Below are 545,606 nucleotides of genomic sequence, written 5' to 3'. Positions count from 1 at the left end.
TTAAAATAAGCTAATTCGTATACACATATATTTACAGACTTCTAGTTAGAGATAATCATTAGATTTCCTCCTGGTATACAATACTTTTTTTTTTACAAATAACTTATTAAACAATTTAATGCCACTCATCATATATCACTATCAGTCACTGCACACACTATACACACATTGTTTCATAACACTTCACTCACTAAACGCACACACACACACACACACACACACACACACACACACATGTGATCTCTGGGCCATTTTCTGTACCGCGAATTCCCATTTGGTATCCTGAAAACTGAGTCAGCATCCCTCCATAATGAGTGGTTGTGGAGCTCAGAGGTGTTAGTGTTAGTACTGTGCCATGCATAGCTTGGGGGTAAGTATTTCTAGAAAGGAAAAAAAGAAGGAAATAAAACATAAAGAGAAGGTGTTATGTGGAATGTTGGATATTTTATAATCATTATTATTATTAAAATCCATTGTTATAATAATGTGTGGTCTACTGCTCTATGGAGTGACAGCTAATTTGGAGACTAAGCAACACTAAAAAATTAAAACAGTTAATCAGTATGCCTCACTTCCAATAGCTATCCTGAGAAAATATTGAGCAACAACTACTATTACCTGTAGTAGCACACAGCAGTTTTATTCACTTTAAGTATTTCAGACATATCGTGTTATTAACACCAATTTACCCTGGCCATCATCTCACATCAAGTCAGATTGAGAATTAGTTGAGGGTGGATTTAGAAATATATAATTATCTTCTGACACTCATAGCTCCTAGTATAATAGCGACAAAAAACCTGTATGAGGAGATCAATTTCTCCACATGAGTGCCTGACGGTAACGTTCAGATTCCTGACATAGGAGCTATGAAAATCTTGAACTGCTGCTACAATTTCGAAACAAGCATTAAGAAAAATTATACCCAACACACATCAGATATTTACACTGTGCTGAAAAATGATTTCATAAAGGCAAGTAAAGTACAGTACCTAGATGCTGACAACTTACAATTTTAGACATAATTTGAGACACAGTATACTCTTAGAAGCTATATGAGTGGCCATTGAGCTATGGTTCAGTTTGTCTCTACAGTCCCTGGCCACATTATTAGACGCACTGCAGATTTTTAATGTTATTTGTAATAATTAGGTATTTAGTACTATATTTCATAGGATTAATCGGAAAATTTATGACAGTTATTCAGGGTATTTATTATACTGTTGAATTTTGTATCTAATGCTGCTATGTAACATTGGATTGTTGACTTGTTGTAGGTATCAATGTGCAGAATACAAAGTACAGGAAAGGACCTGTTCAGTGGCCTTCTTATATATAATTGGTGTAATACTTTGTTCGCTTTGATTATCAATTTCGTAATACCGACTAAAAATTTATTTTTTAAAGCCAGATATTACTAATTTTGACCTTCAAAAATGGATAAAAGAGGGAACATTTCACCACATAAAAAAGCTGAGGTCAAAGCCCTTGTTAATACGAAAATGTATTCCAATCGGGAAATTTCACGAAGGTTGGAAATATCAGAACCTAGTGTGAAGTGCATAAAGAAGAAAATTGGTTCTGGTGAAGAACTGAGTCCCAGAAGGAAGAATAAATGTGAAAGAAAACCAATTTTCAGCCCAAGGTCAGAAAGACTTCTCAAAAATTTTGCTACAAAACAGATCTGCAACATGAAACAGATAAAATCTCAACTGGAAGAGGCTAATGTAAATGCATCTGAGCGCACTGTTCGCAGAAAGTTGAAGGATATTGATTTCATGGCCTGTCGACTCGCTAGAAAACGCAAGTTAGCAAGCACATGAAAGCAAAGTGTCTGAAGTGGGCTAAACAGTGGCATCATAAGGATGTGGACTTCTGGAGATAGATAATTTAACTTTATTATTTGCAATATGATATAACCTATGTACAATTGTTCATAGTATATTAATTATGTTTCTTCATTTTTCTGGTATGCTTCAGCGATGAAAGCACTTTTGAAATTCTAACTAACAAATCTCAGTATGTGCGCCATCGAACAGGAGAAAAATTTCATCCCACCTGCATTATTCAGACCTTAAAACACGCAACTAAGGTGATGATTTGATCTGTCATCTGTGGCAAGGATACAGGATGTCTTTATGAGGATAAAGGCATAATGATTCAAGAGCAGTACAAGGAAGTTCTGCTAAAACGATTAATACCACTGCTCAGAGAAGGATTCCCGAATGGAGCTCCCATGACACAGTTAAGTCCCTTCTGAAGGAACAAAATATTCCTCTGTTAGACTGCCCAGGTAATAGTTTCAACATGAACCTCAAAGAAAATATGTGGGAACTAATGAAGAGGGAGGTGGCGAAAGATGTCATCACAACAAAAACACTGATTTAGAGAAGATCATCCATGTGTGATATCATCATCTACAAATGCAGGACACAGTAGAGTCCTACATTGACAACATGTCATGCCATATTAAGGCTCTCTTAGCTGCAAAATGTGGCTCAACAAGATATTAAAACTAATGTTTTCACTTTCACAACATTTAATTTTTGTAGTAATTAACAAAATAAAATACTATCAACAAATACTACGTTTTATTTATTTGTTGTATCACCTTAGTCATGAAGTAGACTGCACATAATCATTTTATCACGATTTATGTATTAAAAAACAAATTCCCTTAGACATAAATCAAAATGGGCTTAAAAACTGTAGTGTGTCTAATAAATTGGCCATGGACTGTAAGTCAAGACTTTCAATTCCCTGCCTGAAGTCGACCAGCAACTATTGCACCAGAATATAAAATTCCATTATGAACCCTAGACAGGGATTCATAGAACATCTGCAAAGTTTTACTTGTCAATGTGGATGCAGTAGTGAATTCTACAGTTCACCACTAAATCACTCTTTTTATGAACCATATATTATATGAGGAAGTAAAAGAAGTGTAATAATAACAAAAATATTATGTAGAGCAATGCATAGAAGCATGTGCATGTGAGCTTGAACTAAATAATGAGACTTTTACTATTGTAGCTATGTGTAGGTCCCAATTGGGAAATTTTCAGGTATTCCTGAAAAACTTCGATTCTTTGTTGTTCTCTCTGTCAGACAGAAGTAAGCAAATTATTTTTTGTGGGGATTTCAATGTAGATTTTCTGAAAGGGTCCAATCAGTTTTATGTCAGTTATTGATTTTCCCATCTGGCTAATACAGGAACGTAGCACACTGATAGATAATGTTTTTATACGCCAAGATAAATTTAATCAAATAAAAACTTTTCCTGTTAAGAATCACCTGTGTGATGATGATGCACAGCCATGTACAGTATATGACATAACTCCATACAATAATGCAAAACAGTCCTCCAGAATAGTGCATTCAATTAACAATTTAACAATCGTAAATTTTAGGGAAAAGCAACATAGGTTAGCCATGCAGTCTGAGGTGTATTGTCGCAGTCCGTGCAGCTCCCCCCTCAGGCATGGGTGTGTATATTTTCCATAGCATAAGTTAGTTTAAGTTAGATTAAGTTGTGTGTAAGCTTAGGGACCGATAATCTAAGCAGTTTGGTCACATAAGATCTTACCACAAATTTACAAATTTTATGGAAAACCTGCAGAAGTTAGACTGGCATGAGGTGTACAGGAAATCTGATATTAATTTAAAATTCAGCCTATTTGATGGTATCTTTGTGAATGTATTTGAAAACAGCTTTCTTAGGAAAACAGTGAAATATAATTGTAAGAAACCATCTAAGAAGTCGTGACTTACTACAGGGATAAAAATATCTTACAAGCAGGAAAGGGGGATGTATCTTATAGCTAGAAGGAGCAATGATCTGGAAACATTGAAATATTATAAAACCTATTTCTCTATATTAAGAAAAGATATTACAAAGCCGAGAAGTATGTGCATTATGTCTGAGATTAGCAGCTGTGATAACAGAATTAAAACAATTTGGAATGTTGTTAAAAGGGAATCAGGGCAAAAGAGAGCACAGGAAGATTATATTTCTATTAAACTCAATGGAAAGTTTAAGAACAAAAAGTCAGAAGAAGAAAACATTTTTAATAGTCATTTTTTAAGTGTTTCAGAGAAAATAGGATCCAGCTGTTCATTAGAAAATGCGAGGCATAATATGGAAGAGGCAATACCTACACAATTTGATAAAACTGAAATTCTACCCACCTCTCCTACGAAAATTAGAGAAATAATAAATTCACTCAAAAGTAAAAACGTGCATGGAATTGATGGCATTTACAACTGAGTACGAAAAGCTTGTTCCCAACAGATTAGTAGGAATCTCAGCCACATATGTAGTAGCTCACTGAAACAAGGCATTTTTCTAGATAGACTGAAATATGCTATCATTAAAGCATTGCGTAAAAAAGGGGATAGGTCGATGCTAACAACTACCACTCAATCTCACTTCTGACAGCCTTATTCAAAATTCCTGAGAAAATAATGTATTCAAGAGTAGCACCAAGCATCTGCATAAATGAAACACTAACAAAATGTCAGTTTGGTTTTCAGAAAGGCTTTTCAAAAGAAAATGCTATACATGCTTTCACTGATCGAATATCAATGGCCTGACTAACTGAACATCATCCATTGGGATATTTTGCGATCTCTCGAAGGCTTTTGACTATGTCAATCGTGAAATTCTTCTAGGCAACCTTAAGTATTGTGGTATGAATAACCACAGATTCGGTGTGGGGTGGTGGTGGGGTGGGTGGACTGCTGTGGCCTGTTGTGAGGTTGTGAATCACTGAGGGATACGGTGGGAAGAAGCCTCTCCATCGTTCCAAGGTCCCCAGTTTAATACACAATACACTATTGTGGTATGAGTAGGACAATGCACAAATTTTTCAATTCATATTTAACCGGAAGACTTCAGAAGGTTGAAATTAACAATACAGATAGCCTGTAAAAATCAGCAGATTTGTCTAACTGGGGAGATATCAAGTGCAGTGTCCCACTGGGTTCAGTATGGGTCCCTTTCTGTTCTTAATAGGTATTATTGACTTGCCACTATCTATTCATGAAGATGTAAAGCTAGTACTTTTTGCTGCTGATACTGGTATAGTAATCACACCCAACAAACAAGAATAAGCTGAGTAAACTGTAAGTAATGTTTTTCAGAAAATTATTAAGTGGTACTCTGCAGATGGACTCTCACTAAATTTTGAGGAAACACAATATATACAATTCTGTACAGTAAATGGCAAAACACCATTGATAAACATAGACTCTGAACAGAAGTCTGTTGTTAAGGCAGAATATTCAAAATTTCTTGGTGTGTACCTTGATGAGAAATTGAATTGGAAGAAACACATTGATGATCTGCTGAAACAGTTTGGTTCAGTTAATTAATGTATTAGCGTTATTGCAAAGTTTGGTGATAAACATATCAGTAAATTAGCCTACTATGCCTATTTTCATTCATTGCTTTAATATGGCTCCATATTTTAGGGTAATCCATCATTAAGAGAAAAAGTATTCACTGCACAAAAGCCTGTAATCGGAATAATAGCTGAAACCCACACAAGATCACCTTGCAGACATTTATTTAAGGTATTCAGGAAATTCACAGTACCTTTCCAATACATATATTCACCCATGAAAATTGTTATTAAAAATCTGTCCCAATTCAATAATAACGGAGTACCTAGTTAGAACACTGGAAGAAAGGATGCTCTCCATTATTTTGAGTAAAATCTCGCTTTGTTACTAAAGGGGTGAATTATGCTGCCACAAACATCTTTGGTCATTTGCCAAGTAATATTAAAAGTCTGATAGATAGTGTGTAGGTACATGGTGAAAGACACCCAGGATATAGTAAAGTTAAAATTTATTAAAAAACAAAAAATGAAACCCCGATCGACCATAAGTGTTGGAAAAGACGTTAATTACACAGGCCAACGATGGAAAACCATTTTTGTTGAAAATACCTTATTCTTATGGTTTTTAGGGTGAGAAATACAAATATTGTACCTAAAAAGAATGTATCACCCACCATTTCTTCATATTTTACAGTTAAATTTATTAAATTAAGCTTTTTAAAAGAATTTAACAGCTTTTATATAGTTAAAATAATTTAAACACGATGTGTGATAATTGTAGATGATGCTGAAAACCATTTGCTGGCAAAAAAGGTCGATTCTATTTTTGTGTTAACAGATGGTGTTTTGTTTACTGTCAACCTAACCTCACTTTCTCGTTTCCTGTACATGTGCTCAGTAAAATGTCTAATCGTGGTTGTAAAAGCTCTGCTGACTGTTTTCGTTATATTTGTGGTGAATTTGTAATTAAAAAACACCAAAGAAACATTACAGACTTTGGGGAAAAGGTTCATCTATCATACTTTGAATCTAAACTTGGTGATCAAGATAAATCTTGGGCACCACATAAGTTACGTTATGTGTGTGTTTAAGACCTGAGAAAATGGTCCGAAAAGGGGAAAAAAGCCTTTAGATTTGCTGTTCCTATGATATGGAAGGAGCCAAGAAATCATTCCAATGATTGTTCATTTTGCAGTGTTAATATTACTTGTCATAATTCGAAAAACAAGAAGGTAATAAGTTACCCTAACCTTCCATTCGCCATCCAACCAGTAGAGCATGGTGTAGATTTGCCGGTTCCTGAACCTCTAGATCATTTAAATTCTATCCCAACAAAAATATTTTTTATGTACAATCTGATGTAGATGAACCAAATGACGATGAATTCCATTTTAATACAGAAAGTCTAGAGCCCAAATTGTTTATTCAGACCGAGCTTAAGGATTTGGTTAGGAATCTGGGCTTAATGAAAGAAAAAGCTGAATTTCTTGGCTCTAGATTATAAGAAAACATCTTATTGGCAGTTGGAACCAGCATATACACGTACAGAAAGAAAGAGCAGCTATTTTCCAAGTTTTTTCAACAAGAAGGTGATGTAGTGTACTGCTCACACCTTCCCAGTCTGATGAAGGAGTTTGGTATTGAATACAAAAAGGAAGACTGGAGGCTGTTTGTTGATTCATTCAAAAGTAGTTTAAAGACTGTTTTATTACACAATGGTAACATGTAGGCATCTATATCTGTTGGACATTCTGTACATATGAAAGAAAGCTATGAAAACCTAGAACAAGTACAAAATAAAATAGGTTATTCTGCTCATGGCTGAATGATATGTGGCGGTCTAAAATTAACATGCATGCTCCTTGGTCAGCAAGGTGGCTTTACCAAATTTCCATGTTTCTTGTGTGAATGGGACAGTAGGGCTAGGGATCAACTCTGGTGCAGAAAGAACTGGTCTGTCAGGGAGTCTTTAAAACCTGGTGAGAAGAGCATTCTACGCAAAAACCTTGTAGATCCCAAAAACGTACTCCTATCACCTTAGGCCTAATGAAGCAGTTTGTAAAGGCTTTGCCTAAAGATGGACCACGTTTTATGTATCTCTGCCAAAAGTTCCCACACATTTCAGAAGGTAAACTAAAAGAAGGCGTCTTTGTCAGACCTAACATTAGAAAATTGATGTTTCATGTTAACTTTGAATCGATACTGACATTAAATGAGAAAGAAACATGGGTATCATTCAAGCAAGTCGTTACGAAGTTCTTAGGAGATGAAAAAGACCCAGAATATGTTTCTATTATAGCTAAAATATTAAAGAAGTTTAAAACTTTAGGATTTTTAATGAGCCTGAAAGTTCCCTTTTTGAGCAGTCACCTTGATTACTTCCCAGACAATATGGGAGATGTTAGTGAGGAGCAAGGAGAGCGTGTTCACCAGGAGATTAAAGTGATGGAATAACGCTACCAAGGCCGCTGGAGCACCAACATGATGGGGGGACTACTGTTGGTCACTTCACCAAGAACTTCAGCAAGCGACTCATTGTAGAAAAAACTACACAAGAAGCTTCAATGAAAAAAGAGAAAGAAAATACAAACCAATTCCAGTTGACAAGTGAAACCTCTATGAACACACACTATTGTTTTAAGTAGCTTACAGTATATACAAACCATGCTTATGTTGTAAGAAAGCGTTTTATTAATTTCCCTGTTGACCGTATAGTGTAGGATTTTTATACTATATAATAAAAAGCATATTGCTCGAAAACCATGGGTGATACAAAAAACTAAGGCTAGATTTGGATTTAGCTCATAAAAATCTATAAAGATCAGCTATCAAAGTAAAAAGAGTTTGAGCTGTGTTATGGCTCAGCTCATTTGATTTACCTGCGAGATTATTCACTTGTTTTCGCCACAGCGATAGGGGACGTGATCGCAGTGCGCAGTTGGCGCTGGTGCGCGAAGCAACAGTTTTGGAGGACAGCTCGGTCGGGAGATGGCGAGAGGACGAGTCGCCGAGTCTCGGCGAGTCTGGTCAGTCGGTTAGTCGCTCAGTCTGGGAGTCGGTGCAGTGAGGCGACAGAGTCAGTCAGAAGGCAGACCCTCGCATGTTAGTCGGTTGGCTCTAAGTCTCAGTCGCTGTTGGGTTGTGCACTGAGTCGGGTTCGTCGTTACTCTGCGGTTGGACGAGTTGGCAGTCAGCAGCAGGCAGGTCCGCATGGTGCAAGTACGCGCCAGGGCCGTGGTCGACGCAGACGGAAGGCCGTTGATCGATCGGTCGACTGGTCGTCGGATGGTGACAGGACCGAAGCGGCTGGGAGTCAACTGGTGCCTGCCGTTAAGGACTTCCATAAGATGGCTGTTTGTGAGCATGAGGGCAGGATGGAATGCTCGCTTGCTTAGCGTGGTTCACCATGACCAGCTGTTGTATGTTGGGCCTAGCACTCGAGTGTAACAGGGAACTGCATTGATGTGGTTCTCGTCACCTGGCTAAGGCCGAAATTTTCATATACTTTTATTATATTTGATGATCATTACTTATTATGGGGTTGGTACTTGTAACCAACATTTTGTGATTTGGAATAATTCAGAATATCATCACGTGCCAGGTGTTTACTGTGAATAATTCTTAATTTGTTTCATAGTGTATGGTTTGGTCAGCAATCAGAGGGGCGAAACAATATGGCTATCATATCGTATTACACAGTGCCAACGTTGTCAACAGTGTGAAGACACGCACTATTCATGGATCCATGATAACATTACCACTCAAAGAATGGTACTTACAAGCAGTGGAATATCTACAAGGTAATATACTAGCTTATATCTCATAAATGCGTAGGTACGACCAACACGTTTCTAATGTTTTGTGACTCATAAATGTCCAGACAATATATTAATAAACAATTAGTTAGTCGTTCATGGTGAGGGTTCCTGTAGTCATGTCCTAGTTCATGAACCACGGGCAACATATGAGTGGACAAGTAAGTGGTCCCGACAGTCGAGATACCAGTTACTTTGGAATAAGGCTGGGCATCTCGGACATATTCTGAGTCGTGGTCACCTTTGTGCTCATACGGCAAAGACTACCAAATCCACTGGTTAGTCCCTCAGCCATTAGGGGTAAAACCCAATGGGACTCGGGGCAAGTAAGGCTAACAACCTGCTTCCCTGGTACTTTAAATATGATGCTGGCAACAATCAGAGCAAAATGCCTCGGACCTTTGGAGGTGATGGAGTCCCACCTCTAACTGACAAACCAGGGACTCCTAAGATACGACTTGGCAAATAAATGGTAATGAGATGGGGAGCTATTAATATCAATGGGGGCTACTCTGGGAAGAAGGTAGAGCTGGCAGAGGCTGCAAGTAAGATGGGGCTGGACGTTTTAGCTGTTAGTAACATTCGGGTAAGGGGTGAGAAAGAAGAGGAAGTGGGAGAATACAAGGTCTACCTGTCAGGAGTCAAAGCAGGAATAGCACAATGGGGTGTAGGGCTTTACATCAGGAAAGAAATGGAACCCAACGTAGTTGCAATAAGGTATGTAAACGAACGACTGATGTGGATAGATTTGACAGTGTCTAGCAAGAAAATTAGGATTGTGTCAGTATATTCACATTGTGAAGGGACAGATCAAGATAAGATGGGTAGTTTTTATGAGGCACTCAGTGATGTAGTTGTTAGAGTAAAGGACAAGGACAGTGTTCTGCTCATGGGTGATTTTAACGCCAGGATTGGAAATCGAACAGAAGGGTATGAAAAGGTTATGGGTAAATTTGGAGAGGATATGGAGGCCAACAGGAACAGGAAACAACTCTTGGATTTCTGTGCCAGTATGGGCTTAGTAATCACAAACTCCTTTTTTAAACATAAGAACATTCACCAGTAAACTTGGGAAGGCAGGGGAACCAGATCTGTCATTGACTATATAATAACAGATCAGGAATTCAGGAAGGCTGTGAGGGACACACGTGTATTCAGGGGATTCTTTGATGACACTGATCATTATTTAATCTGCAGCGAAATTGGGATTGTGAGGCCGAAAGTGCAGGAGTTCAGGTCCATATGTAGGAGGATAAGAGTGGAGAAACTTCAGGATAAGGAAATCAGGCACAAGTACATAACAGCGATGTCAGAAAGGTACCAGTTAGTTGAATGTAGTCAATTACAGTCATTGGAAAAGGAATGGACAAGGTACAGGGACACAGTACTAGAAGTGGCTAAAGAATGTCTTGGAACAGTAGTGTGTAAAAGTAGGATGAAGCAAACAGCTTGGTGGAATGATACAGTCAAGGCAGCCTGTAAAAGGAAAAAGAAGGCATATGAAAAATGGCTACATACCAGAACCCAGGTAGACAGAGAAAGTTATGTTGAAGAAAGAAACAAAGCCAAACAGATAATTGAAGCATCCAAGAAGAAATCGTGGGAAGACTTTGGAAACAGGTTGGAGACTATGGGTCAAGCTGCTGGAGTGTAAATAGCAGTATTCGAAAGGGAGGTAAGAAGGAAATGACAAGTATTTTGGACACGTCAGGAAAAGTGCTGGTGAATCCTGTTGATGCCTTGGGCAGATGGAGGGAATATTTTGAAGAGTTGCTCAATGTAGGTGAAAATGCGATCAGTAATGTTTCAGATTTCGAGGTAGAATGGGATAGGAATGATGATGGAAATAGGATCACATTTGAGGAACTGGAGAAAAAGGTCAATAGATTGCAGTGCAATAAAGCGGCTGGGGTAGATGAAATTAAGTCGGAACTCATCAAATACAGTGGAATGTCAGGTCTTAAATGGCTACACAGGATAATTGAAATGGCCTGGGAATTGGGACAGGTTCCATCAGACTGGACAAAAGCAGTAATCACACCAATCTTTAGACATGGAAACAGAAAAGATTGTAACAACTACAGAGGTATCTCTTCAATCAGCGTTGTGGGTAAAATCTTCTCAGGTATTATTGAAAGGAAAGTGCGAGTATTAGTTGAGGACAAATTGGATGAAAATCAGTGTGGGTTTAGGCCTCTTAGAGGTTGTCAGGACCAGATCTTTAGCTTACAGCAAATAATGGAGAAGGGTTATGAGTGGAACAGGGAATTGTATCTATGCTTTATAGATCTAGAAAAGGCATATGACCGGGTTCCTAGGAGGAAGTTATTGTCTCTTCTACAAGATTATGGAATAGGAGGCAAACTTTTGCAAGCAATTAAAGGTCTTTACATGGATAGTCAGGCAGCAGTTAGAGTTGATGGTAAATTGAGTTCATGGTTCAGAGTAGTTTCAGGGGTAAGACAAGGCTGCAACCTGTCTCCACTGTTGTTCATATTATTTATGGATCATATGTTGAAAACAATAGACTGGCTGGGTGAGATTAAGATATGTGAACACAAAATAAGCAGTCTTGCATATGCGGATGACTTAGTTGTGATGGCAGATTCGATTGAAAGTTTGCATAGTAATATTTAAGAGGTTGATCAGAAATGTAAGGACTATGGTATGAAGATTAGCATCTCCAAAACGAAAGTAATGTCAGTGGGAAAGAAATATAAACGGATAGAGTGCCAAATAGGAGGAACAAAGTTAGAACAGGTGGACGGTTTCAAGTACTTAGGATGCATATTCTCACAGGATGGCAACATAGTGAAAGAACTGGAAGCGAGGTGTAGCAAAGCTAATGCAGTGAGCGCTCAGCTACAATCTACTCTCTTCTGCAAGAAGGAAGTCAGTACCAAGACTAAGTTATCTGTGCACCGTTCAATCTTTCGGCCAACTTTGTTGTATGGGAGCGAAAGCTAGGTGGATTCAGGTTACCTTATCAACAAGGTTAAGGTTACGGATATGAAAGTAGCTAGGATGATTGCAGGTACCAGTAGATGGGAACAATGGCAGGAGGGTGTCCACAATGAGGAAATCAAAGAAAAACTGGGAATGAACTCTATAGATGTAGCAGTCAGGGCGAACAGGCTTAGATGGTGGGGTCATGTTACACGCATGGGAGAAGCAAGGTTACACAAGAGACTCATGGATTCAGCAGTAGAGGGTAGGAGGAGTCGGGGCAGACCGAGGAGAAGGTACCTGGATTCAGTTAAGAATGATTTTGAAGTAATAGGTATAACATCAGAAGAGGCACCAATGTTAGCACTGAAAAGGGGATCATGGAGGAACTGTAAAAGGGGGGTTATGCTCCAGACTGAACGCTGAAAGGCATAATCAGTCTTAAATGATGACGATGATGATGATGAATTAGTTAGTAATCAATAATACAGACATCAGGAAAATGCATTAGTCATATATAACTTGTGGCTGTAAGATTAGGTAAAAAAACAGCCGTTAAGTAAATGATAATTTAACCATACATTCTGTATAATGTAAGAAGCGATCAAAAAGTTTCCATTCGAAGACCAATGAGGCAAAATCGCCTGAACATTGCTTTTATCATCCCGTCGATGCCCAAGGTTTAAAGTACTCTTTGGTAAAACACTGTGTCCTGCAGCGTGAAAAAGTCTGTAATTGCTTTTTAGGGAACCTATTGTGAGACAATCGCGTGGGGAAAGACTGCAGCTATATGGCGCTTGCCCAAGTGTCTACCACTTGAGTTGGCATGACATCTGCGTTATGACAGTTTCAATATGAGTACGTGTGTTATCATGAAGCAGCTGCACCCCTTGTAGTTTTCTACTAATACTGCTTGGGATATAGATTTTAAGCTGTGTTGTACATGCACTTAAAAGGACTGTTGTGAGTGAGAAGCACACTCGAGTGTGTAATCTTTTCAGTTCCATTCTTACAAAGTGACCATTATTTATATTGCGTGATTTGTTGGATTTTGTAGTGAGTGGAACTTTAATTTGTGTGATTCTGTTTTGTAGAATGTTTTTCGTGGCAGCATTTGAGAATCAGTTGTTACAAGAAGTTGCTAGTCTGAATTACCACCTCGTTAATCAATCATTTATTGACAGATGTGTTTGTCTGTCTGTAGCAAGTAAGAAGCAGCAACTGTAGATTGTCAGTACAAAAACAGCTATGTAGAAATTTGAGTGGGAAAAAAGGGCAGTCATCTTTTATTATAAAGTTTTATAGTATGTTGGAAGATAATTCTTTTGAGCTGTGTTTATTCTGTATCAATCAAATTTAGGTATCACACAGCTGGTAGAAATGACTGTTGAGCTCATAATAGACTGTATGTGTGAAATAATTAGTGTAGTTTTGTGAGTGATGTGTTGAATTATTTGTAAGTTGTTTTGAAGATCTGCATTTTTGGTGTTTTCACCTTATGTTGAAACAAAAAGGTATTCTTGAGGTCTTGATGACTGCGCATGGTATATAATATACCTTTTACTAACAGTACCTTTATGTAATGTTTCAGAATTGGGCTGCCTGTTCTTCTGGAGAATATTTAAAAAAAGATTTTTTATTGCTAAAATTTCCTTTAAACTGTTAATACAATTAACTTGGATGTATAACCAATTATTGTTAAATAATAAATTTGTGTCAACAAGGCTTGGATCAAATAAATGTGCCTACACCTTCCCCATCCTGGTTCTGCTACCGTCTGTACATTACAGAGTTTTTTAAAAAAAGGTTTTCGTTGGCCTGTGTTATGAATGCGCGGTAAGGTGCAGAGAAATGAAAAAACAATTTTTCATTTTTCCTTGTCACGATTTTGCTTCTGACTCCCTCATATGTAGAAGTTTCTGTTAAGATGTGCAGTTCTGAGTATGACGGGCTACGAATATTTTGTATCATATATGTTGCGAAATAAGAGAAGATTTGATATCAGTATTAAGTATTTTTTATTGAAGCGAAGTGAAACCAAGTAAGGGAGATTCTCTTATTTTTGATAAGCACAGGTGTTCTTGAAGTCTGCTGCTCGCATCTACAATTTAGATGTAAGAGAGGAAGTCCAATTAGCCAAAAATCCTGCTAGTACAACATTTCTAATAATGCAACTGTAATATACTTTAAATTAATTTTTGTGTATGTATTTTTTTTATTTCAACACAACTGCCGACCTGTGTGCCAGGATTTCAGGGCACCGGTGGTGAGTAAGACTTGTTAACTATTGTTGTAGTAGGAAATTTCTATGACACTGTTGTTGTTGTGGTCTTCAGTGCAGAGACTGGTTTGATGCAGCTCTCCATGCTACTCTATCCTGTGCAAGCTTCTTCATCTCCCAGTACCTAATGCAACATACATCTTTCTGAATACGTTTAGTGTATTCATATCTTGGTCTCCCTCTACGATTTATACCCTCCTCACTTCCCTCTAATACTAGATGGGCGATACCTTGATGTCTCAGAATATGCCCTACCAACCGATCCCTTCTTCTAGTCAAGTTGTGCCACAAACTCCTCTTCTCCCCAATTCTGTTCAATACCTCCTCATTATTTATGCGATCTACCCATCTAATCTTCAGCATTCTTCTGTAACCCCACATTTCGAAAACTTCTATTCTCTTCTTGTTTAAACTATTTATCGTCCACGTTTCACTTCCATACAAGGCTACACTCCATACAAATACTTTCAGAAACGACTTCCCGACCCTTAAATCTATACTCGATATTAACAAATTTCTCTTTTTCTGATATGCTTTCCTTGCCATTGCCAGTCTACATTTTATATCCTCTACTACGACTATCATCAGTTATTTAACTCCCCAAATAGCAAAACTCATCTACTACTTTAAGCATCTCATTTCCTAATCTAATTCCTGCAGCATCACCAGATTTAATTTGACTACATTCCATTATCCTCGTTTTGCTTTTGTTGATGTTCATCTTATATACTCCTTTCAAGACACAGTCCATTCCGTCCAACTGCTCTTCCAGGTCCTTTGCTGTCTCTGACAGAATTACAATGTCATCGGTGAACCTCAAAGTTTTTATTTCTTCTCCATGAATTTTAATTCCTACTCCGAAGTTTTCTTTTGTTTCCTTTACTGCTTGCTCAATATACAGATTGAATAACATCGGGGATAGGCTAAACCCTGTCTCACTGTCTTCTCAACCACTGCTTCCCTTTCACGCCCCTCAACTCTTATAACTGCTATCTGGTTTCTGAACAAATTGTAAATAGCGTTTCGTTCCCTGTATTTTACCCCTGCCACATTCAGAATTTGAAAGAGAGTATTCCAGTCAACGTTGTCATGTGCTTTCTCTAAGTCTACAAATGCTAGAAACGTAGGTTTGCCTTTCTTTAATCTATTTTCTAAGATAAGTCGTAGGGTCAGTAATGCCTCACTTGTTCCGATATTTCTATGTAATCCAAACTGATCTTCCCCGAGGTCGGCTTCTATCAGTTTTTCGATTCATCTGTGAAGAATTCGTGTTAGTATATTGCAGCCGTGGCTTATTAAACTGATAGTTTGGTAATTTTTATATCTGTCAACACCTGCTTTGTTTGGGATTGGAATTATTACATTCTTCTTGAAGTCTGAAGGTGTTTCGCCTGTCTCATACATCTTGCTCACTAGATGTTAGAGTTTTGTGAGGCCTGGCTCTCCCAAGGCTGTCAGTATTTCTAATGGAATGTTGTCTATTCTTGGGGCCTTGTTTCGACTTATGTCTTTCAGTGCTCTGTCGAACTCTTCAAACAGTACCATATCTCCTATTTCGTCTTCATCTACATTCTCTTCCATTTCTATAATATTGTCCTCAAGAACATCGCCCTTGTATAGAGCCTGTATATACTCCTTCCACCTTTCTGCTTTCCCTTCTTTGGTTAGAACTGGATTTCCATCTGAGCTCTTGATGGCCGGCTGGGGCGGCCGAACGGTTCTAGGCGCTACAGTCTGGAACCGCGCGACCGCTACGGTCGCAGGTTCGAATCCTGCCTCGGTCATGGATGTGTGTGGTGTCCTTAGGTTTATGTAGTTCTAAGTTCTTGGGGACTGATGACGTCAGAACTTAAGTCCCATAGTGCTCAGAGCCATTTGAACCATTTGAGCTCTTGATATTCATGCAAGTGCTTCTCTTTTCACCAAAGGTTTCTTTAACTTTCCTGTAGGCAGTATCTATCTTACTCCTACTAATATGCGCCTCTACATCCTTACATTTGTCCACTAGCCATCCCTGCTTAGCCATTTTGCACTTCCTGTCAATCTCATTTTTGAGACGTTTGTATTTCTTTTTACCTGTTTGATTTACTGCATTTTTATATTTTCTCCTTTCATCAATTAAATTCAATATCTATTCTGTTACCCAAGGATTTCTATTAGCCCTCGTCTTTTTACCTACTTGATCCTCTGCTACCTTCACTATTTCTTCTCTCAAAGCTATACACTCTTCTTCTACTGTATTTCTTTCCCCCATTCTTGTCAATCGTTCCTTAATACTTTCCCTGAAGCTCTTTACAACTTCTGGTTCTTTCAGTTTATCCAGGCCCCATCTCCTTAAATTCCCACCTCTTTGCAGTTTCTTCAGTTTTAATCTACAGTTCATAACCAATAGATTGTGGTCAGACTCCACAACTGCCCCTGGAAATGTCTTACAATTTAAAACCTGGTTCCTGAATCTCTGTCTTACCATTATATAATCTGAGACCTTCCAGTATCTCCAGCCTTCTTCCATGTATACAACCTTCTTTGATGATTCTTGAACCAAGTGTTAGCTATGATTAAATTATGCTCTGTGCAAAATTCTACCAGGTGGCTTCCTCTTTCATTCCTTAATCCCATTCCATATTCACCTACTACGTTTCCTTCTCTTTCTACTATCGAGTTCCAGTCACCCATGGCAATTAAATTTTCGTCTCCCTTCACTATCTGAATAATTTCTTTTATCTCATCATATATTTCATCAATCTCTTCGGCATCATGACATTGTTATTAGTCATAAAAATTAATTGTCAGTATTTGCTGTTTGCATGAATCACAACAGGGGGCAAGTAAAGCAAACAGGTAAAAATTGAGGAAATTTTTTAGGAAAGGAATAATAATTGGTCACAAGTTACATTTAATTTCCCATAGTAAGCTGTTTTATTCAGTGCAGCAAAGGTAGGACAGCTATGCAAGATGCTTGTATGGTTCCACTTGGTAGCATCTCTTTTGTTGTAGATAGAAACCTTTTCATCACTATTCCCTTCCTTGAATTTTACTGTGAAAAATTTACTGGAATTTTTCAGTGTGATACACATTGTCAGTAAAACATAAAGAATTGCAGTAAAATAATTTGCGCATTATAATAGACGTAAAACAGGCTCAGACATCATGTAAACTTCAATTATCAAGTGTAATAAATAGCATACGAAATTTTCATATTTTTATTTTTATTTTTGCATATCCATACAACACAGCAGAAAAATATATGTCCACTGTTGATAGACAGCGAAAACGACATCATCCAAGATGGTGCAGAATAGCATGTTCAAACAAATGGAGTTCAGGAACCATGTATGCCAACTGCAGAATGATTAGGTGGGTCAGAGATGAGTGTTGCAGATGTGACAAATAATAGCGACACTTCACAGCAAAATAACCTTGACAACACAATGTTTACAATTGATGAGACAGTGTTATGCACCTTCCAAAGTGACATACCGCTCACGAATGAAACACCAGAGAGCGATTACAATGTGAATCTTGACAACATGTTACAAACATCACTTGTTCACAACACAAACATTAACTTGGAAAGTACAGCTGACAGTAGCCACAGTTGTACAATGAAGCACTGCTATGGCAGTTATTATCTGACATAAACACGGAATTTGGTGATATGAAATACAATGTGAACACCAATTTCAGTGATATAAAACAAGATATGAATACCAAGGCTGATAATTTGACACACAATCTAAACACTGTCACACAAGATCTAAGTACAATGAAACAAGAACAAAAAAAAGTATGCAAAGATTTGCAAGACACAGTCTCACAGAAGTTTGATGACTTAAACAGAAATTTTTGCACTGACATCGACGAAAAATTGAATGATATGAAAAAAAAAACAAATAAAGCATGAAGTTCTTATTGAAGTTAACAGTAATATTATGGAGCTAAAACAGAAGGTAGATTCTTTCATGACCATAACGATCTAGTAGAGCAACAGAATAAGAAAATCACAAACGCAAACACAAACGCTGAAGGCACACAAAACCAGTTGGTTTCGATAATAAAAAAGGTAACCTTTGTCGTTAACAAACTAAATGAAGACTATGAAGATGTACCTCTAGCTGTAGAAGAGCTTACTTTAAGGGTAGCAACGTTAGAAGTTGACTCAGCATGTGCTGAGAAGGAGAGAGAGAAGATCAATGAATATCTGAGTGATATAATTAGTCAAGCTGAAGGACATATGTTAGATAAGGGTAATATCATTTCAGAGAAGTTAGTAACAAATTGTATGTAAAACACAGATGTAGTAGAAAAGGCTATTCGGAAAAATGAAATAGTGAACAAACTAAACAATAACCCACAATCCACAGACAATAGGATCCGCAAACTTTAAGAAGAAAATATTACAGGATCTCGAAATATGCATGTAAATAATACACAAGCTACAGTGAACAAACCGCAACCTGTCGGTATTTATCCACAAATTGTCACGAGTCCCACAGCAGGTACCAGTGACAGTTGTAGAGGGCAAAATGTAAATGTACCCACAACTCCAATACCTGAGCAATCACCAACTGGAATTACAGGTAACTGCCATAACCACATAAATACGACCGAAAATGCCACGTGTCTATCAACTATTTTTGCAGAGACATCGACAGTTTCCTACATTCGCTATAGAAGGTAAAAGAGGGTGAGTCCAGTAGTCTTCATCAGTGCTTTTCGTCATGTATTTCAACGCAACTGGACGGAAGCATAGAAAATTAGATTTGTCGTGGGATATACGCAAGGTGACGTTCTTTTATGGGCAACAGAAGTGGCATAACGTTGCAGCACCTATATCCAATTTGAACGAACTTTCCTCGACGAACACTGGTCTGAGGCAGTGCAAGAAAGACTGAAATGAGAAGTTTTCAACCCTGCACCATTCAATGGCAAATACGGTAGTCTAAGTGGATACTTTGAAAAATACCTGAACGAGACACGCTATTGGACAAACCCAATCTCGCAGGCAGATGTGTTAAAAATTTTGAAAAGTCGTTTACCATCGCACATTAGAGAAAAATTAGTCACAACACCAGAACACAACAATGAATACTTTTTTGTCAGTGCTTTATTCTATCGACGTAATCTATGAGGAAAGACCTGTGCCCAATAGAGCAACAGAAAATCAGGCACAACAATAACAGAGTTACGTAAATCAGTCAGTAAAAAGTGATCTAAACACACAGCAAGGATTGTACACACAACAGCAAAGTTACATACCCAGAGGTAATCAGTATGGTAACAGGAACAGAAAAAACAAACGATTTAAAAGAAATTTTCAAAACAACAGGAGTAATTTCAAAGCATGAGAGAATCACAATCCACCATCACAAGGCCCTATGCCAAACATAAACACAAACAGTCAGCAGCACCAGTGGCCAACGAGTGGCAACAATGCTGTGCCTTATGCTGTACCACAGCCGACATTTGGGCAGCAAAATAACGGTACAGCAGCTAACGACGGAAATTGGCGAAGTACCCACACAGTGCAACTAACTGAAATTACTCCAGGTAATGAATTAAGTCACACTACTCTGTCGGAAAGCACCAAACGGTCGTAGTTAATCCCCAGGCCATTGACCTCTCTGGAAGTGGGGGCAAAGCAAAATTACAAATATGTTTCATAAGGTTTGACGAACAAAGTGACATCAAGGATGATTTGTATCAGCATGAGTTAGATACAATAAATAATATTCAGGAATAACAAATACAAGCAATTATTAAGGTGAAAATATTTGATATTGACACACAGTTAATTTTAGATACATGTGCAGCTACCAACCTAATGTCAAATGCATTTTTCTGTGAATTGAAGAAGAGAGGCAAATTCCCAACAATTCCTGTACATCAGGCACTTATTCCATTACAAACTGAACATTTTACAGTGAAGCGCAATTTTCTTATAATTGACAAACCTATAGTTAATTGTCTTATTGGCATGGACATTTTTAGAATATACAAAACACAGATTGACATAGGTAATGGTAAATGCCACTTTTATGTAATGGATCAGATTTTTTTCTATTGATTTGGTCAAAACATCTAACGAAAGTAACAAAAACAAACCAGAGTCAAATGTAATAGTACAATATTCCTTTCCAGCTGTATATTTCACAAGAAGCAAACACTGAGGTTAGTTACGAAATGGTAGAACAGAAACTAAGTGAATCACAGATACTAAATGATATGCATTGACAAGAGCTTTCTAACTTGTTATTTAAGTATGCAAATGTTTTCAGTAAGGAGCCAGTAGTAATCAAGGACTATGAACATAAATTTGAAGTCTATTCACATGAAACATTTTGTGTAATGTTGTATCCTATTACATGGGAAAAACGAGAGAAAGTAAGGGAAGAGATCAATCATATGATTAAATGGGGAATTATACAACCTTCATTTTCACGTTACTGTACTCCTATATTACCAGTAAGTAAACTGGACGGTTCTGTAAGATTAGTTCTCGATGCCAGAGGTATCAATAAGATTATAGTACCAGTACACGTGAGACCCGACAACTTGGACAAACAGCTTCTAAAGTTTTACAATACAAAATATTTCAGTATACTCGATCTCAAGATGTCCTACTAGCAAATAAAGCTCCACGAAGAAAGTCGAAAATATACAACATTTGTTTGTGGTGGCAGAAGTTATGAATTCAGTGCTCTACCTTTTGGACTGAACATTAGAGCAGGTGTGTTTATATCTGCATTGGACAACGTTTTAGGACCAGAATTGCTTAGCAAAGTCACTGCTTATGTAGACGACATGCTAATAGCCACACCCACGTGGTTAGAACATATGAAGCTCATTGAACAGGTGCTTCAACAATTTGCAAATTATGGAGTAACAGCCAATTAAAAAAGTCTAGATGTAGTAGAGAGCAAGTCAAATTTTTAGGACATGTTGTGTCTGAACAAAGTATATTACCTGCTCTGAAAAAACTTGATGTCATACGTGATTGTACAGCTCCAAAGAGTAAAAAATAACTAAAAGCCTTTTTAGGACTAGCATCTTTTTTTCGTAAATTCGTACCACAGCAACTGATGAACAGCGCTGCATTACTCAATTTGTTGCGAAAAAATAGGCCTTGGTTAAGGGATGATAAGTGTCAGAAGGACTTTAATAAGATTAAGGAGGCATTAGTCAATGCAAAAATTCTTAGCCACCCTGATGGAGAAGGTAAAGAAGTTCCCAAGATCATCATTTTTGCTAGTCACACATAATCAGAAGCAGAAAGATCTTACCCAGTGTCAGAATTGGAAACTTTAGCTGTAATATGGGCATTTAAAAAGGTATGAATTTTTTGTGGGGCAAGAATATCAAAGTTTACTGTGACCATCAGTCCTTGTCATTCCTTTTAACATGTAAACTATTGCACTGTAGATTAGCTAGTTGGTTTCTATATTTACAAGAATTTAATTTCGAGATCATTTATATTAAAGGACGTCAGAATATTATTGCAGATGTCTTGTCCAGGTTACCACAAGGTTTAGAGGAATTTGGTGAATTGACAGAGCAGGATGAAGAATTCAGAACATTATTAATGCAAGGTACAGCACAACAGTCTGATTCAGTTGCGGATTGAGGGCTCAAGCACCCCTCCCAAAAGCATCTGGGTCCACTTATGACAAATCTCAAATTAAACTTGATATTATCCTACTGTCTTAATACTATACTACCTACAGTACAATTTTCATCACTTGGTACGTAATCCCTTTAAAGTTGGTGTAGTATGTTTTCAAATTTTACATTTATCTAAGAATGTGCTTATGTGACTACTTTTTAAATCGCATGCCGCCCAGTCGAAACGCAGCTACATACACACACCACTGTCACTGCCATCCGCCCGCCCGATACGAGTGTGCGGTTTGCGAGTACGCGCGCACCGCTACTATACACATAGAGCATTGTTATATGGTTTGTCGAATCTACACATCTACATCTACGTGATTACTCTGCTATTCACAATAAAGTGCCTGGCAGAGGGTTCAATGAACCACCTTCAAGCTGTCTCTCTACCGTTCCTCTCTCGAACGGCACGCGGGAAAAACGAACACTTAAATTTTTCTGTGCGAACCCTGATCGTGATGATCATTTCTCCCTATGTAGGTGGCTGCCAACAGAATGTTTTCGCAATCGGAGGAGAAAACTGGTGATTGAAATTTCATGAGAAGATCCCGTCGCAACGAAAAATGCCTTTGATTTAATGATTGTCACTCCAATTCACGTATCTTGTCTGTGACACTATCTCCCCTATTTCGCGATAATACAAAACGAGATGCCCTTGTTTGTACTTTTTCGACGTCATCCGTCAGTCCCACCTGATGCGGATCCCACACCGCACAGCACTACTCCAGAATAGGGCGGACAAGCGTCGTGTAAGCAGTCTCTTTAGTAGACCTGTTGCACCTTCTAAGTGTTCTGCCAATGAATTGCAGTCTTTAGTTTGCTCTACCCACAATATTATCTATTTGATCGTTCCAATTTTGGTTATTTGTAATTGTAATCCCTAAGTATTTAGTTGAATTCACAGCCTTCAGATTTGTGTGACTTATCGCGTAATCGAAATTTAGCTGATTTCTTTTAGTACTCATGTGAATAACTTGATACTTTTCCTTATTCAGGGTTAATTGCCACTTTTCGCACCATACAGATATCTTATCTAAATCATTTTGCAAGTCGTTCTGATCATCTGATGACTTTACAAGACGGTAAATGGCAGCATCATCTGCAAACAATCTGAGACGACTGCTCAAATTGTCTCCTATGTCGTTAATATAGATCAGGAACAATAGAGGGCCTATAACACTGCCTTGGGGAACGCCGGATATTACTTCTGTTTTACTCGATGACTTTCCGTCTATTACTACGTACTGTGACCTTTCTGACAGGAAATCACGAATCCAATCGCACAACTGAGGCGATACTCCGTAGGCACGCAGTTTGGTTAGAAGACGCATGTGAGGAACGGTGTCGAAAGCCTTCTGGAAATCTAAAAATATGGAATCAATTTGACATCCCCTGTCGATAGCACTTATTACTTCATGAGTATAAAGAGATAGTTGTGTTTCACAACAATGATATTTTCTGAATCCGTGCTGACTATGTTCAATAAATCGTTTTCTTCGACGTACTTCATAATGTTCGAAAACAGTTATGTTCGAAAACCCTACCGCAAATCGACGTTAGTGATATAGGCCTATAATTCAGCGGATCACTCCTACTTCCCTTTTTGGGTATTGGTATGACTTGAGCAATTTTCCAGTCTTTAGGTACAAATCTTTCTGTGAGAGAGTGGTTGTATATAATTGCTAATTATGGAGGTATTTTATCAGCATACTCTGAGAGGAACCTGACTGGTATACAATCTGGACCGGAGGTCTTGGCTTTATTAAGTGATTTTAGCTGCTTCGTTATTCGGAGGATATCTACTGTGGTGTCACCGCCAGACACCACACTTGCTAGGTGGTAGCCTTTAAATCGGCCGCGGTCCATTAGTATACGTCGGACCCGCGTGTCGCCACTATCAGTGATTGCAGACCGAGCGCCGCCACACGGAAGGTCTAGAGAGACTTCCTAGCACTCGCCCCAGTTGTACAGCCGACTTTTCTAGCGATGGTTCACTGACAAATTACGCTCTCATTTGCCGAGACGATAGTTAGCATAGCCTTCAGCTACGTCATTTGCTACGACCTAGCAAGGCGCCATTACCAGTTACTATTGATGCTGTAAAACATGTACCGTCAAGAGCGATGTTCACCATTTATGGATTAAAGTTAAGTATTCCACAGCTACGTCCTTTTCTTGCTAGTCTCATTTCCTTGACCTGATCCAGACCTCACGCCAGCCTGCGTGAGCTAAAACGCGTGCCTTTCGGCTTCCTCTCATAGTGGGTTGGGTGTCTTGCCAATCCACAACATCTACTTCTATGTTTCTCATCTTGGCCGTTGTTCTTCATTGGAATTCAGGAATATTAGTTCGTCTTCTTTGGTGAAGGAGTTTCGGAAAACCGTGTTTAATAACTCTACTTTAGTGGCACTGTCATCAGTGACTTCACCGTTGTTATCGCGCAGTGAAGGTATTGATTGCGTCTTGCCACTGGTGCGCTTTAAGTATGACCAGAATCTCTTTGGGTTTTTTGCCAGATTTGGAGACAGAATTTCGTTGTGGAAATTATTAAAAGCATCTTGCATTGAAGTACGCGCCATATTACGAACTTCTGTGAAACTTTGCCAATCTTGGGGATTTTGCGTTCTTTTAAATTTGGTATGCCTTTTTTTTTGCTTCTGCAACAACGATCTGACCCGTTTTGTACCATGGGGGATCAGTACGATCACTTATTAATTTATGTGGTTTATATCTCTCAATTGCTGTCGATACTACCTCTTTGAAAGCATTCCTCAACTTTTCTACACTTACATGTTCAGATTGGAAGGAGTGAAGACTGTCTCTCAAAAAGGCGTTAAGAGCATTTTCATCAGCTTTTTTAAATAGATATACTTTGTGTTCCTTTTTGATGGTTGTAGGTGTTACGATATTCAGCCAGGCAGCAACTGCCTTGTGGTCGCTAATCCCTGTATTCGTCACAATACTCATTATTTGTCCAGGATTATTTGTTGCTAAAAGGTCAAGTATGCTTTCGCAACCATTTACGCTTCGAGGTGGCTCATGAAATAATCGTTCAAAATAATTTTCTGAGAAAGCATTTAGTACAATTTCGGATGACATTTTATGCCAGCCGCCGGCTTTAAATGTATAGTTTTTCCAGCATATCAAGGGTAGATTGAAGTCACCACCGACTATAATTGTATGAGCGGGGGTACTTATTTGAAATGAAACTCAAGTTTTCTTTGAACTGTTCAGCAACTATATCTTCTGAGTCGGGGGTCGATAAAATGATCCAATTAATAGTTTAGTCTGATTGTCAGGTATAACCTCTACTCATACTATTTCACACGAACTATCTACTTCAATTTCGCTAAAAGGCAACTACCCCTGACAGCAATAAATACTCCACCACCAACTGTATTTAATCTATCCTTTCTGAACACTGTTATATCGTTTGAAAAACGGCTTTAGCTAGTTCTCTGTACCTACAACTATTTGAGCTTCAGTGCTTTCTATTAGGGCTTGGAGCTCTGGTTCTTTCCCAACAAAGCTACATCAATTTACAACTACAATACAAATCGTTTCTACAACGACCTTACTGTGTTTTACCTGCCCATGTTTAGAAGGACATAACTTTTGTGGTTCCCTGACACCCTCTAACCTAAAAAACCGCCCAGTCCCTTCCACACAGCCCCCGCTGCCCATGTAGCCGCCTCCTGTGTGTAGTGGACTTCTGACCTATTAAGCGGAACCCGGAAACCCACCACCCGATGGCGCAAGTCAAGGAATCTGCAGCCTACACGGTCACAGAACCGCCTGAGCCTCTGATTCAGACCCTCCACTAGGCTCTGCACCAAAGGACCACAGTCGGTTCTATCGACGACGCTGCAGATGGTGAGATCCGCCTTAATCTCGGAAGCAAGACTGGCAGTCTTTACCATTTTCGCTAGAAGCCCGAAACCAGACAGAATCTGCTCCGATCCAAAGCGACATACGTCATTGGTACCGACATGAATCACCACCTGCAGTTGGCTGCACCCTGTACTCTTCATAGCATCCAGAAGCACCTTTTCCACATCCAGAATGACTTCCCCCAGAATGCACACGTAGTGCACACTGGCTTCCTTCCCCTCCTTGGTAGCCATGTTCCTAAGGGGCCTCATTACGTGCCTAACATTGGAGCTCCAAACTACCACCAAACCCACCCTCTGTGAATGCCCAGACCTTGAGGCCTGAGTAGCTTCCTCTGGAACAGGGTGGACGACTGCATCCAGCTCAGAAATATCGTCAGCCACAGATAACGCCCGAAACCTTTCGTCAAACGAACCGGGGAGGCCCTACGATCAGCCCCTCGGAAAGTTTTACACTGCCTGCCAGACATTGTAATGATCTCCCACTCGACTACAGGTGAGGGGTCAACCTCAGTGCAGGCAGAACCCCGGGCGGCCACAGCAGTGGACCGATCGGAGTACACGTGGGATGTGCTCGACGTCCCTCGCATCCCCGCATTCGATCCCCCCCAGGTGACGCCCCTTGGCAGCAGCCTCAAGCTGTGTGGCGGAAGCCAAAGCGGCCTGGAGCTGTGAGTGAAGGGTCGCCAAATCAGCTCGCATCTGTACACAACAATCACAGTTCCTATCCATTACTGCAGTCGCTCCTTTTTGAAGCTCGTAGATATATGTAACAAGCGAATGGTGTACTCGCCTTATTAGTAGCAGGAACTAGCAGTGCTGCTCTCGCTGACGGTCTATCCGACACTGAGCTGTTCTAACCAAACAAACAAAAGCCTGTACGATACGAGGGTCGATACAAGCGTCGATAACAACAGTGGTACTGTACACTACACTGTCACTAAAACAAAATAGAATGCGCTGTTCAAGTGGTTCTTAATTGTAATCAAGGTGTGCTTTTGTTTGTATTTATCAGAGTTTCAAGAAAATGACATCGAAATGTAGACAAGGAGATCTTCGTTCGTTTTTTTACTAAAAAAGGAAGAAAGAAGAGGTAGAATCGAGAGAAAATGAACCAGTATTACCTGTAAACAATGTCGGTGACTTATCACTGTCGACTCAACGTTCAGCAGGTACGTCTTTCTGATTATTTTGTATGTACTTAATGAAATTCATACAAACGCTATTAGTCGAGTTTGTGTTTTTTATTAGGCAGAGTTCGTTGATCTTTCGGTCAGTGTGGTGTGGTTGGCTGTGGACTGGACTCTGGATCAGTATTGCAAAGTTGACCACTAACTTTGATGGTTCTGAGTACCTGTTCAGTGTGCATATTTTGCATCTACTGGCTGGTGTGAATTATGGTGGACTTTGAAAAGATTAGGTTGGTTTATGATAAAATTATTTTTTTAAAATCATTTGGTCCATTCCACATACAGCAAACAGCACTATTTAATTTGCTGAAGTCTAGTAACTCTTAATTTTTATCACCTAAATATTTATAATACACATTGTTTTGTCTTCATTTCCTTGTTGTTTTGTGGCTGTATTGTTATGCACCCGTTTTGTTATGCACTCTAATATTAATAAATCTGCAATTTCATGCACAGTGCATATCTCTAGTGCCAATGGCAATGTGGTGTTTCTTAAATCAGATGCTGTTGTTATAGTGCTAAACATATGTAAAGTAAAGGGACAGTATACCCAGAAATTTCGTGCAGAATCGTTATGTGATAGTAAATTTGTAAACTGGCTAGAAAGAATTCAAGTCGATGACACAAGAGTATGCTGTAAGTTTTGCCATATTTTGTTATAATGTTCCGTGCGATAATAAGCGACAGTGGCATAAAAAAGAAACACAGGGCAGCGGCAGCATCATTTTCAACAAAAAAATACCTTTTAAAACCGTGAAAGAGTATCCATAAGTGAATCAAGTTGGGGATTCCCTTGCATTATTTGTTTCGACCATTGTCCAGTCATGACTTGTCATCCCTTAACTGATTTGTGCAAGAGTAAATTCACAGACAGTAATATTCCCAGAAAACTTAAAATACGTACAACAAAATGTAGTGCAGCTATAAAACATGTAATAAGGCGGTATCTTGTGGAAAATTAATCGGGATATATCTGGAAGTTGGGTCAAGACTGCCTACAGCCTGTCGAAGTCATTGAAGAATTTGGAAAGCGTTATCCGAGGAGACTCGCTATGCGTTAAATCATCATCATCATCATCATCATTTAAGACTGATTATGCCTTTCAGCATTCAGTCAGGAGCATAGTCCCCTTTATAAAATTCCTCCATTACCCCTATTCAGTGCTAACATTGGTGCCTCTTCTGATGTTAAGCCTATTACTTCAAAATCATTCTTAACCGAATCCAGGTGCTTTCTCCTTGGTCTACCCTGACTTCTCATACCCTCTACTGCTGAACCCATGAGTCTCTTGGGTAACCTTGCTTCTTCCATGCGTGTAACATGACCCCAGCATTTAAGCCTGTTTGCCCTGACTGCTACATCTATAGAGTTCATTCCCAGTTTTTCTTCGATTTCCTCATTGTGGACACCCTCCTGCCATTGTTCCCATCTACTAGTACCTGCAATCATCCTAGCTACTTTTATATCTGTAACCTTAACCTTATTGATAAGGTATTCTGAATCCACCCAGCTTTCGCTCCCATACAACAAAGTTGGTCGAAAGATTGAACGGTGCACAGATAACTTAGTCTTGGTACTGACTTCCTTCTTGCAGAAGAGAGTAGATCGTAGCTGAGCGCTCACTGCATTAGCTTCGCTACACCTCGCTTCCAGTTCTTTCACTATGTTGCCAGCCAGTGAGAATATGCATCCTAAGTACTTGAAACCGTCCACCTGTTCTAACTTTGTTCCTCCTATTTGGCACTCAATCCGGTTATATTTCTTTCCCACTGACATTACTTTCGTTTTGGAGATGCTAATCTTCATACCATAGTCCTTACATTTCTGATCTACCTCTGAAATATTTTTTTGCAAAGTTTCAATCAAATCTGCCATCACAACTAAGTCATCCGCATATGCGAGACTGCTTATTTTGTGTTCACATATCTTAATCTCACCCAGCCAGTCTATTGTTTTCAACATATGATCCATAAATAATATGAACAACAGTGGAGACAGATTGCAGCCTTGTCTTACCCCTTAAACTACTCTGACTGCTGCCTGACTATCTATGTAAAGATCTTTAATTGCTTGCAAAAGTTTGCCTCCTAAAATCTCGTAGAACAGACAATAACTTCCTCCTAGGAACTCGGTCATATGCCTTTTCTAGATCTATAAAGTATAGATACAATTCCCTGTTCCACTCATAACACTTCTCCATTATTTGTCGTTAGCTAAAGATCTGGTCCTGACAACCTCTAAGAGGCCTAAACCCACACTGATTATCATCCAATTTGTCCTCAACTAATACTCGCACTTTCCTTTCAACAATACCTGAGAAGATTTTACCCACAATGCTGATTAAAGAGATACCTCTGTAGTTGTTACAATCTTTTCTGTTTCCATGTTTAAATATTGGTGTGATTCTGCTTTCGTCCAGTCTGATGGAACCTGTCCCGACTCCCACGCCATTTCAATTATCCTGTGTAGCCATTTAAGACCTGACATTCCACTGTATTTGATGAGTTCCAACTTAATTTCATCCACCTCAGCCGCTTTATTGTACTGCAATCTATTGACCAGTTTCTCCACTTCCTCAAATGTGATACTATTTCCATCATCATTCCTATCCCATTGTATTTCGAAATCTGAAACATTACTGATCGTATTTTCACCTACATTGAGCAACTCTTCAAAATATTTCCTCCATCTGCCCAAGGCATCAACAGGATTCACCAGCAGTTTTCCTGACCTGTCCAAAATACTTGTCATTTCCTTCTTACCTCCCTTCTGGAGACTGCTAATTACACTCCAGAATGGTTTTCCACCAGCTTGACCCAAAGTCTCCAACCTGTTTCTAAAGTCTTCCAAAGATTTCTTCTTGGATGCTGCAATTATCTGTTAGGCTTTGTTTCGTTTTTCAACATAACTTTCTCTGTCTACCTGACTTCTAGTATGTAGCCATTTTTGATACGCCTTCTTTTTCCTTTTACAGGCTGCCTTGATTGTGTCATTCCACCAAGTTGCTTCATCCTACCTTTACACACTACTGTTCCAATACATTCTTTAGCCATTTCTAGTACTGTGTCCCCGTACCTTGTCCATTCCTTTTCCATTGACTGTAATACACTACATTCAACTAACTGGTACCTTTCTGAGATCACTGTTATGTACTTGTGCCTGATTTCCTTATCCTGAAGTTTCTCCATTCTTATCCTCCTACATATGGACCTGACCTCCTGCACTTTTGGCCTCACAATACCAACTTCACTGCAGATTAAATAATGATCAGTGTCATCAAAGAATCCCCTGAATACACGTGTGTCCCTCACAGCCTTCCTGAATTCCTGATCTGTTATTATATAGTCAATGACAGATCTGGTTCCCCTGCCTTCCCAAGTATACAGGTGAATGTTCTTATGTTTAAAAAAGGAGTTTGTGATTACTAAGCCCATACTGGCACAGAAATCCAAGAGTTTGTTTCCCATTCCTCTTGGCCTCCATATCCTCTCCAAATTTACCCATAACCTTTTCATACCCTTCTGTTCGATTTCCAATCCTGGCATTAAAATCACCCATGAGCAGAACACTGTCCTTGTCCTTTACTCTAACAACTACATCACTGAGTGCGTCATAAAAACTATCCATCTTATCTTGATCTGTTCCTTAACAATGCATTAAATGGACAAAATAAAATTATGCGTGGTTTTTAGAATATTGATGCATACCTTCAGAAAGCCTATGCTCAACTGGGTCAAGCCCCTCCAAAACAAAATCCTGGATCCGCCACTGGTCTGATTACCGTAACTTTTGGAAGCAAATGAAAATTATACAACAGCAAGGTCGCAGTTGGAATAAAGTCATGCGAAACCTTAAGGAAAATGAAGGTGGAAAGGTAAGTGGATGGTATCAGGAGTACAAGGGGGTTTCGTTTCATAGGAAACACGAAAAATCTGATCAATGGTGTGTGTGTGTGCGCGCGCGCGCTCGCGATCGTGTGTGTGTATGTGTGTGTGTGTGTGTGTGTGTGTGTGTGTGTGTGTGTGTATTCCTGAAGATTATATCAACTAATTTATAAGACACGCACATGAAGTATGGGGACATTATGGAGTAGGCAAATGTACTGAAAATATTTCAACACTTTGTTAATTTCCAAATTTGAGAAGGCGAGTCCTACAGGTATTAAGAAATTGTGCAGAATGTCAAAAATCAAAACAGTCTAATGTGTCAAAATATACTGACCTACATCCAGTACTCACAAATCCCTGGACATAGCTGGTCCATATGCAAGAAGTAAGGGAGGAGTAAGATACATTGTAGCACTATACGATATTTTCTCGAAACATATCAAAATGTATGGCATTAAAAATGCAACAACCACAAATATCAGCAAAAGAATTGATGGAGACTACTTGAGAAAAGTAGGTAAACCAAAGGTACTACTAACTGATAATGGTTCATATTTTGTTGGGAAAAAGTGGAAACAATTGATGGCCTCAGAGGGCATAAAGCATATATTAGTAAGCTTTTTTTCACCCAGAAACAAGTCCAGTAGAACGAGTCTTTAAAGAATTTAACTGGTTTATTAGCACATACATCGCTCACCAACACACCCAATGGGTAAAATACATAACTCCTTTCATACAAGTTGTCAATAACCTTCCATATTCTTCAACATGTTTCACAACTAACGAATTGATGTTCCTGACAAAACGAACGAATGAGTGGGAGTCGCCCATACCAAAGTTATCCACGACAGAAATGACACTACAAGACAAATACAAACAAGCCATGGTTGCACTAGAAAACAGGGACAAGTATAGAAAGAAAATTTGTAATAAGAAACTGAAACGTATTACACTATTTTTGAAGGGCAACGAGTCCTCTTACAGACGCACCCAAAATCGACAAAAGTTGGCAAACTGAATAAGAAGTGGCAACTACTCTATTTAGGGCCATATATAATTTCCGAAATACCATACCCTGGGACGTACAGATTAGCCCATGAGAAAACAGGGAGAGACAAGGGCCTCCACCCTCACAAAGATATAAAAGCTTTTGTAGAATGATGAGGCTAGGCAGCATTTTTTCTTTCTGTCACAAGATAATTGTACATAGTGTACATAATTCTAAGTGTAATTTTTCTTCTGGAGAGTATTGTAAGATGAAGTAACGTCTATAGGCATAAGTAATTCTTTTGTTTTGTACACATAAGCATAAAATCAATAGCAATGAGAAGTAATACAAAGCTTCATGCGAAGCGAAAGTATGAACAAAATTAGTGTATGGCTCAGATGTCCACGCTCAACAATACACACTGACGTCAGTAGTAGGAGAGGAGGCATTGACATGTGTGTATGTGCGACAGTATGGCAGAAGGCGCAACCAAATAAGAACGCAATATGTGCAAATACTTAATTCAAATACAAAATAAACGAAAATACTAAGCAATTGCATCTACTATCTAAGAACTAAGGTATGCAGAGATTTAAATACTAAGCTATATACAACATATTTACAAGCATTATGAAAAAAAATATACGAGACGTGTGAGCTAAGAAGAAACTACAAAGTAATGTAAGAAATGTCAAATAATTTTCTTTGCAGAGTAAATAATCATAAAGGGTAATCTGTTGCCCTTACGAATGTCTATGAATTTATGGAAATATCTGCGGATGAATGTAATGGCCAAACATATCAGTGGTCACCGAGCTACATAATGAAATTAATTTTAAGTTAGTTTTAAGTCTTTTCTTTCAGCGATCAGCGCATCGTCACAGAGCGGATGAAGAGAATTATGTCGAGAGCAGCAGCTACCAAATGAAGAAATGGGTCACATCTCGAGTAAACAATTTAGTTATAAGGATATTTATACAAAGGTCATAAGGCAAATGAGAAATGAAGTAAGCATCATCACAGTATATCTCAGTGACATTTATCAGTACCTATTCGCTGCAGAGTAGACATAAACATTTAAGCATGTGATTTTACAAAAACCAATTAATTTTTATCATGTCACATGAAAGCTTGAATAATGACATTTCCAGGTATTCAAGAGAGATAAGTCTATGATGGTCATAACCTCTTCATATTTCACACTAGGCTACATGTGAACTGAAGTAAACAACACTAATGCTTGAAGAAAAAACATAATACTACGTGAATCATTAGTCAGTACACATTATTTCCATGAAATAAAAGTTCCTTGGTAACCAGCCCATGACTGCACGAGTAACATTTCATCATAAATCCTTGAACCAATAGATGAGTATTACCTTCATTCCCTCCCAAACAATGGAGGCGGCGCTAAGTGTAGTTAGGCCAGCAATGCATAACGTTTTAGTTCTGTTTACAATGGATAATATGTATGTAATTGATTTGTGTATGTGATGTGAACGGAGATAATTTAAAACTAACAAACAGGCTGTGGTAACAGAACCCAACATACCTAAGGAAGAAATGAACTCCCCTAAGTCAGAAAAGCCTATTTATAAAATGAAGTATAAATGTATCATGTGCTTGTATCATAATAATGTCTTATATAATTAATTTGTTTATGTGATGTGAATGAGGAGAAGTTGAAACTAACAAACAAACTGTGGTAACAGAACCCATTTAATGAAAATTTTTTGACGGTTTAAAACTTAAGAAATTTATGTTCATAGTATAAGCAATGGATGGAATGTCAGCCATAGGTATAAGCTATCATGTTATGTATGTTGTTGTAACTCAATACTTGTATGAATTTGCATTGAAACCAAACTCCAAGTGAAGAAATGAACTTTAAAGACAAAAAATTTATACAATGTTTTGGATGGCTATATGTGTCATTCAACAAGCGGATGGTCAAGTTGGTGACATTAACATGCGTGCGCAACCAAATAATTTCTGAGTATCGTGGCTCACAACACTTGATACATTAATAAGTGAACTATAGTTGTTCGAGCCAGTACTTACCTCATCGATGGATGCCGTTGGCCAGGGTCCTCTGCGCTGAAAATGCGAGTACAAAGGGTAATAATGACGCCCAGTCCGTAAAAATCGAGATCTTTGGCTACAGCGTCGGATTTTGAACAATAAGCACACACCCACAGCACCCAGAATGAAAACAAACGCCACAGCAATTCTTTAATATGTGGTATTCACTCAATGTGAAATCAACACTAAGAAAACGAGTGCATGCACGTGTGACGGTAGCAGTTAACATGATGACGTTAGCAACTAGTTCTTAGCTGGCAAATATGTTAGTCCGCCATAAAAACGTTGGCAAAGATGTTAATTATGAATGCTCGGTAAGGTGCAGACAAATAAAAAAAAACATCGTTCATTTTTCCTTGTACGTTGTTTTGTTTCTGACTCTCTCATATGTGAAAGTTTCTGTTAAGATGTGCGGTTCGGAGTATGATGGACTACAACTGTTTTATGTCATATATGTTGCGAAATAAGAGAAGATTTGATATCAGCATTAAATATTTTTTCTTGAAGTAAAGTGGAACCAAGGAAGGAGGATTTTCTTATTTTTGAAAAGTACAGGTGCCCTTGAAGTCTGCTGCCTGCATCTACAATTGAAATGTAAGAGAGGAAGTCTGATTAGCCAAAAAACGTTTTTAATAATGCAATTGTAATATACTTTAAATTAATTTTTTCTGTTCATACATGTATACGTATTTTTTTACTACAGCACGATAGCCAGCCAACATTTAAAAACAAATTAGAAAATTTTCTGAATGACAACTCCTGCCACTAAACAGATGAATATTTAGATATGAAGTTGTAACTATAAAAAGAAGTAAAGAAAATATGTTAAACTGAAACGTTCCACATCATTACAAAATGTTGTATTCATGATCTATGGAACAAATATTAATGTAATGTAGTGTAATGTAACCATGTCTCTGAAGGCACCATTCCAGAGCTTTAATTATATTCTGATTACACTCTCCTTTAGAACAAATAGGGTCTACTTTTCTTTGCTATGCTGTCACAACCCACATTAGATTATGGTATAGGACAGTACTGAATGAAAGTATGCCAGTAATCCCCAAACACCATATCAAATAACTCCTCAACAAATGTTTTTGATTATATAGCATTTCCCAGTTTGCTGAAGGGTCAACTGCTTATAAGTCTTCTTATCGCTACCGCTGTATTTCTTGCTTTTAATTTTCCACAAACATGTATGACTCCTATACATTTCGATGAACTCGACAATGAACTATCTATAACAATGACGTGTATCTGCCATTTTAAGATCCACCATTTACACACAGACGAGAAACATTCGACTGAACAACCAGGTGACTCAGACACGTATTTGTGCCAGATTGGTTGCGATCTCCTGTCCACACGATCTAGCTTGGCTGTTCAGATGTGATTTGAACCCAAAGTTCGCTCAAATTTGCTGCTCCAACATCAAGGTTTCCCCACATCTCATATCTGCACAAATCTTCTTTTCACATGCAACGATCTGCCTGCACAGATGTGACATGTGTAGATAGATCATTGCCTGTGGAAGAAAGTACGTGTCACACCCTTCTACAAGGAGGACAGCAGAAATGATCCACAAAACTACCATTCAATATCCTTGACGTCCATTGATTACATATCTTTGAATGTATTCTGAACCCAAACATAATGCAGTGTCTCGAACAGAATGACCCCTTCCATGCCACCCAGCATGGATTTCGAAAACATCGATCATATGAAACTCAATTTTCAGTTTTCTCTCATGAGATCCTAAAGACTGTGAATCAAGGCAGCCAGAGAGATGCGGTAAGCTATTTCTTGATTTCCAAAAATCATTTGACTCAGTACTACAACTACACTTATTATTCAAAGTACAATCGTGTGAGATATGAAGCGAAATTTGCGACTGGACTGAGGGTTTCTTAGATGGAGAGTCGTACTAGATGTAGAAGTAATGTAGGTGCCCTGGTGGTCCCGGTCGCCTATGGTGGACTGGAGGCCAAGCGGTGACCTCTCCAGTTGTCAGGATGCTAGGAAAATGACTGGGGACACGTCAGAAACGCCAAAGAAACATTATTAATCCATGACACCTTTATTCCTGCCGAGTACAATGTGGCCCGCGTAACACAGGCTGGCTGAGCTTGGTGATATCAACGACCTTCCTCGAGTCCTCGCTGACTCGTAGCGATGACACCAGCGCCGGGCCGCACCAGTCTTGCAAGCGCAGCGCCGCGTGCTGTGACGTAGCGTGGAATGCCCTAACTTCGGCCGTGCGTGGCTGGCGACGCCCGGCTGGCCGGTCGGCACGGCTGTGGACAGCAGGCCGCTGTGCGTAGGAGGCTCCGGGTTGAAGTCCGGCGCTGTCAGCACGAGAAGTGTTCTTGTAGTGCGGAGTGTACTCTATCCCACCCCGTCTTCTTCCCTGCTCCTCCTGGTGGCTCGTCCGCGGTAGACAGGCGGACGCGTTGCAGTCCCCCAGTGTCGTCGGCTCACCTGGTTGTGACGGCAGATGCACAGGGCCTAGGCCCCACACGATCTCGATGACAGCTCACTGATGTGGTCAGCATTGGCGGCGAACGAGTCTGCCACGATGTCTGCTAATCCTGGGTTGATGATTGACAGCGGCAGCAGAGAGGACCAGAGCTGGTACTGTCCTCTCACGTCTGCTGCTGGATGGGCCGCCTTTACTGCAACATCTCCTTAATAAAGATTAACATGTCGATCACCGAGCTGATTGCTACGCAGCGTCCCAGTACACATCTAACTGCAAGTCTAACTGCGAGTGCCTTGTTGCTATCAAAGCTGGCGTATTTAAAGGGAGCACGAGCGACGTCCTGACGTCATGCTCGTTTGTAATGAACACATCGTTCCACTTGTACTGCTGATTTATCTGTCGTACTCGCCCCTTAGGTGTTCTTGTGACAGAGTTACGTGTTGTTACAGCAGACTTACATGAAGTTGTGAAATGCAGTACAGCTGACACTATACCTCTGTCTTGCACTCTATGAAAGTCTCCGTCTAACACAAACCCGGGTGCTAAGCAATTCTCTCTCGCCTGTTATGTGTAACCAGGCCACTGCCCCTACAAGACGACACATTCCGATGCATGTGCAATCCTCTTACCTCTTGGCTAACTTACTGCGTCTGGCTCTGGGCATAGGCAACGAAACTTTGACAATATTCCACGTTTCCAACTCTTTACTATTCTGCGACACTACACAAGAAAATCCGTCCTGAATTTTACAATTCTGTACTTACTGGTTGTGCTTGCCATTCTTCCTTATACTCTACCGGTATCTTACAACTACTCCTTCAACATTGTCGAACTTTTCTTATCCGCTAATAATGTATTTACACTTAATACTGATTCCAAACTTATCATTGGTTATCTATTTATATTATGTTCCACTATTCCCGATCCATCCCATAGGTATTTGATGTATGGTTGTTATTTCAGAACGAGACATCTTTTTCCGTATACAGAAGTAAGTTGCACAAATAAACACTAGAACTAAGATTATGCTAGTCGTTGACACACCAAATATAATTGTGTTTTGCTTACATTTCCCGATATTGCTACATGTGCTGCAGTAGTTGATTAACTGAGATCTGCTCTTTTTCTGAGATAATCAGGCTATCTAAAGATTGTAGCAATGAGGGATCCAAGGACTCGTTAATAAACATTAGGTTTTGGTGAGGCAATATATGTGGTGGTTCCTCTGGATAATACAAGATAGGCTGTGTCACGTTTTCATTGTTGTACCCGTGAAAGTAGCTGGTAGGTGAAAATGCTTCCCCACTATTTCACACCCAGTGCCATTAATCAATAACCCACTGCCCTGCAATTCAAGCTTTGATATATCTGTCAATCTACCATTTCTGTAACAAGTGGCAACTACGGTCTCTAGTTCGAACACAGAGTAAATCCAAAGTTCCCCAACTTTCTGAAATTTTGGTCTCGGAAGTAACACCTTCTTTTCGCATTCTGTGGTTCCCATATTCCCCAAGAACAACTGCATCTCACACGAATGATTGTGGCTTGCCACCTCCTTTGCTGGACAAATGAAAACACTTCCCCTGAAACAGTCTGTCAAATCTTCCGTAGACATTACCACATGAGCACTCCTCCGTCTTGACACTAATAACACTTCCCGAGTTTGCACTTGCACCCCCTTCCCAAGTGCACCCCATCTAATTGGATACGGGTGTACTGTATAACACTGGTACCGCGAATTGATACCCATCACTGGTATTTGCACTCCTACGTGTATACTCGCCTGATCCGTAATTACTCTCACTTTAGACATGCGATAGAATAACGGTAAATTCCGCTTCACCGGAGGCACGACATGACACACTCCTTCCGAGAATTCATTCTGCGCTTTCAGCAACGCCTTCAGCATCTGATCTGGACCTAACAAAGTGGCACTCAATTGCCCGTGCACTGCGTGATGCATAGCTTCATATAGCGCTTCCAATTCGATACGCGCATCATCCACTCTGTCTGCTAATACCCTCTATAAAGCTGCTACTTGTATTTTCCCGTCTATTCGGCTCAATCTCGCCTATATAGCCTTCTAACTTTCTGCGTGGTGTCTGTTTGTTCTAACTCGTGTCTCCCTACCACTTTCGCGCAACGACGCACTGAGCGTGTTTTTTAGGGAATTGACTAGTTTGAACCTGGGACCTGTTGCTGGTAAGGAGACGCCAGACCACACATGACATGTAGAGTTCAGAAGAGTTCAGTGAGACTAGCGATGATATAATCAAATACTTAATTATTTCAGCGTCAGCTCCACTGCACTCCCTGTAAAAGAATCTTAATACTAACTAAATTAGGTGGAAGGGGTTCAAGGCTTTCCTATTTTTAGTTAGCTGATAAAATAACGTCGAAAAAGCAGTTAAGTATACCATTGGAAATTTTATTATTGTTTCTCCGTAGTGTGTCTTGTGGATTCCAATGCTTTTTGCTTTCGTTTTCACGTTCGCTCCGTCTTTTTCTTGCGTCATCTTCCGAAAATATGAACTCTAGTTCCCTTAGAATACTTTTAAATGCTTCGACGTCATTGCCTCCGCGACCTACTAATGATTGCTGGAATTTCAATGGTAACTTCATCGCGCATAATTTAATCAACTCTCCGTCACTGTATGGTACATCTAAGCATTGATTTTTCTTTGCCATTAATTCGAAAAATTTCACGGGACTCTTCTCTCTTGAATTTTCAAAATATGGGTTCTGTAATAATTCGTACTTCACTCTGTTCTGTGCTTCGCTTGACCAATATCGTGAGAGAAACTTCTCTCTGAAATCTTCGTACGATCGACATGACGCTGCAACTTTCTGCATGGTTTCTGCGACTGTTCCTGACATGTGTGTACTTATAAAGTCTAATTTGTGTGCTAGCGTCCAGTGTTCTGGTAATCCTACTCGGAATTGATCAATAAAAATTCGTGGATGTAATGAGTTTCCTTCTCGAAAGTGTTGAAATTTTCTGACTGAGGAAATGATCGTTGTCGTACTTCGTCATAGTTCCATATGAAATTCGCGATTCTCCGCCACTTTTGTTTCTGATCATTTCTCCCGTCGTTCTTTCCGGCTGTGGTAGATCCATTGGATATTGTCCACTGTAACTTTCGCGTACCCTTGCGTAGTATCGTTGGAGTGGTACGCAATAATTTTCTTCCATCGGTTGTGAACGTGTAGCTGAATGCATTGCACTGTAGTCTTCGCGACCTGGCTTTCCACTGTCACGTATTGGTTCGGTATCTTGTCTGGCTAACCTTGCCGCTTCATTGCACGATCCAAACTGTCTTGAAACATACATTTGTGGTTCTGCATGTGTTAGTGGTGCCGTTTGTTCATCAAGAATTTCAGAACGTGTTTGTTGCGCTGCAGGATGTATGATTTCGCGTATGTTATTTTCCGCCTGTGATTGGAATCGAAAATGCATGATATCTTCGTTAATTGCTTGTTTTTCCGGTGCTGTTACAGATACGGATGTGGTTGCAGACTCAGTGCTTGTTCGATCTTTTTAACTACGCTCTTCAATGGTTTGCAACAACTCTGTTCGCAATTTCTGAAATTGTTGCTTCGTTTGCGCTTCTATTTTGACTATGCGGTTATCATATCTTTTTAGCGCTGCTTTTGTGATACGATTGTGTAACACACTGTTATCAACAATTTCACGCGCTGTGCCTGCTGCTTGTCTAGTTATTACGTTTATCTGTTTCTCTAGTTTTTTGACTTCTCCCTGGGTGTTGTTACGTAATGTTTTGATCTCGTCCTGAGTGTCATTACGCAATGTTTGTACGTCCACTTCTACCTTGTCAATGTCTGTTCTCAATTTATTGTAACCTGTTACTAAGTTTCCTATCACTTCTCGAGATTTTTTTGCCTCGTCTTCAATATGACTTCGGTGTAACTGAATTTTTTTGTTTTGTTCTTTAATCTCACGCATTTGTCTCGTGGTTTCTGCAATTTGGTTCGTCGTTTCTGCATTCTGAATTTTAATTTGGTTCGAAATTTCTTTATTTTGTCTTGTCATGGTTTCCGTCATTAATTGTAATAATTCTGCCAGATTGGTGGGTCCTATTGCGTTTTCTTCCGACGTCCTACGCTCTGTGTTTTCGCCCAAGTGTTGGTTTGCAACCGATAGCATTGAACTGTGCGGTGACGCCCGGCTGGCCGGTCGGCTCGGCTGCGGACAGCAGGCCGCTGCGTGTAGGAGGCTCCGGGTTGGAGTCCCGGCGCTGTCAGCACGAGAAGTGTTCTCGTAGTGCGGAGTGTACTCTATCCCACCCTGTCTTCTTCCCTGCTCCTCCTGGTGGCTCGTCCGCAGTAGATAGGCGGACCCGTTGCAGTCCCCCAGTGTCGTCGGCTCACCTGGTTGTGAGGGCAGATGCACAGGGCCTAGGCCCCACACGATCTCGACGACGGCTCACTGATGTGGTCAGCATTGGCGGCGAACGAGTCTGCCACGATGTCTGCTAATCCTGGGTTGATGATTGACAGCGGCAGCAGAGAGGACCAGAGCTGGTACTGTCCTCTCACGTCTGCTGCTGGATGGGCCGCCTTTACTGCAACATCTCCTTAATAAAGATTAACATGTCGATCACCGAGCTGATTGCTACGCAGCGTCCCAGTACACATCTAACAGCAAGTCTAACTGCGAGTGCCTTGTTGCTATCAAAGCTGGCGTATTTAAAGGAAGCACGAGCGACGTCCTGACGTCACGCTCGTTTGTAATGAACACATTCGTTCCACTTGTACCGCTGATTTATCTGTCGTACTCGCCCCTTAGATGTTCTTGTGACAGAGTTACGTGTTGTTACAGCAGACTTATATGAAGTTGTGAAATGCAGTACAGCTGACACTATACCTCTGTCTTGCACTCTATGAAAGTCTCCGTCTAACACAAACCCGGGTGCTAAGCAATTCTCTCTCGCCTGTTATGTGTAACCAGGCCACTGCCCCTACAAGACGACACATTCCGATGCATGTGCAATCCTCTTACCTCTTGGCTAACTTACTGCTTCTGGCTCTGGGCATAGGCAACGAAACTTTGACAATATTCCACGTTTCCAACTCTTTACTATTCTGCGACACTACAGTAACCACGGGGAAGTGTGTTGGGACTTTTGATGCTCATGTTGTATATTAATGATCTTGCACACAATATTAACAGTGACCTTTGACTTCCCACGGGTTATGCAGTTACCTATAACGAAATACTGCCTGTTAAAGGCTAAATAAATAATCAGTCTTATCTGGATAATGATTTCAAAGTAGTGCAAAGACTGGCAGTTCACTTTAAATATTCAACAATGTAAAACTGTGCACCTCACAAACTGTGGTATCTTACAACTGCATGGTCAATGAGTCAGAATTTCAGTTTGTCAACTCATACAAATATTTGAGTGTAGCAATTTGTGGGGATAAGAAATATAATGTTCACTTAGGCTCAGTCACTGATAAAGCAGGAGGCATACTTCAGTTCATTGGTGAAATACTACGGAAATTCAGTCATTCTATAAAGGAGATTGCCTATAAAACACTCATGTGGGCCATCCTAGAGCATTGCTGAAGTGATCAGATCTGTCCCAGATGGGAGTAACATGGGATATTGAGCATGTACAGAGAGGAGCCGCATGAATGGTCACGTTTTGTTTGACCCATAGCAAGGAACCATGGAGATGCTGTAGAAACTAAACTGACAGACACTGTTCATGAGAAATTCTACTTACAAAGTTTCAAGAACTACCTTTAAATGATAAACCTAGGCATCATTCCATAGTCGTCTTGAGGGCAATGCTGGATTAATTACAGTGTACAGTCATTTACAGTCACTTACATTTACATCTAAATCTACATGTACGTGATTACTCTGCTATTCACAATAAAGTGCCTGGCAGATGGTTCAATGATCCACCTTCAAGCTGTTTCTCTACCGTTCCACTCTCGGACGGCGCGAGGAAAAATGAGCAGTTAAATTTTTCTGTGTGAGCCCTTATTTCTCTTATTTTATCGTGCTGGTCATTTTTCCCTATGCGAATGGAATGGGCAGAAGCCCTAATAAGTAATACAAAATGACGTACCCTCTGCCATTAACCTCACAGTGTTTTCAGCATAAGAATGTACACAGTCCAGTCATGTTAACGTGAGCAGTGCCCATGTTCGACTTCAACGTGCAGTAACCAATCACAGACGGGAGCTGGCAGCAGTAGCAGTGGAGGGTATATAAAGTGTGTTGTAGGACTTGGATAACAGTGCAGTTTTTGTAGCAATCCGGAATTGGATCGATTTATATGATGTCCAAAAGAGCATAATCATAGGATCTCAGGCCAAAGGTGGAAGCATTTCTGAAATGGCTAAGTTTGTAAACCGTCCATATGCTGCTATGGTTAAAGTATAATGTGCATGCCAAAAAGGCACTTTCCAAAACTGGCAGTGAGGGAATTTTCGTGCACTATGAACCATAGATTACAGGGATGAACAATGTCCGCCGGGATATGTAAGGGTGAACAGTCGTGCACTATTGAGCAACTGACAGCGCAGGTGAACCAAGGAGCTACCAACGGTGTCTCCTCAATGACCATTCAGCGAACGTTGCTGTCTATGAGCCTGTACAGTAGGCGCATTGTTTGTATACCCACGCTCAGTGCTATTCACCAGCAACGAAGGTTCAAATGGTTCAAATGGCTCTGAGCACTATGGGACGTAACTTCTGAGGTCATCAGTCCCCTAGAACTTAGAACTACTTAAACCTAACTAACCTAAGGACATCACACACATCTATGCGCGAGGCAGGATTCGAACCTGCGACCGTAGCGGTCGCGCGGTTCCAGACTGTAGCGCCTAGAACCGCTCGGCCACTCCGGTCTGCAGCAAAGATGGTTGGAATTTTAATGACAATATCGCAAATGGACGTCCACTGAAGGGTGAAAGGCGACCTTTTCAGATGAATCATGTTTTATCAGACAGATGGTTGTCAGCGAGTACAGCCGTGAAACAATCGTTGGAGGAGGGAGTTTTCTGCCCTGGGGAATGATTTTATGTCATTCCCTGGGTAATCTCGTCGTTCTGGAAGGCACAAGGAATCAATAATTAAGGGATCAATAATAACTATGCTCTATCTTTGAGGACCGTGTTCATGTACACATGCAGTTTGTTTTTCCTCAGCACGATGGGATGTACCACCAGGACAGTGCAATGTGTCACAAAGCTCGCAATGTTTATGTCCGATTAGAAGAGCACCAGGACGAGTTTAATGTAATACCCTGGCCAAAAAACTCTCCGAATTTAAAGCAAATCGAGAATCTAAGGGACCACCTCAATCACTCTGAGTGCTCCCTGAGTCCTCAACCAAGAAATAGAGCAGCTGGCCAGAGCAGTGGATTTGGTGTGGCTTCACATCAATGTCGGTACCTTCCAGAAACCCACTGACTCTCTTGCTGCATGACTCGCAGTGGTCCACAATGAAAAGCTTTTTGACGTGTGGTGACATTAATACGACTGGACACTGTATATGTAGTTATAGCTCATTTGTTAATGTGAGAGTCATGACATGGTTTGTAATGTTTTTAAACAATAACTTAATTTGAAGGAATTTCATAGTCATTTTCCCCACTGGACAGAGTAGGATACAGTGGCATGACTGAGGTGGACAAGCAATGCACTTTTGTTGAGCTACACTCCTGGAAATGGAAAAAAGAACACATTGACACCGGTGTGTCAGACCCACCATACTTGCTCCGGACACTGCGAGAGGGCTGTACAAGCAATGATCACACGCACGGCACAGCGGACACACCAGGAACCGCGGTGTTGGCCGTCGAATGGCGCTAGCTGCGCAGCATTTGTGCACCGCCGCCGTCAGTGTCAGCCAGTTTGCCGTGGCATACGGAGCTCCATCGCAGTCTTTAACACTGGTAGTATGCTGCGACAGCGTGGACGTGAACCGTATGTGCAGTTGACGGACTTTGAGCGAGGGTGTATAGTGGGCATGCGGGAGGCCGGGTGGACGTACTGCCGAATTGCTCAACACGTGGGGCGTGAGATCTCCACAGTACATCGATGTTGTCGCCAGTGGTCGGCGGAAGGTGCACGTGCCCGTCGACCTGGGACCGGACCGCAGCGACGCACAGATGCACGCCAAGACCGTAGGATCCTACGCAGTGCCGTAGGGGACCGCACCGCCACTTCCCAGCAAATTAGGGACACTGTTGCTCCTGGGATATCGGCGAGGACCATTCGCAACCGTCTCCATGAAGCTGGGCTACGGTCCCGCACACCGTTAGGCCGTCTTCCGCTCACGCCCCAACATCGTGCAGCCCGCCTCCAGTGGTGTCGCGACAGGCGTGAATGGAGGGACGAATGGAGACGTGTCGTCTTCAGCGATGAGAGTCGCTTCTGCCTTGGTGCCAATGATGGTCGTATGCGTGTTTGGCGCCGTGGAGGTGAGCGCCACAATCAGGACTCCATACGACCGAGGCACACAGGGCCAACACCCGGCATCATGGTGTGGGGAGCGATCTCCTACACTGGCCGTACACCACTGGTGATCGTCGAGGGGACACTGAATAGTGCACGGTACATCCAAACCGTCATCGAACCCATCGTTCTACCATTCCTAGACCGGCAAGGGAACTTGCTGTTCCAACAGGACAATGCACGTCCGCATGTATCCCGTGCCACCCAACGTGCTCTAGAAGGTGTAAGTCAACTACCCTGGCCAGCAAGATCTCCGGATCTGTCCCCCATTGAGCATGTTTGGGACTGGATGAAGCGTCGTCTCACGCGGTCTGCACGTCCAGCACGAACGCTGGTCCAACTGAGGCGCCAGGTGGAAATGGCATGGCAAGCCGTTCCACAGGACTACATCCAGCATCTCTACGATCGTCTCCATGGGAGAATAGCAGCCTGCATTGCTGCGAAAGGTGGATATACACTGTACTAGTGCCGACATTGTGCATGCTCTGTTGCCTGTGTCTATGTGCATGTGGTTCTGTCAGTGTGATCATGTGATGTATCTGACCCCAGGAATGTGTCAATAAAGTTTCCCCTTCCTGGGACAATGAATTCACGGTGTTCTTATTTCAATTTCCAGGAGTGTATTTTAATAGACTCATTCCTGTTGTCAGTATTTCCAGAAGCGATTACCTATAGGAAAATTTAAAATGTAGGAACTGTAGGACAAAATGTGAAGATAATTCACCTTCCAAATTTTTTAAACGCTTTGTGTTAGGATAAGGTTTTGTGTGACATTGTTTGAAGTTCTTTACTTCATGCTGTTTCATTATCACATTTTCTAAACCGGAAAAAGTGACAGATACCAACTACAGATACACGAGATCCAAAGAGAGCTACCTCTTCGACGAGAACACTTACATTTAAATTACGTCAGTAGTATTCCATGGTCCTATGGAGAGTGGTCCATGAGATGTGAAAAGAAGCCAGCACTGAATTTAATGTAAGTGTAAAACACTAAAATGACATTCTACTAATGTATTAAAGCTCTAATTCTCATGATTTGTTGACTTATAATTTTAAATTTAAAAATGTTTCTGTCGATACTCTTCAGTGGAGTGGTAGGAATTAGCTAACATAATGCTGTTTACTTCAGTCTGACCTCCACTACGTTACCTACAGGACATATAATGTGCTCTGATAGGTTGTTGAATACTTGTGCACCTCTGTATCTGACTTCTTTCTGTACTAATGTTAATCATTTGAGGGCTACGCTGAGGTTGTTTTTTTGTCATAGTGTTATATTCACGCATTTCTCTATATCATAAGAAAAGACATTTACAATTACAAAAGATACTAATGAATATACATCGATGAAAAAATCACAACACCAAGAAGTTTTGCGATGTAAAAAAAAATTGGTAGGCGTGTTTCTACATCTGAAAGATGAAGCCTGTTCAAATTTCGCCTCAGTGGCATAAGAGTGGCGCTAGCAGGGCCACTATGAGGATGCAAATTGGTTTTGCTTTAAATACACTCTGTAACGGTCGTGAGCTTTAGTTACCTATGAGATTGGACATGGTGAGTTGATGTTAGCCAAGAATCCCTCTAAGGTGACAAAGAAGCCATTATCATCACCTCATGAGTTTGAACGAGTTCATGTACTAGGGCTACAAGAACTGGATGTTCATTCTGCGATACTGCAGAAAGACTTGGCAGGAATTTAGCCACTGTACATGATTGCTGGTAGCGCTAGTCACGAGAAAGTATGGTCGCAATAATACTGGGCTCCAGATTACCACGTGACCTTACCGAGAGGGAAGACCATCATGTTCGGTGTATAGCTCTGGCGCATCGTTCTGCATCTATAGCACCAAGTTGAGCAGCAGTTGGCACCACAGTGACACAACCAATTGTTACAAATTTGTTACTTGAAGGAAAGCTCCTAGTCAGACGCTCTGTAGCGTGTATGCCACTGACACAAAAACACCGCCGTTTGCGAGTTCTGTGGTGTCAAGCAAGAGCTTATTGCAGCACAGAGTGGAGGTCTGTTCTATTTTCTCATGAAAGCTGGTTTTGCCTCGGTGTCAGTGGTGGCTGTGTGTTGATCAGAAGGAGGCCAGTTGAGGGCCTGCAATCAACCTGCCTGTGAGCTAGACACACTGGAGCTACACCTGGATGTATGGTCTGGGGAGTGGTTTCATATGAGTACTCTCGTCATTATCCCTTACACCCTGCCTTGAAATTTGTACGTCAACTGGTGATAGGACTTATTGTGCTGCCATTCATTAGCAGCATATCGCTAGTGTATCCCAACACGCTCTTCCGACATGTTGCCTTGGCGTGCTTGATCACCGGGTCTGTCTCCAGTCAAGCATATACGGGACATCAATGGTCAACAACTCCAGCGTCATCCACAAAGAGCGTTAAGCGTCCCAGTATCGGTTGGCCAAGTGCAAGAGGCATGGATCTCCATCCCACAAACTGACATCTGGCACCTGTACAACACAATGCATGCATGTTTGCATGAATTCACCAGTGATGCTGCAATTTTTATCGCTTACATATGTTATCTGGACAAACGTATTCTCAGAATTTCATTACTCTACAGTAATTATTTTGTGGTGTTGCAGTTTTTCTTTTGACACTGTATGGATTGAGAAATAGTTGCCAAAATATCTAGTTTTTTAGAGACATCGCTGCAGGATGTTCCTGAATTAATTCTAGATATTACTCTTATAACGCTCTGCTATATTCTGAAAATACTATTTATGTTGCCTGAATTAAGACAGAAAATGATTATGTAACTTATTAGTAACACTTGGTTTAAAAATCATGAAAGAAGTTTATATATGCTGAAGATGCCTGGAGACAATGGAAGGCTTCGGATAGATTACGTAATGGTAAGACAGAGATTTAGGAACCAGGTTTTAAATTGTTAGACATTTCCAGGGGCAGATGTGGACTGTGACCACAATCTATTGCTTATGAACTGTTGATTAAATCTGAAGAAACTGCAAAAAGGTGGGAATTTAAGGAGAAGGGACCTAGATAAACTTAAAGAACCAGAGATTGTAGAGAGTTTCAGAGAGAGCATTAGGGAACGGTTGACAGGAACAGGGTAAAGAAATACAGTAGAAGAAGAATGGGTAGCTTTGAGAGATGGAATAGAGAAGGCAGCAGAGGCTCAAATAGGTAAAAAGACTAGGGCTGTTAGAAATCCTTGGGTAACAAAAGAGATACTGAATTTAATTGATGAAAGAAAAGAATATAAAAATGCAGTAAATGAAGCAGACAAAAAAGGAATACAAACGTCTCAAAATCGACATCGACAGGAAGTGCAAAATGTCTAAGCAGGGTTGGCTAGAGGACAAATGTAAGGATGTAGAGGCATTTATCACTAGGGGTAAGATAGATACTGCCTACAGGTAAATTAAAGAGACCTTTGGAGAAAAGAGAGCAACTTGTATGAATATCATCAGCTCAGATGGAAAAGCAGTTCTAAGCAAAGAAGGGAAAGCAGAAAGGTGGAAGGAGTGTATAAAGGGTCTATACAAGAGCGATGTACTTGAGGGCAATATTATGGAAATGGAAGAGGTTGTAGGTGAAGATGAAATGAATGTCATGTATGTATGATCTCAAGGAACGGGTAATACTGTTTAAGTGGTGACTGTGAAGCCAGCGAATAGTCTCAGACGTTGAAAAGCTTTTATTGGCAGCCCATTCTGTATAGCAGAATTGGCCAGTGCCTGCTGCCAGGAACCACTGAGGCAGCAGAACGGGACGACTGCAATGATAGGTGCTGCGGCAGCCTTGCTAAATTTGACAGTGTCAGCAGAACTGTGCCACACAGAGGTAACGAGCAGTGCTTGGTTTGGCTGGCAGGATGACATCAAGCTGGACACCGCGTGGCCTTGGATGAAACCAGAATATCTGGAGTCGATGGAGTGCTAGGCGATGGTGTGAACTGTATGGTCTCACCACAGTGGACCCGGTTTGATGCCTGAGGGCATCAGTTGGCTAGTAGCCAACTGTAAAGACATCTGGCTGGCGCTGAAGCTGGATCAGCGCTACGAAACAAGTCAAAGTCAGGGTCAGGGCTGAAGTGCAGCGTGGCGCCAGCAGTAGTGCCAGAAGCCTGTCTGACTTCAGGGCAGGCTGGGTTAGACATTATGTGACAAGAGACAAACCCTTTGTGAAAATGAGTTTTTGCTGGAATGGGGGCCCAGATGTACTTGTCCAGCTGGCGGTGTTGTGACAAACAGCCCTGGTTATCGTCACGTACACCCGAAAAGTGCTGTCTCAGGCGTTGAATGTGGAGCAAACTGCTCTCATAAGGCAGCTTGTGCAGTGTAGGACACTGAGGTAGTAGTAAAACAGTGCCTGGTGCTGGGTTTTCGTTAACTGGCGGCCCACTCGTGGTCTGCTCAAGACGGTGCTGCAACAATTCCTCGTCGTTTAGGGATGAATATGGTCCTGCAAGTACTAGTCGGCTGCTGAACCTCTGAACCTACTATAATTACACGATTCTGTTGCATTTGCAGTCCTTAGTCTGTACTTTCCTAGACCTATTATGTAAAATTTGTATTCTATTTCTCTTTAACATGGGCACTATTCATGGCGTAGTATTTTTTGATGCGCTGCACTTACTTTGCACCTGGTGTTTCACCCACTGGTCTGGCAGGCAACAGATTGGAAAATCAGGAGAGCTGTTAGTTCTCTATCAATCGTGGATATAGGTGAAGCAAATGGCGACCAAAATTAAAAAAGTTTCTGAGGACAGATACCCTTGATGATAACCCTTCGCTGATACCTGCTGTGGTTGTACTGAATATGATGGAACAGTTGTTCTGCACTAAAGAGCCCATTCTGTGCTGCTATAAGTTTGGTGAGAGAATTTATAATCGTTATGTAAAGGTTTTCATTCAGGAAGGTTAGATTCTTTTGCTGGTAAGACTCTGAAAGGACTGCTGTTGGGAAGGTACAGCATAGTATATGGTATATGTTAGGTTCAACTCTGTAGTCACTGTTGCCACTGTGGGTAGCCTTTATCGGTCCCAAGACTTCGCAACGGGTTCATTTCAGTAGTAACCCATTGGTTCGTAGCTCTAAACGTTCTGTTCCCCTGAGTAACAGCTCCGTTTTGCATGTGCCCCTACAGTTTGGACTGCCACACTCTCCCCAATGCTACACTATACATGAAGTGTTAGTTACATTCTCTCCCAACGTCCCATCTTAATCTGTTCATACAACAAAATAAACAGTCATCACCTCCTGTGATTTTGAATTTTATTGCAAAAAAAAAAACAGATTCTCAAATTACTACACTAGCAAAACACCAGATTCAATTCATATAAAAACCTACATGATATCTCCCAATTAACTGTCAACATACCGCAAGAATGAAATTTTCTCACACATTATAACATACAGATTACAGCTGTTACCTGTCATCTGTCAGTACAGCCTGACTGTCAATCAATTACCAACTAAACAGTGCTATATCCATCCCAAGCACTCCGAGGCTCTGGTGCATTCTCAGGCAAAATGCATACACATGTAAATATAATCAAAACCCTTCATCATTTGTACATATATTGTCACTACTATGGTACATGACCTGAGATATGAAAAAACACAGCCAATAAAACACTAAAATTTTTCTACATTATCCCTCCCCCTTTACATCAGCGTAACTCTAGATTTTAATGTTTACATCAAAGTAAACACAGGCTGTGTGTGAATGGCTTGATCAACCTGTTTTACCGGTTTACCTTTCTTACACCAACCATCATTTTGGGGACCAATGTCAGTAATGGTGGAAAACTTTCTGGTGAGCCCTGGATGTCTAGTCCGTTGTAATTTCACATTTTCCAGTAAGTTTACCTCCACTATTTGGTTAGGCTCTTGATAACGAGTGCAAAAATTGTTGATCTTCCCCTTCGTGCTATATAGACCTGTCAACATTACCTACTGTCCCACGTGGTATCTTGGCAACTCAGCATTGTGTTGTCCCATTCACTCTTGTCGTCCCAAGGCCTTTGTATTTGTTTTCTGCACCTGTCCATACTGTTGTTCAAACTTTTGCTCTTATTCACTGCTTCCCCCCCCCTTCTGGGCTTCAATATTTCGAATGGTGATGGCATCTTACCATTTTCCACACTGTATGGCGGTAGACTTGCAGTCACACGGTTTTTTTAGTTGTACACTGCAAAAAATAGGGCAATCGCGAATTCAGCTGCTATGGTGACGACACAGTACTCAACAGCCTTCCTATTGTCCTGTGCACACATTCTGTTTTGCGATTTGCTTACTGATGTAATGCACTTGTTAGTAACTAACGAATTAACAGTAAACAACACAGTTATTTTATTAGTTCTAACATGAAATTAGAACCTTGGTCTGCACTTACGTCTCTGGGAATCTGAATTTTGCCAATCAAGTATTGACCATTGCTTGTGCTGCTGTATTGGCTTGTTGATTTGGGATAGAAATGATCTATTATTGTTAACATATAAAGATTTCCCACTGGTTTTAGCCCAATAGGACATAAGACCCGATAATCTCATACAGTTTTCTGGAGCCAGTATTCTCTCTAATGGAATATGTTGGTGTCTCAAGTCAGCACATAGTGTACATGGTACATGGTTTTTCATATATTGTGTCACATCCTCTCTTTGTGTTTGCAACCAAAATTGGTCTTTCATACATTGTTTCATAGTTTTATAACTCCCCTGGCCCGCTAACATGCGATACTATATCTGTTTCAGTAGTTCCTCATACAATATAGCAGGTAGCACAACACAGGAAATGAGTTTTGTTTGTCTACACAACAGCCCATCATGCACAACGAACTGTGGTTGCGTTGCAAGTAGCTTGCGGTCGTCATCCTGAGCATGTGCTTTCTGGCAGTCTACTGTGGTATAGCTCTCTTTATAACACACAAACTTTCCAGGTGGGGTCTTCTCCATTTCTGTGTTTCTTTCTAAGTCGATGAACCACCTCAAAATCAAATCCATGAGTTTATGCATCCACTGCATTAATCAGCTTGATGAGTGCTTTAAACCTAATGGCCACTTTCAAGCTGCATGGGCTATTATGACTCTGAATTCACTTCCATATAATTAATACTGAAAGTACATTATATCATATTTGAGACTCAGTGTATCCTTCTCTAATGAAGAGTATTTTTTTCCACTTCATTCAGCTGTTGTAATACATGGGCAATCGGATGCTCTGCCCTGTCCACATATTGGCTCAATACACAAACAAATCATCTTGCATTAGAGCATTAGAGCATATATTCCTTTTCATAATTTAGAAAAATCAATACCAGTCCAGTTGCTAACAATTGTTTCAGTCAACTGAATGCTTCTTCACACTCTGCTGATCATTGAAGTTTCTCATTTCTTTAATAGGTGAGATAGTGAAAGTGTACCTCTTGAAAATTTTGGTACAAACTATCGATAATTATTCGCTAGCCCTAGAAAAGATTGCAATTCCTTTTCTGTCTGTGACGCCGAAAACTCCTGTACACCCTTCACTATCCTCAGATCTGTTTAGATTCCCTTGTGAGTGATTACATGCTCTAAGTACTGCACGTACTCTAACACAAAGTGAGATTTCTACTACATACACAAGCGCTTAAACGCTTATTCTACAGTTAAGACATACACCTCCACTTTTTTGTAAAGACAGTTGTGGCGTCCAAATATACTCTGCACTGCCTAAATTTTAATCTTCGCAAAACTCCATCTAACAAACACTGAAATGTAGCTGGTGTGTCTTTTAATCCAAACAGCACTACTTCTAGTTGATATAACCACTCCTCACATCGATGGTAGAAAAATATCTGCACTTTCACAGATTATCTAAGGTTTCTGTTATTTCTGTGATTGGATAATCATCTCTAAACATGTACTTAATATGGTATTTATAATCACAACAAAAGTGATAAGACTTTGTTCCATCTGTGCTCTTCTTCAGTACAAGCAGTACCAGTGCCTCCTCAAGAACTATTGCTTTCCTTAACAAAATTGTCTCATAATTGCTGATTAATATCCACTGCCATCACTAGTTTTAGGTGATGAGGTGCATAGAATGGTTTACAATATATAAGTGGCTTATTAGCAATTGGAATGTTATGCTGCATTATCAGGGTCGCTGATGGCTACCTGTGAGGATTAAACAAATGGTAAGTATCTAATAACAACTGTACCATTGCTTACTTTTCTGGTCCTTTCAAATGCTTTATCTTCTTCTGTAATGCAGCTAAACTAGAAACTTTCTTATACTTAGGGCCCACATTTGCTCTATCCAAAACATCTGCAAACTGGTGACTGTCAACTCTCTAGACAACTCCATGCCACTGTTCCAAAATTATTTATTCTGACAAGCACTACCTACTCACCATCTAATTCCTGTATGTGTAGCCGTACTGAGTGTGTGAAAACAGTTATGCTTTCAGAGATCAATAACTCAACGGAAAACATCTTCACAGACTATGTACAATTTAGCCTGTGAATAAGAAGAAAATAGGTACTGAAAGTTACGAATGTGACAAACAACTTTCAAAGGTGGCCATCAGAACAAATACTCCTACAGATGGTCATTTCATATGGGATGAGGAAAAATGCCTCAGCAGAGGAAAGAAGTAATTCTACATGCATTATACAAGAAAAGATGTACTTAAAATTGTGACAAATATTGAGGAATTATGCTGCTAAACTTTGGATATTAAATATTCTCCAACATTCAGTATGACCGTCTCGTCCAAATTGATCAGAATGAATGGGCTTTTACGAATGTGCATTTCTCTTGGGAAAATCAACAACAGATTATATTTCAATAAAAATATTCAGGGTATGTGACCGCATTGCCAATATGTAAAATTATCCAAATTTTGGGCATACATTATTGAGGATGAGAAGGGTGGATACTGTATGTGATTTATTGGTGTTTGCTTTATTTCCAGTCACTAGTGCAAACAGACGTTCGTTTTTTGGTGTTTGACTTATTTCTTATCATTGCAACAGTGGCTGAAACATTGGAGAATTTTACATATTGACAATGCTGTTACATACCATGAATACTTTTATTGACAGTGAAAATGGATGCAGAAGCCTTCGCTTACAATAGATCAGACCTTCAACCTATGGAAAATTTTAAAATATTTAAATGAATTCAGGACTGGCTTTCATGACCATTTCATCAACTACAAATCAGCATTAATAACATAGACAAGAGCAACTGTATCATGCCCTGAATGAACTAGGAGCTCCTGGAAAAATGGTTAAGTCTTGTGAGAATGACACCTGATGAGCTGTAGAGAAGAATAAGAACAGGAGGAATGATATGTGATCAACATACAAGATATACGAGATGATAAAAGACAAAGAGGTGCGTTGTTATATCTCCTTTTTAATGTTGCTTTGGAGAAAATCATGATTTATTCAAACCTTCTGAATGGAACAATGATCTTTTATAAATAAGTGCAGTTACTCACTTATTCTGACGACACATAGTTGTAAGAACTTGGAAGGCAATGTAGGATATGTTCATCACTCTTGAGCAGCGAGTAGGAATTTGGGACGGAGTATTAACCAACAGAAGAAAATCTTGCTACTGGGAAACCAGGAGAACATGCCACAGTTATACTTTTGAGAGAATCGGGCAGTTTAATTGCGTGGGATCAACAGCCACCTCATATGATATTACATACTATATAAAATTTTGATGCAAAGCACTAGTTACTTGCTCCTAAATGTCTGGTAATTATTGAATTTATATCAGTGGTATTGCTCAATACTTCTGGATGACTTTGAAGAAGTTCATCGTGGACAAGCGGTGGAGAAAATGAGATGGGCGCAAGGTAAAATTGTCAAATGTATTCTGAGACGATTCTATAGAGACGTTTCAGCACATTTATCAATTGATAAAATTTCTCTGTCTGCACATGCAACACATGCTACACCAGTCACATGAATGTGATCACCTGTCAGAAATCTGAATAACCACTTTTGCACCATGGACCGCTGCGAGATCTGTCAGAAGAGGGTCAGTGGCGTTGTGGAGGCCGACAGGGGTATGAAGTCGTATTGACTCCTCTGCCATGGCCAGCTCGGTTGAGGATTCATGGCGCCAACAGCCTGGTCCAGGTGATCCCTCAGATTGTCGATTGGGCTTAAATCAGGGAAGTCTGCTCATCCTAGTGGCGTCTGAACCACTCACATGCAATGCAAGATGTATGATACATTGCATTGTCCTGATGGTAGATGTCACTGTGCTGAGGAAAAACAAATTGCATGTTGGGGTGGACGTAGTCCCCAAGGATAGATGCATACTTATATTGATCCACGTTGCCTTCCAGAATGACGAAAACAGTCCCAAGACTATAAGACCCCTCGCCAGTCTCAACCTTTCCGATGATTGTAGCAGTGTGTTTGCTTTCAGACAGATCGTGACATACAGGCCAACGGCCATGTGTCCAGTAGAGTATGAAACGTGATTCATCTGAAAAGGCCACACGTCACGTCCATTTGTGGTACTGGCATGCAAATTCCGGCCTTCGTTGCCGACGAACAGCAGTCAGCAGAGGTGCATGAACTAGGCACCCGTTGGAGAGGCCCATATGTAGCAACATTCGCTAAACAGTTGTTGAGAAGATGGTATTAGCAGCCCCTTGGTTCTTCTGAATGGCCAGTTGCTCAACAGGTACACGTCTCTGCAGCCATCCTTCGCCCATGTCATCTATCGCATGTGGTAATAACAGTTGCCTCGACGCCAGTTTTGACATACTCGCTATGCTTTAACCAAAGTGGCATCCAAACAGTTTACGAACTTAGCTGTTTCGGAAATGCTTCCACCCATGGCCCAAAAGCCAATGATCATGCCCTTTCGGACATCAGATAAACCGCTCTGTTTCCGCATTGCAAAGACTGCAGTGTTGTCCATGTCCCCTGCAAGTGCCGTCACCTGTAGTCGGTGAGCGTTTACCGCATGTTGTTGTCAAACATAGGCTGTGGTCACATTAACGTGACTGGACCGTGTATAATGAATACATTGCGGAATTAGCTTCTTCCCTAGCTCTTATTTACTGACAGTCTCTTGTGCAGCGAATAATCACACTTGATAGGAAAAGAGTGCTGGTGATTCATATTTAAAAAAAGTGGTAAATGATCGAGCGCACAGGACTGCAGACTAACTTTCGTCTGTCACAGTATCATAGTTCATATTTTAAGTTCAAACAATATGACGTTCCTGGAGGGAAAAAAAACCTCTTTCAGAGAATTAGCACGGATTCAGAACGAATCAATAGTGTTAAGCATAGCTTTCTCTGTTCGTTGACGACGTCTCGCAAACGGCAGAAGCAGATGAATAGGTACATTCGTTCTTCTTAGACCTTGGAAAGCCTTTCGAGACTGCATATCGTGGACATTACCCAATATATGGTAATATGAAGTGTCTTCGAAGGTACATGATTGGCTCAAGGAATATTTGAATAATAGAACCCAGTACTTTATGCTGGATGGTGAGAGTTTCACAGAAGCAATAACAACCTCCTGTGTGCTCCAAATAAGATTAACAGAGCAGAAGAGTTCTCAGTACACATTAACGATTTAACAGGTACTATCAGCATCCCTAAATTGTACTCTGAATATGTTGATTGCTGAGATTATACCTGATCGAAGAACAATAATACACAATAAACATTTGCAATGACAACAAATCTGGTAATGTACCCTACACAAATCCAAAATGGAATGATAGTCATGGATGTGGAATGAGTCAAAAAATTTTAAATATATTTTCATTTATGAAGAATAAACACTGAATAGAAGAATCATTTTACAAGACATATTTACAATGATCGCATTACTACATTCAATCTGTACAGAAGTCAGATCTTACAGATATTACCATTATCGTATATTATTAGTAAAACATAAAAACATCAGCTGTTTCTACTGAGAAATTCATCAATGGAGTGGAAGGAACTGGTCGCCAATAAATCTTTTAGGCTCCTCTTAAACTGAATTTTACTGATAATGAAACTAGTTACTGATATCTACATCTACATCTAAATCCATACTCCGCAAGCCACCTGACGGTGTGTGGTGGAGGGTACCTTGAGTACCTCTATCGGTTCCCCCTTCTATTCCAGTCTCGTATTGTTCGTGGAAAGGAAGATTTCGGGACACATCTGTGTGGGCTCTAATCTCTCTGATTTTATCCTCATGACCTCTTCGCGAGATATACGTAGGAGGGAGCAATATACTGCTTGACTCCTCGGTGAAGGTATGCTCTCGAAACTTCAACAAAAGCCCGTACCGTGCTACTGAGCGTCTCTCTTGCAGTCTTCCACTGGAGTTTATCTGTCACCTCCGTGACGCTTTCGTGATTACTAAATGATCCTGTAACGAAGCGCGCTGCTCTCCGTTGGATCTTCTGTATCTCTTCTATCAACCCTATCTGGAACGGATCCCACACTGCTGAGCAGTATTCAAGCAGTGGGCGAACAAGTGTACTGTAACCTATTTCCTTTGTTTTCGGACTGAATTTCCTTAGGATTCTTCAATGAATCTCAGTCTGGCATCTGCTTTATCGACGATTAATTTTACATGGTCATTCCATTTTAAATCGCTCCTAATGCCTACTCCCAGATAATTTATGGAATTAACTGCTTCCAGTTGCTGATCTGCTATATTGCACCTAAATGATAAAGGATCTTTTTTTTCTATGTATTCGCAGCACATTACACTTCTCTACATTGAGATTCAATTGCCATTCCCTGCACCATGTGTCAATTCGTTGCAGATCGTCCTGCATTTCAGTACAATTTTCCATTGTTACAACCTCTCGATATGCTACAAGCATCATCCTCAAAAAGCCTCAGTGAACTTCCGATGTTATCCACAAGGTCATTTATATACGAGGTGCATTCAAGTTCTAAGGCCTCCGATTTTTTTCTCCGGACTGGAAAGAGATAGAAACATGCGCAGTGTTTTAAAATGAGGCGGCGTTCATTGTCAATATGTCCCAGAGATGGCAGCAGCATACGGCAGATGGAATTTTACCACCAGCGGCGAGAATGAGAACTGTTTTAAGTACTTAAAATGGCGACGTTTTGCTTACTTGAACAGCGTGCAATCGTTCGTTTTCTGAATTTGCGTGATGTGAAACCAATTGAAATTCATCGACAGTTGAAGGAGACATGTGGTGATGGAGTTATGGATGTGTCGAAAGTGCGTTCGTGGGTGCGACAGTTTAATGAAGGCAGAACATCGTGTGACAACAAACCGAAACAACCTCGGGCTCGCACAAGCCGGTCTGACGACATGATCGCGAAAGTGGGGAGAGATTTGTTTTGGGGGATCGCCGAATGACTGTTGAACATATCGCCTCCAGAGTTTGCTTTTCTGTGGGTTCTGTGCACACAACCCTGCATGACGAATTCAAAATGCGAAAAGTGTCATCCAGGTGGGTGCCACAAATGCTGACGGACGACCACATGGCTGCCCGTGTGGCATGTTGCCACGCAATGTTGACGCGCAACGACAGCATGAATGGGACTTTCTTTTCGTCGGTTGTGACAATGGATGAAACGTGGATGCCATTTTTCAATCCAGAAACAAAGCGCCAGTCAGCTCAATGGAAGCACACAGATTCACCACCACCAAAAACATTTCGGGTACCGGCCAGTGCTGAAAAAATGATGGTGTCCATGTTCTGGGACAGCGAGGGCGTAATCCTTACCCATTGCGTTCCAAAGGGCACTACGGTAACAGGTGCATCCTACGAAAATGTTTTGAAGAACGAATTCCTTCCTGCACTGCAACAAAAACGTCTGGGAAGGGCTGCGTGTGTGCCGTTTCACCAAGACAACGCACCCGCACATCGAGCTAACGTTACGCAACAGTTTCTTCGTGGTAACAACTTTGAAGTGATTCCTCATGCTCCTTACTCACCTGACCTGGCTCCTAGTGACTTTTGGCTTTTTCCAACAATGAAAGACACTCCCCGTGGCCGCACATTCACCAGCCGTGCTGCTATTGCCTCAGTGATTTTCCAGTGGTCAAAACAGACTCCTAAAGAAGCCTTCGCCGCTGCCATGGAATCATGGCGTCAGCGTTGTGAAAAATGTGTACGTCTGCAGGGCGATTACGTCGAGAAGTAACGCCAGTTTCATCGATTTCGGGTGAGTAGCTAATTAGAAAAAAATCGGAGGCCTTAGAACTTGAATGCACCTCGTATATTGTGAATAGCAATGGTCCTACGACACTCCCCTGCGGCACACCTGAAATCACTCTTACTTCGGAAGACTTCTCTCCATTGAGAATGACATGCTGCGTTCTGTTATCTAGGAACTCTTCAATCCAATCACACAATTGGTCTGATAATCCATATGCTCTTACTTTGTTCATTAAACTACTGTGGGGAACTGTATCAAACGCCTTACGGAAGTCAAGAAACACGGAATCTACATGGGAACCCGTGTCTAAGGCCCTCTGAGTCTCGTGGACGAAAGCGCGAGCTGGGTTTCACACGAGCGTCTTTTTCGAAACCCATGCTGATTCCTACAGAGTAGATTTCTAGTTTCCAGAAAAGTCATTATAATCGAACATAATACGTGTTCCAAAATTCTACAACTGATCGACGTTAGAGATATATGTGTCTTCCTGAATAATGGTAGCCTTTTTTGAACAGAAGTAAGTTATTTTTAATGTTTGTGAAGATTATTCTTATTTATAATATTGATTCCATGAACTGAACTGCTGGTTTGAAAACTAAAAACATTTTTATGATAAATTTCTTTAAGACAAATATATTAGCCAACAGTAGTTCCCTAAACAGGCCTTGACAAAATATTTTTGAATCACACCATAGATAATTCTTATTACACGCTTTCGTACTCGGAAACCCTTAGGTTGGCTTTATGAGTTTCCCCAAAAAATTATCCCATATATATTATCGAATGAAAGTAAGCATAATCTGCCAGATTTTTCATTTTTATATCCGCTATGTCAGACAACAATCGCATTGCAAACAGAGATTTGTTTAAGCACTTCAGCAGTTCTGTGATGTGTTCCTCCCAGGTGAATTTATTATCAAGCTCTAACCCAACGAATTTAACACTGCCCACTTCTTCTAACTGTTTGTCTTCATATTTTATGCTGTTACTGGCGAGAAACCTGTTACAAGTTCTGAATTACATGTACTTTTTTTTCGAAATTTAGTGGCACTTAACTGTCTGTGAACCATAGATTAATGCCCATGAAAATTTCATTAATTAGTTTTTCTAATACTACACTTTATTTGCTATTTATTGATCTGTTTCTATAATCTGAAAACAAAACAGACTTGGCATCAGGTAATGTTACTGGTGAAAGGTAATTGAAATACACAAGAAAAATCAAAAGCGCCACATGGAACTGGTTGCCAGCTGGATGATGCCTGATAGCTTATTTCATGTCTTTTTCATAATGACACGATTTGTTTCCTGTCAGAGATGCAGGAATGGAACCGTTTTGCAGAATTTCCTGCTACACTGTAATATTCCAATTTACTTAAAAGGATATTGATATTTTGACAACCATATGCTTTTCAGATATCACAGAGCTGATCGTAAGGATATTCTGAAAGACTTTATTAAAACTGCTTCTTGGTGTAACGAATAGCAGCTTTTTTAAAATGATAGAGCGAGATAGCGCAGTGTTAGCACACTGGACTTGCATTCGGGAGGACGATGGATCAGATCTGCGTCCAAGCGTCATAATTTGGTTTTTCTGTGATTTTCCTAAATTGTTCCTTTGAAACAGCACAGCCTATTTCCCTCCCCATCCTTGAAAAAACATGAGCTTGTGTCCATCTCAAATGACCTTGATGTCAATGGGACATTGAACCCTAACCTTACTTCCTTCTTTTTAAATGTGGACTAATTAAAGGTAACGTCCGACATTATCCTACTTCAATATCAGTGGTGAACATTTGAGCACATGAAATAGTTTTATTACTTAGAGGCACACTAAGACGCAATATTGAGTGCGACAGTCACCTAAAATCACTTGTAGGGAAAGCGAATGGAAGACTTAAATTTGTTGATTGTGGAAAAGTACAGTCCATCTGTAAAAGACAAAGCATACAAGACGCGAGTACGATCAATTTTACACAAATGTTCCAGTTTTTGCAGTCCTTATCAGGTAGCCATGACAACAAACATTGCACACTCATAGGATCATATCAGGTCGCTGTAACCCATACGACATATACTATATACACTGATGGAAAAATAACAGGTTACCAAAAAATTATTAATGTAGAGTAACGAAATTTCGTGAATAAATTTATCTTGGTAATTTATTTAAGTGATCAGCATTGCAAGATCAGAAGTTAATGTAAGCTCGAGATAAACCATTGCAAATGTGAAATTATGGTGCATTAATAACCGGTGTAGCCGGCAGAATGTTGAATGCAAGCATGCAGACATGGATGAATTGTGTTATTTATGTGCCAGGTGTCAGTTTGTGGGATGGAGTTCCATGCCTCTTGCACTTGACCAGATAATACAAAGACGGTTAATGCTGTTTGTGGATGATGCTGGAGTTGTCCGATGATGTTTTATATGTGCTCGACTGGTGATCGAGCACGCCAAGGCAACATGTCTGAAAGCGTGTTGGGTTACAACAGTGGTATGTGGGCGAGCATTACCTTTTGGAAAACACCACCTGGAATGCTGTTCATGAATGGCAGCACAAAGGTCGAATAACCAGACTGACGTACAATTTTGCAGTTAGGGCGCGTGTTGTCGTACGAAATCGCTCCCGAGACCGTAACTCCAGGCGTCGGTCCAGTGTGTCTAGCACAAAGACAGTCTGGGTTCAGGTTCTCAACTGGCCTCCTTCTAATCAACACACTACCGTCACTGACACCGAGGCAGAACCAGCTTTCATCAGAAAATAGAACAGACCACCACCCTGCCCTGCAGTGAGCTCTCGCTTGACACCAGTGAAGTTACAAATGGCTGTGGTTTGGGATTAATGGAATGTACGCTACAGGGCGTCTGGTTCAGAGCTGCCCTTGAAGTAAGTGATTTGTAACAGTTGGTTGCGTCACTGTGATGCCAACTGCTGCTGAGATTGGTGCTGCAGATGCAATATGATGAGCCAAAGCCACACACTGAACAAGATGGTCTTCCCTCACTGGAGAGCGAAGTAGCCTTCTGGAGGCTGGTCTTCTTGCGACCTTACATTCTCGTGACCGGCGCTGCCGGCAAACATGTACAATGGCTGCAATCGCCGAAGGAACATCCAGCTTCTCGTGGCCCTATTACACGACCTCGTCTCTGATGCCTTAAATGCATTCTTGACTAACATCAAGTTAGCACGTCCAGTCTCAGATGTAACTAACGTTCTCTACCTCTACAGCGTGTATTTAAAGCAAACAATACTTGCGTCCTCGTAGTGGCGATACTAGCACAACTCTTATGCCACTAGTGCGAAGTATGAACAGACGTCATCTTTCAGGTGTGCAAACATGCCTGTCAACTTTCGTTTATGTCGCATAACTCCTTCTTCCTGCTGCGATATTTGCCATCAGTGTATATAAATTGAGGATGTAACTAGTATAAGTGCAGATATTTTTATGTGTGGTATGTTGACACGCACAAATGTCATTGTGTTGGCCGTTTTTCCTCTGTGTCAAACAGTATTCTCACAAACATGTCATAAACTTTACTACCTGATGTTTTCCGTGTGGTCGTATTGCACCACTAAGTGGACGACGTCTGTTACCATAGACCAACCGTTTTGCGTTCACTTGTCCACACTTCAACACGTGACCACCGGGGATCAGGCGAAAATAAGAATTAACGGCTTGCCCTTGCCACATGTACGAGGGTAAGTCAATTATTATCCGCTGTTTAGTTATATTTTTGTTTATTTTTGTAGTACTGTCGTTTTACGTTGATGACGCATGATTTGTTTGCTTGTTGTTACATCTTTGCAATTTTCAAGGTTCTAGGTTAGTTTCGTTATCGCTGCCGTATTGTAAATCATCGCTGCTCCGCTGTCTATTTGCACCAAAGAAAAGCAACGTTCAGTGATCCGTTTTTTGTGGTCGGAAGGTGTATCAGGGGCCGAAATTCATCGAAGACTTTCGGTACAGTACGGGAACAGTGTTTTGCCACAACGGAGTGTCTACGAATGGATTGAAAAATTCCGAAATGGTCGCACAAGTGTTACGCACGACGAAGGAGCTGGACGACCGTTTACCGCCACAAATGAAGAAACCATTGATGGTTCACGCGAAATGATTCTCTTAGACAGACGATTAACTATTGACGAAGTGGCACGTCGTCTGCAAATTAGTCACGGTTCTGCCTACGAAATCACCCACAACAGACTTGGGTTTCACAAAGTTTGTGCAAGATGGGTCCCAAAACAACTCACAGTTGCATAAACAAAAGCACTTGGGCATCTGCAAAAAACATTTGGATCGCTATGGTAACGAAGGGGACAACTTCCTAGACAGGATCATCACTGGTGACGAAACATGGATCCATCATTACGAGCCGGAGAGTAAACGGCAGAGTATGGAATGGTAACATCCAAATTCGCCGTGCAAGAAACTGTTCAAGATCCAACCGTCCGCAGGAAAACTGATGCTTACGGTTTTTTGGGACGCACAAGGTCCAGTACTGGAACATTATGGGGAAGGGGGCACAACAATAAACAATGTACGCTACAGTGAGATGCTTACTACTAGGCTAAAGCCTGTAATCCCAAGCAAACACCGAGGATTGCTGTCAAAAGGTGTCGTGTTGTTGCACGACCATGTCCGTCCCCATACCCCTGCTCGCACTGCTGTAACGCTCCAGAAACTCAAATTTGAAGTACTGGATCAATAGTCCCGATCTTGCCCCTTCTGACTATCACTTGTGTGGTCCACTCAAACAGGCATTAAGGAGCCGTCGATTTGCCTCGGACGAAGCAGTGAAAGATGCGGTGCATTTCTGACTTGCAGCTCAACAGAGAACCTTCTTTTATGAGGGCATCAGGAAGCTTGTACAACGACGGACCAAGTGCGTTGAAATGCGAGGAGACTATGTCGAAAAAAGATGGTCTTGTAAGTTTCCTATTTGATTACAATAAAATTTTATAACTACTTTGAGGGTAATAATTGACTTACCCTCGTACTTGGCCACCAATCTAAACACATACGACTTGTAACAGCTGTAATTATTAGTCTGCAGATGACGCGTGTGTTGATGTAACGTTGCTTAGTACACCGTCCTCAGGCACCAATAGAAATACGTGCACTTATACCCATTACACGCTGTATGTATATGTAGTCTCCGTTCTTTCGATCCAGCGGCCATATAACTAATCGTTCAAAGATTTTAATGACGTTAGCCTTATTTGGGCATTGAAATAGAACAGGTGAAAATCTGTGCCGGACCAGAACTCGGAATCAGGATTTTCCACTTTACGCGAGTAGGGGAAGTGTGCTCAGATGGCTGGGGTGGTAAAGGCACCGCTCGCGTAAAGCGGGAAATCTGGGTTCGAGGCACAAATTTTCATCTGTTACTGTCGATACATTTCAATACCAAATGCAGGTGACGTCATTAAAATTGATCTGGGAACTTAAACCAGAATCCTTGGAAAAAGAACGATACAGTTCCCACGAAAGCCTATTGGGTAAAGGTAAACTTGTATTCGAATAAGATCTCGCGACAGTTATGCTGCCAGTCTCGTGTATCTGACAGAGGAATCATGAGAACAAGATAAGTGGGATTAAAGCGCGTAAAGTGGAATACAGATAATCATTTCTCCTTGCTCAATATGAGAGTAGAATAGAACAGAAAATCGATAATATTGATACAAAGTATTTTCCTCCACGCACAGAACAGTGGCTTTCAGGGTATGTAGGGCGGTATCGATGGCATCTTCGTTGACCTCGCCCGGCCTGCCCCGAGCCGCTCACAGCTACGCGGCAGGCGGCACTTCTAAAACTCTCTCCAGCGCACCGTAGGGAGAACTCTCTCTTCCAGTGTTCACTGTCCTGTGGGGAGGTGAGGAGGGAAGCGTTGACGCATATACAGCACCAAGGGACGCAAAATTCACCTCATTGCCTGCGACTCTGACCGTTCGTCACGTCTTTTTAAGCTGCCGCACTGAGCCCAAAAATGGTTCAAATGGCTCTGACCACTATGGGACTTAACATCTGAGGTCATCAGTCCCCTAGAACTTAGAACTACTTAAACCTAACTAACCTAAGGACATCACACACATCCATGCCAGAGGCAGGATTCGAACCTGCGATCGTAGCAGCAGCGCGGTTCCGTACTGAGGCGTCTAGAACCGCTCGGAAACAACGGCCGGCCACTGAGCCCAGGCTCAGTGAACAGCATGTCTATGAAAGACTGTAGTGAGGAAATTACACCGACGTACACGACGCTACTATGCATTACTATTTAACTGACTACATCAGTGTACAAGACTCTCTGTTTTCATCAAGAGCAATACTTTCACATAACTAAGCAGCAAAGAAAGACCTAAGTTATGCATGCCTCAGTTATTAAGAGTATATATTGTAAACAAGCTTATTAATGTGTCTGATTGTCTTTATTGGCCACCTCAAACACTGTCATATCATACAACCTCACTGGACAAAAAATTAGTCACCGCAAGAGACATCACGCTACTGTCAAGTAACACCGAGTCTAGCATTGATAACGGCTTCAATTAATCGACAAAACAGTCCCCGAGCCTCTTCGTGTATGCCATATCAAACCGAAACCTCTCGTTGATCCTATAGAGCTTCAAAATTTCAGAGATGTTGATTGCTACGTTTGATCCACTGTTCGAAATAGCCCCACACATTATTTTAAGAGATGAAGAGTGGGTGATGTAGCGGGCTAGTCGCGATGTGATAGAGTGACTAATCGTTTGTCCAAACCAGGAATGTGTGTGTACAGTTCTGTGAACACTACCATCGCCATCTTGGAAAGTGCGAATATCGACAGCATGCTTTTCATGTAGATGTAGAAACAAGAACAAGATTTGGCCACCGAGAATGCTGAAATATGCATCCCAATTCATATTTGCTGTTATGACCAGACGAAATTACAGTAATATAATTGCGTAGGCTTCCGCGGACAGAATCAGTCGACATAAAAGTTTTCTGGGTTTGGTACCGCGTCATAATGTAAAAAAAAATACTGATGTAGTTTTTTTTTACATTATGACGCGATACCAAACCCAGAAAACTTTTATGTCGAAATTACAGTAGTCCAGCCATAACGGTCGGTTGGTTCAAATGGTTCAAATGGCTCTGAGCACTATGGGACTTAACAGCTATGGTCATCAGCCCCCTAGAACTTAGAACTACTTAAACCTAACTAACCTAAGGACATCACACAACACCCAGTCATCACGAGGCAGAGAAAATCCCTGACCCCGCCGGGAATCGAACCCGGGAACCCGGGCGCGAACTGTCGGTTCTTCTGGGAGATGGACTAGGTGAACTACAACGTTTCAAAATCAAACACCTTTTAGCCGGCTAATTTTCAAACTGCCGACTCGCCAGATGTTGTTTGAGGGTATTGCTGCATCAAGCAGATAGCAGTGTTTGAATGCTGGCATCTATTTTGATCTTAACCGAGATTGGAATCCTCCTACTCGTCGGTCAGGTGGCCTGAAGATGGCGCAATATATCGCCGAAACTTGTAGCTCAATAAAATAACAATTTGGAAATTAGATGGCTGAAAAGTGTTTGATATGGCCTTCTGTGCTGAATAGCCGAGTCCAGCAACAATCTCTGAAAAGATGGACATACAGGGACTATCAAATATTAGTTTACTTCAGTACATGAATGAATAAAAAGTCTACTTCACTTGATGCAATCATTTGCCACAATATTAAAGAGTCACTTGATGCAATAATTAACGAGTTATTCTCTTGAAGTACAGTTTTCAACACTTACAAAAGTACATTTCAATCTGAGACTTGAGTAACTCTTTAGTAATACTCAGTGATGTTGACTGCATCACCTGAGGTCACGAACTGGGGGCAGAGCGCTCCCATGCTCGGCTCTATATTGATCTCCATGCGAGGGTGCTGCTGTGCTGAGAGAGAGAGTGTGTGTCTTCTTTAGCCTCTCCCATTCGTCGTTGCGGAATGAAGCGAGACACAGGTAATGTGTCTGTTGCCAATGTGCGTTTCCGATTGTGACGTGGCATCGCGATCTTTGGACAATACCACATTCGTGGTAGCCTAAAAGGGGCATGTTACGAAAAATACCTCCAAAACATTGCAGAATAAACTTCTGTCTAAACTAGACCCTCCATGCACTGCGGGTTAAACGCCCCATTGATCAGTCAGTGCTTCACAGCATTTGAAAAGATTCAAAATCGGAATGGGTCGGACCACAACACGCGCCTCCATTCAGCTACTGCCCAGTTTCTAAATTGTCTGATTCACTGAAGATGTACATCGTTATATGCCACTGCGTCTTGTGTGAGGTACCAGGCTCTGAATGTCCACTGCAAGCAGTTCCCTTCATAATGTTCCCTTGGAAACTGGTTAAGATGTAGCTGCAGTCACTGAAACAGCAATTTTGGCGTGGTTTGAATCCGATTGTCACTGGCAGGACTTAACACACGTGTCTGAAAGGAAGGAAGGAAGGAAGGAAGGAAGGAAGGAAGGAGGATTAGCGTTTAACATCCCTTCGACATCGAAGTCATTGGAGACGGAGTCCAATCTCAGATTATTTCAAGGACAGGGAAGGAAATCGACCGTACCCTTTTAGAGGAACCATCCAGCCTTTGTCTGAATGGCCAGACTTGGATTTCAACTGTAATCCTCCCGAATCCGAAACCAATGTGTGGACGAACACATCTCCAGTTCCTGTTATTAGTATCCTTTTACGAACAATCTTCTTTAAAAAAAAGATGGCAAACTCATTCACAGAGTTGTCATTGTCATGTCCAAACACGACAGCCCATTTCGGAGACGCTCTCACCTCTCCTTGTCAACACTTCCTACTTTGCTATTTTCATATAACCGATTGTCACATACACAACACTTCGCTGCCATGAGTTACGTTGGGAGAGGAGATTCACATTCGGTACAGGAGGTTCGACGACCATCTGGTAGTAGTTCTACACCACCCACAGCGTTCCAAACCGACCAGTGGCTCTTTCATGGGGATGAAGAGTGTTATGTTCGGTGAGATTATGTAGATGTATCAAAAGAAATTTATTTGTTTATCTTCATACATTGGCAGATTTCAGAAAGCAGAGGTAAGTTGCAAGGAACTTTTTCTGCTGTAAAGTTGTCATAAATCCGAAGATCGTTTTGAATACCACAGTTTTTTAAGAGGTGTGGTCGAGTTCGGGTTGGAGGCAGATGTTGGCGCAGGACATTTGACCATTTTTTCCGCTCTTCTGTCAGGATGCATTAGTCACGTGACACATCCTGCGTTCGACTCGTATACAACCACGCGTTCGATATTTGACTTAGAGCACTGTCTACTTGTGAACGTTAACACCAAACCTCACCGTCATTAGAGGACTTCCATCTCATGTGTGATGATACGTGACCATTCTGTTTCGTCACATTCCTCTAAACGAACGAAGATTTATGCGATGTACTCCTTTCCCTTGTCGCATCTTGGGTATAAAATCGAGACTTCAGTTCCATAACTAAGATGATTCTAAGTTAGCGATAAGTGTTTGTGAGACACTACAATCCCAATGTATACATCTGCTTGACAGATGTCCTGTCTGCAGAGTCAGTGGTGGCATGACGTGTAATTTCACATGTCGGACGCCGCTGCTATGCGTTAATCTGTTTCCTTGTAAGAGGTATTCTCCGTTACTAACGATCATTTTGTATAGGACTGATGCGAGCATAGTATAATTTCTAAATCGTGATCGGATGTGAACAGTGGATGCTATAATCTCTGGAAAGCTACATTGCGCATGTATCACACAGAATCGATATTTTAAGGAAGTAGTTTCTTCATTTTACAGTTTGTTACCGTAGTTTATCGTAGAGAAACCTGCAGGATGGATGTATTTCATGCGCTGGAAATATGTTTCTTACATTGGAATGTTAACAGCTCTGCATTCCACAGGACTGATAGGTCGGAAACTAAAGCTATCTAACATTCTAGCCTGCTTTAAATGCAGAACTGTGTAGCCTTAGGAGTGTGTGTGTTTATGTTCCCTCTTACCAATACCCTCCTGGTACTTATCCTAGACAGTAGAACAATACTTTAGAATTGATGGTGTAGTTGATTTACATAAAATGCTTCGAGCTCTATCCGTCTGGAGCTCCATCATGCGTAAAAACCACCCATTTCTTGTTCTTCTTAACCTTCTGCTATTACATTACAGCACTTTTAAATCTACTATGATACACTGATAAGGAGTGCTATCCTCCTCGATATGGGCATGTATAGAGAAATCTTGTGCACTTGGATGGGCGAGGACTCGGCAAGCTCCATTCATTCACGAGTCGCTGAATGTAGCGGTCTACTTCTGGTGAGCTGCAGATTAAATCGGTAACAGTGCTGCGGAGTGGATTGGTCAAAGACAATGCTAGGCGGTCTTTCAGTCTCTAATTTTATCCTGACACTGCGAGAATGCTCTGTGACACCCATCCGCATAGAGATAGATCGTAAATTATGCACTATGCTCGAGGTGCTGGAAATATGTAGAGTGCTGTCTGGTATACTTAGATGCTGTATATGTTTGTGTATCAACAATGAATGGACATGCTGCACAATCATCTATCTAATACATTCGCAATGATACTCGTAAGGTACAGGAGGGAAGGTTTAGTGATTACACGGAAATTGGGTGACATGCGTCGCGTCATTGGTTGGTGTTGAAATTACTGTAAAATTTCTAAAATTATCGCACTATCAACTGTGATGCATATTATTACAATACATCGATGGTGTCTTTTCCACCCCATCTGTCCACTGGTACACTGTTGGTTACCATATAATGATTGATTGACATCGCTTGTTTGAGATGGAGAAAGAGATTTGGTGGAGGGACAACACCTTCTTGGGATGGCTAGCACTGAAATAGTGATTGTGTACATGATTGCAATATGAGGAATCAGTCGAAACGGAATGCATAGCCATCAGCTATTCTGTCACTGTGACAGATGAGTTTAAATGTAGAGGTTGTCAATCACCTTAGGACAGCAGTTTGGAAACTCTCCACAACAAAGCCAAACTCTTCCGATTTCCTTATGTTGTAACTGTCTTTTATTTAAAATCATCTACTGTGTGTGATGTGCTGTGGTAGCAGCAGTAGCAACTTGATTTACACTCTGAAACGTCTAGTTTTCTCTGAGAAGCAATGGATCAGAACGTGTTAATGTCAATTTAGAACCTGACACAGACCTCAAGGTTGCAGCGGAAAAACAAAATGTATGGCAGTGTACAAAGCGTGTTGCAGCAGAAAAAGCAATGTTTCAAACAACGACACAGGGTCACAGGGGGCGTCTCTTGCGACTTATTGTATAGTTTGTGGGATACAGTCATCCTCCTACAGTACCGGCGATGCAACTTTACACTGGTACGTGCAATGGATCAATACCTGTATATTTAATAGGATCGTCACATGTGCTCGATGCCGGCATGCAGATGTTATTTGTTTTAGATATGTGGGAGGAGAGAGATGCAGTAAAAATCTTGTGGAGTTCTCTATTAGATGAAGTTAGTATAGCTTTTATAGTTCGTAAATTTTCTCTGTTGAATGGTACAGAATAACGATGATAACATGTTGGAGTGATAGACGTGAATGGGACCTGGGGGACACGGATCTGCTTTGGACTGCAGTATCTGTATGAAGTTTGGGGACGCTCCACAATGCAGTAGCAAAATCCTCGTCCTTCTCCCAGGCCCCGTACTGTCTTTTAAACTACTTCTTGTTGCAGGAACAGACTTCGTTTGGCACTGATATTACACACTGTACACTGTTGGCAGAGCTACGACAACTTGTTAGTCCTGTCGCACTGACTTGGGTCGCTCTGTTTCTACACGGGTTGCAGAAGGTGGCGTATATAGCTCTCTGCAAATTCTGCTCAGTTCAGACTTAAATTGGAACGATCACATGCACAGAGCTACAGAAATGGCAGCAGTTGCAAGAGGCATAGGGACTATCTAAAATTGTACTATAGCAGATGGGTTCGAAAAAGGTGACTCGTTTCCAGAGACGAGAGTGCCAGAAATATTATTCACTGGTGGCTGTAATCATTAAAGAACTTCTCCATAGGATCTGACGCAGGCACGTGGGTTGAATTGAAAGACTTGATTCCAAATCATAGACATCATTTCTACCGAAAGCGTAGCACTAGAGATCTGGAAAGCTAGGGTACATTTCTTATGACCTCAATCAGCACACCATCTACTGTTGGTGATCTTTCTACATCAACCATCACCTATATCCCAGTCGATATATCACCGAACGTCTGACGTGTCATCGAGACTGAATGCATTACGAATACTGGAGAGCCGGCTGGGGTGGCCGACCGGTTCTAGGCGCTACAGTCTGCAACCGCGCGACTGCTACGGTCGCAGGTTCGAATCCTGCCTCGGGCATGAATGTGTGTGATGTCGTTAGATTAGTTAGCTTTCAGTAGTTCTAAGTTCTAGGGGACTGATGACCTCAGAAGTTAAGTTCCATAGTGCTGAGAGCCATTTTTGAATACTGGAGAAATATCTAGCGGTGGCGTGAGGGAGTTGCAAATTCCGGTTTTGTACCACGTTCCTTAGCCGAATAACTCTCTAAATTCGGTAATTTTATTATGAGGTTGCACCATTGGCGATGTGTAACCGCACTGTTGGTCTGATAATATATACTTTGGCGATCACGGTCTATATTCAGTGTCGCGGTATATGTATAGAGGTGACGCCATACCTCGATTTATAAAGCCAGTATAACTTTTCACATGGATACTAGTACGCACCTGTAGAACAAAGACCACTTGTGACAGTAATATAAAGTAGTTGTTGTGATCGTGTTTTTTAACATCTGGCGGTTTGTAAGACGACTGTGCCTCTTTTTCTAAGACACAGTGGTACCACTCGCAAGAAAAACTTATGAGACCTGTCCACCCATCGTTGATTTTTAGTCAGTATTATTTCGAATCGCCTGCAATCAGTTATTGGCGAAGTATTATACTTAGCAGCAGGGGATGCGTGATAGGTTTGCCTCGAGTATCACACTTATACAGGGTGTTCAGATGTTCAAACGTGTGTGAAATCTTATGAGACTTAACTGCTAAGATCATCAGTCCCTAAGCTTACACACTACTTAGCCTAAATTATCCTAAGGACAAACACACACACCCATGCCCGAGGGAGGACTCGAACCTCCGCCGGGACCAGCCGCACAGTCCATTATACAGGGTGTGTTTGTGTTCTGACATGTGCAAAGAAAATGACTATGTCCAGTCGTACGGAAGGTATCGATTTGACGTGGAATACTGTGGTAGCAAAGGTAAGAGTATGTCAAGTCATAAGAATGGTGCAGATATTTCTATTTCCAGAGTCACAGCCGTCAGTAGGGTGTATTTCCAATACTTCACTAATTGTCGAAAGTCGTTCAACTGAGACCGCAATCGTAACATTTAATTGTGGGTATAGCGATCAAATATATATGTGGCCGATTTCGTAGGACGATTCTGTCTATGCATGCTTGGCGCGGCAATGGCAGTGGCCTGGGGCGGGAATGATTCACGCTTCCCGCTAACGGCAGGAGCCGTCCGAATGGAGAGACCTGTTGGGATGCAGGAATGTAGTTGACTTAACCATGTCGCCCTCTAGACGGCCGAATAGTGGAGTAATACTTAGTATGTGCTGGATAGCTTTCGTTAAAGCTTGGAAATTTGAGAAGATTCAATATGGACATGCGTTTGCGCTGGACCATTATTCCCTCCCATGTGAATTGTCCGATTGACTGCTTCTTCACATTTCCCGTCTTTATTTGGTTGAGAGAAGATCGATTGTGGTGTGTGTTGAGTGTATCTAGCAGGTGAAAGACGGGTGGAGGACACGTTTGCTTGTTCTCTAGGCATGAGAAACACCTTAGTTGAAAATTGTCCGATTGACTGCTTCTTCACATTTCCCGTCTTTATTTGGTTGAGAGAAGATCGATTGTGGTGTGTGTTGAGTGCATCTAGCAGGTGAAAGACGGGTGGAGGACACGTTTGCTGGTTCTCTAGGCATGAGAAACACCTTAGCTGACTTCGCAAATTATAAGGATGATTTGGAATCTGTTATATCACCGCCATCGGTATTCGCGAGTAAAAATATCAGTTTCCTCCATTTTTTTCGAGTTTTCATGTAAAGGTCTTCGCAGACGGGATAAGTTTCTAGTTACTCAATGGCTCACAATGATTTCTTAGTCAGGGGAAAATTGTGTGATCTGGGTGGTGGAAGCTATGCATGTAACACGACTTGGCGATCTGAATATATAAAAGACGCCACTGTGGGTTGGCTGGATTTACAAGTATCGAAAATACCAAAAGGTTTCGTGGAAGTGGTGAAATTTCTAAATCGAAAAGACTCTAGGGCTTTTTTAAATTGTAATTACATCCTTTATTCATCGATAAATACGTAACGGCAGGAGGCTTTTTTGCAGTGCGAAAGCGACACCCAGCTGGTGCAAGTGTGGACGTATGATAATCTTTTTATTTATCTACAATTGATAATCAGAAATGTTGTACTGCTGCTTGAATGTAAAGGTACCGTGGCTTATGTTCCAACATACATTTGTAGGAAGTAATCAAACTACTATTCACGCAAAAACAAAAAGAATTACGTATGTCTAGTCACAATGGACGTATAGATTGGACATGGTGAATTGTGATTTCAACGCACTGAGGAGTATATCTGAACATAAGTGGTGATAGATTCACTTCATAAACAACTGCACAATATAAAAATGCAAGTGTTCAACTGGTCCTGTTATAATGTACAAACAGGACGGGCAATACGGCTGTAACAATATGTCCCCTCATCGGCACCCCTAAGCGTACCCTCGCATTTTCCATGCTGTTCTATCGATATTGATGTTGATTACAGCACACCAACCCATGTCGGTGATGTCTTTCCAAGCATTACATCCGCGGGTGCAGTATTAATTATCACATAGTGCTGGACACCTGTCCTTCATAACACTTGTTTGCGAGAATCTTGGCAGGATGCAGCACCTTCCAGAAGTGCTGATTCGAAGACCTTGTCACCATAATTTTTTTTGCGCGCTGTACAGATATAAAAGGTAACAGCACTGTTTGTGTAAAATGTGTATATATTGTAGTTTAATGTTACTGTGGCTTATGTGGTGGCATAACCAGAGAAAATGAGTGTGTGTCCTATCATGAGGGACGTATAGACTCAGCGCATCAATAACCGCGAGGGTATGAGAGAGATTTTTACGTGGAAAATTATGTGCGCTATAGGTACTGAGATTCGTTCCAGAACCACAGCCGTCAAGAGGAGACATTAACTGTACATTGATCAGTGTCAGACTATAGCAGTAATCGTAATATTTAATTGTAGTTACACTGGTAAATATGTTCCTGGTTCCAAATATTCTTGTGAGTCTTGTATGTATTTAATGATCTGTAGATAACTTTTGCGGGATTTATCTACGGAAAGTTCTGAGTGTAAGGTGATGTATCCTTTATTCATGTGTTCAAAGACAAGTTGAAGCAGACCATCCATCTCTGGTATGATGCTGTCCCTTCAAAAATGGCTCTGAGCACTATGGGACTCAACTGCTGAGGTCATTAGTCCCCTAGAACTTAGAACTAGTTAAACCTAACTAACCTAAGGACATCACAAACATCCATGCCCGTGGCAGGATTCGAACCTGCGACCGTAGCGGTCTTGCGGTTCCAGACAGCAGCGCCTTTAACCGCACGGCCACTTCGGCCGGCGATGCTGTCCCTCATCCGACATTGTAGTATTAGGACATCTCCAGACCATGAGCTGTAGAATACCAAAAATTCCAGCCATGCTACGCACACATCTCATGGCGATGCGTCAGCCTCGATGGGCAGGTAATAACATGCAAGTGGCTGATGCATCTTTCGTGTCCCATTAGGGTCGCTAGGAACAATGCATCCTGCGCTATTCTCGGAAGCATCGGAACAGATTTCTGTAGCGCTGGACAGGTAGCTCTGCATCATCGTGCCAGCAAGGGTGCCTAGGTGAACAGATATTTCGACAAAAATTTCTCAGGCGTCAAGTATGAAATGGATAACACCGCCTCATACTTGCGGGCCCTAAAAGGGCACCCTCGCGTGGCTCGCCAGCTGACGGCCACATCGTCACTTCACGAACCACTGGAGCAGCCCAACCGATTCCTGGGGGTGCGTGCGGAGTTGGTGGCGTCGGCATCGGGCGTCAGGTGACGGGATGTGTTTTTTATCAGCAGTCTTTTGTTTAAACTATGTTCTATTGATTTCACTGACCATTAGGATGCTGCGAATAAAAAAAAACTACCCCATACATATGAAGAATATCGATTTAATTAATTTGGATAATTTTTTTTATATCAATGTGGTATTAGCAGTATAATAGTTAGGGGGGAGGGGGTGCTTGAGTGGGTGACGTGGAGGAGAACAACAGGTTAAGTGCAGAACACTAGGTTAATTTCGATATTTTTATGCAAAACGCAGTACAGTAGTTTAAGGCGGTGAATGACAAAGAAGAATACACCAAAAAATGGCGTTAAAAAGCATGTGAAATTGGAAACGTGTACCAGAAAATGGTGGGAGGTCATAACTAATTACTTAATTTGGTATCAATAGTTCGATGAAATGGGAGTGACATGGAAAAACACTTAACGGAACGATGGTTAAGTGCCGACAAAGGGCCGAACATTAGGTTAAGTCACCCAGAGTACAGCGCTAAACATTAGGTTATGCAACATGTTTGCCCCAAGTAATTATGTCTTACAAGACCTGCATGTTTCCAAACAGCAGAGGATGATGGCCAAGAGAAATCCAACCCCCACAAACTGAATCTTTTATAAATAAACAATATACCCTAGAATTTCATGTTATGAGATCCTTCCTCTCCAACAAAGAGCCACTAGTTTCAATATCTTCCATACACCGCCTTGAATCCCCTAAATCGTTTAAATAAACAATATTCCACACATTGTCTAAATTGTATAAACAATATTCCATACACAGCAGTCGATTTACAGACAAATTCTTTAACTAAATAAACAAACTACATTCTGTACACTGCTATTAATAATTAAATGATACTCTATACAGTCTCTAAAGTGTTTAAACAATAGTCTGCACTCTGCAACCGAATTCCCTCCAAATGACCGATAAACTGAGTCTTTTTCCCGCCAATTTCTGGGAGGGAGGTTGGGAGGAGAAGGGGTTTACCAGGGGGGGGAGAGGTTAATTAATTTATCAATGTAATTAAGTAGTCAATCGAATTGATAAGTGTGATAGGGGCTATTCCAATAACTCAGACCTGAAAGTGTAGCTGTATCAACGAGGGGAGAGGTTTCCTGAGGGGGGAGGGGAGTAGGAAGGGGTGGGAGAACAATAGGTTAAGTGCTTGTCAATCAAAAGGAAGGTTCTTTTTAGCAGAACAATAGGTTAAGGACCTGGCAATCAAAGGAGAACAATAGGTTTGCCCCTGAGTGCATACCTGCCCCTGATGTAGGCAACCCACACTAACAAAATGCGCTGACATCTGCTTTGTCCCACTACTCATGGATTCCCAACTATGGTGCAATTCACATCAACAAACGTTGCCGGAGGTCAACTAACTGATAAGTGACACATAAAAATCCAGATATTGAGCAGGGATCGAAGCTGAGGCCTTTGGATTGGTGTGCTAACACTTTACCAATTAGCCACTGAACAGTGAACCAAAAACGAAGCATCAGATGGCTTTATCTTAACTGCATTTCTTCCTGTTCGACTAGTTGATGCGGTGAATTTGGTACACTGTAGCGATAGCAGAATGACTATTATTACTATTATTCCGGTAAGAAGTTCCATGTGGAGAGAGCTTGCGCCGTCTATCCTATATCACATTAATTAACACTCACTTTTCCATCCAACTGCAGGTGGCCCCAGGCATTTCTTTATCTTCTATACGCTAATACTTTAAAACTCTTACCTCCTGCGTAGTTACACTATTATGGTGATGACACTGCCTTACTTGTTGTCCTCCACATTCTCAATCCATCCTAACGATCGCTCCAACTCCACATTACCAATTTTGGCCCTTGATATAACCAACAGTGCCACCCTATCAATATTGCAAAAGCTTAGGCGATAATGGAGCAAAAACTACCTAAGCATTATGCCTCTGAGACTTTTACCAAATACCTACATCTGTCAAATCTTCTAAAGTGAAAAGTTCACTCGATTCCCACCAACTAATCAAACAAAAACACCCCATCTATTAGGATTATTAACCAGTTCAGCATAGAGACAACATTCTGATACCATTACCCATACATACGAGACCTTCACACTCCCTGTCCTCAGATATGGAAATGGACGTTCTCTCCTTCCAAGAAATACCACCCTCTTAATCCTGAAACCACCTGTATACCACTTTGGTTTTTGAGGAGAGTACCTTCTCCCACTCCTAAGCTTGTACCAAGTTACAAGTTTCTCTCAGCTATTCAGACATGTAGAGAACATTCCCCTGGTGTACATCATCCATAAACTTGAGTCCTAAGACCCTATTATATCCTCCATCTTTGAGAGCTCTCCCCAGCTGCTGCACATATGTTACACTTTGCTTTCCTCTTCAGGCACTCACATCTCCATCTCCACTTCCTCTGGAGAAATTTTCACTTACTGCCTCCATAGATTATGAACTAATCCCTGAGATCTACACATCCTAGCAACTTTAGCCTGCTCCCAAGCATACCACCTCAAATTTTGCATCTATATGACTCATTTCCTATTTAACTCCTACCAGTTCCTATGTCATAACAAGTTCCTTACCATATACATGTCTCCTACTTTATCATTCAGTATTCTATCCAATACCTCCCACATACAAATTTCCTATCTGCAGTTACCAGAAGCTCCCTTGTCGCTAATGGTAACGCACACTACCAACAAAACACCGTTTACATCATCAATGATTTATGAACATAAACTTTTTTTATATTCCTTAAATCAAAGACAGAAGATAGACTACTTGACCGATACCAGGAAATGTCAGTAACAAAAAATCTTAGGCACCTCATAGGGTGTTCACAGGACTACCCTCGCATAATGGCACTCTCTTTTCTATCCCTCGTAACTTGCTCAGAACGGTGTAAGGTATTGACCTAGGTTACGCACTTCAAGTCTTTCACATTCACCAATTTCATGTCGCACTGCTTCGCAGTTTCTCACCAAATCATTTTCTAGTGTTTCTGCAACCGGGTACTGGAGCGTAGGTTGCCTACGACACCCTTTCCCCTACACTTAGGTGTAAGGAAGTTCCGAAGCCTGGCGGTTTCCGTGTTGTCCTTTGTTACGTCGATTTACCGTGCTACTCGGGAATTCTGTTGAGAGCAATATTTCATTGACTGCTATGGCTATGCGCGTGGGTCATATCTCGAGAACGCAAGTCTAAATCAGTTACATGCTCTGGATGCAACAGCTGATTTTGTCAGAATGTTTGGACAAACGGTGCCATTCTCCCGCTTCCCTGAACTTATGTCCTTTTTCCAGCACAAGATTTTAGTAGATCATGTCTCTCATGTTTACTTATTACCTAACTTAAGTTTCGGGCTGCACCGGATTATTATAGACCATTGCTGTAAGGGTTTCGTGCAGCAATACCGCGATAAGAATGTACTTGAGTTTCGTAGCAATTGGTTTATGTTTTTTTCTAGTTGCTGCTGCCTTTTGTGAGTTTTTCCTAATTTTTGCGTGCTGATTTAGTACAAATGTAAGAGGCTAATTGTATTTCTAGAGCACTTTGTTTACATTACATAATCTTCATTGGTGAATCAGCGGTTCATGGTGACCCGCTACCTTCCAGTCGTCCCTGCCACTCTGAAGCACTGGGACCATCGACCGAACGTAGGCCAACATTTCCCCATTAGTATTAATGAATGACCTGGAGGAGTGTCTCACGTTGTCTTCGGTCATGCATTATTGATTCCACGGTGATTGAACGAGCACGAAGAACTACGTCCAACACGATAATAGAACTCGATCCCCCTCTGTTACGCGATGCTAGAATAGTCAGTCAACGGACGATACGGCGGACAATGACCACTTTTTTTATAACAGAAACATAGCTTCCGGTGTTACAAAACCATGTTCAATCGCTATAAAAAATTTAGAATTTAAATGTCATGTCGTGTTTTTCTCCTACAATGGTCTTCACTGGCAAGGGCAATAGTTAATAAATGTCATGGAAATTATTTTAATTGTAATTCTGGATGGAATCCCTTTGATGTAACATCACTGATCCTAGGGCAGGAAAGTCGTCAGCGTTGTCTGCCGGTGAATTGTGCGATCTTTGTTGTGTGTTTATTCGTATTTTAAATCATTATGTCTTGTGTTTTTGTGGTGGTCTCGATATTTGCTAGAAGAGCTTAGAAATCGCCAAAAGGCCACACTCATGTTAGTACCCGGCGCTAATTCGATTTGTCATTTCGATACAAGTATGGCTCATCTCATATGACAAGACAGCCTGCTACACTTTAAGCTCTGTGAACTGGTCAAGAGCTGTTTTGTGTTTCGAGGATTAATTTTGGTTGATGTTTGGAGTTACTTGGGTAAATCTTCTTCCGGACAGAAGGTAGTTGCTGAAATGTACAATTTCTACCAAAACAACATAAACAATCTCGGCAGTATCTACTAGACACACGTACCTTGTAGTTGGCCCGGTGAGATGGCGTGATCCTATATGGTAGGTAATTTTCACACGAGTTGGCATCGACAGCAAGTCTTTCGATAGTCGTTTGCGTTCAATGGGAACTTCCATACGCCACTCTTAAGTGGCCAGAAGGGTATCACTATGTCGCCGTCTCGAACTATACCACTTTCCTGCCACCGATGGCTGGGGATGTCCCGATATTACTGGCATGAGTATGTATCGCTACTTTTATTTCAGTGTTTATGGTACCTTTATCAATATGAAGTTTTCGATTCTGTCATAAGGTCTGAGAGAAATCAGTTTTGGCATTGGAACTATTGAATTGTATGGGGAAAAATAATTGTTAGCAGAAGACTTATTTATAGCTAAGTCACTTACGTTTTAAAATATGGTAATACTTCTATCTTAACCTATGGAAAGAAGGTTTATTGGAATTAGAGTATGTGCAGTCAGGAAAGGCAAGTACAATAGTGAAAGGTACTTGGTACACAAGGTTTATAATGAATACGACATATCCCGAGAACATGTAGCATTAATATTAAGAATGCGTCTACTACAGTGTAAAAGCGATCGGAAAATTCAAAATATGTGAATAACATATAGATAAATGGAAGTATTAATAACTGAATATAAATGCTGTTACTCAAATATATATATTCCACTTTATAGGCGCAACAGCCACTGGTTTCCCGCCCATAGTGGAAAATACATGACTCCCCAGCTCATGGGCGAAGGTCGGACCGTGAGTTTCATGGTATGTACTTACGAACTGGGGACATGGGACACAGTCGGCACTGCACGTAAGTGGATTCGTACATGTTGCTCGGTGCACCTGATGACTATTTGTGTGTTTAGTAAATTAACCAGAGGGCACACTCCAGAGTAAAAATTTCGAAAATAATGTGTGCATGCTTGGATAATGGACAGATTGCGGAATGAGTTGGATAAATGATGATAGGGTAAGTAGTTTGTTGTGAAAGTAACATGTAACCCCATTACATTTAAACTCGAATTTTGTAAGTGATTATTTTTTTTCCAAAAGTCGACTGAGAAATTTTGAGGCCTGAAAAATTGCGCAAAATGAAAAGTTGAAGCTCTCCTTTTTCATATAAAATTTGAAGCAGTTACCAAAAATCTGGCTTCAAAAATAGATCTTACTCATTTGAATTTAAATGAGAATGTTTCGTGTAAGTGGTCACGGGGTTAAGGTGCTTTCTTGCTAATGTATGCAATGTTAATGGGATGTATATAAATGGCTCTGTGCATCTGACATGATTAATTCGTTGCCTTCCAAAATAGTGATTAAAGAATTCGTTCTTTAAGAAATTAAACAAGAATCACAGTTAACTCGGTTTATTACACTAACATCCATGATAAATGTTTTGACAAAGGTTGACAGTGATAAGCTAAAGCCTTGGCAGGTCTGGAAAATGGATCTGTAACCCGATTCAGCGATTGTCTGGATAAACAATTATATTCGCATAAGCCGTTCTGTGATTGCCAGAGGGTAAGTGTTTAAAGACAGAAAGCGCTACACAAGGGTATATGTTTCCATCTGTGGCCGAAGCTGGAAGCATGTTGAACCTTAATTTGCAAACAAGTGTTCAGAATGAAGCTCGAAATTACTGAATCTCAGTAAAAATGACTCAACTATCTCTATGTTTGTCCCACTGTTACAGCTACATCGTACCATATTAATGTGCAGGTGGAGGCTGAAGTGGTTGCAGAATCAGTCATTGCTTTTGTATCAACGACTTGTATCAGCGACTTAGTTGAAGTCTGCCAGAAAAGCGCCTGAATTGCCTGCTCATCGAGTTTGATCGAAGTGCCACCTAGCTAGGGTGTCGCTCGTTTGAAGAGGTCGTAGTGTGATGGCTCCTGGCTGCAGAGTAATCTTGCGCCATCTCCTTCGTATAAGGAAGATTCGGGTTCTGTGTTTTTCTGCCACCACATAACATTGACTGGCTGAACAATAAGTATTCTGACTACCGACCGGTAAGAAATTGTGTCCCCTGCTTCGTTTCAGGCGGTTAACCAGTAACAATTTTCGTGACACTCGGTGCCGAAAAACTGTGTCCGACTCTCTTTCTTTCTCTGTCTACAGAGAATAGACCCCGTCAGCACAGCTGTGTCTCTCTCCCTCACTTCTAAATTATTTATGTTATCCAAATGTACCGGTTTTCAAATTGCGTTAAACATTTCGTCTTAGCTTGACATACATTCACACTTAATAACACTGCAAACCAATGTAGTAATATGTTCTTTACTCATTCATTCAATGTTTGCTTAGGCATACTCATACTTTTTATGCTTTAAATATCGATTAATCATTCATTCTCACTTCAAACGATTATCAAAATTCAACTCATGCTCAGTTTTGCAAAATTTATACATGCTACGACAGGGCAAACATGACAAAATTCTTGAAGATACATAGTCACACAACAATATACGTAGTATCAGGCATATATAAAATTTAGGATTTTACTGCAACGTACTTCTCACAAAACGAGGTAAGACTCAAAATAAATACATATTACTAGATGTACGAAAAAATCAAGATACATTTAGCAACATACTTGGCACAAAACAAAGTAAACTCAAAGCATATACAAAAAAAATAATTTTTCATACAGAAATAACACTTGTGTCATTGTGCATGAAAAGGTGTACACTACTGTAAATAACGCTTCGATTGGTGTGATCAAACATCGGATGAATTATAATACAAAACTAGTGGAGTCCGATATTACAACATACGCGTCTCCTCCATCTAAGATCATATTGGCAAGTTAAAAACAACAAAAGTTTCCAAACATCTCAATAGATTTCATATTAAGACCAGCAAGTCAATCTCTGTTTCACAAAAGAAAATAAGACGCTCAAAAGTACATCCCATACTTTCCGAAAAAGAAGCACACAAAATTGTGGTCTGTGTGAGGCACGAAACAAGTTCGTCACATGAGATTGAGGTAGTGACGGGATTGGTATGAGAGGTACAGGTTTAGTTCCTGTACTGAAGCTTTGTGGAAGCATATCTAGTTTGTTGTGGCGTATTTATCTTAGTTTGACAAGAAGGCGAACTATTTGTGATGCAGGATCGTTCTCAGCATAAAGTTTCTCCCTTTTATCTTTGTTGCGAACACGCACACGCACACGCACACACACACACACACACACACACACACACACAGAATCAAATGTTCATGTGTTCGCGACCATAATCTATCTCACTAAAGTTCCACTCTCTGATATGATCTGATCATAGCTGTTCACATTAGTTTTTATATGCAGGTTTAGAAACAATGTCTCTTTCTTCTCGAATAATGTCACAAGAAAATCAAAATCGAGTAGTTATTGTCCATTCACTCGCTCAACAGTGTGAATTGTGTCAATTATGAATAGTGTTATGTGTGATGACACATTATAGTTAGTCATGGGCCACACGTAGTGGTTCGTTGACAGACTGCTGTCCCCAGCCGACGTCATCATTTTCATATGCAAACGGGTACACCTTCCTCGTAATAATGGTACCTCAGGTTCGGCTAGCTGTCTGCACACTCGCGACGAGGCGGTGGTAGGTGCCATGTATTCCTTTGGGGCGTCCACTTACGTGGACGGGTCATACATCAGCAAGCAAGTAAACACGGAGCATGTTGTCCTCGGAGAAGCTTATTTCGGTTGGCAGGCAGTGACCGCCGTCATTTGTCTCAGTTGTTCAACCTGCTGGACTAGTTTGTTGTGCCATGTGTGTGTGTCTGACGAGGGCTGGGCCATAGCGCATCCTCTACTTGTTCCACTCTCTCCTTCTGTCTTCCCTCCGCAGCTCTATCTTGCTTCTTTCCCACTTGTGACCGGTGTGACCTCAAACAGTTTACAATACTTACATTAGAAACACAATCCTCATAAAATATAAACAAATATAGTTTTTACAATTTCTTCCTCATTCAAAAATGACATTCCTTAACAAAACTTTTACAATTCCTTCTTCCTTTAACAATAATTCTAATTAATCTCCTCAGCTATTTAATATATTTTCCTTATAACCATCACTATTAATACATAGTGAATTCTTATTTCTTCAAAGATTTATCTTTACTTATGTAATTTACATGATTCTTTGCACTCTTGTTAATTCTCTGCAATATGCATATTGATGGTTAATTTTTTTTTCAATATAGGTACTTCTCTTACAGAAAGTTTCCAATGACAGTTTTCCTAGTTTAATCTCAAAATTCTTTTGGTTGACAGCTCAGGTAAGAATTACGTTAATGGCTAATCTTTTCATCTGGTTATTTATTGTTTACATGCGCTATTAGTAATCCCGGAGAGGTCTACTGATGCCCGCTATACATCTCATACTTACCTGCCCACTTGCCATATTATACCAGTCACCCAAGTCTACTGTGTCCAGTCCATGTACATAGTTTACCATATCTCAATGTTGCTCCGATAACTGTGATAAATTAAGTCCTCTATACACCCATCACCTTTTATCTTATCAATTCATTTTATTGTTTATACTGTGAGTCCTCTAGATTGAGGCGAGCGCTAACCTGGAACGTAATCATAGGCTAATACATTTTTCTCATCACTTCTTAACCGAAAATCGTCAACTATCATCTCTACAGCGACTTTTTATAACCAAGTCAACAACGACTACTCTGTCACTTGTACTCCTCATTTTGAAACATGAACATTTTAACCGTCTGCCCCTTAGTCATAACTGAAGCCGTATTTACAATAATCAACGGTTCTCTACGAACAAGCTTCTCTTTTATCAAAAAAATGGTTCAAATTGCTCTGAGCACTATGCGACTTAACTTCTAAGGTCATCAGTCACCTAGAACTTAGAACTAATTAAACCTAACCAACCTAAGGACATCACACACATCCATGCCCGAGGCAGGATTCGAACCTGCGACCGTAGCGGTCGCGCGGTTCCAGACTGTAGCGCCTTTAACCGCTTGGCCACCACGGCCGGCTCTCTTTTATCTCGCTCGCTCTTATTTTACCAACGCTCACACATCTCTTGCCTCTATTGCTGTCTCTATTCGTAGTACACTCAGTCTTCCAACATTTGAGGCCCGTCATTCATCCTCTCAATCGAAAATTCCCACGTTCCTCGTATCGTCCTTTCGATGTGACAGTAGCGTAATTGAAACTTATAGGTCATAGTAATTGTTCGACTTCTTTAACGTCCGATGTACTACTCCCAGCCAATTTGAGTCCTCGCAGGATATGTCGTAGCATCTTCACCACACATATGTTGATCATTTCAGACGGTTCGTAGGGGACATCCAGATACTGGTTGCTCTGGATCATCTCCTAAAAATACTGTGGCCAGCCCTGACGTCTCGACATAACGTACTTCTCCCTTATGCATGTTTCCGGTTTTACTACATTCGTAGTACGCCTAATAGATCTATTAGGAACACTACAAATCTAGGTTGTGGATAGTTGGTAATGTGGGTCACACGGGGAGCGTGCAAGGGATAAGTCCCTGCAGTCGCACTATTCTCTGTGTCCTCGGTGGCTCAGGTGGATATAGTGTCTGCCATGTAAGCAGGAGATCCCGGGTTCGAATCACGGTCGGGGCACACATTTTCAACATGTCCCTGATGGTGTATATCAACGCCTGTTTGCAGCTAGGGTGTCGATTTAACTATCATTTCATAGTGCTTGTTTAAATTCGTCAAAGGTTTTACACTCTTTAACACTACTGTACACTCTTTGACATAAAACTTGACCGGCGGCCGGCCGCTTCGGAGGCTAAGTCCGCGCCGATCGCGACATGGGACAAATAAACTGGCCAACTAGCTAATTCTCTAAGTCCGGTTATCTGCACAATCTGGCAACACTGTAGACTGCAGCACTTCCTGGAGGAAAACTTGTCTCATGATAGAGAAACCATAGCCCGATTACGCCTGTGGTCTAGCAGTCGGCTCTCAGCCGTGGCAGCGTGCGGACGGCCCCACGCGCCGGCCAGTGCTCCGCTGCAGGCGTTGTTTACTTCCGCGTCGCAGCTTTAAGGCTTGTGTCCGTCCACCGTGAACAACATGTCGAGCGCTTACCACCGTGCGACCCTTAAAGTTTCGTTCTCAGCTGAACATGCTCGACCTCGTGCACATGAAGTTGAAACGTTCATACGTGAAGGAGTTCGTTTAGATCCTAACCACGTTATCGGAATCCATTTTTCGATCATGAGTAGTGTCGTTTATATTAAAATGACAAACACCGAGGTGTGTGAAGGTGTTATTCGCTGCCATGCCAATGGACTTAAGTTCAAATACTCTGATGGTCACGTCGGAGCTGTAACACTTGAACTCGCAGAGTACGGTCAACGCACGATTAGGGTGTTTGAACTACCTTTTGAAGTGCCGAAGGACGAAGTTGTCTCTGCGTTACAACCATACAGTAACGTCATCGGTTACGTAGAGGAAAAATGGCAAACCTTCGCGACCTACCACGTCCTTATTGGTGTGCGTCAGGTCAAAATTTAACTGAAAAAACATATACCATCATACCTGACAATTGGCTTGGTGCGGGCCATTGTCATGTACGACGGCCAACCCCGAACATGTGCGGGTTGTGGACAAGAAGGCCACGTCAGATCCGCCTGCATGCGACGCCGCCTGATCCAGACGCCGGTCGGAGAGGAAGCGTCCACAGCGGTGATCACTCAGATCCCTTTCACATATGCCAAGGTTGCCAAGGAAGGTAGCACCTCTCCACAGGGTCTTCCTGCTTCGTTGACGTCGTCTTATCAGGTAGATGCAACGGCTACTGAGAATCCTTCTGAGGTGCCACAGACGCCAGATCCTGACCTGCCGAATCTTCGCAGCAATGTGACTGAAAATGCTACTGAGATGGACGTTGATCCGGGAATGGTATCTACTTCTACTTTCCTTCAGACTGGTCCGGAGTCAGACGAAAGCCACCCGCAATCAGACTCTGAACGACATGTTCGAAAACAAGGGTCGACACGAAAGAGCAAGAAACGTAGCCGTACACCCCCAGATGAATCCATTCTACGGATGGATACCAGAGATGCAGACCCGAAGATGGACGGCAAACCGCTCTTTGATGACCAAAAGTCTGATGCGAACGACCCGCCACAGGCGACCACTGGCAACGACCACCCCTCCTTACTGGCGCCGTCGCCCCCACAGATCGACGTTGAAGAGAGCCTATCCGATGAGACGAAAACTACGTCTCCTCTCCACGTGGATGATGTGCACAGCCGATGCCCTACCGCAGTATCAGTCTCCTGGGCAGACGATGTGGAGATCGAAGGGACTGGGGTGGACGGTACTGATGATGAGGCGCCCCCATCGGTTGCGCCTGCGCCCGCAAACTCTCCACAATAGCAGCCTCTTCAGCGGACCGGCAAGATCGACGACCTTTCGCTCCTGAAGAAGAAGCCCCACCTGTGCCTGTGGGACTCCAACACCAGCTTTATCGTGTCGCAACGATTAACCTCGCGACCATTCGTGCGCCCCACAAACTAGCGCTGCTCCGAGATATGATTTATGATGCGGACATAGATATTGCGCTTTTTCAGGAAGTGCATGTCGCCGATTTTTCACCACCACATGGTTTCATGGCGCATCCTTCTCCCGCTTCGGACACCGGTAGTGTTGTTTCCATCATCTTACGCGAATGTCTTCCTGCCGAAGATGTCCTATACCTCCCCAACGGCAGAGGTATGGCCCTTACTCTCTTTGGTGTACGCATCGTCAATATTTATGCGCCGTCGGGATCCAGCTACTTCCGTGAACGCAATGCCTTCTTCGCGAATGAAGTTACACCCCTTTTTATGGGACCACACGATGACTGGGTCATGGGTGGAGACTTCAACTGCACCCAGCGACCTCAGAATCAATTGCCGCGTCACTCACCATGCGCAGCACTGGAAACAGTCGTCACGCGGCTACAATTTGTTGACACATGGAGATATGTTCAAGGTGATCTTTTGGGTTTTACGTACTACAGTGCGCACTCCTCTAGCCGACTGGATCGCATCTACATCTCGCGATCCTTAATTCAACACACTCGACAGGCTGAAATCTGGCCTGTTGCTTTCTCAGATCATGAGGCTTACTTCTGTGATGTTGTTCTCACAAGACAGGCAGTATGGCACGGACGTGGTTTATGGAAACTGAACATGGCACTTCTTAATTCGCCTGACTGTCGACTTCTAATAGAAGACACTTGGATCACATGTAATAGACGCCGACCCACGTATCTGTCTACCATATCCTGGTGGATCCAGTGTGCAAAACCTGCTCTTCGAAAAACTTTAATCCGGTATGGCAAAGATGTTGTCGCCTGTAGGAAGAGCACTATGGACTTTTACTACAGGATCCTACGAGAATGCTCCACGACGCCAGCCTCACCTGAACGCCATACAAGGATGAACCATGCTAAGGCCCAAATCACCAATCTCATGCGAAGGCATTTGGAAGCAGCGATAGTACGATCTCGTACTGCTGATCGCATGCCTCATGAACAACCGTCGATGTACCATATCATCCAAGAACGCCAAAATCGACGCCGAAAATTGATTCACGTCCTAACAGATCAAGAAGGGCGTCGCTACGTAATCCTATCTGCAATAGGGAATGTGCTTCATGCCCACTACCAGCAGCTATACGCCGCAATTCCACATTCCCCATAGTTGATCGAGGAAGTCACACAGCTCAACTTCGGTGGTATCCCAGGAGATGCGGCGATTGACTTGATGTCAGAGGTGACTGATGAGGAAGTCCGCGATGCGATCCGGGCAGGAACCATCAATCGCTCTCCAGGACCCGACGGTCTTCCCCTCGGATTTTATCGCACCTTCCGTGATTTGTTAGAGTCCACCTTCACCTCCATCTGTCGGGAACTGATGTCTCCAGAAGTACCTGTGCCGGACGCTTTCATGGAAGGAATTATTATTCCTATACATAAACCGCATGGTGGCAACAATATCAGTGATTATCGGCCCCTCACCCTCCTTAACAGTGATATGAAAATCTTCACTCGCCTTTTGGCGGCACGACTTAAAAACGTTGCCCGATATGTTGTGTCGCCAGACCAAGCATCTCTGGGAGGGGATAATAATATCCGCACGGCTTTATGCAGCTACAGGGATATGATCGCCGTTACCCAGGCACAACGCCTCTCTGGGGCACTTGCGTCTTTGGACTTTAGTCAAGCTTTTGATATGGTTGACCATTCGTTCCTTACGGCCGTTCTCCACCATATGGGTTTCCCAATCGTCGTTATCACGGTAGTGATGCGCCTTCTGCGGGGTGCCTTGTCCAGGATTATGTACAATGGCAGACTCACTCCACCAATAAAAATAGGTCGATCCGTACGTCAAGGTTGCCCTCTATCAGCAATTTTGTACGCCTTTTCCTTGGAATCCTTGCTATGTGGACTAAACAACGTTTGGTAGAGTTGTCCACAGATCGCTACCGATTCTGTTGCACGGCCTATGCTGACGATGTAGTCATCTGTTTACGTAATGCCGACGAGGTTCGAGCTGTTTTGACGTGGGTAGCGACTTATGGTGAGGCGCCGGGTAGCTCTTTAAACGTACGTAAGTCACAAGTTACGTTCATTGGCACGGGACTTCCCGTGGAGTGCGTTACACCTCTCACCACCGTTGATACCATTCGCTGTTTGGGAATAGATTTTTCATCTGATCTCCGGCGTTCAGCCACCATCAACTGCCGATGCCTCCTTTTAATGATCAGAGCAGGTCTTATGGACCATCGCCTTCGATCCCTAGATATTCTCCAACGAGCTCGATATGTCAATATATATATCGCATCCCGAGTTCCCCATGTAGCAAAAGTTCTGCCTTTCCCGCTTACTGTGGCACGTCGCATGTTGGCAGCGATGGCACAGCTCTGGGCTGTTGTTCAAAGTTAACTATGCAACCCTTACTCTTCCCCGTGAACAAGGTGGGATAGGTCTGTTTCACGTGCCGGATAGAGCTCGCGCCCTATTTGTCAGCTCCCAGATGATGGTATGGACACGTTGCCCAACGAGCCTCACTGGTCTCCTCCTGTCGGCATATTCGCCGGTCTCACTGTCAGCCCCAGTGATGATCTCGGATGTTCCGGCCCAGTTCCATTATATACGGTACTTCTTTCTTGAACTCAGTTATCTACGCCTCACCTTACCAAGACAGCTTTTACTCAAGACAAAGGCAGTATACAATGTCCTCCAATTAGGTCGTCCACCTAACCCGATAGAACAAAAGTTCCCCCAGGTTGACTGGCGTCATGTATGGCGCGCGGTGTTCGCATGTTACCTTGACACGAATGTTCAATCTGTCTGGCACCTAACTGTCAATGGTAAGCAAATCAACCAATTTCGCCTTCATCGTATCCACCTCGCCCAATCACCTCTATGTTGCACGTGTGGAGTGCGAGACAATGATGAACATCGGTTTGTTTGCGGACCGGCGGCGGAGGTTTGGCACTTGGTTCGACGTATTGTGGCTTTTCTAACGCGGACATTCCGGATCGGTTTACTCCCCTTTCATTATTATTTCCGGAACGTGACTATTTTCCTCGGACAAAGACTAATGCTGTGAACTGGATTCGCGGACATGCCATTCACTACCTATTTGGACAAACTGTAGACTCTGTACTCGATTTTTGGACATACCTCAATGACCGTCATTATGTCGTTGTCCGTCACCCAAAATACAGACAATTTTTCTCGAACTTCCTTGGGAGTGCTTTCCACGAGCCGCCTCGCAGCTGGAATGTGTTAAGCCAAGAGAGAAGAAGGTTTCCTGTTTGAACCAATGAACATTTCTGAACAATTCAACGGAAAACATCAATTTCGAGAAGACGTGACTCAACATATTACCAGTGCGGCGCAGAAGGCCTCTGATCACATACACAACAAAAATACATAAAACAAAATAAAAAAAATAAAAATAAAATTAAAAAAAAGCGGTAGCGTGCGTTATTTCTGTTCATAATGTCAGAGGATCGAGAGCAGCTGGCATAAAATATTTTTATAGCCTCTTCTGTCTGAATGCTGAAGACGTGAACGTAATGGTAGGGCAGATTCAATCTATTTCGCTTTCTGACACACCGATATCACAATTTTATCCAGTAACCATTTTGCGGCAGATTTCCTGCAGACTGTCCTCCTCTGGACGCCGTATGCGGCAAAGCCCCGGGATCCATTTGCTGGCTACCGGCAGCGGCCGTGGCGACAGCAGTGGGGCTGCACTCCCCCGTTCTTTATCGAAAGCACCTGCTACCGCTCATCGCTTTTGATGATTTAAAACGCTTTATTATTAAATGTTGCTCTACAGAAAATTTCTACGATTTCCATTCACGCTCAAAAGCAACGGAGACAGACGTCGTGATTAGTAGGCGGGTATTATATTACATTAATCGGCAAGAGTTGAGTGTGGCCCGAAATTAATTTTATAGACTGGGACGAAGTTAAACCACCTCACTAAAACCGACGAATTTTTAAATGCTTCATACCTCGTTTCTTTTCCTTTCAAACTCAATTATTTGTGCAACTTTTGGTCAGCGTTCGGATGTTTTGGTCAAGCCCGAGTGAGCGACTGTGGTGTAAAGTGCATTACAGTTCTTGTTTCATTGCTTATGGTAAGTCTATGCGATAAACTGTGTGAATGCCTTGCAATGCATGCTCTGTAGCAGTGCAGTAACACTACACATTTGGAGTTCCATGTATGGATTCATGAAGTATTTAATGTTGATCGGAAGTGATAGTTAAGGTCATCAGATTTAAACCAGAAAAATTTATCGTTTTGGAGGTTTCAGAGAACGGAAAGGAATTGCTAAGGCCGGTGTCAGAAAACGTCTACAGTTAAATGCTACTGCAAAAATTTAGAAGAGAGGAACTATATTAATCAACATGTGCACTTCATAAACAACCTCCTGACAGTTCAAATTCGTATCGTTGACAGTCGGTTTGAATCTTTTCAGGAACTATTTCACAGTGAAGCACCTTGGCATTTGCGAAGCAGGCATCCGTGATATTAACATAATTTACTAAGTCGAAATCGTACGAAGATTGATGTTTAAAGGCATTCTTCAGATTTCGTATAAGGAATTTTTACTAGCAGTTAGCAACTCCATTAATTAAAATTGAAAATAAAAGGTTGTAGTCAGCGGCTTCCACCGAGAGTGGAACTACTATGTCTTATAGTACGAGCACCGCAACGCACAAGGGAACCTCTGAGCTAACGAAACTCTAGTGACAACAGGCGGACTATAGTCGGTGCAATGTTGCCTGAGCCTCAAAACGCAACCTTAAACACACAAACAGGTGTTACTTATGTGAAGAACGCCGTTCTTGGAGTCCAGAAATTAAATATACTTTCTAAGTGTCTCATCTTACAGTGGATTATATCGTATGAGTCTTCGATGTGGAAAACGAATGTCAAGTGAATTTAGAGAGGTAATGCCGACCTACATCCGGAAGTAAATGCACTATCACAGTGTTGACAAATACTTGCTACGACGCTGCCAATTCTCGGCTCTCTTACGAGTCAGCTCTCAGCGAAATGCTTGTCGTGATTGTCCGATGCGATTCTTCAGAGTGGAGACGCGCGCGCACGTTTGGTTTTTATGCGGCGTTCTTCCCTGATGGTTTCTGACGTCGCCTTGTGGGCTATGTATACATTTGAGACATTCAATTATCATTAATCCAGAATGATACAAGTTTCAGCTTCCGGCGTGGAAGAAGGCTGTTGACGCCGGCATTATATCATTTCAACGTAGGGAAAGCAAAACGGATGATTCAATGTTTCTCATACAACATAAAGCACGTGAGATAATTTACCGTAACGTTCATAATCATCTGAAAATACAAACGAAGTAAAAATACATCGGAAGCTTATTTGAATTGAAAATAATGTAATATATCAAACGCTTTGCACGTCGATGTCGAATTTGTTCACGTGCAACCTTTTGCAGCATACATATAGAATGTCATGATTACCACGAGAACGAAGAAATATGTTGGTAAGGTTGGTTGGTTGGTTTGGGGAAGGAGACCAGACAGCGTGGTCATCGGTCTCATCGGATTAGGGAAGGATTGGGAAGGAATTCGGCCGTGCCCTTTCAGAGGAACCATCCCGGCATTTGCTATGTTGGTAAGGATGGAAGCAAGAAGAGACGCAGTCAGCAAATATTCGATTCCTCATGGCATTCATTTCATTTGAGATGTAAGAAGAGGTAAAGCGGGATATTACTTTCGTTAACACGAAAGATAAGCCGCACATATTGATAACGAAGAAGTCTGCGTCTTCATACGTTTCCTCCTTGAAATCTATATGCTCTGTTATATACTAAGTAGCCTGATCATTGTTTCAGTAATGTTACCCTCTTGTTTGACCCAGTAACGATAAACAGATTCCAAATGCATGTCTCTGCATGAAAGTAGTTGTTCGAACCCTTCCTGCGTTGTTTTTGTGTTTTATTGCTTGGAATTCCTGAAGCAGACCCTTCTTTCCTACCTACTCTTTATGTGCATCGATACTAAATAGGGATGTGAAAACTCTTGAAAGTGAGAGAATGACAACAATAATCGGAACAAAAACAAGGAAATAATGAATGAAGTTTATTGCAATGCTGAAGAAGAATGGCTGTGAATATAAAAATCTATAAAAATAGGTTGATCTTTGAGTTGGCACAATGCAAATATATTCTTAGCATTTTGTTACTGAATTTAGTTCTGTATGTTTGAAGAGAAAAAGGAAAAGTCGGTACTTCTCGCTAGTATAATACAATGTGAACCAGCAACTACCCTTTGCTTAGAACACGACTCAAGCAGGTCTCCAAGTAGTTACCAAGGCACTGCTGCATTCTGTTCGCTGACATTGCTCTAATGACGGTTAATGCAGATACCGATTATGAAAGACAAAACGTATTGCAGGTTAGGTCCTAGGATTGCAATATTAAATTTGCGATGTAGATGGCACATGAACGTGATACGACTATCCAGATTACTCGTCAATATAAAAAGACAATATTTTGGGAATTGAGCATGGTCCTTCGGTTCCAGTCCTGAAAGAGAGTGAATGACCACAGGCGTGCCAAACCCTTTCAAAACGTCTGCCAAGTACCAAAAACAGTAGCAATATGAGTAAGACATTGGACAGATCAGAAAGGCCTCACAGCTATCCAAAGCCTGTTTCTGTCAGCCCTAGTGAAGCTGCGCTGCCAGACGCCAACCCGATAGCTCATTCCACCGCTGGAATCTACCTTTTTTTTCTTTATTGATTTTCAATTCCCCCCGAAGGGGGCGGGCTGGCAGCAGCTTAGTACGCTTCTCTACAGCCTACAGACTTTTTTTTAAAAAAAAGGAAGATGAAAGAAATAAGGAAAAACAGGCGATAAAATGGTGACTTAAAGTGTAAAATGGCGTAAAAATGCGGAAAGTTAAAACAGAAAGCAAAAGGGGTTGGCAATGTTGATAAAATACACAGGAATCAGACAAGTAACATAGTAGACACACAATTAAAAAAGAGGGCGACAGTCTGGTGTCTGTTCGCAAGAGATAAAAAATCACACCCAGCGACAGTATGATGGCTGCTGAAATCTACCATCAGCTTCAGTGAAATTTGTTATACATGACTAGGATATAGCTGCCATAGTTAATACATCAATAATAACCTCGTTTATTGCTTCAGTGACTGTTACCGTCTTGTTTGACACCGAGATGATGTAAACAACACAAATTCGGGTTCCTGACTGATAATTCTAGTCTCTTCAGGGACTTAGTCTTGTTTTGTTGTTGTTGTAAATTGGCATTCGTGAAGAATACTACTGTCGCAAATCCTGAGAGGTTTTCGAAACACATGTGATACGGAGGGTTAAGAATAGTCTCTCAGTTTTGACCTTTAGAATAGTAGTTGCCGCGCGGTGTGGCCGCGCGGTCTAGTGCGACGTGTTACAGATTTCACGGCCGCTTCTGTCGGAGGTTCGAGTCCTCCCCCGGGCATGGATGTGTGTGTTGTCCTTCGAATAAGTTAGTTTAAGTTAGTATAAGTAGTTTCTACGTCTAGGGACTGATGGCCCTAGCAGTTTGGTCCCTTAGGCATTAGAACTTAAAAAAGAGCACTAGCGGAAGGAATTGATAAGATCAAGCTTCTGCAAAAAAACTGGAACTAATGAAACAAACAGCTGTAGTTATATAAATTGAGCACTTTACTGCAGCAGTGTCTTGTTCGCACAGTAGTAAATACTGCCCTTACCATAATCGTAGTTGACGTATACAGCTCCAAACGTGAAACATGAAGAGTACGACCACCTTTTTCATGAAGCGACCATTTTGAACTGAAATACGTTTCCTAACCCAAAACCACTCCTTCTGTGATAATTATTGACAATATTTGATCGAGATGACAAGAAAATATTAAAAGGATGTAGCAGATACAATGTAGTCCCACAACTGCAAATCATTCTCATACCAACACAGTTGCCAAGAAAGGCGTACGACGCTGTGAACCCTTAACTACGTTAGTGGCAAGAAGATTCTGTTTCCTTAACAGGAATTCTTCACGAACGGATGCGGATACAATGCAGTCCGAATGACAGATATGGCGGTATGCCTACATGTCTAAAAAGAGCAGAAAACCTAATTGTTAACCCTTTGAGTAATATTCCCACGTCTGTGATTCGTATCATGGTTAAAGCCCATGTATTACCACTGTTCGTGCTTACCTACATCATCAAATAACAGCAGAAACGGAGAGAAATACTTTCGGAGTATACGCCTTGATATTTGAATTCATTTTTGGATGTAGCAGGTTTTCTTTTTCAATAAAGCTATTGTTACTATTTCCAGACAACATTTCATATCCTTCTTACTTCTGCCGCAGCAGTTATTTTGCTGCCCACATTGGAAACCACGCCTAAGACTATCATCGTCTCATTTCCTGACCTAATACCCTCTGCATAGCCTTACTTAATTTTACTGCTGCTCATTACCCTTTTATTAAAGGCTATACGCCAAGGAAAGAGAAATAACATCTATATGTAATGGTTACCGTAATGAAATCAGAAAATTGTGCTTATAAAAGCGCTCAGAACCTCTGAACGAGCCTTTCAATTTGCAGCACACACCAGACCGAGTGGAAGAAAATAATATTAAGAGGAGCAAGTTGACCATAGCGAGCGTGGGGAGAATTTGATGTAGTGCCTTGAAGTTGGACTAGTTTCCGTCGAATTTAGTTCCTGATAGACCAAAATATGATATTGATACAAAAGCATCAATGTACTCATATGGGAACTACTTCCAACGTGTAATTGAAAGAATACCTGGTTACGTTAGGTAGCGTTTCGCTTGCGGCCATCATTAATTTTAATTTCAACCCATTCCTTGATGACGCACTGAAATGTTTTCGAACTTTTCTCATTGTTTCCGACATCAGAGATTTCTTAAAGCGTTATACCGAGTGTTGGTCAAACCGTAAGTTAGACACCCATAAAGCTCTGACTTGCTTTAGAGCATCAAATCATTTGAGCAGCGATTCGAAAATACAGAAGACCACTTCTGAAGAAGGGCCTGCTGTCAGCAGGTCCTGGAATACAACACTGTGGGCAGTAACAATACCCATGTTTTACGTCACAAGATGTAGAAGTGATTTATATACTTTTCGAAAAGCTCATTTCATAAATTCTTTCGAGTCTGGTAGTGTATGGGAAGGGTGTTTTCGTTATGATAAAAAGTCGGGTAATGCAGATTTCACTAGTTCCGTTGGATTTGAGACTAGGAATCAGTTTTTGGGTAGTCGAGTGATGTGCTCATGGTCAAGACCGAGTGCTGTTTCTACATCACAGTGGCTGCCGCAGCGTTCCTGTTTCATCAACACAAACACCACGTGTCTGGACACACTGCTCATCACGTCACATGCTGCTAGTGGCAGTGTCAAGAGGGCGCAGTGTTTTTTCAACATGTTACTCAAGTAATAAGTCAAATGGATTACATGAATGGGACAGAAACCTTAATTTACCTTTCATTGCTTATTTGTGGTCTGACCTAAGTGAACAACAGCATCGTTTAATATCTTCCCTAATGATTATCGTTTCTTTCTTAACAGTGATTCTTGACAAAGCATTTTAATGAAGTTTATATTTTTGTGTGTCAGATAACTGAAAAATACACTCCTGGAAATTGAAATAAGAACACCGTGAATTCATTGTCCCAGGAAGGGGAAACTTTTTTGACACATTCCTGGGATCAGATACATCACATGATCACACTGACAGAACCACAGGCACATAGACACAGGCAACAGAGCATGCACAATGTCGGCACTAGTACAGTGTATATCCACCTTTCGCAGCAATGCAGGCTGCTATTCTCCCATGGAGACGATCGTAGAGATGCTGGATGTAGTCCTGTGGAACGGCTTGCCATGCCATTTCCACCTAGCGCCTCAGTTGGACCAGCGTTCGTGCTGGACGTGCAGACCGCGTGAGACGACGCTTCATCCAGTCCCAAACATGCTCAATGGGGGACAGATCCGGAGATCTTGCTCGCCAGGGTAGTTGACTTACACCTTCTAGAGCACGTTGGGTGGCACGGGATACATGCGGACGTGCATTGTCCTGTTGGAACAGCAAGTTCCCTTGCCGGTCTAGGAATGGTAGAACGATGGGTTCGATGACGGTTTGGATGTACCGTGCACTATTCAGTGTCCCCTCGACGATCACCAGTGGTGTACGGCCAGTGTAGGAGATCGCTCCCCACACCATGACGCCGGGTGTTGGCCCTGTGTGCCTCGGTCGTATGCAGTCCTGATTGTGGCGCTCACCTGCACGGCGCCAAACACGCATACGACCATCATTGGCACCAAGGCAGAAGCGACTCTCATCGCTGAAGACGACACGTCTCCATTCGTCCCTCCATTCACGCCTGTCGCGACACCACTGGAGGCGGGCTGCACGATGTTGGGGCGTGAGCGGGAGACGGCCTAACGGTGTGCGGGACCGTAGCCCAGCTTCATGGAGACGGTTGCGAATGGTCCTCGCCGATACCCCAGGAGTAACAGTGTCCCTAATTTGCTGGGAAGTGGCAGTGCGGTCCCCTACGGCACTGCGTAGGATCCTACGGTCTTGGCGTGCATCCGTGCGTCGCTGCGGTCCGGTCCCAGGTCGACGGGCACGTGCACCTTCCGCCGACCACTGGCGACAACATCGATGTACTGTGGAGACCTCACGCCCCACGTGTTGAGCAATTCGGCGGTACGTCCACCCGGCCTCCCGCATGCCCACTATACGCCCTCGCTCAAAGTCCGTCAACTGCACATACGGTTCACGTCCACGCTGTCGCGGCATGCTACCAGTGTTAAAGACTGCGATGGAGCTCCGTATGCCACGGCAAACTGGCTGACACTGACGGCGGCGGTGCACAAATGCTGCGCAGCTAGCGCCATTCGACGGCCAACACCGCGGTTCCTGGTGTGTCCGCTGTGCCGTGCGTGTGATCATTGCTTGTACAGCCCTCTCGCAGTGTCCGGAGCAAGTATGGTGGGTCTGACACACCGGTGTCAATGTGTTCTTTTTTCCATTTCCAGGAGTGTATATTATTTTATTTTGTCAATCTTTGTTTCTCCACTGAGCTGTAAATGGTTCTCTTTATAAAACGCGTGGTAACGTCACAAGTCGGCGGCTTCACTCTGGAACCGCGCGACCGCTACTGTCACAGGTTCGAATCCTGCCTCGGGCATGGATGTGTGTGATGTCCTTAGGTTAGTTAGGTTTAAGTAGTTCTAAGTTCTAGGGGACGTATGACCTCAGCAGTTGAGTCCCATAGTGCTCAGAGCCATTTTTTCCCTTCTACCTTGTTTTGGTCATTTTCCACTACATTCAGTATCCTGTTACCTGTAGGCGGACCATACTTCATTTTTTCAGATCCCATCTTTGACTTACAAAGAAGAATACTCTACATAATCCATTTTGTAGTGTGTTTCTATATTGTCCGCAGCTCGTGGTAATGCGGTAGCGTTCTCGCTTCCCGCGCCCGGGTTCCCGGGTTCGATTCCCGGCGGGGCCAGGGATTTTCTCTGCCTCGTGATGACCGGGTGTTGTGTGATGTCCTTAGGTTAGTTAGGTTTAAGTAGTTCTAAGTTCTAGGGGACTGATGACCATAGCTGTTGAGTCCCATAGTGCTCAGAGCCATTTTGTTTCTATATTTCTGTGACTTGTGTGTTTACTTGAAAGAACATTATTCGTAAACATAAATGGTTTGCTAGCGCTGTTCTTCGTTTTACTTTTGTTAAGCATCTATTTCTCTTTCATTCTGGTCCTGACGTGGCTGAAGTGCTATACTCGTAATGGTATCAGTTTTTATTGCTGTGTTCATATGTTTATTACTTTTTATCATTGCCATTACCATTTGTTGTTGTTCTTACATTCCAGTGTTATTATTTTCTCGTTTTTCGGATAATACCTGCAAAATGTTGTTCATTTTGTTTCTAAATATGGAACTATTACGAAATTGTTAACAAATGTGATGCAGCGTATCTTTTCACAATTGAATTTAACTGTTAATGTTAACTGTTCCGTTGTTTGTATTGCTTCTGTAATACATATACAAACGGTGTTACGGAAAGTGGTATTCCATACTTTGCGAGTCGGTAGTATGGACTAAATCAAGACAAAATGCATCGTAAGAGCTACACGCACTTCTTCAGTACAAGAGAAGTGTTTTAAGTAGAACAACAGATGTGTTTCACAGTGGTGAAGGTGAAGAAATGCTCATTGCTCTTAAGATATTCATTTCAAACTCATTGCTCTTGTTTACTGGATATGTTTGTCTTGTTTCCGTCCATCCTATCAGCTCTCGAAATATGGACTACTTGTTTTTAATACCGTATATTCGAAGCAGATATGTAGACAAAGGACGTCTTCGCTTACTCATTTCCAGACGTTATTTTCCTATTTTATTCCATTTGTATTGGTTATTGGGCTGTAATGTATTCAAAAATTGGAACTAATCAACTCAGTCCAGGCCAGTTTTTATAATAGTAAAATTACACCTTCCATTTCGAACCATTCCTAAATAAATGAAGGAATTATTTCTTTATCGGTTCATTTCTTCTCTTTTAACTAGCAGAACATACTAACCTGTAATTGATTTGGTTGTTCTTACTTTGTTCCCGAATAGGCCTGCCCCAAATAAACCGATCTATATTACCTTTTATTAAAATTGTACGATATTCGTACGTTTCTTGGAGGCATGCTGTAGTTTTCACTATTGACTGCCTTGGCTGATTTTTCTTTTAAAGTTAAGCATAAGATAAAATATACTTTACAGTACTTTGCTAACATTACAATCATGATCTATAACATATCCCTCAAGGTATACACTCTTTTTCTCCACGTCACTTCTCGTAACTTAGAATATAATTGTGCAGTAATGTCCACATGTAAAATTAAAATGTGTTCAGCGTTTTCGTAAGTGTATTTCCTCACCTCCTGGCATGGGTGAATGATAACACAACTACGAAAGAGGAGAGGCGAGGACTGTATCACCTAATCCCATGTCGTTCGCGCTCGTTTCTGCCAGCCAGTTTGACATGGGAAGTGCATGGTGACGGGGCTAGGAATCAGAGTGTGAACGTACTGGTGACGTAGTTTGAGGTTCCTGGTGTCTCAATCTAAAGCCGTTCACCCTAGTGTGCTTTCTGTCAGGAAATGTCGTCCTCGAAAAGTGGACAGGATGGTTTTCTCATCCTTTGAAATTGTCAGATAGCCGCATCAGCACGTTTCCACGATAGTACACAGTTGTTCACGGGTTCGAGATTTGTTTCTCGTATATCTTTTCCTTTATTCCTCCTTTACATTCAATTTTGATATCAGCTGGCAACTGCCCGAATTGCCTTGATTAAAAATTATATGACAAAGAAACAAATTGTTTTCATGTTTAATATCCCGTAGGTGCATGCAAATATATGAATTGGGTTACGATTAACAGATTTTATGATCTTAGTCAAAACAGCAACGTTGCATAAACGATTGTTCTTGCCAATGAGCATTACATAAAGATACGTACACGTAGTGGTATCTAGTTCTTACTAATATGAAGGGAAGACTAATTTTATTAACATTCCTGAAATGAGCTATTTATCTCAACTGCAGGCGTTTACTCCGAGCGCGGGGCCTCGTTGACACGAGGTGTGAATAGGCGACGTCACCGGCCACGGTCGCCTTCGGTAAATGCAACACACTGAGTGAACGAGCCCGTGTAAATACCGTAGAGAATATCTCACTATAAAACAGATTTGTTTCTTCTATATATCTTTGTCAGTGGAAAGATAGAAAAAAGAATTCCATAGTGAAGGCTAGCAATCGTTTTGAATAAGCGAAGCAGATTAGTTTTACAACCATGCAACAGAGTCTAACAGTTCAACAGACTGCCGCACTGTATTGAACAACTTACACCGCATCTCATCATTACCAAAGCATAGGAGGCAGTATATTCCGAAAGAAGGCCCACCTGCGTGTTATAACTGGCGCCTTAAACTATCTTACCATTCACTCTGTATTCTGATCTCCGTCCCAGCACCCTCCCATTGTCAAAGTAGGTTTTTGTCAACAGCTGTCAGCAAAGTATTTTGGAATGTGGAATCCTCCGAATAATTTATAAACCTGTAGCTTAGACTACACAGCCTTTGCAGTTGTCGAATTTTTTCACAGTATGAAAATTAAGTACTCATAGTATTAGAAGTATTGAAATTTCTAAGTTAATGGATGATCATTTCTTTACATGACCATAGCCCGATTCATAATAGCAGAGCCCTCCAGAACTGGTTCCAAGGTCAGAAGACAATAAAATTTCTTCCTTTCGTGCCAAAACCACCAGACCTCAACCGCATTGAAAATATGTGGGGGGAGGTTACGAGGTCGTTACCACCTGGGTCAAGGAATTCAGAAACTCTGTGGGAAAATATAGAGAATACATGGTGGGAGATAAACACAGTCTCTCGAGGAATTTAGCCATATCACTTCCCAGACGCCTTCGAGCACTTATAGAAAACGCGGAGGCTGGGTAGGGTACTGATACTGAAAAAAAAATAAAGGTCAAACCAGTTGCGAGGTCTTAAAGTGTCCGGCAACCTACTAAAGCTAAATGGTCCTTGTGTATTCTCATTAAGTGTGTCACTGCGTGATTCTTACACGTAGCAACTACTAATTAAATTCTTTACTCAAAGAAATAAATAAACAAATGTATGCGATACGGATAAAAGTTTGATTTTGTAGTATTAACCCCAAATTTGGTACACTGTTAATTACCCGACTGTGTTTAAAGAAAACGCGTAAGTAACCGGAATCGCAATTGGACCTGCATAATAATTCCTTCTCCGTTCTGTAAGCTATTTCTTTTCATTCTGTCTTACTTTCATCTCTCAAAACATAATAACGGTATTACCAGTAACATACAGGATTAAATTGCCTAACAGCTGATCTTGTAACAGCACATATAAAGATATTTCTAGATCCTATGGTCTCTTACGAAAGTAACCTTTTTCTCACCCACGAGAAGGAATGAAGGATAGCCCACACTGTGATTCATAACGTCACAGCAACACACTATCACTCTTAATTACCATTGGCCAAAGCAATTATCGTATCTCCACGCGGACTAGTATTAGAAATATTCTGTAACTTCTTCAATCACTGTCTGATCCCAGAAACACCTCTCACTTATTGACGTGCCTCGATGTTAACTAAGTCTCGCGTGGTTGGAAAGTTCGCGCGGTCGCGATTCTGAAATTTACGTTCCCCTCATATTCATGCGCGGCACGTTATTGCATCTGAAAAAAACTCCACAAGTTACTTAGACTGATTTCCTAATTATATCTCGGCACCATTAAATAATATACCATCCAAAACCTCCCCTCAAAAAGATACATAAATACACACACAGAACTTTTCAGAATACTTACAGTTCGTGTATAGCGTGCATAACATGACTACACGAATTACTACTATTCTGTTTCCCCTTTATTTAAGTCAGGAAAGCGATCTCACTGATTCCCACGTATCTTTCAAGTCCCGTGGTCAAAAAATCAGCTTCACACGTAAATTGCTACTGACTCATTTCACAAAAGGTGACTTCTTAGTCTTTCATATTAAATTAGTAACCTTCCCTTTATCCATGAATTTCAGAAACTCGTCAAATTACAAACTGAAACACATGCAAGCTACAAATGGCTTCTTTGAAAACCAATTCTTTCAGATCAAAATTAAGAGCATTACTTTCTACCATGAATTTCTGTTAGCAGCTCGATTAGTTAAAGCCACGAGATAATAGGTATTTTCCTGCACTTCCAGATCAGATTTTTAAACAAACTGACCAAAATCGCGGTAGCGTTCTCGCTTCCCACGCCCGGGTTCCCGGGTTCGATTCCCGGCGGGGTCAGGGATTTTCTCTGCCTCGTGATGGCTGGGTGTTGTGTGATGTCCTTAGGTTAGTTAGGTTTAAGTAGTTCTAAGTTCTAGGGGACTGATGACCATAGATGTTAAGTCCCATAGTGCTCAGAGCCATTTGAACCATTTGACCAAAATCATGAATTTAAATTGACAGTTACTAAAAAGAATTATGGTAAATCAACACATTCCTACTTATAAACTAATGGTTCCTAGCACTCAGACATCCACACTTCATCATTTTCTTCATCAGTCCCATGTGGTGAGTGCCAAGTCTTAAGGCTATAATAGTTCATCACATGCATCCTGTTTGTGTCGTACCTGCTTTACAATTGAATTTTAACACTTTACTGTTCATCGAATTACTCAAACGAAATATCAAATTCCGTTAACTTTCAAGTTACTCTTCACGGTCGCGACATAGTATTCTCACATTCGCTTATCTTTTACCTGTCTATAAACAATTTGGTTCCCTCCAAACGTAAGGTGGAACATTAAAGCCTTAAATAACTCATTTCCCTTCCCTTTTGCGGAGAGCATTTTGCTCCGCCACTTCCTCAGTCCATCCGGCTGCTTCAGTCGTCCCCAGGCAAGTCACGCTACCGCTCTCTCCCTGCCTACGGCGAGGGTGGTGTGCATCCTGGCCAATCAAGGCTCCAGAATTTCTAGCATTTGAAATTCCTGGCTGTCTTCTCCCCAGCACACAATGATGAATTCTGCCAGCGCTTTTCTACTCAATGAGCTTAACGTAAGAATACAGACAAACCTAGGCCCCCGTCTCTCCAATGCCAGAGACGGACCTTTACCTCAGAAAACTCTCATGTCGCTACATATCGATACGTCATTGCCTTCCCATGAGTCTAATAATTTCGTTTCAATATTCACTCCCATTCTATCCACATTGCATACTATTTACCTTGTCCTCAACCCAATCGTCCACTATTTAGGATAGGATAAGTGGAAAAAGTGGGTTTTCATACATTATACCAAAATAATAAACTCATCCAGTTGCTCTGATCGATTTCCTTAACACAGCAGGTTGGTTCAATAAAAACTAACAACTCAGATCGAGCGTCTGATAACAGGTACCTGATACCCGATGTAGCAAGGTATTCTAGCAATTACGTGTGCCTTTAAAGTCAGTACCGCCATTAGACAATTTTTTTCTATTTGCAGTGTTACATTTACACGATCATGATTTCGGCTTAAATGCCATTATCAAGTGTTTTAATGTTATACAGTGCCTAAGATGGCTCACTGTCGTATTTAAAATACACTATTAGACACATTATCTAAGGGTCAATATTTCTTGTAAAATCCTAATGCTATGTTTTATCACTGGGTACACCATCTTGACCATCCTTGAGTCATGCAGAAGCTACCTCTTGTCTCATCCTTCACGCTATGAGTCATCAGTTATCTACTGCAGCCGCTATTATGGCAATGAGAGTGTTTATGCAGGAATTCCTTGGCAGCGTAGTTGTAAAGTAGTGACTTTATAAAATGGTAGGTGCCTCCGAAAGAAGTTCCAGATTTGCTGCAAAAGATGTATCAGTTCATTTCGGTACGTTTTAAATCACGTGCTACCTGTCACATGTAAATGTGTCCTAGCAAGCTCGCAGGGGTTGCCATGACCGTAGACTTCACTAATCTTAAGTCACATCAAAATTAATGACAAAATTACTGAACAGATTCGAAGCATCTATAAGAGTCACGAATTTGTACTTTTTTTAATCAACTCAGTTTGAAATAAGAGGGAAAAAACTACAGGGACAGTGACCAAGTTTGTTAGTATTCATTATTTGTGGTACATCTCGAGGTGAAAACGTACGAAAATGCACAACTGCACTTTTGCGAACTTCTGTTTTATTTTCGCATCAATACTGTTGTGAACCCACCATCTGGTATCAATGCATTACATTATCACCCATTATATATAATCATTTTGATAGTACACTTGATATTATAGATGAGTAGAACACAAGACAGGACATAGATAATAACCGTTTGACGTCAACAGTGTGTAACATTTTACTTTTTTTGAATAGGACAATGTTCCTCTCCAATAATTTTTAGATTAGTTACAATAAGCTTACGCTGCAAGAGAATTCGCTTGTATTTTTCAATATGTGGTCTGTTGTCGGTTTGAAGGCCTTCCATTACATCGCAAGGTAGTGCAACTCCACCGAGGGCTGTCTGGAGTAGGGTGGAGATAGCAATGTGAAAGGTGCGAGCTGTCGAAGATTATCTTCATATTGTTAGTGCGATTGGGACTTCGTATATTCTTGACGACGTTTAGCAACTGTGCGGTCAGTCACCCAATTTCAGAATTCATGTTGAGTAATCCTGCTAAATTCCCATAATATTGTCTTTTTATATTGATGAGTAATATGGATAGTCGTCACGTTAATGTGCCGTCTACAACGCAAATTTAATATTACTATCCTAGGAACTAACCTGCAATACGTTTTGTATTTCTTAATCGGAACTATCTGCGTTAACCGTCATCCGAGCAATGTCAGGGAACAGAATGCAGCAGTGCCTTGGTAACTACTTGGGGACCTGCTTGAGTCGTGTTCTAAGGAAAGGGTAGTTGCTGGTTCACATTATATTATACTAGCGAGAAGTACCGACTTTTCCTTTTCTCTGCAAACATCCAGAACTAAATTCAGTAACTAAATGCTAAGAATATATTTGCATTTTGCCAACTCAAAGATCAATAGATATAGATATAGATATAGATATAGATATAGATATAGATATAGATTTTATATTTAAAGGCATTATCGTTCGGCATTGGAATAAACATCATTCATTATTTGCTTGTTCTTGTTACGATTGTTATTGTCATTCTCTCACTCGCAAGAGTTTTCACATTCCTATTTGGTATCGATGCACATGAAGAGTGGCTATGAAAGAAGGGAATACTGAATGTTACGTCATGCAGAATACACTCATTTACTTCGGCTTCTCGTAATCAACGCTACAGGAGAAGTGAGATACATAAAGTTGACAGTGTGAGGACAGGAATGCTGGCACAACTCTGCAACTACACAGTGTTACCAGATAAAATGGTGCTGCGGACTCGAAAGTGTAGTATAGACTTTGCCACAGTTGCAGAGAGCTGCTAATTTCGGACCATGACCGTGGATTACACTTCGGTCAGCTGCTGGTAAATGGAAGGCTTTGTTTGATAGTTTGATAGTCTTGTACTGATGCTGTCTGAATAAATTATGCCATTGGATAAAAAGCGGTTAAGTTTTAAGACCTAACCCATGAGGGGGGAAGGCACAGTAGTCTGCTTCAGGAATTCCAAGCAATAAAACGCAAAAAACAACGCAGGAAGGGTTCGAACAACTACTTTCATGCAGAGATATGCACTTGGAATCTGTTCGTCGTTACGGGGTCAAAAAAGAGGGTTACATTACTGAAACAATGATCAGGCTACTTAGTATATAACAGAGCATACAGATTTCAAGGAGGAAACGTATGAAGACGCAGACTTCCTCGTTATCAATATGTGCGGCTTATCTTTCGTGTTAACGAAAGTAATATCCCGCTTTACCTCTTCTTACAACTCAAATAAAAAGAATGCCATGAGGAATCGAATATTTGTTGACTTCGTCTCTTCTTGCTTCCATCCTTACCAACATATTTCTTCGTTCTCGTGGTAATCATGACAACTATATGTATGCTGCAAAAGATTGCACGTGAACAAATTCGACATCGACGTGCAAAGCGTTTGATATATTACATTATTTTCAATTCAAATAAGCTTCGGATGTATTTTTACTTCGTTTGTATTTTCAGATGATTATGAACGTTACGGTAAATTATCTCACGTGCTTTATGTTGAATGAGAAACATTGAATCATCCGTTTTGCTTTCCCTACGTTGAAACGATATAATGCCGGCGTCAACAGCCTTCTTCCACGCCGGAAGCTGAAACTTGTATCATTCTGGATTAATGATAATTGAATGTCTCAAATGTATACATAGCCCACAGGGCGACGTCAGAAACCATCAGGGAAGAACGCCGCATAAAAACCAAACGTGCGCGCGCGTCTCCACTCTGAAGAACCGCATCGGACAATCACGACAAGCATTTCGCTGAGAGCTGACTCGTAAGAGAGCCGAGAATTGGCAGCGTCGTAGCAAGTATTTGTCAACACTGTGATAGTGCATTTACTTCCGGATGTAGGTCGGCATTACCTCGCTAAATTCACTTGACATTCGTTTTCCACATCGAAGACTCATACGATATAATCCACTGTAAGATGAGACACTTAGAAAGTATATTTAATTTCTGGACTCCAAGAACGGCGTTCTTCACATAAGTAACACCTGTTTGTGTGTTTAAGGTTGCGTTTTGAGGATCAGGCAACATCGCACCGACTATAGTGCGCCTGTTGTCACTAGTGTTTCGTTAGCTCAGAGGATCCCTTGTGCGTTGCGGTGCTCGTACTATAAGACATAGTAGTTCAAAACTCGGTGGAAGCCGCTGTCTATAACCTTTTATTTTCCATTTTAATTAATGGAGTTGCTAACTGCTAGTAAAAATTCCTTATACGAAATCTGAAGAATGCCTTTAAACATCAATCTTCGTACGATTTCGACTTAGTAAATTATGTTAATATCGCGGATGCCTGCTTCGCAAATGCCAAGGTGCTTCACTGTGGAATATTTCCTGAAAAGATTCAAACCGACTGTCAACGATACGAATTTGAACTTTCTTTGTCATATAGGTCTAACATGTCAGGAGGTTGTTTATGAAGTGCACATGTTGATTAATATAGTTCCTCTCTTCTAAATTTTTGCAGTAGCATTTAACTGTAGACGTTTTCTGACACCGGCCTTAGCAATTCCTTTCCGTTCTCTGAAACCTCCAAAACGGTAAATTTTTCTGGTTTAAATCTGATGACCTCCGATCAACATTAAATACTTCATGAATCCATACATGGAACTCCAAATGTGCAGTGTTCCTGCACGAGGTATGAAGCATTTATAAATTCGTCGGTTTTAGTGAGGTGGTTTAACTTCGTCCCAGTCTATAAAATTAATTTCGGGCCACACTCAACTCTTGCCGATTAATGTAATATAATACCCGCCTACTAATCACGACGTCTGTCTCCGTTGCTTTTGAGCGTGAATGGAAATCGTAGAAATTTTCTGTAGAGCAACATTTAATAATAAAGCGTTTTAAATCATCAAAAGCGATGAGCGGTAGCAGGTGCTTTCGATAAAGAACGGGGGAGTGCAGCCCCACTGCTGTCGCCACGGCCGCTGCCGGTAGCCAGCAAATGGATCCCGGGGCTTTGCCGCATACGGCGTCCAGAGGAGGACAGTCTGCAGGAAATCTGCCGCAAAATGGTTACTGGATAAAATTGTGATATCGGTGTGTCAGAAAGCGAAATAGATTGAATCTGCCCTACCATTACGTTCACGTCTTCAGCATTCAGACAGAAGAGGCTATAAAAGTACTTTATGCCGGCTGCTCTCGATCCTCTCACATTATGGACAGAAACAACGCACGCTACCGCTAGACCACAGGCGTATTCGGGCTATGGTTTTTCTATCATGAGACAAGTTTTCCTCCAGGAAGTGCCGCAGTCTACAGTGTTGCCAGATTGTGCAGATAACCGGACTTAGAGAATTAGCGAGTTGGCCAGTTTATTTGTCAGACTTAGCTTCTGAAGCGGCCGGCCGCCGGTCAAGTTTTATGTCAAAGAGTGTACATGCTACAAGCTGCATTTTCACGCAAATAAATGTACATGAAGTGGATCATTTACTTTTTGGATGGCTATACACGCAATGTATCTTCGTACTGTCTGAGCCAAACCTTTAGATGAGGCAAGTGTATTGGTTTAGGAAAGGATGTGTATTACGTGATTGATACTATGCGTTTTCTTGCTCCCTTCTCTTCAGCGTGATTGAAATCATTTCTATATTTCTTCTGTTGTGGCTGATCTGACGCCTTCCGACTTTTCCTACGAATTCCTTCCAGAACTCCTTGGATTTCAGATACTTCGCCTCACTGCTGGCATTTGTTATCGGAACGGCATTGTTTGCTCTTGCAGATTCTTGTAACAAGAACTTTTTCACGTTTTCTATAAATATGTCGACTGCTTTGTCACTTTCTTTAAGATTCCTTCCTGTTCTTCCATTACTGTCTTTAAGATGTATTCCTGTGTTTTATCTTCAATGCCTCAACATCTGCCTTCAGTAACTCCATGTCCATTCTCATATGCTGCAGCAAGCCATCTAAACTTTCTTTGGAGTGTTGAGCCTGTTCATCAACCTCCTGAAAATACGATCTAAATTTTTCCTCGATTAACTATTCTTGATCGTCAGACTCCTTCGTTACAGCCTCCATCTGTTCTTCAATCTTTCTAAATTGTGATCCAGTGTTTCCTCACTTTCCTTGACTATTTCTTCACTTCTTTGAGCACTTCTTCACAATTTTCAAGGTGTTTCATCTGTTCTTTAAATCACTTGTCTCTCTTTTTTTTCTCTCTCTCGCGGAATAAATGTTCGCTTTCCTCGAATCGTATCCTTTTTCTCTTCGCTTTTCTTTAATATTACTTCATAATTACTAAACGATTCTTCCTGCCTCTTGCACTGCACGATCCTTTTTTCCTCACTTCCCACGAATTTCTTTCTTACCTCTTAAAATTAGCATTAAAACATTTTGTAAATCGCACCCTGTCTCTTGCTGCGTTTGCACGTCCGGTACTTTCGGAAACCTCTCCTGTTCATGCAGCCATTGCACCATCTTCCACGTCTGCCTCTTTACTGTTATCCTCTAGAAGGGCCGACAAATTAACTGTCACTGGAGTGTGTGACGGTTTCTTCGAGGACTATACTCTCAGACGTCCCTATCATTTGTTTAAGCTCCGGCATTGCCTTCTTCCAACGCATCCTGCTCCCACAATTTTTTTTTTTTTCATTCAGCACCTCGTTCTGTCTCGTTTTTATCTTCGTGTCCTTTCGCAACGTACCGACCTGTAGCTCACTGGAGTCTACTACTTGTTCAATTTATTGTCCAAATTCCATTTCTACTCTGCTGTTGATTACTTCTGGTCCTAGTACTTCAACTATTGTTTCCAATTTACTCGTCACTTCGCGCTGTTCGAAAATTTCTTCGTCATCTTGCTCCTCATTTCGGATCTCTTCTGCACTCCCTGTAAACATTATAATTTCTTCCTTCTGTTCACTTGTTCCATCTGGTTGAACGACCTCTTTTTCTTTTGTCTTGCCAAGCATCGTCAACTCCTACGTATTTAGCGACCTTATTTTCACCATCTAAATACGGTTCGATCCGCCCCTTCCTAATATTTTTGCAGTTCTCCCAGTCACATCATCGCACCAACCAAATTGAAAAAAGCTGTTGTTCCATCCCCCTCTAGTAACTTCATCCGGCACTAAGAAATTCGCTGTGACGGCAGGAAACGTATTGTGTCGAACGTCCTGCTTGGGACCCATGTTTACGTAGCACCAGGAACCTCTCTGTGGACCGGAACACCTTATAAAACTTGAGGCTCACTTCAGACTGCGCTAGACTAATATTCCTTCTTGGTACCTATAAATGGATAACGTCTTTCTGATATGTTCGAAATTCCATGTTTTGAAGTTGACGGTGGCAGGTGTATGTTCTTAAAGAAGTTGGGAATTCCAGAAACAGGTTTATTATAATAACAACAGGGCTCCGAAAATCGAAACATTCAGCTGGGTGGAACATTGTAAGATTATTTACTGTGGCAAAATGAAGCCTCAGACGACGATAGCTGTGCAGAAATTTAAGCGCCGTCTGATAACATTTCAGCGTTCAAGGTAGTAGGATGCTATCGAATTCCCTCAACCACACAAACAAATTTTTATTTTACAAAAAGTGAACAAATATTTCGGGCTTTTTCGGCAAATTTGATGATTTTCTAGTTTTATGGTTCGCAACAAACCCAAAAACTTGTAAATCATTGAACAAATCTTTGTTATAAAGACAAAACGAAAGTTTTTATGTTTAGAGGCTTTCCCAATCGATTTCACTGTGGTTCGTCAATAGTCAACAGAGAATTTAGTTCAATGATTGGTCCCACTGCACATATGTATCTACTGCACCTGATGATATCTATGCATGTGTTCACATGGGAGTTACCATCTAGTCCCCTTGACTGATTCGGTAGTGCCATATGGATCAGCATACTGTTCCTCGACCGTGGGAAAGAACACCATTGCTATTATGAAGTAGTGAAATAACTCTCAATAAATCACATTCTGGGCACAATGAAAAACATGGAATAAAATGGCATCGCCTGAAATATTACACTGTCCGGCCACGCTGGTTTAAGCTTCTGGTGATACCGCTAAATTACACTACTGGCCATTAAAATTGCTACACCAAGAAGAAATGCAGATGAAAAACGGGTATTCATTGGACATATATATTATACTAGAACTGACATGTGATTACATTTTCACACAGTTTGGGTGCATAGATCCTGAGAAATCAGTACCCAGAACAACCACCTCTGGCCGTAATAACGGCCTAGATACACCTGGGCATTGAGTCAAACAGAGCTTCGATGCCGTGTACAGGTACAGCTGCCCATGCAGCTTCAACACGATACCACAGTTCATCAAGAGTAGTGATGAGCCAGTTGCTCGGACACCATTGACCAGACGTTTTCAATTGGTTAGAGATCTGGAGAATGTGCTGGCCAGGGCAGCAGTCGAACATTTTCTGCATCCAGGAAAGGCCCGTACAGGACCTGCAACATGCGGTCGTGCATTATCCTGCTGAAATGTAAGGTTTCGCAGGGATGGAATGAAGGGTAGAGCCACGGGTCGTAACACATCTGAAATGTAACGTCCACTGTTCAAAGCGCCGTCAGTGCGATCAAGAGGTGACCGAGACGTGTAACCAATGGCACCCCATACCATCACGCCGGGTGATACTCCAGTGTGGCGATGTCGAATATACCCTTCCAATGTGCGTTCACCGCGATGTCGGCAAACACGGATGCGACCATCATGATGCCGGTAACAGAACCTGTATTCATCCGAAAAAATGACATTTTGCCATTCGTGCACCCAGGTTCGTCGTTGAGTACACCATCGCAGGCGCTCCTGTCTGTGATGCAGAGTCAAGGGTAACGGCAGCAATAGTCTCCGATCTGATAGTCTGTGCTGCTGCAAACGTCGTCGAACTGTTCGTGCAGATGGTTGTTGTCTTGCAAACGTCCCCATCTGTTGACTCAGGGATCGAGACGTGGCTCCACGATCCGTTACAGCCATGCGGATAAGATGCCTGTCATCTCGACTGCTAGTGATACGAGGCCGTTGGGATCCAGCACGGCGTTTTGTATTACCCTCCTGAACCCACCGATTCCATATTCTGCTAACAGTCATTGGATCTCGACCAACGCTAGCAGCAACGTCGCGATACGCTAAACCGCAATCGCGATAGGGTACAATCCGACCTTTATCAAGGTCGGAAACGTGATGGTACGCATTTCTCCTCCTTACACGAGGCATCACAACAACGTTTCACCAGGCAAGGCCGATCAACTGCTGTTTGTGTATGAGAAATCGGTTGGAAACTTTCCTTAGGTCAGCACGTTGCAGGTGTCGCCACCGGCGCCAACCTTGTGTGAATGCTCTGAAAAGCTATTCATTTGCATATGACAGCATCTTCTTCCTGTCGGTTAAATTTCGGGCCGGTAGCACGTCATCTTCGTGGTGTAGCAATTTTAATGGCCAGTAGTGTATTTCAGTCAATTTCTAAGGAATGAGTAAGGCAACGACCACGTCCATCTCCGTAATTCCTTAGTTTCCTAGCGACCCCATGCCTAGAGAAGTGATGCAATGGTAAAAACAATGGACTTTTATTCTGAATGATGTTCAAATCAATGCCCTGCCATCTAAATTTGGGTTTTATTTTGTTTCCCTATATCATGCGTGACGAATGACAGGGTGATTCCGCTAACAAGATTAGAGCGGTTTCTGTCCTTATGATTGTCCAATTTGTGCTTTTTCTCTGTCTCTAATTACACTGATGTCACTGGGGCGTTAAATTATTATTTTCATTACCTAGAAACGCTTAGCAGACGCCGAGACTTTAAACTGTAGGTTGCCTTTTATTCTTCCATACAGGTCAAAGAATAAGGTCAATCAGAAACTGCATACACTTGAAATGAGCTTCATTAAAAGTTACATGAACTTTCGAAGAATGTTTAAAAACGAAACGAAAAGCGTTACAAAATTATGGGATCGACTGATGGGATTTTAAGGTATCCGTCCGACAATGGGACAAGTTTTGTTAAGGTGCTTTTACACGGGCCATGTTTTACGGCAAAATGTGCTCGAAATAGTGACGATATAGCAGACTGTTACAGGTAGTTGCCGAAATGTGGTGGAGGAGATTCCGTTGTTCTCCACGAAGGATGGAGAATATTTCGTATAGTCAGATCACATCTATCTCCCTCCTTGTTTGAGAAAACTTCCTCCTCACTCTCGGTCTTGCTTTCCTCTGTCTCACACTGACACGGAACCAGCACCTAGCCACGCAATCTGAGCGGTGAAACATTATTTCGTCTCAGTTCGAAATTTGGCGCACTTACATAAATTACTCGATTTGTTTGTTGTGTACAAGAATGAAGTAGTGGGCAAATGAGAGACTCATGAATTTCATAAATGACTTTCATATGTCTGTAGCCAGGGCTGTGGCACATAGAAAGTAATATGCTGGGTGTTGCAGGAGACGCGGTCGATATTTAGGGATCTGACACAAACGATCATTCGAAGCAACTACTAAATATGGGCTCTAAAAAGCATACCTTTAAAGCTATGAGCACTAATTCAACTCCGATACTGAGTAATAAATCTCTTCTACTGCAGGCTCTTTGTTTTCCATGTTTTGGGATATGGTAGTATGGGCCAAAACAAGAAAAAATGTCCAGTAAAGATGGTCTCTAAAGTGCACACCTTAACAGGTAGGAGCACTTGTTCATCTTAGGTACTGTGAAACATATCTCTTCTATAGAATAATGAACTATACATCTGAGTCTTACTTCAATTTACCTTGAGTTACTTAACTCCTACCAATTAAGCGTTGCAAAGCGGCACAAAGCGGCATATCAATGAGAATTGCGCCCTGAAGAGGTACAGTACATCAAACTTCTATATCAATCAGCAACAGCAAAAAAGCGACAGCTGACCAGCTGGCAACAATCTGGTATACAGTCTTATATACTTGTGTTGGTCTTAGCGCTTTTCGTACCAATTGATTTTATGATATTTTCAAAATCGTTCCTTTTTTAATTGGAAACACCTTTTTCTTGCTGCTATATAATACTTATCTGTGTTCTAACCGCGTTTCGCTTTTTATACAAAGGGCATTAAAGGTCGATTTATTCATAAAATGACATAATTATTCATATTACAGGTTTGAGTTGCGGTCTCACAAATTATAATTTCTACGGTCACTGGACAAGGAAACATAGGGTTCGATATTTAGAAGATACAGGTTGCTGGTCTAAAAAGACATATATTGCAATACGAGATCGCTGATGAAATGGTAGTGAAGCGCCATAATGCTACATCAATTATCTTGGCTGATTGCTGCGAAATACAAATTCCATATGACAGCAGCAAATACCAGTAGAGTGCGGTATATTGTCGTTTTAAATAAAACCCCGATATTCTTTGGTGACTTCCTTTATCAACTAAATAATTGGACAGCGTTTGCTAGATTTCGCTCATACTTTCCTCTCCAGACTCTAATAGACAGAGCAGAAGAATATTAATTATCGAAGTTTTTATCTATTCTTTTAGGAACAAAAATTATCTCAGGATCTATCTCTTACGTCTGTCACACGTATATAAATTAATTCTTTGCCGCCATTGGGCATATTTATTCCATACAATTTTTTTTAATGATCCATTATACTGCCCCCTAAATAGTGAGTGTCTAACTACAGTCGAACTATTTACTTCTAAGGTTTGTTTTCAATATTTTTCGAAAACATACATATATCAGTTCTGTTTTACATTTTTAAGCAAAAATCAAATTTAAATTCTCGTCCCGCACTTCTCGCCGCATTTCTGTAGTCACAGTGCGAGCAGAATACGCCACAGCCGACGTCACGCAACGATTATATTTCAGCAGTCTGTGATATGCGCAGTAGGTCGCTGTGTGTCAGTACTTCCACAGTACAGTGTGCAGCGCTTTAATACTTTGTCACACGTGGTTAAATATTTGGCTTGTCACATCAAGCTCATCAGTAGAAGAGGAAATCATACATTTTAACTTATAAGTAACAAGGTAAATATATAACAGATAGTGCAATAAATACAATTCGTATTTTACACACAAAGTAAACGTTGATTATATTTACAATATACAAGGTAAGTCACTACCTATTGTCACCAAGAATCGCTGCGAAAGTATGATAGGAGCTGAAAAGATTGTGGGACAAATGTTGCGTAGGACAACGGGGACCGTAATATGACGTTGGTTTTCTGGTTGCTACGTGGGGTCGCTTCAGAGATATGAAGATCAACTTTGTTTTTTTAAATGGGATGCTGTAGTTTGGTACTTATTTTCTGATAGCGGCTATCGAGACGAATCCAATGATGTGTAACAGTAAGGTCTTTGAAGGTCACAATGGTGGCATGAACGTCCATTTACAGAAGGTGTTCGAAGTGATGACCATTGATATCAATGCAGTGCTGCAATCTTCTTATCATGGATTGAGTGATATTTCTTATCATTTCGGCACTTATCGAAGCACATGCTCCGACAATTCTCTCTCGTATATCGTGCAAATAGTAATTATTCGCCGAATACGGCGTATCCATCTAACGTGCCATTGGCATGTAAACACCATTCGACGGTTTCGCAATACGACACTAACAGGAACGGTAAGACTAGTATCGTCGAATCAAGCAAATGTGAATGATGTATTCCTTCGAAGAACAAGTCGATATGCTTCTCATTTACAGAGAATGCCAAAGAAATTCAGTGAGAGCTAGAGACTTAAACGCTGAAAGATATCCTCAGTGTACTCACCCTACACATCGTACATTTAAATATGTGTATGATGAATTGAGAACAGCTGGATCTTTAACACATCGGAAACGTATCCGGCTAAGGAAACTTACTAACGAGGAAACGGAAATTGGTACTCTTGCCACTATGGTTCGAGATCCTTGTGTTAGTTCGCGTCAAATCACAAGGGAATCTGGCATGACCCAGAGTAGTGTTGTTCGTGTTCTGCATCGCCATAAATATCATCCTTACCATATCAGTCTCCACCAAGAATTAACTGGTTCGGATTGTATGCATCGCATTGAATTCTGGCGATGCACTCAACATCAGATTCAGAGTAATGACACATTTATTAATTTGATTTTATTTACTGATGAGTCTACATTCACGAACCATGGAAATGTTAATTTGCCTAACATGCATTATTGGGCAACTGAAAAACCATGTTGGCTGTCGCAAGTTGCAAACCAAAAACCGTGGTGTAGGATTCTGGAGGACAGAATTACAGGCCCCTATTTCATCGAAGGAAATCTTACTGGTAGGAAGTACACCACATTCCTGCAAGAAACATTAGGTCTGTTATATGAAGAAATACCTTTAATAACAAGGAACAGAATGTGGTATAAACACGATGGGTTGTCCAGCACATTTTTCTCTGATGGCCAGAAATGAGTTGCAGAGAGAATTCCCATATCGTTGAATTGGACGCAAAGGATATGTGTCGTGGCCGGCTCGTTCGCCAAACTTCACGCTTCTGGATATTTTCTTGTGGTGATTCATAAAATATATTGTTTATAAAGACGTTCCATCTACAACTGAAGATATGTGAGAGAGAATTGTCAGAGCATGTGCTTCGATAAGTGCCGATGTGATAAGGAATACCACTCAATCCATGATAAGACGATTGCAGCAATGCATTGATACCAATGGTCATCACTTCGAACACCTTCTGTAAATGGACGTTCATGCCACCTTTGTGACCTTCAAAGACCTTACTGTTACACATCATTGGATGCATCTCGATAGCCGCTATCAGAATTTAAGTACCAAACTATAGCATCCCATTTGAAAAAACAAAGTTGACCATATCTCTGAAGCGACCCCACGTAGCAACAAAAAACCAACGTCATATTATGGCCCCCGTTGTCCCAAGCAACTTTTGTCCCACAAACTTTTCATTTCATACCATACTTCCGGAGTTATTCTTGGTGGCAATAGTTAGAGACTCATCCTGTATGTACTGGAGACATCAATTTAATGATTTTTGATGTGCTTGCAGAGTGGCCATCAAATGCAGTGTTTGCTAAGTGCCCAGACACACTTAAATTCGTTCTAAGGCCAGTGTTTCTAAAGGTAATTGTTTGTTTGACGTCATTGTTAAGAGAGTCTTTTCTCATAATCCCTATCGATTCCAAGGTTTGCATACAATGTTTTTTTTACGATGCTCTTTTTTTTCATAATAACCCACGCGTACAATGATATCCATCTGATGGTCTTCGTGGTGACGATTCATTTGGGAACAAGTACCATAATACACGCGTTCTTTGTGGAACTGCGCGGAGGAGTGATAGAATTTCTGCGTCGACCACTACCACTGCTTTTGGATGCTGTGCTTGGCAGGAGGGTTGTCGTCAGTTTCCGAGAACATTTCGCCCACCAAATTCTACACTGCGTCTCAGACCTGTAGTATTCACTCGTTGATATTTGGTTTTGCTACCTGCCGTAGCCTCGCACATGTTTCACTGTACACTACGCTGAACTACAAAGTTTGAAATTATCACAGTTTATGATATCTTAGAATATTCCTGTCATCATTAATATTATTTCGTTCGTTATTTTAGAAGTTTTTCTCTCTAACTACTTCTATCATTCTAAACATTCTACTATACATTTGTTTATATAGCAATTCTATGTTTCTTTTATGTCTATGTGTTTTTTTTAATTACTACTGAAACCTGAAAGAAAAGATAAGGCCCAATACAATTAAATACTACAGTTAAAGTAAAAATTAAAATTGCTCGAATCGATATACAGGATACAGCACTTGATGTGTTTGTGGACCCTAATCTGGTTTCCAATGTTGTGTAATGATTTCGTTCATCTACACCATTTGTGTGCTGCCTTTGACATTTTCTGTTATGTTCTGAAAGTATGTGGTTTCATTCTGTGTTTTGAAACGTAGTTCGTTTCTAGGAATGATTTCCGTTTGTGTCAGGTTCATACGTGCTCAAACTTCTGTCATTACTGTTACACAGAAAAATCCTGAGTGATTGACATAACCTTCATTATGTAACACAATAAATCAAATAAATCATTTATCATATAGACATCATTTAAATCATAACACAAATCGATTTTGTATATTTGCAAACTGTAGGCACGCCGTTATGCTTTACATTCGTGGTTTTTGATTCACTAAACTGCATCTCTTTTAATGACTTTAGTTTTTGTATGAAACTTACGTAAATCTCTATGATGGTATAATCCAACTATTTTGTAAGAAATATGACCCAGCAAGTCGAATGCGAACAGTGACGTATGGATCTCCATAAAGAAGCGCCCATTTAGCGTTGCGTCTCTTCAGTGCACAAGATTGTGGGGGAGTTCGCAAAAGTACTTGCATGCCTATTAATCCCTGAGTTTGATTTATAGTTTTTTCAAATTCGTGTTGTTTGAGCCTGGCTTTATTTGCTAGGGTAATTAATACATCGCATATCTTGTTGTCGCAAGATTCCGGTTGTCCAAGAATCTAGGGAAGGGAATCACACCACTCGATACTTACTTTTCTTTACATCTAACATAATTTCTGTAGGCGTATAATTAGGGTCATATATGGGCAAATTATTGTAAACGTCCTTGAAAAACGACAAATAGTTCACCCACTTGGAATGATTCCCTGATATGTGCGTTCACATAAAACAACTTAGTTCCTTGTATACCGTTTCACACGGATTAGATTGAGGGCTAAATCTTGACATAAGGATAATTTTAATGCCATCATCTTTCGAAAACTTCCTCCACTTATAAACTGTGTAATATGATGCGTTGTCTGAAAGGATGGCGACGGGTTTGCCAACTCTAGGTATATAACCTCTACTTACCTGTCTAATGATTGTGTTGGCTGTTGCTCATTTTATGGCATATAGTTACACATATATTTGGAAAAAGGCGTTACAGAGTGAATTCATACTTAACATCGCCTCTACTTCTAGGATATGGTCCACTTTTGTCCGTCGCTACAATTTCTATAGGTTTATTGGGAATAACTGGATGCAAATCTGCTTTACAACTTAGATTTTTAGGCTTTGTCTTTTGATAAATAATACATATTTTGATAAGTTTGTGAATTTTCCTACTCATGTTTGTGAAATAACGGTAACTGTTTATTTTATGCATACATTTCTTTGTGCTGTAGTGTCCCCAAGTAAAATGTGTGTGCCAGATTAGTTTTGCTTCTGATTCTTGTGGAATATAGACACACCATTGCTTACTGTCTGAACGTCGACTGTAGAATAAGACGTCCTGGTATAGTTTCTGATGCTTCCCAATAAGATGGTCAGGGTTGTTTGCTATTGTCGATCTTACTGTGTTCCACATTCTGCCATCCTTCTACAGTGTTAACATATTCCTACACAAATCTAGATAATGTTGACGGTAGTGCTTGTCGTGTATCAGCATGATGCGATAATCGTTCATATGCTCCAGATTATCTACGTCATGAGATAGTCCCTGATGTAGACTTGGCAACGCGTCTGCAATTATGTTGTCTTTTCCTATAATGTATACTATTTCGAACGAGTAGTTCTGCAAGGTCCTTGTCCATTGCGATAATCGTGGATGTACGAGTTCGCATGTCATTAAAAAGGTTAACGCCTGGTGGTCAGTGCATACCTTCACATGCCTTCTGAAAATATAGTAGTTAAATTTCTTAAAGCTCATGTAATTTCCTAGGTTTCCAACTCTGTAGTTGAATAAGTACGTTCGTTCTCACTTTGAGTTCGACTAGCAAAACCAATAATTTTTATCTTTTTGTTGTCCCCAGTTCCTATGACCTGAAAAAGACATGGTCCAAGTATTGTCCATGAGGCATCGCTTGCAGCGCAGAAATCTTCATTAAGAACAGGATGACTCAAAATATTTGAGTTTACCAATGCTTCCTTTATTCTCTTAAAATCTCGTGTATGTTGTTCTGTCCAAACCCATGCATGATTCTTCTTTAAAAGTGACAGCAAGTTTTTGCTGTTGAGTAATTGATTTGGCACGAAGCGCTAAAAATGCCGATAAATCCAGGAAAGATTTTAATTGTTTACTTGTACGCGGGTAAGGAAAATTCAGTTTACTTGGAGCTAGTCTAATGCCTTCACAACTGATTATGTGTCCAAGTACTTAATCCCATTTCGCGCAAACTTTGATTTCTGTAGATTTGCTGTAACACCATCTTGTGCGAATTTACATAATGTCTTTTCTAAAACATATGTATATGTGATTTTCCCATGTCTGTGTGGCTACAAGGATGTCATCAACGTACAACGTTACCTTTTCCAGTAATTCTGTACCTAGAACTGTATCTATAGCAGTAATGAAAAACCTGAACTTACATTGAGTCCGAATGGTTGTGTGCAAAATTGGTAACTGCGACCACCAGAAATAAACGCAGTATACTTCCTTGATACGTTGCTTGACGGTACTTGCCAAAGCAAATTTTTAAATCCACAGTTGATAAGAACTTTACCCCTAAAAATTTATGCAGTTGTTCTTCGAGATTTTCTGGTTTTGTGCGAACTGGCATGATGATTTTGTTGATTTCACCGGCATCCAGAACTAAGCGCATATTTCGTTTGGTTTGATTATAGTTAATAATGGACTGCAATAAGAAGATATTGACGATTCTATGAAATTCCACTTCAGCATTTGCTTGATTTATTCATGCACTGCAGGCTGCTTGGACAGAGGAATCCTATATGTTTTATAATAAAAGATTTCGTGAGGTTTAACTTCCATGTTATATATATATATATATGTACTGATCACACCTGGTTTCTTTGTAAATAGGTAGATGTAATATAGCAATAGTGTGAGTAGTGTTTCATGTTGTTGCTTGTTAATAACTATAGATTCTTTTACTTTATCATTAATTAGGGATTTAGGTCTTCCAGCTCCTGATAAAATACAGGTTCATTTCTAGTAGTGTAATCTTTAACTGTATCTTGTATCTCGAACAGTGTTTATTGTGGTTCAGTGTCTGCTTATCCAGACTAATGTCGATCTCAGTGCCGTTGTGCTTCACAAAACATTTAACTTGAGAGAAGTCAATTATAATGTCCTCTCTTAATAAATCTATGCCAATCAGGCAATTTGTGACCAGGTTTTCTACAAGGAACGGCCATTCTATTGTACCATTTCCTACTTCTATTGTCCCTAATATTTGATTGCTTACACAATTTGATTTGTATCCAACTGCAGTCAAGATTCGACATTTTTAACCGGAAATTCAGTCTCGATAATAATTCAACCATTTGTTTATAAAAATTGTGAGATACGGCCCTAATCGCCGCTCCCATATCCATCGTAATACTTGTCGGTATACCACCTATAATACCTTTCGTCATTGCTAGAACGATCTCTTTTATTGGTGATCGGCATTGAGTATAATCCTCAAATAGCTCGTCTGTTAAACTTGAACTGTGGTTCTAAGTAAAAGTGTGTGTGGCTCGTTTACATCCATAGTTATATGTGTGTTTGTCTACTGTTTTTCATTCGGTCCGTCAAACATATCTGTTATTGTATCATCGTCCCCCACACATCCCTCATTCACCATCTTGGGGTGAGTTGTGATCTTATTTAGTTTGTCGAATGTGTGGCTGTGGGAGCGACTTCACTCGCCACCTCCACAATATTTACAGTCGGATATCACATTTTTCAGTCATCGTTTTGTTGTCGTGGTTTGTGTGGTGTCTTTTTTTGATTTGTCATATTATTGTTGCTTGGTTGACCACAATTCATTAAATTACTGTTTTGCTGCATCAGATTCCTTGGTGGTTGCCAATGACTCTTTTGGTTATTAAAGTAGGAAAATCACCATGTCCGTAACTGTTTCCGTAATATGGTGAGTTTTGCGTGTTATGTTGCCGTAATATTGTGATTATTTCTATGTCGATAGTTGTTATTATTATCAGCATTTCGTTTTTTGTTTGGATTGCGTCCATTTGGACGCTTTCCATTCAATATGATTGCATGTTTTGCTGTGTCATGCAGTTGACATTATTCTGCGTGTGTGGATTAGGTTGGCTGGAATAGAATAGAATAGAAACTTTACAATACAATTAGATGATATGGACATAGATGACTTGTCAGTTTAAAGCTACTTCTAATTGTAACCATACAGAATAATTGCAGGTATTATGTAATTTTAGGTACCAAAAATGATTTAAAATAATCATATTGAATATAAAGTAAAATTAAGAATAAGTATTTACTTAAAGTACTTTCTTAGCATGACAGAATAAAATGTAACATGAGGCACAGTTATTTGTGACATTCAGTCATAAATTCTTCTAGACTATAATAATATTTACTTGCTAGGTATTTTTTAAATGATGTCCGAATTCTTCTGGTTCATAATTTTTAAGTTTTTCACAGACTTTATTTCCAAGCCTCATACCCATATAGTAAGGTGTCTTCTCCAGCAGGTTTAGTCTATGAGTTGGTAACTTATACTGATATTTGTTTCTTGTTTCATAATCTTGTTTAAACAAGTTATCCTCAAAAAGTTGTGGGTTTGGTTTAGAAAACTTAATTGTCTCACAGATATAGAGGCCAGGAACAGTCATAAGATAAACGTCCTTGAACTGAAGTCTGCACGATTGTCTTTTTTCTGCACCTGCCGTGGCTCTAACGATTTTTTTCTATAGCCTAAAGACTTTCTGTAACTTTGTTTTCTCTGATCCCCAAAAAATTATACCATATCTAATCACAGATACAAAATATGCATGTCCATTATAATTATCTGTAGTCGGTTATGCATGATATACAACTTTTTTGACTAGTGTTTCTATTACACTGCTTACAACAGTCATTGAAGATATTAGACTACTTAGACGGTGGCACATGGCATATACATAGTCTGTCCATGATAAATTCTTGTTCAGCATACACCTAGAAATTTGGTACAGTTTGTGGTGGCAAGGTGATTGTCCTCATTTGGTATTTCTATTGTATCCTGTACAGCTTGTTTTGTGGTAAAGTAAATGATTTATGTCTGTGTTAGATTTAATTTCAGACCATTATATCTCACCCAGGCCTCTATTTCAGCAAGAGACTGCCGAAGATGACGAATTAAATTTTCATTTTTCTTGCAACAGACTATTGCTGTAGAGTCATCCACATAAAGAATAGTGTCTGAATTTGTGTTAGTCGGCACGTCATTTATATAATACAAGAACAATATTGGCCCAAGGATAGATTCTTGTTGCACACCTTGTTCCGTCTTTTTCCAACTTGAGAAGAATCTCTTACCAGTTTCTTCTATTACTATTCTTTGTTCCTGTTTAATAGGTAAGATGACATCCATCTCAGCGAATGTTCACTAAAACCATATGCTTGTAGCTTGCGAAGCAGTAGTTTGTGATCTACTGTGTCAAAGGCTTTACTTTGGTCATAAAAGATGCCTGATACATTCATATTTTTATCTAGACTACTACTAATTTTTATAATAAGTTCATTAATGGCTTGCACAGTGCAGTGTCCTTTTTGGAACCCGTGCTGATTGTTCTGGATAATATTATGCACATTATTGTAGTTAATTATATGGTTACATGCAGCTCTTTCAAATATTTTGGAAAATATTGATAAGAATGAGATTGGTCAATAATTACTCACTTCATCGTGTCTGCCTTTTCTGTAAATGGGTCATATTTCAGCATCCTTCAGTCTATTGGGTAAACATCCTTCATTCAAAGATTGATTCATTTTAAGGGACAGAGGATTTGCAATACTATGGGTGACTGCCTTTATTAGTTTTGTAGCACTTTCATTGCAGCCTATAGAATTTTAATTCTTTGAGGACTTTATGATATCAGCTACTTCAGAATAGGAAATATGGGTGAATTTAAATTTAGTGGGGTTACATAAACTGGAAGCAGGGTAAACGTTTGACAGTGAAAGTTCATCAGTTTTACGTGGATTTATGAAGTGGCTGTTGAGCGCTTCACAGATTTGTGTAGGGCCCTGAACAGTCTCACCTTCAACCACCAGTTCAAGTTTCCATTGTCTGCCTTTTTTGATACCTATTTCATTCTTTACAATGGCCCATATTGCTTTAGACTTATTTTTAGCGTTTGAAATGTAATTATTAGTCGCCAATTTTTTGGACTGACAATTTTTTATCAAATATTTTCTTATATTGCCTTACATAATTTAAGAATTCTGGATCTCGATTGACTTTCGCCTCCATATGAAGTTCTCTTTTCCTCATGTTTGAAATCTGAATACCCCTTGTTATCCATGAACCCTTCTTAGATGTGTCAGTTTTTGTAGTCATAAAAGGAAAGCATTCATTGAACACCATCAAGAAGGCCTCCAAAAAGTTATTGAAAGTTTCATTTACTGAGGACTTAGCAGTAAATGGCCATGAGATGAGGCTGATTTTATTGATGGACATTTCTATATTTTCTTCTATAAAATTTCTGATTTTCTTTTTTGTGTGCTGTGAGCTGACACATGGTAATGGCACTAATAGAGCACTGTGATCTGAGATCCCTGAGATTACTATATATTTTTCTGTTACTCTGTAGTGTAAGCTACTAGCTATGTTGTCTATGCAGGATGCTGACAAAGCAGTTACCTTTGTCATTTATACAAAATTTAAACCATGTGTGGACATCAGATCCTTTATCTTAAAGGCAAATTTGTCAGTTTTGCTCACATCTAGGTTTAAATCAGCACAAACAACATAACTTTTCAGTTTTGAGTTGGTAAAGTAAATTTTCAAGTTTGTCCAGAAAACTGCAGGAGATTGAGTAACCAGGGATACGATATATGCTGGATATCAGCATGTTATAGTCCTTAAGGTCTATGCAGCAACTCTCAAATGTGCAGTTTTCATTTAAATTATTGAAATTTTGCTTAATTTGGTATTTTACTGATGAATGAACCAGAATAAATGAACCACCATATCCATTGTCTCTACAGAAGCTAGGTACTACTTCATAATCCATAAGTTTGTTCAATAAATTTATATTTTCATCTCTAAGCCGATATTCACTTAAGCAAATAACCTTTACAGACCATTTTGTTCTCCCTAGAAATATTTCTAACTCACGAAGCTTACTGACCAGATTACTTGATAAATCCCCAATATTCAAATGCATTATAAGATTATTATTTGCTACTCTAGATGTGATGTCATCAAAATTATCTACTCTAAACTGGCCAGGCACAACTTTTATAGATTACTTATCTTAATGTTTTTTTCCTCCCAGTTTCTACTAAAACATCCTTAAGACGGTATGGTGGTGAAGTTTCTCTCTTGTTATGAGTGGCTCCTATTGATTCTTCTGCTGTTGTTTCTTCTGTTGATGTTGTTGGTTCTTCTGTTGTTGCTTCTTCCCTTGTTGCTTGTTCATGTGATGATGATAGTCTTGATTCTGGCAATGCCGTTGCTGCCACCACTTGCGATAGCGACTCTGTTGTTGTCTCTGATCATGGTGGTTCTGTTGTTGATTGAGATGATGTTGCCGCATCTGTAGTTCTCGCCACATGCGATGAGAATTGTCTTGCTTCAGTTGATGCTGGTTTTTCAGCCACTGGCGAGGGCTGCGCTGTATCAGCTGATGATGGTGGTTTTGTTTCTGATATTGATAGTGGTTTCTTTGTTGCTGTAGTTTTTGATGGTTTCACTGCTGTAGTTGGTGGTGGTTGCTGTACTATTATTTGTGGCTGGCATGGTAATCTTGGTTCTGCTGTTGCCATCAACGCCTCCATAATTTTAGAGCTGAGATGTCTCTTTCCATTTCCGTTTAATTGCATACCATGTCTTGTAAAACTCTCTCTATAGGTAGTTAACAGGTAGAAATTGAGCGTCTTCATACATTTTGCGTATGTTCTCGAACTGTTCGTTGGCTTTCATGATTTCTTTATTTACACACGAATCGTTTATGAGGTCGTGTCTATGTGGAATTCAAATGATTATCGTTGTTTTACTCTGATTGTATCCAGTATTTCCTTTAAGTTTTCGACGGCACTCGATAATTCATTTTTGTAAGTATTATTGGCTCTTCCCACTAGCACTGTATATGTTGTGACTTGGCAAGACAACCAAGCCACTCTGAGGAAGCCGAAAGGCACGCGTTTAAGCTCACGCAGGCTGGCGTGAGGTCTGGAACAGTTATAGGAGTTGAGTCTAGTAAAAAAGGTACGTAGCTTCTGGAATACTTAACTTTAATCCATAATTGGTGAACATCGGTCTGACGGTACATGCATCACAAGATAAATAGCAAATGATAATGGCGCCTTGCTAGGTCGTAGCAAATGACGTAGCTGAAGGCTATGCTAACTATCGTCTCGGCAAATGAGAGCGTAATTTGTCAGTGAAACATCGCTAGCAAAGTCGGCTGTACAACTGGGGCGAGTGCTAGTAAGTGTCTCTAGACCTGCCGTGTGGCGGCGCTCGATCTGCAATCACTGACAGTGGCGACACGCGGGTCCGTCGTATACTAGCGGACCGCGGCCGATTTAAAGGCTACCACCTAGCAAGTGTGGTGTCTGGCGGTGACACCACATTCCTCCCCCGCAAATCGGCGAACGGTTGTGGCATAAGGCTTCCGCCCGCCGTGGGGAGGACCCCATGTTGGCATATGCGACGAGGTGGGGAGCCTAACAACAGGCGAGGCTGTGCCACCCGCACCCTGCCATTCGGACCGAGGGGAGCTAGGAAACGTCTGAAAACCTAGTCCAGGGTGCACGCCAACATGCGGTGTATGCGCCCGTATATTGACAGGAGGGGCCGAAGGGTCGACCTCCATCGGGTCGGGGCACCCCACGGGCGAAGACGCCATGTGGTCCGGAGCGGGCAAGAAGTCCATGGCGGAGGACAACGGGTCACGGGAAGCGATCGGCGGCGCGTGACCCAGGGAGGCGCCCGACGGTTGCAGAGACGCGTCCACTGCGGGCGTCGCCGGCGGGAGAACAGGCGGCGGCGGCGGCGGCGGCGGCGCGTTGCCATGGGGCAAAATGGAAGGCATCCATCGGCGGTAACACCTGGGGCTGAGGCGAGCCAGTAGATGGGTCCCCAGGGCGCTGACCGGACGGCACCGTCGCTGAAAGCAGACGGGGAGCGGCAGAACCCAGGCGACGACAGAGGCGCAGCTGATTAAGATGCCGACGCACCTCACCAGAGGCCCTCAAAACCGGATACATAGCGCGGCCGAGGCAGCGAAGAATGCGCCCGTTGAGCCAACGCCGTGAACCGCGATAGTTGCGATAGTATACAACTTCGCCAGGAGCAAAAGGAGGTGGCTGCCGCTGCACAGGAACCTGATGCGGCGGATGTAGCAAAGACATCAAGGTTCGATGAGGGCGACCGTGGAGCAACTCAGCCGGCGAGCGACCATCTCGGGGCTGAGAGCGATACGAGGACAAAAAGAGCAATAACGCGTCCTCCCGAGAATGCGACTCTTTCAACTTCAACATCTGTGACTTGAAAGTCCGGACCAAACGTTCAGCGGCACCGTTTGACTGTGGCGAAAACGGCGCGGTGGTCAGATGTTGAATACCATTGGCTTTGCAGAATGACTGAAATTCTGCGGACACGAATTGTAGGCCATTGTCGGAAACAATAGTCTGTGGAAGACCTTCAATGCAAAAGATAGCGGATAACGCTTGGATGGTGGCAGAAGACGTCGTGGAAGACATCCGGACAACAAAAGGAAAATTACTGAGTGAATCGACCAGAACTAACCATCGAACATTCCAGATTGGACCAGCAAAATCGATGTGTAAGCGTTGCCAAGGGGAAGTGGCTTTTGGCCATGCAAAGAATTTCCGCGGTGGTGCTGATTGTTGTTCGGCACACACCATGCAAGAAGAGCACATTTGTGTAATCGCAGCATCAATTCCGAACCAAGTACAGTGCTGACGAGCAAGTTGTTTCGTTCTCACTGTACCCCAATGTCCTTGGTGGAGAAGCCGTAAGACAGAGGACTGTAACGAACGTGGGACCACGACCCTGGACTGATCATTATCAGAACGCAACAGTAAAACACCACGTCGTACAAAAAGTCTCTCCTTGTGTGCAAAAAATCGGCGAACCAACGGATCTCCGATCCTTGACTTTGACAAGGGGCACTGCGTAGCAACAAAACGCAGAACGGTAGCAAGGCCAGGGTCGGCAGCTGTGGCTGTAGCTACACGACGAAAATCAATCGGAAACGATTCGACCACGTCATCAGTTTCCGCATCAAGGAACATGCAAGCAAGTTCGGAAGAATCGAATGCTCTATCCTCAGCAACGGGCAAACGGGACAACGCATCGGCATTTCCGTGCGTAGCAGTGGACCGATACAAGATATCGTAGCGGTACTGCGAGAGGAAAATAGACCAGCGAATGAATTTCTGCGCTGTACGTGGAGGTACAGGCTTGGTCGGATGAAAAAGCGATGTCAAAGGTTTGTGGTCTGTGATGATGGTAAAGTGACGACCATACAAGAAATCATGAAACTTTATAACACCATACACGAGAGCCAATGCTTCTTTCTCGATCTGTGAATAATTTCGTTGCGCAGACGAGAGCAATTTGGACGCAAAGGCCATAGGGCGATCGTGCGATCCATCTTTGTGCGCAAGCACAGCACCGATCCCGAAATCCTATGCATCCACCATCAACAAATGGGGCTTCCGGGGATCGAATGGTGTAAGGCAAGTGTTGGAAAGCAACGCCGATTTCAACTGGCGAAAGGCGCGTTCGCATTCCGTCGTCCAGACGAACGGAACACCTTTACGGCGTAAGCGATGAAGCGGAGCTGAAATGGAAGAGGCATGGCACACATAGCGATGATAGTAATTTATTTTTCCCAGCACACTCTGTAGCTGCTTCAAATTCTGCGGCGAAGGCAAGTCTTGTATGGCACGGAGGTGCTCTGGACTGGGATGTATGCCTTGGGCATTGAGTACGTGTCCCAATAGGGTAAGTCACGAGCAAAAAACACACATTTGTCCTTCCGCAAACGAAGACCATTTTGTCGCAAGACCAAAAATAATGTTCTGAGATTGGCTAAATGTTCTTTTTCCGTCTTTCCGGAGATCACAATATCGTCCAGATAGTTGGCTGCAGTAGGGACCGACGCACAAACAGTTTGTAGATATTGCTGAAACAATGCAGGGGCGGATGCACACCCGAATGGCAGTCGTTTGAATCGATACAAACCAAGATGCGTGTTAACCACCAAAACGCGCTGGGATTCTTCGTCCACCGGTATTTGCAAGTACGCATCTGCTAGGTCCAACTTCGAAAAATATTTACCCGGACACAGTTTGTCAAAAAAATCTTCTGGGAGGAGTAAAGGAAAAGTTGCAGTCACTAGTTGTGGATTCACTGTTGCCTTGAAGTCCACACAAAGTCTAAATTTTCCGGAAGGTTTTTGCAAAATTACTAAGGGTGATGCCCAGAGAGAAGCCTGCACACGTTCAATTACACCTTTTGATTCCAAATCGTGTAATGTTTTTGCGACTTCATCACGCAATGCGTGGGGAACATTGCGCGCTCTGAAAAATGTCGGTTGCGCGTTGACTTTCAGTTCCAAATGTGCTTTGTAGTCCTAGCGCAACCGAGGCCCGGTGCAAAAATGTCTGCAATTTCTTCACATAGACGAGAAACACTGGCTGAAGGCACAATCTGGTTCACTGATAGGACTTGATTGACTATAGACAAGTTAAACAACTGAAATAAATCTAAACCAAACAAGTTCACTGCAGAAGAAGAACGAAGTACGTAAAATGACACAAGTTTTGTTTGTCCCTTGTATGTTGCAAGAAGGCTGCACTGTCCTAACACAGGGATAGCTTGTCCGGAATAACTAGTTATCTTAACATTTGCGGCACGCAACGGAGGTGTGCCCAGCCATTTGTACGTGTCGTGATTGAGAAGGAAACTGCAGCTCCGGTATCGAGCTGGAACGGTATCACTTTGCCGTTAAAGTCCAAACCAACAAAAAGTTTATTGTCCTGCTGACGACAAGAGCGACTGTCTCATGCAACGTGAACTGACTCTGGTACAGAATCACTTGCGGCATGACGGGATTTCCGGCGATGTCGACGCACACGATTTGTGGGATGAACACAGTCACTTAGAGAGAGTAGCACTGGGCGGAGTGGCATGAACTGCATGAATTTCCATGGGCAAAGTGTCGCGAGCCTGAGTATCCTTGGTTCGATTCCGATTCCGGCGCAAACCAAAGGGCCTGGAATGGTTGTGAGTGTCCGATCGGACCTTTTTCTGGCAAACACTTTGAACATGGCCTTTTTTATTACAGAAAAAACAAATAGCCTGGCGTGACGGGCAATTCTCATGCGAATGTCTAGTAGCACACTGCGGGCATGATTTCACTGCATTTGCTTGCCGACGCGGGACACGTTGCTGAGAGCCAGGCGGCTTTGGCGCGGCCGGGCGCGAGGACTGTTTACTGTTCCGTGCAGCTCGCCCGGCGGGCCGGTTAACGTGACACACAGGTGGCGATCTTTCAAATGATTCCTGAGCAAAGTCAAGTGTGTCCTGCCGATCCAATATGTCCATCACTTGTTGAAGGGAGGGATTGACTAGTTTCAAAATCTGTTCCCGTATACGAACATCAGAAACGTTCTGTGCAATTGCATCACGCACCATAGTATCTGAATAAGGGGGTCCACATTGACACTCAAAAGCACAATCCCTAGTAAGGCCTTGCAAGGTTGCAACCCACTCCCGATTAGTCTGACCGGCCGTACGTTTTGTACGAAAGAACGTATACCGTTTGGCGACTTCATTGACTGATTCTTTGAAATATGCATCTAATGCAGATAAAATTTCGTCGTAGGACAGAGTTGCTACGTCGCATCGGGGAAACAATTTCACTATCACACGGTACGTCTGGACGCCTACGGATGCTAACAAAAAAGGCTGCCGCTCATTACCTTGAATTCTGTAGGCGGCGAGATGGAATCCAAATTGGCGTGGCCACTCTGTCCAGCTTTCCAGTGCCGCATCAAATGGACGAAAAGGTGGTGCAACTGCGTGTTGTGGCTGCGTGAGCGGTGGAGAGGCGGCTGCCACATCGTTTTGCAGTGCACGTTGACCCTGGACGAGCTGTCCAAGGGCATCCAGTAAGGCCTGCGTCTGCTGATTCTGCAAGCGATAAAATTCGGACAGTACATCTGGAGATTATGGCGAAGCCATGACACAAGTAAATCAGGAAAATCAATACGAACGCAAAATTCTCGTCGCCAAACTGTTGTGACTTGGCAAGACAACCAAGCCACTCTGAGGAAGCCGAAAGGCACGCGTTTAAGCTCACGCAGGCTGGCGTGAGGTCTGGAACAGTTATAGGAGTTGAGTCTAGTAAAAAAGGTACGTAGCTTCTGGAATACTTAACTTTAATCCATACTTGGTGAACATCGGTCTGACGGTACATGCATCACAAGATAAATAGCAAATGATAATGGCGCCTTGCTAGGTCGTAGCAAATGACGTAGCTGAAGGCTATGCTAACTATCGTCTCGGCAAATGAGAGCGTAATTTGTCAGTGAACCATCGCTAGCAAAGTCGGCTGTACAACTGGGGCGAGTGCTAGTAAGTGTCTCTAGACCTGCCGTGTGGCGGCGCTCGATCTGCAATCACTGACAGTGGCGACACGCGGGTCCGTCGTATACTAGCGGACCGCGGCCGATTTAAAGGCTACCACCTAGCAAGTGTGGTGTCTGGCGGTGTCACCACAGTATATTCACTTGCATTTGATGAAGTTCTGGCTTTTATGTTTTTTGTAATTTCGTGTATGGGTCCCCTGGTTTCACGTAACTAGATGCGTTTGTACTATGTCAATAACGTAAAATTTTTGCGAGTGCACAACGCCCATGGCTATCCGAGTGTATGTTTAATTCGGAAAATTTTGTTACTACCTTTCCTATAGTAATTATAGGCGCACTTTTAGTTGTGTTTTGATCTGCATATAATTCGTCTGAAACAGTTTTTTAATGGCACTTCGAATATATTTTCACTTTGTTTTCCACGAGTGAACTGTTTAGGCCTAACAGACTTGGCATAGCTTTTATTTGGCATAACATGCGTCACATTTGCACTTCTGTATAACTGTAAATATTTCCATGTCTTACCGTAATTTTACAATGTCATTACACGAGATGTTAATAATTCTTTTCTTTTTTGTCTATTTCACGAAGTATTTCGTCTTTGTTTTTCTGCAAAGGACCGCATTTTGAGAGTTGGTCATTGTCACTTTTACTTACACAAGGATTTGCTTGTTCTTTTCTTCTAGTGTTTTTTATTACGATATGACACGGCACACACATATTTTCGTACACTGCACTATATTTCTCGCACAGAGAACATATACGCACTCGTTTTTTACCATTATATACGGAGCTCACAATTCGTACATCTTCTACGGCCGCCATCTTACCACTAACTTGCGCTGTTTGCATTTCTGACTGACATGTGCCGTAACTGTTATTCCGTACTCTCCGTATGTCTTCATTAATGATATGAAGTGAATCTAAGACCGAAAGAAATTGTTCTACATCATGACCTGGTACCTGTATTAACTTTTCTCTGATGTGAAATGGTAATCATGTATTTAATAAACGGATTAAGTCTCGCGAAGAAACAGGATCATCCCAGTAGTATGTAATATTCAAATATTTCTCAAAGTAACGACGAAGATTACCTAGCCATGAATTGAGCGGTTCTGGTTCGAAAACCATTTTTCGAAACCTCTCTTGAACCGAAGCTGACCAGAATTTGTTCACACCTTGTGTGAATCCGACGACATATCCATCTGTCCGGGTACGGGGAAAAGCGTTTCTAAAAGCTTCGAGAAAAACAGTTGGATGCACTGTTCTCTTTTCATAGATGAAGACTTAGAATTCTGTGTATCTTAATAAATTTACATCAAGCAACATTTCTGATAATGCATTTCCTGCCCGATGTTCTTGATGTTGAACGGGCACACAAGAAAATCAACGATTAGCTGTGTAATCACTCGATTGTTTGTATACGTGTCAGTCGGTTTGCGGCGAAAAATTTACAGTATGTGTAGGCCCTACCATTATTCAAAATTTCTTTAACTGTAACACATTTTTCAAAATGCTTATCCTTTTCCTCCAGCCAAATGTGAAAATCCTTTTTAACTTTACTAATATGATTGTCAACCTCTAATTGCAAAGTGTCTTTCAAAGTACTGTATTTAGCTATGTGACACGTGTTTACAGAAGCATGCGCCTGAGCAACGCTTACTACTCGTGTCCTTAATGTATCATGATTCGAAGACAACTTCGCAAAATCAAATAATTTTTACTGACCCTCATATTTCTTATTCTGGTTAATCAGTTATAGCAGTTGATTGACTCTATTGCTCACTGTTTTAATCTGTGTGTGTCAACCTGTAACATGATCAGTGAATGGAGTATTTATTTCGTCAACTTTGGTGTGTGGTGCAGTGTTACTGTTTACAGTGTGACTAATTCTGCTTTTATCTCATCATGCCCTGTTTTTAAGGTAGTGAGGTCAGTTTGTATGTTATTCAATTTAGTTTGGGTTGTGTCCATTTTGCCCAGTTTGCCTAATGCAATGGGTCAGTGACGTTTGACGATGATGCAGTCTGTACCATAACCGTCGCGTTAACAATAATACGCCGGCCCCCATTAAAGGCTCTGACGTAGCCTCATTTATCCTACTAAACGTATTTCCTATCAGATTTTCATTGCTGTCTACGTTTTGTGTAGTTACTGTGATATTCTGTAACACACATTGGTCATATCCGGTATCTACAGCACTGTACGTGTCAGAATCTGCATTTTCAATATAATGCTCCATTTTTGCTAGTTGTCTACGTGTTTTAACCATTCCTGTACCAAAAATCCTATTAATAAAATTTTATTTTGATAGCAAATGTCTTGAGTTTTACACACCCCCTGCTACGAAAATTCATAAATTGAAATTTTTTGTGCCAATATTATTTTCTTAATGGCGGCTCGCTATTTCATGAATAATGTAACCAAACGACGCCATCTTGTTAGAACAATATTCTAATATTCAACGTTTTGTTGTTACACTCTGTTGTAATATGAATGTATGTTATATGAATTCTGAAATGAAAAATGCTGCATAAACTTCAAATTAAACAAAATTTCACATAATAAAATCTACGACACATATACACCCTTGCTAATGTGTTGCCGCTAAGCATTGCTGCACATTACCTTTCCTGGTTCTTCTCTTGTCAATTCTGCTTTTAATTTTCTCGTCAGATAAATTTCAATTTTGGATGAGAGTGGTTCTCCGAACATCAACAGTTTTGTAGCATGAAACAACAAATAAAACAAATATTAGTACGCAGTTGCAATAGTCCTTTCACGCACGACCTGAAAGAACACATATTAAAATATGAGACTGCTGATGAGATGTTAGTTGCGCCATAATGCTACATCATTTATTTTGATTGATTTCTGCGAAATATTAATATATAAATAAAAATTCCTTATGACAGAAGCAACTACCGGTAGAGTAGGTATATTGTCATTTTAAATTAAAAGACCGGTACTTTTTGTTGACTTTCTTTATCAACTAAATAACTGTACAGCGTCTGCTAGATTACGCTAATACGTTCCTCTCTAAACTCTAGCATACAGAACAGAGGAATGATAATTATTAAAGTTTTTGTCTTTTATTTTAAAAATAAAAATTATCTGAGTTACTGTTCTCACGCCTGTCACGTGTATATAAATTAACTCTTTGCCGCTACTCGCCACATGTTTTTCCATATCGATTTTTTTAAAAATGATCTATTATATCATCCTTAGTAAATATTTTTTTGGAAAATGCAGTTTTGATTTACTTACAGATCCGAAGTAGTTCACATAATAACTTTTATATGAATAAAATATGCTTTACAGCTACTCTTCGATCTTGCGAAAGTCTGCGTTTCCTCTCTTCTTCTCACAGGTTAGACGGCGCACTTCCAATACTGTAAGGAATAGTCAGCACATGTACTGACCAGATGAGAGGCAACGCAAATTTTCGCAAGACCGACGAGTAACTGTAACTGACATTGTATTAATGTAAGAAATTGTGATGCGAATTGTTTCTAATCTGTAAGTAAGTCAAAGCTGTAATTTCCAGGAAAAAACACTGAAAATGTCTTTAACGTAATAGGTGAAACGAGTCTGGGACACAGGTAAACATTACACTGTAGCAGTGAAAGGGCATTTTCAAGTTAAAAACGATTGTTTATATAGGTAAGATAGGGTAAAGTTCTGCGTTCTGGCCCTAGGCGTACCAATCGGGCCCGTTCAGCTGCTGTGTCATCCTCTGCCAATGCTACCATCAAATGCTGTATGTAGTGGTAAGTGTTCACCATATCGCTCTTTCAGTTGTTGTGGGGCTTGTTGACCTTGGAACCTCCATTAATCCGTGGAGTAGCTCCTCAACTGGCCTCACGTCTTAGTCTTCCCACCAATGAAAATTACCTTGCAGTATCGAGAATCGAACCCCGATCTCCCATATGACAGACAGCCACGCTGACCACTCAGTTAAAGGGTCGAAAGAAACTGAAGCACTCGCCTGAAGTAACTGATGGGCAATACGGTTGTATCTTATATTACACTGTCTGCGGACATTTTGAGATGCTGCATGGCCATAGTTTGTCACGCCTGTCATTTATACTACCCGCAACACATCTGCTGAGGCAGAGCTGCCTTATCCCCGTCGTTTGACTACACCACAAAATCTTTCCCGCTTAGTACTTGCCGGTATGCACCAAATTGACAGCCAATTGACAGCCATCCTCTACTTATACAAAGAAATGATATTCTTAAATTCTACAGCTATGGTTACTTCCATACTCTGCTAACTACTGCGAATTGCGTGGCAGAGGATACTGCCCATTAGAGCTTCTTCGCATTCGACCTGCATATGGAGTGTGGGAAGAATCAGTGCTTAAATACTTCTGTGTCATTCGCAATTTGTCAAATCTTGTCTTGTCTTCCGAGTCCATACAGAAGTGAGAGGTAGGAGGCTGTAGTATACAGTATTTCTAGGAATTGTTCGCCTTTACTTTCTAAGTAGGCTTTCGTGGGATTTTTGGACTTGTCTTCAAGTGCCTGCCACTTCAAGTTTTTCAGCATATCTGTGTCACTCTGCCGTCGGACAAATAAATCTGTCACCATTCATGCTGCCCTTCATGCTGTCTCTTGCTAGTTCTGCTTGGTGTGGGTCCCACGCACTTGAGCAATCAATGAACCGAAGCGTACCACATACTTTACGTATGTCCGAGCCTGTACGGTAATTCCAATTGTCACACTCTGCAGTTTGAATGGGTTGCCCGATTCAAGTAATGAGATACTATTATTGTAGACATAGCATACTACATATTTGCTCTGTGTATAGTGTACAATTTTACATTTCAGATTACGTAAAGGAAGTTGTCAATCTTTACACCAATCTGAAATATTACAAGACCTTAATGAATAATTGCGCAGATTTTTCAAGATAGTAGGCTATTTCACTACAGATAACTGTATCGTGTGCAAAAAGTCTGGAGGCTGGCCGGAGTGGCCGAGCGGTTCTAGGAGCTTCAGTCTGTAATCGCGCGACCGCTACGGTCGTAGGTTCGAATCCTGCCTCGGGCATGGATGTGTGTGATGTCTTTAGGTTAGTTAGGTTTAAGTAGTTCTAAGTTCTAGGGGACTGATGACCTCAGATGTTAAGTCCCATAGTGCTCAGAGCCATTTGAACCACACAGTCTGGAATTAGTATCAGTATTGGCTTAGGTCATTAAAATACAACGCGAACGGCAAGAGTTCCAAAACATTTCCCTTGGGTGGACTGAATTTACGAGTACTTCCATAGCTGTCATGATTTTTCATCCAACAGTCGAACGCTACCCTTACTTCTTGTGAATCACAGGATCAATTCCAAGTGCCTCACACCTCTGTGCTACGTGAAAAAATTCCACGAAAGAGTACGCGTGTGAAAAACACACAAAATGTTTATCATCTATTACCTGCAGAAAAGGCTGTGATTATCTAACGCACGATACTTACCTGAATGTTTTGCAGAGACAGCTAAAATTTTTTTATGAGTGGAAGGTTTCTCTAGGCGTAATGTTATCTGGTTTAGGCTCGCACCGTTCGTCGGTAGCAAAATGCTTGTAGGCATTAATCATGACATTTTAGACAACAGAATCCTTTCTACACTGGGATAAGAGTCTGGAATGGCAAATTTCTGTATCGGTATGATAATGTACTCGATTTCAAAGCAATAAACACTGCATCGTGATTCGTAGAAAATCAGGTCATTTTCCTGGACTGGCTTGCTCCAAGTACATATCTGTAACTCATCGAACATATTTGGGAGAAAACAGGGCGTCGACTGTGTGCCAGATTAATACACCCATAATCCCGACAACTGTTAGACACGGCTCAGGAATAATGTAAGGAAACTCCATTACATTTCAGAACTTAAATGGAAGGCTCTACTGAAGATAAAACGACTTACTAACTCGAAGAGGTTGCTACTTACGTGGCTGGCGTCAATGAACAAAAAGCAGTTGGTACCCAGAGACCCATTTCAATATAGATAGTTTTCGACAGTTTCATTTTGTGCCGGATTGTAACTTAAACCAAACTATTGACCTTCGCGAGCAATGATCTTACTGTTCGAGCTACCTAGGAACGGATCAAGCACACCTGAAGCTTTTATGTTTCAGTTATTTCCATCCACTTCCGAATATGGGTAGTTTGTACACATTATGAGAGAAGAGCAGCAATCAACTAATAAGTTCATAACTTTTCGACAGTAATTTTCTTTTCATGCTTCAGTTGTTCCAACCATGGCATTCTCCTTGCGAAAAGTGCGTTTTATTTTCGTCAGCTTCTCTTTGCCAAACGTGGATTGCTATCGGGCCTTATCCAGTGTTTCGTAAGACGATTACCTCCTTTTCATTCCGTAACCTGCCTTGTACTAACGGACAGGAGCTGTCGAGTATTGCAGAGGATGGCTGTCAAAGATCCTATCAGCAGTTAGCTAATATAGTGACTGTGCACGGCGATTGAAAAGGAATGGGGTACAATGACTGAGCAGATTCTGGTAAGCCACAAATTCTATAGTCAGTGCTAAATGACGCTTGAGGTGATGCGAAGATCGACGCCACTGGGCAGTGAATGACTGGAAACGAGTGATTTGGAGCGATGAATGACGCCATACTCTGTGAAAATACGATGGAAGGGCTTGGGCTTGGTTAATACCTGGAGACCGTTGCCTGCAGTCATGGGTAGCGCCAACAGTGAGTTACCGGAGTGTTTATCGATGTTAGGATGTGGTCCCCTTATTGCGCTTAAGAAACATTCAATACGGAAGCATATGAAAAACTTATATCATTGTGTTTTGCGTACCGTAGAGGAGAGAACGATTGTTTGTATCAGCAGGCCAGTCACCCTATCATCGATCTGTAGCATTGACCTCCCTGCGAGAAACAGACCTGAAATTCTCGAATCAGTTAGCCTAGAGCAGGTTATCAGTGATCACAAGGCTGTGGTAGCACTTATGATTACAGATATTACAAGGAATTTTAAGAAAGGTAGGAAAGTATTTTTGCTTAGCAAGAGTGACAGAATACAAATTGCAGAGTATCTGAGTAGTAAAGTTCTAATATTCAGTGCTGGGGAGCGAAGATCTGGAGCGTAATTGGAGAAAATTCAAAAGCGTCGTTCAATATGCCCTAGAAAAGTAAGTTCCCAGCAAGGTCTTATGGAACGGGAAAGACGTATCGTGGTTTAACAGCCATGTTAGTAAACTTCTACGTAAAGAAAGAGAGCTTCATCACAGATTCAAGAAAAGTTAACACCTAGCTCACAAACTAAAGCGGGATGGAGCGAAAACGACGGCGGGGAGAGCAATGGGAGAAGCATTCAGTGACTTTGGAAGTAAAATTTTGTCAAGCGATCTGACTAAAAACTCACGAGACACACAGCGCTATAGAGATCGACGCTCAAGTTGATGCTGCGTTCCTCGACTTCAGAAAGCCATTTGACGTCGTCCCACATTGCCCTTTAGTGAAAAACATACGAGCCTTCTGAGCATCGCACCACATTTGCGACTGGACTCGAGACTTACTTGCTGAGAACTCAACACGTCTCTAACCGGAACAAAATCGACAATATAAAGATAATTTTAGGAGTACCACAAGGAAGTGTGGTTCGACCATTACTGTTTACAATATATGTAAATGATCTAGTAGAAAGCGTCGGAAGTTCTTTAAGACCGTTGTCAGATGATGCGGTTGCCTATAGGAAAACAGAACGCCAGAAAGCAGTATCGATTTGCAGAATGACCTGCAGAGGATTGATGAATTGTGCAGGCTCTGTCAGCTGACTCTGAATGTAAATAAATGTAACATACTGCACATACACAGGAAAACAAATCCACTGCTGCACGACTACACTATTGATGAGGAGTTTGGTGAAACAGGCTCTACCGTGAGATATCTGGGAGTAATTATTCAGACCTACCTTAAGTAGGGTGGCCACAAACAGAAAACAGTAGGAAAAGAAGATGCCAGACCGAGATTTATAGGAAGCATCATAAGGATCAAATGGTTCCAATGGCTCTGAGCACTATGGGACTTAACATCTGAGATCATCAGTCCCCTATACTTAGAACTACTTAAACCTAACTAACCTAAGGTAATCTCACACATCCATGCCCGAGGCAGGATTTGAACCTGCGAACGTAGCAGCAGGGCGGTTCCAGACTGAAGCGCCTAGAATCGCTCGGCCACAGCGACCGGCAAGAATCATAAGGAAATCTACCTCACCCACGAAGGAACTGGCATACAAGGCGCTTGTTCTACCGATTCTTGAGTATTTTTCATTTATCTGGGGCCATACAAGGTACGACTGACAAAGTAGATAGAGTAGATCTAACGAAGAGCGGAGCAGTTCGTCACGGGATGGTTTAGTCGCAGAGATGTTCAACGAAATCCAGTGGCAGACGCTACAAGAGAGGCGAATTATTGAAATTTGGTAAGAATACTTTCCGGGAAGAGTCGTATAACATATTTCTTCCTCTGATATACGTCTAACGAATGACCACAACGAGAAAATTTGAGAAATTAGAGCTAATACAGAGGCTTGCCGACAATCGCTTTTCACTTGCGCCATTCGCGAATGGAACAGGAAAAGCGGAATCAATTCGTGGTATCAGACGTACCCTCTGCCACATAGCGTCAGGTGGCTTTCGGAGTATTGATGTAGATGAGACAATGATTGGTGGACAATAAAATTCCAGAAATGGACTGATTTGCCCAGAGTCCCAATCTGAAATCAAAGGAACACCTTTGGGATGAGATAGAATGTCAGCTTTGCTCCAGACCTCAACATCCAACATCATTACCGTCTCTGATTTCGTCTATTGAGGAATGATGGCTTCCCCACAGATATTTAGCCACCTCACTGAAAGCGTTCGCAGCAGAGCTCAGTCTGTCATAAAGCGAAGGTGGACACATCCCACATTAAAGCCCATTAACAGGTATGGCTCTGAGCACTATGGGACTTAACAGCTATGGTCATCAGTCCCCTAGAACTTAGAACTACTTAAACCTAACTAACCTAAGGACATCACACAGCACCCAGTCATCACGAGGCAGAGAAAATCCCTGACCCCGCCGGGAATCGATCCCGGGAACCCGGGCGCAGGAAACGAGAACGCTACCGCACGACCACGAGCTGCGGACATTAACAGGTATCTAGATACTTTCGATCAGATAGAGTATACCTTGAAGAACTGTAAGAAATACCTTAAATGGAAACAGTGCCTTTACTGAGGTGTACAGTCATCTTTCCCGCACTCTTTACATCGGTGAAACTGTAAAGAGAGTGCCTCATATCGGTCTTTCTTACAATCCGCTATTCACTACACACTGATTTGCAGATTGTGCACGGAGTTTCGGAGAGGCCACTGAATCCGGTAAGAGCCTTTGTAGAAAAAAGGGAAGCCTCAGATCAGGTGGCGAAGGTTTTATCGTTTCTGCCACTACAAAAGATTACGAACAGGTAATAAAAACAAACAGGCCTTCAGTTCAAATATGTAACTACTCTTCGTGTATAACAGACAGCGATCGTTATCGGAATGCCAACATGTTACAGAATGATGACAGATCACGCAAGCGAAGCAACAGTGAAGGTTTGACGTACATGCTAGCGTAAAAAAAGTTGAAAAGCTCCGACAAAAGCAATGCGGACAACGCCGACACAAAGAAAAGTTTCCGAGATCCGTCTAATGGGATGCAAAACAATTTCTTTAAATTGGTCCTGTGTGATATTTTATTTACGTAACAAAAGCAAAATTCTGCGATTATATTGCATCCACCCAATACTTTAAATACCATGTGAGTGTTACAGAACAATAAATGCGACGCATTATTTTTTAGTAACACTCGTATTTGGTCTCCAGCAAGCTACGACGGTAGGTGTGTTCATTGCCTGCTTGATGGTGACGAAGTGCCAGTAGGCTTTCAAGACAATGACAATGACATCTGTCTGGAAAGAACTCTTAGAAGAATTAAATATGCCGCACATGTCGAGAAATAAATAAAAGAAAAGCTGTAAAAGGTCGTTATGGAACCCAGAAGCAGGGGCTTATCTAAAGGCGGGATTATGGGAGACATGAACCCTCCCCCTTCCACCACACACACACACACACACACACACACACACAAACACACACACAAAGAAACATTTTAGTAAAAATGTTTGTATTTTTACATTTATCAGTTTCCAAATTACACAGTGAAATTTTCTTAAAATGCAGTAGCATGAAAAGTAAGATTCCCGTAATTGGCAAGGAATTGTAGAACATTACAAAGCTACGTTTAACACAGAATACTTCCCAGTTTCTTGTCCACATGGATGGGCTTGCCTTCTGATCGCCTGTAGAGAAAGTGTCAGCCGGGTAAATCCAGCCATTTAGAAGCTGACTGTACCTGCTGCCAACTACAAACCTGACACAGTTCGTAAGTCCTGAAGTAGGAAGATGACTTACCGAAACAGAAAGGGAAAGGACCCACCACTCTCTCCCTCCCTCCTACTGAGGAAGATAAAAACAGAACTTCTGGCTACCTGAAAGTAGGCGGAAATTAATGAAAGAAAGAAATATTTCCTTCGTTTACAGTTCTACATATCTGTGTTCACAATGATAGTACTAAGTGAAATTATGGTTGCGGGAATTCATATTTAAGTTTCATATCGTGTAAATTTTAGTGGTGTCAAAGTTACGAGAGTTTTTTCTTAAATCAGTTGCAGGACATACGCAAGTTACCTCTCAATTTTCGGACGAGTGATTTTCATGTGCTCTATTCCCCTAGGCCGCAATTTCTTGGAAGTTATGTTAAAGCGATGTAAAACAAATTACTGTTATTATATCAAAAGATATTTTATTATTATTGAGATGGGCATAAGTGTCACATCAAACATGGGTCTGATGGCAATTAAAAAAGGGGGGAGAGATTTAATAAACAGAGACCGTCATTGCTTACTCCCTCCCTCCCCAACCTAATCCCGACAAAAAGAGCGAACACTTGATTTGCACTTGCACATAGGAAAAGAGCAACATTCCACTGCTATTTTAATCAAATCAGTTAACAAGAGAATAGCTGGCTGTCTCTTACGAAGTGACAAGCCGAAACAGAAATAAAAATTTAACAAAAACCTCTATTCACAGTGTCTGATGAAAGGTATCTAAACATAACAATACCCTATTAGTGTACGTTAATAGCCGGCCGGGTTTGTCGAGCGGTTCTAGGCACTGAAGTCAGGGACCGCGCGACCTCTACGGTCTCAGGTTCGAATCCTGCCTCGGGCATGGATGTGTGTGATGTCCTTAGGTTAGTTAGGTTTAAGTAGTTCTAAGTTCTAGGGGGCTGATGACCTCAGAAGTTAAGTCCCATAGTGCTCAGAGCCATTTTGGACGTTAATAAGAGCTCTCTCTGTCCACTCTTCCTCTTTGTGATAATGTAAACTCTTCTGGGGACACTTTCAGTTAGGTGTCTCAGTGTCTGTGGTGGAATGGCAGACCACTTTTCCTAAAGGGCTGAAACCAGAGGAGGTAGTCATTCTGGACGCTGGGGTCGGGAGCGAAGTTAACGCTCCATCTTATTGCAAAGATGTTACATTAGGTTTAGGTCAGGATTCTGGGCAGTGCAGTCCCTTTCAGGAAAGTTATTGTCCACTGACTGCTGCCTCACGGATGCTGCTTTATGACACGGAGCACTGTCATGCTCCGAACTGTTCCTCTACGTTATGCAGCACATAATACTGTGAAGTGTGTTCATATCCTTCCGCATTTAGCGTTTTCGTAAGCGCAATGAGAGGACCGCACCCTTACCGCCAAAAATGTCCCTATACCGCGACATCACATCCTCCACTCTACATTGTTGGCACTACATACGATTACAGGCAACGTCCTCTAGATATTCGCCAAACCGACGCGATTCTGTCGTATCCGTTGTCCTGTGCCGTCGCTCTGTACTGTTCGTCAGTACACGGGGCCTGCCTGGTGTTCTTTTAGCGGTGTTTGCTGCTTTGTGTTTTCACTTCACAGTCACGGCACCAACAGTCGACTCGGGCTCCTTTTGAAGGATTGAAATTATGATTCTGTTACCAGGTGACGTCGAATAGCTGGTCCACGTCCGAAGTCACTGAGCTCTCTCTGACCGACCCATGCCGCTGTTACGGCTTCTTTGCTGACAACACTGTACTGCCCGCCTCCTTTGAACTAGCGCGTCCGGCTCTCCTGATTTCTCGATGCTCGAGGATGAACAGAAAGTCATAAAAACAAAAACACAACATACATGTTTGCATAACAACTAAAAACTAATGTTTGTCTTGCAGGTCCTAAGTGAAATGGTTCCGAAGAATGCTGATTAAGTAAAATACACTACTGACCATTAAAATTGCTACACCAAGAAGAAAGGCAGATGATAAACGGGTATTCATTAGACAAGTATATTATACTAGAACTGACATGTGATTACATTTTCACGCGTATTGTGACGAGCCAGTTGCTCGGCCACCGTTGACCAGACGTTTTCAATTGGTGAGAGATCTGGAGAATGTGCTGGCCAGGGCAGCAGTCGAACATTTTCTGTATCCAGAAAGGCCCGTACAGGATCTGCAACATGCGGTCGTGCATTATCCTGCTGAAATGTAGGTTTCGCAGGGATCGAATGAAGGGTAGAGCCACGGGTCGTAACACATCTGAAATGTAACGTCCACTATTCAAAGTGCCGTCAATGCGAACAAGAGGTGACCGAGACGTGTAACCAATGGCACCCCATACCATCATGCCGGGTGATACGCCAGTATGGCGATGACGAATACACACTTCCAATGTGCGTTCACTGCGATGTCACCAAACACGGATGCGACCATCATGACGCTGTAAACAGAACCTAGATTCATCCGAAAAAATGACGTTTTCGTGCACCCAGATTCGTCGTTGAGTACCCCATCGCAGACGCTCCTGTCTGTGATGCAGCGTCAAGGGTAACCGCAGCCACGGTCTCCGAGCTGATAGTCCATGCTGCTGCAAACGTCGTCGAACTGTTCGTACAGATGGTTGTTGTCTTGCAAACGTTCCCATCTGTTGACTCAGGGATCGAGACATGGCTGCACGATCCGTTACAGCCATGCGGATAAGATGCATGTCATCTCGACTGCTAGTGATACGAGGCCGTTGGGATCCAACACAACGTTCCGTATTACCCTCCTGAACCTACCGATTCCACATTCTGCTAAAAGTCATTGGATCTCGACCAACGCGAGCACCAATGTCGCGATACGATAAACCGCAATCGCAATAGGCTACAATCCGACTTTTATCAAAGTCGGAAACGTGATGGTACTCATTTCTCCTCCTTACACGAGGCATCACAACAACGTTTCACCAGGCAACGCCGGTCAACTGCTGTTTGTGTATAAAAAATCTGTTGGAAACTGTCCTCATGTCAGCACTTTGTAAGTGTCGCCACCGGCGCCAACCTAGTGTGAATGCTCTGAAAAGCTAATCATTTGCATATCACAGCATCTTCTTCCTGTCGGTTAAATTTCGCGTCTTTAGCACGTCATCTGCGTGGTGTAGCAATTTTAATGGCCAGTAGTGTATTCTAAATATATTTTTTTTATAAATTAATACAAAACTTACCACAAACAAGTAAATATGTACGTAGCACGGATTTATCCTTTACCGGACGAGATTTTAGATCATCATTGAAACACTTACGAGAAATATTCATTAATAACAGTAACTTGTTTAATCGATAATAATAAATCCTGTCTTTAGGCACGAGTCTGTATAACCTTTCCTCTGCATCGTCTCAACTTTCTTGCTAAAGTTTCCTTCTCATTGGGTAATCATCGCGTAGCGGTCAGACAGCCGTCTGTGCTTTCTCGAAGTAATGCCCGTTAAAAATCTCTTACAACTGGACGACATGAGGCAGTGGATATGGCACAGAATTTGTAATTGGGAGCTGTAGCTTTACGTGCCACTCTGAACAGCCTTCGATTGTCAACTTCCCCTTCACCTCCCCCCCCCCCCTCGCTCCCCGCCGCCTCCCACGCAAAAATCACTCTCTAGGTGATTACTGGCCTGGCATGCTCCGGTCTATAAGAGGTCCATTTCCCCTCCCTCTGCTCCACCTTTCCTTACTGTTGAATCCGAGTCTGTACCCCTATCATAAAATTTTAACTAGCACCTCAAAAAAAACATAATTACTTTTTACGTGTTTGTAGTTAAATGAGTGTAAATAATTCATCTTGATTGGCCTAACACAGCTGCAAGATTTCTACCGCTGCCGATAATGAACTACTGCACGACACTCCCATTCTATCAGTAGTCCAGTATCACAGCGGCAGCCAGCGTTCACCACCGTTCATTCCGAAGTCCGTCACCCTAGGAGGACTCGTCAGTAGCGATGTTTAAATATTAGACGTGAGCAGTTCTAAGATCATGACAAAAAAGAAATTGTACAGCATAGCACATAGGCTAATTCGGAGAGTTTATATCATTTACGACAGCGCTCTCGAAGGTTCAAAATGGTTCAAATGGCTTTAAGGACTATGGGACTTAACCTCTGAGGTCATCAGTCCCCTAGACTTAGAACTAATTAAACCTAACTAACCTAAGGACATCACACACATCCATGCCCGAGGCAGGATTCGAACCTGCGACCGTAGCGATCGCTCGGCTCCAGGCTGTAGCGCCTAGACCCGCACGGCCACTCCGGCCTTTGCGGAGTGTGGATGTAGATGTAGAACACTTTCTACTTATGAATGGATGAATGTTAGAATAAATGAACGGCTGACCTTTAGTGGTTTGCACATTATCTGTTTAGTACATAGCGCATTCAGAATATTCTCGTTGCAGTGGTGATGTCTTACTCTATACGGATCTCTGAGCAACGAACGCGGAAACCAATTCCGGCCTCGCACATGAAATCTGGAAGACTCAATACGCGGGACGTGCAGTGGCCTCGCGCGTCGAGGTGGCCTAGTGACTTCTCGGAGGGCGTGAATATTGCACACGTCCTCGCGTGCGAGCTCCGCTGCTGGCGCAACCTTTGGGTTCGCGTTTCAGCAGCACAGTCTCAGTCTCGCGATGGTCTCCCACCTGGCCAGCAGCCCACAACCGCCTCTGCGTCTGCAGATGGCGCCGCTGCTTCTTCTCGCTGCACTGACGGCACTCTGCCCAGGCCTCGCCGACGGCCGCTCCTCCGAACTCGGTAAAATGAAGATATTCTTACTGCGTTTCTCATAAAAAAAAATGGCTCTGGGGACTATAGGACTTAACATCTGATCTCATCAGTCCCCTAGAACTTAGAACTACTTAAACCTAACTAACCTAAGGACATCACACACATCCATGACGGAGGCAGGATTCGAACCTGCGTCCGTATCAGTCGCTCGGTTCCGGACTGAAGCGCCTAGAATCGCTCGTTCACCGCGGCCGGCCGTTTCTCATACAGCTTTGGCTCGGATCTTTATGACAGATTAATGCTATGTTTCGGATTGGACTTAGACTATGATGTACAGGGTGTTACAAAAAGGTACGGCCAAACTTTCAGGAAACATTCCTCACACACAAAGAAAGAAAATATGTTATGTGGACATGTGTCCGGAAACGCTTACTTTTCATGTTAGAGCTCATTTTATTACTTCCCTTCACATCACATTAATCATGGAATGGAAACACACAGCAACAGAACGTACCAGCGTGACTTAACACTTTGTTACAGGAAATATTCAAAATGTCCTCCGTTAGCGACGATACATGCATCCACCCTCCGTCGCATCGAATCCCTGATGCGCTGATGCTGCCCTGGAGAATGGCGTATTGTATCACAGCCGTCCACAATACGAGCTCGAAGAGTCTCTACATTTAGTACCGGGGTTGCGCAGACAAGAGCTTTCAAATGCCCCCATAAATGAAAGTCAAGAGGGTTGAGGTCAGGAGAGCGTGGAGACCATGGAATTGGTCCGCCTCTCCCAATTCATCGGTCACCGAATCTGTTGTTGAGAAGCGTACGAACACTTCGACTGAAATGTGCAGGAGCTCCATCGTGCATGAACCACATGTTGTGTCGTACTTGTAAAGGCACATGTTCTAGCAGCACAGGTAGAGTATCCCGTATGAAATCATGATAACCTGTCACATGCGCTACTTGTAAAATCTGCTATACAGTTTGTTAGAGGGCAGACAGCATGATCCCAGATAAACCACTTTATTTATAATCAGAAATCTCTGACTCAACGTTCATGCATCAACCATCATTGACATGAGCAACGAGAATCGTAATGTCTTACGTATATTTCTATTTTTAAGGTATATATCACAGGATGTCCGTAATTAAAATTACAGTTTCGAAACGCTGAGAAAGAGAACCACTGCTCAGAATGACGTCAAATTTGAGTAGCATATTATTGACGTAAGGGAGAACGTCAAGGAGGAAAAGTTGACTAATAATGGATGCTGCAAGCGTCTAAATGTGCATACCAACATACTCGCGGCACGCGGCTGTTCTCAGTTTGCGTCCCAGTGGCCCATCATGACTGTCTCCATGAAGGAGCGCGCGCTGCTAGTTGCGCTGCTTTATAAGAACGCTGACTGTGCCCCAGTAGCCCTGCAGAAGTTCCGAACACTCAAGGGTATCAAGAAAATACATTTGTTCGATGCCTGTTATGGGTCTGGAGATACTGAGTACAAGGTTCCAAAACACAGGTTCTTCTGGAGTGCAATGTAGCAATACGCACAATTGTAGAATATGAGCAACGGAAACTCCTCACGCACATCAGTCGGTACCACTACATTCTGCAAAGGTGTGGTGAGGATTACAGCATCGTTTGTCGTAGGGCCGTATTTTTTTGAGGAGATGAATCCTGTGGGTCCTGTTACCTGTACCGTGACTGGTAAATGCTATGAAAGTCTTTCGCGAACCAACGTCATTCCAACCTGTCAACGGCTTGAATGCGTGCGTAGGATCATTTACATGCAAGATGGTACTCCTCTGGTCATTGCACAGTCAGTGAAGCGGCTGCTACAATAAAATTCCGGAAATGCTAGAATTATCAGCCATCATTTTCCTACAGCCTGACCGTCTAAATGTCCTAATTTTAATCGATGTGACTTCTGGCTGCGCCGGCCGCGGTGGCTGAGCGGTTCTAGGCGCTTCAGACCGGAAACACTCGGCTGCTACGGTCGCAGATTCGAATCCTGCCTCGGGTATGGATGTGTGTGATGTCCTTAGGTTAGTCAGGTTTAATTAGTTAGTTCTACGTGTAGGGGACTGATGACCTCAGCTGTTAAGTCCCATAGTGCTTAGAGCCATTTGAACTATTTTGAACTTCTGGCAGCGTGGTTATCTGAAAAATGTGTTCTGTGCTGTAATTAAGAACGTAGGTGAATTGAAGGCTCGCATTGCGCAACGCATTCTGAAGGTAGGCCCTTGAAACTCAAATCTGTTGTGGAACATGTTGCTGCTTGGTTCCAACTTGTGGCAGAAAACAGTGGACAACACACTGAACATGTCGTGCGCCAGTCGCACAATTAGAAACCACTGCCATTTTTCATGTATGCGGAATTTGACACCAGGACAACTAAAAACCGTTGATTTTTTATGCTGTTTTAGGCAGCCCTATTAAAAACTGATGTCATTTTGCTTTTTATGCAGTTTTTGACAACAGAAAATTTAAAAACCGTTTTTTTTTCATCCGATGTGGTACGGCCTTGCCTTGGTGGATGGGCTTACCTAACTAACAGTGCTACAGCTATTGACTGTAGAAATTGTGCAGTCATGTGCACAGAACGGCACGGATGACAAAGTGTAAATCAATTCACAGCCTTCATATTCCGATTCATTTGTCGTTTGTAGACGACCTCATTCATGTTAAAGAGGGTTACAATGCCATCTGCTCGTAAAATTTTCGTTGTATTTTTGTTCCATGGAGTTACACCATGTATCAATAATATGCTGTTCAAGGACGAGGACGAAGAGATTAGTTTTTAACGTCCCGTTGACAATGAAGTCATTAAAGACGCAGCACAAACTCGGATTAGGGAAGGAGGGGGAAAGAAATCGGCCGTGTCCTTTGTCAAAGGAACCAACCCGGCATTTACCTGCAGCGATTGAAGGAAATCACGGAAAACCTAAATCAGGATGGCCGCACCCGGGTTTGAACCATCGTCCTCCCGAATGCGAGTCCAGTGTGCTAAGCACTGCGCCATCTTGCTGGGTATAATGCTGTTCAGATTTGGCGTCATTCCGAGCAGTGATTCTCTTTCTGGTGTTCTGAAACAGGTACTTCAACTATGGATACACTGTAGATACATATTCGTACTCTTTTACTTTCAAGGAAATACAGGGTGATTCAAAAAGAATACCACAACTTTAAAAATGTGTATTTAATGAAAGAAACATAGTACAACCTTCTGTTATACATCATTACAAAGAGTACTTAAAAAAGTTTTTTTTCACTCAAAAACAAGTTCAGAGATGTTCAATATGGCCTCCTCCAGACACTCGAGCAATATAAACCCGATACTCCAACTCGTTCCACACTCTCTGTAGCATATCAGGCGTAACAGTTTGGATAGCTGCTGTTATTTCTCGTTTCAAATCATCAATGGTGGCTGGGAGAGGTGGCCGAAACACCATATCCTTAACATACCCCCATAAGAAAAAATCGCAGGGGGTAAGAACAGGGCTTCTTGGAGGCCAGTGATGAAGTGCTCTGTCACGGGCTGCCTTGCGGCCGATCCATCGCCTCGGGTAGTTGACGTTCAGGTAGTTACGGACATATAAGTGCCAATGTGGTGGCGCTCCATCCTGCTGAAATATGAATTGTTGTGCTTCTTGTTCGAGCTGAGGGAACAGCCAATTCTCTAACATCCCCAGATACTGTAGTCCAGTTACAGTAGCACCTTCGTAGAAAAAGGGACCAGAAACTTTATTGGCTGAAATGGCACAGAAAACGTTCACCTTAGGCGAGTCACGTTCATACTGAGTTGTTTCCCGCGGATTCTCGTCGATTCACTTCTGCCGTACTCAATAACACAAAAAGCTTTCTGTTGAGCGGTCGCCATCTTAGTATCAACTGACGCTGACGCCTAGTCAACAGCGCCTCAAGCGAACAAATGTACAACTAAATGAAACTTTATAGCTCCCTTAATTCACCGACAGATAGTGCTTAGCTTTGCCTTTTGTCGTTGCAGAGTTTTAAATTCCTAAAGTTGTGGTATTCTTTTTGAATCACCCTGTATATTGTGCTTTTTCTTTTTATTAAAAATAAATATGAAGCTCGTGCTTATTCATTCCGTCCTCACCTGATGCAACCATCTACCGAATTTCTTGTCATTCTCACGTCCCCAGTAGGACCTTTGAGTGCTTCAGCAATTTCTTTTCCTTTGGCATTTATGCTGTGGACCTCTTCGATCCCAGAAACATGTATAATACCTATATTTTCTATCAGCAACATTAGATTCTCTCGGACTACTCCCCCGTCCATATAACGCATGTCAACAACCACAATAGTGCGAAGGCTGAACAACATAGAGTGAAATTGATTTTTTTCTGTAGCTTCCTTGATAGTTTGCTACGTGTACCATGAATATTTGAAAACAGCGGGTTTTCAAGTATGGGGTGCATGTAAGTTCTAAGGCCTCCGATTTTTTTTCTCCGGACTGGAAAGAGATAGAAACATGCGCATTGTTTTAAAATGAGGCCGCGTTCATTGTCAGTACATCCCAGAGATGGCAGCACTGTACAGCAGATGGAATTTTACTGCCAGCGGCAAGAATGAGAACTGTTTTAAATACTTAAAATAGCGACGTTTTCCTTACTTGAACAGCGTGCAATCATTCGTTTTCTGAATTTGCGTGGTGTGAAACCAATTGAAATTCATCGACAGTTGAAGGAGACATGTGGTGATGGAGTTATGGATGTGTCAAAAGTGCGTTTCTTGGGTGTGACAGTTTAATGAAGGCAGAACATCATGTGACAACAAACGGAAACAACCTCGGGCTTGCACAAGCCGGTCTGATGACATGATTGAGAAAGTGGAGATAATTGTTTTGGGGGATCGCCGAATGACTGTTGAACAGATCGCCTCCAGAGTTGGCATTTCTGTGGGTTCTGTGCACGCAATCCTGCATGACGACCTGAAAATGCGAAAAGTGTCATCCAGGTGGGTGCCACAAATGCTGACGGACGATCACATGGCTGCCCGTGTGGCATGTTGCCAAGCAATGTTGACGTGCAACGACAGCATGAATGGGACTTTCTTTTCGTCAGTTTGTGACAATGGATGAGAGGTGGATGCAATTTTTCAATCCAGAAACAAAGCGCCAGTCAGCTCAATGGAAGCACACAGATTCACCGCCACCAAAAAAATTTCGGGTAACCGCCAGTGCTGAAAAAATGATGGTGTCCATGTTCTGGGACAGCGAGGGCGTAATCCTTACCCATTGTGTTCCAAAGGACACTACGGTAACAGGTGCATCCTACGAAAATGTTTTGAAGAACAAATTCCTTCCTGCACTGCAACAAAAACGTCCGGGAAGGGCTGCGCATGTGCTGTTTCACCAAGACAACGCACCCGCATATCGAGCTAACTTTACGTAGCAGTTTCTTCGTGATAACAACTTTGAAGTGATTCCTCATGCTCCCTACTCACCTGACCTGGCTCCTAGTGACTTTTGGCTTTTTCCAACAATGAAAGACACTCTCCGTGGCCGCACATTCACCAGCCGTGCTGCTATTGCCTCAGCGATTTTCCAGTGGTCAAAACAGACTCCTAAAGAAGCCTTCGCCGCTGCCATGGAATCATGGCGTCAGCGTTGTGAAAAATGTGTACGTCTGCAGGGCGATTACGTGGAGAAGTAATGCCAGTTTCATCGATTTCGGGTGAGTAGTTAATTAGAAAAAAAAAATCGGAGGCCTTAGAACTTGAATGGACCTCGTATAATGTTCATAGGCAGCAGCACTCTCGTACCGGTAGGTTGGCAGAAATGCTCTATTTTTAAGACACTATTTGAATTTGCTTGACAAACAATGGAGGTGAACTGAGAGCAGCAGCACATTGCAATCTGTTTAAACACGCAGCCACGGAAAATTAATGAAAAGCTGCAGCAAGCGTCGGTGAAGTTGTAGTACCTTCTCCAACAATGTTTAGGTGGTTCAAGGACTTCAACGGGGGCCGACTTGTTTGAGTTAAGCAAGATGGGCCTGGTGTTTCGGCTTCTGCTTTGGTTGTCCGTGAGGGTTGAGAATTTCATCGGTAGTGTCTACGATTATGCATAGTATCTCTATATGACCTATGTTTGAGCCTGCTGTTGGATGCCACATCTGTTGACTCCAGAACAAAAGACTGTGCGAATGAAGACAAGACGTGAGATACTGCATCTCTTTGCTGGTGGTGGGGATGTGTTTCTGGAATTGATGAGCACCGTTGATGAGTCATGGCTGCATCCTTATGATCCTGACAGAAAACGAACCAGCACAGTGTGGAAATCTACAGGTTTTCCAACACAAAAAAGCGAAAGTTGTTTCATCTGTATGGAAAGTGACGGCTGTCACATATTTTGACTGTCATGGAATGATTTACCAGCGCGCAGCTCCCACTTACGTAGTGTAAGTAGCATAGTACACATCAGTATTAACTAAACTGAAGAAGAACATTGCAAGGAAATGACCAGAACTTTCTTGGACTGGGTCGTGACTTCATCATGACAATGCACGACCTCACATCAGAAATCAAGTCATGCGGCTCAGACATCCGCCTTATAGTCCAGATCTTGTACCCTGTGCTTTTTTTTTATTCACATCTCTAAAGGCAAAAATGTGGGGCATTTGATTTGAGAACTCTGAAGCGGTGCTCGAGAAAAGTGAGACGATTCGCATGGATCTGAAAACGAATGGCGTGCATCACGTGTTCAAAGACTAACAGAGACGCTATAAAAAGTGCATTGAAGTAGGAGGGGAGTGCTTTGAAAAAGATAATGTAAACACTGAAATGGAGTAATGAACATCTGTGAAAAAATTCAGAATATACAGCTGATGCGAAAATGGCCACTACAAGAAACGTGTTAAATTCAGAATGTTCGTTGATCAGATCTCGTAGATAAGAAAACAGGCGAAATCTTTCCGTACTGCTAGTGCATAGAAGTGGAAATGAGGCGAATGTCCTTTGAAGTTACCCTGAAAAGCCGACAACAAGCGAATCTCCAGCACACAACTGTGAATGAGAACCGCGTATGACCAAATGCCGTTTGCGCTTCGCTCCTGGTGTTTACACCAGAGAATTCTCGTTCATTGATGCACGGTCGTTTGTGTTCACTCCGATGTAAAGGGGGTATAACAAAGAACTATTAACAATAAAACACCGTCTGAATAGGCCTTTAAGGCCCAAAGTAACGATCGGCTGCTGTGTCGTCCTCAGGACCCAAGCGTCACCGGATGTGGATATGGAAGGGCATGGCGTCAGCACACTGATCCACTTTAATATTTGGTTCCTTACCCCATTTTTCTGTAACAAATTCTGCTTCTTCAATTTTACCTTGGTCATCTCCCCACACTTTGAAACTAGGTACTTGTTCATTTCCTTTTATTGTCATATTGTGTTTGCTGTATAAACAACACAGACATGCCGCCCCCCCCCCCCCCCCCCACCCAGGCGTTAGCTGGGATAGACACCGGAGAAAACGGACAATGCCCGAAGGCCAGTAGCTTGAATACGTGGAAGTTGTGGGGAGTGTAGGCAAGCACCATTCCTCTAATAAGTTTTTTTTTTACATTTAAAATTTTACAACTTTATTAACTTGCTTTTAAAATAGTAAGTGTGCTTTTAAAATAATAAGTGAACATTCGTTATCATGAACAGCAAGATCCTCAATGTAGTTTCTTAATGGAAGTTTCTGAAGCATTCTTTTTACAGATCAAAGAACAGCTCTAAAAATTGATTTACATTGCTTAAAACTTAAAATCGCACCTTACGCAAAGGAAAAAAATCCAAATTGCATAATTCAAAGTGAAATAAAAGATTCTAATGCCACATGGCAATACCAAAATTTACCTAGATATCACACGATCTCTAAAGACAAAAAAATATTGATCACAAAATTTTTATTAAAACAACAACCTAAATGAAATAAAATCTGATTGCAATCAATGTAAACTCAAACCTCATAGCCTCTACGATGTGCACCATATCACAAAATGGTTTCCTTCCTTTTAAACATTTTACACCATTAACCCCTTTACATGTGATGAATACTACACTCAACGAATTATGACAAATAATTAAGGATAGATGTTATAATTAACCAGATATGTACCTCTTTTCATTTCAAAATCAATAAAAAACACAAATCAAATTTAAAGCTCAGTGGTTACATCCGTTAAAAGAAATACACAACATATATCTTTTGATTTCGTCATGGTCATGCGTTGTGGTGCACCATGCTCTCCTTCAGGATAACATACAACATGAGAAAGATTTTACACGATGTACAAAACGTTAATAGGGCGCAACCGACTTACACAAATTGCATACTGGGATTATACATTGATGTGGATGCGGCTTGCAAATAAAATTTGAACTTTTCCCGTGCGAAAAGTACTGCCAAGGCCTCTAATTCGTACACAGAATATTTTGCCTCTGCAGAGAACAATCTCCTGGAGGCTTAAGTTACCAGTTTCCACTCTCCCTCTTATTCTTGTAGTAGCACTGCCACTACCCCACAAGTAGAGGCATCAGTCTGCACAATAAATGGCAGATCGAAATTGGGGATGGCTAACACAGGAGGGTTACTCAAGGCCCACTTAACAGCCTCGAATGATGCACGATGACTGTCATCCCAAATAAATTTTGCCCCCTTCTTACTCAGCTCGTTCAAAGGAGAAGCCAACCGAGCAAACTTCGGCATGAACTTACGAAAATAGTTAGCCATCCCCATGAATCGTGCCACTCCCTTCTTATTAACTGGTGGAGGAAACCATTGCAAATCTTTAGTTCGCTCTTGGTCAATGTGAACACCATCACCAGAGGCCAGGTGCCCCAAGAAGGAAGCCTGAGTACAAGCCAAGGTGATCTTGGATGGCTTAACAGTAAGTGTGCCCCCCTCAAGCGACACAATACCATCTCCAAAAGTTCCAGGTGTTCGTGGAAAGTATGACTATAAACCACAACGTCATCCAGTAGTTACAGGAGCACTTAAATTTGAGATCTCCAAGCACGTTGTCCAACAACTGGGACATAACTGCTGCTCCAGTCGACAATCCAGATTGCACCCAATTTAATTCAAAAAGATTCCAATAGATGCAAAAGGCGATTATGTGCTTGGAATCTTCAGCAAGTGGGATTTGTAATACGCCTGATTGAGGTCTAAAATGGTAAAGTACCTTGCCCCAGAAAACCACATAAAACAATTGTGGATGTCTGACAGGGGAACCGACTCCAAAATTATCTTTTTTGTTGACCAGGTGGTAATCAACTACAGACTGAAATTCTTCCTTATTAGGCTTAGAGACCAAGAACATGGGAGATGCATATGGAGAAGTCGAAGGTCTTATAACCCCTTCCCTTAGCATGCCCTCTATTAACCCATGCAAACTCTTCATCTTCAGGGCTGACAACCGATACGGAGGTTGACGATCTGGTATGTCATCCTTCAGCCTAATCCTATCCTCTATTTGGCTTGTCATTCCTAACTTGTTGGTCAGTTCTTCTGGAAAACACTCTAAAACCTGCAAGAGAGACTCCCTCTGCTGATTATGAAGATGACTCATATCATAGTTCTCTGTGCTACCACTAATTGAACACACCAGAACTGACACCCGGCATGAATAAAGAGCTATGCGCTCCTCAGGCCGAAATTTAAAAAATAGAACACATTCTTGGCCATCCAACACTAACCCGGCCTCAGCCATAAAATCACAGCCCAAAATTAAATCCACAGTCAATATCTTGACCACCAAGAACCGAATCGGCCAAGTAAAATTTCACATGCCCACACTAGCCACATACTCCCCTACTAACACTAACTTTTGTCCGTTGACTGAGCTACAAACCCAGGACGACTTACACAGGGTACCCAAGAGACATAATGTACGAAATTCCAAAAGACCACTGATAGTCCGCTGCTGATATGGCACTACTCGAATCCAGGAGCACAGACGGGTTCTTGATTCAGCAGGGTGCATACGAAAGGTAACTGGGTGCCCGCAACTCCGACTATTTGGCGAAAACGCTTGGAAATCCTAACCCGTGTGTTTGTATCCTCCTTTCCGACACCGTCAACTGTTATTTTCCTTCTTCTGATTATATGCGCAGTCGCGCACAAGGTGACCTTCCTGGCGACAAAGAAAATATACTTTTGATTTGGAAATTATCGGTCGCACCACCTCTCCCTGGAGTAAACAACAATTCATTTGTTGATCCCTAATTTGAGAGCTCACCCGCTCACAGTCAGCATACGACAGCTTCTCAATCTCTGATGCTAATACACTAAGTTCGCCCAACGTGGTAGGTTTCTTGGCAAACGCCATCCGCGCCCTATCTTCGGGTCTAACTCCCCTCAAAATGGTTTCGACCACCTGTGTTTCCGACACCTGTATCTCCAAAGCTAGGGTGAATTTAGTCAAGGGTTCATTATATCCCTGTACCTTCTAATAACGCTTATGTTGTAAGTTATTCAATAAACGAGGGGACACCTTACATGCTATTACCTGCTTACGTAGCTCCCTCAACCCCTTTCCTTCCTGCAAAATTTGAGCAATAACTTGGCTTGAGGGTCCCAACGCTCAGTGGGTATAGTAGTTTGACAACCTGATCATGGGGCAAGTTCAGGGCGTCAGTGTGGAGTTCAAACTTGACAGAAAGCCACAACAACTGTTCAATTTCCGGAATCGATTCCACTCATAATCTATTTATTCTCTTCAGCAAGATTCCCATGGAATGAGGCAATTAGGCAAAACTCGAACTCACGCATACTGACAATCTACTTTCCCCTTGTATTACCGGTTCCTGTACTCCCTGCACAACTGAAACTTGTTCCCCACTTTCATTTTTAGCCTGCTCAACATCTGATTGATTCAATATCGCCCTTAAAGCGAAAAACTGATTTCTCAATTTCTGTGCCTCCTGTGCTTGTTCTTTGGTAAGCTGAATCTCACTCAAATCTTTAACGTACCGTTACGCTTGAAGACATGCAAGCTGTTTAGCAGTCGATGCAACATTCTCAAATAACTCAACCTGATGATTCAATGAGGACAACGATGTAAAGGAAAAACTCAAAGAATCACCTAACTCGCCGATGACTTGTGGAGAAATTACCACCGGGTTTTCCAAGGATGCCTTTACCTGCGTCAGGTAATTCAGGCACGCCTCCCTTGCCCGTCTGTTCATACACATGCACTTCATATTCTAACAGTTCACACTTCAGCAGCGCTAGACCTGGGCAACGCCGCACTTCCATATCAGCTTATAACCTAAAAACAATTTAATATTAGAGTAAATCCTAGTAGAACACATACATAAAATTATGATATTAGCCAAATCCTAATAGAACGAGCACTCAACAGTTTATGGTTATTAGATCAATCCCAATAAAACTAGTACTTACCAAAATTAATAGAATTTAGAGAAAGGGTGCCTTATAATGCCCACTACCAAGTTACGAAAGATCGCAACCATGCTTTGCAACCATTTGACATGGCCCTGTAGGAGTTAGCTGGGACAGATACTGAGGAAAACAGACAATGCCCAAAGGCCAATACCTTGAATATGTGGAAGTTGTGGGGAGTGTAGGTAAGCACCATTCCTCTAATAAGTTTTTTTTTACATTTAAAATTTTACAACTTTATTAACTTGATTTTAAAATAGTAACTGAACATTCGTTATCATGAACAGCAAGATCCTCAATATAGTTTCTTAATGAAAGCTCCTGAAGCATTATTTTAAAAGATCAAATAACAGCTCTAAAATTGATTTACAATGCTTAAAACTTGAAATCCCTTCTTATGCAAAGGAAAAAATACAAATTGCATAATGAAAAGTTAAATAAAAGATTCTAATGCCACATAGCAATACCAAAATTTACCTAGATATCACACGTGATCTGTAAAGACAAAAATATATTGATCACAAAATTTTAATCAAAACAACAACTTAAAAGCAATAAAATCTATTTACTATCAACGTACACTCAAAACTCATGGCCTCTACGATGTGCACCATATCACAAAATGGTTTCCTTCCTTTTAAACACTTTACACCATAAACCGCTCTACGTGTGATGCATACTACACTCAACGAATTATGACAAATAATTAAGCGTAGATGTTATAATTAACCAGATATGTACCTCTTTTCCTTTAAAAAAAAAAAAAAAACAAATCAAATTTTAAGCTCAGTGGTTACATCCGTTAAAAGAAATATACAATACATATCTTTTGATTTCGTCATGGTCATGCGTTGTTATGCACCGTACTCTCCTTCAGTATAACATATGACATGGGATAGACTTTCCACAATGTACAAAACGTTAATAGGGCGCAACCAACTTACACAAATTGCATACTGGGATTATACATGGATTGGATGCGGCTCACAAATGTTAAAACGGGCGAGGGAGCAGATGTGGTACTACTGAACACTTCGACTATACCACACCACACCAAACAGCAGTAGGGTGGCGTAGACAAGAGACAAATCAACAGCCGTTACAAGGCAACCTCAACAAGGCAGTAAGAAAATATTTGGGACTTTAAACTCTAGGGAGGGCGACACCAAACGACAGAATGACGTCCCAAGCTAAGTTATGAAAATACTATCAGCAATTTCGCCACGACAAGTATAACTGTAAAATACCATAAGAAGTGAACTGCAACCAACACGATTCTTAAGCGTCTGACTGAAAAGCACCATAGTCAATCTTCCCCTTACTACCAAAACTAGCAGTACCTCCAAAGTTCATTTGTGGACATTACCAGAGAGTCAAATCAAAAATGGCTCTGAGAACTACGGGACTAAACTTCTGAGGTCATCAGTCCCCTAGAACTTAGAACTACTTAAACCTAACTAACCTAAGGACATCACACACATCCATGCCCGAGGCAGGATTCGAACCTGCGACCGTAGCGGTTGTGCGGTTCCAGCGCCTAGAACCGCTTGGCCACTCCGGCCGGCACCAGAGTGTCAATTACTCATAATTGTAGATAACAGTTTAACACGCTGGGGGCCGACTTAGGTTTCTTAATAAGACAAGCACTGATTCGGTCCCTCACTTGGATCCACCTTCGATCCAAAACAGTCATTTACTTAACAGCAGCTAAATAGATGACAATGCTGATGTCAACGATCTCCCCCCAAGCAGCGCTCTAATTGGAGACTGCAGTACCGAAGCAAAGCTTACACCACTCACAAGTCTGATACACGCGCCACCAATGTGAATCATGACAACACCGGCCGTCCACACTAGGATCTTCGAGCTCACAGCATTCTGTCCCCAACCGACTGCTTCAGCAGGGCGTACCGACCAACCGGCCTTGCTCTCTGACACTGGCTGGCTTCTCTTTACATAAGGAACTCGTACAGAAAACAGCAAAGTAAACACGGTCACACTTCGTGTTCTACACTACATAACCAAATGAAAGTCCGCTCCCAGTAGCTGAGTGATCAGCGTGACAGAATGTCAATTGTAACGTCCCCTTAGAAAAATTTATAAGTGACTGTGCTGGTAAACCTCTAACATTATTTGAGTTTCAAACAGCTGAGAAAAGCTGAACGTACTCAGACATTTCTCTCTTTACTTATTTCGATCATTACTAAACTGACACACAATATTTTTAGCGCAACGCAACCTGACTTTCAACAATCCTTACAAAAGAATGGCCTGATTAACAATAACCTATACCTTCCATGAACCACTTACCTCACAAAAAACTTAGTTACTCGAACTACTGCAATACAGCGAGCGCCAATACTGCCAGCTAAATAAAAGATTCTAACTACTGGAGGCACTAACTACTGATGGCCATAGTTAGCAAATGAAAGACTTTGATAGAGAACAAACAATGTATGTGACTGTAGGCTTTCCCGGCGTAAACTATTGATGAAGGTTTCTCGGGTCTCCAGCCGGATGGTAGCGTTGATATCTCGCGACATTTCGGAAAGTGTCATACTACCCATCTTCTGGCGGGGTGGTATGACACTTCCCGAAACCTCGCGAGATATCAACGCTACCACCCGGCTGGAGACCCGAGAGACCTTCATCAACAAACAATGTTTTTACCTTAATAGCTTTCAAAAGGCATGTATATATCTATCAATTCATGACATCCATCTTTACAAATTTCGTTTTTCTGGTGGACACACGTCCAGATCGTCCGCTTATAGTGACCTCTCAAAACTCTGGCATCTCTCTCTCTACATCCACCACTGCTGGCGGCTCACCTCCAACTGCCCAACATTACGTGCTGTTCACATACAACTGCCCAACACTAAACAAGCGAATATTCCAACAATGAGTCCAACTAGCCACAGACTGCACACAGCACAGTCAGTGATTTTCATACAGGGCGCTATGTGGCGTTACCAACATAAAAAGCTAAACAGTCTACTTACATATCCCCCATGCTCCCCACAAAAAATTTACAAATTGTTTTGGGCAATGGCCACTACATATTTGTCAAAATTTTTTTATATTAACGCTAATAAATATATCAAATGCACACAATTATTGATACACTGTTGGTCAAAAGCAAAATTTTTCTCACAGTCCATAAAGACAGTCCTGATCATTCATCACAGTAGTAATTGCAGTTTTTTTTTCAAAGTCTGAGCAGTAAAAGAAAATGCACACGGAAGTTGTGGATTTCCATGCAGTCTTGAAGAAGTTGTGTTGTCCTTTCAACGGAAAGACAGTGCTGACTCTTTACATGCAGACAGGTAATGGGCCACAGCAGAGCAAACCCACAGCAGAGTCAGTCAAAGTTTTGAAGTATAGGTAGGTAGATAATCACAGAGCAGACCCACAGTATTTCTGGTAGAGATTATGTTATTGGTGGGCCACCAAAGGTGCAGACCCACTGTAGTCCTTATAGAGATAGTGGTATTGGTGGGCCATCAAAGGTGCAGACCCACTGTAGTCCTTGTAGAGATGGCCAGCAGCTACGTGTTGCGACTGTGCGGCTGCACGGTCACCATCGAAGAGTCTTGCGGCTAATATAACAAGTCCACGAACCACCACTTGTGCACTCACAAACTTTTTGGAATGTCCTTAGAACCAGCAGTGCTGTTAACCAGTCCCTTGCTGAATTATCAACACATGTACGAGCACTAACAGTCTCCTTTTTTAACTTCTCACATATTGTGCATATAGTATGACCAACAGAAACGTGTGCAGTGAAATGAAACTTAATTTGAAGAAATGGTGTCTTTACAATTACAAATTTACGACATGAGAATACAATTACAAAGGTACAAAATAAATCATTAAAGAACATAATAATACAGACAACATTTGTAGTAATACAGGCTTTACAAAAGAATAGAAATAAACATATACATCAGTGTCACAGGAATTATGACATAAGTAAATAAAGTAATAAGAATAGTTTTTGATACATTAACTTTACACATGAGCATTAAAACAGAACAGAATAAATAATGTCGAAACATCTTTACAAAGTAAATGTTGTTGTTGTTGTCTTCAGTCCTGAGATTGGTATGATGCAGCTCTCCATGCTACTCTATCCTGTGCAAGCTTTTTCATCTCCCAGTACTTACTGTAACCTACATCCTTTTGAATATGCTTAGTGTATTCATCTCTTGGTCTCCCTATACGATTTTTACCCTCCACACTGCCCTACAATGCTAAATTTGTGATCCCATGATGCCTCAGAACATGTCCTACCAACCGGTCCCTTCTTCTGGTCAAGTTGTGCCACAAACTCCTCTTCTCCCCAATTCTATTCAATACCTCCTCATTGGTTATGTGATCTAATCTTCAGCATTCTTCTGTAGCACCACATTTCGAAAGCTTCTATTCTCTTCTTGTCCAAACTATTTATTGTCCATGTTTCACTTCCATACATGGCTACACTCCATACAAATACTTTCAGAAACGACTTCCTGACACTTAAATCTATACTCGATGTTAACAAAATTCTCTTTCTCAGAAACGCTTTCCATGCCATTGCCAGTCTACATTTTATATCCTCTCTACTTCGACCGTCATCAGTTAGTAAACTCCTTTACTACTTTAAGTGTCTCATTTCCTAATCTAATTCCCTCAGCATCACCCGACTTAATCGACTACATTCCATTATCCTCGTTTTGCTTTTGTTGATGTTCATCTTATACCCTCTTTTCAAGACACTGTCCATTCCGTTCAACTGCTCTTCCAAGTCCTTTGCTGTCTCTGACAAAATTACAATGTCATCGGCGAACCTCAACGTTTTTATTTCTCCTCCATGGACTTTGATACCTACTCCGAATTCTTGTCTCCTTTACTGCTTGCTCAATATACAGATTGAATAACATTGGGGACAGGTTACAACCCTGTCTCACTCCCTTCCCAACTGCTGATTCCCTTTCATGACCCTCGACTCTTATAACTGCCATCTGGTTTCTATACAAATTGTAAGTAGCCTTTCACTCCCTGTATTTTACCCCTGCCACCTTTAGAATTTGAAATAGAGTATTCCAGTCAACATTGTCAAAAGCTTTCTCTAAGTCCACAAATGCTAGAAATGTAGGTTTGCCTTTCCTTAATCTATTTTCTAAGATAAGTCGTAGTATTGCCTCACGTGTTCCAACGTTTCTGCGGAATCCAAACTGATCTTCGCCGAGATCAGCTTCTACCAGTTTTTCCATTCATCTGTAAAGAATTCGCGTTAGTATTTTGCAGCTGTGACTTATTAAACTGATAGTTCGGTAATTTTCACATGTGTCAACACCTAGTTTTTTGAGATTGGAATTATTATATTCTTCTTGAAGTCTGAGGGTATTTCGCCTGTCTCATACATCTTGCTCACCAGATGGTAGAGTTTTGTCAAGACTGGCTCTCCCAAGGCCGTCAGTAGTTCCAATGGAATGTTGTCTGCTCCCAGGGCCTTGTTTCGACTCAGGTCTTTCAGTGCTCTGTCGATCTCTTCCCCCAATATTGTATCTCCCATTTCATCTTCATCTACATCTTCTTCCATTTCCATAATATTGTCCACAAGTACATCGCCCTTGTGTAGACCCTCTATATACTCCTTCCACCTTTCTGCTTTCCCTTCTTCGCTTAGAACTGGGTTTCCCTCTGAGCTCTTGATGTTCATACAAGTGGCTCTCTTTTCTCCAAAGGTCTCTTTAATTCTCCTGTAGGCAGTATATCTTACCGCTAGTGAGATAAGCCTCTACATCCTTACATTTTTCCTCTAGCCATCCCTGCTTAGCCATTTTGCACTTCCTGTCGATCTCATTTTTGAGACGTTTGTATTCCCTTTTGCCTGCTTCATTTACTGCATTTTTATATTTTCTCCTTTCATCTAGTAAACTCAGTATTTCTTCTGTTACCCAAGGATTTTTACTAGTCCTCGTCTTTTTACCTACTTGATCCTCTGCTGCCTTCACTACTTCATCCCTCAGAGTTACCCATTCTTCTTCTACTGTATTCCTTTCCCCCATTCCTGTCAATTGTTCCCTTATGCTCTCCCTGAAACTCTATACAACCTCTGGTTCAGTCAGTTTATCCTGGTCCCATCTCCTTAAATTCCCACCTTTTTGCAGTTTCTTCAGTTTTAATCTACAGTTCATAACCAATAGATTGTTGTCAGAGTCCACATCTGCCCCTGGAAATGTGTTACAATTTAAAGCCTGGTTTCTAAATCTCTGTCTTACCATTATATAATCTATCTGATACCTTCTAGTATCTCCAGGATTCTTCCATGTATACAACCTTCTTTTATGATTCTTGAACCAAGTGTTAGCTATGAATAAGTTGTGCTCTGTGCAAAATTCTACCAGGCGGCTTCCTCTTTCATTTCTCTCCCCCAATCCATATTCACCGACTATGTTTCCTTCTTTCCCTTTTCCTACTCTCGACTTCCAGTCACCCACGACTATTAAATTTTCGTAAAAAGCATATTTCGTAAATAGCATATTATTAATGCAAATTATGTTTGAGGTTAATAGTATTCCTCATCATAGTGAATGTAGCTTAGTATTAGAAAAATTCTACAACATAAGTCTTATCAGCTAAACACAAAGACAGGAAGAACACAAATACACAAGGGTATACAAACACATAGCGGAATAACACGAAAGGAAAGGACAGGGTTTGTTTTCAGTGTAACATTTGGTAGTGCAGTCCAACACAAAACCTCATTCCATAGATCTTTCCTCTTATTTCAACATTTCCTCCCGCAAAAAGAATCATATCTAAACCACTTGTCCCTAAACCCTACTGTTTTGTTCATATCCTCTTTTAAAATAATAATTCTTCATTGTACACTACTTTTTTGGCCCAACATTTTTCTTATAGCCTCTCAATGCATGTCTTCCAATTAATCACAACTCATTCTCTTATATAGCCTACCCCCTCTTAAGCTAACTTAAATCTACTGAGCTCAGATGCATGAACTAAGGAACGAGGCAATGCAGCAGCACAAAACAATTAACACAAACAGTAATGAAAAAAAATGCAAATTGGCTAAGCAAGCAGCAGTATATCTAAATTAGCAACGCAAAGGCAACATTATCACTAATATGAGCCAATGTGCAACAACAAGAAAAATAAATTGGTAGTAAAACTGGCTTAATACAACGTAAAATTCAGTAGGGCAATACCTGACAAACAGCAGCAGCAAATGCAATAACTTATACCTAAACATGACAAAGCTCAAGCAGAAAAAATGTTACAATAAAGATAGGAAATGTCTAATACCTATCTCACATCTTAACACTAGATTGATGCACTCTACCAAACAAGTTACCAAGTCATTGAAAAAATTATTTATGCAATTCCTGTAAAGGGAAATGTCTATTTGTGCTCTTTATTTTAAGAAAGTAGCTCATAAAATTTTTATTAAATTTTATTTTAAGCAATGCTGCAGTGCAGCTAGAAACTAGATATTAAACAAAATAAGCAAATATATACATAAAGCAAGGCATGAAACGTCATTCACTAGCCATATGGCATTTCATAAGGCAGTAAAAAAATTTTCTCAACTAGAAAGACAGTAGTGATAATCAGGTGTAAAGACATACAATATTTGTCATCATTTTATAGGCATTTCAGTGAATACCAGAAAGTATGAGCTCCAAAGTGTAATAATATGTTTTCAAGTATGAGCGTGTCGCATTTGCGATGCTTTCTACAAAGAAATGACAATAGCGAGGTTAATGGGCTTTTTTTTCCACACAATGTTTCTTTTCCATGTGACTGTCGCGCAGCTGGGCGCCCACAGCGCATTATGTCAAGGTCACTTACCTTCCTTACCGAAATATTTACGATAGCAGTTTCTGCTACAGTGACAGTCTCATATAAAAATTTCACATGTAGAAAATTCATGTTACAAATGTGTAGAAGCAAAAACCCATAAATAGCCGTGTTGTGATACATTCACACATGTACACACACATCATAACTCGAAGTTCGATTCTTGGTTTCCAACTACTCATTATTCCTTACCTTATTACACATATACATATTCGTCGACATTTCTTCAATATTTCATCATAATAAATATGTAGTATAATCAAATTCCTCATATAGCATCATCTCATTGATCATAAACGTACCTCAACAGCATAATACACATTGTCATCATAATAACATCATCATAGCACATCAGTCAAATCTCAAAATCGTCGTAGCTTCCTCCAGTGATCTCAAAACCGTTAAAAATTCTCTTTGCTTGCTTCAATAGAGTCATCTACCTCAAACGTATTTCAAAAATCATGATCTCTTACCAAATACCTCATTCAATTCTCTCATAGTATCACAATGGTTCCAAAAAAAGATTAACAAAGTACAGACAAAATAGAATTTCGTAAGCGTGAAGTTATCCAGCTGTGTAACTGCGTAAACATCTGTCACTGATGTAGTAAAAAAAATGTTTGTCTCTCTCAGTTAAATGATCAGATAGCTGTGTAATTCTGTGTTAGAGAAATATGGTACCGATGTGTTAAGTTGTATAAGCAAATACCATATTAGCTAGGACTGTTAGCACTTGCCACACGCTTAGTACTTAGAGCAGGCGTGTACCCCCTGAGGATAAATGTAATTATACCCTCACATGTTACAGATTACAGCAATTGAATGAAATGTATTGCCGAAAACCTTCTTTGTATCTTTGTAATTCAAAAATCTTTCAAAACAAATGTTTTAAGTACAAAAATTAATCACTAAAATGCGTGTCCTGTAGCCCTAAACTGTGTATCTTGCTGTAAGATAATTTCTGTCATTACTTGACAGTAAAAATGTGCCAAGTGTCGTAGTTATCGTCCTCCATAAGCAAAGTTCTGCAGAAGTCAGTGTACTTACCTCGTCATAAACAAATTTGAAGTGCTTTGCGTAGTTATTACGCTTATTGCTGTGATCAAGAAAGTACTGTACTGTAACGTGTTGTTGTGCTAGGGAAAAGGCTGTCTCACTGTAGCTATACCACTACGTTAGTACTAAAAAATGTTTTAATTTCCAGAATAATACAGAAAAACCGAGCAGATATAAAACAGATGCAGCGCAAAAGCAAGAACATAAATTGTGTCACTCATTAGTAATGTAGTGATATAATCGTGTAGCTGTAAAATAAAGCAAATACTAAGTCATCTGTAATCTCACATAAAGTACTTCAAATCTAGAATGTATTTCCAAGTGACCCAAAATGTTGCATTAAAATCTCATTAGCAGTATATGTTCCATATGTGAGCCTTATAGTCGTTACATAATCGTGCAACGAACAAGCAAGAATATACACACAATAGCACTGTCATCTGTTCACTATAACAATGCATTCGTAATTACTGTCTAAATATGTTCCCTAGGTTCTTGCCTGGATAGATGACTTCAAAACATTGTTGCATGTTAACAGTTTCTAAGTGTGACAAAGCATACTAGTAACGTGAAGTGGAAATCTTATAGCAAAGGCTAAGTTAAAAAGCAGATTATTTCTCAATTAACGGTTTTACATGTGAAATGTGGTGTAAACCTTTACTCTTCCTAGTACACAGAGTTTCAACTTCAATGCAATTATGTTGCATACAACGGTAAAGAATGCTCAAATTTTTCTCAAGATTAGCGTCTACGCTATTTTTCTCTGAGCCAGACGGCGCACGTGGCTGCCTGTGGTGCGAGTCATTGTCTACTGTCTCTTTGTTGGCACGCGTCGTTATTGGGATTAGGAGACCTAACTTCTACAAATTCACCTTCCCGAGAGGACCCTGCCCTATTTGAATCTCGCCAGTTCTGATGTCTGTCGTCATGTCGGTAGTTTCTCTCTTGCCGAGTAAATAGTGGAGAATTTCTCCCGGAATCGTAACTGCGAGATGTACCATTGCGTCTGAAGTTATTCTGTCTCCCTTGATAATAATCACATTAACATAGCACTGAAAATAATATCTAATTAATTGCAAGCACAGCTGCGAAATATTTGGTGCAAATCTAGATGCATGCCACAACTGTCTTACAGTACAACAATGAAAAACTACAAAGGAGATTCTATCTACAATTACGCGCTAGCAATAAACAATAACTACACTAATTACACAAAATACAAGACAAAATCAGAAGATTCCAGTGAGGTATCATTGGCTAAGGGTCGACATATGTAACGTCCCCTTCGAAAAATTTATAAATGACTGTGCTGATAAACCTGTTAAGAGCATTAGATTTTCAAACAGCTGAGAAAAACTGAACGTACTTAGACATTTCTCTCCTTACTTATTCTGATCATCACTAAACTGACACACAATATTTTTAGCGCAACGCAATCTGACTTTCAACAATCCCTACAAAAGAGTGGTCCTGATTAACAACAACCTATACCTTTCATGAATCACTTACCTCACAAAAATCTTCGTTACTCTAACTACTGCAATACAGCGAGCGCCAATACTGCCAGCTAAATAAAAGATTCTAACTACTGATAGGCATTAACTACTGATAGGCATTAACTATTGATAGGCATTAACTACTGATAGACATTAACTACTGATAGGCATTAACTACGGATAGGCATTAACTACTGATAGGCATAGTTAGCAAATGAAAGATTTTGATAGAGAACAAACAATGTATTTCCCTTAATAGCGTTCAAAAGTCATATATATATATCAGTTCATAACATCCATCTTTACAAATTTCCTATTTCTGGTGGACACACGACCAGATCGTCCGCTTATAGTGAGTGACCTCTCAAAACTCTGGCATCTCTCCACGTCCACCACTGCTGGCGGCTCACCAACTGCCCAACACTATGTGCTGTTCACATCCAACTGCCCAACACTACACAAGCGAATATTCCAAGTATGACTCTAACCACCCACAGACTGCACCCAGCACAGTCAGTGATTTTCATACAGAGCGCTATGTGGCGTTACCCACATAAAAACCTAAACAGCCTACTTACACAATCCTCAGGGTCAGGGTTTGATTCCCGCTGGGTCGGAGATTTCTCCGCTCAGGGAGTGGGTGTTATGTTGTCCTAATCATCATCATTTCATCCCGCGCGTCGCAAGTCGCCGAAGTGGCGTCAAATCGAAAGACTTGCACCCGGCGAACTGTCTACCCGACGGGAGGTCCTAGTCCACGACATTTACATTTTACCAAATGAAAAATATTCTACGTCATCAGAAACATATCTATGAAGTACAAGGTAGTGAAGTATTAGTCATAGCGTCACAGGGGGGATGTTACATTGCTATTAAATCTCGCAAACTTTACGACTCGAAATTTTATTGAATGGAAGACAAAATTTATACTTTATGTACTGGTTAGTAACAATTATTTTGTCTCTAATGATCGGCTACAAGCAAAGTAAGTACAAAATGTCTTGTTTTACACCTTATAATGACAATTTTAATACTCAGAACGTCATTGCAAAGGAAGTCATAATTTGTGTTATGCACTAGGTGCAAATTATTATTACAATTAAGTGCCAAGAGTATTTTACACTCAAAATGAGTAGAATATTCTTCTTTAGATACTGTTATTGCAATCTAAGCAAGACCTAGCTCAGTGTTCTACACATATTGCTCTTGAGCAATGATTACAAAATGTCATCATTATTCATGGACAAACTGAGCATACTTTTCTCTCTTGCGGTGGCTGTAGGTCCTGCTGATGCTCAGGTGAAGTTCCTCAGGCAACTCACTCAGTACGTTAGTGTCAGAACCAAACTCTGCACCAGCCATGTTGTGGAAATTTCAGTAGTAAAAGACGAGTTTAGACTGGAGATGGCCAATTTGAAAGAAACTAACACTCTTATAACTTTGACTGCTTTATATTTCACATAAGATGCCACAATAAGATAAATTCTAAGCAGTAAAACAAATGTGCTGTGGTGGTGGTGGTGGTGGCAGATTCGTATGGAACTAAACTGCTGAGGTCATGGGTCCCTAGGTTTACACACTACTTATTCCAACTTAAACTAACCTACGCTAAGGACAACACATACACCCATGCGCGAGGGAGGACTCGAATCTCCAACGGTAGGAAGCAGCGCGAACCGTGGTAGGGGGCCTGAGACCGCGCAGCTAGAAAACAGTCACACCATTGTTAAACATTCGTAATATTCACAAGAACACCAGTTTCAGCAGACCGCTGGAGTCAGGCAATAAATAATTCAGCTATTGTTAATAACAGTGGTCACCATGAAGGTACTGAAGAGCACAGATCGTTAATGTGTTCCTTTTTCCCACACACCAATCGAGAGTGGAATCGTAGAGAAGTAGTATGAAAATGGTTCGATGAACCCTCTGCCAGGCACTTAAGTGTGAATTGCAGAGTAACCATGTAGATAGGTAGAACGGCGGGGATCGCAAAGAGATACCAAGTGGAATCGTAAATTTTACAAGGGTTTGGTAATCTAGAGTTAATGTACTATAAAGAGCTATAAAAAACGAGTTCCAACACAGAAATATACATTTCCGAACCCACTAAATGCATTCACAGTTATAAATGTGGACAATCATTAGCTGTTTAATGGAACCATGACGGTGAAAAAATGGGCCGGACTGGGACTCGAAAACGTATTTCTCGCTTATCGCTAGCAGCCGCCTTCCCTTTAGGCTATCCGAGCACGGCTTACAGTCAGATCCAAACTTCCATATGTCGTCAATCATGTGTACAATTCGTGTATTTCATAATGTCTGCAGTCGCAGCAGTGCCTGTTCCTGCTTCTGAACAACACAGACACTGAAATATCTTATTTCCAGACACACGTCCATTAAACATGTTTTCTGCTCCTATTTGTGAGAAATGTGTCCTGAAAGTTTGGTCGTATCTTTTTTGTTACATCCTGCATACTTGTCTCAGTGGTGCACTAAAGAAACTGATATTCAGAAGAGCATCCTTCCAATTTAATGGTTCTGTTTGAAAATTGTTTTCACTATTCCTGTTTCTTATTTTAATTAACAGTGTTGACAGATAACGAATGTGAATTGCAGCTGTGGTGGTTGAGAAGAAGATGTTGCCAGGAGGCGTGGCGGCAGCTAGGAATGTCATCGGGAATCTGCACGTTCGCTCCTTCAGCTTAAACGTTCATTACTACAAATGGCCGCTGACGCATCAGCTACACAGAGGTACGTGACGTTTTCTCTGATATATCACTAGCGAACGCGGCAATGTTTCGCAATTTCTAAAGACGTACGCGAAACGTATTACATCCCAAACTCCTCGCCTCCTCCCTTCTCTCTCCCCATTTCCTCTTTCCCCTCTTATGTCAATTTCCTCCATTTAGTGCTACTGCAAACGAAACGTTGTTTTGGAAATCAATGAATGGGTAAATGGGTTGGGATCATTGCATTGGCATACAGGGTATGATAGATACCTCTCCAGCTGCTGGATCCGTGAGGATAGCAACTTCAACGACAGTATTTCGCAGTTTTAATCTGCGAATGGATAGGATTAAAAATTTCGGACGATTCAGATTGCATTGCACTATTCTAATCATAAGCCAGTAACTAATAAATACAGCTTTCTTGTTTTCCGTAAAACCAATGTTAAGGAAGAAATGTTCAAATGTGTGTGAATCCCTAAGGGACCTAACAGCTGAGGTCATCGGTCCCTATACTAACACAATGCTTAAACTAACTTATGCTAAGAACAACCATAGAGTAAATATCTCTGGAGTGAGCATTCACACGCGCAGAACAGATTTTGTGTTGTCAACATACATTGCCGGCCTGGTCACGTCTTCTCGGGACGTCGTGTGTTTTTCCGTATAGCGTCCTGTATGTGTAGAATGTCACTACATCCCTAGTACAGACGGATTCTTTTCGTACGTGTCGTGGATTATTTATATATGTTACGCAGACATTTTAACAGTATTCATTTGATATCGGGAATAAACCAGCTACGTAACTTTTAAGAACAAGTGATATTGCATTCTGCTTCTTTGCGATAGGTGTCACAGTTCAGATGCACTCGATTTTTTGTAGTTCTCGGTATGATATGGCACTTTATAGTATTACAGAGCCTGACGTACATTTTTGCAGTGCTAGTCTTGCAAAACGCCAGTACTTTTGCAAGTGTCCGAAAAACTCCAAATTTGCCACACATTAGCGATTATATCCCTGCTAATTCGTCCTTTTTTCTGCTATTTTTGCGTATTTATTTTCTCGTTTTTGCGACCTAAAGCACAATTTTTCTTACTGGTGATACTTTGAAGTATTTATTTAACGCATTTTACGTACTTGCCCCCAGTTTATTAAATAAATAGTAGACTGAGTAAGAAGGGGGGGAAAAAGGCGATTGGAGAATAAATGTACTGTAAAGCAAATACAATTGGTCATGTAACAGTCAACCCATATAACACCATTAAGGGAAGTGAAAAGTGACACAAATGAAAGAGTTTGGGGACATGTTTACTAATATTTTACGGTTCTTAATCAAATGATGAAGAAAATAAATTGAAGGTAAAATACACCAAAGAAGATGAATGTGTACATTGATTAGCTACCTTCAGCCACACACGACCAAATTTTTCTCTGTCCAAACACTCCTCTTCAAAGTGTTTCGAACATACTTTGGAATATTTTGTGGGGACAAAATTACTTCTCCTATTTTCTGGAGCCACATCATTACTCGTTGTTCATCCTTCCAGAAACTAAAATATAAATCACAAGTAGTCATTCTCCATGTCCTAGACACACTTAACATGGTCTCCTATTGTAACTTTATAGTAAACAAAAAAGTCTGGACACATATTATACGAAGACAATTACAGACTCCCACTCTATTGAATTCATCTGTCTCCCGTCTTTCAAATCTATATACATAATCGACAAGTACTGATAAATGCATGGGGGATAGTATTTGCTGAAACAACTAACCACTCCCTTTCCTGTTCCACTAGCAAATTTACGAGAGGAAGCGATTGTTTGTAAGCTTTTGTACGAGCCGTAATATCTATTATATAGTCATAAAATTGTAGACAAATAGGTCTACAGAATCAAGCCTTAATTATAATGCGTCTCTAAATTTTTAAACATATTCAGTGTCTCTTACTAATATGTTAACTATAATTAGAGCTACATGGTATGTACCCATGAAAAGTTACTATCCCTCCGTTCAAATATTTTTCTTTGCATCCACAGCAACAACAGTAATTCATCATCGCTATTACACTATCAACAAACGGTGAAAACACAACAAAAACTCTTGATATTATAAACTTTAAACTCTGCGGAAAGCACACACACATATCGAACTCCCGAAAACACGTGACAATCCCGGTTTAATGCTGACAACATGCGCAGAACGTAATGCTCACTCCAGAGATATTTACTATATGAGAACAACACACACACACACACACACACTCCACGCCTGAGGGAGGACTCGAACTTCCGGCTGGAGGGCACGCACAGTCCGTGACATGGCGCCTCTAACAAACTGCGCGCGGCGTTGAGGAAGAAAACACGACAGTACGTTGTTATATATACAATTTTTGTTAGAAAATATTTACCGGGGGGAAACAATTTATCTAACGGTTTCCTATCGTGGTTGAAACTAACTGCGAGAAAGAAATCGAAATCACAATTTTCACAGTACAGGACAAAATTTTCTTTCTCACAATCGATCTTAACAGAAAATCTGTACACTATCGTTTAAAAAATATATATGGCCTGTTTGTATGTATGTTCATTATATAGAATGTCGTGTAAAACTTTCAAGTAAATCGATCAAGCCGGCCGCTGTGGCCGAGCGGTCCTAGGCGCTTCAGTCTGGAAACGCGCGATCGCTACGGTCGCAGGTTCGAATCCTGTTTCGGGCATGGATGTGAGTGATGTCCTTAGGTTAGTTAGGTTTAAGTAGTTCTAAGTTCTAGGGGACTGATGACCTCAGCAGTTAAGTCCCATAGTGCTCAGAGCCATTTGAACCATAAATCGATCAAGAACTCTTTGAGATTTATGGTAACATTGTTTCCACTTTGTATATTACATTTACAGTATATTTATGGGTTATGTGTATTAAAAATATGTAAACCATGTCCGTCTGAATGTTCTTTAGAGTATCATGTAAAAATTAAGTAGTTCGATCAAGAACATTTCGATTTTTTTTTTTTTTGTAACAGCTTTCGCCCTTAATATGCCACATAGATATTTATATATTATACAGGATGTATCATAATTAATGGCGTAAACGAATACAGTCGAAAGTACACGGTACTAGAAGCAAAAATGTCTCAGTAATCATAGGGTCGAAAATGCATACCTTAAGAGCTACGAGCAATTTTTCATCTTCGATACTGTGAAACAAATCTCTTCTACTGCAAGCTCCTTGCTTCCCACATTTTGGGAGGTAGTAGTATGGGACCAAAATGAGAAAAATGTCCGGTAAAAATTTGCTCTAAAATGCGTACCTTCAAAGTTATGAGCAATTGTTCATTAGGAGAGTTGTGTTTCCAAGTAGCAAAGATGAGCACATGCTCATAGCTCTTAAGGTATGCATTTTAGAGCACATGTTTACTGAACATTTATCTCATTTTGGTCCACATTACCTTTTCCCGAAATATGGAAAGCAAAGACCTTGTAGTAGAAGAGATTTGCTTCACAGTACCGAAGATGGAAAATTGCTCGTAGCTCTGAAGGTATGCATTTTCGCCCCTATGTTTACTGATACTTTTTTCCTTCTGGTATCATGTACTTTCAGCTGTATGCGTTTACGCCATTAATTATGTTACACCCTGTATACATTAAAATATATGTAGCCCATGTCGGTACGAATGTTTATTAGAGTACTGTGTAAAGTAAATCGGTCGAGAACTTCTTGACATGTTTGATGACAACGTTAAGCAACGGCTTGCCTTTTACAGTAGTAAAGATTAGTGTAATTATAATCATTATTAAGGATGTTGCCGAAAAACAAATTATATGAAAAACCGACGCTCTGTGATACGGGCCTTTCCTCCTCATGGTCTGCGTCACTTCGCTTACCTTGGAGATATACACAGGGTAAACCTGAATCAGCCGATGTCATGGAAGTAGTTTAGGATTATTTTCTGAGTATTTCGATAATGCATCAAATCTCCGATGGCTCGTTACACAGTATTAAAGCAGTTATGATTTATTCGGCTTGTAACCCATTTATACAGCGTGAAGAAAAATTCGCGCACTCGGATTTCTCAGCGCAATTCCTCGCATACTAACGATGCAAAAATGTCTGACAAAATTTCGTCCGCGTACATTTCGGGCAGTAATTGGACGTTAAAGATTGGCAACCTGGTAACACTGTAATCACGTGTGCAGAACTACCTCTGTCAGGATATCGCTGCAGTGGATAGTGTTTTGGTTTAGAATGGAGGAGGTCGAGGATTCGACTCTGTGCCGACGCTTATTTGATTTTACAATGAAATGAATATCCTTAGCTGCGTACAGGCATTGATATAAGTCAATGGGGACTGTCGAAAATGTGTGCCCCGACAGGGACTCGAAGCCGGGATCTCCTGCTTACATGGCAGACGCTCTATCCATAGGATAGTGCTACTGCAGGGACTTATCTCTGGCACGCCTCCCGTGAGACCCACATTCGCAATTTATTGTCTCGCACTATATTCATAGTGCCCCTGCCCATTATACTCATTACTCGGAAATGTCCGAAAGAACAGATATCATCTTCATACATATTTTTTTCTTTTTTTTATTTGCTAAAAGTAGTCTGCGTGATACGACACCTGGCGTCTTACTCGTAATACAACGATTACATTGGGTACTCTGCAAAATATTTGCAGTTATGTACTACGAACATAGAAATGGAAATACAGTCGTTTTCACTGGACAGCTTTTAAAGAAAACTTTTACGCGTCGTGTACGCAAATCGTTTCGCACCACTACATATTGATAGATTCCAAACATATCTTGTATATTTCTTCCCCAGCCGTTCCATCGATTAACAAAAACTATTATTCTTGCCACGTTCAGGTCCATTACAATCCGTTAAGGCCTTACGTCACCAGAAGGGCCAGCAATGCGCTTTGCGAATAATTTCGGTGGACCCAATCGGGGAGGGTACACAGAAAACAGGTTTGGAATCTGGTAGATGTAGTGGCGCGGAAGAATTCGCGCCCATGACGTGCAAAAGGCTTCATTCAAAACTGACCGATAAAAACGATTGTACTTTCATTTACGCGTTCACAGTACGTAACTGCAAATATTTTGCAGAATACCCACTGTAATCGCTGTATGACGATTAAGACGCTTGTATCGTACCACGCAGACTACTTTTGGCAAACAAAAATACATAACTCTCAACCCAGAATTGAACTCACGACCTCTTGCATGCTAACTCAAAGCACTCTCCACTGTACGTACTGCACCGCACTGCTATGTTTACTGATAGAGGTAATTACCGTACATGTGATTACGGTGTTGCCATATTGCCATTCTTTGACGTACATTTAGTGCCCGAAATATGCACAGGACCGTATTCTGTGAGAGACATTTGTGTATTGCGCTGCGAAGTCCGAGGGTGCGAATTTTTCTTCACCCTGTATTTGTTACTATAACAATAACTTTACTACAGTGGATAAAATCTGTTATATGCAATCATTATAACTCGGTGAGATTCAAATATTCGTAGCTTTTTTATATAAAAATACAGAAGTACTGGGTTGCGTGTGCCGTCACCGCGGGAACAGCTCAGCTCTGCGTAGTGACTTTGTGGCGCTCTGCCATTGTGTTCAGGGGACCCATACACGAGGTACATAACGGCCAGCTCGTCAGTAAAGCTATTTATATTGCTATGTAGCACTGTCAATACCACTGTTAACGTACAGCTAAGAGTTCCGGAAAACCAAATACGAGACAGAAACGAGCAGTACACAATGTAAGCTTGAGGGCAAAGAGTAAAGTGGGCGTACCGTTGTCAGTAGCGAGTGCTGTGACCGGATGGAAGACGTTTCTTTTCAACAAAGACAAACAGTGCATACCGTCGACATTTACACTGATGTGCAGATATCTTCACTGCAATACAAATACGAAGGTAAACTGCACTAAGAAAACAAACAAAATGCAACTGATTATAAGGAAATGAACACAACTATAAAAAGAGCATTATGAATCTGAAGAAAAGTTAGGTACTTATAAAGCAAATGATAAACGCGTTCTTAATGCGCCAAAAGAACCTGTAACGCAGCATGGTAGGTCATTAACCCTAGAACACTAAGGGGAAGAAATGTTACATTGCTACTACACCACAGTAAATCGTACTGCTACAAATCTGTTCAAAGGAACTCATAACTTATACGTTATGCTTTAGTTAATTACAATTACTATATTTACAGTGATATGTTACATACCAAATCAAGTACAAAATACCCTGTTTTATACCTTACTGCAATCGTAAATTTTACAAGCATTTAGTAATCTGGGGCTGAAAGGGAGACAAACTGTCAGGAGAAAGCCAGTGCTATTCTGATTCCATACAGTATCCTTAAAATGGTTCTTTTTGGTGACACTCCTTTTATTATTTATTACGTATTTTTATCTCTTCTTTTCTTCGTTTGTCCCATATACAGTATAGTGTTTGGTAATCATTTAACGTAACTTGTGTCTAGTTCGATGTTCCTCAGTGGAAAAGAGTCTGGGAACAAAAAATACTATTGCATTAATAACAAGTAAAAGACACAAAACTGAATTACCTTATAGCACATATATTATCCTTTGAGCATAGTAGTATTCCGAGTGTGTACAGGTAATAAATAATATGCGTTCATTTCATTCGACATAAACGGTAAAGTAACATTAATGGGACCACTTGTCAAAAGCCTGAAAACCTACCTTCTGCAGCGCAGTCGTTCAGGAAGAGACTCAATGCGGTTCTGTAAGGTACAGAGGGGATGATTTACGACGACTCCATTGGAGTTGAGCGAGCTGCGCTACGTTTCTCGGTAGAAGAGCTATGGGGAATAGCCCGATCGAGAGGGTCCCACAGATTCTCGATTGGATTTAAATCCGGCGAGTTTGGTGGCCACTGGAGTACGGTGAACTCATTCTGGTGCTCTTCGAACCACGGACTGTGCGACACGTTGCATTGTTCTGTCATCGTGCAGAGGAAAAAGTAAACATCATGCAGGGGTGGACATGGTCACCAAGGATAGATGCATACTTGTGTTGATCCATTGTGCCTTCTAAGATGACGAGATGATCCAGGGAGTGCCACGAAAACATTCCCCAGACCATAACTCTCCCTCCTCCGGCCTGGACTCTTCCGACGATTGTTGCAGGGCCGTATACGACAATGGCCATCTGTCCTATGGAGCATAAAACGTGACTCATCTGTAAAGGTCGCCTGTAGCCACTCGGTGGACGTCCAGAATAAAGACGTATAACGGTAATAACGTATGTTTTATTTAAAATCATTCAGAGTTTTCACATATAACTTTTCAGCACGTCATTGGGTAGTGTACCTGTTGTACAAATTGAGACTCTACATCTGCAAAACATTGTTATTATATGCATATTTCTCTTCTTCCATTTGCATATGACCTATCGAATTCTGTTCGAGGAAATTCCAGAGGTGCAAAAGTACTCGTAATATTTAGATTGCAGGAAAAGGCGTTTAAATCTATTGCGGTACTAGCACCACAAGAATATTGTAGAAATTGCTTTGACGAATTTAATATTATGACATTATCAAGGTTATAAATTTTAGTTCCCTGGTCTATACTATGGACAATATAAATCAATTTAATATTAGGAACTTAGTACGTTTGCATGACAGAACAAATGCTTATGCAATGGACATACCACACACCAGAATAGAGAAGATCTACCACAGTTACAAACATCTTGCCATCGTGTTCTGTAACACACTCCTACAAAGTCTCCATACTGTATGTATGACTAAATTTAAAAAATAAGATTGAGAAATGACTTAAAAGTAGAGATAGTACATAGAGAAAAAATTTCAAGACAATTTAATGGAAGATGTATTTTTTATGACAATACGCTATTTTAAGCGATAAAATGCAGTATTGCATAAAATGCAATGTTAACACGTCGCTAGCTTAAGTAATGTGGACGTAACATGTAAAGTGTAGTGTGCTAACATAATGAATTTCAGTAAATACATTAATTAACTACTGTAAATACGTTAAGGAGAGGTCTAAAGTCTAATATATAAACAACTTCTTTATGTAATTATAGTTGCAAGTAAACTTTGACGATACCGATTTCATGGAAAATACTCAAAGGTGCGTAAATATATTCCATGGCACTCTGTAACGAAGCACCATAGACCACCTGTTTCTAAAACAAAAGTACTCGGAAAATATCCTTGAACAACCTCCAAAATGTTGTTGGTTAGTTTTGTGTTCACTGTGTGTACCTGTCGCCTTAGGCCTTTGACCCTAGCAAGCTATTCTACTCAACACAACAGTGGCACAAATTGTCTACACTCCAGACAAGCGCTTATCAGCTTTCCAACTAGACACAGGACTTCTGTGTTGTTACAGTCTTCAATTCGAAGACTGGTTTTATGCGGTTTTGTGGGATATTCTACCCTGAGCAGATTTTTTTCATTTCTGTATAACTTCTGCAGCCTACGTCCATTTGAACCTATGAATCTTTTTATTGCACTCAAACTTCGGTCTCTCTCTACGGTCTAAAGCACCGCGCAACAAACATAGACTACACCCATCTCTATATTGTCAAACTAAATATTGCTCAATGCCTCAGGATTTGTAAAGTACAGGATAGTCGGAAACAATCTGAAAAACTTGTAGGGATTTTGCAGGCTGGGTTGTGTTGTGACTACACTTCAGAGAAACACCTTCAGTAAATACTTACTAAAGCTTAGATATACTCTCTACGAAAAAAAAAAAAAGACGCACCACGAAGGAACTATCCGAATGGGAGCCAAATCGTAGATATGATGTACATATACATACAAACAAATGATTGCAATTTCAATAAAAACTTGATGATTTATTCAAGAGGAAGAGTTTCACAAATTGAGCAAGTCAGTAATGCGTTGGTCCACCTCTGGCCCTTATGGTAGCAGTTATTCGGCTTGGCATTGATTGATAGAGTTGTTGGATGCCCTCCTGAGGGATATCGTGCCAGATTCTGTCCAATTGGCGGGTTAGATCGTCAGAATCCCGAGATGGTTGAAGGACTCTGCCCCTAACGCTCCAAACGCTCTTAATCCAGAAGAGAACCGTCGACCTTGCTGGCTAAGTTAGTATTTGGCAAGCACAAAGATAAGCAGTAACACCTCTCGCCGTGAGCTGTTCGAAATTTTCTTTTGAAAGTTTTATTTAAAATCCAAGTTTCAGAGGCATACGTTAGTTTGAGAAGCACACACTGCTAGAAAGTATTATTTCTAAGATTGGTGGTATATTACATTTTAAAAACGGATGCAGTTCCTCTGAAAACCCTCCAACCAAGCTTACTTTAGCGAAAAATTTCGGATTTTGAGTCTCCTTGCATATTGATTAACTGTCTCAGATAAACATATTCGTTTATAATTTTAGACAGTTGTGCTCAGTATTATTTGTCTTGTAACTATCCACTTTTTGTGCATGGTATTTGCTTCGGAAAGCTTTATCCTATGGCCAACTTTCTCGCAACCGCCTTATTAGTCCTATATAGAAGTTTGCAGTTCTTTCATATTGTTGACTAGGACTACTAAATCCTCTGAAAACTCAAGTTAGTGAGTTTTTGCCCCTTTATTGCAATTCCCCTTCTTCCAAATAATTTTAGACGTAGCTGTCTAAGTACTACTATAAATAATTTCGGAAATATAGGGTACCCTCCTTCACTCCTCTCCCAATGGAAAATTCCCTTATGTGTTTCCCTGCGCTGACAGAAGCCTTCGAGTTATAATACATGTTACATTATATTTTTATATACCTTGTTTCTAGACCTTATTCGGTCAGTGCCTGTATAACTGCAGTTTGATTGAGACAATCAAAAGTCTTTTGAAAATATGTAAGGGCAAAGTGGCTTTTCATATTCATTTATTCGACTAATTACTTCATGCACGATGTATATAACCACTGTGGAATCCAGCTTGTTCTATGGGTTGTGCGTTTTCCACAAAAGCATTGATGCGATTTGTTAAGACTTAGTAAAAACGTTGTAGATTACTGGTAAATTGATAGATCGGTAGTTATTAATGTGCTGAACACTTCCTTTTTGTGTCGAAGGATAATCTTTGTTTTGTCATAGGAGGCTAGGATGCTGCTTTTTTTAATACAAACAGTAAAGATTTTACGCAGGTTTTTTTCTGTTTCTTCTCCGGGGAGCTTAAGAGTTTCAGTCGTCAGACCATCATTACGCCCTGCTTTGCGAGTCTGCATGTCTTTACAGGATTTCTTGTTTCTTAGGGCAAGATTTCAGAGACTTCGTCATTTTCATTTGCACAAGGTATTCTCGGTGGTTCATGAGTTCTTTCATATGGGAGTATAAAGGAAAGTAAAATGAAAACGAGTCAGATGGCAAAAAGTAAGTAAATTGTTTATTATTTGAAAAATAATCTTCGTAACTGTTAATATATTTATCCCACTGTGATACAAGACGCTCAACGCATTATTGTAAACATGTTCTTTTCCTGGATGCTGTGAGGAGATTCGTCACAAGAGGCACTCTCTCCTCCACAAAGTAGGAAAGTCTTATTGTGTTCGTATCGTGCCCCTATAGAAATTATCACAGGTAGTTAGTCTGTTAATGAAACTCCTATTCTTCAAATCTCTGGTGCTTTTTACGAGGAGTGCTGACGTATTATTCACCAACAGCAATACCCTCTTTTCGAATTTTTGTAGTAGTTCTTACAGATGCGCCAGGACAATTGGCCGCACGCAGACAATTTTGTTTCGCCAAACACTTAAAATTTCGTACCATAGCTTCATGATCACATTATTTTATATTATTCCAAATTATTTCCCTACTCTCACTATGAATCATCCGTCCGTTCTTGCACTCTGATAATATTGCAGAAGCAGGGAAAGTAATCTCTTTGAATATCTGTTCACCAACCATTGAGTCGAACCCCTTTCTTCGGTGCACGCCTTAATGAAACACAACTGGAGTGATTACACGTTGAACAGCGAAACACGCCACAGCAAGGTAGACAATAAAGTTATAACATGGCCATTAGATGTGCTATATTACGACGATGCTGACTCTCTCCATCGAAAGAAGTTAATGACATATTTATTTCCTTTACTGATAGTACGATGAAGTGGACAATGACAGGTTTGATTAAGAAAAAGATTGAAAGCGTATCACAAACTGTTAACAACTATGCCGCTCTTCAGCCTACAGACTTTGTTTGAAAAAGGTGAAGATAATATATAATAAAAACAGGCGATAAAATCGGAGTCGTAAATGGGAACATGGCGATAAAAAATCGTGGAACTTAAACATAGAACAAAGGGATGATGATGCTAATAAAATACATATGAAGCAGACAGGTAAAATAATAGACAGACAATTAAAAAACACGGCGACAGTCTGATTACTGTTCGCAAAAGACATAAAATTCACACCCAGCGACATTATGGTTTCTATTCGCAACACTTGGAAAGACGAAACAACACTGAACATTCACTGGAACACTGCACTAAAAGGTTGGCAAATATGACATACCACAGCCGAGAGCAGGTGTGGGGAAACTGGACAGATGATGGGAAAATAAAAAAGGGGGGAAGGAGAGGAAAAGCGAAGGAGGGGAGGGGGAAAGGAGTCAATGGGGGATGAGGACCCATAAGAGGGGGGGGGGAGCTGAGCAGATGCAACAGGGAGTGGGGAAGGCAGAGGAGGGGAATACAAAAGGACTCAGGGGGGGGGGAGACGGGAGGCAGGGAGAGGTTGGGTGGGGAGAAAACACAGGATGGAAGGGGGGAAGAGGGAGCCCAGGCAAAGGACAGAGGAAAGGAGGGGGGGTGAGAATCAGAGTTGATAGTAGGGATAAATGGAGGGAGAGAGGGCATCATCGGGGAGGGTGAGTTGATGGAAGCCACCTTGGGAAAGGAGATGAAGGGTGTAGAGATGGTGGGTAGGGGGGACACAACAGTGAAGGCATGGCAGGGAGCAGGGACGGGAGAAGAGAGGAGCAACCAGGAGGTGAGGGGGATCAAGGTGGCAGGAGGTGTAGAGTATGTGGATATGTTCGAGGAAGAGGAGCAGATGGGGGAATGGAATGAGGTCATAGAGGATCCATGTGGGTGACGGGAGGCATATACGGAAGGCAAGGCGGAGTGCATGACGCTCAAGGATCTGGAGGTACTTACAGAATTTGGGGGGGGGGGGCAGATATCCAGGCAGGACTGGCATAACAGAGGATGGGACGGATTAAGGATTTGTAGGTGTGGCGGATGGTAGAGGGGTGCAACCCCCATGTCCGGCCAGAGAGGAGTTCGAGGAGTCGGAGGCGGTTGTGGGCTTTGGATTGGATGGAGCAGAGATGAGGGATCCAGGTGAGGTGGCGGTCAATGGTGAGGCTAAGGTAGGTGAGGGTGGGGGAGAGGTGGACAGGACGGGCGCAGACGATAAGGGAGAAATGCAGGAGCCGGAAGGAGCGAGTGGTACGACCTGTGATGATTGCCTGGGTCTTGGAAGGATTTATTTTCAGGAGCCACTGGTTACACCACGCGGCAAAAAGGTCAAGGTGATTCTGGAGAAGGCGTTGGGACCATTGGAGGGTAGGAACGAGGGCAAGGAATGCGGTGTCATCGGCATATTGCAAGAGGTGTAATGGGGGGGGGGGTGGTTGGGGCATATCTGCTGTGTACAGAAGGTAGAGGAGAGGGGAGAGGACAGAGCCCTGGGGCACACCTGCAGAGGTGTAGAAGGTGTGGAAATTGGCATTATGGATGGCAACATAGGAGGGGCGGCGGGAAAGGAAGGAGGCCATCAGACGGATGTAGTGGACAGGAAGGGCGTAGGTTTGGAGTTTAAACAGGAGACCAGGATGCTGGGCAGGATGAGCTTTTTTTTTCTTTATTGTGATTTTTATCACCTTACACAAGGCGCAGCAGCAGAGTACGCCGCTCTTCAGCCTTGAGTTTTACAATAAGTAATATATAGAGGGGGCACAGAGAATACAATCAAAACGGTGGGCAAAACAATGTAGACACTAAAAAACAAGAAACATGGAGCCGTTCACGCTGGACGAGAAAACATCACTGACACTAGTTGACACGGCGCACATAACATGGATGATGGCGACGGTACACGTGAACAGTGGCGGCGTGACGGCGAACAAACACTAAACACAAACGAAGGCACACACACGAGACACTGATGGCGATGACTTCCGGCGCGCGAATGTTCACTGTGCGTGTGCGAGTCCGAGTCCGGGGACCTGCCAAGAGAGGAGGAGGAGGAAGGGGAGTGGGAGAGCAGAGATGCCATGGGCAGGGGAGATAGGGGAAGGAAGGAAGGGGGAGGGGGCAGGCTGAGCGACAGGCAGGTGCTTAAATAATCTATCGGGGACGCCGCTATTGGCCGCTGCAATCACGTGTTCCACTGTGGCGCCCTCACTCTTAATTAGAGATGGGCAAAACTGTTCTTTTCAGAGATCGGATCAGAACTGTTCACTCCCTGAAATGAATTAGCTCTTTTTCATGACTCACCACTCATTTACAATAGAAAATAAATGGAAGGCACATTGCCATTTAAACTTGGTTTATTCCAGTACTATACCTGTATTTTGATCTTATTTGATCCTATTTTGAAGTAACACAGATAATGAGTAAGAATTTTGTATTGTTTATTGAAATTTCCACGATATGACAAAGTTTTTGATTATTGATTTATTTTGTACTATCGTGGTTTTTTGGGTGATCAGAAAATGTTGTAACTTGAGATTTACATTAACAATATATGTGGCTACAATGTATTAAAATTTCATTAACCTCATACAAATACATCCCAAGCCATATATTTTTAAAGTGAACGTTTCCTCCCGAAGACGCCTAAAATCGCAAAATCCGTACCAGAATAAGAAAAAAAACATAAATTTGACTGTAAAACGAAAGTGCTGCATATGGCCTTACGCAGAATAAAACAAGGAAAATATTGGTGTATCACATTTTGCGATACGTTTATCGGTTCGCTCGTAATTAAAGCGTAAATTCGAGTGTCCATAATAAAAATCCTATAGTAAGAGGAATCGTCAGGAACCTAATCTGATCAGTTTAAACAAATAAAAATAAAATAAATACAATTGATGTATACATAACATAATAATGTAATATAAATAGCGGTATTATTACGAAGAACAATATCCAGTAGGGACGAACTCCGATGCAGAGGCGCTGAGTCGAGCAGGTCGAGCCGCGAGCTGTATTACTGCGTGAGCTGAGACCGCAGAGACCAGAGTGACACCTGAGTCGCTTTGCTCGATGCTCTGGCTAGAGTCGAGACGGTGGGGTGAGCTTTGAGCGGGCGAGTTCCGAGGGTGGGGGGAGCGGTGAACTCACCCGCTCCAAGACAAATCATCCGTTCCCTTGCGAGCAGGTTGTTGCAAGTAGTTCCTATGTTATCCGCTAGGTGGCTCTCTGTCCTGTTGCTCGCATCAACTGCCCAGAGGGCAGGACGTGCGACTGAAACGATCGCCGACAGAGTGCGATGCTAAGTTAGGCTGCGCCAGACACTCACTGCACGCGGCAGACGACGCACAGAGACGGCACGGCATATGTGAAACACAAAATCCAATGGGGCACTGCACAATGCAGGCAGCCAAGGTAGAAGCAGGGCAGAGGCGGGCGCCGGCTGTGTTGTGTGGCGTGCACTGTGCTGTGACCAGCAGAGGCGGTGCTGATATGCTCCGTCTCTCTCTCTCTCTCTCTCTCTCTCTCTCTCTCTCACTCTCTGTCGTGGGAAACGTTTGGAGCTACCGTTCTTTTTTTCTGAATCACTGATTGTTCACTCCTTTGAAAGATTCAACTCTATGAATTAGTTCAAGAGCGCATCTCCCATCTCTACTCTTAATGCGGGCCAGGAGGTGCGTGGCGCCACAGCTCACGGCGCGATGGTGCAGAGACCTCTAGGGGTCTTCGACGTCCATGACGTCTGACGGGGATTCAAATTCCGCGGCGCGCGGTACCAGACATTTGAAACACTTTCAAATACACTTGGTGTTAGCACTACTCCACATCCCACCATACGACATTAATCGTTTTGCACTGAAATCTTAATGCGAACAGAATACGACACGAGTAATTACGCATGCACTGAAAGAAAATTAGCAATTATGTCCGAGCAAAGCCACGACGCATACCATCTTAACTGTACTACCTCGACAGCCACACTAAGCGCTCGTGTCAACCAATAACAATCACTACTACTGGAAGCATTGACAGCAGGCAGTGATCACTGAAAAATGCTGGACTCGAATAAACCAGTCATAGTTGCATTAATGTAATATACCACTACCTCGACAGCCACACTAAGCACTCGTGCCAACCAATAACAATCACTACTACTGGAAGCATTGACAGCAGGCAGTGATCACTGAAAAATGCTGGACTCGGATAAACCAGTCATAGTTGCATTAATGTAATATACACTCTGCGATGAAGGAGATCGATAAGTTTACGACAAATAATGAGAGGTGTATCGACTTTGAAGTGCATAGCACCTTCACAGTCTACCTGTAGGGCAGCAGCTGTCGTTCGCCCAGTCCCGCTGACCACTGTGAGTCGCAGGGCGGAAATGAGCGAGTGAGGGGAAGGACTGTTTCCCCGTACCATGCCTCTCTCCCAGCAGGCTTTCTTCTGAGCTGCCTACAGTATCTTGACAGAGCGATATGCTATAATTATAGGATGGGTATAGGGAGACGATCGACGAGCGGGCAACAAATTTCGTCTTGCTGCCGACCACGGGGATGCATCCTGCACACCTTGCTTTTTATGAACATCTACTTTGCTTAATCCAGTTATAGTTGGGTTTGAACTGACTTTGCAGACAGACAAATACTCAACGAGAGCATCAATTTCTACTTGGGACAAATTAAGTCTAATGTAAATGTGTAAGCTCAGAACTCAGGGAAAGCGGCACAGCAAATTAAACAAGAAAGGGGCCAAAGCTGCTACTGCTCCGCCGCACTGTCGAATTTAAAGGCTGGCGACAAATGTTGAAGTGCACTGTTTTCTTTTAGAGAAACACTGTTGAGAAAATTTAGGGAATCGGCATCTGAAGCTGACTGTCGAACGATTCTATCACGTTATAATATAATAAAAAATTTAAAACAAGATTAATTTTTCGGCACTCGGACAAGCACAATAAGCTGGGCTATGCCTGTAAATGGATTCATATTAGTTCAGCATTGACGAAATAGTCCTTTTCTAGCTGTAGATTTGTGCTTACCAATTAATAATACTACGTCCGATCGCCGTGTCCACCTACAAAATCTTGACTGTCTCCATGTTACGTTAATCGGATCATCGTGAATACTCTGAAGTACACAGGTGGGCTTCAGATCTTCTTTTTACAGTAATACTTGGAATAGTGACTCATACAATCTTTCAGCTAGTAAAATAATACTATATTCTTTCCTTTGATGTACATAAAAAATACAGAATCTTGACTTATTCTCATATAACCAAAATGGCTACCTCAGATTATGCCCTAAAATAACGTGCGTCTACCTTTGTTCATTAGAAGAGAGCGAGTCCTTCCTCTTACCGAGGATATGTTTAACATTTGAAAATCAAAAATACATGACGGTAGGCGCAGGCTCTACGCTGGGCTACCGCTTCACCTTTTCTCTTTGACTTTAAAGAAAACGAAAACGTATAAGCAAGAAATGCAAAAGGTGCATCACAACGTCCACCATATATTGCGCGTAAGGACCACGAGGATAAGATACAAGAAATTAGGGCTCATACAGAAGCATATAGATAGTCGTTTTTCCATCACTCTACTTGTGAGTGGAACAGGAAAGGAAATGACAGAGTACCCTTCGCCACGCACCGTACGGTGGCTTGAAGAGTATCTATGTAGATGTAACCCGAAGTGATCCGATCTCTGCCGATCCAGCAGTGAGGTGCCGAGAGGACAGTTTATTGTTGGTCAGTTTGATTAGATTGTCAGGTCCTCAAGAACAGCAAACTGCAACAACCCGGTAACGGTTGCAGATCGAAGCAATAACTGTTGAGAACCGTGGATTTACAGGTTCACGATTCACAGACAATAGGACGATAATTTTAAGTCTATGGTGATTCTTGTACCAGATTCCATAAACAACTGTGCATCAGGAAGAAAATCTGATGTCACAGAAGCGAATGTTCGTAGGTGGCATCAGATGAAGAATAAACGCTGGACTTTCAGGGGACCAGAGCAGGGAAGGTCTCAGGAAGTAGAGCAGTAGTTGGTTCAGTACATGCCAGTGAAACGTCTTGGAGGCTTCCAGATTACTCGAGAAAGTATCCGAATGAAGGCGTTGGGGGTAAAGAAGATTTTTCCAATTGCATGCGTCGCAGAATTCAAAGCAGGTACTGGCTAACGCCTTTTGATAATGACGAGGGCGGAGCTTACGTTACGTCCGAGAACGATGGTAGCCCAGCCATTTCCCGCGGCGTTCGACGAAAAGCTACTTGCGTATCTGTACCATGTAATCAACCCGAGGAAACGGCACAAGTTTTTGCTTAGCCACATGGTCAAACCCAGTAAGAGGTATGTTTATTTTGAAATGCTGTCAAATTATATTGTCGACATGAAGGGCATTAAAAGCATTCTTATAAGATATTCTCGTAATGAATTCTGTAAGGCCAGATGTGTTGACAGATGAAAGGGAGCTGGCCTCAATTGTGGTTCTTCGCAGCAAAACCATACCAAAAGGCAAACTATCTGCAGGAGGCCTATAGATGTCAAGGAAAGAGATGGATGACAAATGACCTGATACTAGATTGACTGAAGGTTGTTTTGAATAGATAACCAGGCTCTTTGCTTAAAACGAGGAAAAGTGTTAGAACTAAATTCCTTCAGGAGACATCTCACCCGAAGTAAAGGATCTGGTATCAAAGAACAACACAGACCTGCCAATAATTCCTAGTGGGATGACTTCACAAATTCAAGTCAGTTTGAAGACTCACCTACGACAGACTTACAGTAAGAGCAATATTGCAGTGCCTGTGTTATTAAGAAGTGTGATGCAGTGTTCCTTCGGACATGCATGCATGCACCGACTTATAATTAAAAATGTCCTTGCCCCGTACATCTACATCTACATTTATACTCCGCAAGCCACCCAACGGTGTGTGGCGGAGGGCACTTTACGTGCCACTGTCATTATCTCCCTTTCCTGTTCCAGTCGCGTATGGTTCGCGGGAAGAACGACTGTCTGAAAGCCTCTGTGCGCGCTCTAATCTCTCTAATTTTACATTCGTGATCTCCTCGGGAGGTATAAGTAGGGGGAAGCAATATATTCGATACCTCATCCAGAAACGCACCCTCTCGAAACCTGGCGAGCAAGCTACACCGCGATGCAGAGCGCCTCTCTTGCAGAGTCTGCCACTTGAGTTTGTTAAACATCTCCGTAACGCTATCACGGTTACCAAATAACCCTGTGACGAAACGCGCCGCTCTTCTTTGGATCTTCTCTATCTCCTCCGTCAACCCGATCTGGTACCCACACTGATGAGCAATACTCAAGTATAGGTCGAACGAGTGTTTTGTAAGCCACCTCCTTTGTTGATGGACTACATTTTCTAAGGACTCTCCCAATGAATCTCAACCTGGTACCCGCCTTACCAACAATTAATTTTATATGATCATTCCACTTCAAATCGTTCCGCACGCATACTCCCAGATATTTTACAGAAGTAACTGCTACCAGTGTTTGTTCCGCTATCATATAATCATACAATAAAGGATCCTTCTTTCTATGTATTCACAATACATTACATTTGTCTATGTTAAGGGTCAGTTGCCACTCCCTGCACCAAGTGCCTATCCAACGCAGATCTTCCTGCATTTCGCTACAATTTTCTAATGCTGCAATTTCTCTGTATACTACAGCATCATCCGCGAAAAGCCGCATGGAACTTCCGACACTATCTACTAGGTCATTTATATATATTGTGAAAAGCAATGGTCCCATAACACTCCCCTGTGGCACGCCAGAGGTTACTTTAACGTCTGTAGATGTCTCTCCATTGAGAACAACATGCTGTGTTCTGTTTGCTAAAAACTCTTCAATCCAACCACACAGCTGGTCTGATATTCCGTAGGCTCTTATTTTGTTTATCAGGCGACAGTGCGGAACTGTATCGAACGCCTTCCGGAAGTCAAGGAAAATGGCATCTACCTGGGAGCCTGTATCTAATATTTTCTGGGTCTCATGAACAAATAAAGCGAGTTGGGTTTCACACGATCGCTGTTTCCGGAATCCATGTTGATTCCTACATAGTAGATTCTGAGTTTCCAAAAACGACATGATACTCGAGCAAAAGACATGTTCTAAAATTCTACAACAGATCGACGTCAGAGAGATAGGTCTATAGTTTTGCGCATCTGCTCGACGACCCTTCTTGAAGACTGGGACTACCTGTGCTCTTTTCCAATCATCTGGAACCTTCTGTTCCTCTAGAGACTTGCGGTACACGGCTGTTAGAAGGGGGGCAAGTTCTTTCGCGTACTCTGTGTAGAATCGAATTGGTATCCCGTCAGGTCCAGTGGACTTTCCTCTGTTGAGTGATTCCAGTTGCTTTTCTATTCCTTGGACACTTATTTCAATGTCAGCCATTTTTTCGTTGGTGCGAGGATTTAGAGAAGGAACTGCAGTGCGGTCTTCCTCTGTGAAACAGCTTTGGAAAAAGGTGTTTAGTATTTCAGTTTTACGCTTGTCATCCTCTGTTTCAATGCCATCATCATCCCGGAGTGTCTGGACATGATGTTTCGAGCCACTTACTGATTTAACGTAAGACCAGAACTTCCTAGGATTTTCTGTCAAGTCGGTACCTAGTATTTTACTTTCGAATTCACTGAACGCTTCACGCATAGCCCTCCTTACGCTAACTTTGACATCGTTTAGCTTCTGTTTGTCTGAGAGGTTTTGGCTGCGTTTAAACTTGGAGTGAAGCTCTCTTTGCTTTCGCAGTAGTTTCCTAACTTTGTTGTTGTACCACGGTGGGTTTTTCCCGTCCCTCACAGTTTTGCTCGGCACGTACCTGTCTAAAACGCATTTTACGATTGCCTTGAACTTTTTCCATAAACACTCAACATTGTCAGTGTCGGAACAGAAATTTTCGTTTTGATCTGTTAGGTAGTCTGAAATCTGCCTTCTATTACTCTTGCTAAACAGGTAAACCTTCCTCCCTTTTTTTATATTCCTATTAACTTCTATATTCAGGGATGCTGCAACGGCCTTATGATCACTGATTCCCTGTTCTGCACATACAGAGTCGAAAAGTTCGGGTCTGTTTGTTATCAGTAGGTCCAAGATGTTATCTCCACGAGTCGGTTCTCTGTTTAATTGCTCGAGGTAATTTTCGGATAGTGCACTCAGTATAATGTCACTCGATGCTCTGTCCCTACCACCCGTCCTAAACATCTGGGTGTCCCAGTCTATATCTGGTAAATTGAAATCTCCACCTAAGACCATAACATGCTGAGAAAATTTATGTGAAATGTATTCCAAATTTTCTCTCAGTTGTTCTGCCACTAATGCTGCTGAGTCGGGGGGTCGGTAAAAGGAGCCAATTATTAACCTAGCTCGGTTGTTGAGTGTAACCTCCACCCATAATAATTCACAGGAACTATCCACTTCTACTTCACTACAGGATAAACTACTACTAACAGCGACGAACACTCCACCACCGGTTGCATGCAATCTATCCGTACGGGAATTACTAGTGCAGGCTGTGACTCATGATCGACGACATGTGGAAGTTTGGGTCTCTCCGTTAGTCGTGTACGATCCAGGTTTAGGTGACGGTCAGGCACAAATTTTCACTGTCGTCGTTCCATTATACAGCTGATGGTTGTCTGTATTCACAAGTGCTAACTCATTTCATGTATTACAGTGAGTGGCTATTTGAAGAAGACCATTCCCTCACTCCGTTTAAAAACGCTCAGTATTCAAACTGAGTTAATGGAGCAGAATGTCAAGTGAATCTTTTCTGTCGGTAAAAAATGCAACATTGTAAGCGAGAAGGTCGTTTTATTAACAAGTGAGGTGCAAGTAGGATCTTAATCCTGCTGCAGGCAGGTGGTTCTCGATGGTCCTAGATGACACAGAAGGCCCAACATGTGTCCAGATGTCGTCGCTGGATAATATTTTATCAGGCCCTGCTGCTCACACAATGTGTCGATCATGATGTGCGTGTGTTCTACGCGGACGTTCAGAACCTTATCTCTAGGTGTGGAAATGTTCCACAGGCACTGATGAAAGCAACGACACACCACCGATACACTGTCCCAAACATGTGCACCAATCCGTCGATACGTCCATCCAGCTTCCTACAGGCCCACAAAGAGGAGCCATTCAAATGACTGGAAATGTTCAGCAGGAGGAGGTACTCATCTGTGGGGTGTGGTTGTGCTCTAGGATGAATGTTGCCAACACTGTTCACCTATAAACTCAGGTCTGTTACTGCCTGAAGAGTGAAAACTGGGAGCCGTCTGATCGCCGATGAGTGTGACAAATGAACCACTAACACTATCTACAACCCTTAATTAAGTATGTGTATTGTACTCTGATGCCACTGAACACAGGCCTTGCGGGTGTTGCACTTTTTTCTGGCAGTGTACCTATGCAATAAAAGAATGGAAAAAGTGCTAAATATCCTATACAATTGGTGGATCATAAGATGACATAATATGGGACAAGTACCAGGAAGGAAGGAATGGTAGCACTCTTACAAATGAAGATGATGGTAGCAGTGACGATCATTAAAAATATCTTAGTGAGTATGAAAAGACTGTGCAGATAAAAATCCGATAAACCATTTCTATTTTGTTTATTTTATTTCTCTTTGTACTACCAAAATGCGGACTGACAATAAATGGCCTAAGTTTAGTAGAGGCCTAATATTAGCTTTTTGGGTAGATCTTAAGATATTTGATATGTGAACCGTGATTTATTTTCAAAGAATATTCTTAAGAATTTATTTTATTTACTAGCTATTAATCAAGAACATTAACACATTTAATCACACTATGTAAGCATGGAAGTAGTTGCCAGGGAGTAACTGATGAAATCATAACCAAATTCCTTTTAACAAATGGGAATTTTATTCACTTTAATAGTGGCTAAAAGCATTTTTTAAAGAAACAGATTTAAAATTATAATCAGAAAGCACCGACTAAATATCAAAGTTGCAATTTATTCAGAGGAAGAAAGAAACAAGTTTTGACTGTATGAGATTTCGGGCAGAGAACCTTGCCGCTCCCTTTTGACACGGCTGTAGATACGACCACTCACAACACCCTCTGAAAGACTACACTGGTGCAAATCTGCAACACACCAGATTACTTTAAACTAAGAGTTTTAACAATTTACACAAACACACAAGCTATGCACACCCTGTAGGAGGGATGGAAATGGTACAAAATACTAACAACTAAAATATTAACCTTGCCACCGAAGGTGCCACTTGATTTTAACTTCTAAGAAAAGTCTTACGGTGAAAGGGTGGCAACTTTATATACAAAAATGACCATTTAAATGCAATCTTATACAAAATTGTACAAGGTTGGCCAAACAATAGTTAAGATGCTCTACAGTAGACGGATACCGCCTCTCGAGATCATAGGCAATAATACCAAAGATCAAAACATATTTCAGGTATTAGGCCGTTACACTCCAAGCAATAAATTCGTTAACACACCAAATCCGACAAACATGACAGAGGCAGCTACTAAGATACGTTAGATTGATAGAGAGATTACCGAACAACACGAACCGCAGGTTTCTCTAAACCCCCCGCCCCCCCCCCCCCCGACTCCACGAGGGAAAAATGGACCACCCAATTTATAAACTACCACCTTCCCGCGGGTGGGCAAACGGAGAAGAATGGTGGGACGACACCAAAGCAAACTCGAGCAGACTGGCGGCCTAATGCTCAGACTCAATTGCAGGAACTAAGCCCCGACCGGACGACCACCCGCTGAGTTCTCTTACTGGCGGAGTGGAAAAGCTCTCATTTTGCCGTCTTTAAAGGTTGGTCTGAACGACAGACATACTAGCACTCCGAACGACAGACAGACACCAACTGCCTAATAAATGCGGACGAGAGACAGACTAGCAAGCTGGGGACGAGAGACTGACCCAGACTGACTTTGGCGAGCTCATAGCGCCCCTTGAAAGCACGTGAACAGGCAGCCTTTCCCCTTTTCCACCAGAGGGAGACACCGAAGCTGTGATTACCACAGCCGCGGCACCTCCAGAAACGGAGGGCGACTGCTTCACACTGCGCGCTGCAGCGCGCTCTTCAAAACAGCAATTTTTACCACGGCTCAATATCAAAAACCAGTTTGGAACTTAGATTAGTTTGAATACTCTTAATAATCAAAATTTCTCCAAGGACGTCTCAGAAAAAAGGGGTCATCTTAGATTCAGTGTTGTCTTATAGTCTATATACCACACATAGTCTTCCACTGATATTCGCTGTTAGTTTTTGTAGCCACGTAGGATGTAACTCAAAAACACGCCCAGAGTATTTATCTACTGTGAAATGTATAACCCTAGGTTCGGTGTGGGGCGGCGGTGAGGTGAGTGGACCGCTGTAGCCTGTTGTGCGGTTGTGTACCACTGAGGGCTACGGCGGGGATGAAGCCTCTCCGTCGTTCTAGATCCCAGTTCCATACAATACAATACTGTGAAATGTAGCACTCACTGCTGACAACTTGTTGCAGATGTGATCGCAGTGTTGAGCATTGCCACATGTGCTGCTACGTGGGGACTGCACGACATTCTCAGGACTGATACTCTACACATGGCAATCACAGGTGAGTGTAATTACAAGTATTGGTCAGTCATCAAGTTACTTATTGTTCCAAATCTTACTTATATATTAGCTAGTTAGATAATAAAACTGCAGCTATCTGTATGCGAAAGATAAACCATTCATGAAGCCACCTGGAAAGCAGTCCTCCTATGTTTTTCATATGTTACATGAAACTGACATGGTAGCCGATTCAGATAGATGTCACTTGGTGCATTCATCTTCTTTTGCGCTTGCCAATCTTAATAACGTCTTGTATGTATGGAAACTTACATTTGAAACGCTAATAAAAATAAACAAGATGCACAAAACATTCTTTGCATAGTTATACGGGGAGAATGGACCTTCCTGTGACATTCTTTACGCTTTCTTGCCGTTCCAGTGCCGATAGTATTTTGTACTATCAAAGTATAAATGTACATCATCTTTAAATACCACAACTACACAAGAGGCACACTGTCTTCCTTATGTCTTGTGTCCACATTGTTAATTACAGGTGCATTCCAAGGTTTCGAAACAGTACTCATCTTACAATTTGATCAGAAATCTCAAAGACAGAATTTCCTTGTCAGACACCTTGGGAAAAAAATGATGCCATTGTCTTCTGAACACTAGCGCTATAGCGCTTCGTGGTTTTCATTTGTATGCTACTTCAGTAGTTCTCCCATTCGAATCTGACAGCAGAATCATTTTTTGATCAGGAATGGATACTCTTTAACCAAGGTAAACAACTAGTTCCACCAACCAGAGGACATCTACGTCTACATTTACATCTACACTCTAAACCAAGAATTGCATGGTAGAGGGTACATCCCACTGATCAGTTATTAGGATTCATTCCCGTTCTATTCAGGTATGGAACGCGGGAAGAATGATTTTTTGAATGCCTCTGTGTGTGCTGTAATTATTTTAATCTTATCCTCACAATCCCTATGTGAGCCATACGTAGGGGGTTGTAGTACATTCCGTGAGTCGTCATTTAAAGCCAGTTCTGAGTACTGTATTTGCAAAGGTTCTTGGGATGGTTTACGTCTATCTTCAAGATTCTACCAGTTCAGTTTCTTCAGCATCTCTATGACACTCTCGCAAGAGTCAAACAAACCTGTGACCATTCTGTGTGCGATCAATATCTCCTGACAGTCGTAATTGGTACAGGTCCCACACACTTGAGCAATATTCTAGGACGAGTCGCACGAGTGATTTGTAAGCAATCTCCTTTGTAGATTGATTGCACTCCCCCAGTATCCTACCAATAAGCCGAAGTGTACCACCTGCTTTATCCACGACTAAGCCTATGTGATCATTCTATTCCTTTCCATGTGGCCATTGATATTATAGTCACAGGACACTACGTTTGTTTGTGTTGTGAAGAGCGCAATTTTACATTTCTGAACATTTAAAGCAAGTTGCCAATCTTTGCACTGCTCTTTGAAATCTTAAAAAATCTGACTGAATATTTATGCAACTGTTTTCAGAAAGTACTTCATCATAGATAACTACATTATCTGCAAGGTCGTTAATATACAACATGAACAGCAAAGGTCCCAACGCACTTCCCTGGGGCACACCCGAAGTTACTTCTAGATCTGGCGATGACTCTTCATTCACGATAACGTGCTGCGTGCTCCCTACCAAAAAGTCCTCAATTCAGTCACAAAATTCACTTGATACCCCATATGATCTTACTTTTGACAATAAGCGTAGGTGTGATGGGAGTCAAGTGCTTGACGGAAACCAGGAAATACTGCATCTGTCTGTCTACCTTGCTCCAAAGCTTTCAAGTATGTCGTGTGGGAAAAGTACGAGTTGGGTTCCATATGATCAATATTTGCGGAATCCATGCTGGTTGACATAGAGGATGTAATTCTGTTCGAGATACCTCACTATGTCTGAGCTCGGGATATATTCTAAGGTTCTACAAGAAATCGATGACAAGGATATTGGATCCCTTCTACTACCGTTCTTATAGATGGGTGTTATCTGTGCTTCCTTCCAACTACTGCACACATTCTGTGAATTGTCCCTTAGCATCAAACAAATTGCATTTATTGAATTTGATGTTGGAGGAAATGGGATTTAGCAAGGGTAGAAGTATTGTGTACGGCTTCAGACACAGTGGTAAGGAGAGATAGCTAAAGAGTGGCGTGGCAATTGTTGTCATAGGAAAGCTGGACAGGAACAGAAATAATTAGCGAACAAGTCAACACAGCACAAAGAAGATTAACTTAGCTTGTATTTCTCCAAGCGTAAGAAGATTCATTACAAATAATGCAGCAAGAATTAGAGTCCAGCTCATAGAATAGCTATTAGGATGAGGCTCGCTGTACTAAGTATGAACGATGGCGTCATAGCAATGAGGCTCCGAGTGCAAGTGAGCCGTCTGGCTGCCGCCGGCCGTCCTATATTGCAGCGGAAGAGGACGCTCGCGGTACGCAGCTGCTGAAGGCGTGGCTTAGTGCGCATACGCCATTGGGTCCGCCAGATCCCGCATGACCGCTGTCGGTGTCTAAGAGAATCTTTTAATTCTGTTACCAACTTTGCGACGCCCATGGGGTGCTATCGATACGTGACATCAGAAGACTAACGCCATCATTCACAAAAAAGTGGATACACAGACTGTGTCTTGGCTACTGATGACGTGGAAATTACCTGACAGGCAGGCCAGTCCATCATGTTCCCCATGTAATGTTTCGCACAGTTCACTATCACTAGACAGTTCAATAATGCAGGTGGTTTAATCCCAGGTATGAGCATAGTTGTCTCGTGGAGTGAGGGCGTTCGATATTGACGCTGGAATAGTGAAGCTGTTGTTTGGTTTATAAGAAGTGAGAGCCTCATCAGCAGATTTTCAAGTTAACAACTGCTGTGGATATGCTTATCTTATGGTCGTTGATTGACCAGGGTTTCAGGCCAACGAATCCATTTTATGTTTGAGGCGATCTAAGCTTTATAAATAACTAACAAAATCTTTGAATAATGTTTGTTTATTACTGTTCAATTTAAGAACAAAGGCGTCTTGTACGTGGCTTAGTCAGCGTTGCCAACATACAAGGGTAGTCAAATGAAAATGGAACAGAAGGGGAAAATTTAAGTAATCTGTTTATTACTTCAAAAGTAATCACTATAACTGTTAGTACATTTATCCCACTGTGAGACAAGACAGTCAGTGCCTTCACAGAAAAATGTTTGTGGTTGCCTATGGAAACTCAATTGTACCCACACGTGCACCTCTTCGTCCAAAACAAAGCAACAGCCACGAATGTCTTTCTTAAGAGCTCCAAAATTAAGGACATTGCATGGGGGGAGATCGATATCGATACTGTCTGAAGGATATGTGAGTGCTTCTCAGCGAAACTTCTGCAACATACACGAAACAACCTTGGTCGTCGAATTGCTTTGGACGAAGAAGTGCTCGCCTGGGAACAATCACGGTTCTGTAGGCAATTGAAAACATTTTTCCATGAAGTTGTAGACCTTCTTGTACCACAGTGGGATAAATGTATTAAAAGTTATGGTGAATACTTTTGAAATAATAAACAGATTACTCACTTTTTCCCACCCATCTCGTTTTCATTAGACTGGCCCTTACTTTATATTGCCCAATAAAAAAAAATGAAGCACCTACAAGGGAAGAAGGAAACAAAATGGAACTTCACGATTTGAGAGGGTATGTGATGTTTTTTCATTGACTACAATATACAGTGAAAACTGCAAAGAACTTGACGCAACTCGTATGAACCCATCTGTCTGTATGACGTTACACCCCCTCTGGCTGGATGCATGCACTGATTTGGTTGGCAAGGGTGTCATAATGCCATTACATTCTTTCCTTAGGCAAGCTGGCCCACAATTGTTTTTACTGGTCTTTGATATCCTGGATACTATCATTGGGACAGAGTTGACTTCCGCACTAGTCCTACTCAAGTTATATTTGGGACAGATCTTGGAATCTTGCTGCCCATTCCATGTGTGGACGAGCATTGTTCCATTGAAAAATGGCTTCACATAGTGTCGCTTGAGAGGTAACACATGAAGACGTTTTATATTCGTGACGTACCATTGTGCCATCGAAGTCAACCCCTCCCCCCCCCCCCCCTCACAGACACACAATAGAGCCAAGAGTAACACTGCTGTGCCTTTCCAAAACATTGGAACAATGGGACCTTGGGACCTCTCTCCATGTCACCGCAATACTCGCCAACTATGGTCATTTGAGTAATACAGAATCGCTATACAGTGCTGAACGCACTGCAACGTCGTTCATCAGCAGTCCATGCTTCTGAGTTATACACCACTGCAAACGCAAACATTTGTGTTGTTGTGTCAACGGCAGCCTACACCTTGGACATGGGACGGCAGTTCCCTAGTCTGGCTGCTCCTAGTCCTCTGACTATTGGTGTGGTTTGACAGAATGTTGTAGAGACTCCATTACTTCACCACTTGTTTTCCAATGGCAGAAACAGATGTAAGGAGGAACTTGGTACACAATACAGCGATCCTTTTTCATGGTAATCAAACATCGTCGACCAGACCGATCCTGGATGACGAGTGTACCTGCCATTATGTCCCAATGCAGTCCAGCATCAGGCCACTGTCACATCTCAATGTTCCATAAATCTGCTTATTGTACAATTCGACCAGCTGGCCAAATGAAGACTCACAAGAAGGCCTCTATCAAACTCTGACAGGTACTGAAAATGCTATCTCTGACCAGTACGTGGCGCTCCCATGCCCTTCACAATGATCACTCAACATATCTAATCACGTCCATACCCGCCGATGGTGTACACATATATGAAGGTACACTGACATTCGACCGTACCTTCTGGGTACTTCTCATGCAGTGTACTTAATAAAATCGAAAAATCGGAATCACTGGGCTGCCTAACTCAATACTCTCCCACACAGCACATACAACTGCCCACCTTCAGCTGAGGCTGCTTCTTTTATTCTTGTGGCTTGTGGCATCATTCCTATTGTGCCAGGCAAGCTCTACATCTGAATTACGTGTCTTATGAATGAAATTAAATTTCATATACTGTTAAGTAAGCTAATAACCAATTATGCGGATAATTCAGTACACCCAAAAGACACTAGGTACCCTAGAAATATCTGCTCTTCCCACATGAGAATCGTGTTTATAATACAGGATGTAAATAAATTCAATGTACAGGTGTTGAGGAGTTGTAGTGAGGATGAAGACGGGTAACTAACATGAGAACTCGAGAAACTAAACACAAAATACCACTACACACATTCAAATCGCCCCCATTTTCGGCCCCACTGACTGGGGTATTATGTATGTCATTCACTGATCACCTAATGTCCCATGCCCATGACAGGTGTGTTTACATACTATGCACTTAAGTTTGTGATCTGCCCAGAGATGTTCTGTATCTGCTGTCATGCTTGTTTTCTTTGTTCATACTGTACTACTGTACAGTTCTAATCATTCAATACAGTGCAGAATGCAAGTTGTACATACATTTCTTTTTTGTGTGCTGCTATTGCCCATGGTGGCTACAGGTTTTTGGAGTACACCGAAGTGTTATTGTACAGTGAAGCTCGGTGGAATAACAGAGCTAATCGTCAGTTATATGCAGAACGTTTCCTACACTGCCACACAACTTCAAACTTCCTCATCGGTATGGTGTACCAGCGGGTCTTGGGGACAGGTATATTTAGCACCAGTTGGGCCGACAGTTGTGCTCCATGTCGGCGCCGCACACCGGAGTTTGAAGAGGTTATACTCCATGCAATGGAAGAGGACGCAGCAATGCGTATCAGAAACATAGCAGGCGGACTGAATGTGGATAACAAAACTGTCTTGTGTGTTCTGCATGAGCAGCAGCTACACCCATACACCTACACATGGTACAGGTAATGAGGCCACAGGATTTTGCATCACAAACCCTCTTCTGCAGGTGGTTCTTGCATCATTTTATGGGTAAGCTGGATTTCCCACAGTGGGTCCTTTTTATGGCTAAAACCAAGTTCACGAGGGAATGTGTTCTCAGTTCCCAAAACAATCATGTATGGCCTGATGAAAACCTGAATGCTGCACGCCCCCATGAGTTTCAGAAACAATACGGTCTAAATATTTTGGCAGGATTCCTGGAGGACTTGTGACTGAGCCATACCTCCTTCCACCACATATCACACGTGCCATGTACTTTTGATTCCTTGACAATGTACCTCGACAGCCCTTGAACGATATGCCACTGTATGTAGAAACACGACTAGCCATAGCCAGCTTGAAATTTCACTTATTAAGCACTTAAAATAATTCCGTTATGTGATACACAGATTCTCTGTTGGTGAAGTACATCTACATCTACATCCATACTCCGCAAGCCACCTGACGGTGTGTGGCGGAGGGTACCTTGAGTACCTCTATCGGTTCTCCCTTCTATTCCAGTCTCGTATTGTTCGTGGAAAGAAGGTTTGTCGGTATGCCTCTGTGTGGGCTCTAATCTCTCTGATTTTATCCTCATGGTCTCTTCGCGAGATATACGTAGGAGGGAGCAATATACTGCTTGACTCTTCGGTGAATGTATGTTCTCGAAACTTTGACAAAAGCCCGTACCGAGCTACTGAGCGTCTCTCCTGCAGAGTCTTCCACTGGAGTTTATCTATCATCTCCGTAGCGCTTTCGCGATTACTAAATGATCCTGTAACGAAGCGCGCTGCTCTCCGTTGGATCTTCTCTATGTCTTGCATCAACCCTGTCTGGTACGGATCCCACACTGCTGAGCAGTATTCAAGCAGTGGGCGAACAAGCGTACTGTACCCTACTTCCTTTGTTTTCGGTTTGCATTTCCTTAGGATTCTTCCAATGAATTTCAGTCTGGCATCTGCTTTACCGACGATCAACATTATATGATCATTCCATTTTAAATCACTCCTAATGCGTACTCCCAGATAATTTATGGTATTAACTGCTTCCAGTTGCTGACCTGCTATTTTGTTGCTAAATGATAAAGGATCTATCTTTCAAATGGCTCAAATGGCTCTGAGCACTATGGGACTCAACATCTTAGGTCATAAGTCCCCTAGAACTTAGAACTACTTAAACCTAACTAACCTAAGGACATCACACACACCCATGCCCGCGGCAGGATTCGAACCTGCGACCGTAGCAGTCCCGCGGTTCCGGACTGCAGCGCCAGAACCGCTAGACCACCGCGGCCGGCCGATCTACCTTTCTGTGTATTCTCAGCACATTACACTTGTCTACATTGAGATTCAATTGCCATTCCCTGCACCATGCGTCAATTCGCTGCAGATCCTCCTGCATTTCAGTACAATTTTCCATTGTTACAACCTCTCGATACACCACAGCATCATCTGCAAAAAGCCTCAGTGATCTTCCGATGTCATCCACCAGGTCATTTACGTATATTGTGAATAGCAACGGTCCTATGACACTCCCCTGCGGCACACCTGAAATCACTCTTACTTCGGAAGACTTCTCTCCATTGAGAATGACATGCTGCGTCCTGTTATCTAGGAACTCCTCAATCCAATCACACAATTGGTCTGATAGTCCATATGCTCTCACTTTGTTCAATAAACGACTGTGGGGAACTGTATCGAACGCCTTGCGGAAGTCAAGAAACACGGCATCAAGCGTAATGTCGATTTGATTCATATATGCGACAGCAATGATGATTTTGGAGGTCACTCGTTCCTACTTTGTAACGTTGCTTTTTGTAATGAGTCTGTATGCAGTTACTTATCTTAGCAGCCAGATTATGGCCAGGGCCGTTCCGTTAGGAAAAGATGAGAAGCAGTTGGGACTGGGGGCCACAAATGGGGCGGGACCTGAGCTATTGTGTTGCAAAGGCTGGCTTCGTGTGTTGCCATTTGGTCAGGTGGGTAGTCGACAAGCGCCGTGTGAGAGGATAAACGTTTCGGCGATCTAGAGGTGCCTAGTTTCTGTGGTCCTCCTGCAGTCAAAAGCACATCCGCGAGGCTGTGACATTAATCAATAGCGCCTCTCACGTTTGTAGGCGGCCATACGCCGGATGCTTGGGATCGACTGGACGTCAGGCTGTGAACACAGGGCACCTCCAGCATGCCCAACATCATAAGATTAGTTCGTAATGGAACACTGTTAAGGAACACCTTTGTAGCCCACCAACACCTTACTGGCGTCGCTGTTTAGGAATGGTATACTTGGAGTTCTGGACATGGAAACCAAGCCATGTTCTGATTGGACGGTGTTTGCTAACTTTAGAAACAGAGTTCCGCCATTCAGAGGAACTCGCAATTTTCTAAAGCCGCGGTCTCCATCACTTTCTTTGCCTAGCGAGAATAATATCATTATCTAGAGCTACGATCAAAAATCCTGCGCAATGGAGAGATACGTTAGAGACGTTGGTCGAGCTTGAAGCAACCCTCCTGATTGGCCCAAGTATAATTTTGGTCACAGAGCGAGCGAAGATGTGCCACAGTGCAAGTTTTAGCATTGTTCCAGATTGGGGCGTCAGAACTGGACATTCGAGATTAGATTTTGGAGATTCGGTTTTCAGCAGATGCGCGACAGCCTTCTCGGAATCGACACAATCATCATTACCAATTTGACACTGCATTTTCTTTTCAGTTAGGTTCGTTGTGAGTTTTTTTTAACATAATTGCTTTCATTCGTCCCTGGGTATCCTTTCAAAACCAATGTTATAAGAGACTAATATCCATGAATTCAGATTCCATCCTGCATTCGTCTCCAGTTGGTAATTTTATGTCTGGTGTTGCTTTACACTCAATCTCACTTTGCCAATAGATCATGATTTTAATGTATTACATTTTAATTTGTGTTCCATTTCCATGTGTGTACGTCATTATCATACATTTGAATTGTAGTTGAGCGACCAAAGCCTTTTATCTAATAGATCATGAAATTCTTCTAAGAAAGTTAGAGTGCTATGGTGTAAGAGGGCTGCCAAATGAGTAGCTGAAATCCTACTTAGAAAATCGCTCTCGGATAACAGAGATTAAACACGTGGAAAAAAATTAACTCCAACCTTATCACTCAAAACCTTCCACATTAACCCATGGTGTACCACAAGGCTCTTCTTAGTTCTCGTAAATGACTTCCCTCAACATGTTCAACACTTTGAACCAGTCCTATTTGGAGGCCATGCCACTGTATTGTTTGAAGGTGAAAATGAAAAAGCTCTTAGTCTGTATGCTTAAGTCACAATTGAAAAGAGTGGTTTGTGAGGAATAAACTACTAATGAACCCTCAAAAGCAGTCACCATATGCTTCCACACACACCAATATAAAAATCCATTGAAACCAAATATTAACAGTATTACTGAAACAAAATTTCTTGACATTTACTTAAAAGACAATCTTAAATGGAATTCCCACATCACATCCTTAAATTCTGAACTATCTAAAATGATCTATGCAATGAGAATTATATGGAACAACACAAGTGCTGAAAAAGTTAGAGCAGTGTATTATTCTTGCATACATTACTTGTTGAGATATGGCATCATATTCTGGGGAAATTCCCCTCACAGCATAACAAATTTCAGGAAAGAAAAGAAGATTGTGAGGATAATGAAAAATGCAAACAGCCCAAAATCATGTAAACAATTCTTTAAAGAACTTAGGATCCTACTCCTACCATGTATCTATATACTCAAGGTTGTCACATACGCTGAAAAAGAAAGTGTATTTGTTCAAAATAAAACTTTACATGAATACAAGGTCAAGTAGAGACATACACAGAAGTCATTGTCATAGCACCCTGTGCAAGAAAGGTGTACATCATTCAGGATCGCAACTGTTTAATAGGCTGCCAAGTCACTTAAAAGTTATAAACAAAATACGGATCTTTAAAAAACCTGTAACTTTATATCTTCAGGAAAAATGTTTTTACCTAGTATCACAATATTTTGAAAACTGAATTTGTAGATTTACAGCACATCTGATGCCAAGAAGCTGTCTCACGGAATATATGTACATACAAGTACTGTAAGACGAGATTGAAAAAGTGCCAAATTGCATTAACTATATTGTATTACATTGTATTATTTGTTAAACATATCCTACTTAACAAAAGAAAATTATGTAAAATGCCCATGTTAAGAATTTCTGTTATAAAATCTATAACTCTATATCTTCTGAAAAACTGATTGCACTCAGTCTTGCAGTACCTTGAAAACTGAATTTTGCAAATATACTGCACATCTGATGCCAAGAAGCTCTCTCCTGGGCAATATGTATATACAGGTACTGTAAAAATGAAAGTGCAACAGTCCCAAATTGAATTTAGTGTTTTGTATTGTAGTGCACTGTATGAGTTGTTAAACATACCCTACATAACAAAAGAAAATTATTTAAAATTCCCACAAAAAGAATTTTCTCTGCTGTAAAGTATTCTTGTACAAACATCATAAAAATGACTGTAGTGAATAATATTCAATGTAACAATGTTTAAATTAATGGAAGTTTGTCCAACATCTAGGGTATATTATGTACATCTCAAAGATTTCAGAATGTAAATAAAAATTTTTAAAAAATCTGCATATCGAGAGGGGACGCACAATACAGATCATTGATCTAGTGAGTGCATGTATTATTTTCAGAAATACAGCAACCAGTCGCTTTTTGATGTATTTTTATTTAAGCTAATACACGTGTTGGGCTTTCACCCATCTTCAATTAGTGTAATACATGTTTGAATATTCAGTAAGTTTTGCCTTTCTACTCTGCCTGTTTTATAACGATTTACGCGTTTTCTGCTGTTATCTTGCACACAAACAGCTCAGTATCCACCATGTCGCTGACAACTCAACACAGCAACGTGACGGATCTGGGCTGGTTTAGTGCAGATAAATGTGGAAAAGTTTTTGTGCCACATATACAATCATGTTTAAAGGTAAAAATAGCCTTGCATTATAGTATTTAGTGGACAGAAGTACAGTTTTTAACCTGCACACCTTTCTGTAAGTTAAAAAATGTATACTCTAGGTGCAGCATCCACAGAGATCCACTTTTGAAATGGCCATTTTAGCTATAAACACTTCAGATAGTCTGAGAACAGTTTTTGCGCCAAGAACTAAATTTGTCAGGAAGGTCGCAACACTTATTGTATCTGAAACGATTTATAGGTATCCACACAAATGTTTTTGAGGTAGATTACTTTGATTTTTAGAATTAGTAATAACCATATTTTATTAATACATGCTATGCTCATGTTTTATATTATTAAAATAAACTGAAATGTCACCTTTTTAAGTCAGTAATCACCAGTTACATTCTTCTTATGATTAACATCAGGGTATCAATGAGTCATCCACGAAATATATTTTTATTAATGTATCAATAATGTTAAGTTCAAATTGAAAATTAAAAAATCGATACAGAAAAGAGAAAATCCTATCGGAGAGCAACAAAAGTAACTATAAAAAATGATAAACTAGTTCTCTTCAAAGTGCAGAAACAACAAATAAGCGGTATTGCCAAGTTTACAGTACTTCACACCTACCGACGCAAATGGATTTGAATATTTCATCCATTACGGACGGCATTTTGACGACTGTGACTGTTAATAAACTCAAATTAAACAATTTCCTGGTCAGTCACTTGTTTATTTTGCCACTACGCTTTTCGATGTTTCACACCACCATCATTAGGTAGAGAACTGTTTATTTACGTAGTTGGTTTTGGTGAAGAGGTCAGATGTCTTTTCACAATAACAGACCAAGAACAGTGTAGGTTATGTTGCGTCTTTTGCTAATGACAAAAATTGTTTATATATAAAATGCACTTTTGAGGTTAAAAACATGAATTTATGACGGCGAATTGTACTTACAGGAGCGACAGAATCGTAAAAAGTCTGCCTATTGCTACCTGTGGTATGCCACATACCTTCCAGTGACTACCCAGACATCACACCATTTCGAGGTGAATATTATATAGCAAGACAGGCGTCTAGTCGACTCTCATGGTGAATAAATATAATGCATTTCCACTTGAAGTAGGAGCAGCATGGATGTTAGGTGTAAAAACCAACACACTAAGCCATCTGCATAGCACTTCACAGCAGAAACACAACGTGGTATTAAGGGACAATTACAAATTCCTTAAAGCAACAGGCTTGAAAACATGCAATGGTACTGCTTAATACAACCATCCCAGTTCGATATGATGAGCGAATTATATGTCAGTATTATTTCTCCTACAAACCTTTTGTATCGGCAACGTTTAATAGTATGATAAGATTCCAACATCAGGATGATTTAACAACTCCAAGTAACAGCTTTCTACACTGGGAAGGAAATTTTTTTGAAAACGTTTGGAGACCCTACAGTTACATTGTAACTTACGTGTAATTTTTTGTATTCCAAGGATGGTTCGTAGATAGATTGATAAGCGACTACGAACACTTTAGCACATGATTACCGCTCAAGACGCCGACAGGATACTTCGAAGGCGCAAAACGCGATACCACGAATTCAGATCAGTAACTAATGCTGGTACAGAGTGCATCGTAGACTAACTCACATGTTCATGGACAGCAGAATGATCCCAAAGAGAATAAATTTGTGTTGGAGCAATTAGTATGGAAAATGCCTAAATTTTTTGTAAACAGCGAAGAGTATTTAAAAAAAATTTAGGATTTTAATGCTTGTATTCAACGGCTATTAAGTTTCCATTATTGGGAGCAGTCTGAATATCCCATATTGCCGGCTACATCGAGACAAACATGTGTTATTAAAGCATCCATTCAATTAGAAACACAGTGATTCATTACAATAGCACTGTAAACCAACAGGAAGGGGATTCAATTGAATTCGAGAGCTGTAAACCAACTAAAGCTGAAGTTATCTCATTCAGAGTTGTATCCATATAAGAATTTACAGCCGATTGAGGTAATAATGTTTACAGCATATTGTTAGATGTGTATTTTTTTTTGTCGTTCTTACTTACAGAAGATGAATTCGGATGCTTGCCTAGCCCAGAAAAATTCAAGACATTAGTGCCAGTTACTATGATAGATTGCTCAAAGCAGAAAAAAAGTTGTGAAATCAGGGCCAATAAATGTCTGTATAGAATTTGAATATTCAGAAAATTTTCCCAAATACACTGAAGTGAACACATTAATATTACACGATCGTGTGATAAATAATTCGCCACTCACCAGAATTGGACAACGAGCTGTATAAGTGAACAGTCAGCTGCGCCACATCTAAAGCATTTCTTGACGACTTCTCGAGCTGCAAACATTATAGACACTCGGGGCTTCTACAATGAATATGGAAAATTTGTATTTAAGGATATTGCTTTCATTGTATTCAGATATGTTGGACGTGTTATCACGACGTTCTCCACAAATTTTGCATCAGCAAAACCACTCAGAGACATGAAAAGTGCCATGGCATGAAAAACTGCATTACGATTAATGTGTGTTTACCATGGAATAAATGGTACGATCCTGGGATGGCTTACAAAGATATGTTGACATTGCTTCGAATATTTGATAATATAGACACAATCTTGTATGAGAAAGGCGGCAAGAAGACTTCATGCGTAAGGTTTGAACAAAGTAAGATAACGAACTTATTTGTTTATGAACGGTGTGTAGTCCATAGGGCTACATCGGTACACATGCAGTAGCATGCTTACCAATATGTTCCAGAATGCCGTGCATGAAAATGGAATTTTTCCAGGGCTCATAACTCGAATTCTATTGGTGACAGAAAGGTAGTCAAGTGTTTTGGATTGCTCTTCGGCTAGAGACGATTTTTATATCCAAAAGAAGGATCGTCGTAGTGTATCTATCGTATAGTATGAGTATTTCACACTTTCTCCAACTTAGGCAAATGGAGGAAATCGGTCCACATTTAATGTGGTCTATGGTGGGTCTTAGAGAGTTTATGGAGGCACCATTAATTGGCGTTTCCTCAGAAAATCTAAAAAAAAAAAAAAAAGCGTTTTTTACCACTTCTTCGTAGGGCCTCGGGTAGCATGAAGGTTATGCACAGCAAACGGCTTAAATTTTTACGTATGTTTCCAAGATCTTGATCTCGAAAAACCTAAAAACACTCTCGATATATTTACTTGTTTCTTAGATATAGAAGTTCTAATTTAGCCTACTATCCGTTATTATCTAGAAATACTCAAAAACATGGTTTTTGGATACCAAAACAGAGCCACGAATTCCAAGACAGGTGTGAAAAATAAATGGATGAAATTCTTACGATATATTCTTAAGATATAGATCTTGAACAGCACTGAAATTTTTCTTGCTATCTTTATCCGTTTCCTAGGCACAAGGGTTCAAATCACCGTACTTCTACAAGTAAAATGCGCACGTAAAATTCGGTCGGGGTCCCGGGTTCGATTCCCGGCTGGGTCAGGGATTTTCACCTGCCTCGAGATGACTGGGTGTTTGTGTTGTCCTCATCATTTCATCATCATCCAGGAAAGTGGCGCAATTGGACTGAGCAAAGGTTGGGTAATTGTACGGGCGCTGATAACCACGCTGTTGAGCGCCCCACAAACCAAACATCATCATCATCATCTCTAAAATTCGGTATGAGGCGAAACCTAAATAATGAATAACCGCAGAAAATTACTTAAATTCTGGCGGTATATTCTCTAGACAATTATCTAGAACTTCCTTCTTCCAGTCTTCAAAAACGTTTATCCATTCCAGGAACACTCCAAAACCTTGGAGTTTTAAGTACCAAAATCAAGCCGCATATTCCAGTATGGCTACAAACAGCAAATGGTTGTAATTTTTATAGAATAATCCTAAGATCCAGATCTCTAAAAATCTTGAAATTTTTTTTAATATTATCTGTTTCTGAGATACAGAGGTTCAAAATTACCCTACTTGTACAAGTAAAATACGCACGTAAAATCCCGAGTAAAGCGAAAACATAGTTTATTAAGTGACGCAAATAAGCTGTAAAGTGTCTCCGTTATCATCGTAAGGATTCTGGGAAAACCATGTTATAGTACCAAAGCACAAACAAAAAAAATTGCACATAAAATCCAGTCTGAGGTTTAAAATTAGTTTTGCGTTATTTCAGCTTTACATAAGTAAGCCATCAAAATTTTACTAACCAATAAATTTGTGTTCATGTGAAGGACGTGGAAAGCACTATCGGAGCGCAAGCACTGCGAATATGTTCCTGTATATTTAAAAGTCTTTGACTGAAGTGTGGGGTATCAGCTAGCTGCCTCATTCTATCTTTCTCACATCTTCAAAAATTTTCCGAAAAATTTTGGCATGTGAGCAGATTTGCGCTTTTTTGTGATGAATAAGGAGGACACAGAGGCAGTGGGAAAGAGACGAAAAGTAATATATGCAGGAATACATTAGACAGTGGTTGTGGTATAGAAAGAGTGAAACAGACAATGGAAATATGAGCGAAAGAGAGGGACACAGTATCAGTGAATCATAGTTGTCAGTGGCATAACAGTTGTAGGAAAAGAGTGAAGAAGACAGTGTCATTGGCAGCGGAATAAAGAGAAAATGCAACTGGATGTGGTTGAAAGCCAGTGTTAACGAGTGATGGAGTCTATGACAACGACACTGAGGAAGAGAGAGATAGTGATACCGAGATGAGAAAGAAGTAGTGGCTCTGAGCACTATGGGACTTAACTTCTAAGGTCATCAGTCCCCTAGAACTTAGAACTACTTAAACCTAACTAACCTAAGGGCATCACACACATCCATGCCCGATGCAGGATTCGAACCTGCGACCGTAGCGGTCGCGCGGTTCCAGACTGTAGCGCCTAGAACCGCTCGGCCACCCAGGCTGGCCGACAGACGTAGTGGGAAGGAAAGAATGAGATGGTAGTAGTAAGAGAGAGCAAGAGGTAGAGTGACAGTGAGAGGAGACTGCAGCAGTAAAACAGAACGAAGAAGACAGTTGCTGTGATACAGTAAACAGTGGCAGTCAGAGAGATACGAAGAGATACTGAGATAATGAGTTAGGCTGAATGAGTGAGTGCGAATGGGCAAATGGTAGGGATGGGTATGAGAGATTTACAGCGATGGACTAGTGGGTATGAAGGAGTTACAATTAGGGGAGCTGGTGAGAATTAGAGGTGTGTTGATGTTAAAAGCAGTTGAGTATGTTCGCATGCCAAAATTATTGGGGAAATCTTTAAAGGTGTTGAGGCAGATAGAATGATGCAGCTGGTATCTCACTTTTCAGTAAGGGTTTTTTAAATAAACACAAACATGTTCGCATTTTTTGTACTCTGATAGGAGCATTTTTCCGCTAGCATCAGTTTTTCATAATATTTCATCCACATATGTTGACCATAACATTAATCTAAGGCAGGAGATAGAAATTTACTCAGGTATTCGATACATCTACGAAACTTTCTATTATCATGTGTTTCCTGCTCCCACAGACCATTTATACACAGAACGAACTTCTCTTATCTGCAAACTGCACTTCTTCTTAGCTACACATATAGTTTTGTTGAACTCTTCCTGTGTTGTTGCTGCTGTGGTCTTCAGTCTGAAGACTGGTTTGATGCATGTCTCCATGCTACTCTATCGTGTGTAAACCTCTTCATCTCCGAAAAACTACTGCAGCCTATATCCCTCTGAATCTGCTTACTGAATTCATATATTGGTCTCCCTATGCGATTTTTATCCCCCACACTTCCCTCCAGTACTTAATTTCTGATCCCTTAATGTCTCAGAATGTGTCCTATCAACCGATCCCTTCCTTTGGTCAAGGTGTAGCCCAAATTTTTTTTCTCCCCAGTTGTGTTCAGTACTTCCTCATTAGTTACATGATCCATCCATCTAATCTTCAGCATTCTTCTGTAGCACCACTTTTCGAAAGCTTTTGTTCTCTTTTTATCTAAACTGTTTATCGTACATGTTTCGCTGGCATACATGACTACACTCTATGTAATTACCTTTAGAAAATACTTCCTAACACTTAAATCTATTTTCAACGTTAACAAATTTCTCTTCTTTAGAAACGCTTTTCGTGCCCTTGTCAGTCTTCATTTTATATCCTCTACACTTCAGCCATCATCAGTTATTTTGTTGGCCAAATAGCAAAGCTTATTTACTACTTTAAGTGTCTCGTTTCCTAAGCTGATTCCCTAAGCATCACCTGATCTATTTCGAATACATTCCATTATCTTTGTTTTGCTTTTTGTTGATGTTCATCTTACATCCTTCTTTCAAGACACTGTCTATACCGTTCAACTTCTCTACCAGATCCTTTGCTGTCTGAGACAAAATTATAATGTTATCAGCAAACCTTCTCCTTGAACTTTAATTCCTACTCCCAGTTTTTCTTTGGTTTCCTTTATTGCTCACTCAATGTACATACTGAATAACGTTGAAGATAGGCTACAACCCTGCCTCACTGCCCTTTATTTTATGGTAATATGATTTCCTATACTGCCAGTACGATGTACTGGAATGCATATTCTTCCTGGTGTAGAAAGAAGAAAACGATTTTATACTGGTATTCAGTAGTGGAGTGTAGCAGCCCATCTAAGAAGTGCTTGCACATATGAAACTGCTTCAGGCACCTAGGGCAGGGGTCAGCAACCTTTTGAGTCGGAAGAGTCAGAAATTACAATTTATAAAATTTCAAATTTTTCTTGCCAACAATAAATAGTACTTGCATAAATAAAATTTTTTGACGAAAAAAACTAATCATTCATATACTATAAGTAGTGTTTTTTCACAACAAATTAGATTATATATATATATATATATATATATATATATATATATATATATATAATTACATAATCACTTATAGTTGAAGTAAAACATTAAAACAATTAAATATTAACTTACAACACTAACTTGTACTTCAATAACAAACAATTGAGCAAACAAATTCAATGGGAGCGATGGCTTTGTTGCATAATTATTCAAGTAGAAAATTTGTACTTTACTCAACAATGTAACATACACTTAAAAATGAAAAAAAAACAGTAACATACATTCGAGCGAACAAATTCAATGGGAGCGTTGGCTTTGCATGGTTTTATAAAGTTCGGATGAATTTGGTTCATAACTTGTTGTTTCAAATTTCAAACATGACTCTAAATTTTCATTCATTAGTTGGCTCCTTACTTTACTTTTAATTATATTCATGCAAGAGAACGCTTGCTCGCACGAATATGTCGATCCGAAGATAGTCAGCAATCCAAATACCAACTTCTTCACCTAACTGTAGCAATCCGGAAGACTATTCCAAGCATCGAGTATAAGTGCCTCAATTCGCGCCATTTCCTTTAAAGCTGTCCACTTTTGTTGCGTTACGTACATATATTTCTGGACTTCCAATTCTTCCAATTTGCTTTTCAACTCTGTGAATTTTCCATTCCGCAAAGCTTTACTTTTTAAATCGATTAATTGCATTTCTAGAGATCCACTATCAACTCCAAATGGCTCAATGTGGATTTCGTAACTATTTGCGTTGAGAGGATTTATTATGAATGCTAGCGTGGGTTTGTTGCCTTTGAATTGCTGAAATCTGTCAGCAAATTCATCTTTCATTTTTTTAACAACTCTACTGAAGTAACTCGAGTCAACAGTTGCACTGGTTTTATCGCGATATTGCTTTGGAAATTGAAAATGAAGTAATTTACCGCTCTGAATATATTCTGCAAAAATAATTAATTTTTCTTCGAAACAAACCAATTCTTCTACCAAAACCCAAGCTGAGTTTCCCTTTCCTTGCATTTTTAGATTCAGCTCATTTAATTTCGTCGTCATATCCACCATTAAGTAAATGTTTTTCAGCCGTCCGCTGTTCTCTAATTCAGGGTGATTAATGCCTTTTTCATTGAGGAATGTATTTGCTTCATTCAAGCACAAAGCAAAACGTTTTAACTCCTTACCCTTAGAAAGCCATCGCACTTTATTGTGAAGGAGGAGGTCGGAATACTGAGTCTCCATTTCGTTTAAGAATTCTTTAAAGTGACGATGGTAGAGTGCTTTTGACAAGATGCTGTTAACAATCCTGATTACCAAATTCATGATCTCAACTATTTCGGCCGGAAATGTTTGCGCACAAAGCGCTTCTTGGTGTATTATGCAGTGAAACGTAAGAATTTCGTGGTTTATTTTGCTCTGAAGAATCGTTGTTGTCCCTTTATTTTTTCCTGTCATACTTCTGGCTCCATCAGTTGCTATTGAAACGATTTTATTTGAATCGATCTTATTATCGTCGGGGCATTTCTGCACGGCACTCGCTATCCTAGAAGTTCTTCTTTCGGACCTTGGGAAGACATATACCTCACAAAAAGGGCAACTTGTGCCGTGTCTTTTATATCGCAAGACTCATCGACGGCAAGCGATAAGGCAGAAGCCAGTTGAACGTCTTCCACCAGCAAATGTGTTACATTTGAAGACATTTTACTTATTCTATCTTGTACTGTATTAGCGGATAGTGGCAGATCTTTGATTTTTTTCAAGATTTCTGGTTTGTTTTTGAAATCACGAAATAGTACTTCAGATGCACGTATGAAGCAATCTTTGACATACTCGCCATCTGTGAATAGTTTACCTTTTTTTGCAATTTCTAGTGATACCACGATACTTGGCAGATTAACATTTGTAGATTACGTCCAGTTACTTAGCATGGAACTTGATTGCTGTACTTGTTTCTGGAGCTCGTCGACAGCTTTTTTTCGTTCTTCGCCGCTGGATATTTAGTAGCAAACTATGTATGTTTTGTAGTGAAGTGTCTCTCTAAATTTTATTTCTTTTGTGTGAGAGTTTTTCGTGGCAAATATGACAAGTCGTAAGGCTATCTAAGTTGCATATGAAAGCGAACGACTCCTTACAATCCCGATTGAATTCATCTCCAATACTTGGATTATTAAAACGAATAATTCAGACACGAAACACTGTTTGTCTCACTCTGTGGTCGCCTCCCGTGTGCGGTGATCGCTGACTGGCATGAACGGACTTGTCAAAACTCAGAACTTGCTTATCGCGGTGCGACAGTGACCAGTGTCGAGGGGGGCGGTGCGGTGAAAAGTGAGAACAATGGGCCGATTGTGAGGGGTAGAAATGGTGCCTAATCCTCGTTAATCGATTCAGAATGATTAAAAAATTTTTTTCTGATAAAGTAAATAATATCTGCGTATGGAACTAAAGAGCCGCAGCTTCACATCCAAAGGGCCGCATGTGGCTCGCGAGCCGCAGGTTGCCGACCTCGGACCTAGGGTAAACATGCTTGTGTGACCATGTGAATTTAATTGGGAGGAAGAGAGGTGAGATATGCTCTTGGTGTCGAAGTAGTGATTTTATCGCCCTGAAAGAATTACAAAATATCTGCATGTTTTTGGCACTGACTAACTAAACCGGAAAAGTGAAAAATTCTGCAAATATTGTGCTCATCTGGTTTGCTTTCCTTCAGGCTGTAAATATGAACTGATACGTCAAGATTCTTCATCTCAGATTTTGATTTCATGGGGAAATCAATACGAGCAAAGTTATAGTGCCCACAAATATTAAACATCTCTTATTGACTTATACGCTGTGAATTTGTCGTGTATTTTTTTTCGAAACCAGAACGACCGTACAAATCGGAGGTTGTCTCTATTTTGGACGTAAATAATGCTCCTTTTTAACTGCTACGCTCGTTGGAAGAGGGATATAGGACGATGGTATACAATATATGTTATTGTTGTCATCTATAAAGTGAGAAAAAATTCATTGTATCGTACCTATAAACAACCACAGGCGCTAACATACATATACAAATGGTTTTTCGTTACTTACTTGAAATGCAAGCATAAGTACGAGGACATATGCAACTTACATCTCCCTCCCCTGATATAGCCTCACTGCATGAATGTTTCATGCTAAAAGGTTAAATGAATATTGATGAAGATTCTGATCGTGAAGTCTCGTCTTACCTAGTTGATGAGGGTCAAGAGGAGAGTGAAGAGTGTGTGTGAATTTGCCGGTGGCTCTACCAGCTGGAAGTTTGCGAGGTGTTGGGGAAATGAGGTAAGGGCAGGCAGAAAAATGGAGTTTGCTGTGTCCAGACGTCTGCATAATGTAGTATACAGACATCTGGAGAGTAAGGTGTCATGGCCAAGAGGTAGCTGTGGCCACCAGCCATCCGAGACACGTGGGTACAAGGCTTTGGGAGGAGAGAAAAGAGATGCAGCTGTCTGGTCACTGGCATGCGTCAGAGACAGTGCCAGGGTTGGTGGCAGACACCCTGTGGATACAGCATGACCACATAAAAAGTCTAATTGTAACAACTCTTGAAAGTTGGAGCATGTCTAAAACACAGTTCTGCTACACGCACGTCTGGGTCACTCAAAGCATTCCTAAATGTTGAAATAAATAGACTATCCAATATGCAAGTATCTAAAAACACATCAAATAAGCAGTGGAACTCTAAATAAATTTCTGATGAGATAAAGGTAGCCATCTTGGGCCGTCATTTTGGCTGGACAGACTCATGCCACAATTCACAGAGGCAGCCACTTTCAGCAGCCATCTTGGCCCATGATGCTGCAGTGGACGCCATCTTGACCTTGAGGTAACCAATAGGGTAACTGCCCTTAAAAAGCTTGGAGAGAAAAGTGGGAGGGAGTAACAAATTATTCTAATGAAGTCAGTGATAAGGATCCTTTTAGAACAGGGTAAGAAATTATCCTAATTACACTTGTGCTCAAAATTAAAGCAACAAATGGAAATTTTGCAAGTTTGCTTTTATTTTGCAATGAAACAGTATAAACAGGTGATAGTAAAGTAGGAACAATGTAAAGAATACACAACAGAAATAACAGCTATATGCATAACAGTAGGTAAAACTGTTCTTAATTTTTTCCAACTTGACGGACTTGCACACATTTATTCCAACAACTGGTTAATGTGCTCAGTAGGGGGTGTGAACACCTATGACAGCAATACAGGCATGACAACGACAGGGCGTGCTGTGAATGATGTCATAAATCTCATGTTGAGGCAATAGCGTCCATTCTTGCTGCAGAGCTGCTCACAAGTCTTGGAGAGTGGTAGGTGGATGCAGACATGATGCAACCTGCCTCCCTAGTACATCCCATATCCGTTCTATAGGATTCAGATCGGGAGAGAGAGCAGGCCACTCCATGGATGCAACATTTTCCGTTTCCAAGACATCAAACACTAATTCTCTATGAGATCGAGCATTATCGTCCACACCTCCTCGCAACAACCGCATATGAGGTCCCATGACCTCGTCACTGCCGGCCGAAGTGGCCGAGCGGTTCTAGGCGCTACAGTCTGGAACCGCGCTACCGCTACGGTCGCAGATTCGAATCTTGCCCCGGGTATGGATATGTGTGATGTCCTTCGGTTAGTTAGGTTTAAGTAGTTCTAAGTTCTAGGGGACTGATGACCTCAGAAGTTAAGTACCATAGTGCTCAGAGCCTGTTGAACCATCACGTCACGATATCTGACAGCAGTTAAACCTTGTCGTTTCAGGTGTACAATTTCATGAAGATGTGTTCGAGTGGTCCACATAATCCCTGCCCACACCATTAGGGATCGTCCTCGATATCGATCTCTTTACACAATGCTTGGGTCCCAAAATCGTGTTCCACGCTCCTTCCCGATGCGAAATCTTGGATAATTACTCTTCAGACCAAATCGGAACTCATCTGTGAAAATATCATTGACCCACTCTTCGACGTGGTATGTTGATTCCACCACTTTGGACGTTCCCTTCTGTGAAGACGCATGAAAGGTACACATACAGCAGGCGTCTGACACTAAAGGCCACTTTGCCGAAGCCTTCTGGTACCGTTTATCTCAATACGACACGCCCAGTGGATGCTACGGGGTCAAATTCCAGTTGCTGTGCAGTACTAAGGCGGTACTGTCGTGCCCTTACAGCCAAATAACACTCCTCTCTATCTGATATCACACATGGTCGGCCATGCCCTGATCTTCAGGACACTGTTTCAGTCTCTATACATTGTCGCCACACCCGAGAAACAGCAGAACGATTCTCATTAAGCCATTGGGCCACGTCAGTTTGCGAGTGTTCTGCTTCCTTTCTGTTTATGGTCCTCCACCGTATAGAGTCTGGTAGGCGTCTTCTTTGTGTCTTACCGTCCCACCTGTTACTGTATAAACGGCGATTGTGGATGTAGAACTACACGGCACACACTACCACATTCGTTGGCGTGGTTGTAAGTTGACGAGAATACCATCTTCCGGGCAGAATACGATTGTACGGACATCTGTTGACAGTTTGTATGATTATACCGTCAATTAGATGCAGTTGGGGATATAGCGGTTTCTGGCTTTAATTCTGGACACAAGTGTATTTCAGCTATCTGATGGGGAGTGGGACCATAAATCATTAACTACCTTCCTGGAGAAAATTAATCGTTAGCGTTTTTCAACAGAAAATAATAACACTATGCAGGGTTATGTGTGTATAATTGTACAGTTTCCCAAAGAGCTGAAAATAATAGGTCGCTGACGTTAAATTGTGTGTGCTTAAGACGTAATTCTGCTTCAATAACCATGTTTCATGTATTACAAATTGACACAAGTATTTTCTTTTCATGTTGTGTTCCATTGAGATTTTGTTATGGAATATTTAGAACCTACATCTACATCTGCATTTATACTCCGCAAGCCACCCAACAGTGTGTGGCGGAGGGCACTTTACGTACCAGTGTCATTACCTCCCTTTCATGTTCCAGTCGCGTATGGTTCGCGGGAAGAACGACTGTAGGAAAGCCTCCGTGCGCGCTAGAATCTCTCTGATTTTACATTCGTGATCTCCTCGGGAGGTGTAAGTAGGGGGAAGCAATATATTCGATACCCTCTCGAAACCTGGACAGCAAGCTACACCGCGATGCAGAGCGCCTCTCTTGCAGAGTCTGCCACTTGAGTTTGCCAAACATCTCCGTAAAGCTATCACGCTTACCAAATAACCCTGTGACGAAACGCGCCGCTCATCTTTCTATCTTCTCTATCTCCTCCGTCAACCCGACCTGGTACGGATCCCACACTGATGAGCAATACTCAAGTATAGGTCGAACGAGTGTTTCGTAAGCCACCTCCTTTGTTGATGGACTACATTTTCTAATGACTCTCCCAATGAATCTCAACCTGGTAACCGCCTAACCAACAATTAATTTTATATGATCATTCCACTTCAAATCGTTCCGCACGCATACGCCCAGATATTTTACAGAAGTAACTGCTACCAGTTTTTGTTCCGCTATCTTATAATCATACAATAAAGGATCCTTCTTCCTATGTATTCGCAATACATTACATTTGTCTATGTTAAGGGTCAGTTGCCACTCCCAGCACCAAGTGCCTATCTGCAGCAGATCTTCCTGCATTTCGCTGCAATTTTCTAATGCTGCAACTTCTCTGTATACTACAGCATCATCCGCGAAAAGCCGCATGGAACTTCCGACACTATCTACTAGGTGATTTATATATATTGTGAAAAGCAATGGTCCCATAACTCTCCCCTGTGGCACGCCAGAGGTTACTTTAACGTCTGTAGACGTCTCTCCATTGAGAACAACATGCTGTGTTCTGTTTGTTAAAAACTCTTCAATCCAGCCACACAGCTGGTCTGATATTCTGTAGGCTCTTACTTTGTTTATCAGGCGACAGTACGGGACTGTATCGAACGCCTTCCGGAAGTCAAGGAAAATGGCATCTACCTGGGAGCCTGTATCTAATATTTTCTGGGTCTCATGAACAAATAAAGCGAGTTGTTGGGTCTCACACGATCGCTGTTTCTGGAATCCATGTTGATTCCTACAGAGTAGATTCTGTGTTTCCAGAAACGACATGATACGCGAGGATAAAACATGTTCTATGATTCTACAACAGATCGACGTCAGAGATATAGGTCTATAGTTTAGCGCATCTGCTCGACGACCCTTCTTGAAGACTGGGACTGCCTGTGCTCTTTTCCAATCATTTGGAACCTTCCGTTCCTCTAGAGACTTGCGGTACACGGCTGTTAGAAGGGGGGCAAGTTCTTCCGCGTACTCTGTGTAGAATCGAATTGGTATCCCATCAGGTCCAGTGGACTTTCCTCTGTTGAGTGATTCCAGTTGCTTTTCTATTCCTTTGACACTTATTTCGACGTCAGCCATTTTTTCGTTTGTGCGAGGATTTAGTGAAGGAAAAAGGTGTTTAGTATTTCAGCTTTACGCGTGTCATCCTCTGGTTCAATGACATCATCATCCCAGAGTGTCTGGACATGCTGTTTCGAGCCACTTACTGATTTAACGTAAGACCAACTTCCTAGGATTTTCTGTCAAATCGGTACATAGAATTTTATTTTCGAATTCACTGAACGCTTCACGCATAGCCCTCCTTACGCTAACTTTGACATCGTTTAGCTTCTGTTTGTCTGAGAGGTTTTGGCTGCGTTTAAACTTGCAGTGAAGCTCCCTTTGCTTTCGCAGTAGTTTCCTAACTTTGTTGTTGAATCACGGTGGGTTTTTCCCGTCCCTCATAGTTTTACTCGGCACGTACCTGTCTAAAACGCATATTACGATTGCCTTGAACTTTTTCCATAAACACTCAACATTGTCAGTGTCGGAACAGAAATTTTCGTTTAGGTCTGTTAGGTAGTCTGAAATCTGCCTTCTATTACTCTTGCTAAACAGATAAACCTTCCTTCCTTTTTTTATACTCCTCTTTACTTCCATATTCAGGGATGCTGCAACGGCCTTATGATCACTGATTCCCTGTTCTGCGCTTACAGAGTCGAAAAGTTCGGGTCTGTTTGTTATCAGTAGGTCCAAGATGTTATCTCCACGAGTCGGTTCTCTGTTTAATTGCTCGAGGTAATTTTCAGATAGTGCACTCAGTATAATGTCACTCGATGCTCTGTCCCTACCACCCGTCCTAAACATCTGAGTGTCCCAGTCTATATCTGGTAAATTGAAATCTCCACCTAAGACTATAACATGCTGAGAAAATTTATATGAAATGTATTCCAGATTTTCTCTCAGTTGTTCTGCCACTAATGCTGCTGAGTCGGGAGGTCGGTAAAAGGAGCCAATTATTAACCTAGCTCGGTTGTTGAGTGTAACCTCCAACCATAATAAGTCACAGGAACTATCCACTTCTACTTCACTACAGGATAAACTACTACTAACAGCGAAAAACACGCCATCACCGGTTGCATGCAATCTATCCTTTCTAAACACTGTCTGTGCCTTTGTAAAAAATTCGGCAGAATTTATCTCTGGCTTCAGCCAGCTTTCCGTACCTATAACGATTTCAGCTTCGGTGCTTTCTATCAGCGCTTGAAGTTCTGGTACTTTACCAGTGCAGCTTCGACAGTTTACAATTACAATGCCGATTGCTGCTTGGTCCTCGCATGTCCTGACTTTTCCCGCACCCTTTGAGGCTGTTGCCCTTTCTATACTTGCCCGAGGCCATCTAACCTAAAAAACCTCCCAGTCCACGCCACACAACCCCTGCTACCCGTGTAGCCTCCTGGTGTGTGTAGTGGACTCCAGCCGAGGAATCTGCTGCCCACACGGTCGCAGAACCGTCTCAGCCTCTGATTCAGACCCTCCACTCGGCTCTGTACCAGAGGTCCGCAGTCAGTCCTGTCGACGATGCTGCAGATGGTGAGCTCTGCTTTCATTCCGCTAACCCGAAATATGTGTCACCGTACAAATTTACAGGAAAGATTATTATTTGATTTGCATTGTTAACAAGTATCACCTAAAAGCCCTCCCAAAAAAAGATCTAGCTATAAGTTTAAATGAGACTTTCTACAAATAACAATTTTACACATTCCTGCACATGTTACCTATTACATATGCAACTGCATTGGTTCAGTCCTATACTTTTAACAGTCACTTCTACTGGTCAGTCTGTGGATTCTGTGGGAGAGTTTGTCATATTCTTCTCTCCTGGGTTACACTTTGAGCAAATAACCCGAAAAATGTGGCTTCCAAATTCATTTCGTTTAAATTTTATTGGAAATCATCATTAAAAGTGGATGGTATTAAAATAATTCAATAAATGCATTAAGCATGACAAGTTTTGTAAGCAAAAAAAAAAATGTTATAGGTGGGGCCAAAGTATAACAAGCAACTTTTTAAATTTGCTTCTTGTATTGAGGTGCATTAATCAGTGGCCTCTTCTGCCAGCAATTTTTGTTGATAGCCAACAGTGTATCTGATTGTGTTCTATTTTAGACTTTAAATTTTCCATATCAACAGAACATTTCTGGCATATGATTTAAAATAACTTTTATGAACATTTTCTAGATTTATATCATAACACACTGAATATGTATTATTTAGTTATATGAGTACATAATTATACACTCCTGGAAATTGAAATAAGAACACCATGAATTCATTGTCCCAGGAAGGGGAAACTTTATTGACACATTCCTGGGGTCAGATACATCACATGATCACACTGACAGAACCACAGGCACATAGGCACAGGCAACAGAGCATGCACAATGTCGGCACTAGTACAGTGTATATCCACCTTTCGCAGCAATGCAGGCTGCTATTCTCCCATGGAGACGATCGTAGAGATGCTGGATGTAGTCCTGTGGAACGGCTTGCCATGCCATTTCCACCTGGCGCCTCAGTTGGACCAGCGTTCGTGCTGGACGTGCAGACCGCGTGAGACGACGCTTCATCCAGTCCCAAACATGCTCAATGGGGGACAGATCCGGAGATCTTGCTGGCCAGGGTAGTTGACTTACACCTTCTAGAGCACGTTGGGTGGCACGGGATACATGCGGACGTGCATTGTCCTGTTGGAACAGCAAGTTCCCTTGCCGGTCTAGGAATGGTAGAACGATGGGTTCGATGACGGTTTGGATGTACCGTGCACTATTCAGTGTCCCCTCGACGATCACCAGTGGTGTACGGCCAGTGTAGGAGATCGCTCCCCACACCATGATGCCGGGTGTTGGCCCTGTGTGCCTCGGTCGTATGCAGTCCTGATTGTGGCGCTCACCTGCACGGCGCCAAACACGCATACGACCATCATTGGCACCAAGGCAGAAGCGACTCTCATCGCTGAAGACGACACGTCTCCATTCGTCCCTCCATTCACGCCTGTCGCGACACCACTGGAGGCGGGCTGCACGATGTTGGGGCGTGAGCGGAAGACGGCCTTACGGTGTGCAGGACCGTAGCCCAGCTTCATGGAGACGGTTGTGAATGGTCCTCGCCGATACCCCAGGAGCAACAGTGTCCCTAATTTGCTGGGAAGTGGCGGTGCGGTCCCCTACGGCACTGCGTAGGATCCTACGGTCTTGGCGTGCATCCGTGCGTCGCTGCGGTCCGGTCCCAGGTCGACGGGCACGTGCACCTTCCGCCGACCACTGGCGACAACATCGATGTACTGTGGAGACCTCACGCCCCACGTGTTGAGCAATTCTGCGGTACGTCCACCCGGCCTCCCGCATGCCCACTATACGCCCTCGCTCAAAGTCCGTCAACTGCACATACGATTCACGTCCACGCTGTCGCGGCATGCTACCAGTGTTAAAGACTGCGATGGAGCTCCGTATGCCACGGCAAACTGGCTGACACTGACGGCGGCGGTGCACAAATGCTGCGCAGCTAGCGCCATTCGACGGCCAACACCGCGGTTCCTGGTGTGTCCGCTGTGCCGTGCGTGTGATCATTGCTTGTACAGCCCTCTCGCAGTGTCCGGAGCAAGTATGGTGGGTCTGATACACCGGTGTCAATGTGTTCTTTTTTCCATTTCCAGGAGTGTAGGTCATTAAATGAAAAAAGGGTTTCCATATTCAATTTATAAATACCAGAAGATGCACTTGGCATTTACACATACCTTTAAGGTGTCAAAGCAGTTTACCTTGCATTGTCCTCACTGTTATTAGTATAAAGTTGTTAGGTGCGTGTCTGTGTCAGGTTATTGGTGTGTACCACTACACAATTACTAAATGTCCATGTAACTGTGATCATCTAACTGTACACAGAAAGGCTCTCTAGTAGAGAATTATCTCGAATAATTATATTGTAAGTGGTGTATCCATTTTTACGTCCTATCCAAGTACTGATAGAGTGCAACCACACAGTCAAAGTCCACTTTATTGAAATTTATACTTTAGATTTCTCCACCAAATAAGTTTCAGAATGTCATCATTAATTCGTGTCATGATTCTTAAAGCAATAAAGCATATATCAACAAAGTAAGTAACTTTCAGGAGGTTAATGTAAACTGTACAGATTGAGTCACTTCCAAGTTTTGATAGCCAAGAAAATCATTAATCTGAATATACCCTCTTATCAACACACTTTCATATATACAAACACTGACAATTCACTCACTTATGGTAGATCAGTCAGCGCACATCTTCTTTATGAAGCTTCAATGATTGCTGTAATGTTCTGTTATTTCTTTTTTATGATAATTATTATATGACATATATGAAACTGCAAGTATCTTCATGGTGCAATGACGAAATGCTTTATAAGCATTTGGCTGCAGCAGTGTCAAGTGAACAAAAAACTTAACAAACTTTAGAACTGAAAATTTAACTTCAGACCATGTAATTATTTGCAAGCTCTTCTGTCTATTCGAAGCATACAAAGTTTCTGCCATGAAATCACAATATCTAATACAATCAAGTGAAATGGATAAGATAATTATTTTGATGAAACTTTTTTGATTGAATGTAATCTCAGTCTTGACTTAATGATCCATAAGCAGCATATGCTAGACTTCAAGTTGACTCTGTCTTAGCAGTTCTTTTCTAATGGCGTCCAACAAAGCAATTCAAATCTCCCAAAATTCCATGCTCATGTTTCTATTACAAGATTTCGCACTATTCTGATTGAAATTTAATAATCCAATACACATATTACATTTAATTCAAAAGTATAGTTTTCCTGTCAGAGAATTCATAGTGTTTATGAGCATCCTTTCATTATACTGTCTGTGAATGTTCAAGGTGTGTTGCATTTTCATCATTCTGTCATTCTCGCTCACTGGCTATATCAGATCCGAAATGTCACTTGTAGGTCTGATTCCCTGCATTTCAACATAAGAACATACAGTTTGTAAATATTCATGAAGTTTATAAGATAGCCGTACATGATACAGAATAACATTTGAAAAATATTGAGTGCTAATTAGTCAGACATTTGATGTGGAATATGTCTTCTACGTTTTATGCCAAATTAAGTTCTTAAGGCACCAAATTAATTATACAAAAAATGGAAATCTTATAATCTTGCCCCTTTCATATACATTTCTGCAGGTGCCCATAGTAAAAAACAAATGATTGCATTGCACTGTGCTAAATTATTGACCCTGAAGTGGGAAAGGATAAATTTGGAATAGGAGAGTTGAATGGTGCTGTGAAGATGTGGTGGTAATGGGTTTGGTGGGAGGTATGTTGGGAGGTGTAGTGGTTGTCAGAAGACATGAGTTTTGGGATAGGGGTTATTACAATGGAGGCCAGGACATGGCCTTGGAAATGCAACAAATGGATAGATTGAGAAAGGAAGACCAGAGAGTGGGCGAAGGTATAATTGTGATTCCCAGCTAACCACTGTTGTTATCAGTACCCTTACACACTGCAGGTATCTATCTCATCAGGAATGAAAAAACTATTACTGGTTACTTCTTTGCTTTCCAGATAGCCCTTGTGCAAGATTACCTCCACGCCAAGCCATCACTGTGCCAATAACAGCAGTAAAAGATGAGCTGGCGCAGCTTGTTCTGGACTTGCGAAGTGGAGGTGCCCTGTCCTGGAATTCTGCAGTGGTGTTGTTCCACCAACAGCGTCAGCCAGGTAACAGACTTAAACTACAGGAGGGTATGTTTTGCAAGAGTGGACAATCCACAATTTTCCCATGTTTGCTAAAACTTTTATTGGAAAGGAAAAAATACAACTCCATTAAAGATGGACTGAAATTTTCCTTTAAAGGAAGATTAAATACTCAATTTGCTTTATAACAAGATCCTAGAGGATATGCAACATGCCAGAAAAATAAATATACATAATATGTATTAACGACACAACTGATACTAGTATGCTAATGATCCTACAGAATGTAACTGAAATTGCCCTAAACTGCACGATATAATCTCATTAAACTACTGTTGACAGACGTCGAAAAAAATAAAGTTTCACCAGTTACAATAATGGGCTAAAGAGATGCAGAAGTTTCATACCAGTTCATGTGCTATGCGATATTGTTAAAAATATATGTATACACGGAGAGTCACTAACTATTGCCACCTAGAATAACTCCAAAAGTATGACAGTAGCTGAAAAGTTTGAGGTACAAATGTTGCATGTGACAGTGGGGGACATAATATGGCGTTGGTTTTTTGTTGCTAGGTGGGGCCGCTTCAGAGATATGAAGGTCAACATTATTTTTTAAATGTCCTATATCCTTGTAAAAAGAGATATATGGATGAATAAAGCTACTACTACTACTACTAAATGGGATGCTATAGTTTGGTACTTACTTTCTGATAGTGGCTATTAAGACGAATCCAGTGATGTGTAACAGTAAGGTCTTTGAAGGTCAACGAAGTCACAAAGGTGGCATGAACCTAGCAACAAAAAACCAACGTCATATTATGTCCCCTGCTGTCCCATGCAACATTTGTCCCACAAACGTTACTGCTCCTATCATACTTTTGGAGTTATTCCTGGTGGCAATAGTTAGTGACTCACCCTGTATAGCACTATGAGAGTTGGTTCTGCTAGGAAGTTTGTCAATAGTGCTGAAGGAGTAAGCCACCAACAAATTATTTCCTGTTCTCTAAAAGTGTACTTTATTGGTAGCTAAAATTTTAACCAAAAAAGTGTGGGTTTTGAATAGTGGGCACATTTGCCAACCAAAGTAAGTGATTTTAATTCTTTATGTAAACTTTTCTTATTTTCTGTACTGTTATTAGTTCAGTGAACTGATCTGTTTGTTTGAAAGACAAATATATTATTTATGAGTAATTTCATTAAGGAATAAATATACTGAAAAGCATTTGTTGATACACTGAGTTCTCTGGATAAGCTTCAGAGGGAAGTTTTAAATTTATGCTATACGTCATTGTGTTTTACACTTCTGAAATAACAGAAGTTCAGGCTTAGGTAATGAATTACCTCAGATTTTGATATCAGATTTCATTATTGAATGAAAGTAAGCAAAGTATTTCGGATATTTTTATTTTTTCATTTCCTGTATCAGACGATAAAGCAATAATATTGTGTTTAGTCATTTCAGCATTGCCATAGTACATTCCTCCCAAGTGAGTTTATTACTGGTATCATCTTGAAATCTCAAGAATTGACACTGTCAGTCTTTTTATTTGCATGTCGCAATGTTTTATGTGTATGACACGTGGAAACCAGTTGCAGATTGTGGTTTTAGAATGTATGTTCAATTAACAGCTATTTCTGTAAGTACAGGTCCTTGGTCTGAAAAGAAGTGTGTATTGAATTATGCTCTTTCTCGAATGCTTCATGAGATAAATTCATTTGATATGTGGGCCTGCTTAGCATTCTTCCACTGGTGGTGTGCAGATGCAGTCAACAAGACACAATCATGTATATTTTTTGGAAAATATGTTACCTGAATAACAGAGGGCACTCTGTAAACAACTGAACTTCCACTATACTTTAAGCATGATGGAGCTCTTCACATCATATCTCATATATGAGGCAATGTCTTAATTCGATTTTCCCCAATTGGTGGGATTTTGTTTACTAAGACAGAATTTCAGAGAAGAAATATGAGATGTGAGAAGGAGTGCTAGGTTTCAGTGTGGAAATATCTGCCTTCAGTAAGGAAAGTGGAGAGCTGCTAGATTAACCAATACAACATGTGCTTCTGAGAGTAAACAATCATATTAAATTTGATGCTAGGCTTCTTTAAATTTACTGTGGGGTGCTTAAAACTGACAGTAAACTGTTGTAAATTTACAGTGAGCTGCTGATAATGTATTATGAACTATTGTTAATGTTTAAACCGTTAAATATTAATAATCAGTACAAAACTTTTAACAAATCGTAATGATGATGAGAATTTACCAGTGTTTATCTTGGGAACCATGCATAAGATATAGTAAATATGAAGTCCTTTTCCTCAAATGATTGTGTCACTCATCTCCCAGAGAAAGTTACCTGTTGTGGAGAACTACATTTACACAACACAACAATACTGTTTGAGTCCAAAATTTCGCTGTTACAATTCATAATAATTTGCCTGTATTAATGATGGTTGAGCTCTGTCACTGTGGATTGAGTTATTTGAAGAAATAAGGCAATTAGACATTTTTAATAATTTATTGTATGTGAAGAAACGTTTCGGGCTTTCTGAAATCTTCAATTGGCCCAGTTCATTCATACCTTGCTACAGTGGTTCATGAGCATTGAGTCGAATAATGTAGTGAATATTTCAGTGAGGCAGTTGCTTGCTTCAGGTGCTTACTGACATGTTGCTGTTATGACTCACTAATATATGGGCTCCCTTGCTAGAAAAACACAGACACCATAGGGTGGTACTGTAACGTCATCGTAGATGAATCCTAGAGGACGTCCACATCCAAAGCCCCCTGACAGAGAAACAGGTCATGGTCTTCTTATGTGCGTTGCAGGAAAGTGTTGTCACCGAGCTTGTATCCTGACATTGATTCCCTATCAGTGTTAACTCGTTGGATTCATTCGTCTGTGCCTCTTGATGTTTTAGTACTCCCAGTGCTGGTTTCCATGCTATGCTAAGTTGAAATCCTGCATCTCAGTCAATCAGATCAATAGTCACATCCACTTCAAATAGCTCTTTAATGCTGGAGATCTAGTATGTGTAGCCAGATGACAAGATCTTTGTGTTTCTTGAAGTTTTTCGAGCGTATTGTTTTATTACATCATTGTTTGGACATGTGTCTGGGATATTTTTTACTCATTTTTCTGATATGTCGACAGACAACCTTTCAGACATTCACAAGGTGAATTGCTTGCTAGTTTTTAAATCACTTTACCCACTGCAGGGTACACGCGCATGCAGCAAAGATGACACAGTTGGTAACAAGAGCGTCAGTCACAGATTAAACTCGATGCACCTGAGAATACAGAAATGCAATCGCAGAATTAGGAAATCCACAATGCTTACAGGATACGTTATTGATAAGTATGCCTAGCACGAATATTTCATTTGAGAGCGTAGATGTGAAATGATTTCTATGATTAGTTGAGCCGCAAACTCTTGTCTCGATTGAGTTAGGGTGTCTTCTACTTGTATTTCCACAGCTTCATTAACCACTGAAACCCAGTAGACTGAGACTGTGGCAGTATATAACTTTCCTGTAAGTTGTAGGGCAAACTATGTTCTGCCCCCCCCCCCCCCCCTCTGTGTTGTTGTCAAATTTATTCCAGATGGCGGATCCAAGATGGCATCCATAGATGTGGAAATGTCACAGTGACGTTATGGGGGGAAATTCAAATTTTGGTGGGGAAATAGGTCAATTGGGCTACCTCCACTAACCTAACCCCCTCCCCTCCCCCCACCACTCCCCTCCCCTCCCCATCTGGAATTTGTTGGTAAAAGGACTCAGTCTGTGCTGGGCTGTTGGATAGAATGGACATGAGACTTTATTTGGTGTGCATTGTTTATGTAAACAATTTGAGCTGTTATAGGCAGCCGCTCCATCCAGTGTGTTTATCATGAGGTCCAGAGTCCAACTGACCTCATTCACAGTCCTGCCACCAGAGGGCGCTGTCATTCATTCCCTCTCCCCTCCCATGGCATAGTCAAGATGGTGGTCTGGGGAAAAATGGCGGGAAAAGGACTGAGTCTCTATCTAGGTGCTGGACTAGGAGGACAGACGTAATTGTGTACTGTATTCAATGGATGAGTGTCTGTGCTGGAGAAGGAGGAGTATATTAGCATCTGAGGACTGTGTCGATGGCATTGCTATTTGGGAAGATGAATATGGGCAAAGTTATGCTTCACAACTCATACTGATAAATGTGTGTGCTGTAAATGTAGATCATCCAATGAAAGTCCAGTAGCATTGATATTGGGTAAAGTCGAATGTGGACCAAGTTATGCTGGAAATCTTGTATTGATACTTTCGTGTGCTGTAAATGTAGATCATTCCCTAAAAGTCTACTCAGTCAGTCTTCCGAAGTGCAGGAGGCAAGATGTTCACTCACTCCGCCATGTGGCCTCTTCCAACGGGCCCTTGAGATTTGGTCAGGTAACATGCTTCGTTGCCTGCCCAAAGTGTCTGTGCTGGCTTACTGCATGGTCATGCAGTAGCTGCTAAACACATCCTGTAGTGTCGGAAATACCTGTGCCCCGTTCCCCCCTTCCCATCCCCAGAGCAAGAATACCCTCTGTTGATGAACATAAACTGCTTCAGGAGTTACTACATCTGGTGCTGCAAAATATTGTCCTATACATAACTTGAAAGTATCACAGGAACTCGCCTCCCATGCAAGCTGGGCCGGGTTCGATTCCCTGCTGGGTTGGAGATTTTCTCTGCTTGGGGATTGGGTGTTGTATTGTCCTCATCATCATTTCATCCTCATCACTGGTGTGCAAGTCGACCAATGTGGCATCGACTGAAATAAGACCTGCACTTGGCGGCCGAACTTTCTCGAATGGGGCCTCCCAGCCAACGATGCCATACACTCATTTCCATTTTTTAATCACAGGAACTAAATGTACCATTGCACAAAGAGAGAAAGAGAGAGATAGTTAGAGAGAGAGAGAGAGAGAGAGAGAGAGAGAGAGAGAGAGAGAGCTTTGCAGATGACGTGGAAATATTTAAACAATTACACGTTTTATTCTGAGGAGTACCGCCACCGCCACACTTGAACGTAGACTCAATTGCGACACATTTGTGAAACCGTCCCTGAAGCACTTCGCGCAGTTTTGTGGAAGAATACTTGCCTCTGAGCACAAGCTGCTGCAGGAGTTATTAAATCCAACTGAATACTTCTCTAAATACGCTTTCGAAAAGATCGATGCTTAGTAGATTACCTCAATTTTGCGATGTATACCGCCACTCTTGAAACGGTCTCGAAAAAAAAAAAAGATTGTGGCACACTTGTGAAACCTCTCAGTCTTCTTCCACTACTCCGGAATAATTTCGTGCATAAAAAAATTAGGTAAAGTGTTTAACACCTAAAGATATTTGCAGATGTTCCTGTAAACAATTTGGTTCAAATACACTCACATACAAAATACTACACTGTCCTCCCAGGTGCATGTGGAATTGAAATATATTATGGCAAAATACACTCGGAACAATACATTGCTAAAATAAAGGAGTGCAAATACACCGCATCAAAACTCTGACGACGATCGTGCAAAATAATGTTAAGTACATTACCGGTATCACAATAGTTTGCTACATGAGGAGTGGTTGTAACTGGGGGACTCGCAAAGCAGCAGCGCGTCCGCTTGCAGCCGCAGCTCCCCACAGAGAGTTGTGCAGACTGGACGCCGGCGTTTTCTCGGATGGATCCACAAGTGCACAAGTGCACGAAAAGCATGACCAGTACCAACTTGTCCCGCTTGCTCTGACCAGCATTCATCTGCAGGTGGGGTAGAATGTTGCACTCCTATTGGCTCCTTGGGTAAAATGGCGGGTAGAGGGGTCAGAGGTTATATAAACCCTCGCTGTGGTGCACATGCTCTCATTATGCACCTTCCACGTGCAAGCCGGCGGTGGGAAGTCTACAGCACGCCCCATCAGAGTGGGAGTACCACAGGGGTCCGTCCTCGGCCCCCTACTGTACTACCTCTACACTGCAGACGTCCCGAAAACGCCGAGGGTTCACCTGGCACTCTACGCGGACGACAACGCTCTGTTTGCGAGGAGCATGACCGTGCAACTGCTGCGTCGTTGCCTGCAGCTCGCCTGCGACGAGCTCAGAGCTTGGGCCACAAAATGGCGTCTCAAATTCAACGCAGGCAAGAGCCAGACTGTGATTTTCAAGCGGAAGAAGGTGCCAGCGGACGTCAGGCCGGTGCAGATCATGGGTGGCCCCATACCGTGGTCACGTACTGGTCGGTACCTAGGCGTTACCCTCGACAGGCACCTGACGTGGAAGGCGCATATTCGGGAGGTGCGGGCAAAGGCACTGGCCAGGATGTGCTGTACCAGCTACTGAACCCAGAGACGACATTACCTCTGGACTTCAGTAGAACACTCTACCTAACACCCATCAGGCCAGTGTTGGAGTACGCTGCCATACTCTGGCGAAACGCGGCCGACACCTCAGTGAAGATGCTCCAGACCGTGCAGAACAAAGCCTCAGGCTCGCACTGCACCTGCCACGCGATTTCCCCACAAGGGAATTCCACTGACTTGCCGGAATATCGCCACTGCACCAACTTGCCGGAATATCACCGCTTAAACAGCGCTTTCGGCAACTAGCGGCAAGCTTTTACGCGGCAACGAATGAAGCCGACAACCAACTTGTCAGAGGCCTTGGGAATCAAGTCCACTGGCGACCAACCACACGCTGGCCTGACCTGCTGTGCGAGTAGTGACTACGCACCAGCAGCAAAAGAAGAAGAAGACCTCACTAGTGACACCAAGACGACAATTCAAAAAAGAGATGGAAGAAAACACATAGGAAGCTGTAGGAACAGCAGTGTAGGCTGCTTAACCTAGGTATCAACCAGGCAAGAAGCCTAACAGAAGTCACGACAGGCACGTGCTCTCATTCTGTCTTCATCAGTTTACCAGTGCGTTTGATTGTATGCTTATCAGCATTCCTAGTCTCCGTTTGTTCGTTTGAGTGGTATTCATTTGCATTACAAGATGAAACGTTCAGCCAGCGACACCATCAGCAGCGGTAGCAGCAAACGCCTTCGCCAGGACAGTCTGTGTAATGTCGATTACCACCAAACGTAGAGATTTGACCCAGAAGTTGTTGGCAACCACCTTACAGATATTTATAAAGAGTCCTTAGCTGAAGAGCTTTATAGTACCAGCATGGGGGCTGCAATACATAACTACAGAATGGATCATAAGTTTTATCCTGTGCAAGACTCTTTACGTTTTTTAAACTCTAACAAACAGTATTTAGAATATGTTTCTCTGTACTGTCTGCCAATCACAACCATGTGGTCTCAGCTATCAAAAACCTTACAGAACAGATGCTGCATTGTTTTAAACAACGTTCTGCTGTATATCGAGTGAGGTAATAGGGATATGTAGAAGTTGATTGCTGTTTTGAATGCTTTCCTAGAAAAGAGAACCATCTGCTTCTAAACTGACAGGGATCTGTGTTAAAGGATGATAGAAAGTAGATGGAGTAATGGGTTGAGAGGCGCTGGTATGAGGTATGATTCAATGTTAGGCTGATGATGCTTTCTATAGAGAGGGCAATGTTGTGGCAGGTCATTTACCACACATTTAAGTATTTTTTCCATTGTTCTTTCAAGCTGTATTAGTTGTGTGTTATAACCTGCGCTTGACTTACACTCAATTGCCTGTTCTGTTCGTGACTCAGAGCCATATCCACCTGCAATCATTAACAGCAAACCTCTCCTTACCACAGTCAGTAGAGGACTTCCAATGCATGTGTGATGAATGCATATATATCAAAGCGATGGAAAACCTATTTTGGCACCCTCCTCTAGATGAACGAAGATGTATGTAAAGTACTCCATTTCCCTGACACATCTTTGATATAAATTGAGTCTTCATCTTGATAACTATGGTGATTCTAAGTTAGTGACTAAGATTTGTGCAGTACTGCAATCCCTGTATATACATTTGCTTGACAGACGTTGTGTGTGGAAAAGACTCGAGTTTTGTTCACAAAGTTGGTGCACGTGATGTGTAATTTCACATGTCATACTCTAATTCCTCATAAGGTGTTGTTGCATGTATTTTCCGTTGCTGAAGATCATTTTATAGGACTGATGCGAGCACAGCATAATTTCCCAACCGTAATTGGAGATGAACAGCGAGAGCTGTATACCTCCAGAAAGCTGTACAGTGTATGGATCACATAGAATCTATGTTTCTTTCTTTTGGAGTAGAAAGTAATAGTTTTATCATCTCAAAGTTTCTCACACTAGTGAGTGGTATAGAAAATTTGCAGGGTGAAAGATGTCATGTGTTGGAAACGTATTTCCTGCATCGGAGTGTTAACAGGGTTTCATTCCACATGACTAATACGTCAGAAACCACACTGCTTTAACGTTATAGCATGATTAAGTGCAGAACCGTATAGCTTTAGGAATGTGTGTTTATGTTCTACAATCATTTCTCTCTTCTAAGTACCTTCTTGCTATGGAATCCAGACACTGAAACAGTTCTACAGAATTGAAAGCACAAACAATTTACGTAAAAAGTTTCAAACTCCTTCCGTCTGGAGCCCCATTATGCATAAATCATACGTTTCCTCTTCTTCTTAATCGATTGTTATATCACCCCAACGCTCTCAAATGTATCAGGCTCATATCTACAACACATCAATAAGGAGTGCTAAACTCCTCAGCATGCAAGCAGCTAGAGAGATCGTGTGCAATTGGACAGATGATGTGAATAAGACTGGTATGGAACAGTCTTCGCAGAATGGCAGGTATGGTACTGGAATGAAAATGCCAGTTCATGTCACTAGCGTTGTACGGTACAAGTTTGGAACACATGTTATAATCTTTGTGCAAACAAAATTTCGAGATGTATTGATTACATAGAACGCAGCTCGTTATGTTCCTATACAAGACGTCGGATTAGTGGGTATAGAACCTTTCTACTTCTAGTCAGCTGCAAACTAAAGCGGAGACAATGTTGCAGGGATTGTTGATTAAAACTGACGAAGAGTTACGAGATGCATAGAGAGAGGCCATCTAGAGTTTTGCTTAGGGTCCTTAACTGATAGGTTCAACATAGGGGAAGTTGATTTCGAAGTAGAGGACAGCAGATTTCATTCTACAAATGCGAGAATGCTTTGTGAGTCCCATCCACAGCGGGGGAGATGGAAAATCGTAATAAAATCTTACCGAATTTATATAGCGTTTCTGCTAAGGAACGTAGCTGGTGGCTATTTCCTACACTAAGAAACAGTATTTGTTTATTGTGATGTAGACAGCGTAACAGGGTTTGCGATATGTCCACCTGAGTATGATCCTCGCAAAGTAATGGAGAGGCTGGTTTAGCAATAACACAGAAATTGAGAACCTTGCTGTAATGTCATTGGCTGATAGCATCACGAGATGGAAGTGATGAGACGTTTTGTTGGCGTGCCAACTTGTTGAGAGTGGTGGTTTGGACGCTGAATAATTTAGTAACATGCATTGAAATAACGCAATACTTAGTAAAATTACGAAAATTGATGGAAAATACGTAAAATTCAAGGAAATATTACAAAAAACGTGGAGGGATGATGGTACTTAAATGCTCGCCTGCTTGTTTGAAAATCATTCCATTCCTCCACCGATGAGATTGACAATTGATAGTGCATGGTATCTGTGTTCTATGGGTTTCATTCCTACAGAATACTCCATGTTCCACATATGGTTATGCATTGAAAGTTATAAAAAAAAGATGCAATGTCCAAAGATTTGGAGGACACCGAAACAGTGGTCACATATCTGGGTGCAATAAGCGCCAGCGATATGACAAATCAGTACTCAGGGTCTCTTCGAAAACTTAACGCTGAGACATCTGCTATCCCATCACTGTGTAAGATAAGATTAAATGTAGAGGTCATCACCTTCGGATAGCTGTTTGGAAACGCTGCACAATGTTCCAAATTCCTCCTGTTTCCGTATATTGAGAAGTCTTCCACATATTTGTCAATAAGAAACACCGCCTCTGTCTTTTATTCCAAGCATTCTTGTGTTGTGGGAGATGCTCAGTTTACATCACGTGACATTCAGCTTTCTGTGGGAGTTAATTGATCGAAACATATTAGACAGACCTCATAGTCATCGTAGAAAAACTAAATGTATATATGTGTACACATCTGCAGTCGCACACTGCTTCGATGTGTTACATTAAAAAAAAAATGTATCAAACTGCTTATGAAACAACAACACAAGGACCCTCTATTGTGAGAGATAGTATATGGGATATGGTCTTCTCCTAATACATGTGACAAAACTTCACACAGGTCTACGGAAGGCACTTCGATTACTGGTCAACTGTATCAGTGGACTAGTACACATATATTTATGGGACTACCACATATCGTCTATGTCAACATGAAGACAGCATTTGTTTCCATTGTATCGGAAGAGAGAGACAGGGTGAAACCTTATTGAGTCCTCTACGAGGTGACGTTAGCGAAATTTTTGTAGTTCGTAGTTTTTCTTTGTTTGATGTTACAAAAATAACGGAGAGAGAGAGACTGTGTTGTTAACGCAGACTCTGACTGACACTGTCAGAGTGGCGTATTTCTAGTGTGGCAATCATAGGGATGTGATGAATGAGTTAAAGAGATTTACAGAGAGGTATTTATAGACAGTTATTTTGAGTCAATGAGTTGTAGGTGATATACTTCTGAATTTCTTTGTGCAATCCACGTATACTCTGCATTTCCTCCTACAAGTTAGTGTTCTATTTTTCTCATTGTGACAGCTCTCTGTCTAGTCAGTGATCGATGGAGGACAACGGTCTCCTAATGAGGGACAGTGCTGTCAGAATGGATGTGATTCCGAGAGAATTAGCAGGGGTCCATGGCTTGGTTGGAGGTGTCAGTTCTTCCTGTTCTGGCAAACGCCGACTATGGTGCAATAACGTATGTTACGTAAATAAAAGAAGTGAGGGCTTCTTAATTATAATTGCTCTCTTTATTCCCCGACAAATATGTGATGACGATGATGTGGCAGGAGGTTTTTGCTACTGGGAAGCAGTGGTAGGCTGTGCAAAACTACACCCAGCTGATTTAGGTGTGGATATATCATAATTTTTCGGCTGTTATAAATCTATAAATTATAATCACGCTACTTGTCAGAAATTTTATGCTGTTGGAACGTAATGTTACTGTGGTTAGTGTTCCAAAAGAGGCAAAGAAAATGATGTGGATGGGACTATGATTGTGAAGAGGATATAGACTTACTGTGGAAAATTGCATTTTCAGTGCATCGATCGTCGTCAAGGGTATGAAATATTTTACGCGAAAAATTATGCCCTTTCATAAGGAGGGTAGAGAGTTACATGGGAAATCAATATTTCCAGAGCCACAATCATCAGGAGGATGTATTTCCAATAGTTTGCTCATTGTCAAATGCCACCAGATTGGAGCTGGAATCGTAATATTTAATTATAATTATACTAATAAATATGTGGCTGTATTCTTGGAACGGCTCTGTTTGGTGTCCTGGCGTATGATTAAGGTAGCCAGTGGCCAGAATGAATCGACAATTCTGGCTTAAGGCACAAACCACTGATGAGCTTCCCAAATTGGTCAGATGCGTTACAAATGTTCAAATGTGTGTGAAATCTTATGGGACTTAACTGTTAAGGTCATCAGCTTACACACTACTTAACCTAAATTATCCTAAGGACAAATGCACACACCCATGCCCGAGGGAGGACTCGAACCTCCGCCGGGACCAGCCGTCAGGTGCGTTACAAGTGTGCAGTTGACCTCATCATGCCACGCTCTGGGTGGGTGAATAGAGAACTAATACGCAGTATGTGTTGGGAAGCCTTCGTGATTGCGTGTATTGCGAGTATTTTCCGACTTTATGTGGAAATTTGAGAAGATTCAATATGGCGAATGTATGTATGTATTTCTCTACTGTAAATTGATCAGTTCATGGACGGTGGTCATGGCAGCACTTTCTTCATCCTCTGAGCATTCAGAATGGCTGGTGTGTGGGTGCCGGGAGATTAGGGTACAGCTACAAACAAGGCCAACACGAGACAGTGGCCTACATATGTTTCTGCAGTCTCCAACATCTTATCATGACAGCAACTACCGAATGGATCATGGTTTAAATGTATGTGTTTACAAAGTGTCTTGTCCATGTGCTGACAGCTTCTGTGTGTGCCGTTGAGTGCTTCTCAGTATATCCCAGTGGACTCTGTCTTGCAGCAGAGAGGTATTTATTTAAGTAAATGTGGATATGTTGCTGTTTCTGTTCTGTCATATGGTAGACTCCTTCCCCTCCTCCTTCTTCTGGGTGTAGCAGAGAGAATCAACTTGGGAATTCTATAGTGCTTTAAAAAATTTACTTACCAGACATATAGGTGGGCAGGAATTACACAACATGGCAGCATAAATTCCCTCTGAAATTTGAAATTACAACTATAATTCTATACAGCACCGCTTCAGGTGGCAATTTCAAATTCCTGATTGATCAATTTATTGTTTCCAAGACTGGTATAGTGAGCACATTTCAATCAAACCCATGCCCCCTCTCCTGTAAATTGTTTAAGGATATAGTGCAACTGAACTGAAATTTGAACTTGTCACTACATTTTCAGCTACCTCCAATATAAAGAATTTCCTGCCAAACGACCTAACTGTGCCAGTATCCAAAAATAGGAGGTATGGAGAAAATCTGGAAGGGGGAAGAGTAAGGGTTGGAGAGTGGGTGGTTGTGGGATAGAATCCTGCAATTTCATGCGAAATACGCCAGTCGTAGTATCCACCAATAGGATTCAAAGAAAAAGTGTCCCATACAGAGGTTATCAATTAATTAATTAGCCAATCAATTTCATTGAGTGGAAGACCTATTTACAAGACAAACACAGCTTGGTGTTTATCAGGTATCTGATACTTTGTTCAGAACGAAAGAGGGGTTAGCAGTTCGTGTGGTTTCCAGTGACGTGTGACAATCGCTGATGGGGAGGGGGCGGATGGGGGAGGAGTGGTAGGCTGTGGGATGTACCAGAGGGGGAAGGGTAATTAATTGGTCAATTTAATTAATTTGTTATAAAAAGTGTGCCTGTATCAGCAAGGAACAGAGGGAAGGGGTTAGGATATCCCATAGGGGTGAGGGAAGAGAAGGATGAGGGAGGAGGAAGGTGAGGGGAAGGGGTAGGGCTTTTTCAGAAGGTTGGAGTAACCCCAGGGGGTCATAAATCAACTAGCACAACAATAGGTAAGGGGAGGGGAAGGAAAAACTAATTTGCCCCCGAAGTTATGCTTGCCACAGAGTGAGGTGGCTGAGTGGTTAGCACACAGGGCTCACATTTGGAAGGACAATGGTTCAAATCTGTGTCTGGCCATTCTGATTTAGGTTTTCTGTGATTTCCCTAAATGTTTCAGGTAGATGCCAGGATGGTACTTTGCAATGGAATGGTCGATTTCCTTCTCCACCCTTCCTGATCCGAGTTTGTGCTCCATCTCTAGTGACCTCGTTGTCGATGGGATGTTAAAAACTAAGCTCTTCCTTCTCCTGTATGCTTACCCCTGAATGTGCGCAACCTACGGAAACAAATTTCGCCAAAGCCGTCATTGCCTTACTACTACTGAGTTTCCAGGCTGAATGTGCCCGACACAATTTGCAAAAGGTTCTTGTTGGTGTACAGAGGTCAATCGTATTAGGTGCAAGGGGCACTGTGAGCTCAGCTCCTTTTTTGTGAGCGCCCTATTGCTGGTCCTTGTAGTCACTGAGGCACATGGGTCAATGGAAACAATGAAGCCAGGGCTCTGATGATTGCATGGTCCTCACATTCTGTCATCTCTTTACATTGACCATTTCCTTCTTTATGGTGTGTTTATCCATGGTTCGCCTATTCCTGCCAACATTGTCCAACAGTGCCATCACTCCTATTCAATTAGCCAGTTATTCCAAATAGCTACTTTAAGCCTTACTAACTTCCTCTCTCAAATGCTGGGCCAGTCTGCAAGGCATATTTACTGTCCAGCTGAGTACACACAATGAACTTCAGTAAAGAATTTATGCCCTTGTATCGCTATGTCACCTGTTTACAGTCTTTCCTCTCTCAAATGCTGGGCCAGTCTGCAAGGCATAGTTACTGTACAATTGAGTACACACAATGAAGTTCACAAAGAATTTATGCCCTGGTATCGTTATGTCACCTGTTTACAGTCCTTGGCAGCTGCATGATGAAATTAGCCTGCTACATTACACATTCATCCATCAGCTGCAGAAGTTTACAGTTTTGCATATTCCATCGATATTTGTATGACTATCGATTTCTGACCAATTTGTGTAACTACCTTGTGGGTGCTGCACAGTGGCGGATTTAGTTATAGGCCCACTAGGCACGGGCCTAGGGGTGGCATCTTAAGGGGGGCAGTATTTTTTGCTGTGTACCCGTTTTAACCTTTTAAGTTTTAAAATAACTGCGCTTACAAACGACAAAAACTTTTAATATTGTTAAACAACTTGCTAGTTTAAATAAGCCTTCAGAACGAAATTCGACAATACAAGCTTGGAAATATACATAGTTTACTTGGTGACTGAATGGAAATTTAACATTGGGTGTCTGTCTGGTATCATCATCATGATTGTTCAAACTGTTTTGAAGTAAGCTATCAGGACGACAATCTACAATACAATGTTTGAAACGTTATTATTCCAAGAATGTATCGGCTGCTACTTAACCCTACCATATTTTCCGCCATGAAAATACTGGGACCCCTGAAAAGCTGTGATAAACTAATCACCAGTTTCTTCAATACTGTAACATGTGTGGGCCTCAGTATGTAAAACCCAATTCTACTTAAATTTCTTGTAAAAATTACGGGGAAGTATCAAGTCAGCCCTACATTATTGTAATTAATGTGAAAGCTGTGTGGTCTTCAGTATCTGAGCTTTAATTCAATGACACCCATTTAACAAAACACGTTGATACTGGGAGTGTTTTACATTTTTAAACACATAATCAGAGTATGTAACGAAGAAGAAACTAACATTCATTTGTGTCATTTATTGTGCTGCAGCCTGCATTATATAAAAGTGCCCACTCTGTTCAATCAAATAATATGTAGCATTTCAAATTTTATATTAAACTTCTTAACCAAGCTTTTATTGTCCATTATAATTATCCGGGCTGTTATGCCGTGGTCGGTTGATGAATTCTGTGGTGATTCCCAACGTTTCGTCTCCGACTGCGGGAGACATCTTCAAGAGGGTCCGTAGCTCGATGGAAGGTCCAACACACCCACTGGCTCGCTACTGAATGCCGCTAAATTCCGTGTCCGCGCGCTCCCGCGCCGCGGCGTGACGTCACGTGTTTTGAAAACGTCAGTGCAATTGGCCGCTGTCCGTCGCCGTCGATCGCCGTTGCCATCACCCAGTAGAGGACGGATGGTACACATCTTCTTTAACACCGGCATGCATATACCGTTTAATTTCACGCCCTCCTCCTTTCGGTTGAAATTATTTGGGTGTTTAGCGGTTTCGATTGCCTCCCTGTAGAGCCTTTCGTAATATCCGCTTGTGGCCGCTATTACTTGCGTCTCCTCGAAACGAATATTGTGGTTCCCTGGCTGGAAAGCATGCTCCGCAACAGCTGATCGTTCCGTTTCTCCTCTTCTACAATTTCCCTTGTGTTCTTCCAAACGTTTAGAAACAGTTCTTTTAGTGGTAGCCACATAAACATCACCACAGCATAAGGAAAATGTGCCGTTAAGACCGATACTAAGTGCCATTGGTTCGCCCACCTACTCGTTAGCCAAGTTTTTGACTACGCTGTTAAAACCACATGTGGGCCGTTCGGACTCTTATATAAAGAATTCGACACATTTCATCAGCAGATTGAATGGCATAGTGGTCCAGCCGGAGGACATATTGGTCAGCATCGATGTGGTATCGCTGTTTACCATGGTTCCTCTTAATGATGTATTGGAACAGCTGGATCGAATTTTTCCTGCCGATATTTTAGAAGTGTTTAAGTGTTGTTTAACGACCACATACTTCAAGTGGAATGAACAGTTTTATGAGCAAACGGATGGCGTGGCTATGGGAAGCCCCCTAAGTCCCGTAATTGCAAACTTCTTTATGGAGAAATTCGAAGAACAGGCCTTAGGTACTGCCAGCAAGAAGCCAAATGTATGGTTCCGATACGTGGATGACACGTTTGTGCTGTGGAGACATGGTAGGGAGGAACTAAGCCGGTTCCACGAACATCTCAACAGTATAAACTCGAGAATTCAGTTTACCATGGAGGAGGAGGTACACGGCAAATTACATTTCCTCGATGTGCTTGTTTTTAGAAACGAAAATGGTAGTTTAGGCCACTCAGTGTACCGCAAACCCACGCACACGGACCGTTATTTGCACCGGGATTCGAACCACCACCCACAACAGAAGCGGGGTGTTATCAAGACGTTAGCGGACAGAGCTAGAAATATTTGTGAACCTGAGTTGCTCGACGCTGAGATGGAACATCTCCACAATGCACTAATGAAGAACGGATATTCGTCCGCCAAAATAAAAGGTGCGTTGAGGCAGCCACGCAGAAATCATACTGACGTACAGGCTACTGCAAAATCTAAGGTTTTCCTGCCGTTTGTTAAAAATGTAACGGAAAGAATAGGGAGGATCTTGACGAAGCGGAATATTACCGTAATTTACAAGCCCACCAGGAAGGTACAGGAATACCTTAAGCTTTCCAAGGACGCTCGCAAACCATAGGAAAAAGCTGGAGTGTATAGGATCCCATGCAGCTGTGGTGACGTTTATGTGGGTACCACTAAAAGAACTGTTCCTAAACGTTTGGAAGAGCACAAGGGAAATTGTAGAAGAGGAGAAACGGAACGATAAGCTGTTGCGGAGCATGCTTTCCAGCCAGGGAACCACAATATTCGTTTCGAGGAGACGCAAGTACTAGCGGCCACGAGCGGATATTACGAAAGGCTCTACAGGGAGGCAATCGAAATCGCTAAACACCCAAATAATTTCAACCGAAAGGAGGAGGGCGTGAAATTAAACGGTATATGGATGCCGGTGTTAAAGAAGACGTGTACCACCCGTCCACTACTGGGTGATGGCAACGGCGATCGACGGCGACGGACAGCAGCCAATTGCACTGACGATTTCAAAACACGTGACGTCACGCCGCGGCGCGGGAGCGCGCGGACACGGAATTTAGCGGCAGTCAGTAGCGAGCCAGTGGGTGTGTTGGACCTTCCATCGAGCTACTGACCCCCTGAAGATGTCTCCCGCAATCGGAGACGAAACGTTGGGAATCACCACAGAATTCATCAACCGACCACGGCATAACAGCCCGGATAATTATAATGGACATGATATTTTCGGCCGTGAAAGTCTACATTTTAGTATAAGCTTTTTTCTTCGAGGAAAGGTTATTTTTATTTTATGTTGGAACAAAAGGTGCATTTGCATGTAGACACAACAGTAGTGTTCACACAAATGACAACACACCACATCAACTATCATCAAGACTACTTAAACTTTGTAATCTGTCTTCTCTGCCCACAGAAACTGCTAATGTTATAAGTATAAGTGGGATAAGGGTCGATCCAGCACACCTCACTGCAAGAAATTGAAAAAATTATTGGCTTTTTAAATTAGAAGGACAATGCCAAGAATATTCAGAACATATTTGCGTCCCAGCTAAAAATCCGGCGGCATGGGAAACAGAAACCAAAAAAGGGACTGTCCCATTTTCTTTACGGGACGATTTCCAGCCGGCAGGTATGCTTCTACTGTTCACTGACAACAGAGAAACAAGTGATAATGAAATTAAATTATTCAGCATTGTTGTTCTCTCATAGCACAATTAGTCGAGTAATCCGAGTTGGCCAGTTCATAGCTCCGTGTGTAATGGAAAAAGCTTTGTGCTTGTGTGCCATGTTTAAAGTAAAAAGCTTGGTGCTCACGTGCGGTGTAGTATGATTGGAACTGGATACAGTCTTTCTTTCTTTCCACTCACAATTTTTTTCCTTTTGTTTGGCTGTTGGTTGACAATTTTTTAAATGCCTTACCATGAATATCAGTGAAAAAAGCAAACATGCAAAATTAAGTGGGGCGGCATTTCGAAAATTATGAAATGAAAGGAGAAGCCAATGTTCGAAAAACGCTTGGCAGAGTAGATAAATTTTTCGCAAAAAATGTTCCCGGTTCGACTTCAAGTAGTATGGATGATATTTCTGGCACTGCAGCTGTTGTAAAAAAAGTAAATACAGATGAAACAAAAGTTAAAAATGAAGAAAATCAAATTGTTGTTGATTTCGAGTTTCACGAAAAACTAGGTGTCGAGTCAGACATTACAAAAAGAAATAGCCTCGTTGAATCCGATGATGTGCCCGAGTCTTCTCCCATCTGTCGCCCACCTTGGCACCGTCCAGGGCTTTTCCGCCCCTACACGCAAGTTTCAGGGGGGAGGGATCTGGTACCGAGTGCCGTGGGTTTTGAATCCGCGACAGATGGCATGAACCTTGATTATCTCTAGAGGTCTCTACAATCGTCGCACCATAAGCCGTGGCTGCGCACGTTCCTGGCTCGCGTATGATTTGAGGGCACCACGGTGGAGCACGTGGTCCCAGCAGCCAATAGCGACGTACCGTATGCTGTATATAAGCACCGGCCTCTCGCTCAGCTCACTCGCTGAGTAGCAGTCGAGGGTTGAGCATCGCTCCTCTCACTCGCATACTGTCAGCCATAGGCCCCCGCTTGCACGGGAGTAAAAACAGAAGAGTTCTCCGGCTCTGTTTTTATTAAAACATTGACGGGAACTTGCGCCTAGGTCTTAGCACGGACGGCACTGGGAAAAACATTTGCATGGCGTCGCCTGGCAAAGTTGTCGTGTCTTCTCGTCGTTGTGGTATGTCGAGAGTGGGTGGCGCCTTGGGGTCGCGGCGGTCTCTTTCCGCCGACGACGCAAGGCGTGCTTTCTTGTTGCCGCGGGCCGCGCGGCCGGCCGTCTCTAGCACCTCAGCTGCCGCAGAGTCAGTCTCTGCCCCCCCCCCCCCCCCCCCCCCCAAGAACAGGGAAAAAGTAGGCCAGGACCTGGAAGCGGGCCGCGGAACCACAGAAATGTTTTCCGCCGCCCCCGTTCAGAATTCCGTGTCTGCCATCGTTATAGTAGGGTCAGCAATGCCACCGGAAAACCCAACGGTGACAACAAAAGTGGCAATTGACGATAACCTGGCAGCAAGTCCCCTTTCCGCTACCGACATGGCAAAACTACACAAAACGCAGACAGACAAATACACTCCTGGAAATTGAAATAAGAACACCGTGAATTCATTGTCCCAGGAAGGGGAAACTTTATTGACACATTCCTGGGGTCAGATACATCACATGATCACACTGACAGAACCACAGGCACATAGGCACAGGCAACAGAGCATGCACAATGTCGGCACTAGTACAGTGTATATCCACCTTTCGCAGCAATGCAGGCTGCTATTCTCCCATGGAGACGATCGTAGAGATGCTGGATGTAGTCCTGTGGAACGGCTTGCCATGCCATTTCCACCTGGCGCCTCAGTTGGACCAGCGTTTGTGCTGGACGTGCAGACCGCGTGAGACGACGCTTCATCCAGTCCCAAACATGCTCAATGGGGGACAGATCCGGAGATCTTGCTGGCCAGGGTAGTTGACTTACACCTTCTAGAGCACGTTGGGTGGCACGGGATACATGCGGACGTGCATTGTCCTGTTGGAACAGCAAGTTCCCTTGCCGGTCTAGGAATGGTAGAACGATGGGTTCGATGACGGTTTGGATGTACCGTGCACTATTCAGTGTCCCCTCGACGATCACCAGTGGTGTACGGCCAGTGTAGGAGATCGCTCCCCACACCATGATGCCGGGTGTTGGCCCTGTGTGCCTCGGTCGTATGCAGTCCTGATTGTGGCGCTCACCTGCTCGGCGCCAAACACGCATACGACCATCATTGGCACCAAGGCAGAAGCGACTCTCATCGCTGAAGACGACACGTCTCCATTCGTCCCTCCATTCACGCCTGTCGCGACACCACTGGAGGCGGGCTGCACGATGTTGGAGCGTGAGCGGAAGACGGCCTAACGGTGTGCGTGACCGTAGCCCAGCTTCATGGAGACGGTTGCGAATGGTCCTCGCCGGTACCCCAGGAGCAACAGTGTCCCTAATTTGCTGGGAAGTGGCGGTGCGGTCCCCTACGGCACTGCGTAGGATCCTACGGTCTTGGCGTGCATCCGTGCGTCGCTGCGGTCCGGTCCCAGGTCGACGGGCACGTGCACCGTCCGCCGACCACTGGCGACAACATCGATGTACTGTGGAGACCTCACGCCCCACGTGTTGAGCAATTCGGCGGTACGTCCACCCGGCCTCCCGCATGCCCACTATACGCCCTCGCTCAAAGTCCGTCAACTGCACATACGGTTCACGTCCACGCTGTCGCGGCATGCTACCAGTGTTAAAGACTGCGATGGAGCTCCGTATGCCACGGCAAAGTGGCCGACACTGATGGCGGCGGTGCACAAATGCTGCGCAGCTAGCGCCATTCGACGGCCAACACCGCGGTTCCTGGTGTGTCCGCTGTGCCGTGCGTGTGATCATTGCTTGTACAGCCCTCTCGCAGTGTCCGGAGCAAGTATGGTGGGTCTGACACACCGGTGTCAATGTGTTCTTTTTTCCATTTCGAGGAGTGTACATCGTCAGGATTTGCGATCCCGCCCCTCCCTCCCCTCTCCTCAGCCCTCTCCTGCTTGCCCACGGCTGTAACCGCCTTGCCGACCACATCCGCAGCCTGAATGGCAAGCAGAAGCCCAGTCAACCGACTAAAATCCTACCCAAACCCGCAACTGCCACCCAACCCCCTACCCGATCCCAGTTCCTCAAATCCCCCCCACTCAAGTCCACCACATCAAAGCAACGGCGTGTAAGGAAAGACAAAAAGGAGAAGCTCTCCAAGGGGAAAAAACACTCCACCACCCCCACCCTAACCACTTCCACACCCTCTGAGGAGCCAGCGCCCCCGACAGCACCTGTCGTCGCACTGGTAGGGGAGCAGGAAACACCGGCACTGGAAGGGAGCCGCGTAACCGGGCAGGACTCGGATGGTTTCGTGCTGGCGAGGAAAACCTTTCGCCAGCCGAGGCCCCCGCCAGCCCGGGGAGTGGAACCCACCCAGAACAGGTTCCAGGCGGTGGCCGATGAGCCAGAGGCACCTCAAGACACAACAACACAAACACAAAACCAGGTCACCCACCACCTCCCTCCGATCGTCGCTGAGTTCACTCAGAACTACGAGGAACTGTTCGAAATGTTAAAGACAGAAATCGGGGGAGGAAATTTCAAGGCAAAACCTGCTGGTGGTGACAAAATAAAAATAACATTACTGACACTCGAGCACTACACCACAATAAAAACACTTCTCAGCAACAAAAACATACCCCACTACACTTTCCCCACAACAAAAACACGTAATAAAAACATAGTTATCAGAGACCTACCAAGACGAGTGGCCCCCCAGGCGATCAAAACAGACCTGACTGCCCAGGGGTACATCGTCAAGGCGGTCCAACAAATGGGACACATAGGGAGCAAATGGTCCTTGTATCAGGTCACACTTCCGGACGTCCCACAAAATAAAAGGGACATTAAGATGATCCTGGCGGTCCCTGTGACCACTGAACCACTGCCCCGCAAAAACAAGACGGTGCAGTGCTTCAGATGCCAGGGCCTCAACCACATTGCGGCACACTGCTCCATGGCAGTGAGGTGCAGGAAATGCGCCGAGGCCCATGACACGAGAACTTGCAACATCAAACACACGGACCTGTAAATAAGGTGCGCGCTGTGTGGGAAAAACCACACAGCGGGTTACCAAGGTTGCGAGGTCCATAAAAGACACTCACAGCAGGCAAAGGGCGCAAAGGCCGCCCCCCACACACGAAAAGTAAACACCACGAACCCATCCAGACACACAAGAAACCAAAACATGACAACACACACAGACAAGGCCTGGGTAAAACCAAGGCCAGATACACCAAGGGCAACATATGCGGAAGTGGTTTCTCCCCAGAGGAATCATGAAAGCATTGCCCAACCACCACAACGCCAGACACTATCACAAGAACAACATCGGGAAATACACAGCAACAACGACCAGGTCCACCATGGCAGAGAGAGCCCTAGGGAACCCCACACACACTCCCCCCCCTTGGATAAGTTGTTAGGCGTAATGGTGCAGACCATGAACCTCGTCATGGAAATGATGAAGGAATTCAGGGAAGCCCAGAAGCAGAACACACAGATCCTCGCTGCCCTTCAGGCAACAGTCCAGCAGTCGCTCCCCTCTGCGACTTCCTCAGTAGAATCAAACCCCCATCATGAATAGAAGACCAAACATCCAAGGCCTGACAGTGTGCGTCTTTAACGCAGACGGCATTGTTAATCAAGAGGTCGAGTTCAGAGAACTCATGAAGGAGTTCTCCATCGACATATGCATGATGGGGGAAACCCACCTAAAACCGGGAATAAAAGTGACAGTCCCCAACTATGTTAGCTACCGCAAAGACAGGCCAACCCAAGGCGGAGGAGTGGCCATATACATAAAAAGAGGGATCCCCCACCACCAGGTATTCCTACCAGCTACCAATAAAATCGAAGCAGTGGCGGTGGAAGTAACCACTGCCACTGGGCCCCTAACAATTGTTGCAGTCTACCGACCCCCATATGACCAGATAGATGAGGGAGACATAGCTACTCTAGGGCAAATTGAAGGCAAACTCGTAATAGGGGGAGACTTCAATGCCAAACACCCTGACTGGAATTCTAGAGTAACCTCCAGAGCAGGCGCCAAACTGCAACAACTAGCGCGCACCCACCACTTCGAAACATGGGGTCCAGTCGAGCCCACACATTTTCCGAAAAACGGAAGCAGGCCCGATGTGTTAGATATAGCTCTCACTAGGAGGATCGCAGGATTTGTGACCGCAAGGACAATCAACAGAATGTCCTCCGACCACAGCCCAGTGATTCTAGAAGTCGATGTGGGAGAATGGGTAGCACTCCCACGGTACCAGACGTCTTACAAACGCACAGACTGGGAGCGATACCAAGAAACTGTCGCCTCTGATATCGCTCGCGCTCCGCCACCTACTGCCGAAACAGTAGAACAAGCGCTACAAGACTTGACAGGCACCATCTTGCAGGCAGCGGAAGAGGCCACCCCACCACAAAGGGATGGCCCTCCACCGCAAATACAGCTCCCGGAACACTTGCTAGCTCAAATCCGACACAAGAACAGAGTGGCAAAAGAGTGGAAGATCACCAGAAATCAGGCCACCAGGAGGCTGCTCAATCGTCTACAGAGAGAACTGAAGGTAGCGCTCAATGAGCACAGAAACCAGCAATGGCAAAACCGCCTCACAGCTCTCAAAGTAGATGATCACACACTATGGCAAGCGACCAAACAGTTTACAAAAAGACGCGCTAGGATGCCACCACTGCACGGCGAGCAGGGATTGGTCTACAGCCATGCTGGAAAGGCCAACGTCCTCGCCGACTCCTTCGAGAAGCAGTTCCAAGCGGTAGAACCCCAGGATGACGAACATGAAAGAGTGGTCCGTCGTCAGCTGGCTGTCTTCCTCAATGCCGTGGAAGACCCTGAGGACGAACCCATACATTTTGCCCCCGAGGACGTGGCAAGAGTAATCAGGTCCCTCCCTACAAAAAAGGCACCAGGGCACGATAGTGTCACCAATCAGTTAGTCAAAAAACTCCCACCCACAGCAATCACACACCTCGCGAACGTCCTCAACGAGATTACTCGATCCCGTGTTTTCCCAGCTTGCTGGAAACACGCGGAAGTGGTCGCGATACACAAACCAGGGAAAGACCCTCTATTCCCGCAGCACTACAGGCCGATTAGCCTCTTGCCAACTCTCAGCAAGATCTATGAGCGCCTCCTGCTAAGACCCATACAAGAACATATTACCAGAGAGCAAATTCCGCCGGATTTCCAATTTGGATTCCGGCAGAACCACTCTGCCCCACAGCAGGTCATGAGAATGGTTGAAGCAGCCACAGAGGGCTTCAACCACAGAGGCTACTGCGGGATAGTGCTACTAGACGTAGCCAAAGCCTTTGATTCAGTATGGCATAGAGGGCTACTCTACAAGTTGTACACACAAGGGTTTCCTGGGAGAATAGTTCAGCTAATCAAGAGCTATCTCTCGAATAGGACTTTCTCCGTCAAAGTAGAAACTGCCACCTCCACCAGAAGGCGTATTCGTGTCGGGGTGCCGCAGGGATCGGTCCTGGGGCAAGTATTGTACAGTTTGTACACTGCGGACACTCCAACGGCCCCCCTGGTGCACACTGCGCAGTACGCGGACGACACAGCCTTCTACACAAGAAATGCGAACAAGGACCTGGTCATTCGTAGGCTACAAAGGGTTTTAGACGACACAGAAACCTGGGCCCGTCGCTGGCGCATCACCATCAATTCTGAAAAGACGCAGGCAATGCTGATTACCCGAAGGCTCGGAAGGCGCGAACCTCCTCAACGTCCCCCCCTCCACCTCCACCTAAATGGAACCCCCCTGGCGCAGAACCGCCAAGTACCTTGGCGTAGCCTTGGACTCTCGTCTTACGTGGAAACCCCACATAGACGAGGTCCACAGGAAGGTCTGCGCCAGAATGTCCATCCTATACCCTATCCTGAACACAACCAGCTCCCTTCCCTGCCCAGTAGCAGTAAATGTATACCAGGCCCTGATCCGGCCGGTAATGGAGTATGCGTGCCCTGTCTGGGGATACGCGGCAAAGCAGCACCTGGACAAACTCCAGAGGCTGCAGAACCGCGCCCTCAGAAGGGCACTACATCTACCACTTGGATTCCCCACAGACGACCTGCACGCCGCAGCCGAAATCCCACTCCTGAGAGAGCGTTTCCAGGGTCTGGCAAGGGCCTTCTATGAGGGTTCCTCCAGATCCGGAAATGCACTCATCCACTCCCTAGGTCGGTATGACATGTCCCGCGATAAGCACAAGCGCCCTATGACGATCTTCGACGATTAAGTCGAAGAGAAAATCCCAACACCCAATCCAGTTCCTTCCCATATAACACCAATCAACTCGCCTACCCCAGGCAAGCACCAGACACATTCACAACAATTCATCACATATCACAGACACCAAAAATATATAGAAAAAACACACACACACACATACACAGGGGAGTAAAAGCCAAAAGGCTACAAACTCCCCCTCACACACTTCCCCAAAGAGGGGAATGTATTAGATGAGAGCAGCAGCAGCTCAGCTGGGCAGTCAGAAATTCGTGGAGTCTATCGATACCTTGGCAACAGACAGCGTGTTTACAGTACTTTGTTTACATTACTAGTGGATGTTGTGGATTTGTTTGGTTGTCTCTTGTCACCCCGTTGCTTCTTGCGTGTTGTCGTCGTAAGGTCTGACTCGGTCGTCCGTCGTTGTTCATGTCTGTCCTTTCCCGTTTGTTTGTTGTTCACAGGCTGCTCCCGTTTGGTCCCGCCGCGCTTCTTTCTCGGCAACCCCGCAACCAGAATGGTCGCGGTTACAACAGTTGAGGAAGCTGGCTGGATTTGAGGAGGGAGGTTGTTTTCTGTTGGATCCTTAAGGAGACGATGAAACACTGCATTCTGTAGTAAATTATATTCTTCAACTCGATCGACTCTGTAGCCGCCAGAATGATTAAACAATGAGCTACAAGGGCTCTGGTGAGAGAATGAATCCATTACATAAGGCGAGAATTAATCTTCTCCAGAAGCTTTCTTTCACTTCATCTGAATATTTCACAGTGTCTTTTAGCGGATTCCTGGGTGTGGTCACTCTTGGGTTGGACATGGCAGCAGGCCGTGGTCCGTCAAACTTCCAAGCTCCATCACCCTACACGCCAGTCATCACAAGATGATAAACTATGCAGATGCACTTTGTTTAATTTCACAGATAAAGCACTGAGCAATGCTGCTATATCAATGTTGGAAGAGGGGCTAAATTTTGCTCCCACTACAAATACTTTACACATCAAGGATTTGGTCAGTGGCTTTGAGTAAGGTATCTTGTAATTTCCCCGTGAAACTGCTGAACAAATAAGGCGAGAGACTTGCATGGCCATAAGTAGGATCACCACTGAGGTACTCTGTTCTTTACAAGTAGACACAAAAATAGCAATTTTGCTTGTTGACAAGGGGAACACTACTGCCCTTCTGCCTGCACTAACCTATTTTGACAAGATGAAGGATTTATTGCAAGACTCAGCGTATTGTCGTCTTTTTAAGGACCCAATGGATCCAGTACAGTGGAAGACGTTCACCCTCACAAATCCAGTCTATTTCCTGAACATCTGAAAAAGAGCTTAAGAGTAGAAGAGCCAGATCCACCACGACTTTATGGCCTGAATAAGATACATAAAGAAGTGGCTCCGCTTCACCCCATTGTGAGCATTATAGGAGCCCTAACATGTTGTCTTGACAAACATCTGGCTTTCCTTTTGAGCCCTTTGGTATGAAAATGTGAACACCATATTCGAAACTCAGAAGATTTTATACAGCAACTGGGGAATTTTCATCTAGAACCAAGTGACGTGTAAGTGAGTTTCAATGTGATCTCTTTGCCTGCACGAGCACCTCTGGTGGATTCGTTACAGCACACTGGGTCTAGGCTGGAGAAGAACATCTTACATCTTTTCACGCAGCTACTTACCTCAACTTATGTTTTGTTTAATGAACAATAATTCGAGCTAACTGACAGTCTTGCTGTGGGTAGCCCTCAGTCTCCCACAATTTTACAGGAGGCTTCAAAGACAAATCACTTCATCAGCGGTTTCTAAACCTTAACGGTATTGGAAATATGTGGACGACACCTTTGTCCTACAGTCACCTGGGGAGGGCAACACGGAGGGCAACAGTTCATTAATTTCTGGAACATCTTAACTCTCTCCATCCGAACATTTGCTTCACCATGGAAGTGGAGAAGTCCTGTTTTTAGATGTCTTGGTCCATAGAAAAGAAGACTGTTTACTCTGTCACAGTTTGTTCCATTAATCAGCTCACACTGACCTATATCTGCGAACTATGAGCTGCCATCATCCGTCCCAACTCAGTGGTATATTAAGGACTCTCGTTCATAGAGCTGTCGCTCTGTGCTTGTCCAGAATGATTACTCTGATAAGCAAATTTGATATTCACTTCAACCAGCACACGCTACACCTCAAGAAGAAACAGAAGAAATGAAGAACTTCTCAGGGATGGCTTTTTTTCCTTACATTGGTGGCATCTCCTTTAAGATTGACAGGCTATTCAAGAAAAGTAAAATAAAATGTATTTTCTGCTCCCCAGCCTGAGTACAAATGATACTGGGTTCTGTTAAAGACAACCTAGGTTGTCTGCGGGAATATAAAATCCCAATCCTAGTGTTCAAAATCATACATTGACCAAATGTGTCATTCTGTTAAAGATAGACACGATGAACTTAGTCCTCATGTCATAAGAGGTAGACTAGAAAAATCTTCTGTTACTGAATATAGTCTAGACATGGGATGTACCATGAACTATGGGGAGGCAAAGATCCTGTTGTCTGTTTTCACACAGTGAGACTCTGTCATTAAAGAAGTAGTTGAAATACATATGACTAAAACTCTCACTAACAGAGACATGGGACTTCAGCTTAGCAAAGCATGGGAACCAACACTGATGTACTGAGGGATTGACATCCACTGACCAATGAATCTAGAGAGTCAACACAGATGGAAGATTGTAGTCAGGACCCTTAAACTAGGTGCCAGCACTCTGCCCACATGTTCTGGATACATGTCTTGTGGTTAAGGTTCCCTTGTCACTCATACACAGATCGTACCCCATTTCTACTGCAGGGGACTCAGGATATCGACATTCTCTATGATTTGTCTGTGATAATGTTACCCAACCCTTTGGCACCTGTGCTTTTCTAGTGAGCCAGTGCATATACTGGCAAACCACGTCAGCCATACATCAGTAAGCAACTGAAGTTGACAAGAAGCTGTATTGTTGTAACATTGTGCAGCTTTCACATCATTATTTGAGGACATTGGGAGAGTCTTAGACAGCACATTCATATCTTCTTCTGTATACGTTTTCATGGAGTGCATTTTGAATACTGCAGTTACCTGTTTTTCCGAAATTTGTGGCTCCTTCTTCTGTCTTGATTTGGACTGCAAAAACAGTTCTAGATTCATTGGTGCACAAATGCAGTGTTGCATTTCAGGAGGAGGTTCAGGTCGGTTACACCAAACAACACTCCCATTTTACAGTAGTTCGTTTATTCACCTCTTTACACAAGCAAGGCTTACACAGAACTAACATGGCAGTTTCGCCCAAAGATAATCTGAGTTTAGTTCGAAGGCTGGTGTCAACCTCATCAGCGCCACATGCCCCCCCCCCCCCCCACGCAGTACGGAGTACTCTTGAAAGGCCGGGGGGGGGGGGGGGGGCTATGGCGTCAGCAGGGGTGGTCCGTGGAACTGGGCCACGGTCAGCTCGACAGCATCGTCGGGGAGCTGTGTCGATAGATGTCATGAAGAAAAGTTCGGCCACCAAACCTGGAAGTCGTTTAAGCGCGCTGGGCGTCGTACTGGGCGTGCTGGTCATGCAGCGACAGGTAGGCCGGCGGTTTGCAGGAGGAATGGAGCCACTACGACGATGTCTCTGGTGGGTGTGGCGAACACACAAAGCATGTCCAGGACGACGTCGGGCGAGAGGGGAACACATTTCACCAGGTGGCAGGGAATGGCGGAGGTTGTGTCATGAGCACCAGATGAAGGGAAACACACGACAAACAGTGTGTCATCGTGTAGTATTATAGAGATGTCGTGGATTATGTCCAGGGGGACAGGCACAAACACCTCGAGCGAGGGCACGTTCAAGATGAGGGGGCCTGAGAAACCTCGACAGGGCGAGGTAGGCGACGGGGGCGAGGTGGAAGGGACTGGAGAAAGGCCTGGCGGCGAGGGCATGATCATAGGTGAGCTTGACGTGGGGAGCATGTGATCACTCGATGGAGTGCGTGAGACCGGAGTAGAGGGAGAGGTCGGAGCATCATGAGCCACGACAGTGAGTGGCGTGGTTGTGGCTTGAAAGGGGGTAGAAGTGGGCTCGACATAAGCAGGCTTAAGTCTGTTGAGAGAGACTGTAACAGCTGGATATTTTATATGGATGTCATAGGTGTTGTCTGAGTGCCGGAGAACTTGGTACGGGCCAGTATATGGAGGTTGGAGGGGAGCACAGACAGTGTCATCTCGGAGCATGATGTACTCACAATTGTCCAGAGATTTCAGGACGTGAATCTTTGGGCGGGAATGGCTGACGGGCGGAGGGATGTGGAGGTTGATGAAGTGCCTTCCGACGCGGTCACAAAGGAAGGTAAGTCAGACTGAAGGAGAGAAGTGGAAGGGCTCACAAGTTCGCCAGGGAGAACAATGATCTGGCCGTATACGAACTCGCCTATTGTGCCTTTGAGGTCTTTCTTATAGATCGCACAAATGCCGAGTAGCAAACGGGGAAGGGCCTCCATCCATAGAGAGTCGTGGAATCGAAGAGCCACCTGGAAAGTGCGGTGCCAGCGCTCAACTAGCCAGTTACTTTGTGATTGATATGTTGTGATATGGATGCGCCAGGTGCCGCAAATGTTACAAATCTCATTGAACAGGGCCGACACAAATTTTCTGCCCTGGTCAGTTGTGATGATAGCTGGACATCCGAAATGCGATACCCGTGACTCGACTAAAGCTCAGGCAACAGTTTCTGCCATGATATTGGGGAGGTGGATAGCCTCGACCCAGTGAGTTGTTCTGTTGATAGACAAGAGAACATAACGAAAGCCGTTAGAGGAGGGGGAGAGGGCCGACAATGTCAGTATGAAGGAGGGATCGAAAAAGCGCCGAGAGGGGGGCGGGGGGGGGGTGAAGTGTACTTGTGTATTTCGCAGCGTTGGCACACAACGCAGGAGCGTGCCCATTGCTGGCAGTCCTTGTTGACATTTCTCCACACAAAGCGCTCCGCTACGAGGCGGGCGGATGCACGAACACTGGGGTGGGCTAAATTATGCAGTGCGTTGAAGACAGCTCGACAGAGCGTGGTTGTGATGAGGGGGTGTAACGTGCCCGTACTGTTGTCGCACCAGATCTCACCAGAAATGCCGGGGAAGGTGGTGCAGACGAAGTGTAGTGAAGAGGTAGTCTGAAATCAGGTTTTGCGTGTTGTCGTCGGCGGGTTGGAGGTTAGGTAGTTCAAAGAGGTCTAACAGCAAATGAACGGCGTCGTCTCGTGAGAGGAAATCAGCAACTATATTGTCAGCACCCTTTATGTGTCTGACATCAGTGTGAACTGAGATATGAAGTCCATGTACCTGAAATGGCGAGGAGGCGGGTCAGCTGGTGGGTTTGTAATGGCTGCAGCCAGGGATTTGTGGTCTGTTAAAACATAGAAAGGACGTCCCTCAACGTCAGTCTTAAAATGCTTGATCACTTCGTAGACCGCGAGCAACTCCCTGTCAAACACGGAATATTTCCATTGTGCATTGGTGAGAAGAATTGCAGAGGCAAAGTTTGGCCATCGACTGTCTGGCTAAGGACAATGCTGATGGCAGTATCGCTCGCGTCTGTGATGATGAAAAGCTGCGCATTGGGAAGAGGATGAGTGATGGTGCAGGCCTCAGCAAGAAGATTTTTGAGGGCAGTGAAAGATGCAGTCATAGCAGGGGCCCATGGAACGGGCCGAGATCCACAAGTCTTAGTGCCTGCCAAGGCGTCCGTCAGTGGAGCCTGAATCTCTGCAGCCCAGGGTAGATGTCAGCGATAATAATTAACTGTCCCCAGAAAGCGCCGGAGCTCTTTCAATGACGAAGGTCTGGGTAGGTTTAGTATTGCTTGTACTTTCTCAGGGGGTGGTGAAATGCCGTCGGCAGAGACCCGAAAACCAAGAAAAGTGACACTGGGTTGATGTAGCTGCAATTTGTCCTAATTGGTCTCGATGCTTGCTGCCGCAAGAGTGTTCATAACAGTTTGCACATGTCGAATGTTGTCTTCGATGGAGGAGCTGAACACAAGAATGTCATCAAGATATGCAAAGCAGAATTTTAGTTTGAATAGCACTTTGTTGATGAAGTGTTGCCAGGTCTGGGTTGCGTTTTTCAGACCAAAGGGCATGAATCGAAACTGAAATAACCCGATTGGTGTGGTGACTGCTGTCTTCTTGATGTCTTCAGGAGCCATGGGGATCTGATGGTAGGCCCGTTTGCAATCAATGACAGAGAACGTGGTCGCAACCGTGGGGGAACTGGTAAAGTCGGCAATGTTGGGGATGGGGTAGGTGTCCATAATTGTTCGTGCGTTTAGTCGACGGTAGTCTCCACACATATGCCAGGACCCGTCTTTCTTGGGTGTCATATGAATGGACTTAGACCAGCTACTGGTAGAGGGTTCAATAACGTTGGAGCTTAGAAGTTCAGAAATCTGCTTTTTAAGGTCGGAGAGGCGCTTGGGACAAAGTTGACATGGTTTACTGGAGATCGGGGGGCCTGGCGTGAGGCGAATCTGGTGAACCGTACCGTTGGTGACAACGGAAATGTTGCCAGCGGCACGGGAGGCGGTTTGTTTACAATGTGTGGTGGGTGGGGCAGGCGAGGCGTGGTCGTGGTGTTCGGAGTAACTCGGCGGATCAGACTGGAGCCGAGGTGGCGAACTGTCCCAGGAGTCAACGTGACAAGATGGCCGCCGACCCGAAGCAGTGGCACCGTGGTCGGGTGAGCTTGGTAGAGCTTGTGAAGCGTTAGTGAGTCCATTGTCCGAGGGTGCGGCCTGTGGCAGCATGGTCGCGGGCGAAACGCTTGGCACGAGTGCACTGTTTGTGTTGTGAGTGGCGGTCGCACGGCGGCGCTCAGGAGCCGAAGTTGCATCGTTTGAGTTGCTGTCCGGGAGGGGCGGGGTAGGAGCTGTCAGTTCAGGAACACGTGACACTCGTCACACATGCACACTTGTGTCCGGCCGAGTGTCAAACGCTGCTGTGTTAGGATGGTGTGCACGTTATGGCAGTCTTGATAGCACAGTTGCGAGGGGTAGAGGGAGGTAAACACACGGAAGCTCGATTGCTGGGATTGCAAGCAGATTCGGCGCACTTACTGACCTTGCTGTAGTGTCTGTAATTCCTTTGCTGCATCGGAGAGCTGGAGCTGTGTTTCATGAAACCGGAGGGAGAGCTCTAAGTTTTCCTTGCGTAGGCGAGTGACGTGTTCAAGCTCGACAAGGCACTTATGCTTGGTTTCTTGTAACGTCGTCGAAAGAGACAAGCATGTATGGATGACATGAGCCCAGACCGATATGTCACGGGGTGGGTTGCTCAATGGACCACAGGGTAAGTGAGTCTTGGACGGATAGTGAAACACAGAGTTTCGCACTAGGTCTGGTGAAAGTTTGTGGTGTCGCAAGAAGTCAATACCTAGTATAGGTTCGTCAATTTCGCACACTAAAAAAGTCCACTCGTGTTTACAGTTTGTGGAGAGTGAGACAACGTGTGAGGTTGAACTCGAGCATTGTAGTTTAGTGGAATTAACGGCTTGCAGTGAAGTATGATGAGGGCGGATGTTCGACGCCGCTAAGTACGTGGGCAGCAGTGAAACATCGGCGCCTGTGTCCACTAGGAAAAGATGTCCCGACGAAATGTCTTTAATGTAAAGTCGTCCACAATTATCCGGTCGTTCCGGACAGAATGGAGCACTGGGAGGCGCCTGTCATGTTTTGTGCAGGAGGCAGCACCCGAACCTACCTGCTATTGGCGTTTGGGAAGTAGCGGGATGGTCTGCAGTTCCATGCCGCCTCATCAAACCGTGTGTGGAAGTAACAGTATGGGTAGTGAGGTTGCATTTCCTGCGGAAAGTTCGTTGCCAGTGGCGGTGGCCGAGGTTTGGTGGCCGCAGCAGGTTCGGTTGCAGGAGGGGGCGTGACTGCAGGAAGATCTGGTGACGTCCCAGGTGCTTGTTTACTGCTTCCCGGGGCGAGCGGAACAGTCGGCACACTATGGCCCCAGCCGCGTCCGGCCGCGGGACGATGAGCCTGAACCTGAGACTTGTCAGGTAGGCAGTGGCTGGCGAAATGGAGCTGTGATGCATCGTGTAGCTTGTCAGCAATCGTCCTTCTTTGCTCGACAGGTTCAGGAGGCCTTTGAGCCAGAGCAAAGCGGATGTAAGGAGACAGTTTATCTGACCAGATGGCGAGGAGAGCTGTTTTAGATAATAGATCAGCGTTGACCAGGGCACGTAGCTGTCTCCAGAGCTGGGAAGGTTTGTCGTTTCCTAGTTGCTCAACGTGGAGCACCTGCCGTATTGCTGCCTCAGTTGAGCGTGCAAGCCAACATAGAACTGTCTCTTTGGCTAGAGTGTACCGGATAGATGAGACCCGGGCGTCCACCAGGTCAGCAATCAAGTCCTCCTGGTCGTGCAGGTGGGTGATGAGGCACAGAAACCTGGTTGACTCGTCGAGTTTGTAATGGTCGAACACTTCGTCCACAATTTTGAACCAGGTTGTTGCTCTGTCAGGATTAAACGGCGGCAGCGTCTGTAAGCTTTGTAGAATGTTCAGAAGAACAGGTTGAGTTGAGTTCGTCGGGGCACTGCCTGAATCGAGCTGTTGTTGCTGTAGTATTCCAGGAGAGTGTGCCTCCAGGGGATGTGGCAATGACGGCTGTTCAGGTGGCAGTGTGAAGAAGACACATTGTGGTTGAGTGCAATCCGTCACAACGCAGATGGCCGATGCGGGTGAGACACCGTAATGTGTCGATTGCGGTTTCGGAAGCTCAACACGTTGCGGGTGTGCTCAAATTGACGCGTCGTGGAAGACCAACGTGGATGAGGCACCAAGATGTGCCGAGAACGGTAGCAGAAGTTCGACTGGAGCCGGCACATGATAACAGGTGAGAAAAAGTTCAAAGTTTTATTCCACAGAAAGCTTGACGTTTGATCAGAGGCAGGGCCACCTGTGTTGCAGGGAGGCTGCGGAGGTGTGGGCTGTCCAGAAGCACAGTATGGGAAATTATGTCAAACATAGGATGGAATGTGCAAATGTTCACTGTTCATAGGCACTCCACTCAAAACGGTGTGCGGATAAAGTGAATGTTATGGGCTAAACAGTCGGCACAGTAGCAGGGTGGTCTGCAGTTCCATGCCACCTCATCAAACCGTGTGTGGAAGTAACAGTATGGGTAGTGCGGTTGCATTTCCTCCAGAAAGTTCGTTGCCAGTGGTGGTGGCCGAGGTTCGGTGGCCACAGCAGGTACGGTTGCAGGAGCAGTAGCAGTGGGACGGAGGTGGAGGTCAGGCACAGATAACAAGTTATTGTTCGTGTTGCAATCTGAGGTACCGAAGTAGGAAGGCATGCTGATGTTGAACCGAGGCAGGTGCAGGAGTGGTCGGATGCTGAGGAGGTTGACCTGTGAACGAAGCAGTTCTGCGGCAGGTATCCACGTGGTGCGGCACTGATTGCGGCATAGCAAATCGTTGTCCTGGTGGTGGTAGGTTGTCCAACGAAGCATCTGCAGAAATCGGCATTGGTCCCACATTGCACAGAGATCCGTAAGAGGTAACTGCACAGTCGATGAGGGAGGGAACATGTGGAGGGAACAAAGGCGTCTGATAGCCGGAGTCATGCCCACTCCTAACCTCACTTATTGTTGCAGGCTCGAAAACGTCCAGCAAAAGCAGCGTAATCATCAAGTGAGAGGCATCATGTTGCAGTCCTGGTGGGTGTACATCACCCGTAACATGATGTATGTCGATCACAAAATCTGGCGTTAGGCATTGGGCCGATGTCATTGTTCGAATGTTGTGTTGATGTAATACATGCGAAAATAACTGACACGGAGGCCATGGCCACAGTAAAATGGCAAAAACAGAAGATGTTACAACTCGGGGTCGCCAGTGAGGAGGAAGTTTGGGTCGGTTACACCAAACAACACTCCCATTTTACAGTACCTCTTTACACAAGCAAGGCTTACACAGAACTAACATGTCGGTTTTGCCCAAAGATAATCTTAGTTTAGTTCGAAGACAATACTCAGATCGATGCTGGTGTCGACCTCATTGGCGCCACACATTCATTAGATGAAGATGGGTGAAGAGCAAAAATGTCTATTCCCATACAATAAAGATTTTAAAAAGCGGCTGGTTGCTGTTTTGCTTGAGGGAATCCAAGAAACTGTTTCTACTGATTTATGATAGAGGTGGTGAACAAGAGAGAAAATTAAAAGCATATGATTCATCAACAGCTTTATATAATTTTGTAACTTAAATATTCAGAAATCAACTGTCACTAGATTGATACTAATATGACTGTTAGTACAGTCATGTTGTTCCTTGTATTCCTGTACATCTAGCCAGGATATAATGCATACTAATTGGTGTCTGCATGATACATTATTATTTTCAACCCACGTTTGATTTTTAGGTTTGGAGATATTTTCATTGCATAGTTTGTCATTACACATTTAAGCATCCTACCTGAAATGTTATTATGTAATGAGTAAATATCAAAACAGTAGTAAATATAAGAAACAATTTTCTCATTTTGGTCTAATCTTCATTCATGTAGCACTTATGCAAAACCATGATTCTCTTTATAAAAATTGAACATTTTAATTAACATGTTCAATCTTTATGCTCCAAAAAAGTTAGCACCCACCGTTTAAGAATGAACAAAAAAAGACAATCTAGGTATTGCCTAGGATTACAAAGTAAATGAAGACAGTGAATACAATAGCACACCAAGTACTCTGACTGCTTTCTAAGAATGAAAATGTTCTTCATTTTAACTGCATTGCCCCTGAAGAGGATTCAGGAAGTCAACAGGGATGAAAAATGTGTGAAGCAAACCAGACCTCTCATCTTGATGCCTCATTCTTAGTGCAAAACATGTCAAACTGAATTTTTTACATAGTTTGTCTATATATTGCCTCCATTTTAGCTTTCCACCCAGCTCAACAAATGAATTTTACACTTAGTGTTTTGTTTATTGTGTGATCTTTAATCTGTTTCCATCATCAACAGGTAATTTTAATATTTCTGAAATTGCAGAAGATGGGAGTCGTTGAATAAGAATTACATTTTTGTAGTGAACCAGATAAAGGCGTGCTCAGGTACCATTTAGGCTATGCCTGGTGTACATGAGTTGGACACTTTATTAGCAAGCTTGTGTCATCAGCAAACATTACAGATCCTGAATAATATTTCAAAATCATTTAAAGATAATTTATGTAGAACAGGAACAAGAATGGAGTCAATAATGAGCTTTGTGGAGTGCCATATTTATGTTTCTCATTCTGATTTTATTTTTATTCCCATGATGTGGTTTGTTAAAATTATACTTTGTTTTCTTTTATGATGATTACATTTTATCCATGGAAATAGTATGCCATTAACACCACAACATTTCAATTTCAGAGGTAGAATTTGATGCTTCATGCAATCAAAAGCACTTGCAAGATTACATAAAACTGGATAGTTCTGTTGTTAGGCTCTACAGTAATGTAATGCATGTTATTTGATGTAGAGGGGGTTTACTGCAACAAGTGAGAGTGGAACACTAATTACACTACAGTGCATGTAGATTATATACTGGCAGGCACTGTCTGATATCATATTTAATCAAGTAATTTTCTCTTGTTACAAATATGATAAATGTTGCGTTAGATTTCTTCTGATTGATTACAGTGTATTATTGATTCAAAGATTTATAATGTACATTGCCTAGTACAAGATTATATTGTGAATAATATAACCCAATTTGGAGATTACATGGCTTTGCATAAGTGCCGGGAAGTTGACGATAATACTTATTACAAATGCTTATGAACATTTTTACAAAATTTTCTTGAATAACGTTTCTTCAGTTTTATGTAACCGTATGTTGCAGTTAAGGAATTACAGGCCAATATAGTTGAGGCAATGACACGTAATGATGGTGGTTTGCCAATTGCACTCTCATTCTTTGAACTCGCTGCTGATCACACAAGGTAAGCTTTTCATACAAACAAATACTTTCTTTGTATGTGCTGGCAGATCACATGTAGCAGAATTAGAAGATAGACAGTGACACAACTGAAAAGGTGAATAGTTTCCACGTTTGTATATGACATGTGGCAATAATGAGAAGATTCGACAATCGGAACTGAGAAATATGGAGTCAATCACTACAGCAAAGGAAAAGCTCCTGCCTTCAGTTATTTATAAGGCGAACTGGCAACTAACTTAAAAGTACCTATGAGACAATAGTAGATGAATAAGCCATTCAGATACCAAATTCAGTGCTACATGATTTACAGATATAAATAAGGCGTAGGGTTAAACTTGCTCAGATGTTAAAACTATGTGATTGGCTGGTTACTGCAGATTAAAACTCACCTTTTACGACTGATTTTGAACTGAACAACCTGAAAGTATCTCATGACTCAGTTAAAACCACACCTATATTTCCAAATTCCAGAGATGTTCTTAGGCTCACATTCAAAGAGTAGTGCTACTATTAGAAAGGATAACTGCACAAATAATGTTAAGTTCAACTTTAAAACACTGCTTTGCTGCATTCCATGGGAAGGCTGTAACATTCCTTCCAATTATTCCACTTTACTTCCATGATCATATACACAAAACATTTTTATGGAATGAAAAAAAGATTAGAACATTATATGTATGCCAACAATTCCTTTGAACCCTTTTTTGCTCTACAAACCAGCTCAAACTGAAAGATTTAAACAGTTCCTGATTATACTTAGAATACTCATGGAAGGTGAGGCATTATTTACTATTCCTCAAAAAAAATTGTGAAGAGAAGTGGACAACAGCTCCTCTATTGTCAAAATACACTGAACTCTCACTAATACAGCCCTCAGTAATCTGGCACACTTCTGGCTTCTAGGCATTCAACCTGAAAGGACACCTACCAGTAGTGGATTCAGGAGAGAAGGGGGAGGGGGGGGGGGGGGGGGAGCTAAGAGGCTCAAGCTCCCCTCCCCCCAATCCCCACAAAAAGCATTTGGGTCCACCCATGACAAATCTCAAATTAAACTTGGTATTATACTACTGTCTTAGTACTATACTACGTACAGTACAATTTTCATCAAGTGTTACACAATCTATTTAAAGTAGGTGTAGTATGTTTTCAAATTTTACATTTCTCTAAGAAGGTGCTTATGTGACTAGTTTTTAAATCAAGCACCACCTGTTTAGAATGCAGCTATGCACACACACACACACACACACACACACACACACACACAAACGCACGCACACACACACACACACACACACACACACACACACACACACACACACACACACACCACTGCCACCTGCCCGATACGAGTGTGCGGTTTTCGAGTGCTCACGCCGTGCTACTTTACACATAGGGCATTGTTGTGGTTTGTCGAGTCACACACAAAAAAATACATCGAAACATAGACAAGGAGATCGTCATTTGGTTTTTACTGAAAAGGAAGAAAGAAGAGGTAGAATTGAGAGAAAATGAACCAGTATTACCTGGAAACAATGTCAGTGACTTATTATTATTGGCTCAACGTTCAGCAGGTACATCTTTCTGATTGTTTTGTATGTAGTTAATGAAATTCTTACAAACACGATTAGACGAGTTTGTGACTTTTTATGAGGTTGAGTTCGTTGATCTTTTGGTCAGTGTGGTGTGGGTGGCTGTGGACTGGGCTCTGGATCATTATTGCAAAGTTATTGGTTTTTCCCACTAAATTTGGTGGTTTTGAGTACCTGTTCCTGTCTAATGTGCAGATTTTGCATCTACTGGCTAGGGTGCATTATGGCGGGCTTTAAAAAGATTGGATTGATTTATGGTAAAATTATTTTTTTAAATCACTTGATCCATTCTACATACAGCAAACAGCACTATTTAATTTGCTAATTTCTAGTAGCTAAGCATTTATAATACACGGTATTTTGTCTTTGTTTCTGTATTGTTTTTTGGCCATATTGTTATGCACCCGTTTTGCTATGCGTTCTAGTATTCATAAATCTGCAGTTGCATGCACAGTGCATATATGTAGTGCCAATGGCAATGTGGTGTTTCTTAAATCAGTTGCTGTAGTTTTAGTGCTAAACATATGTAAAGTAAAGGGACAGTATACCCAGAAATATGGTGCAGAATCTCTACATGATAGTTAATTTGCAGGCTGGCTAGAAAGAATTCAAGATGATGACACAAGAGCATATTGTAAATTTGGCCATAATATTTTGTTAGCATGTTCTGCACAATAACAAGACACAGTGACGTAAAAAAAAAAGAAAAGAAAAAAACAGGGCAGTGGCAGCACCATTGTCAACAAACAAAAATACCTTTCAAAACCGTGGAAGAGTATTCAGAAGTGAACCAAGCTGAGAGTTCCCTCGCATTATTTGTTTCCATCCATTGTCCAATCATGTCATGTCATCACTTAAGTGATTTGTGCAAGAGTAAATTCACAGACAGTAATATTACCAGGAAACTTAAAATACGTAGAACAGAATTTACTGCAGCTATAAAACATGTAATAAAGTAGTATTTTCTGTGAAAATGAATTTATCTTTGGATCTGATGAAGTACAATCCCTATGTGTTTATAGTAAATTTAAGACACTCTCAGTAGTCTGGCACTTCCGCTAATCTGGCACCCATATGTGTGAGGAATGGCCGGTTTAGCAAGAGTCTAGTGTAGTTCATAGGTGAAAGGATGGATTTCATTGCCCAACAGGCACAATATTTTAACAAGGCTGCATTGTCATTGTCAGGTGTCCTGATGAACTTATTCCTTAGGAGCTAGCTGGCCAAGGCTTATGCCTCCTCCTCCCTTCCACTGATCTGGCCCTATGTATGTGGTCCGCACCCAGGTGTTTGCATGCGTACAGCATCTCCTGTCCCTCCCGTCTATTCCTGTCAACAAGAAGCACTGTCCAAGGCTTGTGCCCAGGGACACAAGCTGACGGTGTCTCTGCTGCTTCTGTTGCTCCGACAGTCCCTGAAGTCAGTTCATTGTAGTATACTTCCTTCCTCATTTAATCAGACTAAGTGTAGAAAAATGGTTCAAATGGCTCTGAGCACTTTGGGACTTAACATCTGAGGTCATCAGTCCCTTAGAACTTAGAACTACTTAAACCTAACTAACCTAGGGACATCACACACATCCATGCCTGTGGCAGGATTCGAACCTGCGACCGTAGCAGTCACGCGGTTCCCGACTGAAGTGCCTAGAACCGCACGGCCACACTGGCCAGCTAAGTGTAGATTCCCAGATTGTAGCCACTACCACAATTATCAATTGTAGTTCCTCTATGCTGGTCTTGATAGATTCTTTAATGAAACAGTTCCAGACATTAGACATCTGTTTCAGTACCTTAATATTGTTGTAATCTGTTCTGTGTAATTCTGATAGGCAATGTTCTGCGGCTGCTCACTTGTTTGGCTGCTGCAGTCTGGTGTGCTGTTGGTGTTCTCAGTATTTATCTTCAATGATAAGCACTGTCTGATCCTTATATGTCAGTATATTTCATTCCATAAATGGCACCAAGATTAAACTCACAAACAAACAACTTGAAACAATCTATTTTATGCCTAGTCCTACAACCTTTCAGGAACTGCACTGATTCATAGGGACCATAATTTTTTTAGGGGATGTTTATGCTGTTACACTAGCACACCTGGTAGAAGATGCCCCATTATCCATAACATCTGGTGTGAGCAACTTGGTGATCAGTACTGCGATGCATCAGATTACTGATACAAAACACTACCCACTCAGATTATTTTCAAAAAAGTTGACTATGGCTGAATTCTAATGGTACAGGTTTGATCAGGCATTGTTGGCATTTTATGAGGTCATTAGACATTTCAAGGCAAACACTGAAGAAGAATAATTTAAAATATTTGTTGATCACTGCCCATGGGTGGAGGCAGTCAAAAACCCCACTAAAGATTGTTCACTGTGATGTTTTAAGCACTTGGATTTGACCAGTCAATTCTCCATGGATGTTGTACACATAAAGAGGCAGATAATATGGTTGCTGACTACTTTTTTAGAACCAGTACTGTGTCAATCTGCCTAAACTTTTATGACCTTACGCACTACAAGAGAGTGAAGAGAAACTCCAACAGTTATTAAAAAAACAACAAAATTAATCTACAATTAGAACATCAGCAAATGATCAGTACAGTAACCAGATTATTGTATGACAATCAGCAAGGATGGATCTGCACTTTCAAATCCAAAAATTACAGAAAAACCATCTTTAGCAACATGCATAGATTGGCTTATCCAGGCATAGGCCAATTGGTCATGTTGGTGACCCAACGTTTTGCATGCCTAGATATGAAAAAGACAGTGCCAACTTTGGACACAGGCATTTGTGGAGTGTCATAATAATAAAATAGGATGACACTCAACTCCAGCTTGAGGCCCATTCAAAATTGCTGCCACACAATTACAGTATGTACACTTGGACACAGTTGGGGGATTTAGATGAATCTTACCAGGTACTGACAGAGTGTCAAGATGGGTTTAGGTTACTCCACTGCCTGACATTACGGCAGAATCAACAACATAAGCATTCATAGAAATATGGATTGCACACTGTGGATGCCCGTGGCAATCACAACAGATAAGGATAGTTAGTTTGAGCCAGACCTGTTCTTGAACCTTTGTCAAATGTCCAGGATTATATGCTTTTGACCCACCACTTACCACCCTCAAAGCAACAGGTTGGTAGAGTGGTGTAATTGCACTTTAAAAGCAGTATTAATGTGTCTTGGGGGCGGGGGGAGGGGGGGGGGGGTTGGAGAGAGAGTTGCATGAAAGCGTTCCTTGGGTGTTATTAGGTGTGAGATCAGCTTTTAAGGACTTACAAGCATCCCTGGCTGAAATACTGTATGGACAAGCACTAAATCTACCTACTTGTTGAACTAGTAGCCTTACTAGACTCAAAAGATACGCCTGAATTAGTTCAATGAGTGAAAATGCATAGTGTCAAGATCCACACTCCTCTCCGACAATATCATGGTTCTCTGCGAGTGTTTGTACACAAAGAATTGAAACACTGTGGTTTTGTATTTTGCAAGACAGAGACACAACATGTGAGTCACAAGATTCTTTTTGTATGCACCTACCTCACAGGAAGGGTTAGAGGTTCTCATCATGCATAGGCATAGCTGACAGCTCTGTAACATGCCCCTACTGTTAACCAGCTGACGCAACACAATCCCACTATGGACATTGGTGTAGATAACAAGTGCACTTGGAGGACTGTACAGTCAAATATACAAAAAACAAAATGTCATACATGGTGAAAGTACTGTGCAGTAACAGGTACCTGTGCAGACATTGTTCTCGTTTTCCTTCCCTTGTTAAACTAATTACAGTCATAATGTTAAAAGACAATTATTTAAGTTGTGGTCTTTTATTATATGGATACCTTTATTGAACCCTTGCTTAATTCACAGGTACATCCATTCTGCTATAGAATACGTGTTGATTTTGTTGGCACTACTCTCTTACATTTCTATTGTCATTGAGACAAGGTTCTTGTATATGTTTTAATTATATATTATACAGTGTCTGTTTCTTTCCATATTGATTGGACTGAAGCATTGTTGATCTTTTATGTAACATGTTTTATTTTTTGTATTTTTAAATTTCATGTTTACTGTTCCACTAATGGGTATTACAGCATATGAACATATTGCATACATCACTTCCCTAGTGCTCCATACCATGTGGGGGGTGGACAGTTATGTAGCAATGACAAGAACAATAATATTGAAAGTTAAAGAAAATCAACCCAGTCAGGACCACTTGGATGAAGAAACACACTTTTCTGTCCAATAGACTGAAACGTGTGGCTGTCAGGGAGAAAGGAGAACAGTGTGATATGTAATGCAGTGTGTTTGTACATGTCTTATGTTTTGTTAATCATTATTCAATAATGTACTTATTGTTCATTAAACAACATGTATGACTGTCATTAGTTCCAGTCTACTAAGCCTACAGTAACTACAGCCTCACATATAAATAAAAATTAAAAGAAGTCAAAATCAGCAGAAGGAGAGCCATGCATGGAGTGTTCAACAGATCTGAAAGTAAAATTCTGTCTACGGACTTTACATAAAATCCTAAGAATTTATTGTCTTGGGCCATGTTAAGCCAGTAAATGGATTAAAGACATCTATCCAGACACTCTGTGTCCATAATGGCATTGAAATGGAGGGAAACACAGAAACCGCTGAAATACTAAGTCTTTTTCCAAAACTGTTTCACAGATGAATTGCCTCCTTTAAATCATCGCATGAACAACAGAATGGCTGATATTGAAATGTGATACCACAGGATAGAAAAGCAGCTGAAATCGCTCAAAACAGGGAAGATCACTGGCCTGATGGGATGGCAATATGATTCTACATAGAGTATGTGAAAGAACTTGCTCCTCTTCTAGCAACATTGTACGATTGATTTTTGGAGGAGTGAAGTTTTCCGGATGATCCAATTAAAAGTACAGGTCATTTTTTTTCCAAGAAGGGTCATCAAGTGGACGCAGAAAACTATAAGAGTATATCTCTGATATTCGTCAGTTGTAGAATTTTGGAACATGTTTTATGCTCATGCATTGCGACATTTCTGGAGGCTGAAAATTTCCTCTCTAGGAACCAACATGGGTTCTGAAAACAAAATTTGTGTGAAACACAGCTTGCTCTGTTCGTCCATGAGGTCCAGAAAGCAGTAGATACAGGCACCCAGGTAGATGTTCCGTGACTTCCAGAACAGATTCAATACAGTTCCACACAGCTGCCTAATGAAAAAAATATGAGTACAGAGAATATCAGACCTACTGTGCAATCAGATTAAAGAGTTTCTAGTAACCAGCATACAGCGTGTTATTCTGAATGAAGAGAAGTCTTCAGGTGTAAAAGTAACTTCTGACATGCCGCAGGGGAGTGTTATAGGGCTATCACTTTTCATAGCATATACAAATGACCTAGGAATGAAATTATTATTAACAGAACAAAGAGTTCTTGCCTATTTGTTTTCTATTCAAGCAACAGCAGAGTCAAAGATAAACCAGACACCAAAATAGATCAAATAAAGGAGCTGTTGTCCGCTTCCTTAACATTGCCCATCCACCTCTTCCTCTTGAAATGATAGCTATAAATAAACTCGAAAACTAAAAACATGTATATCTTTTGCATTATTCTCATTATGTAATATTTTATTACAGTGACATCCATGAATATTCTGGTTCCATGGATTTGCTAACAAGTCTGCTTGTGCCCAGAATGAGATTTTCACTCTGCAGCGGAGTGTGCGCTGATATGAAACTTCCTGACAGATTAAAACTGTGTGCTGGACTGAGACTTGAACTCGGGACCTTTGCCTTTCACGGGCAAGTGGTAGAGCACTTGCCCGCGAAAGGCAAAGGTCCCGAGTTCGAGTCTTGGTCCATCACACAGTTTTAATCTGCCAAGGAACTTTCAATCTGCTTGTGTTTTATCCATCGAATGTCAGTCATCCCATCCATTACTTTCTCCCATCCTCTATGTGCGGCGCTGTCTGCCAGCCATGCAGCAGCTGCGCCACCTAAGTGGCCAGCCGAGCAGCGGCTGCTAGACTGGAACTCAGTGCTCATTCGAATGCTAACGTGTACACATGTCTTGCTTGTCAACTTACTCTGTGACTCATATGTGTTGTGTTGTTCTGAAATATATTTGTTAAACTTGACGTTATAACATCAGTCATTTCAGGTCAAGACTCTTCAATAACTCTGTCATCCGTACCACCTCTCTTTCACAGGCTGCCACAGACACATAGGTATTCTGCTTCCATTGTGTTCAGTGCAGTTGCAGTTTGTTTCATATTCTTCCAGTACAATGGAGATACTGCCAGTATTATCATATATCTGGTAATACTTTTGCAGTCATTTACATAAGTAGCCCTATCAGCATCAGCAAATTTTTCAAGCATTTGACCAGTTGGAAAATATTTAAGTAGATACTGTACATAAAATAAGGGAAAAGTAACCATTCACCTGTAGTGGAGCATAGAAACATGCAACAGAAAACACTATTCACCCTAGCTTTTGCTCTTTTTCTAGTAAATGTGTACACACTCATACAGACAACCACACAGACACCCAAACGCACACGATGGAATGTGCTGTTTCCTTTATATATCTTAGTACACTTTTAGGTGCAGTTTAGTTATTCATATTTAATTTTGAACCATGCATTGTTATAACACTCATACACTTAAAATTTTGCCAACAAGAAAGCTAAGTCTAGCGAATAAGCTCACAATATGGAAGATTTTTGACTTTATCATTACACTTCTCATAAAGGAAATTTGGTTTCATTTCCATCAAGATCTTGGCTCCTTTAGCTTTTTTTAAGTCCAAATCTGCTCTCTTTGAGAAAGACTAATTGTTTCGTCCTCACTGTTTTCAAATTTCACTCCTAGCATGTATGGCACCTTGCCCCTATTCTAGATTGCAAAGAAACTTCATAGAACAGTTTTCACCTTTTGTGTCATTTTTCATTCTATGTAAATGAAAGTTTGTCACCCACATATACTGGTAGAATAGCTTTCCCTTCCTTTGCACTTAATTTATATACACATAGACCTACATCGTTTTGAACAAATCCCAGTTTTTCTAGTGAGTCAGTTCACTGATCATTCCAACATCTCAGAACTTTTTCAATCCATATATTCAATTGTTTGACTTGCAACCCAAATTTCCCTTTTTGATAAACTCTTTTGGCTGGAGTATATATACTTTTTCCTTTAGTTTACCAGTTTGACATCATATTGATCAATATGTCAGTTTTTCTTGGCACTGGCTGATATCATTAGGCATATGGTTTCACACTGTAAAACAGGAGTAAAAGTCTCATTAGAGTCTATGTCTTCCATTTGACTTTAGCTGTTTGCAACTAAACAATTTTTAAAAATTCACTTCTCAATAAGTGTCTTGTTTTTATATACCCATCTGTTTTTTACTTGAATTAAACTAGATGGTACATGTTGTTGTTGTTGTGGTATTCAGCCCAGAGACTGGTTTGATGTAGCTCTCCATGCTACTCTATCATTGCAAGCTTCTTCATCTCTGAGTAACTACTGCAATCTACATCCTTCTGAATCTGTTTAGTGTGTTCATGCCTTGGTCTCCCTCTACAAGTTTTACCCTCCGCGCTTCCCTCAATTACTAAATTGATGATTCCTTGATGCCTCAGAACGTATCCTCCGAACCAATCCCTTCTTTTAGGCAAATTGTGCCACAAATTCCTCTTCTCCCCAGTTCTATTCAGTGCATCCTCATTAGTTACATAATCTACCCATGTAGTCTTCAGCATTCTTTGTAGCACCACATTTCAAAAACTTCTATTCTCTTCTTGTCTAAACTATTTATCGTCCATGTTTCACTTCCATACAAAGCTACACACCATACAAATACTTTCAGAAAAGACTTCCTGTCACTTAAATCTATACTTGATGTTAACAAATTTCTCTTCTTCAGAAACACTTTCCTTGCCATTGTCAGTCTACATTTTATATCCTCTGGGCATCACGACTGTTCAAGGAATTACTTTCTTCCTTCATTAGAACTATTCATTCAGTTGCCTCATCAGAATTAACTGCTTCATGATACAATAATGATTCTTCCTTCCTGCTTCTTCAGTATAACCCTTCCCCCTTGGAATGAAGTATCATTGGATGACAGCTGCTCTTTCAGTGTATCCTTTCTTGGCATGCATCATTTTTGTGAATTTTTGGATTGTTCCACAAGTTCCAGATTGCCTTCAATTAATGAAGGCATTTCTTTTCGATTTTCCTCCTGATCTGAAAAATTAGAAACTTCATTTTCAATGCTCCAATCGTGTCTTCAACTTAAGATTTCATCTTGAATGCTTAGATATGGTAATGTGTCTTCATTTAGCAATTCAGTACATCCCTTCTGCACTTTGTCTTCAGTCAAGTATCTGCCATTCAAAAATTCTTTGAATATACAGTCCCTATTTCACAACACATTCTTTTCTGGCATCCAGATCCTGTATCTATGGTCATATAAAGAGTACCCTATAAAAATACCTTTGTCTGCCCTTGTGGATAATTTTGAATGACATTTTTGTATGGGTATGCAAACAGAAGCTTAACATAATATCACATGAAAAAATTCGTACACTAGATTTTATTTCTGTCCACATGACATATTTTCATTGTTGTGACTATTTTAAACATGGTTTCTTATATAGGGCACAGTGCAAATCAGCACCACCCATTAAATCTTTGGTAAACTACCTCCTAACCACTGCAATGTTACCATATCCATTAACGGTCTATTCAGGTGTTCAATTATACCATTTTTTTCCCTCTGGGTTTTTTTTCTGTTGTGTTTAAATGAGTAGCACTCTAGATTCATCATAGATCTTGCAATATTCCTCATCAAAGACAATCTTTCTGTTATTTTCAGTGAGCTGTCCTATAGATAAAATTGCGTGGTCAGTCTCAGTAGTGTCTATATAGCTACAAATTGTGTAGCCAAACCTACATTGTTAAATATCTTAACCCTTACTGTACCTTTCCCCAAGGCTTCAGTTTTTCTGCCATCAGGTAATGTTATGTTTTCAATTAAAATATTTTTTATTGACACTGAAAAATAATTTTTACCTGGAACCATAGAATAAGTTGCTAAAGATCCACTATCCAGCTATCACTATTCAATGTAACTGTACTGCAGGAGGCATTCTTACTAACAGCACCTCCTTGCTTTTGCTGTCTTTTAAACTTCCCTATTCAGGACAATATCTGGATATGTGACCAGAGTTGTGACAGGTTTAATAAACAAAAGTACCTTTTTGTGTTGCTTAGTTCTTCTGTTCTTTGTCAAATTGTTCCATCAGTGGCATTTTCTGGTAACTTTATTTTATGGTATTACCTTTCAAACATTGCAGAATGTTTATCTTCACTGTATACATGTCATTTTGCATCTTCAGCAAGCAGACATCTTTTAATGGTGTGTCTCCCTCCATCAACTCTCTTTATATTTCACAGGACAATATCTGGATATGTGACCAGAGTTGTGACAGGTTTAATAAACAAAAGTACCTTTTGGTGTTGCTTAGTTCTTCTGTTCTTTGTCAAATTGTTCCACCAGTGGCATTTTCTGGTAACTTTATTTTATGGTATTACCTTTCAAACATTGCAGAATGTTTATCTTCACTGTATACATGTCATTTTGCATCTTCAGCAAACAGACATCTTTTAGTGGTGTGTCTCCCTCCATCAACTTTCTTTATATTTCACAAATCATCTTACTGTTGTTTAAAACTCTAACTGACACTGCTGGTTAAAATGAGTTATACATTGGTTGGGTGTATTTTCCTGGCAGATCAGTCAATTGGTGATGAAGGGAACTAGCTACAGCAGCTCTGTGTGGATGTAATTCAGCACCTATTCTTTGTAGTTGGTGATGAAAGGAACTAACTGCCATATTTAGTTCTGTTCAATTCCAAACACTTCAGCAATTGATGTGATCGTGGCGCCATGGTGGAATACTGAAGCTTATGTGACAAAAGAAACACAAATTCCTATCCGTACATTTTCCATTTTGCATAGTTTATTGTGCATGGAATAATATTGTGCAATGTTTGCTGGAATTATTTAGCAAACTATGTAACTGGAACGAGCACAAGGGGATCTAAATTTTCTAGATGAAGATAATAAGCAAATGAGTAGATCCGGAAAGCAAAACTATAATATCAGGAAAGAAAAGATTGTGAGTGGGGAAACCTACAATAGTTATTCTGGAAGAGTATTTGATGAGACAAAAAGCATCATTACAAATATGAGTGCAAACTCTGGAAATGTTCTCTAAAGTTCACAAAAAATGATCAGACACTCTATCATAATTTAATCATTTTAACAGTAAAAGTTAACAAGAACTTCATATACAATAGCTCATTGACTATTATGGCATTAAGCCCCCCTATGATCACACTGAACATTCACAACAAAGAAGAGCAAGAATTAAGATCACTACACTACATAACTCAGACCATAGTATGGAATAGTTTCAACAAAATGTCCCATGCAGTTTAAGGAATTATCTGCAAAGGTATTTATGACCTCATAATTTCCATCCCCTTTAAAACATCCTGCTTAGAGTAAAAGAAATAGAACATCTGCACCATGAATTAAATGTGAAGACAATGTACTACGTCTTTAAAATATCACATCCTGGAACAAGAGTTAAATATGGCTTTTATTTATCACACTCCAATAACAATTTTTAAATTAAAGTTTTGAAGATCACAAACTGCTGTCTGCATCATGTGTGATGAGCTGATGATGAAACCGAAATCATCTCACCTGTCCGAACTTGTTAAATGGGCAACATTGAGAAATGAAAGAGCCAGAAGTTCTCCTAGGAGCTACAGAAATGTAGACAACTAACTGTCATGGTTGACTCGGTGTATGGACTTGTTTGATTTTATGCAGAATTATCTGTGCTTTGCATCCTAGCACAAGAAATGTTTTACTCAAGACAGTTATTTGTGTTCATTTTTTGTGTAATAAATCTGAAGGACAACAGTTCTGTTATTTACTTGTGCACTGAAGAAGATGAGAAGCAAGATGCTGATGAACTGCATACATTCTTGTACCATTAGGCTGTATTGAAAACTACATTCCTGCATGTGCCAAAACTTTTACATCTATTCTTTGATTCACACCATCACAATAAATAATGAATGTAACACAAAATCACTTCAACTGTGGCATAGCTGTGTGATGCCCATCAGTAAGAGTACAATAAACATCATGTTAAAAATGAAAACAGTCCTATGATTAGACTGTGAAAAAGGTTAAATGAACCCACGTCATAGCTGTTTGGCGGGCAAACCAACATGAAGGCCATTTCTGAAAACTCTGCCACTAAATTTGAGGAAATGAACAACCACTTTAGGACTTGTTCATTGTGATCTCATGGTACCTACTGGCATCCCAAGTCTGAGAGGCAACAGATGTTTAATGAGTATCATGAATGATGCAAGCTGATATGTATTTGTGTATCTCTTAAAAAAATAAGGCTGAAGTATTGGAAGAATTGAAGAAATGGAAGATGCAAACAGAGAAACAAACTGTAAATATTTGAAGAAAATCTGCACTGACAATGGCCTAGAATTCTGTTCACAAAAATAGTCTCAGGTCTGTGAATCTGAAGGAATTTGGTACAGAGTACCAGTATGTATGATATATGCACCACAGAAAAATGGTATAATTGAACACCTGAATAGACCATTAATGGTAATGTTGCAGTGGTTAGGAAATATTTTACCAAAGATTTCATGGGTGGAGCTGGTTTTCATTGTGGCATACATAAGAAACTGTGTTGCAAATAGCCATAACAATGAAAATACGTTTTATGGATTGTGGACAGAAAGAAAATCTGCCATATTTTGTTTACATGAGCTATGATGTGAAGTTTCTGTTCGCATACCCATACAAAAATGTCATTCAAAATTATCCACAAGGGCAGGAAAAGGGATTTTTATAAGCTACTCTTTATATGACATTAGATATCAGGATCAGGATGACAGAAAAGAAATATGTTGTGGAATAGGGACCATAGATTCAAAGAATTTTTGAATGGAAAATACTTGACTAAAAACAAAGTACAGAAAGGATGTACTGATTTGCTAAATGAAGACACATTACCATTTCCAAGTATTCAAGATGAAATCCAAAGCTGAAATGAAGATTGGAGCATTGAAGATCAGGAGGAAAATTTAAAAGAAATGCCTTCATTAATTGAAGGAAATCAGGAACTTGTGGAACATGTAGAAAATTCACAAAAATGATGGATGCCAAGAAAGGATATACTGAAAGAGCAACTGTCATCCAATGATATTTCATTCCAAGGGGGATGGGTTATACTGAAGAAGCATAACAAAATATTGTGTGAGGAAGGAAGAATCATTATTGTATCATGAAGCAGTTAATTCTGATGAGGCAACTGAATGAATAGTTCTAATGAAGGAAGAAAGTAACCCCTTGAACAGTCGTGATGCCCAGAGGATATAAAATGTAGACTGACAATGGCAAGGAAAGTGTTTCTGAAGAAGAGAAATTTGTTAACATCAAGTATAGATTTAAGTGACAGGAAGTCTTTTCTGAAAGTATTTGTATGGTGTGTAGCTTTGTATGGAAGTGAAACATGGACGATAAATAGTTTAGACAAGAAGAGAATAGAAGTTTTTGAAATGTGGTGCTACAAAGAATGCTGAAGACTACATGGGTAGATTATGTAACTAATGAGTATGTACTGAATAGAACTGGGGAGAAGAGGAATTTGTGGCACAATTTGCCTAAAAGAAGGGATTGGTTCATAGGATACATTCTGAGGCATCAAGGAATCATCAATTTAGTATTTGAGGGAAGCGCAGAGGGTAAAATTTGTAGAGAGAGACCAAGGCATGAATACACTAAACAGATTCAGAAGGATGTAGATTGCAGTAGTTACTCAGAGATGAAGAAGCTTGCAATGATAGAGTAGCATGGAGAGGTACATCAAACCTGTCTCTGGGCTGAAGACCACAACAACAACAACATGTACCATCTAGTGTAATTCCAGTAAAGAACAGATGTGTATATAAAAACAAGGCAATTATTGAGAAGTGAACTTTTAAACCTTGTTTCATTGCAAATAGCTAAAGTTAAGTAGAAGGCATATACTCTAATGAGACTTTTACTCCTGTTTTACATTTTGAAACCATATGCCTAATGATACTGAATAGTGTTTTATTCGTCTCATAATATACAATTTCTAATCATATGATTAGGGTACTGGAGATACGTCAAAAAAATGGATAACAGAACTTAAGCCTAATTGGTACAAAGGATTTTAACATTAATATAAACTTTTATTTTTCTTTCCTACCTTTTGTGAAGGACAGCTACATTTACACAAAAGACTATATGTAAATTTTCCTCCTCAAATGTTCAGTTCATCCTTCATGAACTCCCCAACAGTGCAGTAGCAGCATTTGACAAGTATATCATAGAGCTTTGTTTTCAGTGTCTCTAGGTTCATACTCAGAACATTCTTTCCTTTTAGCTTGTTATGAATTTTCATTGCCATATACTGAGGAAACTACGCATATAGGTTTAAGCGATGAGTGGGAAGCATAAAATTGTCTTTGTTTCTCGTGTTATATGCATGATTGAAACAGTTTTTTTTGAATAACTCTAAATTGCTATGTAGAAAGATGACAATATCATAGATGTATAAGGAGGGAACTGTTAATAACTGTTGTTTTTTAAATAGTGGGTGACATGATGTCCTTGGATGGGCAGTACACATGTTCCTTATTATTCTTTTCTGTAACTTTAGTACGCGAAATATATTGCTTGAAGTTCCCCAAAAAATTATACCATACCTTACAACTGATTGAAAGTAGCTGTGGTATGCAATTTTCCTTGTATTCATGTCTGTTGCACCAGCTAATATTTGCATAGCAAATGCAAAGCTACATAATTTGTTTAACAGGTAGTCAACATGTTCATTCAAACTTAAATTTTTATCTAGGTTTAACCCTAAAAACTTCACAGAATCTACTTCCTCTATATCTTGATTTTTATGAGTTATTTTAATTTCTTGGGACTTTGACTGTTTTGTTCTGAACTGGACCATGTGGGTTTTGGGGATGTTCAATCTTAATCCATTCAGTTGGAACCATGTTTATAGTTTGTTTATTGTGTTTATTATGTAAAGAGGGATGTTTTCTGGCTCCTTGTTTTGAATTAATACAGATGTGTCATCTGAAAATAAAATCGATGAAGCATTTATATTGTTCGGTAAATCATAAACATAGAACAAAAACAAAATAGGTCCTAGAATCAAGCCTTGAGGGGCACCTTGGGCTACTGTTTTCCATTTTGAATAGTAATTTGCTGCATTTGATGATTTGATGAGACAATCACTCTTTGTTTCCTATTTGATAAGTATGAAGTAAGCCAATTTAGAACATTACCCTTGATCCCATACTTGTCAAGCTTATAGATAAGCAGTGCATGATTTACAGAGCCAAAGGCTTTTGTGAGCTCACAAAAGATTCCTGCAACTTTATTATGGTTGTCTAATGATGTGCTGATCTTGTCGATAAGCTTGTTAATTGCATCAATAGTACTTTTACCACACTGGAAACCAAATTGGTTTTCTGTAATAATATCATATTTTTCCATAAAATTTTGAATCTGCATTGCAGCAGCATTTTCAAAGATTTTTGATAGGACTGGAAGAAGGGAGATGGAACGATAATTCCCCGTATCCTCTCTTGACACTTTTTTGAGCAACGGTTCTACTTCTGCATACTTCAGCACCTCTGGGAAGCTTCCTTGTTCAAAGGATTGGTTTATTATTTTAGATAGTGGGTATCCTATTATTTTACACAAAAATTTAAGGACTTTTGCTGGTATTCCATCCCAACCTGCAGAATTTTTGTTTTTTAGTTTTAATATAATTTTTTCTACATCTATTGTTGAAACTGCTTTGAATTTTGTGAGGCATTCAGAATTAAGATTTAGTCCAAAGGGACATACATTGTTCTCATAATCTGCAACATTAACCTCTGGTTTCACTACAATAATGAAGAACTCATTGAAACATTCTGAAATTTGAGCCAGATTTACAATCAGCCTGTGTTGAGGAAAACTGACATATTGATCAATATGATGTGAAACTGGTACACTAAAGGAAAATTATTAATGGAAAATCTCATATTAAGATGTGAAACAAATACTAACAAAGAGACACAGGGGCTGGCCAGCACTTACCTCAGCTTAGTACAGCTGATAGATTCACAAAACGGAACAGAAAATTTACATTTCTAGCTTTCGGAACTTTGTTCCTTCATCAGGGAAGAGAGAGAGGAAAAAAGGGAAGAAGGGAAAGTGGATTCAGTTACTCACAAACCAGGTTATGAAGCAACAGGGAAAGGTAAACAGTGAGGGTAGCAAGGATGGAGGCATGGTTGTCAGAGGGCATGCCTCCATCCTTGCTACCCTCCCTGTTTACCTTTCCCTGTTGCTTCAATTTTGTGTGTGTGTTTGTGTTTGTTTGTGTGTCTATCAACATGCCAACGCTTTCATTTGGTAAGTTACATCATCTTAGTTTTTATATGTATAACAAAATATGTTTAAGTGAATGTGACAAATGAAATTACATCAGTGCATAAGAAATTATGTTATAAAAACACTTATTAGTTGTAAATTGTATTAAACATAAGATAGATTAATATGAACTCAGCACAGATACAAATTTTGTAAAGATATTATATAGTTGTTAAAATGTACCCTGACAAATCCTATATCACAAATGTGATCATTGGGATGATAATAAATAAATAAATAAATAAATGATTCACTACATTATGAACATTAATAGTTTTGCAACTGGTCAAATGTTTGAAAAATTTGCTGATGCTGATAGGGCTACTTGTATAAATGACTGCAAAAGTGTTACCAGATATATGATAATAATGGGAGGATCTCCAGTGTACTGGAAGAGTATGAAACAAACTGCAACTGGACTGAGCACAATGGAAGCAGAACCTGTGTCAGTGGCAGGCTGTGAATGAAAGGTTGTATGGATGAGGGAGTTACTTAAGAGCCTTGACCTGGAATGACTGAAGCATCATTTCAAGAGGAAGAGGGGGAGGAAGTATGTTAAGAAAAAGGACAACAGCTCCATTATTTGATCTGTTTTGGTGTCTGGATTATCTTTGAGTCTGCTGTTGCTTGAAAAGACAATGAATAGGCAAAAACTCTTTGTTCTGTTAAAAAGAAATTTCATTCTCTCTACTTTACTGATGTACATAGTTTTTCTTTCAGTAATTATTATTGTATGTAGTATGTTTACTCTACTCTACATGTGTGTGTCAGAGGGTACTTTGTGTACAAGTATCACTTCCCCTCATTTCCTGTTCCAGTAGCAAATAGTTCAAGGGAAGAACTGGTGCTGATAAACCTTCATGTGGGCCTGAACCATTCTAATTTCATTTTCATGGTATTTCTGTGTGTTATGCATAGGAGGATGGAATATGTTTGTTGACTATTCTGGAAATGTACACTCTTGGATCTTTAATAATAATAAATCAAACCACGTATCAGAGTGCCTCTCGTGCAGTGTTTGCCCCTGGAGTGGGTTGATCATCTCCATGATGCTCTTATGGTTACTATATGAACCTGTAATGGAAGACACTGCTCCTTTTTGGATCTTTTCTATTTCATCTATCAGTCCTATGTCGGTGTATACCATACTCATAAGCAATATTTAAGTATTTCAACAAACGAGTGTTTTCTAAGCTACCTCCTTAGTTAATGGACTGCATTTCCTGGGGATTCTTACAGTGAATTTCAGTCTGACTTCTGCCTTGCTCATGATCAGTTTTATGTGACCATTCCATTTCAAATCACTCCATATGCATAGTCCTAGATATCTTATGGAAATAAGTTTTCCAGTGAATGTTCCGCAATTGTATAACTATACAATAAAGGGTCTTTCTGTCTGTGTATTCACAATACATTATAGTTGTTTATGTTGTGAGTCACTTGCCCTTCCCTGCACCACTTGCTCATCCTCTGCAGGTCTTCCTGCACTTTGCTACAGTTTAATAGCATTGTGACTTCACTGTATGATACAACAGCACCATCTGCAAAGAGCCTCATGGAACTTTGGTCTTTATCTACTAGGTCATTTGTATATGCTATGAAAAGTGATGGCCCTATAACATTCCCTTGGAGCATGTCAGAAGTTACTTTAACACCTGAAGACTCCTCTTCATTCAGAATAACATGTTGTATGCTGGTTACTAGAAACTCTTTAATCTGATTGCACAGTTGGTCTGATATTCTGTACACTCATATTTTGTTCATTAGGTAACTGTGTGGAACTGTATTCAATCTGTTCTGGAGGTCACAGTACATCTACTTGGGTGCCTGTATCTATTGCCTTCTGGACCTCATGGATGAACAGAGAAAGCTGTGTTTCACACAAATTTTGTTTTCAGTACCCATGTTGGTTCCTAGAGAGGAAATTTTCAGCCTCCAGAAATGTCGTAATGCATGAGCATAAAACATGTTCCAAAATTCTACAACTGACAAATATCAGAGATATAGTCCTATAGTTTTCTGCATCCATTTGATGACCCTTCTTGAAAAAGGTAAAGACTTGTATTTTTAATTGGATCATCCGGAGAACTTCTCCAAAAATCAATGGTACAATGTTGCTAGAAGAGGAGCAAGTTCTTTCACATACTCTATGCAAAATCATATTGCCATCCCATCAGGCCAGTGGCCTTCCCTCTTTTGAGCGATTTCAGCTGCTTTTCTATCCTGTGGTGTCACATTTCAGTATCAGTCATTCTGTTGTTCATGTGATGATTTAAAGGAGGCAGTTCATCTGTGAAACAGTTTTGGAAAAAGACTTAGTATTTCAGCCTTTTCTGTGTTTCCCTCACTTTCAATACCAATATGGTCACAAAGTGATCCATTTACTAGCTTAACGTGGCTGAATACCAAAACGTCTTATTATTTTATGTCAAGAATTTTGCTTTCAGATTTGTTGGACACCTCATCATGCCTCTCTTTATGCTAATTTTGACTTCTTTTAATTTTTATTTATCTATTAAGCTGTAGTTACTGATGTCTTGATGGACTGGAACTAATGACAGTCAAACACATTGTTTAGTGTTTTGTGAACAATAAGTACTTTATTGAATAATGATTAACAAAACATAAGACATGTTCAAACACACTGCATTACAGAGCACACTGTTCTCCTTTCTCCAGAAGATGCCACACTTTTCAGTCTATTGGACAGGAAAGTGTGTTTCTTCACTCAAGTTATCCTGACTTTATTTTTGAAAAAACTAAGATAACATGCAAACAGAAAACAGAATGAAAATCTTCTTAATAGTGTGTCAATAAAATACTGTCAAGTCTGGGCAGCATTTTTAAGCTCATGAGGCTTGTTTATGAGTTCAAACAGCCCAAAAGGGCTGGTGATTGCTGTTTTGGGTACTTCTTTAGAAGCCATTGATGTTTGGTGGTAGGTCTTTCTATGGTCTGCCATGCTAAACATGTTCACACCCTGCCAGAGCATATGAAAAATCTTGCAACTTGGGAGTAGGATATAACAGTACTGTATAGAAATTAAATGCCTATTAATCTCCACATAAGCTAAGAGAACTGTCCTTCCTAGGTACTAAGTAGATCGGTGATGCCCATTGGATTGCTGATGGCTGTAGTACATCTGTCTGCAACAGTTCCTCTACAATTTGTTTAGTTGCTCTATGTCCATCTGATGCCATTCTGTGAGCTTTAGTGTAGAATAGCAGGGCCTTATGACTTGTGAATGTCATTGACACTGTGACTTTTCTTGGCTTTATGTTGCCTCCTATCACTCGACCTGGCTGAATCACTAAATCTTCACTGCACTAACCATTGTGTTCCACAATCGTTGACTTGATGTGTCATTACTCAGCACCATTGTTAGTTGTGGCTACTGTTCCAGTTGCAGTGAGTTGGCTATCCTTTTGCATATAATATGCAACTGTTCCTGATGATATTTCAATTGTACTCATAATTCTGTGTTCTTTTGGCCTAATAAGTGTGTTGTGAGTGTGTTAGCTCTACAAATATAAATGTAAATTGAGAAAAAAATTTACAACACACATAAAAATCAGTGAATACTGCAATCATAAATTCATTGTGCATAATATTATCACTCAAGCATCCAGAAAGATTGTCTAGAAAGAGTGAACTACCAGTATGTATATGAAGTCAAATGAAATGGCTCATGAGTGTGATGTGTGCAATGTTCTACCACACAGAAATACAGCTGTTGAAAGTAAAAATATGCCATGAAAAAATGTGTAGCAGATACTGAACATTTAAAAGAGTGCATCATAACTATGCAATCAGTGATTCATACTTTAAAGAGTGATCTAACGAAACTTCAAAATGAAAATACTGAACTGTTAGGTTGTCTGAAATTGAGTCCACCACTCAACACAAAACCTGTAAACAGTGAGAAAGAAAAACAGAATGAAGGGAACATAAGCAAAAATACTACAGCAAAGGCCTAAAGTGCTTGTGTTATGAAGTGCCCTGATAAAACCAACAGCATTAATACAAATGAAAACTGTAAAAAAAGCGATCGATAAGTGCCCCAAAAAATGATACACAATGAAAACAAGAGTCAGAACATATTAATTCTTTCTGACAGTCATGGTTGTCACTGTGCAAAAATTATAATCAGTTTTCAAAATCAGAAACACTACATCTCTTCTGTTATAAAACCTAATGCACAGTTAAAGAACGTGGTTCGTAACATAGGCGGGAAGATGAAAGAATATACGAAAAATGACAGTGTCATCATTCTAGGTGGGACAAAGGACATCCTAAAGAAATTTGAGGATTTCAAATGCACCTTAACAGATTCTCTTCAAAAGACAGTCCACATGAAAGTAATCTTGTGCAAAATACCATATAGATACGATGTACCAAAACTGAACAACAGAATCTATGCTGCAAACGAATTCTCAATGAGCACTGCAAAAAATTGTGAGTATGTAATGGTAATGGATGTCACTACATTCCTCAGCAGAAGCGATTATACAAAGTATGGACTTCACTTGTGAACGGAAGGCAAAGAGAAATTATGTAGACATTTACAGCTAACAGTAGGTGCCAATCTGCAAATACTAACTCTAACACATATACAATGTGAAGACCTTTCAGCAAATATGACAGTGAAAATACAAGAAAAATGAACAGCAAAAATGGACTTATCCAACTCAATAGTGATGAAAGGTAAATGAGGAGCTGCAAGAAAGAACTGTACTACACCTTCATCACTCAAAGAAGACTCAGAACAATAAAACTACCATGAAAAACAAAACTACCATAGACTAAACCAGGCTGTGATAAAAGCAAAAGCATCTAACTCAAAAATAGCAACTCAACCAAGTTCCACACCCAATATTCAAGATACAACAAGAAGAACTGGGCACTGGAAACCAGAAGCAGTACCTATAGGAGACCCACTAAGGACAACAGCAGATCCAGTCTCAGAAGTATCACCATGGACATCTAATTTTATACGTATCAGTGAACACCAACAATCAACTACTACCACCCCAACAACAAGAGGAAGTTCAGGAATTCCAGTGAGAAGAAATGTAAGGTGACCATATCATCCGCAAGATTTTTTATTCCCAAAAGGCCTCAAGATCAAATGAGGATAAATAGTGCACCTGTCAACAACACATCCAGTAGCAATCCTTGCAGCAAAAACAGAAACCACATCAACATCAACCATCCAAGAAGAATGACCAAAGTGATGTAGAACTGCCCCTTTTCACCATCAAGGCATTTTCTTATGACCAACAGAGAAAACCAACTCATTCTTCAAGATGAGAAGGAAGATTTCCCACATAATTTAAATTACAGAATAAAGGTAAGAGGTCAACCAAGTACAATCAGAATGAACCTAAAATCTCACCAGGTCACTCTTCTTCATCAGAATATACAGTCACTTGGGAATAAAGTGAGATAGCTGGAAATCTTGCTATCAAGTGAACTCAGATATGTTAATATACTTTGTTTAACTGAACACTGACTGAAAGAAAATGAGTTAAATACAGTGAAAATAATGGATTATGTTTTAGCAGCAAAAACTTGTAGAAATCAATTTACACATGGAGGGAGCTGCATATACATAAAGAAAGATATCAAATTCAATAACTTAGACAATGTTGAATCCTTAAACACTGAGAAAGATTTTGAAATATCAGGCATAGAAATTCCACCATTCAAATTAATTGTAATATGTTTATATAGATCTCCAGATAGCCAATTAAAAAAATCAACACTCAGCTTGATACATTACTAAATAAAGTAGTAACAAATCGGAAAACAGTTCTTATATGTAGAAACCTAAATGTAGACTTTAATAAGCAAAGCACTCCCCCACACATGAAATGAATCATTCTAGTACTAATATAGACCAAATAATAATTAGCTCCAAAGTAAAATATAAATCAGTTGTAATTAAAGCTGGACTGGCAGACCATCATACACAGGCTATAAGCTTTTGTGTAAACTCTAATCCCTCCTATAGTTATATGAGGAAGACTACACACATGGGCAGAACTTTCAGTAATGCTGCTGTACAAACATTCCAGAATTATCTCCACCAAGAATCATGGGAGCTAGTGTACTGCACAGAAAATATTTCTGGTAAGTTTCAGACATTCATGAATATTTTTAAATATTATTTTGACCTTGCTTTTCCATTGAAAACCAAGACAACCCAAAGCACAAAATGCAACAAGTGGATTACTAGTGGTATAAGGAAATCTTGTGCTATAAAATGGTACCTACACAATATTGCAAGAAGTTACAACACAACTCCAGAGTTTGATAGTTACTTCAAAAACTATAAACCTATCTTAAATAAAATAATAAAGGAGGCAAAGAAATGAGACAATGATAAGTACATAGAAAATGCTTCAAACAGAACCAAAGAAATCTGGCAAGTTGTAAAGGAAGAAACCCAATCTGACAAAAATAGAGTTAACAATACTGTATTAAAGGCTGGCTTGGAAAACATTAATAACTCAGAGGAAGTAGCTAATATGTTTAGCAACTATTTTATAAATGTAACAGTGTAACTACTACAACAGACCTCTAATAGAAAACAGCATACAGAAACAGGGAAAAAGTCTCAAGCAAATCAGTGTTTCTGTACTCAACAAATGTAGAAGAAGTACGGGTTACAATAAATAGTCTCAAAATGAAACAGGCTGCAGGTGTAGATAATATACCTGATTACATTATAAAGAAATGTGGGGAGTTGATTACTGAGCCCTTAACTCACCTACGTAACCTATCTTTTACTACAGGAACTTTTGCATCATGTTTGAAAATAGCATAGGTAAAGCCATTGTACAAGAAAGGAAACAAAGATGATATTTCTGACTACAGGCAATTGGTACTTCTGTCTGTTTTCTCAAAAATATTAGAAAGGCTCTTCAATAAGAGACTAACAGACTTCTTAGGGATAATGGCATTCTGTCAGAATCTCAACATGGATTTAGAGCAAACTGTACAACCAAATCAGCAGTTCACTCCTTTCTATTAGAGGTGCTGATAGCATTAGACAACAAAAAACTTGCCATGGGAATATTTTTAGATTTGTCAAAGGCATTTGATACCATAAATCATGACAAACTGCTACACAACCTAGAAAATCTTGGCATTAAGGGAACAGCTAACAACTAGCTCAGCTCTTATCTTAAGAACAGGGAACAATATGTGGAAATACATCAGGAAAAGGATAATGTCATTAGGAAATATAATTCCAAGCTACTGACTGTTAAATATGGTGTGCCACAATAATCAGTAAAACGTGTTACTTTGATGACAATGACTTAATAATAAACATTGGAAAAACTGTAGCTATGGATACAGACACAGCACAAACAAAAAAATCTGATATCACCCAATCTAGAGTTATATGGACAGACAATAACCAAAACAGCCTGTACCAAATTTCTTGGATTACATGTACAAGACAACTTGAAATGGAAAGTGCATATTGAGCAAATGAACAAAAAATTAAGTACTTCTTGTTTTGTGTATATTAAAAAATTGTACCAGCTACAACACTCTTCAGTGTGTATATTATGCAGTTGTACAATCTCATCTCCGGTATGGGATTATGTTCTAGGGAAATTCTGGAGATGCCATCAAAACATTCAAAATTAAAAAAATAAATAAATAAATTAATTAATTAATTAATTATAAGAGTAATGGAAGGGGTAGATAATCTCAAATCATGTAGACCATTGTTTCAAAAAAGGATGATCCTGCCTCTTCCTTGGATATATATAATTGAAAATATAATGTATTTAAAGCAAAACTTACACACAAAAAGACTACTCATCACACAGTACACAGCTATGATACAAGACATAAATTGGATGCACATGTTCAAATTGCCAACACAAAGTTATTTCAAAACAGACTTATCCATCCTGGTATCAAACTATACAATGCCTTACCAGATACCATTAAACACATACAAAACATTGGTCACTTCAAATCTAAATTGAAGTCATACTTGGTTGATCACTGCTTTTACACAGTAAATGAATACCTACAAAAATACATTTTTCTATGTTAACCCAATGTAGTCTCATATCGAAGAACATTTTTATATTACCTCTCTGTTCATAGCATAACAACATTTATTTAAGTATTCATCATTAATTGATATATTAATGTGTGTTATTATGTACAAAGGTATACTATATGTAAAATTGTTAATATTAACATAAAAATCCAAATATCTCTTGCACATTGTGCAGCTGTAGATGAAAATGGATCAATAAATCAAAATAATAATAATAATACTTACTGTTGCACCACATTCTTTATTTCGTTATTAGTGTTTCATCATATGTATGAGGTTCAAGAGTTTGTCTTTATGCTCTCCTTGTGCTGGAGTACCTAAAGTGTCCATGTTATGGGATGTCCATACTGATTGTCCCATCAGAGTACAACTAATCACTCTCCTAGCTAAGTTTATTGACAGTTTGTGATTGTGGAGAAAGCTCACCCTTATAATGCCGATAATAAATCCACTACCATATAGTTGTATTTGCATTGGAGTTCAAAACCCACTTTCAACTGCCTTATCCAACAATAAGAAACTGTTGTGTCTTTAATAACATGTAGCAAGGTCTCTTCTGAACTTAAGTTTGAATGAGTTTGCTCTTATGGCAGTGTACTACCTGTCATACCGCAGTCAACCAGGAGCCTATGTCCTGACACTCAATCTCACACAAAAATTCTGGGGTCCATAGGCTGAGAGAGCATATGGCTAATTTGGCAGCTACAACTTTTAGCCTGTAGACATTGTGCCTTACACCACCCAGTGCTCCTATTATAAGCTGTTGTTGCTGGTACTTGGGATTACAAGTTGAAATACATTTGCATGCTGTTGCACCAAACTTCTTGTGATATCAACATATTGGTTGTGGAGGTAACATGCTGGTATGCACTGTGTTTTTGTGATCCTGCTATGAGGCTGATGACCTGGGGCGACATCCCATATATGTGCGATGCCGACTGCGTCTGTGCCAACTCAGTTAAGTGCTGTTCTGTGTCATTGTCATGGGTCCCATGATCTGTGCATCTCACATTGCCAGCCCTGGGTGAGTTCAAAGTGCTCATGTTTCACTGGGACCACACTCTTCTTGTTGTACAAATATGACAGACTGTGTAATATGGGTAAAGTGTTTTATGCACAAAGCCATTTCATTGTGTAGGTGATGGTTTGGTTGTTTGGGGGGGAAGAGACCAAACAGCGAGGTCATCGGTCTCATCGGATTAGGGAAGGATGGGAAAGGAAGTCAGCCATGCCCTTTCAAAGGAACCATCCCGGCATTTGCCCGGAGTGATTTAGGGAAATCACGGAAACCTAAATCAGGATAGCCGGATGCGGGATTGAACCATCGTCCTCCCGAATGCGAGTCCAGTGTGCTAACCACTTCACCACCTCGCTCGGTGTGTAGGTGAGATACTGCATGGATTCAGTTGGCCAAGTTCACTTTGACTTCTGTGTATTCAAGCTCCCTTGAAATAAGCACAGCTTGTAGCAAAAGCAGAAGTTTTAGTATCCACTCTCTCCATAAGGTGCCACTGAAAAAGATGTCAGATGATACAGCCCGCAGAAGGTGCCATCATATATGTGAGAAGGTGTTCAGTCTCTTGATTACTTCTTTGTACAAGACCAGTTGTATTTGATGTTCAGGTGTCTTTGAAAAACTTAGCAGTAAGGGACAATCAAACAATGGAAAATACAGGATGGAATGTAACAATAACAGTATAGGACAGGTTTTTATAAAACAGATCTGAAGTTGGCATTTTAGACCAAAATCAGTAGTCTGATGACAAAAAATTTGTGACCATAGACGTGAAGTGAAGGAAATTTAACAATAAACCCTTGTTTGTCATCATGTCAAACTTGATTGCTCTAGGTGGAGGGGTGAGAATATTCTGCCAAATAGTTCAGTGCTGCTACAAACTTTTGAATATCATATGTTATTCCACTTTGTAGAATTAATTCAGCAATTTGAAATGAAGTCTGAGGTTGATTGGGCTGAAATGCTGGTAATTTAGGAATGTTTCCTAATCTCAACAGCTATTCATTGAACACTTATTGAAAGAGTATTATTTTACCAGTTTTGGACAGTGAAAGTTCCAGGCAGACTAGCAGCACAGTCATGCATGTGGTGCACATTTCCCTTGGCTGTACATGTATTACCAGCACAGTAGTAAAATCAGAATGCACATCATGTGACTTAAAATAGTCAAATGGTTTGCTATGATATTAGTAGAAAAATTAGGTTATGTTCCATTGTGGTGAAATCCAGTTGGTTTGAGTCTTGTAAGGAAACAGATTGATGTAGAAAGTGTTACATATGACATCTTGTAGGAGGTTTGATAATTTGTGGCACAATTTGACAAGTTTGCTCTCACACTGCTTGAGAGCTGCTGTTGGCTTGGTCCACTAAAACCTCAATAGTTTGTGTAGTTTGTAGGCACATAATTCTGTCTCCTTCAGTTATTGTCACCCTGTACTGATGGAATGAGAATGGTGTGCTATACTCCATTTGTGTCTGTGTCCTGAGTGGTAACTTCCACTGTTTGCTGGTGGTGAAAGTTATCTATTGGACCCAATGTTTGGTGCTGTGCATTCATTGTTGTGAAGTATCTCTGACTCAGGGTCACTGCTGTAGTTACTGAGGTCTTAGTGGAGCCAAAGTAATGACAGTCATACACACATTTTGATGAATGATAACAATGGGTACTTTATTTAATGATGGTTCACACAACATAATACAGATACAAAGACAGTACATTACCAGAGCAGTCTGCTCTCTTTCCTCCAAAGGTCCCACATTTCTCAGTCTTTTGTGTGAGAAAGTTTGTTTCTTCACTCTATTGATCCTAACTGGTTTGTTTATCTTTAACTTCTGCTGTTATAGTTCTGGTCATTGATATAAGGCTTTGGCTACGTTTAAATCTACAGTGAAGTTCTCTTTGCCTTCATAGCATTTTTCTAACATGGCTATGAAACCACACTGGGCCTCTCCTACCCCTCACAAGTTTGCTTGGCACATGCTTATCTAAAGCATATTGTACAATGCTCTTGAGCTTTGCCCATTAATACTCAACATTGTTAGTGCTGGAGATGAAATTTTCATGCTGACAGCTCAGGTAATCTGAAATCTGTTTCTTGCTGCTCTTGCTAAGCAGAAAATCAAAGACCATCCTGCCTTTTTTTGTATGAGTGTTTACAGCCATATTCAGTGATACTGTAATGATCTTATGATCACTTATTCCCTGTTCTATGCCAAGCTGAAAAGTTCAGATCTGTTTATCACCAGCAGGTCTAAAATGTTATCCTCAAAAGTTGGTTCTCTTATTAACTGCTCCAGGTAAATTTTAGATAAAGCACCTAGGAAAATTTCACACGATTCTTTGTCCCTACCACCCATCTTAATCATATGAGTCTCCTGGTCTATGGATGGCAAGTTACAATCTCCACTTAAAACCATATCATGACCAGGAAATTTAAGTGAAATATTCTCCAAGTTTCCCCTCAAGTGTTCCGCCACTCCTGCTGGTGAGGAAGGGGTCTATGAAAGCATCTGATGACCTTGTTTGAATCACTTTTAACACTTGTCTTCACCCAAATTATTTTGCATTTGGAATCTATATTAATCTCACTAGATACTATCATATCATATATAGTATCATATCATGAATGTGCCTCCACCACCTGCAGACGGCCTTGTGATATACATTCCAATTGGAATTTAGAGCTTCAATGCTGTTGACATCTGGTTTCAATCAGCTGTCTGTGCTAAGTACTATGTGGGAATTGTTACCATTTAAAAGTGAGATTGGTTTCAGGATCTTTCCATAGATGCTCCTGCAGCTGACTAGTACTATATTAACATTTTCTTTCTCTGATCTGCTATGACAAATGATACTCTGTCTGGACTCAGAAGGCATCTAATTGGGCCTGTGGGAGATTTCTCTACCTTAAAAAACTGACATGTCTCCACCACATGCACTCTACTACCCTAGTAGCCAACTCCTGCATGTAGTGCACTCCTGAAATATTAAGGGGAATCCTACAATCATTCACCCAATAGCAGTCGAGAAATTTGCATCTGATAGAATTGCAGAATCTTCTGAGCCCCTGGCTTAGAACTTCCACTCTGCTCCAAACAAAAGGACCACGATTGGTTCTGGGAAAGATGCTGCACAACAATAGCTCTGGGCAAGCCTAGCTGTCTTCACCAAATCAGCCAGCCACCTATAGAAACAAAAGGTGGCTTTTGAACACATCATTAATGCATATATGAACCACAATTTGCAGCCCGGTGAACCCAGCACTTCAAATTGCTGCCAGCAGAGCCTCCTTATTTATCTCAGACATGTTGAGTGGATACTGGCCTTGTTTCTTGGCTTTTCCACTACTTTCCTAAGGGGTTCCATCACCTGTCTATCATTGGAGATCCCAGTGACAAGCAATCCCGCCTTCTGCACTGGTCCAGACCTCTCAGAAAGACCGAACATAGTCCCAATAGGCAAGGTGTACCATGATAGCTCATACATGCTTTCAGTAGTAGAAAATACCTCAATCCCAATTTTTAAAGTAAAGGAATAGCCTTGTGGCCAGTACTCACTTTCATTTTTCACCCAGAGGTTCGTGATCCCTCCAATGTTCACCAGTCACTGTCAAGTAAGCGTCAATTGGGTGAGACACATGAATCAGAAGATGCAGTGGCATCAGGGATCCAAGGCAATGCTGTAAGCTGCACAGTTGTCAATGAATTTGTCTCACATGCCCCAATGCCAGTGCAGCCAAGGACAGCAGTCTGAAATCTGTCAATTGTGGCCAACACAGCCTGCAGCTGTTTACAGACAGTGACCAATTCCCCTTGCAATAGTACACAACAGGTGCCGTTTCTAGCCATCTTTAATCAATTACTGTCTGAACAGGTAATGTGACCCTAAACTAGGAAACTGAAGTCACTCAACACCAATGATTGAAGAATACGCAAACCTGAAAAAAAAGAAGTAAATAGCAGTACTATAAACAGTTAAACAATGAGCTACTGTTCATTCTACTCAGAAGTAAGTCAGAAAACCACCAAACTAAATAATATACACTGATGAGCCAAAACATAATGACCACTGCCCACTGTGATATCAAATGCCACCTGGTGGCATCTGTGGCATGTGACATGGTAATAAATGTGTGTATGCAGAGCAGACATGGATGGTGGTCACTTTAGTGAAGATATGAGCTGCAAATGGGGAAATCCATTGAGATAAGCACCTTTGACAAAGGGCAGATTATTAGACAGGGCCTGTGAACAAATATCTCAAAAATGGCAAAGCTGGTTGAATGTTCATGTGCTACTGTCATGAGCATCTATGGGAAGAGGTAGAAGAACAGTAAAACTACCACTATGTGCTAAATGGTTGGATGTCCATGACTCTTCAGAGAAACTGGGGTTTTGAGGCTTGTCTGCTCTGTAGAGAAGGATAGATGGTGATTTCTGTCATCCCTGCTGAAAGAGCACAGGTTGGTCCCGGTGGAGGTTCGAGTCCTCCCTCGGGCATGGGTGTGTGTGTTTGTCCTTGAGATAATTTAGGTTAAGTAGTGTGTAAGCTTAGGGACTGATGACCTTAGCAGTTAAGTCCTGTAAGATTTCACACACATTTGAACCTTTTTTTTATTTTTTTATTTTTTTTTATTTTTTAAAGAAAGAGCACAATGCTGGTGCATGCATAAGTATTTCAGAGCACACTGTTCAATGTATGTTACTGAACATGGAGCTCTGCAGCAGACCACCCTTATGTGTTCACATGTTGACCCAATGACACCATCAATTATGATTGCAGTGGGCATAGGACTATTGGGATTTGACCATTGATCAATGGAAATATGTCAGCTTCTCAGGTGAAGCACATTTTTGTTGCACTAGGTCAATGGTTATCTCCACAAACACCATCACCACGGGGAATGGCAGCTCAAAATGTGCAGTGTGTCATGGATGCAGACTGGTGGGAGCAGTATTATGCTTTGGGAGACATCCTCCTGCACTTGTGTGGGACATGTGGTAGTAATCAAAGACAAAATGACAACTGTGAACCACCTGAATCCCTTCACACTTGATGTCTTCCTTGATGGCAATGTCATCTTTCAGCAGTATAACTGTCCATAGAGCCAGAACTATGCTACAGTAGTTTGAGGAGATTATAGTGAACTCAGGTTGATGTCTCTGTGACCAGATTTGCCTGATGTAAATCCTAGGAAACCCATCTGGGTCTCTATTGGGCACCATTACCACATACACAGATCAGCAGCCTGTCATTTACATGAATTACATGACCTGTGCATAGACATCTAATTCCACATATCTCCACAAACATAACAACAATCCATCAAATCTCTGATGTGCAGAATTAGTGATGTACTTCATTCCAAACAGGGGCAAACAAGCTATTACGCAGGTGATCATAATGTTTTGGCTCATCAGTTTATAAAATCTGAATACAAATGATAAGCTGCTGCTGCTGCTGCTGCTGACTCTGGTCTGCTAAGAGGCTGTAGCTCAAAAAAATTTTGTTTAACTAATATCAGGTTTCCTCATGGTTTTCCCTGTAGAGAATAGTATCTCAGTGAACAATCTAAGAATGTTGCTCATAAAACTTGGTAAATCACTAATAGTTGTGGCAAACGTTAGCAGTCCCATCAAGCTTCCTTTGGACATACTCAGCACTACCCTTGCTTTCAGTGAACATTTGGGGCACAGATTTACTTATTAGGCTCTGGCAATCAAAATATTATTACTTAAATTAAAAAAATGGACAGCTTAGAGTGATGTGTTTAGCACAGCTTGCATTTGAAGTTTGCAAGGAGACCAACAATTAAGTGTGGCGTTGTTAATTTGGGCATGGTACCAGCAGAGCTGTGTCCTTGAGGCAACAGTGTCAGCTGATGCAGTATTGTCAACTGCCAGAGTAGTATCATGAACAGCCTGCAGGTCAGTGCTGGAGCTGGAGGTGCTATCTCCATCAGCTGTAATCTGCACTGGGTCAGTGTGGTGTGTGGGGCAGGAGGAGGAGTGGGCACTGATGACCATGCTGTTTAGCACCCGAAAACCTCAAACCACACGACAGGAGGAGGAGATCTACTTGTAGGGTGGTGTGCTTGTAATTAAATTGCCTGTGTTACATTGCCTATCTGTGAGGCTAGGCTTTTTGTCAAGCAGTTCTGTTCGATGTGTAATCATCACAAGCTGCAGATGGAGTGGCAGTTTGACAGTCCACAATATCCAAAACGTGGTGTCCAAGAAGTCTTCATTGCACAGTTGTAGATCTTTTAATGGTGTCCAAACATTTTGGAGATTGTACATTGGGTCATGCATGGTGGTCCCACTGTTGAATAGTGGTCATTGCACAGTTTGTTTGGATGTTGCAGTTTTCACAGAATTATTTATAATGTGTGCAAGCAGAGCACTAGGATCCAAAATCTAAGTATGTGGATTTGAAAGCTGCATCAAGTCCAATAGTAGGTCGGTCAGTGGTGACCATTGTTGTGGCATGTCTGGAGGTACAGCATTGCGCAAAGGAGCATATGTAATAGGACACATTTCATATTTTAGCACAGATTGTCAGTGAACGCACAGGTAACACTGTTGAAACACATCACTCAACACAAGCAGTTGCATGGAGCAGTTGTTACAATAAGTGTGGTGTGAAATGCTTGCATTGTTAGTAAATCAAAATGGAATGAGAAATTCTGCTAGCATGGTTGCCACAGTAATTGTTGGTCAACAATTTGGTAGATTTTCCCAAGCAGTATAGGAAGAAGTACCAAGACTGTAGATGAGATGATGTTGTGTAATAACAGTTTATTATGACATAGCACATTACATTAGATCCACATTACATTATGTCCTGCACCAAACTATGTTTACTGTGTCCCTTGCAGATATTCCACAATGGCACAGAGACTCACTGGTCAGTGGTGCCATGAATGTGGATGTCCCACACAGTTGTAACAGATCGATACAGTCCATATGAAAAGGCAATGAAATTCTCACAAAATCATGTTTGCTAAATTTAAAGAACCTGTACCCAAAGCAGATTGGGCAACAATTCTACTGCCTCCAGTACATGTCTTATCCAGGCAGCATGGAAATTGAATAGAATGGTTAAGGTATGATTGAAGGCTTGCAACAGTTGAGAATGGAACTGCTTAGCGAATGATTAACATTGATACAAATTCACTATACAGTGACAGGCACAGTATAAAAGTAGATGTACCTGATATGTCACTATTTCAGTATGTATAAAGTATGGCCACTCGGCACACAGCTTATCAGTGACATGTTGGGATCGGCTGGAATAAACAATAGACTCAGACTGAAGTAATATGTTTTTGTTATCTCATCTAATATCTCTCTAATTGAAAATCATGTATTAGCTCATACTGTATACTGTATGTTTCAGAGTACCATCATCACTCGAATTAGTGCTTTTATTGACAAAATTTTGATCACTTCTAATAATGTTTGTAATATGTGTCATCAGTTTCACACCATCTGGACTATTAATTATATCCCTTTTTCTAGCATACATAACATATTGGCAGATTGGGATAAAGTCATGTAGTGGATTTCTCCAGCATGTTTCCAAAATCACTAAACTATTTTTTGCAGAATTAATGAAAAAGTACTGCAGCTGTTTCGTAAGATTGCCCATGATAAACTCAGCAGCCATATATTGGCGGTTGTTCCTGAAAATCTTGCATCAGTCTTACTTCATCAGGTATGTATAGTAATAGATTGTGTTATAAATTCAGAGAAGCAGCTGTTAGAAACTAATTTTCTATGCTATATTACCTAACTATTATACACTGTTAGTGCTTCCACAAGTACAATACCTCTAGTGAAAATCACATGATAGAGCTAGTCAGCAACAGGGTGCTTTCTCAGGTGTAGTTATCTATTAGCACTTGTGTATATTCGTAATATAAACTTCACCTTGGTTAAACTTTTTACTAGTCATGCTTGGTATAAGTGCAGTTAACAAAGTGAAACATTGTATGTGTCATATTCTCACATGTTGTTGTTGTTGTGGTCTTCAGTCCTGAGACTGGTTTGATGCAGCTCTCCATGCTATTCTATCCTGTGCAAGCTTCTTCATCTCCCAGTACCTACTGCAGCCTACATCCTTCTGAATCTGCTTAGTGTATTCATCCCTTGGTCTCCCTCTACGATTTTTACCCTCCACGCTGCCCTCCAGTACTAAATTGGTGATCCCTTGATGCCTCAGAACATGTCCTACCAACTGATCCCTTCTTCTAGTCAAGTTGTGCCACAAACTCCTATTCTCCCCAATTCTATTCAATATCTCCTCATGAGTTATGTGATCTACCCATCTAATCTTCAGCATTCTTCTGTAGCACCACATTTTGAAAGCTTCTATTCTCTTCTTGTCTAAGCTATTTATTGTCCATGTTTCACATCCATACATGGCTACACTCCATACAAATACTTTCAGAAACGGCTTCCTGACAAATCAATACTCGATGTTAACAAATTTCTCTTATTCAGAAATGCTTTCTTTGCCATTGCCAGTCTATACAATCTCTATTTCGACCATCATCAGTTATTTTGCTTCCCAAATAGCAAAACTCTTTTACTACTTTAAATGTCTCATTTCCTAATCTAATTCCCTCAGCATCACCCGACTTAATTCGACTACATTCCATTATCCTCGTTTTGCTTTTGTTTATGTTCTTCTTATATCCTCCTTTCAAGACACTGTCCATTCTGATCAACTGCTCTTCCAAGTCCTTTGCTGTCTCTGACAGAATTACAATGTCATCGGCGAACCTCAAAGTTATTATTTCTTCTCCATGGATTTTAATACTTACTGGGAACTTTTCTTTTGTTTCCTTTACTGCTTGCTCAATATACAGATTGAATAGCATGGGGGAGAGGCTACAACCCTGTCTCACTCCCTTCCCAACCACTGGTTCCCTTTCATGTCCCTCGACTCTTATAACTCTCATCTGCTTTCTGTACAAATTGTAAATAGCCTTTCGCTCCCTGTTTTTTACCCCTGCCACCTTCAGAATTTGAAAGAGAGTATTCCAGTCAACATTGTCAAAAGCTTTCTCTAAGTCTACAAGTGCTAGAAATGTATGTTTGCCTGTCCTTAATCTATTTTCTAAGATAAGTTGTAGGGTCAGTATTGCCTCACGTGTTCCAACATTTCTACGGAATCCAAACTCATCTTCCCCGAGGTCAGCTTCTACCAGTTTTTCCGTATGTCTGTAAAGAATTCACGTTAGTATTTTGCAGCAGTGACTTATTATTAAACTGATAGTTCAAGAATTTTCACATCTCTCAACACTGCTTTCTTTGGGATTGAAATAATTATATTCTTCTTGAAGTCTGAGGGAATTTCGCCTGTCTCATACATCTTGCTCACCAGATGGTAGATTTTTGTCAGGACTGGCTCTCCCTAGGCTGTCAGTAGTTCTAATGGAATGTTGTCTACTCCCGGGGCCTTGTTTGGACTTAGGTCTTTCAGGGCTCTATCAAACTCTTCACGCAGTATCATATCTCCCATTTCATCTTCATCTACATCCTCTTCCATTTCCATAATATTGTCTTCAAGAGCATCGCCCCTGTATAGACCCTCTATATACTGCTTCCACCTTTCTGCTTTCCCTTCTTTGCTTAGAACTGGGTCTCCATCTGAACTCTTGATATTCATGCAAGTGGTTCTCTTTTCTCCAAAGGTCTCTTTAATTTTCCTGTAGGCATATGTATCTTACCCCACGTGAGATAAGCCTCTACATCCTTACACTTGTCCTCTAGCCATCCCTACTTAGCCATTTTGCACTTCCTGTCGATCTCATTTTTGAGACGTTTGTATTCCTTTTTGCCTGCTTCATTTACTGCATTTTTGTATTTTCTTCTTCCATCAATTAAATTCAGTATCTCTTCTGTTACCCAAGGATTTCTACTAGCCCTCATCTTATTACCTACTTGATCCTCTGCTGCCTTCACTACTTCATCCCTCAGAGCTACCCTATCTTCTTCTACTGTATTTCTTTCCCCCATTCCTGTCAATTGTTCCCTTAAACTCTCCCTGAAACTCTCTACAACCTCTGGTTTAGTCAGTTTATCCAGGTCCCATCTCCTTAAATTAGCACCTTTTTGTAGTTTCTTCAGTTTTAATCTACAGTTCACAGCCAATAGATTGTGGTCAGAGTCCACATCTGTCCCTGGAAATGTCTTACAATTTAAAACCTAGTTCCTAAATCTCTGTCTTACCATTATATAATCTATCTGAAACCTTCTAGTATCTCCAGGGTTCTTCCATGTACACAACCTTCTTTCATGATTCTTGAACCAAGTGTTAGCTACGATTAAGTTATGCTCTGTGCAAAATTCTACCAGGCGGCTTCCTCTTTCATGTCTTAGCCCCAATCCATATTCACCTACTATGTTTCCTTCTCTTCCTTTTCCTACTGCTGAATTCCAGTCACCCATGACTATTAAATTTTCGTCTCCCTTCACTACCTGAATAATTTCTTTTATCTCATCATACATTTCATCTATTTCTTCATCATCTGCAGAGCTAGTTGGCATGTAAACTTGTACTACTGTATTAGGTGTGGGCTTCGTATCTATCTTGGCCACAATAATGCGTTCACTATGCTGTTTGTAGTAGCTTACCCGCACTCCTATTTTTTTTTTTCATTATTAAACCTACTCCTGCATTACCCCTATTTGATTTTGTATTTATAACCCTGTATTCACCTGACCAAAAGTCTTGTTCCTCCTGCCACTGAACTTCACTAATTCCCACTATATGTAACTTTAACCTATCCATTTCCCTTTTTAAATTTTCTAACCTACCTGCCCGATTAAGGGATCTGACATTCCACACTCCAATCCGTAGAACACCAGTTTTCTTTCTCCTGATAATGATGTCCTCCTGAGTAGTCCCCGCCCAGAGATCCGAATGGGGGACTATTTTACCTCCAGAATATTTTACCCAAAAGGACACCATCATCATTTAATCATACAGTAAAGCTGCATGCCATCGGGAAAAATTATGGCTGTAGTTTCTCCTTGCTTTCAGCTGTTTGCAATACCACAACAGCAAGTGTTACAGGGCCAGATCAGTCAATCATCCACACTGTAGCCCCTGCAACTGCTGAAAAGGCTGCTGCCCCTCTTCAGGAACTACACGTTTGTCTGGCCTCTCAGCAGATAGCCCTCCGTTGTGGTTGCACCTACGGTATGGCTATCTGTATCGCTGAGGCACGCAAGCCTCCCCACCAACAGCAAGTTCCATGGTTCATGGGAGGGGATTCCCACATGTACCTTTGAAAGTTTAACTTTACGATTAAACATTTTAAATCATTGGACCATTACACTTTGGCCACCTTGTCACCTGAGAGTGCTAATATAGAATGAAATCCACCTTGGCTTAATAACTCTGCAATCAGGCGCAGAAGACCATGTGACTTGTTGACCAGCCTTCATATCATCCTCTGCCATGCGGTGTCATGCAGATGCATTATGGAATCAGCACACAGTTCTCCCAGCCATTATTCGCTTTTTTGACCTTGGAGCCACTAATTTTTATTCAAGAAGCTCCTCAATTGGCATCATGAGAATGCTGCATTCAAGTTCCTCATGATTAAAAAATCCTTAGCAGTACAGGGAATTGGACCTGGGTCACCTGCACGGCAATCAGTCACACTGAGCACTTGGATGTGGCAGGGCTTAATACATGCACCTTAAATAAAACCTGTGATGACTTTCTTAAGTTTATGTTAATCAGCTGTAGAAGCACATTGTCAAGAATAAATGAAACACTCTACTACTTTAATATTACTTGGAACCAGTGTGCGATTTGTGCTTTTATCAGTAGGGGGGATGTCTTAGGGGGTTAGTATAATTATATATGTTACTAGCTTGGACCGTGGCGCTACCCATGGTTAAACAGTTATTTATAAAGAGATGTTAATGCCGAAACTCACTATTCACACGTATGCACTATCAGAAAAGCCATTCCTTATTATATCTTTAAAAATACATTATAGGTAAAGCTTATTTACAAAATCATCTTCATACAGGTATACGAGGGGAATTCAAAAAGTAAAGGCTCATTTGTGAAAAGCTGTACTTATTCTGATGATAGGAAACTGAAACATGCATTATTTTTCTACGTAACCTCCCTGGACTTCAATGCAGTTTTCCCGACCTTTTTTTTTTTTTTTTTTTTTTTTTTTTTTTTTTTTCTCATCAGAAAATACGTTTATTGGTTGCATCTGTAACCAATTTTGTACCACAGCGATGACTTCTTCATCACTTTGAAACCTTCTTCCCTGTAGTGCTTCTGTTAAGGGTCCAAACATGTGAAAATCACTTGGAGCCAGGTTTGGACTGTATGGTGGATGTTCAACACCTCAAATCTCAACTCCTTTATTCCGTCGGCTGTCTGTTTGGCAGAATGTGGGTGAGCATTATCTTACTGCAGGATGACACCTCTTCACAGTTTTCCACGACATTTGGATCTGATTGCAGGTTTTAGTTTCGTACGCAACACATCACATCCACTATACAATACAGACCCCGGTCTAAAGCCTCGTTTACGCTGGGGCGACGTCTTGCAACATTGTGCCATGCTATGGAAATGTGGCGTGGGTCGTCTTATCATTTAGTTCTAAATGTTTTGAAATGCTTAACTACTACATAACACTTTTTCAAAATTAATGAGCAAACATATTAATAGTATTAATAGTAAACTTTCAGTGTTCGGCTCCACAAATTTAAATTATATGTACAGTTTTACTCCAGTGCGTGAGAAATAAACATCCCAGGTTGGGATGCATAAACTAAAACCAGAGGAGGGGATGGTCTGATGCAGAGGGGGGGAAAACCCCCCCATCCCCCCTGCAAATCACACACTGCTTGGAACCAAGCTTAATAACAGCCTACAGTTACATGTGCAGGTAGGTATGTATACTGGTACATAATTGCACCTCTTGTGGAGATCTCTTCAAAGACCTTATAATTATTAAATCCACTGTTCAATATATTAAATCCTGAATGATAGTGTTGCTAATAATAAACACTTGTTTCATGTGGAGTGTGATATACATAACCACTGTACGAACACATTAAAGTTTTCATATGTATTTCACCTCTTAGTCTAGAATCCAGTGTGGGATTTTTGTAATTGGTGTAAAGGTATTTCATAACCTCCTATGAGATCAAAAACAAAAAAGGGTCTCTGTACAGATTAAAACCAAGAGTAAAAGCATTTGTTATTAGCCACACCTATGAAGTATTTGACCATTGAGATTTAAAGAAAGCAAGAGTCTTAACATGAGTCTTAGTATGACAAGTAAAACAGGCTTCCTTTCACACTGCACATGGATAACTATCAGCACGTAATAAGAATCAGTGTGATTATGTAGAAATATTTAGCTATCAACAGTAGATGTTTTAAACATCAGATATTTGCTGTAGCTTAAGTAGCAAGAGTTCTTTTTCACAGTGAAGAACTTCTTCCTAATTTCACTATTTTATTTACCTAACTATACGATGACCTCGAATATAAAATCCATTGTCAAGTGAAGTTAACGCTTTATCAAATATTAAAAATTCCTGAATAGAATAATATGTAAAATGGAGGAAAGGCAACTACTCCTCTATAGCTGACTGATGTGTGGCAAATAGAAACATGCATCAAAATGCAGTATTTAGACTACCTTTCAAGCTCTTGTTCTTTCTCTTGTAGTCATACACACACTCACGTACAGAAGCACACAGACACCCAAAGGCACATGTCTGTGGCCATGGTCAGACTGACACAAAATTACTTAAAATGATAGATAAAAAGTACCTGTTAAGCAATAAATTCTGTACTGTGAAGGATAGATGTAAATAAATAAAAATGATAATAAAACATGCAGTACTTCACCTAGCACTTTCACACTATGTTCCTCACTTCCTTTTCTTTACTTTATTTACACTCCTGGAAATGGAAAAAAGAACACATTGACACCGGTGTGTCAGACCCACCATACTTGCTCCGGACAGTGCGAGAGGGCTGTACAAGCAATGATCACATGCACGGCACAGCGGACACACCAGGAACCGCGGTGTTGGCCATCGAATGGCGCTAGCTGCACAGCATTTGTGCACCGCCGCCATCAGTGTCAGCCAGTTTGCCGTGGCATACGGAGCTCCATCGCAGTCTTTAACACTGGTAGCATGCCACGACAGCGTGGACGTGAACCGTATGTGCAGTTGACGGACTTTGAGCGAGGGCGTATAGTGGGCATGCGGGAGGCCGGGTGGACGTACCGCCGAATTGCTCAACACGTGGGGCGTGAGGTCTCCACAGTACATCGATCTTGTCGCCAGTGGTCGGCGGAAGGTGCACGTGCCTGTCGACCTGGGACCGGACCGCAGCGACGCACGGATGCACACCAAGACCATAGGATCCTACGCAGTGCCGTAGGGGACCGAACCGCCACTTCCCAGCAAATTAGGGACACTGTTGCTCCTGGGGTATCGGCGAGGACCATTTGCAACCGTCTCCATGAAGCTGGGCTACAGTCCCGCACACTGTTAGGCCATCTTCCACTCACGCCCCAACATCGTGCAGCCCGCCTCCAGTGGTGTCGCGACAGGCGTGAATGGAGGGACAAATGGACATGTGTCGTCTTCAGCGATGAGAGTCGCTTCTGCCTTGGTGCCAATGATGGTCGTATGCATGTTTGGCACCGTGCAGGTGAGCGCCACAATCAGGACTGCATACGATCGAGGCACACAGGGCCAACACCCGGCATCATGGTGTGGGGAGCGATCTCCTACACTGGCCGTACACCACTGGTGATCGTCGAGGGGACACTGAATAGTGCACGGTACATCCAAACCGTCATCGAACCCATCGTTCTACCATTCCTAGACCGGCAAGGGAACTTGCTGTTCCAACAGGACAATGCACGTCCGCATGTATCCCGTGCCACCCAACGTGCTCTAGAAGGTGTAAGTCAACTACCCTGGCCAGCAAGATCTCCGGATCTGTCCCCCATTGAGCATGTTTGGGACTGGATGAAGCGTCGTCTCACGCGGTCTGCACGTCCAGCACGAACGCTGGTCCAACTGAGGCACCAGGTGGAAATGGCATGGCAAGCCGTTCCACAGGACTACATCCAGCATCTCTACGATCGTCTCCATGGGAGAATAGTAGCCTGCATTGCTGCGAAAGGTGGATATACACTGTACTAGTGCCGACATTGTGCATGCTCTGTTGCCTGTGTCTATGTGCCTGTGGTTCTGTCAGTGTGATCATGTGATGTATCTGACCCCAGGAATGTGTCAATAAAGTTTCCCCTTCCTGGGACAATGAATTCACGGTGTTCTTATTTCAATTTCCAGGAGTGTATTTATTTATTTTTTATTCTAGAAAACATTATGCTCAAAGCTATACAGTGTATAATATTAACACCCTTTCCTCTTTCTGATCTCAAAATCTTGCTCATATTAGAGGGATGCTCACTGAGTTTTTGAGTTGCAGAACACAAAATGGTATTCGGACATCAACGCTATGGTTCTGATGTCAGCTTATAATGTGTGTAGAGTTACATTATGAAACAATGTGTGTATAATGTGTACGTAGTGACTGAGTGAGAAATGAATCAACAGTGTAGTACTGGTCTTTTAAACTGTTAAGTAACTTCTTTGTAAACAGTGTTATACACTAGGGATAAACAGAATGAGGTAGGACTGTTTTAAACAGACAGGCCTTTTATTTGAAGGCTTCAGTCTCCATCCAGCCGTTCTGATGTTCCATAGTTTCCCTAAATCAGTTCAGGCAAATGCTGGGCTGGTTCCTAATGTGAGGCCACAGCCAGCTATCCATCCCATCCTTGTGAAACTAGACCTATAAGTATATATGAATTACAATATTTTTGTTATTCTTGAATTCTACTACTAAAATATGCCCAGTATCCTTATAAATGTGATCTATGGATGAGTACAAATATTACGACTACTGCTACTACTGCATCGATCATTAACACAACCACTTTCGTGGTGTGTGACCAGGTAGTGGGACCAGCTGTTGTGCCTGCAGTGCAGGTAACAAGAATTCCACAATAACTATAGTACAGTCTGTTGCATAAGTTATTTTTAATATACTTAACATAAACACTTAAAAATATAAGTAAGTTACTCATGTTTATTAAGCCAGGCGATGCTCGAACTACCTACCTTCATTGTTCGGCATTCCTGACACCTGCTTAGCATGTTTTTCATTACAGAGTGCTGTTTCCTCTGAGAAACATCATTGATTTCTTGGCAAATGTTAGTTTTAAGTTCATCTAAAGTGTGTGAAATTGATTTGTACACTTTCTCTTTTAATGCTCAGAGATAAAAATTGTAGGGGATTAAATTGCAGGAAGCCATATGTTGTCAATGATAGCTCTTAGCTTGAACCACATTAGGAATTTCCTGTAATGAGAAGTTGGTTGTGTGTTCAATCACAGAGTTCTGCTGAAAGGTCATGAAAGCACATTCTCTCTCAGTTAATTGGCCAAAAAAAGAAAGAAGGAAAAGGCTGCAAAAGTTTTTCACATTACTCTTGCTGTTAATAGTTAAAATATTGCCTAATATTCTGTCACTGCTAGCAGCACACCACGCTCCTATTGTTTGATCATGCAGAGGTGCCTCGTGTATTATATTAGGCTTTTCATAGTTCCAGTAATGGTTATTTTGTGAATTACCATATCCACTTAGGGGCACCATGATTTGTCCAAAAACATAGTTAGGTGAGTGTGAATTTTTCTGTTATTCACACTATTCAAAATACATTCACAAAACAGCAACCCTTTTGCAGCATCACCCAGTTTAAGTCCTTGCACTGCAGGTGTTTTATAGGGCTGTAACTTCAGTAACTTTGTAGCCATTTGAAGAGAGCTATAGGAAATTCTCATTTGCTGAGAAAGACATCGAACTGATTTTCCAGGAGACCTTTCCAGAGTTTGTCCATGGTTATTGAGAGTTTCTTCTGTGAGTACTGTATATGGCTGTCTGTGTTTCCTTTCAAAAACACTTCCCATTTCACGAAAATTATTTATCAATTGATGAATCATACTCTGATTAGGAACATGAACATCAATAAATTCCTCTTGAAATAATCTCCTTACAGCATACACTGATCATGTACACACATATGATGATATGAATCATACAAGAATATTCTTTGGCAATTGGAATACATATATTTATCCATTTCACTTGAAACACTTTCACTCAATACACTGTATTCAAATTGCCTACCAACATGAGCTACCTTCACAACAATTCTACACAAACAAAGGCCTCACAGCAGAGGTGAAATATGCTCCCTGCTAGCACTGCTGCTGGATGGTAGCTGGCATAATAAAAAGATGCCCACCAGGTTGCTGCATTAAGGATTGATCACCTTCTATTCATTAAAATGCATACACCTAGATATAACCTCATAGTTATGTATTAGTACAGATGATCGTGAACAGTGTATAGCAGTGTGATTGTTAAAACAGCATACAGATTCAGTATGTAACAGCTGATTCTAGTTTGTTGCATATTCCTCAACTCGTTCCAAATCTGTGCAGATTTTCCTTTTTTGGTGAGATCCACAGAACACAATTGGTGATTGTGAGAGCCTACACAAATATTTTTTGGTGGCAACTTTTCTTTGATAATTTATGCCACAGTTTATGATGCAACATTGAAAATAGCTCCTTATAATGACCATGTATGGAAGTGAAGTATGGACTATAAATACACTCCTGGAAATTGAAATAAGAACACCGTGAATTCATTGTCCCAGGAAGGGGAAACTTTATTGACACATTCCTGGGGTCAGATACATCACATGATCACACTGACAGAACCACAGGCACATAGACACAGGCAACAGAGCATGCACAATATCGGCACTAGTACAGTGTATATCCACCTTTCGCAGCAATGCAGGCTACTATTCTCCCATGGAGACGATCGTAGAGATGCTGGATGTAGTCCTGTGGAACGGCTTGCCATGCCATTTCCACCTGGCGCCTCAGTTGGACCAGCATTCGTGCTGGACGTGCAGACCGCGTGAGACGACGCTTCATCCAGTCCCAAACATGCTCAATGGGGGACAGATCCGGAGATCTTGCTGGCCAGGGTAGTTGACTTACACCTTCTAGAGCACGTTGGGTGGCACGGGATACATGCAGACATGCATTGTCCTGTTGGAACAGCAAGTTCCCTTGCCGGTCTAGGAATGGTAGAACGATGGGTTCGATGACGGTTTGGATGTACCGTGCACTATTCAGTGTCCCCTCGACGATCACCAGTGGTGTACGGCCAGTGTAGGAGATCGCTCCCCACACCATGATGCCGGGTGTTGGCCCTGTGTGCCTCGGTCGTATGCAGTCCTGATTGTGACGCTCACCTGCACGGCGCCAAACACGCTTACGACCATCATTGGCACCAAGGCAGAAGCGACTCTCATTGCTGAAGACAACACGTCTCCATTCGTCCCTCCATTCACGCCTGTCGCGACACCACTGGAGGCGGGCTGCATGATGTTGGGGCGTGAGCGGAAGACGGCCTAACGGTGTGCGGGACCGTAGCCCAGCTTCATGGAGATGGTTGCGAATGGTCCTTGCCGATACCCCAGGAGCAACAGTGTCCCTAATTTGCTGGGAAGTGGCAGTGCGGTCCCCTACGGCACTGCATAGGATCCTACGGTCTTGGCGTGCATCCGTGCGTCGCTGTGGTCCGGTCCCAGGTCGACGGGCACGTGCACCTTCCGCCGACCACTGGCGACAAGATCGATGTACTGTGGAGACCTCACGCCCCACGTGTTGAGCAATTCGGCGGTACGTCCACCCGGCCTCCCGCATGCCCACTATACGCCCTCGCTCAAAGTCCGTCAACTGCACATACGGTTCACGTCCACGCTGTCGCGGCATGCTACCAGTGTTAAAGACTGCGATGGAGCTCCGTATGCCACGGCAAACTGGCTGACACTGACGGCGGCGGTGCACAAATGCTGCGCAGCTAGCGCCATTCGACGGCCAACACCGCGGTTCCTGGTGTGTCCGCTGTGCCGTGCGTGTGATCATTGCTTGTACAGCCCTCTCGCACTGTCCGGAGCAAGTATGGTGGGTCTGACACACCGGTGTCAATGTGTTCTTTTTTCCATTTCCAGGAGTGTAGTTTAGACAAGAAGAGAATAGAAGCTTTTGAGATGTGGTGCTACAGAAGAATGCTGAAGATTAGATGGGTAGATCATGTAACTAATGAGGAGGTACTGAATAGTATTGGGGAGAAGAGGAAATTGTGGCACAACATCAAGGGCTCACCAATTTATTATTGGAGGGAAGCATGGAAGGTAAAAACCATAGAGGGAGACCAAGAGATGAATACAATAAGCAGATTCAGAAGGATGTAGGTTGCAGTAGTTACTTGGAGGTTGAAGAGGCTTGTCAGAATAAAGTAGCATGGAGAGCTGCATCAAACCAGCCTCTGGACTGAAGACCACAACAACAACAATGAGATCTATACAGAATGTGAAAGAAAGTCATTGAAACTTAGTTTATAGCTTTTAAAATATGTTTCTAACAATACCCCATCAACAAACAGACAGCTACAATTTCACTTCACTTTTTGTTCATAACATTTTTATATAGTGGTCATTGATTCATAGTGTTATAATAGGAACTCTTTGAAGATTACCATTGAAAGTTTAAAAGAAAGCAATTTCACTTACAACAACAGCAGACAATATTGTAATGGTGCTCTAAAACAGTATAAAATTATTGCTTGTTGATTTTTTGTGCTTTTGAAATTATGAATGCAATCTTTATAACCAAACAACCATCAAATATATTTTATTTGTTGAATTGATGGCAGAATGCTGATGCATGATGATGGACTTTGACTTGCAAGCCCACAATTAAACCAAATATTTCTGTACCTATATGGAAAATATTGCACAATGAATATTTTTAAATAAATTTCAATAAGGAATAAGCATTGAGAATGAGACATAGATGTTGGAAATTGGTCATAAAATAACAATAATAATTATTATTATGTAATTAAAACTAAAAGGAATCAAATTTATATTCATATGTTTTGTGTATGCGCTCAGACACACACACACACACACACACACACACACACACACACACACACACACACACACACATGATCTTTTGATTTGTTGTTTTTGGTTTTTAATGTTATAATGCTGAATAGATCTCACAATTAATGAAAAGCTCTGAGGTCTCCAGCAGGATGTAAATGTTGAAAATCAGTCACGTTTTGGTGAGTACCATACTCATCATTTTATTGACTTTGCCATAAGATGATGAGTATGAAACTCATCAAAACACATGGTATTTAACACTGCCAGCCAGCTGAAAACTTTAAAGATTTTCATAAGCAGTATACACTGTGGAAGGCTATATTCACACATATTTTGTATTTGTTTAACAGGCTAAAGAGCAAAGATTAATGACACCGTATTACCAGTGGCTGCTCATTGTGCCAGATGTTATGAATCCCTATGGTTTTATTGACCTGTTGAGGGATGGCAGCAATGTTGCCTTTATCTGTAACACTTCAATCAAGAAGAAAGATTGTTTGGTAAGCAAAACTTTTAATTTTAATTGCAATCCAGATGCCACAGGAATGTTAATCTTTTTTTACAACAGTGCAGAATTTCAGCCTGGCAGGTAAAATATGCATATGTGTCCTTAAATGGCAAGATAACAGAGCACAATTTTCTTCTTGTGACAGATTGCTGGGGTCTACAAGCGGACAAAGTTTGCAAATTAATTGATGACTCTCAATACATTAAGGCAACAATTTGATTTTATAAAAAATTAGGATTGATGATATCTCTTGCTTTGAAATGAAAGCTTAATTGGGGCACATGTTTCCCAGTTTTATTTAGCATAACCAAAAGCTGGAAATGGTGTAGCTTTACCAAAAGCTGGAACTACTATCAATTTTGAACATGTGTAGCTGGCTGTGGTTGTTGTCACTGATCCTACAATAACTGCATCATGATATTAGGTTTCTCTTGCTAGTATTGCCACTGTCATGGATCCTGCTGTTCTTCACACTTCCTTATAAACGGTAGACCCAGTGGTGGCAGTCTTGGTCATGGGCCCATGCATTATATGTAATAGCATGCTACCAAATGCTACTCCTGGATCCATTTTGAAATCATTGGATACTGTGGGCAGTCCCAACTGCTACACAATGGAGAAACATTCAATTTAAGAAAGAAAGTGGTACACTTACTTCCCTACCTTTCTGGCACTGTATCACAACACAAAAGTGCTCATTTTCTTGGTATGCTGGTTGTTGAACATGTTTGGGTTTTTATAGATTAGCAGCTCTCTTGTGTCATTCTTCGGTTAATGAATTCATTTGAACTTTGAGGCCAGGAAGAAGCTTCATAGGTTGACATTCTTCAATATCACATTTAGAATTTGTTATGTTTAGGTAAAAACATGCAGAGGCTGTTGGTTCAGTAGATAGCAGCATCACCAGCTACCATTTAGCATTCAGTGTTATTTATTGCTTTCTACATTTGTTTGTTATATCACCCATCCTCTAAAATTAATTTGTTCTGATTATTCCTCCGTGAAGTTTCAATTTTCACGGGCATAGTGTGTACACGACTTATATACAGGTAAACAGGAACTCCACTGAAAAACTTTCAGAGGAAGTAGTTTGGACAAAAACAAGAAAAAACTGTCTGGTAAATGGTGGCTTTAAAATTCATACCAGTACCGAATGAGCTAAGAGCACTTGTTTCCTCTGATACTATGAACCAAATCTCTTCTACTGTTAGCTTCTTGCATTCCATATTTTTGGAGGATATAATGTGGAGCAAAGTGAGAAAAAAATGTCTAGCTAACGTGGGCTCTAAAATGAATACCTTAAGAGCTATGAGCACTTGTTCAGTAAACAAGATGTGTTTCATAATAGAAAGTGATGAAAAAATGCTCATACTCTTAATTCATGCATTTTATTGTCCAGGTTAACTAGACTTTTTTTTCTGGTTTTGGTTCATGCTATCATCTCTGCAAGTTTGTCAGTGGAGTTCTGGTCCACCCTGCATATGTTTTAACTAGATTACTAATTTTTGAATGTGCACTGATGTCTAGGAAGGCATTTATTGTCACATATCAGAAGTGGCTCACAGTTTTGTAGCTGCCCTGTCCCACACTATACAGCAGGAGAAGAACATTTCACAACAAGTGTCTGAAGATGAATGGGATATTCTACAGCCATCAAAAAGGGAACACCATGATGCCATTCTTGCAGCTCTTATTGTGAGTATTTCACATCACATAAAAATATATTCTTTTATTTCAGAAGTTAGTTTTGATGATAAGGAGTAATCCCTAACCAGAGATCTGAGACTATTTTACCTCCATTATTCATTTAACCATACAGTAGAGCTGTTAAGGATGTAGTTTCCCCTTGATTTCAGCTGTTTACAGTAGCAGCACAGCAAGGTCATTTTGGTTTATGTTGCAAGGTCAGGTCAGTCAATCAACCAGGCTGAAATCACTTAGATAATAGTTAATACCAATGTGAACATTAATAAAGTAGTGAATAGGATGATACATAACTGTATTTGTCTGTAATGAGTGGATACAATATGAAACACGGGTATTGAATCTCATGTTGACCCAAAATGGTCACAGAACTGATATAATAAGAATGTATCATTCCATCCTTCAACATTACAGAAGGAATTAACTGATGAAATTGAAAAACATGGTGACATACTTTCTCATAGTAGCCACCACCTTGAAATTGATAGAGGGCAAGGATACTAAAAGTATGAAATGCAAGGCTTTGATATCATGTGTATGTGTTATCACATTTACCTGACTATAAGATGACATATTTTCCCAAAGTCATCATTTGAAAAACTCTGGGTCATCTTACATTCACAGATTAAACTATTGCTGTGGAATACAATGCCTTTATGGCATGGAATAGATTAATACAGGGTTTGACTCAAGGGCTTCACATACAGGTGACCCCTTTTAATAACTTTATGAGTGATGGATCACAGTATGCATCACCAGGTTGTGCAGTTTGTATAGAGAGTGCAGATGTGGCTATCCCACAGAACGCAGTGCTCAGTCTCTGATTACTTAAAATTCTTATGCAATCTGATGAATCACATGTAATGTTTGGCAATGTGGCTGCCTGTCTGTGACTTGTTTGTGTATTTTTGTTTAGTTTTGCATTGCTCACATTGAGTGAAAGACCCATTGCCCATGTGTGGATCCCTTCACATTTGCAGATAATTTTCAACATCTTCTGTAGCAGCACATCTCAAAGGCTTTCTCACAGTCATTATCTCACTACCATACAATGCTGTGCTCCAAACATAGATTCTCAGAAATTTCTTACTCAAATTAAGACCTATGTTTAATACTAGCAGACTTCTCTTGGCCAGCATACCTCTTCCAACAATGTTAGTCTGCTTTTTACATCACCCTTGTTCCATCCATCATATGATATTTCACTGCATAGGTATCAAAAGTCCTGAACTTCATCTACTTCATTGTCCACAGTGGTAATGTTAAGTTTCTTGCTGTTCTCATTTCTGCTACTTCTCATTACTTTCTTCTTTCTTAAATTTATTCTCAATCCATATGCTGTACTCATGAGACCTTTTTTTTTTTACTTTACATGTGACAAGGACCTTATTGACTATACGCCTGCTCAATGAGCCTCTTCCACTTCTGCCTGTCCAATGCGCTGTTTGTCCAGTTGCTGTTGCTGTTCATCACAGTTGTGTCCTCCCAAATGTTATCCTGCCATCTGATTCTGGGTCTCCCGCTTCCTCTCATTCCGTCTATTGTTCTGCTGAATGCCATTCTAGGTAGTCTATTCTCTGTCATTCTTGCTATATGGCCTGCCCAATTCATCCTTCTCCTCTTGAGCACTTCGACGATGTTCTGCTGTTTGTACAGCCCTCTTAATCCTTCATTTCTCCTTATTCTCCATTACAAGTTATTTTCATCGTATACAGGTCCAAAAATTTTCCTTAGTACTTTTCTTTCGAATATTAACAGTTTTTCTTCATCTTTCTTTCTAAATATTAATATTTCACATCCATATAACATCACTGGTATAATGCTCGATTGATATAAGCAGAGTTTGAAGTTACTGCTAAGTGTTCTTTTTCTTCGAATTTTGATGAAACTAAAAAGTGTCTTGTTTGCTTTTGATAAATGGGCATCTATTTCTATATCTGTTCTGTTGCTATTACTAAAAAGACTTCCTAGGTACTTGAAGTGGTCAACAGTCTTGAAATTGAATCCATCTACAGTCAGAGGTGCATCTTTTCTGGTTTTCTTACTTATGGGCAGGTATTCTGTCTTTTCTTCATTAACATGTAATCCTGTTTTCTCAGAAATTTTGTAGTAATTTTGCATCATTCTGATTAATTCTCTTTTGGAACTACTTATTAGTGCTACATCATCTGCATAGGCAAGTCTTGTAATGTTCACATCCTGTATCTGGATTCCTTGTGAACTGGTTTTAGAAAATTCTCTGTTAATCTTCTCTAGGACAAGGTTAAATAAAACAGGTGAAATGGCATCCCCTTGTCTCAGTGCAGTGTACACCTTAAAATCTTCAGTTTCTCCTACCGGTGTCTTTATGTGACATAAAGTTTCATCTATACACATTTTAACTAATCTGACTAATTTGGAAGGTATTTTAAATTCCTTCATCGTATTTAGGAGTGTCTGTCAGTGTATGCTATCATAGGCCTTTTTAAAATCTATGAATAATATGTGGACATCTACATTGAATCCCCACTCCTTCTCAGTTACTTGTCTTAGGGTGAACAAGTGATCTAATGTGGATCTGTTTCTACAGAAACAACATTGGTAGTCCCCAGTCAGTTCTTCTGTTATTGGTATCAGCCTGTTTAGTAGGCAGCTTGATAACATTCTGTAGGTGACATCCAGTAAGGCAATTCCTCTGTAGTTATCACAAACAAGTGGATCATTCTTCTTAAATATGGGGCACACAATTGCAGTTTTCCAATCTGCAGGAATGGTTTCTGTCTCCCAAATTGTTTCTATTAACGCCTGTATTTCTAATTCCAGTTGTGGGCCTCCATTCTTTAATAACTCAGCGTATATCTTGTCCTCACCACAAGCCTTGTTATTCTTTAATTTCTTTATTGCTTGCTGTATTTCATTTGCTGATGGGGTAGTAACTGTACCAGCTGTATCAATTGTATCAGGTTCTTCCAATTTAAAGTAAGAGTGTGGGTCATTGCAGTTGAGAAGTTATGAAAAGTATGTCTTCCATCTTTTTTGTATGTCATGTTTGTTGGTCAATATAAACTGTTCCCTTTTATTGAATTTACCAAAGGATTTTTTAAATATTTTGATACATCTGCCTTGTCCTGTGATGTTGGAAATCATCCTCTGCTTCTCTGATCATATTGTTATAGTATTCCATTTTCTTTTGTCTTAGGGTTCTTTGCATTTCTTGGTGGAGTTTATAGTATCTTTCCTTCAGTGTTATATTGTCCCTTTCTTTAATCCATGCATTCCTAGCATTTCTTCTTTCCAGCACTTTTTCATGACACTTTGTGTTAAACCAAATTTTATTAGGTCGTTTTCTTTCACCTATGATTTTGGAAGTTGCTTCTTGAATACAGCCCTTCAGGTGTCTCCATCTGCTTTTGACATCCTGTGGTTCTGCATTGGTCAGTCTCGGTTTTGTTAGATTGCTTTTAATTTCTTTTGTAAAATTTTCTTTTATATCTACTTTCACCAGGTTTCCTATGTTATATCTTGCAATTTCTTCTCTATTTCTATTTACTTTCCTTTTGAGTTTCACTTTCATTTTTGATATGATTAACATGTGGTCTGTGTCACAATCAGCTCCCCTAAAGATTCTGACATCTTTAATACTGTTTTGGAATCGTTTCTGGATAGCTACATGATCTACTTGATTGACTACCTTTCCATCTGGTGATATCCATGTTCCTAAATGAATGCGTTTATGTTGAAATTTTGTTCCGCTTATCATGAGACCATTTGACATTGCAAAGTTTATAAGTCGAACCCCATTATCTGAACTTTCCTCGTGTAAGCAAAAATTGCCAATGGTTGGTTTGTAGATTTCTTCATTTCCTACTTTGGCATTAAAATCTCCTAACACTATTTTCACATTGTGCCTACTTAATAAGTTGTACGTTTGTTCCAGTTGGCTGTAGAATTCTTCTTTCATGTTGTCATCCTTATCTGCTGTGTGTGCATGTGCATTTAGAAATGTAATGTCTAATCACTGCATCTGAATTGATGATATACAGTTATCAACATGTTTGAACTCCCTTACTGTGTCCTCTATTTATTTATGAATGTAGAAACCAGTTCCAAATTCATGGCACTGACCACAGTCTTCATACATTTTTGTCCCATCTGCTATTTTCAGTGAGCCTGTTCCCTGCCATCTTACTTCTTGGAGAGCTACCAGTTGCATGCTATATTTTCTTAATTCGTTTGCTAGTATTTGGGCAGTTCCAGGATGATACACGCTTCTAATATTCCATGATCCAAAAGGGAATTCCTTGTAGCTTATCCAGTTTTTGTTCCAGTACATCATGTCCTGTTTCTGAGGCTGGCATTGAGTATCCTGACCATTTCATATTTTTACATGAGTGGGTTGGTAGCCCTCTGCACAACCTCCAGCCTGGAGGATCAGGAGTCTTGATTTTGGGGTACTCTACCCCTAGGAGGGTTGCCTTCACCGCAGCTGAGTGAGCCTCTCCTGCCCATGCTAGTTTTGGTCCACCCTGGGTATTTTATTTCCCCGGTACTCTCTATATCTAGAGAGCATTCCCCTATCCACCACCTGGGGAGGCACCCAATGGGGGACTAGCAGACCCCAAACTCATTAGACTGTTCATTAAATTTAGTATATCCTACATTCCTTCTTCATTTTCCCTGAGGATAGCATGTATTCAGCAGATCTTATAGTTGATATCCTTTCATCCTGGATTTTGATCCCTCTCTTGAACCTTTCTTTTATTTTGCTCATTGCTTCTTTGAAGTATAGACTGAACACTAGAGGTGAAAACTGCATCCATGTCTTACTCCCTTTTTAATCTAAGTACTTTGTTTTTGGTCTTCCAGTCTTATCATTCCCTCTTGGTTCTCGTACATATTGTATATTACCCGCCTTTCCCTATAGCCTATCCCTAGTTTTCCAAGAATTTTGAACATCTTTTACATTGTGGAATGCTTTTTCCAAGTCAACAAATCCTATGAACATGTCTTGATTTTTCTTCAGTCTTGCTTCCATTGTCAACCACATCAGAACTGCCTCCCTGGTGCCTTCCTTCACCTTTCACAAAGCTACACCGGTCATCATCTAACAGATTCTCAATTTTCTTTTCCATTCTTCTGTATATGATTCTTGTCAGCAACTTGGATGCATAAGCTGTTAAGCTGATTGCGTGTTAGTTCTCATACTTATCAGCTCTTGCTATCTTTGGAATTGTGTGAATGATGTTTTCTTCTGCCTGTTTTGACCTTAAGTCTTCCAAAGTTCTTTTAAATTCTGATTCTAATACTGAAATCCCTATCTTTTCCTGTTGACTCCCTTTTCCTCCTCTATCATGTTGACTCCTGTTTCCTCTTCTATCATGTCATCAGACAAGTCAAGTCTTCCCATTGTTTTGACTTTACTATATACTGAATCCATTCTTCTGATAATCATTTGTTTTTCAATTTATTCACTTTTTTCATGCAGCCATTTTGCCTTAACTTCCCTGTACTTCCTATTTATTTTGTTCATAAGTGACCTGTATTTCTGTATTCCTGAATTTCCCTGAACATTTTTGTATTTACTTCTTTCGTAATACAACTGAAGCATTTCATCTGTTTGTGGTTCCTCACAGTTGTCCTCCTTGTACCTACAGCACAGGTGCAGCAATCCATAAAACCACTTCCTCTGTAATCCCAGCAATGCCAGCTGGTAATCATATGGAAAATAGCAGCCTAGCAATTATGGGCCAATCATGCCATGCCACACCAGAGCTGGCTCATCAGTGGTCTGTGTACTCCGGCATGCTCTGTCTAGTTAAAAGTGCATGCCCCGCCACAGATGGGATGCAAAAGCAGGCTGCAGTCTCATTAAGTGTTTGGACTCACCACTTGTAACCACAGACATACACAGACTTGAAGTGATAGTGTTGTATGATTGTGATAGGGAATTAGTGTACAATTCCATCTGACAGTGTTTGTACTCAGATCTTATGTGAAGTTCAGTTGAGAGATTAAATTTGTTTTTCCACTCATGTTCCCAGTCTTTGTTGTTCCACATTTCCCAGATACAACAAATTAACAGTGACAGAAACTGGTTGTTGGTTTCAGTTTTGGTTTTGGTTTCATTGGTCCTCCCTTGCTTCTGGTCAAATGTTTCATGCCTCTGATGAGGTGGTCTCTGTGCATTTCTTTTCTTCTCTTGTTCTGTGCAAACAGTGTTGGGCATCATCAATTTATTCCTTTGCTTTTGTCTTTGTTTCTTCTCTCCCTTTCGCCATGACAGCTCTCCAAGCTGAGGAACCTGTGTTGCTCCAAGACCTTTTTTAAGCATCACTGATGCCATTCTCTCAATTGATGGTGAAGTTCACATTGCTGTTGGATGACTGGCAGTTACTGCAGCAGGGCATCAGCCAGGCTGATGACAGTGGCAGCTGACACAGATTGACCCCACCATTTCACAAGTTTGATGCTGCAGTGGAAGAATGGGACAATTGCAAATGGCACCTGTTTCAACAACACTTCGCAGCCCACAACATTTTAGGTGATCTTCAGTGCTCTCCTTTCTTCTCTTGGGTTGGTGTTGATATCTTGCATATCTGCATAGAGCTGTTTCCCCTCAGCCAGTATCAGTTCCTTTCTCAGACATCACTGATGCTCTTGATAAGTATTTCAACTCTCAGATGTTTGTCACCTCTGCTCATTGTAAGTTTTTTCGCACAAATTGCTGACTTCCCAATCATACTGGCAATGGCTCATGAAGTTCTGTAGTATGACCTGCATGTGTAAATGTGTCTATCCTTGTTGTAAGTCATATGTTGACACTTTATCTTACAGAACACTATTGTTCAAAATATTACTGATTCCTGACTTTGTGTGGAGGTCTTCAAGCTCTCAGACTCTTCTGCTGAGGATGTCATTTGTATAATCAAGGCATAAGAATTATTCTGCTGAGTTGGAGATGTCTCTCCCCATGGTTGCTGACATTTACACTCTTCAGTCCTCTCCACACAGGCCTTCCATTTCTGCTGGCTACTGTAAATGACCCACATCATGTCCGCAGCAATGCCATCCCACTGGCAAGTTTCAGTCCTGCCTTCAGTGCTATATTTCTCATCACAGGGAAGGCTGTAGTTTTCACCAGGTCAGATGTTTGTTTTGCAAGAAAGTTGCCCACATTCAAGAAGTTTGCTCCAATAAAATGTGTGGGCACTCTGTCACTATGTCCATTTACAGCTTGGAGGCAATGGACGTCAGTTAGGTCAGCGGCAATGACTCTGTGTTTTTGCACCAGTCAGTTTCTGATGAGTCATCTCTGGTTCAAACCTGTTATAGTGTTTCCACTGCACTAGGATTGGTTCCAGTTGTTAATCATTCCCAGTGTCCCTCGTTGCTTAAAGAGGAACTAAAAAATTTGTTCATTCAGTTGCTTATCCGGAATCAGGTTGTACAGTTCCAACTGGATACTGGGGCTTCTGTAACTTTGATTAATGGAGGTATATTTGAGGAGCTCAGTTCTCCATGCTCTGACACAGGCCCTCATTGCACACAATGGAGATAGAAATGCCGTCCTAGGAACCTGTTCTTTGGCGATGCAATAGCGATCTACCTCTTAAGACAGTTCTGGCCACAGTGCTCCACTCCTATGACAGTTCTAAGATATTTGCCTTAATGCCTTTGACATTTATGGTTTTCAGATCTCATATAATGAGACACTGATGAACTCTTACAACAGTGTCATGAAGCTCTGTGACAAATTTCACCAGCTTTTTGGGGACCCTCTGGGTAGGGATAAAGATTTTTTCACTCACATTATATTGAAGGATGTGGCCTAGTCAAGGTTCATTAAAGCTCGGGAAGACCGTTGCAGTGAAGTTGCATCATATGCAGGACTTGGCAGTCATTACATCCATTTCTGTTAGTCAATGGGCAACCCCCCTCATCTTTGTCAGGAAACCCAACAGCCACCTTCACCTGTGTACTGACTTTAAATCCACTATTAATGCACAGTCTGTTATGGATTCTCACTGTCACCCTCACTCTGAGCAGTTAATGGACAGATTACAAGAGGTGTGTTCTTTTCCAAGATCAATCTCTGGAAAGCTTCCTTGAAACTCCTGTTGGATGATGAGACAAAGTCCTTCCTCATTTTCAACACTCACACCGGGCTGTACCAATATCAGTGTCTTCTCTTTGGCAGTGCTTCTGACCTGGCCATCTTCCAATAATTTCTGCAACAACTGACACTGAAAGTACCCTATTGCACCAATTATCTGGATGACATTGTCGTTTCTGGCAGGTCTCCAGAGGAGCATCTCTGGAACCTGGAGTGCCTCTTCCAGACTCTTACTGATGTGAGTTTTTCTGTACTCAAATCAAATATCTCAGCCACATTATTGAGCTACAGGGTGTTCGCCCTTCTGCCAGACACTTGGAGGCTATTCAGGAGTTCTCTTTCCCGAAGAATCTCTCTGCACTTCGGGCTGTTCTTGGCAAAATCTCATATTATCTCCACTTCATACCTAATGCTGCTCAGATTGCAGCACCCTTACATGCACTCCAGCAGAAGAATGTTCCTTTAATCTGGTCATCTGAGCAAGAGAACACTTTCCACACTTTAAAAACAGTTTTGTTTAGTGACAGGTTCCTTGTTCACTTTGGTCCTGCTAAACCAGTGATCCTCATAGTGGATGTCTGCTGTTACAGCATAGGGGCAGTGCTGTCCCACATAGTCAACACCACAGACTGCCCAATTGTGTTTGCATCAAAGCTATTTAACAAAGTGCAGGTCAGCTGCAACCAACTTGAAAAGGAGGCATGGCAATCATCTACGGCATTTCCAAATTTCGTAATTACCTGTATGGATGGAAATTCCATCTGCCAACAGATCACAAGCTCCCCACCATTTTGTTTCACTCAGCAAAGCCTGTACCCATCTGGGAGGCACAAAAACTTCAGTGTTGGGTGTTTACCTTTATGAACTATGATCTGCCTCCCCACTGCCCGTGATGCCAATGCAAATACCTTGTCACATCTCTCTGTAGGTTCAGATGCAGAATTTTATTCTTCAGGGGAGGCATGTTTTCACATTGACCAGATTGAGGAAACTGTGGTGGCTTCATTCCGACTGACCACTGTCAACTTGCTGCAGCCACAGGACAAGATGCCATCCTCTGGCTCCTCTACCAGTTTGTCCAGTCCAGCTGGCCAGAGACTTATGTGTTCCTTCATACTGAGTCACTGTGATGTTGGTTTTCCCAGTGTGATGAATTTTCTATCTGACAAGGGGTTGTCATTTTACACACACCAAATGAGCAGATCAGTGTGCTAATGCTGGCATCTCTACAACAGTGTGTGTTGGGCTTGTTTCACAAGGATTACTGGGGCATTGTTTATACAAAGCAGTTGGCCAATCAGCACTATAAATTGTTGGATATTGAATACATGATCATGAGTTTCAAGGATTGTGCTGAGAACTTGCCTGCTCCTCCCCATCAGTTTTTTGATTGGCTCTGACTGGATGGCTCCTAACAACAGATTCACATTGATTTTGTTGGACTATTTTGGCGTTGGAAATGGCTTATCATAGTGGATGCCTTTTCCAAATTTCCTTTTCTGAACCCTCTGACTTTCACAATGTCGGACAGCATGATCTGGGCCTTGGCAACCATTTTCTGCCCAGAAAGATTGCCTGCCATTCTTATATCAGATGGTCACCCACAGTTCACCTCCACTCAATTTACATCCTTTTGCAAGGCAAATGGCATCATTCATTTCTGCTCAGCGCCTTTTTCACCACACTCCAACATGGAAGCAGAAAGATTTCTGTGAACTTTCGAGGCTCAAATGACAAAGCTCCGCTCCAAGGAAAATGCTCTGCCCCCGTTCCTTTCCTCCCACTGTATGATGCCTTAGGGAGATAAGTCTCCTGCTGAACTTCTACATGGCAGACCTCACTGGACCACTCTGCATCTCCTCCATCCTCCATGCTCCCCCCCCCCCCCCCCAAAATCCCGTAAGTTCAGGACCAATGATAAGGAGTACTTTTGGGTTTTTCACAGGGGTCATTCATGGGCACCTGGGATTGTTGTCTGCTCTGCGTGTAGGAGGGAATGGAGCACTATCAGCACAGGCATCAAAATCAGCTATGTCCTTGTGCTACTCCCAACCCTTCTGCTGGCTCCTTGGTTACAGAGCAGGCATGGACAGGTGCCACCTCTCCTGGTGGTTCCCGGCAATGAATGTATGAATGTCATGCCACCAGCCAGGCGCTCCCTGCAGGTCTTCAGCATCAGGCCCATTGCCACTGCCACCATCCCTGCCTTGGAGAGTGCACCATCTCCAATGCAGGCTCTGCTCCTACCAGTGCTGTCATCTCCATCCCTGCTGCTGCAGCCCTCGGTGGTGCTGGTGCCTCTTCTGATATTTCTGCTGGTGGTACAACTGCCAGTTCAGCTGCCAGCCTCACCTTCATATCCTATGCCTGATTCGCTGAACCCTTCATCCTCAACATCATCTCCAGAGATGCCTATGGACCTGGGCTACCCTCTGCCACAGCAGAAGCCCCTTCAGTTGGGTGGGCATCTGGCTCATGCCACTTGTGAGTCTTCCTCCAAGTTCCCTGGAGGCCCATGCAGTGGGAACAGGCCTGTGGAATCCATGCCTGTCCTGCCTACAGCACCCTGCCTCCAGGTATCATCAATGATCACACTGTGGTGCACAGTGTTTCACGGCTAGGAATCAGATGGCATTCAGCTCACGGCTGCTTAACAGCGCAGGCGCAGTGACCCATAAGCCCCTTCCATGGAAACCCCAGCAATGGTAGCTGATGTATATATGGAAAATAGCAATCTACTGATTACGGACCAATCACACCATGCCACACCATCACAGGCTCACCAGTGGTCTGTGTGCACCTGTGCACCCAGACTAGTTAAAACGTGCATGCCCCTTCATGGACAGGGTACTAAGTCAGTCTGCAGTCTTGTGAAGTGTTTGGACTCAGTGCTCAGTGCTTGTAATTATAGATGTATACAGACTTGAAGTGACAGTGTTGTATGATTGTGATAGTGACTCAGTGTATAATTCCATCTGACAGTGTTTGTATTCAGACCTTATGTGAACTTAAGTTGAGAGATTAAACTTGTTTTTCCACTCACACCTCTGATTCTGACTATTCTCTTAAACTTCAGCCTACTCTTCACCATTACTATCTTGTAATCTGAGTCTGTATCTGCGCCAGGCCTAACAATTCAGTACCTGATTTCAGAGTCTCTCCCTTACCATGATATAATCTAACTGAAATCTTCCCATATCTCCCAGTCATTTCCAAGTATACCTCCCCCTCTTGTGACTCTTGATCATAGTATTTGCAATTACTAACTGTTATTTATTTTAGAACTCAAATTGCCTTTCTCCTCTTTCGTTTCTGCTAACAAGCCCATATTATCCTGTAACCTTGCTGGTCCTATGCGGCCAGTAAGGGAACAGTGGGAAGATGACACATGTGAATGAAAGAGGTGTAAGGATATTGTTATATTCTCACATCAGTGTAGATACAAAATATGCTCTGTATTTGGAAAAACAGTTGTTTTCTCAAGTCCCAGTGTAACTGTAAACTTAGAAATTGCAACATATTCATAAGAAACAGCAAAATATTTGTGGCAGCTAAGATTATAAATTTTGATGATGCCTGTTCCACTTTCAGCAATTTACGTTGTGGATTAGGTCCTGCCATAACAAACATCTTGGGAAATATGACATATTAAAAAAAAACCTAGTATTTGTGACAATCAAAATTATAAATTTCATTCTGCTTGTGCGTAAAAGTATTTCTACACTCTTTTTTCATCTCTATTGGTTAGTTGAAGCTATCATCCCAGATACTGATACCACTGATGATGATAGTGATGACAATTACATATAGTGACACTACAGATAGTAAGCGAAAATAGGAGTTAAGATAAATATTAATGTAAACCATTTCATTTTGTTTATTTTATTTCTTCTTGTATTATCAAAATGTAGATAATAAGTGGCATAAATTCAAAATAGATATTTTAGACAAAGGTTACCAGTATATCAATAAAACATTTTGTAATTTTGATTATTCAGAATATGCTAAAAATAATTTTTCTCAAGGATCTTTTTAAAATAAAGGGGGGTGGGTGGGGAGGGGGGTCCTATATTATGGTTTGTCTTATAATCAGATAAACATGATTTTTTCAATTTTAGAAATGAATGTGGAGGGATTATTTGTGGAACATTTCAGTTTTTCATGATTCATTCCATATACTGAAATTTTTTAATACATGTTGCAGGCTATATTCTTTCTTGGGACAGTTTTTTATTGTTTTGAGTAATATATTCAAATTTAATTGAATGTGTCATTTCAAACCTCACTTAATTTCATGGCTAAATTCCTCAAATCAATATAAGATAATGTATTTGTTGGTTTTTGCTTTAATGAAGTGAATATTTGTCAGTCCTCATTCAAAATTCTTTGAGTACCATCATCCATAGATTGTCTCTCAGGCATGGTTTGAAGTAAAATACAAGAAACATTTTATTGTGCATATGCTTACTCATAATATTCAGTACGTATGCATATGAACAAGAATAGAGTACATACATGGAAATAATGGCAAAGAGCATATATATTGGCAGTGGAAAGGTTCTCATTTCTAACAATCCCATTAGAAAAAATGTTTAGTAAAAAAAACTTTGAACAATCAGTCCACATTCCTTAATTATTTGAGGATCCCTTTTCTTACAAGTGAGTGATTTAGCATATCAGAAAACATCTGCTCCGGTGGGATTTGTTCCAGTATAGCTTGAGCTGAGTCTATTTTTTCTCTAATGAAATGACTTTTGTTCTTCCACAGTAGCCACTTGTTTTGGATAAGCCAACTGCACTTTTGTTATACTATAAAGCTTTATGGGGTCATTTTCAGAGCATATTGAGATTTCAGTTTTTAACCTCTGTAGCCAGAGTTCCTCTTAACAACTTGAGGCCAGGGCATTTATAATCAGCTTCAGGAGTTGACAAAGCCATTATGGGTTGTTTCTTGCTGGTCCAGTAAATAACAGCTCCTTGTGATTTAAACAGAAAACCAGTACTGATTTCTTGTCCTCTTTGTCTACTGCCAAGTGTGTATCACTATATTCTTTGACAGTTTGGTTCTCTTCCCTAGAAAACTGCAGCTTCAAGTCCTTAGTCTCTTTTAAGTGTCGCATGACCCTTTTGCTTGCCAGTGAGACATGCCTGGATCATTGTTAAAGCAACTTACTACTGCAATTGCATAAGCCAGGTCATATCTGGTTCTCAGCTGCATGTACATCAAACTGCCTATAGTTTCTCTTGAGGGAATAGTTCTCATGGCTTTTCTCTCTTTGTTTGTCTTGCAGCTCATACTGTGTGTAAGTACTTGATTTTTGTCTAAAGGTGTTGACACTTGAATGCAATCTTTCAGGATTTATTTATTTAATACTAGCTGAAAAACCTGACAGTGGCCAGATATTCATTTTGCAAATTTTTGTTTAGAAATGGAAAGAAAAATCAACAGTGTTTGTAATGTAATATGTACCAAAAAATGTCATTCTCATACATTTGTGAAGGCACACGCATATGAATGAGAATAAAGAACATGTATGGAAATTAACGGTAAAGAACATATGTATCAGATGAGGTATAGATTCTCATTTCTAACTGTATTAACTTACACAGTCTTTCTTACTTTTACAGGAACAGCTAGATGTTAAAGGAAAATGTGATGCATGTAGAAGATGGACAATCTTTGCAGCAGAAACTTGGGGAGTAGGTGCTGTTAGCTCACTTCCAGAAATAGGTATATGGACTACTCGTCTGGGGACACAATTAACAAACAATTTGTTTCCACACAGTGCTTACAAATTTTGTGGTCGTAACTTGCAAGTGCTCTCATTTCATGTAAGTTTTAAAGATATTGTTTAAAGACAGCAAAGTTCAGTTTCAGTACCATTTACTGCAGATCTAATTATTTGTCAGTTTTTTGTTAGGTCAATCCATTTTTTGTTCCTTTCCATCCAAATTCTCAGAACTGTGTGTATTTCTTAAAAATCATGTTGCCATTTAACATCTTGTATTTCTTATACATACATCAATCATTTGGGCCCCTATTTCAGGAACATAATTTATATATTTACTCTGACACTCTGACTACTCAGGTGTAAGTGTTGAGAATGCTATACACTTTCATACATGCTCCATTATATCAAAAGAAAATTAAATCTAGAAAGCTAATAAATTATTTGACCAAACTACTGACCCGTACTTACCATCAGGAGGCAAAATGTATAGTACTGCTGACAGATGCATATAAAAGTAAAAGAGTCACTCTATACAGCTTTCAAAACTAGTACTTCCTTTGTTGTCAAGGGGAGAAGAATATGTTTGGTAAGCTTAAAAGGGAAGGGGAGGTCACTGAGTCCCCAGGATGAGAGAGACCAACTTTTAGTTTGGATGAGGTAGAGAAAAAACTTTATGATCTTTGTCAGTCCTCATTCCAAAGTTCTCAGTGTATCCTCAGTTTCATCCTGGGGTCTAAGCAACCTACCCTTCCTTTTTAACCTTACCCAACATTTTTTATGCATCTGTCGGCAGTGTCGTTCATTTTGTCTCCTGAAGGTAAGTACATTCATACACCGAAAATTTGTTCAATATAGTATTTAACTCTAGCATATATTTCTGGCAAAATAAAAACTATGTATTACATTAAGGCTTAACTTCAATGAATAAAACTATATTTACAATAATTATACATCCCTAAAGTTAAAGCTAGGTGAATGCCTATTACATATCTTTTTAAAATCTGTTTCATCATTTAAAAAAAAAAAGAAATGCTTTCAGGTGATATACACTACCGTTTGTGGAAATTGCAATGCCAAGGAGGAAACGCATGAATTAAATTAATTTAATACCGCAGGTTAGGTACACGAGAAGTAACAAATGATTACCTTTTCAAATCTGTACATGTCCTTTGAGCCCTACTATTCAGTACGTTGTGTGGCCACCACACGCTGCAATTAGAGCTGCTATACACCATGGCATTGAATCAATAAGGTTCTGAATATGTTCCTGAGGGATTTTCCTCAATGCAGTTTGTATCCAAGCATACAAATCAGTGACGCCAGTTACTGGAGGACCATGACACACCAGGTGCCAACCAACCATATACCAGACATGTTCAGTGGGTGACATGTCTGGGGAAGCAATGGTACCCGTCGCTCTTCAAAGAAGGCCTGTAAAATCCTTGCAATATGTGACCAGGCATTGTCCTGTTGAAATGTGGCCTGTGGAGATGCCTGAAGCAGGGGGAGTACCTCAGGCTCCACAACCTCTGTTAGGTATTGGTTGCTGTTCAAAGTGCCCGCAATACATAACACCTTGTGTTTGTCCGCTATGCCACTCCACAGTGCAGCCCTCCAGGTTGCGCTCACCACGGTACTGCTGGACATGTATATGGCCATTACTGTAGGACACACTGAAGCAGGATTCCTCTGAAAAGATTACATGTTACCACTCAGCCACCCAGTCACAGTGTTCACGTGCCCATTTCAACTGGAAGAGCTTGTGGTTTCTGGGCAATGGAAGCCAACATAACGGCATGCATGCAGCCAGTCCATCCTGCAGCAGATGGTGGTGAACTGTCTATGCAGACAATTTCACACCTGTTACAGTGTTCCAACAATGAACCAACACTGGATAATGCTGTATGATGCATAATGACAATGCAGACAAGATGACAGTCATCCTGTGCTGTGGTCATGTTCCGTGGTCCAGTTCCCACTTGTTGCTGCACTCAACCTTCCTCTATCCAATGCTTCTACACATGCATAACTGTCATAACAGCATGCTCTGTGCAAACCGAAATGTCATGGTATGACAACCCCGTTTCCTGGGGACCTATCATTCTGCCCCGTTCGAACTCGCTCACATGCCGATGTGGCTCCCTTTGATATTGACGAGGCATACTGGTACTCACTGTATTGTTTCCACCTTGGGTGACTGCTCTGCACTGACTACACTAGGCACAACACTGACCCTGTCGGACTGACACAAGAGGGCTCTGCTCGGTCTACATGTACTCCGTCTTGCTGCAAAACATATCACTTATTGCTTGCACACCTGTCACCACTTCCACCAAGTGTAGCACTATTCAGGTAATTCCTTTTTGGTGTTGCACTTTTCACAAACAGCAGTGTATTTAAAGGTTTACACTGGAATGGGTAGGTGTGAGATGATACTGTTCTTTCATATTCAAATTCTTATAGATTCTTTATTAACCACCTGAAGTGGAATAGGCATTTTACCTTGATAGTATATTACATTTTCCTACAATAGTACCTTGAAACTAAATGAACATTACATATTCCAAATAGAATCTAGAAATGATAGTATAAACAATAAAATAATAAATAAATGCAGTCAATGATGTCACATAATGAAGATCTTAAATATTGATGTCATTTGATTTTATGTTCATAAATTCAGTTACATAAAAAAAGGATTAATAAGTGACCTGTTTAATAGCTTGCTTTTGAAGCTAGTTATGTGAGCTGACTGAGCAGAAAATGGAAATTTCTTAAATATTCTTGAGCTGTTGATTAGATGGGACTTTCCTGTTCTTGCCGCCCTGTCCCTTGGTATATCTAATTTTATTTTGCATTTAGCGTTGTTTCCAAACATGCTATATATATATATATATACCTAAAAACAAAGATGATGTGACTTACCAAATGAAAGTGCTGGCAGCTCGACAGACACACAAACGAACACAAACATACACACAAATTTAAAGCTTTTGCAACCCAGGGTTGCTTCATCAGGAAAGAGGGAAGGAGAGGGAAAGACGAAAGGATGTGGGTTTTAAGGGAGAGTATAAGGAGTCATTCCAATCCCGGGAGCGGAAAGACTTACCTTGGGGGGGAAAAGGGACAGGTATACACTCGCACACACACACACACACACACATATCCATCTGCACATAACAGACACAAGCAGACATATGTAAAGGCAAAGAGTTTGGGTAGAGATGTCAGCTGAGGCGGAAGTACAGAGGCAAAGATGTTGTTGAATGACAGGTGAGGTATGAGTGGCGCCAACTTGAAATTAGCGGAGGTTAAGGCCTGGTGGATAACGGGAAGAGAGGATATATTGAAGGGCAAGTTCCCATCTTCAGAGTTCTGATAGGTTGGTGTCATAGTGCACCAAGGCATGTTTAGCCACAGGGTGATCCTCATTACCAACAAACACTGTCTGCCTGTGTCCGTTCATGCAAATGGACAGTTTGTTGCTGGTCATTCCCACAAAGAAAGCTTCACAGTGTAGGCAGGTCAGTTGGGAAATCACGTGGGAGTTGCCACACGTGGCTCTGCCTTTGATCGTGTACACCTTCCGGGTTGCAGGACTGGAGTAGGTGATGGTGGGAGGGTGCATGGGACAGGTTTTACACCAGGTGTGGTTACAAGGGTAGGAGCCAGTGGGTAGGGAAGGTGGTTTGGGGATTTCATAGGGATGGACCAAGAGGTTATGAAGGTTATGTGGACAGCGGAAAGACACTCTTGGTGGAGTGGGGAGGATTTCGTGAAGGATGGGTCTCATTTCAGGGCAGGATTTGAGGAAGTTGTATCCCTGCTGGAAAGCCACATTCAGAGTCTGATCCAGTCCCGGAAAGTATCCTGTCACAAGTGGGGCACTTTTGGGATTCTTCTGTGGGAGGTTCTGGGTTTGGGGGGATGAGGAAATGGCTCTGGTTATTTGCTTCTGTACCAGGTCGGGAGGGTAGTTGTGGGATGCGAAAGCTGTTTTCAGGTTGTTGGTGTAACGGTTCAGGGATTCAGGACTGGAGCAGATTCGTTTGCCATGAAGACCTAGGCTGTAGTGAAGGGACCGTTTGATGTGGAATGGGTGGCAGCTGTCATAATGGAGGTACTGTTGCTTGTTGGTGGGTTTGATGTGGACGGACGTGTGAAGCTGGCCATTGGACAGATGGAGGTCAACGTCAGGGAAAGTGGCATGGGATTTGGAGTAGGACCAGGTGAATCTGATGGAACCAAAGGAGTTGAGGTTGGAGAGGAAATTCTGGAGGTCTTCTTCACTGTGAGTCCAGATCATGAAGATGTCATCAATAAATCTGTACCAAACTTTGTGTTGGCAGACCTGGGTAACCAAGAAGGCTTCCTCTAAGCGACCCATAAATAGTTTGGCATACGAGGGGGCCATCCTGGTACCCATGGCTGTACCCTTTAATTGTTGGTATGTCTGGCCTTCGAAAGTGAAGAAGTTGTGAGTTAGGATGAAGCTGGCTAAGGTAATGAGGAAGGAGGTGTTAGGTAGGGTGGCAGGTGATCAGCGTGAAAGGAAGTGCTCCATCACAGTGAGGCCCAGGACATGCGGGATATTTGTGTATAAGGAAGAGGCATTAATGGTTACAAGGATGGTTTCTGGGGGTAACAGATTGTGTAAGGATTCCAGGAGTTCGAGAAAGTGGTTGGTGTCTTTGATGAAGGCTGGGAGACTGCATGTAATGGGTTGAAGGTGTTGATCTACGTGGGCAGAGATACATTCTGTGGGGGCTTGGTAACCAGCTACAATGGGGCGGCCGGGATGATTGGGTTTGTGAATTTTAGGAAAAACCCCATCATCCCGGCCGCCCCATTGTAGCCGGTTACCAAGCCCCCACAGAACGTATCTCTGCCTACGTAGATCAACACCTTCAACCCATTACATGCAGTCTCCCATCCTTCATCAAAGACACCAACCACTTTCTTGAATGCCTGGAATCCTTACCCAATCTGCTAATACAAAACAAAAAAAGTTTTGCGTCATCCTGGTTCCCAGAACTCCTGAAGATAGACGTTGGCAGTGGATTTTGTATCACAGACACAGTCCCTTTGAATGTTCAGAGATGTCACTAAACCCGCCCAAAGATGTAGACAACCATGCATGAGCAGTGCCTATTAGATGGAGGGGGTCCGAGAGCCGATCAGTTCCAGTCATTCCACCAGGAAGGAGGTATACAGCTCGTGCTGTCTGTAGTTCAACCATGGCTAAATGATAATACCATGGTTCAATCATGTCCGCATTGTTACTTTGTGCCAGGAAGGGCTCTCCCAACAAGTGAAGTGTGCAGGCATCTCGAAGTGAACCAAAGTGATGTTGTTTGGACATGGAAGAGATACATAGAGACAGAAATTGCTGATGACATGCCTCGCTTAAGCCACCCAAGGGCTACTATTGCTACCGATGACCACTTCCTGTGGATTATGGCTTGGAGGAACGCTGACAGCAATGCCACCATGTTAAATAATGCTTTTCACGCAGCCACAGGGTGTTGTGTTATGACTCAAACTGTGTGCAATAGGCTGTATGATGCACAACTTCACTACTGACATCCATGACAAGGTCCATCTTTGCAACCATGATACCATGCAGTGCGGTACAGATAGGCTGAACAACAAGCCGAATGGACCACTCAGAATTGGCAGCACATTCTCTTATCCAATAAGTGTTGCATATGCCTTCAACCAGACAATTGTCAGAGATGTGTTTGTAGGCAACCCAGTCAGGTTGAACACCTTAGACACACGGCCCAACAAGTGAAGCAAGGTGGAGGTTCCCTGCTGTTTTGGGGTGGCATTATGTGGGGCTGACATATGTTGCGGGCAGTCATGTAAGGCACCGTAATGGCTGTACGATACGTGAATGCTATCCTCCATCTGATAGTGCAACTATATCAGCAGCATATTGGCCATGCATTCATCTTCATGGACAACAATTCATGCCCCCATCATGCACATCTTGTGAATGGCTTCTTTCAGGATAACGACATCACTCAACTAGAGTGGCCAGCATGTTCTCCAGACATGAACCATATTGAACATGCCTGGGATAGATTGAAAAGAGCTGTTTATGGACAACGTGACCCACCAACCACTCTGAGGGACGTATGCTGAATTACCGTTGAGGAGTGGGACAATGACCAACAGTGCCTTTATGAACTTGTGGATAGTATGCCATGATGATTACAGGCATGCATCAATGCAAGAGGACATGCTACTGGGTATAAAATTCTGGGCCACCATCTCTGAAGGTCTCACTGTATGGTGGTACAACATGCACTGTGTGGTTTTCATGAGCAATAAAAAGAGCAGAAATGATGTTTATGTTGATGTCTCTTCCAATTTTCTGTACAGGTTCTGGAAATCTCGGACCCAAGATGAGGCAAAACATTTTTGTTGTGTGTATTTTCAACTGTATGAATAGTAGCTGGCAGTGTTCTAATCTACCAACATTGCTCATTGCTCATACCACCTTTCATTTGAATTTTTCAAACTTTACTGATGTTTGGAGAATGTCCCTGTATCAGCAGTCTACTCTATATGTGACAAAGAGTCTAAAATAAATAACTCTTAAATTTTCTTTTTTTTCTAAGCCTTTCAATTTCCACATTAAATAAGTAACTCGAGATAATTTTGTACAGTAATGGTTCATGCATGTTTCCTAAGTTAACTTAAAGACTACATGAATTCCCACAATTTTAAGTGCTTTCACTTCTGCCTCTTTTGACAATTGTAGTATTATCTGCTGGGTATCAGGGTTGCAAAGGACTGTATTTAATGACAACCAATTTAGTGCGACTTCCATGCCATCTTGCATCAAAGCTTGCAAAACTAATGTGTTCTCATGCTGAGCTAGCAATGTTGTCTCATTGGCTTAACAAATAACCGAGTTGGGAAGCAGTGGGGTAAATCAAATAAGAGCGTTGGGAAGCAGTGGGGTAAATCATTGATTGCAATTATAAAAAAAAGAAGGGCCCAAGGAGAGAACTTTGTATGACCCCTGTTTTAACTTCTTGCAGCTGTGAGTGCCTGTCTCTGACAGAGGCAAACTGTTTCCTATTGGTTGCATATAATACAATTACGTGCCTGTTTCTGACAGAGAGAACCTGTTCCCTATTGGTTTGGTATGAGACAATTGCTGCCAGTGCAGAGCCTTGTACACTAAAGAATTTGAGTTTAGCAAGTAAGGCATAATGATTAATACAGTCAAATGCCTTCTTAAATCACACAAAATGGGTGAAGCTTTATTTTTATTCTCAAAGTCTATTGTTACTTCATTGACAACTGAGAGAACAGCAGTGGCAGCATTTCTTCCCTTGTGGAAGCCAAATTGACTATTAGAAAGTCAATTATGCAGCTCAGAGTAGTTGTTCAAATGTTCAAAAATAAGAGATTCAAATATTCTGGAGAAAATTAAAGCAATTTAAACAGTTTTGCAATTTTTGAGATCATATTTGTCACCTTTTTTGTACATTGGAAAAACTTTCAACATTTTTGTATTGTAGGAAATACTCCAAATTCTGGACACTTGTTAAAAATAAAGGCCAGTGGCTCACTAATTTTAAGTACTGTTTTTCTAATTATATAATTAGGCAGCCAAGAGTAGCCCATGTCCTTGGAGCTTGAGAACTTTGCCACTACTTTTTTAATCTTAATAGGTGTGATTGTCCTCCATCCAAAGCTATAGTTTCCATGCTGATGTTGCTTAAGAAGGTCAGTTGCATTAGTACTTGTAGTCTTAATTTTGTTCCTATTATGGGTTACAGAATCCATGAAAAAGAATTCTTTATCCATGTCTAGAGCCATGTCATGTTCATGATAAGTGTGATGCTCTTGCACTAAAATATTCCACACAGCTTTGCACTTATTAGGAGTGCCTTCAATGTACCTTTCATATGTTTTTCTTTTTGCCATTCTAAGCTGAGTTCTGTGGGCTCTCTTACATTCAAGATAAGCTTTGTACAACTCATCTTTTTGCTCTGTGTCCTATTTAGGAGAGGTTTTGAATATGGAATAAAAATACCAATTTTGTGTGTGTACCACTTAATGCTCATCTTTATAGGTCTGTTTTTACAGCTGATTTTTATAAAAGAAGAACAAATGTACCACAAATCTAAATAAATTTTAATGAATCTCTCAAAAGCTGTTCTAGTTTCATTTAGACCTGTTTGACATTGGTACATACAACCCACTCAATGTTTCTAAGTTTCTGAATGAACAAGTTTATTGCTTCTTCCTTCTGCTCTCTAACCCATGTCACCTTTCCCTTGGCATTGGCACCTGCAATAGGAGAAGTCCTTCAGTTTTTCACACTAGCCGCCATCTTGTCCTGTTAGCTTGCATCTATCATGCATGGGATTTTATATTTGTCTTTAACAATAGAAAAATATATATAGTTTCAATAACTCCAAATTACAAGTGCCTTCATGATCATTATTACTTATTCTGATTTGATTCCATCTCTAATTATTAAGTCTCAGATCTGTACATTCTTACTACAATCATCATGTAGTTTAGCAGGCTTTTTCACTAGAAAGTAAAACAATGAATTAAAGTAAATAATCTAACAGTGTGTCTGCCTAGAAATTTTATCCTTACTGTTTACTTGCAGAGTCCACCATGGCAAATTATCCATTACAATGCCACACGAAGGGAGTTCCAATATGAGGGTGTCTTCTTCAAAGTTCTAAGTGTGCTGTCTGAGCGACTTAACTTCAGGTACAGAGTAATATTTTTATTATTCCAGCAGATATACTGTAGCACACATTCTCAGGATGCAGGAAAACTTTTTAGCTTTCATATAACTTATTGAAACCCACCTATCAATACTAACTGGGCATCAAATGTGCCGCACTGCTGCAGCAACGCATTTGGTGGTGGTGTGGTTGCCAGCCTGTTTTGTGTCCTGTACTGTCTATAAGAGCTTCTCATTAGCCGGCAGCCACCACTGGGCCTTGCTCCCAACATTGCAGGCAGCATGGTAGCTTGCTGCTCCTATCGTTACAACATGATGTCACTCAAATGCCAATTAAATGTGGAACAGATAACATTCGGGCTTACTGAGAACTTTCCAACTCCAGTGTGAGTCCAGCACAACTATAAAAATTCCTGAAATTAGTCTTCACATACAAGCAGAAAAAAAATATACAATATGTATGGAAGGAGAAAGTATGTGTGTTTGTGCATGTACAGATTCTGGTAATAATAATTTCATGTGGCTCAATTTCCTAGTGCAATTCTTTCTGTTGGATGTCACTTTGGCGACTTGCATTTCCCTGACCAGTTATCCAACTGGGAAATGGGACCTACAATTTAACTTGGAATCTGAAACACATTTAGTGTCTCACAAATATCCACATCATTGAGAAGTGAATACTATGTTAAAAGGCAAAATCAAAAATCCATAGTCTGCATGGGATTATTTTGATCCCATGATATTTCAGTTTACAGGCCCAACATGGATTCTGATCAAGCTTCACTGCTCTCTGGAGCTGTGGTGGCTGTACTGCTAGGTGGCAATCACAGTGTTTTGACAGTGGCGGGGAGACTTTAATTCATCATAGTTCATCCAATTAGCACAAAATATTCATAAATGACATACATAAAACTTCCTAGTGAAACAGTCTAGCTATTAATCAAAACCAGATCAAAATCCCTGCAGTAGTGGTTGAGATTAGTCCAAATACAGATAAAAAGCATTGATATAATTATAGATAGTTAGACAGAAGAAGGTGATAGTCAAAACAAATTGACACAGCAACTACAAGATGTGTGTCAATAACAAGCAATGGTATTATTTAATGGTTGTTTTTTTAGATAAATTACTTGACAGCTATTAACTTTAGCTAAAACTTTTAATATTTTCTGTTTTTAGAAAAAGTGAACTTGTGTTAGGCACAGAGGTAAATGGCAAAAGGGATAACTTTAATCAAGACAGCGAAAACTATTTCAAATATCTGTGGATCAAGAATATAGCTAATGGCATCAAACAACTTGACAAGCAAAGCTCATTAAATAAATTCAGTGACTTAATTGGCTATTTTGTCATGTTACAGCTATACAGTGATGCAGCCAACAGACCACAAAGGAAATATTGCCAATGATACTGATCTTGCTGGCTCTGATGTGATGGCTACACAGCAACAGAGTGTAAGCATCTACAGTGTTTGGGAACTGGACATCATTTTACAATTATTATTCACATCATGATGATTATAATTGAAATATTGGATGGTTAAACATAGAGAATGAAATATACTGTCATTCCCATATTGTTAGAGAAAGGCAAATGTGTCAGTTTGAGGTAGGAAGTCCTGCTCCAGAAATGATTTACTAGAAAGCTGTAAATAGGTATGAAAAAATTTCAAATTACCTACAGGTCTGCTAATGATAATGAAGATCCAAGTAGATATATTTTTGTAATAACTCTATTTTTCTGATTAACTTTTTACAGGGTACTAGATTCACAACTGTTGTTCACAGTGGCATCTCTGAGATTCTGTGCAGCCATGACTTCAGTGTACACAGTTACGTGATATCTGTTCCAACAACCTCAGTGTTACTCAACAAATGTCACACTCAGTGAGAATTATTGCTAGGAGTGCCTCTTAAGTCTCAACAGTTGTCTCATACAAAAGACTTTTCACATGACTCTACAGGAAGAAATCATGTGGGATCAAATCAAATGAAGAAGCTGGTCACGAAACAGGATGTCCTTTTACTATGTCAAATCAGATGAAGAAGCTGGACATGAAACAGGATGTCCTTTTCCTATCTACATATTAGTGAATATTTTATATAGGCATCCATGAATGGCATTTGGTATGTGAGCTGGAGCTCCTTCATATTGGAATTACATATCTGAATACAGTTTAAATATGATGTTTTCCTACAATGTGGGAGGAGCATATTTCTAAAAAACAGAAAAGCTGATATTTTTCTTGAATAGGCTGGCTGGTGTTACAGGCAACCTGACTGGGAATTTTGTTCTATAACAGCCAGGCATTTGCAAAGTTTGAACATTTCTGTGCCTTGGAGTTTATTGCTATATCTCAACATTCTATGATAAACCTCAAAGATGCAGCTTTACCATGCTACAAACACCCAACCATTTGCTATTGATTGATTTTATTAATTCTATTGAACGGGCTGTTTCTGAACTACTTCCTGATGCTGCAGGGGAGGCTAGGAGGGAGGGCTGTCATATGCTGACTGGAGCACATCCATCCAAACACATACACATAGAGTTGATCCAGATATTGTTGGTTTACGCATGAAAAAGGACAGTATTACATTCATTCTGGACTAGCAGGACTATGTTTTAGGATTACTATCAAATTACTGTTTGATTCAACATATTGTAGGATCAGTGCTGGTCCCACAAAAAGTGTTGTGAGAAAGACTAACAGCCTTCTGAAGAAAAGCTCTTTGTCACAGGAGACTATTCAGAGTCCTACTACTTATTTTGCTGTTGTCCATAGGTTATATGGCGTTACAAATATCTACAAAGAAGGGGTTCCTCTCCATCCAATTGTCAGTAAAATTGGTGCTCTGATATATCATGTAGCAAGATACCTCACTACTTTGTTGAGCCAGCTTGTTGGTCAATGTGAGCATCACATTAAGAAATCGGTGGATTTATTATGTGAATTAGACGGAACACATTTTAATGGCTCTGATATTTTAATAAGTTTTGATGTGGTCTCTCTCTTCACTCATATTCCTCTGTCTAATTCATTACAGTTAAGTGAGATTAGATTTGGTGTTGAGTTTATGAACCTCTTTTGACACGTGTTGACTTCCACTTATTTTTTATTCAGTGATCAGTCCTATGAGATGCAGTTGCAACTGAAAGTCTGTTGTCACCTATTATTGCAATTTTTTATGGAAAACTTTGATAACTATCAGTGGCTTTGAGACCTGAATGTTTTTTTCAGTAGTTTGGTGATCCTTTTGTTGTTCAGCTTCATGGCACAGAGAGTTTGAACAACTTTTTAGGACACCTGAATTGAATGTACCCAAATGTTTGTTTCATGATGGATGTGGAGAAGGATGGCTGCCTTCCCTTCCTTGATGTGCTGGAGAGGAGGGTGGCTGATGGTATGTTGGAACATGCTGTTATAGGAAGCCTACTCACACTGATTTGTATCTACAGGCTGATAGTTTTCATCATATTGCTCAGTGTGAATGGGTACTTTGTACCTCAGTTCACAGAGCCCATGTCATTTAAGACCCTGAGAGAGGGTCAGCTGAGTTAACCCATCTTGAGGTCACATCCTGTCAGAATGGATATAGTGGAAGATGGATCAGATGTGCATTGCACTAGTGACCAACTGTGCTCTGGATGGGTGATAATAATATTGAGTTGACACCAAAGTCTACAGCCATTCTATCTTATGCAGAGACTATCTTCTGTGAGATTGGTCATATTTTGCAAAAATATCATGTGAAATGTGTTTTTGACCTCCAACTAAGATTATGGTTCCATCAAGGATGACCTCATTTTGCATAAGGCAGGTGTCTATCATATTCCTTGCAGTTGTGGCATGTCATACATTGATCAGACCACCAGGACTGTGAAAGACTGGTGTACTGAGGATAAAAGTGATGTACACTTACAACAGCTGAGCAAATTGGCCATTGCAGATCATTGTCTTGACACTGGTCATCCTATGGAATATAATGATGTGGAGATTCTGTCATTCACTTTCAACTATTGGGATAGTGAAACTTCCTTGCAGATTAAAACTGTGTGCCAAACCAAGACTCAAGCTCAGGGCATTTGCCTTTCTTCGGCAAGTGCTCTATCAAAGCAAGGCTCATGACAAGTCTTCACAGGTTTACTTTCACCAGTACCTTATCTCCTACCTTCCAAACATGGGATACTGTTACCAAGGAAGCAGTTGAGATTAAATTAGCAAGTGACCTTGTAAATAGAGATGGAGGTTTACGCTTAGATTTTGGTGGAATCCTGCTCTCCCCCTTGTTGAAAGACAGAGGGACAGAGTTAATGCTGTCCTCACCTCTTATTTACCAATTTTCAGTATTGATAACTTTTAGCATCAGTTATCTTCAATTGTGTGGTGGTACTAGTGTTTGCAGTATGTACATGTGTACTTGCTGTAGTTTTGCCTTGAAACTGCCCGGGTTGTCACCTTTTCAAATAATGGCAGTTGTCAATGATGTTATCTGACTGGATTCCCTAAGTTATAATACAAGTGACTCAGAAAAAAAAATTACATGAGCTGTGATCAAAAAGTAAAGGCAATTTTTTTTTAATTTTGAGGGCTTTATACAACGTATTTTCAAAGCTTTTTTAATCTTGTTGCTACACATGTTCCTAACGTATATTTGCATTTTTAGCTTTTCGAATATTTAGTTTACTGATGACAGCCAAAATGCTGGATGTTTGAAAAATTTTTACTTTCAAAAAAGAACAATGGAAAATCCAGAATGGAATGTAACAATAATATGAAAAGGAAAGTTGCTACTCACCATATAGCAGAGATGCTGAGTCACAAATAGGCACAACAAAAAGACTGTAACAAATAAGCTTTCAGCCAGCAATTCCTTCGTCAAAAATAGACGATGGACACACACACACACACACACACACACACACACACACACACAACACAGATACAACTAACACACATGACTGCAGTCTCTGGTAACTGAAGCCACAGTGCAAGCAGCAGCACAAGTGAATGATGGGAGTGATGACTGGGTGGGGGTAAGGAGGAGGCTGGGGCGGGGAGGGGGAGGGATAGTAGGGTAGGGGTGGGGGACCATAAAGTGTTGCTGGGGAGCATGCAGGGACGAGGCAGAGGGAGGGTGGGGCAGGTATGTGCAGTTGGCAGGTTAGACAGAGGATAGGAGAGTGGTGTGGGGGAAGGGTGGGAGGAAGAGTAGCAGATAAAGAGAGACATAAAAAGATTGGGCACGATGGTGCAATGAGGGTTGTTTAGTGCTGGAATGGGAACAGGGAAGAGACTGGAGGGGTGAGGAGAGGAACTAATGGAGGTTGAGGCCAGGAGTGTTATGGAAACAGGATGTTTAGCAGAGAAAGTTCTCACCTGCGCAATTCAGAAAAGCTGGTGTTGGTGGGAAGGTTCCATATGGCACAGGTTGTGAAGCAGTCATTCGAATGAAGGATGTCATGTTGAGCAATGTGCTCAGCAACAGGGTGGTCCTCTTGTTTCTTGGTCAGAGTTTGTCAGTGGCCATTCATGCAGACACACAGCTTGTTGATTATCAAGGCCACATAGAATGCAACACAGTGGTTGCAGCTTAGCTTCCTTTGATGGGATAGGTGATGTTTGTGACCAGGCTGGAGTAGGTGGTGGTGCGAGGATGTATGGGACAGGTCTTGCATCTAGTTCTGTTACAGGGGTATGAGCCATGAGGTAAGGGGCTGGGAGCAGGGGTTGTGTAGGGATGGGTGAGTATCGGGACATTTCCCATTTCAGGACACAACAAGAGGTAGTCAAAACCCTGGCAGAGAATGAAATTCAGTTGCTCCAGTCCGGGTCGTATTGAATGACAAGGAGAATGTTCCTCTGTGGCTGGACCATGAGACTTCGGGAGGTGGTTGGAGGCTGGAAAGATAAGGCATGGGAGATTTGTTTTTGTACCAGGTTGGGAGGATAATTACAATCTGTGAAGACTTCAGAGAAACCCTCAGTATATTTTGAGAGGGACCACTCATCACCTCAGATGCGACGACCGTGGGTGACTATGCTGTTTAGAAGAAACTACTTGGTACTGAAGGGGTGTTACCTGACGAAGTAAAGGTATTGCTGCTGGTTAGTAGGTTTGATATAGATAGAATAAAGTGCAACAACACATTTAAAATGTTGACTGTGGCTTTTGGCAAATCTACTATGAGTAAAACAAGTTTATGGGAGGTATAAATGATTCAAAGGGACTGAGAAGTTTTTGAAGTTGACGACTGCCCTTGAATGCCCTAGCATGCCAATTACTGATGACAATGTGGAAGAAGTAAAGAAAACAGTTCTGGAAAACCACTGAAATACCATCAAAGGGGTTGCTGATGATGTTGCATATCCTTTTGCTCATGCAAGCAATTGTTTTTTTTTTTTTTTATATTTTGAGCATGAAATGTATAGCAGCAAAGTTTATTCTGAAATTGTTGAAATTTGTCTGAAAATGATGTCACATGGACATCACTCAGGTATTACTGAATGAATTCAACAGTGATTCGGAACTTCTAAAGAAGGTTATAACAGGTGAAAAAACATGGGTATACAGGAATGATATCAAAAGCAAGGCACAATCGTCCAATGGAAACTGCCTGAAGTCCCAAGAATTGGAAAAATTGACAAGTTTGATCACATGGTGTAGGTTCTTCTCACTATTTTCTTTGCTTACAGTGGGGCAGTGCATCAAGAGTTCCTGCCTTACAGTCATATGATGAATAAGTAACACTACCTGGAAGTTATGTGCCATTTGCATGAAACAGTCTGAAGGAAACAACCAGAATAATGGCAAAACCACTCATGAAAATAGCATCACGATAATCCTCCTGCTCACATCTCAATGCTTTTTAATGATTTTTTGGCAAAAAACAAAATCATTATTTTGCCTCAATGACTATATTCGCTGGACATGGGTTCCTGTGACTTTCAATTACTGAGGCTGAAGAGAATCATGAAAGATCATCGTTTTGCCACCTTTGATGAGAGCAAAACAGAATCGAAGGAGCTGAACACGATAACAAAAAGTGAATTCCAGAGGTGCTTCCAGTATTTGAAAAAGCACTGAAGGGGTTACTTTGAAAGGGCCAAAGTTGATGTTGATGAATAAATAAAGCTTCTTTAAGAAAAATTAAAATTTCCATTAATTTTTGATCACACCTTGTATGTGTAACTGACTACTCCAGATCACGAGTGAAAGCATCCAAGAAGTCCAACAAGAACAAGAAGTGACATCCAATGAACCCAAAAGCCTTACGAAGAAAAGAATGTAGAACAAGTGAGCTCACTTACGAGAACATCACAACTTGTCAGGTTCAAGTGGATAGTTAAAATGAAACGAATAGGATATATGTATTATTACTGAAATACATGATAATCACATTACCGAGATGCAGGAACTCCAAGAAAGAAGCAAAAAAGGAAGAATTCCATTTTGATAAAGTACAGCATTAGGAAAAAATGGCTAGACAGTACCTGTATGTTTTGCAATATTTCAAGCATCATCAGGGATTTTCAAAGTCAGACTCTCAATCTTGGCCAATAAATCTTATGTAACAGGAAAGTTACAATTTCAGAACAGAGGGGGAAACCACAACTATACTAAAGATAAGGAAGTTACAGAAGTTATAAAAAATGGTATCAAAACATATAGTTTTAAAAAGAGCCACTACTCAAGGAAAAAGTCCAAAAGAGGATATTTACCATCTGAGATGCATATAATCAAAATATGGAAACATTTCTGTAAAACAAAAGGAACTGTCTGGGTTTCCTAATTGCTCTGTATCTTAGTACAAACACATTTTCTGTCATGCTTTAATTTGTCATTTAAATCTCTCTATACATGCTTAACATGGTCTACTGAAACTGAAAAAGGAAAAGGATCTGGAGAAAAGGAATCAGTTAATAACAAACACAGGTTGTACACACTTTGTGCAAACACTTCCTTGCAGTAATGGAGGAGGAAAGTCCAAATGTGCTTAACGGATGTTTTCATGTACAACAGAATCAGCCAATATCAAAGCTCTCTGTGGGTGAAGTAGTTTATTCAAGACAGGTTTGTCTAGACAGTTTGTGCATTATGCTTCATTCCCAAGCACAGACAAAGGAAAGGAATGCTTTATACACTTGGCTTGAAGCAGAAGGACCAAAAGGATGCAACCAAGTAGCCTGTGCTCTATTGAATTTCCTCAGAAACTTTGACATGTCCCAGACAGAAAATGGTTCAGATTAAATTCATTTGCTTTCTGATTCCCATACCAGACAAAATAAAACTACAGTAATGATGCACACACTAACTGCCTTCGTGGAAGAGTGTAGAAAGTTTAATAAGCTGGTACATTATTTCCCTATTCATGGTCACAGCTAAGTGGCTCCTGACAGAGTGTTTGGTGGATTGGAGAAAAACTACTGAAAAAAGAAAGCTATTTGTTCACCATCTGAATACTATAAAGTTGTGGAATAACATAGCATTGTCAAGATACTAAATAAAAATTGGGAAGCAAATTGTCCAGTGCACTATGATTTAAGCTGCCTTTCAAAACAACTGCTCAGTGAAGGATGGTTTATAAAAAATCTAAGAATAATGTATTGTTATCAGTATCAGATCTTATAATGGAAGTACTGTAGAGGATAAAGTATGGAAATCTAAAATCAGGAGCCAGGAAGTCGGGGAAGCAGCCACCTTGGGAAAAAATAAATGGTGAGCAAGGGAAAGAGAAAGAATGTCATAAAACTTATGAGTTATATAATCATACCAGAAAGAGCAGAAGAGTTTTATAAGGGTACTGTTGAAAGTGATTGATAGATTTCCAGTTTGATATGGTTGTAGATAGTATTTTGTGTTGTATTTCAGTAAAGTGTGTTGCTATTTTGCACTTCTTATTACTGATCATTTGTGGAAAAATGTGATACTACTGTGTCACATTGTAGCACACTATTGGATTTCTGTGCAAAATGAACATTAAAGTAGCTTTCTTTGTAATTAAAAACAAAAAAGAAACAGAAAAAGTCACTTTGAATATATATATTAACACAACTTTTAATTTCCACCTTTGGATTTATTGACTTTTGAAAAAAGTCACTCTACTCTAACATAAAAAATACAATTTTATAAAAGCCTTTCATTTATTTATTTATTTTATCCATCTTTCAGCATTAATATGCAATCGATATTGTCAGAAGAATTACAGCTATTTGTACATTATGTTTTATATAACAAATTATTACATGGTATAAATATAGCAGTGTTGTACCCTATTAGCTTATAACTGCCTCTACACCCATATCTATACATAACAGTAAGCCTTAATTTATCAGCATTAACATGTGGTCGATGTCGTCAGAAGAATTATAGCTATTTGTACATTGTCAAACACTTAATTGGAATTGTGCCTAAAAATTAGTATCAGTGTTGAATTATCTTGTTTATATACTTAATATTTCAGTATTGCACTTTAAAATGTGTTTCTTCAAAAATTTACTTTTTAGTGATTACCTATTTTTAAAAAGTGCTACTCAGTTCTGCATTTGTATACATTTATATACAGATACAACAGAATGATTTAGGTCCTGTTTATTCCTGACATTGTGCTTCTGACACGTGCCATGCTGTCAGTAGCTGCTATAGTTCTCCGTAGTGTTAAAGCTAGCATTTTCTATGTGTAGTAAGTGTTGGATTTATCTTTCTACAAAGTACTGTTTGCAATGCTCATTTCATATGCATTTGATTGAGAGCCAAATCAAGGCTCATAATCCATGTGAGGAAACACTACTTCTTTCAAGTCAGAAGTGATTCAGTTTTCTATCTTGTGTAGTCATTGTATTGTGGTATCACTTATTTTGCTTCCCTCAATCATGGAATAGTCTTGGAAACATGGTGTACAGCAGACATTTCCTACATGGGTACATGGTCTGATATAACCTGTTAGCTTGCTACAGTATCCAGTTGCCTGTCCATAAATGAGAATTGAGCCTTCTGGTGCTGTAACTTGATGTAGTACCAATTAATAGGGCTGATCAACTCTACACTTCATCTTGTAGACACAAACTGTATTCTTACATAATTTTACATCAAGAGTGAACATTTCATTGCACACCTCATGTCTCTTCAAAGAATAAGTATAGTTTTTTTTCCACACCTCTCATGATACAGAGCTACTAATGGTCAGTTTTACAGATGTGTTGATAGCAGCTATGTATGAAATAAATCAATTTATTACACTGTATAAACAATAATTCTTAGATTCTTGTATTCCAGTGGCAGTGTTATCTCACAGTATGGTTGGCTTCATATACTGACACTCATCAGACCACGGTTCCATGTTTCAAACGTATACATTCCTCCATCTTCACCAACCTTGACAGTCTGTATCATCATCAAAGAACATCCTGTGCATTGCTCTACAAAAATGCTGTCCTCAGATACTAATAGTAGTAGTAGTAGTAGCTCTGTTCATCTGTAGATCTCTTTTTACAAGGTTATAGGACATGTCAAAGTATTTACAAGTTTAGATCAATTTCAAATAAGCTGATTCATACACACATATATTTACAGACCTCTAGTTAGAGACAATCATTAGATTTACTCCTGGTATACAATACTTTTTTACAAATAACTTATCAAATAATGTAATGCCACACTGTTCACTCATATCTCACTATCAGTCACTGCACACACTACTCACACATTGTTTCATAACACTTCACTCACTACATACGCAAACACACACACACACACACACACACACACACACACACACACATTCACACACACACACACTGGTGATCTCTAGGCCATTTTCTGTACCGCAACTTCCCATTTGCTCTCCTGAAAAACTGAGTCAGCATCCCTCCATAATGAGTGAGATGTTCAGCGCAGAAAGAGGAAGAGGTGTTAGTATTGCGTTATCCATAGCTTGGGGGTAAGTATTTCTAGAAAGGAAAAAAAGAAGGAAAAAAAACATAAAGTGAAGGTGTTATGTGGTATGTTGGACATTTTATAATAATAATAATTATTATTATTATTTATTTTTATAACATTTTTTTCTAAAACCCCTACTCTGTTTCATCTAAGTAATCTTTCAATGTATAAAATGTATTGCATAACAAGTACTTTTTAGCTGCCTTTTAACATAAGTGTATTTTTTCAATGTTTTTAATCTCTTTTGGTAATTTATTGTACAGATTTATTCCTTGGTAGAAAATGCTGTTTTGAGTTTTATGTTTATTTTTTCTTGGTAAATGTAAGTTGAGTGTATCTCTTGTTGCACAGTCATGGACAGAGCTGTTTGTGCAGTAATTACCAATGTTATTTTTGATGACTAGAACTGACTGGTAAATGTATTCACATGGAGCAGTTAAAAATCCCCAGGGTTTTGAAGAGATCTTTACAATGTGCTCAACTAGTAATTTTGGTTATTATTCTGATGGCTCTTTTCTGGAGTTTGAAAACTGTGTTCATATTTTATGTGTTTATTCCCCGCAAAAGAATGCCATAGCTAAGAATTGAGCGTACATATGAATAATATGTAACTAAAAGAAACTGCATGTTACACACTGATGTTTTATTCTAAGGGCATAACATGCTGATGACATTCAGTTTGCAAGTACCTTTGTGTGTTCACACACTTCATCTGAGAATCAATATTCATTCCTAGAAATTTTGCATTTGTTACACAGTCTATAGTGGTGCCATCTTCATTTACTTTAAGATTGTCATTTTTCCTCTTCAAACTGAAATTCATGGCATTAGTTTTCTTTATTTTCAGTGTCACTTTATTGCTTATTGACCAATCATAAACTTCCTTGAAAATTACATTTGCTTTCTCAGCAAGGAGTTCTCTTGTTTTCTCAGTGACTATAATATTGGTGTCATCAGTGAAGAGAATTTTTTCACCATGAGTAACACTACTCGGAAAGTCATTGATCTATCAGGAACAGTATTGGTCCTAATATGCTACCTTGCTGAACCCCTATTTTAATTTATTTTGATTCTGATAAGTTTTTTAATAAATGTTTAGATCTATTTGAAGTATGTGTTATCTCTCCTCTTTGTACCCTATCTGTTAGGTATGATCGAAACCAGTCATTAGCTACCCCTCTTATTCCTAATGCTTCTAATTTATTTAATAGAATCTTGTGATCGACTGTATCAAACACCTTAGAAGGATTCAAAAATATGCCTGTGGCACACTCATCTTTATCAAGACCAACAAGTACAACTTTTGTGAATTCTACCATGGCTGACTCCATATTTTTGCCACTTTGGAAGCCAAACTGTGATTTGCTTAAAAGATTTAATTTATTCAGGTAATTCATTAATCTGTCTTTCACAATTGCTTCTATTTTTGAGAATGCTGACAGTAGGGAAATGGGCTGATAATTTTCTATGTCTTCTGCATTACTTTTCTTAAGCAAAGGTACAACTCTTGCCTATTTTAACTGCTCTGGAAATGTCCCTGATGTGAAGGATTCATTTATTATATTTGTTAAGGGGCCTTGTATAATCCCTATGCATTGTTTCAGTAGACACATTGGTACTTCATCTAAGCCTACTGACTTTTTATCTTTTAGTTTTTGAACAGTTTTATTGACTTAATTCTCTGTGGTTGGAAGTAACATCATTGTATTTAGTGCAACATTATTTACAGGTGTTATATTTTTTTGGGGGAATTTTTGCTATAACTTCTCTGAAATACTTGAAAAATGCTCGCTTACATAGTCTGCTAAGTTTTATTACTTTATCCCCCTCCCTTAGCAGTATGTTATTCTGCAATTGTTTGCCTCTCCCCATCTCCTTTTTTATAACATCCCAGACTGCTTTGCTTTTATTCTCTGCTTTATATATTATTTTGTCATTAAATGATTTTTTTTGCAGCAATGAGCATTTTCCTATAGATCTTTTTGTATCTATGATAGAAATTTAAGAATTCTGGATCATTGTGAATCTTTTTCATGGAATTGAGGTGTTTAAGTGTTGAGGACTTCTTAATACCTGCTGTTATCCTTTTGTTTTTGTGAGATGTGGTTACAGACATGCACACTTTTGGAAATGCCATTTCAAAGTTCAATTTAAACAATGTGGAGAATTTAGAGAATTTCATATTCACATAGCTTTCCTTGTACACTTCATCCCAGCTTTCTTTTTCTAGTTATTTTGAAAAATCTTTTATTTTGATTTCTGATAGATGTCGTTGGAAGGCTTGTAATTTAGGGAATGATTCGATGCCTGATTTTACTGTTGTTATTTGACAGAGATGGTCTGATAGTCCAATATCTTTTACAGTTACATAGCATTTTTCCCTGTCCATATTTGTGGCCACATGATCAATTACTGATGCAGTCATTGTAGTAACCCTTGTTGCACTATTGACCAATAGGGACATGCCAAAACTTTGAAGGATGTTTATGAAGGTGAACCTGGATTCATTTATGATATTAGTGTTGATGTTAATGTGTCCACACAGAATTATGTTGACCTTTGTAATTGAGACTTTATCTAGAACTTTTGTTAATTTATTGAAAATAGTGTCTGCACTACCAGAAGGAGATCTATACACACACAAAATGATTAATTTCTTGGTGATATCAAGCCCTGTTAATTCAGTAGCTGATATTTCAAACTGTTTGTCTTCACATACTGTACTGAGGTCATGTTTTAATTTGAACTGTGTTCCTTTTCTGATATAAATGCATGATCCTCCACTCCTTGAAGTAGTTCTGCAGTAAGAGTTTGCCTTTTCATACAATGATAATTCTACATGTTGGATTTCTGTGTCTCTGCACCAGTGCTCAGCAATACAAACTACTGTGCAGTTCAGAGATTGGAGCTCAACTTCTAATAGTTATATTTTATTTTTTATTGATTGCATGTTTTGATGGAGGATTGTTAAGTCTGTGAAATGTCCCATGTTTCTCTTTCCAATGGTTTGTTTTTCTTTGTGACATCTGGTATACAGATATTTGAAGTGTTAAAATCTGTTTTGTGGGTGATTGTTTCAGTATTTTTTAAACTGATGCTGATGCTCTTTAGGCTGGGGAACCTGTTGTCTGGATTTATCCTAAAGAAGACCTACTTTTCCTACCTATGACAACAGGTATTTGACCATGTGTGGCCTGAGATCCACCCTCTATACTTTCATGAATCAGGTACCCTTCCCAGTCCTGTTTAGGTGTAGGCATGTTTGGTCAAGTTTCTAAAATGTTTATAACTCAGAAAATTTACAGTTAAAATATGCCACAATGTACTAACAAAAGTTGTAGAGTGATGCTATATATGTAATTAAATAAATTTAAAAAAAAATGAAAGAGGTTGAGAAGGGAATCAGATGGCTTAGTAAGAATTAAATAAGTAGAAAGTTTGACTGAGGAGTGGGTTTTCTCAGTTAATACTGGTAGATGTGTAACAAACCTAGTAAGTAAATAAGTAAAATGGAGGAGGGATCTTGTAAGAATGGATGTATCTGAAGAGAAAAAATGATAATGGGAAATTTGCTCCAAGGAAAAGTGGTTTTGGAAAGCTTAGCTCAGTTCAGTCTTGTTTATATACCTGCTGACGGCTCAATACCTCAACTGTAAGGTTCATTGTTACCTTTATGCCCTTCATTATGTATATTTTACCCAGTGTCATATGAATGTATAAAAACAACATATAATAAACCAGAGATTATAAATTTCAGTCATAATATTTAATATTTTCTTTTTCTTTCAGGTTTCATGGTTAGTTACTTTCACTTTTTGTATGTAAATTATAAGATACAAACCACAGTGATATGGACTGTGTGCATTGTAAATACAATGTACATGTTATATAAATATAGCTTTCATTGTTACAGTGCTCTGAAAAGTAATTGCAACAAGAAACTTCTTATATTTGATGACAGGAGTAGGTGCATTAATCTTTTTGTGACATATAATGCTTCTTTTTAAGTAATTTTATTTTCCTGTGATCTTTTAATATGTTAATGGATTTAAAAATTCACTTTAGTTTTCTGGATTACTTGCAGGAGAATGAGAAACTAGAGGACTTAAAAAACGATATAGTGCCATGGGACCATTTCATAGAAACTGTTGCACAGAAGAGAGTATGTAACTCATGCTTCTTATAAAAAAAATTAACTTTATAAAATTATAGTTAATTTTCCAGATAACGAATTGTGATGCCATGGTAGTGATACTTTGAACATGTATCTTTTATTTCATTGTCATGTTTTTCATTTCCCTATTTCATATTTCTTAAATCTGTTCACTAGTTACAAACTTAGGAAAAGTAAATTAGGATATCTCTTTGACACCATCACTTATCTCCAGTAAAGTAGCCTGTCTTTACCAACCAAACAATCAACTTTTTCTCTAATTTAGGAACAGTTGCTAACTTGATTCAATGAGTAGAAGCAGTAGTTCTTCTGGATCACTGTTTTGAGAGACAATGCCCTCATCATCAGGTTGCAAAACTCAGCTCATGAGGTTATAATGCTAAAAAGTCTACCAACACAATTGTGGCTTTCTCAGAATAAAATTGAATAAAAACATAATGGACTATGTGTCCTCATCTTACTTTAAAATCAAGACTTCTGTCAGTGGCCATCCTATTTCACACTGCACACTGCACCAGGCTTTGTTCTGCTGATCTGCTGTGAGCTCCAAGTGTCAAACTGGCACTTATCCAGAGCTGCAGAGGTTGTTGTGAACTGACATTTCTGTTGCATTACAGTGTGAGCACAAGTATTGGCTCAACCATAATGCTGTTCTATTAGCCACCTAAATTGTCCTCATTTTCTAAGTATATGGTTGTCAGTTTACAGCTACTTCATCAAAATGAAATTGTAAATTTATGATTATGTATCTGATTCAAAATAATTCTACAAAGGCACTAATATATCTCATTCTGTTGTCACTGCTTTGCACAATGAGAATATTGCCATATTTATTCACATTCACATCACTGAAGTAATAATAACCCTCTCTGTGATCTGCTCTTTGCCAAAGCCAGCAGTCTTTCTCTTCCTTTGCTACTCTTTTTTCCCACTCATTGCTACTCCCCCTCCCAACCCTCCCTCTCCCACAACCTCCTGATGCTGCACCAGGCAGCCTTGGCTGGCCATGGTCTAGACTCCATCAGGCAGTGCTGACTCCTCTCCCTCACCCATACCCTGTTATCTCTCCCTTGCCCCTGCCCCAATCCAGATTGTTGCTTCCTCTTGACACAACACTATCGTATTCTGGCCACAGTGATAGGAGAGAGCAATCATGTATGCATGATGTGTGCTTGCTTGTGTGAATATGTGTTTTCTTTTCTTTTCTTTTCTTTTCTGAAGAAGGCTTTGGCCAAAAGCTCAGTGTGTAACAGCCTTTTTGTTGTGTCTTACAGTGAACAGCAATTTGTCCTTATCATAATATTGTTGATATTCCAACCTGCACCTCCCATTGTTAAAAGTAACCATAAGTCCAATATTTAGGGCTCAGAATGGAGTTTTATATTCTAGTGCAAAAGCCTGTAACAGGTTGTGAATGGGCATAAGGCAGGAAAGTAAATTCTACATCCACAGATAATGAAAAACAAAGTTAAAGAGTACCTAATTGGCCATTCCTTCTATAGTTTATCAGAATATTCGGAGTCAGGGATGTGAATTCTCCTTTCTTGTAATATTTCTATTAGACAGATTTTGACTTTGTCAATGTATAGCCCTTTCAGACCCCCACCCAAACTTGAAATGAAAATTTTGAAAGAAATGGATTTTTGTAACTAAAAACATAGAATCATGGACCAATTGCTTACAAAATTATTTTTTAATTTTGATACAAATTTTGAACCCACATGATTGTGTGGGTCAGAATTATCTTACATATTTATGTCATTTCTTTCAGTGATATGCACGAAAGCAATTACTGTCTTTTGACAAACACAAATAAATATTACACGTCAGACATCTTGTTCTCATCCTCTTCTTGCAATTTTTTTGCCTGCAGCAATGAGCTGAAGGCAAATCATCAACAGTTGGCCAGTGATGATATACGTCTAGCCACTTCTCATCACAAGGTGTGTTTGCTGGTTTGTACATTTTACTACGTGGCTCTTCATCAGATTCACTTTCATGATTTTGTCCTGAAGAAGAAGAAATTAGCGCTTCCCCAATCGCTTGTCGGAATCCAAGAGGATCTAAAGTGTTTTTCTTTTGTACTTTATTGGCTTTGCATTCAACTCCGTATTGTAACCAGGAATTGATGCAAGCCAAATCAAGTAAATGAATCAAAACTTTTAAAGTCCAGTTTTTTTTCTTCAAGAAAATCCTGTAGGTCTCCATCATTTGATCGCAGAGGTCCACTCCTCCCATACACAGGTTGTACTTCACTACGACTGCAGGACATGGCATTAAGATGAACTTCTTTTCTGGTTTACTCCATATCTCAACATTGCTTACAGGTTCGCATCCTGTACAAGTAGAGGCAAGGGTCACAGCTTTTGAATCTTTCCACTGGACAATGACTATTTTAACATCGTCCCTGCAGAATTCTTCCATATCTCCTCTCTTCAGCCTTTTTTCTTCTGTCAGGTGAACTGGTTTCACTCTGTTTTTCATTATGGTTCCTGTTCCTTCCAAACCTAGGTCAAGTAACTGTTGCAATAATGGCAAAGCTGTAAAATATCTGTCAAAATATAGTCTTGCACCTTGAGGTAATGTTTGAGCAAGGCGAAGTATTACAGAGGGCCCAAGATCGAGGCCAACACTTGGCAGAAGAGTTGATTTACCTTGATAAAATTCAAAATCAAGTACTAAACCTTTTGTTGTTGCCAAAACAAAGTTTTTAATTCCCAAAAAGCGCAGTTTGTTTGGAACATAGTGAGACAATGTGCAGCGTCCAGTAAATGGTACCATTTGCTCATCAATGGAATAATCATTTTCAGAGGGGCATGGAAGTCTCAAACAAACACTGCGTGCAACATTAATTGCAGGTTGTACTTTCCACAATCTATTATTTTCTGATTCACGTGGAATGTTGTTAGTGTCCACAACATGCAGTGCAGTTCTGAGAGTGAAGAACCTGTCTCTAGGAATACAATCTGCAATAGTTGGCATAGGCAATGACTTCTGCCAGTACATACATGTACGAGGATATCTAATGCATCCCATAAGTACATGCATGCCATACAGATTTTTTCTCTCTTGAGGATTTGTATGAAGCAACTTCCCTTTCTTCAAAAAGTAGTAACTGCTAGTGCAGTCAGATGCTAACTGAAAAAAATCTTCTGGGTAGTACTCGCTGAAATAGCTCATTGGAGTTTTAATTTCCTCTCTGAGTGTGCAAAAATTTTGGAGGTGAATGGTCTTTTTCTCCAAGTGGACAAACGACGATGTGTTTCCACAGTTTTTTTTTAAGAATTCTTTCTACGTGTTGACTGGGAAAATTTTCCTGAACTTCTGGAGCAACTGATAGTATTGTTGCAGAATTATTGTTACAATTTTCCTCCTCATCAGAAGATTCAGAGCTTTCTCCAAGTCTAGGTTTGATTGTTGGAAGAGTCCAAGTTGTATCTAACAATTCGTCATCACTACTGAAGACTTCCACTTCAGAGTCATCTAATATGGCTAGAATTTCCTTGTCAGTAAGCCCTAAAATGAAACAAACAAACAAACTGTGAAAATAATGCGTAAATACAATAGTAAAATGACTTATCTATTCTGTAATCTGTTCCAAATCGTAACCACAAACATCGACCAAAAACAACCATATGCCGGTAAAATAGTCCCAACACGCACAATTGTACGTGTGGACGTTACAGTCATTGTAGCTATGAAAGTATTCAAATAATTGTAGTGGACATATTTTTATTTACTTCTGTACACCTTTTGCAATCTCAAACACATTTTTCCAAATGTCAACATGCAATAAATAAAGCACAATAAATATGTACCTCGACAGACATGCTTCCGACCCGCCGTCTTGAAAATTACCAAAGATTAAGAAACAATATCTTGTGTCTGTAAGGAGATATCGATATAAATTGAGTTGTATACAAAACAGTGATCCTGCACACTCGTGTGACTTGGGACTCAACTGCATAGCGGAATAATATGATGCTGCAATGCAAATAAACTGCACCCACACAATTGTGCGTATCGGGTCTGAAAGGGATAGTTTTCTGTGTGAAACTATCTGTTAAAGTATAACTTGATTTGTTCTATGTCCATAAAGACTCTTCCCTGATGTGGTATTTGCAGTACATGGTGTGTGAATGAATGACTGGGTAGATAATCATAATCACAACTTTGAATTCTTACACTTTCTTTGGAGTACATTTACCACTAAAGGGTATTTGTTGCCAATAACTTTAAGTTGAACTGTGATTTACACAACCACAGTATAAGAAAAAGTTAGTCTGAGTGGCTAGGAATGTTGCCTACAGACTTTTCATAAATAGGTTGGTATAGGAAGGTGCCATGCGAGTGCAGTATCCTAGTCTCACATATTATTTAAAGATGAGAACCACTTCCTTTACTGACTGTCATCCATCCTCCATCCTCACCCCAACAGCAACTGGATCCCTACTCAACACTATTAACACCACTTCCCTACATACCTCCCTGAACCACATCTTTCATTGTGGCTGTTGCTATTTATAATTGTACTGAGACATGAGGAACATCCTATCCAGAATTCAACCCAACCTCTTCCAAGGTGATATTCCACCACCCAAACAATCCACACAAGATCATGGTTCTTCCTTATGCCACACCCACTCCTACCCCTTGCCACATGCTCATATCCCTGCAGAAGGCCCAGGTGAAAGATCTGTTCAGTACAACCATCCAGCATTTTCTGCTCCAGTCCTGTCTTAGACTTACCCTATCCTGTCAGAAGCAAGGTCACTGTTGAAAGTAGATATGCCATATACTAGGTGTGCTGCAGTTTCTGCAAAGCATTTTATGTGTGCATAGCCACCAATCAGCTGCCCACCTGTATGATTGCCACTAAGGACCTGTGGCAAAGAGCAGAGCTTGCCATACAGTGTTGGAACATGCTTCTGAGCACAATATGCTCAACTTCAATGGTTGCTTCACAATTCATGCTTACTGGATCATTACCACCAATGTCATCTTTTCTGAGCTACACGGATGGGAGCTGTTCTTGCAGTGCATCTTTTGTTCCCGTAATTGCACTGACCTCAATCTCTACTAGCTCCCTGCCCAGCACTCTTAACTTCACTCATCCTGTACCCACACCCTGTTCCTCACAGTTTCCTCTTCCTATATTCTGCAACCCCCTCCAAATCCACTCTTCCATGTGGCCATCATCATGAGCTGCACAAACTAATTGGTACTGGTAAGTTAGTCTCATTCCTGTCCCATTGGCCTTCTAATACTACTTGATAATTTGTATTGAATCATGATCATAAACATAAATTTAATTTTGAAAGCAGTAGGTGGTTGCCAGTAAACATCACAAGGTGGTAAAACATTGAATGGCAATATGCAACTGAGATAAATTTTGAAAATATACTTAACTCTAGGAAGTGTAAATGTCATATTTGTCTGGGTGGTTGAAATTGCATAGCAGTAACTATAAAACTTTAAAAAACTTTTTGCTCATTTTCTGTGTACATTAATTCCATATTTTTTGAAAAGAAATGAGTCCACATACCACTGACACAAATTTAAATGGCTCCACCTACAACTTCCATTACACTATAATGGTGGATGCTGCCACTGAATTATAAAGAGCTTTAAGCCTTTGCAATATTTGATGGTGTTGTCTGAACATGTGCTTAATTTAAATTATAATTAAAATTATGAATATTCTGCAGTCTAAGTATAGGATTTGGTTTTACAAGAAGCAGTAACACATTTTGCATAAACAGAATTTTGATAGAATTACATTATCAGTGCAATATTTATTAAAATATATTGTTCATTTTGGCACCACTCTTTTCACAGAAACTTGGATAAAAGCTGAACAATCTATTACAGTCAGATATTTGGTTAATACTTCATACATATTTCTAAGCTGGTTACACCTTATATTGTTTTGTTCTTGAACATTCCAAACAACAGTTTTATATAAAATGACAGTATTACTTTTAAATACAATCACATTTGTAAATTGGTAAAATATTTAAATTCTAAATGACATAACTTAAAAACTGATTACAAAACATTATCCTATTCTCATTAATTGAGTGTAAACTGATCTGGCACATTATACACACCCCCAGAGTTATCATGCATGAAGTTTACATATTCAATTTTTTTAATTGATTTAGATTCATCTGTCTATTTCTAGAAGTGGTAGCTGGTGGACATGTGATGAGTTCTGCCACATTGGTATTGTTCAGAAGTGTGTATTCCAATTGTGCATTAGAAAGTATTAAAGACACTTATTGAGATAACAAAGTTTATTCATTCATTCATGGCAATGATACCAGTCTGTTTATCCCTTCACGATGTGCTAAGAATCGTGCATTAAGGGGATTGATGCTAACAAGAAGAATTTGTGTGAGCAGAGGAGGGGCAATCTGGAACCAGTATTGTCATATCAATCTCTATGCACAGTAGTGGTGACAAGAAGACGATGTATGTAAATTTATGAATGTTAAATACTGAATATATGAATTGGATATTGAAGGTCTGTTTATATTAGAGCCAGTTAAAGTTCACTCATATGTGAGTACCTTCCAATTTTTTTCAATTATTCTTTCAAAATTTTCCTTTTAATTATTTAAGCAGCAAGTTTTTATTTGGTTTCCAATATATATATCAAATTCTTAGTCCCCCCATCAGTAGTCAGACTCTGCTAATCTTCACTATCAGAGAGACAAGAAAAAGACAAAAAAATTCAATATTGTTGAAGATTAATTATTATAACAGAAGGCTAGAAAGTGTTGTTATACCTACATTGTCTTACAAATAATAACGTAGTGCTGCTGCACACAAAATATTACAGTTTGTTAATTAATTAAATAAATATGTTTTCTTAATTAAAATTTCATGAAATGTGTTAATTAGATAATTACTTCCCTCGGAATCAGTGATTATGCCACCCCCCTCCCCCCCCCCCTTTCTAATCTATAGTAGTGTTGTTGTCTACTTCACTTATAATGGCATTAACAACTTACCATAGGTAGTAATTATAGCAGTTCATTTTCACTAATTAGCTAGTTAATTAGAATTAAATTTTTATTTCACCATCCCTATATCTTAATTCAAGACATATTTTTCAGTCCAATCTAAGCTTCGCTACCCACTCACATTTGCAAAACCCACTTGTCAAAAATGTTATATTTCAGCTTTCTCTTGTCACAGGTTATACCATTAATTACTTGCACTAAATTAGCCAAGCTTTACCATTAATCCAGTCCATATAATTACAGAACATGATTTACTCATTCCATTATACAGTGTTCCTCACATAGCTTCATCACACTGCATGACAATCATCCCTAATACCAAATTATCAGTCAGCAATGCATCATCATCATCATCATTAGCATAATCATTATCATTCAAATAATCAGTGTAAACACTCCTTTAGGAGCTCTAACACCTTCATCATCATCCAAAAGAATCCCCAACACATAATTTCAAAGCAATCCTGAGTGTGTCATAAAAAGCCTCATTACCTCAACAAAATTACCTCTCAAGTAATTATAGTATTAATGCATGTAGGAAAACAATTTTCATTTAATCATAACCACTCCACAGACAACATTTGAACCTGATTAACAGTATATAACAAACATTACTTCATTCAGATCAGTACAAGAGTAAATAATAGTTTACTAACTTCTTTCTTGCAAAATATTCATTAAATTGTCTAGTCTTACTTTTCATAAAACATTTCTCTTCCAATGGTAAACAAATATTTTACAGTACAAGTATGACAATTAGTGACAGATATTATATATCATGAACATTTTACATACCAATTTCTGTTTCTGACTTGAAACTTAACCCTTCATTGTACTGCTTTGCACACCTGCAAAGCACAATTTGAACTGGATTTTCTATGCTGTCTGTCAGAGTTTCACATTGCCAGTTGCTTTGTTAATTCAAACTGGTGCAGCTCTATTGGTGACTGTGACCATCTACACACAGTTTTGCAGATACTTTAAGTTACACAATTTTTTTAATAAATAAAATAAAATAAGTGAAATACTTTTTTCAACATTTTTGCTGTATTACTTGAGCAATCCTGCACATGAAAATAATTATTAACAGTCTTTTACAAAAATGTGGAATGAAGCATTAGTAACTCTCATATTCAGGAAAGTACATGGTTCCGAAGACCTTTTCAGGTCTCAAAAAGGAGGAGACCTGGGTTCAAATCCCAACCTTGGTACAAATTTTCATTCATCATTTCCGTCTGCATATATACAACTTCCATGTTCTTTCAAAAGATTAATTATCAGTTATTAACTTTATTAATACAACATGGCAGTAGAAATGACAAATATGGTCCCCTACATAAAATGCTGTGAAAAACTTGCAGCAGAGCTGGTATATGACATGGCTGCTTTCACTGGTGGTGCTGCCTTTGATGGAACAAAATAAGCCTGTGACAGGAATGGTGTGGGTGACTCAGGTAGGTCTTGCACCTGTGTCTTCAACAGGGATACCATCCATGTAGCAAGGGGCTGTAAGTGGGAGTGGCATAGGGATGAACTAGGATTCTGGGTGGGCAATTTCTGGTCACAACACAATTATTTGAAAAGAAACCCAAAAGGAGGAATACAGGAGGCAGGGGCAGCAGGTGTACGAGCCAGGCATGTGGCATACAGGCACCAGAACTGGTGAGGTTCAGTGTACAATGAAGGTGATATAGAGGTGCAGATTAATAGGGGTGACAGGACAGTGGAAGGAGAAACTGTTCAATAGAAGGTGTTAGGACCTTGGGTTAGTGGAGACTGATACCAGGGGAATTATGGGAGTGAAGGATGCGTTGCAAGGATAACTCCCATCAACATAGTTCAGAAAAGCTGGTAGTAGAAGGAAGGATCCAGATGGAATGGGTTGTGAAGCAACCTTTGAACTTGAGCATGTTGTGATGAACAGCATATTGTGCCACTGGGTGGTCAGCTCTCATGGCCACAGTTTGATGGTGTCTATTCATTCTGATAGACAACTGGTTGGTGTTCACATCCACGTAAAATGCTGTGTAGAAATTTCAGCAGAGCTGGTATATGATGTGGCTATTTTCACATACAGTGCAGCCTTTGATGGAACAAAATAAGCCTTTGACAAGACCAGTCTGGGTGAATCAGGCAGGTCTTGCATCTGTGTCTTCCACAGGAATATGACCCATGTAGCAAGGGCTTGTAAATGGGAGTGGCATAGAGATGAACTAGGCTGCTGGGTGGGTAACCAAATACCACTTCAGGAGGCATGGGAATGATTATTAATAAAATGTCCTTCATTTCCGCACATGATGATAGATAATCGAGACCTGGTGAAGGGTATGGTTCAGTTGCTATAGTCCGAGGTGGTACTGGGTGACAAAGGGGTCATTCATTTGCAACAGATTTTTGAGGGTGGTGGGAGGATTAGGGATGTGTGACGATGCAACATGTGAAATGTGTTTACGAACTAGGTTTCAGGGGCTTTGGGGGGGGTGGGTGTAGTTCTGTCTGTGAAGGCCTTTGTGAGACCTTCATTATAAAGGGCAAGTGAATTCTTGTCACTGCAGCTATGCCAACCATGGATGATTCTCTGATGTGGAAGTGGTAAAGTGGAAGCACAATAATTAGCTACAAAGGAGTGTCCAAGATTGTTGGGTTTGTGGATTTTGGGAAGCATGTAGCTAGTGTGTGTGTGGAGTGGCAAGGGGTCATGGGAGTGAGGAAGAGAAAGGGCAGACGGGAGAGAATCTTGTATGGATCTAAGGATTGCAGTAGAAATTGAAGAATATGTTGAGCTTTTGGGAGCTTGTAGATGGAACAGTCAAACATCTGGCAGAAGCCTTCCGATGGAACTTTTGAATGGAGGAACGATGATTAAATCAGGATCAGTTTCCTGCTGAGGAGACTTTGTTCTTTGGAATGGAAGGATGATGAGGACAAGATGGAGTAAATATTTCCTGTAATGTAACCTGGTGGTGGACAGTTGGGAAGGGCAGAAGTTCATGGTTGGATAGTGGTATGAAATTGGAGAGGCAAGATTCAGTGTTGCCGTTACAATAGCACTGGTTGGAGGAATCAATAGTTAAGAAATGTGGCTTGTACATGTGCGCGTGCACACACGCACTTACACACACACACACACACACACACACGCACACACACACACACACACACACACACACACACACACACATTGTTCCAGCTGGAAACACAATACCAGGATCTGGTTGGGGTGGGTATCTGCAGGAAAATAATGCAGAAGGGAGAGGTGGCAGGTGCATGGGCTAAGCATATGACATGGGTATGGAAGCCGGTGGTGTGTGGCACATGATGAAGTTAACATTTTGGCATGGATGTACATGTACTGTAGATCATCAAAGGATTTCTTCTGCAAGGTAGCATATTTTTCATCAATATTTTTTGTGGACTTGTCAGTGGCTCAGTGGTTGTGCTGTTCAATGAGTGGTTACCTTTATCCCTAAATTATTTACATAATGCCAGAACTTTCCTTGCAGTATTTATGTTTGTATCTTTGCCAGCAGGTATTGATATGGATACAGCTGAGCTAACACGGGCCTCATTGGAGAGTAGTGTGGGAAGCTGTCACATATGCCATGTACAAATCATTGTACATGGAGAACCATTGCCCCAGGCATTCACCTGTTGGTGGCAATAGACTGGCCAGTTGGTTCTTTTCTTTTCCAAACTACTTCAGACCTGGCCTTTGTCTTGCACCACACTCTGTTTCCACACACTAGTGTTCAGTTGTTCACACTGGTTGCATTTTGTGTTTATCTCCATGCTCATTCTGTAAGTGGTTTTCAGACTCTCTGCACCCCTGTAGACTGACACACATCAAATTTTACTCTCTCTTTTAGGGTTCAGCTCCCAAGTTTTTTTATTGACCCACCATCAGTGTGTAGTTACATTTGTGCCAACAGTGATAGTTTCACAGTATTGTGATGCCCTGTACAGATGCAAAAATGATAACATAAGATGTTCTTACACATCTGATGCTTTTCTTTTTTCATAACATTAATTTGTAGGCACCATAGACCCATCATTTTTGCACTGGCTGAAGGACCAGTTGAACCTACAGGAGCAACATCAAAATCTGCAGTAGGAGCAGATGCAAGAACTGCTCAAACAGATAGTGAAATTGCTTCATATTCATGCCTTGCTGGTGATAGACCATGTGCTTGCAAGGAAGCCTTACCCCATGACCCCAACAACCATTCACTATGTTTGACAAGTCTGTGGGAAGGTGGAAGAAATATCTGTGCCAGTTCTTGGCTGCACTTCCAGGTAAGGCATATCATTGATTCAGATGATAAGGCCACCTTCTTATTGTCCACCAGTGCAGGGTTGTACAAAGTTGTACAAAATTCGGAGCCCTCCACACAGCTTGAGACATTTAACTTTGAGGAAATCTTGTCAGTTACTAACACAGTATTTGGTCATCTAATCCTAGTGGTGGTGGCACAGTGCAGTTAAACCAGCACCTTCAGTAGTCATATCTGGTCTGGATTGCCAATTTGAAAGATCTCTTAAGCAAGTGTCAGTTTGAGTGACCACTACATACTACCCCATATGCGAATTGGATAGTTAGGACATGATTATTCAGTTATCATCTGACCCTGAGGTTCAAACTAGGTCACTGGCCTTGGTCAACCCTTTCTTGCCAGTGTTGCCCAGAGTTCTGAATCCCATAAACTTACAACAGAGGCAAGTGACGTACTTTCCTAGATACATTGGTCTCCCACAAAGCTTCACCGCAGCATATTTTTTTAATGTTGGTCATAGATGGGTGAGAAATTGAGTTTCATGTAGACACATGAGTGATGGTTAGCCACGTTAACTTTGACACATACAGGCTCATGGGTTGCCCTGAGTTGAAACAGCCACTGGGTCAAATTGTGTCTTATAGTAAATATTGCATTCCTTGATGGCATCTGGTTCATAGGCTCCATGCTAGAAGAGCACTTACAAAAGCTGGAGTAAGTTTTCAAACATCTTCTTGAGAATGACCTTTACTACAAACTAGTTTTTTCCCAATGGTGCATTTTTTGGGTCATGTGTTTAGCAAAGAAGGTGAACATGTCAAAGCCATTGTCAGTGTACTCATACCCAAGAACTTGAAAGATCTCCACTCCTTTTTGGGCAAGATTTCTTATTATACTAAGTTCATCTCCCAGGCCCTGCACATCTTTCATCCTATTAAGTGGCTTCACCAGAAATGGCATAAAATTTATATTACCTGCAGGCTGTTAACACTCTAAGCGCCAAGCCCGTAAAATTTACGGGCCTGGGATCGCGCGAAAATCACCAAGCCCGTAAAATTTACGGGCCGCTACATTTAATTTCATTCAAAACACTGCAACGTTATTTCTACGGGTTTGGCCAGCGCTATACGTTTTTCAGATGTTTATTAACAAAATGCGTCCATAGATGTCACGGCAGCGCTGTAATTCATGTTAAAACTTATCTTTGCGTTCTCAGTCTGTATATCATTCAGTTGTTTGTCATCATGTTTCGGCGCGGTTTATCAGACGCAGAAATTGCGGATTTGATCAATCATAGCGACACTCTGGATAATGTAGAGAGTGATTCAGACGATTCTGAATGCAATGGTGTGTTTGAAGGTACGTATTTCCGAATTTTCCACGTAATTGTGCAGTACGCACATATCTGTTGAACATGTGTAAACGATGTATGTAGTTACACATAATGTGATATTCTTTTTAGAAGACGAGATTGATGACAGTTTGTCTTCAGATGAAGACGAGAATGATGTTGAAGGTGTTGCTTCAAATCCAGCAGCTGTGCCGTATCCGAAAGACAGTGAGTGGACTGCAGTTGACACCTACCGACCTCTGCCTGTCAACACGACACCCAGGCAGATACTAGTGGATATTGATGAGTCGAGTTCTGTACTGGATTGCAGTAAAGTGTTCCTTACTGACAGTGACGTAAATGAACTCAAGAGACAGACAAATTTGTATGCATCACAGACAATACAGAAGAAAAGAAGAGGAAATAATCTGAAGCCCCATTCAGTTTTGAGTTCGTGGAAGCCAGTGACTATAAGTGAGATGAGGCGTTTCTTGGGTATTATTTTCCACATGTGTGTTTCGAAAAAGCCCAAAATTGCGGACCATTGGAGCACTAATCCTGTTCTTAGTTGTAACTTTTGTCCCCATGTCATGAGCCGTTTGCGTTTCACTCAGATACTGTCATGCTTGCATCTTGTTGACAATTCAAATCAGAAAAAACCAGGCGAAGATGGATTTCATCCACTTTACAAAGTTTTGCCATATTATAATAATTTGAAGGAGCGATGTATCCAGGCATATCGTCCCTCAGAAAAAGTGACAATTGATGAAGGAATTTGCCCATTTCGAGGTCGTGTGAGTTTCCGTGTTTACATGCAAAATAAGCCTCATAAGTATGGACTGAAAGTATATGCTGTTGCTGAAGCCAGTAGTGGCTATGTTGTAAATTTTGAAGTTTATGCTGGTAAGCATATTGTTGACAATTCTTCGTCTGCGGTTATTTTGCGATTGTTGTCTGACAGCAGCTTGCTGAACAAAGGCCACACTGTGTATTTAGATCGATTTTATTCCAGTCCAGAGCTATTTCAGCAACTGGCAGAGAAAGGCACTGGAGCTGTTGGTACTGTGAACAAATCCAGGAAAGGATTGCCTAAAGATTTAGTATCTGCTAAGCTGAAAAAGGGCGAAATGTCTTTTCGGCGTAAAGATAATGTATTGGCAATGAAGTGGAAAGATAAGAGAGATGTGTATACATTGTCTACAAGGCATCAAGCAACATTTGGTACGCATACTAAGAGAAATGGGTCTGTAGTATTGAAACCACTTCAGGTACTTGATTACAACCTCAATAAAATTGGAGTGGATATTGGAGACCAACGCCTGCAGTACAATCCGTTCCAGCACAGAACTGTGAAATGGTGGCGAAAATTATATTTCCATTTGCTGCTTATGGGAGTATCAAATGCATTTTGGCTGTACAATGCAGTGCACAGGAAGAAAATTACAATAACAGACTTTATAACAGTGCTTGCAGTTCAGCTTGTTGAAGACGACACACTTGAATTCATTCCAAGAAATGAAGGAACTGTAGGTCGGCTAACAAAGAGACATTTTTTGCAGCACATACCTGCAACTACTAAGAAGTATGCTGCTCGTGTGTGTCACGTGTGCAGTTCCAGGAGCAAGAAACAGAGTGGCAAGGCTTCTCGCAAAGAGACACGATACGAATGTGAACAGTGTGGCGTTGCACTCTGCCTGGAACCTTGCTTTAAAATTTTCCACACTAAAAAACAATATGATTCTGTGTGAAATTTATATGTAATACTGTATACTATCAGAAACATGTAATGTAGTGCCACAATTTTGGTTAAAAATAAATCACAATTGTATTCCCTTATTCGTATGACTTTTTCTAAATTCTTAAAACATCTAAGTGATTTCTATAACTGTACCTTAAAGCTGTGCATTGTAAAGTAGTTTCTTTCACTCAGAATTAAAGTAGAAATGTGCAGCTTCAAGATGGTACCAAATTTGCCACAATCCAAACAGTAGATTTGATGCAGTAATTTTTTTAATATTGGTAAAATTGCCCGGTTTCTAGGGACGGGTGCATAAAATAGGCCTGGTACAGAGAGTGTTAACTGACTTTTCTGTTCTTCAAACTGAGTTTGTGCTCCAGTCCCTGTTAGGCTTCCTTTATGCCAGGTAAACCATTAGCTCTGTCTGGCAGTGCATCCTAATATGGCATAGGTACAGTCTTGTCATATCAGAAGTGAGGTGGGACAGAACAGCCTATCTCTTATGTAAGTATTCACTGGTGGAAAAGGAGGGACTGATTATCATTTTTGGCATTTAGAAGTTTCACACTTTCTTGTGTGGTGCAAAGTTCCTACATATCAGTGCCCACCAACTGCTGGTTTCCTTATTTGGCCCTTGTTCCATGATACCAGATAGGATTGCCCACCAACTGCAGAGGTGTGCACTGCTTCTCAGTAATTATTGCTATGATACTGGTTATCTTTTGACTGCCCAGCATGCTAATGTGGATGTACTATTGCAGTTGCCAGTGGGACCAGATCTGGATTTTGAAAGACAGGAGAGATTAATTTTCACATTGCTCAATTTTCCAGTGACAGTATAGCAGGTCATGGCTGCCATGGTCACTGACCCATTTTTTGAAAAATCATTTTGGCAATCCGGACACTCTTTCAGACATACAAACTTTCAGCTTCAGTGTCCGTGTAGCATATGTGAAGGCTTCATAATGGCATCACATCAATTAGCTGGCTATTGATTACAATATTGAACACCTTGCATGGGCTTTTGCAGCCTCTGCACAGAACCAGGATGTGCCACATCAGTGTTCCCTTGGCTAGTCACAGAGAACCCTTGGGACAATAGGGACAGCCCTTTTTGGGAAGCATGTTGTTTCTGGCTGTGGATGCATTATCAAATTTTCTGTATGTTGCCAAAATGCTTTCCACAACATTGACTTTACTGTATGCTTGATACCTATCATTTTCACTTTTGAGGGCTCCCCACAGACACTCATATCTGATAATGATTGGCAGTTAATGACATGAGACTTTGAAGTTTTTGGCATTCAGAAGAGTATTCCCTGTGGTCTACCATTTGGATCCAGTCTTTTGGCTGGCAGCAGGCATGGAAATGGATGTAGTGGTGACCCACAAAGATTAACATTTGTTTGTGGTGGATGTCGATTGAGAACAGTTGATTCATCATTACAATCAGTTGCATTCACAATATGTTGGATCTGCAACATTGCTGTTTTCACAGCAGAAAGGTGAAGGGATTGGTTGCAGAATTTTCCCAGTACAAGGCTGCCAACTGCTGCAATGTGCCACTGCCCCCTCCACTGTCATACTTTCACCCAAAGAATAGGGTGTCAGCAGCAAATGCTCCCCTGACTCCCACTGCAGAGCCCATGGATGAGTCCTTACCCCCATCAATGCAGGCAGATCAGCTGTTATGCTAGTCTCCACACCCTTCTGCCACTTCAAAGCTGTCAGCTGATTCATTGTTGTCTACTTCAGTGGTAGATCCACTGCTGGCAAATCGCTTACCCTCTCAGGTTTTGTGACAGGGGTCAATACACAAACTTGGCCATTTGTGACTATCCATGACATTTTAAAGGGAGATAGATTTAGTAACCCCACGAGTGGATATTGATAAGGTGCAGGTGAGCTGCTGCCAATTTTGAGAGAGAGCAGCGTAGCAAGCTGTCACAGTTGGCATGCATGAAGCACTATATGGGCAGGATCATTGACCCATGTGTTTCCCTGTCAGCAGCTATAGATCGGGGCACATAAGTTTTTACACTGATTTCAACTGCTTCACACCTGGTCTTTGCCTTTCACCATGTTCTGTTTCCACTTTCTAGTTTTCAGTCATTCACATTGGTTGCACTTTTTGTACATTTCCATGCCTGTCTCTAAGCAGTTTTGGATTCTCTGCTCCTCCATATATCGACTTCAACATTGAGTTTCATTCTCTCTTCCATGGTTCACTTCCTCAGTTTTGTTGCTGACCCACCTTCACCTACTATAGTTACATTTATGCTGACAGTGGTGGATTTGCAGTATTGTCACACACTGAGCATATATAAAACTTCTAGTGTAGTGTAAGTTTTGTATGAGTCACATTATTGTGGTACCATTCCAATTGTCCAATTCACATTAACATACTGAACTTTTCTACTACTTAATTTTCACAAAAGTATTTCACAGATTGTAGTCCTCCTTATAGTTCAGAGACATATTAATCAGTTAAATACAATATATCTGTAGAATAACCCAATTATTGCAACTTATAACCATAACATTAATGTAGTGTAGTCTACACTAGAAGTATTCATAATTAAGTCCTGACTATAGACTAATGAAGAACAGATCATAGATCTGCAAATTCTTAAGCCAAAGTCTGATAATTTTACATTCACAACCTGTAAAATTACTATTACTGGTTGTTTGTCAATGGCTGTACTGAGGAGGGTTCACTGGTTCCTGTCAGATCACTGAAGTGAAACACCATCGGGCATGACTACCGTATTTACTCGAATCTAAGCCGCACTCAAATCTAAGCCGCACCTGAAAAATGAGACTCGAAATAAAGGGAAAAAAAAATTCCCAAATCTAAGCCGCACCTGAAATTTGAGACTCGAAATTCAAGGGGAGAGAAAAGTTTTAGGCCGCACCTCCAAATCGAAACAAAGTTGGTCCATTGTAATATGAGACACAATTTAGGTCGAATGAATGACGAGACAGCTACAGTAATTTGGTTCGAGTCGAAAGCTTAGCAGTTAAGCTTTACCAGGTAGCCATTGCTATGCGTCAGGCGCTCCGTCTGTATTTATACGGATACCCTTCCTTCTTCACGTGCTTCGTCTGGTTTGAATCGATTGCTTATTTTGCTTTGATCTGATAAGTGCCGTTTTCTATGTTATAGGTGTTTACGTCAGTCACTCGAAGCTGAAAATGCATTACTATACTGTGTCATGCATCGTTTGTCGCATTCTGATAGTGCGTGTTTATGGCTTGTCGCTGCTTGCGGCATGGCTTGCTTTTGTGCGCGCTACCGCCGCCTACAATTTAAAAAGGAGAGGAATCGTCTCATTAGCAAAACAATGGCAAGAGACTGCTATTTGTTGTTACTTAGACTGCTGCTTTCTTTGATAATGATAAACAAGAACCAAATAATAGACTGCGTATGATAGAACATGTTCTGAACGAGAGTTTGGCGAAAATTTTTCTCCGTTTGAAAATCATTGCGGCCGCTTCTTTAGTACATCAAATTCTGCACAGAAATTAGTCATCTTAGATTTAAAAATCTAGTCAGTTGCCATGCTTCATTTCTGACTGTATCACTATTAGGCCTAAGAGTAATACGAATATAAACATGACATGATATGTATATTCTTCCGCGTTTGCTGTTGTCTCACTCTAGTTTCGTAGTTTATTTGGCAGACAGGATATAAATGAGATAGAAGCAAACACGAAAGAATACATGGCAAAATGTTTATATTCGTATTATTCTTATGGTGAAGAGAATACTGCACGTGATTCACATTTCATCAGGTTCCTATTAGCAACCATCTCTTCTCACAGGTAGGAAAAAATTCAGAATGTAGAGTTGGCCATATTGACAAAAATCCCAGTATTACCAGTCGGATTTTTGTAGTACATTGAAATTCGAAGATGAACAATACGGAATTTGTATTTACTTCGTTGGATTATGTATGAAAAAGCAGTGGTCGAAACTCGGGCGAAGAAAAAAAGCTCGTCTTACAATTTATTTTTTTTTTAATTTTATTTACTGATGCAGAGGTTTTGGCGCCAGTATTTATCTTTGTGCCTACAAAGTACAAAGGATGCCTGCGTAGCGCTACATATATTCGACGGCAGAAGTTAGTTGTGGCGGCACCTATCAACATTTTTCAGAACTTCCGCTTGCTTTGCACTCGATTCTAAGCTGCAGGCGGTTTTTTCGATTACAAAAACCGGAAAAAAAGTGCGGCTTAGATTCGAGTAAATACGGTAGTTGTTGGATAGGTGACTGTCCAGGTATGCCACATGCTGTTGATAATTTTCCCTTTGCCTTTATGATGTAGGGGGCAGAAGGGACAGTGGCATCAAGTCCCCAATCACCAGAGTTTGTGGTCTGGATTCAATTCCAAATCTCTCCTCATTGTCTCATGAAGTGAGGACGTGTGACATTGTTGATGGTGATCTGTCAAATAGATAGAGACATTGTACTTGGCAGCCCCCTTGGTGCTCTTCAAGAGGAGTGGGCTATGTGACATGTATTACATCCATCTACACTTAACAGATACTCTTACACACACAGCTCTCATACTTCCCAAGGAAAAGATGCCTAAAGGTGTGAAGGATAGGAAAAAACTTTCCAATTATGTGGCTGAACCTGCTATTTGGGGCCCCTGGGCATTCATGACATACAACTTCACTTTTTTACTGGTTGTTTACAAAGAATATAGTTGTTGTTGTTGTTGTTGTGGTTTTCAGTCCTGAGACTGGTTTGATGCAACTCTCCATGCTACTCTATGCTGTGCAAGCTTCTTCATCTCCCAGTACTTACTGCAACCTACATCCTTCCGAATCTGCTTAGTGTATTCATCTCTTGGTCTCCCTCTACGATTTTTACCCTCCACACTGCCCTCAAATGCTAAATTTGTGATCCCTTGATGCCTCAAAACATTTCCTACCAACCGGTCCCTTCTTTTTGTCAAGTTGTGCCACAAACTCCTCATCTCCCCAATTCTATTCAATACCTCCTCATTAGTTATGTGATCTACCCATCTAATCTTCAGCATTCTTCTGTAGCACCACATTTTGAAAGCTTCTATTCTCTTCTTGTCCAAACTATTTATCGTCCATGTTTCACTTCCATCCATGGCTACACTCCGTACAAATACTTTCATAAATGGCTTCCTGACACTTAAATCTATACTCGATGTTAACAAATTTCTCTTCTTCAGAAACGCTTTCCTTGCCATTGCCAGTCTACATTTTATATCCTCTCTACTTTGACCATCATCAGTTATTTTACTCCCTAAGTAGCAAAACTCCTTTACTACTTTAAGTGTCTCATTTCCTAATCTAATTCCCTCAGCATCACCCGATTTAATTTGACTACATTCCATTATCCTTGTTTTGCTTTTGTTGATGTTCATCTTATATCCTCCTTTCAAGACACTGTCCATTCCGTTCAACTGCTCTTCCAAGTCCTTTGCTGTCTCTGACAGAATTACAATGTCATCGGCGGACCTCAAAGTTTTTATTTCTTCTCCATGAATTTTAATACCTACTCCAAATTTTTCTTTTGTTTCCTTTACTGCTTGCTCAATATACAGACTGAATAACATTGGAGAGAGGCTGCAACCCTGTCTCACTCCCTTCCCAACCACTGTGCCCCTTTCATGCCCCTCGACTCTTATAACTGCCATCTGGTTTCTGTACAAATTGTAAATAGCCTTTCGCTCCCTGTATTTTACCCCTGCCACCTTCAGAATTTGAAAGAAAGTATTTCAGTTAACATTGTCAAAAGCTTTCTCTAAGTCTACAAATGCTAGAAATGTAGGTTTGCCTTTTCTTAATCTTTCTTCTAAGATAAGTCATAAGGTTAGTATTGCCTCACGTGCCCAACATTTCACCAGATGGTAGAGTTTTGTCATGACTGGCTCTCCTAAGGCCGTCAGTAGTTCTAATGGAATGGTGTCTACTCCCGGGGCCTTGTTTTGACTCAGATCTTTCAGTGTTCTGTCAAACTCTTCACGCAGTATCTTATCTCCCAATTCATCTTCATCTACATCCTCTTCGATTTCCATAATATTGTCCTCAAGTACATCGCCCTTGTATAAACCCTCTATATACTCCTTCCACCTTTCTGCCTTCCCTTCTTTGCTTGGAACTGGGTTTCCATCTCAGCTCTTGATATTCATGCAAGTGGTTCTCTTCTCTCCAAAGGTCTCTTTAATTTTCCTGTAGGCAGTATCTATCTTACCCCTAGTGAGATAAGCCTCTACATCCTTACATTTGTCCTCTAGCCATCCCTGCTTAGCCATTTTGCACTTCCTGTCGATCTCATTTTTGAGACATTTGTATTTCTTTTTGCCTGCTTCATTTACTGCATTTTTATATTATCTCCTTTCATCAATTAAATTCAATGTTTCTTCTGTTACCCAAGGATTTCTATTAGCCCTCGCCTTTTTACCTACTTGATCGTCTGCTGCCTTCACTACTTCATCCCTCAGAGCTACCGATTCTTCTTCTACTGTATTTCTTTCCCCCATTCCTGTCAATTGTTCCCTTAAGCTCTCCCTGAAACTCTCTACAACCTCTGGTTTAGTCAGTTTATCCAGGTCCCATCTCCTTAAATTAGCACCTTTTTGTAGTTTCTTCAGTTTTAATCTACAGCTCATAACCAATAGATTGTGATCCGAGTCCACATATGCCCCTGGAAATGTCTTACAATTTAAAACCTGGTTCCTAAATCTATCTGATACCTTATAGTATCTCCAGGATTCTTCCATGTATACAACCTTCTTTTATGATTCTTGAACCAAGCGTTAGCTATAATTAAGTTATGGTCTGTGTAAAATTCTACCAGACGGCTTCCTCTTTCATTTCTTTCCCCCAATCCATATTCACCTACTATGTTTCCTTCTCTCCCTTTTCCTACTCTCAAATTCCAGTCACCCATGACTATTAAATTTTCGTCGCCCTTCACTACCTGAATAATTTCTTTTATCTCATCATACATTTCATCAATTTCTTCATCATCTGCAGAGCTAGTTGGCATATAAACTTGTACTACTGTAGTAGGCATGGGCTTTGTGTCTATCTTGGCCACAATAATGCATCCACTATGCTGTTTGTAGTCGCTTACCCACACTCCTATTTTTTTTATTCATTATTAAACCTACTCCTGCATTATCCCTATTTGATTTTGTATTTATAACCCTGTATTCACCTGACCCAAAGTCTTGTTCCTCCTGCCACCGAACTTCACTAATTTCCACTATATCTAACTTTAACCTAGCCATTTCCCTTTTTAAATTTTCTAACCTACCTGCTCGATTAAGAGATCTGACATTCCATGCTCCGATCTGTAGAACGCCAATTTTCTTTCTCCTGATTACGACGTCCTCTTGAGAAGTCCCCACCCGGAGATCCAAATGGAGGACTATTTTACCTCCGGAATATTATCGCTTCCGGTTGCGTTATCACCAACTTGATTTTAAAGCAACACGGGCCTAGTAATACTAGGGCCCGTGTTGCGCTCTCTCTCGCACACTCATGCGGCTGCCTCGCTCAGCGGCTAAGTCCGCTTCAAGGTCATGCGCCTATAAGGCGACACACACTTAGCCGCTGAGCGAGGCAGCCGCGTGAGTGTGCGAGAGAGAGCGCAACACGGGCCCTAGTATTACTAGGCCCGTGTTGCTTTAAAATCAAGTTGGTGATACAGTAAAGCTGCAGGCCCTCGGGAAAAATTACGGCTGTAGTTTCCCCTTGCTTTCAGCTGTTCGCAGTACCAGCACAGCAAGGCTGTTTTGGTTAATGTTACAAGGCCAGATCAGTCAATCATCCACACTGTTGCCCCTGCAACTACTGAAAAGGCTGCTGCCCCTCTTCAGGAACCACATGTTTGTCTGGCCTCTCAACAGATACCCCTCCGTTGTAGTTGCACCTACGGTACGGCCATCTGTATCACTGAGGCACGCAAGCCTCCCCACCAACGGCAAGGTCCATGGTTCATGGGGCGGTGTTTACAAAGAATATAGTTAGTTAAGCATAAATCTCTGAATTGTAAGGTTATAAAACACTTTATTAGATAAACTACAAACACCAGATACTAATAATACTGTTACAGCTCCTCGAGCTTAGGGGTTGTAATATGTCAGAATGACTGAGATGTATGGTTTGTTTGGGAGAGAGGAAAGACTCATGCTGAAGTGTGCAGAGAAACACAGGCAATTGTGTCATTGGCTTGATTAAATTTAAGATACAAAATGAGCCTTCAGCTGAAGTCAGCAATGGCACCATGTACCATGCACTTGGCACCGGGCACCGTGTGTTAGCACCAATGCGAATTCTGGAATCTGCAGCATCGGCATCTGCTTTCCCAGTCTTGCAGACATAGCAATCCACTCTTGTCATGGCTAAGTGGCCACTGTGTGCGTTAACTGTGCCCGTGGCCTGGAACATGGCTGAATGTTCCCTCAACCATAACTTGTCGACCCCATGTACAGAACCGAAGGAAAGCAGTCAGATGCCGCCATTTTAGTGAGCCTTAGGAGCTCTAGCTGTCAGCCCAGAGCAGCTCACTCAGTGCCCACAGACAGCTGTGCTGTGCACCCTGGAGGATACAGCTCCATGCCCTTTCCCTATCCTTGCGGACAACGACTTGCAGTCCACTGGATATGCCACCCAGAGAGCACAGTCTCACAACCCTCTGACTCCTTGTGCTGGTGTAGCTGCAAGGTGAGATGCATCCCGTCACAGCAGTGAGGCATCTGTGCAGCACAGCAGAGGATCGAGGTAGCTTCAGCAAGGTGGTTGGCCACCCATATCCATCACCAAATGGTCATTGTTGTTGGCCTCAAACCTAAATAATTGCCATTTTATCCAGTTATGGACAAAAGGTGAAACGACTGCCTGCTTTGAGCCTCCAGGTTCGCTTATTTATATGTTTTTTCCCTATGCCTCTGGTATAGCTCCTCTCGAGGGGGGAAGTGAAGCTCTTTGATAATGACAACATCAGCTTTCCACAGCCCACTTCGGCCAACACAAAGGTCCTTGGGCACTGTTGTAACAGCAATGTACGGATTCTTCACAGCATATCAGTGCCCTGTGCTGCCCTGATTACTTCACATTTGTACACAGTGCTCACCGGGCCATAATTTGTAGCCTGTGAGTGGTGTTGTAAACCTGGCTCAAAGAATTGTTTGTAAAATATCAACCTCACCTATGCCCTCCATCCAGTCACTTAACTACTGTCTTCCAGCAATAGCTGCGTGAGATTTATGAGAATTTCCCAAATCCATTTGTGTACTTGTTTGAGGCACGACAACACTAATAGAATTACCTAGCCACACAGAACATAATCATATGCAATAGTATTTATCTGCTAACATGCACATTACCTAGAAATTTAAGAATTGAGAAACCAAACATACAGCAGATAATACAGATTAGTATTTCACTAGTTCAGTATAGTATTTATAATGGTTTTTATCATTGTGAACTTACATTGAAATAAACTATTGCAAAATAATCTACTCATAAATTCTAATTAATGGAGAATATATAGTAATGATAGTAGGAGATAATTTTGACCAGTTGATAGAATAGAGAGGACCTTTCACAGAAAATGAGTATTGGAAACAGCACTACAACAGCCTGTGAGCTGTGGATGTCACTGGACATAACAAAGTGTATATGTCCTTGAGAGGGTTTATTCAAAAATGTACCTTCTGTATTAAAGCAAAATTGACTGCCAAGTAATCACTGATCAAATATAAAGTATTTCAGTTTAAAATCACACCAAAAACAAGAAATACAATGTTGTTTTAAGTCATTAAATCATCATAATGTTAACTTTTAATGAAAACAAAATAATTCAGACCAGATCCTACCCAAATGTGAATTATAGCACAAATCTCAAATCATTAAATCATTACATGCATCAGATTCCCTAGCATTAATCATTCCATAGCAGAATCAAGAAGTTAACTGGCATATTTTTGACATAATCCTCTGTTGGCTACTGCATAGCCCGTATAGTAAATAGGTTAACATAACAGCATATTTGTCCATAGTGCAATGATTCCCTACAACTATCTATCACATAACATAAATAATAATTAAATCAACATATGATCAATATTTTGTAACATTAATCATTGAATTGTGTAGTTACCAAATTAAGCAGTGCAACTAATCACTTTCCCACATAATGGAAATTAATAAACTATTTATTATCCTTACTACAAACCATGACATTGCATAATCTGTAGAGAATTTTGAATTTCAAATCATACTTCTCAGCATAAGATATAAGAATGTATAAAGCATTACATATTTCTAGGAAGACATCAATTTTATCACAAGTACAGTGGTTGGACAAAAATGCAGAAGAACCACAAGAAATGCATAAACTAAACTCTGGCTGAACAGGCCATGAAGGCCCAATGGTACTGACCATCTCCATGTCATCCTCAGCCCATAGGTGTCACTGCTCTCCCGGTCGTACATCAATTTACAAGAGTGGAGCCACCACTTTTCAATCAGGTAGCTCCTCAGTTTGCCTCGCAAGGGCTGAATGCATCCCATTTGCCAACAGCACTTGGCAGACTGGATGGTCTCCCATCCAAGTGCTGGCCCAGCCCAACAGCACTTAACTTTGGTGATCTGACAAGAACTGGTGTAACCACTGTGGCAAAGCCATCAGCACAAGAAATGCATGCTTGAAAATAAATGCAAATGCCAGCCAAGCTTGCAGGTAGCACTGTTGTATTTGATTATAAATGACACCTTTGCCATTCCCTCAATATGTTGTGAGTGTGAGTCATTGTTCAAAACAGTGTTCTGCATAGTTGTGATTGCATTATGTCAGAGCTAAGTGAATTCAAACATGGGCAAATTGTTGATACTCTTATGGTGGGTACTTTCATAACAAAGGTAATGAAGTGATTGGCATTTCAAGAGGCACTGAATTGCTTTATACTGCATATAGAGGAAGTGAAAAAACATCACTCACTATGCCACAATGTAGATGAAAGTGTGTTTTGAGTGATCATGGCAAACAGTTATTGAAGAGGATTGTATTGAAAAATAAGTGAATCACAGCTGAAAAAGTGATTTCAGAACTGGAGATTGCACTTGTGAACCCTGTCAGAATGAACACAACATGAAGGGAGCCCCATAATTTTGGAATTGTAGGGCAAGGTGGAAATCCAAAACCACACATCAATGACGCAAATGCCCATAATAGGAAAACTTGGCAATAAAGCTATAAAATCTGCACTAAGAAGCAATGTAAAAACTAATTTTCTCAGATAAGTCTTGTTTCACACTGTTTCAACTTGAGGGAATATGGAATAGTTATAGGTAAACAACTACAATTCTCTCAGATACAGGTTTATTCACACTTAGCTTCTACACAGATACAAGTCCAGAGGCTAACTGCCGTTAGCATCCAACATCCTACCCAAAGCCCTCTCCTCAAAGATAGCACACTTACGCACTGAACAAATATCGGTATTTATGGCGCTCTACACCACATAGCCCCCCTCGCACAGTATGGAGTACGTCCCTGTGAATGGGGGGGGGGGGGGGGGTGAGAAGTTAGGAAGGTAATGTACAGTTCTTCTGTGTCAGGCAGAAGCGGTCGACTGGTAGGAGACCCGGGGATGAAACCCGGTACGTCGACGGCGAAGTCAGCAAGTGACGCCAGCGGCTGAAGACGACATCCTGTCCTGGAGTGTAGGTGTAGCACTTCATCAGCCAGCAGGCGGAGAATCACCTTGCCAGAAGGCCTAACAAAGGCATGCAAATTGCCACACACAGCACTTCTGCTCAATTTAAAGCGGCGCACCACATGAGATTCTGCACTTCCTCCCTCAACATTGTCACACGCGGGTACCACACACACCGTATCGCCATCTATGACAACAGATAATTTATGTATGTCATCAGGGTGTACATGTGTTGTGAATTCTTGGGTGGCACCTGTACGAGCAATGGTAGGGAGGCAGGGAGGTGTAGGAAAGCCATGGCAGGGGGAAGCATCTGCTAAGAGGGGGGTGGCAGGTGCACTGGACTGCGCAGGAGACAACCTCGGGCGATCAGCTCACAGACGAGGGAGCATGACCGAAGGCAATGAGGAGCCAGCGTGGCTTGAATGGCATCACAAAGAGCTGTGACACAAACATGGTGACACAATGGTAGAATCCGAGTGGTTGGCAGTTCGACTGCGAGAGCTGTGAGGAGTGAAGCCCCGAAAAGATTGGCCACTCGAATTAGATGAACGCGGAGAAGGAGCAGTGCTCGGCAGAGAAGCACGCTGTGGAGAATCAATACCCAAATGCATGGTATGGGAAGATGGATGGCCTCTCGAAGCAGGAGTGGGAGAAATAGGGGCAGAATCAGGGAGGTTCACCTGAGGCTCAATGAAAGCTGGTTTCACTCGGTTGAGTGAGACTGTGGTTACAGAGTCTTTTATGAGGAGATCCATGTTATCCTCAGAGCGTTTGACGACCTTGTAAGGACCTATGTAGGGCGACTGAAGTGGGGCTTTGACTGAGTCATCTCTGAGAAACACGTACTCACAAGAGTCTAGCGTGCGCGATACGTACACGCGCGGAGGTGTATGAGCAGCCGGAGGTGGCGGCTGAATTTTGCTGCAGTGCAAGCACACCCACTCAAGAAGAGAAGGGAGTTCAGAGAGCTGTGGAAGCGGGGTGGGAGTGACTAATTCTCCAGGCAAAACCAGAGGTTGGCCATACACAAACTCGGCTACGGAACCCTTGAGGTCTTCCTTGAAAGTCGCACGAAGGCCAAGAAGCACGAAGGGCAGTGCCTCTGTCCATAGTGAGTCATGACAACGCAGGGCTGACTTTAAGGTGCAATGCCATCGCTCAACAAGCCCATTGCTTTGGGGGTGGCATGCAGAAGTATGAATTTTGACAATACCACACATTTTACATAGATCAGAGAAAACTGAAGACTCGAATTGTCGCCCCTGGTCAGTGGTGAGGTAAACAGGTGAGCCAAATCTAGAGATCCACAAATTAAGAATGCTTGACTTACTGTCTCAGAGGTAATGTTCAGAATAGGCACAGCCTCAGCCCACTGAGTCATCCTGTCAATAGCTGTAAACAAGTAACGGAAACCCTTGGAGGGGGGCAAAGGGCCTACAAGGTCGACATGAACATGGTGAAACCAGCCTGGCGGTTGGGCAAAACAGCCAAGGGGTGGGGAAGTGTGCCTGGAAACTTTGTTCTGTTGACACAACATGCATGCCCTTGCCCAAGACTGACAGCCGTGGTGCATGTCTCTCCAGACAAACCGTTCAGCTACCAGATGGGTGGAAGCTTTGACACCGGGGTGTGCTAATGTGTGTAGTTTGTCAAAGACTTGGCGTTGAAGGGGCTTAGGAATGAATGGCTGCAACATACCAGTCAATTAACTGCATGGTATCGGGGTCTGCCGATTGCAACCGAGGTAGGTCCGTTAGGTCAATTAAGTTTGTGACAGCACCAACACATGAGAGAAAATCAGCAACCACATTGTCCACTCCTCGGATGTAGTGAATGTCATTTGTAAATTGCAAGATGTAATCGATGTGACGAAAGCGTCGTGGGGGCGGATCAGCCGCAGGATTTTTTATGGCAGGAACCAACGGCTTGTGATCAGTGAGCACATAGAAATCTCGTCCCTCAACATCAGTTCTGAAGTGTCTTATGGCCTCGTAAACTGCAAGTAATTCTCTGTCGAATGTGGAGTATTTCTTCTGCACGTTGTTTAGCTTTTTTGAGAAAAACTGCAGGGGGGTCATAACATCGTTGTATGTCTGACTCAGTACTGCGCCGATAACATTGTCACTAGTGTCAGTAGTGATAAACATTGTGGTGTCCGCACATGGGTGAGCAATAGTGACAGTGGAGGCCAACAGCTGTTTGAGTTCATTAAATGCCTTGTCCATGACTGGTGTCCATGGAACCTGGCGGGTGCCAGAAGTTTGTGGGCCAGCGAGAGCATCTGTGAGAGGAGCCTGCACTGCAGTAGCGGCTGGCAAATGTTTTCGGTAATAATTAACTGTTTCGATGAACCTGTGTAATTCCCTATAGGTCTGAGGGCATGGCATCTCGAGAACAGGCTTGATCTTGTCCTGCGGTGGTGTCAGACCATCCGATGACACAACATAACTTAGGAATGTGACGGATGACTGGTGCAATTGAGTCTTTTTATTGTTCAGTTCAATACCAGTGGCTGCTAAAATATCTGTCATGACTTGAACATGCTCCTCACTCTGTTCCAAAGTAGAAGCAAAAACCAATATGTTGTCCATGTATACGAAACAAAAGTCTAGATGGGATAAAGTTTGATTGATGAAACGCTGCCATGTTTGGGGGGCGTTTTTCAACCCAAACGGCATAAATTTGTATTGGAACAGCCCGAAGGGAGTAGTTATGGCAGTCTTTTCAATATCCTCCGGAGCCATAGGAATCTGATGAAATGCATGCTTACAGTCCAAAACAGAGAAGTACTTTGCACCTGCGAGCGCATGATTGAAGTCTGCAATGTGTGGGACTGGATATTTATCAGTGATGGTGCGGACATTTAAACACCTATAGTCTCCAACCATACGCCAAGTACCATCTTTCTTTTGGTCAAACAGGATAGGACTAGCCCAGCAACCAGAAGAAGGTTCAATTATTCCCTTTTGTAATAGATCATCCAATTGTTCTTTTGCAATTTTCATAAATTCCGGCTTGAGGCGGCATGGGCATTGCGATATGGGTGGCCTATAGGTTAGACGTAACCGATGAACTGTGCCATTAGTGACCACTGCAATACATGGCACAGCACAACAGTCAGATGTCCATGAAGCGGAGCAGGCAGTGGCGGATGGGCAAAGGTGTGGCGCTGAGGGCACGGAAGTACAGGTGTGCCAACTACTCGTAGGCTGCGTAAAGGCCGCATGCGTGTTAACATGGGCGAGGTTGGTACACTGGTTCTTGGTAGCGGGCCGTGATGCTACGAGTGCTGTAGGCACGAGTGGGCATGGCCGAACAGCAGATGGCCATAGTTCATTGCCACGAGCTTGGCAAGCTAATTGTACATTCGAAATGCAAGGAGCATGAGCACTCGGGCATCCACCATCATTACAAGAGGGGGTGCTGACACAGTTTACAGAGTTCACAACATTGTCGTTAATGTGCGCGGGCACGGGAACACCAGATTGGCACAGACTGACCTTGTCTGTAGCCGACGAGTCGTCTGCTTGTAGTGCCGCGAGGGGTTGTTGTGTGGAGGCCAACTCGTGGTGTATGTTGCGGAGATGCAGCAGCATTTCCATACGTTCCATCTGCAACTTTGAAGACTTGGCGCACTCCACTAGCCACTTGTTTGTCTAAGATTGCAGCTCCAAGGATAGGTTTACTACACACTTCTTAGCACAGCACACATGTTTGGTGTTAGCCCGAACTGTCACTCGGCGGAGCGAAAGGAATATGTTTGTTAAGGAGGGGGGGGGGGGGGGGGGGTAAAACACAGTATTTTGCACAAAGTCTAGTGACAACTGATAGTGCTTGAGGAAATCAATTCCGAGAATAGGTTCTTCAATTGTTGACACTAGAAACGTCCACTCCAGCTTGCACTCGGGCGAAAGTTTCACTGTATACAAAGTGGAACCCGAACACTGTAGGGTAGACAAGTTCACTGCACGAAGTACTGTTTTGTGTGGTTGCACTTTATTGGTTGCTAGGTGAACCGGCAGCAAAGAGATGTCTGCGCCAGTGTCTACCAGAAAACATACACCTGATCGTAAATCGCGAACATAGACTCGACCACACTTACTGTTGTTGTCCGAAACGGAGTGCAACGTGGGATGGTGCCCGTTGTTTACATCGCAGGAGGTGGCACCATAGCCTACCTGTGGTTGGAGTTTGGGTAAGAACACGGTGACTGGCATTTGCGAGCTTGCTCCCCGAATCTCGCGTGGAAGAAACAGTAAGGTTGGGCGGGCCTGTGCTCCTGTGGGTAGTTGCTAGGTGACGGAGTATGTGCCCCAGAGTCTTCCACAGAGGCCGATGCACTGTCGTTGCAGGGAGTTGAAGGTGCAGGCAGGGCGGCTAGTTTAATGAACTTGTTATTAGCAGCACCAGACAAGGGCGTGGCGTCAGAAAGCATCTTAGTGCGGTCACGTCCAGAATGCAGTTCACGGAGCTCACGTTGCCTGGCGGAGTATGCTCTGTCGGTGGCACGTAAATGTTCATTTACTGGCCTATCTTCATACACAGAGATTGCAGTCTGGACAGGCAAAGGCAGCTTTTCAGTCCAGATTTCTGCGAGCATGTCATCAGGCATAACTTGCTCATCGACGAGAAGATGGATGCACCGCCACAGCTGGGACGGAGACCTGTCGCCGAGACACTCTTCGTAGATGAGCTGTCGCACATTTTCTCTCCTGGTTTTAGAGACGCACTCCAGTATTGTCTGTTTTGCCACAGCATACTTCCCTGCTAGGGGGGATGCTTTGACCAGATCGTAAATTAAATCGACGCGGTCGTGGAGATGGTTAATGAGGCAGGCGAAGCGTGTATCGTCGTCCAAAGCACAGGCATTGAATGTTTGCTCAACCAGGTTAAACCAAAACTCCGGGTGAGTGGGTTTGAAGTCTGGTAGTTTCAGCAGATTCGGCATTGCAGTCACTGTGGAGATGCACCTATTACTTTGGATGGAAGTAGAGCATGCAGAAGATAGCGAGTCCAAATTATTGGTGTCCCGTAATGCAGGAATCGCGAAATTCACTTGATGCCGGGGGGCGACTGAGAAGCGATGGACGCTCAAACGGTGTGAGGATCGTAGTCAAAATGTGCATTCTCATTGATGTGGTAACTCGGAGAGAAGCCACAAGTACTTAAGTGGGCCGGTGAATGTCCGTTATCCACACAGTATTCTCTCGACCGTGAGTGGTGGGGCTGGTTGTAGATGTCGGAGTAATTACTGTCCAGCACAGAATTGTTGACTTGATTAGAAGCAACACAAGGATCCCACACACGTCCACTACGATGCACACTTGGTGTGATATTTGCTGTTTGGCAAGCATTGAACACCTGTTGACTAGCCGGCGTGGAAGGATACACACGTGGCGGGAACTGATTCGAGTTTGAATTTACTACTGGATTTTCCAAAGTAGCAAAACCTCACTTGACACCATGAACTATATTGAATTGTGCGTTTGACACAGGAGTAGGAATGTTCTGACCAACACTCTGTGGAGAACACGTGGAAAGGTCTAGGCTAACAAAGCCAGAGTCCACGACCGTTGGCGGTTGGAAGAAACTGGCGGCACTCAATGAATTCCACTGCATGTTCTGGCTGAAGGATTCTGAAGATTATTGCAGCATGTCCACTACAACGGCAGGAGTGCTGGAGTGATGTTGCTGAAATCCGGGCGGCAGTGAGTTCTGAAAGGCCATTGTCTGGAACTGAACAAAGGCCCTCACGATCACGGAGAAACCTGACGCAGTAGGCGCGTAAATAACCTTCGGGCGGTAGCTCGGACGCTTATTACACAAAAAATGAGGTCACCAGTGAGGGAATATAGAATAGTTGTAGGTAAACAACTAGAATTCTCTCAGTTACAGGTTTATTCACACTTAGCTTCTACACAGATACAAGTCCGGAGGCTAACTGCCGTTAGCGTCCAACATCCTGCCCAAAGCCCTCTCCTCAAAGATAGCACAAAGATAGAACAAATATCGATATTTATGGTGCTCTACGCCACAAACTTTTGGCTGAGTTTATGTCTTGTGAACACCATCACGAGCCTATGATGTAGACTGCTTGCTGCCAAGAGTGAAGCAAGGCAGGAGCTCAGTGATGATTTGTACAGCCATATCATGGCATTCCATGGGTCCAGTGGTTACTCTGCAAGGTCACATTATTGCCAAAGACACGACCATTTTGTTTGATCAGGTCCATCCCATGGTGATGCTGTGTTCCAAGATGACATGGCCCTCATTCACACAGCCAGTATTGTCCAGAACTGGTTTTGTGAGTATGAGGGTGAATTGTCTCATCTTTATTGGTCACAAAAGTCACCAGTTCTTAATGTTATTGAGAGAGAAGAATGCATTATTGCTATTCATCTCCATCATCATTACCTGAACTTTCCACTTTTTTGTAGGAAGAATGGTATAAGATTCCCTTGAAAACCATACAGGACCTGCATTTATCCATTCTGAGATGAGTGGAAGCTGTTTTTACTGCCAATAGTGTTTCTAAACTGTATTAGGCATGGTAATGTATTGTGTTTTTGATGTTTCCATATCCTTGTCCACCCCCTGTAGATTATAATATTTACTAAATAAAGTTCAACAGACAATTAATCTTTATATAACCACTATAAGAATTATTAGTTCTCAGCTTTCAGAGTACACCAGAAATCTAGCATAAAACAGTTAAATATAATAAATAATCATTAATAAGTCTTGGCACAACATAATTTCTCACTTGAACCTCATATTACAAAATTACTAGTTCATACAGTACAATGAGTAAATAAACTAAAAAGTTTGCAGTGTATCACATGGAATATGAATCAGTTAATGAAGGTGTCTTCTCTGCCAGCAGACATACAGAGGAACCTGTGCAACACAGAAACCCTACCACATTGGCTGTATGGATTACCTAAGATCCATAAAAATAACATTCCACTAAGACTGATTGTTAGCACTCTTGGCTCACTGACATATAAAGTGGCAAAACACTTGGCCTCTCTACTCCAGCCATACATGGGAAAGGCTGACACACACATAAAGGACTCAAGACATTTTCTTGGAAGCTGAAGAAACTAAAACTTGCACCAAACGATGTCCTGGTCAGGTCTAACATTGTTTTGTTGTTTATAAAAGTGCCACTGAGTGACTCTGTGGAGCACACTGGTTCTGTTTTCCCGCAAGACATCACAAAGCTCTTCCATGCATGTCTCACCAAAGGCACTTCACATGGAATGGCAACTTTTATGAACAGCTGGAAGGCATTGCCATGTTTAGTCCTATTAGTCCAATCTTCATAGAACATATTGAAGCACAGGCACAGGACTTGGCACCGTGTAAACCTAAGGTGTGGTACAGATACAATTATGATACCTTCATTGTGTGGAGCTATGGTGAGGAACAGCTCGGTGACATCCTCAGACACCTGAACAGCCTCCATACCAAGATAAAATTTACCATGGAAGTAGAAAAGGACAAAAAACTACCATTTCTAGATGTGCTGGTCACAAGGGATGGTGAAAACCTGGAACACAGTGTGTATCAAATACCCACACACACACACACACACACACACACCACACACCACACACACACACACACACACACACACACACACACACAGACCAATACCTGCACAATCAAATCATCACCTGAACCAGGAAAGAGGCATGATTACTATGTTCATAATGTGAGCAAGATGAATATGTGAGCCACAGAACCTCAGACATGAAATGCAACACCTAGAAAGTGTTCTGAGCAGCAATAAATGCTCCACAAGAAATGTCAGGTATGGCCTTTCTGCCATACATTCCCAGAGTGATGGACAGAAGCCGCCATATATTGCACAAACATGGTGTAAAGACTGTATAGAAACAGACAAAGAAAATCTAAGAATGTCTCAGATTGGCAAAGAAGAAAAGGGACCCAACAGCAATATCGGGAATGCACCACATACTATGTACACGCAGAAAAGTTTATGTCAGGATGATTGGACAATCAATCAACACCAGGATCACAGAACACAAGCAACATTGCAGGTTGGGGCAGGTGGAGAATCGGCAGTGGCAGAGTACACACTGTGTGAGACCAACCACACAGTAAAATTTGCCTACATGGAAGTTCTGGCTGTAGAGAAGAGGTATCACACATGCTTCTTCAGAGAAGCTATAGAAATACACAAACATGAGAAAAGGTTCAACAAGAAAAAAATCCTCCAGGTAAAGAGATCTCAGCTTCCTGTGCTGCAGTGAACGGCCATTGCAGGTAGGAAGAGAACCACACTGAAAATTACCACAGAGGAGCCCTTGGATGATGGCACACCAAGTACATGTAGTCTGTGGTCATGAGTTTGGCTCCAGTCCACCACCAGCAATAGAGGGTGAAACTTTGACAATGACCACCACTTATGTTGGCAAAACGTCAGAAAAATCATCAGATGAATGTCGGACAAAGAACCTGAGACAGAAGACAACAGGCAGTTTGTCAGAAAGTGCCATGAAAGCCATAACAATTTTGCATTCACAGTATTGTCACATATTTCTTTTTAGCTGCTTTTAAATTTGTAGTATAATTCATTTTTATACCTCTCCCATGAGCTGAGATCTGACTGTTTGCAAAATTTTCGCCCTCTTCCCACACAGAAACAGATCTGTGAGATTCGACTCTTTTTGCCAAACAAACCACCCACATACAACAGCAAATAGTTTTCAGTCCATGCTGTTGAAAGTTTGTTTAGTTTTGTCAACTTAGGTACCTTTTTAACATAATTAGCATCACTTAAAACAACTATTTCTGCTCATTCATCATGGGAAGTAATCATATTATCCTCGGTTATGTCAGGTATGTCAACATTTTCAACCTTCACTTCAACATTTTGATCATATTTTAAACTAAAATCTGTCTGTTTGCCTGTCTGCTTCATTCCTGACTATACAGTACATATTTTTTGCACATTTCTGATTTGAGTTGGGCAAGCTGAGAGTTGTTGTTTCAGATTTGATTTGACAGTATGTAAATTTTATTGCTTGGACTACACATTTCAATATCAATCTTCTTACTCACATAAACATTTAATTCTTCAAATAATTCCCTTATCTGATACACTACACAAATCATCATTTAGTTCCTTAGATGATTTTTTTTTTATTTGTTTACTTGGATCAGCTCCCAAGGTTTTGTATCACTTGTCAATTTTATGACCTAGTGTTTCACAAAATTGACTGAATTCTTGCAAGTATATGTCAAGTTCTTTTTGTGTTAACCTAAAATTGTCCTTTCACACTATTTTGGTTCCAGTTCCCTGTTTGCTTGTGACATGTTTTGAATTTATTGATGGTCCAAAATTTCCCAAAAATATATAGGCACAGACAATGTTTTTTCACCACAGAAAAATAAAATAATAATTTTGTACTCACCTCTTTCATGTTTGGAGTCCAGGTTCAGTTTACCAGTAACTGTATTTTACTTCATTACAAATTCTTGGTTCAATTTTTGTATCTATGTCCATTTGCATCTTTATGAATTCTTCTGTAATTCCATTATTATTTTAATTTTCATATATCAGACCGAAGGTGTTGCAAAATTTCAAATTCAGTTTTTAGTGTCAGGTTATTAAAAATTACATAAATATCCCAGCCCAATTCAATATGTGTAACACTACCATTTGATACTGTATGATAAAACATGATTATAAACACACATTGAATTTTGGAAACAGCAGATGATTTAATTTGTACATGGCTAGTGGATGTCACCAAGAAGCATGAACTTCAGATGGTAATGTAATAATAAGATGAATTTTGGAAATATGTTTAACTCTGGGAAGTGTAACAACGATGTATCCCAGGTTGCTGAAATTGCATAGTAAAAGCCAGACAAATTTCTGCTCATATTTTGCTGTTTATTAATTCCACTTTTTTGAAAAGAGATTAGTACAGGTACCACAGACACAAATTTACATAGTTCCAACTACTACTTATATGATGTAACATACACTGAACTGGGCAGGCACTGTCGCCAGACTACCGATAACTTTCACCAATTCTAATATTTCTTGGTATTTTTTATAAATGCGTACAATTAAATGTATAATTAAAAATTATGAATGTTCAATGTGTAAGTACAGATTTTTGTTTTAGAAATAGAAGAAACGCACATTTTGTGTAAACCGAATTTTGATAGAACTAATTCTCAATAGAAGATTTATTAAAATATGTTGTGTAAATAATTAATGTAACTGAAAATTTATTAGTAGCAAATATTTTGTTAATACTTCATACATTACTGAGATAGTTCCATGTTATCTTTGTTTCATTCTCTAACATTCCAAGCAATAATTTTGTATAAAATAATAATATTATGGTGTCCGAATGTATACATTTAAATACAATATCATTTGGTAAATTGTTAAAATATCAAAATTATAAATAATAAAAGTTAAAATTGATTACAAAACATTATTCCATTCATACAATGTATGTACGAGGCTCTTCCTTAATGTAAAGGATTGAATAGCAAACTAGTTTAAGAAATTGCAACCTGCTGTGTTCCGTCCTGCTTTTCTATACTGTGTTTACAAGATGTTGTGACACCTCTCCCTTGTTACTGCTAAATGATTTTATGCTTATTGTTCATTTCGACATTGCACAAAAACAATAATATTTGGCAGGCTATGTATATTCAAGTCAAAGAAAGAGGACATCAAACAGATTTAAAAATAAATACAAATAATAATAATGTGTTCAAATTTGGACAAAATTTAGATGATGCTGCAGCCTTCTGTAAATGAGCAACTGACCTGATAGGACTGAACTGATTATAATCTGTCTTTGAAATTTGTGGTTATACAATAAGATATCCCTTTGGAGTTAAATTTAGGCAATTTGCAAATAGTCCTTCAGTATTGGCACTGGTTGTTTCTGAGGAATTTCCCTATTGTATAGATGCAGTGGTTAATTAAATATGCCTTCAGTCTGACTCTACAACTTGATGACTCATTTAATGAGTTAATGTTTAGGGGCAACCTGTTATAAATCTTCTGATATAATGTAATTTTCCTCACTGCCATAAGTTAGTTTTCACATGTTCGCTGTGGAGATTTGTTTTTATCATATGATACAATCATGAAAATTTCAATTTCTGTGGGTCAGACTTGGATTTTTAATTGCATATTTTATAATGCATCTAACACTTATGAATATACATACATGGAGAAGAACTCCTGTTTTCTGAATGGTGGTTTACATGACTTCCTCTTAAAATTCTTCTTTGCACTTAAAAAAGTTTTGTACTTCATTTTTGTTTCCATAAGGTATAATACCATATTTTAACCCAGGCTGAACAAAAACAAAATAAATAATATTAACATAGTCCAGAATGAGATTTTCACTCTGCAGCGGAGTGTGCGCTGATATGAAACTTCCTGGCAGATTAAAACTGTGTGCCCGACCGAGACTCGAACTCGGGACCTTTGCCTTTCGCGGGCAAGCGCTCTACCATCTGAGCTACCGAAGCACGACTCACGCCTGGTCTCACAGCTTTACTTCTGCCAGTATCTCATCTCCTACCTTCCAAACTTTACAGAAGCTCTCCTGCGAACCTAGCAGAACTAGCACTCCTGAAAGAAAGTAAAGCTGTGAGACCGGGCGTGAGTCGTGCTTCGGTAGCTCAGATGGTAGAGCGCTTGCCCGCGAAAGGCAAAGGTCCCGAGTTCGAGTCTCGGTCGGGCACACAGTTTTAATCTGCCAGGAAGTTTCATATCAGCGCACACTCCGCTGCAGAGTGAAAATCTCATTCTGGAAACATCCCCCAGGCTGTGGCTAAGCCATGTCTCCGCAATATCCTTTCTTTCAGGAGTGCTAGTTCTGCTAGGTTCGCAGGAGAGCTTCTGTAAAGTTTGGAAGGTAGGAGACGAGATACTGGCAGAAGTAAAGCTGTGAGACCGGGCGTGAGTTGTGCTTCGGTAGCTCAGATGGTAGAGCTCTTGCCCGCGAAAGGCAAAGGTCCTGAGTTCGAGTCTCAGTCGGGCACACAGTTTTAATCTGCCAGGAAGTTTCATATCAGCGCACACTCCACTGCAGAGTGAAAATCTCATTCTGGAAACATCCCCCAGGCTGTGGCTAAGCCATGTCTCCGCAATATCCTTTCTTTCAGGAGTGCTAGTTCTGCTAGGTTCGCAGGAGAGCTTCTGTAAAGTTTGGAAGGTAGGAGACGAGATACTGGCAGAAGTAAAGCTGTGAGACCGGGCGTGAGTCGTGCTTCGGTAGCTCAGATGGTAGAGCGCTTGCCCGCGAAAGGCAAAGGTCCTGAGTTCGAGTCTCGGTCGGGCACACAGTTTTAATCTGCCAGGAAGTTTCATATCAGCGCACACTCCGCTGCAGAGTGAAAATCTCATTCTGGAAACATCCCCCAGGCTGTGGCTAAGCCATGTCTCCGCAATATCCTTTCTTTCAGGAGTGCTAGTTCTGCTAGGTTCGCAGGAGAGCTTCTGTAAAGTTTGGAAGGTAGGAGACGAGATACTGGCAGAAGTAAAGCTGTGAGACCGGGCGTGAGTCGTGCTTCGGTAGCTCAGATGGTAGAGCGCTTGCCCGCGAAAGGCAAAGGTCCCGAGTTCGAGTCTCGGTCGGGCACACAGTTTTAATCTGCCAGGAAGTTTCATATTAACATAGTGTTTGCCACAGTAATTCCAAGTACTTATTAGGTACCATGCATTGCTTAGCTTCTTTTATATATTTTCTTTGTGTATTTCCCATCTAAACCAAACTGGAACTGAATTCTTAGAAATGTTATGCTCTTTATTGACTGACTAGTTTTGTCATTGTACTGTATGTTTATATTGTTTTTCTTATTACTTGGTCTGTGGAAGTTTGAAGTTATTCTTTTTCTTCATTGTCAATTCCTATATTGTTATTGAACCTGTTCCACACATTGCTCAAATTACCTTTAAACATTCTTCCCTCTGACTGACACACCTGTGTCATTTACAAACTGAATAATATTTTGGCAATATTTATTTGATATAAAGAGGTATGAAAAGATCCCAAGAAGAGGTTTTTGGGGTAAACTATGTTTAATACATTCACTGTCAGAACTATGTTAATTTAAATTGACATTTTGCAAAATTCAGGATGGAATGTAACAGTATTATGAGAAGGAAAGCTGCTACTCACCATATAGCGGAGATGCTGAGATGTAGTGTGAAAATCTTTTTGTTGTGCCTATCTACGACTCAGCATCTCTGCTATATGGTGAGTAGCAACTTTCCTTCTCATAATCTTGTTAAATTTACATTTTCATACAACTGGATATAAAACAACTATTTCTGTCCAGTCTGGCATTCCCTAGATACCCATATTGTGGAGTTTGTAATTTAATGTGTTGTGATCAGTAAGAAAATCTTTGGGGAGGTCAAGGCATACACTAGTGGAGGACATAACTTAAAATCAGAAATCTAAGTTGATTTACTTGTTATGACAACATATTGTGCTGTGGAAAGTAATTTGTGTTTATGCAGGAAGTCTGAGAGTCCATTTTGGAAAAAAAAGTGTAGTATATTTGAGAAACCAAGTGCATCTGCTCACATGTAACTTATTAGATGAATCCATTGAAATGCCCCATTTTATCAGGCAATTGCTGTGGTTATAGAATTGGGTGTAGTAAATTACAAGTTTTTTTTGTAATTCATTTAGGTTTTTATTGGAGCAGCAGCATTCATCATAAATGATGCTCGTAAACTGAAAGTGAATTTTACTTTTCCTCTGGGTACTGTCACATACACTTTCTTATCTGCACGACCACGAGAGCTGAGTAGAGCTGGGCTCTTCATACGTCCATTTGGAAATGATGTAAGTAGCATGTAAATGACTCAGTATGTTGCTTTTTATTTTTATTATTTCAAATGAAACATGTTTAGTTCTTTACGGTTTCTTTCTTTCCTATAATGAGTTATGAAAAAATCTTGTACAGTATTTCATGCCATAGTGTGGTCTCTTGCTGTTGTAAGTGATGTCCAAACACTAAGTGTTCCTATGATAGATGTTTTTAGCTGTCTCATATCTCTTTTGCACATATGTTCTTATTTCAAAAACGTTACACCTTCATAAATCCAATCTTTTGTAAGTACACCTTCTATCATCTTGCAAATACTTATAGTCTGTGCTTCTTGCAGTGTACTGTTCATGTATCTTTACTGTGTTAACTATTACTGATCTAGAATTTTCATGAATTTCCAACAAAACATTAGTATTGTTTCAGCTTAATTTATTTCTATTTTTTTCAGATTTACAGATGAAGATACTTCTCTCCATCATTTTTTAAAGTATTGCACAAATTACTCTATTTGGAACACCATGTAGAAATACTAATATTCCAAATGCTGTACTGTTTGTGTTATATTATCCTTCTCTTAAGGTTTTTAGTCCTCAATGTTCCTTTCATGCAGATTCATCAGCTGTTTCATGTATGATCAATCATAATTTGTGTCACACATCATGTACTTTGTTTGCAAGTGTTTCTGTTCTCCATTTGTCTTTGATCACAAATTACTTTTGCAACAACAAGCACTCCATTTTTTCCAGAATATTATCAAAACATAGTTTGTTATCACTCAGCAAAAATATTAAAGCTTGCCAGAGTGTCCTGCCTCATTTTCTGGAAAGAAGGAAGGTTATAATTAAATATACTGCCATTATTGTTGAAGATGGAACAGAAGTGTCAACTGCACAAGGATGTACAAGAAAATTAGTCATGGCATTTGGGGGGAGGGGGGACTCTAATTGACAATGGATGGCCAGAGATCTATGCCCCTGTTGTCCTAAATATGTCTTGATCCCTGTACCACTTTATCTTCTGAACAGATAAAGCAAGTATATAGACAGTGGGCCCTTTGTAACATTCTCATTCAAACAGTTATGTGTTGTTTATTTTTGTTGCTAGATCATTTTTTACAATGGTATTGGACATGTCATGTAGCCAGATTTATACTGAATAAATAAAATTAGTTAGGAATTTATCATTGATACACAAAAACAAGATTTGGTAATGATAAATACTGACAGTCAGCATTAATTTACACAAGAATCTTGCATACATACAGAAAGCTGATGAAGTTAAATATTTATGCTTCACTGAGAATATACTAATACATTCACACAAATGGAAAATTATTTTTTAAATCATATATGTAAGCAATACTGCAGAAAATATTTAGACATGTAGACATATTGAAAACTGTTTACAATTGTTTTTGCACTAATACACTGAATCAGGAACATAAATTTCAACTAGGTCTATATGTTCTCACCTTTATTATCAGCACTACACTTGGGTCTTCCTTTTTCCTTCTTTCAGGAAGTTTGTTTCCATACAAAAAAAGAAGTATTTTGCTCCACATTTCTCCTTGTAGTGATTGTACAGTAATAACCTGTATTTCTGTGCATACCTATGTATATGTCTTTGCTATGTTTACGATCTTTGAGTCTTCTTCGCCTAGAGAGTTGTAGGAGTCAAGTGTTTACTCTTGCACTGTGAAGTTAACTGGTGAACATTATCTGAATAAATCGTTATTTTGCTGTACGAAGTTGGTTTATGGGACTCAATACCTACCAAAACTCTACATTGGTGACCCCAGACAAGTTAATTCCGTGTAACGCGAGTTATTGCCACTCAGTTACGGAATTTTCGAACAAACTATGTTACCGACAATGCATCCGAACAATGATACCGTGCCAACCACCGGATTATCAGTCCCGCTTTCTACAGATGTTTTAATTGACTTAGAATCAGGTTTTCTTTCCACAGTGCTTCCGCATAAGAGTGCTCCGAATGTGTGTTTACCCACATGGAATTCTTCGACGCCTCCTGTAACCATTAACCGTTACAGTGTTAACAGTGCTACAGACAGTGCTTTTGACTCAGGCATGTCACAATCACCATTCCGCGGTTTTCCTGACTCCACGGCACAACATTTTTCACCGTTTGAACCGAATTGTGATATATCGCTAAATGTTGCACAACGTGCTCAACGGACCAATTTGTGTGTACCACCAATCATGGACAGTGCACTACCTTCACTGGACTCAACGCCAAACTAGTTCTGTATGGCTCAGAAGGCTATTCAAAACCAAACTTTCCCGCTGCAGCAGCCAGCCATGGTTTCTGCCGTGCCTGCCGTACCGCGTGTTCTGGGAACGATTCCGCACACTAAAATGACAAGCATGACAGTTGCAACTGCGCTGTGCTTCAACGGTAATGTTTCAGTGTATTTTGTGTCTGACTCGGATACTTTTCATGCATCCCCACTGCTGCCCGCAATTCCGGTGCAATCGGTCACCGCTGCCATGTCGGACTACAACCTGGCTACGTGGGACAACATCGCCTCAACAGCTCTTCCTGCACCACAGCAATGTCTCAAGTGGCTCTTCAACCAACCTGCATCACACATCTCCATGCCGTTGAGTACAGGTCAGTCATTGCCCACCGCTAACGCGGGTTCTGGCCCCGTTTCCTCGGCCCAGTTTATGGTACCCCCATCCTGTGGCCCACCCTCATCTGCTGCCGCACTGTACCATCCACCAGCTCACAAGCCTGACTTACCACCGTTTAATCAGGCTAACCCACGCATCTGGTTTGCCATTGTGGACAGTATTTTCCATTTTCTCTGAATTCACGAGGATGACACAAAATTTGATCTCCTCGTCAGTCACCTCCATAACTTCATGGAGTTACTTTCTGATATTATACTTGACCCACGTGCACATGACAAATATGTTGCACTTAAACAAGCTATTATCAAGAGTGCTTCATGCACCAAAACTGAATTGTTATGCCAAGCAATTTATCATGAACCACCCGGAGACCAGTCTCCGTCCCAGTACTGGCGATACTTACGAGCTGTGGTTCCTAAGGAAGCCCTGCCAGACGACTCCCTTTGGACTAGTTGGTTGCATAAATTCCCTTTAACCTTGCAGTTAACACTCTTGCCACAGAGACACCTTCCCCTAGATGCTAAGCTGCGCCTAGCAGATGATGATTATACCCTATTCAAACTCCATCATCCAGTTGCTGGTTCCAACAGACTTTCATCGTACAATCATTACACCTTCCTACATCTCCCAGTGACCACGCAGGACGTGACACACTCTTCACCAACCAAGGTTCGCAACTCCGCATGCGCAGCCACACAACCGGCTATGCGCATCAGCATTAAACCACTCACCAAACCAACTGCGCCCGGTACCGGGTCATCTGCCCTGCGGACAGATGGCTCTGTGGCTTCTACCAACAGCAACAGGGCTTTGTCATCAATCTGCTGGTACCGTGCAACATTCGGTGATAAAGCCGCAAAGTGCCACGCACCCTGCAATGCTTTAAACTCCGTGGATAGAGTGGTTAAGACCTGCCACTCTGTCCTAATGAACCTCTGCACCTACAATCATGCTCTAATTTTTCTAGCCTTCCGACGCCATCTGTGTGCCAGTACATATATGATCATATGTTACACTCTTCATTCTTAATCGATACGGGCACAGAAATGAGTATATTACCTGCCTCTATGACCCCTGCCAGTGACTCTGCTCCACCTCTTGAGCTTTTTGCAGCTAACCGTGCACACATTCCTGTCACTGGCACAGGTCTCGTCCAGCTCGATTTCAATACTGGTACTACATTCCCATGGTCCTTCTGCGTAGCTTCAGTTGATGAACCCATCATTGGTATAGACTTCCTCCATCACTACAAGCTATCAGTGGACATCAACAATTCTTCTTTACTCTCATAATCAGGCATTCGCATTCCATTCTCAACATGCACCACCGACACCTCATCCTCTATCATCGAGGAATGTCGCCGTTGTGCGGCACTCTCTGTCAATTTGGCTACAACCACGTCTTCTCTCATCCACTTCCAATGTGAATCCTCAGCCCTCATAATTGACAACAGTGCTCTTCGGCGCCGTCTTTGTGAATTAGAGGCTGAAATCAACTCCTGGGACCACACAATTGCGTCTCTTACTTCACCCCACAACGTTGTTTTGCCACCCGCTACCGATGCCATGGATACAGCACTTGTGGCTGACACCTCACCGATCCAGCATGATGCCGCAGTGCCAAGGGTTATCGAGCAGCGCCCGGTTGCCACACAGACCCCACCACACCGCCACAACACCGGGCATGCCTTACGCGTGCCCTCGTTGCCTGTAGCTGTCACCACGACGCCTCCACCACTGACCTATGAGGCACCGGTTGAAGTAACGACGCCCGTTCAGAGCTCTGCCACCACACATGCTACTGCCGCCAACACATCCATACTGACGCCCTCGGGGCACCACATACAGGTCAGTCCAGTTTCACCCTGTTTTTCCCCACTAGGATAGTCAGGTCAATGACTCCACACGTCACTGTGCGCAGTAACAACGGGTACTGTACATCATATTCTCACAACACCGGGACCGCTGATCAGACACAAAGCCCGCAGGCTTAATCCAGAAAAACTCCTGAGTGCACATGCCATCATATCCGAACTCTTAGACGCCAACATCATCAGATGCTCTAGTAGCAGTTGGTCATCTCCTATTCATTTAGTAGATAAACCCAATGGCACGTACAGACTTTGTGGCGACTACCGTGCTTTGAATTCCAGAACAATCATGGATAACTATCCGGTGCCACATATTCAGGAATTCACATAGTGGTTACATGGCTCTCAGGTTTTCTCAGTGATAGACTGTAAAAAAGCGTACCATCAGATACCAATGGCACCAGACGATATCAAAAAGACGGCAATTATCACACCCATCGGGCTCTTTGAATACTTATACATGCCTTTCGGGTTAAAAAATGCTGCGTTAACCTGGCAGAGATTTATTGACGAGATGTTATGAACTTTCCCTTTTGCATGTGCATATTTAGATGACATTTTAATCTTCTCACCCTCCAGCGAGTATCATCAAGCCCATCTACATGTTGCCACAGATGCTTTGACAAGAGCAGGTGTTGAAATCAACCAGGACAAATCGCAACTTGTGCTTTCACAAGTAACTTTCCTCGGACACGTGGTTTCCGCTGCAGGTATCGCTCCACCACCCCCTCGCATGGAGGTAATTACCAACGTCCCACGACCGAATGACTTTCAAGGGTTACGACGGTTCCTCGGCATGGTTAATTTTTATAGAAGACACATTCCCCATGCTGTGGCATTACAACTTCTGCTTACCGATGCGCTTCGCGGGAAGAATACTTCAGGCACACGCAAAGTTCAATGGACAGATGAAATGACGACAGCTTTCGACAAATTCAAAATGGCCGTTCAGACAGCAGTGACTATTTCACATCCTATTCCAGATGCACAGCTTTCGCTTATGACAGGTGCAAGTGACTCAGCAGTCGGTGCCGTGCTCCACCAACATTTAGGTAGTTCTGTCAAACCGCTACACTTCTTTTCGCAAAAACTGTCACCTGCTCAGACTAAATGGTCAGCTTTTGATAGAGAACTCTTGCGGTTTACACCGCCATTCGCCACTTTCAGGATGACCTTGAGGGACGTGCCTTTGTCATTTACACAGATCACAAACCCCTTGCAGAGGCGATCCACAATCCGAGTGCCAATGCACCCCGTCGCAGACTTCGCCATTTGGAATACATTTCACAGTTTTCAACTGATGCACGACATGTTCGTGGTTCCGATAATGTGGTCACTGATTTTTAGTCGAGGATCGCTGAGGTCTCAGATGACATATCCCTCACCGAACTTGCATGCCACCAGCGGACTGAACATGAAACTCATGCTGAGTTTGATAGCTCAACCTCAACTCTTTGATTTGAAGACTGTCCGCTCCTGGACTCAGATCTTACACTAAGGTGTGACATTTCAACCGGACAACCTTGACCATGGGTCCCACCGTCCATGCGACAACCCATTTTCCATACACTCCATTATTTAGCACACCCGGGCGACCGGGCCATGATCTGCCTTGTGACTGAAAGTTTTGTGTGGCCTGGCGTACGTCAGGACTGAAAACGGTGGGCACAAGCGTGTGTGGCGTGCCAGCGTAGCAAGGTTTCCCGTCACACCTACCCTCCTCACGCCCCCTTTGATGTACGTACCAGATGTTTTCGTCACGTCCACATTGACATCGTGGGACCCCTATCCCCTGTGGGCCCATTTAGCTACTTATTCACAATGATAGACAGAGCGACCCGCTGGGTCGAGGCCACGCCCATCACCGACGCTTCCGCCACAACAATAGTCCGCACATTTATCGAGTCGTGGATCTCACGTTTTGGCTGTCCCTACTCTATAACAATGGACCAGGGGCACCAGTTTGAAGCGAACCTCTTTGCACAGCTCTGTCAACTGTGCGGTGTAGACAGATTCCGTACGACAGCTGACCACCCTCAGAGCAACGGCCTGGTGGAGAGGTTCCTCCGCACCTTAAAAGCAGCAATCATGGCACATGGTAGCCAGTGGACAGACGCTCTCCCGTGGGTTTTACTGGGCTTGTGAACCACAGTCAAGGAGAGGATCTAAATGCTTCACTCGCAGAGGTGTTGTATGGGGAACCACTTGTCCTCCCCGCCGAATACGTCGACGACTCACCTCCGTTGCCAACTGTTGACTTGCCCCCTTTATTGGAGCAAGTACGATCCATTATCTCAAAACTCAGTGTGCCAGCTCCCAAGATGCACTCGGTGCCACAAGTTTTCATCCACAGACAGTTGGCAACCTGCACACATGTCATGTTACGCGCCGACACAATTCGCGGAGCATTACAACCACCTGATTCAGGCCCACACCGGGTGCTCCGACAGGGTGTAAATACCATGGACATTGATATTAATCAAAAACCAGGTACTGTTTCGACACATCGTGTGAAACCAGCTTGGACGCTCTCTGAATAATCGGATGAACCTGTCCCAGCCGCCGCCCCGCCCACTCTGCCTGCTGTTTACACTGACACGACCTACAATGATGCGAGTGACGAGTATCCAGGTGATGATACTGCATGTGACAATGATGATGCATGTGACGATTATTTGGGACGCCATACTGAGTGTGACGATGTCTCCCCCTCCCTAGTGCATGACGCCGAACGACAATCGCTGGCAGGCCGCCGCCTCATTCCCCCGCGCTACCTAGAGGATTATGATTGCAATTAGACAGTTTTTTGTGTATATTTCTTGTACTTTCCTTTTCAGCATTGCTTGACACTCAGTGACTGTGCATTGATTAGCACTAATTTTGACATTTTTCACAATGTACCGATGTGTACCTTTTGCTTTCTTAATGTACATGTAATTTTTTTTTTCTTGTTGGTTCTGTATGTCACTCTTCTTACATTTCTCTCACTCTGTGCTGGAGGGGGGGGGGGGGCTCTGTAGCAATTGTACAGTAATAACCTGTATTTCCATGCATACCTATGTATATGTCTTTGCTATATCTATGATCTTTGGGTCTGCTTCGCCTAGAGAGTTGTAGGAGTCGAGTGTTTACTCTTGCACTGTGATGTTAACCAGTGAACGTTATCCGAATAAATCGTTATTGTGCTGTAAGAAATTGGTTTATGGGACTCAATACCTACCAAAACTCTACATCCTCTTATATACAATTCCACTCCTAGCCTATCTTTCCTTAGAATATGAGTCATAAATCTTATTTGCTGTGTAACAAATTGCATGAATTTTAACAACTTGTTGGCAATCTGTTTAAGATTGGATGTGGTGCCCATAATTAAGATGCAGATAAGAACTATTATGTACAGGTACTAAACTTCAAGTTTATTGCTGTATTAATTACGTAACCAACAATAATTGTAAATGATGAGCATGAATCTGAAAATTGTGTATAAGCCACACCATTCTGTAAATTCTTTCACACTTAAATTTTAGATTAATGGATAACCTGGTGCAAATGACACTGTTGGAAGCAGTGTGTTTTTGATTATGCATTCTTTTACTAAACAATGGAAACTCCAGGTTAACCTGGTGCAAATGACACTGTTGGAAGCAGTGTGTTTTTGATTATGCATTCTTTTACTAAACAATGGAAACTCCAGGTTGGAATATCAACAATGTAAAGGTAAGATAGATTGCTACTTACCATAAAGAAGTCATATTAAGCTGCAGACAGGCACAATTAAAAGACACTTACACATTACCTTTTGGCTACAGCCTTTGTCATAAAAAGAAAGAGAAACAGACACACATTCATTCACACAAGCATATGCACATCATGTGGAAAGGAAGTACTGATCTGGAGGGGGCGGGGAAGAGGAAGGATAACACCATCCAAAGCTCCGGTGAAGGACTTGTTTTAATTGTTCCATCTGGGGTGATACTGGGAGGCATTCATTTGTGGCTGGTTCTTGGGGGTAGTGGGAGGATTGGGAGTGTGAGAGTAAATTACATGGGAGATCTGTTTTCAAACTAGGTATGGGGGACAGTGCTTGTATGTGAAGACCTAGGTGAGACCCGCAGCGTACTGGGTGAGGGAGATGTCACTGCAGATACATCCCTGAGTGGCCAGGCTGTACGGGAGAGAGTTTTTTGGTGTGTAAGGGATGACAGGAACCAAATGCAAGTACTGTTTGTGGTTGACATGTTTAATGGACAGAGGTGTGGGTGAAGTCATCAGGGAGGAGAAGGTCAACATCAAGGAAGGTGGCATGCCAAGTTGAGGGGGACTAGGTGAAGTGGACGGGAGAGAAGGTATTGTGGTTGTGAAGGAATGAAGACAGAGTGTCTTGGCCGTGAGTCTAGACCATGAAGATATCATCAATGAAGCTGAACCAGACTGTGGGTTTGTCATTTTGGGAGGCAAGGAATGTCTGCTAGGTGGAAGGCCTCTGTTAGTTATCTGACTGCTCCACCTATAAACTCTGTCAGAGTAATCCCCTCTTACAGGTCCAACGTAACCTCCAATCCATGATTAAAGCCTTAGGCCCTTCCCAGAACCTCATCCCTTAATCTATTTCCCTACCCAACCCTGCAACACCCCACACACACACCTTTTACATGATCACTAAAATCCATAAATCAAACAATCCGGGATGCCCCATTGTGGCTTGTTATTGTGCCCTCACAGAAAAAATGTCAGTCCTCATTGACCAACACTTTCAACCAACTGCCCATAAGGTAGCCTCCCACATCAAAGATACCAACCACTTCCTTCACCAACACTCCTCCAACCCCACTCATTTACTTCCTGGATCCCTGCTTGTGACTGTTGACAATACCTCACCATACACCAACATCCCTCATGCTCATGGTCTTACCACTATTGAACACTATGTTTTCCAGTGTCCTTCAGACTCCAAACTCACTATGTCATCCCTTATACAGCTAACCAACCTTATCCTAACTCATAACTTCTTCTTCTTTGAAGGGAAGATATACAAATAAAATCTGCAGCACAAACATGGGCACTTACATGACACCCTTCTGTGCCAGTCTGTTTATAGGTTATCTAGAGGAGGCATTCTTAGCCATCAAGAAGCCAGGCCACCTGTGAAAGCAGGCATGTCATATACCAGCTCTGCTGCAATCACTGCACAGCTTTTTATATTGGTATGACTACCAACCAGTTGACCACCAGGGAAAACAGCCACCACCAAACTGTGGCCAAAAGCAAAGTACATCACCCTGTGGCACAATATGCAGCTGAACATATATTGCTTGATTTCAATGGCTGCTTCACTACTTGAGCCATCTGGATTTTCCCCTCCACCACCTGCCTTTCTCAACTGTGGAGATGGAAGTTATCCTTCCAACACATTCTCTGCTCCCAAATTTACCCCAGGCTCAACCTTCGGTAACATACTCTCCCCACAACCTCCACCCAAAAGTTTCCAACCCCTCTGTCCTATCAACTCCTCCCTATTCTTGTCTCTCACCATCTGCTCTCTGCCAATGATGCACCCACCCATCTTTTATTGCTCCTTTCCTCCTTCACTTCATCTACCCCCCCCCCCCCCCCCCCCGCCTTCCCCACCTCCCTGCCCTCCAGACACTGGGCCTGTTGGCTGTTGGCAATCTGGTCCCAGTACAATCCATCATACAGCACTCTTCTCTTCCGCCACCCAAAGACTGCTATCCCTTGTCCGTCCCTGCCTCATCCACATTGGAGCTTCCATTCCACATGACAGTTGCATTCTGGTTCGAGCGGCCAGAGATGGCAGTCATGTGTGCATGTGGTGTGCTTGTTTCTGTGACTGAATGTGTGTGTGTGTTTTTATCTTTTTTTCTGGTGGGGACTGTGGCCAAAAGCTAATGTGTGTCTTTTAATTGCATATGTCTGCAGCTTAACATGTCATATTTATGGTAAGTAGAAATCTATATTTCCCTCACATTGTTGTTATTTTATTAAAATCCTCATACAAAGAACTCATTGCAGTTTGATGGTTATGGGGACAATAATATAAATACATTTTCTTATTCTTAATGAAAAATGAAAATAGGTGTAAACAAAAAAGGAAACTGAATGGATATTTATTTTATTCCCCAAAGGAATTTAAGTTTTAGTTTGGATCATAGGTACAATGAAATGTGAGAAAGTTTCTCCCAAGATAAAGCATGCTAATGTGAAACTGTTCACACATTTCCAACAAATCTTCTAAAGTAGCTTTTAAAAAGGCACTCCAATGTTTTACTGAATTTATGTGGATACTTTATGGACTTCCTGTGCCAACATAGTTCTCACTGAACTGTACTTGTTATTAAAGAAAATTAAAGGAAGCATTAAATCAAATGCTTCATACTTAGCAATATTTAGGCTATGATGCTTCATGGTATTTATACAGTCAACCCTAAGGGCACAGTGGAGAACATTAGATATATAACCATTGGTGAGATAAGTCTCCTACTGTTTTGAAACTTTGTTCCACCATATCTCCTACTTCAAACTCAGATATAAAGATATATTCAGCAAATCAACAGCTGAACACCATGACAGCAAAAGTTTACTGATATGATCTGCACTCATTTTATAAGTGAGTACTATATGTTCGTAGAAACTTGGCAGATGACATAACTTTTCTATCCCTTGCAGACATGGCTATGTGTTGTGGCATCAGTACTGATGATGGCAATGTTATTGTACTGGATGAATCGCCTAAGTGTGGTTCCCCAACTTGAAAAGGTCAATGGTCTTGCAAAAATGGTGAACTGCTTTTGGTACATGTATGGTGCCCTGTTACAGCAAGGTAAGGTGTAATTCAGTTATGGTAAATTTAATTTACATCTTAATGTGTAAAATTTATTATAACCTAAAGTTAAAAATTAGATTAGATACAGTTAAGCAATACCTAAGGGAAATGAAGGAACACAGAATTAAAACAGATTTTGTGACAAAAACAGCTAAGATACACAAATATAAAACTGAAATCTGAATTGTCACCATAAATAAGGAAATGAAATGAGTGTATAGTATTGTTGGCTGGCAGGCCCCTCTTCAGGGAAGTTCAGCTGCCAAGTGCAAGTCTTATTTAATTCGACACCACATTGGGCAACTTGCATGCTGGTTGATGAGGATGAAATGGTGATGAGGACAACACAACATCCAGTTCCTCAGTTCTCCGAGCGAGCATGTTGTCACCCAGCTAAGTAGGCGGACACCATCAAATATGTGATAATATTTCATATTTTGGTTGCTAAAAACTTACTGAATATTTGCAGTGAGATCATAATTCTGCTATTCTAGAATATTTCTCATTATTTACACAGGACATGCCTGGCTCATTTTTATAGCTTGATTGAATAATCTTTTTTCAAGATAATATAAAAAAGCTAAAGGTTTTTACCCCTTAAGTGATCTTATCATATTATGATACTGAAACACCCATGATGAGTCTTTCTGACCTAAAATAAAAACATGAAAAAATTACAGTATTTCATTGCTCCATGAGACAGTTGTTCATAATATGCTATTTTATTCATGTTTAAAAGGGAAAAGTGATTTAAATGCTATTGTGTGAATCTTTTACTTATAAATATGAGCAACTGCTTTTTATGCATGAAGTCTCACATTTTAAGACAATGAGACATAATATATAGAACAAAATGAACATCTTTTGCTGCTTTGTACACTAGTTGTGTACATTACATTAGTGTGCACTCACAATAAAACACACATGCTGTGGAGTGTTTGCTGCCATTTGTACTTGGACTTATGCTGATGAGCCCAAACACAAGACTAAATGCTACCTGGAGCCATTGTGCATATGTGACACAGAAGGTTAGTATAGGGAGGAGCAGAGATGAATAGGCAACAATTCTAGCAACAATACAGATTGCAAACGGAGAAATACACTGACACAATACACTTTGACAGAGGGCAGATTGTTATGGTTTGACATCTGGGAATGAGAATTTGGAAATGATCAAGCTGGTCAGCTGTTTATGTGTAACTGTCCTGAGCATCTGAGAAAAGTGGTTGAAGGACAGTGAGACCATGAGTAGGTGTCAAGGTGCTGGGTGGTCACGATTCATCACAAAACGTGGGGGTTGGAGGCTTGCCCACTCTAAATCAGAATAGGCAGTGATATGTTGCAGATCTGAAGGCAGAGTCCTATGCTGGTGCAGGCACAAATGTTTCAGAACTCATAATTCAGCACTTATTGTTGAACATAGAGCTCTACACTGGACAACCCTTATATGTTCCCTTCTTGATTCAACAACAGCGTCAATTATGATTGCTGTTGGCACCAGATCATTGAGATTGGACCGTGGATCAATGAAAACATGTTATCTGGTTAGACAAATCATGTTTCTTGTTACACAAGATTGATAGTTGTGTCCAGATATGCAGTCATTCAGGTGAATGGCTAATTGAAACATGTACCATACCATGGACACAGGCAGAGGTGGCAATATTATGCTATGGGGGTAATGCATACAGGCCTGTATGGAATCTGTGATAGTAATTGGAGGTGATATGACTGCTTTTGACTATGTAAACTTTATTGTGCACTGTCTGCATCCACTGACATCTGATATCTTACCCAATGATGATAGTATCTCCATAAGAATAAGTATCCATATCAAAGGACAGACCATGCTGCAGTGGTTTGAAGAGCATGATAGTGAACTCATGTTGATGTATTGGCAACCAAAACTGAACACATCAGGGTGGCCTTCAGGCACCAGCTTTGTGCCCACAGACCACCAGTATATATGGTGTCACATAGCTCCAGAAACTTACCTCACCATTCAGAATCACTTCTATACTGGTTTTTAAAGGGAGGCCATAGTGCTATTAACAATGTGTTCATAATGTCCCAAGTCATCAGTGTATGTGATTTTTCTTCTTCTACATCTACATCTACATCTACATGATTACTCTGCAATTCACATTTAAGTGCTTGGCAGAGGGTTCATCGAACCACAATCATACTATCTGTCTACCATTCCACTCCCGAACAGCGCATGGGAAAAACGAACACCTAAACCTTTCTGTTCGAGCTCTGATTTCTCTTATTTTATATTGATGATCATTCCTACCTATGTAGGTTGGGCTCAACAAAATATTTTCGCATTCAGAAGAGAAAGTTGGCGACCGAAATTTCGTAAATAGATCTCGCCACAACGAAAAACGTCTTTGCTTTAATGACTTCCATCCCAACTCGCATATCATATCTGCCACACTCTCTCCCCTATTACGTGATAATACAAAATGAGCTGCCCTTTTTTGCACCCTTTCGATGTCCTCTGTCAATCCCACCTGGTAAGGACCCCACACCGCGCAGCAATATTCTAACAGAGGACGAATGAGTGTAGTGTAAGCTGTGAACTTGTTGCATCTTCTAAGTGTCCTGCCAATGAAATGCAACCTTTGGCTCACCTTCCCCACAATAGCATCTATGTGGTCTTTCCACCTGAAGTTGTTCCTAATTTTAACACCCAGGTACTTAGTTGAATTGACAGCCTTGAGAATTGTACTATTTATCAAGTAATCAAATTCCAATGGATTTCTTTTGGAACTCATGTGGATCACCTCACACTTTTCATTAGTTAGCGTCAACTGCCACCTGCCACACCATACAGCAATATTTTCTAAATCGCTTTGCAACTGATACTGGTCTTCGGATGACCTTACTAGATGGTAAATTACAGCATCATCTGTGAACAACCTAAGAGAACTGCTCAGATTGTCACCCAGGTCATTTATATAGATCAGGAACAGCAGAGGTCCCAGGACGCTTCCCTGGAGAACACCTGATATCACTTCAGTTTTACTCGATGATTTGCCATCTATTACTATGAACTGCGACATTCCTGACAGGAAATCACGAATCCAGTCACACAAATGAGACGATACCCCACAGGCTCGCAGCTTGATTAGAAGTCACTTGTGAGGAACGGTGTCAAAAGCTTTCCAGAAATCTAGAAATACGGAATCAACTTGAGATCCCCTGTCGATAGCGGCCACTACTTCGTGCGAATAAAGAGCTAGCTGTGTTGCACAAGAACGATGTTTTCTGAAACCAACGTATCAGTAGATCATTCCCTTCAAGGTGATTCATAATGTTTGAATACAGTATATGCTCCAAAACCCTACTGTAAACCGACGTCAATGATATAGGTCTGTAGTTCGATGGATTACTCCTACTGCCCTTCTTAAACACTGGTGCGACCTGCACAATTTTCCAATCTGTAGGTACAGATCTACCGGTGAGTGAGCAGTTGTATATGATTGCTAAGTAGGGAGCTATTGTATCAGCATAATCTGGAAGGAACCTAATCGGTATACAATCTGGACCTGAAGACTTGCCCGTATCAAGCGATTTGAGTTGCTTTGCAACCCCTAAGGTATCTACTTCTAAGAAACTCATGCTAGCAGCTGTTCATGTTTCAAATTCTGGAATATTCCATTCATCTTCCCTGGTGAAGGAATTTTGGAAAACTGCGTTCAATAACTTCGCTTTAGCGGCACAGTCGTCGGTAACAGTACCATCAGCAGTGTGCAGTGAGGGTATTGACTGCGTCTTGCCACTTGTGTACTTTACATATGACCAGAATTTCTTCGGATTTTCTACCAAATTTCCAGACAATGTTTTGTTGTGGAACCCATTAAAGGCATCTCACATTGAAGTCTGTGCCAAATTTCGTGCTTCTGTAAATTTTAGCCAATCTTCGGGATTTCGCGTTCTTCTGAACTTCTTCTGTTAGGCATTGTTAGTCACTTTTTATTTTCTCATGCTTGCGTGCTGCATAAATAAATTTCTCTATCAGGTAAAGCTGTATTTTTTATTGTAGATTACAAATTATTTAGGAATAAAGAAGATGACTCACTGAAAGGCAGAAGCACTGCATCACCGATAGGCCCACAAACGAAAGGTATAGGGCTTTGATAGCTTTCAGAATGAATTTTCTTTTTCAAGCTTGTAGGAAAAACGTGCACACAAACACACACACACACATATTCACTCACATGCACATGCCTGCCTCCCTACATTGTGCTCAGTCAACTGCCAGCTCTTTCCTGGCCCATGGTGAATATAATGCACATGCCTGTCTACCTACATTGTGTGCAGTTGACTGCCAGCTCTTTCCTGGACCATGGTGAACGTAGTGAGATGAGTTGGGGTGCAGGGTGAGATGGAGTGAGGGATGGAGAGAGGTGGTAGGCTCGGAGGGGGTTGGGGAGACAAGCGTAATGGCTTGTGGGAGAGTGGAGAACTGTCTGTGGGCTAGCTATGTGTGCAGGTAGAAGGGGCAGGTGGCAGACAGCTGGGCACATGATTTCACAGACTAGGGCTTGAGATAGGGGCACACTACTAGCTGACACAAATTGGGGGTACACACACACACACACACACACACACACACACACACACACACACACACACACAGTATTGGATTGGGTGGGGTTGAGGGGACGGACAGCAAGTTACATCATGTTTAGGCCAGGCAGCCTGCAGGAGCAAATGATATACTATAAGGAACCCTGCATGTCCCAATTCATACCATCATCCAACTGTTACCATCCCACACTCTAGCTTATCTATCCCCTGGTCACCTTCCAGGAATTCCTAACTTCCAACCTGGTCTCACCATCCTTCCCCAGGTGTCTGAGTAAGAACAACAACATTTTGGCAGAAGGAAGGATTGCCCTGCACAACCTAAAAATGGATCCTGACCTGATCATCCTCCCAGAAGACTAAGGTTCCACCACTGTTGTGATGAACTGGAGTGACTTCCTGGCAGAGGGCCTCTGCCAGTTGTCTGACACCTCCACTTACAAGCTCTGCCAAAATGACTCCATCCCAGAAGCCCAACATAACCCCCAATACCTGCTGAAATCCTTAGGCCATTCCCAGAATCTCCCTCTGAATCCATCTCCCTGCTCACCCTAACAACAGTCCACACACCCACCTTCTACATGCTCCCTAAAATCCAAAAATCTAACAATCCTGGGTGTCCCATTGTAGCTGATTACAGTTGCCCCACCAAAAGAATCTCAGACCTTGTTCACCAACGTATGCACCCAGTTGTCCAAAATGTAGCCTTCTGGCACTGGCTCTCCACCATCCCCACAGTCTTACTTCCAGGGTCCCTACTCATTACTGTTGATGCATCCTCCTTATACACCAACATCCCTCATTCTCCATGGCCATGCCATGATTGAACACCACCTTCCCTAATGTCCTGCAGATTCCAAACCCAGCACTTCATTCCTAGTACACCTAAGCAAATACATCATAGCCCACAACTACTTCACATTTGAGGGAAGGTGTACAAACAAATTCATGGCATAGCCATGGCACCAGCATGGCACCCTCCTATGTCAACTTTTTTGTGAGCCAGCTGGAGGAAATATTCCTAGCTTCCCCGGATCTGGTTCAGATTTATTAATGACATCTGTATAATCTGAACCCAAGGTCAGGACACCTTATCCTCATTCCTCCACAATCTCCACACTTTCTTTCCCATCCACTTCACATGGTCCTCCTCTACCCATCATGCTACCTTCCTAAATGTTGATCTCCTCCTCTCAGATGGCTCCATCCACACCATAGTCTACATCAAACCCACCAATCACAACAGTACATCCACTTTGACAGCTTCCAACCTTTCCATGCCAAAAAATCACTCCCATACAGCCTGGGGACTTGTGGCAGACACATCTGCAGTGATGAGAACTCCCTCACCCAGTATGCTGAAGGCCTCACAAAGGCCTTCACAGAGCGACGATGTCCTCCAGGCTTAATACACAAATAGATCTCCCATGACATATCCCCACACACACCTAATCCCCACACCCATCCCAAGAACCAATCAAAAAACATGGCACCCCTTTTCTTCTGATACCATCCGGGACTGGTACAACTGAACCATATCCTTCATCAGTCCTTTGATTATCTCTCATCATGCCCTGAAATGAGGGACACCAAAACCCAGACGCAAGAGCTGCCCAATCTACCCACCCAGCACCACCTACTCCAATCCCATCACAGGCTTATCCTACCCCATTAGATGCCAGGTCACCTGTGAAAACAGCCATGTTATATATTGACTCTCCTGCAACCACTGCACAGCATTTTATATTATTGTGACAATCAAACAGCTGTCAACTAGAATGAATGGACACCGCCAAACTGTTGCTGCAAACAAGGTGACCATCCAGTGGCACAACATGCAGCAGAGTACAACATCTGAGATTTCAATAGCTGCTTCACAACCCAAGTTATCTGGGTCCTCTCCACCACCACCAGCTTTTTGAGCTGCGCAGATGGGATCTACGCATATTCCTTACAGCACATCCTTCACTCCTGTAACTTCCATGGCCTAGACCTAATGTAAGTCACTGTCCCCCCACCCCTCACCCATGAGTGTGTGTGTGTGTGTGTGTGCGTGCGTTTGTATCTCAAGTCCTGGTCTGTGAAATCGCATGCCCAACCGTCTGCCACCTGCCCACTTTACCCGCACCCCTAGCTAGCCCACAGTTGGCTCCACTCTCTCCCACAAGATGCTAGATGCTTCCCCCCCCCCCCCCCCTCCAAGCCTATCCCTGCCTTCTGCCTCTCTCCATCCCTCATCCCACCTCACACTGCTCCCCCACCTCACCCCAGTACGCTCACCATGGACCAGGAAAGAGCTGGCAGGAACCTGGGAGCCAGGTGTATGTATGTGGGTGACAGTGTGGGTGTTTGTATGCATGTTCTTCCTTGAGAGTGACACATTGGTGTAAAGGTTATCAGTAGTTATTTTTCTGTCAGATAGTGCTATAGCAATACCAAGATGTGCATAAAATGCAAACAACTCAGCTGAACACTCCCTATCAAGATGCTGCACTGTGACTTCGTAGGCTTTCCCAGCATAATAAGTCTTGAAAGTCTCTTCAGGTTTACTGCCAAATACTAAAATCAACTCAGTTCAATATTTAGGCAACCCAACTGTTCACCATCTTCAGGAGAATGCTGCTTCTGCTGATGAGTCCTGCTGAGAACTGATGCCAGGCTGCAAATCAACATCCTACATATATGTCTGTACCGTACACAGTGCACACACCACCCATCATAGTTGCCGTCTTGCAAGACTTGGCAGATGGTGCTGCAGTTAGTAGAACACCAGCACCAATGATATATCACTCTCAAAGATGATTTTCTAACACTCAGACTGGCCACAGTGAAGAAAGTTCTGTTTTGATGCAGGGTAATAAAGGGTTCCGTGTCCTGCTAAGAGAAAACCCATTGTCTCTATTAATTAAATTATCTGACAACCTAATTTCAATTGCCTTTTTATAGAAACTGTTCCAAAAACTGGAAGTGATGGCAACTATAACAGTTTCATCAAATTCCATACCGTGTCCCTCGCTTAAGCAATGTTCAGCAACAGCCAATTTTTCCGGCTGTTGTAGCCTCGTATGATGGTGATGTTCGATGCACCTGCCATGAACTGTGTAAATTGAGTGAATTATGTAAGCCTTCCCACACTGATGCAGAATTTTATATATACCAGGCTTCCTAAGCCACAAATCATCTTTCACAGAGCTGAGCAGTGCCCTAATCTTGGAAGGCAGATGGAACACACACTTAATGTTAAAACCCCTTAATATTCTTGCAGTCTTAAACTATAGGCCCCAGAATAAGGAATAAAGGCCACTGTTCTATGCTTCTCTTCATGCAGCTCCAGTGATGGTCCAAATTCCATAGCCTGTCAAATCTGCTTCTCAGAGTATCTATGTTCCTTAAAAACAGTCATCAGCTGCAAAAGTTCTTTGGTTAAACTGTCCCTGTCAGAAATAGCATATGCACTGTGTACCAGAGTCCTAAGGACTACATAGACCTTTGTCATTTTTTTCTGCTCAGATAGCAAAACTCCTTGACTACTTTTAGTGCCTAATTTACAAATCTAGTTCTGTCACCATCACCTGATTTAATTTGACTGCATTCCATTACTATTCTTTTATTTTTGTTGGTATTCATCTTACAACCTATTTTGAAGACACTGTCCACTCTGTTAAACTACTCTTGCCAGTCCTTTGCTGTTTCTGATGGAATTATCATGTCACCAGCAGAATTCAAAGTTTTTATTTCTTCTCCCTGAACTTTAATTCGTTTCCATGTTTGTAGATGGTTTTCTTTACTGATTACTCAGTGTACAAATTGAATAATGTTGGGAAAGTCTACAACCCTGTCTCACACCCTTCCCAACTACTTCTTCCCTTTCATGCCCTCCAATTTCAATGTAGTTTTTGTAGAAATTTTAGATAACTTTTCCTCCCTGTATTTAACCTCTGGTACTTCCAAAATTTTAAAAGTGTATTCCAATAAAAATTGTTGAAAGTTTTCTCTAAATTCACAAATTCTACAAATGTAGTTTTGCCTCTCTTCATTGTCTTATAAGATACATTGAAGGGTCAGTTTGACCTTGCATGTTCCTACATTTCCCAGGAACCAATTTAATCTTCTCTGAAGTTGGATTCTACCAGTCTTTCTGATCTTTTACAACTAATTGTTGTCAGTATCTTTCAACTATAACTTATTAAACTGATGGTCCAGAAATATTCACACCTATCAGCCCCTACCTTCTTTTCAAAAGGAATTATTACAGTTTTCTTTAAGTCTGAGGGTATTTCAACTGTCTCTTATATCTTGTGCATTAGGCAGAATAGTTTCCATGGCTGGCTGCTCTAAGGAGCTCAATAATTCCTGCGGGGATGTCGGCTACTTCAATGGCATCTACTACAACATAGATCTTTCACAGCTCTGTCTCTCTGTCACTCTATTCCTGGAGTACCATATCTCTGACTTTATCTTCATTCACTTCCTCTTCTCTTCCTACAATATTGTCTTCTAGTTTGTTTTCCTTAAATAGACCATCTATTTATCCCTTCCATCTTTCAGCTTTCCCTTCTTTGCTTAGTATTAACTTGCCATCTGAACTCATAATGTTTAAGCAGATGCTTCCATTTTCTCTAAAGGTATTTTTAATTTTCCTATATGATGCATTTACTTTTCCTCAAATTGTGCATGCTTCTACATTTTTGTATTTCTCATATAGCTAGTCCTGCTTTGCCATTTTGCGCTCCTATCAGTCTCAGTTCTTAGTTACACATATTCACATTTGTCTGATTCATTTACTGTGTTTTTTGTATGTCCTCCTTTTTTCTGTTAAATTTAATATCTCATGTGTTATATGAGGGTTTCTACTTGGCCTTGTCTACTTGCCTATTTGATCATCTGCTGCATTCACTATTTTATCTCTCAAGAATACAAATGCATCTTCTGTTGTGTTCCTTACCCCTGTTTCAACCAGTGACTGCCTAATGTTTCCTTTGAAACTCCGAACAACCTTTGGTTCTTTCATCATATTTACATCCCATTTCCTTAATTTCCTACCTTTTTCAAGTTCTTCAGTTTTAATCTGCAGATTGTAACCAATACATTATTGCCAGAGTCTACATCTGCCCCTGAATTTTGCTGCAGTTTAAAATCTTGTTTTGAAATCTCTGTCTTACCATTATGTAATTTATCTGGAACATTCTGGTGTACCCAGGTCTCTTCCACATACACAACCTTCTTTCATGATTTATAAACCATATATTAGAAAAGGTTACATTACACTCAGAGCAATATACAACAAGCTGTCTTCCTCTTTCGTTCCTCCCCTCCAGACCATGTTCTCCTGCTATTTTCTCCTCTTGCTCTTTTCCTAATGTTTAATTCCAGTCCCACATAACAGTTAACTTTTCATCTCCCTTTAGTATTTGAATAAGTTGTTTTATTTCATCCTACTTTCTTCCAACCCCTTCACCATTTGCAAATCTAATAGTCATATAAACTTGTACTAGTGTGGTAGGTGTTGGCTTTGTGTCTATATTGTCTACTATAATGCAGTTCATAGTATCATGGAACACAAATTCGTTTTTTCTTATTCATTATTAGACCTACTTCTGCATTACCCTTATGGCAATAGAAGCTATAAGGACTGATTAGGAAGGTAGGAAAATACATTTGCTTACCAAGAGTGACAGGACACTTAAGCAATGGGAGAGACCGACTGTGGTTTAATAACCATGTTAGAAATTTGATAAATAAACAAAGAGAAGTTCATTACAGATTTAAGAGAAGTAAAAACCTACTGAGAAACAAAGGTGGAGCAAAGAGAGAATGAGTGTAAGGAGAAAAGCATTCAAAGATTTTGAAAGAAAACCATGCCGTCCAATCTGACTAAAACCCTAGGAAGTGTTGGTCATATGTAAAATCAGTAAATGGGTCAATGTCATCAATTCAGTCACTGAGCAACCATGTTGTTGTTGTGGTCTTCAGTCCTGAGACTGGTTTGATGCAGCTCTCCATGCTACTCTATCCTGTGCAAGCCTTTTCATCTCCCAGTAACCAATGCAACCTACACCCTTCTGAATCTGCTTAGTGTATTCATCTCTTGGTCTCCCTCTACGATTTTTACCCTCCATGCTGCCCTCCAATACTAAATTGGTGATCCCTTGATGCCTCAGAACATGTCCTACCAACCAATCCCTTCTTCTAGTCAAGTTGTGCCACAAACTTCTGTTCTCCCCAATCCTATTCAATACCTCCTCATTAGTTATGTGCTCTACCCATCTAATCTTCAGCATTCTTCTGTAGCACCACATTTCAAAAGCTTCTATTCTCTTCTTGTCCAAACTATTTATTGTCCATGTTTCACTTCCATACATGGCTACACTCCATACAAATACTTTCAGAAACGACTTCCTGACACTTAAATCTATGCTTGATGTTAACAAATTTCTCTTCTTCAGAAATGCTTTCCTTGCCACTGCCAGTCTACATTTTATATCCTCTCTACTTTGACCACCATCAGTTATTTTGCTCCCCAAATAGCAAACCTCCTTTACTACTTTAAGTGTCTCATTTCCTAATCTAATTCCCTCAGCATCACCCAATTTAATTCGACTACATTCCATTATCCTCATTTTGCTTTTGTTGATGTTCATCTTATATCCTCCTTTCAAGATCCTACCCATTCTGTTCAACTGCTCTTCCAAGTCCTTTGCTGTCTCTGACAGAATTACAATGTCATTGGTGGACCTCAAAGTTTTTATTTCTTCTCCATGGATTTTAATACCTACTCTGAATTTTTCTTTTGTTTACTTTACTGCTTGCTCATTATACAGATTGAATAACAACATGGAGAAGCTGCAACCCTGTCTCACTCCCTTCCCAACCACTGCTTCCCTTTCATGTCCCTCGACTCTTATAATTGCCATCTGGCTTCTGTACAAATTGTAAATAGCCTTTTGCTCCCAGTATTTTACTCTTCCCACCTTTAGAATTTGAAAGAGAGTATTCCAGTCAACATTGTCAAAAGCTCAAAGTCTACAAATGCTAGAAACATATGTTTGCCTTTCCTTAACCTTTCTTCTAAGATAAGTCATAAGGTCAGTATTGCCTCACATGTTCCAACATTCCTACAGAATCCAAACTGATCTTCCCTGAGGTCAGCTTCTACCAGTTTTTCCATTCATATGTAAAGAATTCACATTAGTATTTTGCAGCCATGGTTTATTAAAGTGATAGTTCAGTAATTTTCACATCTGTCAACACTTGCTTTCTTTGGGATTGGAATTATTATATTCTTCTTGAAGTCTGAGGGTATTTCGCCTGTCTCATACATCTTTCTCATCAGATGGTAGAGTTTTGTCAGGACTGGCTCTACCAAGGCCGTCAGTAGTACTAATGGAATGTAGTCTACTCCTGTGGCCTTGTTTCGACTCAGGTCTTTCAGTGTTCTGTCAAACTGTTCACGCAGTATCATATCTCCCATTTCATCTTCATCTACACCATCTTCCATTTCCATAATATTGTCCTCAAGTACGAGTACATCGCCCTTGTGTAGACCCTCTATATACTCCTTCCACCTTTCTGCTTTCCCTTCTTTTCTTAGAACTGGGTTTCCATCTGAGCTCTTGATATTCATACAAGTGGCTCTCTTTTCTCCAAAGGTCTCTTCAATTTTCCTGTAGGCAGTATCTATCTTACCCGTAGTGAGATAAGCCTCTACATCCTTACATTTGCCCTCTAGCCATCCCTGCTTAGCCATTTTGCATTTCCTGTTGATCTCATTTTTGAGAGATTTGTATTCCTTTTTGCCTGCTTCATTTACTGCATTTTTATATTTTCTCCTTTCATCAATTAAACTCAGTATTTCTTCTGTTACCCAAGAATTTCTACTAGCCCTCATCTTTTTACCTATTTGATCCTCTGCTGCCTTCACTACTTCATCCCTCAGAGCTACCCATTCTTCTTCTACTGTATTTCTTTCTCCCATTCCTGACAATTGTTCCCTTATGGTCTCCCTGAAACTCTGTACAACCTCTGGTTTAGTCAGTTTATCCAGGTCCCATCTCCTTAAATTCCCACCTTTTTGCAGTTTCTTCAGTTTTAATCTACAGTTCATAACCAATAGATTGTGGTCAGAGTCCACATCTGCCCCTGGAAATGTCTTACAATTTAAAACCTGGTTCCTAAATCTCTGTCTTACCATTATATAATCTATCTGATACCTTCTAGTATCTCCAGGATTCTTCCATGTATACAACCTTCTTTTATGATTCTTGTACCAAGTGTTAGCTATGATTAAGTGCAAAATTCTACCAGATGGCTTCCTCTTTCATTTCTTACCTCCAATCCATATTCACCTACTATGTTTCCTTCTCTCCCTTTTCCTACTCTCAAATTCCAGTCACCCATGACTGTTAAATGTTCATCTGCCTTCACTACCTGAATAATTTCTTTTATCTCCTCATACATTTCATCAATTTCTTCATCATCTGCAAAGTTAGTTGGCATATAAACTTGTACTACTGTAGTAGGCATGGGCTTCGTGTCTATCTTTGCCACAATAATGCGTCCACTATGCTGTTTGTAGAAGCTTACCCACACTCCTATTTTTTTATTCATTATTATACCTACTCCTGCATTACCCCTATTTGATTTTGTATTTATAACCCTGTATTCACCTGACCCAAAGTCTTGTTCCTCCTGCCACCGAACTTCACTAATTCCCACTATATCTAACTTTAACCTATCCATTTCCCTTTTTAAATTTTCTAACCTACCTGCTCGATTAAGGGATCTGACATTCCACACTCCAGTCTGTAGAACGCCAGTTTTCTTTCTCCTGATAACGATGTCCTCTTGAATAGTCCCCACCCAGAGATCCGAATGGGGGACTATTTTACCTCCAGAGGACACCCCTGTCTTCAAGGTTATGCATAGATGAAAGAGAAAAAGTGCACACTAGAATCTCCCATCTGCTCTTAGTAGTGCTTCTCTGCTAATAACTTTTTCTAAATAACATGCCTGTGGTAGAGGTTCAGATATTTCAAAAGTTTAACTAAACATTTCCCCATGGACAACAAATAAAGCAAGTCAACTCAACAGAGTTCCTGGGTGTGTACATTGATTGCAAACTAAACTGGTCCAACCGTATCCTAGATCTAGGAAAAAGGCTACATTCTGCAACATTTGCCTTAGTCATAATTGCATCAACCACACGAAAGGATGCAATAAGAGCTGCTTATTTCAGATATTTCCAAGCACTTCTGTCTAACAGAATCATCTTTTGGGGCCATTAGTCCTTGGCAAGAAAGTTTATATTGCTCAGAAGAGAGCTATACACATCATGAATGGTGTGCAACCAAGGCACTCATCTGGAAATCTTTTTAGGGAACGTTATTTACAACGATATCTCAGTACATATACTCCCTTGTATGTTTCATTAATATAGACCACTCTCTCCAATAGTGAATATCATGGTCACAACACAAGGTCAAAAGAGAACTTTCATAGAAGCCAATCAAACTATACCCTTGCACAGAAAGGAGTAAATTGTACAGGCATCAAAATTTACAATGCTCTACCCAGTGTCATCAAAAGTCTTGTTCCTGAAACACCGAAGTTCAAGAGCAAATTGAAGGAGTACCTAATACAAAAGTCATTCTATTCAATTAGTGAATTTTTTAGTGCATAGGAGGAAGTTTTTATTATACAACTGAGTTAGCCATTCAATGTAAGCATAAATGTAAAATATTTGTCACTGTAGTGTAATATTGTTACTCAAATACTTTGATATTGTTAATTTGAATGTGTACATATAAGTATTAATCTTGATGTATGGAATATGTTTTATTTCTTCTAGTGTTCCATTATTTTACTATAAATCTTGTCATGGATTAAGCATGTTGTGTTCTGCTGTATTGTTAACATTGTAGAAATACTGACTCATTCCATATCCTTGCAACTGCATTGCTGTCAGGATAAATGAACTCTCAATAAAATAGAATAATTTAAATCCAATATTTAATATATTATTTTCAATGTGCTGATTCCCATGGTGCATATAGTTTTACTGGAAAATCTGTTATCAATTCAATTCAATTTATTAGCTTCCTTGTAGTACATCATCAAAATTACATAGGACTTGTCAATAAACATTACAATTTAAAATACATGTACATGAAAATTTATAATTGAATTTACTTGTCACTTAGACATTACAATTTTAATAGAACTATAAGAACATTAACATAAAAATATACAAGTGGGATTAAAAAAAAAAAAAAGCAAGTGATTCTCACGTCAAAGATTATTTCCATTCTTACATTAACACTGTTTCACACTTTCATAGAAACAGCAAGTATTTAAATGTGAGCAATTACACATATTTATTATGTCAGAGAAATATTAACTGCACTTTTATTGTCAATGATTCATAAACTCTTCAATACTGTAAAAACTAGTGTTCAATAACATGTTTTTTAATTCTCTTTTAAATATGTGCAGTTTTGGTATTTTTTTAGTTCTTTGGGGAGAGCACTGTAGAGGATTTTGGGTTGGTATAGTACACTTTTGTGATACATAGCTGTTTTATGAATTTCTCTGTGGAAATCATTCCTATTCCTCATTTCATAGTTGTGAAATTCTCTGTTTAGTGTAGAAAATTCCTCATGTTCTTTTAAGAAACACATGCTTTCATATATGTATAAGGATGGTAGTGTCATGATTTTTAATTCTTTGAAAGAATGCCTACAAGAGTCTCTATATCCTATACCTTTTATTATTCTGACTGCCTTCTTTTGTAGTCTAAATGAATGTATTGTTAGACTGTTGTTCCCCCAAAACTGTACACCGTATCTCAATAAACTGTGCCTGAATGACAAATAAACACATAACACTGTTTTAATAATACATGAGCTTTTAAGCATTCTAAGTATATAACATGTTTGACTTAATTTTTTGTTCAATGATATTACATGCTTTTCCCATCTTAAGTGTTCATTAAACCATACTCCCAAGAATTTAGTGTATGATACTTGTTCAATCTTACACTTACCCAGTTCTGCTGTAAGGTTAGTTTTTATATTATTTTTAATATATCTGAAGTTGATCCACGTTTTTTTTGGCATTCACAATGAGTGTGTTTTCATTAAACCATCTGTCTTCTTCGTCTGTTGCTAATGTGACTTTTTCCTGTAAGTCAGCTTCACTATTTGCTTTAACAAACAAACTTGTATCGTCAGCAAACAGTACTGCCTCTGCTTCAGATAGTTGACTTGGTAGGTCATTGATAAATATTAAAAACAGTAATGGCCCTAATACAGATCCCTAGGGTACTCCATTCAAAACTCTCTCGAACCTTGATGAATATGTCCTATCTGCATGGCCTATCTCCACCTTCTGATACCTGTCCAACAGATATGATTCAAACCACTTGTGGGCAACTCCATGTATCCCATAGGCATATAACTTCCTAACCAGTAACTTATGGTCGATGACATCAAAGGCCTTTGATAAGTCTAAAAACAATCCACAATTTAATTCCTTCCTATTTATGGAATTTAGAACAAGTTGCAAAAAATTGAAGATAGCTGTTTCAGTTGATTTATTTTTACGGAAACCATTTTGCGCATTAACCAATATTCTACTCTTAATAAGAAATTTGTATAGTCTATGATACATTATCCTTTCTATTATTTTTGAGAAACCTGACAACATTGATAAAGGCCTAAAGTTACTAACATCATATTTATCACTGCTCTTGTAAAGTGGCTTTATAGTTGACATTTTAAGTTTTGATGGAAACACCCCTGTCTTAAAAGATTCATTTATAATTTCAGTGAGATGTGAGGCTATGTTTCTTGCACTTTTTTTAATGACTTTGTCAGGAATCCCATCGCACCCACATGACATTTTATTTTTTAAATTATTTATAACATTTAGTACCTCTGATTCAGTTACTGGATATAGGAAAATTGTCATGTCATACATGGGGATTTTTACCTTGCTATTGGAATTGCATTTAGTTTTAATTAAATTTATGGCTATATTTGTGAAATGTTTGTTAAATATGTTGGCAATCTGAAGTGGGTCCTTAACAGTTTTATCCCCATTTTTAATGACAAAGCTGTTATCTTTTCTTTTGTGTCTACCTATATTTTTATTTATTACCTCCCAAGTTGAATTCATCAAAAGCCACACAGCATTTCCATTTCATCAAAAGATGTGTCTAATTAAACTTTTTACTGCATTATGACTTAGCAATTATAGTATGAGCTAATATGTATTTATAGACTTAATTCCAAGAATATATCTCCAAAAGAACTGAAATAGTATCACAGTATGGACTCATGATTTGTAATTATTATTTCATCAAGCATAAATTTCTAAGTACTTCATTTGTAAATGAATCTGAATCCTGTAAGATATAATGGAACTACAATAAAGTAAATATATCTACCATTATCTCATTGTAAATTAGTTTTGAAGATCATTTGCTTTGTAGACATAAGCTGTAGTTAGTTAGACAATATTATTCCATTCAGATTGTGATCTCAGAGGTTGTGCAGGACAAATGTGAAAATAAAATTTTTGATAATGTCAGATTACAATCTATACATTACATGAGAATGACATTTTAACCTACCTTACTATAGTTAAAAAGCTTACTTACTTTATCAAAATGCCAATGCTGTAACTGTAATTACCCCAATTTAATTTGTGTATTTGTATCCCACAGGTGGAGCAAACATGCCAAAAGCAGACAGCAGTCGCTTATTAGTAGGAACATGGTGGCTTGTTGTCCTTGTCCTAGTTACATCATACAGTGGAAACTTGGTGGCTTTCCTTACATTTCCAATACTAGAAGCACCTTTGACATCTGTCCGCCTTATGCCAGGAAGGAGACTTTCTTGGGGTCTGATAACTGGTTCTTCATTGGAACAGTTACTAAAAGTACAGTATCAAATTTAAATTACTTTCTGTTTCATTAAATTTACGTTTGTTCTTGAGTTTTCAGTCATTTATATTTTTGCATACATTTATGATTACTTTATCATCATTGATAGACCATTTACCACTGACAATTTCTTGTTTTTATACCTGTGGAATATTGTATCAGCACAAAATTACAATATCTCCCCACCACCTTGCCTTTTATTGCCTTCATGACTTGAACATTCCATAGAAAACCACATTAGACACTAAATAATTCATCTACATCTACATTTATACTCCGCAAGCCAACAGTGTGGCGGAGGGCACTTTACGTGCCACTGTCATTTCCTCCCTCTCCTGTTTCAGTCGCGTATGGTTTGTGGGAAGAACGACTGCCGGAAACCCTCCGTGCGCGCTCGAATCTCTCTAATTTTACATTTGTGATCTCCTCAGAAGGTATAAGTAATTGATGGGCAATGAAACTGCAGTGGGTACAAATTGTTTCTTTAAGCTTGAGATAGGGTTAAAGATTTTCAGTTTTATGAAGATACATGAAATTTAGCACTCATAAAATGTTATCTATTACTGCAGGTGTAAATACCACTTAGAATTGTAGTTTGCATAGAGACATGTTCACAGCCATCTCAGAAAACTGGTTCCTCTAGTTCTCATACATAATACAGGCTTGATGAATAAACTATCTTACCATGCTAATCAAAAAGCATAGGGGCAATCTTCATTGATTATGTCTCATAAGTACAGTTCCTGCTTTACATATTTGCCTAGACCATCATATCAGAAACAAACAAAATGACTTCTATCTTGAGTAAGGTTGAATTCTGTGCAATGATGACTTATTTATGAAAGATACTGATGAAATAAATTCATGATGGGGAAGGTTACATGATACTATATTAGTTGTATACCATAGATCCATCAGAGAGAAGTCTGTAAGACATGGAAATGAGTCAGATCAGTAGATAAAGATGGGGTACTGTTTAATATTTGTATTTGTAAGTAAATTATCATGTTGGTAGCCTTGTGTTTAACCTATTTAAAATTGTCCTTTGTTATCATGTTTGACTAGCATTGTTTGGAGGTGATTAAAGTTCATATTTTATGTGTAGTGAAAATAATGTGTTTTGAGATATGTGAACTAAATTTCCATCATAATATAATATTCTTTTTATCATTTATAGTCATGAGTTCCACATTAAACTCATACTGTTACTGTTGATCATGAGGTTTAAATTTAATTGTGCTCCTTTAAAAATTTTTGAGAACAGTATGCCTATCCTTATCCAAAAAGTCATTCACTAATTTCAGCATACAGTTACATGAGAAACAGGTAATTTCTGAGAATTTTTGAATGCTTACAAAAATATATTTCTGTATGTTACTGATGGAGTGTTTTGGATATGTAATTTATTTTGTAGCAGATCAGTTCTTGTGGTTCATAATCCTGGCAAGAATGAATTTCATTTTGAAACAATGCAAATAAACTTGTATTTTTAGAATTTTTAGAAGCTACCATTACCTCTTGGAGTATCCGTGAGAAATTTGTATTAAATCGGCATTTGTGATTTAGCTACTGTAGCAGATTTTCTAACTAACATGTTGTCTTACATCTAGTTTTCCCTTGAAGGGTGGCAGCCCTATATATTATCTGTATCTGTTATAAATAACTCTGTATTTCATTTTGCAAACAACTATAAGTAACCTCAAAATTTTTAGGAAACTAGTAATTTTTGCTTCTTGCTTTGTGTTGATTTAATATAAATCCCATTTTGTGTATTTTCTTCGATTATTATAGGGAATTAGCAACTTTTTAACTAAAAAAATGAATATATAGTCAGTGAACTTAATTTACAGTTATTTTTTCACTGCCTTGTAATACATTGCACCAGCCTGCGAATGCTGTTCTCAAATGTGGTATGAATTGTTTGGTGTTCGTAAGCAGCTAGAAATTGCCCTGACTACTGTAAAACAATTGGCAGCTGCTGCGTATTGGTGTTGGAAGAGCTCCCGGGAGTTGTGTACTTGTGATTTAAAGGAAGGAAGGAGAGACAGGAAGGGAATGTCCCATCGACATTGAGGTCATTACAGACAGAGCACCAACTCACATTGTGTCAGGAATGGGGAAGGAAATCTGCTGTGCCCTTTCAGAAGAATCATGCTGGCATTTTCCTGCAGCAATTTAGGGAAATCATGGAAAAACTAAATTTGGATGGCTGGATGCGGGTTTGAACCATTGTCCTCCCAAATGCAAGTCCAATTTGCTAACCACTGAATCATCTTGCTTGGTACCTGTTATATCAGTACCAGAGGTACCTCAAGTATTATCCTCTCCTGTGGATCCTGTCTCTGCAGAAAGTACAGGATCTGTCATTACTCATCCACTTGATTGTGAGTAACACGTCAATGTTAGATCTAGGCACCCTGTACAGGGAGGGCTCATGGTGTTGTACTGGTACATCTAACCAACAAGTTTTAGGTGCTCTCTCTCTCACAGAAACTAAAACTGCTCCAGTGGGACTAACTTCCCCTGTTTTGGGGAAACTTGTTTTGTACTGTCTCAAGAGAAGACAAATACAAAAGGGTAGGGGTCAATTAACCATTAGCTGTTCCAACGTACAGCAAATGATGGTACCCCTTAGGGGAATGGCAAAAGGGACAGGAAAGAAAACCAGGTGCACTCAGGATTTATGCCTGTGGGCCTCATTCAGCATGTTGAAGAGACTATTCCAGTAGCCATTGAAGGAACAGGATGCAGCCAGCTGCATATTGTGGTACAGGTCGGAACAAATGATGCCTCTCATTTGGACTCTGGAGTCATACTTGGGTCATTCCAGTGACTGGCAGAGAAGGTTGAGAATACCAGCCTTGCACATAGAGTTTCAATGAAGCTCACAAATTGCAGCATTGTCCCCGAGGACTGATTATGGCCCTTTGGTTCTGAATCAAGAGGAAGACTGAACCAGAGACTTTGAAGATATTGTGACAAGATAGACTATGATTTCTTGGACTTGCACCATAGGGTTGAGAATTGTAGGGTCCCCCTTAATGGGCTGGATGTATACTATACATCAGAGGCTGCTAACCAGGTAGCTGACTGTGTATGGGGTGCACACAAGGGTTTTTTAAATTATGCAACTCTCCATCCAATCCAGAGAGCGATAGCTGTTGGTAACCCAGAAGTATCACTGTAATATTGAAAGAAATGCTTCCCACAGGTAATATTATTAAAATCCTAGTGATAAACTGCCAAAGCTGGTTGAAACCTGCAACTGATAGCAGTGAGGTTTTGGGGGAAGAATTTAAGCGTATATCAAAAGGATAGGAGAATGGGAAATGGTGGTGGTGTATTTGTTGCAGCAGACAAGAAACTCAAATATGCTGAGATAGAAATTGCTGCTGCATGTGAGATCCTAGTATTGATACTATGTAGAGAGCTATTGGTTGGAAATAGAAATATATTTCTTGCAACAAATTTCATAAAGGAATAAGTGTAGTGAGAAGCAGTGGTTAGAATACAAAGTTCCTTGAAGAGGTTTCTGCATGATGTTCTTCAATTTACACCACAAATGATTCTTGTTATATGCTTTTGCCTGCTAAAAACTTTTGCTTAGTTTGATGAATTATCCCAGAATATGATCCCATATGACATAACAGTATGAATGTAAGCAAGGTATGCAATATCAGGGATGGGCATAAAATGATGATTGGATCCTTCTATGGCCCACCAGACTCATCACCTGATGTAACTGAAATCTTTAGAGAAAACCTCAGTTCACTTGTATGTAAGTTCACCAATCACACTGCAATCAATGGTGGAGACTTTAACATCTAACAATTGATTGGGAAAATTATAGTTTCATTAGTGGTGGGTGTGATGCAGTATCCTGTTTAGAGTAGATTAGATTAGATTCAGTTTTTGTTCCATAGACCCCAAAATGAGATGATTCTCATAAATGAGATGATTCTCATGGGTGTGAAACATGTCAGAAAGTATAACATAAAAAACATAAAACATTTGAGTATAATACTTACTACCCTGATAATTTGTCAGCAGGCTGTCAAAATAGGTGGGTACATTACAATATACTGCAACTGCTAATATTTTCAGAATTAGTACACTGTCAGAGAGAAACATTGTTGTGCTGTTTTAATAAATTTATCATACACAAGATACAAAATCTTGACTGTTGTGAATAAGCGCTGTCAAAACTGAAATCCAAGAGACATTTTTCCATAAGCTGGCTTGTTAAGATATTAGTCTGTAGAGTAAAAGGAGTTGCTTGTCAGAAAGTCTTTCAAACTCTGTTTAAACTGTGCTTTATCTGAAACCAAGTTTTTAATGGTTGCTGGCAGTTTACTGAAAATGTGTGTTCCTGAATGTTGGATCCCTTTTTGTATCAAGGTAAGTGATTTTAGGTCTTTATGTAGATTGTTTTATTACTAGTACTGAGCTATTGGTTGGAAATAGAGATATATTACTTGCAACAAATTTCATTAAGGAATAAATGCACTGAGAAGCAGTGCTTGGAATACAAAGTTCTTTGAACAGATTCTACATGATGTTCTTGAATTTGCACCACAAATGGATCATATTATACCCTTTTGCATGCTAAAAACTTTTGGTTGGTTTGATGAGTTATCCCAGAATATGAACCCATATGGCATAACATAATGAACGTAAGCAAAGTACGCAAGTATATATATATATATATATATATATATATATATACCTAAAAACAAAGATGATGTGACTTACCAAATGAAAGTGCTGGCAGGTCGACAGACACACAAACGAACACAAACATACACACAAAATTCAAGCTTTCGCAACAAACAGTTGCCTCATCAGGAAAGAGGCAAGGAGAGGGAAAGACGAAAGGATGTGGGTTTTAAGGGAGAGGGTAAGGAGTCATTCCAGTCCCGGGAGCGGAAAGACTTACCTTAGGGGAAAAAAAGGATGGGTATACACTCGTGCACACACACATATCCATCCACACATATACAGACACAAGCAGACATTTGTAAAGGCAAAGAGTTTGGGCAGAGATGTCAGTCGGGACGGAAGTACAGAGGCAAAGATGATGTTGAAAGACAGGTGAGGTATGAGCGGTGGCAGATTGAAATTAGAAATTAGCGGAGATTGAGGCCTGGCGGATAGCGAGAAGAGAGGATATGCTGAAGGGCAAGTTCCCATCTCCAGAGTTCTGACAGGTTGGTGTTAGTGGGAAGTATCCAGATAACCCGGACGGTGTAACACTGTGCCAAGATGTGCTGGCCGTGCACCAAGGCATGTTTAGCCACAGGGTGATCCTCATTACCAACAAACACTGTCTGCCTGTGTCCATTCATGTGAATGGACAGTTTGTTGCTGGTCATTCCCACATAGAACGCTTCACAGTGTAGGCAGGTCAGTTGGTAAATCACATGGGTGCTTTCACACGTGGCTCTGCCTTTGATCGTGTACACCTTCTGGGTTACAGGACTGGAATAGGTGGTGGTGGGAGGGTGCATGGGACAGGTTTTACACCGGGGGCTCATCCTCCCCACTCCACCAAGAGTGTCTTTCCGTCGTCCACCTAACCTTCGTAACCACTTAGTTCATCCCTATGAAATCCCCAAACCACCTTCCCTACCCTCTGGCTCCTACCCCTTGTAATGGTCACCTGGTTGTAGATATTGCTAATTGCTATACTCGCACTATTCCACTCCCATTTACGGAGCTTGTTAGCACTTGATGTTAGGTTGGCGCCATTACAATGCATTGTAGTAATCACTGCTGCTTGCTGGATCGCTGCTGTGTCTCGATGTTGATGCTGGCTCTAAATCTGGTTGTCTAGGGTTGAAAACATGAGGTCCCGTGTTTTTTATGTGCTTTTGATGATAAAGAATGAACGAAACCAACAAATATGTAAACTTCAAATATTTATTTCTCTGGTGGCCATCTTAATTCCACTGTCCACCAAAGACTATGACACAACACAACTTCCTTTACATGTTCTTTGCATTGTTTATCCACCTCAAACAATAACACACTAACACACAGTACCAAAGTGACATTCCGACTGCTTCTCGACCCTTCTTGCTGCTCGTATTTATAACATTGTCAAAGAACTACTAAAAAGAGATATAGTTTACAAGTCACATGTACATCTGTTATCATAATTTGTGCAGACAAGTTATTAATTTGCATCGAGTGACATAATTTAACATGTTATTAAAATGACAGACAGATTTGTTGACTTGACAGAATAATTCTTTGTTACAAAAAGTCCGTTTTTTAGAAGTTTGTCAATTGACTTCTCTAATTTGCATAAATAAGTAATTAACATGAATTATTAAGAAATACATTGGTTTTCGTCTAAAACAGGATTGATTTCGTGAATACTAAGTGAAACCGCTCCTAGTGAACAAATAGGTTTCACTGGGTGATTTTTATTTAAGGAGATCCAAAATACCTAAGTTGTACACTATTTTTCGTACTTCATATTAATTATTTAAGATGAACTCAGTGTTTTTACATTATGACATTTGCTGTATCAGTGATCAAGTGATATTAACTTTTGTGTGGGTTAGTTATTCAGTATAATTTAATGGGTTGACTGTTTATGGAGACATGTTACGCAATCATTGTCAACATACACAATAACTTTTCTATAATCATAAATACTCGTTAAACTGGTTGAATTTGGAGGGTATCGCATACTTCGGTACAGTAAAGCCTTTAATATGTTCCGTTACAATACCCCCCTCAGGTAATATCATTTACAGAATGTTAATGATATTAGCCGACTAGGACAAATGTGTCAAATTGTTAAAATTTGGAAAAGTACTACTTTAATAATTTTTTTGTTTTACTATGCATAATGTGTATGTATGCAATGACCGTTACCCCGTTTCAAAATGACTTTTTCCTGCAAATATTTTAGTTGTGTTGTTTCAAATGCACTTTGTGTTATGTCATGCAGTATGACAGCATAATATAAATAATTAGTAATATATGAAAGTAAAAAAAATGTTAATCTTTCCTCCCAGTGAGCCACATGGAAAATGATTAAAAACAGACACAAATATATCACATGCGATTTTAAGATATATCAAAAATATATGTAAATTATTTCAAAGTCAGTTCTCATTGAGTCACAGATTAATAAAGATAATAGAAGGAACATAAATATATTACATAGATGGACAGGTCATATGTCCATAGGAAAATATTGCAACTGTCTGCTCCTTTTGAGCCACATAAAAGAAATGAAAATAAAGAACCTAAATATAAGTATGGACATGATATATAAACACAAACACTAGAGAAGTCACATGTATGGATATAATATGCACTTGCAAAAAAAAGGAAATATTTAAAAAACTTGTCTCCCATTGAGACGCATAGTCAAGACAGTACAAGAACATATTAATACTAAAATTGGACACTTAAATTGGTCACAACATAACACAAACATCACACTTGGTGAACATCTGATTAACTGTAGAAAATTGTACACAAATCTTATGCCTAAGAACACAATAGTCACAAAATGATGGGTCTTGCACAACAATTTTTTCATTGTCTTTTATTTGGTGCAAGTATGTCCCATATTCAACAATACAAAAGGAAAGTAATAAATGTTTGTCACCTTCTTGCCCGTTGCAAGTAAAGAAGATGTCTCAAAATTTAATATTCGATAGTGACAATATAAATATAAAAACATTCTCTCAGAGATCTGGAACTTCTCCAGGGTTTGTAGGATGAGTGGTAGTTGCTATTAGACACACCCAGTAAAAAACTTTGCTGATAGCATGCTTTATGGAAAATGGGTAAGTAACTGTATTCAAATAGGGAAATGTGCTTAACCATGTTTATATGGTTTCAATTCAGTGATGTTTCTTATTCCAAATAACCTTCTTGATCTGGGAAAGATAAGTCTATACGAATTAGGATGTGGGCTTTCTTTTATTTCAAATGGACAAATGTCAATGTTTACTTTAACATATGGACAACCTAGCTCAACATCTTTGTCTATTTCAGTATTTTCAAACAATAGATCATTTTCAATTTCTTTAGTTCCTAAGTCTAATGTCTCTTTCCTACACTTAGACACACCCCTCTCTGTTTGCAAAGCATTGAGAATTAAACATAAACCTTTGTTTTCACCTGTTCCTTTTAACACTGTGTTGTCACTTAACAAACTACTGTTTTCACCCCCTTTTTTATAAAGTCCACTACGGATTCTTGTCCACCATGTAGGATACAAGGTTGCACTTACCTTTGCTAATTCTTTCCAAAAGGCATCTTTGTTTATACAGTTTCCATAGTTGTTCCACAAAACTTCTAAAAACTTTTCCCCTTTCTCTTGAAAACACACATTTACATTCCATCCCTTTATATTTTCTTTAATATTATTATTATTACCATTCTCATAGATTAGTGTTTCATAGTTCCCAATAGGCAATAGCTTGTCCTCAGATACACATTCCCTAATCTGCATTTCACTTACATTAACATCATTATGACCCATGTTTGTCACACCACTTACCTTTACCTCATCATCACTTTTCAATTCTACAAATACTTTTATTTCTTCCTCCACACTCTCATCAACAACATCACTTGATTTAGGATCATTATTTAAATGTCCCTCTATTACTTCTTCCTCCTCCTCCGCAACAACCCCATCTTCAGTTTCCCCCCTATGTATCTGAATCTCAGCAATTGAGTCTTTGGTTCCATGAAACACTTCGTCATCCCCCTTCTTATCAAATAAACCCCCCAAAATAGATTCTATTTGTGGTGTGTCTGACTTGATATTAACACCAGTATCTTTTTCAGCCCAACTATGGAACTCTGCAATACCTTCAACTTCTGCACTTTCACTAACTACCTGTGCTTGAACACTGTTTTTATTAACTGTATCACTTTTACTCATAGTATCCCAAAACCTTTTATTAAATTCTAATTTATTCATTATAACAACATCAGAGTTTTCAAGGTACTTACTCTTTACATTGTATCCTCTCCTTTTCCAGTTTCGGTTATGTGTTGTCCTATCATAATATTGTCTAGCCCCAAAACTACGGACATCTAGTGGGACTGTCCACCGTTTCCCGGCTGGTTCCCTCGGTCTGTCCGTTTGTAGTTGTCGTTTTGTTCACTAGTTTCAGCAAACCCCCTTCTATCTTGTTCTCTTCCCCAATACCTACTTCTATCATTCCCATTATCTCTCCTCCATCCTCCCTCCTGTGTATTGTTTCTGAAATCATTTTCATATCTCCTATCTCCCCTATTTGGAGCATTATTTCCAGAATTTTCAAAGTCTCTCCTCCCATAATAATCTCTATTTACATTCCTGTTCCACCCCCCATACTGGTTGTTGCCAGAGCCAAAACTTTGGTTATTTTCTCTTTCCAAGGCCCTATCTAATCTATCTACAAATTTCAGGAACTCTTCCATTGAATCGTCTGGTCCATGGACCAATTCCCACTGCAGTCTCTCTGGTAACCTTCTTTTTAAAACATCAATTTGTGTCATAATATCAAAAGAGTTATTCAAGTGAGCAAGCTTTTTCAATTGATCTCTGCAAAATTTTTGCATTCCCCCTACTTTCCCTATATACACTGGTCCATTTAGAAATTCTGACTTTAATCTGGCTTGTATGGATTGTGACCAAAATTTGCAAATAAATTTAGCTTCAAACTCTTCAAAAGTATTCCAAGAATCATTATTCTCATTTGCCCAGGATAGGGCCTCCCCTTCTAGAAACCGTTTACTAACTTAATTTTTATGTTATCTGACATTCCTACCACAAACATATCCTTACATTGGTGAATAAAGTCAATAGGGTGCAGATTTTCACCAGGAAAGCATTTCACTTGGATGTGCCCATACATTGTATTTTGATTGTAAATCGTTTGTTTGGACATCAATGCGTCCTCCAATTGTGTACATTTAGTGTGTATATTTTCTACTTTTGTATCTACATTAGTGGTATACAGGTTGTATTCTTGTTTAAGGTTTTCTGAAGTTTTGTCTATTCTCTGATCTAATCTTTCAACTTCAGTATCTACTCTGTTGTAGATGACAGCAATGCTGTCTGTGTTAGCTTGTATGTTTTCATTTAAACTTTCAACTTTAACTTGAAATTCTTTTCTGAAGTGCATCAACTGTTCTCTAGTGTCCTTGCTGAGGGTAGTTTTAATTTCCTCACACTTCTCATTGAGATGAGTACTTAATACATCAAAATTGAAACTTAACTTATCCAGTCTATCTGTGTTTTCTTTCAGTTTCACACTTATTTCTTCACTGGATTGTTTAAGTTGCGAGCTTATTTGAGTTGCAAACCCTGCTAGCCACTCTGTTAAGTTTAATTGTTCACCATCCCCTGGTTCAATTTTTACATTTCCTACGATCTCATCACTCTCAGGTAGAGACATGTTAACTATAAATTATTTTAAATGACAACAACAACAAAATACCTTGCTTTATGCTATGATGTCGTGATCAGTGTTCCTGTTGGTTTCTTCACTTCTATTCGGTTTTATTGAAGCTGAGGTCTTGATTGATGACTTCTGTTGACATAATCCAGACGTTAATCATCCGAGCGGTGTGATGATGGTTTTTGGTAGTCGCACAAACACACTTTATTTATTTCTTTATTTTTGACATATTTTCACTGTTGCCACACTGCACAAATAAACTTTTTTTGGAATGCTAAGCACTTACGAACTTTATCGCTGCACTATTATCATCGATGCACCTAAAGATCCCGTACGAGCCCCCACTTTTGTAATGGTCGCCTGGTCGTAGATATTGCTAATTGCTATACTCGCACTATTCCACTCCCATTTACGGAGCTTGTTAGCACTTGATGTTAGGTTGGCGCCATTACAATGCATTGTAGTAATCACTGCTGCTTGCTGGATCGCTGCTGTGTCTTGATGTTGATGCTGGCTCTAAATCTGGTTGTCTAGGGTTGAAAACATGAGGTCCCGTGTTTTTTATGTGCTTTTGATGATAAAGAATGAACGAAACCAACAAATATGTAAACTTCAAATATTTATTTCTCTGGTGGCCATCTTAATTCCACTGTCCACCAAAGACTATGACACAACACAACTTCCTTTACATGTTCTTTGCAATGTTTATCCACCTCAAACAATAACACACTAACACACTGTAGCAAAGTGACATTCCGACTGCTTCTCGACCCTTCTTGCTGCTCGTATTTATAACATTGTCAAAGAACTACTAAAAAGAGATATAGTTTACAAGTCACATGTACATCTGTTATCATAATTTGTGCAGAAAAGTTATTAATTTGCATCGAGTGACATAATTTAACATGTTATTAAAATGACAGACAGATTTGTTGACTTGACAGAATAATTCTTTGTTACAAAAAGTCCGTTTTTTAGAAGTTTGTCAATTGACTTCTCTAATTTGCATAAATAAGTAATTAACATGAATTATTAAGAAATACATTGGTTTTCGTCTAAAACAGGATTGATTTCGTGAATACTAAGTGAAACCGCTCCTAGTGAACAAATAGGTTTCACTGGGTGATTTTTATTTAAGGAGATCCAAAATACCTAAGTTGTACACTATTTTTCGTACTTCATATTAATTATTTAAGATGAACTCAGTGTTTTTACATTATGACATTTGCTGTATCAGTGATCAAGTGATATTAACATTTGTGTGGGTTAGTTATTCAGTATAATTTAATGGGTTGACTGTTTATGGAGACATGTTACGCAATCATTGTCAACATACACAATAACTTTTCTATAATCATAAATACTCGTTAAACTGGTTGAATTTGGAGGGTATCACATACTTCGGTACAGTAAAGCCTTTAATATGTTCCGTTACACCCTGTAACCGCCCCCGGTGTAAAACCTGTCCCATGCACCCTCCCACCACCACCTACTTCAGTCCTGTAGCCCGGAAGGTGTACACGATCAAAGGCAGAGCCACGTGTGAAAGCACCCACGTGATTTACCAACTGACCTGCCTACACTGTGAAGCGTTCTATGTGGGAATGACCAGCAACAAACTGTCCATTCGCATGAATGGACACAGGCAGACAGTGTTTGTTGGTAATGAGGATCACCCTGTGGCTAAACATGCCTTGGTGCACGGCCAGCACATCTTGGCGCAGTGTTACACCGTCCGGGTTATCTGGATACTTCCCACTAACACCAACCTGTCAGAACTCTGGAGATGGGAACTTGCCTTTCAGCATATCCTCTCTTCTCGCTATCCGCCAGGCCTCAATCTCCGCTAATTTCTAATTTCAATCTGCCGCCGCTCATACCTCACCTGTCTTTCAACATCATCTTTGCCTCTGTACTTCCGTCCCGACTGACATCTCTGCCCAAACTCTTTGCCTTTACAAATGTCTGCTTGTGTCTGTGTATATGCGGATGGATATGTGTGTGTATGCGAGTGTATACCTGTCCTTTTTCCCCCTAAGGTAAGTCTTTCCGCTCCCGGGATTGGAATGACTCCTTACCCTCTCCCTTAAAACCCATATCCTTTTGTCTTTCCTTCTCCTTCCCTCTTTCCTGACGAGGCAACCGTTGGTTACGAAAGCTAGAATTTTGTGTGTATGTTTGTGTTTGTTTGTGTGTCTATCGACCTGCCAGCGCTTTTGTTTGGTAAGTCTCATCATCTTTCTTTTTAAATATATTTTTCCCACGTGGAATGTTTCCCTCTATTATATATATATATATATATATATATATATATATATATATATAGAGGGAAACATTCCATGAGGAAAGAGGTTTTAGGTAGGGTGGCAGGTGATCAGCGTGAAAGGAAGTGCTCCATCACAGTGAGGCCCTGGACATGTGGAATATTTGTGTGTAAGGAAGTGGCATCAATGGTTACAAGGATGGTTTCCGGGGGTAACGTAATACGTTAACCCACTTCCAAACCATAACCAAAAAAAAATATTTTTTTTCCACTTTCAACACTACTGCTGCTATAAAATCCACCGTTTCTAGTTCACAAACAGCTCCTTTCACCTATTATACAACCATTTTGGCTGGTTCTAATAACTTTTGCTTTGTTTCCATTTCCATTTTTCTCACATCACCGATCATTTTTAGCCACTTCCCACAGGTTTTAACGTCATTATTTCTTCGTTAGACAATTGTTAGCCTCATTTTCATAATCTGCCACCATAAAACCACTCCTTTTAACATTTACATGTAGTTTTTTCGAAATTTTCCCGAATTTCTCCAACCTTTAACATGTTTTGGCGGCAACACAACCACTTAATCTTTATGCACATCGTTGTCTACCTACACAAGTTCACCACAGGATCAACATAGCCCAGCTCTAACCAACACTTTTTTGCCTTTTTTCACACGAGATCTCCAGTTTCTTTCTAGTTCACCTTTATCTCTCCCCATATATTTTTATTTTTATTTTCATTTTCATTTCAGCCTCATGTTACACTTTCCACCTTCTAATACCATGTCACCCTCACAACACCTCCACAACGACCCCATTAAGTTTTATCTACATTCCCTCTGCAAACATGCCTTCACCCTAGCCAGATTACGCTCGCATATTTTATTTTCTCAGGCTTGTCTGACATTTGGCATTACCCCCAAAGGCCTCACACTTAAAGTTCCCATCTCTGGCTGCAACCCTTCTTTCCATCAGTCCCTATACCAGTTCCAAACTGAACAATCCATTGCCCTCACCCACCTAATCCTTCACCTACATATCAACTCAGCCAATGAACACACCCGTCAACTCCTATCCTTAATAAAAGTCCTCAATCTTTCCTCTACCACATCCACACCCGCTGTTCAGAGCATCCTCCTACAGGCCAACTGCAAATTACAACAGCATGCCACCCTCCACCTTAAAAAACTATCCAATCTCCTGGTTTCCCACCTCCGGGAAGGCAACTCACTCACCCTTCACAACCTTTCCAGCAAACCTCAACCTCCTCTCATTGCACACAAACCCAGTCTCTCCCATCTACTCAATCTCCCACTTCCAGCTCCACTCCCTCCAAAACCTCAAAATTCCAATCAACACAATCTGGAACCACAACACCCTAATTCAGTAGTTAACCTTTCCTCCAAACCTCTCTCCCAATCCGAAACCTCTGTCCTATCCAAAGGCCTCATCTTCAGCCCCACTCCCAGATTCAACCAAACAGCCCTTGTCAAAGATTTACTGTCCTACGCTCATACTCTCTGCTGGAAATATCACTTTGCCACGAAGAAAAATGATCCTAATCCTACTCCTAATGATCCAACTCCCCAAGACACTATCCAAATTGAACCCTGGCTGGAACAGTTCCGTCCTCCGTCACAGAGGGACCCACCTCCTCTTCCTCAAAATCACCCCCTCCAAACCTTCCAGGAATTTCTGACTTCCAGCCTTGCCTCTCAATCCTTCATAAAAAACCTTAATCCTACTCCCAACATCACCACTGCTGAAGCCCAAGCTATCCGTGATCTGAAGGCTGACCATTCCATCCTCATTCTTCCGGCAGACTAGGGTTCCACGACAGTGGTACTTGATCGTTGGGAGTATGTGGCTGAGGGACTGCGTCAGCTTTCAGACAACACCACATACAAAGTTTGCCAAGGTAATCCCATTCCTGATGTCCAGGCGGAGCTTCAAGGAATCCTCAGAACCTTAGGCCCCCTACAAAACCTTTCACCTGACTCCATCAACCTCCTGACCCCACCGACACCCCGCACCCCTACCTTCTACCTTCTTCCTAAAATTCACAAACCCAATCATCCCGGCCGCCCCATTGTAGCTGGCTACCAAGCCCCCACAGAACGTATCTCTGCCTACATAGATCAACACCTTCAACCCATTACATGCAGTCTCCCATCCTTCATCAAAGACACCAGCCACTTTCTCGAATGCCTGGAATCCTTACCCAGTCAGTTACCCCCGGAAACCATCCTTGTAACCATTGATGCCACTTCCTTATACACAAATATTCTGCACGTCCAGGGCCTCGCTGCGATGGAGCACTTCCTTTCACGCCGATCACCTGCCACCCTACCTAAAACCTCTTTCCTCATTACCTTAGCCAGCTTCATCCTGACCCACAACTTCTTCACTTTTGAAGGCCAGACCTACCAACAATTAAAGGGAACAGCCATGGGTACCAGGATGGCCCCCTCATACGCCAACCTATTCATGGGTCGCTTAGAGGAAGCCTTCTTGGTTACCCAGGCCTTCAAACCCAATGTTTGGTACAGATTTATTGATGACATCTTCATGATCTGGACTCACAGTGAAGAAGAACTCCAGAATTTCCTCTCAAACCTCAACTCCTTTGGTTCCATCAGATTCACCTGGTCCTACTCTAAATCCCGTGCCACTTTCCTTGATGTTGACCTCCATCTGTCCAATGGCCAGCTTCACACGTCCGTCCACATCAAACCCACCAACAAGCAACAGTACCTCCATTATGACAGCTGCCACCCATTCCACATCAAACGGTCCCTTTCCTACAGCCTAGGTCTTTGTGGCAAACAAATCTGCTCCAGTCCTGAATCCCTGAACCTTTACACCAACAACCTGAAAACAGCTTTCGCATCCCGCAACTACCCTCTCGACCTGGTACAGAAGCAAATAACCAGAGCCACTTCCTCATCCCTTCAAACCCAGACCCTCCCACAGAAGAACCCCAAAAGTGCCCCACTTGTGACAGGATACTTTCCGGGACTGGATCAGACTCTGAATGGGGCTCTCCAGCAGGGATACAACTTCCTCAAATCCTGCCCTGAAATGAGATCCATCCTTCATTAAATCCTCCCCACTCCACCAAGACTGTCTTTCCGCCGTCCACCTAACCTTTGTAACCTCTTAGTTCATCCCTATGAAATCCCCAAACCACCTCCCCTACCCTCTGGCTCCTACCCTTGTAACCGCCCCCGGTGTAAAACTTGTCCCATGCACCCTCCCACCACCACCTACTCCAGTCCTGTAACCCAGAAGGTGTACACGATCAAAGGCGGAGCCACGTGTGAAAGCACCCACGTGATTTACAAACTGACCTGCCTACACTGTAAAGCTTTCTATGTGGGAATGACCAGCAACAAACTGTCCATTCACATGAATGGAAACAGGCAGACAGTGTTTGTTGGTAATGAGGATCACCCTGTGGCTAATCATGCCTTGGTGCACGGCCAGCACATCTTGGCACAGTGTTACACCGTCCGAGTTATCTGGATACTTCCCACTAACACCAACCTGTCAGAACTCCAGAGATGGGAACTTGCACTTCAGTATATCCTCTCTTCTCGTTATCCGCCAGGCCTCAACCTCCGCTAATTTCAAGTTGGCGCCACTCATACCTCACCTGTCTTTCAACAACATCTTTGCCTCTTTACTTCCACCTCGACTGACATCTCTGCCCAAACTCTTTGCCTTTACAAATGTCTGCTTGTGTCTGTATATGTGCGGATGGATATGGATGTGTGTGTGCACGAGTGTATACCTGTCCTTTTTTCCCCCTAAGGTAAGTCTTTCCGCTCCCGGGATTGGAATAACTCTTACCCTCTCCCTTAAAACCCACATCCTTTTGTCTTTCCCTCTCCTTCCCTCTTTCCTGATGAAGCAACCGTTTGGTGCAAAAGCTTGAATTTTGTGTGTATGTTTGTGTTTGTTTGTGTGTCTATCGACCTGCCAGCGCTTTTGTTTGGTAAGTCTCATCATCTTTGTTTTTTTATATATAAATGTCTGCTTGTGTCTGTGTATGTGCGGTTGGATATGGGTGTGTGTGCGAGTGTATACCTGTCCTTTTTTCCCCCCTAAGGTAAGTCTTTCCGCTCCCGGGATTGGAATGACTCCTTACCCTCTCCCCTAAAACCTACATCCTTTTGTCTTTTCCTCTCCTTCCCTCTTTCCTGACAAAGCAACCGTTGGTTGCGAAAGCTTGAATTTTGTGTGTATGTTTGTGTTTGTTTGTGTTTCTATTGACCTGCCAGCGCTTTCGCTTGGTAAGTCACATCATCTTTGTTTTTTTTTTCTATATAGACTTACCAAACAAAAGGACAGGTATACACTCGTACACACTCACATATCCAACCGCACATACACAGACACAAGCAGACATTTATATATATATATTTGACAAATGTCTGCTTGTGTCTGTGTATGTGCGGATGGATATGTGTGTGTGTGTGTGAGTGTATACCTGTCCTTTTTTTCCTCTAAGGTAAGTCTTTCCGCTCCCGGGATTGGAATGACTCCTTACCCTCTCCCTTAAAACTCACATCCTTTTGTCTTTCTCTCTCCTTCCCTCTTTCCTGACAAAGCAACCTTTGGTTGTGAAAGCTTGAATTTTGTGTGTATGTTTGTGTTTGTTTGTGTGTCTATCGACCTGCCAGCACTTTCATTTGGTAAGTCTCATCATCTTTGTTTTTAGATATATTTTTCCCATGTGGAATGTTTCCCTCTACAGGTGGCATCATTCTCACTGAAAATACAGACTTGTTTGTGCGCTTCAGCAATTCTGTGGTATGCCCTTGCCAAATGAATTTATTATCGAGCTGTAATCCCAGAAATTTAACAGTGTCAACCTCTTCAATCTGTATGTCTTCATATTTTATAACATGCTGGAAGGAAATCTCCTATAGGCTTTGCACTGCATATAGTGGGTCTTCTCAAAGTTTAATGAAATGAATTGGCTTCAAACCATTTGATAATGTCAGTGAAAATTTGATTAGAAGCCATTTCTAAACCTGTGCTTGACTTGATGCTTATTGCAATGTTTGTATCATCTGAAAACAAAACAAACTTAGCATCTAACATCATAACAGACTAAAGCTCATTAATGTACACAAGAAAAAGCAATGGACCCAGGATAGAGCCTTGGGAAACACCAGCTGTAAATAATTTCCAATCAGACAAAGATTGACTGCCTACTGTGCAGATATTTTGTAATGACACCCTTTGTTTCCTGTTGGTTAGGTTAGGTAAGACTCAAACCATTTTGCAGCATTGCCAGTGACACCATAATGTTCTAATTTATTTAAGAGAACACTGTGGTTCACACATTCAAAAGCTTTTGGCAGGTAATAGAAAGTGCCCGTCACTTCTAATTTATTATCAGATGAATTAAGTACATTCTCACTGTAAGTGTAAATTGATTTCTCTATATCAGAACCCTTAAGAAAACCAAACAGTGACTTGGAAAATATGTTATTTGCAGTCAGGTGCATAAGGAGACACTTGAACACAAGCTTTTCAAATATTTTTGAAATTGGCTGATGGTTTGTTGGTATTTCTTTATCCCCCTTCTTGTAAAGAGGCTTAACTTCAGCATAATTTAGCCAATCTGCAAATTTTCTGCTGATAAGAGATTGATTACATAAATAACTTAAGATAGAATTCAGTTCGCATGAGCACTCTTTGATTAATTTCATTGATATGTTATCATACCTGCTAGAATACTTAGATTTTAAGGATTTTATAATGGATGCTACCTCTTTGGGAGACATGTCTGTCATTTCTATTTTACTGAAGTTATTTTTAAAGACTGGTCTCAGATACTCCATTGCACACTCCACCAAATCTGATAACCCCAAGCTGTCACTAACAGATATAAAGTATTTGTTTAAGAGCTTTAGAACACTTGTTATCAATGTCTCATTTATTTTTAGAGCTATCTGTTCTTGCTTTTTGGCCCCATCTGTCTCTGTCTGCACTACATCCTATACATTTTTTATTTTGTTGCCTGATGTAATTATATTTTTCTCATAATAAAGGTGCTTCAATTTCTAGGTTACTCGCTTCAACATTTTGCAGTACTCTTTTTAATGCATTGCAATGCTAACATCAGAGCTGTTCCTAGATAGTAGATACAGTCTCCTTTTTGCCCCACATTATATCTTTATTCCTTGTGTAACCCATGGTTTATTTTTGGACTTCTGTTCGATTTGAGTTACCTTTAGGGGAAAGCAATATTTAAAAGTGGAAGTAACTTTGTTAATGAATGCTATATGTTTTCCATTTGAATCAGAAGCATTGTAAACATCTATCCAGTTCATGTCTTTGAGCAATCTCCTGAAATTCTCTGACTGATTTATTACCCTCTCTGTACTCAGATTTAATAGGTTTTTTACCCTGATAGGTTTCAACAATTAACACTACATTCAGCATGCCATGATCAGATAGCCCGTGTACTATCAGTTTTGTTATATGACTGTTTTCCTAGTTTTGTCTACAAAGATATTATCAGTAGCAGTCTCAGAGCATTAACATATCTCCACAAGACCTGAACATTAAGTTTGTTGTTGGTCTTTTTTTGTTTTTGGAATATACATGGCAGTTTCTTTGTTTTTGTTTTTGTTTATTTGTTTCGGAAATAAGTTCAAATGGTTCAAATGGCTCTGAGCACTATGCGACTTAACTTCTGAGGTCATCAGTCACCTAGAACTTAGAACTAATTAAACCTAACTAACCTAAGGACATCACACACATCCATGCCTGAGGCAGGATTCTAACCTGCGACCGTAGCAGTCACTCGACTCCAGACTGTAGCGCCTAGAACCGCACAGCCACTGCGGCCGGCTCGGAAATAAGTATTAGTTGGTGTTGCTTTATGTGACTGGAAAGTCTGTCAACCAGATCATAATGAGACGTATGCAATGTAATGGCAACCTCCAAGGTTTGCTCAGAAGCAGGTACATGGTCTTTTATCCATGAATCAGACACTTTCAACAAAAAATCATGAAATCGGAGACTCTTGTGTTCTGTATTGAAATATTGACATGTACAGAATGCATTAAATAATGCACAGTTAAAGAGGTGCATGCAAACATTCTTAGACCATTTAATAGTTATTCTTTATATAGAGTAGTAATTCAAATATTGGTCTGCCTGATCCACTACTTTCATATATTTGTTATAGTGTAATAAGCTTTCAGGGTTTTTTATTGTGTAATTGGTTTGTCTACATTTTCTTTGAGTGTCAGTCAAAGTGGCATTATGATTGTAGAGATTATTTGTATCATTTTAGTTTTTGAAGCTCTCCATACCTGTGTGAGTACTTCACCTTTCTGATGATATAAAGTCTTTCTGATGAGCACTTATATTGAGTGAGTGTCTCTCTCTATATGTTTCCCACACTGCCTTGTGTTTGTCTTTATACATATGAGTGACTGTGTGTGCTCTGTTGTGTTGAATGCCTACACCGTTGGTTTGATACAGGGCGATGTGTGAAACTGCTTTCATGCTACACGTTTCCGTTGTTGTAGTGATCTGCTCCAGCTGCTGCAGATGCTGTATTGAAGCTGAAAGTAATAATCAAAGTTGTGGAGAAATATTCATATGGGCTCTGTTGCATAGCAATCAGATTTGCTTTCAGTTCTTAGAAATGTCCAAGATTGGTGGATTTAAATGATCTGTGAAATTACTTCAAAATCTTGCAATGGTGTCGATTTCTACTTCACAAGAATGAAACCTCTTAATGAATTACTTCTTAACAAAAACAAAGACTTCCTATACTGAGAATAATTATCTGAGTGCTAACCACCACAGAGTAAGAAAGAATATCTTTGTCTCCCTCTCTAACACCGTCACGTCATGTCGTGCTGCTTTCTCTCGTATTGTACGATACATCATAATGACAAGCTTCAAACACATTGGCTTTTGCGCACTTCAGCTTTTCCAGAAATCCTCTATTTTGCCTTATTGTTCCACAAACTCGAATTTTATTTTCAAGTAACTTCCCTGCAATATCTACATTGTTACAATAATTGTCCATGTGGAGGTGATGCCACTTTCCATAAGAAGGTGTCAATAGTTCCATCACTGTTTTTGCTGAAGGCTGTCCAGTGCTGAAATATATCTTGAATGAGAACATGTATACCATACTCAAATCACACAGCATCTGATTGAGTATGCCATTTTTTGAAATTTTCAACGGATTGTAAATTTTAAAATTTAACCGTCCATACTATGGTATCATTCCTTCATCAATTGAGATGTTTTGACTTAGATTGATAGTTTCTTTAAACTTTTTGGAAAACTAATCAATTCTGAATTGCACTTTGAAAAGCCGGTCGTCATTATCCAGTTTATTGTTGTTGCCAGAAAAATGCAAAAATGACAATATTTGTCGGAATCAGTTGCGGGACATTGTTTTGTGAAATATCAGTGTGTACATCAAATGATTCATTGACCAATAATCATCAATCCTTTTTTTTACAATTCCCATAAGGATAGCAAGCCCAAACCATTTTATAAGTTTGGGTCCTGTAACGTCGACAGATTTGGCATTTTTTGTATCCAGTTTCCTTCTATTGCAATTTTGGTTTTGTTGCTAATATATTCAAACAGATCATTCCCGATATATAATTCTATGATATCCTTGACACTCTGTGTATATTTGGGAAATACGTTTCGACTCAGAGATCCTTCAAATTTCCTAATGATCCTTGGTAAATTAAAGTTTAACTGTCTTCTTCGTCTGATTCATCCAAATCAGTTGGCAACCATAGCATTTGCTAAATTCTTCTTGGACATTTGTCACTATCTTCTGACAATTCTGCTTCACTTACACTTTTTGATATCCAGTGTCTTCTTCCCAGTCGACCAAGTCATCCAGAACGTCGGACAAGACGTCCATGGATTCATTCGAAATAATCATATCGTCTCTTTCGTCTGCCATGATAAAAGGGTACAAGTACTTATAAAAAAAAACTTGTTGACATGTGTAACTTATTGTTACCCAAACAAAACACCAACAGAATGCATAAGATACTAAAGTGCTGTCGCCGGCCACTGCATGATACTATGCTCATGACACCACTGTGGTGTCACCGGCCGTTGACCGCTATTTTGCGCATGACACCACTGTGGTGTTGCCAGACAGCACAGTGTTAATTATTTGCCATCAGGTGTGAACCATTGATGTAAACTTACTACTTCTGCTTGGATTCTATTTGTGTCTTTTTAATACTTTTGGATAGCACTTATTAAACACATTAGAAACATGATTGACAAAGCTGTCAATAGCTTCATCAGTATTTGTAAATTGAGATAGGAAGCTGGACCATTCTGTCATACATAGTTGTGATCTGAAAGCATTGATTGAGTATCATTAACAATTCTAATGTATTGCTCTGTGGGCTTTTTTGTCTGCTATTTTAACCATATCCCTTCATGATCTGATAGATACATGGTATTAAAAAACACTCTTTCATACATATTTCTCTCTACAAAAACAATCAGTTTTTGACAATATTAAGTAACTTTGCAGATAAAAGAAAAAAATCTACTCATCAATCGGCAGCAGAACACGCATAAAAGAAGGTTACAATTATGCAAGCTTTCACAGACAGTTGCTCTTTCTTCAGAAAGAAGGGTTGAAGGGGAAGGAAGAGGGATGAAGGAAAAGGACTAGAGAGGTCTAGAAGAAGGGGTAGATTTCAGAAAAGCCACCCAGAACTGTGGGTCAGGGGTCATGAACTGAACGCGATGAGAAGGAAAGACAGATCATTGGGAACTGCACTGGATGAGATATGAAAACCTGAGAGCTTAAACGTGGAAGACAGTGTAATATACAAGACAGAGATTACTGCTAAAACACCATGTATGTGTTAATAAGAGTGAAAAGCTAAGTGCACTGTACTTAACAGAGGTGGGAGGGGGACGGCAAAAAGTAGGTAAGTAAGAAATTTGGAAATTTGTGCTAAGTTCCTACAGGACCAAACTGCTGAGGTCATCAGTCCTTAGGCCTACACATTACTTAATCTAACTTAAACTAACTTGCACTAAGGACAACACACACAGCCATGCCCAAGGGAGGACCCGAACCTCCATCAGGGGTAGCCACATGAACTATGGCGAGGTTCTTCAGACCATGTGGCTACCCCATGCAGGTAGGTAAGTAAGAAAATGAAGGACGTAGAAAACTAAAACAGAGGGAAGAAAGGAGTAGGTACTGTGAAGAAATGCTGAGACAGGATAAATTAACATAAATTAAGACCAGGTGGGTGGTGAGAACCAAGGATATGTTGTAGCACTAGGTCCCACATGCACAGTTCTGAGAAATTGGTGTCTGGGGGAAGAATCCAGATGGCATGTGTTGTGAAACAGCCACTGATGACATGATTGCCATGCTGTAGAGCATGTTCTGCAACAGGATATTGTGTGTTGCCAGTATACACCCTCTGCCTATGCACATTCGTCCTAACTGATAATTTGGTGGTAATCACGTTGATCTAAAAGGCCAAACAGTGGCACATGATGTGTCATTTCACAGCTGGCTCTCCCTTTGATAACATTTGTTTTGCCAGTTACAGGGCAAGTGTAGGTGGTGGTTGATGGGTGCACAGGTCAAATCTTACAAGGGAGTCAGTCACAGGGGTGGGAGCCATAGGGTTGTAAGACGGGTGTGGAAGGATAATAGAGTCTAACAAGAATATTGCAGAGATTAGGAGGGTAGTGGAAAGCTATTCTAGGTGTGGTGGGCAAAATCTCAGATAGAATGCATCTCATTTTAGGGCATAATTTAAGATGTCATGGTCTTGTCAAAATAGCTGATTAATACATTCCAATTCAGGACAATATTGAGTGACCAGTGGTGCGCTCCAAAGTTGTTTTTAGTGGGATCTGCTGTAACAGGATCAGATGTGGCGGCCTGGGAAATCTGCTTTTGAACTTGGCTGCTGGGGTAGTTGCATCCAGTGAAGGGCAAGGTGAGAATGGTGGTGTATTGCTGTAAAGAGTTTGCGTTTTTCCTAAAAGCTGTTGACTCCATCATTGTCCTCTGAGCATACAAAGAATCTGCTACTGTGATACTTCACTGAAAGGAGTATATTAGTGAAGGTCTACACCAACTGTCTGATGCTTCTATGTGCAGCATCTGCCATCAAGATCCCTCCCCTGTGATTCAAACTGACCTGCAGTCCCTCCTTAAAACCTCAGGCCCCTCACAAGGACTAATAGCTTAGTCCATAGAACTTCTCACCCCATCCAAACCATGTGCCCGCACCTTTTACCTTCTTCCTAAGATTCACAAACCCAATCATCCTGGCTGTCCTATAATTGCTGACTTCAAAGCACCCACTGAATGGATATCTGCCTTAGTCGATCAGTACCTGCAACCCACAGTACAAAGACTTCCCTCCTATATCAAAAACACCAACCATTTCCTACATCATCAGAAATCCACACCCATCACACACCTTGGTTGTCACCATTGATGCCACCTCCCTCTATACTAACATCCCCTATGTACATGGTCTGGCTGCTGCTGAATGTTACCTCAGTCAGCACCCACCTGACACTAAAACTGATGACATCATTCCTACTCAGCTTAACCAACTTTATACAACATTCCCTCCCATACAGCCTTGGCATTTGAGGCAAACATATTTGTTCTGATCCAGATTTTTTACAGCAATACACCACCATTCTCACCTCATCCTTCACTGAATGTAATTACCCCACCAGCCTAGTTCAAAACCAGATTTTCCATGCTGTAACATCCAATCCTTGTACAGCTGCTCCTACCAAAAAACAATCTTGGAACACACCACTGGTCACTCAGTATTATTCTGATCTGGAATGTATTAATCAGCTACTTTGACAAGACAACGACTTCCTAAAATCATGCCCTAAAATGAGATTCATTCTGTCTGAGATTATGCACACCACACCTAGAATAGCTTTCCATTGCCCTCCCAATCTCTGCAAAATTCTTGCCAGACCCTACACTCCTTCTGCACCCATCTCCCTACCCTATAGCTCCTACCCCCGTGACTGTCACCACTATAAGACTTGCTACCTGTGAAATGACACATGTCACATACCAGCTGTTATGTAAACACTGATTGGCCTTTTACATTGGCATGACTATCACCAAATTATCAGTTAGGATGAATGGACATAGGCAGAGGTTGTGTACTGGCAACACACAGTATCCTGTTGCAGAGCATGCTCTACAATATCACAATCAAGACCTCGGTACCTGTTTCAGAACACACATCATCTGGCTTCTTGCCCCAGACACCAGTTTCTCAGAACTCTGCAAGTGAGAATTAGTGCTACAACATGTCCTTGGTTCTCACCACCCATCTGGTCTTAATTTATGTTAATTTCTTCTGTCTCAGCATTTCTTTACAGTAACTACTTCTTTCTTCACTCTGTTTTAGTTTTCTTCATCTTTCATTTTTTTACCTACCTGTTTTTTGCCATCACCCTCCCACCACTGTTACATATAATGCACTTAGGTTTTCACTCTTATTACTCATACATGATGTTTTAGCAGTAATCTCTGCCTTGTATGTTATCCTGTCTTCCATCTTTAAGCTCTTAGGTTTTCATATCTCATCCAGCGCAGTTCCTAATGATCAGTCTTTTCTTCTCATCTCATCTGGTACATGAGCCCTGACTTGCAGTTCTGGGTGACTTTTCTGAAATCTACCCCTTTTGACAGACCTCTCCAGTCCTTTTCCTTCGCCCCTCTTCCTTCCCCTTCAACCCTTCTTCCTAAAGGAGCCACTGGCTCTGAAAGCTTGCCTAATTATTTTTATGTGTGTGTCCTGCTGCTACTTTCTGAGTGCATTTTTTATCACTACAATCATATCTCTTTCTACATTTATTATAACACTGTCCAGACATGATAACTGCCTTGTTGGCTTGTTGTTTGCACAAAACATTGTGTGTGAACTGGGGACATTGAGCAAGTGTAAGAGCTTTGCTGTTGTAACTCTAATGTCAATATTAATATCCCTAAAAAATGAAATTTTATGTTGTTTTGCAAGTGGGAGGTTACTCTGTGTAGTACCTCTGTGAAGACACAAATACTGCTGTCAGGAGTATGATATACAGACACTATAATTAGTGTATGTCCTGGCAGGAATGTAGTAGCTTCCTCAAATACACTATCAATGCAGAAATTACTGTCAAGATTAGTGCATTTTTCTGAGAGATCTTTGCAGATGTGTATCAAAGTACCTCCACACTTGTACAGAAGTCTACAAAAGCTTGGCTCTAAACAACAGCCTAATGGTTCATACAAAATATAGCTGATTCTTATACAGCCGATGATCATTAATACATAGAACAGAATTTTTGCTGTCTCTTAATAGAACACTAATATCATCTACCTTATTTCTTAAAGATATGATGTTGACATGGAAAAATACCAGAGTTATTACAAGATAGGGGGAGATCTGTCCTGTCTGAATGCAATTCACTTTGAACTTTTTCAGCAGTAAGTCTCCACACTGATACTAAAAAAGGATTGTATTGAGGAGGCTGTTGATCCCATCTAACATTATTTTTTATGTATTTAGTGCTTGGGGCATGTTTACTATTATAGAAAAGATTTTTTTGGTTGCTAAATGTTTATCCACTCTATTTAAATGTAAACCATGGTGGGTCTGAAAGGGGGCATCCATTTCCATATACATTTATCAGACTAATGTTTCTGAAGTGTTTACATATATTTTCAAACTGTTGGTTTGCTGCAGTTATTTCTTGGCCAACACAGGGCCACCATGGCAAATCAAAGCGTTATGGAATGTTGTAAACTAGGACATTGATATGTGTCAGCAGACCAAGGACATTTCTTATAAACAGCATTTGAGCCACTGATCAACACAATAAAATTGTTGGAAAACAGCTTACTTATTTCAGACAGTTTTTTAAGTTTGTTAATTTCCACAGATGACATACCAGGCTTGATGCATGCTGCTGCACTCACATTGTCACCAAGGATGAATACTTTCCTCTGTGTATCTGGTTTTAAGTAGGCTAGAGATTTGGGTACAGAAATAGTATGGTGCTGTATTTGCAACTCCTCATTATCGAGCAGTGTGGGAACATTCCTGAGAGTGTCATCGCACAACACTTTAACAAAACTTAAGGCCAGCACATTTTTGTTGGTGACATTCACTTTTGATTTCTTATTTGTCTGTTTTTTGGAACAAGTCGAACTATCACACAGAAATTTTAGCATGCTCAGTCTTCTTTTTACTTTGTGGCATAGAGGTTTCCCTAAAACTGATGAAAGAAAAAGCAACCAAAAAAGTAAAAAGAAGCAAATGAGTTGCACTGCAACAGATGAACCAGTTAAAAGTATTTGGGGATTATTCAAGCCAGTGGAAGATGAAACAGGGGAGAAAAAAATGAACAAGAGAATTTGGCTGGAACAGTTGAAGGCAAAATGTGTGATCCTTTAAATTACTCAGACAATGAAGATATTAAAGGACAAAATAAGAGCAAATAAGAACACATTAGGCTAGCTGTTCAAGATGATAGGGTTCCCTGGCAAGATTCCATTTACTGGATAAGTGACGAGGATTAAGGATGATGATGGTGATATTAGTTTATCCTCATATAACTGATACAAAATAATTATGTGTCAGAAAAAAGAGTAGTAATGGTTTTATGAAAACCTGTTTGCTTGGGGAAAACCAAAAGGCAGCATAGATGTCTTTAAATTTGACGTCAGTCGAAAAATGTTTAATGAATATTAGTAAAAAAACTGAAATTATTTTCAAAGATTTGTCAAGCATTTTACCATTACTTGTATTGTCAAGCACTTGAGTAATTTAAGTTATGCCAACAATATTATGAAATGGATACCGTATTTACTCGAATCTAAGCCGCACTCGAATCTAAGCCGCACTTGAAAAATGAGACTCGAAATTAAGGAAAAAAATATTTCCCGAATCTAAGCCGCACCTGAAATTTGAGACTCGAAATTCAAGGGGAGAGAAAAGTTTTAGGCCGCACCTCCAAATCGAAACAAAGTTGGTCCATTGTAATATGAGACACAATTTAGGTCGAATGAAAGACGATACAGCTACAGTAGTTTGGTTCGAGTCGTAAGCTTAGCAGTTAAGCTTTACCAGGTAGCCATTGCTATGCGTCAGGCGCTCCGTCCGTATTTATACGGGTACCCTTCTTTTTTCACGTGCTTCGTCTGGTTTGAATCGATTGCTTATTTTGCTTTGATCTGATAAGTGCCGTTTTCTTTGTTATAGGTGTTTACGTCACTCTAAGCTGAAAATGCATTACTGTAGTGTGTCATGCATTGTTTGTCGCATTATGATAGTGCGTGTTTACGGCCTGTCGCCGCTTGCGGCATGACTTGCTTTTGTACGCGCTACCGCCGCTTTTTTTTTTTAAAAAAAAAAAGAGGAATCGTCTCATTAGCCAAACAATGGCAAGAGACTGCAGTTTGTTGTTACTTACACTGCTGCTTTCTTTGATAATGATCAACAAGAACCAAATAATAGACTGCGTATGATAGAACATGTCCTGAAAGAGAGTTAGGCGCAAATTTTTCTCCGTTTGAAAATCTTTGCGGCCGCTTCTTTAGTACATCAAATTCTGCACAGAAATTAGTCATCTTACATTTAAAATCTAGTCAGTTGCCGTGCTTCATTTCTGACTATATCACTATTAGGCATAATAATAATACGAATATAAACATGACACGATACGTATATTCCTTCCGCGTTTGCTGTTGTCTCACTCTAGTTTCGTAGTTTATTAGGCAGACAGGATTTAAATGAGATAGCAGCAAACACGAAAGAATACATGGCAAAATGTTTATTTTCGTATTATTTTTATGGTGAAGAGAATACTGCATGTGATTCACATTTCATCAGGTTCCTATTAGCAACCATCTCTTCTCACGGGTAGAAAAAAACTCGGAACGTAGAGTTGGCCATATTGACAAACATCCCTAACAGTCTTGCCAGTCGGATTTTCGTAGTACATTGAAATTCTGCTACATTCGAAGATGAACAATACGGAATTTGTATTTACTTCGTTGGACAATGTATGAAAATGCACCGAGAAAAAAAAAAAAAGGTTTTGGCGCCAGTATTTATCTTTGTGCCCACAAAGCATGTTTGTGTAGCGCTACATATATTCGACGGCAGAAGTTAGTTGTGGCGGCACCTACCAACATTTTTCAGAACTTCCGCTTGCTTTGCACTCGATTCTAAGCCGCAGGCGGTTTTTTGGATTACAAAAACCGGAAAAAAAGTGCGGCTTAGATTCGAGTAAATACGGTAGTTGCTACTCACCATAAAGTGGAGATGCTGAGTCGCAGATGGGCACAACAAAAAGCCTGTCATACTCTAAGCTTTCGGCCAATAAGTAAGATCTTTGTCAGAAACAGACAAAACACACACACACACACACACACACACACACACACACACACTCTTTCTATTGATTCCACCACAAAAATCCATTTTTCAGATAAAAGCACTTCAAAATTATCTAGTCAATGCTTTTTTGGTTTAAATCCTAATAAAATAATACCTAGTATTTTGACACATTGAGTTACAGACAGGCAAAAACAAAGTCTGCTACATGCTAAGCTTTCAGCCAAGGCATTCTTCAGTGAAGAATGGAAAACACACAAATTCACACAAGCAGGCACACCTCACGCACATGTGACTGCTACCTCTGGCTGCTGTAGTCAGATTGCAACTGTTGAGTAGATGAAAGCTTTCATCGTACGCAACTGTCGCAACCCATCTAGAGCAGTCAGATATAGCAGTCACATGTGTGTGAGGTCTGCCTGCTTGTCTGAAAATGTGTGTGTGTGTGTGTGTTTTCATTTCTTTTACAAAGAAGGCTTAAGCCGAAAGCTAAGTGTGTAACAGTCTTTTCCTTGTGCCTGTCTGCAGCTCAACATGTCTGTTTCACAGTGAGTAATGTACCCTCTTCATAACTGTTGATATTCCAACTATTTGATTTTACCTAGCATTTTGTTTTCTACATTATTTACCAAAGCTCTCAGAAAATTTTTCTTGGACATATTCCATGTTATCCTCAGAATTTCTGACCATATAATCTTCAGAACAACTCACAAGATAATTGACAAGTAATTTCACTATCAGTCAAACCACAACTCACCATGTTGATGTACCTGAACCCACATAACAGAAACATCCAGATTCAAAAACCCACAAGATGAAAGAAATATACAAACTTTTTCACACCATCTGTATATGCTAAAACTGCAACCTCTAATAGCTAGCCCACAGAGGGAGGAACTTTGAGAATATTTAAATGGAGAAAGGGTAACATTATGAAAGAACAGTCAAAAATTATGGTCAGTGGACTGTTAGCAATAATAAAAAGTATTTTATAGGCAGAACACTTAGAAAATGTAACATATCTACTAAAGATAATGCCTATGCTACAATTGTCCATCCTCTTTTGGAGTACTGCTGTGTGGTTTGGGATCCTTATCAGATAGAATTAATGGGGTACATTGCGAAAGTTCAAAGAAGAACAGCGGGTTTTGTATTATCATGAAGCAGGGGAGAGAGTGTCACTGGCATGATACAGGATGTGGGGCGGACTTGATTAAAATGATCACTTTTTCACTGTGGTGAACTCTTCTCACAAAATTTCAGTCACCAACTTTCTCCTCTGAATGCAAAAATATTTTGTTGATGCTGACCTACATAGGGTGGCACAATCATCATAATAAAATTAGGGAAAACAGAGCTCGCACGGAAACACCTAGGTGCTCATTTTTTCCATGCACTGTTTGAGATTGGAATAACAGAGAATTGTTGTGAAGTTGGTTTGGTGAACCACCTGCTGGGCAGTTAAGTGCAATTTGCAAAGTATCCATGCAGATGTAGAACACATAGCCTATATTTTTATGACAACACCCCCAGAGTGGTATAAGTATTCTGAAATTCACCACTCGCAGTTATGATTTTTCTTCAAGAGTGACTGCTTTATTCTGTAGCTCGATCACAATGGCACAATGAAATACTGCTTACAAAGATAAAGATTCAAGTTTTTAGTCATAGTGTGAAGTAGATTTTTGTTGTTAGAAAGTTTGATGTATTGCCTTGATATGTTTTTTCAGGCCTACTAATCAAATTTTGTGGGCTTCAGGACAGACATTTACAGATAGGAAACTAATGCAGTGAAATAATATAAGGAATAGAGCATTTTTACATATTTCCATTATAACTTGAGATGTTCCTTGAATAACATTTGGTGTTTACACTTGTTAATTAAGATAAACTTTGTTTAAAGACATCGGATGACCCGGAACTGCATAAGCTGCATGAGGATGCTGTGCAGCATAAAGAACTGAATGAAACTCTGTTGTCAATGCTGGCATCTGGTGATCACATCCTCCTCCACAGCCGTCTTACACTGCGGCGACTGACACGAATTGACCTGCGCAAGTCTTCAGTGTGTCGCTTCATGATAGGTCAGCATTTTTTAAAATAAGCATGGATATACCACAAATATCATAGCAATTCATAGACTGCTATCATTACAGCATATTTCAGTTCCTCATGAAACATATTTTGAGTTATTCACTTTTACCGGTTGCACGGAAAACTCACTGTTTGCCTTTTTAAACCTTTTTTTCTTATTCATGTTGTTTTTCTTGCTTTGAAAGTAATAATTTGTTTTGTGCTTCCATGTGCAAGAAATTTGATCTCTCTTTAGTTACATCTTATAAGCAAAATAATAATCATCATTTTGGTAAGTATGGTGTATCACATAGATACTTGGGTTATGTTTTCTTTATCCTTCACCTGAGGTAACAGATGGGAATATTTATCGTACTGGACATGGCATATTTGATATTTTTGTGTAGGTTATGTAAGCATCATAAGAAATTCAAGTACACTCACCTTTACTATAGAGCAGAAAATAGAGAGTTCTGGGATTTCCATTTCTTTATTGAGAAGAAAACAATTTGGTACTAGTGTGGCACACAGAGTTAAACAGTGGGCAGTCACACAGAGTTGATATAGGTAAATCAAACAGCTGACTTTAGTTAACTTATATGAGAACTTGAAACTGTTGTCTTTCTAGGAAAGAACATGAATGCAAAACACTTGTATAGCCTACATTGAGTACTGTTCAAGTGTGAGTAGGATTCAGTGAGCATGGACTAACAAGGGACATTGAGTCAATCCAAGGAAAGTAGTGTAGGAAGTTACAGTCATGTTTGTATGCTGTGCAGCATAAAGAACTGAATGAAACTCTGCTGTCAATGCTGGCATGGCATCTGGTGATCACATCCTCCTCCACGGCCGTCTTACATTGCGGTGACTGACACGAATTGACCTGCGCAAGTCTAGAATTAATGGGGTACAATGAGAAAGTTCAAAGAAGAACAGCATGTTTTGCATTATCATGAAGCAGGGGAGAGAGTGTCACTGACATGATAGAGGATGTGGGGTTGGCTTCATTAAAATGACCACTTTTTTATTGCGGTGAAATCTTCTCACAAAATGGTGTATCTGCTGCTTCATGATAGGTCAGCATTTTTTTAAATAAGAATGTATTTACAACAAATATCATAGCAAATAGCTGACAGATGCATAAAGATGAGAAAGCCTAATATCATGCAACAAATTATGTTTAGTATCTGAGAGTTGCAGGGCATGAAACACATATCAGAAAGACTGGTTAGATACCAAAAGAGGGAGAGTGTTCATTGCATTCAACAAAAATTTTGTCTCTTTTGAAGTTGAAATTGAGACTAACTGAGAAGTTATGTGGATGCAGGTAACCAGACGAGGTGAGCTCCGATTAATCATCAGATGTTTTACTGAACACCCAGTTCTGCCATAACAGGTGTAGAATCATTCAAAGAAAATCTACACACAGTAGTGCAGAAACATCCCAATTATGCAGTATTAGTTGGAGGAGACTTTAATCTACCAATTAAAGACTGTGACATGTATGGATTCACTGCAAATGGAACAGATAGACAGTCTTGTGAAATACTTCTGACAACGTTTTCCAAAAACTGTCTTGAGCAGCTATTTCAATAACCCATATGTAATTGACACATTCGAGAACTTGTAGCAACAAATAAAACTGACCTTATTGGCAATGCTAGTATAAACACATGGATAACTGATCATGATGTCATCATAGCAGTGATGGTCACTAAAGTTAATAAATCCATCAAGATAGCTAGGATAGTATTTATGCTGGAAGGAGCAGATAAACAGTTGTTAGCATCTTACTTAGACAATGAATGGACATCATTTAGTTTCAATGCGATGCAAGCGGAGGAATTTTGAGCAAGATTCAAAATGTTGTAAATCATGCTCAGGAGAAGTATGTATTGAGTTAGGACAGAAAAGACCTACCATGCTTTAATAACAAAATCCAGAAAATGCTGAGGAACCAGGAAGGTCAAAAAAGAATTTTGAAATGTCAATAGGTAGTAGAAATTTGCACATCTGTAAAAAGACTGATGTGTGAAGTATGCAACAACATCTACCTTCATACCTTAGCAAAGGATCTTGCCAAGAACCCAAGAAAATTGTGGTTTTATGTCAAATCATTAAGCAGGTCAAAGGCTTCTATCCAGCCACTCATCAACTAGTGTGGTATGGCAATAGAAAAATGAAAGCTGAAATTTTAAATTTCATGTTTCAAAAAAACATTCACATAGGAGGATTGTACACATGTACCATCCTTTGATGACGATGATGATTATGTTGGTTTGTGGGACGCTCAACATCGTGATCATTAGTGCCCATACACATTCCAAATCTTTCCATTTCCAGTTTCAGCACTTCCTGAATGATGATGAGAGGATGAGGACAACACAAACACCCAGTCTCTGGGCAGAGAAAATCCATGACCTGGCTGGGAATCAAATCTGGGACCCCATGATCCAGAGACAGCAACACTAGCAACTAGACCCCAAGGTGTGGATCCCATCCTTTTGACTGCCACACAGACACCTGTATGGAGGACATAGAAACAGGCATACCTGACACTGACAACCAACTGAAAGAGTTGAAAAGGAATATGCTGCCAGGTCTGAATGGAATTCCAATTCAGTTTTACAGAGAGTGTTCTGTGGCATTAGCCCTTTACTTAGCTTGCATTTATCACAAGTGTATGTGACAAGACACAAGTGACTTGAAAAAGTGCAGGGGACTCCTGTACATAAGAAGTGTAAAAGAATGGACCTACAAAATTACAGACCCATATCCTTAACATTGGCATGCTGTAGAATTCTTGAACATATTCTGAGTTTAGATATAATATATTTCCTTGAAACAGAAAGCTTGTTTCCACAGATCAGCATGGATTTAGAAAGCATCACTCATGCAAAACTCAATTTGCACTTTTCTTGCATGATATCCTGTGAACCATGAATGAAGGACAACAGACAGATTCCATATTCCTAGATTTCAGGGTGCTCCATTGCAGACTGTTAATGGAGGTAAGAGCATACAGAATAGGTACCCAGATATGTAAGTGGCTCAAAGACTTCTTAACTAGCAGAACCCAGTAAACTGTCCTTGATGACAAGTGTTCATCGGAGAGGAGGGTATCATCACGAGTTCCCCAGGGGTATATGAAAGGACTGCTCTATTATCAGTACACATAAATGATCTGAGAAATAGGATGAGTTTGAATCAGTGACTGGTTTGCTCATGGCAATGTAGTATACAAGAAAGTATCATCATTGAGGGACTGTAGGGTGACTTAGACAGACTTCCAGTTTGGTTTGATGAATGGCAGCTTTCACTAACTGTAGGAAATGCAAGTGAATAGGAAAAAAAATTTTGTAATTTTGGAATACAGCATTAATCATATGCTGCCTGAAACAATTATGTTAATTAAATATTTATACATAATATTTCAAAGCTATGTGGAATGGAATGAGCACTTAAGGACAATAGTAGAGAATGTGAATGGGGAACTTTGATTTATTGGGAGAGTTTTAGGAAACTGTAACTCAGCTACAAAGGAGACCATGTACATAACGTTTGCATGACCCATTCTTGATCACTGCTCTAGTGTTTAGGAGCCCCACCAAGTCAGATTAAAGGAAGAAACTGAAGTAATTCAGAGGCATGCTACTACATTTGTTACTGGTGTCTTCAATCAACACCCAAATGTTAAGGAGATGCTTTGTGAACTCAAATGGTAATTCCTAGAGAAAAGATGAGGTTTCTCTTTTTCTCTCTTTTTTTTTTTTTTAAAAAAAAAAAAAGGAACAAGTAGGCATTTGCAGCTGACCACAGAATGATTCCACTGCCACCAACATACATTTCAGGTAAGGACCACAAGGACAAGATAAGAGCTCTGCCTCTGCCATACACCATATGGTGACTTGCAAGATGTGGATATAGAGTTAGTGGAGATACAGAAAGCTGTGGTCATGTGTATGAGAGCTATACTTGTGTGAATGTGTGTGAGTTTTCAACACCTGATGAAAGAGTTAGTCCACAGACAAACAAATGAATACAATTTCAGAAAATTTGGATGAGGTATTTAAGACAATGAGCTTCATAAACTGAGCAAGTCTATAACATGTTAGTCCACATCTGGCCCTTATACAAACAGTTATTTGGCTTATCATGGGCTGATAGAGTTGTTGGCTGTCCTCCTGAATAATATTGTGCCAAATTCTGTACATTTGGCAATTGGGATATTATATCATCAAAATTCAGAGCAGTTTTGAAGGCCCTGCCTGTAATGCTCCAAAAGTTCTCAACTGGGGGGAAATCCAGTGATCTAGCTGACCAAGATAGGCTTTGACAAGTACATGTACAAGCAGTAGAAACTCCCACTGTGTTCGGTCTGGCATTATCTTTTTGGAATGAAAGTCCAGGATAGCTTGCCATGAAGGGCAACAAAATGGGGTGTAGAATATTACTGATGTACTGCTGTCCTGTAAGGGCCCCTTTGATGACAAACAAAGGGGTCCTGCTGTGAAAAGAAATGGCAGGCCAGAGCACCAGTCCTGGTTGTCAGACCATATGGGGGGCAACAGCCATCTTGGCATCCCATTGCTCTCTGGGGATTCCTGCTGCCAACTGAGCCTTGATAACCAATGAGCTGTCTTTTTAAACAGATATATTTTAGCAGTCTTTTTTATCTCCATGGCAATTTATTACACAATTTTATTCCTCAGCAAAAAATGATGTTTTGAGCTTTTTCTTTGATTTTCCTTAGAAATTGTAACTCCAGGACTAGTTCTTGTCTCATATTTATTTGTTGAACTATTATGGAAATACTTACTAATGTGATATGCACAAAAGATCTGACATGCACAACAGATTGATAAATGTACTCAGTTAGTGCAGTACAGATACCAATTTTTTTAAACAGCTCTTGAGAAAAAGGAAATCCAGGGGCAGGGGGGGGGGGGGGGAGGGGGAGGCTGCTAGGGGGCTGCAGTTCCCCCCTCCCCAGAATAATACTTCTTTCCTCTAAAGAAAGAGAGAGATTCTTTGCACATAGGTTTCAGACCTAACAGTCTTGAAAATTTTCTTGCTGTTGTAGTTGGTATTCCAATAGATTAAGAAAACACCTTTGTTTACTTGAGCAAATTTAGAGTCAATTGCATTTCAAAAAATGAAAAAGGCCTTGGCATAGTCTTCGATGACTATATAAATTGGGAAGAACAAATTGCAGTACACAGGAAATCTCTCTTCTGCTTATATGCAATCCACAAATTTAGAAAAAAATATTTTCACCCCAAATCAAACAAAAATTAGTCCAGTCTTTAGTCCTGCCAAATGTTTACTACTTTGATAACATTCATCATGGGACAAATAGTGAAAACTTTAGATGACTTGTGTTAGCTATGAACAATTGCATAAGGTATGTGTGCAACATTCAGTTCTCTGATCATATTGGCCCTTCCTATATTCAGTTAGTTTGGATACAACTGAATAGGTGACATGATTTTCACTGGTCTGTTTACTTAACTGGATTCTTGGCCACTGTTGTCTTCAGTATCTCATCTCACATATCAAATACCTATCATCATTCCATAACCACAATATTAGATTGGATACATTCATCATCTTGGCTGTATCTTTATGTAACACTAAATCTTTTTCCCTCTCCATCTCCATTTCACAATATGACTGTAAAACAAATTACATTGTCTGCATCTCATCCAAAAGCACTCTGCATTCCAGAGGAGTTTAAAGCTTTATCTTTTATCATCAGTGTAGCTTTCCTCTTGGTGTGTCACAGCCATTTTCCTTCTGTCCAACAGGGATTCAGTATATCTGTCACACTGTGTTTTCTTTCTTCCATTTCATTTGCTTATCTTACTATATTCCAGTATGAACTGCCAGAAATGGCGGTCATGTGTGTGTGAGGTGTGTTTGCTTCTGTGAATGAATGTGAATGTGTTTTTTTTCTAAAGAAGTCTTTGGCTGCAAGCTGAATCATAACAGTCATTTCACTGTACCTGTCTGCAACTCAGCTTGTCATTTTTATGGTGAGTAGCAATCTATTCATATTATTTCTCACTCTTCCTTCAACCAGTCAGCTTCTTCTCCACATTGATTCTTTCTGTACAGTTGTCATATATTTCTATTAAATGTTACTGCTCACATGTAACAAGAATGTAATGAGGACATTGTTTAATATTCATAAGACTGACATTTCTTAGATTTTTCATATCATTACTATACATATTGTCATTACTATTATTAATGTTATGATTATATATTTCTCTTGTAGTATACGAAATTGTTATGTTGACTCTGATTAGGCCATGGCAGTCTGAAATGTTTACCTTTTGATTGGTCAACAACATTGTTTTACCTTATTTCCTTGAGATTTTTTAGTGTAAATTTGTGTGTTTTATTAAAAAATTGGATTATGGAAACAAATTTGTGCCTTTCTGGACTCAAAACTACAATACTGACAAAACTAAAATATATACAAATGATGTTTCAACCTGTAAAATTTTGTAATTTAACATATGAAATAAGATAATGAACTTTGGTATCTGCAGTTCTTTAAATTAATTTAAATGATGTTAAACAAAGATTAATAGATGTGACAATAAGAAATGTAGTCATAAATGTGGGTCAGCTTACTAAAAATATGATGTCTCACATAATTTCCTTCAAAAATGCATTGTCTACTCCTATATGAACCTGGTATAGTGTATCTCATTATGTAGTTCTCATAACAATCAGTTACATCTCACTCTTAATCCATTGTTGCTTCTAAATCATTTTTGTACCCTGTATTTGCCTTTATCCTGGTTTCAAGTAATGTTTTATAATTGAGCCCCTTTAATCTCACTTTTACTTTTCATTGGTACCCATTGTCTTCTGGAAAAGAATCTCCAGCAGCCAAGCATTAAACCATTGTTCTGGTACTTGTAGGGCGCAGGCATTTTTTGCCCTTAGCTTGACAAAGGATTTATTCTGAAAGCTAGCAGCTTTTCTTCTTCTTTCTCTTTTGTATGCGCCTCTTGAAGACTCATTGATTTTACTATTCAGTGAATGGTGTCCTTTACTTCTACATTTTTGCATTGTATCATAACTTTCCAACTATAAAAATATAATCTTAGCATTAAAAAACCAAAATTCTGTGTGTAGGGAAGTAATACCCATTTATATTGTTAAAGCAGTACACAATATAATTGCTCACCCATATCTCAAGTAATCTGCCAGTTTTTTTGGAAGAGAGCTGTTCCCTATGGTATTTAATTATGCTGAAGGGTGTTTCAACAGAATTCATGGAAAATCATCATCCTGTCTCCATTCTCCAAGTCACATCAGAAATATCTGAAAGAGTTGCTTTTAGTCAAATCAAAGAGTTAATTGTAAAATACACCATTATCTTAAATAGTCCATTTTAATTTTGATTGGCAGAATAGCATCATATATACAGTAAACATTTTTGCTGCAAAAATAAGAACAGCAACGGAGAAGAACATTAATATTGCAGGGATATTGTATGATCTCACAAACGCTTTTGATTCTGTAAACAATTTCTTGTGTATTTACAGACTTAACAAGAATGGCAATAGGGGTAGTGCCTTACATTGGCTTAAATTCTACTTATGGGACAGTGAACAAAAGACAATCATTACTTTAAATGGAGCAGATTGTTATCCTGAAATATCTCAGTGTGTCTCTCAAGGATCCACACTAGGCTCACTTCTATTTATATTCTATGTGAATATCAGCTCCCAGTCATATTTAGTTTTGAGATGGTACTCCTGTGTTAATTAAAAATCAGCATGTATGGAAAATTCATGACTTATTGATCAATATCTTCAATGGCATAGAAACTTAGTCTCAGCCAAATGAGTTGAATCTGAACACATCTACAACTTCCAGGAAGCAGTCCAGAACCAAACAGTCAAATGTGACCAAATGAAAATTATTTACAACGACCAAGTTGTAGAAGTAGTAGACATTTTGAAATTCTTAATATTGAATTTAGACATAAATTTGAGCTGACATTTAGTGACAGTACCTAGGAAACTAATTAAACAGCATTGTTTTTCAGTACAAATATTATCAACTGTGAGTAATGTGGCTACAAGAAAATCAGCATACAGAAGTTATTTTGAATTTCTTATTATATTTTTTCATGCAATGTCCATCATAAAGAACAATTTCACCCATTATTTAGAAATGTGCAACTATTAACTCGACCGTGCCTTTGTATTTATGAAGTTATTATCTTTTGTAAAGCCACGTGGAGTGGCTGCATGGTTGAGGCACCATGTCACGGATTGCGCGGCCCCTCCCGCCGGAGGTTTGAGGCCTGCCTCAGGCATGGGTGTGTGTGTTGTTCTTAGCATATGTTAGTTTAGCCTAGTTTAAGTAGTGTGTAAGTCTAGGGACCAATGACCTCAGCAGTTTGGTCCCTTGGGAATTCACACACATTCATACAAATTCTTTTGTAAAGTGGACAGGACTCATTTTGTTCTTACATGTGGCACAAAGAAACAAAGAAAACTAAATGCTTCCCATTCACCAACTCAGCCTGTATGCACAGGCTCCTCAATAAATGCAAATGGAATTTATAATAAACTAAAAAGCAACAAATTCATGCATATGAAGTTAGGTCCATTGAAAGAAAAGCTATACAAGGCACTAATACAGATGTAACATTACTCTGTTGGTGAATTCACACAGGATGAACTGATAATATGAGCTACATAAAACTTATTACATACCCCATTAAGAATATATTGCTGCTTGTAGAAGTATTGTTATATTATTATTTATTAATGCAAAAATTATTATACTTATAATGTAAATTCCTGACATATCTCCTGTACACAAACCAAATGCTCAAGGGGGAGGGGGTGGGGCATCACTATCAAGTTTTTGTCCCAGTTCAGAACTATTGTAGAGCCAAGGCTGACAATATGTTTCACTTTTACAATAATATGCATCTAACACCAATTATCCAAATCCAAAACCATCAATCATCATTAAGAGATTATTAAGAGTATAGTTTTCTTTCTCAGTAACAAACAAAATTACTTACAAAGATGGTAATATTTTAAGACATTCTTTATTGGTATTCTTTTATTGGCATTGGTGAATTCAGCCATGAGACAAATAAAGTTGGCTGATTACCTCAAGGGCAGAGGGGTAATTATTGCAGCCATTAAGGGGTTAGAGGAAATGAGAAGGGGAGTATTTTATTGTTTGTCTTGTGCTGATTAGCATCTGTGGTATAACTTTCGATAGATATTAACATGGATTCACGAATGTGTATTAAAAGAGACAATCATCTTCAAATGTGGTATATGTTTGTAGCAAGGAACATCAAATTAAATTAAGGCTGTTGCAATGCAACTCAATGAGTAGAAGAAAAAGTACATTCAAAACATATAGTAAACATTTGTGGTTATGTCTCATATTGCATAATGTATTTAAATATAAGTACAATTACTGTAATTGATCGGTTGATCATCTGCCCACACAGACAACACAACACCACATCATGAGGCAATTACGATTTCACAACTTTGAGATCACTGAGGTGGGCAGCAATGTGAAACAGAAAACAATCGACACAATGTGTTCCGAATGGTGCTGACTTCTAATGATCAGTTCTTGCGACCATTGGTCAACTTATTATATTATTACTGCAGCTATTCAGTTGGGGGCTCATGACTTTCAATTTATGTAAGTTTCCATTTATTAATAAAATCAGTGAATATGTGGCCCCAAGATGCCATTCCACAATGTCAGTATTGACTTTGAGCACAATAATTTGACAACCACTGTTCTAAAGTCTCCAGTTACACCAGGAGATGAGTCTATGCCTGCCCCTGATACTGCTCTTGCCAGTCTCACACTCAGCTTCAATTTCTGACTTGATGTATTTGAGTTTCTTGGCTACTGCAACTACTGCACCAGCTCCATTTCCCATTGGTTTCTCCTTTTAATTTTCATGTAATTTGTCCCCATAGGTCTCACTGCTGTCAGTTTTATCGTTTCAGTCAGCTTTCTGTAACTAGCATTATGTGAACTTCACTGCTTTTTGGAAGAGCTTGTAACCCTGGAACTTTTTTGTGAAGTTAATACTCTCACTTGTGGGGGGACATTTCTTTTGACCTCAGACTGATGTTTCAAGGTCTCCTACAGCTATTTTTGTTTGGACTGCATGGAGAGTGTAATCTTACCCTTCCACACATCACCATTAAATTTCTCTTAGTCTCTTCAGTATTTTCAAAAGTTTTGAGCGGCTTAAGATTTGCAAAAGGAAAACATTTTACTTATCTTCATTTCTTCTTGTTGTTGGCTCCAAGTCTTGCATCTAGGGGTACATTATTGTGGCTGAAATTTTGATTTAACATTGTGGGTTGCTGATAACTAAATAACATCTGTTGCCATATGATTTTCTTTTATTTTATCCCATTCTCCTATATCACACTGACTTCACAATCTCCATTTTCATACAACCATGTTGTTGTAGACAAAATTAAAATACACATGCATTTCCATCAGAAGCATACTACTTGTAACATTATGCCGAACTCACAATAGTCCAAAGAGTTTACAAAACAAAAGAGTTTACAAACTTTCTTGACAAAATCATGTAGGCACATCTTAATGAACCAGACAAACAAAGTTGTAACTACCTCAACCTTTTTTTTTTTTTTTTTTCTGAAGAGGTTCTGTAAAATTCTTTCAGAAAGGTTGCAGCACATGCACCTCAATTCTGTCATCGTCAGCTGGCCGAAAGGAAATCACTGTTGGTCTTCTCTACCGAACAAACAAATGACCTCGCCCAGCACTTTGGACAAAAACTGGTCACTGCACATCAGCCACTGTATCCTGTGCAGACTCTGTCTCTGGCACATGATTTATGGTAACTGTAATATAACACGGTGAAAAATGATTTTTGTGTGGTGCAGTTTAGGATGTGTATCTTTGCTTAACACAAGAAAACAGAATACCATGTCATATTACGGATATCCTCCACCACATAAATAATACATATCTTGTGTAATCCAGGATGCTGCTTCTTAATGCTGCTGTAGGTTCATCTTGCTGTTACTGCATCGCCACTCAGGAATCATGCAATGGTAGAAATAAGCTCCAGGAATTCATGTTCACAAAGAGATTTATTTCACATGCTAGATGTTTGGTGGCAAACTTCATCTAAAATTGACTTAACACTGTCTCATGACTGACATCAAACTGAACTCCAACTGAGTGTACAATTTGCCTCTATTTATATGATTTTAAATAATTACTGACATTGTTACATATTAAATTTTTAAGTTTCTTCTCCTTCTTCTTCTGGTTCCTATCCATTCCCAATGTTGGCAACCATCTTGGCAGTGCTTTTCCTGTCACGTGCAGCTCTAAATAGCTCTGTAGATGTTTTAGAGGTCCATGTTCTGATGTTCTTAAGCCAGGATATTCTTCTCTGGCCAGTGCTTCTCTTCCCTGGTATTTTTCCTTGCAGGATGGCCTGGATGAGATGGTTATCTGTTGTTGCTCTGCATGATGTGTCCCAGGTACTGGATCTTTATTGCTTTCACAGTGGCCAGCACTTCTTTCTCTATCTTCATCCTTCGTAGAACTTTGACATTTGTGACATGCACTGTCCATGGTATTCTTAACATTCTCCTGTACAGTCACATCTAAAAAGCCTCGAGCCGCTTACCCAACGATTGTGTCAAGAGTCCATATTTCAACACCATAGAAGAGGGTGGAAAATATGTAGCAGCGCAGAAGTCTGATCTTCATCATCATTGCTAAGCCATGATTTTTGAAAAGGTTACTCATCTTATTGAAGACAGCCCTGGCCTTTCCAATTTGAGTTCTCACCTCATCAGCAAGATCCCACTGGTCATTTATTGTAGTGCCAAGGTACTTGCTCTGTGTGATTTTGGCCCCTCTTAATGTGACATGCATTTACTGATTATCATTGTTTTCGAGACTTCCTGGCAGATTAAAACTGTGTGCCGGACCGAGACTCGAACACGGTAGGAGACGAGGTACTGGCGGAAGTAAAGCTGTGAGGACGGGGCATGAGTCGTGCTTGGGTAGCTCAGTTGGTAGAGCACTTGCCTGCGAAAGGCATAGGTCCTGAGTTCGAGTCTCAGTCCGGCACACAGTTTTAATCTGCCAGGAAGTTTCATATCAGCGCCCACTCCACTGCAGAGTGAGAATCTCATTCTGGATCATTGTTTTCGTTAACAACTAGACCATATTCAGAGCTTTTTTGTGAAAGGCTATCGAAAAGGTACTGCAAACTATCCTCACTATCAGAAAATATTACTGTGTCATCAGCATATCACATGTTGTTGATATCTTTTCTGTGTAAGAGCTCTCCCATCTCTTCTTAATCAAGAGCTTCCTTAAAGATGTGTTCCAGATAGATGTTGAAAATCAGTGGGGATAATATACAACCCTGCCTTACACATCATAGAATGTCTGTGTCTTCTGTATTTTCTCTGTCCAGCCTCACAGAAGCCAACTGGTTCCAATATACACTCCTGGAAATGGAAAAAAGAACACATTGACACCGGTGTGTCAGACCCACCATACTTGCTCTGGACACTGCGAGAGGGCTGTACAAGCAATGATCACACGCATGGCACAGCGGACACACCAGGAACCGCGGTGTTGGCCGTCGAATGGTGCTAGCTGCGCAGCATTTGTGCACCGCCGCCGTCTGTGTCAGCCAGTTTGCTGTGGCATACGGAGCACCATCGCAGTCTTTAACACTGGTAGCATGCCGCGACAGCGTGGACGTGAACCGTATGTGCAGTTGACGGACTTTGAGCGAGGGCGTATAGTGGGCATGCGGGAGGCCGGGTGGACGTACCGCCGAATTGCTCAACACGTGGGGCGTGAGGTCTCCACAGTAAATCGATGTTGTCGCCAGTGGTCGGCGGAAGGTGCACGTGCCCGTCGACCTGGGACCGGACCACAGCGACGCACGGATGCACGCCAAGACCGTAGGATCCTACGCAGTGCCGTAGGGGACCGCATTGCCACTTCCCAGCAAATTAGGGACACTGTTGCTCCTGGGGTATCGGCGAGGACCATTTGCAACCGTCTCCATGAAGCTGGGCTACGGTCCCGCACACCGTTAGGCCGTCTTCCGCTCACACCCCAACATCGTGCAGCCCGCCTCCAGTGGTGTCGCGACAGGCGTGAATGGAGGGACGAATGGAGACGTGTCGTCTTCAGCGATGAGAGTCGCTTCTGCCTTGGTGCCAATGATGGTCGTATGCATGTTTGGCGCCGTGCAGGTGAGCGCCACAATCAGGACTGCATACGACCGAGGCACACAGGCCCAACACCCGGCATCATGGTGTGGGGAGCGATCTCCTACACTGGCCGTACACCACTGGTGATCGTCGAGGGGACACTGAATAGTGCACGGTACATCCAAACCGTCATCGAACCCATCGTTCTACCATTCCTAGACCGGCAAGGGAACTTGCTGTTCCAACAGGACAATGCACGTACGCATGTATCCCGTGCCACCCAACGTGCTCTAGAAGGTGTAAGTCAACTACCCTGGCCAGCAAGATCTCCGGATCTGTCCCCCATTGAGCATGTTTGGGACTGGATGAAGCGTCGTCTCATACGGTCTGCACGTCCAGCACGAACGCTGGTCCAACTGAGGCGCCAGGTGGAAATGGCATGGCAAGCCGTTCCACAGGACTACATCCAGCATCTCTACGATCGTCTCAATGGGAGAATAGCAGCCTGCATTGCTGCGAAAGGTGGATATACACTGTACTAGTGCCGACATTGTGCATGCTCTGTTGCCTGTGTCTATGTGCCTGTGGTTCTGTCAGTGTGATCATGTGATGTATCTGACCCCAGGAATGTGTCAATAAAGTTTCCCCTTCCTGGGACAATGAATTCACGGTGTTCTTATTTCAATTTCCAGGAGTGTAGGTTTACAATTATATGTAAGTTGTTATCATCCAAACCAATGGTTCGTAAAATGTTAACAATTTTCTGATGTTTTACTTTGTTGAAAGCCTTCTGATAATCAATGAAGCAGGCATAAATATCACAATTCATATCTACACACCTTTGAAATAATACCTGAATGCTAAATAATGCTTCATATGTGCCAAAGGCATTTCTGGAATAAAACTGTGTAGAAGAAATTTGTTCTTCACATATCCTGTACATTCTTTGGTGAATGGCCCTCAGAAAGATCTTTAGCAGGTGACTCATGAGGCTGATGGTCCTGTATTGACCACAAGTCTTAGCTCCGGGATTTTTGGGAAATGTAATAAATTCGGATTTAAGCCATTCCCGTGGACTGTTACCAGAGTTGTAGATGTCATTGAGTATTGCAGTCAACCATTTTAAATTATCCTCACAGAGCAGCATGAGAATTTTGGCATTCATATTGTCAGGACTAGGTGACTTACCATCTTTCATTCCATTTACCGCAGCTTGTACTTCTTCCTGCAGAATTCTAGGTCCTCTGTCACAATATATTTGAGGAACGTCTGGCCAGTTGTTATAAAAGAGTTGTTGTATGTATGTTTTCCATGTTTCTTTAAGCTCATCTTGTCCATCTATTATTTTTCCATTATTATTCACCAGTCTGTTTCCTGTCCTTTTTCTGTAATTTCCTGTCGCTTCCCTGACCTTTTTTTATGAATATTGAAACTATCATGCTTCAATTGTAATTTCTCTATTTCATTGCATTGTTCCTGTATTTCTCTTTCCTTAGCTTCTCATATCCATTTCCTGATCTCCTTATTGATGTTCTTGTATTCATCAGGATTACTTTTCACTTTCTCCTCGTGTCCGTGATTTTAAGTATCTCTTCGGTCATCCATGACTTCTTTTTGGTGACATTAGATTTCAGATGTTCTTCTTCCACTATAGAGTTTATCTTTCTAATTTTCTCATCAGTGCACAATTTACCTGACAGAGACTTTAGTTCATTATTAAGATGGACTCCTGCATTTTCTCTTATGGAAGATTCTTTCAGTTTGCTTTGCTTTGACTTTTTTCTTTTGAACTCTCTTCATTCTGTTTTAAAGACACCAACTAGGGCAATGTGGTCTGAGTTAATGGCGGCATGTGGATAGGTTTTCATTAAAAGACAGCTGTTTCTATATCTTCGATTTATCAAGACATAATCAATCTGATTCTGGGTAATATTTTCATCTGAATCTCTTGGGGATTTCCATGTGTGGAGATGTCTCAGTGGTAGTGTGAAGAATGTGTTAGTTATTATGAATCTCCATTCTCCTGCAAATGCACTGAGTGGTTTGCCTCTCTCATTCCTTTCAGCAAGTCCATAGTGACCTATAATGTCACCTTTGGATCCCCTTCCTATTTTGGCATTAAAATCTCCCCTAATTATTGTAAGATCTTTCTTCAGTAGTTGTTGTGAAACACCTGTGATTTGGGAATAAAATTCTGCAGCTTCTTCATCACTATGGTCTATTGTTGGAGCCTAGACCTGAATAATGTTCAGCTGTGCATTTAGAGCACTTATTTGGAGTAATATCACTCTTTCTGAAACAGGTACACAATTAGTGACACATTCTGCAATTGCTTTCGATACTATAAATCCTACTCCAGGCTTATACTGTCCATTTTTAGGTTAAACACTTAAAAATTTTACATACATCTTCCCAAATTACATAGAAATATACATGAAATGAAAGTGAATAATATCCTACAATGACAGCAAAGAATCTGTTTCTATTAAGACTATAAATTACATATGACATATGGCTGGGAGAGCAGTATGCTGACCACATGCCCCTCCATTTCCACATCCAGTTATGCCTATGGGCTGAAGATGACAAGGCGGCTGGTCGGTACCATTGGGCCTTCATGGCCTGTTCAGGAGGAGTTTATGTTTTTTTCTAATTTCTTTGAAAAATTTTTTTAGCAACTATAACTATGTTTTCCCATTCTCTTTTAATTTGTAGATCTGATATATTGCGAGTTTTACCAGCAACCTTTTAGAACTGAAACAATTGATATCCAAAATGAGATATCTGTTATGTACACTGAAAGAAATTGGTATAAAATTTCCTACTTCTCTGAAAAGTTTTTTGTGTTATGGTCACTAACAAATATGACTATAGCTTTAATGTATGATAAATGCAGACAATATAGACTCCTGTTAAAAGCAAAAACATGTGATATGTCAGTTATTTACAGCAACTGTAAATCATAAGCACTGATTTACTATTAACACTTGTAACTTACAAAAATTCTCAAAAATAAACCTTTTTTCATGTAAATATACAATGATATTATGGAACAATTATTATTCAATAAGGATATTGTAGTCAAAAGTTCCTGAAAAGCACAAATTAAGTTTTCAATTGAGGTTTAGGTACAGATTTTTCGCAGCACTTGCAGATGTTTGAAAATAGGCAATACATCATGATGCACACAAATATTGACACCACTCAGTGAAAGATTATGTGCAAATGACACAAACAGCAAAATATCAATAACTAGAATTTTGAATCTGACCTATCTGGCACATGTGGTCTCACAGAAATGAAAATTCAGAAGTAAATGTGTATGAAGAAACCTATGAATTGTACATATAGCATCTCCACTATATGGTGAGTAGCAACTTTTTTTTTTTCATAATATTGCTACAATTTTTTTTTACGTAGTTGAATTTGTGACGCCTCCTTCACTGATGTACCAAAGATGAACACTGCAGAATTAGTTTATCATGGTCAAAATTGTGGAACGCTAACAGAATGCGGCTGCCGCTTGTTGCTAACCATACAAAAGTTATCTACATCCATGATTGTTCAAGCATCCCCCACAACTCATAGATACACAATGAGACCTGGGTCTAAAGGTCTAAAGTGTGTATGTTTTTCTTCATAGCATATGGATACATGATCATTCAACCACCCCCTGCAACTCATGGCTGCTTAATAAGACCTGGTTCAGTGGATGAATATGCTGCTTGACAGCAGCTGGATCCATGAACATTAAACCAAGCACCCCCACCCCCACCTCCACCCCCACCCCCACCAAATCAGTCATGTTTGATGTTAGGTGACCTGATAGGGGGTGGGGGGTGGGGGGTGCAGAGCACAAAGTTCTGTTGTGTCTATGAAGTGCTTGAATTTTATACTATTGGTGGAAGGTATTGATTGCCTGTGTGTTTTCAACATATTCTTACATTACATTAGTCTGTGACAACTTGTACCACAACTCAATAGTCTAGATGACCTATTAAAATTTTTTCAGCATCCATTGACAGTGTTCCTGTGTCCTTGCTAATCCCTGTGCCCTGTTATGTTTGTTGAGCAGAGTTACATGTGGGGATGGGGATTGTGGCTTCTGAGTCCTATAGTAAAGAGATAGCTCTGGATTATATGGCTGTTTGTCAGTTGTTGTTGATGCTTTGGTTGTTCCACATTGAATTAGTGAGTCATTTACTGTACTGTGGCATCGTGTCCCCTCTTACAGCACATAATAGTTAACAGTGACACTTATCACCAGTATGTTTGTGTTCATGCCAGTTAACTCTGATAACAGCAGTTTTCCCTGAACTGAGATAAGCCTACATACAATTGAGCCTTTACACAATGACAGACGAAAATTGAGTGGCTTACCTGTTATCTTGTGATGTTAATGCACCGTCAATTTCTTGAATAGCACTTCAGTGATGGTTCTGTAGGAGGGTCCTTATTTTGTATTCGATTCCCATAAAAGGTGGAGTTTCCTAACACAGAGAGAAGGGTAGTCACCATTTTTGTGTGTTTTTGTATTGTGAGAAAACAGACAAACAATTTGATTTTTCCATCTTCCATCATTTTGTTACAGCTCATCTCATTTCAGTTTTTTTCTTCTTGTCTAAAATTGCAACAGTATAAATAATTTGTGAAGAACCGAAACCTTTTTTCTGACTCATGACCTATGTAGAGCATTTCAAAGTGAATATTTGGGTTTTAAGGGTTCCTAGTGTCAATTACATGCAGCTTACAGTTATAAATAATACATAAAATGAAAGAGCAACTCAAACAATTTTTTCCACTTTTGTCAATGTGAGCACCACTTGTCACACAAGTTGATAGGCAAGTTCTTCCCACACCTTGATTAGTGTGCCTGGAATAATTGGCGCAACAGTGCTGTTTCTAACGTCAGGTAGAAGAGCTAGTAGTGGAGGCACATACAAATGAACTTTATGAACTCCCAAAGTTAAAAACTACATGGCATCAGATCATGCTAAATATGGAGGTCATGCAAAAGAAACTATCATCCAGCCCCTTGTGGCCAATCCAGCAGCTGGGTACAATAGGGTACAATAGGGTACAATAAGGCATACTGAGTTATGGCATTGAGGCAGTACACTGTGTTTCTGCAAAAAAAAGTTTTGTGGTCCAGCTTCTTCCAATTGAGGAAAGAGCCATAGTTCCTGTGCATCAAGATCAGAAACACCAGTTACAGTTGCTGCGCCAAGAAAGAAAGGCCTGTAAACTTTCTGCCAGGACATGGTGCAAAAAGTATTCAATTTAAGGGAATTCCATTGCAGCCATATCAATATCATCTTGTGGTGTGTTCACTTAGGTGAACTTTCATCACTGAAGGTGACACAGTCCAGAAAACGTTCATTTGTTTGCAAAATTGGCATATAAACCATAGTTTGTTGGCTTTAGAGATTGTAACAACTGCTATCATTTCATTTGTAGTCTCCACACAGCTGTCATTGGAATTTCTAATTCATGATTAGCTTTCTGAAATGATTCCTTGGAGCTACATATGAAAGTCTTGCTCAATCAGCATTCTTCAGTCAATCTTGGTCATTTCATATTATTCCCTTTGGGTGCAGGTATAGTTTGAGTTGTAAGTTGATTGCAATAAATGCTACAAAGCCTTAAAACCCATATATTCATTTTGAAATACCCTAAATTTAAATGTGTAACTCTGAAAGAGGACTTTTAGAAAAATATAGTATGCAGTAACTTGAATGTAATAAATGGTACAAAGCCTTAAAACCCATTATTCGTTTTGAAATATGCTATATTTCATACATCTAACCATGAAAGAGAACTTTTAGAAAAATGAAGTAAGCAAAAAAGTACTAAAATAGAAAGAAATAGTAATTATAAGTACACTGCTTCTTTCTGATGCTCTGTCTATTAGGTACTGGTCATAATAGGCCTATATAATTTCATAGTCATTTGAATTATTATATTTATTAAATTGGAAAATAAGTGAATGCGTTCCAATCTTTTACTTACTACCACACATGTGTGTCTTATCCTTTCTCCTACCTATTTCTTATTCTATTCTTTTATCCTGATGAGAGCACTCCACAGAGCTAGAGATTCAACATTGGTTTTCTTTTTAGTGTTTTGGAATTTGTGTTAATATCAGACCTGTTTAAGTTGTCCCTGTTTCAATAACTGGTACAATAGAGCTCATTTTCTCATAAATGATTCTAATTTACCTATTTATTATCAGTGCAAACTTCGCATATAAGTAAATATTGTTCCCTTCGCCCTTAATTGTCCTTCCTTTAACAACCTTTGTCATCTGTAATGTAAATAACAAGAAACAATTATGGATGGCACTGAATAAAGCAGCACCTCCAGTAAGTATTATGTAGATGTTATCTAAAAGGTACTTATATATTTTTGTCTTATATTTTTGATAGTCCTTAACCTTTAGAATCTAATTATTTTCTTTACTTGAGTTATCTAAAGCAATCACAGCAGACTATAGACACAACTAGTAATACAATAATAATATTCATTTTCCTGTTTCATACGACAAAAAATAAAACTTGTATATTTTCATTCTAATTGTATCTATTGCCAGAAACAGGGGGGGGGGGGGGGGGGCACTACAGTTACAGTATGTGTGTAAAGCACTTGTGCATTGGAGTTTTAAAGAGTAATGTACAAAATAAAAAAATAAAAAAAAATCTGTAGCTAGAAATTACTCACTGAACATTTGTGTCACTATAAAAGAAATACCTTCTTTTCATGAAATTTCAAAGGTTTTCCTGATTATTTGTGTCTTTATGTCTTTAAATAAAACTGAATATTTTCTCTTGTAGGTGATGAAAATTTTGTTGAAGAAGAAGTTGCTATGATTCTACCAAAGGATAGTCCATACTTAGAGATGATAAATGAAGAGTGAGTAATAAATATGCATACCTTCATTGAGTGCTTCCTTTTTTTTCCTGTCTCAAATAATTTATGTCACAGAAGTCTAAGAGTGTATTTCATATTTCAAATAGAACAATTTTATGGTAACAGAAAATATATTAGATGGACAGCACTATGCCTCACTTTGCCTGTTTACAAAGTATTAATTTCTTGTTATACATTTTAAAAACAAAGTGCAGCAGTACACTAAGAGGGCATCAACTTCACAGGACATCTCAACCAGGATGTCTGAAATAGAATTTTAATTATGACTTCTTCAAATGCAAGTCCAGGTGGTTAACCACTGCACCTCTGCACTTGGTCAGGGTGTTATAAGAAGAAAATCTATACATATATAAATTTAAGTCTGCTGCTGTGGTTCTGTCTGTATTTGTGTATATAATTTATAAATATTTCATTCAAAGTGGCTTAATTATGATGAGTTACAGTCCGCTGCCGCTGTTTAAATGTTGCCAGAGCCTTCTAATGGTGAATGGCTGAACTCAGAATCACAGTAGCTTGCATGGCCTGGTCCTACAGTCCGGCAGCCTTAGTGTATCTCCTGTGCCAGTAGAACGCTCCAGCCACCATGTTGTGCAGAGGATGCTCCATACCATTGTTATGTGGCAGATGGTGCTTCATGACAGAAAATGTTTCATACCAATGTTGCTCTGGCAGGGCGTGCCTCACATCAGTGCTGTGTGGTGAAGAGAGCTTTGAGCAGCAGCAGAGGGTGTTTTGCAGTTTGTGCCAAACTGGCACAGGAAATAATGCGTGGTGCAGGGTGCTGAGCAGAGACAGAAGGTGTTTTGTACTGATGTTGTAGGGCAGAGAGTGCATTATACCAGTTTTATGTGACAGAGGGTGAACTGTACCAGTGTCATGTGGCAGAAGGTGTTTCATGCCAATGTTGCATGGCAGTGAGTGCTTTATACCAATGCTGCATGGCAGAGTGTACTTTGCGGTAGTGTGTGGCAGAGGGTGCTTCATAACAATGTTATCTGGCAGAGACTGCAACCCATCAGTGCTGCATGGCAGTGAGTGCTCCATACCAGTGTTGTGCAGCAGAATGCTTTACGCAGATGTTATTTGGCAAAGTCTGTTTTTTAGCTTGTGCTGGATTGGCACTGGAAATGTTGTAAGACACAAGGTGTTTCATATCAGTGTTTTGTGACAGATGGTGTTTTGCACCGATGTCATATGGCAGAGGTTGCTTTGCGTCAGTGTTATGTGGTTGAGGGTGCTTCATACCAGTGTTGCAGCATGGTAGAGGATGCTTCATACTGACGTTTCATGGCAGATGGTATTTTGTACCAATGTTACATGGTTAAGGATGCTTCTGCCAATGTTGCATGCCAGCAGGTACTCCGTACCAATGTTGAGTGACAGTGGATGTCTCATACCAATGCTACATCTCAGAAGATATTTTGTACTGATGTTGTATGGCAGAGGGTGCTTCGTACCTGTGTTGCATGTCAGCAACGTTTCACACAGGGCTTCATATGCAGAAGCTGCAACCTACCAACCTACCAATGATGTAGAGCAGCAGGTGCTTCATACAAATGTTGTGAAGTAGAGAGTGCTTCATACCAATTTTATGTGGCAGTGTGTGCTGGAAATAATGTGCATGGTGCAGCATGCTTCCTATCAATGTTTCATGACATATCAATGTTGTATGGCAGAGGGTGCTTTCTAACAATGCTGTGTGGCAGAGGGAGCTTTATAGTGACACTGTGTGACAGAAGGTGCTTCATATTGATGTTGTGTGGCTAAAGATCCACTATACCAATGTTGTGTAGCAGAGGGTGCCCCATACTAATGTTGCATAGGAGAGGGAGTTTTTACCCATATTGTGTGCCAGAGGGTATTTCCTAGCTTCCACCGGACTGGTGCTGCAAATGTTATATGACTGAGGGTGCTTTGTGCCAGGGCCACAACATGACAGATGCTGTTTTATACTAAAGTTGCATGGCAGAGAGTACTTTGTACCAATTTTACATAGCAGAGGGTGCTTTAAACCAATCTTGCACGGCAATGGGTGCTTTGTAGCTCATGTCAAACAGATGCTGGAGTTGGGCTACTGGCTTCAGTTATATGAAAGTGAAGTTAGTCAGCTACCTAATGGTAGTCTCTGTATTTTAATCATAACATTACACAGTGGCCCATAAACAAATATACTGATATGCCAGACAAGTTGTCCAGCTGTAGATACTTAGTGCTACTTGTACAAAGCTGGGGTGGGTAGCTACTGGATATAAAAAATGAGAATGAATGTAAAGTCAGACATATGTTATTTATCTGAGTAAAAACAAAAGATTGTAATATGTTTAAGCTATTGTAAATTTCCCATCTTCACCATGTATAATTCTAATCTGCTTTATGAGATGGACTACATTCCAGTCACCAAGATAATATTAGAAATCATAATGTAAATATTATGTGGAATATGAAGACTGCTTGCTTATGAGTTACTACATGCAGAAAAAAGGCTACATCAACATCTATAATTTGCACACTACTATGAAGTGCATGACAGAGGGTACATCCCATTGCACTAGTTATTAGAGTTTCTTCCTATTCCCAAGGAGTGTGGGAAGAATGACTGTTAAGATGCCTCTGTGCGTACTGTAATTATTCTGATCTTATCTTCATGATCCCTATGTGAGTGATATGTAGGGGGTTGTAATACACTACTGGCCATTAAAATTGCTACACCAAGAAGAAATGCAGATGATAAACAAGTATTCATTGGACACATATATTATACTAGAACTGACATGTGATTACATTTTCATGCAATTTGGGTGCGTAGATCCTGAGAAACCAGTATCCAGAACAACCACCTCTGGCATTAATAACGGCCTTGATACACCTAGGCATTGAGTCAAACAGAGCTTGGATAGCGTGTACAGGTACAACTGCCCATGCAGCTTTAACACGATACCACAGTTCATCAAGAGTAGAGACTGGCGTATTGTGACAAGCCAGTTGCTCGGCCACCATTGACCAGACGTTTTCAATTGGTGAGAGATCTGGAGAATGTGCTGACCAGGGCAGCAGTCGAACATTTTCTGTACCAAGAAAGGCCCGTACAGGACCTGCAACATGTGGTCATGCATTATCCTGCTGAAATGTAGGGTTTTGCAAGGATCGAATGAAGGGTAGAGCCACGGGTCGAGATGTGTCACCAATGGCACCCCATACCATCACATCAGGTGATACGCCAGTATGGCGATGACGAATACACGCTTCCAATGTGCATTCACCGCGATGTCGCCAAACATGGATATGACCATCCTAATGCTGTAAACAGAACCTGGATTCATCTGAAAAAATGACGTTTTGCCATTCGTGCACCCAAGTTCGTTGTTGAGTACACCATCGCAGGTGCTCCTGTCTGTGATGTAGCGTCAAGGGTAACCGCAGCCATGGTCTCTGAGCTGATAGTCCATGCTGCTGCAAACGTCATTGAACTGTTCATGCAGGTGGTTGTTGTCTTGCGAACATCCCCATCTGTTGACTCAGGGATCAATACATGGCTGCATGATCCGTTACAGCTACGCAGGTAAGATGCCTGTCATCTCAACTGCTAGTGATACGAGGCCATTGGAATCGAGCACAGCATTCCGTATTACCCTCCTGAACCCACCGATTCCATATTCTGCTAACAGTCATTGGATCTCAACCAATGCGAGCAGCAATGTCATGATTTGATAAACTGCAATCGCGATAGGCTACAATCCGACCTTTCCAAAAGTCGGAAACGTGATGGTACGCATTTCTCCTCCTTACACGAGGCAGCACAACAACGTTTCACCAGGCAATGCTGGTCAACTGCTGTTTGTGTATGAGAAATCGGTTGGAAACTTTCCTCATGTCAACACATTGTAGGTGTCACCACTGGTGCCAACCTTGTGTGAATGCTCTGAAAAACTAATCATTTGCATATCGCAGAATCTTCTTCCTGTCAGTTAAATTTCATGTCTGTAGCACATCATCTTCATGGTGTAGCAATTTTAATGCCAGTAGTGTATATTCGTAGAGCTATAATTTAAAGCTGGTTCTTGAAACTCTGTAAGTAGGCTTTCTCAGGATAGTTTATGTCTATCTTCAAGTGACTGCCAGTTCAGCTTCTTAAGCATCTCTGTGACAGTCTATGATGGGTCTGTGACCATTCTTGCTGTCTTTCTGTGTATATATATTCAGTATTCCCTGTTAGTCCTATGTGGTATATGTCCCACAGACTTGACTAATATACCAGAGGGGGTCGCATGAGTGGTTAGTAAGCAACCTCTTTGTGGACTGATTGCACTTCCCCAATGTATTGCCAATAATCAAGAGTGTACCATGTGCTTTGCCCACAAATGAGCCTAAGTGATCATTCTATTTCATATCCCTACAAAGTGTTGCACCAGTGTATTTGTCTGTAGTTGGCAGATTCCTTCTGTGACTCACTGATATTATACTCATAGGATACATTTTTTTCATTTTGTGAAGGGCACAGTTTTACATTTCTGAACATTTAAAGCAAGTTACCAATCTTTGTACCACTTTGAAACCTTATCAAGAACTAATTGAAGAGTCACTTCCGATTGAATATTTATGCAGCTTCTTTCAGATAGGAAATGGAGCAGGATGGACAAAACATTGAAAGAAAAATGACCCTCTGTGGGTATCTCGGTATCTAGAGCTCATTCTAAGACTGCTGAAACATGCTGAAATATAATCCTTTCTTTCTGGTGTCCTTTATTCAGTCAATGCAGATATGGTACTTCTCCAAGTTCACAAAAAACTAACCATGCACATATATAAGCTGTTGTTATGATGGGGTCACCACTCTCACAGGCATTCTGAAGCTCAGCTCCCCCTTCCCACTTGGGAGGGAATCCATTGTAACCCTTCTGTTTGGATCTATAGTCTAAATGATGTAAATAGATCCCCAGCAGCTCACAGCACTGTTGCCAGCTTTCAACTGCAAAGTGCTAATGGCTGCATGCAAAAACAGTAGCCATCTACTGAGGCATTTCCATAGAGCCCTTTACAAAATCACATTATGTTTTGGTTGAGGTAGGCCCATGAAGCTTCTGTGCCCAGCCCATTGCAACAGTAAGATTGTAATTTTTCTTTCATATTACTTTTGATACTTAACTCTGATGTCAGATACCAGTTTTTTATTTATTGTTGAAATCAACCATGTTAATTTTGTTTTTTCTTTCCACTTACACTAAAGCCTTCATTACATTCCTACATATTGACAAAATTTGTAGATTTTATCATAGAAAGATCAGACTTGGTTACAGAATAAGCACAATATGACTGGAACAATACAAAAACTGATCTAGAAAACCTAAAAACCTCAGAGGATTTATTTTTTTAGTTATTATTATTATTATTATTATTATTATTATTATTATTATTATTGAAAATTGCTGGACATCTAAATAATGCTCCACAGAACAGACATTTAGAGGACAGAGGACAACACACAGGTGTGTTTCCACTGTGGATGCCCTGGACAAGTTATATGCTACCACAAAGAAAGAAAATGAGTGTTTGATGATTACTACACTGCCGGACATAACCTCTCAACAGTTCTATTTATGCGAGTCAACTGTAGGCAGTTGCAGCTGACCTATGGGACAAAGTCCGTTATTATACCCATCAAGGTCACACTCTAGTGTGTCATAGCTGTTTTCTGTTACTGTACAGGAGTACCAGCCACTTGCCTAGCCACTTAATTCATGAAAACTAAATGAGGCAACCATCTGTGGAGGTGAGACTACCACAGACAGACCTCCAGGGATAACTGTTACCAAGATGTTAGGAAATTTCATTGACATCATCATCAATGGCCAACCTGCCTGGGTGTTAGTTGACTCTAGGGCTTCCTTTTCTGTAGTGTTGAATGCTTGTCATCACCAGCTCAAAAAGACTGTATTCTGTTGTATGAAGGAGATTGTGCTGAAGACCACAAATGGTAAAAACACACAAGAACATGTATTGCAAGGATGACTATTAATGGCAGAACACAGACAATTGAACTTGTTGTTTTAGCAGTATAAGGTCCTAATGTTGTTCTCAGATAGGATATCTTGCAGGCATCACAAGAAGTCATAGACTGTGAAAGATCAGAGCTCCAAATTGCAAAGCTATTCTAACAAGCACACATAACAAAGATTGTTCTGGGTTGTTGTTTCCCATTTTTATCCTACCACCCTCAATGAGGTGAGTTCGTGAAGCTTTTGTTGATTGAAAATAGTCTCACAAAAGAAATCTATGTATCATTGATGTTCATAAGCAATATTTGTGGTCAAGGAGAAGTTCAGATCACTAAATGTCACAAACAGCCACAATTCATCCCCAAAGTTGTGTACATTGGAACAGTTGAACAAGTTCAGGATAGGCAGCCCAGTGCCGTTGACCAAGAATCATGCTCCACTACCGCTAGAGACAAAGCAGTGGAGGAAGCTACTGTTAAAATGTCAATAAGGTCTGGCATAACCAAGGAACAATATCAGAGTGGTGAGAAGACAGACCAAGCAGCTAACACTAATACACTGTGTCAATGCTAGGGATCCTCCACCAATTAGCCAGTGCTTGTATAGGGTATCACTGGAATGATGCTTAATTTGAGAGGAAGTGAAGATGCTGCTGGATGACATACTGGAATACTCAGTGTGTCCTTGATCCTCTCCTGTGGTCCTTGTGAATGAAGAGGATGGCACATGGTGTTTCTGGAGTGACTAAGTCCTGACTGCCTCTACAAGTTCAAGATTGTGCTGTTCGGAATATGTAATGCTCCAGCCAACTTTGAGTGTATGATGGACAACCTGCTTCAACACCTTAAATGGATGATGTGTCTTTGGTATTTCGATGATGTTTTCTTTTTTTTCTGACCCTTTGGCATATTTTTGATATGAAAAGTTTTCTTGAAATGTCATCGTACTACCAGTGATGCAGAAAGGGCTTCTGTACCAAGGCATATCCCTTGCAAGAAGTAAGACACAGGAGACACAAAACTTTCCTGGAATGATTTTCAAGAAAGATCTTTCCTTGTCCTTAAGGAGATGCCATCATTTTCTCCAGTCCAGCAGTATATGACAAGTATGCTGAGACAGAACTTCAAAATGAAGACAGTAGTTATGGGATGGGTGCAGTTCTAGTACAAATTAAGGAAGGTGCTGAAAATGTGATGAGTAATCTCCAACTGCAAGGTGAACTACTCTACAACTGAGAAAAAGTGCCCTGCAATTTTTTGGGCCATCAACAAGTTCCAGCTGCATTTATTTGGCAAAACATTCACTGTTGTGGTGGACCACAATTCTCTACACTGGCTGACTAGCCTGAAGGATCTGTTGGGTTGATTTTCAGTATCATCACTGAGGCTTCAGGATTATGATGTGACAGTGGTATACAAAAGGGATGCAAACACAAGGTCACTGACTGCATTTCAGGGAATCCTTCTGGTAGAACTCAGCAGTATGGACCAAAATACTGCTCATCATTGCTTAAATGGCATTGCTGCTGAACAGAGGGAAGATCTGACGTTGGTAAGAACCATGGAAGCCCGGAAGAATGAGGAACTGACCAAAGGAGAATTCTGCTTAATAAACAGAGCACTATGTTAGAGGGACTATGATTCAATGGTGCCGAAAATGTTGCTAGTCATTCCAGCTCATCTACAGCTAGCTATCCTGAAGTATTTCCATGATGCTTCAACATCTGTCACTTGGCATTCTTGAAGACTGTAGATAGAATCAGACACAGGTACCACTAGTCAGGTCTCTACTGAACCATTAGATGCTATGTGAGCCACTGTAAGGAGTGATACTGATGGAAGTATGCAGCACTATTACCTGTGGGGCATCTGATACCATTCTATTGAATTGCAATAGATCTCTTGTGAATGTTCAATAAATGGGAATCGGGATAATAGTCTTTGCTGACTACTTTACCCACTTCATTGTCACCAAAGCTGTGCAGACTGTTAAAGCTACAGAAATTGCAATGTTCCTTGTAGAAAACATAATTTTTAAGTATGGAGCACCCTGAGTGATGATCTATAATTGTGGAAGACTTTTCCAGTTGAGACTAGTACAAGAGGTAACTTCACATTGTGAAATCAGCCACAAAATGACAACTGCCTACCACCCACAGACAAATGGCCTCACAGAAAGCTTTAATAACACATTGGCAAATATACTCTCAATGTATGTTGATGTCAAACAGAGAGATTGGGATACAGTACTGCCCATCATGACACTTAGATGTAGTACAAAAAGCAAGGCACTATAGGCTTCACACCATCCTTTCTCCTTCAGGGCTGAGAGGCTGAAATGACAATGAATGCACTATACTTGTTTGAGGGGGGCTGATACTCAGAATGGCTATGTGGAAGTCACCACAAGGAACAAACAAGAAAGAGAGAGAGAGCTGTCATATGGAACTTTTGTGCCCAGGAGAAGGACCAAAAAGTGCTGTAGTGCCAATCACCAACCAGTAGAGATCAGAAATAAGCTCCATATACTTGCTTTAAATGTACCAGGGAGTCCTGTCACATCATCTCTGAGATTGCTGTCTTTGTACACCTGTAGACATGATAGTGTGTCTCCATCACAGTCCACTCATCACCTGAGTCTATTGTTAGGTACAAGTGGATTAGACTCATCCAGAAAGGAGAGCAAGTACATGAGTCTGCAGGTATAACTGCAGACCCCTGGTATTCCTGCTACATATGCAACCTTTTTGAAGAAATTTCCACCATTGGACTGTAAATTACTATTCATTTATTTCACACAATCACGATTTTGGTTTTATAACCATTTTCAAGTGAAAGTTGAAATGTTACAAAATGTCTGATCTGCTTAAACTGCAACCTGAACGTTAGACCTATACTAGCTCTGTTTCTGATCTCTACCAACCAGTGAGATACAGTCCAGGATATTTGGATGGATTTTTATGCTTTGTGGTAAGTGGGACTGTCAGATAAGTTACTGAAGTGTTACTGTGGGCCATATCATATCTTTCGTGTCTTGTCTGATATCACATACAAAGTAGAGGATTATAAACGTTTAATCAAAAAGACAAAAGCACAGTAAATTGCCCATGTCCTCTCTAAAAAGCCCTACTGCAATCCTGATGCACAAATCAATAATGGGGACTTCTCATCCAAGGCAACTGAAGACCTGCTTGAAGATTGCAATGTTTCAATGGGAGAGGCTACCTTTGATGCTTGTCTTAATGGAGAGGATGTGACAACATGACCAGAACATGAAGATCCAGTAGTGCTGCCTTAGAAAGAACCATTGACAATATCTACATCCAGGGTGCTGTAGTTGGCTCCAATAAGGACTTCTGAAGAAACATATCACTGTTTCTCCTTGAGAGTGAACAATGTTGTGACCTGTGCTACATGCGGTGTGGCATCACTGTCTGGCATGCTACAAGTCACCAGTTCAGGCCCAACTACCAGCCATCATTTCTTACTTAGCATTTATAATTTCAGGAAGATTCTCAAAATGTCTTATTTTTATGTACTCTTGAATATTAAAATTTGTACAAATACGAACACTCTCCATCCAGGAGTTCAGTTCTCTTCTAACTGCAAGTGAGTGTTCATAATAAATATGCTTTCGTTGTTATGTTTTGTACTTCACTGACGACCATGCTTTTGGACTTGGACGTGGTTGTGATGTGACAATACTGAATGGAAGGTTTGGATCTGTTGATTGGCTTGACTCTCATAAATGTGCACTGCACAATGGTATGCTGTACATTTTAACTGTCAGATTACTACCAAAACAAAAAAGTTTTAATAGTGATTGATTATTAACCAGAATCTGGCCATGGTTTTTAAGAACGAAAGTAGTGAGCTCTCAGTTATCCACTCACATTTATTTCTGTTAAAAACCAAACTCTTGGTATATATGACTTTCAATATTAGAGTGTACCTATATATTTTTCTTTCATAATCTGTCATACTCATGCTGAAGTCTCTAATTCACTGCCTTGGGAAACTGATTTGTCATTTTTCAGGAACTCAGATTATCTGAATTCTTCAGTCTAATACAGAAGATTATTATATGATTTAAATTTTAAGAAAACTCTAACAAACAATTAATCTGCAGTCTTGTTTTCAATTTTACTAATGTTTAACAGAAAATAAACATCAATACACATAACTAGTATTCTTTAAGTATTGCAGGATAAGGCGGATAAAGCAATCAGGTCTTATCGAAAAGTGGGAGGCTGACAGCAGACTCTCTGGGGATCGCTGTACACAAATAGCATCTGCATCTGATGTTTCCAACCACAAAGTCAACATGGCTGACATGCAAGGGTGCTTCTTTGTACTTTTACTTGGTAAGAAGCTGAATTACATACATCTAATTTCTTATATGTAAATCACAGGTAAAAAAACAAGTCCACAAAGGGCATTTTTTTTACAGCAAACTATGATGAATACTGCACACACAACATCCACATTTTTCTATTTTTCATTTGTACAGATGCCGTCCTATTCTATCTCCTTACAGTGCTTTAAAAAATATTAAATGGAGGTACTATGCAAGTATGTTGCCCAATACCACATTAAAACATTTTATAATTTTTAATATTAAATTATGTTACAACCTGCACTTTATTTATGATACAGGAACTGCAGCAGCATCCATAACAATAACTATGGAACACATATTCCACTTGTATACAAAATCAAGAGAGAGAAGACTGGTCAAACCATTTATCATCTGATTGCGATTGAATATCACTAACATTACACACAGCAAGTAAAGTACTTAACATCACACAGAGAAAATAAGTTACTTCTATAAATTGTATATGTTCCACATTTGTAGTGATGAAAATCATGATTTCCTGTCAGAAAGGTCACAGTTAATAGTACCCAACAGAAAGTCATAGAGAAAAACAAGTGATATCTGATATTTCCCAAGTAAGTGTTATATGCTCTCCTGCTGTTTCTGATCTGATATATGAGGGCTATTCAGAAAGAAGGGAATGTTTTGGCATTAAAAAAAACTAAGTACAAGAAATACATCTTATTACATACATATGAAAGAGCGACTGACATGCTACTTTTCCACATAGTCACCAAACACAGTGAGGCTCTTATCGTAGTGGTGGACAAGATTTGAAGTGCCTTTGTCATAAAATTCTGCCACCTGAGACTTCAGCCAGTGAGTCACGCCCACCTGGAGTTCCGCGTCATCAAAGCACTGCGTTGCAAGCCAGTTCTTCATCTTGGGAAAGAAGCGGAAGTCGCTTGGTGCGAGATCAGGGCTGTACGGTGGATGAGGGAAAATTTCCCATTTGAATGAATTAAGGAGTTCTTTAGTGTGGTTTGCCATGTGAAGTCGGGCATTGTTGTGCAAAATCAAAATTTTGGATGTCAGCTTCCGCGGCGTTTGTTTTGAACTGCTCTTCTAAGGCTGTGCACAGTTTGACAGTACTGGGCAGAATTTATGATTGCTCCATGTTTGAGAAAATCAATAAGAAGCACACCTTGCCTATCCCAAAACACTGTCACCATCAACTTCCTTGCTGACAAGGTTTGCAAACATTTTCTTGGTTTTTTGGGGGACCTTGTGTGCCCCCACTCCATGGACTATAATTTTGTCTCGCAATTGATGTGTTTCACCTATGTCTCATCACCCAGTAATGAATCACCATGTTTGTGGTATGCCTCCAGAAATGTCAATGTTGCCCCCATTCGCTGTTCTTTATGGTGCTCTGTAATCATTTTGGGCACCCATTGTGCACAAAATTTGTGGTAGCCTAGCTTTTGAGTGACAATTTCAAACAAAAATGTCCATGAAACTTGTGGAAAAGAAAGCAAAAGCTCCGTTATTGTGAAGTGACTGTTTTCAAGAATCGTTTCATCAACTTTAGTAACAAGATCGTCAGTCACAATGCTCGGGTGTCCATTCATCTCTTCATCATGAACATTGGTTCAGCCATTTTTAAACCAAATGCAGCATTTTTGGACAGAACATTCACTCATTATGTTGTTCTGTACACTTTGCACAGTTCACGATAAATTTCTATAGGTTTTAGGTTTTTTGCCAACAAAAACCATATCACAGACTGCACCTCACAACTGGCGGGATTTTTTATTGCAGTGCACATTTCAAATTCGAATATCAAAAAAATGAGATGGGCAGAGACATTGCTGCTGTCACAGATGGATGCTGACTGAGCTGCCAGGCACGCACATACCAAAATATACGTGATCAGCGCGCACCTAGCGGCATCAGATGGAAATGTTTCCTACTTTCTGAATAGCCCTGATACATAAACGATTTAGGTGACAATCTGAGCAGCCCTCTTGGACTGTTTGCAGATGATACTGTCATTTGCTACCTTGTAATCATCAGATGGTCAAAACCAATTGTAAAATGATTTAGACAAGATATCTGCATAGTATGAAGAGTGGCAATTGACTCAAAATAATAAAAAGTGTGAAATAATCCAGATGAATACTAAAAGGAATCTGTTAAATTTTTATTACACAATAAATCACACAAATCTAAAAGTTGTCCATTCAACTAAATATGAGGGTGGTTTGAAAAGTTCTCGAAATCACTATGGGAGGTCAGCACTAACGCAACGAGTTGTTCATGTGATATTCTTTGGACTGTTTGCTGTAAACACGTGCCACATCAGTGCTCTTGGAAGAGAGCTGTGGTGGTGATGTGGCTCTGTTGTTGATTCCACATAGTGATTTGCGAAGATGGAAAAAATCGAGATTCGAGCAGTGTAAGCAAAGGACATTCGTGTCGATTTCCAGAATACACTGGGGAGTCTACTCCTTCATATTCAACTGTTGCCAAGTGGACAAATGAATTTAAATTTGGTAGGAGAGCTTAGATGATAATCTGCACAGTGGATGGCCAAGATGTGTCACTACTCCAGAAATCATTGCAAAAGTGCACAAAATGGTCATGGAGAATCGCCGATCAAAAGTGTGTGAAATTGCTCATGCTTGCTAGATGTCATCTGAAAGGGTATATCACGTTTTAACTGAAGAATTAAAAATGAAAAAATTATCTAAAAGATGAGTGTCGTGACTCTTGACACTGATTCAAAAAGTGTGCCATTGCCATGGCAAAATTACACGAACTAATGCATGAATTGTTGCCACACCTGCCTTATTCACTTGATATGGCTCTGTCAGATTTACATCTCTTCCCAAAACTGAAAATTTTTCTTGATGGATGAAGATTCATTTCAAATGAAGAATTGATAGCCAGAGTTGACAACTATTTTGCAGGCCTGGAGGAAGCTCATTTTCGAGATGGGATCAATGCACAGGAAGATCATTGGACCAAGTGCATTAATCTACAGAGAGACTAAATTGAAAAATAAAAATACTTTCTTTGATGTAAGTACTTTTTTTCTCTCCTGTTCCAAGAACTTTTCAAAACACTCTTGTACTTAGGGATTACAGTTATGAATAAATTTAATTGAAAAAATCACATAGATAATGTTGTGGGGAAAGCGAACCAGAGGCTGTGTTTCATTGGAAGAATGCTTAGAAGATGCAACAGGTCTACTCAAACGACCGCCTACCTACACTTGTCCAACATCTTCTAGAGTATTGCTGTGCAGTATGGGATCCACATCAGAGAGGAGTGGTAGAGGACATTGAAAAAGATCAAAGGAGGTCAGCTTGTTGTGTATTATTGTGAAATGTGTGTGAGAGTGTCACAGATGTCTTACGTGGTTTGGGAGAGGCAGTCATTAAAACAAAGGTGTTTCTTGTTTCAGCAAGATCTTTTCACAGAATTTGAATCACCAACTTTCTCCTCTGAATGTGAAATACTCTATTGACACCCACCTCCATAGGAAGAAATGATTATTACAATAGAGAGACATCTGAGCCCATACGAAAAGATTTTAAGCATTCATTTTTCCTGAGGACTGTTCATGAGGGGAATGGTACAGAAAAAGCTTGACAGTTGTTCGATGAACTCTATTTCAGGCACATAATTGTGATTTGCAGAGTAATCATATATGAAATAACCCAAGCCATGGTGTAAATAGTTACAAATAGCTATATTTTCTCTATTCTAATGTGAATGATGATCTGCATAAATATCAATGAAGAAAAAGTGAAAATAGTATAACAAAAATTTAAGTGTTAATAGTGTGAGATTGTAGAGTTCAAAGTCAAAGAGAATATGTGAATCAGAGCATCACCATACCAGAAAACTAGATGTACAGTGCAGTTTACAATTGCAGATCTCATTTCATCATGCTACACTGCCTTTTTATGGTGTCACAAGTCAACATTTATAATTTGTTGTAACAGTGAACGACCATGAAGCAAATTATTGCTAAGAAAATTCCCATCTGTAACACCTTGTAATTGTTGTAATTGACCGTAAGAGATTTGGCTTGTTATGTGTTAGAGACTCAGATACTTGTTGTTGATAGGTATATTTGATGTTTCATTACTGTATTGTCAAATAAATGATTTCATTAGCCCTAAAAGAAAACCTCTAACTGATTTATATCCCTGTACCTTGGTAACCTGAGAAATGATCCTAGACACACTGGCACCCAAACTGATGCCAATAATGCCACTGTTGCAGTGTATTCAGCCATTTTTGAAGTGGAATATCAAATAATTCTGGAAGAGCTGCTTGAAATAGGTAATGTATCTGCCATGCGTGAAATTATCTGGTACATCCCATGACATTACTTGAAGGTTACTGGAAATACTTCCTACACATTTAACTTACATGGATCATGCTGACCATTTCATAAACATCATGTGAGTTTGCAGTTGTCCCAGTGACTATTATGGGTATAGCTAAAAAATTATTATTCTCTCAAAGAATAAATTCTAAATGATGGAATATGCCTCATTTAAGTATTTTTGAAAGCACCACTCACAGAATATGATACATCCCACATAGTCCAGTTGATTTGGCTTATGCACATTAGTTTTGATATACAAGTTATCACATCAACCATGCCCATTTGATTGCAGACATGATTAGTACAAGTCTTACTTAGAATCTCTTCCAGGTTTTGGGGGGGGGGGGGGATAAATAAATAAACCAAAATAATTACTGAATGAATAATGAGTAATAGGTTCTTAATTAGAGGTGATTTGCTTTACTTGTTTTATATATGTGGGTGTTAATATTATATGGTTATGTCTGCCAGAAAATATGCCTTGAGCCATTGAGTGATTACAATGGTAGTCTTATTTTTAAAAGATTTTGACACACTATTCAAAAAATTATATCTAGAAGAATTACCACTTTTTAACAACCTTATGACTCTTTTAATTTCTTTCGGACCTACTTTGTGTTGATCATGGATATACTATTTTATGTAAGTCTAATCAGCAACCAATGATGCCATTTTTTTGCTTATGCATGTCAGTTAAGAGCTGAAAGTTTAAGCTTATTGATTGGAGAGACTCCATGGTATAGGGATAGTGTCTCCAATTAATTAAAACTTCCTGGGACCCCCTTTCGATCCGGGCCACTGCTTAAATTTTGAATGAAAATCATCTGCAATGGTGGCTGAAGACTACCCTTTTTGTATGGTTTTATGGCACAAAACTGCTATGGTCATAAGCACCCATTCTGTGGCTTAGGGAAGGGTAAAAAACTGAATGTGAAATCAGCAGCAATGGGAGCGAAACTCAAGAAGGGGGGAAACTAAAAGCGGAAGGAAATCTTAGAAAACTACTACTGAATGGGGGAGCGGGGGGGGGGGGGGGGTTGTATTTCCCAAAAAGGAGCTTCAAATGACTGATGTCATCTCACTAACACTGATAAACTCAAGGACACGATAGGCTGAGCGCGTCATCTGCTAAAAGGGAAGATATATCAGGTGACAACTGTAAATGGGCTTGTAGCGGATTAAAATAGGGGCACTGAAGTAAAAGGTGCCTAACTGTCCATGGTTGAGAGCAGTGAGGACAAAGCAGGGGAGGATCACCACTTAAAAGATGTCGATGGCTAAAAAGACAGTGCCCTATCCGGAGTCGAGTTAAAATTACCTCCTCTCGATGATGATGCCGGGAGGAAGAGGTCCAAGCACAGGGAAGAGGTTTTACATCCCGTAATTTATTATTGGGAAGTGTAGACCAATGTGTGTGCCATAAAAGAGTAACATGATGACATAAAATGCTCTGTAGATCAGCAAAGGGAACCATACGAATAGCGGGCCGAGGAACAGAGACTGCAGCCTTGGCTGCTATATCGACTACCCCATTTTCGCAGATACCAGCATGCCCTGGGATCCAGAAGAATGCCACAGAGACTCCCCCCAAGTGGAGCAAGTGGAAGTTGTCCTGAATCCAGTGGAACAGAGGGCGGACAGGATAAAGAGCTTGGAGGTTGAGAAGAGAGCTGAGCGAATCTGAGCATATAATATACTGTAGCTGCTTATGGGATGTATTGGACAGCCTGGAGAACAGCATAAAGCTCTGCAGTAAAAATCAAACACTGGTCGGGAAGCAGGAATCTATTAGGGGTGTCACCAACAATATAGGCACTTCCAACACCAAATGTGGTTTTTGAGCTGTCAGTGCAGATAAATGTGGCATTCTCCATTTGTGCACATAGAGCAGCAAATGCCCGACAATAAACTATAGGGGGGTAGGGGGTGGGGGTAGTATCCTTCAGAAGCTGACAAATGTCACGGAGCACGCAGATATGGGGATGAAGCCAAGGTGGGCCGTACCCCCAATTGTCAGGAAAGTGGAAGGAAAGAGAATGTAGCAGTTGATGGAAGCAGACTCCCGGTGGTAGTAGAGAGGAAGGGCGACCTGCATACCCTAAATCCAAGGAGGCGTTGAAGAAAAGGGCATGGGTCGGACGAGCAGGCTTGTAAGACAGATGACTACCATAATGACTCAGAAGGACAGCTCGCCGATTGTACAGCAGAGGTTCAGCAGTCTCTGTGTAAAGGCTCGCCATGGGGCTAGTGTAAAAAGCTCCAGACACTAAAGGCAATCCACGGTGGTGAACAGAGTCAAGACACCGAATAATAGACAGCCATGCAGAGGAGTAAACTATGCTTTCAAAGTCCAATTTCGAGCACACTAAGGCATGATATAGGCGGAGGAGGACCACTTGGTCCGCTCCCCAGGTGGTACCACTCAGAACGTGAAGAGTGTTGAGGGATTGCAGGGGGAAGCCGGTTTTGATGCTCCATGAGTGGAGGCGATTGAGACATCCTTGAAGACGCCGTTCAAGAAGGTTGGTCTGTTGAGAGCTGTAGTAGATCGCAAAATCGTTGACACAGAGGGAGCCCGAGACATCGAGAAGGAGACAATCTATAATTGGATTTATGGCGATGGCAAATAGTACTACACTTAGCACAGAGTCCTGGGGCACCCTGTTTTCTTTGGAGAAAATACAGGAGTAGTGTTCACCTGCACCTTATGTGCACTCTGTCATAAATTCATGAATAAAAAGGGGTAGCCGACCTTGAAAACCCCAAGAGAACAGTGTGCTGAGAATGCCTGTCCCCCAACAGGTATCGTATGCTGTAATGTAATTGACCATCAGAGATAAGGTTTATCTGAAGCAAAAAGTATGATGCCCATAGTAATGATTAATTTGCAGACAAAGGAAACTATGAAAACCCCCTAGACAAACAAGATCTGCAGTGTGTAATCTTTCAGCAACTATTAAAAAATAATTCGTGCTGAAATTGTGCTGGGACTGGTCGTATTATTCCCATTCAAAAACACGTGGTGAGAGTGTTGTCCTAACACACTATACCGCGTAAGATTCTACAAACAGTTTTTCAGTTATCTAAGAAACGAGTAAGATAACAACCAGTACAATATAGGGGCTCATGCGGGATTATTGAAAGAGTTATCAAAATAAATTACCACCGAGATTGTGAAGACAATGACAGAGTTCGTACATCTTGGACGAAAAGGAACAAGAAAGTCATATGCTGATACCTTCAAGAGAACGGAATGCAGTTACTGGAGCAAGAATAACGGCACAATAAGTCAAGAAAGAAGAAAAAAGTGTAAAGTGTTGTGCAACAAAAAAGCAATATTCATATAAGTGTAGTATTTCAGTGCTGCGAATTCCATGAGGCACCAATCAACAAAGATGGTGTTATAAGATAAGAAAATCAGTAAACTGTGAGTAAGATAATTTAGTATCCTTTAACAAAGATAAATTTATTGTGTTTGTTTATTCCTGTGTAAAAAGATGACAATTGTAAAAGAGGAAAGTATTGACGATGGTATCGTCAACACTAGTACCGATGCAAATTTATCATACGAAAGTGAACGCAACAGGAATAGTCTGGATCCTGTAGAGAAAGTTGAAACTCATACAGAAAGACAAGATGAAGTTAAAGACGTGTTATCAACAATAATGAATTATATGGAGGGAAAATTTAATGCAATTGATGACACTAACATACAAAATGGGGAGTGGTTAGGAAATATTAAAGACAGACTCGGTGCTAATGAGATTCGTTTGGAACAAATGGAGAAAAATAATGAGATTCACTTTAATCAAATGGAGCAAAACAACACAGCTCAGTTAGACCACAATCTTAAGGACATCAGAGATAGATTTGAAAAACAGTTCAAAGAATATGAAAAGAAAAATGACAATCACTTTCAAAAAGTAGAAGCAAAAATTTCCAGTTTGAGTTGTAATATGGTTAAGATCACAGGTAAGGTCAATTACGTCGGGAGAAAGTTTAAAAATGTAGATGCAAAAGTAAAAAATCTGAAAACTGAAATTAGCATAGGTAGAGAGAAAATCCGTAATGCGTTTAAAGCTGTGCATGCAGATATCAAACATGTAAAAGATACGGTATCTGATCATATTTCTACTGTAGATGATAAAATTGTTCAAGTAGAAGGCAAATTTGAACAAAAGATAAGAATCATTACTGAAAAAATAGATGCAAATAAGCAAAGATGAAGTCAAGAGTTTACAAATAGTATTAGTGACATCACTAAGAAACTTGAAAGTGTTAGTAGCAATATGGCCACCAATAGTTTGGCAAACAATATTGGCACTATGTCGTGCAACATTCCAGTAAAAACTTTTCAGATGAGAGCAGTATCCATCCGGTCTGGTAGATTTCCTGCAGCATTGCAAAGATAACTTTTTTCCAAATATGCATGATAATTTGAAAATTAAATTTGTGGAAAGATTTCTAGAAGGTGAAGCATTGTCATGGACTAATCATTATTGCATTGAGGGAATTTTGCAAAAATCAGTTAAGGAAACTCGTCCACCAAAGCAAACCTTTTGATGAACTCACTCAAATTGATGCACTAAAAAGAAGGCTACCATATGAATTACAGTGGGAGTTAGCTTATGGACCTGATGACACAATAGATCAGTTTTTGAAGTATGTAGACAAACTAGACAGAATTATTGAGAAAACGGGTAAACCACCACACCATAGTCAAAAACATTTTCAAAAGACAGGACATACAAATTGGGGAAACACACAACACGATAAAAGGAACCACACAATTTTGGAAGTAATGATTCTCATCAGAGAAATCACCAGTACAACTTCAAGGGATCACAAGGAAACAATTTACATTACAAGGGTCAATCTAGAAATAATCATAATCAAGTTGGTAACAGACACTTTGGAAATAAACCAAAGGAGTGGCATAGTCATAATGGCACGGGAAGAACTGAACAGGCAACTATACAGAAGTTAAAAAACTAAATAGGGCTCCATTGGCAGTCCGCAAGGTAGAAACTACTTATACACTAATGGAAAGGCCAAGCCAAACTGTCAAACTAAACAGAAAAATACCAGTGACATAATGAGCAATTACTTTAAAGAGAAGTGTTATCCCATTAATGTGGTATCTGTTACAAATAATATATGTCATACAAATAAACCAGAAACTAAAGGTAAGTTATTTAAAGACACTGATTGCTTAGAGAACTGTGAAGAAGAATTAAACTTAGATTTATTCTATGAGTGAGCTGAGAGGGACACCTTGTTGGAAAATAGTTGTTCAAATGATCAAAGTGTATTAGGAATTAGAGAACTTATGGAAGAGTCTGGTGGGCTAGGAATGAAAATTGCACCTAGTAAAGATGATTTAAATGAGTATCTGCATACTGAAAGTAAGGGTGCAGAGGATCAAGAGGATAATTTTTGCGATGTTGATTGGGAAGAAAAGGAGATTGAGGATAGTAGTCAAGAAAGATGTTTTATTGGTGTAAGTGAGGAGTTGGAAGCTTTACGGATTACTAATATAAAATAGGATAGTAATGAAGTTAGCGAGGTACACATGAACACAGTTGACAATTTGAATGATAAGGATGCCAGAATTTTAGTCAATGTGCTATTTGATCTTAATACATGTAAGAAAAACAATGAGAGGGAATTGACACCAGGTAACCTTAACAGCATTAGGGGAGTAGATGATGAAATGCCAGATAGTGAGCAACTTTTGTTTAACTTATGGATTAACAGTAGTGCCATTAAGAATGATGAAAATTTCAGAAAGTTAACGCTTGATATATGTGAAACTTTGTATCCAGAATGATGACATAGAATTAAGTACCACATTGCACAAATGTTAAGAGATAAATATAAAGGAGAGACACACAATAGCACAAATGAATGTAGTTGGATTAATGAAATATTCAGGAATAGTAATCAGGCCAAAGAAAATGCAATTAGGGTAATAACAGCATATAACTCTGGTAGTAATGATACAGGTAAGGACACTAGAAAGGGATAAGGATTTAGTGAAATTGAAGATGACTTATTACGTGAGAATATTAATAATAAAAATGGACTTTGATGTAACCAGTCCGTTTATTGATGTACAGATAGGATCATGGAAAGGAAAGTGTTTTAGTGGACACAGGAAGTCAAGTATCTGGGATATCAGAATCATTAAGTAAAAAACTGAAAACTAATAAGGATTATGTTGAGTTACCTGTAGCAGGAATTAAAATAAGAGGTGCTACTGGGAGGCACAGTAAATCAGTAAGGAGTCAGGCTTTTGTTACTTTTGAAAGTGAAGGAGTATCATGGTCACATGGGTGTCTCGTTATTCCGGATCTCATAGGGGATTTTATCCTAGGCATGTCTTGGATAACAAAAGTAAGTGCAGCATTTGATTGGGTAGAACAGAAATTAATGATGATTCTACCAAGTGGTGAAGGCACTGCTACGAAACTTCTTACATCAAATGTGTCGTGTATGAATAAGACTGTGAACAGTATTGAATTTACAAAAGAAGGTAAGTACTTTGAAAGCCATGTCACAGATTTTGATACAGATGAGATTGAGTGTGAAAACTTGGTAAATGAAAAAGTATCCGAAGCTAGAGAACTAACTGAGAACCAAAAACAAGATTTGAAATTATTTTTATGGGAATATAGTGATGTATTTAGCAACAAACCAGGTAAAGTAATTGGATACCAGTGTACTTTGCAGTTGAAGGGACAATAATCTTTCATTGCAAAACTGTTTGGTATTCCAATCTCAAAAAGGGTAGCAATGGAGAAAGAATTAAATCATTGAGAGGAGTATAAGCCCTTATAATAATCCATTGGTCATTGTAAATAAACCTAATGGACAAGTCAGATTAGTACTACATTCCAGACAGTTAAACAAATGTTTATACAGAGAAACTGACCACCCAGAGAACATCGATGAGTTGTTATATAAATTTAAAAATATCCAAATTATGCCAAGCCTTGACCTAACTTCAGGTTTTCATCAAATACCTCTTGCAATTAGTTCTAGAAAGTACACTGCTTTCTTATACAATGGGTGATGTTACCAATATTGTGTAGTGCCTTTCGGATTAAACTCATCAGTCACAGAATTTATAAGAGCACTAGAATTAACCATTTATGTAGATGATATATTAGTGTCAAATCAAAGTTGGGAGGATCATTTAAAGTTATTGAGAAAGGTGTGTGAGAAACTCAGAAGGGGGGAATGACTTTAAAACTAGAAAAATGTAAATTTGGTGTGTCAGAACTCAAATTCTTAGGTCATGTCATTACTAAGCAAGGGATAATTACAGACCCTGAGAAAATAAAATCTATTGTAAACTTTCCATCTCCTAGAAACCGAAAACAAATGAAATCTTTCTACGGAATCTGTGGATTCTATCAAAAATATATAGATGGACAATGCCTTAATGTAACATGTTTAAGCAACTTACTCAGAAAAAATGATGCATGGAATTGGTCTGAAGAGTGTCAGAAAGCATTAGAGAAAATTAAGAATGAACTTTGTAAGAACAATCTCTTACACAGATCAGATTTTAGTTTGCCATTTTGTCTTTACACTGACAGTAGTGATTATGGACTAGGAGCAGAACTATTTCAGGAGAAAGTTGTGAATGGAAAAAATCTTCATTGTACTGTTGCATTTGCCAGTAGAATGTTACTTAAACATGAGAGAACTTACACAGTCACAGAAAAAGAGTTACTCGCGGTACACTGGGCATTTACAAAATTTAAAATATACCTGTTAGGACTCAAGATAAAAGTGTATTCAGACCACAGAGCTTTAAGTTATTTACAGGAGTGTACACTATATCATACTAGATTAACCAGGTGGGCAATGTTCATGCAACAGTTTGACTATGAAATTGAGCATATTAAGGGGTCAGAAAATGTAGTAGCTGATGCTTTATCCAGGTTACCAGTAAGAGGAGATGAGAAAATCTTTGATCAAGAGGAAGAAAAATAATTTAAAATAAGATACATGAAGCCCCCACCCATGAACCATGGACTTTGCCATTAGGGGTATCTGTTGAGAGGCCAGAAAAACGTGTGGTTCCTGAAGAGGGGCAGCAGCCTTTTCAGTAGTTGCAGGGGCAACAGTCTGGATGATTGACTGATCTGGCCTTGTAACACTAACCTAAATAGCCTTGCTGTGCTGGTACTGCGACGGCTGAAAGCAAAGGGAAACTATAGCCATAATTTTTCCCGAGGGCATGCAGCTTTACTGTATGGTTAAATGATGATGGCGTCCTCTTGGGTAAAATATTCCGGAGGTAAAATAGTCCCCCATTCGGATCTCCGGGTGGGGACTACTCAGGAGGATGTCATTATCAGGAGAAATAAAACTGGCGTTCTAAGGATCAGAGCGTGGAATGTTAGATCCCATAATCGGGCAGGTAGATTAGAAAATTTAAAAAGGGAAATGGATAGGTTAAAGTTAGATATAGTGGGAATTAGTGAAGTTCGGTAGCAGGACGAACAAGACTTTTGGTCAGGCGAATACAGGGTTATAAATACAAAATCAAATAGGGGTAATGCAAGAGTAGGTTTAATAATGAATAAAAAAATAGGAGTGTGGGTAAGCTACTACAAACAGCATAGTGAATGCATTATTGTGGCCAAGACAGACACGAAGCCCATGCCTACTACAGTAGTACAAGTTTATATGCCAACTAGCACGGCAGATGATGAAGAAATTGATGAAATGTATGATGAAATAAAAGAAATTATTCAGATAGTGAAGGGAGACGAAAATTTAATAGTCATGGGTGACTGGAATTTGGTAGTAGGAAAAGGGAGAGAAGGAAATGTAGTACTTGAATATGGGTTGGGGGGAAGAAATGAAAGAGGAAGCCGCCTGGTAGAATTTTGCACAGAGCACAACTTAATCATAACTAACACTTGGTTCAAGAATCATAAAAGAACGTTGTATACATGGAAGAAGCCTGGAGATGCTGACAGGTTTCAGATAGATTATATAATGGTAAGACAGAGATTTAGGAACCAGGTTTTAAATTGTAAGACATTTCCAGGGGCAGATATGGACTCTGACCACAATCTATTGGTTATGAACTGTAGATTAAAACTGAAGAAACTGCAAAAAGGTAGGAATTTAAGGAGATGGGACCTGGATAAACTGACTAAACCAGAGGTTGTTTCAGGAAGAGCATAAGGGAACAATTGACAGGAATGGGAGAAAGAAATACAGTAGAAGAAGAATGGGTACCTCTGAAGGATGAAGTAGTGAAGGCAGCAAAGGATCAAGTAGTTAAAAAGATGAGGGCTAGTAGAAATCCTTGGGTAACGGAAGAGATACGGAATTTAATTGATGAAAGGAGAAAATACAAAAATGCAGTAAGTGAAGCAGGCAAAAATGAATAAAAACGTCTCAAAAATGAGATCGACAGTAAGTGCAAAATGGCTAAGTAGGGATGGCTAGAGGACAAATGTAAGGATGTAGAGGCGTATCTCATGAGGGGTAAGATAGATACTGCCTACAGGAAAATTAAAGAGACCTTTGGAGAAAAGAGAACCACTTGCATGAATATCAAGAGCTCAGATGGAAACCCAGTTCTAAGCAAAGAAGGGAAAGCAGAAAGGTGGAAGGAGTATATAGAGGGTCTTTACAAGGGCAACGTACTTGAGGACAATATTCTGGAAATGGAAGATGATGTAGAAGAAGATGAAATGGGAGATATGATACTGCATGAAGAGTTTGACAGAGAGCACTTAAGACCTGAGCCGAAACAAGGCCCCGGCAGTAGACAACATTCCATTAGAACTACTGACAGTCTTGGGAGAGCCAGTCCTGACAAAACTCCACCATCTGGTGAGCAAGATATATGAGACAGGCGAAATACCCTCAGACTTCAAGAAGAATCTAATAATTCCAATCCCAAATGACCTTACAACTTATCTTAGAAGCTAGATTAAGGAAGGGCAAACCTACGTTTCTAGCATTTGTAGACTTAGAGAAAGCTTTTGACAATGTTGACTGGAATACTCTCATTCAAATTCTGAAGGTGGTAGGGGTAAAATACAGGGAGCGGAAGGCTATTTACAATTTGTACAGAAGCCAGATGGCAGTTATAAGAGTCGAGGTACACGAAAGGGAAGCAGTGGTTGGGAAGGGAGTGAGAGAAGGTTGTAGCCTCTCCCCGATGTTATTCAATCTGTATATTGAGCAAGCAGTGAAGGAAACAAAAGAAAAATTTGGAGTAGGTATTAAAATCCATGGAGAAGAAATAAAAACTTTGAGGTTCGCCGATGACATTGTAATTCTATCAGAGACAGCAAAGGACTTGGAAGAGCAGTTGAACAGAATGGGTAGGGTCTTGAAAGAAGGATATAAGATGGACATCAACAAAAGCAAAATGAGGATAATGGAATGTAGTCCAATTAAATTGGGTGATGCTGAGGGAATTAGATTAGGCAATGAGACACTTAAAGTAGTAAAGGAGGTTTGCTATTTGGGGAGCAAAATAACTGATGGTGGTCGAAGTAGAGAGGATATAAAATGTAGACTGGCAGTGGCAAGGAAAGCATTTCTGAAGAAGAGAAATTTGTTAACATCAAGCATAGATTTAAGTGTCAGGAAGTCGTTTCTGAAAGTATTTGTATGGAGTGTAGCCATGTATGGAAGTGAAACATGGACAATAAATACACTCCTGGAAATTGAAATAAGAACACCGTGAATTCATTGTCCCAGGAAGGGGAAACTTTATTGACACATTCCTGGGGTCAGATACATCACATGATCACACTGACAGAACCACAGGCACATAGACACAGGCAACAGAGCATGCACAATGTCGGCACTAGTACAGTGTATATCCACCTTTCGCAGCAATGCAGGCTGCTATTCTCCCATTGAGACGATCGTAGAGATGCTGGATGTAGTCCTGTGGAACGACTTGCCATGCCATTTCCGCCTGGCGCCTCAGTTGGACCAGCGTTCGTGCTGGATGTGCAGACCGCGTGAGACGACGCTTCATCCAGTCCCAAACATGCTCAATGGGGGACAGATCCGGAGATCTTGCTGGCCAGGGTAGTTGACTTACACCTTCTAGAGCACGTTGGGTGGCACGGGATACATGCGGACGTGCATTGTCCTGTTGGAACAGCAAGTTCCCTTGCCGGTCTAGGAATGGTAGAACGATGGGTTCGATGACGGTTTGGATCTACCGTGCACTATTCAGTGTCCCCTCGACGATCACCAGTGGTGTACGGCCAGTGTAGGAGATCGCTCCCCACACCATGATGCCGGGTGTTGGCCCTGTGTGCCTCGGTCGTATGCAGTCCTGATTGTGGTGCTCACCTGCACGGCACCAAACAAGCATATGACCATCATTGGCACCAAGGCAGAAGCGACTCGCATCGCTGAAGACGACACGTCTCCATTCGTCCCTCCATTCACGCCTGTCGCGACACCACTGGAGGCGGGCTGCACAATGTTGGGGCGTGAGCGGAAGACGGCCTAACGGTGTGCGGGACCGTAGCCCAGCATCATGGAGATGGTTGCGAATGGTCCTCGCCGATACCCCAGGAGCAACAGTGTCCCTAATTTGCTGGGAAGTGGCGGTGCGGTCCCCTACAGTACTGCGTAGGATACTACGGTCTTGGCGTGCATCCGTGCGTCGCTGCGGTCCGGTCCCAGGTCGACGGGCACGTGCACCTTCCGCCGACCACTGGCGACAACATCGATGTACTGTGGACACCTCACGCCCCATGTGTTGAGCAATTCGGCGGTACGTCCACCCAGCCTCCCGCATGCCCACTATATGCCCTCGCTCAAAGTCCGTCAACTGCACATACGGTTCACGTCCACGCTGTCACGGCATGCTCCCAGTGTTAAAGACTGTGGTGGAGCTCCGTATGCCACGGCAAACTGGCTGACACTGACGGCGGCGGTGCACAAATGCTGCGCAGCTAGCGCCATTCGACGGCCAACACCGCGGTTCCTGGTGTGTCCGCTGTGCCGTGCGTGTGATCATTGCTTGTACAGCCCTCTCGCAGTGTCCGGAGCAAGTATGGTGGGTCTGACACACCGGTGTCAATGTGTACTTTTTTCCATTTCCAGGAGTGTAGTTTGGACAAGAAGAGAATAGAAGCTTTTGAAATGTGGTGCTACAGAAGAATGCTGAAGATTAGATGGGTAGATCACATAACTAATGAGGAGGTATTGAATAGGATTGGGGAGAACAGAAGTTTGTGGCACAACTTGACTAGAAGAAGGGATCGGTTGGTAGGACATATTCTGAGGCATCAAGGGATCACCAATTTAGTATTGGAGGGCAGCATGGAGGGTAAAAATTGTAGAGGGAGACCAAGAGATGAATACACTAAGCAGATTCAGAAGGGTGTAGGTTGCTGTGGTTACTGGGAGATGATGAGGCTTGCACAGGATAGAGTAGCATGGAGAGCTGCATCAAACCAGTCTCAGGACTGAAGACCACAACAACAACATACATGAAGGGAATCCAAGATGAAAAGCTCATAAGGACACTTTGCAATAACATCAGGAGGGGTCAAAATAATGATCCTAATTGGAAATTGGTTAAGGACTGTTAAGGCAAAAGAGGGTACGATAAACTTGACAAATACTATAAGGTCGTTAAGGGAACATTCTTTAGAAGAACAGATGTGGACTCTTAGAATTGGGAGCTATGTTGGCCAGAGTGTGAGGCAGACAAGTTGATAAAGTACACCCATGAAAAAATGGTTCAAATGGCTCTGAGCACTATGGGACTTAACATCTATGGTCATCAGTCCCCTAGAACTTAGAACTACTTAAACCTAACTAACCTAAGGACATCACACAACACCCAGTCATCACGACACCCATGAAAGTTATGGTCACTGTGGAATACAGAAATGTGTACAGAAGTTACAAGAAAACATATACTTTTATAACATTGTAAAGAAGGTGAGGAATGAAATATCAACATGTGACAAATGTCAAAGAGTAAAAGTAAGTAACAGAACATGTCAGGGAGAAATGCAGAACATTATTCTGGATAAGCACTTAGATTTAGTAGCTGTAGACTTTTATGGTCCTTTACCTAAAAGCAAAGGTGGTCATTGTTTTATATTCGTCATGGCTGATGTATTTCCCAAATTAATTAATCTTTATCCTGTTCAAAGAGCTATGAGTAAAGAGATCATTACAAAGATTGAGAGAGATTACTTCAAGAGGGTAAGGAAACCTAAAGCCATACTATCTGATAATGGTCCACAATTTGTTTCAAAAAACTGGAAAGCATTCATGGAAAAAACGAACACAAAACACATCTTGATATCCATGTTCAACTCATCTTCAAACCCAGCAGAAATGGTACGCGAGGGAAATAGGGAGACTTTGTATGACATATTGTAGTCACAAACACCCTAGTTGGTCCAACCATGTACACAACTTTGAGGACATCTTGAACAGCTTACAGCATAGCTCTACTGGATTTTCACCATATGAAATTATGTTTCATCTCAAACCAGAAAATCTTATTTCTGAATTAATAGACTTTCCACAATGTGCCTTAATACCAATGAAAGAATGTGAAGAGATTGTAAAGAAAACCATGAAGATACTAGGTGAAGCTAGGAAAAACAGACATGATAGGAAAATAAAGGCTACCACATTGAGAGTAGGCAACCATGTCTTAGTGAAATCCCATGAATAATCGAAGTTACTAACAGCAGAACTCAAGAAGTTTTTTTATATTTACATTAGGCCATTTGAGATTATTGAGAACCCTCACCCAAATGTGTACTGATTAGTATATCCCAAGTCGAGAAAGCTGTTTGGTCTTAGGAATGTTGTTTCTTTGAAGCCGTATATTGAGAAAAGGACAAATTGAGCCTACAAACATGCCTTTATCTGGAAAGAATTTTACTGGAAAAACGAAATGCTGTGAGATATAGTCACAGGAACACATTGCAATCACCATACTAAGCCATGTAACATATCTCATGCAAAATGATGATGTATCTAGACTGATTGTCACTTCATTCTGTTATAAGATTAGATTTCATGATTCCAATGTGCTTGTTTAAGTAACTGTACAGTATTTAATGAATTGCAAAATATGTAAACTTGATAAATGAGGGATGTTATTTTAATGATGATGCTAGGAGACAATACATGTCACCCACCCCGACAGTTTGAGAATAGCCAATCTCATATTTCTGGAAATCTTGCTCATTCACTTAAATAGACCGTAATGCTTATAAAATATGTTCTATAGTTAATAGACTATACTTTCTTGTGTATGCAAGTAAGCTTTTGTTTTACATCATGCTCACCATGAATAACCATTTTTATTCGGCTGTGTTGATCACACAACACAGATACTTTATGTTGGCTTATTTAACCTCTTAATCATGATATCTATCACATAATCTACAAGGTTTATGAGAGAATAGTATTGTTGAACTGAAATACTTTTGTAACATCAGTGAAGACATAGGAGTTAGTTCTATGTTTATTCTAATATCAGAAAATGTTTTAACTTTGGTATTATTTTATAGTAAGTTTCTGGGCAACAAACCAATATATGTAATTTATGTTGTGAGACAAAGTAAGGAGTCAATGGGTGATGTAAGAATGAACAATTTACTAGTGTTGTGATAAAAGGTTGTATATAAGCCAAGACAATTTAGTAATGATGAAAGAAGTGGGTTAGTGAAGCTCTTAGGAATAATGAGGTGCATTTTAAGTTCTCTAATGCTGTAGATACTGTGATAATGAACATCACAGTAGGTAGTTCAGTTGAAGGGCAATTGAAATATCTAAAAATGGCAATCACAGTAGTTGGAAAGACAAGCATAAGCACAAGCAAGCATCACTTTAGATTGAAATAGATAGGAAGTGCAGAGAAACCACGGCAAAAATGGCTGCAGGACAGTTGTGAAGAAACTGAAAAAGAAATGTAGTCAAAAAGACTGATTTAGCATACAGAAAAGTCAAATCACAGGAAGTGAAAAGCAAGGGCAGCACCATCAAGTGTACAATGAGAATTCCACGGTTAAAATATAGAGGAGATCTCACATATGCAGGAAGAATACATATGAGGTCTCTGTGAGGGGTGGCTGTTGTGATGATATGATGGTAGAAATGGGACTTAATACGGAAGAAATAGGGATCCAGTATTAGAGTCAGAGTGTTATACAGATTTGGAAGACATGCAGTCAAGTAAGGTTGAAGGCATAGATGACACTGTTTTGGAATTACTAAAACCATGGGGGAGAGGTGGCAACCAAATTGCTATTCAACTTGGTTGTGTAGAATCTATGAGACTGGAGACTTACCATCAGACTTTGGGAAAAATATCACCCAAATAATCCTGAAGATAGCAAGAGCTGATAACTGTGAGAACTATAGCACAATCAGCTTGACAACTCATGCGGCCAAGTTGATGACGAGAATAATATAAAGAAGAAGGGAAAAGAAAATTAAGGACCTGTTAGATGACTAATAGTCTGCCATTTAGAAAGTAAAGGCACCAGAGAGGCAGTTCTGATTGATAATGGAATCTAGACTTAAGAAAAATTGAGATATGTTCATAGGATTTGTTGACATAGAAAAATTTTGGCAATGTAAAATGCTGCAAAATGTTTGAATTTTTGGGAAAATAATAGTAAGTTATAGGGAAACATGGTAATATACACCATGTACATGTGCACCGAAGGAGCAGTAAGAACAGAAGACCAAGACTGAAGTGCTCCAATACCAAAGAGTGTGAGGCAGAGCTGCAGTGTTTCCCCCAGTTATTCTATCTGTACATTGAAGAAACTGTGATGGATATAAAAGAAAGGTTTAGGTGTAGGATTAATATTCAGGATGAAAGAATATCAACATTGTTGATGAGATTGCTATCCTCAGTAAGAACGAGGAAGATTTATGGGACATACTGAATGGATTAAACAGTCTGTTGAACATAGAATATGGGTTGATAGTAAAGCAAAGAAAGAAAAAAGTAATGAGGAGTAGAAGAAACGAGATTACTGATAAACTTAACATCAAAACTGTTGACCACGAAGTTGATGTTATCTTGGAAGCAAAGTAACGCAAGAGTGATGAAGCGAGGACATTTTAGGGCAGACCAGCACTGGAAAAGAGGGCCAAAAGTGTCTACCAGTATCAAATGTAGGCCTTAACTTGATGAACAAATTTCTGAGAATGTACGTTTGGAGCACAGCATTGTATGGTAGGGAATTAAGGATGGTAGGAAAACAAGAAATGAAGCAACTGAATGTTTGATATATGGTGCTCCAGAAGGATGTTGAAAAATAGGTGGACTGAAAAGACAAGGAATGATGTGGTTCTCTGAAGAATCAGCATATGGAAAACACTGACAAGAAGAGAGAGGATGATAGGACTTCAGTCTGGGAATAACTTCCACAGTACTTAGGGAGAGCTGTAAAGGTAAAAGAATTTGTGGTGCACAGGGAAACAAAAAAGTAATGACATACGGAAAAATGAGTAATTAAAAAGTAGAGTCATTGACATATCACATTCAAATGAATGGGCAGGAAGACAGTCTCTCTCTCTCTCTCTCTCTCTTTTTTTTCCAATAACGGAACACTAACTTTAAAATTGTTACAAGATAGCCGAGGGATGTATATATATTAATAATAAAGATAATTGACATCAGAATAGGCAAAATCTTTCACTGGTGGTGTAACAACTCCGAAGTTCCTGCTCTCTATCATTTTTAAAAAGTCTGCTCTTGCTGCTGTTTTGCTACCCATAACTGCAAACATTAATTAGACTTTGATGTAAAGAATGTCAATGTGGTTGTAGTGACTGCTGAAATCAAGCTTCTACATTAAAATTCATCACTGAATCTTTTCCACTCTAATGTTGGATCTCATACGACAGCGAATTTTCTGCTTCCGCCCTGTGGTAGAACAAGCCGTTTCTGTTCAACACCCCTTCCCCCAGTTATTCTACTCTTGCAGAGGCAATCCAAGATGCTTAGTCATGGGGTACTGACTCTAGCCAACAGATGTGGAAACTCTTTCTGGTTTTTCCCAAAAGGCCATGTGCTTTGACGTGTGCAAGTGACTTAATGTTTTCCAAGCAATTTTTGCTTGTATGATGATGCCAGGTAAAGGGCTTATAAGTGACAACAGTATTGTGAGGTAGCTTTTGGAAGATACTGAAGATGAAGCTGAGTTCAGTGATGAGAGTGAACAAAAAGAATCAAATCCTCTGTGTAGTGATGTAAGTGCCAGTGAGTGTAAATGCAGTGACAAAAAAGAAATTGACAAGAATGTGTGACCTATCACATGTGAATGGCATGTTTATTGTGATTATCAAGTTCCCCTTTTCCATTAGACAACAAGGATTTACTCTTCCCTGAAATGGGCACCCAACAATAGCACTTCAATATTTTCAGCTATTTTTCACTGATGATCTTATTGATGAAATTGAGACTGCGACAAATGTGTACACAGCAGAAAAAGTACAGAATGTGACTCTACTGGGAAAACATTGAACATGGAAACATGTTTTGTTGGACGAAATGAAGGCGTTCCTCGATGTTGTATCTAACATGGATTGGAGTTTGAAAGCAGAATTAGGTGACTATTTTACTAATGATTGGCTAGACTAAACTTCATTCTCAAAGGATGTTTTGTCACGTCTTCAATTGTTCCAGTTATTTTAGATGCTGCGTTTAGCTCAAGGAAGTGAGCATTCTAGAAAAGGCAAAGTGAAGTTAGTGAGTGAATACATTGCTAATAAATGTAAAGAACTTTATGTAACAGGAAGAATAAGTGAGAGCACAGTTTATTTCAAAGACAAGATGCAGTTCAAGTGCTATAATCAAAAGAAGCCCACAGAGTGGGAACTTTGAAATTTTTGCCTCTGTGTTTCAGTAAATAATTGTTTCCCACATTTCATATCATGGCATGACAACGATTGACAGTGTAATTCATTTTATTTGCCATTTACCTATTGAGTAGTGATTCATTTCGCACAAGACATGAAAGTACACACAGCAGCCTACTGTGGCAATCTTTCACATATAAACTGATGGGATCCACACCACCCTGAAGATACTAAGGAATTACATAAAGCAGAAATTTATACAATAGGGAACAGTTATGGCACTCCAGCAACAGTCTAACGTATGCTACATGTTGTGTGTGACCTGTTACACATTAACTGTATGCCAAAAACTGTTTCCATTAGCTTAAAATACGTCCTACACTGCAGTCTGCTTAGGAAGTCAGTGCTAACTCGCACTTGTCCACCAGCACTGGTAGCTCTTGCTGGCCTGGCACTGCAGTTGGGTGGCCTGATGCATACCTCTGATGCCCATGGGTGATTCAAAAGAGTTCTGCTTTTACTGCTCGATTGCACAATGGCATTATTTTCACAACAGAAGGGAAGTTTAGTTCCTCATAGTTCAGCCAATTTGCATGGAACATTGATGTTATATGCACAAGCCTTCCTCGTGAATCGGGTCAATACATCAGTGAAAATTCCTTACATTAGTTCCTGACTTTAGCCTGAACATACAGAAAGAAACTACAGCAGAGGACTTTAATTTAAATGTGTACAGAAAGATAGCTCTGATAATGTACTGGGATACTTTTATCACTTTTTTTTTATAAAAGATTTGTCAAAGATCTTTGACAGTGTAATAATGGCCTGGTATGCAAACAATGTCTGTCTTTTCATGAAGTATATCAATTGGTCTCCTGAAACATAGTTATAGAAAGAAACTGCCTGTTCAGTTTGAGAAGCCTAGCAGTTACTTTAGAATACACACAGTTTATGAGTAGTTGCCATGGCTCACCAGTACTATAGGTGTTAAAATATTTACAAGGTTGTACATATGATTGAAAAATTTATTCTTCTGGCTTGTAGAAGTCACAGTTGTAAACAGCTACATCCTTTACACAATGGGGATGAAGGAGACAGTAGAGAAGGGGCAAAAACATCTTTCATACAGGAGAAATCTCATCACACAGCATGCGGGCACTGCTAAGAATAGACATTCAAGAGAGGAAGACCATCTTCTATGCTGAGGAGGGGCTGGATGGGAAAAGCATTTTACAATACACAACAACAACAAAATCAACAAAGGATTTTATGGTCTGCAGCAGAAGAAAGGCAAAAGGTGCAAGCAGAGAAACCATTTTCTAACATGAGAGATTGATGTGAAAATCTGGACTTCATCATGGGAACTGCTTAAAAAAGTACTACACAGAAAACAATTATTAACAAAAATAAGGAAACACATTTATAACTCTATGTAACATACAATAGTAATAAAATCATCAGTAGAGCCCATATTTAGGTCTTTCACATTGTCTCCTACCCAAAATTAATCAGAGATTGGACTATGGCTGGCAAAAAAAAGAAAAAACTGGAGTGGAGAAAGTCACTTTAGACAATTGGATGAGGGTGAGAGCTGATTCTTTGCAAGATTAACCATATCATCACAGATCTAAATATACAAATGCTACTTTAAGCTTATGCCACACAATTTAGAAATTAGGAGTGAAAAGGGGCCGATGTCAGTCTCCTTACTGAAACCTATGACTGAAATGTTTGGTAGAACAGACTGGGAGAACTTATGAGAAATTGGAGATTTAAAATATCTGCTGAAATTGTGCACAACACATAACAGCAGGCTACAGCACAATGCTTGTGATCATGGTGGATGTGTCGCCTATATCACATGAAATTTCTAGACACTTCACTAAGAATCATCCTCAAGAGCTATTGTTACAGAGCTCAACATGTGCAGAAACTAAAACCAACTGATTTTGTAAGATATGAAGAATCTGCCCAACTGTATTTCTGTATAGAGGAACAATAAGACTAGGGGTTGTGGTGAGGCCGATTGCACTATTGTTAGTGTTTGTAGATAAGCATATCCTCAGTCTCTTTCTTCAGCAGCTTCTTAAAAATACACAAACCCATCTTTTATCTTCGGGTTATGAACTTGAAGCCAATAACGCTTAAAGATCAACAGGCATCACTGCCAAGGTAAGTGTTCACAATTTCATAACAAAAAAACATCTGAAAGCCTTTTCAGTGTTATGCACTATGTCATACTTCATTTGATGATGTCCTCATGACAAGACAGTTGTCACACTGAACAAAGTTCTGGGAAACAGACTCAGTGCTTCCTCCCCCTACAGCAATACAAGATCTGTGTCACCATAGTAGGACTCTCCTTTTCTGTTCCAGCACACATTAACATCCGATGAAATGGCTCTCATGTGGGTTGAAAATTTACGAAAATGTAACCACAAATGTTTTCAAAAGAAACAGCAAAATGGGAGCATAAATTATACCTGGGGCTCTTCAGCATTACAAAGCCATAAAGAATGTGTATAATCTGTACACTGAGGACAGGAGCACAACAGGTCAAAGGCTTCAGCAAAGTATTCTAAAGTGTCATCAAAGAGGCAGTTGTGAGGTATTGGTGCACTGTGGGAGATCAATGCCAGATGAGTAATGAATTAGCCAAGGTATAGAATTCTTATGGAAAATATTGTACAGAATGCTTGGACAATATGACTAATTGCAACCTAGTGCATTCTGCATAATTACTGTTGGTTAATCCATATAATGCCTGTATGTAAGCTCCTGTAACTTTGGATGGTATTCAAAGAAGACTGTGAATATTCTGCTGCCTCAAACATATACCCTGTGTAGGGATCTTGAGAATAGAAGACTGAATGTATGTCAAGGCATTTGAAGTTGACTGTAGAATTATTCTACTGCCACCAACTTAGCATAAGGACAATGAAATAAGAAAAATTAGGCAGCGTAAGGAGGCACATAGACAGTCGTTTTAACCTTACTCTGAGTGGAAAAGGAAAGAAAATTACTAGAAGTGGTACAACGTATCCTCCGTCATGCACCATATACTGGTTTGCAGACTATATATGTAGCTGTAGATAGACAGTCATTTTCCTTCAGTCTGCGTGCAAACAGAGGACGATATCCATATTTGCATGGACTACTCTCTGCCATGCACTGACAGTGACTTAATTTATGCATTAATTTACTATTTAATGTGGCCTGACTACTTTGGATTACATATTGCCAAACTTCTCCTAAAGTAATCCTAATAATAAACAAATGTCATTCAAACAGCAAGCATATTGATGCTACAGTTGTAATATGAACTCTCACAACTGAAAACTGTTAAAGGACCATAAAAGGATACATAGGGAATTTATGTACAATACCTGGCACAAAAATTGAAGAACCGAGAAGAAAGAGACAGATGTAAGGGTAACATCCTACATGTACACATCATCGGCAGATATATAAATGAAGAGTTGCAATTCTCTGTGACGTGTCAGCCACCAGAGTGCATTAATGTTGTTGGTTGGATTGGATTGATTTGAAGAAGAGACCAAACACTGAGGTCATCGGTCTCGTTGGATTAGGGAGGGATGGAGAAGGAAGTCGACTGTGCCCTGTCAAAGGAACCATCCCAGAATTTGTCTGAAGCAATTTAGGGAAACCCGGAAAACCTAAATCAGGATGGCTGGACACGGGATTGAACCGTCGTCCTCCTGAATGCGAGTCCAGCTTGCTAACCACTGCGCCACCTCGCTCGGTAATGTTGTTGGTGTTTAGTGTTGTAACCATATATAGTAGGGCATATAATGACTGTAAACAGTGTCTGATGTTTAGGAATCATTGTGAAGGACATGGAGATGCCACATATGGGTGTAAGATAGCATTATCAGCACCTGTTAAAGAGTTTGAAAGGGGGTCTCATTGTGTGTTTCCATACGGTCAGTTGATCGATTTGTGCAGTATCCAAATGTGTGGGGCATTCGTATATCACAGTGGCCCAATGCCGGACTGCATGGGAACCTGATGGAAGGTGTACTCATCAAGAGCCCGACTGACCACTACACGACAGGATCACTGAATTGTGCACTGAATACATCATAACACATTCACATCTCCACTTGCCATCTGAGAAAAAGTACTGGACTCCCTGCAACATTCTGTCATTCCATACTATTGATTGGAGGCTAGCAGCAGCCAGCTAATGAAACACAATCCCGTGTGCACAGGCGCCAACTCCATGGGGCCTGAGCCCCCTCAAAACTTCGTTTGGGGGGACAGAAGACCCCTCCCCCACCCTGCAAAAAAGAGGGTATGGTGTGAATCATGATAGTGTAATGGTGCTGCTGCGAGCACACTTAGAATTTGTCCCAGTGCGTGAAACTTCGGGCAAAGTCTGGTGCTGGCGGGCCAGTGTTGCGACCATGGTGACATCAAAAGGACTGGAGTACAAGTACCTGGAACCCTCCGCCTTGGTGCTTCGAGACATTACACCACGGATGTATAAAGCCCACCCTGCTGTCACAGTCATTCAGTGTGGGTAGTTTCATTCAGTGCATGCTGCGGACTTATTTAGTGTTCCGACTTTAGTGTCTAGTAGACTTTTTAATAGGACTATATTTTATTCGTTTACTTTTGTCTCTTAGTGTATTGTGAATTAAGTTAGCAAAAGGTGTGTTTGGAAGTTGACACTGCAAGTCACCCTCCAACAATTATTGTTTAGTCAATTGCTTCGTCATCTTCAGGGGAGAACCGTTCACCACCGGAACCTGGACAATCCAGTAAGGGAAGACCATTTCAGAAGTCTTGGTTGATCAAATATACATGGCTAGGATATGAAGCATCTACTGAAAAAGCTTTTGCAAAACCTGCAAATAGGCAGACGCTAAAAATCTATTACAATTTTCTTCAGAAAAAGAAGATGCACTTACTTCCATAGGGTTTTCTAACTGGAAAAAGGCTTCGGAAAAATTCCATCTTCATGAAAATATGTTTACACATAAAGGTGTTCTGAAACTAAATTCTATCACTAACTGAAGTGTGGCCTCCCAATTGAATGAACAGTTAGATAATGATATAAAGAAAGACCATTTAGCTCTTGAGCCAATTTTTAATACAATGCAATTTCTAAGACTAGCAATTAGAGGGCACGAAGATGTAAACTCAAATTTTTTTTCAATTGTTGGAACTCTGAAACAATGACATACCTGAGTTTAAAGATTGGTTAGGGCATTCAGGGTATAAGTGGACGTCCCATGATATTCAAAACGAGATCATTGATCTCCAAGGAAAGTCTGTGTTGAGAAAGGTAATCATGAACATTTTTCTATTAAGGTTGATGAAAAAAGTGATTCTTCGATTCACAAACAAGTGTCTTTTGTATTCGTACTGTCGATGATTAAGGAATCATCAATGAAGTCTTTATTGGCTTATATGAGACCCCCAACATTGAATCACAAACTCTGTTAGAGTATTTTAAAAGATGTTTTTGCTCATCTTGATTTGTCAATGGATAACTTTAGAGGACAGTGATATGATGATGCCTCAAATGTGAGAGGTAAGTTCAAAGGAATAAAAAAGTTAGTTTTGGATATACAACCAAAAGCGTGTTACGTGCACTGCACTGCTTACAGTTTAAACTTGGCAGTTGTACACAGTCTCCACCATCTTACGTCTATGAGGGATGTTATGGCTTTAGCCAAGGACTTCATAAACACCATAAGGGAATCCAACAAAAGGATGGGACTTTTCAGAAGCGTACACTGTGAGAGCGCCAATGACCAAGCTGGTCTACAACCCTTTTGCCCAACTCGATGGACTATGCAAGCTTCTAGTATCTCGAGAATATTGAGAACTTCTAGAGTTTTTGAAACATTTTCTCCAGAGGACAAAACGGAGGCAGGTTACAAATGTGCAGGCTACCTTGGGTCAATGTTACAATTCAAGACTTATTTCTTTTTACATCTTTATTGCCATGCAATGGACTCAGTAGAGGATGTCAATGAAAAAATTGAATGCCCTCATGTAAGTGTTGCTGATCTGGAAAAAATATATGAGGGCTTGATTTGTATATTGAATGGAAGGCATGATAGTTTTGAACATGTTTGGGAATTGTGTTTAAAAGAAAAACCTTCACAAGTTTATGATCCTTCACTTCCTCAGAATCGAAGTACACCAAAGAAGTATGAAAACAACAAAGCCAGCTCACTGTACACTTTTAAAACCCCAAAGGAATACTACAAAGCTATTTACATTGAAGTTTGTGAAACAGTGCAATCTTGCATTACTGAGCATTTTGCTTCAACTGGACTTACAAAGGTCATTGCAGTTGAGCAAGAGTGCTTGCTTTTAGTAAACAGAGGTGAAACAAATTTGGAAAAATCAATTCAGTTTTTCAAAAATTACCTAGACATTGAGAGCCTGTACTTAATACTTGAATATGTTAGCCAATATCACTTATAAAAAAAAAAAAAAAAAAACTGGTCTTAAAATCATGCATGATGTAAGAAAGTACATTAAACAAGAGCTTGCAGTTGGAGAAATGTTATGTGAAGTGCATTAAGCTTCTCCAAGTAGTTCCAATCATGACTGCAACAGCAGAAAGGTCATTTAGTGCCCTTAGATGTCTGAAGTCATATCTCCGATCAATAATGGGACCAAAGCGATTGAACAACTTGGCTGTTCTTCATGCCCACCTAGATGTTTTTGATGAATTTGATATCTGACCAGTCATCGATGAGTTCATATTCAGTAATCCAGTCAGACGGTCGACATTTGCACCTTTGTAAAGACACTCTAGCCCTAATAATGGCATTTAGAGCACTATTAAAAAACCTTTATAAAATAGAGAATTAAATACATACATAATGTTAAATTTCCAGTTTCGAAATATTAGTACTAGTTTAGTTTTGTATTACTACAGTACTAGTTATTTTCAAATACTTAAATATTTTAAAGGTGTAAGACCCAATTAAAACCAGCTATTTACATACTCTCTTGACAAAGTATTAGGCATACTGTATTAACTTTATTAAAGCATTAACTTTGAGATATTGTTTTTATTTAATGAACCCTGAGCCTTAATCAAAGTAAGCTTAAATTAGCTATTTCACTTATTAATCAAAGTGCTATTACTGTGTGACAGCAATATTTTATGTTTTACTCTTTTAATGATAGTTTAGGATTTATTTAAATATAATTTTAGTCTTTTCAGAGCTATATATTCACTGCTCTGTAATAGGCTATAAGCATGATTATTACTGAAAATTAAATTAGCTTTTTATGAAAATACTGTGCATGTTTATGTTTTGTTCTGTTTCTTTTTTCAAAGCCAAAAAATGTGTCAGGCTTATCTAGTTTCCCGGAGTGTCGAGTTACCGAGAGTCAAGTTTTCGGGGTTCTAATGTTGATAACGTAACTAAAATGCTTAAAAAACTTTGAAACTCACTATTTTTCATCCAAAATTTAGAAAATTTCGTGGGGCAAGACCCCAAGTATGCCCCCCCCCCCCCCCCCCCAATATTTTTTAAAGTCGGCACCCCTGCCCATGTGTACACTGATTAATACTGCAGTGCAAATGACTGCATTTGGAATGGTGCCGTGACCAGGATGAATGGCGTCACATTGTGTTCAGTAATAAATCTGCACTACCTCAAATTACTATCATTGATGAGTGGTGATGACCTGCGGAATGGCTAAACCAGCTGGAATACCTTTCATGCAACTGGGAGGGTACTGAGTGACCAGTTCTTCTGCTAGATGCCTTTACTGCATACTGTTTTGAAATCGCTGTCCTCCACACAGAAATGTCAGTTAGGCTGGAGTTCATACAACTATAAAAACAGCAGCACACATTTTCTGCATTCCAGAACTTAATAAGCATTATCATTTCCATGGACTGGTCAAGTCAGTGTTCCAACTTAAACAAACAAACAAACACACAAACACACAAACACACACACACACACACACACACCATGTTACTACCCATTGGTGACTTACAGAGTTTTGCTGCAGCATGTTATGAGACATTTGGTAAGATTAGTAATACAGCATCAACCTCCATAGCTACGTGGTAAACATGTATGTCTACTGTGCAGAGGCCTGGGTCCAGTTTCTAGCACTGCCCACAAGTTTTCTTTACCGGGAAGATTGGAACGTGGTGAACTGAGCCTTGTGATGCCAACTGAGGAGCTATTTGAGAGAAGTTGTACCTGTAAAGTCTGGAAGACAAATGGCTGAGAGAGCTGCAAGCTAAGTCCATGTCCCTCCATACCTCATCTGAATGATGCAGTTTGCAAAGGATTGAGGCTGGCTGATATTGAACGGCCTGCCAGTCCACAGAGGTGAATAGTATTTCAGTGGTGATAATTATATTCAGATCTATTGATTAAGAATTGTTATTACAGAAGTGCTGTAGACATCTCAGTTCCTTCAAAAATTTGTCAAAAACTTGTCTGTATTGTGGACTATATGGGTAATAAAGACATACGTGAAATGCATCTATGCTCATACGAGGGGGCCCCACAAATAACCGGAATCGTAATGCTGCACATCGTGTACTTGTAGTAGCAGGTTGCGCCGCCAGAGGGTTGTAGTAGGAGCTCTGCTGAGTCCTTCTGCCACGCGGCATCACCCAACAGTGAGAAGTGTGGTTTCTTTGGCAGTTCTTTGAGTGTGCGTACAGTGCAGATGTGACACGAGGAAATGGCTAGTTCTTATGAACAACGTGCGGCAGTGAAGTTTTGTTTCTTGCTCGGCAAGAACGCAGCAGAAACTGTTGCAATGATTCAGACAGCCTACAAAGACCATGCTCTTAGTAAAACGCAAGTGTATGAATGGTTTTCTCGGTTTAAAACGGGAAAAATGGTGGTTGAAGATCAGCCCCATTCCAGTTGACCTTCAACTGCTCGAAGCAAAGACAACATCAACAAAATCCGTGATCTCATCAGTGAAAATTGACGCAGGGCAATCTACCAACTCGAGAACTTGTCCGAGTTGTCCAGGAGCTCAATTCAGTGCATCTTGACCATTGATTTGGAGATGCGAAGAGTGGCGGCAAAATTCGTGCTGAAGCTTCTTACCTGAGATCAAAGGGATCGTCGCGTCCAAGCCTGTCTCGAAATTAAGGACGCATTCAAAGATGATTCACATTTTTTCAACAAAATCATTACAGGTGATGAGTCATGGTGCAATGGGTACAATCCAGAAAGTAAACAACAGTCATCACAATGGAAGTCGACCGGCTCACCTCGACCAAAAAAAACCTCGACAAGTGAAATCGAATGTGAAAATGATGATCTGTTTTTTTGACATCAAAGGGATCGTACACACTGAATTTGTCCCTGAAAACCAGACAGTAAACCAACAATTCTATTTGGAGATTATGAAATGGCTTTGCAGAAGTTTGTCACAAAAACTTCCGGCTTTGTGGGATTCTGGTGTGAGATTCCTGCATCATGACAATGCTCCCGCGCACACGGCTCGCAGCGTTCGCCAGTTTTTGGCCTCAACGAAGATGACTACCTTGACCCACTCGCCCTATTCGCCAGATTTAGCACCCTCGGACTTCTTCCTATTTCTGAGGATGAAAAGAGACTTGAGAGGGAAGCGTTTTGCAGATGTGGAAGACATAAAACGCAATGTCATGAAAGTGCCAGCAGGTATCAAGTAGAACGAATTTAAAAGGTGCTTCAAACACTGGAATGGACGTTTGGACAAGTGTATTAATGCTAATGGAGAGTACTTCGAAGGAGATTAAGGTTGTATTTGAAAACAATAAAGTATATGCTTTCTAGAACCGGTTATTTTTGGGCGACCCCTCGTATCTTCATTCCTGTAACTTCTACAATAATGAGACATGAGCCCAGACATCACAATGTTTTCATATCCATCTACAGCTATTCTGAGTTTTACTTACTTCCAGACATAATTATTTCTGATACATCACTGTATGCACATTTTTGAACAAAACAATTTTAATGTCCAAAATAAAGGTACAGAATGTGACATCAAAATATGAATCCAAACAGATTGATATATTTACACAATTTACAATTTGAAAACGGTTTTTACATGTGTATCCAATCGTATACATTTGTTTTGTAACAGGCACTGGGTTATTTACAGAATACATAGAATTTTTACTTTCCTTTCCACAAATACAGATTGTCAAAATTGTCTGGAAAAGACAAATGTCTAATTTAGAATCCTCTTTTTAAGAGAGCAGAGGCAACAATACCAAACCTCAACAATTTCTCAGTCCAATAAATAACTTTTTGCATTAGTGCTAGACTTTAAATAACAGAGGAAATAAATACTTTTTTGACACTTCTTCCAATAAGCCTGTAACAAAAAATGTAAATTCTGAACACCCAACAACACTGTCTTGATCCTAATGACAATATATGATGTGACTGGCAGAATGTTCATCAATGTAAGCAATGTACTACAAAACAAAATATTAATAAGGATCTCACAAATAGAAAATACCATAAGGCACTGATTGTTACTTGTGAAATGCCAGGGCATTTAAGCCCCTAACAATCAATATAACTTGCAGCATAGGGAGTGTACACTAGTCAGTTTAAAGTAAAATTTATTTGCAGTGAAACACTAAAAATATTTACAGCCATGAAATGACTGCTACTGCAGATATAAGAAATACCAGTTAGAAGAAGAAACTGTGACTTATGCATCAGTGCACATAGGTGAGTTTTTTTATTAAAAAGGCACATGAATAGATAGATGCACATCCTTTGCTATTGTAATGTGAAATGATTAGGTGAGAAATATTTTGTGGTGAACTGTTACCTAAAAATATAAATACTAGTATCATATTCACAAGAGTTCTTAAAGTTTTACAGGAGAGGAGCAAGGATAACATCAGATCAAACTATAAAATCAGCTGAAGATACATATAAAAATAATTCACAGTTAGTGATCTGAACCATGATAAATGTTCATCAGTTTTGGCATCAGATTTTAAGGTATTAAAAATAGTCATAATATTGCAACTGATTTCTGTTACATTTGCTGAATTATAGAAACCAGTTGTTTCATGGAACTACCACTTAAAACTGTAAAAATGCCATTTATAATCAAATATTGTTTTTCTTCTCTCACATTCTATAGCATTAATACGATTTTAAAGCTACAGTTCCCAGCCTACGTCCTTTCCGCTCACATATCTGACATCCACAAAATTCCCAACAGTGCGGCAGAGGTTTCTGTTTCAGTCCCTCCAACAAAATAAAAATTCAAACCAATATACTACAAAAACTGTAGATGAAGACCTGAAATGACAGTGAAAATTTTTACATCAGTATTTCACTGCAAACTGCAATCTAGACAGACAACTGAAAGTCCACGTACAAAATGTTGAATAGTACCTACGATGTATTTCATTCGAGAATTTTTACAAGCAACTGATTTCCCAGCTGTTGCAAGAGGTTAATACAAATCATCTTATAATTCAGGAAGCACTAACATACAGTTTCTTTGCCAATTCTTTCATATACTGTCAATTATATCAAGTAACATCAGCTTCGTCAAAACAGAGATCACAGACTGCAACTTAATTGGTGAAATGATAATAGTTAATTCTATAAATATGGTAACATTTATAAAAAAATTAACATCAACAAAACAATTGGCTGGAAATGAAGAGACAGGAGGGAGGGTTTAGGGGGCAGGCCCGTACTCAGGCGGTGCGCCACGCCCCCGGCCGCGCCCACGCCCCCGGCCTCTGCCCCGCCCCCTCCCCCGCCCCCGTCACCTCCGTCCTTCCGACAGCCCTATGTTGCTCGTCGTCTTTTCGAGGTAGGCCAGTGGACCCTGCAACGGACCCTGAGGGGGGAAAGGTGGCCCTCCCCCTTGTGGGAGAAACACCAGAGGGCCTGCACCTGCCATGCCCTGCAAGCACACACAAACAGTTCCAGTGAGAAACCCACAGGGGGCTCACTGAAACACACAAAAACCAAATGAAAACAGAACTTAAAGAAAATAAAAAAGAACTGATAAAATTAACATGGATTACAAAATTAAAATAATAAAAAAAGCTTTAAAAATAGAGAACAAATGAAGAAGGAAAAACCATAGCGTTCAATAGATGTATAATTACAGAAATGAAATCTCTAATTACTGGAAAATATTTCTGTGTACTTTAAATTCATGCAAGAATATATCTGTAACAATGAATATATAACTGTAATAGTATCATCAAACCATACTGAATGCATGTAGGCTAATTTATTTAAAGGGGAAAGCACGCCCAATCTGCTCAATTAAGAATGTGAATAAACTACATAAGCTTTACATGAAAATAAAATAGTTCAATACATCATACTCTCAAAGTCTTCCATAGAAGTGAATGTGTTAAACATGAAAACAACTGACTAAGACCTATGTGCTGCCTTTATATTTACTGCAAACTAATCTCCAGATGCGATTAAACAAGCTGAATTTAACTGCAGCTATTCAGAAGCATTAAAACATTTATGATAAAAATGTACTCTAACAATAGTCAGAAAAGCAACTTCACCAAATACGGTTCACAGACATCTGGGACACTTAGGAAATCCATTGGCACAGCTGTCTTCCAGATATGCACTGAAGATTTGATGGCCACACTTCTATTTAATATTAAAAACATTATTTATAACATGCCACCAAGTATGTAGTTTTTCTTATTTATTTAGCTTTGTATTTCTGAACAGTAACAGAATAGCTTATATGAATCTAGTTAGTGCTTATTTATTATAATAAATGTTTAAAAGGTAACTGTCATGTAAGATGCTGACTTTTCAACTATGTTTCCATTGTCTTAAACAAGTTAAACCCTCAAACTTACCAATTTTTTTTACTGTGTTTAGTTCAATGAACAGTAACATACAAGAAGCTAGAACTGAATTTATGAGAAGCCAACTCAGATGAAGTCAATAAATATCTAACAAAGAATATGTATTTCTTTTGTATACATTGTATACATTCTATAATGAGATCCATGTCTATTAAGTAATTAATAATATTTTCATCTAGAAATTTACCATTTGTGCTATTAGAAGTACGTAACAAAACTACCGCCAATAACAAATTTTATTAGATTTGTAGTTTATCTGATTCTTTACGTGAACTATATATGTGCATTTTCTTTTATGATACAAAGGGCCGGCTGGATAAGTGGTTTTTTTTCCAGTTTCTATAGGTAGTATGCTCTTATCAAGGACTATTTTCCCACTGTGAACTCATATTTCCAAGTTTCTCTTATTTTCATGATGATAACCAGAATATCACTGCCTGAAATCTCTATATTCCTGAGAGGATTCCTGTATCATATCTTTCACTACTTCCCATTCCCTTCATACCTCACAGTAAGTGATGCCAATATTGTGCAACAAACACGGGAGTAACAGTAAAAAAAGGAAGCTGGCATCAATCTGAAGATTTGTTTGAAGACCACAATGCTGTACTAGGCATGGTCCTGTCGGAGGCGGTATGCCGTTACCTACCTTCAAACTTACTTACCCTACCAGTTACAGGGGGCCAAAGTTTCACAAGGGCTCCAAACCATGGTATAACTCAGTCTTTTTCACATAAAAAAAAAACCAACAACAACAACACTCCCAGAGGTGGAAGAAGTGATAAAAGAAGGATAAAAATCCTACAATTAACCTGGGGTCAAACCCAAGACCTTCAGATCTATGGTATGACCGATATAATCCTTGTTCTTAGTTTTCACCAAGAATGATAATAAGTAATGAGTATTCTCTTCCATGATACTGCACTGGATCCTGGATATTTTACGAAGGGCAATGCCAACTAAGCAGAATATACCTGAGCAACAGGACATTTCATGTCAATTTAATGGGTACAATAGTCATTCGATATGGTCAGAAGAGTGAAATGTGCTGAATCATAGGTAAGCACACTTCAATGCAGGAACAGTTTGCTAACTTGGAACAAAAGTCAGCATATGAGATTTAGGTGGCACAAATTTATTAAAAGCAACAGCAAGGAGCTGTTTTAAAGAGATATGCACGAGTGTAGAGAGAGTTTGGAAGTATATCTTAATAAAGGCAATTTTAAATACAAACAGTTTCAACAGATGTTCTTCAGAAGTTATTGTCATGCCTTTTGTGATAAGTTTATTTTTCATAAAACTTTCAGTAAATGCGATTGTTAACTACTAGATGGATTTGTTACGACATGTGCACAGACTGAGGAATAATATAAAACATACCTGTTGCTGCATCTGTTGCTGAAGTTGCTGTTGCTGCTGCTGCTGCATTTGTTGCAACTGCTGCTGCTGCAACTGCTGCTGTTGGTGTAACTGCTGCTGCAATTGTTGCTGCTGCTGTTGCTGTTGTTGTTGCTGCTGCTGCTGCTGCTGCTGCTGTTGTTGTTGCTGTTGCTGTTGCTGGAGATTAGGGGCCGTTGGAGGTTGTGGTGGTTGTTGTGCTGTACCATTGGGTATTCCTGAGGATGCTGGAGACTTGCCCCAACCCTGCAGGTCAGCCAGCATATTCTGCCAGACAGTGATTTTCTCGTAGTGCCTTTTTATGAGTTCTTCTTTGCGCATTAACTCTACACGCAGTTCTGTGACATCCTTGAAAAATAAAAAGGTTCATTAATTTTTGAGTTTAGGATTATTAATTTCCTAAGAAAGGTAAGAATCAGTCAATGATAGCTGGTCAAAGAAGCAACCAAAGGTTTTTGTGGAACTTTACTACTACTGCACTGCACACCACTATATGAGCATCTGCAACATTTCTTGACATAGCATTGCAGACATTTTCAAAGACACAAATGCCATTAAATTTAACACATTTTAGAGAACAACAAGGGCAAAGACAGAGTTAAAATTATACTGTGCCTAACATTTTACAGTCATATTAAGCTTCCAAGTTGCGCAGCTCTGAAATGAGTAACTTCAGTACCCTGGGAGAAGAATTAGATAACTATTGTTCAGAAAAAAAATGGGTGATGATACTTATCAATGTTTTTACGCAAATAAATGTACAGTTTTGATACAAAGAAAAGAAAATAATATATACAATCAAGTTTTTGCAACAATGAAGGAAGATTATGGTTTAACATCCTACTGACAACAAGATGATTAGGGACTGGAGTGTGAGGTTGAACTGGGAAAGGAAATTGGCAGTGTGCTTTTCAGAAGAGCTATTCCATCACTTGCTTTAAACAGTTTAGGGAGACCAAAGAAAACATAAACCTGGATGACTGGACGGGGATATAAGATGTTCCCTCCCAAATGCAGCTCCAGTGCCGTAACTACTGCACCATTTTGCTGGTAATAAAATACATAATAAATTGATTAGAAACAGGCTTTTGAACCATCAATTTCACCAATACTACTAAAGAGACAGCAAATGAGGAACTTCAATGGCATGCAGCTAACTATCCCCCTTTCATTCGCCCTTATCAGAAAACTGCTAGACTGAAGACACCACTTAACATCCTTTCCACACTGACTGTTTCTCACCATTTCCACTGGAAGAAATAATAAAAGCAGAGACTAACTGGTGCTGGGGAAAAAAAAAAAAAAGTTTGATAACAACCCTGTATGACGCATTGCAGTGGCTCATGGATATTTACTCACTTCTGCAGCAATAATCCACATGTATTTTCTGAAGAATCCAAAAATCTGTTACTGTTACTCAAAAGTGTCTCTACCAGTACCAGTCCTGCGATATGTTTTGGCAATGGTTATAATGTATACAGCGATCACCATTATGCAACACCTACAGTAATTCATATTTCCTAGAAATAAACTGCTTTCAGTTGTATGAGAAGTTTTCTTTTTATTTACAGGCCCTCAATCAGTTTTGTGATATGAAATCTCATCTTTAGGTGTAAATCTACAAGACAGGAAACAACATTGACATTATGATAAAAAGCTGGATACCTATTCTAATAATCAATGCTCTATGACAACCAATAAAATAATTACCCATCTATCAAACAGTAAGCCCACGTAAATGTAAATGTCGTGTGACTAGGGCCTCCCATCAGGTAGACCGTTTGTCAGGTGCAAGTCTTTCGATTTGATGCCACATCGACGACTTGCACGTAGATGGGGATGAAATGATGATGATTAGGACAATAGAACACCCAGCCCCTGAGTGGAGAAAATCTCCGAGCCAGCCGGGAATCGAACACAGGCCCTTAGGATTGACATAATGTCGTGCTGACCACTCAACTACCGGGGGCGGACATTAAGCACATGATACAGGTGGAGTGGACTCTATCTTTTCAAAATAAAATACTGTTACCCGCAACAAGTAGGACATCATAGATCAATGATGATCATAGATCAATCAATAAAGGTATACTGCATATACACAAATTCGCTAAAAATAGGGAGAAGTCTAACGTTAATGAAACCACACTCGACGAGGCGAAAGACGAGTTCATTGGTTAGCACAGGATTTCAAACTTTGGCACAATATCACAGAAAGTAAGTGAAAAGCTAAGGACAAACAACATAAAGCCAGCAATATTTATTCCACAGAATGAAGGCCAAAGACTTGTAGGCAGCTTACGAAAAATATGATGCTTCTGGTGTATATTACATCAGTTGCAACAACTGCCCTGTCAGACATGTGGGGCAGACTGCCAGAAGGTTTGGAATTAGGTTCAGAGAACACCTAAGTATGAGGAATTCAAAGTTAAAAGTATTATGTACTAACATAACATCTTTCGTAATGAACTGTTTTTAGATGGAGAAAGCAAGACAAATGGTATACGTTTTCCATTTAGACCACTGATGTTATTTTATTTCAATAAAATGAAACACATTTGGTGACAAAAATTTCCTTGGATTTGCAAGTCATATTTACTTTCACTGATTTCAGAAATAACCTCATAGAAAAGTAGGCCTCTTGAAATAAGGGAATAAGTTGGGGAAGAATTGTGTAAACCAACACTGTAGGTGACTGCATTAAATGTTGGTTCTACTATGTTCATTATTGTTGGTTATTACCCACTGTGTTATACCTATTATTTTACAGGTATCTTGTGATCTTCCTTTCGAGAAATCTATGAGCACATAGCATAAAATCGTCACCGACTGACAATTTTCTTCTTCTTCTTATTGCCCATGCTTTCCAACATATAAATTACTTTTGAAGTGCTAAAATATACTAGAACAAATAAAATGTCCAGAAAATGCCATACTGTAGAACATACTTGTGGTGAGACAGTCGCATGTCCTGAAATCCATCACCCATGGCCTCTGGCATGCTGATGAGCACCACAGTCCTGGGTCCATGGATAAACCATGAAAATCTGTAGATTTACACCACACCAAACAGATCCGGCCTGCAGGGAGATCGGTGAGACTACATCCAATGGGCAGGGTCTGCACATTAGTGGGAAATGAATGGCTTCAGATCAGTTACAGATACCCGCAGAAACGGCCTGTGGTTTTGGCCTGTTGTTGAAATGAGAGCACGGTGATCAACCTATGGGACTGATAACTTGTTCAAATACTCTGAGAATCAATAATAATGAGGATAGGTAGCAACTCACCATAAAGACGATTGCTGAGCCACAGGCAGGCACATAGAAAAGACAATTACACTCTCACAACCAAATTTTGAGCCATAGCTCTTTTAAGTAAGTGACAGCATACATACATTCACACTATCACTCAGACACAACTTATCCACACAGGACCACCATCTCCGGCTGCTGCGTCTACAGTATCGGAGATTCAGATCGAAACAAACCACTCCTCATGCCTCCCTGCCTCTTGTCAGCAGCTGCTAAGCTAGTGGCAAGAAGTGGTGGCAGCACTGACTGCAAGCTGAGGGAAGTGGTAGGAAGGAGAGAAGCAGTAGTAATGAGGGAGTAGGGAAGCAGTGCACATACTTAGTTGCACCTAACCAACAATGATGCATGCCTCAGCAAAAAAAACCATTTCAGCTACTAAGACAAAAATGAGATTTCTTTTTTTCCAAAGTTCCCTGACGTGTTTGAAATTCCTCGATATTACCTGACTTCCAGAACCTGTGGCAGCCCTGCCACAACAGGTATAGCCAATAATTTAAAAGTCATACACAGAGAAGTAAAGGGGCATACAAACATTCTGGAGGCGACAAATTGTGTGGTGTCCAACGCTGTACCCCTAATATGTCCTCAATACGGACGTGGAGTTAAGACGTTACAATATACTATCTAACGTTGATTGCCTTTCAAGGACATGTCATAGTTTTTTGGCTGTTTGTTTATTGATCCTGGGCATGTCGTATGATTTTGTGTCTGGTCTACGTGGTTTTAATTTTTTTATGCTGAGATATTTTATAGTGTATACTGTTGTACTGTGTAACAGGAGCCTCAATCAATTCCATACATTTTGATAAGCATGAAAACATTTGTAACTTTCCCTGTTATGTATGTGGTGGCACTAGTGCCCTCTGCAACACGTGAGCATGCGGCCCTGCTCGGCGAGATGGTTGGAGGGTTCCTGTTCACTGCTTCCTGGTATGAAGCAAGTTCTCTTAACCATGAGCTTTCAGGTTTGCTAACTGGGACTTTTCACCTTTTTTAGTTTTCTTATTTTGCTCTTGTCATTGTACGTAAATTCACTTTTAACAGGTCAATTTGATCTGATGCCCTGCTTGTTGTGGGTAACAGTATTTTATTTTGAGAAGGTTGAGCCCCCCTTCTTCCCATATGATGGGCTTAATGTTTTACTGACGGGCGAGTATTTCACATTGTTTGTCATAGACCATAGATCATTAGGATAGGTATTCAGTTATTTATCTCAATGTCAATTGTTGTTTCCTATCTTGTACATGTACACCACAAGATGTGATCTGAAATCATGAAACTGGTTATGCTCCTGTAAATAAAAAGGAAAGTTCATATACAGCTGGAAGCAGTTTATTTCTGAAATATTGCTGCAGTTACCCTCAAGAAAAAATTATTTCTAACGGACTGCCTCATGAGGCTAACACGATACAGTCAGGACATATTTTCATCTCCTGAACTAGGAGAAACCATTAACTAAAGTGAATGCTAATACTATTTTTTAAAAAAAAAGACATGTTTAACAAAGAGGGTTTTACCTACATATAATAGACATCCATTTAAAAACCGAGTTGCGTGGCCTGCAAACTGCATAAGAGGTGCTATGTTCTACTGTATCACGAAAGAGATGTGTCACTTGTTTTTTGTTAGGGGCATACATCTGTTATATTTAGAGCTTGCAAAGATAGTAAATACTAAAAAGTGGCTGTGGGCCTGTGAGCATATGTTGCCAATAGTCTTTAAGAGCGAAATAGCTTGCACTTTTGTCAATAAGTTGGGTGGAATGGGTATACAGGATAAAAAGGATGAGGAGCATTTGCTTACAGGATGTGATTTTTAACTTTTATCCTCTGATATGTAACTATACAAACATTATGTTTAGTGGCAAGGAAAACAATTGATGGAGTGTAATGTACATTGCACTAGCCTGCAACTGCAGGTAATAACACAAATTGCTCACACAGCTGTGGCATTGGATAGTGTAAAATTCACCACTGTGGAACACAATGTAGTCGCTGTTGGAGTTAGTGATAGTATCAAGGGCATATGAAGATCACAAGGACTGGATAGGGCAATACATTATGAGCAAAGCGTGGAGGTAACTCTCAAGAATACTAAAAATGAGTTAGCAGAAAATCAAATACTAATTGTCCCAGCTGATAAGGGCAAAGATATAGTTATTTTAGAAGAGGGTCACAGAATGTTGAGAAAGTCCATCTATTCTTCACAAACAACCAGAATGATGAGTGTTTTAGGGATTATATGCTGAAATATTAAAAGATATTTTCAAGGATACTAAGATCTTCCCTGAGAAGTTTCAAATTAAGGACTCAGCTCCCATGCACTCTAGACCACTTAGGCTGAGAGCCACGATTAAGGTACATAAGATAGGGCTCCAGAGAGACCTGTTGTTAATGCAGGAGAGGGTTGGGTATCAGAATGAGCAAGCACTGGAAAAATATCTAAAAGAGCATTATTCTCACACAAGTAACTTCAGTATTTGTAATAGAGAATGGTTAGTTCATAAGCTACCTGATTTGAATATTCCGCAGGGCACACATCTGGTATCATTAGATTTAAAAATAATGTATATCGATGTTCTGGTCGACACTGTACAGGGTAAAATTGATCACAACTTGAGGTATTGCAGTGGATGGCCGACAAATGAAATTGATGACACCCTGACACCCTCAAGCTCCTCAGTACAGTGCTCAGCTACAATTATTTCAGGTTTGGGAGTCATACCAACATTGAAAAGCAGGGCCTGGCCATGGGCTCCCTGTTGTCATATTGCATTGCTAATATGTTTATGACTAAACATGAAATTGATATTGGTGCTCTGCTTCCCATCTATGCTAGTCAAATTGTAATATGGTGCAGATGTGTTGATGGTTAATGACCCCAGTATATTGTGCAGTGTAACAGGGCATCAATCATTTCCATGACATTTGGATATGCGTGAAAATGTTTGTAACCTTTCCCACTAAGTGTGGTGAAAATAGTGCCCTCCATGACACACGAGCATATTGACTTGCAGTGTGGCCTTGCTCGGCGAGGCAAAGGTGAGTTACTGTCTGCCATTTAGTAGTTTGAAAATAGTTTTCTTAAGCCTAGGCTTTCAATGTTACTACCTGGGCTTTTACCTTTTTTTGTTTTCTTATTTTGCACATGTCATTTTTCGGTAAATTCACTTGTCAGTTTTTCAACTGGTCAATTCATCTGATGCTCTGCTTGTTGCGGGTAACAGGATTTTATTTTGAGTTGGCTGAGTCCCCCTCCTTTCCATATCATGGGCTTAATGTTTTACTAACATGTGAGTATTTCATTTCAGCTGTCATATAGCATAGATTACCAGGATGGGTATACAGCTTTTTAATAACAAAATCAATTGTTGTTTCCTATCATGTAAATGTACATCAGAAAATGTGAGCTGGTATCATGAAACACGTCGTCTTCCTGTAAATAAAAAGGAAAGTTCATAGCCAGCTGAAAGTGTTAACTCTGAAACATGGATTACTTCAGCTGTGGTTGCCCTCAACAAAAAACTGTGTACAGTAATTCACTACTGGAGTGGAAGATGAAAATTGTAGGGAGTTGCACAGCAAACACAAAAGATTTTTTGTGGAGAAAACCTATGCTCTTGTTCTCAACATGTCATACTACTTCAGCAATGGACGTGACAGACTTGCAAGTGCAGTACTCAGTGACAGGGAGGGGGGTTGACACAATCTACATTTAAATCGCAGTAACAACTGAGTTGAGGTGGGTAAATCATAAAAAATAAAATTAGTGTCTTTTATCCTTTCACCAGAATGTAATTCAAATATTGGCAAAAACTGTTCTTTTGCTTATTTCTGTTGGATGGCATCAACTCATTTGTGCTTTATCAGGAAATAAAGGACACATGTAAAAGAACAACAAGGTAAGAAATGTCAAAAACTGTGTCTTCTTGTTTTAGTCCAAGACAATGTAATGAAAGACATTTTGACATAAAGGCACCACCTAACCAGAAACAAACCCAGTGTATCCACAAACTTTGTATCAGTTACGAGTGCAAAGAAAAAAATGTTCCAAAAGAAAATGTCCTGATTGTGTTTTGACTGTCGTATTGGTCTGTGTGTTCCAAAGCATACCATACTATGCAAATGGTAAGAACTATTTTTATAAGTTCTTTTTTCCTTCTTCAGGATAAAATACTGTGTATTCTGTTATTTATAATATACAACAGAGAGACCAAGTTTGAACATTTAAAAACACATCCCTAAAATTTATAGCTATAAATGTGTAGACTTTTTAAAAACTTTGAAGAGAAATACTAGTTATTAATACTGCACCTTCTCTTATGCTTGTCTAGACAGGATATAATGATATAAAGGGTGTAAGCATGAACACTTTATGTGATACCTTAATTTGTTCACATATTAATGTGTGTGTGTGTGTGGGGGGGGGGGGGGGGGGGTAGCTGTTTTTTCTCTGCATCGGGCAGTCTTCCCACAAGCATGTGACAAATGTTATGACGTTCTCTGCAAGGTCATAACTGCACCACTAAGTGGCCTACAACTGTTAGTGAAGACTAACCATTTCATGTCCATGTTTCCACACTTCTACACCTGACCTGCTAGCTGGGGGCAAAATAGCTATTAATGGCTTGCTCTTGCCCCACATACTTGGAGGTACTATTAAATGACCTTTTTTTAATATGAATGTTTATATATGTGTTTGGAGAGAGAGAGAGAGAGAGAGAGAGAGAGAGAGAGAGAGAGAGAGAGAGAGTGATTTTTGATTGAGATTTTTACTTTAAGTCGTAACTGGTACCTGAATTTTGGTTGCTGCCTCCTTGAATGATCAGCTTCTGCTCCAGTTGTTGACGTATTGCAATTTGGAGGAAGTTATTGTTCTTTAAGGTTTAAAATACGACTGTTAGTTACTTGGCCGTATTGCGGATAGCTTTGAGCCCAAGTTTTCGTAGCTTTTCATACCTAAGGGACCACTGTTGTAAGTAAATAAGATCAAACAGCAATCTGCTTTTCGTGATAAAAGCAGATTGCTTAGCACACAAACTTCCTTCAAACTACACATCCTGCTACATCATCAAAATTGGTCAGTGGAGTTCATCACCATACTATTGTACAAGAACATAAACCAATTACTGTAATTAAGAAATTATGGGAGGTTGTTACTTATTGAATGAAAACTATACAGAATGCATTTCTTTTCCTGTATTTTAGTGAACTTTGTACACTTACAATTCTGTCGATTGATAGACGGCGACGACAACGAAGTTCACCTCCTTTTCCAAAAACAAGATATTTCTATTCTTCACTTACAGAAAATTTGTATACATAAATGTTTGGCAACTCTAACACATACTTTACTCGGTTTTAACACTAAGTACCAATTTTCATTAAATTTAACAATACGTTCTCAGCGACAGCCTAGCAACATGTCCTCTTTCCACAAGACACAGATTAACAGTCTCTTTTTTTTAATAAATCAATTGTCTTTGAGTCCATACTCAAAGATTCACAGCTACTATTGTTGCGGGGATTGCGCGCTAAAGAGTTTGTTGCTGTCCAGCTGCGCTTCGCTTCACTTCAAGTACTTTTTGAATCATATTTACATTTACGGTATTTACATACATTACTGAGCTTCTCAGAATAAAATCAGACACAAATTAGCTTAAAAAAAAGGAGCTGTGAGGCTCACATAACATTACAGTACCAACAAACCTAAAAACATACAACTTGCAATATCTATAATTATTAGTCTGCAAATGACATGACTACTGATTATGTTGTTCAGTACATCGTCCTCAGTCACCGACAGAAATATTTGCTTTCATTCCTGTTAAACCATCTCCAATCAAGCAAATATCCAACAACTAAAAATTAATATGTATTTTTTCATGAATTCAAGATGCCATCAGATTTTTGGTTTCATGTTCATCATTCTTCTCCCAGGTGTGTGTGTGTGTGTGCGTGTGTGTGTGTATGTATTTTTTCATGAATTCAAGATGCCATCAGATTTTTGGTTTCATGTTCATCATTCTTCTCCCAGGTGTGTGTGTGTGTGTGTGTGTGTGTGTGTGTGTGTGATTAGGTGCTCTAAAATTACAAAATTACAATAAACAGAAAGGCTGTGACCATTTTTGTATAGGGCACTACTGTCAGCAATGATTACCCTATGAAAGAAGTATTATCAGCCATCTGTCAAAAAGAACAATGAGAATTATAGGCAATGGTACTGATATTTTCAAGAGTAGGGGCAAGCAGTATCCAGGTCACATGAGAGCTGCCTAGAGGCCCTTGCCATATCTAGGAGGAATCTCTTCCTCATAAGAATGCGAAAAGCATATAGCATAAATTTCTAAGTCTGAACCAAATATCCTAACACAGAAGTCTATTACCTGTCTAGTGTTGGATCTCCGAGTAAGTGACACCCATCTAACCCTTGCAGCCAACACTTGTAGTGCCATAATTTTTACTCAAGAACTGTACTGCTGCTATACTGTAAATCAACATTTTAATGGTTGAGTCTCACTGGGGCCTTCACAGACTGAGATAACCCTCACCACCTTGTCCAGAAGCATATCCCATGACTCACCTACTAGTCTCTACACACCCACTGTCTGGCCACAAAGGAGCAATCCTCTTGTGAGTCAGTACCACCCAGAACTGGAGCAAATGAATCGCATTCTCTGTCAGGGTTTCAAATAACTCTTGTTGTGTCCTGAAATGAGGAATATCCTCCCCACCCTTCAATCCAGCCAATGCATAATCCTTGTCTGTTCCTAATTCACCCTTGCTTCCAAGCCCCTTGACTCATGGCTCATATCCCTGACCTAGATGCAAGACATACCCCACACATCCTCCTGCAACCACCTACTCCAGTCCTGTCAATGCCCTCTCCTACCCCTCAAAAGTTAGCTGTAACCACTGTGCCACACTCTGTCTGTGCCTGACTACTAACAAGTTGTCTTTCCACATAAAAACAAGTTGTCTTTCCACATAAACAGCCACAGCCAAACTACGGCCAAGAGATAGGTCAACCACCCAGTTACATGATGTGCTTTGCTTTAAGGGGACCACACCATGGTTCAGGTAAAAAAAATCTATGTTCGGTTTTCATCGTATTTCAAAAGATTAATGTTTTATCTAAGTTCTCTTTTTTTCCGAGCATTTACAGAGCATTTTCCTACCACATGTGTTTATGTGCCACGCCCACTTTTCTGCATATATTTTAGATCTTTATATTCCCTGCATTGCACGTTAGGGATTTTTTTCTCTACTCCCGAGTGTGTTGGCTATCCTTGGTATGCAATGATTGGTATTCTTTTGTTTCTGCTGTTTGTAAACAACACGCTTTCAAACACACGTTTAGTTTTGGTCAAGTGTGATGGCAAGTAATAGATATACTTACGTTTGCAGTGGTTGTTTGTGTGTGTTTTGTTGTGTTTTTTGAAGATGACGAAATGTAAAGGCATTTTCAAGAAACGCCAATTTGGAGGAAACAAGTTTAGAAAGCTTTCTGTATAAGAGGTTATGTCACCTGGCAACGATGTTTCTAATCGTAATTCTTCAACAAGTGCATCATCAAAGAAGCTCTCACCATTTCAAGAGAGTTACAATGAATTTACTGTTAAGTGACAAGGAGTGCAGTAACATTACTATAAATTTGAGAATATTATCAGATGTAATTTCTAAATTTGTACAATGTAGACAGTGTGGTGAGTCACAGAGTGTGAAAATTTGTGAGAGTGCCAGTGGGAGAAAAGGCCTAGCAATTGCTTTGGATTTAATTTGCACTACATGCTCAACTGTGATTTCATTTATGAGTTCTTCAAAACCAGATGCAAGTGGCCCTTATAAAAATCAATACTAGATTAGTTTATGCCTAACAATCCATTGGCAAGTGCATGACTGCAGGGAGAACATTATGTTCAGATACTGCAGTTGCACTTTATGGAAGTTGGCAGAAAAGAGGACATACTTCTCTGAATGGAGTAGTGACTGCCACGAGTGTAGACATTGGTAAAGTGTTAGATGTGGAGATAATGTCTAAATATTGCAAATGTTGTAAAGTCAATGAACATAAAGAACACAACTGTGTGGCTAATTTTAGAGGAACAAGTGGTGGTATGGAATTTTATGGAGTACAACAAATATTTCATCGCTCCATAGAAACAAGAGGCATACAGTAGGGCTCAGGCAACTGGAGAATCTTATCACCGCATTGTCTTCCTGCTGCTGTTATTACAGCAATTAAACCTATTTTCAGAGACTTGGCTCATCCAGGCCTTCTAAGGAAATGTCTGCATGGGCAGACAAAGAACCCAAGTGAATGTTTCAACAGCATAATTTGGAACCGCCTTCCTAAAACTGTATTTGTAGACATGCATACAATGAAACTAGGAATTCATGATGCTGTTATTACATTCAATTGTGGTAATATTGGAAAGTGTTGGGTACTGTAAAAGCCGGAGCTTAATCCTGGTGAAATATGATCACTGGGCTGCAACACTGTGATAAAATGAGGATAGCCGATGCAGACAGGTCTGCACATAATATGGCCAAGAAAGCAAGACAAACATCCAGGAAGGTGAAAAAGAAACTGAAAGACCTGCTAGAGGCCACAGAAAGGCTATCATATGCAGCAGGGCAGTTTTAATTAACTGTAAGTAACAAATTTCAAAAGTGTTTTCTTTAAAGTCAATTTCCCGCAAACTAAAATTTTCAGTACATATGCCCCATTATATCAGAAATTATCACAGATAAATGAATGAAATTTTCAGAGACTCTGCATAACATAAAAAGCCACCTCTGGTACTACATTCATTCATATTCTCCCATTAGCAAGTTCACAAAAGAATACTGCCTGCAGAAAAAACTTAATATTTTTTGTTAATAAATTTAAAAAAGTATTTCTTAAGAACTATAAAATGGATAAAGTAGATTTTAGTACAGTTGACTATTAGCATCATATAACATAAAGTAAAAATATTAAGGTCCTGCATCAAATAGTTTTTTTCAGAAATGGGTCAAATACTTGCATAAATTAACATGGGTTAGATAGGCAGGTGGTGGTCCCCTTAATGACAGCTTCAGGGCCTATGCCATCTGGATACTCCCCATCAACACCAGTTTCTCTGAATTGTGCAGGTGGGAACTCTCCTTGCAACACATCTTTCCCCGTAACCTCCCAGGCCTCTACCTTCACAAGTCCCTATCTTCCACTTGTTATCCCCTTCCCTGCCCTCATGCCAGTACTACAGGCAACTTCTATCTAGCAAAAACACATGCAAGTTCTTTGTCATTCTCTACTTCTATCACCTTCCCCACACTCCCCTCCTCTCTTAGCATAGCAACCTGATGCTTAACCTGGCAGCCCTATCTTGCCCTCATGACATCCCTGCATGCTCACACAGGCATCACAAGTATCTTCCCCATCCCTACCCTGCTATCCTTCCTCCTCCCTGCCACACACCTCTTCCATATCCCCACTTTCTGCCCCAGCTAGACTAGTGCTCACCTCAGACACAACTGCAGTCAGTCAGAGATGAAAGTAGCTTTGCATGCATGAGTTGTGCTTGTGTGAGTGTATATTTCTTTTCTATTTCTGATGAAGGACATAATCTAAAAGCTGAACATTTCTTCTATTCTGGTTTGTTGTTCGTCTGTGACTCCACGCTCCCTGTGTGTGGTGAATAGCAGTCTATGCTTTCCATATTGTTATCCTATCCTGGAATTTCCATAGTATGTCACAGTCAGATTTATACATATGTTTTATTGCAAAGCTTCATTTGAGCAGAATGATTGTATTTAATGGCAGTGTCAACATTTAGATCTTTCTGTGTATGGCTAGTGTGTGTATATTACAGTAAAAATAGCACCAATTCATTGCTAACAAACGCTAAATGTATCCTGTTCTACAAATAACTAAGTTCAAAAGTAAAATAAAACACTTCTTGTATTTTATCAACTGTTTATCTGTCATCCTGTCATCTCTTTCACACCTACTTTTCTCTATAATTAATGAGATGCTGAAATTATTTTGACCATGTCACACACCAGACATAAGCTATATAACTCCAGTGAAGAAAGTATTGTTTGTTATGCTTTCCAAATAAAACACCCTCACCCAGCACTCTATGCACTTACGTAAATCAGCAGAGAAATGCACTCTGATCTTTGATGAAAAGGATCCTCTATGATTTAGTGGGAAACATTTTCCAAAAACCGAGAGTAACACTCAAAGAAATGTACGCCGATGCATAGTCATCAAAAAAAGAAGTCCCAAGGCAGAACATGAAATTACTGCTATGTGTTGTGCCATGTTTTGAGGTTTAACATAAAAACCATCAACCATCAATAACTTCATAGGAAAGATGATGTTACATTGATACTGCTCTAAAACTAAATGGGGGGAAAAAAAATCAGGCCAAATCAAAAATAAAACAAAAGTGTACACCTTCAACTTAGCCAGTGCAAGTGCTCAGCACAGTTGGAAAATACAGGGTGTTAGAGGTATAAGTGCAGATCAGAGCTGCCTACAAGGTGTTGCCATATCTAGGAGGAGTGTTTTCGTCATAAGACTGAGGACAGTGCACTGAACAACATTACATCAGTATTTACTACATTTGCGGACTAATAATTATAGCTATTAGGAGTACTCTGTATTTAGGTTGTTAGTACATTCAAGAACTCGTGGTGAGAGCAAGCCATTAATGTTTATTTTCCCCTGGTTAGCAGGTAAGGTATTGAAATGTTGATGCACTGACACAAAACTGAGAGTCTATACTGAGAGGTGTAATCCACTTGGTGGTGCAGTTATGACTATGCAGAAAACATCGTAGTAAATTACGTGGTGTGCCTGTGGGAAGACTGGTATACGCAGAGAAAAAATAACTAACACTACAGTGGATAAATATTAAGGTATCAATGAGCACAATATCTGTACCTATACCCCTAACACCCTCTATACATATGGTGTAAAAGAAATTCAAACGCTTAGAGATCCTAACTTTGAAAATTCTCTCTGGATGAATTACTGTCCTGATAAATGTACAAAACTCACAGACTACAGATACAGTAATGTCTATTTTATATGTGAAGTACAAAAATTAAAAACACAGGATACACTGTATCACTGGAACAATATTATATGCAATGTCCTGTTACCAATTTGCAACTATGTATTACTATATTATTGAAGTACTCAGAAAGCTTTATTATGTCGTTTAAAAGAAAAACTCAGAGAAATATTCTTGAGTTGTGCTCAAAATATAATCGTGACTGATAGAGTGTCCTCTGGCACACAGACTTCTTCCTTTCCAAGTTGTTTGCAGAAGAGTTTTTGTGCTGACACAGACTAACAGGAAATGAACAAGAACTTTGAATCCTACAGTGTACTTTCCAAAGTTACACAGAAAAACAAACAAGTTAAGAATTGTTGTGCCAAATAAAGCTCAGTTGGAGATAGGCAACAACTTCAAGAAATGATTCACAATTAAAGCAATCCTTTGATTAGTTACTACATAAGACTGATGCATCTGTTCTTTACCAACACTGTTTACACAATGTACTTATAACAGGTAGCCTGTGATTAAGCCTTCTGTTTTCTACAGTCTAACGAATAAAATACAAATGAAATTACCAAACAGCTCTCATGTAACATATTCAACAAAGTGAAACAAAGACATCTAGTATTTAATTTTCTCCTACAAGTGATATAGGAAGTTTTAACCTACAAAACCAGCTTAAAATTAGCTGTGGTTTGTTTATTGTTTCTTGTATTTATACTAAAAGGGATGCATGCAGAAAAGCAGTTACTGCATGCAAGGAGCTAAGACAGGTCACTTTCATCATGTTGTTGTTGTTGTGGTCTTCAGTCCTGAGACTGGTTTGATGCAGCTCTCCATGCTACTCTATCCTGTGCAAGCTTCTTCATCTCCCAGTACCTACTGCAACCTACATCCTTCTGAATCTGCTTAGTGTATTCATCTCTTGGTCTCCCTCTACGATTTTTACCCTCCACACTGCCCTCCAATGCTAAATTTGTGATCCCTTGATGCCTCAAAACATGTCCTACCAAACGATCCCTTCTTCTAGTCAAGTTGTGCCACAAACTTCTCTTCTCCCCAATCCTATTCAATACCTCCTCATTAGTTACGTGATCTACCCACCTTATCTTCAGCATTCTTCTGTAGCACCACATTTCGAAAGCTTCTATTCTCTTCTTGTCCAAACTAGTTATCGTCCATGTTTCACTTCCATACATGGCTACACTCCATACAAATACTTTCAGAAACGACTTCCTGACACTTAAATCTATACTTGATGTTAACAAATTCCTCTTCTTGACAAACGCTTTCCTTGCCATTGCCAGTCTACATTTTATATCCTCTCTACTTCGACCATCATCGGTTATTTTACTCCCTAAATAACAAAACTCCTCTACTACTTTAAGTGTCTCATTTCCTAATCTAATTCCCTCAGCATCACCCGACTTAATTTGACTACATTCCATTATCCTCGTTTTGCTTTTGTTGAAGTTCATCTCATATCCTCCTTTCAAGACACTGTCCATTCCGTTCAACTGCTCTTCCAAGTCCTTTGCTGTCTCTGACAGAATTACAATGTCATCGGCGAACCTCAAAGTTTTTACTTCTTCTCCATGAATTTTAATACCTACTCCGGATTTTTCTTTTGTTTCCTTTACTGCTTGCTCAATATACAGATTGAATAACATCGGGGAGAGGCTACAACCCTGTCTTACTCCCTTCCCACTGAAATTGTGTATTACGCTTCTGAAAATGTTTTCGAGAAAACACATTTAATGACTGAGTATGTCAAGCAACCCATCTGTAGGGATTGGAAAAAATCATTTTATTTCATGGCCCAATTTGGCGTTAATTTTTGCTAAATTTAACGTGTTATTTTTTCTGTCAATTTTGTGTTGGTTTCTGCCAAATTCTGTGTTTCTTGCCAAGTTCGGTGTTGTTTGTTTGTTCTTGCCAAATTTGGTTGTGCTTTTTTGCCAATTTTGATGGTGTTTTTTGCTGATTTTTGTGCTATTTGTCAAATCACAGTTTGTTACTCAGGAATTGAACTGATCACACATGAACCCCCAGCCTTGAAGGGATTAAAAACCACAATGCAGTTTTTACATTCACTATCAGTTACAAAAATTAGTAAACTGCCATCCTTATTTGTATAACATTTTTATACACTGCAAAATTACAAATCCCCAAATATGTCATAACCACACCCTTGCGCAGGGATCATCCTGGCATTTGCCTGAAGCAATTTAGGGAAATCATGGAAAACCTAAAAGAGGAGGGCCAGAGACAGCTTAGAACCATTGTCGTCCTGAAAGCGAGGCCAGTGTGCTAACCATTGCACCACCTGTTTCTGTTTTCATTCTCCTGATCTGCAGGGCCAGCAGGTGTGGCCGAGCGGTTCTAGGCGCTACAGTCTGGAACCGCGTGACCGCTACGGTCGCAGGTTCGAATCTTGCCTCGGGCATGGATGTGTGTGATGTCCTTAGGTTAGTTAGGTTTAAGTAGTCCTAAGTTCTAGGGGACTGATGACCTCACTCCCATAGTGCTCAGAGCCATTTGAACTATTTGTTCTGCAGGTTTCTCTATTCTTTGGTGAAGTTTCTTTTTTGTTAAATTTTCTCCTTTCCAACCTTTACATGGTTAAATTAACCATGTTACATTTGTGAATTTACCCGTTTTGGCAGCGGTCTTTGTATGTGTAACACATGTGAAGTTTCTCTGTCCAGTAATTTATTTTTTGTTGGTAGAATTTCTGAAGATTTGTTTACTTAAGTGTTTTCTTCCACTTGCTTTGTACACCATCATCCTCCAAGAGTAACACATTCTCAATGATTGTCATTAGTACTACTGATGAAATTCATAGATCAACAGATATAGTGGCTAAGCAGTAAATTGATTCGGGATTAAGAAATGAATAGTACAATATTTGTGGTATGTGCATAGATGGTAAAGGGAAGCAGGAACAAGATACAATAAATGTTTAGGAAATAGGAAGAAAAGGACTAACAGTCAAAGTGTTTTCTGTACAGGGAGGAAATCCACGAAGAAGCTACTGTGTGACTATCTTGTGGTTCCATCACTACACTCTACATTTGATGTATATCAACGATTTCTGTATGTACCTCCAAAACACAACAACTTTAACATTTCGTACAAAGAAATGACACTGCAGCTAGCCAGCTTTGAAACCAGTCCTCTAATAAATAAATCAAACATTGTAGCAGTTTGGTGGATTCCTTCCTCTATTAAATTATCTGCATAGCTGTAGACTGATATCACACTGTGGGAACACATCAATAAAACAGCCAAGGTTGAGATCCCAGAAAAATGAGCTACCTGTGGTTGATACATCAAAATTCAAATTTAACCTTGAAGGACACATAGTCAAGAACTGAGATAGAAAGAGTAAAACTGTCATTCACCTAAAGATTGGTTTGAAAAATGCAGTGCTTTACCAGGCATGGGTGTACTGGAGGTGATATTTTATCGCCATCCTCTGATCTGACACATCCAGACAGTTATGGGGCCCTACAGTTGAACGTGGACTCTTAACAGGTTTAGAAATATGGAATGCAGATTTTAAACAACAGATGTCCCACCGATACTGTTTGTGCTATAAAGATTTAACAATGCACCATGCTGTTGTGTCATCAAAAAGTGTCAGAAACGCACAAGTGACAAACTGGAAAAGTGTTAATTTCTACCGAATGAACAGCATTCATAGACAGCATTAGTTCCCCCCCCCCCCCCCCCCCAATTTGAAGAAAACTGCTGCTGAATCATACCAACTACTTCGATAAGCTAATGGTGAATATTCTCTATTGCAAGATACATGTGAACAATGGTTTTGGCATTTAAAAACTGGTGACTTTGATGTTGCAGACAGGAACAGGGGAAAAGAAAAACGGACGATGTGGAATCTGAAGCATTGTGGAATGAGGATGATTTGCAAACACAAAACCAACTTGGTGAGCAATTGGGTGTCAGTCAACAGCCTGTTTCCAATCAACTACAAGAGACAGGAAAGATTCAGAAGACCAGTAGATGGGTACCACAAGCTGAGCAACAGGCAAATGGAAAAGCACAAAAACTCGTGACATTTTGCTCACTCGGTACAAAAGGAAGTCATTCTTGGATCATATAGTTACAGGGGATGCAAAGTGGATTTATTTTGAGAATCCCAAGTGCAAAAAGTCATGCGTAGATATAGTCACACCATCCACAACAACCAAGACTGAAATGCTTTAGCAGAAAGACGATGCTCTGTGTTTGGTGGGACCAGAGGGGTGTGCTCTATTATGAGCTGCTAAAACTTGAGAAATGATTAATACTAAATGTTACCAACAACAACTGACTAATCGGAACTGTTCACTGCTTGAAAAAAGGCCACAATACCAAAAGAGGCAACAGAGTCATTTTTCTTCACGACGATGCTGCTTCAGATATGGCAAAACCTGTTTGTGACACATTAGAAGCACTTGGCAGGGAAGTTCTACACAATGTGGCTTACTCACCAGACTTGGCTCCTTCTGATTACCATTTGTTTGCATCAATGTGTCATGCATTCACTGAGCAACACTTTGGTTCATGCGAAGATGTGAAAAAATGGCTTGATGAATGTTTTGGAACAAAAGGGGAAAATTTTTTACAGGTGTAGTATTCACAAATTGCCCAAAATATGAGACAAATGTATAAAGTGTGTGTGTGTGTGTGTGTGTGTGTGTGTGTGTGTGTGTGTTGGGGCTTATGGGCGCTCAACGTCGAGGTCATCAGCGCCCTGACACACATTAAAAGGAACGAATGTGGGCAGACCTAATAAAACTGAAGCATGCACGCAAAGAAAGCAGGAAAAGAAGGAAAATGCTACATAAGAAAGTAAAACGTAAGGAAAGAGAAAACATAGCAACAAGAATGCCACAGGAAATTGTCATTGGCTGGCCACTTACATAAAAGATGGGTGAGCTTGTCACACAGTGAGCAAATTAAGGTCCTCTCCCTAAAATCTTTGTAAAAACATTTGACATTACACAGAGCTTTAAAACTTTAACCACATTCGCCCTAGTGTTGCCTAAAAGAGATGGCAGGTCCGCTGGCAAGTCAGCCGCGGTCCGCTGGTCAGAAAATAAAACACAATCCAATAAAATGTGGCGCACATTGACCTGGACGCCACAAGTACCACACATTGGAGGGTCCTCCCGCCAGAGCAGGAAGCCATGCGTCATAGGGCTGTGGCCTATCTGAAGCCGAGTGAGGAGAACCTCGTCCCGTCGATGGGCTGAAAGGAAGTACACAACACACGCGTTGTGGGCTTGACTATACGGAGCTTATTGTCAGTCACTTCCAGCCACCCATCCTCCCACCGACGCATGACTCGTGAGATCAACAGCGAGGTAAGTGCGTGCAGGGGTATAGCACACTGAGATACTTGCGGATTGAGACAAGCCTCCTTGGCTGCAAGATCTGCCCTTTCATTCCCAGCAACGCCGACATGACCCAGAACCCAGCAGAAAGCCACCACCTTCCCCAATCGCTGTAGTTGGAGGAGGGCATCCTGGATGGTCTGGACTATTTTAACTGCTGGATACAAACGTTGCAATGAGTGAAGGGCACTCAGTGAATCGGAACAGACAAGAAATTTAGGACAGGAAGAATGTCTCATCTGCTCCAGTGCCCGCAAGGTCGCAAACAATTCTGCATCAAAGACAGTAAAAGTCTGAGGCAGTCGGACCTTGAGGACACAATCCAGAAAAACAACAGAGCAACCAACGGAATCCCCTTGTTTCGACCCATCCGTAAAAACAACTACATAGTCGCGGTGCTCAGATAAAATGGCAGAAAATGCTGCATTAAAAACGATGGCAGGAGTGCAATCTCTCTGGTACTGCAATAAATCTAAAATCACTCCGGGCCTCTTCAGTAACCCGGGTGGCAGGCGGTTAAACCCCAGGATTTGGGGTTGTACAGACTCCACACCGAGGGACTCTAGCACACGTTGCACACAGATCCCAAACGGCAATGTAGCCCGGGGACGGTGGGAAAAAAGGCAGTCCAGAGGTGGATGAGCAACAAGATGGTGAGCAGGCCAGGTGGGAGCTGCAAGAAACTTACAAGCCTGGCGCACCAGCAGGAGCTGCCGCCGGATGGTAAGTGGCGGTTCCCCAGCCTCAACACAGAGACTAGGTATGGGACAGGTCCGATAAGCACCCGTGGCCAGTCGAATCCCAGCATGGTGGACAGCATCAAGGATCTGCAAATAAGATGGCCTCGCTGACCCATACACTGTGCACCCATAGTCCAGCTGGGAACGCACAAAAGCTCGATAAAACTGAAGGAGACGTGCCCTGTCCGCTCCCCAAGACCTGTGGCTGAGGCACTTGAGGATGTTCAGTAACTTCAGGGTTCTGGCTTTCAAGTCGCGTAGGTGTGGCAGCCATGACAACCTGGAGTCAAAAATTAGGCCCAGAAACCCCACTGTGTCTCTAAAATGTAGGACAGTATCCCCCATATGCAAGACAGGCAAAGTAAAAAGATGACGAGAATGATTAAAATGAACACAAACACACTTATTGGCAGAAAACCGAAAACCCGTCTTTGCAGCCCACTCCTCTAACCACTGCACTGTTAGCTGCAACTGACGGCTCACGGTTGCAACACTGGAGGAGGAACAGAAAACAGCAAAGTCGTCCACAAATAAGGAGCACTGTACTGGACTCCTCACTGTAGACATTATACTGTTGATGGCCCTGGGGAACACCGTTCTCTTGTTCAAAGCGATCACACAGTGTGTCACCAACAGGGGCCGGAAAAAACTGCTGAGACAGGAAAGACCGAATGAAATTGGGGAGGCGGCCACGAAAGCCCCATTGATGCAGTTGTGCAAGAATACAGTGTCAACAAGTAGTATCATATGCCTTACTGATATCAAAGATGCCGATACAGTGATGCTGACGGAGGAAAGCCTGCTGAATAGCCGCCTCTAGAAGGGTCAGGTTGTCGACTGTGAATCAAAATTTTCAGAATCCACACTGAGAGCGGCTAAGGAGCTGTCTGGTCTCTAGTAGTCAGACCAGATGACAGTTAACCGTCCGTTCCAGGGTCTTTCCGACACAGCTTGTCAAGGCGATACTCTGATAACTACTGGGACATGTGCGGTCCTTTCCCGGTTTGAGGAGAGGGATGAGAACTGCCTCCCTCCACGAGGCGGGGAACACTCCTGTCTGCCATATGAGATTAAAACATTCGAGGAGGATTTCCTTTGACGCCGCTGGCAGATGTCGAAGCATGGAGTACCGGATGCGGTCATGACCTGGTGCAGTGTCAGAAGTCTCAGTAAGAGCCGATTCAAGTTCCCACGTGGAAAAAGGGGAGTTGTAGGCCTCAGAACTGTTCGACCGAAAGTCCAAGTTTGCTCTTTCGACAGTCACACGGTAGCAACGAAATGCTGTATCCTGGTTTGCAGTGGCAGTACTTTGTGCAAAATGCTCTGCCAGCGTCTGAGCAATGGCTCTGGGTGTCGTTTGGAGGCATTCCTGGTTTAGGACTGCAGCTATTGGTAAATAGCTGCGTTTACCGGAAATCCTCCGGATGGCTTCCCATACTTTTGTGGAACAATTGGAACGGTTGATGGAGCCCAGGAACTCCTGCCATGACCTTTTCTTGCTCTCTTTAATGACATGGCGTGCCCTAACTCTCGCGATTCGAAAGGCGGTAAGATTGACCACTGTTGGGCAGCATTTAAATCATCGAAGAGCCGCACGCCTGTCCCAGATGGCTGAATGGCACTCTTCTGTCCACCAAGGCACAAGGCGCCACTTAAGAGGGCCAAAAGACTTTGGTATGTACAGGTCAGCAGCATGTTGGACCACTAGTGTGATGTGATCCACCCATCCCTGTACGCTGTTGTGGCGTTCAAAGACAGCCAACCGACTGAACATTGGCCAGTTAGGCCTGCCAATCATCCACGATGGCGGCCTCTGCTCCAGCAATTCACCATCTAGGAGATGAATGCGGATGGGGAAGTGATCGCTGGAATGAAGGTCGTCAATGACCTCCCAGTGAACAGAGTCGGTGAGGGTTGGAGAGCAGAAAGATAGGTCAATGGCTGAGAATGACAGTGGCAGCAGAGAAATGAGTCTGAGTACAAGTATTGAGGATGTACAACACTTGAGATGTTAGGAGCCTCTCCAAAACTCAATCTCGAGCACAAAAAGAAGTGGAGCCCCACAGGACATGATGGGCATTGAAGTCGCCCAGGAGGAGAAAGGGGTGGGGGAGTTGTGCGATAAGATGTGTGAGAGTCTCTAAGTTCACTGCACCCAGAGGAGGTAAATAAAGGGAGCAAACAGTAAGCCTCCGACGGGAATGAATTTCAACTGCAACTGCTTTCAGGTCAGTATCCAGGGGGAGAGCAGAGGAGTGGTGGTCATTATTGACAAACACGGCGACTCCGCCTTTGGCCCCTTCTCCAGTCAGGTCATCTTTGCGACATAACGTATAGCCCCTTAGTACAGGAGCATCAGATGGATTTAAATGTGTTTCCTGTAAACACATGCACAGGGGGCGTTGCCATGCTAGGAGGTTCAGTTCCTCCACATGTGCCCGGAATCCATTCATGTTCCACTGTATAATGGGAGCCATTTATCAGGGTGGGAGTACCTTCATTCTCACTTTCTGTTGGGGAGGAGAGCCCACAACAGGTGGAGGCTCAGTTTTGGGGCGAGATGAGTGCTCCAGACTGACATCAAACTCCATTGCCTCTGAAGAGGAGTCGAGAGAGACGTCAGAGAGAATAACATCAACATCAGCAGACTGTATAACTTCAGTCTCCTTCAGTGGATGAGTCTTTACCTTTGGCTTTGATTTTATGGCCTGAGGTGGCATTGGAGCCAAAACATCAGAAGCAGTAGGGGGTGTAGCAAAGCTGGGCAGCGCACAAGACTGGACCCGGGAAGGGGCAGGAAGTTCCATGATGTCAGCTACCACGGCCTCGTCAGAAGGCCCAAAGGCCGGGGAGGGAGGGGGGGGGGGGGGCGGCAGCAGGCTGCACAGGAACGGCAGCAGCACATGTACATTGACAAACGCAGGTGCTAGTGCTGACAGTAGCAACCTCCGTTTGTGTAGTGGCATCAGTTTTCTAGACTGGCTGTTTCAGAACGGAAGAAAAGGAGGCAGCGAACGTGGGCAGCTGCATGGACTTTTAGATTTTCTTTGCCGCACCATACGGGATGCATTTGGTGGTTTTAAGTTCCTGGATCTTCTGTTCCTCAAGGAAAACCCTGCATTCCCTACTCCACACAGGGTGATCCCCAGGGCAGTTGACACACTTGGGAGGAGAGGAGCAACCAACTCCCTCATGGGCGGCTTTACCACATTTCCCGCAAGTGGCTACCCCTTTACAACCGAGAGTAGTGTGTCCAAAGTGTTGGCATTTAAAACACTGCACGGTGTTGGGGTAATAAGGCCGTACACTGAGACATAGGAAACCTGCCTTCACATGCTCTGGCAATCTGGTGCTGTTAAACGTAAGGATAAATGACTCACGACTTCATGAGAGCACCATCCACCTGTTTCATAACATGTTTCACATCGACAATTCCTTCCCGGGACCATTCAGCCTTCAGTTCATCTTGGGGAATGTCAATGAGATCTCTGCGCGTCATAACACCCTTGCTGTAGTTCAAGGTGTTATGAAATTCAGTCTCTATTGCAAACTCCCCAAGAAATTGTGCCTTCTGAAGGTTCTGGACTTGCTGCAAGCTAGATGTTTCAACCAACAAGGTGCCATTTCGCAAGCGCTTTACAGATTTTAATGTGCCAGCAGTACCTTCTAAGCCCTTCTGTATATAAAATGGTGAAACTTTATCGAAACTCCCATCTTTTCTTTTAATTATAAGAAACACATTCGGCAAAGCAGCATGCGTTCTGTTACTACTAACTGAATCAGGAGGACTGGCTACACAAGCCCTCTTGTTAGATTGGGTGTTAGAACCTACCAGCGGCCCACCCTTTCCGCTGGGAGGAGAAAAAGAAAAGTTCGAGGGTTCCATCTCGGTCCCACGAGCAGCTAGGGAACTAGGAGTCCACCTAGACAGAGCCCCGCGTGCCGAGGTAAGCCTTATACAACCGAGGTGCGGCAGGTTCCCCAGAGGTTGCCCGCTAACGACTGTTCCACCTCAACAGTCATGCATCTCATCAGCGTGCAACACACCTTGAGATTGAGGGGTTGTTTATAGAGGATGATTCCATCCTCGCGATCCAGGTGGTCAAGCCAAGATCCTCATTCCCTGAGAGAGACAACGTTCCACCACCGCGCCGCACGGTGGTCGCTGAAGTATGCTCAGAGCTTATGGTGACAGGGGACTGGCAGCACTTACCAGTCCCCAGCTCAGGAACCCCGGGGTCGCCAAGCCCGTACCCAGCAAATGAATGCTGAGCCCCTGGGGGCGAAAAATGTAAACAAACGATGGAGCATACTTTAAATAAAGCACTGTTTATCATTCTTTTGAATTTGACATTCTCTTAGACAAAAAAATCTGCATTTCATACTTGTACACTTGGTAAACTGCTTGAGCAAATAACCATTTTTCACTTTAACAAACATTGCCAGGGCTAAATGAAGTGAAGAGAGCTAAAAATCTTAGGGCTGGCTGAGAACTCAACCCTAGGCATTTGGATCTGTAATCTGGCCTTTGAGCACTGAGCCACAGCAGTGTGTGAAGTATTAGACTGCAAATGTGAATGAGAGAAAAGTACATTCATTTATTAGATAGATAGATAGATAGATAGATAGATAGATAGATAGAGAGAGAGAGAGAGAGAGCGCACTGGAATAGCAATTATGCAGAATATGAAAAGAAATGAAGAGAAGGAAAGGCACCTTAGGGGCACAAAAAAGAAAAACACACCAGGTGGATGTTGCCCTGCACAAGTTGGCTAATGATCTGAACAAGCCAGATAACTGTGGTGCTGGAACAGGTACTGGTTTGGGCACAGGTTTCTAGTTTTGTTGTGCGCCTAGTCTACTACACTGTATACACAATATGAAGTTTTTGATTTACACATTGTTGTCCCCTCCTAGGAGGGCTACAATTGGCAAGTGGTGTTAAATCTGTTTTACTTTGAAGCATCTACTCATCGAGGGATCATGTCACGCAGTAGAGTGAAAATCGGGTAACAACTGCGTTGTTAGTGGATTGGTGATGTCAATAGTAACTTAATTGTGTTGAGGGTAGAGTTTTAAAATACTGATTATGCCGAAGTGTGTGCATGCACTGAAATAGAGGATAGTGTCATCACCTGACAACACTGGAAGCTAATCCACTCTCATCGCATAGTGCACAAACAACATATATAGATAAAAAACCTTTTTGCGATGAAAGTGTTTCAACATTGAAAACATCAGCTCTACTGAAGGAGAGAAATGGTTTTAGATAAAAATCAATATGAAATTCATAAAGCAAAAAAGGTGGTATGTGCCTTCTAAAAATAGTTTAATGTCTATATATGTGTGCAGGCTTACATATCTTCCTGAACAATGAAAAAGTTGACGTTTTAAAATGTTTGGACAAGCCTTTCTCTGTTCCTACAGTCTGAATCAGGTAGTAGAATTCATGATATGAATTTTGTCAAGAACAGCAACTACAAATTTTGTTTGGTCATTAATTAACAATACTACCAGCTAGTTTATTAATGATGTTACACATTCTGTCTTTTTGTAAGAAGGACAGTCCCCACAAGTCCCCTTTTAACAATCAATAAAGGTAGTGGTCCAAGTGATTCTACATTAAGCACACATTTCATCTAATCTAAACACACCAATGATTTTTTAAAGGTGACATTTCCTTCTGTCCAGAGACAAACCATAGGCCTAGTATGTATTTTGTTTGCCCACATACAAAATCATTTGTTTCAGGACAAGGCTGTATCTAGTCTCAGTAAGTTTAGTTTAGCTACCCAAATGGACTTTCGTGGGTCAAGTAACAAACTAGAGTAGATAATTGAAGAATGAATGTTTTCAATGACTGTGACTGGTTCTCAGAGCACAAACACACTGCCTTCAAAGCAGTTTGAAAACCTAGCCAAGTACACCCAATTATTCTATGAAAATCACTACTGCAAACAAAATATTTGTTGCAGTATTCACAAAATAAAGGAATATAGAAATAAACGTCCAAGTTGATACTGTAACAGCTGCTGGGTGTTCTGAATACCATCTATTCAATATGTACTGCAATTAGAATGACTGTAGATTATACACATGGTAACACATCGTAAATACACGATTCTGCAGCTTGAAGAATAGAAGTACACTAGCAGAAGACATTTCGGGACAACTGTTAATCTGTGTACACAGACCTCACAGAAAACACTCATTCCACCATATCTACCACCCAAACTGAAAACATTCCTTAATACTGAATTAATTTTCTAGAATTTGATCTAACAGATTTACAATACTTACATTTGTCTTGAAAAGTATCATTATTTACAAAGTAAAACTCGAGTATTATTTACGAGATGTGGTTTTCTGTCAAATGTATTATATTTTACCTCTTTCACAACTAATTCTGGCTTCAAGGCTGAAAGTAAAAACCGTTTCTGTAGAAAAAATGCCTCCATCTGACGGGCCAGATCGATAAAACGCAGGATTGTGTGATCAACTTCAACTTTAATCTCATCTTTCTCCATAGCCGGCACGGTCTCCTCTTTCGTAAGCACATTCAAACATGACTGAAACAATTGGGGGGAAATGAAGCCAGCACTTCAATGAAGCAAATACAGGGTAATAAAATTACATAAGAGTCACAAACCTGAAAAGCTTCTTCGAATTCATCAACTAAGTTGCCATTACCATTTGTTGTCGCCGCCATTTTGCGCTGACCAAACACTCCGTAACCGAAGATATACCAACTTGCACTGTTCTTCACAAGGCTGGAAATGTAAGACACACAATTTGCTTGTGGACGATTAATTATGGATGTTTATTGTTTTGTTTAATGGCCTAGTGAGTTGATTAGCAGATAGGGCGAAGCCTGAATTCTGTCACATAAGCTACGTGATTGTTCTATAATGATAACGTCACAGTCTAACATAACAGTCGTGACAGTGTGACACTCACTGCTGTTAAAGTTGTTACCGTTTGACAGCTGGTGCGACTCTAGCGCTCCAAGCGTCGAGAAAGGAGAACTTCAGATGCGTGTAAGCATAATGTTTGTTTTGCATCTCTTTCCCACGTGATTTACGAAATATTTGAAATACTTTTTTCGCACCGAGAGTTTGTGTAAATGTCGGAAGACATAGATGTTTCTAAAAATGATTCTAAAATAAGCGCAAGTTGGGATAAAGATAATGAATCTAGTGGCAAGTTACAATACATTCGTGAAGAAACATTTGTGACTTGGATAGAACTGCAGCTTACCGCGTGGATATCAACACATAGATTCACACATAAGAAGCCACTCCCGGCCAAGACTGTGTTATCTACCACCATCTCAAATACTGCCCTCCCTCCTTCCTTTCAGTCCTTGCCGCCCCCTCTAAAACATAATCCTTGCCACTGGCTTCTACCCCAACCTGAGGAAAACCTCCCGTATACTGATGTTCTCCAAACCCAACAAGCCTCCTTCTGATGCCTCTTCCTATCGCCCTATATGTCTCATTGTTCAGCAAGCTCTTGGAAGCCATCCGTACCCAGCACATCCACCGCCACCTCCACCAACACCACCTCCTCTCCAACACTCAGTGTGGCTTTCGACCTTCCTTCTCTGCCGATGACCAACTCCTACGCCTCACTCATCTCCTCTCCCTCCAGCTTAACTCTTGTCACTCCACCATTTCGTTTCCCTTGACCTTGAAAAGGCCTATGACCATGTATGGCATCCCAGTCTCCTGTTTAAACTGTATACCTGCACCCTTCCTGTCAACTATGTCCGTCTTTTTGCTTCCTTCCTCTCCCGCCACCTCTCCTACATTACCATCCATAACGCCGATTCCCACATCTTCTACCCCTCCATGGGTGTGCCCAAGGGCTCTGTCCTCTCCCCTCTCCTCAACCTCCTGTGCACAGCAGATATGCCCCAACCCCTCACCCCCTCTGGTCCACCTCCTGCAGTATGCCCATGACATCGCCTTCCTTGCCCTTGCTCCTACCCTTCAACAGTCCCAACACCTTCTTCAGAATCATC

At 40.8% G+C, this 545,606-nt stretch overlaps 2 protein-coding genes across 3 annotated transcripts; one reads left to right on the top strand and one right to left on the bottom strand.

Moving 5' to 3' along the window:
* The first annotated feature begins 195,568 nt into the window (after positions 1–195,568).
* On the top strand, positions 195,569–480,765 carry LOC126187640 (ionotropic receptor 93a). Its single transcript, XM_049928878.1, has 18 exons — positions 195,569–195,587; positions 195,750–195,842; positions 226,463–226,618; positions 263,600–263,699; positions 297,601–297,709; positions 310,468–310,617; positions 312,153–312,320; positions 326,050–326,253; positions 334,798–334,904; positions 336,242–336,335; positions 349,906–349,983; positions 389,795–389,950; positions 401,145–401,298; positions 418,619–418,833; positions 449,873–450,053; positions 470,132–470,210; positions 480,427–480,584; positions 480,671–480,765. Exons 1-18 carry the CDS (start codon positions 195,569–195,571, stop codon positions 480,763–480,765), a joined length of 2,316 nt encoding a protein of 771 aa, XP_049784835.1.
* Positions 480,766–514,585: 33,820 nt separating this feature from the next.
* On the bottom strand, positions 514,586–544,559 carry LOC126161734 (mediator of RNA polymerase II transcription subunit 28-like). Of its 2 annotated transcripts, none has more exons than XM_049917780.1 (4): positions 544,233–544,556; positions 543,973–544,152; positions 517,054–517,419; positions 514,586–514,775 (listed from the first exon to the last, which is right to left on the bottom strand). In XM_049917780.1, the coding sequence occupies exons 1-4, from the start codon at positions 544,290–544,292 to the stop codon at positions 514,773–514,775; spliced, it is 609 nt and encodes a 202-aa protein (XP_049773737.1). In that variant the 5' UTR covers positions 544,293–544,556; the 3' UTR covers positions 514,586–514,772. The 2 variants fall into 2 exon arrangements, with proteins under 2 accessions (XP_049773737.1, XP_049773729.1); XM_049917772.1 differs by having other exon boundaries at positions 514,587–514,727; positions 544,233–544,559.
* Positions 544,560–545,606: the final 1,047 nt, after the last annotated feature.

This window comes from Schistocerca cancellata, chromosome 1, assembly GCF_023864275.1.
Source record: "Schistocerca cancellata isolate TAMUIC-IGC-003103 chromosome 1, iqSchCanc2.1, whole genome shotgun sequence".
Classification (NCBI taxonomy): Eukaryota; Metazoa; Arthropoda; class Insecta; order Orthoptera; family Acrididae; genus Schistocerca; species Schistocerca cancellata.
This window is presented reverse-complemented; position numbering and strand designations above follow the sequence as displayed.

What these genes read in the sequence shown, in the direction of transcription:
- LOC126161734 (XM_049917772.1), bottom strand. Translation starts at nt 544,292, where the DNA reads ATGGCGGCGACAACAAATGGTAATGGCAACTTAGTTGATGAATTCGAA. An exon ending in AATTCGAAGAAGCTTTTCAG is followed by an intron (nt 544,153 to 544,232) that starts GTTTGTGACTCT and finishes CAATTGTTTCAG; the next exon opens with TCATGTTTGAATGTGCTTAC. An exon ending in AGCAACAGATGCAGCAACAG is followed by an intron (nt 514,728 to 517,053) that starts GTATGTTTTATA and finishes GTGTGCTTGCAG; the next exon opens with GGCATGGCAGGTGCAGGCCC.
- LOC126187640 (XM_049928878.1), top strand. An exon ending in TCTGAGCGACTTAACTTCAG is followed by an intron (nt 334,905 to 336,241) that starts GTACAGAGTAAT and finishes GTCATGTTACAG; the next exon opens with CTATACAGTGATGCAGCCAA. An exon ending in TGGCTACACAGCAACAGAGT is followed by an intron (nt 336,336 to 349,905) that starts GTAAGCATCTAC and finishes GATTACTTGCAG; the next exon opens with GAGAATGAGAAACTAGAGGA.